At 48.0% G+C, this 576716-nt stretch overlaps 1 protein-coding gene across 1 annotated transcript; it reads left to right on the top strand.

The window, feature by feature from the left end:
• The first annotated feature begins 103491 nt into the window (after positions 1–103491).
• On the top strand, positions 103492–576139 carry LOC142582832 (neural cell adhesion molecule 1-like). Its single transcript, XM_075692893.1, has 9 exons — positions 103492–103827; positions 559308–559467; positions 560483–560622; positions 564021–564155; positions 564849–564992; positions 565895–566079; positions 568701–568797; positions 570271–570441; positions 571217–576139. Exons 1-9 carry the CDS (start codon positions 103779–103781, stop codon positions 571438–571440), a joined length of 1305 nt encoding a protein of 434 aa, XP_075549008.1. The 5' UTR covers positions 103492–103778; the 3' UTR covers positions 571441–576139.
• The last annotated feature ends 577 nt before the right edge of the window (positions 576140–576716 follow it).

The raw sequence follows: 576716 nt of genomic DNA, 5'->3' as shown, positions 1-576716 counted from the left end.
TGGGAGCTGTGTCTGCCTGGGGTGATGTTTGCTTTAAGGACCGCGCCGCATGCGGCTACGGGGTTTTCGCCAGCTGAACTGGTGTACGGTCGCTCGCTTCGATCTCCGCTTCGCATGCTTCGAGAATCGTGGGAAGGTAGGGGCGACGACCCAGTCGTGGTGGAGTACGTACTTAAGCTCCTCGAACGCTTAAGAAGGGCACAGGAGTTGTCAGGTGAAGCAATGACAAAGGCCCAGCAGAGGGCCAAGGTTTATTATGATCGGACAGCCAGGGCCCGTCGTTTTGAGGTGGGCGATGAGGTCATGATATTGCGCACATCACTAAACAACAAACTAGACGTGCAGTGGGAGGGCCCAGCACGAATTGTTCAGAAACTGTCGGACGTTAACTACGTGGTAAGTCTGCCAGGAAAGCGGAAAGCACAGCAAGTTTACCACTGTAATCTGCTCAAACCTTATAGACAAAGGGAAGCAGTGGTGTGCATGATGGTAAACGTTCCTGAAGAGCTTCCGGTCGAGCTTCCGGGACTAGGCTCAGTGACGAACAGGGAAGACACCGGTCAAGTCATTAGTGACCTTATCAGTAAAGCACCGCTGTCGCCCGAGCAGAAAACCGAACTACACCAGCTATTACAAGAGTTTCAAGGTCTGTTCTCTGAGAGGCCTGGTAGGACTTCTGTACTTACTCATGATATAGAACTTACCTCCCCAGAGCCAGTACGATCCAAGGCGTACCGGGTGTCACCCCCCCAGAGCGATATTATGGAGGCTGAGGTAAAGAAAATGCTACAGCTCGGTGTTATTGAGGCAGGTGAGCGTGATTATACCTCCCCTTTGATTTTAGTTGAGGTACCGGGCAAGGAACCTCGTCCTTGCGTCGACTACCGCAGGCTTAATTCCATCACTAAGGATCAAATTTATCCGATCCCTAACATCGAGGAGCGCCTTGAGAAAGTTAGTAGCGCTCAGTTTATTTCCACCCTAGATCTTGTCAGGGGTTATTGGCAGGTTCCACTTACAGAAGAGGCTAGTAGGTATGCGGCGTTCATTTCACCAATGGGTACATTCCGTCCTAAAGTGTTGAGTTTTGGTTTGAAGAACGCGCCATACTGTTTTTCAAGCCTCATGGATAAAGTGTTGCGGGGACAGCAAGAATTCGCTTTACCGTATCTAGACGACGTAGCGATATTCTCCGCATCCTGGTCTGAGCATATGACACACTTGCGGGCAGTGCTAACCCGCCTGCGCGAAGCGGGCTTGACAGTCAAGGCTCCTAAGTGCCAGTTAGCACAGGCCGAGGTTGTCTACCTCGGTCACGTGATTGGTCAGGGTCGTCGCCGCCCCTCTGAAATAAAAGTGGCCGCTGTGCGAGACTTTCCGCAACCGCGCACCAAGACCGATATTCGGTCGTTCTTGGGTGTCGCCGGCTACTATCAGAGGTACATCCCTAGGTACTCTGATATCGCGGCTCCCCTGACGGATGCTCTAAGAAAGACAGAGCCTCAAACAGTCGTCTGGGACGAGACAAAGGAAAGAGCTTTTAGCGCCCTAAAGAGTGCCCTAACAAACCAGCCTGTGCTACGATCGCCAGACTATACAAAAGGGTTCGTTGTTCAGTGCGATGCTAGTGAGCGAGGCATGGGCGTTGTACTGTGCCAACGGGAAAATGGAGAAGTAGAACACCCCGTCCTGTATGCTAGTCGTAAGCTGACCAGTCGTGAGCAGGCGTATAGCGGCACCGAGAAAGAGTGTGCGTGTCTCGTGTGGGCCGTTCAGAAATTGTCATGCTATCTAGCCGGCTCGAGGTTTATCATTGAGACGGATCACTGCCCTCTCCAATGGCTGCAGACCATCTCTCCCAAAAATGGCCGCCTCCTGCGCTGGAGCCTCGCTTTACAACAATATTCCTTTGAGGTGCGTTACAAAAAGGGGAGTCTCAACGGTAACGCCGATGGCTTAAGTCGAAGCCCCTAACGTAGGAATCAGCCTCAAAATTGTTGGTTACTGATGTTTTTCTTCCTGAGGCAGGATTTTTTTTAACATATTGCTTTTGTTTAGTGTTTCAAAGTGATGATATGCTTTCTAGTGCAATTTTTCAATTTGTGGACGCGTTCTGAGTGATGCTAGACTACTGTAAGGAACTAGGCAGTGGTATAAAAAGGGGAAAGAGCCTGGCAGGGCTTAGTGAGGGTTGTGCCGTGCTTGCTGACTGAGCGGTTGAGTTTCAGCGTAGTTCTAACGCTTGCCGGGAACGAGAACAAAAATGTGAACTCTCCCGAAGTCACTTTGCAGTGTCCCGTGCGAACCTGAACGAGAGAACGAGGCCTTCTCTGTGCGCTGCGCTCAAGAAACGTCGAGGGACGCCCGACTTCGGTTATGAGCATCATCGAGCGACATCCCTCCGGACAGCGGATGCAGTCCCCTGTCCATCGGGATCTCCTTCCCCCGGCGGGGCGGTCTGTTGCGTTTCGCCTGCGACACGCGGTTTTGCCGGCGCGACTGCGGCGGGGCGGCAGACATTTTGGCCCGTTCGTCGTCGCCGCAACGCTCCCCGCCAGGTGTTTCCAGGCGTTTCCAGGCATGTTCCGATGCCACGTGTCTTCATGTGCGTGTGTGAGTGTATGTGCCATTGTGCCCGAACCAGGCGATGCGACAGCAGGGGTCATCCTCCCCTTCCAGTCATTGTGCCTGAACCAGGCGATGCGACAGCAGGGGTCATCCTCCCCTTCCAGTCATTGTGCCTGAACCAGGCGATGCGACAGCAGGGGTCATCCTCCCCTTCCAGTCATTGTGCCTGAACCAGGCGATGCGAAAGCAGGGATCACCCTCTCATTCCAGTCATTGTGCCCGACCGGCAGCGCTACGACAGTGTGCGTCACCATTAGCCCATTGTACATTCACGTGCTCGTCTATTGAGGGGTTCCTTCTTGCCCTCAACTGCGAGAGTATAAAAACAGCTGCCCCCGGACGCCAAGAGGAGGGCTCCGATTTCTTCTGTTGAGTAAAGTGCTCTCCCGTCTCTCTACTTCGGTCAACCGGACCGCCAACTCTTTGCGATGTTAAAATAAACAAGTTGTTTTGTTGTTACCAGTCGACTCATGCTTTGCCGGGACCTTCGGATGCTTCCAGTTGTACCCCAGGCCGCCAGGCCAACGCTACCCTTGGGGCTTGCGACCCAGGTACAACCACGGGCGTCAGCGCCGAGTTCCCAACAACCGATCGCACCAGCGGTGCGATCCAAACAATCTCTACGACCAACGAATTATTTGTTTCGAGAAACAAAAACGACGCCGGCATTCACTTTCTGCCATTCCTTCAAACGCGTTTCGCACCGCCACCCGCTCTCCTCCTTCCTCTAGAAACGCCAGCGCAACAACCTAAGTTTCCAACGGAAGCGCCATTTTCTAGAATTAAACTATGGATTGGATTCAAACGTGCCATGTCGCAGCCGCCTGTTGGATCCAATCCAATCCACCAGACGCGCCATGCGAAGCCGTATGATCGCTCCAAACTTCCCAGCTCCCGTCGTGTTCGGCGCCTAGCAGACGAAATGCTCTGCGGGAGGATGATTGACAGGAGCATGTCGTCATTTTGACGTCACCAAAAACGTGGCCGCACCACGCGGCTGGTGACGTCGGCGCGGAACAGGCCAATCGCGCGCGCCGGTAACCGAACGAACGCGCCGAACAACCATCTCCGATCGCACCCCTGATGTGAACTCAGACGTTTATTATGCTCCTACATGGGCTTCTGTACCTGGAGCCAATGTAGTAATGCAAAATAAGCCCTTTTCCTTCATTCCTACTACCGGACGTACTCATCAATGGGCTTGGTTGATTGCTCGCTCAAACGTCACCTAGAGCCACAACACTACGTCCTCGAAACTGCGGCGGCGCCATTTGACCTTAAGGTGGCGACGCCACCCGGTTCCGCCCATCCCAGCGCAACTATAGCAGCAGCAGCAGCAGCAGTAGTAGGGGAAGCATAGGCCGGTGCTCCGCTGCAGCAGCGTTTCACTGCCTGGTTCGCTGACCGCGCCCTCGCGAACGGTGGCCGTCCCGTACGGTGGCAGCGCGCGACGTTTACGCGGTCGTTGCCGCTTAGCGCGCGAGCTACGCGCGCAGGGCAGAACGGGTAAGAGAAGTGACTGCCCGGCTCGGGAGTCATGCTCGCGCACGCACCTCCGCAGTCTGCAGCCTGGTTTACTGTCTGTATAGTTTGTTCTTCTCGGCCAAGGCACCGCAGTCGCAGAACGGCGCCGCGCCAGCACGCGCGAGTCATTAGAAGCGGTATAAAGTGCGACGCGTGCTCGTTTGCCCCGCTGTCTGGCGTTGTTTTCCAACGTGCCGAGTCACCCCGGCGCTAGGCGTCGCTGCTGGCGCTGTGCATGGTCCCTGCCAGCGCTAATTTCGCGTGGCGACAGCGCGGTTAAAAAATTGCCCCTGCCTGGAATTACCGCTGTATCTGCTGCCGCGACGCTGCGCGCTACCCTTACATTGTGGGTGTTAGACCCGCCCTGTATTCGCGCGAATGTTCCGGGCACTTTTGCTTTGCGGCTGCTGTAACGTCTGACCGTGTTGCTACAGGAAACGAAAGCTGTCGCTGAGGCAAGGATCCTTTGTTGTTAGTAATGGATGCTTTCCTGAGTTAGAGGAAGTGCGTTGTTTTTCCAATTTTCTGCCTTATTTACCACTTTAACCGCTGTTCTCGCTTGTTGCGATGTCGTAACGAATACAGCAACGGTAATTTACGAGCACGTTATGCCTACGGCATATTAAAGGGTATCTTCCTTATAGTTCGTCGCGTTCAGCAGGTCTGTTTTCTTCGTTAAAGCGTGTGATACTCCTTCGTGAGCCCTCTAAGGTTAACACTGCAAGGAAGACTGCATTGTATCGAGCGCGCGTTTGCAGCAAAAATCTCTCACTATTACTACAATTTTCTATAGCTAACAGATCATCTAACAAATGTTGTAACATGTTTACACGAGCTTAACAGAACGAACAGGTTAGTAACTCGAGAGTCCGCGGTGACAACGTGCGAATACGGTGGTTTCGCTAGCTGGAAGACCGTTTGAGAGTTGTGTATAACTTGTATATGGTGCCGACGCATTAACCAAGGGGTCAGTTTTTAGACATACATCCTACGCAGCATTTCATATTGCCCGAGTCTAGTTATACGCTTAAACCCTTCGTTGAAGCAAATTTGAACACCGTGGCTGTTTAACTTACGACCGGTGAGCTACGGTCATTAAAGTGCTACAGAAAAAAGACAGTAGATTGCAGCGTGAAATAAAACGACATTTGACCTTCTGACCATAAGCTTCACAGAAAATGTTTCATTGTTCTTTTGTACTGAGACAGTTTAATTAATGCAGTGATTATAAGTTAACTTCTTTTTTTTTACATTCGCCCTTATATTGCCTCTATGTCACATGGAGCAATTATGGTGCATCAGTCCGAGCGACTTTTTCTGACTTCAATGCTTCCAGTCAAGATTTGTGCAAGAATCTATAAGTGCGCCATACAAAGTGCACTGAGTGCCAGGCGTTCAGAAGCTCAGGGGCTCGAGCGTATCATTGTTGGTGGCTGAGCTAATTACACGAAAAGGAGAATGAGTCAGGTCAGGCTTTGTTCTTTTTGACAGAGGATGACCACCTTTGTTTCTGAGGGTGAAAAAACATTCACTAAACGAAGGGAGGTCGCACTCGCTTTTGAAAAGGTTCCTACGGATGCTTGCAGAAAGGAATCAAGTGGCTTTGACCGTGACAGAGAGGCTGCGTTTCATTAGCCACCATTATGCTTCAATAGCTCGTCGTAATCTTGTGGCGCCAGGAAATAACCCTTCCAATGGAAGCACTTAAAAGAAATCGTTCTGGCTGCCTTAAACGTCGAAGGTAACTATACAAAGGCCCAAACTAAAAGGTATAAAGGACTTACGCAATATCTCTAACCTTTGAAAAAAAGTAATGTTTCGTGCATACGATAGGGAAATTGATTAAGCTTGTTTTCTTGTGCTGTAGTTCCCTGCGTGATTTTTTTTTCTATTCTCACTTCGACTTTCCTTCCCACATTTCTGCCTCCCCTTACCCGTTCCCCCAATGTAGGGTAGTAAAACCGGATGTTTATCTACCGGTTAACCTCTGCGTTTTCTATCTATCTATCTATCTATCTATCTATCTATCTATCTATCTATCTATCTATCTATCTATCTATCTATCTATCTATCTATCTATCTATCTATCTATCTGTCTGTCTGTCTGTCTGTCTGTCTGTCTGTCTGTCTGTCTGTCTGTCTGTCTATCTATCTATCTATCTATCTATCTATCTATCTATCTATCTATCTATCTATCTATCTATCTATCTATCTATCTATCTATCTATCTATCTGTCTGTCTGTCTGTCTGTCTGTCTGTCTATCTATCTATCTATCTATCTATCTATCTATCTATCTATCTATCTATCTATCTATCTATCTATCTATCTATCTATCTATCTATCTATCTTGCGCAAATTAACGGACAATTCAAAGCGTTCATTGAGCGTTTTTAATAAGCAAACTTCTTTGAACATATTACATTCTATGATGCTGTGCTTCATTTTGTTAACAAACGCTAGTAAACAATAAAAACAAAATGGAGGAGAGTTTTGGCCTCATCGCATGTGCGCTTTTCTTCTGACACATTTTCCAGTTGTGGCTTACACTGCGTCCACTAATTAAGGTGAGCAAGTTGAGTGGATAAAAGTGTTCAATGAATCAACATGGCCGCATTAGACTCTTCGCACAATTCTCTCACATTCAGGGTTTGGCCACATTCGGGCGACACGTCTTCTGCATTGCAATGGTAGTGGCGCGATTGCTTGCTGCCATGAAAATTTCTTTATAATATCGAAGGCTAGCCTTGTGCGTGTAGTTTAGTAGACTAAGCTTTGGGACCAATGCTTACGAGCCGTGGGGCCGCGTAGAACTTATCCCTAATTTGCTGCCAATACAGAGAATGCGCGAGGAGGCCGAATATCTTACCTAATTTTAATGATAACTTTTCATTAAGCATTACCAAAACTTATCGCTTTGAACATTCAAACAACGGCTGCTGTTCCTCATTTCATTTGTTCATGTCACTCGTGGCCAGCGTATACGCAATTGCTAGTTTGTTCCAAGGGTTGAAGAATGTTGGACTGCACTGGTAGTCATGTGGACTTTAATTGAGTAGCCAACTTAATTTAAGGTCACGTGCATCTTAAAGGCTCAGTTCACGTATTCAAAGAAAACAGAACTGAGCAACGGAGGTCTGTGTGGACATAACTGGGCAGGGATGTTGCTCACCTTCGTAAAAATTTGCTTTGCGGGAACAAAGAGCGCAGGGTATTCAAAAGTATATTCCGACAATTTTTTTGTAGTGATATCTGCGAGCAGCGATTCTCTACAGGGCTTCTTCTTTTTCACTCCCTCCATATTTTATTGGTGTGTCTATATTTGTATCTTGGTAATTGGGCTCTTCAAACAGGGTTTACAACAGCTGGGTCGTATGTTTGTCCCACCAAAATAATCGCCATTATCTTGCATGCCATTCCTTCCTTAAACGCTGCGCGTCCGCAATACACCCTCGTCACGAACGGCATGCGCGTTATCAGCCTCACATAGTATTTTTGATAGGAGAATATAGAGAGCGCAAAGTTTTCGCGAAAGGAAACAAGCAAGACAGATGGCGATTTTTGTTGTGGGCCAAAGACATGGCTCCAAATGGTGTAAACTGGTTTTGGAGTGCGCATCTCATAATGAGAGGATATGGTCGCCAATTACTGCATGCTTATAGTGGCAAACAAAGGGTGTTGCGTACTCCAGGGTAGCGTACCGTACTGCTGCCGAGAAGTAGCGACGCCTGCCTATCGAAGCTCGACCGGCATTACTTATTGGGTAGCGTGGCGTTGTCGGCGGGCTGCAGGCATCCGGTAGATCATGGCGACCAAGCAGGGGCGAGACGATTTGCTAGTGCGAAACTTGCACGGTTTATTCAAAGGTAGTTGAAAGAAAATAAGAAAAGCATGAAGTATGAAGTATCAAGTATGAAGTCTCAAGTATGAAGTCTAAAGTATGAAGTCTCTCAAAGTACATTTCGGAGCCCCTTAAATAGGCTCTCTACAAGTGTGGGCGGGATCTTGCTTCCGTCGATGACACGTGACAGGCACCGAGAGAGGGCCCCTCCTCCTGCAATACCGAGCACGGGTAGGAGAAGTCGACCTCTTTTCGACGAATCCGAGGACAAGGTCGGGTGAATGACCTCTCCGGCGCCGTGGGGTCCGGCCAAGAGAAGGTAAGGGGATGACGTAGCACCCACGGTGCCACGACCATGAGAGGGGAAGGGGATGACGTAGCACCCACGGTGCCACGACCATGAGAGGGTAAGGGGATGACGTAGCACCCACGGTGCCACGACCAAGTAGAGGGTAAGGTGAATGACCTGTCGCCACGTGGTGTCAGACGCCAACCCTAACAAGCGTTAATTTCCTTACCTGGCGTATAGATACCATGCTGCGAAGGTTGGCAGATACGTGCATTCAACGATGAAGAAGCAATTTCTGTTGATCATACTATGTTAAAGCTCTTGCGTACAGTTACTGATTGCCATCTTCGAAGTAGGAACGACACATCCGAGCGGTAGTGCTGGTCATAGAGTCCTTGCCGCGAGGGTTTGCCAGCGTAGACTTCCGGGTATTGTCGCGGTTCTGAATATTCCGGCCTGTTGGTGATTATCGTTGAGGTCAAGCTCTGTCCTGAAATGCGTTCTAGTTTCGTCTTGATCTTTCGTCATCTTCTGACACCCGTTTCCACCTGATCAGTAAAGACTTTCATCCCTGGCACTGGTGGTTCGCAGAAAAATTTTGCACAGTCCAGTGACCAACCTGCCACGGAGCAACGCATATTCATCGTTGGCATCAGGCATTATTTTGTGCATGTGTGTGCGTGCGTGTGTGAGCATGTATGTAGTATTTATTTCACATAATATGTGCATAAACGTACCAATATTGCAGCTCATATAAGCGATGAATTGAACAGATCTACGCTGCGCCTCCTCAATATATAGTATTAAGCGGTAGCCGACGCAAGCAACTTGAGTGCGCTAAGGAACTCTTAGTATACATCCAGAAACTTGCGTCGGTAGCGTTGCGCATGCGCGGAATCCGAACCCTGCCTGAGTTGTTTAATGACCTTACCTCACAGCGCCCTTTCAATTTGCACAGGCTATTTCTGAGCCTTCTAAATATTGGTGATTGGTTGGGGATGCAAGCTTCTTTAACATTGTCGTGTGTTATCGCTTTGAGGAAGTTTACCCAATGAAAGAAACTTCCGCACAAATTGCATAGAAAAGCGGCAAACTAACGCCTTCCGTTTATATTTGGGTGGTGAAGCGTCGAGTAAATATTTCTCTGGTAGTGAAGCGTGGAGTAAATCTTTGTCAGTCACCAGCCGACACAGCCCATGAGGCGCGTTGTTACGAACCGCCTGCAGGGGCTGGCGAACTAGAGGAGAAGCGACCGTCGAAATCTGCCTGGCCCGCTGCGATGACTCACTTTGGGAAAACAACAATGCGCCGAGTCAACAGCCCATTGGCGCCACCATGTCTGCTGCAACGACTCGCTTCGTAAGGACGACAACACCACAGTCCCCAACCGAACGGCGCCGGGATGTCTGAACGCAGCGGGCGGACCAAGTATTATTTGTGGAGTCGCCGTCGCCTTCACGGTTTGATTGGAGCGGGGGAACTCCTGGAAGAAGAAGTATTGTGGCGCTGTCTCACGGGTCTTAGAAGTCGTCAGTCAATGGACAGACGCGGCGGCCACTGTCTGCGGAGTCAACACTGGGATCAAGAGGCGCCTGCTCGGGTCAAGACCTCTGTCTTCGACACCTCGGTGTGTTCAGAGCAACCTGTGCGGAAGTGAGGGTGTAAACCATCCCTCTCAAAGGCGGGTTGGCGACGATTACTTTGGTAGCTCCCGTTGGCCGAAGCTTGAACAGGCGTTTTCCCTCACATAGGGATCTAGGGAGGACAGAGTGTATTTAAGCAGCCGTTGGCGGCTGTTCAGTGTGCATTCTCTTTCACTCATGCTAGATTGATGAACTGTAACGTTCTCATATAGATACTGTAAATAAATCCCATATTCCTCGTTCTCGATGAGAACAAGTGTCTCCCTTCAACAACGCCCTCAACGTGGATGAGTTGGACGACGGCATGGGCTAGCTACCGTTTATTTCATGCCCGACCCCAATCCTGGCCGCGTGCACTGAATCAGTCTTAACTGGCGCAGAGCGGAGCCATCTTTTGATATAACCGTCTTATCACAGCGGCCTCGTAACGTTTGTGCCGTCTAGTGTAATGGTTAGGCCTTATTTTTTTTGTCAGGAGCTCATAGCTGACAGTGGGCGTTCTTTTTGAGCGCAACTGAAATCCTATAGAAGAGGCATTGAATGGAGAACATGGCTACTTACGCGATTGTGCACCTAGGAATATTTTCTCTACTGACGCGTACGGAAAGCGAGAACACGTCTTTTGGATCTGCAATATAATGGCCGTGTCTGCGTGCTCTGTATTCATACTTATCGCACCCTCAGCGGACCATGTAGGAGAGGAATGGCTGCAGTGATCCACCCGGTGCAGCTTGGTATACCGTTCCAGTCACCAGACCGGGTATCAAAGACGTGGTTCGTCCGTCCATACGTGTTTCGCGTCCGTCCACTCAACGGCGCCCATTGACTCCGCGAGGCCCTCCGCTTATCGCGTCCGTTTCGCCCATCAGGCATCCCTTGTTCGCGGCGAAAGCGCTCGCCGGCCTCAGTACAGAACCATCGTTTCATACGCCCACGCAGGCGTGACGGTGCGAGCAAAAAGGGGGTGGCGAAGGCGTGGTAGCGCCCGGCAACATGAATCGCTCCTTCTCATATACGTGGCTATGCCACGATTGGAGCGACCAGAGGAACGTTCCTATACTTAGAACGTGCGGCCGAATCCCTGCCTTATAACGCCGCGACGTGCGCCTTGATGACCCGGCCGTTGCTACAGCGGCAGCAGATTCCGGACGTGGGGGCCCCCAGTAAGTGCGGTCCTTCTCTCGAGTCGCGTATAGCTCGGCTCCTTTTGTGTCTTCGTCGGGCGGCCTCTCGCTCGGAAACGAGAGTGAACGAGTCCGTGCCGAGGCGTGCTGGCGGTGTTGGTGGCGGTGCCATCGCAACGCCGATATCGATCGCAGTCGAGAAAGGGGGCTGGAGTGAGCGAGCGTCATCGTCCGTGTCGCGTCTTCCCGCGTAAATAAAGGGCCCGCTGCTCCCTCGCCTCTTGGAGAGGACCGGCCGGCAAGTGCGACCGCCGCTACAGCGGGCGCCATTGAGGCTCGCCTCGATTGACGGCTCCATTTGGCCGCCTTTCGCGGCTCGATTCTCTTCCTCTTCGCGCCGACCTCGGGCTTTTATTTTCTTCTGCGAAGGGGGGAGTGTGTCACTGTTTGGGAGTGCGGGCACGGAAAGAAAGCTGGCGGCTCTGCGGTGTCTCCAATTGTGGTTGCCGGTAATCCGCTAAGATTTGGCTAACAGGCCATGAGTGCGAGCTTCCGAATGGAACTACCATACAAAGAAACAGACAATAAAGCCAGGAGAAGCAAATGGGCAATTAAATATCAATATTACGTGCCAATTAAACGTAACGAATAATTTATCCTTTGCTTTCAATGATTTCACTATAAGGTTTCCTTGCTTGTTTGTTTGAGAGCAATGAATCAATTAAAACACATAGAAATTAAAAGGCTGTTTGGTGAGCAAGAAGTAATCACTAAAGATACATAGAAATGAAAAGGTTGGCTGGCAGCACAATATTAGCTCATCACATTGTGTGCTATGGCAACAAGATTGTGTTCAACGGGGTCTATATTTACTAACATGTACTTGCGCTAAAATTGTGCGTAAGAGCAGACGCCAGGCAAAGGGAATGTTGGACCCATTATTAATGAGAGTGACTGACGAATGGTAAGCAGCTCTTACGAACAAAAGCTCTATGAGTTCAACTCTAGCTCCTTAACACCAAAATCAATGAAAGTGAAGAATAATGTAATCATAAACAGTGCCCTGTATAGAGGGAAAACGTGAAAGTAGGATGCCGGGGAAAAGCTGAAATCATCAAGCGTGCGAGGCACGTCTGTTGATCAGGAATGTTCAAGAGAGAGTCAACTTCTATATATTGTCTCCCAACATTACTGTTGATACTCTACGTCTAAGCATCTTCTAATGCTCTCGTCGATCATTCTGGCAAGTTGCTTCGAGGAACGTTGCAGCGGTGTAAGAGTTGTCTGCGTAGATATGCAGAGCGCTGCTCGTTATTCGTTACCTCTTGTTGCACAGCAACATCTGCGATGAACACACATACGTTTAGCCAGACAATTTTGAACAGTATTCTCGTTAAAAAAAAAAACACCACCCAAGCACTCCGTACAGATAGTTACCCAGCGAAGCTGAAAAGTGCGGCCCAGGTGTTTATCAATGGGTTAATCCCGACGGTTCATTAAACGACGGCTTAGTAGGCCGCCGTATACTCGGTACGCAGTTGCTGCTTGAGGTCGGCTGCACGAGCCTGTCCTTGTGCCAGGGCTGCATCATCGGCTTGGCGTAGACGAGATTGTTCCCGGTTCTGCACGCGGCGTTACTGATCGAACGCTGCCTGCTCCTATGGAGTACGTATGACGCGTGGCTTACCCCTTTCGGAGCCGGAGTGAAACTGCTGCGCGCGCCCTCAGCTGCTACGGAGAGCAATGACGTCCCTACTAGCACAGCTAATTCAACACCACCTAGATAGAACAAGGTCTTTTCCCTCCGATCCATGACGTTATGTTACCTGGCCCGGCTGCCATAGAATCTCATGGGGATGCTCCCGAGTAGGCAGCAGTGATTTTGACGTCACCGCTTTCATCACACCAGCCTTGTCAATGGAAATTTTGGGCCAAGTAGTGTGACGTCGTAAACAGGCCTTGCGCTATATAAGTGGTGTTGGCTAATCGCGCGCCTGTCTTTCTCTGTCTCTCTTTTCTTTCGCGCATGCGCATGGGGTTGCGACGAAGTAGTTTGCGGCGTACAGGCGACCGACAGACGGACGGATGGACGAATCGGCTAGCCATATACAGTTTCTCTCTAATAATATTTCTTTTTTGAGAGGAAGACGCTCCTATATTGTTAATTTAAATATTTGATGGCGCCATATGGACTTCGGGACGGAACGTTCGCGTGCTGCACCGTCTTGTATGCGCACTTTAATGTCCTTATTTTTCGCTCTTGCTTGTTTTATTTCTTTATTTCAACAATTATCGATCGCGGATTATTATCCACGATCAGGAAAAGCTATGGCGAATAACAAGAAGTTTCTACGAGAGAAAAACTCACCTATGGAGCCATAACACCGCTCATCATTGCTGATTTCGACGTGCGACTACATTGCTGATAACGCTTCTGTAATCTCTGAAAAATTTCTGAAAAACCTCACGCAGAGTGGTCAGGGCCTGTATTCACAAAGCAGTCCATAAACCGTAGTGGTTCGCGTATACATATAGCTGGCCTACCTCACATCAACCATAATTTGGTAAATCGGGAGAAGATGGTTGGGGACTCCTCCAAAAGCAGCTCTCGGGAATTAAAGCCTATATTCACAAAGCAATTCGTATGATATTGGTTCGTAAAACAGGCACCGGCCCACTCTAGTAGCGAACATATAATTAGTCGAAGCGATGGTACAATTAAAAACAGCTGTTGCGAAAAGAAGCTTTGCAAATTCTCCCCGATAATCTGTATGGACTGAGCCTCACCTCGACTCGCGCAGATTTCTTTGTCGTGTCTTCCTTCCTTCCTTCCTTTCTTTTTTTTTCTCCTATACATGACGCCCCTTCCTTACGCCTTTCTTAGGCTTTCTTTCGACGACCGAGCTCTGTCATAAGAGGCAATCTTCCAAGACAGATGTGACGCTGCATTCTATCAGAAGACCGTTAAATCATTGTTGTGCTGTCTTACGACCCACCGGACTTTGTAAACACCCGCAGTACTTCCAGATTTTTTTAACGCGATAGCGTTAAGGAGCTCGTGTCGCAGAAAAGCCGGTGTCGTCGGCGTCCGCGTCCGCGGCGTTGGCCGTGAGCGATAAATCACGGCAGGCACTTCATAAATAAAAAGCAACTTCCAAGATGGGCTGGGTGGGAATCGAACCAGGGTCTCCGGAGTGCGAGACGGAGACGTTACCACTGAGCCACGAGTTCGATGCTTCAAAGCGGTACAAAAGCGCCTCTAGTGAACGCGGTGTTGCCTTAGAAACGAGCTGTTTCTAAGGCTCAGGCGTGCGTCGCTTGCTCAGGCGCACATTTCGTTGTCGCGCCGAACGCTGCGTTGCTCGACGCTCACCGCGTCCGATGCGGGGCGCGTAGTCGCTGCGCCGTAGCCCATTGTCTTACACCCCTTGGCGGGTCGACGGGAACGCTGTCGCGTTACACTCTTGAAGGCGAAGCTTAAGCGTCCTCCAATTTCTTTTCTCCTCCTTCCCCTCTTTCTATCCCCGTTTTCCCCAACCCAGGTGCAGGGTAGCAAACCGGAGACTTCGCTTCTGGCACTCCGTGGCTTCTGGTTGCCTTCCCTGTCATTTTTTTTTCTCTATCTCTCTCCCTTACGCCTTCAAAATGTTTTGTACTCGTTGCGAGCGGAGCCATATTGGATCGGTCGCTTCGTCCCATCCCACGCTGGATTCGGTTGCCTCGGCGACGGTGGCTACGGCGACCAGAGACTCGTCTTTGGGCAGCACTCACTGCCACTCTTCTCCCGCCTCATCCTGTTGCTGCGACGCGGCGACTAGGACGAAACCTTTTCTGGCTTTCTTCCCGCCCACTTCCACCAGCGTTTCTTGTTTACTGCCTCCGGTCTCTTCGCTGTCCGTCGTGTTGTTGTGGCTGCGCCGTATTTTGTGTTCGTGCTTTGGCGTCCTGGCTTGGAGACGCGCGCCCCAGCGGTGAGCCGAGCGTGTCTGCAGTCGCGAACTCACGTCGGGAAGCCTGAAGAAAAAAAACGATTCAAACTCTCTGGAAAGCGTTCGTTGCATTGGAGGTGTGTGCGGGTTCTTTCTGCTGAGCGAGTGTTCACTTACATTTAGTCAGGCCGCTTTTGAACAATAATTAGCCAAGTCGGGTTGACAATTGTCTTCCTTTCTTTCTTTCTTTCTTTCTTTCTTCCTTTCTTTCCTTCTTTCTTTCTTTCTTTCTGTCTTTCCTTTTTTGCTTCCGTCGTCCCGTTCTCTCTCTCGATCTTTCATTCTTTATTTGTCTCTGTCTTTCTCTATTTCTCGCTGGCTTGTTTGCTTCTTCTGTTTCCGTTTTCATAAAATCTTACCTTTAATCAAACAAAAAATAAGGACGTCTCTACGAATTCAGGGGACGAGTGAAGCAAGAAGAAGAAAGCGGGCACCCGCGTGTCGTTGACGTCGGTCCTTCTCGTTGCAGTCATAGACTCGTTCGTTCTTCTTTTTGTTTTTTTCTTGTTCTTCTTTAGTGCGTGATTTTACTAAGGCATCCTTGAAAGCGCATGTTCATGTTTTTGCTGCATTCTACAAAATTATTACGCATATTCAACTCCATGATTCGTTCCCTCCGGTCTTCTTTAAAGCCCTTCTACAAATGACGCCACAGTGCATCTAACGCACTTCGCGAAAAGAAGCACTACTTTGATTCCACTATAGAGGGGCCATATTCGGCAGCCGGTGAAGCATATATAGTTAATGGCTATGACTGATTGTGATGCTTCATCTGTAAAAATTGATACGTACGGGGATCCCTCAGTGTACACAGGGCGCCGCAACTTGTATTGGTTTTTATGTTTGTTTCTTTTTAATGAAAAAGAAAGCAAATCCGCATGCGTGTGTCTTGCTCCTTTGACGTCTTTTCACACTACGTAACCCGCAGCGGTATAGGCCAGTGGCTATGGCATGGCCTATACTCTCCAGTGCTATTTACAGCATGTTTACAGGAGGTATTCTGAGACCTGGATTGGGAAGAATTGGGGATAAGAGTTACTGGAGAATACCTTAGTAACTTGCGATTTGCTGATGATATTGCCTTTCTTAGTAACTCAGGGGATCAATTGCAATGCATGCTCACTGACCTGGAGAGGCAAAGCCGTAGGGTGGGTCTAAAAATTTATCTGCAGAAAACTAAAGTAATGTTTAACAGTCTCGGAAGAGAACAGCAGTTTACGATAGGTAGTGAGGCACTGGAAGTGGTAAGGGAACACATCTACTTAGGACAGAAAGTGACTGCGGATCCGGATCATGAGACTAAAATAATCAGAAGAATAACACTGGGCTGGGGTGCGTTTGGCAGGCATTCGCAGATCATGAACAGCAGGTTCCCATTATCCCTCAAGAGAAAAGTTTATAACAGCTGTGTCTTACCAGTACTCACGTACGGGGCAGAAACCTGGAGGCTTACGAAAAGGGTTCTACTCAAATTGAGGACGACACAACGAGCTATGGAAAGAAGAATGATAGGTGTAACGTTAAGGGATAAGAAAAGAGCAGATTGGATGAGGGAACAAACTCGAGTAAATGACATATTAGTTGAAAAAGAAATGGGCATGGGCAGGACATGTAATGAGGAGGCAAGATAACCGATGGTCATTAAGAGTTACGGAATGGATTCCAAGGGAAGGGAAGCGTAGCAGGCAGAAAGTTAGGTGGGCGGATGAGATTAAGAAGTTTGCAGGGACAACATGGCCACAATTAGTACATGACCGGGGTACTTGGAGAAGTACGGGAGAGGCCTTTGCCTTGCCGTGGGGCGGCGGCGGCGGCTGCTGCTGCTGCTGCTGCTGCTGCTGCTGCTGCTGCTGCTGCTTGCTGCTGCTGCTGCTTGCTGCTTGCTGCTTGCTGCTTGCTGCTTGCTGCTTGCTGCTGCTGCTGCTTGCTGCTTGCTGCTTGCTGCTTGCTGCTGCTTGCTGCTTGCTGCTTGCTGCTGCTGCTGCTGCTGCTGCTGCTGCTGCTGCTGCTGCTGCTTGCTGCTGCTTGCTGCTGCTTGCTGCTGCTTGCTGCTGCTTGCTGCTGCTTGCTGCTGCTTGCTGCTGCTTGCTGCTGCTTGCTGCTGCTTGCTGCTGCTTGCTGCTGCTTGCTGCTGCTGCTTGCTGCTGCTTGCTGCTGCTTGCTGCTGCTGCTTGCTGCTGCTTGCTGCTGCTGCTTGCTGCTGCTTGCTGCTGCTGCTTGCTGCTGCTTGCTGCTGCTGCTTGCTGCTGCTTGCTGCTGCTTGCTGCTGCTTGCTGCTGCTTGCTGCTGCTGCTTGCTGCTGCTGCTTGCTGCTGCTGCTTGCTGCTGCTTGCTGCTGCTTGCTGCTGCTGCTTGCTGCTGCTGCTTGCTGCTGCTGCTTGCTGCTGCTGCTTGCTGCTGCTGCTTGCTGCTGCTGCTTGCTGCTGCTGCTTGCTGCTGCTGCTTGCTGCTGCTGCTTGCTGCTGCTGCTTGCTGCTGCTGCTTGCTGCTGCTGCTTGCTGCTGCTGCTTGCTGCTGCTGCTTGCTGCTGCTGCTTGCTGCTGCTGCTTGCTGCTGCTGCTTGCTGCTGCTGCTTGCTGCTGCTGCTTGCTGCTGCTGCTTGCTGCTGCTGCTTGCTGCTGCTGCTTGCTGCTGCTGCTTGCTGCTGCTGCTTGCTGCTGCTGCTTGCTGCTGCTGCTTGCTGCTGCTGCTTGCTGCTGCTGCTTGCTGCTGCTGCTTGCTGCTGCTGCTTGCTGCTGCTGCTTGCTGCTGCTGCTTGCTGCTGCTGCTTGCTGCTGCTGCTTGCTGCTGCTGCTTGCTGCTGCTGCTTGCTGCTGCTGCTTGCTGCTGCTGCTTGCTGCTGCTGCTTGCTGCTGCTGCTTGCTGCTGCTGCTTGCTGCTGCTGCTTGCTGCTGCTGCTTGCTGCTGCTGCTTGCTGCTGCTGCTTGCTGCTGCTGCTTGCTGCTGCTGCTTGCTGCTGCTGCTTGCTGCTGCTGCTTGCTGCTGCTGCTTGCTGCTGCTGCTTGCTGCTGCTGCTTGCTGCTGCTGCTTGCTGCTGCTGCTTGCTGCTGCTGCTGCTTGCTGCTGCTGCTGCTTGCTGCTGCTGCTGCTTGCTGCTGCTGCTGCTTGCTGCTGCTGCTGCTTGCTGCTGCTGCTGCTTGCTGCTGCTGCTGCTTGCTGCTGCTGCTGCTTGCTGCTGCTGCTGCTTGCTGCTGCTGCTGCTTGCTGCTGCTGCTGCTTGCTGCTGCTGCTGCTTGCTGCTGCTGCTGCTTGCTGCTGCTGCTTGCTGCTGCTGCTTGCTGCTGCTGCTGCTTGCTGCTGCTGCTGCTTGCTGCTGCTGCTGCTTGCTGCTGCTGCTTGCTGCTGCTGCTTGCTGCTGCTGCTTGCTGCTGCTGCTGCTTGCTGCTGCTGCTGCTTGCTGCTGCTGCTGCTTGCTGCTGCTGCTGCTTGCTGCTGCTGCTGCTTGCTGCTGCTGCTTGCTGCTGCTGCTGCTTGCTGCTGCTGCTGCTTGCTGCTGCTGCTGCTTGCTGCTGCTGCTTGCTGCTGCTGCTTGCTGCTGCTGCTGCTTGCTGCTGCTGCTGCTTGCTGCTGCTGCTGCTGCTGCTTGCTGCTGCTGCTGCTGCTGCTGCTGCTTGCTGCTGCTGCTTGCTGCTGCTGCTGCTGCTGCTGCTGCTGCTGCTGCTGCTGCTGCTGCTGCTGCTGCTGCTGCTGCTGCTGCTGCTGCTGCTGCTGCTGCTGCTGCTGCTGCTGCTGCTGCTGCTGCTGCTGCTGCTGCTGCTGCTGCTGCTGCTGCTGCTGCTGCTGCTGCTGCTGCTGCTGCTGCTGCTGCTGCTGCTGCTGCTGCTGCTGCTGCTGCTGCTGCTGCTGCTGCTGCTGCTGCTGCTGCTGCTGCTGCTGCTGCTGCTGCTGCTGCTGCTGCTGCTGCTGCTGCTGCTGCTGCTGCTGCTGCTGCTGCTGCTGCTGCTGCTGCTGCTGCTGCTGCTGCTGCTGCTGCTGCTGCTGCTGCTGCTGCTGCTGCTGCTGCTGCTGCTGCTGCTGCTGCTGCTGCTGCTGCTGCTGCTGCTGCTGCTGCTGCTGCTGCTGCTGCTGCTGCTGCTGCTGCTGCTGCTGCTGCTGCTGCTGCTGCTGCTGCTGCTGCTGCTGCTGCTGCTGCTGCTGCTGCTGCTGCTGCTGCTGCTGCTGCTGCTGCTGCTGCTGCTGCTGCTGCTGCTGCTGCTGCTGCTGCTGCTGCTGCTGCTGCTGCTGCTGCTGCTGCTGCTGCTGCTGCTGCTGCTGCTGCTGCTGCTGCTGCTGCTGCTGCTGCTGCTGCTGCTGCTGCTGCTGCTGCTGCTGCTGCTGCTGCTGCTGCTGCTGCTGCTGCTGCTGCTGCTGCTGCTGCTGCTGCTGCTGCTGCTGCTGCTGCTGCTGCTGCTGCTGCTGCTGCTGCTGCTGCTGCTGCTGCTGCTGCTGCTGCTGCTGCTGCTGCTGCTGCTGCTGCTGCTGCTGCTGCTGCTGCTGCTGCTGCTGCTGCTGCTGCTGCTGCTGCTGCTGCTGCTGCTGCTGCTGCTGCTGCTGCTGCTGCTGCTGCTGCTGCTGCTGCTGCTGCTGCTGCTGCTGCTGCTGCTGCTGCTGCTGCTGCTGCTGCTGCTGCTGCTGCTGCTGCTGCTGCTGCTGCTGCTGCTGCTGCTGCTGCTGCTGCTGCTGCTGCTGCTGCTGCTGCTGCTGCTGCTGCTGCTGCTGCTGCTGCTGCTGCTGCTGCTGCTGCTGCTGCTGCTGCTGCTGCTGCTGCTGCTGCTGCTGCTGCTGCTGCTGCTGCTGCTGCTGCTGCTGCTGCTGCTGCTGCTGCTGCTGCTGCTGCTGCTGCTGCTGCTGCTGCTGCTGCTGCTGCTGCTGCTGCTGCTGCTGCTGCTGCTGCTGCTGCTGCTGCTGCTGCTGCTGCTGCTGCTGCTGCTGCTGCTGCTGCTGCTGCTGCTGCTGCTGCTGCTGCTGCTGCTGCTGCTGCTGCTGCTGCTGCTGCTGCTGCTGCTGCTGCTGCTGCTGCTGCTGCTGCTGCTGCTGCTGCTGCTGCTGCTGCTGCTGCTGCTGCTGCTGCTGCTGCTGCTGCTGCTGCTGCTGCTGCTGCTGCTGCTGCTGCTGCTGCTGCTGCTGCTGCTGCTGCTGCTGCTGCTGCTGCTGCTGCTGCTGCTGCTGCTGCTGCTGCTGCTGCTGCTGCTGCTGCTGCTGCTGCTGCTGCTGCTGCTGCTGCTGCTGCTGCTGCTGCTGCTGCTGCTGCTGATGATGATGATGATGATGATGATGATGATGATGATGATGATGATGATGATGTGGCATGGCGTCGCTGAGCTCGAACTGGGTTCAATCCCGGTCGCAACAGCCGCATTCCGATGCGGTCCCAGTGTAAAAAACGCTGGTGTACTTTGACTTAATTGCATATTAACGAGCTGCACCTGGTCAATGTTTATCCAGTCTCCCACTACGGCGTGCGTCATAATCAGATCGTGGTTGTGGCACATCCAACCACTTAACAATTTTTTCACCGTTTTGTATCCTTCCCAGAGGATTTCACTCTTTTGTTCTTGTGCGTTAATATTTTTGTTACTAGTTCTGCCATGCGGATGTGGGTTCTTCTTGGGTGATGTATAGTTACCTATGTTGAGCAAGAATTCTTTTTTTTTAAATGAATATTAGGGGAGGTTGGCGCCTTTATAGTGACACTGGCTACTCCTTGTCACTTGGCAAAGGAAACAAATTTGCGTAAAAATGGAAAATAACGACACAAAATATGACACTCAGTAGAACACTGGATGAATAAAAGATATACAGTGCAAAATTACATGAATCGCAAAGTTTTGTGCATGAGTTCATGCAGTACATGCACGCATTATAAAGTCAGATATTCTGAACAGCCAAAACACACAACACATGTAATACACTGCAACTACAGAACAGAATTATACATATTGCGTAAAAGTTGCGATCACCGCGTAAACCAGTGATGAGGCACGAACAACGTTTATGTTACTCATTTTGCGTATTCGGATCATCTGAAATTTAATATTTTCCCAAAATGTTGGTGTCCACTAAAAACGTTTTCAGAGCAAGAAGTGCTCTTTTCTGAAGGTCCGCAGTTGGCCATGGGCCAAGTATCTTTTTTTAGAGTGAATGGTCTTCTGTCTAATATCAACAAATTTGATTTCAGTACCCTTCTTTGTGGATCGTATTTCGTGCACTCGAGGAGAAGATGCACATCTTCGTCTGGATGGGCACAAGAACACTGCGGACTAGAGACACGTTTTATCCTGTACAAGAAGTGTTTCGTAAATGCCGTACCAAGACGCAGGCGGTGTACCAATGTTTCAAATTTTCTGTTGTCTCTTAGATTTTCTGGCATTGATAAGTTTATACATGGGTCTATAAAGTACAACTCCGAGTTTTTAGTTTGCTGATCATACCAGGTAGTTTTGCTGAGGCGACGGGAAATATGTCTTAGGATCAGATGAACTTCACTACGCAATAGGGAAAGATTGGTTGCCTTGGCGTTATTGTGCGCCCGATTCGCAGCTGCGTCCGCTGCAGTATTACGAGGAATATTGCAGTGCCCAGGTATCCACTGAAACGCAATTACGTGGCTCATTGCGCTTGCTTTTGTAAGTTTTTTGAGCGTCTCATACAATAGCAAAGTGTTTAAAGAATTTTTCTTATTCTTCTGAAGTAATGTGAGAGCGGCTTGCGAATCGCTAAAGATAACCCATTTTTGCGAATACTTTTCTGATGTTATGAAACGCAAAGCACACAGGATTGCAAACAGTTGTGCCACGGTGGAAGATGTCTCTCGGGATAATTTAAATGCTTTCATTTATTCTATGCAAAGAAATTAAGTTTTTCCACGCAGCGATGTCGTGACTGTTGCGCGACTCTAACAAAAAGAGCGCGGAGTGAAGCCATAATAGGTGTTAACACCTTAACACGGGTCATTAACAGGTGCTTCGTCATCCGTCAATTTGATGTGACAAAATAAACGGCTTTTAGGCAACTTCCCATCACCAACAAACATATCTTTTTATGCAAATACAATTTCTTACAGATATTTTTCTAATCTGAGAAACTTGTCGCCGAGTGGCCGTTTATGAACCTTCGAGAGCAGCTAGCACAAGAACGCGACGCAATGAGTCAACACGTTTTCTTTCTTTTGCCGTTCCCACAGTGATTCTCATTCACGATTGTACCGTTTCCTAACCTATTTCTTTTTTTTATTATTACCTTTTATGCAAATTCGCCTTACCCTCCTAATATTCTATTGTAAGGCAAAGCAGGCTTTTCCTAGGAGAACTTAACTCGCAGAATCGTTGCACGTGTGCGAGAAATTCACCCTAATAAACACGCACACACGCACAAAAATAGTTGTCGAACAATCTATGTTGAAAGACCAACTTCAGTTTTAAACAAATGTAGGATAATGTTGTATGTTTGCAAATTGTCCTTAAACTTTGTAATTGATTGCAAGCAAAATAACCTAGAACGTTAATCTCGCAACAGCTGCAGATACATTGGAAGAAAAATTTTTCTGTATCACAAGTACGAAGAATAAAGGAAAAGGTAAACTTGAACGACGTATATGGGACGAAGAGCTGACTGCTTGAGGTAGCGAGTAAAGTGGACGTCCCGTTTAATCTTTTGTCGCTGTTCCCGTTGCGCTTCCTATGCAACAGACTAGTCCGACAATTAAGAACGTGCGTTCTTGCCCTATCACCTTTCGACTTTGTCCAGTTGGCTGGCAATACGAAAAATTCTTGGAATCACGGCAAATGTGCGGCTTCGCATTCTATCTTTCTCTCTTTCTCCCTATATATATATATATATATATATATATATATATATATATATATATATATATATATATATATATATATATATATATACACATATATACATCAACTAACGGTGGCCTTCTCCTGACCACTGTCAGTTGCACTTCGCTGCTTCGTCGAGTGAACTCCTGAACAACACTTTGCAATATGTTGAACGTGGTTTAAATGATGGATCCGGGACCTCAGAGAGGTTCGGCGTAATTCTAACACAATTCTCTTCCATTTACTGCTAAATCACCACAGAATTTTGTTTTGCTTCTCTTTTAATATCTCTTCGGTTGCTCAAATTTTCTGAGTTTCACGGGCACGGCAGTGGTCTCGAGGCTCCTGTGCAATCTGTCAGCCGTTCTCCTTTTGTATATATGGATGCGAAATGATCTAATGACCCATTCAGCGAAAAAGCCGGCGCCTTTATCAGGGGAACGGCACCTAAATTCTCAATGGCTTCGGAGCCAGGTCACGTGCGCACTTCGACGGAGCAGAGCGTGCGAAAGCGAATACCTGCGGCCACGCTGGCGCGCCAGGTGTTGCGTGAGCGGAGAGGGCATTGCCTCCACTCTCAGAAGCTTGTGTTATCGGCACGTTCCTCGAGCGCTCAAGCTCTCGCCGGGGTTTTTTATTGAACCCCGGATGGACCAAATTTCCGGAGTCCCCCACTACGGCGTGTCTCATAACCAGATCGCGGTTTCGGCACGTAAGGCCCCATAATTTATTCTAATTTCGCCTTGGTTTTACCTTCGCTTCGGTAATCGCTATAAAGAAATTAATGCATAAGAAAACAGAATAAATTCCGAAGGAAATACCTTGGAGGCAGTCTGTTTCTAACCTGCGACTTCACGCTCAGAAGCAGAGTGTCACCGGCTGGGCTGAACAAGGGCCTCCTAAATAGCAGGCCTGTGCACTCTGCTTTATGACAGGTGAGGCACCTTTCTCTTCCAGCCGCTGTCATTCTCTTTCTTTATTCCTTTTTACGCTTTGCCAACCAACGTCAAAGCAAGGATATTATTTCGGAGCTGAAGGTAGCAGGGGCATTGTGCACTCAGACTTCCACTATGTCTACGCCACAGTCGCCAACCCTTTTACTGAACCACGCCGGAAGTCGGACACCTGCCGCACTTACCTCCGGTTTCAGCGACGAAAAAAACAACGCTCCAGTGGCAGCTCAGAGGGAAGACGACTGGCATGACGAGCGGAAGCGCCTCGTAAACTTTCGGAAGTGCGGGAGTGATGGAGTAGGCTTCTCCGCTCCCGTTCCCTCCGTTCGCTCACTGTCCTCTTAACTTCCCGGCTGCAAATTTTTCCTCCGAGTTGTTGTCAATTTCGTAGCTTTGTTGTTTTCTTCAGGCTTTAGTGTGTGGGACGGCTGAAACCGCGAAACATCGAAAGCTCTTTTAGGGGTCCAGTTGAAAGCGAGAGTCAGGAAGTGAATGCACCGAAGCGTCACCTTCTCGGCCTCGCCGCAGCAGGGGCGACACCTGTTGTCTCGGGTCGATGCCTGCGGTTGGCGGTGTGAGAATGTACGAACAGATGGAAGGGAGCCGTAAAAGCAAGGAAACCAAAGTTGTTTTCAACTCGTATGAGACGATACTGTCGTAATCTCCAAAACTTGGTCTTGTCATTCTTGTCTTCCTTTTTTTTTGCTTGTTTGCTTGCCTACTTGCTTACTTCCTTGCTTTTTGCCAAAGCTGCTGCTTTTCATTCTCTACCTACTCCGGCTTTAAATCGATTTTTCAAAAGTCTGATTGAACGATAGCCGTCCCTCTTGTTTTGCAATCGCTTTTCTCTATTTCTTTCTTTCTCTCTCTCTCTCTCTCTCTCTCTCTCTCTCTCTCTCTTTGAACTAGGGCTCGACGTTTTTAAATTATGTCTCATCTCACTCATGTTCTTGCGAATTTCTCGCGCTGCTGCTAAGGGTCATGTCACCTCGAACTTTCTATTGCTGCGTCTAGGAACGTTTGTTTATGCTCTGTAGCACACTGCTGTAGCTTCTCAGTGCCGACCCCGTCTCGCGGATGAAATGCTCAGGCAGGCTTTGCCTCGACGGAAGGCGCAACTTGTTCCCGCTTTGAAGGTGAGCGACGACTGGGTTCAAAAGTTGGTCGCCATCAATCTTGGCCTTTCAATGTCCCTCTGACCTCTTTTTGTTGTAGTCTTTTTTGCTGCAGATCGCTTTCTTCCTGCATCTTGCTCAAGCTTTCTTTCTTTCTTTTCATCTGCTGCTTATACTTGTAGCGTTAGTTTCCGATTCCCGAGGCCTGCCGTTCTCGGAAGTTGTGCCCGGTTCAATCAGTGTCCGGTCGCCATGAAATGTTGTGAAAGCAGGCAAGAAGCCTGAAATGAGAAAGCTCGAGCGTACGGTGCACTGCAAGTTGACAAAAAGAAGTTCACATAGGGCTCGCTGAGGCTCTCCCGAGTTCAGAAGGTGGCCGAAATTGTGTTCCTTCTTTTATTTTTTATTTGTTTACTTTTGTACTAAAAGATTGCGATGAAAAACGCAGAGAGTCGTTAAAATAAAAAAAGTTCGTCATTGGTTAAAAAATGGAACTTGCCTCAATTTATATTTAAACGTGTTATATGTTAGGGCCCTTGGCCCACACCGTTGCCGACGCGTGACATCAGCGAGATATAAGGTTTGTGCGATGCGCAGTAGCATTAGTAAACACACCGCAGTAGTGCAGATGGGGAGCTAACCTCTAGCCATACGCCATAAAATTGCTACGCAGTTATAGTTTTCTTGTTCTTCTTTCTTTTCTTCTTGAGCATCCGAGAAGTCAGATCTAATTTATTTATATAGACAGAGTCAGTTGATCACAGTGAGACGCAATTGATGAATGTCTACCGTCACAACAAATGTACAAGCATAAAAAAAAGAATCTTAAAATTGTGTGCATTGCGAAAGGCGAATCGTTCAAGCTTGACCTGACAGTGCAGCAGGGAGGAAAAACGCGCCGACGTTCGAGAAGATCATTTTTCCTGAGCGTATTTGTGATCTTCGAGCAGGCAGCACGAGTTACATTACAAAGCGTACACGATAGCATGATGCACTTCCGCGCTCCTTGTGGAGAGTAAATTGCGAGATAAATGAAAGAATGACGTGTGCGGAGTCAGCGCTTTGCGACAATAGATGAGTGCGAAGTTTCCTGGAGGCAGGTACTTGAGATAATGCTGAATGTGTTGATGATCTGTGATGTTGTGTTAATGTAGACACTACGTTCATTTATGTAAATGTCCTCTTTACGCTATGGAGATGTTGCGTTGATGTCACGGTAGTTTTGTCCTTTTATATCACCACGTAAAAAGACTTGTGTCGCCTGTTTCACTGCTTTGTAATGAGTGACCGTCTCACACGTACTGCAATGTGTTTTCGGTGCCGGTGGCCATATACGTAGTCTTTATATGCTTGTATTCGTGTATACAGTGCTCGTAGATATTTTCCTCTAGCTTTATCCTGTTTTATTGTTGCTTGAGCAAAGAATTTGGAATTTTGCAATAGCCGGCTCTAACGTAGCTTACGTTCCCATGTTGCTACTTCTAAAGCGAAAAAAAAAAAGTTGTGTTGATTCAATTTCAATTCAGTTCACTCAAGTCAAGTCGATTTTACTGATAAGTAAATTAGTACAACAACAGTTGTATGCAGAAAGGGGCTCCAAGGTAAAAGCTGCAGGCGGGACCCCTTACGCTGAATTGTAAATCGAGAAATAACGCCAAACTAACAATGCACTGGTGAAAAATTAACGAGCAGATGAAAGACCAAATAAGTTCACTGATGTCATGCGTGATCATATAATAAATAACAAATTACAAAATAAAAGGAGTGCGAGAAATACGAAAGAAAATGGACACAAAATAAAAAAATTAATACCCTGGTATAACTTGTCTTCACGATAAATTTGAAGTAGGGGTGGACATTCGAACACAGCATCAAGTCATTTAGTACTGTCATTTTTATGCAAATAGGTGGTCCTTTAATTGAGATTTAAAGACGGAAAGAAAGTTACATTGTTTTAAAGAATGTTTAAAGAAAGTTACATTGTTTAAGCCACTAGGCAGGGAGTTCCACAGTGATATAGCAGAAATAAGAAAAGCTTGTTTTTTATAGTTAGTACTGTACCTTAGACAGAGGAAGAGTGCCCTTAACAGAAAAACAGTTGCAGTTAGCATTAACCAATATGTAAGATCGAATTATGTCGATGTGATAAGCTTTGAAAAATAATAGACCAACATTATAGTAATAAGAACGCGAGTGAGTGCGATTGTCGGGGTGCAAAAGAAATAATGCGAATAGCTTGTTTTTGAAGGATTAGGAAAGGTGATACATGTATGTTATAGTTGCTGCCCAAGGATTCAATACAATAATTGATATTACTGTGAATAAACGCATAATATGAAGTGACAAGAGTTCTGATATCAGAAAAAGCTCAAGCGCGAATGAGTGCCCAAAGTCCTGGTGCGATTTTTCTAATAACCGACAAAATATGGTCGCGGTGTTTTAGCTTTGAGTCAATAGCAACACATAAAAAGTTAGTGCTACTGTTAGTTTGCATTTCCTGGGATTTCATACATAAAGAACAGTGAATTGAAGTTGTTTTCTGAGGAGACGTAAAAAGCACAGAGCAAGTTTTTCTTTTACGTTAATTTTTAGTTCATGCACAGTGGGTAAATTCTGAAGAGAGTTTAAATCTGTTTGAAGGTTGAACATTAGATGGTCAAGGTTGGTATTGGAAGAAAGAAATGATGATATCATCCGCATACAAGATACACTGCGAATAAGCTAAACATTGTGTGAGGTCAATAATGATGGTTAAGAAGAGAATCGGGCCCGAAATAGAGCCTTCAGGAACACCACATATTATGGTAACTGGATCCGAGTTAACATCTTTAATTGAGATGTGCTGTTTCCTATTCTTTAGAAAACTGCGTAAAAAGATCGAAAGTGGTCCAGTTATGCCATAACGCTCAGATTTTACAAGAAGTATGTTTTGGTGAATAGAGCCAAAGCTTTTGCAAAGTCAACGAAAATAGTTTCAGCATAAGTTCCATTATCAATAGATCTTTTAATTAGGTCAGTGGAGTTTGCAGTAGCTATACTCGTAGAAAGCCCTCTAGGAAACTCACAATTGGAGAGAATATGAAACTTCGTGAGATATTTACTAAGGCGGATTTCAATTAGTTTTTCTAAAACCTTGTCTAGGAAAGGAAGCACGGAAATTCACCTGTAATTTTCCACAAGCTTGTAGTCACTTTTTTTAAAGACAGGCGGTACCTTTGCCTTCTTAAACTGTTGCGGAAATACTCCAGGCTTAAATACCAAGCTAAATATGTGAGAATGCATAGGAGCGATTAAAGGACTGATTAATTATATGACAGCACCATTAATGTTATCTAAACCCGCCCCTGTGGCGCGCGAACTGGTAATTACCGATTGTACTTCTTCAGGCTGAGTGGGACATAAAAAGAGAAGAATGAGGATAGTGGAGAATAAATAGTACAGGAGTAAGGAGAGGTATAGGTCTGAACAAAGCAAGCAGACTAGCAGTGTCTGGAAAAAGCGTTTGCAATCCCTAAAGCATCATTAATACATAAGCTGTTCTGAATAACCGACGTCACTTGCTTATATATGGTTTTCCATTGATTACTTTGATTGCCAACCAATACATGATAATTCATTGAGTTAACGTTTTTATTCCTTGCATGAAATTAATAATCATTGCTGCTTGGCATTTGTCGAACAACTGCACCTCCCAATCAATATGTCGGTAACTGACATTTAGGCTCGCATTGTCTGAACGCCATGTGTGTCGTTGAAATGAGCGCCGCCGCGCAAGTGCTTCCTATCCAAAAACCTCTACGCCAACGTCACAGGTGTTCTTCGTGCAAACTCGCTACGACCTAAGTTTTTCTATCACTCCATGCCACTCTATACGCACCACGGCCAAGAATTTTTTTTTAAACCTCCTTGACTGCGACGCGAGTGTCCCTCTCCGAGCCGAGCCCACGCGAGCTAGGCGAGCGCTACAGCTGCTTGAAAGATTACCCTGCCCCCTTCTACCCAGCGTCTACTCGACGATACACCGATGCCACACCATGAGAAAGAGGCTAAGAAACAAGTGGTATCCAAATCCACGCCCCCAGCGACGGCTCTGTCTCAGGATTACAGAAACTCATCTCGAAGGCTATGCTTTTGCTGACTGCAAGCGCCGGAAGAAATTGGGGAGCAGGAAACGCGCCAATAGATGTAATTTTTGGACACCACCTATTAGGTTTACGTGTTACGCCTGAACGACTGCAATGCGGTAGCATCATTATCAGAGTCGGCCTACCCTAGCTCGCCTTTGATTGCACGACCTTCGAGATCGGCTCATGTTACAAACCACATTAAAATGCCTGCGAAAACACTAATCGTGTACTGGTCTCAGGATAAGCCCACGAAGTCGCCACTTTTGATTACACAGCATCCGGGATTGGCCCAGCTTGGTTTACATTGCCTCAGAGGTCGACCCACTCAACGACGCGTCAAATCCCGGCGAGGTATTCAACTAAACGTTCGGTTTAGTACCTAAGCACGTCTTTGTCTTAATCGCCGTATTTTTCATGCCTTTGAGGTAACGGCTGAATGTCTCACAAAGCGTCGTTTATGAAATGAAGCACTTAAAAGTGTAGGCCACTCATTACAAAGCTGTACAGACCGCTTCATAGTGGATGACCGACGGAATAAGATGCCTCACCCACGAGCAATGGCTCGTCCCTTTATCTCTGCTTCGTAGTAATTGCCAAATAACTAGGGCCTGGCATGGTTCTTGCTAGAAAAAAAAGGCACTAACGTCCCTTCCGATGAATGAACCTGCCGCACTGGTGAGTCACCCGCGGAAGCACCTTTTTAAACATCAACCAGGTCTTCACGACAGGATTTGTCAGCACAAACTGGGAGGAGTTCGCGAAGTGTGCAAGCTGCGCGTGAACCAGGCGGACTTACAGGCCTTCCACCAGGAAAACACAATCGACAAACTCCTCAAATTATGACCAAGAAGAGCGTCCGCGTACGCACAGCACTAGCTATTCGCGTTGCCGCTCCGCGGCGAAACGAGGGCTCCAACCTTGGCGCTGCGAGTGAGAACGAAATATTTACTTACGCAAAGATAGAGAGGCCGGCCTGAGATATATAGCTCACTCTGTTCTGGGCGCTCGTACAGATACACGCTTAAAAGCAACTTCGGGAAGTGCGCCACACTGCCACCATCTCGTGGTTCACGCGGCGCCTGTTCCACGCAGAAAGCGTGCCTGCCATCACAAGAACAGAGCGCTGTGTTTACTATACATGACGGCTTCGGTTCAACCATTAACGCGCGCACGGAGGGCAGCCACTTAACGGGCCCCTCAGCATGTTTGGGCTGTGCCAACAAACAAGCGCGGAGTATATATGGCGCGCCGACAATTGTGTCTGCAAAGTATCAAACTGGTGAACGGCTTGAAAGCAGCTTAAGTTCCAAACGAAAGCCCGCCCACCATTCCTCGCAAGGAAGCCCCACGTCCGGCCGATGAGCAAAGGACACACGCATAAATGCCTCTAAGTAAGGCGCGCTGTCCACAACATCGAGACTTCGTCAAATCACGAATGCAGAACGCACAAGGCCGCCACGGGAAGTTCACCGCTCGACAGAAAGGGAAGATAGTAACGAGGCGGGTCTCGTGACGTGAAGTCACATGAACCTCGGCTCCAGTATAGGAGTAAGAAGGGAAGGATTATTGCCTGTAGACGCTACTCGAGGCAAACTAAGATTACTATCTTACTATCTTTGTTAGCAGTAAAGCTCGAGCGCCTCCTGGCAGCATGGCGAGGCGACATTTCAATTTCTCATTTATCTTACAATAACGAGGTCAATCCAAAAACTGCTGCAGTGTTGTAGAACGCTACGTAGGGGGCACTCCATAACTTCGCGTGTATAAACCAAAATTACCGTTGGAGCCTATAGAGGGGACCCTTAAGCGCTTACTCGGTTAAAGCAAATCACCATCAACGCCATTCGAAATCATGACCCTGGGGCAAAATCCACTTGATAGCAGGACGCACTAAACACTGCGATACCATGCTGATTAGCTTTGGTATTTTAAGAAAACTTTTGCGTGCCACACAGATTCTGGGAGTGGTAGCGTCTCTGCATGCATCTGGGAGACTGCAACACACACGCAACATTGTAGCGGACGAGGAAAACGTTCTGTTGAATTGCAAAGGAATTATTGTTGAAAGGCTAGTGGTGTCGACTCTAAGATGAGTCAAGTGTCTACGTAATTGCTGAAATATGCTGTTTTCTTTTTTTTTAATCGAGAAGAAATATTTAGAGAGAGAGGCAGAAGGAAGACGTAACGCAGGCAGGTTAACCAGAGTGGAAGATCGGGTTTGCTACCCTGCTCTGGGGAGAGAGGCTAGGGATAGGTAAAGGAAGAGAGAGAGAGAGAGAGAGAGAAAAGCTTTTAAAAGAAGTAAGCATTGTACGTGTGATGTCATATAACTTATCTCATAAGTGGTTTATCGGTACTTCAAATGTTTGCGTCCTTTTCACTGCAAGTTCCAGCTTGTTACGTTTCGCCTACGACGCGCGGTAAAGCCGGCGAGGATACAACAGACGCCAGGGCTTCGTTCAAAGCGGCAGACATTTTGGCCCGTTCGGCGCCGCCGCTACGCCTCCCTGCCAAGCGCGTCCAGGCATGTTCCGATGCCACGTGTCTTCATGTGCGTGTGTGAGTGTATGTGCATATTGGTGCCCACACTTGTCGAAGCGCGGCAGCCGGGGAGAGGAGCTCCCAACAACTGTGAAGCAAGGGGGTCTGAGCGGCGCCGACACGACGGCTGCTCCTCCTTCTCTTCCCATTGTGCCCACGCTTGTCGAAGCGCGGCAGCCGGGGAGAGGAGCTCCCAACAACTGTGAAGCAAGGGGGTCCGAGCGGCGCCGACACGACGGCTGCTCCTCCTTCTCTTCCCATTGTGCCCACGCTTGTCGAAGCGCGGCAGCCGGGGAGAGGAGCTCCCAACAACTGTGAAGCAAGGGGGGGTCCGAGTGGCGCCGACACGACGCTGCGCCACCTTATCCCATTGTGCCCGAGCGGCACCGTCACGTGCTCGTCTATGGAGGGGTTCCTTCTTGCCCTCAACTGCGAGAGTATAAAAGCAGCTGCCCCCGGACGCCAAAGGAGGGCTCCGATTTCTTCTGTTGATTAACGTGCACTCCCGTCTCTCTACTTCGGTCAACCTGACCGCCAACTCTTTGCGATGTTAGAATAAACAAGTTGTTTTGTTGTTACCAGTCGACTCATGCTTTGCCGGGACCTTCGGATGCTTCCAGTTGTACCCCAGGCCGCCAGGCCAACGCTACCCTTGGGACTTGCGACCCAGGTGCAACAACGGGCGTCAGCGCCGAGTTCCCAACAAATCGTGCCAGCGGCGCGATTACAACAACTGTCTGCCAGCGGTGAGATCGCGACAACGGAGGCCAGCAGCGAAGAGATGCAGTTGACTGTATGCTGAGCAGCTCAACAACGATCCGGGAGCAGTGCAACGAGCCCTGTGTGATGACTGGTTGCCTGCAGCGGAACGACTGCGCTGAATTCTTGGCTGCGAGGTTTGGTGAGTGCGGGACTTTCTTCTTCTGAGCTTTGCCAGGCTTTTGTTAGTGTCAGAAACAGAGCTGGTAATTGTGGTTGTCGTTGCTGCCGGGTTAGATTGCGGCAAGACAATATTAGGCAGTAGAGAAAGCAGCATTCAGAGCAGCCATGGATTTGAAGTCGTTGCGCAAACCGAAATTGCTGGAGCTTGCAAGAGAGTTGGGTCTGGATGTCTCAGACAAACTCAGAAAACCAGAACTGCTAAAGGCTATTCTTGAGTTAGAGGCTGAGGATGACGAGCTGTCGGAATGCCTTGAGACTATTGAGGAGAGGTCAAAAAGACATGAGCGCGAACTTAAAGAGCAAAAAGAGAGACAGGAGCGCGAACTTAGAGACCAAAAAGAGAGACAGGAGCGCGAACTTAAAGAACAGAAAGAGAAAGAAGAGCGTGAACGTAAAGAAGAGAAAGAAAAAGAAGAGCGTCAACACGCTTTGGAAATGAAGCGTCTCGAGATAGAGATGGAACGCGCTCGTAATGGAAGTCAGGCACACGGTGCAGGAGAACGCGTATTGTTCAAAATGACTGACCTGATGCGGCCGTTTAAGCTTGGAGAGGACATTGGTTTGTTCCTGGTTAACTTTGAGCGAACGTGCGAGAAGCAGGGGTTCTCTCGGGAAACGTGGCCACAGCGCTTGCTCACTTTGTTACCCGGCGAGGCGGCCGACGTAGTCGCTCGCTTGGATAGAGAGGAGGCAGAGGATTTCGACAAAGTGAAATCGAGTCTGCTAAAAAAGTACCGGCTGTCAGCGGAGGCGTTCCGTCGGAAGTTTCGGGAAAATGAGAAAGGCAGAAGTGAGTCATACACAGAGTTTGCGTACAGGCTTATGTCAAACATGCAGGAGTGGCTCAAAGAAGAGAAAGCGGTTGGTGACCACGAGAAAGTTCTGCAGTGTTTCGGGCTAGAACAGTTTTATAGTCGGTTACCTGAGAACGTGCGGTACTGGGTCTTGGATAGGCCAGACGTTTGTACGGTGGCTAAAGCCGCTGAGCTAGCCGAGGAGTTTGTGACGCGTCGGGCTCGCGGAGCAAAGGACGGTCAAAAGGGTGAATTTGGCTCCAAGTTTGAGAGGCCAAAGTTCACACCCATTAGAGCAAAGGGGAACACACGTAGTGCGGATGCGAGTGAAAGCAGTGCGACCGAACCTAAGGAGACGGCGGCAGCCGAAGCCGAACGCAGAAAGCGGTTCGAGACGAGGCAAGCGCGCGTTTGTTATACGTGCCAGAAGCCGGGTCACTTTTCGGCGCAGTGTCCGGAAACAAAACCAAAAGTTGTGTTTTTGTCAATATGCAGCACTGACGAGAACATGAAGCTTCTCGAGCCTTACATGCGAGACCTCCTCGTGAACGGGAAAGAGTGCCGAGTGCTTCGCGATTCCGCAGCTACGATGGATGTAGTTCACCCCTCCTACGTAGAACCCGATATGTTCACGGGCGAGTGCGCATGGATCAAGCAAGCCGTGGAAGCTCATAGCGTGTGTCTGCCGGTAGCAAAAGTGCTTATTGAAGGACCTTTCGGAGCGCTTGAGACGGAGGCGGCAGTGTCATCTATGCTGCCCCCCCAGTACCCGTACCTATTTTCAAACAGGTCCGACCACCTCCTGCGCGAGAAGGGGCTTTTGTTTGGTGAGGCTAGCGTTCAGGCCTTAACCAGATCGAAGGTTCGGGAGCTCGCTGCAAAGGCGGTAGTTGCGGGGCCGACGTTATCAAACAATGAAAAAGGGTCAGAGGCGCAGCAAGCCGATATTCAGAGCACGCCTGAACTGAATAAACTTGAGTCTGTAACGTTAAAGGCACCAGATACTGGAGAGGAAATTCCCGATAAGGGAAAGTTAGAAGAGCTATCTGCAGATTTGCTCATCGCGCCTACGTCAGATGGACTTAATAGGTTGCTAAAAGTCAGCCGGTCGGCTTTGATAGCCGAGCAAAAAAAGGATGGCAGCCTAGAAAACATACGCTGCATTGTCAAGGAAGGTATCGCCAGGAAAAATGCGCGTTTTGTGGAAAGAGGTGGAGTCCTGTACCGGAAGTATCTAGACCGCAGAGGAGTGGAGTTCGATCAGCTGATCGTGCCTCAATGCTATCGTGAGGATCTGTTGCGCTTGTCGCACGGGGGTTCGTGGTCCGGACACCTAGGAGTTAAGAAAACTAAGGACCGTCTCTTGCAAGAGTACTATTGGCCAGGGTGTTTTCGGGACGCAGACCATTTCGTGAGGACATGTGACACCTGTGAGCGGGTGGGCAAACCAGGGGACAAATCGAGGGCGCCGTTGAGATTGGTACCTATCATTACGGAGCCTTTTAGACGGCTCGTTATTGATACAGTGGGACCTCTGCCGGTAACAGCCACGGGGTACAGACACATTTTGACTGTGATCTGCCCAGCGACAAAGTTCCCTGAAGCAGTGCCGCTTAAAGAACTCAGCTCAGTTGAGATAGTCAATGCACTACTGTCCATATTTGCGCGAGTTGGTTTTCCTGCGGAAATCCAATCAGATCAGGGCACAGTGTTTACTAGCGCTTTGACGACAACTTTTCTCGAAAGGTGTGGGGTAAAGCTGTTACACAGCTCAGTGTACCACCCACAGTCGAATTCCGTTGAGAAGCTCCACTCCGTCATGAAGCGCGTGTTGAGAGCATTGTGTTTTGAACATCAAACTGACTGGGAGCTGTGTCTGCCTGGGGTGATGTTTGCATTACGGACCGCGCCGCATGCGGCTACGGGGTTTTCGCCAGCTGAGCTGGTGTACGGTCGCTCGCTTCAGTCTCCGCTTCGCATGCTTCGAGAATCGTGGGAAGGCAGGGGCGACGACCCAGTCGTGGTGGAGTACGTGTTTAAGCTCCTCGAACGCTTAAGAAGGGCACAGGAGTTGTCAGGTGAAGCAATGGCGAAGGCCCAGCAGAGGGCCAAGGTTTATTATGATCGGACAGCCAGGGCCCGTCGTTTTGAGGTGGGCGATGAGGTCATGATATTGCGCACATCGCTAAACAACAAACTAGACGTGCAGTGGGAGGGCCCAGCACGAATTGTTCAGAAACTGTCGGACGTTAACTACGTGGTAAGTCTGCCAGGAAAGCGGAAAGCACAGCAAGTTTACCACTGTAATCTGCTCAAACCTTATAGACAAAGGGAAGCAGTGGTGTGCATGATGGTAAACGTTCCTGAAGAGCTTCCGGTCGAGCTTCCGGGACTAGGCTCAGTGACGAACAGGGAAGACACCGATCAAGTCATTAGTGACTTAGTCAGTGGATCACCGCTGTCGCCTGAGCAGAAAACCGAACTACACCAGCTCTTACAAGAGTTTCAAGGTCTGTTCTCTGAGAGGCCTGGTAGGACTTCTGTCCTTACTCATGACATAGAACTTACCTCCCCAGAGCCAGTACGATCCAAGGCGTACCGGGTGTCACCCCGCCAGAGCGATATTATGGAGGCTGAGGTAAAGAAAATGCTACAGCTCCGTGTTATTGAGGCAGGTGAGAGTGATTATACCTCCCCTTTGATTTTAGTTGAGGTACCGGGCAAGGAACCTCGTCCTTGCGTCGACTACCGCAGGCTTAATTCCATCACTAAGGATCAAATTTATCCGATCCCTAACATCGAGGAGCGCCTTGAGAAAGTTAGTAGCGCTCAGTTTATTTCCACCCTAGATCTTGTCAGGGGTTATTGGCAGGTTCCACTTACAGAAGAGGCTAGTAGGTATGCGGCGTTCATTTCACTAATGGGAACATTCCGTCCTAAAGTGTTGAGTTTTGGTTTGAAGAACGCGCCATACTGTTTTTCAAGCCTCATGGATAAAGTGTTGCGGGGACAGCAAGAATTCGCTTTACCGTATCTAGACGACGTAGCGATATTCTCCGCATCCTGGTCTGAGCATATGGCACACTTGCGGGCAGTGCTAACCCGCCTGCGCGAAGCGGGCTTGACAGTCAAGGCTCCCAAGTGCCAGTTAGCACAGGCCGAGGTTGTCTACCTCGGTCACGTGATTGGTCAGGGTCGTCGCCGCCCCTCTGAAATAAAGGTGGCCGCTGTGCGAGACTTCCCGCAACCGCGCACGAAGACCGATATTCGGTCGTTCTTAGGTGTCGCCGGCTACTATCAGAGGTACATCCCCAGGTACTCTGATATCGCGGCTCCCCTGACGGATGCTCTAAGAAAGACAGAGCCCCAAACAGTCGTCTGGGACGAGACAAAGGAAAGAGCTTTTAGCGCCCTAAAGAGTGCCCTAACAAGCCAGCCGGTGCTACGATCGCCAGACTATACAAAAGGGTTCGTTGTTCAGTGCGATGCTAGTGAGCGAGGCATGGGCGTTGTACTGTGCCAACGGGAAAATGGAGAAGTAGAACACCCCGTCCTGTATGCTAGTCGTAAGCTGACCAGTCGTGAGCAGGCGTATAGCGCCACCGAGAAGGAGTGTGCATGTCTCGTGTGGGCCGTTCAGAAATTGTCATGCTATCTAGCCGGCTCGAGGTTTATCATTGAGACGGATCACTGCCCTCTCCAATGGCTGCAGACCATCTCTCCCAAAAATGGCCGCCTCCTGCGCTGGAGCCTCGCTTTGCAACAATATTCCTTTGAGGTGCGTTACAAAAAGGGGAGTCTCAACGGTAACGCCGATGGCTTAAGTCGAAGCCCCTAACGTAGGAATCAGCCTCAAAATTGTTTGTTACTGATGTTTTTCTTCCTGAGGCAGGATTTTTTTAACATATTGCTTTTGTTTAGTGTTTCAAAGTGATGATATGCTTTCTAGTGCAATTTTCCAATTTGTGGACGCGTTCTGAGTGCTGCTAGACTACTGTAAGGCAATAGGCAGTGGTATAAAAGGGGAAAGAGCCTGGCAGGGCTTAGTGAGGGTTGTGCCGTGCTTGATGACTGAGCGGTTGAGTTTCAGCGTAGTTCTAACGCTTGCCGGGAACGAGAACAAAAATGTGAACTCTCCCGAAGTCACTTTGCAGTGTCCCGTGCGAACCTGAACGAGAGAACGAGGCCTTCTCTGTGCGCTGCGCTCAAGAAACGTCGAGGGACGCCCGACTTCGGTTATGAGCATCATCGAGCGACATCCCTCCGGACAGCGGATGCAGTCCCCTGTCCATCGGGATCTCCTTCCCCCGGCGGGGCGGTCTGTTACGTTTCGCCTACGACGCGCGGTAAAGCCGGCGAGGATACAACAGACGCCAGGGCTTCGTTCAAAGCGGCAGACATTTTGGCCCGTTCGGCGCCGCCGCTACGCCTCCCTGCCAAGCGCGTCCAGGCATGTTCCGATGCCACGTGTCTTCATGTGCGTGTGGGAGTGTATGTGCATATTGGTGCCCACGCTTGTCGAAGCGCGGCAGCCGGGGAGAGGAGCTCGCAACAACTGTGAAGCAAGGGGGTCCGAGCGGCGCCGACACGACGGCTGCTCCTCCTTCTCTTCCCATTGTGCCCACGCTTGTCGAAGCGCGGCAGCCGGGGAGAGGAGCTCCCAACAACTGTGAAGCAAGGGGGTCCGAGCGGCGCCGACACGACGGCTGCTCCTCCTTCTCTTCCCATTGTGCCCACGCTTGTCGAAGCGCGGCAGCCGGGGAGAGGAGCTCCCAACAACTGTGAAGCAAGGGGGGGTCCGAGTGGCGCCGACACGACGCTGCGCCACCTTATCCCATTGTGCCCGAGCGGCACCGTCACGTGCTCGTCTATGGAGGGGTTCCTTCTTGCCCTGAACTGCGAGAGTATAAAAGCAGCTGCCCCCGGACGCCAAAGGAGGGTTCCGATTTCTTCTGTTGATTAACGTGCACTCCCGTCTCTCTACTTCGGTCAACCTGACCGCCAACTCTTTGCGATGTTAGAATAAACAGGTTGTTTTGTTGTTACCAGTCGACTCATGCTTTGCCGGGACCTTCCGATGCTTCCAGTTGTTGTACCCCAGGCCGCCAGGGCAACGCTACCCTTGGGGCTTGCGACCCAGGTGCAGCAACGGGCGTCAGCGCCGAGTTCCCAACAACTCGTGCCAACGGTACGATTTCAACAAGCTGGTTCGCTTCCTTCCAGAGAGCGAGAGAGAGAGAGAAAGGCAAAGGAAAGACAGGGAGGTTAACCAGAGATTATCTCCGGTTGGCTACCCTGTACTGGGGGAGGGGCAAGGGGATGCGATAGGTGAGAGAGAGAGAAGGATTAAAAAAACAAAAATACTACGCACACACGCACATACACACAAACTGTTTCTTTGCGCACTGCCACGCAGTCCGCAAAGGCGTTCCTAGTGTTATGCAGTGTCACCGTACAATCCTGCGTCACACAGTGAAGTCACAATCTGTCAGAAAGTCCAGTGTCTTTTATATACCGCAGCAACGCCTTCATAGACGACCGCGCTGATGTTCGCCCATGCCAGTTTCCAAGGGTCTTCTTTTCTGTCATTGGACGCTTGTCCACTTTGTCTAGGGTGGCTGAGAGGGCTGCTCTTTGCGGGTTGAAACGAGAGCACTGACAAAGAAGGTGCGCGATTGTTTCATGGCACCCGCAGAAGTCACAAAGTGGGCTGTTGGACATTCCGATAATAAAGGAGTACGCATTTGAAAATGATACTCCAAACCATAGACGAGCTAGAAGGGTGCAGTCGCGTCGTGGAAGATCGGGTGGAATACGGAGCAGTAAATTAGGGTCCAGGGTATGAAGGTATGCACTTGTGAAATCGGATGAATTCCACTGAGCTAATGTCAAGTCGTGTGCAAGTACGGCAAGTTTTTTCGCTGCGTCGGCTCTCGAAAGAGGAATGGCAACGTGATTGACGCCGTCATGGGCAGATCGGGCAGCTGCGTCTGCTCGATCATTGCCATATATGCCACAGTGACTAGGCAACCACTGATATATGATATCGTCAACTATGCGATGGTGTACTTCTCTGATCTCTGCGACGAGCTGTTCATGTGATCCATGGCGCAGTGCTGAGAGTACACTCTGTAGGGCTGCCTTGGAATCACAGAAGACTGACCATGCATGGGGTGGTTCCTCCTGAATGAAATGAATAGCCGCACGCAAGGCTACCAGTTCAGCAGCTGTCGTTGATGATACATGTGACGTTTTTCGCTGCTTATTGACGGATATTGTTGGTATCACCACAGCAGCAGCTGAACTTGCAGATGTGACTGAGCCATCGATGTAAACGTGTACGCGGTCACTCTGTACCTCATATAAAAGTTATAATGTGGCCTGCTTCAGGGCAAACGACGGCATCTTAGCCTTCTTCGTGGTTCCTGGGATGGTGAGGCGTATTTCAGGTTTGTGCAGGCACCATAAAGGTGAGGAAGGTCTTGCTGGAGGCATGTAGTTCGATGGCAATGAGGTACGATTGGCAACAATTATACGACTGATAGTGGCGTGTGGCCTTTCTGCGGGTAGAGTGGCAAGATGGTGAGAAGGTAGTCGGGCAACGTGGCAAATATGCGATCTGAGAGCGTCGGTTGCCAAGTACGTTGATATTGGATGATCTCGAGCTATGACAATTGTTGCCGCTGTAGACGCACACCTCGGAAGACCGAGACGCGTCTTTAGGGCTTGAGCTTGTAGTCTCTGGAGTACACGCAGGTTTGTTTTTTAGGTGTTACCAAGCACAGGGAGGCTGTATCTTGCGAAACCGACGAACAAGGCGTTATAAAGCTGCAGCATTGACCGCACCGATGTGCCCCATGACTTTCCGCCGAGAAATTTGAGGAGATGTATTATTGTCATCAACCTCTTCTTTAGGTATGAAACGTGCGGGCTCCATGATAGGTCGCGGTCGATAATTACCCCTAAAAAGCGGTGTTTTCGTGCATTTGCAACTGCTTGTCCTTTGACACTTACAGAGTAATGCTTCATTGCCTTCCGAGTGAAAGTAACAAGGCAGCATTTCTCTGAAGACAGCTCTAAGTTCTTTTCTCGCAAGTACAGTGATGTTAACGTAGCTGCCCTTTGTAGCAGTGCTCGTTGCTGAAGTCTTGTTACAGCAGACGCCCAAATGCAGATGACGTCGGTATAGATTGATACTTGAACTGTGTTGGGTAAGCACCTGACTAGGCCAACGAGCACTAGGTTGAATAGCATCGGGCTCAACACTCGCCTTGCGGTACTCCACGGAACGTTTAATGTTGAGTCGTGGCGCCATCCTCGGTCATCATGAAGAAATGCCTGTCGGTCAAATAACTGCACAGCCACTGAAAAGTGCGGCCGCCGATTCCAGCTTCAATCAGAGACTCTATAATGGCATAATGTGCTATATTATCATAGGCGCCTTTTGTGTCAAGGAATAATGCCGCAGTGAGTCGTTTCAGACGTTTTTGATGTTGAACAAACGTCACCAAATCGATGACATCTATGGATGAGCGCCCACGCCAGAAGCCAGCCATAGCATCTAGGTACACGTTGTAAATTTCCAGGTACCATTCCAGGCGAGTCAAAATCATTCTTTCCATTATTTTCCCTATGCAACCGGCCCGAGCGATGGGGCGGTACGATGACAAATCTAACGGAGATTTACCAGGTTTAAGAAGTGGAACCAAGCGGCTGCATTTCCATTCACGTGGAACCAAACCGTTGCGCCAAGACTCGTTGTAAAGGTGTACCAACATGAGTCGTGATTTCTGCCCAAGATTGGCCAGCGCCGCATAGGTAACGCCGTCCGGCCCAGGTGACGAAGAGCGCCTGCATGTCGCCCGAGCCGCTTCAAGCTCCTCCACCGAAAATATTACATCCATGCGGGAATCCCGTGGCACAGGAGTGGCACGTGGTGTAAATGCGCGTTGGAGCTGCGAGCTGGCAAGTCTTGAGCGAAATTCTTCAGCAATGTCTATTTCGCTGCGACCTTGGTACAAAGCGAGGGATTTGAAAGGAACACGCTGTTGCGGTGAAACGGGAAGTCCACGCACAGTTCTCCATATCTGAGATAATCGCTGACGTGGATCCAACGACTCACAGAAACATTTTCATTTTTGAGATTGCAGTGCATCGATGCGGCGTTGAATCTTCTGTTGCATCCGCCTTGCCTCTCTGAGATCATGGATGGATTTGGTTCTCCTGTATCTTCTTTCAGCCCGACGGCATCGCTCGTAGTCGCTGCAGTTCGGCTTCAAATTCTTCGTATTTCTGGAAAGGCTGAAAAGCACGTGCAGCATCTTGCATGGCTTTTTGAATTTCGTGTTCCAGACTTGAATGGTTCCCTTGTTGACATACTTCCACCATGTGCGACCGAAACGCCGACCAGTCAATTCTCCGGAGAGTCGTGGAGGGGCATTTAGATAGTTCCTTGATCTTCAGGTACGTCGGAATGTGGTCGCTTCCATGTGATTCGATGTATGGAAACCATTTCACGTTTCTTTCAAGACGCCGAGAAACCAGGGTCAAGTCTAGGCAGCTGCTGTATGTAAGCTCGAGTAAATATGCTGGACTACCATCGTTGAGGCAGTAAAGGTCGTGCTGTGTGGCAAAGGATGCTAGTCTCCTTCCGCTGGAGTCCATATTCAAACTCCCCCAAAGCGGATGGTGAGCATTAAAATTTCCGCTGAGAATCGTAGGGCCGGGTGTCGCTGATAGCACGTGGTGCAGTCGTTTAGAGTCGAAGCCACTTGAAGGAGCAATGTACACAGCGACGAGGGTGAACGTAAGCTCATTCGTTTTCACAATTAAACAAACGTACTGGTTGTCGTCGTGAGGTGCGACTGGGTGCAACACGTATGTCAGATCACATCTAATATATACAATTACCTTGCTCACATCACCACAGGTAGAGGACATTAATGCCTCATAGCCAGAAATGCGTATAACATTCTCCACGTTCGGTTCGCAAATTACGAGGATGGGAAATCGGTTTTCGAAGACATAGTGTCTAAAATCTCAAATCCTCGATTTGAGACCACGGGCATTCCACTGCAATAGAGAGGCTTCCTTGACTTCCTTGTAGAAGGGCAGCGAGGGGCGCGCTATGGTGCTATGCGATGCTTTCAAGTACCGGAGTCAGCGCGTCCAGACCTTGCGGTGCGCTACGAGCAGCCGGAGTGTCCATGTTTGTTAGTAGTAGATGCATGACATTCGTGAGCGATTTGAGCATAGTAATCACTTGTGAATCCTTGTCTCGCATTTGGCCAACTGAAGTGACATTTGACGTTAAGTGGCGAGTCATGTGCTGTGGCTCTGGCGCGTGGCATGTCTTCGGCAGTGCTGGCCACACCTCACTTTATGAAGCAGGGATAGCAGGGCCGCTTTTATCGTCGACATTCGTGCTCTTACTGGGGACAGATGGAACAGGAGGCGGCGTTGCTGGACGAGACTTCTCCCTTGAACCGGAAGAGGATTTCGTAGACTTTTGTTTCCAGGAGCGATGTCGCCTTATTGCTGCAGAAGCATCTCTGTGTGAGGATCGATCTCTGGCCATTTTTCGCAAGATTTTCTGCTCTTTCTTTAGGAGTGGACAGTCTGTTTAAGGATGCGGCGTGCGATCCTTGACAATTTGGGCACTTGAGCTGTGTTGCACGGCAAGTGTCAATGACGTGTTGTTCGGAACATTCTGGGCATGTCGCTGTATTACGGCAGACAGCACTCACATGTCCGATTCGTGGACACCTTTGGCACTGAAGTGGTTTGGGTACGAAAGGTCGTACCACATGCCGAAAGTGGCCGACCTTTACATGTAATGGTAGGCAGTCACCTTTAAACACGAGCCTTTCACAGGTCGACTTGCCAAGGCGCCGAGCTTGTAGTAAGGCAACACCATCTGTGGCAGGTTTGATTAAAATTGGCAGGTTGCTGTCGCTAATCGATGTGTCAATATCTTAAACGACACCAGCCGTGGTTTCGTTGTCCTGCGGAATGAGGTAGTGGACATTGATGTTGCGGAGGAGCTTTACTGCCATCAAAGCATTTATTGCGCTTTGGTTGTGGACATCAATAGCCAGGACGTTCTTTCGAGGATTAATTCTGATACCCTCGATTTCTCCTGGGACAAGAACCTCCAGAGAAACGGAAATCGCTTCTCTATTAAGGCGGTTGAGGTTGTCGGCAGGTGTGTCCGGCACAAAAACAATTGTGTGCGCCGATGGCCTTCGCTGTGGCATGACGGTAGACTTACTTGACGAAGACCGTCCGCTGCTGTTTCTTCTCTTGGCCTTGCGATGTACCACTCTTTCGAAGCCTTCGTCATCTGAGGCGTCATCTCTGGAGCAGGAGTACAGCACAGTGTCCTCGCTGTCAGCTTGACTAGGCTGGCAATTTCTCTTCCTCGGGCCGGTACCCGCCGAAGCAGACACGTCGCGTCGGCATTCTGCCGACTCCACTTCCATTGCCGTGGCAATGGGAGCGGCGTCTCCCAGTAAAACACGGGAAAAAGCCCAAAATACTGCAGCGCGAAGGAACAGTGGTCTCTACGAGAATCGCTTGGTCTTCCTCATCGCTTCCTTCCAGATTCTATTAGGTTGCAGGGGCTTAGACGAAAACAAACGCAATACAGCTACAACCAACAAATGCCTTCAACAAAAGCGTTCTTCTCAATTTCCTTTTCATTTATGACTAAGAAATTTAAAACAACCGCAATTAGAAAGTTGCTGGCTGAAGCTAAATGAAGGAGCCTAGACCGTTGTTACTGCCTGGTTAAGTCCCAGCTGCCCTACAGCTCGATACGCGACCATATATGCATCTTCGCTACCCTTGATCTTGTTATCCTTCATAGCCGTCTCATATGTGTCTCGCGAACGTTAATTAATCTCGCCCTTCCCCTTCGTGCCCTCGACTTGATGGAGCAACGCAGGCTTTCTTTTTTTGCCTGCTGTTCTCGCCTCCATAGCCCGGTTCTTAGCGCTGCGAAGACCCCTTGTTAAGCACGATGTATCGCGGGTGTAGACGCTGGTCAGCAGATATGACAGAGACCCAGCACAACCGCGACAGGCCCCGCACGAGATTCCAGGGGTGTTCTTGCTTTTTCATTTTTACTTCTCTCTTTCTTGCTATGGTTACTTATTTTGTTCCCGTTGCTCCCCCGCTTCTCCCTGTTATATTTCCTTGGTTGTTGATTTTTCTTCCTTTCATAGCGTTCTTTATTTCGGTCTTGAGCCTTTCTCCCTTTCCTTCGTGTTTTCTTCTCGTTCCCTTGATGTTGTTCTTAATTTTCTTCAGTATTTCCTGCATTCTTTGATTCCATCCTTCGTTCTTCCTCCATTATTTCTTTTCACTTTCTTCCCTCCTTTTGTCTGACACTCCTTTGTTTCACTTCCTTCAGCCTTCCTCCACTCCTTCTTCTCTCGCTGACTGCCATTATTTTCCTTTTCAGTTCATGTTTCGTTCTTTGTTTTTCCCTATTTTCTAATGTTTTCTTTCGTTATATCTCTTCAATTCATTTTTTCTTTTTCTTCCGTTCGTTCTTTGCTTCCTTCCTCAAGTTCTTCCTTTACGTCCTCCCTCCTCCACTGTTTTTTTCCTTACTTCCTTCATTTTTCTTTCTTTCCCACCTTCGTTTCTTCCTCCCTTACTTATTCCCTATCTTCCCTTTTTTCGTCCCTCTTATTCATGTTTCCCTAAGATTCACTTCCTTTCCCTTCCTTTCCCTGATATTTTTTTTCTGTCTTCACTGCTGTGTGTCGGGAAGGCGCCCACAGATCTCGTCCGCGCAACGTTTCGCCCCACGCGCGTTTTGGCGGCGCCAGACGTGGCGGCACCGGCAGGGATTTCTCGCCACCGCATTCTCCCGCGGCGTGAAGTCTCGCTTTCCGACGACCTGAACAGCCATTTCCTGCGTGCCCCGTGCCCAACGATCCGGATTAACCGGGCCGCTGTCGCGCGATCCCGTTCCTTCTTTCTTCTTCTGCCTCTCAGCCTCGTTGCCTTCGTTCCTTCTTCTTTTTCTTTCTTTTTGTCATTCGACACGAAGGTTTCTTTTTTTTTTTCTTCGTCTTCTTGCTTGATGCATCCCTCGTTGAACCAAGAGTTATCGCCGCTTACCAGTGGGTCTGTTCCTCTTTTATATCTCTTTTTTTCGTCTCCGGCGTTACTCGACAAATTTCATCGTGTTAAAATTCACCTGTAGTCTTACTCACCCACCATTACAATTTTTTTTTCTTCGTCACTGTCACCGTTCTCCCCCAGCACCGCCATACTAACATTCACCGCTCTGTCAAACGGACCCTGCAGCACTTCTAGCATGTGGAATGAATAAACTAAGCAGCGTTACACATGAAACATATATGATTACCCTTACCGTGTATTACGCATCAACATGAACACGTGGACTCACGGTACCACTCAAATATTTCTTGTCCTGCTCCAGTGCACCTTTACGTCTCCAGCATCACGTTCATGGACGCGAGCAGCAACCAAATACGGGCAGGTCTCCTTCGTCACTTAGTAATGAAATAACTGCAAAAGCTCGGGGGCATCTTCGTTGGAGCTGCCTAGGCTAACCGACGGTATCAATAAGTATAAGCGCACAGTGCTTCGACAGATTTCATCAGGTTGTTAACGTGGCTACACACGTGCTGGAAGTAAAAAAAAAACATATAAATTGGCCACACTCATGGTTCGTCACGCTCCTTTTCGGTGTCTTACTCTATTAAAGCTTCTCGTGGATACTATCGTGAATAATTTATTACATCGCGCAATCTGAAAATAGAAACCGCTGCTATCATATGCGAGACTCTGCGACAGCTGTGGCAATGGTAAAGAGCACCCCGCGTTCACAAAAATCTTTACTATTTTGGTGGAGATTTTAACCAGTGATTCGTTCAATGCAGCGATTTATATACAGCATCGTACTGGCCAGTGTTGCTTAATTTACCTGCATGGACGACAACCAAGTTACGTCGTCTCATTTAGTCGGCAAAGGTGAAAAACTCCTGAATCTAGTTTGCCTACACGCCCCAAACATCGGCCCTATATGCAGTGCGTAGCAAAGGAACGACAGAGTGAGGAAGGTTCATAGACTGAGAGCGCGAACAGAAGAGCATAGCGCACGTTAATAAGTTCCTCACGCTGCAGCTGGTTTGGTCGCGAACACCGTCATTTCAATGGCGATCTCTACGTTGGGTGGAGAAGCGCGTTGACGGAGCTTTCTTGAAGTTGGCGCGCATATATACGTCAGGGCGTTGTAGATCCACCCTCAGAACAGCGCCAAAAAAAGCCATGCGGACAACGGTGGAGCAAAAGGCGAGTGGCTGACACCATCATTTTCTGTACTGCTGGCATCATTGTCCTTTTAACACTGCTCTCTGTTTGTGGAATACTTCGTCCGTTTGTACCCGCCGTGGTTGCTCAGTGGCTATGTTGTTAGGCTGCTGAGCACGAGGTTGCGGGATCGAATCCCGGCCACGGCGGCCGCATTTCGATGGGGGCGAAAACTCCCATGTACTTAGATTTAGGTGCACGCGAAAGAACACCAGGTGGTCGAAATTTCCGGAGTCCTTTACTACGGCGTGCGTCATAATCAGAAAATGGTTTTGACACGTAGAAACCCATAATTTTCTTTTTCGTCCGTTTGAATGTCGGTCTGTACAGATTTACTACATTTTGTATGATTTTCTTTGTTTACGGAATTGTAATAATTTTGCACGGATTGGACATTGCTGTGAGCAAACCACTTATACCACTCATTTCTTAACTCTTTGTGTGTGTGCGTGTGTGCATGTGTGCGCGCGGGTCATTTTCCATGGACGCGAAATGGAAGTTCTTCAATTAGAAACCAAAACAAGTTTGCTTAACAAATGAAACATAACATTTATTTAAACCCGCACACTTTCAGCGCATCTGCCTCCATGTAGTACCTTCATTTCACTATTTGCATGCTTGCTGCATTAGCCTACATTTCCTACCATGTACTGGAGTATCTTCCGGCGGCTCATCATCAATAATAATATTGTGCATCACGAACATGGTAGATGGTCTCAAGCTCTATTTGCGTACTTTTCACAGGCGTGACCTAACGTAGTTCATTACACGCTTCCGTAACCACTACGAAATGAACGCAAGTCGATATTCTTTGGGCAATGTGGCCCCCTTTCTCAAACCTCTGAGCTTTCTCATTATTTCTTTTTTCTCTTGACATACAGTGTAACCGCTACGGGCAGTCGATGTAAAGAGCCCGGATGTGACCGGTCTCCACCGATGTAGATTGGCTTTATCGATTCATTGACCGCCGCAAAGGGTTTCTCTTCGCCGTAATGGCGCTCAGACCTGATGGAAAACCGTTTTTGTCTTTCTTTTTTGATCGCAGGTATTGGCAGCCAGCAGGGGCCGCTCTGCAATAACAGAAAAGAGGCTCAGTGAGTTAGAAGCACGTCATCGTTAATGTCGTTTGCATCGTGAACGTTCGAAGGTCCACGACGAGGCCAAATGATCATGGACGCGGTGCAAAGCAGCCGTATGTACTACAGTTGAGCACACAATGCCCCTTGTTTACTTACATGCATGAAAAAGAAATGAAAAATAGTAAGAACATCTGCCTTTGCTCAGATGGGGACGTGGTTCTAACGGCTCTCTGAGAGCCCTTAGCGTGCCTACTACATATAAAACCAAGGTGTTTTGACCCAACTGCCTGTCGTGATACATTCATGCACCCCTGCAGTGCGACCCAGATAAGCGACACATGGCCACGAGCAAGATTAACATACCCGCACCTTGCACGTTACCGATCGTGTCTGTAGAACGAAGAAAACCGGAGCAACTGATGTCTTTTTGCCTATACTTCGCCGCAGCAACCCATTTATTACTCAACAGAACAGAAGACACCCCTCTGTAGCGGAGGTGTAAGACGTCCGCTAAGTTACTCTATTTACCAACAGGCGTTTATCTTCAGTACGTGCTATATATGCCGGTGTGAACCTACACGTAGCCAACGTATCACGACAGACTGCAACGATCACTCCGACGACGACGTCGTCAGCACCAGGCATACCTTATGTCTGATAGCTATCTGATATGTCGCGTGCCTAGGCGACAAATATTTCTGCATATTAGCACGATGACTGTCAAGCCCCATTAATCGCCAAGCACAGCGAGCGACAGCCCATTCATAGACAGGCATGGCAGCCAAAGGGCCCACGTGGAAACAATTCTTCGATCTGGCGTAAGTTTCTCTTCGCGCGGTCGTTCTTCCGCCTGCCCTACTCCGCCTATTGAGGTCACCGGGCTTGCGCAATAGACTGTGACGGTTCGGCGCGCTTCTTCTCCTGTGCGTAAACACAGGAGGGGGAGTCCATCTTGTGCTGTTCCTTTTTCTTCATATTCCGTTAATCACTCCAGACCGTGCAGAGCAGCCAACCGGAACTAGCTCCGGTCAACCTCCCTACCTTTCCGCACCTCGTTCATCTCTCTCTCTCTCTCTCTCTCTCTCTCTCTCTCTCTCTCACTCTCTGTAGTTATATATCTTGTTCTTCGGTTCCCGTACGTCGCGATGTATCACGCCAGCGCATGAAATTTATTGGAGCGAAATGAAGGGTGTAGGAAGGGGGGGGGGGGGGGAGGTTGAGAGCGAATTCGCTCACTTTCCGCTGTCTTTTGTATCTTCTCCTTGAAATCCTGCGCCTTATCCGCGCGGCAATTTGCCGAGCACCAGGGTGGATCGCGGCGCGAGTGGTGGTGGGAAAGTGGCCGGGACTTAATTAAAGAAAGAGGCGTTTTAATGTTGATTAGGATCCATGGTGCCCCGCGTGTACGGGCGCTGGATCTCGAGATAGCAAATTAAGAGAGCCCTCCTCCCAAGCGTGCCCCCGCTCTGAAACTGTGTGGTGAACGTTTCAAGAGGTCTGCTGGTGGCCACGCTTTGAAGGGTACGCCTTCGAGAAGAAACTCATCTCCGGGCCTTCTATGAAAAGTTCTATGAAAACTTTTTTCTCTTTTTCTTTGCGATACGGTTAATCCTGCAGTTGGAAGTTTGTTGCGCTAGTTCTTTTTTGTTTATTTAATTTTCATTCGTTATAATCTTTCTTTCTTTGTATATAGCCTTAATAGTCATTACAATTATCGGACTTGCAACTGACAGGGCGAAAGCTTCAGTTATATCTGTCTTCACTTGAATCAGCGTCGCAGTCCCCTGGAGCTTGAGTTGTTCTTCTTGAGTCAAACTCTTCAGTTGAAGCGTACGTGGCTTCAACCCTGGTATACGAGACGTTGTGTGACATCACCGGGAATAAATAAGCCTTATGTTCTCAATTAAGCGAGGTATTTACGCTATAGTATTCAATAATAAAGCACTGAAAACATGAAAGGCAACCTGAAAAGCGGAACGAATGTCTCTATCGTTTTGAGGAAGGTGAATGTCTCATCTCGTCTGAGAATAATCAGCCCTACTTGATGAATAGCCATGATTAAAAGCCATGACAATGTCAGTACTACTCAGGGGCCGCGAATGGCGTTCGTATGCTCATGGGACACGGAATGGATGCACCGATGATGATGATGAATCAACATTTATTGGGCCCGAAATAAATCGGCGGTGCACGCAGGCACATAACGGGGTGGTTCCCTAGTTACGGGACCCATATATTCCCAGGGGCACCGAAATATTTCGGACACGGCGTACCCGTACCGGCGTATGTGCTTGTAAATTTTACTACAAGATCACCTTCCTGCAGTGTCATGGGAAAGAATATAGCTTCAGTCACCGCACGAACGCTGATTTGTTCTTTACTTCCTGGCGTTTGCTACATCGATGCCGCCGCACTTTTCCAACACGTTTGCCACTTCGCGATAGCCATTCGTCTGTCATCCCCAATACACACGTGTCACGTCGCGTCGCCGTTCAGAAGATGGACGCCGCAATTGCGAGAACGACCGTCACTCGAGTCAAGCACTCTTACGAAAGAGATGAAATGAAACACCAAGGAAAAAATAATAATAAAATAAGGAGCGATAGATCGCATTGCTGAAAGGCATCCAAAATGACTTCGCCATAGTGATAGATGCGAGGGGCCCAGAGGCGAAGCTATTTCATCCGTCCTTGTTTTTCCAGCCAGCTCATCTCCGGTCGATGGGACGGCAGGAAAATGACTCTATGGCGCCCATCTCACGAACCCGAGGCGTGAGTGCCGCTTCTTGTACTGCGCTACTGGTTGTGCCTCCGGCGGCAATTTATTAGTGTGCGGCCCGCTGCGGGCCTCCCAGCATGTTGTCTGGTCCCGGGCTTTACTTCCATCTTGAGCCGTCCATGCGCACAGTCATCTACGGACGCTGCGCGCAAGAGAGTGGGAGACTGGGGAGCACATCCTTTCTTTTCCCCTGTCCATCCATGCCTGTATACTTGTATATACTGCATCAAGTGGGGCAACCGGGCCAGTATCGCTGCGGGGCACGTCCATAATTTTGTTCCTCGATATAGGGAATCTTTGCGAAGAGATGCGGCCGAGACGTGTTGTACGCACCCCTGGCTGCGAAAGGCTCGAGTGCTGCGGGTGGCGCCAGGAGTTTTCTCCCGGCGTTCAGGGCGAAGGTAGTCAGTGTTACAAAGCGGTCAGTTCGTGCGTTCTTGCGCATTTCCACGGGATCCCAGTAATCTATTGGACGGGGCAGCGCTCCGTTATTATCAGTCACACTTAGTCGATGCAACGGTTAAGTACAGAATGTATCTTACTTGTCTCCTCGTACGTTACAACTCTCCGCGTGTTCGAGTTAACTTGTCTTGCTGCTTTAGCAGTGAGAGAACGTCATCTCGTAAGAAAGACGCTCTAACTTTCCGGCCGTTCATGATATACGCAACTTCCTGTGTTATATACTAATAAGCAGATATGGTCCTGCATGATGCAGGCAGTGTGTTCCCTGACAGCCGCGCTGCATGGCATCGGCACTGCCCCGTGGTGTGCCTTTGCGCCGTATAGCGTATAGAAGACAGTGGTTCGAGTCGGAGCGTGTCTGCTCCTTCAGAGCATACTCTATCAAGCGGAAAAGCCACTCCTGCTCGTGCAGCTCGCGTTGCGTTACTCCTGGTATATACAGCTCCGTCCTGTCCGTCAAGGGAGTATCTCATCGCCACGCAGCGAAATGAAGGCATTCTCGCATCGTCATGTGTGCCCAGCCAATCACCGCTCAGACCGCCATGGATGTAAACGAGAAGTCACAATGTTGTTGTTGTTGTTGTTGTTGTTGTTGTTGTTGTTGTTGTTGTTGTTGTTGTTGTTGTTGTTGTTGTTGTTGTTGTTGTTGTTGTTGTTGTTGTTGTTGTTGTTGTTGTTGTTGTTGTTGTTGTTGTTGTTGTTGTTGTTGTTGTTGTTGTTGTTGTTGTTGTTGTTGTTGAAGACCCGCCGTTGTTCATAGACCTGCGGCCTCCCATAATGAAATTTCTAATCTAATACGGTTTGCTGCCATGTACTCCTATGAACAAATTCAACGCAAGATTTTTCTTTGTTAGTACATACACCCAAGGCACTCTGCTCCTCGCTATAGACCGCAAATGTGAAAAAAGCAGGAAGAGAAAGAAAAGCATATTATTTCCATCCGAATATCTGACGTTTGTCGTGATCGCAATATCATTCCGGGGATGACTGAACGCCGGCAGTCAACTTACGCAGGACTTCATCATACTGGTTTTCTCATGCTGAAACTCTATTGACGCGGGCTTTCGTAGTGGGTCTGATTTGGAAATACGAGGCCCTATACGTGCTAAAGAATACACCCTGCGGCTGCTAGCTACTTGAAGACGGCGCCGTGTGGGGTGCACTCACCCTCGCGACCATCGAATGACAGATTTCGAAACCAGCGCTGTCAAGCAGTCCCCGGGGCGTCTGTTCGGCATACAAGTAGTGGTTATCCTTTTGAAAACAGAGAGCGAAAGTGCCTTGCGCCACACAGGCAATTGGGCTGTAGTGTTTCGCCGGTCTTCTCGCCGTTTCTCGCAAATTGATACTGGCTGCGTTGCGGAACAATAAGTCGCAGAGATACGATGAAGACCGCAGTTTGCGAAAGGTCGGGTGTTAACCTTCTGAACTTTGAAAGGACAGATAATATAAATGCTAAGTTCGGATATATCGGCAAAGTTTTGTTGGCAAAGAAAATATTGGCCCCTTTTTTTACGAAAGGCGGATACATATACAATAACTTCATCTTCGGGGAGTTGGTGTTGGCTGTTCGACGTGCTTTATGTCTCCGAAAAAAAAAGGGGGGGGGGGGGGAATGAAAAGTCTTTCATCTGCTCTTTGCTTTCCCTGGTGTTCTTTTCCTTTTCTGAATGTTAGCGCTGCAAAAATCAAGTCGTACCAGGACATACGGTATAAGTGGCAATTAGATCTTGAAGGCGAAGGACTAAGGGTTTAGTGACGTGATGGTAGCATTAACGAGGCCGCGTGGTGTGGCGTGACAGCGTTGATTGAGACAGCTTAGTTACATGCTGCTTTCCTTTTTCATCAACTACCCGTGACGATGAGAACTTGCGGTGGTTGCTGGTACGTAGAAATTCGCTTAAATTCAGTATGTCAAGGAATGAATTCTGATTCTGACGAATTCTGAGGAACTTCTGATTATAGTTTCGCTTAATTGCTGAATCCTTCACTAATAGCTAGATAAGACCGTTCTGAAGTAATCTTTCGACATGCTCTGCATTGTCTGTTCTTTCCTTTTTTTCTTGGCGGAGTTTAACTGAGCAATACTCCCAAGATTTACGTTTATAAAGTACAGCGCTTAGCTTGTTTAAATCGTACATGGGGGCGGAAAAGCATTTAAATTATGTCTGTGGTGCACGCACGCTTTGTGCCTCAGAAAATAGGTTTATTTAACGTTGGCCAGATTTACCAGTTAAGCGTGTTATACAGTTGCAGAAACTGTAGTAAACTCCCAGTTAACTTTACTAAATCCTCACTGGAAGCTTATAACTGTCGTTGAACAAAAAAAAAGTGTTCAAATATTTCATTCCACCATAGCTAACACATGGAGCAGAAACTTGGAGATTAACAAAGAAGTTCGAGAGAAAGTTCAGGACCGTGCAAAGAGTGATGGAACGAAAAATGTTAGGCGTAACATTAAGAGACAGGAAGAGAGCGATGTGGATCAGAGAGCAAATGGGGGCATCGATATTCTGGATGACATTAGGAGAAAGAAATGGAGCTGGGTAGGCCATGTATTGCGTAGGGCAGATAACCGGTGGAAATGGGCGGCAAGCGAAGGGAAGCACAGTCTAGGACAGCGGAACATTAGTTGGGCTGATGAAATTAAGAAATTTAGGTGAAAGTTGGAATCAGCGCAAGACGGGGCTGATTGGAGATCGCTGGCAGAGGCATTCGTCCTGCAGTAAAAATAAAGCTAGGCAGATGATGATGATGATGATGATGATGATGATGATGGTGGTGGTGGTGGTGTGGTGGTGATGATGATGATGGTGATGATTTGGCAAGAGTTCTCTGGTCTTTTACGTACATATCTCGACAAGAGTGGTAATGCGGCCTTGTCGTTACACCATAACCAAAGGTGGCTGAGCGCAGGGAAACACTAAGACAAAAGAAGGTGAATTGGACGCGGAGGCCCCTGTGCGTACAACGTGCCTTCTTCTGTCGTCGTGTTTCCTTGCGCTTAGTCACCTTTCGTCTTTTATGCACGCGACGCAGCATAATACTTCTGTCTGTATGGACAAAACAACTTTGCATTAGCCGTGCCTAACGCACACTACACATGAAATGGTTGGTTTGATGCCAGCGTCGTGCAACATGTTTCGCAACGCGGCTAAAACAAACGAAAAGAAATAAAGGGAAGAACTGGCAGGCGATACGCTATTCGCGCGTGCCAGACAAATCATTCACAACCGCGTGAGTGCTGCTTCAGCCGTTTCAGCCACCGATTACCCAACCGTCGTCGCAACCCAGTGACAGGTTGAGTGAATTAGCGCAACAAGCTCGCACGATCGACCGCCTGACGTTAAAGAGGCCGTCGTACAAGCACGCACGTGCAGGCCCTGGCCTAACTTCGAATCCGAGCCCCTCTGTTTTCTTTTCTTTGCACGCTGCCTGGCATGTCGATGGGGGGTGCAGGCATCGGTCGGTCGTTTACTCGCTTCCAACCAACTCCGTGCAGCGCAACGAAAGCTATACGGCTCCCGTCACCCGACCAGCAGCAAGAGTTGACTTCGTGCCGGCGCAGTTTCTAGAAAAGTCTGCGCTGGGTATAGCCTGGCCTCTGCTGTACGTAATGGCGCAGCAAACTTCCGAACACGGGCGTCCGAGTGATGGACAAGTACATTACCACCTGAACAGAAATTTGCTAATGCGACGCCGGCCATATCTAATTGCGAAAGCGCCTTGTCATGAACTGTTATGAGTACTGCATCGATTGCGTTTTGTATCCGCTCTGCTTTCTTTTAGCTTTCTCCTATTCTCATTATTTTTATTTATTTTTTTGTCGGTGAACTTACCTCAGTATTTCCCTCCTGCCAACTTTCGGCTGGTCCATGTTCCGTTGCCAGCATTCTCATAGAAAGCTATTCGGTACAAGCCCAACTTCTTTTTTTCGTTTTCTTGTTTTCTTTTCCTGATCATCACCACTTCCACCACCACCACCCTTATTAACGCTCGGTTTATTATTCTTCATTCCATGGATCATTGCCGCGGTCCTCAGTTTTTCAAGTTTGATTGTTCTATTTACATCCCAAAAACAACACAAATAAAAATTCAATCGCGATTTAGCGGTATATTGCGAGAAAATTGCGTCGCACTTCTTCGAGATCCCGGATCTATGATTTGGACTGCGTTGGCCACATTAGAAAGTGTTGTTCAGGAGCTCACTCGACATACGTCCTGCCTTTTCGAAGGCTAACTGCAACTGAGGGTGGTTTTCGGAGCAGACCACCGTCAGCTGCGCGATACATACATACATACATACATACATACATACATACATACATACATACATACATACATACATACATACATACATACATACATACATACATACATACATACATACATACATACATACATACATACATACATACATACATACATACATACATACATACATACATACATACATACATACATACATACATACATACATACATACACGCTCTCCAACGCTCTGTGGTCACCTCTCTACCTCTACCAGGGGACCGGTTTCCCGCACTTCACAAACATACGTTTTATTTTACACTTTGGGACTCTTACTGCTAACACATTTTAAAAAAGGATCACTCGTCGGATGGTTTCAACGGGTCTCGCCACCTGTCCAACGATAATTCATGCGTGACCCCTTCAGTCAAACAGTATCGTCCACGGGTGATGCTAACGGTGACCGTTCCTGCCTTGTCCTGGCGCTCCTGATTGGCTGCCGCGGTTCGCAACTTCCGCCGCACTGCACGGCGTTAGTGATGCGGAGTGCGCAACGGTGATGCGACCGGGTTGTGCCGACAACGCGGGGCGCACCGCCCGCTGACGTGCGCCTTGCACGGTTGCGTGCGCCGACGCCAACGACCGACGTCCGTGATGGATGCCCGCTGATTCGCAACAACGCGCTCGCAATTCGACGGGAGGCGCTGCGGCTGGCTTAACCAGACCACGGGCGGCCCTTTCGGGCTCTGTCGCGCGAAGCCGGAGACCCTGTGCCGGCCAGCGTCGACAATAAATGCGTCTGGCACGGCCATGTCCCCGAATTCTTTCACCCTCTCTCTTGTCCACCTCGGTGTTCGGGCTTGCGTCAATGCCTCTGATCTCTTTTGCAGTGGGATGCCGCCAGAAACCGGCGGGCGAGATACGGGGAAAATGGGGGATTGGGATGAGGCTCACCCACATTAGTTGTCGCTTTTTAACGAACGCACCGTGATGCAACGCCTGCGCCAAACAACGCAAGTGCCGTCGACGTTTGTTCGTAATTTTGTCCCACCAACTCCATGCAGTGCAGCGGAAGCTGCGTATTGCGTCAGCCAGCCAGAAAATATATTAGGAGATAGGTCTTATCCGTGCTCTGCCTTTCCATGCCGTCCACGCGACGCCGACTGAAAAGAAGCTTTACGGAATGGTTAGTATATCGCACATTGGGTGAGCCTACCTTCTTTTATTGCGATAGCAATTATGTTGACACTGAAGGCGAATTTTCCTCATCGGGATTGCCGTCGCCATAATATTCTTGGCATGTGTAAGTGTATAGATATGTTTAAATAAACATAAGTAATATTGTACGACGACTGGATTCGAACAAAGGACCAGTAGCATAGAAGCATGATACTCTAACCATTAGGTGACGGACGCTAGCCTCAGCAGGTGAAATAGAACACCCCTAAAAAGCGTTGACAACTGGACGAGTTAGTATGGGTTTATCTTTTTTAACAAACTGCGCGGTAAGGCAGGACACAAGGAAAGAGGATTCCCTATGATCTGTCCTACCGCGTAGTTTGTTAAAGAAGAACATCCCTATACTCCGTTCTATACATAGCATCCAACGCTGTGGAGGCTAGACAGACTTCTTGCAGTGACTTCGTTCGCATTTGGATATAGTCTGACGTTTTTTGACCGCAATTGTGCGCGAATGTCTCTTTACATAGGCTCAGTATTGAATGAAACAAGTTATGAATATGACGAATATGACAAAGAATATGACGTCACACCGCGTTCCTCGTCGTTGCGCTCGCCTCCGCTCGCTTCGCCAGCTGTGTCGCATGCCTAATAACATGTCGGAGGATTCAGAGGATTGAAAAGGAGAGCTCGCGTGCGCCGCAACCACATTTAAGGCGGCAGTATGGACGGCGACAATTCTGATAAGAAGGAGGAGGCCTAAAATCGACATCGGAACGAGATGAAGAGGAGACGAATCGCCCAGGAAACAGACGAACAGCGCGCCGAACGACTGGCTAAACGGCGCAACATAGCTAGACAACCAGACTAACCTGAACTTGCAATCAAAGTTACCCAGGCTAACCGTACTATGCCTTAACTTTCGCTACGTATATCCTGGCATAGCCGAGCTAAGGCACTGTCAATTGTTTCATGGAGCTTCATTTGTCAGGACGTGGCGACGCGGCGCGTCGTCAAGCAGGTTAGACCGTGCCTATGTACCGAGCAATTGAGCTCAGTATGTCACCCGATCTGATGTGCTAACTTTACCTTCATCTCCTGTTTATATTTCCGATAACAGACCACTTATGCTTGAAGTTTGCTTCCTTGCTTCCTTATTTAGCCGCCGTGGTTTCTCAGTGGCTATGGTGTTGGGCTGCTGGGCACGAGTTCGTGGGATCGAATCCAGGTCACGGCGGCCGCATTTCGATGGGGGCGAAATCACCCGTGTGCTTAAATTTAGGTGCACTTTAACGAACCCCAGGTGGTAGAAATCTCCGGAGTCCTCTACTACGGCGTGCCTCATAATCAGAAAGAGGTTTTGGCACGTAAAACCCCATAATTTAATTTTTTGCTTCCTCATCAGTAAAACCTTGGCGCCTCGACATACGCGCGTTCTACGTGATTCGCGTTCGCGCTCTTGTTTGTCAAGAGCCTTGGGTGTCTCTCTTGCTAGATCTGACCGAGAGTCATGGGACGCGCTCAAGGTGCAGTGGCGTCTGCATTGTTCAATTGAAGGACGTGCACTCAAACGACGTATATCAGAAGAATTGGTGGATACTGCCACGAAGCTCCGTATTGCTCTTCGGGTCAATCAACTTACTCCGTTGATGCGGTCGTGGCAGCGTGAGCTACGGAGGCGTTCTGCTACATGGCGATGCAGACGTAAACCGTGTGCACACGCTGAAGTTCTGCGCTTTGCAAGAAGCTCGCTTTTTAGACAGCCGAATGCACTGGGTTCTGCGGCCGCAAGAGCACTTCCTGATATGCTGCCTCCCGCGTGTGATTATTCGCTCTTTGCATCGCATATTGGAATCATGGCGTGTACGACTATGCGAACAGATCATGGTAACGCAGAAATGCTTGGTGGACCGGCGCAGATTCCACCTGTGGTCGCTGAACGTCTTTGTACACGATCACCAGCTGACGAGGTGAAGGCAGCATTATCTTCGATGAAGGGTGGCTCAGCCCCAGGGCCGGATGGGTTAGCCGTTGAGTTTTATCTAACATTCTGGGAATATATTGATGCCACTTTCGTGTCTGTTATCAGCCACTTTTTTGAGAACTTTAAATTGCCGCCTAGTTTTCGTGCCGTTCGTATTGTGCTGATACCTAAGCATGATCCATCATCAGTTCATCCAGAGGAAGGGAGGGCAATCACGCTTCTCAACGTTGACTACAACACCTTCACAGCTGTTGTCACTCGACGCTTGGGAAGCCTTATGCCTTCCTTAATAGGACACTATCAGGCATGCTCAGTCCCATGCAGAGAGCTACATAGTAGCTCATTCATTAGGCGTGATATAATGACATACACGCTGACCAGGTCAACACGTGGTCTTTTAGTTTCACTAGATCAAGAAAAAGCATTCGATCGCCTTGAACACAGCTACATATTTAATGTACTGAACCCGTTCGGCTTTCGTCAAATCTTGTTGAACTTATTAGGAATGCCTATTCAAATATTGGAAGCACATTGTTTCTTGATGGTTGTAAAAGTGCACCATTTCCTGTTACTCGTGGTGTCCGTCAAAAGTGCCCTCTGTCCACAGTACTCTTGGTGCTCAGCCTTGCGTCATTTCTGCGCTTGGTACTGAGATACCCTTACGTGTGCGGTCTCCCACTGCCTGGTAGCGGTGTTGGGAAGGTGACAGCTTTCGCCGATGAGCTCACATTGTATCTGAGGAATGTAGATAGTTTATCCCGCAGTCTTCGAATATTCACTGAGTACGGAAATATTTCAGGTGCTGCGCTAAATTTTTCAAAATGTTATTTGTTCATTGGTTCCTCACAGACACGCCTACGTCTCCTTTTCCATCTTCAAAAGCGCGGTTCTATTCGTATTTTTGGCCTTGATTACACCTATGATAGCATATCAAACTCTGCGTGGCTCAGTTCTTGAACATGTAAGGCGAAATGTTCAGGATGTTCAAGTTCATGATTTACCCCTATTAGAAAGAAGGCACTTAGCGCAGTCTGGATGTTGCGGCCGAGTGTGGTACGTTTGCCACGTTGCACAGCCGTCATTACGTGTTACTAGGTCCTTGCAGTCCCTTGCAGGTTCTTGCAGTTACGCACTCAATATTGCGTTAATTTTCAGGTGCTTCATTTATCTTCTACTCTATGTGTCTCCAAACATGACCTCAGGAGGCCAGAAGTGTGGGAATTAACAGAAATATCGTCGTTTCCATGACTACGCTTTTCATAAAACAACGTTATTCCTGCCCTCGCGCAATAAGCCTGTTAACTAAGCCTGCAGGATCAATAAGGGTCTCCTTTGTTTTGTTTTTCTTTTTTGTCCCTTGCCCCGCGGAGACGTAGTCATCGCATACCTTTTTTGTCACGGTTATCTTCGCTCGCGCAAAAGTGAGAGTTCGAGAGAAAACATTCCTGAGCTCTAGTCACGATAAAGTCGATATCAGGGTCGCACACTTGCGTCAAGGGGTTAGGCGTGGGGGGCGCGGGGTAGCGGATTCCATTAGGCCACGGCGTTCTTTTTCGCTTCACAACACCGGCGTCGTTTCCATTTCGCGGTATTAATATTTAAGGTTCCATTTGGGTCCTGTGCTGCGTCATATAGTGAGTACGCTGTTTTCGATGATGCTGGCCATGCACGTGGGCTTGTGTGTGTGCGTGTGGGGGGGGGGGGGAGATGAGTGCGTTCGTGCGTGCGCGTGACGCTTCTTGCATCTGGCACATTGCTGTTCGTTTCGAGGGTGCACAACTGCATCGATTCGCTATCTATATTTTTTTTTTTTGCAGAGCCAATGGAAAGTGCGAAGGCGCACATTTCTAACAAAACACACGCGTCATTATTTGTTATTGTCATAATTCGGATGTGAGAAATGAAACTTGTAGTGATATGTATGTATATATATATATATATATATATATATATATATATATATATATATATATATATATATATATATATATATATATATGACGTTTGTTTAGCCTTCTACAACAGGGGCAGCATTTTAATCGACATGCATTCTATCACGCATATACATCATCATTGTTGCGTCTTCAGTATAACAAAAGGAGTAGCCGTCGCCATTCTAGAGTGTATAGACCTCCTTTTTTTTCTTTTCATTCCAATTTCAAAAGAACAATATAAATTCACGGACGGTCACGATACTCCCTAATGCGAATTTTGAGCGCAGCTGTTTAGGCGTTTGAATTCGCGATATATTGAGGCAAAGGATGTGAATCCGAACGGCAGGGTGCACTCGACGGTGGCGCTGAGCCTCTGCTCAGGCAGTTCGTTTAGCAGCAGCGACAGATGAAGCACTTCCGCCGGTTAGCCTCGCTCATTGGTCAGAAAAAAAAAGCGCCAATACGGGAATGCGTGGCTCACGCGGAGCGAATTATCTAACGGCGACGGTGCAGCTGAAGTAGCGCCATCGCTTTCTATCTATCGGTGGACGTGCTCGCCGCATGACTTAGTAATGACATCATCGGCGTAGAGCACATCCCGTGGGGCAGTCCATATGTTCTTCGCCCTTTCGTCATACTCTCCTCCTCCGCTTTCCCCCTCACGCTCTCTTCGCTATCGCCGTCTTTCATCCTCCGCTGCGATCCGCGTTCGCTCTCTTCTTTCAACCTTCGGTGTGCTCGTTCGTTCTGCTGGTTACGCCAAAGCCGACGCTCAACACAGGAACGGGCACCTAAGAGCTGCGCTCGAAAAAAAAAATGATCCGCCGCCATTCCACTCTGTGAAATAGGATGTACAGCGAAGCCGCGTTACACAAGCACCACCATCACAAGCGACGGACGTCACGCACGTGTTCGGAAGTGCAGCATACATTCTCATTGTTCTAGACAGTCCGCCATGCGCAGGTGCATTATTGAACTAAAATAATGTTTAAAAGTAAACTGCGTCTGGAAACGCGTAAAGTACGGCTTACAAAGAAGCTGCAGATGTGACAGCTTCGGAATGCAATTCGAATATACGAGAAAGCATGATTATATTGGGCGGAAACTCAAACACAAACCCCTTTTTAGCTGCCGTTTTTTTTTTATTTCGTGAGAACTAACAGCTAACAGGTTCGCTGTAAAACGGCTATTGCTGCAGTACGAAACAAAGCCAAGGAATCGAAATCGGAAGGTTTATAGAGGTGTTTGTGCTGCATCTCTATAGTTACTGTAGTGTGATAGTATCGCCGCCTAAAAAGATGAACAAGAGTAGGGGGTCTCTCCCTGCATCTGTATCACTTGCTACATTCATGTTCTATAAAAATACATAGCCGCTGCTTCGTTGTTTGCTCGTTACTGGAATTCGGCCTCTGGCACAATGAGTTTCATCGCACCCGTCCTCGCATCGTTACGCAAGTGGCCCCTTGGGGTCGACAACATGTTTTCTTCAGAGGCACGTAATCTCTACCTGTGAACGCGCGCTACTCGTAACCTTACTCAGCTGTGGTGGTATGTCGGTTCGCACATGACCAGTTTAGGCCGTGCTAAGCGCGCTAGAAAGCGGCAAGCACGGCAGCGCCCGCAGGCCCAGCTCACTCTCCTCCCATCTCCCCTTTTACAGCGGGGCCAGTCGTAAACTGTGGACGAGGAGGCTAAAGCCGACCCTTCTTCGAATCGCTCGCCCAAGACTTGGCGAAGTAAACGCGAATGAGAAGATCCGCCTCCTCAAGGAAGCACTAAGGGAAGAAGAGGGGGAAAAAAAGACATAAGCAGTGGGGCTTGGCCATCTTGCCCTCAGGCTGTACTTTCTCTAGCCTTTTTCCTCACTCTCTCTTTCTCTCTTTGTTTAACGCACCCGTATATCTATGTGGTCTTTCGTTCGTACGCCGTAAACTAATTCTTGGCCGCGTGCGTTATAGCGGTTGCCCAGCGGGCGGCTTATTTATGCTCGGCGCACCGCTGATGGAGGCCTCGTGGCCGTGTGGTCGTTGTAAGTGACTGCCGCCGCTGGCGTTGGGGCGACAGCTTATGGCCGGCGAACCGTGCCCCCCCCCCCTCCCCACCACTTTTCTTTCTCTGCAGCCATGATGTTGACCATGCCTTTGCGAGAGTAATGGATCAAGCCTTGATTAAATTGCGCTTGAGACGTGACCGCTTGCGCCGCTCGGTACCTTTTAGTAGTTGTTTCTGTATTTCGTTCTTGTAGATGGTTCTGCCGTTGTCCGCTTTACCAGACGTAGTGGAGCAATATCCCGTCGCCCTTTGTGTTATCCTTTTACGCAGCGCTTTCGTGGTCTCTCTCTGAACTCGCGTATAGTGTTTCCTTAGGTTTCTGCGTTTCTGCTTTGGGCTTGTTTTCTTGTTCCCTCGCCACGCCGCGCTGACGTCCCCGTCGGCTGATATGTTACGCCTAAATCTTGGCAGACTCGTCGTGTAAAATTGTTCCTGACTCAGCCAGAGCTGGATGGGTGGTAAAAACCAGCTCCCTTGTATATTGGCTTGGTCGCGTTCCTGACTACGAATGAGAGTTTTGCTATGTGAATGGACACGTGGCCGAAATTATCGGACAACCGCCTAACGCAACGAAATATACTGCATCACGGATTGGAATACCGACCGAATTTGGTTGTCAATAAATATAATTGCACAGGTACTAAATACACATTTGAATGGGGTATACAAAGGAAAGTGCCCCGTAGACAATGCTTAAATTAGGATCTATTTTACGCGTTAGGCATTCATTATGCCAATTAGTACAACTGTGATTCAGTGGAAAATTTGCAACCAGACCAGTATGAGAGCATAAACGTCAGAAACAAGTGAACGAACAACAACGCTGACGACGTCTGCAACGACGGCGCCATCGCTTACGAAACAGTCTGATTGCCTCAATTTTCTGAAGTTTCTAAGAGCATTCACCACGACAATACGCTCCTTCCTCGAAAAGCATAGCGAACACAAATGCATTTCGAATTAATGTACATTCTGGAGTTCTACGTTCCATTTATTTATTTATTTATTTATTTATTTATTTATTTATTGATTCATTCATTTATTGTACCCTCGGAACATACAATGCATTAGAGAGGGGAGGGTTATTATCACACATATAATTGGAGAGAGAGAGAGAGAGAGAGGGAAAGGCAGGGAGGTTAACCACATATTAGACTCCGGTTTGCTACCCTAGAGCGGTGTTGGGAGACAGGGGTTAGAAAGAGGACAGAGAGGAAAAGGTTAAGAAATGCACACACAGAGACACACACACGAAGCGAGTCTCAGTTAGAGTCGTTCACAAAGGCAGGTCGATTGCAAAATGCGCAGTAGCGCTTGCACGGCCTTCTGTGACGTTAGGTCCTGTCGATGGTGTAGAATTAATTCTTCCGATGGTGGTCGGTCGTCCGGCTGGTGGAGTTCGCGACGAAGGGATTCCCTCTCTGGACTGTACTGCGAGAAGTCGCACAAAATATGGCCAATCGATTCTTTATTGCCGCAGTGGTCATAGGTTGCGGTGTCGGCCATCCCTATGCGGAACGCATATGCTTTGGTAAAAGCAACGCCCAACCAAAGCCGATACAAAAGTGTGGCGTCTCCATGGTGAAGCTTTGATGGGACTCGAAGACTTAATGTGGAATCAAGGGAGTATAGTCCAGAATTCCTGAAATGGGGCTCATTTCATTGCAACTTGGTGCACCGGCGGGCATACAGGCGGAGCGTCCGTGCTGCGTCAGTTCTGGAAAGTGGAATTGGTACGTGGTGCTCCTCAGTATGGGCTGAACGGGCAGCTTGGTCGGCCCGTTCATTGCCGATAATTCCGCAGTGATTTGGAAGCTATTGGAAAGTTATTTCATGGCCTGCATCACTTATATGGTGCATCGTCTGTGTAATCTAATATATTAGAATTTCGTGCGGCCCGCGTCGTAACGATGACTGTAGAAACTGCAGTGCGGCCTTTGAATCACAGAAGATCATCCACTTGTGTCGCGGTTCATCACCGATGTAATGAAGGGCAGTAAAGAGTGCTGCGAAATCTGCTGCCGTCGACGTTGTCGCGTGAGTCGTCTTAAATTTGATGGTCGTAACTTTCGCTGGTATCACGACTGCCACCGCAGAGCTGTTTGGCAGGACAGATCCATCATTGTATATATGCGTAGATTCATGGTAATTCTCGACCAAAAGTAGTAACGTGAGCTGTTTAAGGGCTGGTGAGGATAGATCAGCTTTTTTCATGATGACAGGCATTGTCAGATTGATTTTTGGCTGGACGAGGCACCATGGAGGAATCGAAGGTCTCGCAGCACGAGTGAAACAAACTGGAAATGATTCACCATGCATGTGCAGTTATCATTTGGCTGAAACAGGTGCGCGGTCTGTCTGCTGGTAGAGAGGCCATAGGTGGTGGCGAGGAGTCCTGGCAAGACGCGTGATACGGGCCCTCAGCGTTTCAATATCAATGTGGGTCTTGACAGGGTGGTCTCTAGCGATTGCTATAGTCGCCACTGTTGATGCACTCTGAGGCTGGCCTAGACAGATCCGGAGCGCTTGAGCCTGAGCACTTTGTATTGTGCGTAGATTCGTTTTGCCTGTGTTGGTTATTGCTGGCGAGCTGTACCGCAGAAACCCGAGAAAAAGCGCCGTGTATACTTGTAGCATAGCACTTGTCGACATTCCCCAAGTCTTGCCAGTGAAAAACTTGAATAGGTGGCAGATGCCTGTCAACAGTTTTTTCACGTATGATACGTGAGAACTCCATGTCAAGTCCCTGTCGATTATGACATCTAGAAAAATTTAAAGAGCAAATGTATGGTATTATTTGGCCATTTATTATTTCTGTGTAGTTTGTCATGGGTACGTGTAAGGGTAAAATGTACAAAATAAAGCAGAAGAACACAATGAGCAAATAAACAATCATTTCATGAAATAAGTTATTCGTGCAACTGAAATGGTGCTTTTAGACGTAAATGAAGAAAAAGACACAAAAGAATGCGTACTCTGGACAGATGCGAGCACAAAAAAAAAAACAAGAAATAGATGAAAAGGTTATTCAGATTATGCTGGCGAGTCATTTACGGAAACGATTAGTGTCTGTAATGCTGACTAAGGAAGCAGGAAGTTGGTTGTAGTCGTGGCATGTTTTGGGAACGAAAGACTGCTAGTAAGTGACAGCGTTAAGACGCGGAAGGCTAACTTTGAACATATAGTCTAGACGCGGCGAGATGAAGGAATCTGGTCTGATTCAATATGGATTAAAGAGACAAAGGTGCGACAGCTTTTGTCTAGTAGCGAGTAAAGGAAGGTTTAAACTGGATTTCATGCTGGTTACACTGGCAGTGCGATCATATTTAGATATAATGAAGCGAGCTGAGCGATTCTGCACCGCTTCAAGCTTATTGATTGGTGTAAGGTGACCGGAGTGCCACACTGATGAGGCATATTCCAGGTTAGGGCGAACATAAGCAATTTGTAGTTGTCTCTTGAGCCCTGTAGGAACAAGAGAAAAATTTCGTTTTCGAAACCAAAGCATGTGATCGGTTTTATAGACGATTGAGTCAACGTGCAGTTTTGAAGAAAAATTGTTAGTGATGTCAACTCCGAGGTATTTATAAGCAGAATCAGAATAGTAAAATGCTGTTAAGGGAATAAGTAGACAGGGGGATCGGCTGTGAGAAATTTTCATTGGTTTACATCTGGCTATGTTCAATTCCATATTCCATAATTTGCACCATGTCATGATGTTAAGGCCAGTTTGGAGATTAGTAGCATCAGTGTCGGAAGAAATTTTTTTGCTAGATCACGCAATCGTAAGTAAAAAAGGCAAAGAGAAGAAGAGAGTTCCATAGGTAACTGATTAATATCGATCAGAAATAACAAGGGTCCTAGAACTGATCCCTGAGGCACAAGTGATCTTGCAGGCGTCACAAGTAACATCGTTAGCAGTGACGTACTGAGTTCGCTTACTAAGAAACGATTCAGTCCAGTGAAGCATTAATGGTTCAACGTTCAAATAGCTTAATTCAAGCATTATTCCTTGATGATTAACCTTATCGAAAGCTTTAGGAGTCCAAAAATATGCAGTCAGTTAGAAACCCGAGTTAAGGATTCCATACAAATCACCAGTATATGCAACCAGTTGTGTCTTACGTGAAAAATATTTCCGAGAACTATGTTGACTGCGGTGAAGGAAGTTATTTGAACTAAGATAGCCTGCTAAATGGGTGAAAATGACGTGCTCAAATATTGTACCTGTGACAGACGTAGTGATATGGGCCGATTGTTACATATATTATGTGTTTCACCAGACTTGTGAAGTGGAACCCCCTTGCCTGTTTTCCATTTTTGCAGTATTTGCCCGCTATAAAGCGACCGAGGAGAAATCCAATACAGAAATATAGGAGATACATGTTCGGTATTTTAGAGAAACTTCGAAGTAATTCCATCGGCACCGCACGAGGATGATTGTTTAAGGCTGCGAATGATTTTGCCTATATATTATCAGAATATAAAAATGACGGTATTCATTGGGAAGTACTGTGTCCAACGAAAAGAAACTGCAAATTAGTCATTAAGAGGCTCAGAACTGCTTCACCTGATGCTTAAAGTAATGATATAATTATATCATCCCTGCTCTTAACACTACTCTGCAAACGTTTCGAGTTAGTTTTTATCTTTATTGGTTAATGTGGAATTTAAGAAAGTAATTTATGAGAAGCACGTCGCATGGTCGGGGACACCGGAATAATTTTGGCCACATATGGGGTTCCTTGACATGCACTTAAATCATTCTGGCCCCAACGAATTGCGACCGTGGCGGCAGGGATCGAACCCACGCCCTCTAGGTCTAGCAGCGCAAGCGATAGTCACTGAGTCTCCACGGCGAGTACACAAAAATAAATTACGGCATTCACTTGTAGCGGGGGAATTCCAAGGCAGGATTTCGATAGGAACAACGCAAGCATCCGGAATTAACGCCTCTAAGCGTTCCCATATGAGCGTTCGGATTCTGCCGCTCTCTTGACTCGGCTCAATTGCCGGCGCGTGGCTGGAGGGGGAATTTTCGCGCAGCTTTCAATTAAATTATGCCGGCTAGAGGCTTTATACTGTTAGCGAATTCATTCGGTCTTCCGGTTCCCTGCCGGCTCCTCCTCGCGATTTGCCCTCGCAGTCGCGAAATTGCCACTCGCGGTTGTGCAATTCCTTATAGTGCGGGATGCAGGCAGCACTAAACAGAATTCTACGAGCGCTTATTGCAAGATGGTGCCCTTTGTCACCACGACACCACTCAGATACGCATTTGTTATTTTGTGGTTGTTGTTGTTGTTATTGTTAATTAAATGCGCTCTCTTCCCCTATGCTCATTCTGCGTCTTTGCTTTGTCTGCGTGCGTGCGCCGGGTTCAATTCTAAACCTTGATCTGCGCAAATTTAATCGTTTGAAGCCGCTTTCGCACCAGCGGCGTGGACGCTAACAGAGGCGCTGGCTATCAAATTTTCTGTACAAAAGATTACTAGATGAAACCCTGCGGCTACAATCAGTCGGCTACTGGGGGAATATTGGGTTTAGTACATGTATTTGTATAATATTAGAGATTTTGTCTTGAGATGTTCTTGCAACGTTCGCAAGAACATTTTTTTTGCCAAGGGAAAGCTACAAGGCAACATTGAGTTAGTTTAATTTTGGGAAGTATTCTTTTCAAGGCTGAATTTGACATTGTAAGGGTTAACTAAAAATTATGGGGTTTTTACGTGCCAAAGCCACGTTCTGATTATGAGGCACGCCGTAGTGGAGGACTCCGGAAATTTCGACCGCCTGGGGTTCTTTAACGTGCACCTAATTGTAAGGGTTGGGTTCGGGCATGAAATAGATGGTAGCTGGCCCATGCCGTCGTCCAACTCATCCACGCTGAGGACAGTGTTGAAGAAAGTGACTTGTTCTCATCGAGAATGAGGAATATGGGATTTATTTACAGTATCTACATGAGAACGTTACAGTTCATCAGTCTAGCATGACTGAAAGAGAATGCGCACTCAGCAGCCACGCCACGGCTGCTTATAAACACTATGTCCTCCCTAGATCCCTAGGTGAGGGAAAACGGCCGTTCAACCGTCGACCAATTCGGAGCGTCCAAAGTCATCGTAGCCGACCCGCCTTTGAGGGGGAGGGTTTACACACTCATTTCTGCACAGGTTTCACTAACCACACCGAGGTGAGAGGGTTTTCGCAGACACGGGTCTTGCCCTGAGCAGGCGCCTCCTGGTCCCAGAGTTGACCCCGCAGACAGTGGCCGCCGCGTCTGTCCATTGAGTGACGACTTCCAAGACCCGTGAGACGGCGCCGCAAAACACCTTCTTCCAGGACTTCCACCGCTTCAAATAAACCGTGACGGTGACGACGAATCCACTAACAATATTTGGTCCGCCGACTGCGTGTATATATCCCGGCGCCGTTAGGTTGGGGACTGTCGTATTGTCGTCCTTACGAAGTGAGTCGCCGCCGTAGACATCCCGGCGCTGTTCGGTTGGGGACTGTCGCATTGTCGTCCTTACGAAGCGAGTCGTCGCAGCAGACATGGCGGCGCCGATGGCCCGTTTACTCGGCGCATTGTTGTTTTCACAAAGTGAGTTATCGCAGCGGGCCAGGCCGGTTTCGTCGGTCGCTTCTCTTCTAGTTCGCCAGCCCCCGCAGGCCGTTCGTAACAGCGGCCAGTCACGCGGCAATATTGCGTGTATTCGTGGGCTTCGCTGAAACGCTAGAACTTGCTATCATCGTCAATACTTCGACCTTCTGGCAGCAACTGTCACACTATTTTTTTTCTTTTCGGTAACACTAAACACATTTCACGGAATGTCCAAAGTTAGCGTATAATCGAGGAGTCTGCTTGCGCTGTTGATGCTTCGGGCTTCGAGAAAAACTGGTGCTTTTTTTTTTATAGCACTAAAGACATTTCTGTGAACGGCATTTTATATTTTTGTTTTCTCTTAAAAAATAACGGTATGTTGAACAAGTTGTGCTAGGTCGCGTAATTCCTCGCATGTGTGCCCCTGTTATTGGCCTCTCTACTTCCTCGTTCATCTTTAGACTTTCCTGATCTCCTGACCTCGCAAATGGCAGCCAACCGGTATAGTGGTTAACATCTCCATGCTTTCTGAAACAGCCGTGGTTTCTTTACGACACTTCTCGCTGCTCGCTTGGTTGATTTTACATGATATGGGCGCTACCCACTGAGAGGGATAGGTCATGAACTGGGAGGCAGCAGAAATAAAACAAAACGCCAAGGAACAAACCGTTGAAAGGTTTCCTCTTATTTTCTTTCTCCGAGATTCATACGTCTTCTATTTATAGCGCTCGTCATTTACAATGCAACTACGGGTTTCGACGTATTTCGCTGCCGGAGAAAGGATTCCCAAAGTATAGAGCTCGCAGGTCTTCCAAACTTACTAGGCCGTTTCGGAGAACCCGAGCTTTGGCGCAGCGTTGAGAATCGCAGATGAGATAGCCGCAGAACCCCGGTGCACATCGACGACGGCCATTGGGGCTGGTCGAGGGTTTGCGATCGTAAAGCTTCACACCGCGCTATCGCCTCTTGCAGCGATGCGGCCGTTTTCAGACGCGACCGCGAAGCAAAGAGTGCCCGGGTCGCGCCCTTTCACGCAGCTCCGTAAACGGAAGTGGCCGATCGTTTGTTATTGCCGTATTTGAGTGCCGACGACGACATCGCACTCTGCGGGAAAAAAAGGAGCCGTTGCCCCCCACCCCCTCCCCAACCCCCGTGTGCTGATCTCGGTTTTGGGTAGGCCTTGCCGTTCCTCGCATTTTTTTTTTCTACGTTCGTGGAGCTCGTTTTATGATGCCGGTATATGTGAGAGACCGGGGGAGCGTTAGCTACACATGGGAGTAAATCACACCCTCGAAATATGTGGGCTGATTGCGGGAAGTATACTGGCAGCCGTATTGCTTCCCACTGCGTCGTTGCTATGGATTGTCGATGGGGCGACAACGATTAAAGTTGATGACCTCTTATTTCCGAGATTAGCACGATTGTTTCCTGACATCTAGAATATGGAATTTTCGAGGGCCGCTGGAGCAGCGGCACTGCAAATCTAATAATTATTACATTCATAATTTGTTTAAATTCATTCATTCATTCATTCATTCATTCATTCATTCATTCATTCATTCATTATCTTGAGATGCACTGCAGATATACCGCAGTCACGGGGCGTACAGCTAAAGACAACAGTTATCTTCTTTTTTTTAGGCATTACCTAATGCAAGCATTTATATTTATGTTTTATCCTGTTAACCAATCAAGCGAAAACAAGTAGCCGTCGCCAGCAAACAACAATAACTCCTCGGCTGATTTTTTCCTTTATAAGAAAAAGTAAATAAAACATTTGACTGGGCATTTCTCTGACAAGTTTACACTGCTTGGAATAGAGAGAACAACAGTGAGGTAAAATACAATTGACAAAGTACGCGACTGCAAGTACAAGTTCGCATACAAATGGCTTCGAAATGTTGCATCGGTAACAAATGTAAATGAAATAAATGTATTATGAACAATCAATGTCACACATAATCTCATGTGTAGGGCATGTCAAGGCAGCTAAACTAGTGCGTCATTAGTATACTTGTACTCCGCGAAATTTCCACAATGTCAGAAGACTCGTAGAAAGCGCATTGGCTAAGTCGATGAAGAAATGTTTAAGGAAATTTACCGACAGGAACGTTCAACGCTGTCATACTTATGGTGCGCAGAGAGATCGATTCCTTGCTGCCGCATTCTTGCCGTGCCAACGGCATGGCAAATTTCAGCCAATTAAACGCGCGCGCGCGGTCTCACGTGTTCTTGAATCAGAACACGTGAGACCAAGTCGACATCTCACATCTTTTTGCCGATCTCTCTCCCTGCTCAGAGTAGCACGCGTACGTTCGTGTATACGCCGGCGAGATTCTCTCTTTTCATTGTTGACCTACATGTCTCTATTTCGACTTAATCGAGCGTGTCGAATGTGCCGAAGTAAATATTCTTTAACACTCGAAACGTCTTTCTTTAGGCAATTGGATTGTTTTTACGTGCGTGTTCTTTGCATTATTTATTTATTTATTTATTTATTTATTTATTTATTTATTTATTTATTTATTGCTCCATGGAGGACGCTGCGCGGCACTGTAATCGAATGTACCTGCTTTCTATACATTTTTTTCTCCTTCTTTCTCTACCTCCTGCATCTAGGGTTCTTAAAGTAGGACGTCTGATAATTTATATCAGGGATCTTGCTACACATAGAGCTTGTTAAATGGACAAAGGCAACGAAGGCACGCACAAGTATGGCTTATAGCTCAAGGTCATCCCAAGCTAGCATTGCAAGCGACCTATCAGACTTCTTTTTTTAAACTCATTGCTGAGCGCTATTGACATATTGTGGCGCATCCCATACAGCTGCAGATATAGCTCCGCAAGACTGCGCTCTGAAGAAGAAGGGGAAAAAAATGGCGGTGGCTTAGCGAAGGTTAAGCCCAGGATGCGAAGCGTACTAGCCTTTATTTTAGTTGTTGAACCACTGTTTAGCCTGGTGAACTGCTGTTGCTTGGCTATATTTGGTTCGGCTGGACGAAGAAACAACTCATGCAGGCGAGCGCACGAGCTGAGACCCGGCTATGTAGCTACGCGGCCGCAAGCGAGCGCACGAGTTGAGCCTCCGCTTTTGCAGCTGTTATGACGTCATATGGTAGCTACGCGGCCGCGCGCGGCGCAGCAAGGAAGAGCGTGGTTGTGCGGCTAGTATGCTTCGCATAAAAAACATGGTGGCTCGGCTCCCAGTTTGCCCCGCTTTGTGCTTCCAGGCCGAAGCGACGCTGCCGGTTGGTTCACACCGTGAAGCACACGCGGCGTAGATTGATTGGCGACACTGGTAGTGGGACGCCGAACCTAATTTGGCTCCGTGCGCGCTCGTCGTCGCCGTTCACACCGTTCACGGAGAAAGCGAGAGCGAGACGTTAGTCCGCCACCCTACGCTCCGCGAGGCGGCGATGGGCCCCGAGGGTGGGGTTGGCGGGGTCGCCGGCATTCCGTCGCGGCGCATAGAATACTGCCAGCCATGCAAGCCTGACTGAAAGAGCTGACGCCTTATTGGATGCCACTCCTCGGCTCGAAGCGCACCGACACATCTTTTGCAGCGCCGCTTCTTGCGGCGAAGCTTCGCACGACCCGGATAGTTCAGACTCCATTTTTTATGCGTGAACATCTGCCTCGGAATGTGAACTTTCATACTACCAGGTGGAAGATGCGCCTATAGTGGCATGAAAGGGAACAGCATTAGAACGCTTTCAAGAAGCCGTAGTGACTAAGCACCCGTGCCGCTTGTCAAAGTGTTCAATAAGACGAAATGTTCATCGCGAAAGCAACTCCTTAAGCGAGAAAACGTTACATTAGTCGCATTTAGTTTTCTGTAGGATATGAAGTCAATTCTCACCTGGAGTGACTAAGCCTTCCACATGAACAACAGATGGATCAAGCGAAAGCGCGCCTTCTTAAACTGGCCTTGCTTCCCGTTAAATACATCTTTGATCGGCGTCGGTATCACTTTCGAAGTTCTCGTTGGTTCTGTCAGCGGATCAAGCCACTGACGTTTCTTCACGACTGAGTCGACTCGATCATCAAGTAATAAGAGCGCTCATCCCATGCCGCTCAAGTTCTTTGCGTTCTAATGGTAGCCTGAAAATTTCTCTCTCTCTCTCTCTCTCTCTCTCTCTCTCTCTCTCTCTCTCTCTCTATATATATATATATATATATATATATATATATATATATATATATATATATATATATATATATATATATATATATATATATATATATATATATATATATGTGTATATATATATATATATATATATATATATATATATATATATATATATATATATATATATATATATATATATATATATATATATGTATATATATATATACGTGTGTGTGTGCGTGTGTGTGAGAGAGACAGGGAAGGAAAACCGAGGGGCTTGATTTTTGTTCGTGATGCATACAAAGCCAACATGCAATAAAGCCAAGGAAAGCATCGAGGAAATTAGCTTTTCATTAGCATTGCAATTTAAATGCAGAAATTAATAAAGAAAAGGGAAATGAAAGTGCTCGAAAAGATAACTTGCCGCCAGTGGTAGCCGAACCCATGACCTCCGAATTACGCGTGCCTAGCACTACCAATTGTGCTACGGCGACGGCTATCAATTCGTCCACTCTTTGGTATTTATGTTTATTATATGTAGTCCTGGGACCGTTAGCCCACACCAACCAGAGTCATGGTGGGCGGATGTGGGACATCCGTTTTTGCCCGATGAGGTCACGTAACACGTGAACGTAGGAGAGCAGTCACGTGGCTAAAAAACCCTCCTGGGCTACCGACTGACATCAAGGCTGTCAAATTCGAGACTCTTGCTATGAATGAAAGAGAAAAGAAGGAAAACCGAGGGGCTCGATTTTTTAATCATGACCATGTAAAGCCAACAGACATTGAAGCCAAGGAATGCAGCGGGGAAACTAGCTGTCGTTGCAAATTAAATATAGAAAATAATAAAGAAAAGGGAATTGAAAGTGGACGAAAAGATAACTTGCCGCCAGTGGGAACCGTACGCACACCTCCGCATTACGCGTGCCTAGCACACTGTACACAGGGTGTCCCACGTAACTTCAGCCAAACAATATAAAAGTAAATCTAGTTCCACGCAGTGAAAGCTGTCAAAACAGCGAAGCTGGTGGTCGTTTTCTCAAGTTTTAACTCGTGTTTAGCGCAATTTTCACGAAAGCTTTTTGTCTCGTTGTCGTCGTTTTCCTAGATTCGAGCTTCCGTTCCGAACTGCGTGGTTGTGTTTCAGTTGCGTGCAGGCTGTGATCAAACGACAGTCTATCTCACACACCTTGCAGCTGTGGCCGCACTGACGGTCGGGGAATTCTCTTTTGAACCGTCCATCGGCACCCTCCGCGGAAGGAATCCCTCTGCGTCGACGTCTCTGCTCGGCCTCCTACTCTCGAAGTTGGGAGTTAGCTTGCCTCTTCTGGCGCTTGGCTTGGGTTGCCTCGCGACTGGCTGCTCGATGCACTTTGCGTGAATTCGCGGGCTTCTTTCACGCTCGGAAAAAAACACTTTTATGTGGCACGTATCGAGCAACAGAAAGCTGTATCGGGAGTCTTCCCTGTTGCTGTATACAATTTTCTCATTGACACTTTTCATGTAGTTATGTTTGTGAAGTTGATTATTTAATTAATTATGACTGATTATCTAATCAGGCGCAATGAAAAAATAATCTGAGTATCTCTAGACGACGGCACACAACATTACCTTGGTTCCGTCCAGCTACCTGGCATTCGCATGTTTTTAATATTTAAATCAACTTACGTATACATACATACATACATACATACATACATACATACATACATACATACATACATACATACATACATACATACATACATACATACATACATACATACATACATACATACATACATACATACATACATACATACATACATACATACATACATACATACATACATACATACATACATACATACATACATACATACATACATACATACATACATACATACATACATACATACATACATACATACATACATACATACATACATACATACATACATACATACATACATACATACAAGACGTGAGCCAGGGTAGAAATGGGAATAAAATCAAATCATGAGCCGTGCAAGTTTTCGTCTGACTATGTGCACATGCAGTGCCAGCCAACGAGTCTCGGTGGCTCAGTATAGCTGTGGCATTGTGCTGCTAAGCACGAGGTTACACGTTTGACTCCCGCAGAGGGGGCGAAACATGCTCCTGTAAACATGCTCAAAATTGTCGAAAGTGATGGGGAGCTCTCGATCAGCGTGGCGTCTCTCATGATCACAATCCACGATTAGCTCCTAAGTACACTAGACGCCCCCTGTCCCATTTTCTCTCTCTTTCCCTGCTAACCCTGTCACTCATTCGGTGGCGGGCACCCCAGCCATTTTTCAGTTTTTACAGCTGCTTGTTCAGTTTTACAGCTAGTGGCGGCGAAAGATAGCGAACTTTAGTTTTCAGTTTAGCGTGAGCGTTTTAATTAGCTTTGCATGGCTAGAGTAATCTGAGCGAGTGAGCGTTTGGTAGCTGGCTCTCTCGTAATTGAATCCGGAGAAAACAGGAGGTTCGAGTTTTCGCGCAGCACAGAGAGGCCGGTAATTAATTGGTTTCCATCGGCATATCTCCACACGCGTTCGCCCACACACACAGCACCGGCGTAGGTGCGTGGGAGCACCCTTCGGAGTTTCCAGCTTCCGTTCGGAGCGGCATCGTGGTCTGCGTTCTACTAATCGTATTCCAGGCCGCCGTCCTAACCATAGCTTAATTTTGCTATCGATCGCCTGATGCCCTCACAGGGCGGTCATGGGTTAAAATAACCTTAACGACCCTTGTTTTTCTCGGCTTTAAACAAACACTTTCCCATCTTGCTGGCACCATACTCAAACGGGAACTAATTGTACGTAAAGCAGCGCGTCAGTTTTATTGGGGTTTTTCTATTTTGCTTGCATGTGCTCGAAAGTGAGATGATTGCGTTAGCTGCAGTTCGGCCCGTTTATAGCGTAATAATTGGCTTCGGCTTAGCTCAGCTATCCCTGGATATTCAAAGCGACAGCTTGGTTTAGACTGATTAAGTCTTGGTTTCACTTGGTTAACCTTTGATTTAGCTGTAATTATTATACTTCGGTATACAATGATCGCTAAGCCAGGTATAACGGCTGAGCCTAGGTCGGTGTCTAGACAAGACGGGGATTAGACTCGGGTGGACACGCATCGTTCGATGGTGAGACGCCGTTGGGCCACAGGGAAAGCCCAGGTGCTGGACATGCAAAGAGACACCGCGAACATGCGCAGCGTCGAAGCACAAACGGACAGGGCGCGAATGCGGTCGCTACATTGATCTCGACGGTGCGACGCCTGTTGCATTTCGGACCCTCTCCAGGGAAGCAGCACATCGGGCGATATCCGCGGGGTGATCAGACGCCGCTTGGCTACTGGAGGCTACGGCTCCAAAGCCTCCCGCTCCCGCGCAACTTTTAAGAGATGACGGCCCGGCCTCGCCCTCATCCATGGCCGAGCTCCCATTTACTACGTGAGCGCGGCGCTCCTCTTAAGCCGAGACCACACGTACGCTTGCGGACGCGCGCAAGCTCGCGTCCGGGCGCCCAGCGCCTGCCGCACCTCCCCAGTAATGGCGGTTTGCATCCACAAAGACGCGCGACAGCGCGCGCTTACTTGGCTCCATGGAGGAAGGAAGTAATAGGAGGGAGCATGCCGCAACGTGACTGAATCGTTGTGGTGGCCCAACACGTGATAAAAACGTGAGAGCGCGCGGTATGTTTTAGTACTCCCGATGGATTCTTTTTTTTTTTCTATACACATTTTAAACCGTTCGAAACTATTCTAATAAACAAAAACATGGTTATCACCGCGGCAGTTTCGCTTTATGCCGCGCTCAAGTTTCTCGACTGTGGCGTCGAATCGCTGTGTTGCGCTATGCGTGTCCGTTCGGCGAGCCGCATCAGAGAAAATGCCACTCAAGCGTGTCGGAAGTTGAAGAAAACAAATGTAGCAGGCCTCTTCGAAAGGTAAGCGGTGTTGCTACACTGCTGACTGCTTTTGCGGTAAGTGTGCGCTGCGGTTCGTGCTGTAGTAAATTGCATAGTAATGTCTGTTGGCATTTCACAAGCTAAGCACGCATATTCTTCACTTATACAGTGAGGCTACAAATTGTTTCGTGAACAGGTCAGTTCTTGTGTGAGGTATAAAGCAAAGTTTAGCTTATGAGTTGGAGTGCACCTTTCTCTTTCGTTCGCCGATACACGTTATGCTTTAACCACCGTGGTTGCTTAGTGGCTATGGTGTTGGGCTGGTAAGCACGATATTGCGAGATCAAATCCCGACCTCGTTGGCCGCATTTCGACAGGGGCGAAATGTAAAGCACCCGTGTACTTACGATTTAGATGCACGTTAAAGAACTCCGGGTGGCCCAAATTATTCCAGAGTCCACAGCGGCGTGCCTCATAATGAGATCGTGCTTTTGACACGTAAAACCTGATATTTTTTGTAATAACATCGTATGCGTCCGATGACCTACCGCTTGTTCGTGTTCGCAGTACGCACACTTGGAAGCAGGGCTAGTACTTGGGAACATAGCGGAGACCGCATGACCCGTTCGTATATCGGTCTCAAATGCCAAAAGCTGGAACAAGCGCTGTTTGCAGTTGCTGCTGCTTTTCTTGGGAGCAGATAAATTCACAACGCACCGCGTTTCGTGAGAGAATAGCATAGCACGTTGTATGTAGCAAATGCAACTCACCGTTTCTTGCGGGAGTCAGCGTCATCTGAGGCAATAAGCTCCACCGCGTTTGGCCTGCAAGGATGACTCCGCTCCCGCAATGCGATAAATCGCATGCATGAAAACCTTGATGCGTACGATGCCACTGATCCAGCGACAATGCAAATTAATAAAGCTCGCATAACAGGTCAAAGTACACACGGGCGAGGCCTCGGTCCACAATGTGGCAAATACATATCGCTTATTATCGCTCACAACGCTCTGCTTATACCTTCGGCCGAAGTATACCTGTAGCCTAAAGGCGCTGATGTTGGATTGTGAACCTCTCACAACTCGCCCAAAGTGTGGAACACATGCCTTGCAGGAAACGAGCGAAGCGAAACAAGCATCCACAGAAAATTGCGACCAATGATACAGGCAGAGCAGCTGAGCAGCCACAGAGGCCTCCATGTGAGCAGCTAGCAGCTGCCGGCCGAGTGTGCACCGAATAAAAACTACCGGTAACCAAACGTCTCGGCAAATCTCGAATTTCCTCCATGATCTCGACGCGAGAGGTGACGTGTTGGGCCGCCACGGTGGCTTCAAAGAGCATTCGCTTGCCAAGGCTGGCTGCGTGACATAATGCTCCCTCCTATCTTTTTCTTCCTCCATGCTGGGCTCACTCACAGAGGCCTTGGTAGGCGCCGCTTCGTACTTTGTTATCGACAGTTGTTTCAAAATGCTTCGTTAACTATAAACGTAATTGTTACATTTATATAGCTGTTAGATCAACGCAAATAGGGAAGAAGAACCACTTTCTTGAATGATATAAATCTGCTTCACTGAAAGGTGAACGTTCCGCGCTGTAGCTACGTAGCCAAGCGCGCCGACGCGAGGCAACCCAAGCGCGCGATAACAGAGAGGAGCTGTACCCCGAGATCGCGCCGCGTTTCGACGCATACGAGCCGTGCCGCACCGTCTGCGCATGCGTGGGCTCGTGAACGCGAGCTTGCGCGCGTCCGCAAGCGTACGTGAGGTCTGGACTTTAGCCACGCGCGCGGCGAGTTACATGGTCGCCACCGTCGCCAAGCCGGCGACGGTGGCGGCGGAGCTCGGCACGGCGAGTCACGTGATGCGCTGCCAAAGCTACGGCGCAGCTGCGGTCAAATGAAGGTCAAATTCGCGGCGATGGCGAAACTCGGCTCGACGATGTTAGTAAAGCTTTCGCTTAAGAACTTTGGCGAGAAAATGGGGAGTGAGTGTTTGTGCGGGCGTTTCATATTTTAGACTCGCTTCTGCAGCTCCTTCGTGTCCTCAGTGCTTGCACGCGTATGGTCGCAACATAAATGTGGTCTACACAGGTACTCGTCAATAACTAATGTTTGTGGCTTCCGGTACTCTCGAGTGATGTAGTGACGTCAGTTTTAAGCGTATGTTTTCACCACCCCTCGCCCCTCACGCCCTCCGGAGGGGCTCAGAGGCTGTGGCGTAGGGCTGCTGAGTACGAAGTCGCGAGTTCAATGCGCGGTCGCGGCCGACGCATTTGGATGGAGGTGTGCTGCAAAGATGCTCGTGTAGTTAGATAGTCATACACGTTAAAAAATATATATCTGACGATTACGATACCCCCATAATGCGAAATTTGAGCGCAGCTTTATACGTGTTTTCATTTCGCGATATATTTAGGCAAAGAATTTGAGACGGAAATCACCGCATCGGCTGACAGTGGACCAGTGCCATCAACGCCTTCGCAGAGGGAGGGGCAATATGCATGGGAATGCTAGCATAATGAGCCGCATCGGAGCCAGCTGTGGAAGAAGACGCCAACGAATGCGCGAGCAGTGGCACGAACGCGAGGGGCAGTATGGGAAAGCTGGCGTGGTGAGCGGCGTCGGAGCTCGTCGTCCGAACATGCTGCACATGTGTTACGGCGCCAAGTAGTCCACTAGCGTGTGACCGTGCTTTTGGTTGCTCGGAACAGACGCCATAGAGAAAGAAAATATGAAGACGCTCGATAGACGCAGCTTCACGTACGATGGTTTCGCGCTTGCCCAGATGCGGAAAGGAAAAGCCGCAAAATAAGTAAACTTTTACATTCAGTTATGTGTTTTATGTTATTTAACTGTTACTAATAAGGTATCTTTGTTTTCTTTTCCCCAGCATAACATAACGTAGATGAAAATACGGGACTCTTTTCGGAAGCGTTCTCGCTTGTTCGCGCTTTGCCTCCATAGCTTTCCCTTCATTGCCACAGAAATCTCTGTCCGCGAGTATCGAAAAACCTAAGGTGGCTCAAACTAATTTTGCGCCCTCCAATACGGCGTTTGTCACAGCCACGGACGGTGTTGCTTGAGGACGTTAAACCCCACGAACGTATAAATCAACCAACTCTCCTATCCTAATCTCTGCACCGAACGTTCTAGAGGAACCGTCACGATGTACATACGTCTTTTTCTCTTCGCGTCCTTTATGCAATGACCTTACCAGAACCGAAGGGGTTGCTTCCATATGCCTTCTACATATCTACTAAAGTATATATTGCACATGCGCATATGTGATCAGCTAGAAATCTGGTATTGTCATGGTACTGCCTGCATTCGAGTAATAGCGCAAGACACGGGGCAAAACAAGGAGACGCTTATGTGCTGTGTCATACGTTGTTACTCTGTTTCTTTTCTTTTTTGCACCGTGTACCAGTTGGTCGAAATTAGCAATTTATTGCCTGCATTCAAGTGGCACACACTTAACTTTGGACACCGCAAGCGTATCAGAACAGTAATGCATTTCAAGTGAAATACCGACAACGCCCATCGCGACACGCGATGGACGTTGTGGGATCTGGATTGCAGCTGCCAATCCTGCGTGCGTATGAGCTTTACGCGGAGCTCCCCTCAACCAGACACCGCCACGTAGGGCCCGATCAAGAAAGGCAGCGAGAAGCGGCATTGCAAGGCATTTTTACGCGAGAGAGGCAGCTCTTCGACTGGCCTTAGCTGTGAAAGTCACGACGGGTCACTTCTTTAATTCTGAACACAGGTTGGCTCTTTAATACATCGTTTTTTTTGCGATAGCAGTTACGCGGACACGCCGACGGCTTCCCGCTCGTGCACCATTCATGTGCGATGCCTGCATCGCCACTGCCGGCGCCCTTCATCTAGCTAGCGTTGTGAGACACCTGGAATAGCTGCAGGGCGCTGTTCCTTCTACGTAACAAGAGTTGTTTTGCGGGCGGCGTCGCGCCAAGGCGTACCACCCGCGTATATAGTTATATATAGGACGCCGTTAGGGCAGTTGAAGCGCAACGCATCGGCCCCATTGGCGGAAAACCGCCAGATTTATTTTACTGTGATAAAAGTTGTGTCCACCGACACTCGAAACGCGTTTTTACATCAAGTAGTCCTAGTCCCCACCACGCTGTGACTGTATCAACGACGCACATGTGATCCCCGTGCGGGGGATTAGAATGTTTCGAGAGACGTGAACCCCGCGAAGTACGTTTGTCGGTGAAAAATATTCACTGACGATTACGATACTCGCTAATGGGAACTTTTGGCGCATCTCTACATGTGTTTTAATTTCTCGATATATTGAGACAGAGAATTTGAGAGAGACATGTAGCAGAGTCGGCAATCGTCGAAGATCTGATGTGCAGGTCTAGCGCGTCAGCTTTTATACATCACTCGTCGAAGTTTCCAGTCTAATCGCTGGTGCTACGTGGCTTCCTGAATGCATCACACAATTCGTGTCGCGCATACAATCAGATTACAAAACGGTTGCAAACCATGACAATTGGAATGAGCGCGAACGAAACCATACTATAAGCGGACCAAACAAGCGCGAGCGAGAGCTGACGCGTGCAGGCTATGTTTACGAAACGAGCAGCGCGGCTCAGACCAGACACGAGTACCTATCGAGCGGTCGGGCGGGCCAGTATGACAACACTTTCTCCCACCCACGTCACTGAAGGGGTCGCTCTAATTGGCCTCCACCGCTCGCGGCTCGCATCTTTCATCTCCCGCTCCGCTTTCGCTCTTACGTCTTTCGCTGTTCTCGTTTGCTCGGGTACGCCGCCAACGCTCGCCGCAGAAACGGGCCCCTAAGAGCTTCGCTCTAAAACATGGGTTGCAGTCCACGCTGTGAAGGTGGTTGGCCGGCAGAGCTATGATATCAACTGATCCGGTCGACCAATGTGGAGTAGCCTTGAACTGGGTCCCGCCGAGTCTGAACACGACACCGTTGTGCATACTCCCTTTTGTCGCTTATCTTATTCGCGCTGCTCTTCAGGCATACTAACTCTGCGTGCCTTGCTTTTGACAGGAATTGCTGCGTCCTGCCTGGCCTGTGCACGACGCCGTTGTGCATATGGACGCTGCTTTGCCCATAGCCGCTCATCATGTTCATGCTGCTCTTCGGGAATCCTAACACTGCATGGCCTTTTCGTCAGAACACAAATGAAATCAGTTGCTAGTCGGGTTCACCTTTTACATATGAAAGTACAGTGACGTCACTTTACCACTTCCCGACAACTGCAGCTTATACAACCATAACATTTATCGAGAAACACTTTCAGCGAACGGTATGCACGAAGGCGAGCTTTCTGGTTATTTCTGGTTGGATGCAAGGAAGCCAGCGTTGCGCCTCTCCCGCTGTGATTCGTTGAGTTTTTGGGCGCGGAGACAAAGAAAAAAATATCCCGGTATTCGATAGACATATAAACCTTCGCTGTACAACAAACTAGCGAAGTTGGCGTATCGTCACGTTGCACTCAGTCGGCTGTGCAGAGAGAGGTGGCAGTATTAGTAGTATGTGCGTTTTATAGGACGGGAATTTAAGAGAAAATTGCAGCGCCTTAACGGTTCCTCCTGGGGGAACACCTCAACATCACTACACAAGGAAGAGTTAAGGGGAATAAAAGAAGAAAAGAGAGAGGGAACTTGGCCTCCCCAGTCGAGCGGCAATGCCGACCGCCCGAAGAAGACCGAAACAGTACAGCGTCTTGCCTGCCTGTGCTGGTGCGAATGCGTTGAGTGCACACACACTGGCGTTCCTGCTGATCAACTTCGGGGCAAACCACACTGTGTTCGGGGATGGAACGGACAGCTAAATCTATCTAATCATTTCATTGGGCGCCGGCTAAGAGCAATGGTTTACCGTCGTTCTCATTTCGAGCACCATCGAGGAGTGACGTCGGCAGTGTTGCTGGCGGCGCTTCTCATCACGGCAGTGTTTTAAGACGCTTGTTAGCTGCCAAAGCACCGTTCACCAATATTTATAAATAAGTGCTGGTCAAGGTCACTTCATTAAAAACGTTTTAGGTTACTGAATGAAACAGTCACGCAATGATTGTTTTTTGTTTTTCATTCACACGGCAGTGATGGCAAACAGCATCGTTTGACCTTAGCCGTGAAAAAATGAAGCACCGTGACACGTCTGTGCAATGAGTCATCAGGCAGTCCCTGGGTACGAACCAACATCCTACTAAATTTGTTGTCGGGTTTTAGCTTCCTGTTGGTCAATAGGTAGTTCTCTTATCTCCGAAGGAGAGAGGGAGACTAAGTCATGGTACACAAACACTGGGCTATTTCACATAAGATTCGCAGCTGCGTGAATAAGAAACGCGTACGGTTCCCGAAATTCGTGGAAGTACACGCAAAAGCCAGCCTTCGGCTTCCTTCTTCTTTCTTTTTTTTTTTTTTTTGCTTTTTGCGAATTCGGGACCTCTAATAGGCCGCCACTGACTCAACCGTCCCTGTTGGCCACTACAGCGAGCTTCTAGCGAGCAACGCCTCAGGCAAGATTGGAGCAACAGCATAACAGCTCTCCTGGAATTATTAAGTCAATATAACGAAGAAACGGAACTATACGGCACGAAACGAGCTTATATAGCTGCGGGAGTCTCTCTTCCTCTCACCTATTCGGGGTGAATCGGTACCCCGCGCAACGGCATGGAATCACTGCAAGAAACGCGGCTGATGGGTTGGTCGGCGAGAGTGAGAGAAGTGGCTGAAGAAGAGTTAGCACACGAAGCCGAATGCTCCACCGAGCAATCTGGGAGAGCCGCGGAGTGTTCATAATGCAAGCAACACCGCCCTCCCTGCAGTATAGCGCTGAGGCGCAGCAAATGTGCTATTGCAGTCGTATAACTGCGAAGGCAGCAGAGACCCTCTTCTCCTTCTTTTTATCCCCCATTTCCTGCCTCGTGGCAGAAGCAGCAGCAGAAACGGGACCCCGACTACTATACTGTAGCCCGTCGACTAAATGCATCCCCGCGGCGTCGTTGCCCCAAGAAACGGAGGCCACTGAGTCGGAAATGTGTGCCGGGCACTGATTTTGGGTGCGCGGAGCGCTGATGCCCCCACCCGCGGAGAGAATCTTCCCGGGAGCCTTCTTCCGAGCCTTCGATCAGACAATGGCTGCCTTGAGGCGCGTGCCACGAAGAAAGGCATTCTTATACCTCCCGTGCCCATCCTCCCTTCCCACTTTTCTTTTTCTTTCCGTTTTTGGAGGTGCCGCTATCCCGTCTCGTAGGGCGTTTGAGTTTCATATTGATCATTTTATAGCGCAGAAATGACAGCGCGGAGAGATGACACCAAGAAGAGAGTAGGACTGGAGCTCCGCTCTCTGTAAACGCGACTTTGCGTTTTCGGATCCAACTTAGTGCTCTCCTCTGACGGCGTCGTCAACGTCATAGCAATGCCGTAGCGACTTTCCGCGGCAGTGGCTATGACGTTGCGTAGCCGAGGTCGAGGTCGCGGGCTAGATCCCTGCCGCGGGGGCCGCAATTCGACGGGCTCAAAATGCAAAAAAAAAGAAAAGAACACTCGTGCACTTGAATTTAGGTGCACGTCAAAGAACCCCAAAGTGTCGAAATTATTCTGGAGTCGCCTCACAAGGAGATCGTGGTTGCGGCGCGCATACCCCAGAATTTATATTTTTATTTTCTTTGTTGCGGTTTGTCTACCTCAGGTTGGGCACCATCAGGGTACGACGCTTTCTGAGTGTGCACAACGAGGGCGTGTCAATTCTTGCATGGGCATACCGTTGACTCGTTCAGTCTGGAGAACACCAGCATATTCACTCTTTCCATGAAACACTTGGTGTTCGCCATATTAGGTTTCCGAAACGATCAGTCACTGCTGTACTAAGCAAGTTTCTTTTTCATCCTTCTACCGCCTTTCTAATCGCCTTTGGCCCCACCCACGTGCAGGGTACCCAACCAGAGGTTTGAGTGTGATTAGCCTCCCTGCCTTTCCTTTCTCTTTCTCTCTCACTGTTCCGTTAGTGCATAGGATCTGAGACACTGCAACTGGTCGTCTAGTGAGCCTTGCACGTATATTGCACGACAGCTTGGTACCAACTATACAGCGGCACAACAGCCCAGGTCAATAACAACAGCAACAACTACGAGCACACGAAAGTGAGACAAAATTCTGCGCCAGAAGAACAGCGGGTCTAGAACTAAATAAAAAGGGAGCATGTGTATACCGTCCAAAAACAGCGCTAAAACAGAGCTCCTACTGGTGTAACCAGTACCTTCCTTCGTCCTTGTCTTTTCTAGCGCTGTTTTGTCAAGTATTAGTGTTGACTGACTACCCCAAGTTTTCCTGCTTCTGCAGGAGCATGTGCAAATGCATGGTCCTTGCAACCTAAGGCTAAACTGACAGCGTAAGTAATCTCGCATGAATAGGCAAAGCTTTCTCTCTCTCCTCAAGCCCACCTCTCTGCTTTTCTGTATATATATATATATATATATATATATATATATATATATATATATATATAACTTTCTATCTCTCTGTTTTGTGGTTTAGAAGACTGCTGCTGATTTGAAGAGAAGTGAGTATTGAGGAGGAAGCTTATTTTCTGTTTTTCTTTTCTTCTGTGGAGCATCGATCTCGGTGCAGAAGGTAATAGCCTTTTATTAAAGGAAGCGAGACTCGGTTTCATCGCAGGGATTCAAGGCACCCTGATGATGCTGTCATCCCTAATTTCTCCCCGTGTGAGTCGACTGCAGCCTTACCACAGCGACTGAACGCGTAAACTGATGGTCTTTGAACTAGGAAGAACAATGGGTAATAGAATAACCACCACCACCGATCGAAGTTCTCACTGCTTTTTCTTCTGCTGTTTGCAATCTTGGGGTTTTGTTAGTTTAAGAAGACGTCACTGAGGCACCCTGACATGTCCCTTCATTTTATGGAGCATTTAGGGTCTTTCGATGGCTGGGTAAGTTTCGCTACTTCGGTGTTTGCCCTACTTATAGCTTATTTTTTCTCTATGCAGGCATCTAACTGCTGTCACATATCGCTAGAGATGTTTTTGTGGTGCCGAGTGCATCTTTCTTCTTTTACGATAGACACCTGTGAAAACTGGCGATTCTTTGTGCATATGGTTTCAGAAATGGCTTCGGCTTTATTTGTTTCTTTCTTTTCTCAGCTATCTTTTATCAGTATCAGAGCTATCAGTATCATTTGATTTGATTTCTTTCTTGTCGTGTATTCTTGCTGTGTGTGTTCCGTGGTCACTTACTATGTCTTCTCCTTCTTCGTTCTTGTCTTTCGTGATTTTTGCCTTCTCATTTGCTCTTGTTCATAAATAGAGTAACGCTAACGACTTCAGCTCTTACTCGTTTTTTACTCGCTCGTTCTCTGCCTTCTCTCGCGGTTGTCAGGATTAAGTTGCACCATGAAATTGCGTCTCATAATTTTTTTATATTACGAAAGCCTGCGTTCTAATTAGGGTGGTTACTTGGGCTAGTTAGTAATTCAGGATAAAAACGACGTACAGTGCAAGGGACAAGGACGGCGAGAGACGACACACACTGGGCAGTGTGTGTCGTCTCTCGCGGTCGTTGTCCCTTGCGCTGTACGTCATTTTATTTTATAGATGTGTTTTTTTTTTTCAGTTTTATTTCTTCGTGCTTTCTACATGTGGGATGATCGAATCGACTCACGCGTAGGACCGGTTGTATGCGCATCGACCACTGTGATCGGCCGCAATTCATAAGATATTTGGTTATGGACACCAGCACTTTACCCCGAATGCCTTTCTTCATCACCATCGGAGAAAACCGCGTTTCGCGATACAGTTTTGGGATGTTTACGCCAAAACCAAAACAGCTTCGGTTTGTGCTCTTTCCCTGTATTTGTCATTGTATCCCCATTAACCCCTTCGCCCGCCCCCTCCCCTCTCCTCAACCTTGCAATGCAGTCAACCAAAATTTTCCTCTGGTTAACCTCGCTGCCCTTCTATACATCCATTTTCTCTCTATTGATTACTGAGCATGCCTAATACACCGGAAAATAACACCTAGCGTACCATTTCGGGCATCTGTCGCTAATAATACTGCGCAGCGACATAATCACTGTTTAACCTCCTCTGCACTGCCTTAAAAAAAATTTATGAAAGATCCATCCCCGGTTGCTATGCGAGGATGCGTTTAGCTTGCATTGGGATGTGGGTATTTGTGGCACTATATCGCACTATGTGTCTTGGGTAGCGCTCCCCTTACCACAGTGCCTTTCCCGTACGCGGGACATGAAACCTGTGCTTCGAGCATCACTTCCTCAAGGACCAGTTTGGAAACCCGTGCAGCCTCCGCGACCGCCTCTGGATGACCAGAAGCGAAGCGTCTCGAAGCGCTAACTGTTACCAGAGTCCTTCCATGTTTCCAAAAAACATGGAAGGACTCTGCTGTTACGAAGGAAGAATGCGAGGACGCTAGTCTTGTCACCGTGCTATCGTGCGGTTTTTAAGGCGAAAGCCTTTCTAGGCTCATGGTGGAGTTTGTGTCAGGAGATCTTACCGCCGGAGTGTCCGCCGAAGCGTCATCACGCCATATGAAGATAGATTAAAGACAGATTAAGAATGAAAAATGATTGATAGTGACAGTGAATGATAACGTTATCATACAGATTGGTAGAGGTTAATAAGGACTATTAATGAATAATAATTACTATTAAAATCTTGTAATGACTACTAATTACTCCGAAATGACCAATATGTCTAACGACGGCTTGTAATGACCACAATTGATTAGAAATGGCTAGAAATGCTTACTAGTGAGCAGTAATCACTAATAATGACTGAAATCACTTGTAATGACTATGACAATGAAATGACCAATGTGTGTATAACGACAACTTGTAACGACTACAATTGATTACAAATGACTAAAAATGATTACTAATGAGAAGAGGCGAAGAGACAGATGTGAATACTAAGAGGAGGAAGAGGAGGCATTCGCCGTTCACCTCTTAATAGAGATTTTAAGAGACCCTGTAATTTTTACCGCTGTATTGGACTGCACAATCTTTAGGATAGGCCTACGAAGACGGCTAGACAGTCTCAAGAAGTAGCAGTTAGTTCCCAAAGAATGCTAAGCGCAATAAGAAACGCTTTGATTTTTCAGTCTATTTAAAATGCTGGGTGTCATAGAAGACCCCATCATTTTCATGCTCATCGGTCGCCGGCCAGAGCTCAATGCAGTCGACTGCGCAGTTCTTTATTGAAGACAAACCGGTCTCTACGCCCTCCTTCTTCTTTTAGGCGCCTCTACAGTTGCTCATAGCCATTTCTTACAAATACCAGCACTTTCCGATTTCTGGCTTGTCGTGTCCAATCCACCAAGCTTTGTTTTTTTTTTTTTTTTCAGCATTCGCGCTTTTTTTGTTTCGTACACGCGTCTCGCGTACATGCGTGCGCATTCCGCAATCGCGCTCGTTCATTACAAGCGCCACTTCCGCCCGCCATCTCATGCCCGCCCGCCATTTAGAGCGCTTGGCGTGGCGACAGACACCCGACAGACATTTGGGCGACTCCCCCTCGTTTCCATGGTTGGCCGATCAGTTAAAGTATTAGTTCGCCCGTGCACGGCAGTGCGATCAAACCATGCGTAGTCGCCCTGCCTGCAATTTTTGGCGCCCGCTCTCCGCTGTGCGAGCCCGAGGCTCGGCACTCCTATCGCGAGCGGGACTGCGAGCTCAGCGACGCTCTGCAGTCGCCCCTTGGAAACGGTGCCCGAGTTCAACCGACTGTAAACGTGGATGCAACTTTCGTGTCCTTGCCTTTTTTTCTATTGTTCTTTTGCTTTTCAGGGGGCGGGGGTGAGGGGGGGTGACAACGGACGCGATTCCTTCCTTTTTTGATATGTTTTCCTACCGTCTGATCATCTCTTCCCTTTAGATAGCTTCTTTTCTTGCGTGGCTTCTTTTATAGCAGATGCAGTTAAAGAAGCTTCAACGCGGCGTAACATGACAGCCTAAGTACAGTTCTGCAGGGAGACGGTTTCCATGCCTTGGGACGACAACGAAGAAATAAATAACATGGGGAGCGTATAGCTAGAAGCGAGCGTACAATAAAGCGTGTGGCGGAAACGGAAAAGGAAACGAGCTGCCTCAGCAAAGGAAGCCATGGCGAAGGATTTCTTGCCGATCGAGCGGGCCAGACAGACCGAGAGGCGGTCCGAGAAGTGGTGAGGAGAAAAGGGACGCTTATGAGTGAGAGGTGTCGAAAAATTGCCTGCAGCCATTTTACCCCGGAATGCTCTGGCAGCGCTTGCAGGCGCACTTTGCGGAGCCACATCCCGTCGCTCACAGAAGCCGCTTGCACAGAAGGCACCATGTCTCGGTTGACGCGACGTTCAAGTGTCTTTCGTGGTTGCGTAATGCATGCGTAGAGATGTGAAATTTCCCAAGATGTTGAAGGGGTTGAAGAAAGGTATTTCCGGAAATTTTTGAAACACATAAAAAATATCGTAACTTTACCTACCATATAGAAGTAAACATAACAGCGAATGACGATGCATGCATTGACATTTTTCTAAAAGTTCTGGCAAGACGTGGATATTCCATAACGAATAACCGACTTTTTTATTGTCTCGGAGATTCAGGGTAGCTTTCGTGAATTCTCGTATCCCAACCACGAAAGCTGTGCCCATTTCAGAGTGTGAATTTAAGCGATGTAGTAATGGGCAGTAGCGCTGTTCGTTTTACCTGTTCCATTGCTTATGTCCTGTCTGTATCGCACTTTTCCAAGTTTACTATGCAGCTTTACTTTATCCGGGAGAGGAGGCTTGTCTACTGTCTGGACACTTCCGGAAGTTCTGCTTTTCAGATTGATAGTGTAGTGTGTTTACCACGTGGTCAATTACATAAACCGCAATGGTAAAAACTAGGTCAAACATCTGGGTGCCTTAGAAGCATCGAATGGTTAAAGGTGCAGCCATAAGTTTGTAGGTTGTCTACTACTACCCGCTCACAAAATACATTGTAGGGCCGCTTTCTAATCGCACAATATCGCCCACCGATTAGCCGGTTGGCTGTTATAATCAACGGCACGTCGGAGTGCAACAAGCTCCGAACCTGTAGATTGTTAGGAATGGCTTGCCGAAGTGGCAACATGCAAGTTTTCGCAGCCAGCTGCAGCTGCGAGCGTGGCGAGCTTCCCCGAAGATACCATGGAAGCCTTCAACACCCGCCGCGGTGCCTTTTCACGGGCCTTTGAAGACGCCAGACAATGGACAGCGGCGGAGGCCACTGTGCGAGGTCCGCTCTGGAATGTAGAGGCGCCGGCTGGGGTTAGGCGTGACCACCTGGCTACGCGGACGCGCTCAACACGGGTTCTGGGAATCCAAAGTGCGTGAGCCCTCCTCCTCCAAGTCGAGAGCCCGCCTCCTCCTGTACGAGTTGAGGACTTCGGGATGAAAAACTTGGGAGGTTTATTTACATTATTTTGAGTGAGACGTAAATTAACAGTCTGAAAGCCATTACGGGCCGGCAGCAACTCGGACGCTGCGGCCCGTGGCAAGCAGCTCGAAAGAGATGAATCAAGGAAGGCTCTCGGAATCCTCTCTGCTGCTCCCGGTCTGCGTCTTTTAAGCCCTTCATTGTCTCGAAGACACGTCACGTTCGGCCAATGGACGAGCCCGCTCAGATGACGCCATTTTCGGCCAATCGGCGAGCCCGCTAAAGTGTCGTCATTTTCGGCCAATGGTAGGCGCCCGTACGATGGTGTCATACCCGGCATAGAGAGTCGCCGCTAGGTCCCCAATTGTACGAGGGCTTACTTCTCCCTGCGGTCTTGCCTTGCTGACTTGCAATTCACCGTCTCAATAGCCAAATGGGGGCGACGTGGTTGCGGCTTCACGGTGCATTACAGCCGTCTTGCCTTGGGACCCACGTTACTTGGAACAGTGCCTCTCGCTTCACTTTCGGGAAGAGTCAAGCAGTGAATAGCTCCACCGGTGGCACACGAAGTGGGGGCTGCCAACTTGTTTGCACGTGCCACGCCTCAGGAATGTGGTATCTGTGCTTCTGCGCTCCTTAATTAGCTGTGGTGCGATTCGATTCATCTACGATGATGTCGAACTATGACGTCGAGCGGAGTGCTTATAAGCGGCTGTTGTCGCCTGCTAAGGGTACTCGTGCTCTTCGTCGTGCTCTTCAATGTACTCGTGAGCTGTGTGCTCGTATGCTGTATGCTTCGGTTGGCGGGCTCCATTTGGGAGTCACGCAAGACTGTGTAAATGTACCTCTTGTTTAAAATGTATACACTGTAAATAAATCCTGCTCACCGAAGTCCCGACGAAGAACCAAGGTCCTCCCTACAACTACGACCGCCAAATCTTACACGATGCTGTGACGTGAGAAATCTTGTATGTAGGGCTTATTGATCGTGGTAGTATAACCGCTGCACCGGTGAAGCTGGTCTGAGTGGAAGAGCCATTCGTACATATGTGGACTCGGTTAAAGTATGAAGTGTGCAAACAATCCAGAGCTGCTTGCTTCAAGGCCAAGGTAGGCAGGTCAGTGTTCTTTCTTATTCCTAGAACGGAAGGGCGCCCTTGAGCGGATGGTGAATTTGCCGGGGCTGTGAAGCCCGATGGTAGGCAGGCACGATGAATGCCGACCACGTTGGTGAATGACGCCTTCGTCGCGGGTCCTGTGAACAGCTCGTGTCACAGACTTTCACGATGGGACGCAACACTGCCGTGTCGGCTGTGGGTAGGAGTAGCATTCACTAATTCCTACAACTATCGTATTGGAATGGCGAACTTACCGATGCGCGCTAGGTGCAAGTGTGAAGAGAGCATCAGTTATCTTCTGTGCCACTGTTCTAGCTTCGATAACCAATGTCGGACTCTCCGGTGTGCCTTGAATAGGCTGGACGATAGGCCATGCACAGAAGCAAAGGTCTTGGGAGCCTGGCCTCACATATCATTAACCTAGAAAGCCATTCGAGCGCTTCTTCACTACCTAAAGGCAGCAGACTTGGGTGCACGACTAGACATCCTGCACCTAACTTAGTGTATGTGAAAGTGCTATATAGACTCATGTCTTCTCTCCCTCTCGTTCACTCCCCCATTCCCCTCCCCACATGTAAGGTAGCAACCTGCACTCAGTCTGGTTAACTTCCCTGCCTTTCCTCTCTCTCTCTCTCTCTCGTGTCGTAGATACGAGAAACGCACCATCATATCAGCGCGAAAGGACGCGACGTCTTGTTTCAATGGCTGCCGGGTCATTGCGGTATCCCCGGCAACGACCTCGCCGACGAAGCTGCTAGCAAAGCACACGAAGGAGCAAGCCTTCTTCTTGTACTAGGACTGACGCAGCCCAACACATAAGGAAGCTAGTGCACCATATGACATTGGAGAAGTGGCACACACCAGAATTGACCCAGCATCGATTGCATTCCCTCGACTTATCTAAACAACTGCGGCTGTTACCTGGGCTTCCGCGAAATGAGGAAACAATGCTGTATCTCGTACGCTTGGGCATCGCATTCACGAATGCATACACGAGTTTGATTAGAATCGCTGATAGCGCCGAGTGCCATGCCTGCGGTGTCAAGAAGACTGTAGAACATCTACTGGGCTTCTGTCCATCTTTTGAAAATGAAAGACATGGCCTCTGCACAGCTCTGAATCAGTTAGATAGCAAACCCTTCACCTTGAACAAGATCCTGGGACCGTGGCCTCGCATATCGATGCCCCAAAAGCACTGCTGTGATATTTGAAAGTTACCGGATTGAGCGACCGTCTGTGATCCTGACTAAGTGACCGTCAGTGGATACAGAGCAGAAAACTTTACCACGTCGACGATATCGACAGTGGACTTGCTCTTCTCCTCTTAATATTTAACTCTCCTTTCCCATTCCCCCAGCGTAGGGTAGACAACCGAGCTCAATCCTGGTTAAGGTCCCTGTCTTTCATTTTAATTTTATCTCTCACTCTCTCTGCTACGACCCACCCGAAACCATTTAACGATAGTAAAACATTATTTCAAAACATACTTTAATCATTCTGTAAAAATATAGCGGTAGATGTCGAATAATTGAAAAAATGAGCAACAAGCATTTTTTCAAAATTTCTAGTCAGAACCTCAGCGCCGTCACGTAAGCGTGACGCCATCAATCTTTTTTTTTTCTAGTATTTGGGTCGTTTTGGCGCCGAATAACGTCCCAATACTTTCTAGGTAGAACGATTGCTTCATTCAAGCGCAGTGTAGTCATTTAATGAAAAAGGATTAACTAAAGTTCTTATGGAATCCAAGTTGAGAAGGACTAATGGATGGATGCAAAACTTTAATGAAAGAAATTAAAAGCGTGACGAAAATTTATTATATGAGAATATATGACATGTTTCATGATTTTGGATGGCACACTTGTTAAAGAGATGGGGCGGTAATTAAGGGGTGATTTTTTGTTACCTGATTTGAACACCGGAACGGCCTTCCCCAACTTTTTGATCGCTGGGTATGATTCCTGTGGAAAGTAATCGTGGGTACAGTAATGATAGACACAGTGAGGAAGCGTGCCGAGTATGTCTTAACAGCTTGCTGATGATTTCGTCAGTACCTGCAGAAGACGAGCCCTTAATTTTTTTGTGAACAGTAATGATAGATACAGTGAGGAAGCGTGCCGAGTATGTCTTAACAGCTTGCTGATTATTTCGCCAGTACCTGCAGAAGGCGAGCCCTTAATTTTTTTGTGAACAGTAATGATAGATACAGTGAGGAAGCGTGCCGAATATGTCTTAACAGCTTGCTGATGATTTCGTCAGTACCTGCAGAAGACGAGCCCTTAATTTTTTTGTGAACAGTAATGATAGATACAGTGAGGAAGCGTGCCGAGTATGTCTTAACAGCTTGCTGATGATTTCGTCAGTACCTGCAGAAGACGACCCCTTAATTTTTTTGTGAACAGTAATGATAGATACAGTGAGGAAGCGTACCGACTATGTCTTAACAGCTTGCTGGTGATTTCGTCAGTACCTGCAGAAGACGTCCCCTTAATTTTTTCAATCATAGAGGTGATGACAATGATGACATACGAAGCCACGCTGCACTTGGGGCACATTTTGAACTGATCACAATAAAGCGTAACGTAATCATTTATTTTCTGTGTTCTAGAGCAATTGATGCTCCATAGTGTAATTACTGGGTTGACAGCTATCCAATAAAAAAAGAAGACTAAACATTTCTGTCAGTACTCCTTTAAAGATGCCGCAGTTTCTTCTGAAAGGCGAAGCATCGATTGTGTTAGCAAATTATTAGACTGGTATATGAATTAAGGATAGTCGCTTTGTCTGTCGTCGTCGTCGTCATCATCATCATCATCATCATATTCATGTTCACTGCAGAACGAAGGCCTCTCCCTGCGATCTCCAATTACCCCTGTCCTGCGCCAACCGATTCCAACTAGCACCCGAAAATCTCCTAATTTCGTCACACTACCTAGCTGCCGTCCTCTACTGCGCTTGCCTCCTCTTGGTATCCCTTCTGTCACCCTAATGGTCCAACGGTTATCTAGTCTGCGCATTACATGACCTGCCCTGCTCCATTTTTTTGTCTTGATGTCAATTAGAATATCGTCTATACCCGTTGCTCTCTGATCCACACTGCTTTCTGTCTCTTAAAGTTATGCCTAGCATTCTTCGTCCCATCGCTCTTTGCGCGGTCCCCAACTTTTTCTCAAGCTTCTTTGTCAGCCTCCAAGTCTGTGCGCCGTATGTCAGCACCGGTAAAATGCACTGATTGTATACTTTCCCATTCAAGGATAACGGTAAGCTCCCAGTCAGGAGCTCACGATGTCTGCGGTATGCGATACAACTCATTTTGATTCTTCTGTGAATTTCCTTCTCATGGGCAGGGTTCCTTGGGATTAGTTGACCTAGGTAAACGTACTCCTCCACAGACTCTGTATGCTCACTTGCGATCTTGAACCCTCGATTGTGCCTCCTTATCTGACCCCTTTCTCTATAGGTATCTTCCTAATTTTCTTGTGTAGAATTAAGGTGGCTGTGGAATCTCTGTGGATATTTTCCACGGTATGTACGTAAGCGGTCTTTGCTCATTGATTACGCAATGGCTCTATGACTGCTGGCATCTCCACTGAATCAAATGATTTTTTGTTATCTATGAAAGCCCTATAGAGAGGCTTATTGTACTCTGCGGATTTCTCGATAAACTGGTTAATGACATTGATGTGATCCATTCTAGAGTAGCCTTTCCTGGAGCCAGCCTACTCCCTTGGTTGACTAAAGTGCAGTGAGTGCAGTGTTGTCCTTATTTATTGGATATTATTTTAGTAAATATTTTATATAATACTGTTCGTAAGCTAATGGGCCTATAATTTTTTTTTATTTCTTTAACGTCGCCCTTTTTGTGGATTGGTATAACGTTTGCATTCTTCCAATTTTCTGGGACCCTTGCAGTTGATAGACACTTCGTATAGAGAGCCGTCTCTTCTATCTTTGATTAAATTGACTGTTATTCCGTGCTCTACTGCCGCTTTTCCCCATTTCATGCCTTGCAAGGCCTTTCTGACCTCATCTCTAGTTACAGGAGGAGTTTCTGTATACTGTTCATTATTGTTTCGAATAGAGTGCTCCTGAGTCCTCTGGGTACTGTAAAGGTCAGTATAGAATTCTTCCGCTGTTTTAATTATGCCTTCAAGATTGCTGATGATATTACCCTGCTTATCTTACAGTGCATATATATTGGTTTGTCCTATGTCAAGTTTCGTTCTCACTGATTTCAGGCAGCGTCCATTTTGAACGGTTTCTTCAGTCTTTCTCACGTTATAATTTCTAATATCCCTTGTTTTCGCCTTGTTGATCAGTTTTGACAGTTCCGCGAATTCTATCTTATCTCTTGAGTTAGACACTTTCATCTTTTGTCGTTTCTTTATTAGGCCCTTTGTTACTTGAGAGAGCTTGCCTACTGGTTACCCTGGTGCCTTGCCTTCCACTTCAATTGCTACCTCTGAAGCCAGCCTCGTTACAGTTTCATTCATTACCTCTATGTCATCATCATCATCATCTCTCTGTTCTAAGGCTACTTTTTTGTTTGCAAGTACGAGCCTAAATTTGTCTGCTTTTACCCTTACTGCCTCTAAGTTGACCTGTTTCTTCACCAATTTTACTCTTTCCCTGTTCAAATTGAGGAGAATCCTGGCCCTCACTAACCTATGATCACTACACGTTACCCTACCTATTACTTCTACATCCTGCACTATGCTGGGATCGGCAGAAAGTATGAAATCAATTTCATTTTTTGTTTTACCATTAGGGCTTTTCCAGGTCCATTTTCTGTTGCTACGCTTCCTGAAGAAAGCGTTCATTGTTCTCAGCTTATTCCTTTCTGCGAATTCTACCAGCACCTCACCTCTAGCGTTTCTAGAATCGACACCGTAGTTGCTAATTGCCTGTTCATCCGCTTTCTCTTCCCCCATTTTCGCATTGAAGTCCCCTATTACTACTGTATACTACGTTTGCAAGTTTCTCATCGCTAATTCAACATCTTCATAAAACTGATCTACTTCCTCATCGTCGTGACTGGACGTTGAAGCCTAGGTTTGTACTATCTTTAATCTATACCTCTTATTGAGTTTGATTGAGACTACTGCTATCCTCTCGTTGATGCTGTAGAATTCGTCAATGTTGCCCGCTATGTCTTTATGGATTAGGAATCCTACCCCGTATTGCTTCTTATCCGGGAGACCTCTATAGCAGCTAGAGGACATGGTCGTTAATCAGCAATGTGTAAGCCTCACCAGTTCTTCTAATCTCACTAAGGCGGATAATATCCCAAACAATGTCTGATAGTTCTTCCAAGAGTCCTGCTAAGCTAGTCTCACTCGAGAGGGTTCGGGTGTTAAACATTGTCAGTTTCCATTGGCGGCCTGTCCGGACCCAGGTATTCTTAGCACCCTCCTCTGCGCTGTAAGTCTGACCGCCGCCTTGGTCAGGTGCTCCGCAGCAGCTGGGGACTGAGGGCCATTGGTTCATTGAGGTGATCATTTCATTAGTGAGGTTGTGGCCGAATACTGCACTAGGGAGGTCAATTCCTGTTCTGATGAGGAAGTGTCATTGTTCAAGCTTTGTGGGCCTTCCTAGTTTGGTTATACTTGGATTAGTATAGCCCCACTCGCTCTCGGTATCTTTCGCCGGTGTCAGGCGCCACTCCAAGCCTGCAGATGTAGTGCACTGGAAAATGTCATACGCAGATACACCGTCGTTAAAAACAATGTAAACGTCCTTTTACTAATTAAATCTACAAGCATGGCGTCGCGCGTGCAGGCAAACATGAACGCATCTCACTGCAAAGCCGCGGACAGTCGCTGTCAAAATGATGGTGTGAAGAATAGCGGCAGCGGTAGCGAGCGAATCGCCCTACGTGCTGCCTCTTGCTTCAACGCGAGCTATGCGGTGAGAACACAGCGCACATGAAGCCACCAGTCCTCAGAGTGTCTAGACTCTATGCCCATTGCAGATCGCTTTTAAGACAAGGCCCGTGCGGCAGCGCTTATCCACGCCATACGCAGCCACCGCCGAAGTAGGACGCCGCCTGCTGCCTTGCACCCGATGGAAGCGCACCCGATGGTGCGCTTCCTCCCTGTATTCCTCCCTTGCGCGAGCGAGATCGAGCCACCATTCTTCTAGGCTCACCCTCGCACGCTTTCATCCCACTCACAGCATACAGTGCGAGGCCGCGATGTTATCTCACTTGGGCTTTAACGGAACATCGCCGCGACGCAGACGAAGATCACTGAAATTTGCCTAGAATATGAACATGATTGCTATCACAATAAAACGACGAATTCCGTGGTGCGTTCCGATCCAGGCGTCCATGGACAGACTAGGCAAGCCATCCGAGAAGCTTTTCAAGCGTTTTTTATTCAACTATATGAACACTCCAGACGCATTTCTGCCATCGCCGTCACCGTGGTGTTCTGTGTAAAGACCAAGGGCGACAACTCCGTCGCCGCGCGCCATGTACTGTGTGTGCGAGTGAACGCATGCAAGGGTGAGCCGACGATGGTGGCTCAATCTCGCTCGCGCAAGGAAGGAAAGCGGGGAGGAAGCGCGCCGTCTTCTGTCGCGCGCAGGGCACCGAGGGCCGTTCTACTCCGGTGGCTGCTGCTGCGTATATATGCCGCGGCCGCGCGGCCCTACCTTGAAAGTGATCTGCGATGATCGTACATAGTCGAGGTGCGCCGAGGGTTTATAGCTTCGTGTGCGCTGTGTTTTGGCCGCTTAGTTCGCGTTGAAGCGAGAAGCAGCAAGAAAGTCAATTCGCGTACTGGTGCCGCCGGTCTTCCTCGCTCCAGCGTTGTGACAGCGACTGTCCGCGGCCATAAAGCGAGATATTCGATAAAGCGAGCTCATGTTTGCCTGCGTGCGTGACACCATGCTTCTTAGTTTAGTTAGAAGGTGAATGTTTATAAGTTTCTGCGGCCAATAAAACTACTTTCCTTACTTCATATAGCTCTTTATTAATTCGGTATCGTAATCGCTTCGCTTATAGGGCGAAACTGCGACATTTTTTGGGGGTTATTTTGAATGAGCGCGTTACCAGGTCTGTCCTGCCTGTCGTTTTTTCTTCGTAAAAACTCATATTCTGTGGCGAGCGTTAAGTGAGATGTATGGAGGTATGAAAAAACAGACGAGGGGCATGCTAGCACGCGAACATCATTGAATATGTTACAGAAACCGAATGAAATAATTGGTTGCCTGAATGTTTATACTCTCACATTTACACTCATCTAGAGGCCCTATAACATAAAGCTATTCCAATCTGTTTTTATTGCAAGCTTCTGACGTCAAATTTACGTTCCCGCCGACGCAAGCATGGGCGTTACTTCACATCCTGCTTGCAGAGTAAAAGAAAAAGGAAAGAAAAACAGCGAATACGTGTTGGAACTTTGGATGCAAAGGCCGCATTTTAGCTTCCTTTCCCCGCGCATGGCACTGCACCAATTTTTTCATTAGTGTAACGCACATGCAATAGTCACGTTTGTCTGCACCGTTCTAGTAAATGCAACTGTGTCGTCGTTTTGGTTATATGGAGTTAGAGTTAACTGGCTCTATGCACTCTCTATAGACGAAGAAAGATTTTCGAGCTCTGGAAAGAATTGCATAAATATATGAATGACAAACGCGGGGACATGTACGTTGTTTTGTCATTAAATATAGTGCACGAGGGAATATGATGCGCACTTTTAAAGAACATGCTTGGTAACATGAGATGCCCTACGATATATTCTCGTGGCCAACTGTCATTTCAAGACTGCCACTCTGCGAAACAATTAACAGTTCACGTGAACATGCAGTGTTTCATTTTCTGTTGGCGGAAGTCGTCTAAGAATACTCCGCAAGGTGGCGATACCACGAAGTTTACGATGCGTGGGGAATTGCAGGGGCGCTAATTTAAACTGCAACGTACACATGATGTGGGGAAACCCCCAACGCGCGTGCGAAAGGGATTGTTTGCAGCTAGGGATATATATTTATTCGCACCATGCGCGAACACATACGCCCAACGTGCACACTTGCGGTGTTGCCTCGCCAGTGCAGCGAAGCTTTCGTAGCTCGGTCTTTCGAAGACCGGGTTATTCGAACGATTAGGCTAGAAAAACCTTTAACCAGTCTGATGAGTGCTAGGAGCATTCATAAGGCGAGATGTGTGTATTTTGTGTGTGTATGTGCGTGTGTGGGTTTGTGTTTGTGAAGCAAGAGGTTTCCGCTACAGCTACATGACAGTTCGACTTCTTATCTACGTCTCGCACTGCGTCATTCCGTGCCTACGGATCTATGCGGTTACTGAACAGCAATAGACATGGAAAAAAAGAAACTGCTAATTAGTTACACTTCATAATAATGGCTCTCGGGATCGGGTGACCAACTACAGGACCATATCTTTAAACAGTGTATGTTGCAAAGTTTTTGAACACCTAATTTACGCAAGCATATTTGAAGACCTGGAAGATTACCTTACAGGGAAGCTGTTAAAGGCTACTTCCCCCAGGATCGTATACGTGTGTCGACACAAAACTCGAGACTTCTCGTCCGGCGTCCGCGTCAGACGCCACCTGTGTTTTTGTCCCTAGCTTCTCGCAAGTGCTTAGTAGCGCTCTATCTAATGTAGGTATCCAGAAAAATATACTGAAATTGGCCGCTAAGACGACTCTATCATTACGCCGAGTTTCATTTAATTTTCATAATTAGTTCTGCTGTCAATACATCGTCGCCTAAGGAAGGAGTATGGTTACAGAAAACGGCTGTAACTATTGCTTTATCGAAACAATCCCGAATCAAATTATGTGACAATTAGCGGCCAAAATGACTGCCATTACGCCTAGCTTCATATACTTTTCGTAATTACGTAGTTCACAGTGAAGTTGTAAATATTGTGGGATTCCCGTCTGCCATGCGGTGGTACTTGCACACGTGACTACTTCATAAAAGAATAGGAATCATCCCTCCACAGTCAAAAGATGTATTCGTTGTCTGTGTCCTTCAATAATAATAATAATAATAATAATAATAATAATAATAATAATAATAATAATAATAATAATAATAATAATAATAATACATAGACACGTTGATTGAGGTAAAACACACCACAGTTTCGCTGCTCGTCCTTCACAGAGTGGAAGGGCTGATTGTTGTTGTTGTTGTTGTTGTTGTTGTTGTTGTTGTTGTTGTTGTTGTTGTTGTTTAATATTGATGGATGCATATTGCGTACTTCTTGTGGGCGATGCACGCGGGCGGCCCGACGAAGATAACGAACGCTCTCTGGCTCTCGAGCTGTCGGCTGAACTGGCCAGCGCTGCAGCTACGCCTTGTAAATATACTTTGCAAATAGTCTCCAGTCTAAATCCTTCGTTCGCGTAACATTTTGGTGGAGGGTACCGTTCCCCGTCCTCGCCACGGAGCTCACTGACTCACCATGAGCAGGTTAGCCAAAACTACCACTGGGGCCCTACCATTTTGCTAGCGAATGTCCTATTCTACTTGGACGGAACTCCTCGTGTCTGATTCCGGACACACGAGGACGAAATCTCTAGCTGGGATGTTTTCGAAGAGAAGCTCACCGACCTCTTTGGAAGTCCCATCGGTCGGAAGCTGGCTGCCAGAAAAGAGCTTGCTGCCAGAGTTCAGTCTTCTACTGAATCGGGTCTCGCACATGCAAGGCGTGCTCGCTCTTGGCCGCAATGTCGACGACAAACACGGATTTTGATCAGCGTTTCCATGTGTGAGGCAATTATTAGAGTTGTCGCACAATATACTTTGCTCACTTGATAAGGGTTTTGACACCAACTGCATTCTTGTTGATTTCCAGAAAGCGGTCGAAAGATTCACTCATCTTCCTTTTCTACGCGAGCTGTCTTTCCTTGGTTTGCCCACTTACATTCTTTCGTGGCTCCATATTTATTTAACAAGTCGCTCTCAAGAAGTAGTCGTTAATATTGATCAATCCACTCACGTTGCAATATCTGCAGGCGTGCCACAGGGATAGGTTTGGGGTCCACTTCTATGTTTATATTACATTAATGGCGTTGCTGAAAACATTACCGCGTAAATTAGGCTTTACTAAAGTGAATGCGCACTGTATCGAACAGTTAAGGACGAATCGGGCAGTGGAGTGCTGCAAACAGGTTTATATTTTATACATTGCTGGGGTCAAAAGCGGCTAATGTCAGTAAATGCGAGAAAATGTAACCATGTTCGCTATTCGCGCTAACGCAAATCAACAGGCTCCACCTACTATCTCAATAATGAGACTATTTCAGAAGTCGAAGCGAAATATTTTGGGTTAACTCTCTCTTCAGACTTAACGTGGAATGCTTACTAGATGTTATAACCTTAAGAGGCACTCGTGCCCTGAATTTTATCGAAAGAAATTTCATCATAAGTAAATGATTTTGTTTACAAAACTAATTTTCGACTGATACTTGAATATACAAACATAGTTTGAATACCGCATATGCAATCATTGTTGAAAAGTCTTGAAGCAATTCAGAACCGTGTCGCCCCGATTTACGACTAAACAACACAGACTTAGGAACAGCGTGACTGAAATAATGAAGTAGCTAAACTGGCCTGACTTGTCTGCACGACGGCGCGCTTTTCTTCGAATTATTATTTTTTTTCTTTTTGCGGGACATACTTTGAAGCCGCAGTGAGGTTCAGAAATATGATTATCTTCACCCTCTGACATGTTTGACTACGCCGTGAGCACACTCTACGGATAAAGGCAGTAGCTGCACGAGCGTCCCTTTCTCAAAATTTGTTGTGTTCCACGTACGATAGATCAAATGGAATGAACTCCCCGTCGATATCGTACAAACTACAGGGGATTGAAGATTCTTGTGAGTGCACTGAACTGCCTCCATTTAGTGTCATAGGGAATTATTTGTTCACCTCTATTTGTACTGCTTTTTGTGTCTCCTGCTCAGCTACATTCAACAATCTTTTTGTATTTCTTTTTCTGTTATTATTCGAACTTTATACGCATTTATGTTTCTCACAGTGATCTGTGGTATTCAGACTATACGCGTTATGTTCCATGATGAATGTGTTTAGATTTGTACCACTTTATTACAGTGCACTCTCGCACTTCGTGTAAGCAGAATGTTGTTTTTGCAAGACTCATACTGCAATGCACTCGGGCAGAATCTAGGTAACGAATCAGTAAAAAAATAATAGGAAAACGACAAATTTGCTTCATACTCCCTTAGTAATAAGAGATCGTAATATAGTGCGTGGTTACACGATTAGATCATTTTTTGGATGGCTTGCACTTGTGTTCCTTGTTCAAGCAATTCTTTGGCGAAAGCTTAGCTCTGGATGCGCTCCGGAATAGCAGAAATGACGGCGCAGGCGCTCGTAGCTTGAGCGCCAGTCTCAGAGGCCACATTCTTGTGCATGGATTGGCTTCTCCTACTGTTCCCCAGGTGGCGCAGCAGTAAACCGGCGGTCACGCTGTCCCGCGCTGCCCGTGCACTGCGGTGAAACGTATCGCGGGCTGACGTACGTCGTTCTGACGTATTACTGCACGTTTATATTGAAACATGCACAGACATTTCGTTTCAGTGGCACGCTACTGCATCGTCCGCATCTTTGAGAAATAAAGACTGGCATAATTTGCTCGCATAGCGCGAGACACCCTGCCGATGTTTCGTGATGCCTCTCGGAGGATTCAAAGTTTGTCGCACTCGTCAAACCTCTTCCAAAGGGCAAAGAAGCCGTAACTGTTACACTTGCGCTAAGCAAGCTGAGAAATTACCCCGTTACTGTTAATCCAGTGCAGTTTACGCGTAGCGTCTAGGCAGGATTCAAAGCGAAAGAAGAGCAACAAAGAACGCACTCTTTCTCAGAGCGCGCGCGGAAGTGATGCGGCCCCAGGCCCCCGGCGGGACGCCGCTGCGGCCGGTTCCCGGCCGCCAACGCAGTGGCAGAGCGGCACGCGCAGGAACATACGAAAACGGAGGCGCATCGTGCCGGACCGTGCGAGCAGCGCTCTGTTTGCAGTGTGTGGGCTGGCTTGCGGATCGCTCTCCCGTGTGCTCCATCCTCCTGCCTTGTTCGCGCGCGTGATCGTGCGTGTGTGCTTGGTGTGTGCGTATACTACTTGTGTGCGCTCCGTGTGTATGCTCGCCACTGCCTGGGAATAACGCCGACGGGCCCACGCCAGACTCCCATTACTGCCCCCCCATACAGCACCACTGCGGCACTATGGATTTACTTCACACCGTCCTGGTGGCCTTTCTGCTCGTCGTAACAGGTCAGTCAGACGAAGAGTAACTTTCATTCGAGCCGCAACGTTCGAAACGCGTGTGTCGGCGCGCTAGGAAATTGAAGGCGGTTATTCAAAGGCGCCGGAATGAGGCGGTGCCGGCCGGGCCACTCGAAGCGGCGGCTCACCGGTTCTTCGCCGAGGAGGCTAGGCAGTCCTTCTCCTGTCGGGACGGTAACCTGTAGAGTGGTCCGGGAAGAGCGCTGGGTTTATACGCTTCGAACTTCAAGTTGCGGGTGGCGCGGCGCTTCGGAAATCTGCGCGCGCTCCTCTTTGTCAAACTGCACTAGAAAAAGGACATAGTGCTGCTGTTAGCCCGTACGAGGGGCGTGTCTTGTTTCAAAGGAGAAACGCCAGTGTGGCCTGCTGCGAAAATCTCACAACGTATCACAATTTATAAAGCTGCATAACTCCTGTAGACATTACCAACATTTTCGAAGCGTACGAGTTGACAGCATTTTACTACACAAAAGACTTCTCTCCAAACACTTGTGTCTGAGCTGCACGTTCTACTTGTAACTCGTCAGAGATTGTCTCCACACGAATAGTTACCAGATACAAGATTAGCCACCAACGCTTCCCGCTGAAAGAAATTGAACAATATATTATGACTGAAAGGAGACATCTGCTCTGCTTCCGCGCTGATATTCCATCCGAATTTTATTCTGTGCTGTTGGATTTGTTTGTTCAATATATACCACTAGCCCTTTGGCGCTTTCCAAGCCAGGAGTGGTACAGCTCATGAACAAGTACAATAATTAACACAAGTTAGTTTTTGTATGTTGCGTGCGGTTTCATGCATCCAACTTGGGTTTTAATACCACACACCATACCTGTTCACACAACACAATAAGCCTAGCATGTTCGCTTCGTCATTACGCTCAATGTCAGCGTTCCGCGCTGAAGAGTGCTCCATTTTTTGACCGCATTCCCTTGTTTATGAAGCGTCGGATTATGGCATATGTTTCGTCAATGGAAGCTTTAGCTTCTCTCGAAATAGTTCCGTAACCGGAGATTAAATTAATAATTCATGTTTGTGTCAGACAGCTCGGAATTAAGGTTTGGGTTACAGCTTCGTGGTTATGACTCTGAATCAATTTGCAGCCATGCATTTTGATGAATTTAACTCGCATATGGATCAAGTCAGAATGGGTTCTCATTTATAACAGACGTATTATTTGTGAAGTAAGGTGATTTTCTCACACGCGTTGCAATTCCTAATATGCGCCAGAATCCAACCGGGATAGCGAGAAGCGGCAGGAGGAAAGGAAGGGGGCAGAATCTGACGAAATGAAGACGAATTTTCAGAATTTTCAGAATGAAGACGAAATTTCAATGCCCATCCGATTTCATTGCTTGCCAGTTTTGCAGTCATCGTTGCCATTAAGTCGTGCATTTGTGCATTTGCACATGGTTCGCACTGTGTACCCAATGTGAAGTTTTTACCAAGTTAAGCTCGGACTTGACGTCCAATGACTGCTACTACGGGCTTCCGTCGTGGCAGTGATGTAGCTCGCCGTGTGACTCGTGTTTCCACGAGTCTAAGCATTCGATCACTTATCTTCTCGCTCGTACCGAGAGGCGTGGCGAAATGCCGCGGGTGAAATAATTCACTGGATCCGCACCCAAACTGGGATGGTGAGCACTGATCTTTAGCGGTCAATCATTGAGTATGGCGTTCTTCTGCGGAGCAAGAGGTCGCGGGTTTGATTCCCAGAAACGGCGGCGGCATTCCTGGTGGGAGCGGAATGGAAAAAAAAAAATAAAACGCGCTCGTGTGCCGTCTTTTGGATGCTCGGTAAAGAATCCCAGGTAGTCTACATTGACCCGGAGTCCCATACTCACTGCGCAACTTCCGAAAATTGAACGATGCAATCCATTCTGTTTAACATTAACCGTTGAAGCTTCAGCTATACCTTTTCACTGCGAAGGGAGCCACCGATGGCTCCCTAAAGCTATCGTGGTCTCTTGCCAGAGCGGCGCACTTCTGAAAACTCACGATAATCTGAGCAACCGGTCCGCAGGCAAAATGTCGCTGCGTCGAAACGTGGAGTTCTGTAGCTCTCCGCCAGGTCCTCATTTATTTGACTCTTAAAGGCCCTATTACAAAGCATAACATTAAAGATAAAAAGGCGGGGGTAGGGTTCGCGAGTATAGTCGAATTTCTCGTGAAATAAGTTCGTCATATAGCAAACGCTGCGCCTTCTGGACGTACTGTTGCATCAGACAGACTACGCACACGATAAAAAAAAAAACGAACCTAACTTCATGCCTTACTGTCGAAGATGGCGTGAATGTGGACCAACGTTGACATCCCTTTCCGGCAAATTTTGCATGAGCTGCATGGCAGGGTTCAGTGCTCCCCGTGGGATCCGTCTGATGGAGTAGCACGGGCCTGTTCGAGATAGTGAAAACGTTTCACTGAAATAGTTTTCACTGACCCCGTTTCAAATTAAAAGCAGATGCCCGGCACGCCTGGTGATGGTGCAGCCTGCCCCCCTTGAGCAGGACACCAGATGCTGTCTCTTGCTACGCCGTTTGCCTTTGCTTTCCCTGCGTAGCCAACAAAGAGTCATCAGACAAACATAAGCCACAAGTACGCACACTCAGGTGCAATGACCTTCCTGGAAGCCTCGGTACAACTTGGGTTTTGCCTTCGCGGTTTGTTCAGCTGGGGTCTTCGGTGTGGCACGGTAAAAGGGAAGAACGGCGTCAACAAAGCAATCGAAGTACTTCGCGGTGCACACAGCGGCCACCTTATCCGATCTCTTCTGCCGTCGACTCCTAACAAGGATGCGAGATTTAAGCGGGGGTGGGGGAGGGGGGATGGGGGGAGGCCATGCGTGACTGACAAGTCGGCAGCCAGTTTTTATCTACTGGCTTGCGCGTTTACTTCGGCCACGTGTCTCACGCTACGAGCTCGCGGAGCATGACAAGCATTATTTGCAAGGAAGGATTTGGAGAGTCCTTGAACTCGGCTGTTGGTGCACAAGCTTTATGCTAAATGTTCTCGTCTCCAGACGAGCTTCTGCGTTGCTTTTTCACAAGGCAAAGGGAAACGCTGTCAGGTTTTCATGCTCGTCAACGATTTCGCGTCCCCGCCGGTTGTCGTGGCCGCTCAAAATAGGGAAGCGCGGAGAAAGAAGTCTTAGCATGAAGAGGAACAGAGGTTTTTCTCTTTTTTTTTTTTTTTTAGCGCAGGTAATACTTTAGAGACGGCGCCGCGTTTCGAGATTGCCACTGCGAAAGAACGGAAAATACGATCGAAGGCAATTCTAGCTAGGCGGAAACTGTGAACGAGTTTTTGAATATAACGAAGCCTTGCAGGCAACCCGACTTACTAAATTTAGCAAATCGCACTTCGTGTTTAGTCAAAGCATCACGGAAAGAGCAAAACAAGAAAAAATAGCCTTGTGCCATCAGAATCAACCAGGAAAGGTTCGTAAAAGAATTTTCAATAATAATGCTTTCCGATACTGAAAGAAGTGGTTTTCATCGTAGAATGAGACACTTTTGGTCAAGTGTAAATGAATTCATGTCGCTTCCATTACAAACATTCTTGCCTTCCCTGTGGACCTTTAGTAAGCCCCCGCCCCCACACCAACCTTCTTTTGTAGTGTGCTGCCACCATTTTAAAGGAATGAAAATGCGAAGTCTGCATGCTCCCATGGAAAACTGCTTTCGTGTCTTCACACGCGCTCTTACAAGTTAAACGAGACGTCCCAGAGATTTGCACTCATGCTTATTGATTCACCCTTTTTCACGATCCTCCCATTGCCCCCTTTCACTTGGAAGGGCCGCTGGCGTCTGGCACCAGAGTGCTGGCTGGCGGAGTGCGGTGCGAGAAATGGGAAAGGAGAAGCAGGGGTGCAGCTCATGAATGGGGGACTGTGCTTTTCACCTCGATTGAAGAACAGATGGCAGGTACTACGTCGGCGTCAAATTTCTTGGGTAGTTAAAGGATTTTTTTAAAAAAAATGTAACCTTGAAAATCGGGAAGTTTACCATCTAGACGCCACTTCTGCGCATTCCTCTTCGCACGACTGCGTTTGAACTAGGATATAGTGACACGAGTGCTTGTTTATCTTTTACCGGTGATCGCTTTTCACGGGCTAACAAAGGCTAAACGTCATCGCTCGGCGCAAGACGTGGCTACATGTATGAGAATATTCTCGATTCGTATAGCCGTTCTACGTATATGTTGTCTGCGTTCTCGCCGAACATATTGTGATCAGATTGTATGCGCGAGGGTAATAGTGTTGTACATTCTAGAGCATGTGCGAGCACCTGTTACTACATTGATAACGTTCGATGAGTCAAGTATAAATAGTCGACGCGTCTGACCCACAGATCAGATTTTGACGATCGCGGACTCTGCTCGCCGCTATAGTTGCGCTTCGAGTGCCACTTGTTTTTTTCTGGGTCCAGATTCTTCCCATGAGGAGTTCAACGTTTTGAAGCCTGTAGTACTCCATTTGAGACAGAAATGTATCGTGTGGGAGGAGTGCTTCCTTGTAATTTTCAAGAATTTGGATCTTTGCGAGGCAGCAAACTTCAGTTCCCCGAGAGAGCCTAAATCTGATCCAACCCGCCGGTTTTAGCGTGAAGCAGTAATGATCATACGCGGTGACAGCATTCAACTTCTTGGAACTGCCTTGTCGCCACTTCACCTTCATACGCACACGCGCTCTAGTGCGGCGTAGGCGTGGGGTGAAAGTTCCCTAGCTAGATAGATATTTCGCCTTCTATGCAGCGGTACCGTTGTCTCTGGGGGCCACTCAGGGGCCAGATGACCGCGGTGATTGCCTAGATTTGACGGCCAGTGACACATGGTTGGCGCTAGCCACGAAAATTATTTCTTTGGTTTCTCCTCTTACCTGTAATTCTATCAGGGGAGTCACTGCTGGGACTACCCTCCCCCCGTCTCTCGGTGTGCTTTCAGTGAGCAAGGGTTGCCCTGACAACGTGGAACCAGCCAAATGTGCGCCGGGTTTTTTCATTTAGTTCTCGAAGCCATCGCTGCGCCCAGCCATTAGGCGTGCGGCGTAGGTAGCCCGCGATTGTTTCGAGGCTTAACTGCCGCGATGCACTAAGCTCGCCCGTGGAAGTGCCGGGTAAATCTCGGCGACGCCGAAATCGCAGTGTGGCTTTCTCTTTTGTGCATTGTCTCGCTGTTTGTCCCGTGGCCTTCCCTATCAGTACATAACCGCGTTCATCTTCGGAGTTGCAGCGGCGACAGCGGGGCGACCCTGGGTGCCCTCTGTCCGTGCGGCGGGCGGGCCCCGATCCACGGCGGCCCGGCTTCTTAATAGCGCCGCATCGCTCACGGCGGCCAACCTTGAACGCGAAGGGATGATTGCGGGGTGCCGTGCTCTCGACGAGGCAGTTTCTTTTTCCCGCGCTGTCGCCTCGGGGCCCCCTCTGGTCGGAGCTTCCCTCGTTCAGCCGTGAGCTCTTATCTCCGCTGAAGATCTCCTTGCCCTGCGCCTGTATCTGTGTCTCTGTTTCTTCTAAGCTCCGGCGTAGCTTCTCCAGCTTTGTGTTCTTATTTTTCTCTCTGTCCTATTTTTTTCCCCTTGGTGTGTAGTGGAGCGTGGAGATTCGAAGCTTGGCGGGAAATATGAGAGAAAAGAAAGCCCGATGGTCTCCCTCTCTCGCTCTGCGTGTGCGTACTTATGTGCCTGCAGCTCTTTAGCTGTCCTCGAAAATATGAGGCTCTTGCTGGCCCTCCTAAAGTCGCCTACAACGGAGCGCTGCTACCCCATACTTGTAATTCGTGTGCGCATGAATAGCCATAGGGGACGTTTATTCGTCGTTTGAAGTTCGAGCCGAGTGTACAATGGCCGCAGCCGAAGAAGCAGTTATGTTTAAAAGTTCTGAATTTACGAGTATGCAGATCATGTTGCCGTGATCGTGGTATACCGCTGGTTCAATTGTAAGCAGATATAAGTTGGTTATGCATTTCTTGGGGGGAGTGCGCATGCTTGTACGCAGGCACCGGCAACATAAGGGATCTACGAGCCGTGTGCCAAACTGCATTCTTGCGCCCTTTAACGTAGCAAGAACTGTCTGTCCAGAAGTGGTATTGCGCATGCGCGTTCTTTCATGCTCGTGTACGCCCATTTCTTGCCAGCCTGCTGTCGGAATCGCGATGATTGCAGAATATTACGCTAGGAGCGCTGTGCCTGTTTCGGCTGGTGTGACGTGTAGCAATTCACTGTACACACCGACGACAAGTGGGCGTACACGAGCATGAAAGGACGCGCATGCGCAATGCCACGTCTGGACAGACAGTGCTTGCTACGTCAATGGGCGCAAGAGTGTAGTTTGGCACACGGCTCGCAGATCCCTTATTATTTTCTCCGCGACTGTACACTGTGACGTACGCCGTTCCGTTGCGGCCTATGTTCTTAACTGCTTGTCATCGGTCGTCCTATACGATGGAAGAGCAGCTGTGATTCTAGAAAGTGATATGAACGTTACGCATTATGCATTTCCATGGTAGAAGACATTTCGAAACATGCAATCCATGGGACCTGGCGTCATAGAACTTAAAGAAAGAATAACTTGAGGAAACTGCGTCTGCTGGAGCTGTAAGCAGTGCGCTTCAGCCAGCGTGGGAGTTATCGTTAGTACACTGATTTGCCTAAACTTCGTCCTTCTGGATTTCGTGACTTCGTAAAGTGATCATCTTTAAGAAAGTACTGCGTTATAAATATTTCAATAAACATTACTCAAATTTTCTGACGGCAGAATTCGAACACCTGACCTAGCTCTAGCACAGAAGCCCGATATTGAAACCGTTGTGCCACTAACGTACGGACAAGTGAAACCACTGCAATTAGCAGCGATTATGCTTGCTGGCAGAGTATTATTACCATCTGCATTATATAAAAATATAAACTGTCTTTAAATTTAGGCCGATTTAGGCCCAGGTAAAGCATAATAAACAAAGCCACAAGAAAGTCTAAAACCCCGAGCACAAAGATCAGACAAATTTATGTACTACCACATCATTCCCATGGTGCCTGAACGATCGCTGAGCCGCAGTTCCCTCTAGTAACTGGGCAATCGCCCCTTTACAGAGGAAAAAGCTCTAGGACACTGGTCCAGACGCGCTTCGGCACTCAAAGCCTTAAGGGCCTTGCTGAAGTTTTTAAGGACATGCATAGTGTGCGACCGCCTCTGAATGTTGTAGCCCGTAGTATCGCGTTACTGTGTGAATTTTCTGGTTTCCATTTTTTTCCTCTTCTTTCTCCTTGTATTTATTCCCTTTCCCCAGCACAGGGTAGTCAGCCGGTACTTACACTGGCTAACCTGCCTGTCTTTCCTCCCCTTTGTCTCCTTCCCCCTTCCCTCTAGTAATCAAAGGAAACCCTATTTCTGCGGAGCAGTGCTTTATAAAAACGCAATCGTTATTCATGCTGAGTCAGCTACGATTGGCTAGGATTCCTTCAGTGGTTTTGCAGGGAGGAGTGTACGTGGGCAGTTGCGTGGGTATATCTGGAGTAATCGTATCATCAGTGTCAACGAGCGAGCGATGCCACTTTTGGGTATATGAAACTACATTCCTCTACTCGTACAGTGACCACTGTAGTACGCAGCCCTTAGAGCTGTAGAAGCCGGGGCCGCAGAATGTAAAATAGAAATTAGCGAATCCAAATCAGTCATGCTCGGACTTACAAACACAACGAAGCATGTTGTTACTGAGTGTAATTATGAGATGAATTCAGCAATTCTAACTGAAGCTGAAACGATAAAATACCTAGGTTTAACAATTTCGAAAGACTTAAGTTGGAAATCACACGCAGACAGAATTTGTGGAGCTGCAGAAAAAAGTTATGGTTTCTTCGCTGAAAATCAAAGGTAGCAACCACACCCGTCGAGCTACTTGCATATTTAACTTAGACCGACGTTAGAGTATGCCAGTGTATTTTGGGATCCGTTTCAATCACGATTCATAAACCGCATTGAGAAGATAAAGAGAAAATCCGCAAGGTTCATTCTTTCCCGTAATTATCGTACTGATTGTTTCCGAAATGCTTCGGTTGCTTGATTTGCCTCCACTGGCTCAACGGCGGAAGTTGGCTAGACTTAAATTTCTTTTTTTGTTATCAAAAGGCCACTTCAATATTGAAACCACGCCCTAGCTTGCTCCCAGGCAGACTAGAAACGTTAGGTCAAGCAATCATTGCATGTTCTCACTTCCAAAAGCATATCTGGACATGTACGCTTGTTCATTTTATCCGCGAACAATTAAGGAATGGAACAGCTTGCCGACGTGTGTTTTGCAGTCGAGTAGCATTAAAGACTTTGAGGAACGCGTTAAAAAACTTTTATGAAATTGAATCTTAGTGGTGTCGTGCAAAAGTTGTCACACTATTCTAGAATACATACTGTAGTCTTTCTTTTATGCTGCTTCCAATATCACTGTCGCAATGTTACAAACACATATTTCTTAGCCAAAACATTGTATTTGTATTTGGTTATTTGTTTTGGTAGTTAATGCATTATATTTCTAACATTCATTGCTTCATGTCCTATTTACGTTTGTAAGGTGTTCACATTTTTTACGCTATGTGCAAACTTGCTGTACGCACCCTGTTACGGCCAAGACGGCCAACAGTACTTGAAAATAAATAAAATGAACCATACCTGTGCGCCAAAAAACAAAGGAAAGAAAACAAGGAGACGCCATTGCTAGCAATTACTCCTCTCGAGAAGCACTTCACAGTAATTATTTTATACTTGGACTGGGTGACCAACGGTTAAAACGTTTTCCTTCAGGGACATACGTTATCGAGTGGCAAAAGTTCTTTCTTTATTCTTTCTTTATTCATTTATTCAAGACATTCCTTGCAGAAATGCCTTGGGGGACGCGGCAAAAGGCACTGAACGTGCCTGACTGGGCCTCGCCACCCTTGGCAGCAGCAGTCACACAAGAACAATAATAACAAAAGTATTGACTACAATAGGCTCAATTTGGAACACGGTAGAACTTAAACATCAATAAGTGTTCCTTATCAATAACATAATAACATAAATACACATACACATCAATAACATAAATACACATATAATTTGATACATTGTACAGGTATGTCGCGAACTATCGTCCTAGTACAGAAAATATATCGGACTTTCACAATGAGGTAACCAACTGGGATCAGTCCAGCACGATTTTTAGTCTGTGTTAAGGAAAAAATTTTTGAGCATTTTTCTGAAAATGTGTGCTGAGGTAGCTGTAACGAGCGCTTCAGCAATTTCCGGATATTCGTTGAGAAGGTCTGGTATCATAAAGCTTAGTTTTTGATCGCCATATTTTGTACGCGAGCGTGGCCTGTGTATTAAATTCTTTCGTAAGGAGTACGGACCAGGTTTCACTTGATATTTGGTTTGAATAGGTGTTGCTTGGTGCTGATGCAATATTTCCAGGGCCAAGTTGTATTTATACAATTTATGAATAGGCAGTATTTTATTAGATTTAAAAAAGGGTGTAGTGTCTTCAGAAAGTTCTAAATTTCCTATTGCACGCACCGCTCGCTTTTGCAAACAAAAAAGACTGTCTAGGTTGGTCTTAGTCGTTGTTGACCATACTAAGAAACAGTAACATAGCCGGGAATGAAATAGCGCGTAGTATATTTGCCTTTTCACCACAGACGGGATATAATATCTCACTTTATTTAAGATTCCAACAGCTCGCCCTAGCTCACTTCGGAGCTTGTCAACGTGAGGCGTCCATGAGAGGTTTTCTTGAAATGTCACCCCCAAAAATCTAACTGATACAGATTGTTCGATGGTAACGTTTTGAAATTTTAAATCCAAGTTTATAGTCGGGTGGTGTCCTCGCGGCCGGAAGAGTAAGTATTTCGTTTTGCTGATGTTTAATTGAAGTCTGTTAGATTGAAGCCACAAATCCAGACCTGTTAGCCATTCGTTAGCTCGATGAAATACCTCTCTTTCATGAGCACCTGTAAAGGATACATTCGTATCGTCTGCGTATAAAATTAACTTTGTATTTTTGTTAATGTTTACAATATCGTTAATGTATAATAAAAATAACGTTGGTCCTAGTAATGATCCCTGTGGTACGCCAAATTTTACAAATTTTAAGTCCGAATTTACGCCATTTATGCATGTGAATTGAGCTCTCGAAGTTAAGTAGCTTTTTATCAAAGACCAAGCTTTGCCCCGTATTCCATACAATGGCAATTTCTTTAAGAGCACATCGTGTTGGACACAGTCAAATGCTTTTCTAAAATCCAGAAATATTCCCAGGGTAACTATTTTCTTTTCGATGTTGTCTAGTATGTGCTCCTTTATTTCAAGAAGGGCACTTTCAGATGACTTGTTTTTTCTAAACCCGAATTGTTCGCTTACTATTATATTGTTTGCCGTCAGAAAGCCGGAAAGTCTTTTATGTATTATGTTCTCCGCTATCTTTGCAAAGATAGGAAGCACTGATATTGGTCTGTAATTGTTCTTGTCTTTAATGGAACCACCTTTATGTATTACGGCAACACGGGCTAGTTTCATTGCGTCTGGGAACACTGCGGTTGAAAGAATAAGGTTGATAATGTGCATAAGCGGGATGCTTACCATCGGCGCGACAGCTTTCAGTGGTCTAGCTTTGATATCGTCAGCTCCAGCGGCGCAATCATTTTTCAAAGCCAATATGATATCAGTTATCTCATATTGATCGGTGGGTGACATAAATATAGTATTTTGACAATGTGTTTTCACAAAATGTTCACAAGGCATTTTGGCGCGGTCATCTGCCGAAGCAGCCGCATTAATAAAATGTTCGTTAAACAAGTTTGCGACCTCAATGTCACTCATGGACTCATTTTCATACAAAACACGTTTTGGCGAACTTGTCTTTCCTATAATATCCCGGATCACTTTCCATACAAGACGAGAATTTCCCACAATTTCAGAAACTTTTTTCATGTAGAATTCTCGTTTTGCTTTTTTGATATCAGCACTTAATTTGTTCCTCATTTTCTTAAATATTTGAAAATCACCTTCACATCTCGTGTCTAAAAACTTCTGGAAAAGTCTCTGCCTTTGTTTAATTCTGGTATATAATTCATGTGATATCCAAGGTTTTCTTGTTTTTTTGTGTTTTTTAGGAGCTTTTAGCGGAAAGGAGGCATTGTAGGCAGAAGTAAAACACTTCAGAAAGACATTATAAGCAACATTTGGATCGTTTTCTTTTATGACACTATCCCATTTCTGTCCTTCCATGAGTTCTTTAAACCTTAACATGTTTTGTTCCGAGTAGTCTCTAACCAGTGTTTCTTTTACTAATGTACGCTTTTGTTTCGATGGTATTAGACAATAAATTGGTAAATGATCGGTAAGGTCACAAGTGATTACACCTGACTTCACTTCATCAGGGCAAAAGCTTGTAATGCACAGGTCTAATATTGTTTCAGTACTTGAGGTGACACGGGTAGGCTCGTTAATTACATTTGTACAACCGTATGATTCGAAAAGTTCTCTGAAATGCAAGAAGGTAGCATTATTTTCAGAAGCATCTATATTGAAGTCGCCGACAAAAACACATTCACGGTTGATTTCAATACTGCGCACAAATACTTCTTCTGCAAACTGCATAAATTCACTTATACACCCAGATGGCGGGCGGTACACGACAGCAAGAATTATGTTATAGCAGTGAATAAAAACACATTCTAAATTTTCGTTCACAATATTATAATTTGGTGGAATTTGGTACGGCAGATCCGAACGGACATACAGGGCAACGCCACCTCCACGCTTCAATGAACGACAGGCCGACACACAGTCATATCCAGGTAGTAAAAAACAGTCATCCGGTGTGAACCATGTCTCACTAAAGCAAATGAAATCGAATTCATGGTTTAGGCTCGATAAAAATAAGGTAACCTCATCAAATTTATTTCGCAAGCTTTGGCAGTTCAAATGAAATAATGAAAGATTTTGCTCATCCTTCAGCTGCACAGTATGATAAGCGATATCTGACATGAATGGAGTGGCGCATTCATGCAAGTATAGCAGAGGACTATGCTATCATTTCAGGTTTGCAAGATCGTCCTTATCACGGACAACAACTGCACGTGCGCCGGTCTTTTTTCTTACAAGTACTTTTCCATTCGCGTGCCAAACGAACGCGTAGCCAGATTCCTTCGCCCAGCATTTTGCACTTGCCAGAAGAGTACGAGAGAAACGAGTCAGATTTTCACAGATAAACATGTTGGTATTAGCGTCTCGTAACGCCTTCCTTTTTTCCAGCCAAGCGTCGCGAAGTTCTGATTTTGCGAAGCTAACAATTACGCCCCGTGTTTTACCCGGCTTAGCAGGAAGCCTGTGAATGGCTGTTATGTCGCTCGAGCACAACGGCTTAAGCTCCAGTGTCGTACCTATGTCGTTAAACTTCTTCATCAAGTCTTCGTCATCAGACTCCGTGATGCCATGAAATTCAATGTTTAGACGACGACTGCGCCACTCTAGATTATGTATATCCAGATTGAGCTGTGCAATTTCGCTGACCCCTTCCCCCTTCTCGAGCTGTTCAACTCGCTTCGTAACTTCCTTGGTTAACTTTTCTTGGGCAAGAAGGCGTGTTTGAAAGTCGTCAAACTTATCAGAGAGTAGTTGGACGGATGATTCAAGAGGCTCAAGCTTGGCAGACAAGGCCAGGAGAGAGTCAATCTTACTTTCCATTGCAAGAAGCCGAGTGATTAGCTCTCGATCGGACGGCTGTTCTTCACGTGCAATATGGGATTTTCCGCCACCCTTGCATGACTCACACTTCCAGGATTTATGTGCGTTTCCTCGTTTCGATTTGTGTGTATCCTCCGAAACGCCACTACAGTGTCCGAGATGAAAGACAAAATCACACTCGGAGCAGCGTATTGAAGGACAGCCGTCAGCAATAAGCTGTCGGCACGCGCAGCAGCGTAACATGATGTATGCGCGATCAACAAGTTTCGTTGGCAGCAACAAGCATGCGCAAAAAAAGAACAGAATATTACGAACGCATAGACCAACAAATGCAAAATGGCAAATGCAAAATGGCAGCAGCAGCAGCGAGAGCGCTCTTCAGAACAACTTTGTGCAAGTTCCAATCCTTCGACGTTAATCCAATTGCTGTCAGTTGCATAAACTGATTAGTGCTCGCGTCCGCCTCATGGCTCAGCTACTAAACATTCAAAATCGAGTGGGTCCGGGCTACGCGTTCAAGTCCGTCTGCTCGCGCACACAGGTGCGTATAGGTCTCACGCCCACGGAAAAGTCTCTACGTTTATATTCATTGAGGCTTAAGGCACACCAGCGGGCGTCATCAGGTATCGCGATGAATTTTCGTAGTCGTTCATTCTTGTGCAACATGCGCGATCATCTAAATTGGCTACGCGAAACACGTCGAGGGGACACCTTGCAGCCCATCCCACTCTCATGATGCGAACTCACGGAGGTGTGTGTATATATATATATATATATATATATATATATATATATATATATATATATATATATATATATATATATATATATATATATATATAGTTCACCAAATTGAATGGCGCCCTGCGCGGTGCTTGTTCATCTCTCACCGAGAGCCTCGGGACGCCCAACGCAGAAAAAATCCATCACGTTTCCGTAGAGAGACGGAGAAAACAAGAAGTGGTTGGTGGTTCTGCCTGCGCCCTCAACGAAAACGTCAACACCTAAATATAAACGTCTTCACCGCGGGAATCGGTCCGGAAAATGAATCTACCAGCAACCTTTACCTCAATGTTATTTCGCGGATGTTCGTGTCTTTCGGCTGTATAGTGTATGCGCAGTGATAGCGCACAACTGTATATAGCGTAGTACGTCGCCTTTGCCATGCAAGCCCGGATCTAGGTGTGGCCGTTCGTGATGAAAGCGTTCTGCCGAGCCATCAAGGAGAAAGTGGCAGCCGACGAACAGCTTTCTTCCTTTCTTCCTTTCTTTCTTTCTTTCTTTCTTTCTTTCTTTTTTGGGTACTCTTCTTGATTTCTCCGGCCCCCGTTTGCTGGGTGAAATGACCATCGAGAGGGTCACACGCACATACATATAGAAGCCGAGTTGCTCTTCGGCCGGCGAACGTGACTAGCGTCGTGATTGTTGCTGCCGGTCGCTTCTCGCAAAGTGGAGAGGGGAGGAGGGCGCATTGGTGCTCACCTGTGCGGCGGCGACGGAACGGCGCAGATAAATCGGCGCGTCTCGTCTCCCGGCCAAGAAATAATGTTCCTTTCCCACGGCTACTTTTTGTAAATGAATAGAAAAAGGGTTTCGTTTTCGGGAACAAACGGTGACCGCTCGAGTCATCGCCGTGTTCGGTTCGGTGGTTCCAGTGCTGCTCCTCTGCGAAGTTATTTCCGGTGACACTTCTGTCTGGGCTCGTGAGGTTTCGGCCTCTCAAGTGACCTGAGCGAGCGTCCGAGGTACACGCTGGCACCAGCCTCAGACGGCCACTGCTCACCGACCGTTTCTACAGATCTGTTCACCAAGGCCTTGCGTTTCCATATTCGTGGTGCCCGTTTTGCGTAGGTTGCTTGTGTTGGACTTTTCGCCTTGGACATCCTCGTCTCGCAAGCATAGGCTCTTCTGGAGCGCAGATGGCACTTTGCTATGGTAACTTGCTTTGTAAAACACCTTGTACTGCCGCTGCACTCATCTTCGACTGGCCTCTGTGTTTTTGGTAAAGGCTAAAAAATCTAGCTTGTGATGACCTCGTAGCGTTCGGTCTTTGTTGTACCGTCCGAAACACTCTCGCCAAGCTCGAACGGCTACCTTTTGTGGTGCGGACATAAGCGGAGCAGCTTCGTTCCTCTCTTACGTTCCTGACACTTCTATTACTACCGGCCGTGGTTGTTCAGTGGCTATGGTGTTAGGCTGCTGAGCACGAGGACGCGGGATCGAATCCCGGCCACGGCGGCCGCATTTCGATGGGGGCGAAATGCGAAAACACCCGTGTACTTAGTGTACTTAGGTGCACGTTAAAGAACCCCAGGTGGTCAAAATTTCCGGAGTCCCCCACTACGGCGTGCCTCATAATCAGAAAGTGGTTTTGGCACGTAAAACCCTATAATCTAATCTAACTTCTATTACTACCCCATTTTTTTCCCTTTTGCTTTATTGCGATGGCAATTATATGGACGCTCCAGGCGCACTTCTGCCGACGTCCTCGCCTTCGGCATCGCCACGTCCAAGGGCGATAACACCGTCCAAGGGCGAGGGCGATAACACCGTCGCCGCAGGCCGTATGCTCGATGTGCGAGTGGAAGCGTGCAAGTGTGAGGCGACGATGGCGGCCCAATCTCGCGCGCGCGCGTGAGGGAGTAAAGCAGGGAGGAAGCGCGCCGTCTTCTGTCGCGCGCAAGGCAGAAGGAGGAAGGGGAGGGGCGTTCTGCTTTAGCTGCGTATGGCGCGGCCACGCGGACGTTATATTGAACGCGACCTGCGATGGGGACTGAGGCCACCGAGCGCTGATAGCTTCGTGGGCGTAGTTTTCGCCACTTAGTTCGCGTTAAAGCGAGAGGCAGAACGAAGGTCAGTTCGCTCGCTGCTGCTGCCGCGCTTCCTCACTCCAGCGTTTTGGCAGCGAGTTTGCGCGGTCCTCGAGTGAAATGTAGTCAGCTTTGCTTGTGTGCGCGGGACAACACCATGCTTGTTAATTTAGTCAGTGAGTGAATGCTTACAAGTTTACACGGGTGATAAAACTATCATCACTTCGTATAGCTGTCTGCTAATTTGCTATCGCAATGGATGCGCCTTTCGTACGAAAGTGCGACTTGATTTTTCTTTTTTGCTTGTCTCCACCTTACAGCAGCTTTCAATGCTTTGTCTCGGCTGGTTTTTCTTAGCTTCAAACAGTTACGACATCCATTAACGGTTTTCAAAGAGGTTTACATTCGCAGTGTACATCCACAAAAGGTCGTTCCTTGTCTTGTCTTTTTTTTTCGCTTCTCGTCTCGTCCTTGCCCAATAGGAGCGGTGTTGTGGCAAGCATGCAGCGGGTCTTGAAAATATGTTTTTCTCCTGGCAAAAAATATATTTTTTTTCCTAGAACTGGGCTAAGCCCTTTTCGGATTTCACTAAGTTTCCGCACTTGCGAATTCGCAGTTGCGGACAATGGGCCGTCGGACCCTTCGTGCGTGCGATTTTTCGATGTAAGGAGTGCTGAACTTCCCTGCGAAAACGCACATGCGGCAAGGACGGGTAACCAATAGCAACGTGGATCGCAGACACGTCCCTGTGGCCTTACTACTTAATTTTTGTTTTGATAAAGTAATACTCAAACACATATAACGAAAACATCTTTTAAATTGCTTTACTTTGTTCTTACCGAATCGGACTGACGCCAAGAATAAGTGTCATCCGCTAGGTGCTTGCAGATGCGAAAATCGCAGCTGCCGCGCTTAGAGCTTGTGAAACGGTAATGCGAAGTTCGCATTTGCGGAGATCGTAGCTGCGAAAAACGCAACGTAAAATAGCAGCATGTGGACCGGGCTTTAGTGCGCTTTCGAAAAAAACGTGAGGTGGAGGAGGATCATAGGGAAAGGGCGGGGAGGGGGCACAGTGGACGCGTATGTGCGCGCGTGTGGTGCCGTGGGTGCCGCCTACACATACGTCGCAAAGATGATTACGTCAGGCCAATGAGCAAGGCGCCCGCGAGATCCCCTTTCGCGGAACCAAATTACCCGCCGTTCTCGGAGCAGGTGCTGTTTCATGGTTGTGCGTCGCTTCTTCGTTTTGCGCAGCCTCCCCTCCTTCCAGATCCTTGTTTGACATTCCTCTATTTTGCTAATTTTTCATTTTTTTTCTCTCTTGTTTCTAGCACAATGTGTGTACCGTCTCGGTGGGTAATCGGCAGCGTGCGCGTCTTCTTTTAGGCCGGGGTCGAGGCGGAAGTGATGGTACGACCGTCCGGGTCGCGCCGCGTCGGGCGTCCGGTTTTGCGGAAGCGCGTATATTACGAGACGCGCGGGAATAAAAAGAAAACTGTACACCGAGCCTCCCGGGACCGTCCGGCCGAAAGGCGTAGGTCACGAACGCGCTCTCGGAGCGTTGCTTCAGGCGTGCCTTATTCCGCACCGTGGATAATCTAGTGCCTCGACGCATATACCAGTTTTGCGCTCGTATAGGCAGTGGTCTTCCTACACTTGAGCGAACAGGCGGAACCCGGGACGGCCCGAAATGCATGCATGCGTGCGCTTCGCGCCCGACGCCTTCTACGGGCAGCGCCTTTCTTGCGTGCGTGTGTGTGTGTATACTCGAGTCGCCTCGGGGAGTTTCGTAACGTCATGAGCGGTCGTGAGTGAGTTCAGGCTCCGGCGGGCCTTTCTTTCGTCTCACGCGGCCCTGCGTCTTGGGTGTGCCGCACGGAGCTGTGCAACACCGGGCGAAGCGCGCTGTGTATTGTGTGTAGCATACTGAAGCGCAATTACCTTTACGCACGATGGTCTCGTCAATGTTCTGCGGCTGGCGCCTCTCCTCGGTCCTCCTACGCGCTCCGCCAGCATTGCACATAATTATGAGGCTGTTCGTGATGTAGTTTGTGAACGGATAGTTAAGTGCAATATATTAAAGACAGTGAATCCCTGTTAACATGCTGCCAGAATATGTCATACAAATTGTTGGGACGCGTGTGTTCTTTGCCTTTGAAAGCCAGGCCATGGCGACGATATACACGCCTGTCTTATTTTTAGTTAATGTGGCCTAGCGGTGTTGCTTGCAAACATCTAGGTAAAATCTCGCTAGAGAGAGAGAGAGAGAGAGAGGAATAAAGGAAGGCAGGGATGTTAACCAGCCAATAGTCTGGTGGGCTACCCTACGCTGGAGGAAGGGAGAAAGATCGAGAGAGAAGGTGTAGATGCGTGTATGGACAGAACTTGAGTTAAAGCCGTTCGCGTAAACTAGAAGTTCCGAGAAAGCACAAAAGTGCCTTCACTGCCTTCTGAGCCGATGATCGGTCGGGACCGTGCTTTAGTACTGTCTGTTCACTCAGAGGACGATCATCTAATTTCCCCAATGTGTTGGACAAAGATTGTCTTTGTGCTTGAAATTGAGGACAATGGCACAATAAGTGGTCAATATTCTCCTCGCATCTGCAAACATCATATGCAGAACTATCAGACGTTCCAATTAGTACTGAGTAGGCATTTGTGAAGGCAACTTCAAGCGATAATTGACACGGGAGAGACGCTTCACGTCGGTGCAGACCGGCCGGAGGTCTGAGTTGAAGTGACGGGTTTAGTCTGTGCAGTCTTGTGCGCCTTGTATGTCCAATATTCCACTCTGCTAAGGAGATCGTGCGTGCTAGAATGCCAAGTTGTCTCGCGGCGTCGATCCTTGAGAGAGGAATGGGGACCGAGCGGTCTGCTTGGTTTGACGTTCGAGCTGCCTTATCAGCGTCATTTCCTATGATACCGCAATGACCTGGTATCCACTGAAAGGAGATGTCATGGCCTTTTTCTCTTAAGTGACGGACAAGTTTCACGATTTCGCACGTGAGCTGATCGTGAGTTCCATGTCGGAGAAACGACTGCACACATTGCAATGCCGGCCTTGAATCGCAGAAGACTGCCCATTTTCTAGGACTTTCAGCATTTATCACATGAAGCGCATTGGGCGGAGAGCAGTGAGCTCTGGAGCTGTAGACGTAGTGACATGGGAAGTCTTGAACCTCTGGGTTATCCCGCTAGACTCTGTATTTCAGGCTCTGTTGTGTTCCAAACTTCACTCCTTGATCCTTTGCGCAATAACGGTACTTCTTAAAGCGGGTATTTCTTCGTTGTAGTCTCCATTTGACGAAATTGGCCTTCATTTAGATTAAATGCTCTGCGGCACCTGCAAGTTACGAGCACGCCCTGTGAAACATTGTATTACAACTCAACTCCTTTCATTCGACTTCTTAGCTGCGAATCGATGCTGCTAAGACCAAAGTCACCTAACCTGAAAACCTCTCTAGGAGTCTAAGCGTGAGTGTGTGCATTATCTCCACAAAATTTAGCTTGTTATCAGGGCCGCGTCAGCGTTCTTACGATCGGCAACGGAGGTAGTGACCTTCGATCTAGCCTCTCATAGCCCACTGCGACGAATGGCTTCGTGAAGCTGACAACGCGTCCCCCGCGGACAGACTATACCACAAGGCGACACACGTCTGGCGGACCGAGTATTGTTAGCCGGTTCACTGTCGCCTTAGCGGACCATTCGGAGCAAGAAAACTCCTGGAATATGGTGTCCTACGGCGTTCCCGCATGGCCTCCGGTAACCGCCACGGTCGCTTGACAAACCGCCAACTGCAGCGTCATCCCAGGAACCAAGACGCACCAGCATGAGTCGAGCGTGACAACCCCTGTTTACGAAGCCCCCTCTCCCTTCAGTGTGTTCAGTGAAACAAAGGTTCGGGAGTGAGTGTGTGAGCCCTCGCCATCAACGCAGGTCCTTCGACAACTTTGGACGCTCCGACTGGACGAAGGTTGGAAGGCAGTTTCTCTGGCCTAGGGATTTGGAAGGACAGATGGGGTTTTAAGCAGCCATTTCCGGCTCCTCGGTGTGCTTCACTTCAATCATGCTAGAACGATGAAATGCAACGTTATCCGCTCTTCATGTAGACATTGTAAATAAACATAGTACTCCTCGTTCCCGATGAGAACAGGTTCCTCCCTTAAACAACGACCTTAGCGTGGATGAGTCGGACGACTGCATGGGCCAGCTAACCCTTATTACATGCCTGACCCCAACTCTTAGTGTGTCTTTATACGAGGTTCTTCGAGACGTCCGTCGGTCTCTTGAGGTGTGTGGCCAACTAAACATTTGAACGGGTGCCTGCGTGTGTTCTTGCGTCCCAGTGGAGGCAGTCGTAGCCGGTGTGCGAAAGCGGACTCTGAAAGAGACGCTGAAAGAAACGATACTTTCACTTGTTTCCCACTTACGTGCATTGGTATTTCATTGCAACTATTCGTACGAGCATTGACGCGATACATGTCCGTCCTTACTTTTTCCTTACAGAGCTTTCTCAATAGTACTTGTTCGTTAGTAGCCTTGTATAGTATAAGCTCTTCATGATTTCGTTCTTCCCGGTCATAATAAAGATAAAAAGAAAGTATTCAAGCGAAATGGGCGTCGTACTTTAAAGCATCCTTTTCATGTGGCTTGCGTCTGGGCGTTCTTACTCTGATCGCACACTCTTCCAGCCGAGTTGCACAGCGGCTCCTTCGAAGTGCTTCAACCCTCAGGGTGTCGTAAAGAAATGGAAAAGCGTTGAAAAAAAAAGTGCGAGGAGACTCTTTTGAACCCGCTCTCGAGAACCCTTGAGTGGGTGGGTGGCTGTGTGCGCGGCATTTCTGTTCGTTGCGCGCCAAGGAATGGGGCGGAACGCGGCGTCGGTGCTTTCGGCGGGAGCGACGACGACGCCATACACACGCCGTTTGGCGGCGTCGTTCCTTTTGATCGGGATCCATTTTTCAAGACCGTATCGTCGTCCACCGACGAAAGGCATATTTGGGCGAGCGGCAGCTTTCTCTTTCCCGTACACACGTCCTTCTTTTGTCTGCAACTTGGCAGTAAAGTTCTGCTTGCAGAGTCCTTCGCGCACAGCTGTGCCCGTGCACTGCAAGCGTGTTTTGCACAACAGTCTTGTAACCAGGGTGTCAAAAACTTTTTTAACATGTAAGAACTTACCTTAAAGACGCGACCAAGCCCGTTGTCTATTTATTGTCTTCTTTTTACTTCGGTGGTTTGTTCACAACCGAGCGCTTCAGGTTTCGTTTTCCAGAGAAGCTGCATGCGTTGTCGTTCCATTTTATTTCATCGGCTTCAATCCGTCTTTAGTCAGTTCGAAATGTATACCGTGCGTTAATACCGCAAAGGGAGCGGCCGGTAGCTCATTTTACTAGAGTAGCCGCTGTAGGGGTTGGAGTACGGACTTCGGGATGAGAACAAACTTGGGAGGTTTTATTTTACATTATATACAGAGAGGTGAGAGTCAAGTAACAGTTGTACAGTCATTACGGGCCGGCAGCAACTCGGACGCTGCGGCCCGCGGCAAGAAGTCCGAGAGAGGTCAATCAGGGAATCAGGGAATGCTCTGGTCTCTCTGGAATGCTTCTTTTAAACCCTTCGAGGACTGGAAGTCGCGTCAAGTTCGGCCAATGGGAGAGCCCGCTCAGATGACGCCACCTTCGGCCAATGGTAGGCACCCGTGCGGTGATGTCACACCCGGCGGCTCCCCGCAGTCTTGCCTTGCTCTGGTGCAATGCTCTCTTCAAAGGCGGAGAAGGGGCATGATTGGGCCCCATTGTCCGAGGCTCACCTGCTCCCGGTGGTACAGCCCCGCCGAGGTGGCAAATGCCTTCTTCAAAGGCGACCGGTGCGACGCTGCCAGGCCTTCCCGGAACATCGCAGCCGTCTTGTTTCGGGACCCACTTTCCTTGCAACAATGCCGGGCGATCCCTTCGTTTTCTGGAAAACTCAAGCATTGAATAGCTACCGCGGCGTACGAACTTGTTGGCACGTGAACTTGTTGGCTCGAGCGATCCTCTGGAATGTGTCATCCGTGTTTCTGCATCCCTTACTTAGAAGTGGCGCGATTCGAAGTGGTCTGGGGAATTTGAAGTAGGCTCAGGAAACAGCTCCATATCTAACAGCTCGTCCTCGCCCCGGTTGTTCTGAATGGCCGGTGAACTCAATTCGCTGGCCATGAGGAACGCTGAAAGAACCTGCAGGGTATTGGTGTCGAGCCTCGTTTGACGAACTTCGGGATCCTGGGCCCTGGAGAACATACGTCAAACAAACAAAACAACACAGCGCTGCCCCACGTGTAAGCGCAGGCTCTTCACCCCTGACTCGCCAGGCTATTACTGAGTCAAAATGAACCCTGATCTTTTATTTCCCCAATTTTGACAAAACAGTTCCAACCACCCTTCCAAACAGCTATCCATTTCTCCTCGATTGCCGACAAGACCAGAGTACCATTGTTGTTGCAAAACAAAGTGTCGTTGACGATGCAAACAAGAAATGAAAACAGCCGAACGTAACTTAAGCGGCCTAACTACACGAACAGCATGTTTCCAATCTAACGCAGTGGCGTACTTATCGCACGTAATGGTGCCACTGAACATTCTGGTCAACTTCACAAGTACGTAATCACAAGCGCACTAGCCTTGTGGTCACTAAACAGAAAACGTACTTGCGTTGTAGGCAAACTTTTCATTTACGCTTACTCACGTTTCTTCCCTATAAATCCTACAGGACACGTGACTTAAATGAACAATTAAACTTGCGGGACTTACACACTCCGCAGAACCCTTCAAATAATGCGTCTTTTAATAACTCGTTCCACGCATACCTATCAGAGAAGTCAGAATACGGCTGCCCTCAACACACACGAGCAACCCAGTCATAAATCTGCTTCCTTCCGTCCACACAGGACACGCGCTAAAGGAACTAAGGACGCTTCTCAATGCAAATGACGCACTTCCTGGAAATCTACGCGCTTAACCTTAGAAAATTCAAAAACACTTAAAAAGAAAGAAGGTTAAATAACACACACGCGCGTTACGATAGGCCTCTCAACGATAACCTTGACCTTCAGGTTACTCACACATACACAAAAAAAAAGAAAGCCTATATACTTATTAATGAACATATCGCGAGACTACATGTTTACATAAAACGCATCTTTCAAATTTTGGAGCTTCTCAAACGAAAACAAACAAAGCTCAAACCTTACACATTGAAAGAAATCCTAGTCTCAATTCGCGAAAACTTTCAGATGTTCAAAAATAAAACAAAACACTTCATTTCTACGGAAGCGCTCTTGGCCTCCCTTTCCAAACGTTTTCGACTGACTCATACCTTCAGTCGGACTCGAGGTGGGCGCGGTTTGAAAGCTACTCTGGCTACCAGGGAACAACAATAGGGCTGACTAACTATCAGCTCCCCCAAGACGTTACGGTCTCCTGCCAATTTGCGTCCTCGCGCCCCGCTTTCCTCAAACTCGATTGACCGCGTCGCTACTCCCCACCTGGTCTCGTCCTTCCACCTTGCGTTTCTTCGAACTGCACGCTGAGCTTTGAAAAGAACTACGGAACGACGAGGAGTTTAACAACCTCGTGCCCTTTGTCCGCGTCCGTGCAGAACATGCTTCGCGGTCCCACTTGGACCGGTGGTTTGAACATTTTGGGTGCGTCAACATCGTCAATGACGACCGCACCTTTCTTCTCCTCGCGCCCTGCCCATTTGGGTTTCTCGCCATCTTTGGCGGCGCTACATTAGTTACCGACTTTCGGTCTTTACCGCGCTTCTTTTTACGGCGCTTTCTCTTTGCACTCGCTTTCATGTCGCCTCGTGCCTCGTGCTGGCCGGTACACATTTCGTCGGCCCGGATCGGTCTCTTACCCGCACAGTCTGAGTGATTTACATTTAAATCTACTCTCACTTTGCCTCGACTGGCGGACAGCCCAACCGACTCTGGCACAATGCAGCAGGCTTTACTCGAGTTAGACAACTCGCACTCTTGCGAACTGCCCTCTACTACATTGCCCAGCTCACGCTGTGCATCGGCACACAGCCCGTCGCTAGCGATCGCTGTCTCACGCGCACAGTCCGAATGATTAACAACTGAATCATCCCTATCTAGGCCATCTAGACTGGCGGAGAGCCGCACCGATCCCTGAACAATGCAGTTGTTCTCTCGTGGACTACGGAGCTCGCCATCCCGAGAACTAGTCTCAACTGCATCGCTCAGTTCGCACTTCACTTCTGCACGCAGATCTGACCTGACATGGGTGCTCGCGTCTGTCGCGTCAACAGTACCCTTTTCTTCGCTAGCAACCTCGCTAACATTACCAGCGACGCACACGCTCGGTAACTGTGCCAATTTGTTCGCAGCTGGCCTAGCTGTCTCTACAGTCATCTGTTGGCACAGCACCTCGTCGCTCTCACTCTGGCCTTTAACGGCCTCTGTTGCCACTAAGGCATCGTTAGCGGCTAGCCTTTTCCCTTCACTTATCAATCGGCAGCCAATCTCACAGGCACTACTCTTCTCGTCGGCTTTTGGCGAAAATCCGCTAGACACTTCCTCATTCTTTCGCTCTGTACTACCTACAGAATTCTCAGACAGCCGTTGTCTCTGTGCCAATAACTGATCACAATACTGTATCTCTTTGATCAGTGCTGCCTTCTCTCTCTCATACTTTTGCTCACGCTCACGTTCGCGTTCATTCTCGCGTTCTTGACGCTCACGCCTAAGAGTAAGTTCTTGAAGTTCACGCTTCCGTTCATTCTCGCGTTCTTCACGCTTACGCTCACTCTTACGTTCACGACGCTCACGCACACGTTCACGACGCTCACGCTCCCGTGGTTCCTGTATCACCTCCCAAGCAAGCTCAATGCTTTTGTCCTCATTGCCACTATCGTTAATCGCCTTTATGATAGCTGGCGTTTTCATCCGTTCGTCCGCCTCAACTCCCAAATCGTCGCACACCAACAACAAGTCTAACCTCGTCAACCTTCTAAGATCCATGGCAGCTGCCCCGACTGGTGGTTAGAACTGTTTTCCTTAATTTGTGCAAACACACAATGCAACAAACTCCCGATTCCCAGAACTATCAAAATGAACACACAACATTCGAGTCTGGCGAATCAAAAGGAAAAAAACCACGCGCTCACTTACGGTTGCAGCACCCTGCCATCCGGTTCATTTGTCCGCTGTTCCCGGTTCCTCCGGACTCCCTGGGTCGAGGGCTCGCTCTTCTTCGCTACTCCCAGTTTCTTCGGACCTCTTTAAACGAAGGCTCTCTCTTCTTCGCTCTTCCCGGTTCCTTAGGATCTCTCTCGACGAAAGTTGATCTGTAGCGCTGCCACCAGCTGATGCATTCGGAGGCGATCTCACCGCTGCCTACCAGTTGTAGGGGTTGGAGTACGGACTTCGGGATGAGAACAAACTTGGGAGGTTTTATTTTACATTATATACAGAGAGGTGAGAGTCAAGTAACAGTTGTACAGTCATTACGGGCCGGCAGCAACTCGGACGCTGCGGCCCGCGGCAAGAAGTCCGAGAGAGGTCAATCAGGGAATCAGGGAATGCTCTGGTCTCTCTGGAATGCTTCTTTTAAACCCTTCGAGGACTGGAAGTCGCGTCAAGTTCGGCCAATGGGAGAGCCCGCTCAGATGACGCCACCTTCGGCCAATGGTAGGCACCCGTGCGGTGATGTCACACCCGGCGGCTCCCCGCAGTCTTGCCTTGCTCTGGTGCAATGCTCTCTTCAAAGGCGGAGAAGGGGCATGATTGGGCCCCATTGTCCGAGGCTCACCTGCTCCCGGTGGTACAGCCCCGCCGAGGTGGCAAATGCCTTCTTCAAAGGCGACCGGTGCGACGCTGCCAGGCCTTCCCGGAACATCGCAGCCGTCTTGTTTCGGGACCCACTTTCCTTGCAACAATGCCGGGCGATCCCTTCGTTTTCTGGAAAACTCAAGCATTGAATAGCTACCGCGGCGTACGAACTTGTTGGCACGTGAACTTGTTGGCTCGAGCGATCCTCTGGAATGTGTCATCCGTGTTTCTGCATCCCTTACTTAGAAGTGGCGCGATTCGAAGCGGTCTGGGGAATTTGAAGTAGGCTCAGGAAACAGCTCCATATCTAACAGCTCGTCCTCGCCCCGGTTGTTCTGAATGGCCGGTGAACTCAATTCGCTGGCCATGAGGAACGCTGAAAGAACCTGCAGGGTATTGGTGTCGAGCCTCGTTTGACGAACTTCGGGATCCTGGGCCCTGGAGAACATACGTCAAACAAACAAAACAACACAGCGCTGCCCCACGTGTAAGCGCAGGCTCTTCACCCCTGACTCGCCAGGCTATTACTGAGTCAAAATGAACCCTGATCTTTTATTTCCCCAATTTTGACAAAACAGTTCCAACCACCCTTCCAAACAGCTATCCATTTCTCCTCGATTGCCGACAAGACCAGAGTACCATTGTTGTTGCAAAACAAAGTGTCGTTGACGATGCAAACAAGAAATGAAAACAGCCGAACGTAACTTAAGCGGCCTAACTACACGAACAGCATGTTTCCAATCTAACGCAGTGGCGTACTTATCGCACGTAATGGTGCCACTGAACATTCTGGTCAACTTCACAAGTACGTAATCACAAGCGCACTAGCCTTGTGGTCACTAAACAGAAAACGTACTTGCGTTGTAGGCAAACTTTTCATTTACGCTTACTCACGTTTCTTCCCTATAAATCCTACAGGACACGTGACTTAAATGAACAATTAAACTTGCGGGACTTACACACTCCGCAGAACCCTTCAAATAATGCGTCTTTTAATAACTCGTTCCACGCATACCTATCAGAGAAGTCAGAATACGGCTGCCCTCAACACACACGAGCAACCCAGTCATAAATCTGCTTCCTTCCGTCCACACAGGACACGCGCTAAAGGAACTAAGGACGCTTCTCAATGCAAATGACGCACTTCCTGGAAATCTACGCGCTTAACCTTAGAAAATTCAAAAACACTTAAAAAGAAAGAAGGTTAAATAACACACACGCGCGTTACGATAGGCCTCTCAACGATAACCTTGACCTTCAGGTTACTCACACATACACAAAAAAAAAGAAAGCCTATATACTTATTAATGAACATATCGCGAGACTACATGTTTACATAAAACGCATCTTTCAAATTTTGGAGCTTCTCAAACGAAAACAAACAAAGCTCAAACCTTACACATTGAAAGAAATCCTAGTCTCAATTCGCGAAAACTTTCAGATGTTCAAAAATAAAACAAAACACTTCATTTCTACGGAAGCGCTCTTGGCCTCCCTTTCCAAACGTTTTCGACTGACTCATACCTTCAGTCGGACTCGAGGTGGGCGCGGTTTGAAAGCTACTCTGGCTACCAGGGAACAACAATAGGGCTGACTAACTATCAGCTCCCCCAAGACGTTACGGTCTCCTGCCAATTTGCGTCCTCGCGCCCCGCTTTCCTCAAACTCGATTGACCGCGTCGCTACTCCCCACCTGGTCTCGTCCTTCCACCTTGCGTTTCTTCGAACTGCACGCTGAGCTTTGAAAAGAACTACGGAACGACGAGGAGTTTAACAACCTCGTGCCCTTTGTCCGCGTCCGTGCAGAACATGCTTCGCGGTCCCACTTGGACCGGTGGTTTGAACATTTTGGGTGCGTCAACATCGTCAATGACGACCGCACCTTTCTTCTCCTCGCGCCCTGCCCATTTGGGTTTCTCGCCATCTTTGGCGGCGCTACATTAGTTACCGACTTTCGGTCTTTACCGCGCTTCTTTTTACGGCGCTTTCTCTTTGCACTCGCTTTCATGTCGCCTCGTGCCTCGTGCTGGCCGGTACACATTTCGTCGGCCCGGATCGGTCTCTTACCCGCACAGTCTGAGTGATTTACATTTAAATCTACTCTCACTTTGCCTCGACTGGCGGACAGCCCAACCGACTCTGGCACAATGCAGCAGGCTTTACTCGAGTTAGACAACTCGCACTCTTGCGAACTGCCCTCTACTACATTGCCCAGCTCACGCTGTGCATCGGCACACAGCCCGTCGCTAGCGATCGCTGTCTCACGCGCACAGTCCGAATGATTAACAACTGAATCATCCCTATCTAGGCCATCTAGACTGGCGGAGAGCCGCACCGATCCCTGAACAATGCAGTTGTTCTCTCGTGGACTACGGAGCTCGCCATCCCGAGAACTAGTCTCAACTGCATCGCTCAGTTCGCACTTCACTTCTGCACGCAGATCTGACCTGACATGGGTGCTCGCGTCTGTCGCGTCAACAGTACCCTTTTCTTCGCTAGCAACCTCGCTAACATTACCAGCGACGCACACGCTCGGTAACTGTGCCAATTTGTTCGCAGCTGGCCTAGCTGTCTCTACAGTCATCTGTTGGCACAGCACCTCGTCGCTCTCACTCTGGCCTTTAACGGCCTCTGTTGCCACTAAGGCATCGTTAGCGGCTAGCCTTTTCCCTTCACTTATCAATCGGCAGCCAATCTCACAGGCACTACTCTTCTCGTCGGCTTTTGGCGAAAATCCGCTAGACACTTCCTCATTCTTTCGCTCTGTACTACCTACAGAATTCTCAGACAGCCGTTGTCTCTGTGCCAATAACTGATCACAATACTGTATCTCTTTGATCAGTGCTGCCTTCTCTCTCTCATACTTTTGCTCACGCTCACGTTCGCGTTCATTCTCGCGTTCTTGACGCTCACGCCTAAGAGTAAGTTCTTGAAGTTCACGCTTCCGTTCATTCTCGCGTTCTTCACGCTTACGCTCACTCTTACGTTCACGACGCTCACGCACACGTTCACGACGCTCACGCTCCCGTGGTTCCTGTATCACCTCCCAAGCAAGCTCAATGCTTTTGTCCTCATTGCCACTATCGTTAATCGCCTTTATGATAGCTGGCGTTTTCATCCGTTCGTCCGCCTCAACTCCCAAATCGTCGCACACCAACAACAAGTCTAACCTCGTCAACCTTCTAAGATCCATGGCAGCTGCCCCGACTGGTGGTTAGAACTGTTTTCCTTAATTTGTGCAAACACACAATGCAACAAACTCCCGATTCCCAGAACTATCAAAATGAACACACAACATTCGAGTCTGGCGAATCAAAAGGAAAAAAACCACGCGCTCACTTACGGTTGCAGCACCCTGCCATCCGGTTCATTTGTCCGCTGTTCCCGGTTCCTCCGGACTCCCTGGGTCGAGGGCTCGCTCTTCTTCGCTACTCCCAGTTTCTTCGGACCTCTTTAAACGAAGGCTCTCTCTTCTTCGCTCTTCCCGGTTCCTTAGGATCTCTCTCGACGAAAGTTGATCTGTAGCGCTGCCACCAGCTGATGCATTCGGAGGCGATCTCACCGCTGCCTACCAGTTGTAGGGGTTGGAGTACGGACTTCGGGATGAGAACAAACTTGGGAGGTTTTATTTTACATTATATACAGAGAGGTGAGAGTCAAGTAACAGTTGTACAGTCATTACGGGCCGGCAGCAACTCGGACGCTGCGGCCCGCGGCAAGAAGTCCGAGAGAGGTCAATCAGGGAATCAGGGAATGCTCTGGTCTCTCTGGAATGCTTCTTTTAAACCCTTCGAGGACTGGAAGTCGCGTCAAGTTCGGCCAATGGGAGAGCCCGCTCAGATGACGCCACCTTCGGCCAATGGTAGGCACCCGTGCGGTGATGTCACACCCGGCGGCTCCCCGCAGTCTTGCCTTGCTCTGGTGCAATGCTCTCTTCAAAGGCGGAGAAGGGGCATGATTGGGCCCCATTGTCCGAGGCTCACCTGCTCCCGGTGGTACAGCCCCGCCGAGGTGGCAAATGCCTTCTTCAAAGGCGACCGGTGCGACGCTGCCAGGCCTTCCCGGAACATCGCAGCCGTCTTGTTTCGGGACCCACTTTCCTTGCAACAATGCCGGGCGATCCCTTCGTTTTCTGGAAAACTCAAGCATTGAATAGCTACCGCGGCGTACGAACTTGTTGGCACGTGAACTTGTTGGCTCGAGCGATCCTCTGGAATGTGTCATCCGTGTTTCTGCATCCCTTACTTAGAAGTGGCGCGATTCGAAGCGGTCTGGGGAATTTGAAGTAGGCTCAGGAAACAGCTCCATATCTAACACCGCTTGTCCCGCGCTTCATTCAGTCAATCAAAGAACTTTATTGAAAGGTCCTGTGAGGTGATCGACGGCCAGTTCATGAGTCCTGGCGGCTTCCTCGGCCCGCTGGACAGCCAGAGTTGTTCGTCAAGGGCAGAGCTCAGAAACAGTCCCCAATGCGCGTCGAGGCGATCGCGAGGGGCTGCATCCCAATTATTGTTTATGCCCCTACATTCCCATAGTATATGTTCCAGAGTGGCTCTAGAACCAATTCTTGCATTTATCTGTCTTGCATAGTGGCGCGATAAGAGAAAAATATACGGCATCGAGGAGAATGAGTTTATGAAATCTCTAGTAATGTGGGATGAGCAGTCTGTCCCGCAAGTGGAGTTGCAGCACTCTGTGGTCGGTGTTTGTTTACCTTATACAGAAACACAGCGGGATCCGCATGCGCTTTTGTGTATCTTCCGCGAGTGCCGTACAATTTGTATATATACATCATTTGATATGTCATCGCTTTCAGCTTGAGCAAGCCACCAGACAAACATATTCGACTCATTTACTCTTTCTCTCTCTCTCATGGGTGCCTCAAGTTGCCGCATAGATTAGGTGCAACTCTAGTGACGGTTCCGCACATTTGCTCAGAAATGCCCACTTAGGATGCAGCTGTCACGGCATGGTAACAGGCGAACGCCGACTAAGCGTGGTTATGTAAACAAACCCGCGGTGATCTGCTGTCTGCTGACGTCGACGGTTCTTGCTTACGTGTCTCGGCGAGGTTGCGCGTTGTGCGTATCATGCAAGAATCGCGAGACAAGAAGTAAGAGCGACTGCATCCTACCTCTAGTGTACGTGTAGACTGCATTGAGAGGATAATTTCGCAACATAATATCGCATAACTTCAATATGGCACGACATTTAAGGAATAAAACAAGACTGGCGGCTGAAACATTGATGCCACATGTGTTGCAAGTTCAAAACCCTTCTGACAATGGGGGCTTATGTCTGCATACAGTGAAATCGAATCATTCAATAGCCCTCTTCTGATACGAATGGTAAGACATATTGGTCTTACTAGGCGCCTTTGGTGAATTTTGAGCCAAACGTGCTCATGTTGTTCCGAACCCGAAGTTTCGTAGATGTACTAAAAAAAAACTAAAAGAAACAAAGAGGTTTGTAAGTTATTATTTTTTTTGCAGTTCTGTCACTAAACGTCCTTAAACTTGGAGAGTGATTGCCTGTGCAGATTCCTAGAGCCATATTCAAGTTTGTTTAACCATATAATGCTTAATAATAACGTCTCACATATTCCATCCTATCACTGGTCAGTGGCAAGGCAGCATTAAAGTTTGTCAACAAGGCGGCCGATTATCATTAACACGTGTAGTAATAATAGTTAGGTGAAACAAAGCCGCTCAGGAAACGCTTATGCGTGCTCGCAGTTCAAGGTATATTATCTTTTAATTTACTGTCGTGATGTAATAGGAGAGCCCGTGTTTATGTGCCACCGGCTACTTCTCGCCTCTCGGGAAAGAAAAATTTAACAAAATCTGCAACAATATGTTGCACAAATATAAAGCGATACACAGTCAGCATTAACACAAAGTTCTGTACATGAGACAAGGAACCCACAGAAGATGAACAGTAGCTCACAATTTCACAGACGAGTGCACAGACCGTGAGTACTCATGCATAACACACTACATAAACATTTGACACCATAATAAACTTAGACTTACACTGTGCATAGACCTTTCAGAGGACATTAAACGCTTAGTATATACCTAAGGTACTGGTGTTTTCTAAGAAAATTTCTAAAGCCGCAAGAACTCTTCTCTGAATTCCCGCTGTTGGCCATGAGCCTGCGCCCAGATCGACCACTAAAATCTGCCTCCGGTCATTCTTTGTCGAGCTCCACGGATGGACGCGATCAGAAACAAGCTACGAAGTAATCCAATTCATGCGCCTGACCCCGACTCTCGACTAACAAACGGCGGTCAATTTCACACAAGGGGGAGCACGAGAAAGGAGGCAATCAAGCGCGCGCGGGCGCCTGGCGGCACCCGCGAAACGCGACGTGGTTGAGCCTGCCTAATTGGGCAGCACGAAACTCCGTCCCGTGCCGTACTACATTCCAGCCACGGCGGCGATACCTGCTCGGCGCCTCTGTTCGCGGCGACGGTGACACGAACACACGACGAGGTCGTCACACCGGGAAAAGAGAGCGCATATGCGAAACCAGACGGGGTGACCTCCTCGCGACGGGCACGGTGTCGGTACAGGCGGCTGTCGGGGACTCGGCGTCGAAGAAGGCGTCAGGGAAAGCTGCACCGACAGCTTCTCAGGTTGTCCTTCCGCCTCGAGCGTAGTTTCTTTTTCGCCGGTACATCCGCGGCTGAATGGCTCCGTCTAAGCACATTAGGACCCGATTCTCTTTAGATTTGATGCCGGTAGTAGCCGCTCGTGCATTCAGGTGCTTAGGTATTAATTGAATGAATGATTGAATGAATTGATGAAGAAATGAACGAGAATGACATCTTAAGATAGCGCGAAATGGTCCGAGAGCAAAAGGCCAAAAGATCAAGAACTAACGGCAAGCGCTCGAAGTTTTTACTATTGTTCCTGATGGCGGCGTTGTTGCCTTTCAGTCTACGAAAGCTTATACAATTCTGGCTCTTTTTTTCTTTTAAATTTGTACTTTATTTCGTATTTATTCCTCTTCACGTTTCCTCTCACGTCGTATGTACGGCCTCCGCTCCACTAGCAGGCTTGGCCAGTAGTTGCCCTACCATTTGATAAGGGTTTCACTGTAGTCATCACCGCGCCTCCAACCACTGTCTAGAATGCAAAGAGCAAGATATTAAAGCGATGCTTTCGCTCTCTACTCGGCTTCGCTGGCGTGAACCGACGCCGAAAGGCTGGCGTTGGCGTAGATTCTCTAAGGGCACGGATTGGCCTCCACCGTGTCCCATCCAATCCAATTTACGTGGAAGCAGTCCGAGCGACCTGGAAAACGCGTTGCCCGATGCTATTTTGACCTCTCTCCATGCTAACCCGCCACTCGATCGATGGGAGTGGCGATGGCAATGCAGAGCTATAGCGACTGTCCTATTGACCACCCGTCGTACGTCGTCCTGAAATGAAAAGAATAAAACGAAAATATAGGCAGACTGGCTTTCTGCCTTGCGTGATCAACAGTAGTAGAAACCTGAAACGTCATGCATAAGCACCCACATGAGGTTTCGTCCCACCGGAAACGTGATTACTCTTGCCTTCCTTCACTCTTAAATTAGTGACGTTGCATGAGGGCCAGGATAAGAGACTTTAAGACAGACCACGATAGCTGTAGCAGGACAAAGTTGAGCTGTGACGGTGTTGTTCATACGAGCAAAAAGGTGTGTACGGGGAAATAGGGAGTGCTCTGCGGTGATAATGTGCATTTCACCGCCTCTACTTTTATGTTTATAGGAACACTCAAGCGCAGGCCAAACTTTATTTGTATAGGTGGCGCTTCAACTTGTCCATGCACCATCTCGCACGAGAAAGGCTAGGGAGGTTAACCAAACGCAAGTTTTGCTACTTTACGAGGATAAAGGGGGGGGGGGGGGAGGAAGAGAGACGATAAATGTAGGACAAGCGTAGAGTTGCTTCTCCATGCATTGGAGTTGTTTGCCTGTCGTCTGCATGCATTTCCGTCCGTTTTCTTTTTTCTGCACCATAATCTCAAATTATGTCCGTATATTATGCACATGCCTCTCCCTCACGAGCGCGACAAGTGCGCAGAGGGGAGTGGCCCTGTTAACTTCCTGCGAAAGTGGTTCACAAAGAAATATATGTACGGATCGTTGAACAAGCACTCCTAATGACACACACACTTCTATAACATACTAAATATGTTCGCATCACCCATGTCAAATGTGCTGACAGTCACGTTCTGCATTTGATACAGCACGCAACGTTATGCATGACTTAACGATAAAGACAACTGCACAGGCTCACACGCATAGGAATCCATAGTATGGTACACTCAAACCAAGCATAAAAGGTAGTTATTGAAGTATACAGGATTCTCATTACATGCATACGTGTGTGCGGCAACGTCGGTCCAGCAGTGGCTTGACACAGCTTTTTCTTGTTGTCCTGAATTTTTTGTGCGGAAAAGCTGAAACAAAATATTGATTGTAAAGTACGGCCGCATATTTGCGCAGCGCCGTCACGCCTTGGCTGTCGCTCGACCTCTGTTTGCTCCAACAACACGAAGATACGAGATTATTTTTTGTTGTTGTCGTCGATAATAGGTTGGTTGAAGTTTGTTGTTATTTTTTCTTCTGGGCAGTCTGTTGAGGTCGCATATGGGTTTTAAGGGATTACCGCTGTGGTGCCTCCCGGCACCGCTAAGCGCGAGAAGCAGCTCTATATCGCATAAATACTTATCATTCCTTAGCTAGAAGCTTAAGGGTCTCCCGATGCATCCTTCGAGCTAGGCCAAGTGGGTTCAGGCGTCTCTTCCTCATTCGGTTGTGGCATAGCTGTAAAGGTGAAACAAAAATGGTTACGGTGCGCGTAAGAGCAGCCTGCGACAGACCGGCACTATACGATGCTTATACTGCGGTAGATATGCAACGAAGTGACGATACACTCCAGCGAATTCATGCGTGCTCAACGAGCTCTGCATCTCGCACGTTTTCCGGGTGTACAGCCGTGTACGCGCGACCAGTTAATGCAAATGAACGCGTGGGCATCGCCGGCATCTGGCCTTGACGTGGTTGCATTGAGCTTCGGTGCCCTTGCGCTCGGCTCTGGTCTCCCTTGAACCGAAGCCAACGAGTTCAGCTGACTCTCGACCGGAATTTCTTGGCGGCCCCGGATGCGTATATATATATATATATATATATATATATATATATATATATATATATATATATATTGCCTCGTATAATGTTCGTTCTGCATATGGCGCGACGTTTAGCGTGGTTGGGCTATTACAGCGAGCTTTCGTTGCTTCGAGGCTACCTGACGGAAGAGCTGTGTTACAAGAACCTGTAGCGCTGCCATCGGCTTGATTTGTAACCTGCGATTTGCTCGCTTGTTTCTTGGAGCGTCCAACATGCATGACTCGTGCTTTAGTTAGATATTTGTTCGTAACTTTTTTAAGAATTTATACGAAGCGTTAAATTATTTCGCCGTTTTCTGTAGGCCTCGCGTGCACGTGTTTGGCGTTTGCGCTAGCGCGCACTGTTTCTGTAGTAAGAGCAGGCCACTTGCTCCTATTGATAATGCTCTTTATTTGAAGCTGCACTTAAATGTTGCTACGACAGAGTCGCGGTCAACATGACTGAGCACGCAGTGTTATACTGCAGTGGCCGAGAATAAAGGGAACCGAGGGAATTGTCTTTCCTTATTTAATGGTTGTTGTTGTTTGTTCTACCACACGATCTGATAATTAACCTGCAGCGGCGGCTGCACAGCATCGCACACGTAGGGCGCAGATTGTGCTTTCAGCTTCGACCGGCGGCAAGTTTCTTGTAGATTCATTTCCATTCTCCTTATTGTTTCTACATTCGCAAAAAAAAAAAAGACAGCAATTGTTTATTGTATATTGAGGGCAGTCGTTACCAATGCACCCTAGGAAAAGCGCGCTGCGTGAAAATTAGGTTGTCTACAGTATTGCCGGCTTGATCCGACGGCAGCAACCAGCAATGCAAAAGCGTCGAGAGATATGATCCGCTCAATAAACTTACTTAGTGCCCCGAGGAACTTATAGTATATTGTGACAGGTTCATACATGCGTCGAAACTCATTCTTTTTCTTAGTTTCAATTGTACATAAGCGGTAGTACAGTGTTATGTACTCATTTCACTCAAGTGGCATAGAGTAACCAGCGCCAATCTATTGGTACCCCGCGGACATCCCTCTACATATTCATATCCGCAAAGAAGCAATAAATTAAATAAATAGAGTGAAGAAAGCAACTGTCGGCGCTGTTTAACATTTTTATTTCGCCTCGCGAGCCGACGACAGGAAATTAAACTTGTCGGATGGTATAGCACGAGGCAGGACGCCTGGAACGGCATCGCCATCATCTCCTTCCGCGCTCTTTTCTATATGTATCCTTCTTCAGCCAACTTTTTCCGCTGCTGTTGCTTTATGCGTTCGTTTCTTGATCCCGTGCGGAGAAGGAAACGGGACAGTTCCTGCGCATCTCCTACTGCACCGCCCGTGGCGAAGGCGCCCTCTTTCTCTCTCTCTCTGTCTCTCGTCGGCCGGGCTACCGCTCCGTCGGCAGCCGCAGCGGAATCTTTTCCGGTTTCCTTCGAGGCCCGCGAAGAACTCCGGTCGCCCATCCGTCCGCGACGGAGAATGGCAAACGCTACGTACGCTGTTGTCGTCGCAGCAGTCGCGCCGGTTCGACCGGGCCGCTGCTCGATCTGCGCTGTCTCCTGCAGCTGCCTCCAACGCGCCGCCGCCGCCGCCTTTTCTTCTCTGTCGGTCCATTTTCTTACCCTATCGCACGCTTTTGTTCCGAGTCTTCGACCTCGCGATAGCTTCCTCTCTTTCTCGCGTGCGGCCTCTTGTTGCCGTCGTCGTGCTGGTGGTGTGCCGGTTGGTAGTGGTTCCTCATGTTCCGTTTCGTTTTTTTTTTTTTTTCTCATTTAGGTCTACTTTTGGGCGGCTACTGCACGACGAAGCGTCTTCGCCACTGAGTAGCACGTCTCTTTGGTTTCTCGCCGTTTAAACAGTGAAGCGTTCTATTCGCGCCGCGCCTGAGTTGCCACTCCGATTGGAATAAAAGTTCTGGACACTGATAGCTGCCTGCATCTTCGTAAATGTTTTTGCAGTGACTGTAGGAATGGCGAATGACTGCAAGCACCTTTCACATACTCAGCACTCGCAGCGATAACTTATTGGCTGTGGCGTTGGACTGCCGAGTTCGAGGTCGCCTGTTCGATCCCGGCAGCGGCGGCCGCATTTTGATTGAGGCGGAACGTACAAAAACTCTCGCGTATACTTTAACTTAGGCGCGCGTTAAGGAACCTCGGTTGGTAGGGATTAATTCGGAGTCCCCCACTACGGCGTGCTTTGTACTCAGATCGTGGTTTTCACTTGCAAATGCGCGGAACATAATTTAATTCCTACCAGCCCAGTTAGTATGTACACTTCGCGTTGCCACAGAGGGGCAGGGTGCGCCAGCACTTTGCGTTAGGCACAAGCCTTGGCGTCAGACGGCGACCTTCTGTATGTTGGTGTGCGTGTGTGTGTACATGGCGCACACACACATGATACACAGTACATGATAGCACAGTAGGGAGTACGGTTCTTGGCAGTGGAAGAACACTTCTTACAAGCCGAAGTTAACATGGATAAGGCTGAGACGTTTGTCTATACAGGTGTACAGCCAGGACTCTTCCTATCCACAGCGTGCAACACAACGTTGAATGAATCTGAGTTGCGCAATCAAGGGCTTGTCTGGGCGCAATCGCTTAAACACAGTGGAGCTGCCTGCGCTTTGGCTGTTGGCAGTTGTTCTGTGTTGACGTCACTCCTCCTTGAATCTTACAGAAATGCATTGCAGCGCTGCCACTGCATCAGTGGCTGCTCCATCGCATCTTGCCATCTCGGTTCCCTTCAAGCAGGTGCGGTGCCTAGACTCATGCCAACAGCAAGAGAGACGCGGAGAACAAGCGGCACTGTTTTTCTTTTCTAGCGACTGCTCTTAAAGGTTGAGAGAAAAAAAAAAAGGCGGTAATGAATCGTGGAGAGGGTGCCTGGCGGCGTGCCTCTCTACTCCAGATGGGTAAGATCGAAAATCTACTGATATGTACAGTTCACAAAACAGACAGGCAACATATACAAAGCACACCACTCCACACTCGATTAAAACGTCTTATTGAGACCAGTTTCGCTATGCGAGGTCAAAAGCGCCTCTGTTTTACGCGATGCACTGGTAGCTTTAGTCCATGGGCGGAAGGCATTCGTAACATGCCGACTAGGACCAGCTAGTGTCGCGCATGACCCCTCAAAGCTATCGAATGCGCAAACTGCATTCAGACTTTCGATGTTGCACTTCGAGCACTTGCATTCGAGGGTAAGTCATGAAAACAGCGAAGAACTCTGCATTTTTTTAAAGCTACATAGTGCCACTTTTTGCAAAGCATTGCAAAATACTTGTCGCACGTTGTCGACGCCTTGGACCGTTCCCAGCGGCGCTATTCAGGTCGCAGTAATCTCTGCGTATTTGCGAAGTTTCCTTAATCGTCGGCAGAGTTCGTCGTCACCGGTGTGTGTAGGTACGTCACTGTTCTGCCTTACGAATCCTTTCCTGTGTTGTTTTTCAACGCACCCTACATTTTACTACACTGCGCACTTTTATGCTTCACAGTTTACGCAAGCGACCGGTGAATTTAGTGTGCAACACTCTGCGCTGTCACTATACGGGAGGGCGATGTTCCATCCTTGGTGCGCGACGCACTGCGAGTTAGCACTCAATACTGCGATCGCTGTTGTTGTTAATGCTATATATATATATATTGCTTTGCATAGGGTTCACCGTTCTCGTCTCGTTTCTTAGTCGGCTTATTCGGTTTTAAGAAAATTGAACACGGAATACATGTAAGGACTCGGCGCCGTTTCTATAGAAGCGAGCACTGGTTTTCCTATTGCATATTCTTTCTGTATTGTTGGCGGTGCTTCCTTTTACCTGACTCCTTTCTCTTTTATTTCTAAGCTTTCGAGGTTGTCATTGTTCGTTGCACTGTAGCAAGCGGGGAAATCGAAATCGAATCATGTTACCTCGCGAAACGCGGTCTAGAGTAGGAAACTAGTTAACGTGTGTTTAACTAGGTTATACTTCGAACGTGCTCCTCACCTTCTTTTACACTTTTGGAGCCCATTTTTTTTTTTGTGCTTGTATTCCCGATGTAGGCCCTGTGTTGTCAACGAGCAGCTATTTTTATTTTCTGCAGTCAGCGAATATAAAAGCATTTTTGCCGCCTATACATGCTTAAAGCGACGTAGAGATAGGGCTAAATCATGTTATACTGATAAAATCATTTCGACATTCAATGTTCCTTCCATTTTTCTAACATTCATTCATTCATTCATTCCAACAAAACTCAAATTTTTATTCTTTATATATTTTTTCCCTCTCTATTCGTACGTTGAAGTTTTAATATAAGTGCGTCAGTGTTTTCTGTTATAGATTGGCAGGATAATCGCACAGTCAATCAGTCGTACTCACTCGGCAATATTTTGGCAGACCACTTGTATGCAACTCACTCACGCTCATAGACGCTCAACTCACCCTCATATTCGCGTCCATTCCCACTCACAGGCAGTCGCTCACAATTCATACTCGCGTTAATAGGCACTCATTCCTTTTGACACTCAGGCTCGCTAAAACTCATCGCTCACCTACTCCTTCTCACACTCACGTTTATTCGCACCCTTTGGCACTCACCAACATTCTGCCTAACGCCTGCTGAATGTGTGTGGAGCAAGTGGGAGCCAGTGCAGTACTCATGAGTCATTATGCCGACCTGTTTTTCTCATATTTTCAGATTTGGGCCGGTCAAGTTCAGTAAACGTTCTCAAAGCTTGCGAAGTCGTCTTTGGATCCTTTACAATACAGTGCAGTCAGTTTTTAACGTTAAAAAAAAAGAATTAAGGACACCCGGGCAGCCATCGCCAAAATTCGTGACGTCACGGCGACAACTTCAAGCCAACGTCGCCACCTGTATTTCGTTTTTGCTTCTTATCTGGATTGCCAAGCCTCCTTTCACGGTGCTAGTAGCTCTTTTGGTGTTGTTAGAGGCGTAATTTATTAACAGAACTTGCTTTCCAACTTTTGTGTCAATTAATATTGTCATTACAGAGCGCCCCTAACTCAATTTGTGCTAGTCAAGCGTTCTGTCAGAATTATATAATTCATTCACTCGGTGGGAAAACGTTTATGGCAAGCGGAGAAAATTGAAATCGAACTTCCGAATTTTAAATTTCGCGCCATAATACTCAGCTCCGGTACTATACGTCAGTGTGACGTCACAGGCTTCAAAGCATTTTCTTGCATTTTAGCCGTAAATGGCGAGAGAAAAATTTTCGAGATATTACTTGTCTTGTCTCTGCTTCATTGAGAATGCAATATGACCTTTATTTACCGATAAGCAGTTAAAGCGACCAGAGTAATCCATGACGTCACTGAGTGCTGGTGCGATGTCATCACTCGTCTTTAGTTGTCTTTTGTTTCCTCCAGCCCTCCTCCTGCAGTAAGAGTGGATATATATATATATATATATATATATATATATATATATATATATATATATATATATATATATATATATATATATATATATATATATATATATATATACTGCAGAAGCACTTTGCTAAATTCACCTTAATTCCCTTAATTTTCAACAGCTCACAGCAGAGACCGCTTGTATAAATGGCATAATTTGATGGTGACTGTTGATCAGAGAAATGCGTGCATAATGCATGATGTCTTTCCGGAAAGGCTGGTTTTCAGTAGCGTAGGTCACATGTTACGTGCAGGTGACTTGTGGCGTTGCTATTTGTGGGCGGCGTGGTGAGCACAATTGATGCACCGTCCGAGTTCAGGAGGGAATGAAAAACTCCTCTACTGAGGTATTAGTGGATGTCAAAGAAGGCCATTTATTCATAACTCAGTTCAAATGCCCATTCACCAGTCAGCGCTATTTTTGTTCATAGATAGTGCGAGAGGTCACTTTTTCAATATGTCAACTGTTCACCCTGCATAAGCTGTACCATTCTTTGCAAACGAACTTTGGTCATTCCGCGACATCATCACCTCCGTCGCGATCTTCACCCGAGATAAACTTGTTCTTTGATTCTTGTTTTCTCTTTCTCGGGAACGTTCACGGGCTTAGGAACGAGTGCCCCCTTAGCTCTTTTAACTTGGGAAGCTACCGATGCTATCTCGCAGAGATGTGCCCATAAAATCTCGCGCATTTAAGCCCTAATCTTTAGCTCGCCAATTCCGCAGGCAAGCCACGTCTTCCTCCTTTTGGCGCCCTGAGGCTGAGCTGCGGGTGCTTGCATGCTACGGTACGCCCCGCTCGTCCGCAAGCGGCGTGAATAACTTTACGGCCTCCATTACTCGCCTAGAGCACCGTGGGGGCTGGCGTCCCCCGGTTTGTAGACCGCGGCACTGAGACGGCCGACCGCGTTCCTTCGAAAAGACCGGTCAGCTAACGCGCTCTAGGCTCGAGTAGCGCAAGTTCAGGCACATTTACGACGCGCGTTCAGAGCGGCGTGCGCGTGCCTGCTTCCACTCCGCTCTTCTCCGCGGAACGCTTCGACGGCGAAGGAAGACAGTGGTGGCCTCGATCGCGTATAGCCAGCTTCACTGACTGCCACGGAGAAGCGTACACAGAAACTGCGTCGTTGTGAGCGCAGTGCCTGGGCTGCCGCTTTCTCGAGCGTGCGCGTCATCCACGCCTCATTAGATTAATGAAGTCTGGCCGCCGGCGACCGGTCAGCGCGGAGCGGCGCAGTTTTCGGCGGGTTGTGGCGCCGGCCTCCCTGCGCCTCCTCCTCCTCCTGGGCTTCTCGTGTTCCTCATCACCTCTTCCTCCCGCCCCCTTCCTCCCCGAAGCCTTTGGCCGGCTCTCTGTGAGAACTTCCAGCGCGCCCACTGCGAAGCGGCTTTAACTGTGCTTACGAACCGGCTAGCGTGGGGCCGAGTTTCGTCGCCGACCAAACGGCGTTCCGCTTGCCCGTTTCTACTCCGATCCTTCCCGGCAGTGCGTCGCTGCCGGGGCTAATTATTGCGGAGGCGTCGCGTCGCGGTGCTGATTGGCGTGACAGTGGCGCCCGCCCTGGCCGGTACAGTAAACGCGCTCTCCCTTTTGAGTACCGCGGACGTTCGGCTTGCTTGACTTCTCGCCGGAGCTCGCGTGGCCCCTCTTCGAGCCCTCGACGCCGCGCCCGTGTATGGTGTGCTGTCTTTACGCGAGACGTACCTTTCCGTCTCCTGCCGCACGGTTCTGCATTAAAACCACATTAAGTTGTAAGGCGGGTCTTGGTCGTCTTCAACTGGCTTAGATTATTTTAATGTGAAAGCATTGTATGCCCCATTCAGCGAAAATCCCTCGTAGTCGGCTTGACCGATAGTACCAAAGAATGCCCGATGATGCAAAAAGTAAAACAAAAACGCGTAAAAAATGCTCGGATCGACGTAAAATTTCTCAGGGTGGTTCCTGTAAGCAAAGTAAATTATGGCTTTGAAAGAAAAAGTTCGTCCATTTTGGTCTAGGTGGGAATCGAACCCGGACTTCCGGGCTGCGAGGCGAGTACGCTTCCCCAACCTCATGGTGGCTCCGTGGTTATGGCTGACTAAAAGTGTGCCAAGTGTGTGCGTCATTGCACACGTCACGTCGCAGCCATCTGGCTGACTAAACATGTGACCTGGTGCGTGCGTCATTGGGCACGTGACCGCGAAGCGAAATAAAAGGTGGAGTATCATGAGTGTATAATAAAGTGACCGCGTTCCTGGCGTTCCGTGTTGTATATCCTCCATTCTGGCGCCAGGGTCCCCCTCCCCAGCGGCGCCAGACAGTTCATAAAACCCCGCGCTGCGGGCCACCGACGAAGTGGCAAGGAGAACTTCTTCTCAGAGGCGCCGGACACTTGATACCCCTGAAACTACGTGCCTTACTGGCGGGTGCGACGTATACAAACGAACCGGCGGTGCGGTGGTGCGTTCCAAGAGTGGAGGTGGTGGTGATAACTTTATTGCACACAGGGGAGTTGCGGACACGCAGGTCCTTGGGCCCCCGCACGGCCCCACTGCACTCAGGCGTTCATGTCCCGGAGGCTCATGACCCTGGCAGCCCGACCTGTGGCGATGGCTTTGGTGCGTGCGTGGTGCAAGAATGCTTGTGTGGCATGGTGTATTATGTCTTTCTCCTTCTCACTACTCTCTCCCATTTCCTATACCTTCTAGTGAAAAATAAAGCAGTCTTCTTGATGCGCTCGAAGCGAAAGGACGTCTGTCGTTTTTCCATAAGCTCAAAGTTCTCCGTCTCTTATTCCACAACATTTTTTGGTGCCGAAACCCGGGAATAGGGACGTCAAAAGATGGACATCGACAGAGTCAAGCGAAAAAGGGCCGTGGCGCGATCATCTACAACCAAGCTGATCAATGAAGTATCCACCATGGACGACAGCGCATCAATCGGTGAGCTGGAAGAAAAGCTAAATCTTCTTACTCTTAAAGAAGACTCACTGAAAGAGCTAGATCGGGAGATAGAAAAAGGCGTTGAAGATGAAGCTTTCGAAGAGGAAATTGCATGCTCCGAAATGTACAGAGAAAAGATCATCGTGGCGAAAACAAAGGTACAACGCATGCTACGCGACTTTAGCTGCACAAATGTTTCATCAGATCGCACACTAAACTCCTCAGATCAAAGAGAATCTAGCGCAAACGATTCGCAAATACGACCCACCGTTAAGCTGCCAAAGCTCGAAATCAACAAATTCAACGGAGAGCTTCGAGAGTGGCAAGGGTTCTGGAGTCAGTTTGAGTCGACTATCAACGCTAACCAGAATCTCTCAAACGTAGACAAATTCAAGTACCTCAACAGCTACTTGACAGGAAAGGCGGCGGCTGCGGTAGCAGGCCTTGACTTGTCGGAAGGCAACTACGATGTCGCTCTCTCGCTATTGAAGGAGAGGTTCGGCAGAAAGGAAGTTATTATAGAAGACCACATGTCACGGCTGCTTAACATCAAGCCAGTGCGTGACTCACGGAATCTCGGTCAACTGCGCAGCCTCGTCGACGAAGTAGAGACAGGGGTACGCAGCCTCACTTCTTTAGGCGTGAGTGTTGGCACTTATGGAACTTTGTTACTGACCGTAATAAAGAAAGCGGTGCCTGCCGACCTTCGTCTGGAATACCAACGAAAAAACGAGGCTACGAACGAGGGAAGTGAGCTGGAGGAGTTCCTGCGTTTTTTGAGAAAAGAGGTTGCGACGCGGGAGATCATACAGCGGGCCGAAGCTCCGAGAGACAACAGTGCTGAATTGGTAAAGGAAAGGCGCAACAGCAACACTAAAGCGGCGAACATGCCTACTGCAGCGGCACTGCACACCACGATCAAGGACAGCACAGCATGTCTATTTTGTAATTCGAATGGCCATGAGACCGGCAACTGCAACGCAAAGATGTCTGTGGCGGATAAGAGAGAGGTGCTGAAGCGTGACAATCGATGTTTCCGGTGTACAACAAAAGGGCACGAGGCAAGAGAATGCCGTAAAGCTAAGTGGCTCAGGTGTGCGCATTGCAAGGGCAGACATTTAACGACAATGTGCGACCCTCACTTTAGGAGACACCGCAACACTGATGAAAGGGATGTATCTTCGTCACCGGTGATTGAGCAAGCCACGGTGTTGAAGTCCTCATTAGGCACGGGAGATGACTTGATGTGCACTGGAGAGCAGCAGTTTCTCCTACAGACAGCGCGAGCTTGGACAGAGGGTCCACATGAACGTACGCTTGTCCGGCTTCTCCTGGACGGTGGCAGTCAGCGAACCTTCATTAATCGCAACCTATCCGAAAAGCTGCAGTTAAAAGTGCTGGGAGAAGAGGAACTTAAAATATTTGCCTTTGGTGAGACATCAGCCACCACACGCACAAAAACGCGTCGAGTGGAGCTGTGGCTCGGAAGCCAGTACGACGGAAAAGGGGTGCGAGTGGAAGCGCTGGAGGTTCCTTGCATCTGTGCAGATATCATGGCTGCTCCATCAAATTCTGTCCTACTTCAACTTTCAAAATTTCACTTCCAAGTCGCAGACGCCTCGCGGGGCGACGAAAGCGAAAATATTGACCTTTTGATTGGCGCTGATCATTACTGGGAAATTGTCACGGGATCCACTAAGCGTCTCAGCTCCAAATTGATGGCGGTGGAGACTGTATTCGGATGGACAGTCCAGGGCCAGGTCGGCACAAGGAAGTCAACAGGAGTCTGCTCCTCGGCTGCTGGCGTGATGCGGATAGGAGTGAGTGAACAAATTTACAAGGAAATATCAGCACAGCTAAAGTCTTTCTGGGAGCTCGAGCACATCGGTATCAAGGAACATGAGCCAGTTCGTCACGAGGACGCAGTCCTTCAGCACTATAAAGAAACCGTCAACTTTGAGAATGGCCGCTATAAGGTGTCGTTCCCTTGGAATTCGATGGTTTACGAGCTTGGCGACAACTACGAGTGCGCAGCAAGGCGTCTTAAAGCACAGACAAAGCGACTCTTGGAAGGAGATTCGTTGATTAGGGAATACGACGCCTGCATAAGATACTACATAGAAAAGGGCTATGCAGAGCCAGCCAGCAAGGATTACGGCACGTCGGAAAGTCCGGTGTACTATATGCCACATCAGGCAGTTGTTCGTCGCGAAAGCCAGACGACAAAACTGAGGGTAGTATTTGATGCATCATCAAGTGCCAAAAATCGCCTCTCACTGAACAATGTTTTGGAAAGTGGCCCAAACCTAAACCCAGAGCTCATTGATCTGCTGATCAATTTCCGCACTTACAACATTGCCATCGTTGCGGATATTGAAAAGGCCTTTCTCCAAATATCACTATCAGAGGGCGATCGGAACGCTGTGCAGTTTCTCTGGTACGCTATGACGCCAAAGAAAGGGGAAGAGCTTCCAGCTGTGATGACCTATCGCATGACTCGCGTGCCGTTCGGGGTCACGTCGAGCCCATTTCTCTTGGCTGCAACGTTGCAACATCATCTTGAAGGCCTGCCGGAACGGTATGCTGAAACTGCAGGTATTCTGCGCAAGCATCTTTACGTGGACGACCTTGTAACTGGGGTTGACAGCCTTGACAAGGGTAAAGTCTTGTGCCAGGAATCCAAAGATATATTGTCTCAAGCAGGGATGCGGCTACACAAGTGGATGTCGAACGACCGCGATCTCGTCAACTTCTTAGAGAATGGCAATGTGGAGAGAACGAACGCTGATGCTGGATATGCTACAGCTACAAAGGTATTGGGAGTGGGTTGGAATGCTCAGACTGACCACTTTGAATACAACCTAACTTCACTCATCGACTTCCTCTCCGCAAGAGCCGACAACAAGAGATTTGTGCTGCAGGTCTCGGCAAGAATTTTCGACCCTTTTGGATTTATTGCTCCCACCACATTATGCGTAAAGGTAATGTTCCAGAAGTTGTGGGAGTTGGGAATTGGTTGGGACGATCCCTTGCCTGAAACCTTGCGGCCTGAGTGGGACTGCTGGTGTAGGGAGCTTCCACGCATCGAAGGAGTGTCTATTCCAAGACTGATAGCGGCAGACTTTAGAAACGATGATACGGAGAAAGTGGTGCATGTTTTCTGTGACGCAAGCCCGAAGGCCTATGGTGCTGTCGCATATATTGTGACCAAGTCTCCGTTCGGACTAACAAATGTCAGCTTGGTCATGGCTAAATCAAGAGTGGCCCCTTTGAAACGCCTCTCGCTACCCCGATTGGAGCTGATGGGAGCCCTTATTGGCGCGCGACTATGCCACTACGTTACCAAGGCCTTGGATCTGAAGAACGTTGCTACCATCCTCTGGACTGACTCTACAGTAGCTATGTACTGGATCAAGGGAAACGCTGCCAGATGGAAGCCCTTCGTGGCAAATCGAGTCTCAGAGTTGCAGGCGCTGACAGATCCCAGGGATTGGAGACACTGCCCAGGCTCAGACAACCCCGCTGACCTAATCACCCGCGGCATTCTCCCATCGGCCCTGCGGGAAAGCGAACTGTGGTGGAAAGGACCCCGTTGGCTTCAGGAGGATGACACGTGTTGGCCAACGATAAGTGAGCCGAGCTCGAAGGTTGGGGAGTACCAAATGGAAGAGCGAAAGGTGACGGTGATGCCCATAGTATCATCGTCATCCATGGCAATTTTCAATGTTGGGAATTATAGTTCATTCAGCAGAGTCGTGCGAGTAACCGCGTGGGTCCGCCGCTTTGTCGACAACTGCCACAACAAAGAAGGAAGGACGATCGGCCCATTACGAGCTGAAGAAATAATCAGCGCCGAAAGATACTGGTTGGCTAGAGCTCAACGAGATGCGTTCAGCGACGACATTTCAAACCTGAAGAATCAAAGACCGCTGCACAAGAGCTCTCCTGTTATGCCTTTCAACCCATACTTCGACAAAGAGGGCCTCATGCGAGTTGGTGGACGCTTGCAATTCAGTGATAACAACGAAGAGACTAAGCATCCCATCGTTCTCCCTGGCAATCACCCCCTCACGTCACTGCTCATACGGAAGGAACATTTGAGAATGCTGCACGCGGGCGTACGCGATACTCTAGCACAGCTGCGAGAATCGTATTGGATTATCCGAGGACGTCAGGCCGTAAAGAAAATTATCAAGCAGTGCCTCGTCTGTCACAGGCAAAGTTGCCCTCCCGCTACGGAACCAGTAGCACCACTTCCAGCTGACAGAGTGACAAAGGGAAACCCGTTCGACATCGTTGGCATCGATTTTGCAGGGCCCTTGATTTGTCAACAGTCACGCGACAGCAAAAAATGCTACATCGCTATTTTCACCTGTGCTGTGACACGTGCCGTCCACCTTGAGCTTGTCAGCGACCTGTCGGCTAAAGCCTTCCTGTTGGCCTTTAAACGCTTTGTGGCACGCCGTGGAATTTGCTCGACGGTGTATTCGGACAACGCGCTCACATTCAAGCGTGCAGCCAGGGATCTAAAGGCAATGTTCATGCTGTTGCAGGTCGAGGAATTGCAGTCATACTTCGCCGGAAACCAGATCAGATGGAAGTTTATTGTTGAACGGGCAGCTTGGTGGGGTGGATTCTGGGAGCGGATGGTGCGATCTGTGAAAGTAGCATTGCGAAAGGTGTTAGGTCGGAGCAGCTTGAGTTTCGAAGAACTGACCACCGTTCTTTATGAGGTGGAGGCCGTGATCAACTCACGCCCTTTGACTTTCATATATGATGATGCTCAAGAGCCAGAACCACTGTCACCGGCTCATTTCCTTGTCGGAAGAAAGTTGACGACCCTTCCTCCACACCTGCTGCCGGACGAAATTCCTGGCGGTGGCATGCATCTCTCACGACGCTGGAAGTACCGGTCTGCCATGGCCGACAGTTTCTGGAGACGGTGGCGGAAAGAGTACTTATTGGAGCTCAGATCGGCACATATGTGCCGACCAACGACATCGAGTGATCTGAAGAAAGGCGCATTGGTGCTCCTGAGGGAAGACCGCTTGAAACGCCACATGTGGAAGACCGCCAGAATTAAGGAAACATTTAAGGGTAGAGACGGCAGGGTGCGGTCCTGCAAACTGGTATTAAGTGGGGGAACTGAGGTGAAGCGACCGATACAGCTGCTGTATCCCTTGGAGATTGTAGAGCAATGAGCTCAATAATAGTTCGCTCATCCGGGGGAGGTTGTTGTATATCCTCCATTCTGGCGCCAGGGTCCCCCTCCCCAGCGGCGCCAGACAGTTCATAAAACCCCGCGCTGCGGGCCACCGACGAAGTGGCAAGGAGAACTTCTTCTCAGAGGCGCCGGACACTTGATACCCCTGAAACTACGTGCCTTACTGGCGGGTGCGACGTATACAAACGAACCGGCGGTGCGGTGGTGCGTTCAAGAGTGGAGGTGGTGGTGATAACTTTATTGCACACAGGGGAGTTGCGGACACGCAGGTCCTTGGGCCCCCGCACGGCCCCACTGCACTCAGGCGTTCATGTCCCGGAGGCTCATGACCCTGGCAGCCCGACCTGTGGCGATGGCTTTGGTGCGTGCGTGGTGCAAGAATGCTTGTGTGGCATGGTGTATTATGTCTTTCTCCTTCTCACTACTCTCTCCCATTTCCTATACCTTCTAGTGAAAAATAAAGCAGTCTTCTTGATGCGCTCGAAGCGAAAGGACGTCTGTCGTTTTTCCATAAGCTCAAAGTTCTCCGTCTCTTATTCCACAACATTCCGAGTTCCGCAAATGGTCTAACGCTGTCGCATTCCCACGCGTAAGCAGTCTTTAGTGTCTCTGTCGAATGTTTGGTCTCATATCATTTAACATTATTTTCCATACGAAACTCCTGTCAGTGCAGTGAGAGCATGTTCATGCAGAATACACAAAATAAAATAGGGGAGTGCAAGGGTAAGAACTAATGCCGCTGACAGATTCCTGTTCGTAATCACTTTGCCCACTGTCAGCAAATCTCACAATAACATCATTGAGGTAAGCGTGCGAGATTTTATTTACTATGAGAGGTGGTGCAGCTGATCTCGCTAAAAGTCCTAGTAGGAGGCACTCACCGCGTCACGTGTGGTCATCTGTAGGAGCTTCCCTTCTCCAGGTTCCTTTACAACCATGTTCGTTCATTACTCAGAGGGGCTGTAACTTGATGTGAATGAAAAGGATGGTGATCCACTGTTCTGAACTTCAGATTCATTTGTGCTCTGTAAAATGGTATTAGTCTTTCCGAATTATCAAGGAAATGCAAGACTGAAGTAATTCTTCACTTCCACTTAGCGCTGGAACGTCGCTGCATCCCTTCGTAACAAATGCTACACCTTTGCTCGGAAAGACGTGGGGACGAGACTGCTGCTTTGAACGGACAGTTCAACTCCCGCAACTGCGTGTGCTTCCCAGGTCCAGCTTCAAGTCGAAGACGGTTTGATTATGGTCGTGGATTATACATAGGGGGGGGGGGGGGCATAGATTGGATACCTGCTGCGAGGGATCAAGCAAAATTTCGCTCTACGTTGATGCGTGCTTTTTCAGTGACATCAGATTTACGTCCGCCTTTGATGTCTAGTGGATTTACATTGAACTCCATAAGACCTCTCATGCGTTCCTTATTATAGACTCATTCTGCTGTAAACCAGATGCGGTGTGAATAACCATTTCGTATTTAACGCAATTGGCATGCAATATATTGATTTAAGATACTCATGTTGGTATATCGGTGCCTGCTTCTGCAAATCACGGTTCTCAAGCCGCGTGTTGGTATTAGCGACAGCGGTCAGTGAGTCGGCACATGATGTACTTACTCTAAAATAAATCAAGAGAGAGAGAGAGAGAGAGGAAAGGGGAAAGGCAGGGAGGTTAACCAGAGAAAAAGATCCGGTTGGCTACCCTACACTGGGGAGAGAGGGGAGGGGGAGGTAAAGTGGTAACAAAGTAGAGATAAGGAAAGGAAGGAGCCTAGACACACAGTCACCATCGGTCACTGGCACCGAATACTGTCATCGCACAGCACAGTGACACTTGCCACACTATCAACATTTGTTCAGGCTACAGCCGCCTGTCCAATCCTGTCGCCCTCAAAAACCGCAACAGTGCCCTCGTCGCCCTCTGCTGCGATGGCTTGTGATGGCGGTATTGTAAAATAAGTTCCTCTGTGAGAGGTCTTTGGTCAAAGCGCGCTATCGCGGTTGCGAGTGATTGTCTCTGTAAATTATATCGAGGACAGTCACAAAGAAGGTGGTGAAAAGTCTCCTCGTTACCACAGTCCTCACACGTGGCGTCGTCGGCCCATCCAATTCGGTAAGCGAAAGACTTGGTGAAAGCCACCCCTAGCCATAGTCGACAAAGCAGGGTAGCTTCGCGACGGCAGAGTCCAGCTGGAATACAAAGGCGTAGAGAGTAGTCAAGATTATGGAGTCGGTAGTCGTGAAAACTTCCAGCGTTCCACATGGAGAACGTGATGTCACGGCTGATCATTCGAAGTTTTCGAGCGGCATCTGTCCTTGATAACGGTATCGGCTCCTCTTCGTCCCCTTGAAGAGCCGACCGAGCAGCGTTGTCAGCGTGTTCATTCCCTATGACTCCGCAGTGACTTGGAAGCCACTGAAATGTCACGTGGTGTCCTTTCTCAGTTAAGGTATGAATAAATCAAAGTTATAAGAAAGGTCGCTGAGGTGTACAATTGCACACATAAAAGGTAGGTTGCTGCCAAAAAAAGATTAACCGACGACTATGATACTCCACAATGCGAAATCTGAGCGCAGCTCTATACGTGTTTCCATTTCGCGATATATTGGCTGGGGCGGACCATATGTCTCGTGCAGCTCATTGCAAAAGGAGCGAAGTGTGGCATGACTGCCTCGCTAATCGGGAGTTTTCGAGAGGCAGCGCGTGGGTGGCGCGTGAGCATGAATCACAGCAGCAGCCGCAGACAGACTTCGCTCATGCAGCACTTTCCATATATGGTATCGGTGGCGTCATCGGGGAACAGACGACGCGCGCTACTCTGGCGCCATCTCGTAGCTATCGTCACCGCTGGGCTCGTCTTGCGCGCCACTACGCTTTCCTTTTCAGGCTTGCGCCGTGCACTCGTCCTACTCCGCTTTCATCCCCCGCTGCACCCCCCCCCCGTTCACGCCCACAAGGAATAAACAAAAGGCTTAGTTTATAGGTTAGTTTTCCTACACAGAAGTCGCTATAATCAAGCTACAGAACAAGCACTGTGGATAAATAAGAGGTGTAGTTCAAGGTATAACAAGCAGAATCTGTTTTTTATTCTATCTTGAACCACATCTCCATCTTTTCTACAGTTTTTACGCTCGAGTAACCTGCTAGAGGGACTCTAATACTCCCAAGCCCTACCGTCCATTCTCCGGATATTTTTTTTTCACACGCGCTTGCTTTCACTCTCCAATATTCGCTTCATCTTTATGTCCACCCTCCTCTCTCAGTGCAACGTAGCAATCCATAAGCATCTGGCCCAGTTAACCCCCCACTCCCCTTTCACATCTCCATTTGTTTTTACTTGAACCGTATCAATTGTTCCGCCTTGGCCAGTCTAGCTTGACGAAGCACTCTAGCTGACCTTTCTACCATTACCTCGTTCATTTATCTTCTTTTTATCTAAGGCACATGCTGACAACAACCATAGCATCCAACGAATGCGATACTTCCGCTCCAACTGTTCCTAGCTCAAGCAAGTAAAAAGAATAAGCAGGCTTACGTGCGAGTAGACAGTTATTGTGCTCACATACATGGTGCTGAAGTCTGCCGGAGCTGTTTACTAATGTTGTTCTTTTCTCCTTCCTTGTGCAGGTAAGAACTTGTGGCTGCTGACACACCGCTTCGAGCGAGAACCGGCTGTAGGTCTCGCCTCAGTTCGCTGAACAACAGGTATAGACTTACGGATCTGCTCATTTGCTGGGAGGCTAGCACTTTGCTCTTCGTTACTGCATCAGCGACTTGTTTCGCCTTAGGTACTTGAGTTACAAAAGTGACATCACAAATTTTCTGCCCTCCGCAGTACATACATGCGGCGCATTCAGTGTACAACCGAGGGAGCTAAGGTAGTGAATGTCTTAAATGGTTTGCTGCTTTGAGGACTGCTTTAGCCATGGGTATGTGCACTGGATCTCATATTTCCTGCAGTGTTCATCACAAATGTTACGCCAAGATTTACTCTACCTACTAAATCGTTCAGCCAGCATACTGACCGATTCAGTCAGGTTACCGAGCGTGGCGTGGCTCTCCGAATCACTCAGTAGCAACCAGTGAGAATTCAATACAACCAAACAAAAGACCCAAATGCATGTTTGATTATTTATTTATTTATTTATTTATTTATTTATTTATTTATTTATTTATTTATTACTCTCAATGCTTTACAGCATTGTAGAAGAGGGGGCATAGAAATATTTACAAATTTGTTAAGGAGCACTTTACATAAAACAGAAAATCAGAAAAGGCAACGAAAGAAAATGGACGGATTCCCTGAGTCGCCCTTCGCTTTCTCTGCACCTCCTTCCACCAGTTAATGTGTGTTCGCGCTCCTCAGTGCCACCATTAAGCAACGGGCTTTGACATGAGATGCCGCACAAAATAAATATCCTCGTTTTCAGCCTTGCTAGCGCTCCCGAACACTAATCACGAGGGACGCCGATATTAAAGGTTGGTCTCCGCAGTGACGTCACTGCGAACGTAATTGGCTGGTGCTTCTATAGAAACTCTCTACGCGCTGGCCGGCGTTCTTTGCCCCTGCATTCTTAGATTGTCGGCTTTCTTCCACATGTCTATGGTTCGATACCCGTGACCTACGTTGCGCGCCATCCACGGAGCGATTCAACGATTTCATCCGTCGCATGGACGAATCCATGCCTAACAGCGACTCGCCTCTGCAATGGCCGAATCACACTTTCCGGCTCAAAACAAGTTCTCCCTCGTGGTGCGAGATAAGGAATTTGCCCTGCACCGGCAGCCGTCGAATCGCGTTCTCGTCTTATGTCCGGCCGAGCGAGCCGGGCTAGCAGAAGAGCGCTTCAAGATTGGCCCTCGTCCGGACAGGTCCTGCGCGTGAGCTCCTCGTTAAGATCAAATGGAACGCGGCGCGCAAACCGTACGGACGTGAGTGCTTCCTCTCGGTTGGCATGGACAGGCGGGGGCGTGCTTGCGCTTTGGCAGGAGACGCGCGTCCGGGTAGCCTCGACGCTGTCGCTCGCACTTTTTCGGCCGATTCATCCTAGCGTCGGAAGCGCTGGAGACGTTGCCCAATCGGCGCTATCTCATCACTTAGAGAGGGAAAAAAGAAATCCGCTTCTTTGGGCTTTTCTTCAGGGTGTGCGGGTGCGCGTGTTTAGTTTTACGCCGTTTCTTCGAATTGGAAAGTTTTGGGTCCCCCTTTCTCAAGGTGTGTGCGTATGCGTGTGCGTGCGTGCGTGGTGACAAACGGCCCTGCACCGAATGCAACGGAAGAAATGCATTTCTCAGTCGAGTTGAATTCCTACGTTTCGTTCCATCTTTTCTGACATCTCTCGCTTGTGTTCCTCTTTTTTTTCCTTCCTATTTTCACGTTTCCGCGCTCGAGTGTCCGTATGTGTCTTTTCGTCATATTTTTTTGCTCGTACTGTTTTCCCCTCTTCTGGCTGTTTTGCTTTTCGGGCATGCTCGTTACTTTTTATATTTGAAGCGAGAAAAACGTACAAAGCAACGAACAATCGACCACTTATACGAATAAGGCAATTCGTCTCTGCGCGAATGGGAGGGCGGCTGACCCGTTCCGTGATCGATTATATCTCGCGTGATGGATGGTCGATCGGTCTCACCGGCCGAACGGAGTCGAAGCCGTCCGTATCCGCGGTAGCGTTGCACGTCACGAACGACGAGCAGAGACGAGAGTCGGCAAAGGGGTCGTCGCAAAGATAAAAGCTGGTCGCGAAAGCAGTGCCGACCAAATAAGTAATGGGAATGACAATGGATGACCTACACCGGAAACATGAGCAGTAATTGCATCATGTTCGCTTTCGGTGCTATACACTATACTACTGCTTGCGCCGTATGGCTAAGCCCCTGTGCCCCGACATCCGCATTGTTCGGCGCCTATTGTACGCCGCTAACCGGAGAAGCGATGCATACAAACATGGACTTTTCCAGTGTGCCAGTTTGCCTTGGCCGCGTTCACGCCTGAGTATCGGGTGCGTGCATCGTGAAGCAAAACTACGATGCCTCTGTTATCCCAAGGCTAACGTAGACACTAAAGGATTTCCGATGCTGGACATGTGGCTGTAATCAATCGCGCTAGGCGTGTGCAAGTTATCGTATATGTCCAGAAAGAAAAGTGTCGAAAAGGTCGCGCTTCCAGAAAGCACACTGCATGGCTCCTTCATCCAGTTAACGGCTAACTGCACCTGTGCATACGTTAGATAGGTGCATGCGCCTTTCTGCAGTTTGTTGGGCATGAACCAGACTTTCAAAGATATTGCCAGCTTTTTCGTACCGGTATTAGCACTTAGAGTACCGATATAGTGGAAACGTTGACATTATGTGGCGTTAAGTTAGGCCAGCGCACTCGAAACTACACTTGCAATGTCTGACAATATTATGTTTATTCGTTCGTTTTTTAGAGCGCAGCTCTTTGGCGTCCGTTCCTGGGTTTCGCGTCGTCGTCGGCGTTGTCGTCGGCCTCGTAACCAGCTCCGCCCCCCTTTCATCCCCCCAGCGCTAGCAGCGACCGACTGATACCGCTGGATGCCGCTGACGCCGCTAGAGAGTCAAGATAACGTGACTGCATAGAACACCGTCGCCGCCATGCAGAAAGAGGAGGAAAGGGTCCCCCCCCCCCCTGTTCTTGTGTGGCGGATAGGGTGCTCTTCAGTTGCCGACGCGCCGGTTATTTCACGTAGGCGCCGGCACGTCGACGAATACGTGACCACCTTCCCACGGCTAGACCTGGTTCTTAGCGCTGCGGAAGCGAGGGTATCATATTGTTTGTGTCGGCATCGGCGGCGTTGTCCCTGAAACTAACTCCGCAGCTGGGGTTGACTCACTATCGGCGTCAGCGGCATCAGTCAGTCGCTGCTATCTCTTCCCTCCTCCCTTTATCGTGTTGCCCGCTTGCTGCGCGCGCTTCTGCCCCCATCGTTTGCCGCTGGGTGTACACGCCGCCCCCCTCCCCCTCTTCCTGCGAGTCTCCGGTTGTCAAAGCGCCGGCTCGAACTTAATTCCTTTCTTCGCTCCTCCTCCAATGCAACCCCTGTGCGGTGGCAATCAGAGAGCCAGATCGGTGGCGGCGGATCTGTATATGTGCACCGCCCGAGCCGAAATTGCCGCTGCCGTTCGCCCTGTGCGGTGGCAATCAGAGAGCCAGATCGGTGGCGGCGGATCTGTATATGTGCACCGCCCGAGCCGAAATTGCCGCTGCCGTTCGCCACTGCGAAATTATCTGCCAGTTCTTTCTGAGCCATGAGCGAGACGACCGATGGAAGTCCGCCGTCTGCTGCTGCTGCTGCTGCTGCTGCTGCTGCTGCTGCTGCTGCTGCTGCTGCTAAACGAGCTGCCAGAGCAGAGGCCCAGCGCCGTCGCCGTCAGAATCCAGAGGTGCGTGCCGCCGAAGCAGAAGCTTACCTAGTGGAGTCTTTGTTAAAGGAATACGTGTGAAAAATAAAAAAAAAATACTGTGATAGCGCATACATGTGTTGCTCGATTTCTTTGCCTCAATCTATCGAAAAGGTGAAACAGCTTATTTGCTGCGCTCAAATTTCGCATTAGGAAGTAACGTAATCGTCGGTAATTTTTTTTTATTGCTTTCTTCTTCGTCCCCCCTCCCCCGTCCGTCTGAGTACAGACTGTTTGTCTGGATAAATACGCGCTTAACTAGCAATGATTTCCCTTTAGTCTTGCGGTGACCTTCAGAGCAAAGGTCACCACAAGACAACCAGCACATTGTTTTTAGGTGAACAGTTACTTTTGTAGCTACCTTTCTGTTGCGGATTTTGCCTGCTCTAGGAACCTGCCTGAATGAACTTGCTTCAAGCTAGTATGGCAGAGCAATGGCAGAGCAAGCCCAAATTCCTGAATGTTAAGAAACATTTGGGAGAGTTGGCAGCTATACCTGTGAACTAACAAGGGTAATCTCATCTTGTATCGAAATAGTTGAATTCACAGTAAAACGCATAAGAAAGTCACCAGCGCCGGAAAGATATGACAGCAAATTCAGATTGAGAAATAGAACGATCTACCGAACTCAGAAAATGTCTGACACAAGGTCACCGCGACCCCACCCTGAGATAAAAATTACGTCAGTGAAATAGCACTATTCATAAGGGAATAATGGGGTCACTGTCCAAAAGAATATCGGGCGAAACTTTCAGAGCTTCACTTGGTTTGCAGGGACAAGGTGAGGGTCCTAAAACTCTTTACAGTTAAGTGAAACTCAAGGGAAAACCAGAGGTGAAAGGCAGAGAGGTTAAAGAAAAAAGTGCTCGGTTGGCTTCCCGAGTGAGAGTGAAAGTTTTGACCCTCCTTCACATGAGCCGACTACAGGAGAAAATTAGCGTCTTAGAAATCTTAAATAGGCGTCGCTTTCTGTTGTTGTGCTTCCTCCACATTTGTCTAGACAACGAGAAACCTCACGGTAGAATGGCCGCTGAAAAGTGGTTTTATGCCGCATGCACGCCTGCCTTTATCGCAGCGAGAAGCCATGCACGGTGTGTTGCCGAGCTCGGCGTGCTGCCGTGCGGCGACGTGCTGGCACGCCGACGCTGATCGCAGTATGGGGGCGAGCAATGTAGTGTGCGTCAGCCGCGTGCACAGGCTTCGCAGCAGGCGCGTGTGCCGTACGATCCCGCGCATGCGCTTCTTGCGACATGTGGCCCGCTAGCTCCGCTCTGGGAATGGGGCCTTCTCTCCGTACGGGCCGACGACGATGCCGGCGCTGCAGCGCGCGTTCAGGGGTGCAGGAGCGTGTCGAAATCGGCGTGAGTGCGCGCAGTGTTCGCGGAACCCCCCCCCCCCCCCCGACCTTTTGTCTTTCCTCTCTGTAATGAGCAGAGAAACCCAAAGCGTGCGCACCGTGAGATGAAGCGGAACGAGGGTCGTCTTCCAGGTTGTTGGCTGTGGGCGGAGAAATGTCTCGGGCTTCAGTGGCGCTTGTGCAGGCGTTCTTTTGTCTCGGCGACCTTACTACGCCTTGTCGTTGTTGAGTCTTCATGTTCGGTGTTCGTGGGTTTTGTTATTTGCCGACGGGCTGTGGTTTCATAACGCACCGCGGTGCAGTCTTGTCCTTCTTCGCCTCCCCCCCCCCCCCTTCCTACTCGCTATCTTTTTCTTCTTCTTTGTGATGGGCCGGTCATGTCATGCGCCACCAGAGAGAGCGTGCAGATATTGACCGATGTTGGGGCACGCTGCCATGCGCGGATCGGTATTTTGACGATCGCTCTGCAAATACGTTCAGGTAGTTGTACTGTTAAGTGAAAAATTACTGCTGCAACACTGTGTTGACAGCAGAACAGGCATTTGCAAACGTAAGACCGATTGTGTGAACACGTAGGCAGGCACATGCCCGTGCTGAGCTTTTATATATAGCGAAGAAGATCTTCGATGTCATTTGTTTCTGATATGTCACCGCTATATTTGCAGAAAACATCAAGCTCAAGTGCAAAAATAAAGAAGGAAAAAAGAAAAGAAAGACGGATAGTGTCAAGCATAAAGTGCGCTTTTCCATAATTTCTCTTTTTTTTTTTTTCTTATCAGCTCCTAACGTGTCACGTAGCTCGATACCACTGTGCATGGTTAAATCGCTTAAAATTTGAGGGTTTCAACGACGCCTAATGAAACCGAAAGAGGCCGACCGCAAAATTTTTATGAATTGTAATTAAGATCGGTCTGGGGCACAACCTTTGATCCCAACTGCTGACAATTCCTCAACTTTAAGTAATCTTGCATTTGTAAATCGCGCTGCAGTGTCGTAAGCGGTCTCCAGCAAATGTTCTTTTACATATTTTTTTTTCTTGCTCGTGCATTAAACTGCGTGGTCTGCGGCTTGGACATGTGAAATGCGTTAAGGCCAATTGGAACAAGAAATCAATTAACTCCAGAATTTCGTTCACATGAACATGAAATTTCTTCATCGTCACGGATAACGCCGTATCACATCTACCAAGCGCACAAGTACATACCCTAAAACTGAGTATAAATCTTTCTACCTTAGTGCTCACATTTGATGATTCCTGTTGCAACCTCACTTGCACTCACTACAACATGGTGCTCGCGTATAGTTCACGGTGTTAGCGTATTCTCTACGCCCGTTGCCTGCGTAGACGCGCATCTGTATAGTGACTACCGACGCGGGCTTCTGGACCGTCCTAGTGTTCGACGCGCTCCGCTGCCCGTGCGTGTCACGACAGGCATCGCGCATCGCGTGCGATTCGTTGTCGACCCGTGTCTCCTCCTGTCGAAAAAGACGGAGCGACTCCTTTGTGTTTCGCCGTCGTGACCTAGACGAATATGCGCCGAGCCTGTTTACCGACCCTGCCCTTTTCAAGGATGTGACTGCTCCGCCGCACGCAGGCCCGTGGACGCGCCTTGCAAAAGCTGCTTTGGATCCCAGTCTCGTTTCGTTAGGGAATAATAGAGGGCGTTTCCATCCGTAAGTGTCACGGCGAATTTTCGGCGACTTCCATTGCTAAGGCGCGGCGAAATTATTCCCCGCGATGTCGGCTGTGGTACGGTCTTGCGATATTCTCTGCGCCCCGTCTTAATGGCGCCTCGGCGAGTTTGCGTGCAGTAGTTTTATGACAAGTTGTGCAAGTTACTGGACATTTACATTCGATATAATTTCTCAGTGTTTTTCACACAAAAGAGTCGACAGCATAGTATTGATACAAAATAAATCAGCTTGCCTTGCGAGGCCGTCTTTCTTAGCGCGCCTCAATAGTTCAATTGTTAGGTTTCATTTTGAAATGTTACAAAATGAGGCTGAAGTTGGAAGCCGTCACGATTTTTTAGGCACTTCATTTATTCTAACCAACTCAGTTACATAATATCAATCGACCTTTTTTGGAAGGCCGGACTCAGCGCACGTTTTACATAACATTTCCCGCCCACGCTTCCGCTACCAGCAAGTGTGTTGAATCATTGCTCTGAATGCTGAAGTCACAAGGTATGCATGCTTATACCACTCAGTTAAAGCGAATGTCCTGAGTGTCATGCGTAACCGCGCCGACGTTGGTTGGCGACCTCTGCCCTAAGCGTCAGTTATCCGTTGTTTCAGGACCGGGGATAAGATGTTTGCAACTTCTGTTCCAGATGTCTCTGTGAGAGAGGCGGTCTTGCGGCCGTTGGAATGACAACTTCCTTTTCTTTCTTCATCTTCTATAGCGAAATGTGCATTCGTAGTACATCGCTTTTTGTAGACTCACAGTTCAGTTAGTGCAGCAGTTGGCATTGGTGTACTCTAGGTCAGGCCCGACGGCGAGGTTTGGACGAGCTGTCGTAATCGCTAATACAATCTGATGCATGAGTAAATATATTGATGCATCGTGTCGCACGTATGGAAAGCCGATACGTGTTGCGTGTGCGTCAATCTGGACCCCGCCAGTCTGAGGAGGCCCGGCGCAAAGTGGCTCATCCTGTTGTGTGCCCCCCCCCCCCCCCCCCCCCAGCGTTTGTTTCGCCCATCTCACGGCCGAAGTGCGAGCAGCGCCAGTGCGAGGGTTGGATGGAACCGACGGCGCCCTTTCTCTTTGCGTAATCCGCGCGCTGCCCTCGCGCGGGGGGAGGGGGGGCACTTCGAAGCCTCGTTTTCCTTTCGGGAATTATAACTGAGCGTGGTAGTCATACAAGTGCCATTGCCTTTCTAGAGATTAGATCAGCCAGAGAGGCCGTGTTTACACAGTGGAAGTTGAGTCGCGTGGCGGGAGCCGCCGCAAGGAAAATATTTCCCTATGCCCACACGGCTGTTTGCTCTGACGTTTGGCGGACGGCCCGATATGATTACTGAGATCGCTCCTATGCCGGGTTTGTGGCCGCAGCCACTTCGTACGATAGAAAAATACACATTCTGGAACCATTGCTAGAGGGGGACGGAGAAAAATATTTGCTTAAAATATGAGAAGGTGACTCATCTCGCTGAAATCTCCTTTTACTGGGCTGGCAGGACGGCCAGGTCACTGCACGTCCGTCGCGGTGCGTTGTGCTTAGTGCTTGCCTTTGAGTCTGTTCACAGCGAACCAGCCCTGTAGTCTAGGGTTCGACGGAATACCACCCGGTCAGGTAAATTTACTAGAGAAAAAAAAAACAGGTCATTGACCATAGTCACAACAAAATGACGTTTCGGTATCTGTACGGATCCAGAAACGTCATTCTGTTTTGACATTCAGTGACCGGCTTCTTTTGTAACGAACGAGCCATGTGCCCACTCGCCAACAAATGCAGTAAGTGGAACAACGTGCGGTATTCGAAAGTCACCTGCTTAGCGTGAATGCAGGAAGGAGGACGGGGTAATAATAAGGAAACAAAGAAAGTGAAAGAAAAGAAGAAAGGGAGAGGGGATGCGAAGAAAGGCAAGGAGGTTAACCAGAGGTAGTTCGGGTGGCTACCCTGCACGAGGGGAAGGAGAAGGGGGATAAAAAGAGTAGGAAGGGTAGAGAGGAAAAGACAATCACAAACCGCGTACGCTGTAGAGCGGTAGGGGCGGCCTTAAACTATATCGTGAAGCCCCGTAGACCGCAGGAATCTTGGTAGCACAAATAAGGCCTACTGGGCGGATTTTCTTTGAGAGAACTGGCCTAGAGCTTTCAGTTATGATAGTAGGCGATTGTCCAATTGGTCGATCACTATGGACATCACTTGCTTGTCGGCACTGTAGCGCGGGCAGCTGCAAATGTGTGTTAGCGTCTTTTCATAGCTGCCTGTGTCGCAAGTGAGGCTCTTGGACATTCCAATAAGAAAGTCGGTAAATGCTACGCCTAGCCACAGAAGGTGCAGCATGGTGTGGTCACGTCGTGATAACCAAGGTGGTAGATAAATCAGTACATCCGGAGACAACGAGAGCAAACGGCTCATGGCGTAAACGTTCGACGGGCACTTCCTCGAAGGTGCCTCGGCATCAGCATTGAGGTTTCCTAGCCATTAGGTCGAAAAAGCGTCACGTTAATAAACCAACAGATTGCTTGATACCAATTCCCTTATTCGAAGCTGACATTTCTTCTGTGCATAGTGTTTTGTGACGGTATTCCCGTATACGCGTGCTTGCTTGGAGGTATTTCATTACTTTTCGCCATCATTTCAAAGCAGTTGCCTGTGAGGCGCATACCCAGTGCTGTTGACGGTATTCGAGAAAAGTAAAGGGAAAGAAAGTGCTAAAACGGCGACGAGACCTTTAACTTTAAAATTGGATAACTTCGTCATCAGGGCCCGAGGCATTCCGCGTTATACGTGAGGCAGGATTCCTAACGGTTTCTGCAGGCGGACGGCGTCGAGCGCGAAGCGTGAAGGTAGGTAACGTACCGAAAATCCACGAAGTTTTTGCTATTCTTGCTGGAGTTTCGACGAAGAACGATACGCGCTCTTCCTTTGTGCAGCTTGAATTTCTATGCGATGCAAGACAAAGCGGTTCCAAAGCCCTCGCGTGCTCTGAGTGTATACATACGTACGCTTGGCTGCCGTCGGAACTAGGCGTTCCCGTGTGTTCGAGAGCGGACACACTTTAATTTGCATATTCGAGCAGAGCCGTCGAAGCGGCGTGGTGCTTCTTTGCGTGTGCCTAGCTCTCTTGGCCTGTCGTAGGTCCAGGCAGTTTCCATAGCATTCACCGTAGCGTTAAGCTTTGCGTGGAATATTTTCAACGTGTTCTGGAGGCGTCTGCTCCGAGTGCTTCGTAAATAACAAAACCTTTATTGTCCTAGCCAGATTTTTACTCGTAAATAGTTTGGATGGTTATCGGCGTTCTCGAAAAGTTTCGGCACATGCTAATGTCGCGTCTACGTATATTGCGGTGTTGCACGAAGTTAAACCGGGGACCAGAGCACGGAACCTATCGACCTAACGGTACTGCGCGCCCGTGTCTTCAGCTGTTTAAGCGTAACTAGGCTAGCCTACACGAGTTTAAAGGGAGACGAAATAAAACACTGAAACTATTTAGACTGATCAAGCGTTCTTTCACAACTGTATTATGGTTTGTGTTGCGCTACTAAGTTGATTATTAAGAGAGAAAAAGGTGAAAGGGTCTTTTTTTTTTGTAATTTCGTGTCGAGACCTCAGCGCTGGTGCTTCGGTGTGACGTTATGGATTCTAAAGTAGCTTTTGGTTTTTATAGTCTGCGACAACCTAAGAATCGCAAGCGAGCACCGCGCATCATAATGCAGTACAACTGCTCTTCACCTCTCTAGAGGCAAGTGAGCCAGCTGGAGTCCGCTCAGAGCTTAGTGATTTGGCTCTGCTAATATAAATGCCGGGTTAATAGGAACATAAAAGCTCGTTATTCAAAGCGATAAGGTTATGGCCACAAAATGAAAAAGACGACAGCGGAATGTCCGCTCATATGAAATGATACAATATAACTCGCGCCAATGCGTTGAAGTAGTGTGGACAGCCATGAGTCAGCGCGTGTCTGTCCCAATCTTTCCATTGCGAACTTACTACGTTTCATTTTACTACAGGTTGCGCATAAGACCACCAGGCAACGTAGACTCTGGCGCTTTAGGAGGACGTACACTCGCCTATCGACAAAACGCAAAGTAATTTTCTCCATACTGATCTTTCAAAACGCGTTCTCTTCTTTCAGAAGCTTCGCACTTTTTCTTGAACTTTCTTTCAAGCTGGACTCCTCTCCTGTCCTCTGTTTCTCTCTCCTTTCGTATATGTTACGGGTAAGGCACAAAACCTTGCTGTGATTTGCGTCTGCTATGTCCAAGAAACTTTTGTTCGCTCTCCGGACGCGAGACAGAACAAAAAAAGAGGTTACAGTGGCCATTTCGTGTTTTTCTTTCCTACAGCGTTTTGTTCTTTAAACGAAGGCGGCAACAGTGACAATCCACCGTCATCATTAACCGTAAGGCGTGACAACGCTCCATTACGCTTGCAAGCGAGAGCTGTTTTTGCCTTTTGACCCCTGTTTCGTGATGCGACTGTAAATGTGCGCCAGGCGAATTCTCGCTAAAGCCGTTTCACCGATCGCTTGCCCCGCTTCTTGGCGGGTCATAACCATAGACCTTGCGTAGTGCATTTTTGCGATCGAAGCGAGTGGTTTGTTTGTGTCCCCGCTTCCGTTGCGCCACCTTCGACTGGAAAGATAAGGGACCGCTGGGCGAGTGGCCGAAGGCTTTAGTTTCATTATTCATGCCCTTTCCGGCCACGTTGTATACTCCCTCGACGCGCATGGCTCGACAGTCCCGTCGGAACTAGGTGGTTCCGCTTCTTTTGTGACCTTCCCTTCCCGTTGTGTGTTTTTTTTTTCGTCAGTTGTATTTGTGATATCGCGTGCGCGTCGCGCGGCCCGCAACAAACATTGCAGCGGTGCATGCGAAGGGGGGGTGGGGGGGAGTGCGTGAGCTGTCGCTGGCGTGACGGGGTGGGGGTAGGAGGGAGAGGAGGGGTGAGGGGGCATTGTCGTGATGAGCGACCTCCGTGTCGTTGACTGCGCAGGCGCGTGTCGCATGCGTAAGCGCTCGTTCGTGTCGTTCCTCATTTTGCTTATTTATTCCGGCGACATCTTACTTATGATCGCGCTGTCTCCGTGTAGGTTTTACCAGGAGCGTCAGTCACTGAAGGCGAAGGAAAGCGTATGGATTATTCGACAAATTCCGGATTAGAAATTCTCGGAACGTGAAAGCGGAATCTTTCTTGTTCTTGTCGGAGACGATCGAACGCTGGAAGATGTCAAACCCGCGACCTGAGCATGATGCCTACTATGCGCCCTTAACATCACGAGCTTCGCTTGAAGACTCCGGGGTTTCGCCTTATTTTCGTGTAAGCGACATGTAGCGACTCTGTGGAACACGGCAGCTGCGAATGAAAGAACGCGATGTCGGTGGATTCCGTTTGGCGGTTCCTGATCCTGTGCCTGAGAGAGCACTAAACTACGACCAGCATAGGCGTATATTTAAGTGCCTTGCATTGTACACTCCTCAAAGTTTGTGTCCGCATGTACGGTTACTTGTGTTTCCTAGCTTGTAAATGGTGCAGTGCATAAAAATAAATATCATTAACTTTGTGACGTGTGCGGTGCAGCAACATCAGCAGTGCATGACTTTACGCCTTGTACGGGATGTAAAAATTTGGAATTTCATGCGTCGCATTTAATTGAACAACATTTAATCAAGTGCTTCACAAAAGCTTCGTTGCACATAAGTGCCAACGTGTTCGTTGTATCTGCATATCTTGCTTTGAATAATCGGGATGAAATCTAGCCTTTCTTCATGTTATCGTTTCATATTTTTTCTTAGTTTGTCCACGAAGTTGCTGCGATGGATCGCCAGCTTGCTTAGTCATTCATGTTATGACAATATGGAAAAAGTGAAAGGGTAAAATTAGCGACGCTGTTTTAAACAGAAGAGTCCCTTTTCGTGATGCCGATGTTTTTCCACCTTGAAGCATGTTCAAGTATCTCCTCCGCTTTATATGAAGCACCGTTCAATATCAGTAATCATTGAAGGCATACAATGTCGCTGTCCACACGGCGTGTTTGCAGCCCGTTCGACTACTGTTTCGCAGTAGCTTAGCAAATGGATGACAACGGTAGTCCGCCGAATCGTATTCCTGCAAGTCCGCGCGCCACGTGCTTCCTTACCGAAATTATCACGCGCCTGCGTATTACAGGGGTCGTTCTCTTCAACTGAAACAGCGCGCCTTCGCACAGTGGGTATATAGTGTGCTTGGCGCATAGCACCTCACCGCTGTAATTCGACCACGTTTGCACGAACAGTTCCGTGTGCGTGCTTCGTCTCGAAAGTTCTGCCGCAGCGTTTCCTCTGCAGCACCTTTGCCGAGTGTCGACCGATCGATCTTTCGATGCAAAGTCGGAACGTGCGTCGGATTTCAACACAGCTCGTCGGTCGCCTGTAGTGCCCGGAGGCACGAGGCTCAAGTTCTCCGCCCACGCCTTCTTAAGACATGCGTTCGGTTGCGAAACGATGCCGCCTTGTTCATATGAATGGCTTTGCGAGCGTAAGCTCTACGTATGAATACTTGCCGGCAAATTAGAGGCGGATCTGGTTGTCTGGCATTCTGCTTTGCCTTTCAGATCTGTAGGTGCGCCTCTCTGAGGCGTAGCAAAGAAAGTGCCCGGGCCGGTCTCCTATCGCTGCGAGCATAGTGAGATGCTCCGAACGTTCTCGCATAGGAAATGTCTGTGATATCACCGCCAAAGTTACCAGACAACTAGATTTGGGACGCACTGCGCCACGCCAATACCGGAAGTGTGACGTACTACTGCGGCACAGTTACGAGACGCCGTTGCGCGGTGTCTATAGACGCAAATTGGCCGCCGTTGCGCTGCGACGGGAGTGGTATAGCTTCCTCACTCCCAGCACGTCCTGGAACAAAGGAATGGGAAGGTCCTTATGGGAGCACGCGAAGGAAGCACGCGGTAGAAAGCGAGAGCTGAACGGCGCTTAGTCCGAAGAACGAAAAAGAGATAATTCTACGGGATGCCATTGGAATATGTTCGTTCTCCTTGATTCACTGCTAAACGGTGAGCTCGAACTGTTAAGCTCGTGCAACGTCAATGTTCTCGCCCCCATTTTGTCTCCGAAAGGAAGAATGACTAAATGAAGGTAATTTTGCTCAGTCCGTGTTTCCGTACCTAGAAACGCCACCGCAATCAGCAGCTACCTTCGAAAGAAGCCTTGCTTAGGCGAGGAGTTCTGGGACTTCGCAGACCTTTTGATGGCGGTCTGGGTGTTGAAATATCATGGTGCCTCAACATAACTGAAGTCAAGGCCTACACGCGCTCTTTCAAGGCGTGCCATCCTATGCGTCTACTGCTGGTTCATGGACCGTGACGATGTCAAGGATCTGAACTGTGCCTCATTTAAAGCGTGTGTAGCATTCCTTAGGAATAGTGGCCCCAATGCGGCTATGTAAATAGCTTTTGTGTTGATGGAATTTGTGCGTGCACTCGTGCACGTGTGGGCATATTTTTGCGCGCCTATGTGAGTATGTGTGTGTGTAACTGACCCAATTTCTTTTCTTTCATTCGATCTCACCTGGAGTGACATGGAAAGCCTGTCGCTATGCTAACCTCAACATGTAGCAATAAACTTTCCCCCTCTCTCTCTGTAGTGCTGGTGCGGTGGCGTGCCCCGATGTAATCGCTGGTCAATGCCCTCTTACGAGACCATTACCTAGTTGACCTGGGGCACGGAAGTGGTGGCTGCAGGTAACGGCTCCCGGAAAGAGAAACGGCAGCGTCCACCCACGAGTATGTTGTATAGTCGCCGCTGTTCGTCGGCCGCTTCCTATACTTCACCCGGCCGACCGAATTTCCGGTGGGAAATGCCTTGTCCGCGCTCACGTCGATTGTGTACACATATACGCGTGCCACCGTAGAGTCGTGCCAACCTGTCGTTAGCCTCTAGCAACGCTATATAGACAAGCGCGGCGTCCGTTTGGCAAACAACGCTCTCTCGGCCCCCGGGTTCGCCTACGCACGGCGCTTGTTCCTTTCGGTAAAGAAGCTGTCGAATCCCGCCTGCTCATTCGTTATTTCATTTCTCTTTTTTTCGAGTGAGACCCGTTGGACTCTCGTCACGCAAGACCCGATTGATCTGCCGACTTTGAGCGTTCGTTCACTGCGCTTTCCAGTTGCGACTGCGGCTCTTTGTTTGTGCTTGTGTTGTGCATTCTGGTAAGGTGATTATGAAGATGTGCCAACTCTCGCCAGCGGCCGTGATTTCTTGTACGCCTGTTTGTTTCTGCATCTTTGAAAAGGTAGTTTTGGCAATAGTTATGGCAACCGAGGCAGCAACGAACTAAAACTCTTTACGGTTGAGAAAATTTTTAAGCTGTGAACCATAGTCAGGTGTGCTTTCGAGGGTTAAAAACAAGATTCCCGCAACGTCTCCCAAATTGCTCAGACTAAAATTAGGAGTATAGGAACGAAGAAATCATCTTGAAGAACACGGGAAGATTAACGCATATCTCCGCGAGCGCTGACATTTTCCTGTGACGTTCGTCTTTAAGCCGCGCAGAATGCTTCCGCCCTTTTAGGTTAGACTAGCCTAGTTAGCCTTTGCATGTCAGTTGGGCTCATCCTACCGTCTTCTACCAGTGAGCCACACAGCGAACCACCCTTCCCATCTTCTTGAGCTCCTTTCGCGGTCTTCGTCGTGATGTTGCGCACCTCAGCATTTAAATTGCCTGAAAGGATAAAGTATACGGCCGTCGGCGTCCTCCCGGCCTCTCATTCAAGCGCTAAAAGCAGCAGCTATAGAGCTGTGTTTGAAAACGGACGTTTCCTGAGATTTTACTACCGCCGGCGTTGACTTGAAAAGCGCACGTGTTTGCTGTGAAGGTTGCCTCTGTGGAGTTTTATTTCTTCTCGAACGGAAGCCTCGCAATCTAGGGTTCTTTCCGTTCTGGCTGGCGAGTCGTATCCCTTTTCAACACACGCACAAACGGGAAATTAACAGAATAGGCATTGTGCTCCGCTCCGTCATTTCGGGCTGCTCGCGGCGTACGGCGCCGCGAATTTGTCACTCCTGATGCTGCACCGCTACTGCTTGCTCGGATTGTGACGTAATTCGCGTAGACCGCGATAGTCGTGCCCCTCTTCCGTCTCCACCACTCCGTCGTCGTCGTCGTCGTTGTTCATGGTTTCGTCGTTCTTCGTATCTCGGCACGCGCGCGCGCCTCCGCCGCCAACGCGCAGATGTTTCCGCCCCGGGGGTTCGTCCACATGGTCGGCTCGTGACAGCTCACTTTTCTCCACTGCCGTGCCTAAGGCGCGTCTTTGCTTCCTGCTTTTATGGATCCCGGCGTGGCTTGAAAAGGCATATCGCTCCGGCGACGTCCTGTCGGGCCAAGCGCTCGCCGCCTCGTCTCTCCGCGTCGGTTCCCTGTAGCATTCTATTTCTGCAGGCGCGGTATCTTCCGTCTCGGTGACTAGCCGCGTGACCGTTGCTCGCAGTTGACGCATACGCACAGCTGGCAATGGAGAAATCGTAGGTGGGGTGAATGCATTTATTTTTCTATTGTCCCGCAATGTGATGCGTGCGCGTTGCTAAGAGAGAAGGAGCACTTCACACGTGGCACCTGCATGAAAGCGACGAGAGGGTTCCGAGTTGGACTTCTCCTCATGAGCTTCCGTAAATTATAGCGGCTTGCATTGAACGAGCATCCAGTCAGCATTCATGTGCCTGAGTAGTACGCAGACTCCGGTCTGGCCTACGTTGGGACTGGCGGCGTTACAACATGCATGCGTGTGAACGCGCTCGCGTGTCGAGTCCGTGGAGCGCAACCAACAACTGCGAAATGGAAGCTGTTCTCGCGCTATCAGTCCACCAAAAGCGAGTATTTAGCTACATTTACATACTTCCTGCTAAGCTAACGAGAATCAGCTTGTCGATCCGAAATCTGGTGGTCGGATTCGCTTCTAAACATTAGCGTGCAGGGCCGAGAGAAAGTATAGGAGCGGGTTGTGTCGGGTCGACTGAAGGGCTGCGGACATGCTCAACCCGCTTGGTCAAGTGCATGTAAACGCAGTCCGGCCGGTCTGGGTCGGCCACGCTCATGACTAGACCCGCTTGCACGTCGTGTTTCTGTAAACGATGCTCATGCACGCGTGGTCGGGTAAGGCTGACCTAGTCCAACCTCTTTTTGTTCGGCCCTTTCGAGTCAGGTCAAGCCTATTTAAAGAAGCTGTGTCACCTTCGGCTTATTTCCGTTCCTTTTTATTAATTCTTTCTCTCTCTCTCTCTCTCTCATTGTAATGTCACCATCGCTACCACTACTTAGCGACGATCGTCGCTGAATATGGCCGCGGCTTCGGCGCTCAGGTATTGCCGCCGAAGGCGTAAGATTATCCCTACATGACATCTGTGTTTGACTTTGATCAGAATCTCTGTTCATATAGCTGCAGCATACAAGGAAGCGCACATAAAGTTGAATTTCTTCCTTGGATTCACTTCGCGTTGTTGATTGCAATCATTTTGACTGAGGCTATTCTATCCTCTTTTTTCTTCTGTCCGTGCTATAGTCACATTGCAGTTCAGAACCATAAATCGGCAGCTGGCATGACACAAGCAGAAAGACGGTTTTTTTAGCGTTTAGGGACTCTTCGTACGAGTATAGTTGCATGTATACTCGGACGGTGCGATATTTGTCATAACATTCGGTCAATTTTTCTCTTCAATGTTGCTTCTCCGCTGCCCCTGCATGAAGCAAGTGCGTACTTGTATCTGTAACGAACGCAAAGACGAAGTATCAATAACTTGGCAGACGCGACTTTATAAATTCACAGCGGATCTGTTGAAAACACTTTTCGTTCGCGTTGCTGCGGGACCGCCAACTTTCCTGCGAACCGGAAATTCCCGTTTGCCTCTATTTATGCATAACGGAAGGCCTTTTTCGCGTATACGCACAGCTTATGCGTTAAGCTATTCATTGATCCCGAGGCTTAGCGCCGACACGATGGTCGCATGAAAGAGAACTAAATGAGTGAGAGTGCAAAGTCGTGTTCTCGAAATTGTGCGCCTCTCCGTTATGGGGCCGTTTCCTGCGTTAGCAACAGAGAATGCGGCAGTTCGGCTCAACGGCGTTCTTTTCGCCACAGCGTGTATATATAACCTAAGCAGTCCTTAAATCAATGCGTTCATTCTTGTTTTTATTTTCCCTTCTCCACTTCATTCAAAAGAGCGCTGTCGTCTCGAAATGCGCAGGAAGTAACGCGCACCCACGCCCGGAGAGAGATGTTTGTCGTGCATGTTACGTTGAACGATGTATCGACGCTAAAGCTTGAATAGCTTCTAAGTGGCCGCTCTCAAAAAAAAAAAAGAAAAAAAAAAGACTGTGCTCTATTTTAGTAGCATATGCGGAGTTCTTTTCAGGACCTGTGACCCGTAAAGGAGGCACCCATAGCTTGAGGTTCATATTGGAGCCCATACATAAGGAGGCGTGGCTGGCAAAGTGAAAGATCTTGCCACTAAGGCGAATGACCATATACAATGACTGTTTTCTTTATTACTGTTCTTCCGGTTTTTATTATGTGGTCACGCTTCCTATGATACTCTAATGTTGCGTGCAGAGATAAACACGAAGAAAGCAAGCAACTTGCAAGGAATGAACATAAAGTTCTGTTTTATTTGTTGCACTACAGGTTTAGAGGTCCTAGCGACATAAAAAAAAAAAAAACTTACGTAAGCAGTCCTCGCGACATAATATACCATCGTAGTTTCATACTTGGCAGCAGCCTTACTGCGTGAATATACGAAGACTATATAAGGGAACGTCGGCCTGCGTACGCGGTAAAAATGTCTTTGCGTGCGCTCGTTTCAGCCATCCCGTATGCGCGCAGCTACGTTAAAATGAATGCAGGCAGTCGGTGAAGGCGTACCCTGTGGTGCCGTGCATTCAGGCGCCACGCTAATAAAGGGCAAAATAGCGTAGGGTTCGGCCTGGAAGTAGTCGCAGCAAATAAAGCGTTTTTCACTTTGTGCCGCAAGCTTTGCATCACACGTGTTCTTGTTTTGATTGTTTTTGTTGTAGCAGTATACTGAGGCTACCGGGGCGGTTCCCAACCCGCTGACCATGGTCATTTCCGACTAATAGGGGACGTACTTCGTACTTGGAGAAAATAGCTTAGCTAGGGCCGTGTCCAGAACTCTCCCTTTAGTAACCCCCTCCAATTGGGACACGTACGACCCATCTGCTGAATTTTTATCAGCTATTCGAAGCGTCAAGTATAAAGAAAGCATAAGCGTTGGGAAGGAGCAGGCGGCTGGAGGAGGGAGGAGTGAGTGAGAAAGGAAATCTACAGACATGGAGGGCGCCGGTGGTCCGCCAGATCTCGCCGCTTTAGGCTTGTAGCCTTGGCGCCGCAAATTATTCGAAATGCTTCGCATTGCGGCGTTGTCGAGTGGCCCTTAATTACGCTTCGTTCTTTCCCCTTGTCCTTCCTGCCTTTCTCGGCCGGGAGTTTTCCTTCTGGGTTTTTACTTTGCGAAGCGTCTGGCTCAAGCTGGCCGCCTCCTTCGAGTAGCCCGTGGCCCCACAAGCAATCTCCTCCCGGCATTGCTCGGTACCTCGCTTGAGCACAACGGCACTTGTAAGCCCACTTGCAATCTGGTCTCTAAACCGGAATGTGCGCAGCCGTGGCTTTCATCTGCTTTTACTTGGTTTTAATTAAGGTGGTTATTATTTCTTAGGTGGCCAAATTACCGGCTACTTTATGCGCATTATTCACTGTTTTCGCTTACGTGGCTGTGGCCTACATTCCTTCGCTCAAGCTATTGGCATTCTTTTCTTTTACTTAGTCAAAACGTGCAATCTCGAGCCGGAATGCGCGGATTACCTGCCCCCCCTCCCCCCCCTCCCCACTATTGTCTCCATCACTTCGTTTAGCAATTGGCAATGATTTGCGCAATCTATTTGTTGCTATATTGCGGCGCATGTATATCTAGCTCGCCGTGTCGCGGGATAGATTTCCCACCAGCTCGTTTTATTTAACTTCACTGCATTTAGTAAGTGCCCGGAATGCAAAAGCTACCCACGTGTGCTTTCTGTGCGTTTCGGTCTACTACTGAGCTCGTAGTCGCGTGCAGTTGCAAGTAGTACTGCCAGGAGGAGGAAAGCAGGAAGGAAAGGTAGAGAGGGCAACCAGACGCACGTCCGGTTTGCTACCCTACACAAGGGGAGGGGTCTAAGGGAAGAAAAGAAAGAGGGAGGGAGGATGTACTATTCATGTGAATACGTGCGGATGTCCATAACTTCACTCCTATAATTGGTCACTGAGGCCAGTCGCTTCCATGAAACGTAGCAGTGCCCGCGTCGCTTTGTAAGCCTGCGACGCGTGGGGCCATGGTCCGAGAATCTATCTCTGAAACTGGCCTGTTATCTAATCGGTTTAAAATCCTCCGAAGAACGTCGCGTTCGTTGCCATAGAGAGCACAAAAAGCACAACACGTGCACGATCGTCTCTTCACAGTTGCACGCCAAATTCTTTTCCTTGCCTATGCCCGCCAGTGTTCCTCACATCGACTGGAGATAAACATAGCCACCGCCCGGACGCTCGCGGCCCCACCTCCTGCCGCGAACGAAGCAACAGGTTTCCGCTTGCAGAAATTTCGCGGGAAACAAAATCGGTGACTGCGTGGCGACACACGCGGGGAGTGAGTGCGCTGCACTAGCATCAGGAAGAAAGACGCTCCCGGTGAAGCTTTATGGAGAAAGAAAGCAGGAAAGTGGAAACTTCATGAGGCTCCGGACTTGCGGTCGCCGATCGATTCCGGCCGTGCCTGCTACCTGCACCCATCCAACGTATGCCACGGCTCTGCTCTTGTTCCGCTCCCTTTCTTTCGCTGTGTTTTTCAAGGACACGCGCTCGGCTCGGTGGGCTGATGCCTATACTCGACTCAATAAATCAACCTGCCGGCACCGGCCCGCACCTGCTGCTCCTGCCGCCGCCTCGGTCGCAGTGTTGTGCGTTTTTCGTGCGCCGGCTTCCCCGTCTTCTTGATCCGCTCGTTGTTTCCCGTTCCCTCGGTTCACGTGACCGCCTTGCTCTTTCCTCGGCTTCTGGTCTGGATAGACTGCAGTGGTATACATACGGCTAGCTGCCGGTGTCAAGGGCGGCACGTGGTAGAGTGGGCGTAGTGCCTGGCTTCTATCTGTCTGGTCTTCGCTTTTAACGCGTTGCTTCTCTTGGTGCCGCGTCTGCGCGAGAAGGGAGCCCCCGACTGCCCCTCCCCCTCCCCGCGACGTGGCGGGTTTTGGCGGGAAGGCGTCTTGGTGCGAAGAGAGGTGGGGTGCGCGGTGCTAGCAGGGAAGAGCAGAAATGGGAGAGAGTGTGCTGTGGCACTTCTGCTCCGGTTGCACCATATATGTGCTGCGCGGCCTTGAACCTAGCGTTCCCCGCTCAATTCCCCGTGTACCTGCCGTCGTCGTAGCTCCTTTTCTAGCTAAAGTTTATCTCTCTCTCTCTCTCTCTCTCTCTCATCGTTGTCGTCGGGTTCGTTCACGCGCATTCGCGCCACTCGCATGTCTCTTTCAACCGTTCCGTGCACCTGTGCTTGGGCGTCGCTGCTTCTTTTCAGTCGCACTCACCGTGGTTGCTTTGTGACTTTGGTGTTGAGCTACATAACACGATGTCGCGGGATCTAATCCCGGCCACGGCGGCCACATTGCAACGGCCGGGCGAAATGCGAAAACACCCGTGTGCTTATTAGGCTTAGGTGCACGTTAAAGAACCCCAGGTGATGCAAATTTCCGGTCCGCCGCTATGGCGTGCCTCGTAATCAGGTCGTGGTTTCGGCACGTAAAACCCTATAATTATTTCTCTTTCGGCCACGCTGCCAAGCGACGCTTGACGTTTTATTCACCTCCTCGCTTCTCGCATTCACCGATTTTCCGTGCCCGCGCCGAGATGGCACGGCTTCGTGGGATGTGGGAATTCGCTTTGGAATTACCAGAAATAAAACAACCACTTTGGGCTGCATAATGAGCGTAAATTCCCTCGGGCCAGTAGTTGTAATTGTGTAGAATTACCAAAAGAAAGTTTCGTCATGTAAAACGTTGGATTTGGGCTATAGGTCTTCAATGTTGTAAAATGAGCGAGCCGCGAAAATGCTCTCCACATTTATTGAGCTATAATTTTCTTTTTCAGGAAACGAGAGCTGCGTCTCTCAAGGCCAAGGTTGATTTATTTCTACAAGGAAATTTTGTGCGGCTCACGTAAAATTTTCGCTTCAAACAAAACAATAGTCTGGTGCCCCCTAAGTTTGTCCTTATCTGGACACAGCCTACTGCGTCTGATTATAACACTACTTCCTCTTATCTGATGTTCTTGTTTTTCATTGGGCCAGTCTTTGTATTTTTCTTCCTGCAATATACATATATATATATATATATATATATATATATATATATATATATATATATATATATATATATATATATATATATATATATATATATATATATATATATATATATATATATATATATATATATATATATATATATATATAATATAATATGTGTGTGTGTGTTTTAATTTCTCATATGTACTGCGCGTGCTCGGTACAGTCGCAGCGGCATCGTGTCCGCGCGTCTGCGAGCCTTCCACGTCAGCGGAGCGCGGCCAATGCAACGCAGCTGGCAGTGCACTCTTCCCCTTCGTGTGCCTGCCAGCCGCGAGTCCTGGGTCGTGGGAACGAGCCCCTTACGAGACTTCGCTGCTGGATACGGCGCGCGTCTGACCAAAGGCTCGGGGCCCGCCTCGTTATCGCTCCCCTCCGGTTGCCTTCTCACGCTCGCACCACCACGTTACGACACGTGCGCGCACCACACGGTCGCAACCAACGAGGAGCGTCCCGCCGATAGGTAACTCACTCGACCGCCCCGCCGCCGACAAGTGCCGCTTCGCGCAGTACGAAAGAGGTAGCAGCCCCACCGCGGTCTTTCGGCTGAGTTGTCGGCGCGGCGGGGCACGGAAATGTCGGGCGCCGACCCGGGCTTCGGGGCAGGTGCGTCAGTGCGCCGGCCCATTAGGGCCTTGCTGTCTACGGCGGCATTTCCGGAGTGCCTGAACAGCGCCGCCTCCCTCTCCAATACTGTGGTGTGGGTCATTGCATCATCCGCGGCAATGAAGATTTCACTGAGACTTTCACTCTACCAACGCCTCTGCAAATCATGCCGGTAGTAGTCCTTAGGGGGCTGAAGAGCAACTGTGGTAAGGAGCTTGTAGTGCTTGCGCCAGCAGAACTCCGCTTTCTTTAGGGACAACATTAACATCTTATTTCGTTTTTCTTTTTCATTCGTTTGAGGTGCTTTTGTAGGCCTAAATTTGATCTGTATTCTAAGGACTACTAAGTGTGCTGCTATGCTGCCGGCCGTCGTTCATCACGCCTCTATTCTTGTCATCACCACCCTGCATACCTCTTTTGCTCCTCTCAGTCCTAAGCACAGCAGAGTAGCCGCTTAGAGCGCACAACCTCAGAATAAGCTCTCTGCTTGTTTTAAGCGAAATCCTTCATCATGCTATGTATGCTTCCGCTAACGGAACAAGAATAGACGGCACATACGATCTCACTCTTCGATTACTACTACAATGTAAAATAATTTACACCCTAAAAAGTGAAAAAGGGTGTAAATGTGTCTATAACTAACACCCTTAGGGTGTGAGTCATATACACATTTACACCCATTTTCACTTTTTAGGGTGTAAATTATTTTAGTGTACTACTACTACTACTACTACTACTACTACTACTATTACTATTACTATTACTATTACTATTACTATTACTATTACTACTACTATTACTACTACTATTACTATTACTACTGCTATTACTATTACTACTATTACTATTACTACTATTACTACTATTACTATTACTACTATTACTACTATTACTACTATTACTACTATTACTACTATTACTACTATTACTATTACTACTATTACTACTATTACTATTACTACTATTACTACTATTACTACTATTACTACTATTACTATTACTACTACTATTACTATTACTATTACTACTACTATTACTATTACTATTACTATTACTATTACTACTACTATTACTATTACTACTACTATTACTATTACTAAATACAAAACCAGTTACCGTGCGTTAGGTGGCTCTCAAGAGAATAACTACGATAGGGTCCAGTGACACGTCTATGGGAATAGATGTGTGCGTGTGAGAACGAAACAGTGGGCTGCATTCCAGCCCGCTGTTTCGGCGAGAAAAGCGATGCAATCTCGAGAAGCTATCCCATCCAAGGTTGTGGCGAGATGTGCCCGAGGGCAGCGGGCACATCTTCAGATCGTTCATTTAGCGCGTATATTTGAATCACATAGATTGAATTAAGGGCGACATATGATAGTCTTTAATGAAGGCTATAAAAGCCTTAATGAAACGATGTTATTCTTGGAACAAATGTTCCGAGAAATGATCGTGCGCGCCCTGAATCTTCCTTTGAAGCCCTGCTCAACTGAAACAAGTAAGACTTTATATATATATATATATATATATATATATATATATATATATATATATATATATATATATATATATATATATATATATATATATATATATATATATATATATATATAAGATCCATCTGGTCGCACTCTTTCAGTTGCATCCCAATTTCCGAGGTATACGGCATGCTGTCTGCGTCAAATCTACCGCTTGCACCGCCAGGCAGCTCATTTGGGCCTCTCTTCAGTGTCGCAGCTTCTCCTAGGAGCGTGTGCACGCCATTTGAACTACGGTTTGGAGTGCAACGACCCCGTTGCGTAAGACTTCTCCAGCGCCCCGAGAGCGCGGAGAGAAAGAAGCTGATTGGCCAGCCTCAGCGCGCCGTCTTAGGCGCATTCCTCCGTGCACCGAGGCGCCGTACAGGCAAGGTCAGCCACTACTAACGCACCTTGTGCCGAGTTGCTGTGCACCTTTCCATGCGTTGCTAGGGCATAGCCACGATTCACGCGGACATTTCAATCTGGGTCACTGCCAAAAGTTTTTGTTCATCTCTACGTGGACACCCCCGTAATTGAGGCAAGTTTGCACCCTTGAGCGCGTGAAACTCTGATGGATGCTCAGGCTGTCTGTCTGGCCATACGCGTAGCATGCTATTCCTCACGGCGAAGGTGACATAGAATGACGCATTCATACATAGTAGGCACACAGCATACGCAAGCTGGTAGACAACATAAATGCTTGGTCGAGGCGACCGCCTCTAAGTTAACGAACACGTTGAAAGGGTAGTCCGAGCATTGTATAGCAAGGATTTTATTTCGGAGCAGGTTTGGTTGCCTAAAATTGCAGGCTACAGCTTTATAATAGAGCTTGTTTTTTTTTTTCTTAAATAGAGTGTGCTTAGAAAATGAGCATCACTTTAGGGGTTGTTCTGACGCAGAATCCCCGCCTAGCCCTCCGGCTATATGCCCCTGCACCCCATATGAATGAAGACGCTCTGGCTTCTCTGTAAGGCTGTCGTCCTTTCGTTCAGCTTTCCCGTCTGCAACGAGGCTATAGTCTCTCGTTGCTCCCCTTACCGATCGGCTTGCCGGGCCGCCGAAGAGGCCTCGCGGATGCGGCTCTTTAAACGGCTCATTTCCGCAGACGCGGGCGACCCGTGCATGGGGCAGCAACGGCAGCCCTGTCACGCGGCCCGGTTCTCGCCGATGCTCGTTCGGCGGCTTCGCGTTGCGCGATGCGGGATCGGTTTCTGGCTCACGAGCTGCCGCTCACCGACTCCTGCGAGGGTCTTTCACTCCAAGGGTCTTCCACCGTATGCAACCAGCCCCACCTTCCCGCTACTCTTTCCAAAGCTCGTCAGGCGCTCACGACCATCGCTGGCTATATCTTTACCGCGTGACCACTTCTCGCCGTGAGACCCAAGATTTGTGTTCCTCCGCACTTTGTTCATGTTTAACGGTGGCCCGCTTCCGCGTTCGACGCTGTAATCTTTGTAAAGGAGTTGTTGCTGCCGGGCTGGTTTTAGCGCTGCAGACGAGGTGCTGCGCGTGCGCTCGAATGGAGGGACAAGTGCTGCCCTATAGTGGTCCCCCCCTGGTCCCGCGTTTGCTGGGAAACCTGTTTGCGATGATTGCGCTCGATATCTATCGTTTTCTTTTTCTTCCTTCTTTTTCTTTGAGATGCTTTCAGTCGCGTTGCGCTGCGCGTTTACTGGCGCACTGGGTTACGAGCTGTCCAAACGCAGCTCCTTTCCATGTACTCGGGTTTGCGCACATGTGCTCTCGGGCATCTGTGCTACGCAATGTGATGCACGCGGTGACGATCTCAAGGGAGGAGGAAGAAAGAGAAAAGCAGAAGGCAGGGATGTTAACCAGAATAACGTCCAGCTGGCTACCCTACACTGGGGAAATGGGAAAACAAAGATGACAGGGGCGGGAAGGAAAGATGGAAATGAGCGGTGAGTTCGCTGACGCGTGTGGTCTAATAGAAATTCCATCAATAGTCACAGACGTTCACACGAGCCCGTCGTCCTCAAGAAGCACAAAAGCGCTTTCACCGCTTTATGGGCCGACGAGCGATGGAAGCGGTGTTAAAGCGGCCGATTGTCCAGTTTTTGAAGAGCGTTAGCAAATTCTTGTCTTTCTGGAGAATATCGTGGATAGTGGCACAGCTGGTGGTGGATATTTTCTTCGGTGCCACAGACCTCCCATGCGCAACGATCTCAAAGAGCTAGTTGGTATATGCGCCGTAGAAATGCACTTGCGACTGGGGCACAATGGCCAAGTCACCGGGGTGCTGGGCTGGGGACCGAGGTTTAAATTCGAGTTACGCAATTCAAGTTTTTTTAAGTGTGAGCTATTCGGCAAGATAGCAGCATCACCCAGCAGCCACGTTCAGGAAAGTCCGGGTGGGTTAGCAAAGAAAGGTTTGAAGTTTATTTCTTTCTTCAGTACAGAAAGAGGAAATAAAGGCTATATGGCCTGACAGGGGCTCTTGCTCCTAAGCGCGTTCGGCTTACATGATGATGTACGGCTTACAATGTACGAAAAAAGCAAATATAACAAGAAACAAGCAAGTACGATGTAGAAAATACAAATAAACAAGACAATGTGTACATTATACAATGACTATGGGAAAAAAGACATTTATGCTTCAATTTTTGTTTGTGCATTCACATTTCTTTAATAGCCGTTTTATTGCGGGATAGATAGTGGGACTTCTACAGAAGTGGAGTGCTTGCATGTATATAGCTATTCTGGATCAAACGTGCAAAGTGTTGCGGCCTTGTCACGGCCAGTTTGTGGGTAATCGTATCCGCATACATGCGTACGGATCTCAGCGTATCGAATGACCTCGCGGACTTGAATAAAGACAACGCCCAGCGGCACGGCTCTTCTTGCTTCTCCGCCCGAGCGGGTCGCGCATCCGTAGCCAGATGGCGTCACGGTTAGCGTGACTGAATTGGCAAGGCTTCCCTTCCGGGAGGGACACGACTGAGACCAGGAAACAGACGGACAAAGACAAGTAATAACAGTCCCCGACGAACAAACGCAGTGCGGTGCATTGTTGAAGGGAACACATGAACGTCGAGCATGCGTGTATACGCTCCCCTGACAAGTGCACAGTACAATCGCCCGGCTTTGCAGCGAATGACTTTTGGTTAATGGCGCTGGGCGCTTTTCTACATACTAGTGCAGTGCATTCACATAGCATCGGCGGGCGCTTGCAGTCAAGCCCCAGTCACAAGGAACAAGTTACCGATGGATTTTCGGCGCCACCGGCGTCGTCAAGAGCAATGCGACACTGGCGGACTGCATTCGCCCGACGCCGAAGTCTGCCCATGCCAGATCACAACGCCGACGCCCGAAGAGGCTAGCAAAGCGTGAAAGCCAGCCGACGTCGCGGTTGCCGCTGCGTGACGTAGCCTGGCGCCAACGTCGGAAATCCGCCGAAAACACGTTCCTTATGGTTGGGTCTTTAGAACGAGAGCAAAGTGAGTTCCCATTAAGAGAACACTGCATGCACTAAGTCAGTCAATGCTTTGGCCCTTTAGCCGACCCCGGTGTGTTCTAATGTGCTTTCGTAAATCTTTAATCACCCTCTGATTAACCTGAGTGAACCTTGTGACACCGCCTCATTTGTTTGCAAACTCTTTATTGGAATATACTGGGAAACATTGAATCAAGGTGCACGCAGCGCCAGACATGAACCGTTAGAATTTACAAAATGGGGAGCTGATAATAATGGGTTTCGTGCCTCCAGGCTTCCAAGATTGTTCTCGAATCACATGTGGCTTATCGACGCTTTGCCCTCGGCAGTGCTTGACCTATTTGCTATTCTTTAAGCTTAGCATAACAACTTGGCCCTCCATATTCCTCGTCATTATCCCAATTTTCATACCTATATAGTGAACCCTCAAGCGTTGCCAGAGTAGTTCCCAATTCAAGATGGAGGGGACCCTGTACTTGTATCGCAGCTTCAGGGGCTCTGGATGATATTATGTATTGTCTGTCGCAGCCGCAAACGCTACTATTCGCTCTTTCATATGTTCCCATTGCAGGATGACACATGCGCAGAAATTAGGCAGCGGACTGTAATAGCTGCCTGGAATGATTTGCGTCGTCTCTTGAACCTACACGTGGGTCATATCGTCACAAACTACAGGAGGGGGGCTTTCGGGAAGCTGTTTACTAGAGTGCCAATGTATTTCGTAGCACATTTTCAGGGCCGATATCTTGAAAGTAGTCCTAGCCTTAGGGTTCCTCTAACGCAGACATGATTTTCCTATTGCTATACTTCAATTTCGAGATTTCAGTGTGGGTGCTAAAATAAATAATGAAACAGCTAGCTAATTAGATAATTTGTATAATTGTGATTGGTAGCCTTTCAAAAACAGCAGCAACAAAAAATCTGCGGAGATTTAGAGGTAAATGCGAGAAATGCTCTAGCTTTACATCGCTCCGCTTTGAGTTCCCGGATCTGTTATTTAAACCGCGTTCACCGCATTGCAAAGTTGTTCCACTCAACACACGTCCTGCCCCTTCGAGGAGCAAAGTGCAACTGACGGTGGTCCAAAGCAGACCATCGTCAGTTCCACTTATATGCAAACATTCAGGTACTTCTATAAGCTCTGCTCTCCCGTACTTCCCAAACATCAGGCAGATACTTTTTTTCCACTTAGACCATCCTAAATGACACTCATAACGCATAAAAAAAAAATAGCAAGAACGGTATTACGCAGAACGGTGCCGTAAGCATCGACCTCGTCTGCCTGAAAAACATAACGGCTCCCGAAGGAACGTCGCGACTCGAACCGCGGAGACTCGATGTAGAAGTTGTTGCGGATGGCGTTGCTTTCAACAAGCGCCCCCACCCCTACTCCCTCGTTTGCCGCAAGTGGGAACCGGGCGGCGTAATTTGCGGAAGGATTTTTAGCCCTGATCAAGCCGTTCGCACAAATTGATCGCTGCGGCGCAGCTGCGAAATCGATCCGCGGGGAGGCCTCGTAGTTTTAATAAACGACCGAGGCGACTAGCGGGGATGTTTTGGGAGGTAGGGCTTCCCCTTGCGCTCACACCTGTCCAGATTAGCGGTCCAGGGTGTGCGACAGGCGTTTGCTTTTACACGTCCGCTTTTACACGTCGTGTTTCAGCGGACGCGAAAAAAATGAAACTTACCTTGAAAGCAGTGCAATAGAGCTGAAGGGGGATTTGCAGGCGCATGACAGGATCAACGTGATACGCGCTGATTGGGAAAATAATTAGCTCAGGTATGGCTAGTAATTATTAATTAGTCGTCGAATCGTCCACTGCATGTTAGTGGCAGACTCCGGCAGTGGTATAACAAAGGCGGGGAGAGTGCTTCGGAGATTTTAGTAGATGGGCGCGTGCCTTTGAACACCACCCGCTCTCCATGTATTCCTCCATTACAACGCACCGTGGCGCTTCCAAAAGTGCTGTAGGAGGGCGTGACGGCGGCTTGTTAGCTGTGCCGTCGTCCTATACACGGCGGCTGTGGCGACCAGCGTGGCCGGCTTCTAGGACACGGCGCGTGCCGAGCTTGCATCTCGAGCACGCGCCGCCCAACTTTTTTGTTTTCTCCGAGCGTCGACGGAAGCGCCTCCCGTTGTGGCGTCGGTGGGTGCTACTGTATCAAAAATGAAATTTTATTCTGTAACTGTGTACCGGTGTACCGCTTACTTTTCGCCGTCTTTTATCGGCACCGTGCTCAATTTGCAATTGCTTTCTCTTTCTCTGTGAATGCGCGGTTTAAAAGCAATAGTACATATATTTGCACATAGCTTGCAAGTGACGTCACGGACGCAGGTTATCACCGTGCTGGATCACAAACATGGCGGCTAGGATGACGTCAGTGCAATACTTCTATAGAATTTATCTATCGTTAGTGTCGCTTTGTCGGCAGCGTGTTGTCATGCCAAAAAAAAAAAAACTCCCATTTCCTATTTTGGCTGACTTTTCCTTGTTACGACTGCGTTCCGGCGGCATAAAAATGTTCGCGAGAACAGTTCTTTTTATTTCACCGGCAGGACCGGTCAGCATTTCGAAGCGGTCAAGAACGCCCACACAAGTGATTCGCCCGCGATTTCATTGTGAAATTCGTCTGCCCAGGCCTTCGCCTTTATCAAGCGCCGGTCAGTTGGCGCCGTTCATGAGGCAACAGTGACAGTACCTTTTCCGGGGCTCGTAAGAGAAACTCCTAAAGAAAGGAGTGTTTAGAGGGGTGATCGTACAACCGCTGCAAGCAGACCAAGCCAACTGTCTTTCTCTACGAAGACGGGGTCGACGGCGTCATCTGACTACCAGATTGGAGGGACATGACATCTCCGGCTTCCCTGGTATAGGGATCTAGAAAAGACTTACAGGAGCGGACATCTTGTGTGCTTCGAGGGTGCTGTGATAACCGTGCAGCTTGGTGTGTGGCTTCAAAACAGCCTGATACAGTAATGGCCCCAGTATAATCCTGTCAATAGGTGCCCCAATGCCTTCCGTACAAATTTAAACCCAATGTCTAACTTCAACCTCCCGACTTCCATAAATCTTTGCACATAAATCCTCCCATCCATCTTTGCCAGCAAGCAACTCTCGGGGATGGAGACGGCCGACGGCGGATGTTCGTTTAGCTAACTTGTGGCGCCTTGGTAGCGCTGGCCAGCTATACCACGTTTTCATTTCAGATGCTCCGGTAGCGAACGAAAGCGATTCCTTGGAAGTGACCCCCGACTCCAAACCACGAATCTCACCTGAGATTAATAACTGGTGACTGTGGTCGAGTATAATAAGCCTTGGGATTGAGCAACATTCCTAATAGCATAAACTTCATAGCCGTCTCTATTCAGGCACCTTTTAAACTTTTCGTTACCTGAGTTAAGTTTTTTTTTTTCGTGTGATGACTAATTCAATAAAGGGCTCGTTTACGTGGACTGCGGTACTATGCTTTAAATGCGTAATTTATGCATACTTGTTTTTTAGCCCCATAGTACGTTCCCTGCGCATATTACACGAACACGCCCGTGCTTTACTACCAGTATCCTAGAAATCACGTTGAGCACGATGAAAAGCGTAAAGAAGCAAGCTTTTAATGATTGGTGGAATTTGGTTCCTTTACAATGGTGCACTTGAAACACACTTGTGCACGAATCATCACGCGCTATTAGCGCTCAAAGAAAAGCGCGCTCTCCAACGACAAGCATGTAGAAACGCCTAATTCTCTCTCTCTCTCTCCCCCTCCTTTTGGATCACATACTGCAGCTCAAGCATCTGTTCTCCATGTCGATCTGCCAGCTGTCGTTCCCTCCTGAAAGTCATCCATCACAAGTGGCATGCAGGGCAGCCAGGGACTTGTTGAGATCTCAGTGCTTTCAGACTGCAGAACTGCTGCTTATGGAGCTCATATGGCCACTGCATTTTCGCTTTTGACTGCTAGTAAAGCTTCGTCTGTGGACACCATATTTTATATGCGTAAGCATTTCTACGCCTACCCAACGAGGAAATCCGCCCGTCTATCAGTGACATGAGACGATAGCTTTCAAGATAGGGCCCGCAGCAGCGAGCCAACTGGCCTTCGTGCTGCCTCCCGCTCCAGCGCGAACTACGAGACGAGAACACAGCGCACACGAAGCTATCAGCACTCGACGCACCCTGTCCCTCTCGCAGATCGGTTTTAAGATAGGACCAGCGCGGCCGCTCCATACGCAGCAGCCGCCGCAGTACGGTTGTTCGTGGTTGATAATGGTTTGCATAGAGAGGCAGCGTCATCAATTACGTCTACGTACGAGGTCTGAGATTGTTGAGAAAAAAATTGTTGTGAAAGATTGTTGTGTGAGAAAACGTGAGACTGTTCAATTATGTCACGTATTATGCAACACTCATCGGCCAGTGCTTATCTTCCGCGAAGCAGCCGCATCACCCAAATGCACCATCATCCAATTGAAGCTGAAGGAGAAGCGCAACGAAAACCATACAAGGCAGTCTACATAATAGATGTATATATTTGCTTCATTTGCAACATCTATCTCTTCGTATCATCCCACGTCCACTTCCTATGGGAGTTATCTGTAACATGAGCGAATGTTGATACTACTTCTGCGTTTCACGATTATTTCGCGGTTTTCCTTGCAATTACACCGAACACAGCAGCATACGACGACGAACAACGGGTAATCAGTAGCAAACGCTTACGCATCATTTAGGTAAATCCCACAGGAGATTCCGTTGGGAATTTTTTTTCTTTGCTGTGCATCTTTGAAGGGTAGCCAAACCAAAGTTTTGAAAATGGGTGTTTCGCTCGCATTTCTTTTCACGTTGGGGGTGTTGAGCGCGCCCATTCCTCCAGTTACCATTAAACGCAGTCCGTCTGCCTTTTGCTAATGAGTTTTGATAACAAATGCTGCAGCGTAAGGCGAATCAAGCTCACCGCCGCCGCGTCTGAGCTCGGCGCCCACACAACCCACGGCGTGAAGCGCGTTCCCGGAAAAAGAAGAAAGAAACGTGCATTTAATTTTTTACCATCAACGAGACGACGAGCCAACATCGGAGGCATGGAGGGATACGCAGAATATATATATATATATATATATATATATATATATATATATATATATATATATATATATATATATATAGCGAGAGAGAGAGAAAACGAATGCAGGAGGAGCATTTGTGTCCGTTCTGAGGAAACGGGAGGATAATGGGCGAACCGTCCATCAACTGCGTTGCCTACAAAGAAACCGGTGGATCGGGTGGGATCCCCGCTCTCCCGTTCGGCCGCGATCGCGAGCGGCGTATGCCTGGCGCTTCCGCTGGTGGCATTACATCTCGCCAAGGACCCGCAGCGTCGGAGAATCGAGCGGTTTTTTGAGCGTGCGACTGAGTGGGGAAAGCGAGCGACGGAAGGACGGCTGCTACAAGGCGTTGATCGGCGGCAGCGCGGCATTGATGGATGGAACGCTGGCGTGCCTGCCGCATTGAATTCGCACCGCAGATATGAGGCGAGCCGCCGGGAAGAATCGACGCTCCGTCGAATAAGCCAGGAAATGACGACGGAGGAGTGTCCCGTGAATCGTGTCGGAATTCAACTTGTTTTCGCTCGTTTCGCGATCGCGTCATTGCAGTTTCATGTCGTTTCTGACGCGCCGAGAGATTTAATTCTAGCAGCGTTTCTTCATCTGAAAAATGCGCGAACACATTGGCATTGTTCATGGCATCGTGTACACGGAGCTGACATCGCGTGAATACTTTGAGCTCAAAGCGGGTAAATGTAGACTGACTTCTTTCAGTGGACAAGGGTGCTGCGTATATAGAATAAATGCTACGCGCGCCGTCCTCTTCATGCTCTGATCCCTTTCCTTCGGTGAATGAGCTGCTTGGCGAGAAACCCGGTCCCTTCCAACACCCGTCGAATCCTGTACGAGCTCCCGCAACCTCTGCAATGGCGGAAAAACTTCCGCACTGACGACAAAGCTCGCACAAACACTTGCAACATTTTCGGCGTTGAAGCGTGACCATGGCAACCATGGTCGTTACTCTATTCGGTGCGACAACGGAGAAGACTATGCAGCCGCGTGACCCAGTACTGCATTACGTGCCAGCTCCGCTTACGTGCACCCTACCTTCATCACTGCTTTCAGCTTAGAGCCACCAACGAGAAGCACTAAATCAGTTTATACTGATAAAGTATACTTTGAAAAGTAGTTTTGCTAATGTCGAGGTAATATCTAGCATGAGCATTAGAAGAGATGCAGTTTAATGTTGATCAAAGTGCAGTCTTTGACTCCTTTACAGTACAAAGCAGAGTTCATATTTAGCAATAAAGGATTAACTGGGCTCGAGCAGACACTGTCAAAATGCGTCACGTCACGGCAAAATTTTGCTGGAGCTTCAGAAAGGCGTCGCCGCCAGTTTCCTGAATATATGTATATATATCGTCACGAATCATCATCACACCTCATTGCCTACCCTATTAGAGGAGTAATTTACTAAAACAGCTTAACTTTGTTCATCCTGGTTAATGTCTTTATACGATCGTACGTGGTGAGCAGCGTTAGTAGCCGTGCGCTCTTTGTAGTTCGGTATATAGGTCTGTACAATGACAGCCGCCTTCAAATCGCCGCGGGCAATCGATATGCTTGCGCCTTCGAAACGAAGAAAACAGCCGGCGACCAAAGTATAAGTAATGGAAAATGTGAAGCATAGTGGTTGCGCATAGTGAGAAAAATGAGCCTATAGCAAGCATTTTCTTCGAATTCCTTGTTCGCAAAACAAACAGCACTGCTAGCAAACAAAGAAAGGATGCGAGCTGTCCAATCTAGCGGTCTCGCACCGCCCCTATTCGATTTTAGGAACGCGAACTCCTCCAGGGCGAAATAGTGCTGTATAGTCCATTTGCTTGCAGAGGCGGCCTTGTGTGAAACCAGTGTTATGGCCTTTCTGTTGCCCAGCACGTTTGTTACTTTACTCTGCTATGCATTCCCTGTTTTTCTTTTATTCTCGCTATGACAGCTTTAACCTGCCGTGAATTAACTATATACAGGCGGTTACTAGCAAAGCAGCGACAGCATACAGGCCGTTATATTCGAGAACCTTGAGAAGGTGGAAAGCTGTTTCTCGGGGAGTCATGTTGTCGTACGAATATCTCGAAAGTTGCGGTAGCTCATTTTTTTTTTTCACGCCTGATTTTCCATGTACGTTCTTCATTCCTTCTCAGTTCGTCGGTGAAAACAAGACGTCTCAGCTACAGTTGCTGCTGCCTTTAACCGCTTATTTACTTGGGAGGGCCATTCTATACTTACTCCCGCGAGCATGGAAGCGGACGCTGAAAACCTCGCTGTATATAGCTTAAATCCTTGGAAATGTGAGCGTGCGCCACGTTTCTCTGTTCTCTCTTGTAACGTTGATCTGTTACTCCCGGCAGCATAGTAACACGTTTCCGCGCGCGTTTGTGTTTGCGTGTGCTTTAGGAATCAGTGCTTGAAAAGATTTGTAGACTGCAAGTTATTTTATTATTTTTAGTTATATTTATGAAACCTCAAAGCCCTAAGTTACTCCCCAGAGAGCCAAAGCATGCTAGACGATGAAAGGAAGGCAGGTCAACCAAGCAAGCATTCGGTTTGCTACCCTAAAATGGGGTAAGAGAAAGGGGGAAGACAAATAGGAAAAGAGGAAGAAAGTGAGCGCTGATCACGCGTGGGAGGATGCAGGGGAAGACTTAACTTTCCCTCGGACCACTCAGCGCACTTGTGTGCGAGCGCTGACAATGGCGCTGGACTTCCCTAAAGCTGAAAAAGAGCGAAGGCGGCTTGAAGCAATTGCCGCAGAGCAGGTTCGAATTGAAGAGGAGGGTCCAACCTTGGAGCCGGGCACTTTGATTAATTATTTTTGATCTTAAAACAAAATAGCATGTTCTGAAACCTTCGAGTTCATTTTTTTAGTTTGTAGTTTTGGGGGGCCAAACAATACCTTTAAGAAAAATACCATTTGCAAAATGCTTCGCTAAGACCTGCTTTCAGAGTAGCTTCAGGAATGGAATTTTGTCAGGAACAGGATTAGGTACTTCTTTATATTTCTAAGTTCTTACATATCTGACGTTTAATTTAATATAGCCTCAAGGTGATGAGATAGTTAGAGATGTACTGAAAAACACGCGGCTGGCCTTATCTTGCACTATAACTCCCCCTCCCCCTGTAAGGTGTTTAATAAACAATCAGGGTGTCTTCATTATTTCTGAAATATTTTTTCTAAGATGACATGCCTAATTGGTCCGTATGACAGCCATAAGCTTTCTTTTGGATATGTACTCATGAAATGTAGAACACATACGTAAAGCAATAAGAGGCAAACCTGTAAATTTTTTATAAATATCTGTGCAACGGTTCAAAAGCCAATTTTCATCCCCGCATCCCCAATAAAGCGCGAATGTGACGTTTTAATATTTGCTGGTTAACTGCTGACGAATTCGCAGCGCAGGCTGTTTGGTTGACTAACCGGCTCCTGTAAAAACTACGGCACGGGCGCGGTGCAAAACACAATTTTCTTATTGTCCGAAGCGTTTACGATTTCGCTATCTGAGGACGACACGAGCGGCTCGAGTCAGAAGTCGGCCTGGCCTAGACGGACCTGAATTGCGCTCACCTGTACTTCAGCATGCGGGCCGGTAGTCAACCCATTCCACCCTTTGCCGTCGGTCTGACCCGACGTGAGTCCGTGACCCCCCAACACCACACGCTAGCGTTTGTATGAATCCGATGGCTGGCGTTCTGCCTGGCCTTCTGGTCCACCTAAATCTATAGCTCTGCGGTCTTGTCTACATACAGTTAATAAAACTGCGCTCGAGGATGGAAAGAACACGCACGACAAGACGGGCGCTGAACTTCCAACTAGCGTTTATTTCGAACGACCGGCTATTTTATACATACTGCGCATCAGGCACACATGGGCATCCGAAAGATTGCGCAATTCAATCTATTCGCGTGTCTGCAGATACCTGGAAAGAAATGACAACTCTCTCATGCAGCGCTACAGACGTCTTGCGCAAAGGTTTGCGTTGTAAGACTTGGGGTCGGGCATGTGAAAAGGGGTAGCTGGCCCATTACGTCGTCCGACTCATCCACGTTGTTGAAAGGAAGAACGCGTTCTTATCGATAACAAGGAGTACTGGGTTTCTTTACAATATTTTCATGGAGAGTGGAGGACGTTATATCTTATTAGTCTAGCGTGACTGAATTGAAGCACACCGGAGCTGAAAAAGTTCGCTTAAGCCCCCTCTGTCCTCCCTAGGTGCCTAGGCTAGGGAAAACTGCCCCCTCCCCCCTCCGTCTAATCGGAGCGTGCAAATTCGTTGGATCTGCGTTGAGGGCGAGGTTGCTGGCGCGTCTTGATTCCTGGCATTACCCCGCAGTTAGCTGGAGCGTCTATCAAACGACCGTGGTGGTTTCCGGAGTCCGTCAGGGAATTTAGAACGCCCTTTCACAGAAGTTGCCTTGCTCCACCTGGTCCGTGAGGCAAACAGTGAACTCCGCCAAACGTGCCTCGCCTTCCGGGCGCCGCAGGTCTGTCCGAAGGTGACGTACTGTTAGCTTCACGAATCGATTCGTCGCAGTGGGGCAGGAGAGGCTACAAGGTCGCTACCCCCCTGGCCGATCTTAACAGCGTTGGCAAACATACGGGCACACATGTACACTTCTGTTACGTGTTCAGCGAAGTAGCGGCCGCATTCCTTTCGGTCGTCATTATTGTGTTGTCTTGTCCTGTCGTCTGAAGCAACTCACCCAGCTCAAGTTACTGTCTACGGAAGCGTCACACGACCGGGGACGTCTCGAGATGTAAGCTTCCTGGTCGCCGTAATGACCGTGAGAACGGCGTCCGTACATGAGACGAAAGAAAGGCGAACACTCCTTGGCTTCCGTCACGGTGCGGGTTTGGCCGGCCATCGTCGCGCTCTCCATCTCCGCAGGAGAAACCGATGCCCAACCGGCCGGCTCGCGCCGTCGGTTGGGCCAATGGACCAACAATGGACCACCGCCCCCTCCCGGTCGACGCGCATTCACGCGTGCGTCGTATTCTCAGCCGCCGTGTTCCGTGCAGCGCGACCGCAGTTTGAAACGTGAGCCTGCATGCAGGTGCAGTGGCGTCCGTAGACACTGAGTGCGCGCTCGGCTTTCTCATCGTCTACTTCGGTGAAGCCTGTGCGGACAGCTTTCAATGGCGGTCAAGGGAAAGCTACGGAAGCAAAGCTTGCGCAAGTAAGAGCGCCTCAGGATAAAGTTTCCGCATTCTCACGTGCGTTAGCCTGAAACAGGGGATGAAAAGACGGTAACATCATATTTGCAAAAGCAAAGCATGAGAAAGCGCACCACTGAGTGCTAAAAATAACCTATTTTCACTGCTTTTATCCTCCGCGTTCGCGCAAATGCTTAACCATCGCACGTGGAAGGTATTCGGATGCCTATCTGTTTCAAGGCACCAAAAGCGCTCGCAGACGCTGCCGGAATAATTGCCGCGGTGACACACGCGCAGAAGCTCCACCTCTGTAGTTAATTCCTCCATTGCCACAGGTAGTTAAGACAGACATCTGTCAAGAGATTTGGGCTGCATCTCTCTGCCGCAGGGCTGCGGGTAGGACTTGGCAAACATTTAGTCTAACAGGCGGCAACCACTCCAGCATCACTCCGCCCTGCACGCAACTATGCATACGGTTAAAGTGCGATGACAGGTCGCGGGCGTCCCTGCTTTTCCGGAAGATGCGCATGACGCTTCAACAGCGGCGACGCCCGAACGAATTGCCCCCGAGGTGATTGACCGGGTGTCAACGAGTGACCGGTCGAGTGCGGTCACTTTCCACGTCACGGGCGCCACGCTGCGCGACGGAAGGCCTATAACTGTCTCGGGGGCCTGCGATCGCATGCAAAAAGCAAGCGCGTACCGAAGCTGAATGCTTGTCACGCTGCCTTCGATAGAGGTGCTTATTTTCACATTTATTGCTCTCTTCTCCCCATCTTTCATCCCCTCGCCCATCCCGCTCCCATGTGTAGGGTAGCAAACCGGTTAAGCTAAACTGGTTAACCTCCCGGCGTTCCTTCCTCACTTTTTTCCTTCCTTCATATTTATAAACAGCTGCCGCGCTCTTGTCTTGAAATATACATATATATATATATATATATATATATATAGAGAGAGAGAGAGAGAGAGAGATGAAGCGTAACGACGACTCCTCGCGCCGCAATTACCTGTTTACTGTCCCTCTGAATTGTGCCGATGGGGGCGAAATGCGAAAACACCCGTGTGCTTAGATTTAGGTGCACGTTAAAGAACCCCAGGTGGTCAAAATTTCCGGAGTCCTCCACTACGGCGTGCCTCATAATCAGAAAGTGGTTTTGGCACGTAAAACCCCAAATATTATTATTATCTGAATTGTGCTTCTGTGGATGTTGCTTTAGACCTAACAGATAATCAGAACGTTAAAGAACGCTTCCGTTCTTTTCTTTAAAAGAAAGGAAGATCGACTAAACTGCCCCTAACTGCTATAGTTGTCATCTTCGCGAGCAGTCCTGTTTACGCTTGATATTTGAAGTATTTGAATTGAATTGAGTTTATTCCGCAACAAGAAAATGTTACGAGGAGGACAGGTAAAAGCTGTAAAAACAGCTTCAGGAGCCCTGACCCCCTATTACACGTGGAAGCATAGAAGCGTGCGGATAAGGGAGTACAACCTACTAAGAGGAAAACACCTACAGGAGTTATAAAACGTCACTTGTAAAGGGGATTATACAGTAGTCAAATAGAAAATCATCGTATCACATCATTATACAAACATTAAACGCAGTTGTTTTGGTGGTGTACTAGATATGTCAATCTTATTTTTTTATTATGTGGTTTAGAAGTGTAGGCAATTGAAATTTTAACATTTGATTTCCGTAATTGGCCCTACATTTGGCGGCGTACCACACTTCAGGATGGCGCACATTATAAGCAAGGAAGTTTTTCTCTAGCCTTGCTAGGTTTGTCATGGCATCATTATTTTTCAGTAAACCGAGTTTATATAAACGGCATAGCTTGTAATCATACATCGATGGAACCTGAATGATGTGGTGATTCTTAAACAATTCTGCACTGTGGTAGCGATATGGGACTTCACAGGCTAGGCGTAGAGCACTTTTTTGCAAGACAGAAAGTTTGCTAATGTTTGAAGCTGTTGTTTACCATACAAGAAACGCGTAATTCAATAGAGAAGAAAATAGTTATGTATGAGGAAGTTAACAGAGGTAGGAAAATAGTAACAGTGACGGCGCATAATGCCGGTTGTCGTAGATAGTTTATTAATAATGTAGTTCACGTGATCATCCCATGTCATGTTTTGTGAAAAATACACGCCCAGTGATTTGAAGCTTTTTACCACTTCAATTTTCAGAGTTATTTAACGAAATGGTGGGTAACTGGACATATGTGTGGCGGGGGTGAAACAGAACAGCCTTCGTTTTATTAATGTTTAGTTTTAGGGAGTTCATTTGAGCCCATGCATTAATTTCAGACAGTGCGCTACTCACTCGACTGCCCAAATCGGCACATGATTTGCCTGAAAAGAATAAACTCATATCGTCAGCATAGATTATATAATGGGCTGTTTCATCAATGTGGACAATCTCATCAATATAAAGTATGAACAGAAATGGTCCCAGGATGCTTCCCTGAGGGACACCTGTTTTAATAGATTTTGTTGAGGAATGTTTTCCTTCAAGGACTACAAATTGAGTACGGTATAGTAAGTACGACTCGATTAATTTGGGCGCGATACCTCTTATGCCATAGTGATCTAGCTTTTGAAGCAGAATATCATGATTAATGAGGTCGAAGGCTTTTGAGAAGTCTAAAAAGCGCCTAAGTACCATATCTCCGTACTCGAAATTTCCTAGAATGAATTCCTTTTGGGGCAGTAGTGCGAGCTCTGTAGACTTGTTTCTCCGAAAACCATACTGTGCAGAACTGATCAAATTGAAGCGGTCAGTGAAAGAGGTCAGGCGTTTCAAAATTATTTTCTCCAAACCTTTGGAAAATACAGGATGAACTGATATAGGTCGGTAGTTGGACATGTCATTTTTATTACCCTTTTTATATACAACTGTTACTTTTGCTGTATGCATATTTCGAGGGAAAGATCCCATAGATAAACACATATTAAAGATGTAGGTAAGGCAGGGTGCTAGTATGTCAATTACATATTTTACTGGTTTCATTTGAATATCGTCCGCTTCAGTGGCTTTGCTATTTCTGAGAGTTAGAAATGTAGCTATAAGCTCACCTTCTGAAACTGACTCTAAAAATATGGTTTGGTTTGTTCGATCATTCATATATCTTAGGCCAGCGCTACTGGTGGTAGCATCACCAACTGATAGGAAGAAGTCGTTAAATCCATTAGCTAGCTCAGGGTCTTGAATTCCTATTCCATCTTGTACAATTTTGGTTACTGCCTCAGATGCACTACTGCACGCCGACCTGATTTCTGGTGAGCCATACATGATAGCTGCGAACAGAATGAATTGTTCTCTGATTTAGCTAGTATCTCTCCTAATAATACAGGCAAGATTGACCGCAGCGGCACCATATTAAAATTTTTTTTGTACCTAAATTAACTCCGACGTGCGTCCTAAGGAACAAGAGTGACCATTCGAACCGAACTCGAAGCATACACGGATGTCTACAAGTGAATTTCTCGCCAAGTGCACTCATATTTTCCTTCTTTATAAGTGTGCGAACCGGAAACATTAAATCCGTAATTAAAACGTCTCCCCCCGAAGCAGTCCCGATTCTCCCTCGTATATACTAGCGCTACCATCTTATTTATTTATTTATTTGTGCATTTATTTATTTATGCATTTATTTTATTCCTATTATGCTACAAAGCATTCTTCGCTCCTTCAGCTACAGCTTTGTTTCCCTCGGTAGGACCATATACCGAACCGTAACCGTATTCCATGCGTTGGCCTCGGATATTCTCAATTCTCCGCGCTGAAGCTAAAAGAGCGAGTAGACCGGAGCGGTGGAAAGTTCGGGTTGAGCGACCGCGAGTCCGTCCGGAGTGCGTGACCGATCAAGACGGAACCGCCCCGCCCTGACAGTGTGGTCTCTCCGGCCGTCGCACCTTCAGAACAATGGGCTGCGGCGCCCATCGGCCCTCGAAACGCTTTGCGCCGTCCTGCGCACTGCGTTCACCTCGACACTGCGGCATCCGGCTGGGAAGTTGCCCGTGCGCGTCACGCGACTCTTTGATGCTGGGGGCGAAGACTGTCGGTTCCCGCGTCGCGGCTCAGACTTGGCCTGCGGCTCAAGCTGTCTGATTATTGGTGTGGCTTTTGCGGATTGAGTTGCTGTGCTAACATAAATCAACATAGAGAGCAAATTTAGCGAGGTGCCCGTGGTTCAGTGATGCCACGGCTGCTGATTTATCAGTAGATCTACTGATATTTAAATTTTTCTGCTGATTCAGTGATAAAGCGCTTGAATCTGCTGATTTTCTTGCTTTTCTACTGAAACGAAAGCGAAATCTGCAACTTTTTCAGTACAGGGGACGGATGGATGGTTATAGAGGTTACAGAGGTTATATTAATGTGATGCCACCTAGCGAGAGAAAAAGAAAAACGTGGTTGGCAGCCGAGGTTAACATACACTCCAGCGTTTCCGGACTCTCAAACGTGGCGCTACCTCTGTCTTTGAGCAAAGTGGGGAAAAGGCATAGAGTTTCTATGCTCTATGGGAAACGGTGAGGCGGTGAATTTGTGAAAGTGGGTGGACTACCGAACTCCACAACTATGAAACCACCATCATCATCATCATCATGACCAACCTATTTTTATGTGCACTGCAGCACGGAGGCCTCTATGGAGGCCTCTCCCAGCGATCTCCAATTATTCCTGTCTGGAAGCTACTATACTCTAAAGCTTTCAGGTACTAACTACCAACTGACGCCTTTGAATAGGCCATCGGAGGGCTTCGCTGTTTTTAAATTTGTGCTTGACAATGGCTCTCTGGATCCCCGGGTTTTTCAATAGTATCGCTGAGAAACTCGGGGTCAATTTTTGTACTATTTCCTGGAAGCTACAATACTTCAACAGAGTACTAATATAAGCACTGAATTCGTGGGCTCATAAACTGAGTGCAAAAATTGAAATTAAAAATCTACTGATTTCTACTGATTTTTCGCGAAAAAATCTACTACTATTTTTTAATGTGTCATGGCAAGACATTACATTCCATGTTGCGTGCATGGTCTAGTGTAGGCAGCAGTATATGGTGACAGAGCCACTGTAGTGAGACATAATGGGAGCTTTTAATCTTAGGGCCTTGTTTGTGTCCGTATGTGAGTTTTGCGATAAACCAAGCAGAACATACAGGGATAGCAAACTGAAAGCACAAAGATCTCGCGCTATGGGATCCATATAATTTCCTCGGTCCTCGCTTAGAACCACTCGGGTGCTCAGCAAGACTGAATATAAAATCGACCGTAAAGTTTCATCTTTCACAACTCTTCTACCCCATACGACAGCGCTTGAAAAAGCGTGGTCATGCTGCTAAAAAACTGTGAAACCAGCATTTCTTTGTCTTTCCTACAGCATCAAGCACTCACCCGACAACGTCGTTGGCTTTCCTTTGGCATTCGAATTGCACCGTTCCCGTTCCACTTGCCCGCGACAGTGCAGAACTCGAGTATAGCAGACAGGCCGATGCATAGCCTCCAGACAGCCTTGCACAACACGATCGATGAAGCATCGTCCCAGAAAAAAAAAGAAAAGAAAAAAGACTAGGCGCGCTCTTTGTCTGCCGCGTCCTTCGACCGCTGTGTTCGTCCATCTACTGGAATCAAGCGAGGGAAAGAAGGAATTTGGTAAAGTGTGCATCGATGGGGTGCCTCTGTGCTTGCCGCTCGCAGAGTCCGTCCGATGCGACCGAATCAATGAGTCCTGATTTCTCGTCATGAATAATGCATTCCTGTCTCCACGCCTCCTCGGCTCTTCTCTGTTCGGGCTTCTGTGCCTCGCTCGGAGAAGTGTCCAGTAGAACTCTCGACTCCTCCTGTTCGCCGTTCCGGTCGGCATTCCTTCCGTATGCGATCGACGAGCAGCGGCAGTGGCTACGCTACAGCATGAGTGCCGAAACTCGCCAGCAAGAAACGGTATAAAAGTGTCGATGCGCTGCTGCTACAGCATCACGTCGAGGAATCGAGCTTCTGGTTATCCTAGCTTTCCTTCGCGGCGTTATGTTTGCCTTCTGTTATCATTTTCGGAGGTTGTGGTTAGCCTTTGGCGGCCCGGCGGGCCTTTCCGGACGTCTTATGCAATGTCGGAGGACCGTGGAGTTGGGCTATCTGGTCGCGTGGGACAACGCTATAGAGGATGGTACACTCTATACAATCCTGTGCCGCTCTCGTTCCTGATATCAAGCTGCCTGCTCCGACGGCGTATAAGCTGGAGCCTTCCTCCTCTTGAGCTGCTCATTGTGCTGGTGACATCTCCATTTGCGTTCTCGCAGTGCATTTGCTAATGAAAAGGAGGAGGCTTTTGGTGTGAATGCGCCGACTCGCACACGTCAGGCTACTCTTCCCAGCATCACATGTCATATCGTGTGGCGTCAAGTAATGCTTCATTTCGCCATTTCTTTGTCTGCGCTTCGTGTGCCTGACTTCTTGTTCTTTCCTTCTTCTTTTTTAAGACGCAAGTATTTCTATGCCTACCCAACGAGAAAACCCGTCCGTCCGTCCGTCACGTAAGAGGAATTGCTATAAATAAATCAATGTATACGGCAGAATAATTTCGAAAGTAAAATTGTTGGCGGTGGTCAATGAGCAAGCAGTAAGTGAGTTTATAAGGATGTAGAGTGATGAGCGGTTAGATGGGTCTTATCACAGTTTATAATGGTTTGACGCGGATGAATAAGGTGCTAAAGAGCGTTAAGGGCCTATCATGGTCGGAGCAATTGTGATAAGATTAATAAGCACAAATAGAGGTTGGTAAAGCTCGGACAGTCATGTGAGGTTGATAACAACCGATAAGGATTGACAAGGCTTTATACTGGTCGGACCATGTTTCATAATATTGATAATGACACCAGGCTGTGTGGAGATGCGCAAGTGGCACAATGTTCACGCATACTGAGACAATTCCCAAAGGAGTTCCTGCGTGAATTTTTTTTGTTTTTTGTTGCTGCTTAATATTCCATTGTAACTGTATAAGTGGCTTTCTTTCTTTCTCGCGGCATTTCTTTTTGTTCGTAACGTGCTGTTGCGAAACCTGTAAAATTGCGCCACGTTGTCGTTTTCACCCAATCAAAGAAACCGTAGGAGCCCTGTGAGCCAATCAGAACAAGCAAGATGGCGAGGAATGTGAAGGAATTTGGCAGCGTACAGAATAACCCAGTTGGCCTACCCGCTTTGCTGCGTAGGGCACGCCTTTCTGTCAGACCGTTATATACCGTGATTGGATCTTGTGGCGAGCACGCTCAGTCTGATTGACTCGTGTAGCAAACGTAACCTAATTCGACAATTAAAACGGAATTTCAGTTTCTAGCATTGCGCTTCACCGTTGCAGAGACAAAGTACCAGACTGCCGCTACTTTAGGAAAATTACACTGGGTCGTGTCGGCTGGACTGACGGTTCGCATTGTATAGCAGAAAGACTGCATGTTCGTTGCCAGCATCGAATCACGTCCAAGCCGCTGCCCGAGGTGCTCATGCCGTGCGCGGCACACCGTCTGGCTGTCGAAAACAGGTTTGCGGCCTGCGCGGGGCCGTAATTCAGGGGCGCCCCTCTGAGCACGTCTACTAGCTCCACCCCGATATTCCTCGTAAAGTTGTGCGTCATCGGAGGTTTCGAGAAGCGGAACCGAACACAGGCGGGCGATTACGCACGCCGCTGCGCTCTTTTATGGCCTCGGCGCAGTGGCATAGCATGGTTTCCGACGCTGAAATCACTGCTGGTATGTGTGTTGCTTTCTTTTGCTTTTACACTTGTTTGAGCATCTTCGGTAGCATCGACCGTTTTCGAGGAAAGAAAGATGAAGCGGTGAAAGTTTGGCGATGAGGTTGGGGTTCCCGATGAAAATAAATTGCGGCTTGCTCTCCCTGGCGCTTCGTACGCAGCCTTTATTTGCCAACGTTTTCGAGATCGAGCGACATCAGCCGTTCTTTGCTACTTCTCAAGCACAGTCATATTATTCAAGACGCAAAACGAGTTTCGACGACTTTAGGTATAGAGGTTTGATTTGTAGGTTAACTACCTCGTCGAGCTTCACGAAAGCTTGGTACTATCACTCATGCACAGTTGTGGACAGCGCTGTGCGTTTCTGGAAAGCTCATTCGAAACAATTGGTTTGAACGTGAATTACTTATAGCGGAAATGATGGGAATACGCGAACATGGACTTAGGCAAGGGCATGGTCATATAGACCGATGCTTGCGTGGAATAAATTGCCGCAGGTTATGGATCCGCGAAACCTCCCAATGCATTAATAAGGGTCCAATTTAAACGGGCGTTCCCGTCAGTACTCGTTCATCTAGCCGCAGAGAAGCAGCTCTTTGTTGTGGATGCAGCTGCTGTATACGCAGACCATTATGTCCATTATCCACTGGGGACAGGCATTCGTTTGGTGCAGTGCTTTTCCACTGGGCGCTATTGTGCTCATTGAGGACAGTCAATAGGGCGACCAAAATTTTTCTTTCAAGTATAAGAGAGCGCAAATGCAATAATTCCTTTTCCTGCGTGAACGATATACCGCCACTTTTACTGGTTACTCTCCAGAAAAAATTTGCAGAAGTTTTACAGAAGAAATCTCTTTTCTTCCGTAAGGCGGAACTTAATGAACGAACAACTTTCATGCCGACCTCAATTTTCCAGAGATTGAACAAAAGGTTAAGAGGGAGGGTAGCTCGGGTGCTCCTATCTAAATACATGTGAAAGGAGTATTCCTTTTTCTCGGTAACCACTGTACCAAATTTTGCGAGGTTTGTTGCATTTAACAGAAGACCTTAAAATATCGTGACTGTTGGTGTCGAATTTTCGATTTAGGTCGCCAATTGTTTATAAAAAATAGTCAAAATTCTAAAATATTCAAAAACAAAACTATCAAGTTTACAACTCTGTAACTCGGCAATGAAAAATGATATCATAATTATGTTGATTGCATCTAATAGTACATCTAAAGGGGACAAAATTGATATGTTACGCATGAATCTGAAAAGATGTAATAATATGGAAATAGACCTTTTGCAGAACCTTTGTGCACAACGTAACTAGTTCACGTAAAATATAAATTGACATAACTAATTCGTCCGCTTCAAATGATCTAATGAATGCCGTTTACAGAACCGCGATATATGTTCTTTATGCAGAGCTATTAACTTGTAAACTTCGTGCTTCTATATTTTTCAAACTTCCGAATTTTTGAAAATATTTTAAACAATATTCAGGCCCTAAATCGAAATTCCGCTTCCAACAGTCACTAGAATTTAACTTTCTCTCTCAAATGCAACAAATTTCATTAAAATCAGTCAAGAGATTATTTCAGAAAAACGTTTCTGCGTTTTACATGTATTTGAATAGGCCGCGTCGGAGTTGGGCCCGAGCTAAAGGTCCCTCTTAATTGACATACTAACTTTTAATTCGATTGATCGATTCGTAAAGTCGTGGTTTCTTTACTGAATCAACGCAAGCTATTGTTGTATAATTTACATAACACAGACAAAACGTGCTTCGGACTGCTACGGTGGTAGCCCGCCGTCATAGCAACTCTCTTCTTCCGCGTCCTCATTGAACCTGCAATCACGCTGAATTGACTGAGTAGTGGTTAACTTGTAGGCCATCGCCTCTAAATGTTCAGTGTAATCTTATTTTTGCATCTCCCACCTTCTTTCCCCGTAGCTTCCTTTGCTGCCCTTTTGTCCCCACACAACGGTAAAATGTAGTTTCACATATGCCGGCTATTGCAAACATACTTTAACGTGAGCGCGGTGTTGTCTAAAATAACACACGCCCTAGCGTTTCTTTAGCTTTCTTTTATTTTTCTCCTTGAAACGACGATGTCGCTAGCCATCTTCGAATCTTATCGATGGGCGTGCTGTTTAATTATAACAGACTTAACTGAAGATCATCAGAATGGTTAGAAAGTGTTGCCTGCTCTGATTTTGCACTGCGCGACGTCCGATTGCAGGGCGCTTCACCGCATGGCTTAGCAGCCGTAAGGAGAACATCGCAGCTTCAATGCTTGTGTCGCTTTAAGAGGCAGAAGACAGATGTATCTTTATGCATGCTATTCTTCGAGTAATCTCAATAAAAAAGACACGCTGATGCTGATTGTTCAAGAGGCGGTGTTTTCTCATGCTCTGTATGTAATGGAGGTCAGTGCAACGCGAGATGGTCTCACGGAAGAACGCCCACATGTCTTTAGGTCGACCTTATTTCGAAAAAAATTAAATGCTTCTTTCCCGCTTAGTCTGCATGACACGAAATTCAACCATTTGCCGCGAAATCGCACTTCGGCAACCGCTTCCCTGTGGGGGCCTGCACAGTACGTCAATGCTGTCAAAAAAAAAAAAAAAAACACCGCATCGTGTTACAACTAAAAGAGCTAAATGTGCGATGGTGAGCAAGAAAATCTTACATCGGATGTTTACCTTCATAGCTAGTGTTTTCATGCCACGATAGTCGCCACTAAATTCTACAGCAAATCATGTTCGCGTTATTTTTTGCATCGCGCCTACAGTTATATTTCATTGATTAGTTTACCGCTTATGTCAGCTGCTGGTACGAACAAACTAGAATACGCCCTGGCAGACTTCTGTCGTCGTTAAGCGTAGCTCCTCTTTGCTTTGCAGAGGCAGAGAGAGAGAGAGAGAGAGAGCAATATGAAGGAACTGGAAAGAGAGCTCGTCATAGGGGCCAACTTGAACAGAAAATACTGTTTGCGACCCTACATTAAGTAACGGGGGAGGGGAAGATGGAAACACAAGAAGCGGAGAGATATAGAGCGTAGGCACACGTACGATCACATCCAGGCATCACAATAAACACCAATGAAGGTAATAATGCGTTCATTCCTGTAACAGATGACAACTGTATCGAAAAGACTTGGCAGAACTGCCCGTTGGCTCAAGGCTACTGGCAAATTTTCTCTTCCTTAAGGGTGTGTTAGGGTCAAGTAAACGTACAGGGGAGAAGGTGGACCTTGTGTGAGTTCGTCACTTGCCTACAATATGGCATCATGTTCAATGTTCGTTGTGTATCGTGCAAGAAAAGCCCTGGGTTGAACTCTACACATAGAACACATCTCTACCAGCGTTTTCACAGAAAACACAGTGATCCTGTAACTTACTGTTGGCGTGCTGTGACCGACTTCACAATCGCCTCGCACGATTTATAACGTATGTTAGGTTTTCATGGAAGGTAAATTTATCCTAGCCCTCAATATAATAATGAGTCAATAATACCACTCGGTGCTTCACTTTCTTGGTTTCTATATCGCGCTACACGCCTCTACGCGTTCATAAGACCTCTAATAGCTTGAACATGGCGTCTTTCCTGCGCTTCAGAGTCATATTGACTACAGAGCGTTCCTCGGTTCTGCCTTGACCTTTCTTTCTCATCTCGCATTAGTCTCGGGGCGACTCGAAATTTGTCCTCATTGTTCGCCAAACGAGCGCATCGAGATTGATGGGTTCCGATCCGGCTTATACACTCACGTGCTTGCTAGGCCGGGGGAGGTTCACTGAGTGAGTGGTTGCGTGAGAATCAAAGGAGGATCAATCGGAGACGGAAAGCTCGGGGCAGGAGAGGACGAGACGGAGGGAGGGGTCTAAGGGCCGTGTACTGAGAGGCGTCGTTGGCTTCTTTGTATTGTTTCTTTCCTGGCCGTTGCGCTCGCCGTTCCTTTCTGCAGTGCTGTTGCTCGACGTGCCTCCAAGGCAGACGGCTGGCCGGGCCGCGGGCGCTAATCTGTTTGGATTAGGGCGCGGCTCAGCGCCCGTCCTCGCATGGCCCCCGGCAGGCGTGTGCGTATAGTGTAACGCCGCGTACGTAGCCGCTGTTAATCTCAATCTCAATCGGAGCTCGGAGCGCTCGCCTCTGATTTGGTACGGGCGCTCCGGGCTGTGTACAAAATCGCGACGTGACCAGTGCGGATAGGAGCCGGAACTGAGAGCGTGTTGCATCAGAGTTCGCGGCGTAACTAGTCGAGTTGCTACGGGCTTTCTTTTTAGATCGTGATACCGCGGTTCACAGGCGCAAAAGCTTTCGCTTCTACCGCCAGGAAATAGTTTTTCTTTTTTCTTATGCTGCCAAGAACGCCGATACTAAATTCGGTTCGTTCCTTACGGTGCCTTATCGTTCGCGATCTAGGTCGCGCTGGACGACAATGCATTTTTGTGATATGACGCCGGTTCTTCGTAATTGTCTAAAAAAAAAGAAACCTTACTTATTTGTTATCGTAGCCTGAGATCGAAACTTCCATCGAAGAGCTCTAAGGTACGTGCTGCAGTTGGCGTTAGCCTCTTCAGTGCCTGCTGCCTCCAGGGGCTGCAGAACATGAATATAGTACGCGCATATTGGCTCATCAAATGCATCTGACACCTGATAATGTCGTTCGGTAACGACTGGATATTAGGAAGACTTGATATATATATATATATATATATATATATATATATATATATATATATATATATATATATATATATATTAATTTTACAGTGGAACTTTCCGTATGACATCCCCATCAGTGCGTTTTCTGTGCGTGATCAGATTCTCATACCACGTCCATTTGTGCATTACATATTTACTTAACATCACGTATATCTGCAGTGTAATACTCAAATCGGTCGCCTTCATGTGCAGTGAAGGAACTCGGGTGGTTTTCTGGGCTGATATTATGCGAGGATAGGCGGCGAGGACATTTGCTTCTGTAAAAGGCCGGATTGCCTAGGCGGCGGGACACTGGAGAGTGTGGCGTTGTTTGTCAAACTGAGGTCGATTTAGACTCGTGTCTCTCTTTGTGTCACTCGTGTCTCCCGTGTGGTGCAGCAAACTGGACAAAATCTAGTTATTCTCCCTGTCTTTCCTTGCTCTCCCCTTCTCGCCTTTTTTAGCACTGCCTTTGTGAAATGCGTAGCTTATACTGACGATAATGAACTCAAGTCCTAACTATGAAACGCAACTTACGTTCACTTACGATATGTTGGTGCTTCAAACATTTAAAGCCGCAAATGCTTCAATAATTCCACTGCCTTACACGTTTTGTGCGTTTTCATCTATTGCAGGTAAGCCTACTCGTCCTTCCAGGCTACCAGCAACTGGTGTGCGGGGCTCTTTAAGAGTACGTGTGCCCGTTTTCTTCACTAGTGTGTGTGTCTATGTGCGCCCTTGTGGTACATGCTCGCAAGAGCTGGTCGCATTGTCTGTTTGTATTCATTGGGAAATACCCTGTGCATATAAGCGATGTTTCATAGTTCTTTTCGGCGAATGCTTTTGAGAATACAGCGGCAACTTTCTGCGCGGTAGTCAGAGTTGTATATTTTCCACTTACGGCATGTACCACGCTTAAGTGCCTAAGCCTAGACGCGAATGTGACAGGCGACGTAAGTAAACGAAAGCTTCTCATGTTATACATACGTCGTGCGTAATGCGTTTCAGTGTACACAATATTACTAACTACGGCTTTTGACAACGTTAAACTGCGCAGAAGGGCGACGTTCGGTTGCTGTGCATTCTCTGGTCCTTTTCCTCTTTTCCTAAGAAGCGGTGGCCTTCAGGCAAGCAACCTCTCCGAGAGATCTAAAAATAATAAAAAAATAGGCGTCCGAAGTAGACAAGGAGGTCGGCTCCCCTCCGGAGCCAGCATTAGGAGGGTGACCCTCATTCCAGCGGCTGTAAAGCTCGCGCCCATTACGCGCGGCCGAGTGTCGCGCCGATGTTGTCCAGAGCCACGAGCCGTTGTGGCCCGCAACTCGCGCATGCGTTTCAGCTTTTCCTAGCTGGCACGCGAGAGCGCCAATGAAATGGAGGCCAGCGGGTGCCGGCCAATCTTCTTCGTGACATCTCGGGGCAGCGTGGCCGAGCGGGTCGACCATGATTGTCCCTTTGTTCGTGGCGGTCCGTCGTTTCAGGCCACGTGGGGACCTCTCGCTCTGAACCGGCACAACGCGCGACGTCGCTGGCGACATCGATGCGGTGCGGACGTGCTGTATCTACTGACGGGCCAAAGTGTAATGACACGGGGATGGCTCGCTGTGATGGCTCAATCTGCGTAAGCAGGGAGGACGTTCTCAATATTTCGCTGCTGCTGCGGGCGTAATCTCTGCACCGGCTGCTGCTGCTGTTGCTGCGGCTCCTGTCCTCTCGCCTGCGGCTTTAAGCTTGTCAGCGTGAACGCTAATTGGCTCTCGCGCCGTTTTTTCTCGTCCCTGGCCGCGCCGCCCCGTCTTTGCTTTCGCGGCCGTTCCTTCGGGAATCTGCCGCCGATGCGAAGACCTCGAAGAGGCGCAGCGCTTTACGTCAGCCGTTAAGGTCGATCATCCTTCTTTCGTCGCCGTAATGATGTGTTCGACAAGCCGCAACGTTTTGCTTGTGTGTGCGTTCACAATGAAACGGCCGCGCACCCCTGCCCCCTTTTTCCTTTTCTTCAGAAGATGTGATTTATTCTTCGTTTGTTGCGCGTCGTCGTTTAAATTTGCATGCATGATTCGTTACGCGTTGATAATGTCTGCTTGCCGCATTTCCTCGTTGTGAGACTATAGACAAAGAAAGCGAGAGAAAGTGAGAACTTAAAAGGCGAGGTGAAGCGGATGACTGCTTGGTTTTCTATAGCCTCCATTGGGAGTAAAGGGAAAGAGAGTAACAGGAGGAACAAAAAATTGGAGGACTCTTAAGCTTCGCGTTTTAGAGTGGAACGCGATAGCATTCAAAGATACTTGACTGCTTGACACGCTTCCCGGCAACTGCAGCGTATGTAACCGTAATGTTTACCAGGGAACGCTCGCGGCGAACACTATGCACGAAGGTGGGCTTTCTGGTACAAACACGGCCTCTTGCATGGGCCGCGATGCGGTGGAGGCGAGCGCCATCTGCAAGTGTTTCAAGGAAGCGGACGCGCCACTCAGATATTTAGGTGCCGGCGTGCCCAAATGGCGGACGCCGTCTCCGGTCTGTGCATTGTAGAAACGCTGGAGAAGGGCTTAGTTTCAGTTATCGCGTAACAGAATTATGCCTTCTCGTATATTCAGTTACAATCGGGAAGCTATCTTATCTGTAGATTGTGTGTAAGTAGTAGTTCACGATTTTTCGACGTATTTTAGCTTGAGAAATTCATTTAGCTAAGTGAATTCCTTGCGTCACATGAACGGCCTGGGTATGTGTGGTTCGAGAATCGCTTTGCCGAAACGACGCCGACGCCGGATTTTCTGCTACATGGGCCCCTTAATGCGGTCGCGTTAAAGAGTGATAGTGAACGCTGCGCGCAAGACGGCAGATGTACAGGAGGACTATAAACGGTTAAGTTCCGTCGCAGGAGCGAAAGGTTATCTCCCACATTAGTGCAGCTTTTGGTGCAATGGACTGCAAACTACACCTGCGACATCGAACGAAGCGATGAAAAACAGCACATATGTTGGACATCTTTACATGGCATCTGTCCTCTTTTACCTTCTTAATGAGCTATCAAAAAGGAAAACAAGAAACGCATCGTCGAACCGATCGGCCTTTCTTTACGTATTACTGTTTTCGTGTGCTCAACACGTGTGATGTGGCGTTTATCTTGAACGCATACGTCTTATCCAACCGGATATTTAAAATTTCCTTTACTGCGCCTGCGGAGGTTCATTGCACGTGCTTTCGTTTCGCCCCGTCTATTGCTAAATGACTTAATGTGATCACATCTAACTGCTCTTAGCCCGGCATGCTCTGTAAGTCCGCTTTACTATATTCGAGTGTTTCCGCTACTATATAACTTGGCGCACACAATTCACATCCCAAGTCTTCTTCCGCTGCTTTCATGATATATATTTTCGTGCTGGACTTGGGACACGTTGCCTGACGTCTATAGTACCCGCACGTCGTGTTGCATAAACTACTGTTATTACTCGGCCGGCATGCCGGTCTGGCATCACTGCGGGGCCATTTATTTGCTCTTATGTACGCTCCTATCATTGTGATTAGAGGCCATTCGTTCTGCCTCAGATGATGATCGCCTTTTTTATTTTTTTCGTGCAGCCGACAGGAAACAATGCCAGTGAGTTCCGGGCGGGACGAGATGACACGAACATATTACGCCGATTCGTCATTGTTATACTTCACCTTCGGTGTAATACATTGGAGCGTGAGTTCAGAGCTGCGTAAAAGTAAAAGTATAGGAGAGCTTTCGTGCTACGTGTCGATTTTTGTTTTTTCATAGTAAAGTGCTTAGCCTCCAACCTTAAAAAAATATGGAAACTTTGATAATGGCTTTAGAAAATCTGCCCAAAGATCGAGCCGAATTTCCGTTAAGCGTCTATGGCACATTTTACGAAAAACCGCGATAGTGTTGAATGATTTGCATGGATATTCTCTCGTGATGCGTCGGTGGCCAACGTTTCTGCGAACGAATTATAAGGGAACTTGATAATACTAGACATCCGACCTTTGGCATAGATTACTCGATGCAAGATAAATTTGAGTCAGCGTTCTCGTAATATGCTTACAGTGAGAATGTTTGGGTGCTTATGGTTCGGGCATGCGTGCTGTTTCCTGATAACATCCGTCGGTTGTCTACAGGGTGTTTCCTTGGCTCTGTCGTGCTTTCATAACTTATTTTACATAAGCTAGCGGAGCTTCTGTCCTTTATTGCTCATTTACTTCGGAAAAGGTCCGTGTGCCGCGATGCATATTCCACGCTGCGCTCTTTACAATATGTAGTCTCGGTCACTTGTTTGTTTTGCGGCAGGGACCGTTTGTCCGCACAGGTTGTTGCCCGCTTGTGTAAGCGAAGGCGAGCGTCCCCGTGAGAAAGGTAGCCCCGTAATTAAACGACGGTATAGCAATTAGTCCGAGCTCACCTCAGTTACTCCCCGGCCAATTTTCTTCGTTCTCATGGTCTGTGCCTTATGGGTCACCGTCCGGGGGCACATGGATGCGGATCCCTCCTTTACTTCTGCTGTACCAAACTCCTATATCAGTGTGCTTTCTTGTTTACTTTGCGGATAGCATCCGTACATACAGCAGCCGGGAATTTCGTTTCTCGTTTCTCTCCTTCGGGGAAGAAACACGTGACTCGCGTACCAAGCGATCGAACGCTCTCACTACAGATTCCCGGAGCCAATTTTTTGCAAGTGAATCTAGGAAAACAAATCGTGTGAGAGCGAGAAAACCTCCTAGCGAACTTCTAGCACCCTAATTGCCGCAGCACCAGCCTCCTCTACAAACTGTGAATGATGTCATTCGCATTCCTGTGGTGAAAAAAAAAAAAGAAAAAAAAAAGGCTTTGCCAGGTGGCAGACAAATCTTGGTGCCCCCAATGAAAGATAAAGATAAGCTAATCCTGATTATAGCGACCTCATCAAAACCGTCAGATGGTCGATTTGGTTTGTAACTGTGGGTGCAAAAACGGTTAAAACCAAGCCCAAAGAATTTATGTTCGCGGTCTTCGTCTTATCTCTTACGGTGAGTGGGTGCGTTTTACGTACCGTTAATGTGGTGCAGGTTCGTCTGCATCATATGAACGTTTAGAGTGGTCTGTAGCTTGAGGCTGTTAGATAAAATGCGTTACTCACGCGAGAACGCTTTGAACAAAACGAGCGTTAACGTTTGACCTTACCCGTAAGACATACTTACGATTGTTTAAAAGCGCAATTACAAACGGGAACATGCAAGTGGACATAGACTTTAACAACCATACGCTTTGAACAAAGTCGATATCCCGCTGAAGCGTAAAAGAGCGCCTGCAGAGGAAACGCGGCCGAAGATGACGAGGCAATGATACGGGCGTAAATGCCATTTCCTTCTTTTGCTGCTGTTCCGCGCTTTCACGACTAGAAAATTGAGATCGGAAAGGGTGTAGGGAGGCTTAATCTGAAGATGTCTCTCGTTTGCTACCCTACAGGAGGACAATAGTAAGGTGGAAAAGAATGTGGAAAGGATAACGGAAGAAATAGGCAGTTTCACTTGAATGCGAAGCAGTGAAAGCGATAGCAACGTTTACCGTTATTCTCGAGCTCCTCGCACGGTGTTGTGACCATACGCGGAGGCGACACGGCGCAGCACGTGATAAAACAGCTGCTGCACAGCGGGAAATGATGCCATGGCAGATTCCAGGCTTGTCACAACGCTGATGCAATGATGAACGCTGGAAGCGGCAATACAGCCGTCGCGCCTCGATGGTGCACGCCATGAAACCGAAGGGCAATCGTCAATCTTTGTCATTCCCCAATGAAAGGATTACTGTTTAACGCATGTATAACAAATAGTTTGGCGCCTCCGAAATCCATCGTTATACAGGTCACTTCGTTGTAAAGATCGCGAACCGCACTACTGAATATAGAACAGGAACACAATTATTTCGTTATACAGGTAATTTTGTTGTAGCAGAAGCATTCGGCTGTAGATGAATCTAACTAGCCGCTATTCGTTCGATCCACTCAGATCAGTATGCGTGCACACAGCTGCTCAGCACGAGCGATAATGTGTGTGCGCACAAGGCTCATGCAGCAGCGCAAGCCATAATGCTGCCAGCGTAACCGGTGCGTCTACTTCGAAGATGTGTCCACACATTTATACATAAGGAGCTTAACAGAACGTAACCGGATCAGGCGTTGGAGCCTTTGACCTCGCCTATATGCAGACCCCGCAATTGAGTTATTCACGCTACACTTTTGATGTTTGGTTTAGCGTCCGCACGCCGTTGACAAGTTCCTCACTGTCGCAGCGGTCGAGATTTTCTGGCTTCCAGCACTGTGACCACCGCGACCCGTGAAGAGCTACGAGCACTACTATATAAGCGCCGCTTGGAAGGACATGACGAGAACCTCTACAAAACGGGAGAATGCGAACGCGCGCTTCTTTCCCGAATTCCTGTGCGGTGCAACGTGATCGGCGCTCGTTAGCGCAACAAGTGGGCTCTGCTTTGTCCTGTCCCCTCGTCAATCTCGTCCCTATCGAGAGGGCTCTGTTCCTCTTTTCTTTTTCTTTGACAGAATCCGTTCCCATTATACGTCCGAAAAAAAAGGGGGTGGAAGGGGTGGGGGTCTCGGCCTGGCTTATGTTACCCGCTGCAGCAGCAGCCTACAACTCACCGCTGCGCACTCCTTGAATTTGTTTTTTCTGTCCTTTCTTTGACCTTCTCTTGCCAAAGCGGCTTTCTTCCTGTCGTGCAAGCGCTATTAGTTTTGTGACCGCCGTACCGGGTTCGTCGCTTCGTGCAACCTGTGCAGTTATTTGTAATAAAGTGCTGAATCGCGCCGGTTAGTACATATCAGAAAAGTTTACCAACGATTACGATACTCCCCAATGTAAATTTTAGCCCAGCTCTCTACGTGTTTTCATTTCGCGATGTATTAGCTGGCGCGGGCAGCCAGTCTCATGCGGCAGGTTGCGAGCGAAGCGAAGTTGAGCATGACTGCCTCGCTAATCGGGAGATCGCGAGAGGCAGCGCATGGGTGATGCGACGGGTCGTGAAGAAGGATAAAGACGAAGCGCTATCAACCAATATTTTATTGAAAAAAACTAATACAGCGCGAAAAATGGGACGTGCAGACTGAGATGACGAAGTGCTATCAACCAATATTTTATTGCAATATTTTTAATTCTCCATTCCCTCCTGCCTATTCAAGCTCCTTTGTATATTGCTGTGTGCGGAACAAGATATTGGTTGATAGTCAAGACATCTTCCGTCTGTCTGCACGTCCCGTTGTTGGCGCTGTTATTAGTTAATTTTTTTTCAGTTCTTTGTGCTGAATCTCCCTTTGCCCGTGCACTGTCACAACAAAGCAAAGAGGACTTCACTACTCGTAAATTAACAACCCTCAAATGGCGAAAGCCGCGAGGAGGAAAAGAAGAACGAATAGGGAGAAACTTCGAGGCTGCCGTGGTTTTCTAGCAGTGTATTGTGGTGCTACCAGCTTCATTTTTGTATGTCAATTTAATTGTACTTTCTGAGAGAGAATGCTTAGAAAGGCAGGAAGGTTATCCAAAGTGGGGTCGTCCCGGCTGGCTAGCGTGCGCGGGCAGAAGAGGCAGGGGGGACAAAATGAGAAAGAGCGGATGCGGAGAGAGAGAGAGAGACAGGCGAGCACACAGAATCCGCATACACCATAGAACGGTAAGGGGCGGCATAAGGCCCATAAATCGCAGGAATCTTCGTAGCGCGAATAAAGCCTTATGCGCGGAGGCTCCTTGGGTTGGATTTCCGAGATTTTTCGTACACTAAAGGAGCAGTGCCCCGGAGGTCGGAGTTTGCAATCGCCGCGACGACACTTTGCAACAGAGCTTTAATGTGAAAGCTAGCTCTCACTGAGCTGTGATTCCGGTGGACGTGAAACAATCCAAAGTGGTCAAAACTTAATACGCGACCTGTGACGTTTCTCGACGTTGTTTCGATGACGAAACCTACATGTCTCATGGCGGGAGTTTCTTTGGAATATTAAAGCGAGTCACCAAAGAGGCCGATGCATGTTCCGTCAAACTGGTTTAGTTCTGTTGATGTCTGCTTGCCAACTTAGGACATCATGTTTTTCTTTCTTTATTCCAGTTCTGTATAGCCACTGCCGTGCAGTAATGGGAAAAATGCAGTCACCCATCTAAAAGGATGCTTGCTTTCGTTATTGCTTTCCATCGCCCTACGGTTTGTTGCGACTGCCTGCCCGGTATCAGCAGTGCTCAGCTATGCTTGCAGGATCGAAAAGTGCGCCGACTTCCTAGCATGCATTCTAGAAACTCCCGTGATGACTCGGCACACGGAAAAAGAAAATGCGAAATTTCCGGAACGTAATGAGGACTTTCTTCTTCCGCACAGCCGGCCCTTATCCTTCTTTCTTCTTCTTAGTACTTTGACTTGACTGTCGAACGATTGGGGAGCATGTAGAGATATGCATTTATTGTTGTCGTTGTGCACGGTACGCAAATTGGGAGCTGGCAGTGCGCTCTCGAACAAAGTGGAACGCCTCAGGCGTACCGGCTGGGCCCGATAAAACAGAAGGAAACGAAAGCTAAAAAGGCATCAAAGCAAAATAGTGTTTCTTGCTGGCATTTCCTATGATGCTAAGGAGACAGGCTAAAACAGAGAGTATTCGAGCGCTAAACGCTCGGAATTGCTCTGCTTCAAAAAGGAAGTGAACTTCGTGCAGCCTTGCAAAAATATAAGTACCGCGGCAGAATGTTGAATGGCTTTCAGAGTGCCAAGAAGTTTTCTGATCTTGTAAGGTGCCAGTGGGAGGATGGCACGTTTAAAGGCCCGAGTTCAAGAGTATAGATGCACAAGCGTCGCTCCTGCATCAATGAGTCGCGAGGTTTTTGCCGTCAGTGGCTGGGCACTACGTTTCGAACTCCCATAACGCGTGCTACCGAGTTTCAACTGATCCACGTAGTAGGGAAGCCAACCAGGGGTCGAATTCAGTTTTTCGTTTATAAGTGCTTTTTTCCAATTGGCCGGCTGTCATAATCAGTCCAGCATCACGATTGGGTGACACTTACTCTTACGAATAATTCTAGCGTGAATGTTTTTGCGTGTGTGAAAATATGAACCCAAATCTCGAGTTTCGGCTAACCATGTCGAGTTTCGGCTAACCAAGCTGACGCGCCAGCGGAGCTGTTTTTCACTTCGCTGCCATCTCCGCAGAGGCTCTCAGAAAACACTTGCCGAAGGGAAGGAAATTGCCTCCAGAAAGTAGAGAGACAACGAACGAGTGTGCGTATTTTTTTTTCGGTTTCGGTTTTAAGAGGAAGCTTTAGCTCGAGTACTCCTATCTAAATACATGTAAAAGCAGAATTCGTTTTTCTCGTCAACCACTGTACCAAATTTGATGAGGTTTGTTGCATTTAAAAGACAAACTTAATATCTAGTGACTGTTGGTTTCGAATTTTCGAGTTAGATTGTCAATTTTTTATAAAAAATTGGCAAAAATCGAAAATTTTCAAAAAACGAAACTATAAAGTTTACAACTCTGTAACTCAACCATTAAAAATGATAATACAATTCTGTGAATTGCATCTAATAGTACATCTAAAGCGGACAGAATTGATATGTGACACATGAATATAAAAAAATTTAAACATAGGGAAATACAACTTTTGCAAAACCGTTGGAAGCAACGTACCAAATTCACGTAAGATGTAAAATGACATATTGAATTTGTCCGCTTTGAATGATCTAATGCATGCCGTTTACAGAACCGCGATATCAGTTCTTGATGCAGAGCTATGAATTTGTAAACTTCGTGCTTCTATTTTTTTCAAGCGGTCAAATATTTGAAAATCGTTTTATAAGAATTCAAGCCCTAAATCGAAATTCCGCTTCCAATAGTCACTAGAATTTGCCTTTCTCTTTCAAATGCAACAAATTTCATCAAAATCGGTCCAGGGGTTACCTCATAAAAACGTTTTTGCGTTTTACATGTATTTGAATAGGCCGCGTCGGAGTTGGGCCCGAGCTAAAGCTTCCTCTTAAGGTAAAGTGCACTGTTCCGTGCGCCTAAACTTTGAGGTTATCGGTGCTTTGGTTCTGGTCACAGTGAGGCACACTTCCGGAGTCTTCCCTTGTGTGGCTCACTCTTCGATTCTCCTTCCTTCAACACAAGATTTGCCTCATGTTTTGTTTTTCCTTTAGTTTCTCGAGCGTTTGTTCTTGTGGAGTCGTTCACCCGCCGTGTTGTTCAGAGCCAGAGCTTCTTAAGCCTTTATCTTGCGCGTCTGTAGGATCCGCCAGTCATTCTTTCGTACAGCAAGAAAACCACCACCGCGCACTGCCATTTGGTTATTTTGTTTCATAAGCATGCTGGTGATGACCAGTAACTCCCCACAAGTCTGTCGGAGCGTATATGGAGAGTTCTAGAAATACGCACGCATATACGTGATACAGGATGCCTCTGTCAGTGTCGTTGGCAGATCATGCTAAAGTGTCTCCCTGCCTCCCCCCCCCCCCCGCCTTTCAACTGAATGGCCTGCAAATCACTGCTAGTAACCACAGGCCTTCTTAGGTACCTAGAAGCTTTAATAGTGATTACAGTAGCAAAAGGAACTGTTGACTAAATGTGTAGCTGGCAGACATTATAGGAAACAGCTCCTTCCGGGCTCATTGCGCGTTTTTGCTCAGTCTTGTAACGTGTTGTAATGATTGAACATGCTTCGTATTTAAGTGGTACAACACAATACCGCATGCTTTTGCGCTCGAACTACAACAGTTGATCAAAATGAAATACAATGCGCGTTTAACGGAACGATAAAACACGCGCACCCAAGCTACGTAGATAGGCGAACCAACGAAGCAGCGTGCGCGCTCTGCATTCCGCAGCAGATTTCTTCTATAGGCGCCGGCCGAGGCTTCCTGTGTGGGAGGCGTGTATTAGAACATTTCTCTTTACTTGCACGTGCCAATTGAGACGTGAAGGGAAAGCATATTTCCTTTCGAATAGCTCACCGTCTAGCTTTGGCTGCCGTCCACCGTCGACCAGGCGCAGAAGTATGTTGCCTGTTCCAAACGTACCGTGTCCCCCGAAGGAGGATAGCTGAAGTGAGTACACTCCGGGCAGTGTCACGCACGACGTGAATCTTCAGCAGTACTGTCAACTGCCCTCCATTAGTTTACAAGAGGCAGGGTGAATCATGTTCTCGAGATATTTTGAGAGAGGCAGTATTTATCAAAACAGACCCGAAAGGCCAGTTCTCCGAAAGAACAACCCCGCAGTACGCCTTATTTGTGCTACTAAGATTCCTGTGGTCTATGGGGCTCCATGATAGACATTAAGAAAGCAGCCCCCTACTACTCTATAATGTACGGGGTTTGTTTGTGATCCTCTTCCTCCCTTCCGCTCTTTCTCTTTTTATCCTTTTTACCTCTTATGGTGGCTGCGACCGCCGAATAAAAATGAATGTTTTTGTGGGTGTTTGCGTAACCATCTGGAATGGCTTTCCTGCTCCTACCTTTCGTGTGGAAACTTTACAATCGGCAAAATGCGCCTGGTAGCGCCGTTAATGCGTGGCGGGAAGCGCCCGACCGTACCGTAAATCATACCACGTGGCTAAATGAAATAGGTGCAATGTATTGAGTTACTGTGTTAAAGTACTACTGGTATGGTAAGGCAGCATTGCTAAAATTCTCTAGTGCTTGTCTCCGCTGTGTCCGGCGTATCTCAGCGTTGAGTTAAATTTTTTTTCTTCTGCACTACTGCACGCATACTTATATCGCTACGACTTCCTCGGCGCAAATTCGATGTAGTGCTCTCACGCATATCTTCTTCATGGGAAGGACCAACACCGCCGCGTGCAATTCTTGCCGGTCTGACGAAATAATCGAGTGCCTTCTGTACCTCTGTCCAAACGTCGACACTACTGTGTGGGCTTGCCTCAGCCGCTTATAGTTGACATCTTGGAAGAAAGATCCTGGGATTTCGGCCGGAGCAATTCTGCCCGCACTAACACACGCATCACAACTACGGCCGAGCAGTGGGAGATATTGCTGCTCAGTTTGGACCCAGAGGAGCAGCTCTGGGCCGTCCGGATGGCCGAAGACGCCGCCAGAAAGCAAGGACTGGCCGCCTTCTGAGGAAGCGGAGGATTGGGGGTTAGTCTCCCGACCCCCGCCACCCCTGAACCCCATCAAGGACATAATAAAGTTTCTCTCTCTCTCTCTCTCTCTCTCTCTCTCTCTGCCCACGCAGGATCACAAAAGCCTGTTGCAATTTTCGAAGGCCACTGTACGGTACGATCGCCTTTAGCTACCAGTGACCGCGTTTCGAGAAATTCGATAGGGGCGCATCAGGTTGAATTCCCAAGGCGTTGCATCTATGTAAACGGTTGTAATAGATTAGCAAGGCGAATCGCATAAATGCGCAAGGAGAGGGGAGAGCGAGGTGGTCTTGCGCGGTGCAGATGAACACTGGTGTATCGCATCGTGGGTTCGCGGAAAGGCGACACCCGCGGCCGGAGGGTTTTCTCGTCCGCTCGACGGGCAAACGCACACGCCGGAAACTGATTCCGGCATGTTTCGGATGTGCCACGTGTAAACACCGTCGCATGGTATTCCCGTCATAGGCTGAGAAATGCGATGCGTTACTGTCGCATTCATGTAAATGCGGTTAGTTAACATTCCTTTGCGAGTGTTTTTACACTTTATTGCCTCTTTCTATTTTTTTCTATACTTTCCTTTTTATCGACATTCTATCATATTTTTTGATCTTCCGCAAGGGTGCGGTATAGCCAACCAGGCGTGGTCTTGGTTAACCTCCCTGCATTTCCTCCTTGTTCGTCTCTCCTTCTTCAGCGGCCGCGACGTGGTATGCGGCTCTCCATGAAGCAACCTCCGCGAGTAGAAATTCAAGTTAACCCCGGGGCCTCCTTTGCGTACCGTTTCATTTTATTGGGCGACGTTGGCGCTTCAGGTCGAGCACGGTGACGCAGTCAATGTCATCCCTGTCACCGGAATAACCGCCACTCGGCTTTGTGGCGCACTTGTTTACCATCGCGATGGTTGCTCTCTCTTCCTCCGCGCTAACTCGGCGCGGCTGGGAGTGGCACCCTCCTCGGTGATTGCCGGCCACCGGGTCCGAGCGGGCATTCCTTGCGATGGTCCTTGCGCTTCTTGGCGAGATTGTGGTCAGTCCGGCTCGCCCTGCCACCGCGCCGCTCTTCAGGCGCGCTCGCTCCTCCATCCGTTTTGCGGCAGTCGGTATTGTTTGCGCTGGCTGATAGGCTCTTCCGGCCGCTTCGGCAATGTCCAGACTCGTGCGGTACACCACTTTGTTTTATCGGTGCGACGCTTTCTCTTTTTTCCTTTGCCTCCTATCCTTCAGGGATCAGCTAAACTGCGCGCGATTGCTGGTTTCTGAGTTTGATTGATATGCGTCCATTTTTCGCTTCCGATGCATCGAATGGTTAATCCGTAATTCGGGTACAGAGAGGCGACGCAGCATCATTCTAGGCACTGCATTGTAAAAGTTTGTGAGTGCAAAAATAAACCCTCCGTGCTTGCGCTTCACGAAGGGGACTTCGGAAACAGGGGAAATAAGGGAAGAGAATTCGAGCGAGCACGCAGCGTCGCCAGCGTACGACGCTTCCACGCAATGCTTCCTGCGTTGTTGGTGCTGCTGTAAGATTGAAAAGGAATGTTTTTAATAACGCATTCCTGGCTCTTTTAGCCGCCTTTACATCGTATACCTATCAAAGTAACGCAACAAGTAACAGCACGCAATTTATTACGACATTCTGTTTTTTTCCATTGATGTTTTGCGAGAAAGAATGTTAGACAGTTGTATACGTCCCGCCTACTCTTCACAGACCCGCCGTGGTTGCTCAGTGGCTATGGTGTTAGGCTGCTAAGCACGAGGTCGCGGGATCGAATCCCGGCCTCGGCGGCCGCATTTCGTTGCGGGCGAAATGCGAAAACGCCCGTGTGCTTAGATTTAGGTGCACGTTAAAGAACCCCAGGTGGTCGAAAATTCCGGAGTCCTCCACTACGGCGTGCCTCATAATCAGAAAGTGGTTTTGGCACGTAAAACCCCATAATTTAATTTTTTACTCTTCACAGCCACGCCTCTTAGACTTACCTATGTTAATGTTGCTAAACTAGGCCATTTAGACTTACAAAATTTGACACACTACCACTTAGACTTTATGATTGGGCAGGGAAAACTAGAAAACTAGGTGCGCTTTTCGTCCCCCGCAAGCAAATCTGTAACTATTTTAACGACGTCGATTTCTTACCTGACGATATCGGTTTTACATGTGCACTAGACTGAGTGACTTTTTCGTCGAAGGCGTCAGATGCCAAACGCCGTATTTGAGGCAGAATCAACGTTCAGAGCAAGAACTGTAGCGACTGTCTATTTGAATATCTGTATTTTCCTAACCTATTGCGCACACGTACATTACGAATTTCTCCGCAATCCTTTCCTTCACTCGTTGCCCAATATCCTTAGTCACGCTTCTCAGGTTCTCTTCTGATCGTTACTGCGCATGTCATGCGAGCTTCTGATCGATCGCAGCCTTTGTTACAATGTGAGCTTTTTTTGCTAATCTTTCTGTTAGTCTTGTGGTAGGATAAGTTACGCAATTCGCAACAAGCCTGCGTCGTTTAATTTCGACATTCCTGCTCTGTCTTGCTTGCAAGAGATACCGCAGTCAAATTCTGAGCCGATTCTTTTCGCTATTGTATAGCCATTAAGATAAGCGATCGAATCCCGCCGGTTGCCAGTCAGCGTGGTGGATAATGAAAAAAAAAAACCTACTGACGTGTCAATTTCTATTTCTATTTGTTGTTCAGCGTTCAAGGAAAGTCCTGAATCTCTAAACGGCAGAAAAATATTCGTAAGCGTAAGTGCTAGAAATATTACATACAATACTTGTTTCTACATTTTTATTTGGTTTCAGTACTTAGCAGGCGGGTTCACTATGACCTTGCTACCTTCGCTCTTCGCTTCATACCTGTGATCGCAGCGACTACCGCACGCCAGTGCACCCAGAAATAATGCGCGCTGCACTCTTATTTCTTGATGAGCAACCTGATATCCAATCTTATTACCGCATGACGTCACCTGACTTTGTTCTTTGTCATGTCACGACGATGTCTGACTCCAGGTCTAGCACATATATGGAGACCAGCTCGTATATCGCGTTAGATTATGCGTTCCTAACTTCGTATACTTTTCAAGTCTGATCCGCTTGTGGTATCGTGCGGCAGAAATCTTGTGGTAGAGTTTCTACAACATCAAAAATGTCAGTATACTCCTTCGAAGCGAACTGGAAAGGAAAGTGATCGGTATTTATATCGCTGGTAAAAGTACGTAGGCGTTCCCACATTCAGCGATTGGATGCTTTTATGCCTGCTGCTCCTGTACGGGATGTACGTCTCCCACTATTCTTTATCGGAAAAGTAGAATGGGGTTGGGACGGTTCAGAAATCTTCCGTCGCGCAATAAACTGCCCGCGATCCCTTTCAGAAAACGGGAACGAACGGCCTCTCGGCGCTCGCGTTACCATGATATATCACGTGATGCTTCTTTATATATCTCCCCCGCTGAGGACAAATGGATGGTTTCGCCCGTCTTTGTCATATACGCGGGAATGCACGCTTGCGAGTTCCATTCGTCCTGCCTCTTTGCGCGTATGTGGGTACAGCCCCTATATATAACTGCGCAACCAACGATGATTCGGCATGTAAAATATAAATTACACCGAAAAAGAATAAACACCATGGCGGTTTCTGGACGCGTATGAAGAAAACACGGTAGAGCGAGGGAGGCCCGTTTCGGGAATCTTGAGATTGGGATATATTCATATCCTTTGAACTCCGCGAATGAAAAACTATGGACTTCTTTGTTATTGTTATATTGTATTGTGTGTGCGTGTATGTGGCGTGTAACCGGGAACCCGCTTGCGCCTTCAATATTCTTCTGCAGCCTCGTGTTCGTCGTCCAACTTTATCCGTTTTTGTGGTTGTTGTTTATAGAGGTTTGTTCGGCGTTCGTGAAACCTGGCACCGTCTAACATGGGTATTTCCTCAGGTCTCGTTTTATTTCACATACATGCGCGTCTCTTACAAAGGGAGCAAATCAGAAAAGTACTTGCCGCATTTCCTAGCGCTTTTTAATATAGTTGAATTTGTGCCGTTTGTTAAAAGGAAACGAAGTAACCGGAATCGGAAGCTTTGGAAAACTCGAGCTTCTCGCTATCGCATAATGCCTGTTTGTTTTGGTTTCGTTTCTTTTTTTTTTTTACGGGGTTGAGGCTTTCGGCACATGATCTTAGCTAACCAGTGGACTCCGAGACTTAAGCAGCGAGGAGGCCAGTATAGAAAGGTGTTAAGAAGATGCTTCTATGAGAAGCTTGTTCAATATGATTGCATAACTTGACCACAGATACTAGCGTAGTGTAGCCAACTTTTATACTCACGTAGAGTTTGGAGCCGCTCTTTTTAAGGCACAGTGCTGTGTGCGCGATTTTTCTCGAACACGTAATGGTGCAGTCACATGCACTTTTTTAGACACGCACAACGATCGTTTTCTGTGACAGCGTGGAGCTGCTGTCCTGAAGCAAGAAATAAAATGTGCCACCTTCTAGTATACCCTTTATTTCCAATGTTGTTTCAGACACAACTTGGACTCGGCGTGACAGGCCTCAAGGCGGATAATTTGACTCACAGTGGCCCTGTCCGACCATACACTGTTCAAGGGAATGTGTCACATATGGCCACACTTACTTAGTATTATATGATATAGCTTTATTGACTATTACCAGTTAGTCCCGCTGGTGTCCCACATCCGTACGAAATTCACTTTTTCTGAAACGGAGGATAACTCGAATTTCGTTTTAGGCGCCTATCGTGACGATTTTGGGTATACGCTGCTTTAGAGCGCTTGGATTAAACGTGAAACCGGTTAATTGGCAGCTGAGAGCGGCATTAATTATTCGTGACACAAGCGCGGCTCGGCACACAGCGACGTAATTAATCTTGTGATCTTGTTCCGCGGGGGCGCATTTGTTTCTAAAAAAGAAACTTTAACGCGCTCTCTGTTCTGGCACGTTCTCTATCCTCACCTCTTGCCTATCCTTTTTCCCGTGGTGGAGATGCCCACGCCTTTCGAATAATTAATCATGGTGATGTGTGCGCTTTCTCCTACATTTATCAACCTCTTCTTTCCCCTCTCTCTTCCCATTGTCGTTTTCGCGAGTGTGACCGTATGGGCTGCTCCGGGGTGACCTTCCTTTTGCTGCTCCCGTGCGCCGCCTGCCGCGTAAACATACAGTGAGAAGGTTGAATGTGTAAAACAGCCGGCCTTACCAATGGACCTCGCATTTTGTCCAATTAGATCGGTACAGTTCGCGCAGGGGCTTGAGGACTACAAGTTTGATCGGAGGCAACGAACTCGGCGACTTTCGCCCGCCCGCATTACATCCTTGTGCGTCTCCTCGTACACTATGTGCATTACTTTCAACCCTGTTAAAGATTATTTCGGACTCCATTATGTAAGATATTAATCGCGGATATAAGGAGGTCTTCATATGGAACTGCTTGTATACAGTGTGGCTTAGGTATATTTTAAAGGAAACTTTCTTAGTCTCCTTTTGCACTTTCGAGGTATGCTGTGACCGCAGTATGACCGCCATCGATTGTGCAGGGGCATTCCCTTACCCTCTAAGAACGGCCAGCTGCAGTGCAAGTTTGCCAACCTGTTCCTACAGTGGCCGCAACTTTCCTGGAGCGCCGCCGCCATCCTCTAGCCACGGCGTGACTAAGTCGACTTTGTGTCGGGAACAATACGCGCGTCCTCCACTCTTCGTCGCTTCAGCTAGGATGCGTTTGACGAAGCAGGCTTTGTGCTGAAACCGCCACCGTTACGCTCTAACCTCGTCGCCGTTGTGACAGAATGAGTTCGGCGGGCCAACTATCGTTACCGCAACCACCAATGCGGATCTGATGTGCTATGGGTGGGGGAGTTGCTGCGGGAACGTCGTCGGAGACCTCTTCCCACGCGCCGACCAAGACGCAAGACAATGGCTACGCGGGCGCGCTGCGAGCGTCCACCCCGAGTTCTACGAAATTCGTGTGATGTCGGTTTTGGACAGAGAACCTGTGTGCGTGTGTGTGTGTAAACCGTCCCGCGGAGAGGCGGCGTGTTTACGATGACTGGACGAACCTTGGAATCGGGGGAGGACCGAGTGTTTATAAACGGCTGTTGTGCGGATGCTCGATACACTTTCTTAAGCAGTCATGTTAGACTGAGACACTCTCTCAAGCAATCGTGTGAGACTGACGTACTTTCTCTTGCAGTCATGCTAGACTGATGAACTGCATGTAAATACTGTAAATAAACCCATATTCCTCGTTCTCGATGAGAAGCAGTCCTTCCCTTCATCAACGTCCTCAGCGTGGATAAGTTGGACGACGGCATGGGCCAGCTACCTTCGAATTCATGCCGGACTCCAATCTTGACAACGTGTTACGAACGATGGGATTGAGCCCCCACTCCTAACACCTCGTGCAAGGCAGCGCTTCGAAACGCTGTAGCGTTCGTAAGATATACCTGCCGGTCATAAGACCGGCTGGTATGTTATAGTGGCTTAGTCCATGAGCTGTCTTCGGTTTGGAGGAGGATATAACGCTTATAAGGCAAATTCATTAAAAGGGCGAGAAAGAGAGATCAGAAAGAAAACCCTGGAGATTAACCAAGCTCGCACCCGATTGGCTATCCTACACGTGACTGTCTCGTTGAACTCTATGGACAATATATAGCGGATTAAGTTCTTTCATTGAGCACAACCGCTCGCTTTCTTTTTTGTCATTACATTTCATGGCACTGGTCTTTATACGCTTCATTCGCGTCACGATTATTACTATCCTTCCGGCTATCTTCCTTTCTCGCCTGCGGATCAAAAGAAAGAAAAGGAAAGAAAAAATGGTGAAATCGCTCTGGGGCACAGCTCTCGCTGACAGTTGAAGCTTTCTTGTACCATCTTTATTTTCCTTCTTTTATCTTTCAATTCGTCTGGCGTTTCTCTTTTTCCTCGTCTAACTACTCCCATTCACTGGCTGTTCGCACGCTCGCGCCCTCGTTTGCGCCTGGCTTGTCTCGACGTATCTTCTGCGTTCACAACTGTCCCTCTGTGATGTGATTCTGCCGGCTCTCTCTATATATATTATAGGCGTGCACAAAGCGAAATCTGGACGACGCGATGGTCGAGGCTTATTAAAAGACGGCTCCAGCCCGGAACTCCTGCGTTGTGTTGGTAACACGCCTTCGGAGCGTGCATCTTCCTTGGTAAAATACAATATATATATATATATATATATATATATATATATATATATATATATATATATATATATATACATATATGCCACCAACACAATATAAAGTATCTCGGATCTCCTTATTCTTCTGGCTCTCTTTCCCCCTCGCGCGCGCACGCACATATACCGTCTCTCTTGATTACGTTTCATTCCACTTCTTTGCACGACTCGCATGACATCACAGCCCGAAGCAGCATCTTCGTTTATACCCGACACCCGCCCACCCTTTTCTCGTCTCGACCGAGCAAGCTCGCGGAGGCATCGTGCCGCAGTCTCTCACTGTCGCAGTGGGAGGGTCGCCTTCCATTGTTTAAACGCGACGCCAAACGATTCTTGTTCCATAGTTGCTTGTGTCCGTTATTTCGTTCGTTCTTCCGTTCCTCGGAGCAGGCGTCGGCTGTTGACGCGCGTCCGCCACATTATATATATATATATATATATATATATATATATATATATATATATATATATATATATATATATATATATATATATATATATAATCTGAAAAGCGTCTTTGTGACGGCGCGGCCGAGATGAGTAGCGTGTGCTACGCAGCGCGCCGACAATGAAGCCCCGAGCCGGAGGAGAAATTGGGGCGTGGGTTGCGAGCCGCTTTACTCTTTGCGCTGTCTCGGGCGACGTTGTCGTCGTCCTCGTTGACGGGTTCCGAGTTAAGACGCCAGAAGCAGGCGCCGAGAGTCATTTCTATACGGCCTGCGTGCTGTCATTGGAAAGCACCGAGGGTGGCTAATGTTCTTTTCTTCTTCTTTTTTTTTTTTTTTTGCGGGATCAGGATGTACACTGTATGGGACCGTAAGAAGGCGACAAGTCAGGTTTCGCGGTTCGCGCTGTTTCACTACCAGCGGAACTATGCCGATGTTAATGAAGTACTCTATAAAGCAAACGTCATTATCATGTAGCTGTTATCGTATGGGTGGAAAGAGACAGTGACGGGCGAACTGGGTAAAATAGAGAGAGATAAATAAGATGCAAAAGGCAGGGAGGTTAGCTGGAAGATAGATATCCAGCTTGCTACTCTGAACTGGAGAAGGGGTAAGGGATACAGAACGGTGTAGAAAAGTAAACAAGAAAGTGTTTGCGTAGGATAATGTGTCGAGTGGATTGTAACAGGGCTTTAAACTGCAGTGGACATAAGAATGCGCTGCTTCTGATGCTGCTGCTGATGATGATTACATGTCCGCGCAGAGAAGCTGCATGAGGCTTTTGGCAACTGTCTCCGTAGGTCTTGTCGGAGGAATCATTTTCAGAAAGAACGCATGCCCATGTGCTGCGCGGGTAGCCGGCACGAAGGAGGCGCGGAAGAAGGAATTAACCCATAAAATCTACTTATTTTTCTCAGGCAACTTGTGGAATCGGTGACCGCCGACATCACTGGAACGCGTGCCGTAAGGTGACGAGAAAATCTCATTTACGTCCACATTTTGCCACATCTCGCTGTTATATCTACTGGCGAGGTTTTTATTAAGTATCTGCAATTTAAGTTTATTGTGACGAAGGAACGTAGGCTCATGTTGAGCGCGTAATCCCGAGTCAGCGCCAGCAGAGCACAGTGCTCACCGCGCTGTTTACGCGTACTATATGACGCCCGTTTTCGTGGCAGAACGCTTGAGGGACTTACAAGGCCGACGGGAATGCACAGACAAAGCTCGTTAGAGGGCGCGCACTCGCGCACCTGTGGGATATATGCGTAAACCGCTTTGCGGCTAAGGTAATCCGCTGTCCTCGGCGGGCTTTGCGCGATTAGGAGCTGTAACTTTAACGGCTCTCTTCACTTGGATATTTGCATGTAACCTGTCTTTTCTTGTGGCTCCGCGTGAGAAAATGGGATGAGAAGGAGGATAAGGAAGGGACAGTAGCGAGAAGGCAAGAGTTTCTTTCATTGTTCTTTTTTTATTCGCAACAGTTGTCTCTCTTGTCTTGTGTCGAGCGGTACACCTATACACGTTACACGCTTGGAAAAAAAATGTCTTGCTTTATATTGAATATATGAAGCCACAACGGTCGTCCCTCTGCTCGTTATACATTTGGCTGGTCCCTGCTATACGCTCTGACTCTGATCGCAACGATGCCGAGCCCCATCTTTATTGGAGCCAGCGAAAGCGTGAGTAATCCGAACGCGCGACCGCTAGCCCCAGAGTATAAAGGCTAAACCCCATTAGCGCGATTTTGTGCGCGACAGCGACGAGCGACGGGTTTGCGCGACGGATCAGGCCGTCGCTTGAACAGATCGCTCGGCCTTGTCGCGCGGTCGCTCGGTTTTGCAAATCTAGAATTCGTCGCTCGTCGCCCGGAAGTGCTATGAGCGACTAGCCAATAGCGCAAAGCCGGAACTGGATGTACGTAACTCCAGTACTTCCGATTGTCGCACGGAACGAGCAAACGATTGAATTTTTATAGGTGCAAGGATAAGAACCTACTGCAAGACTTTCAGAAATATTTTATGCTGCTTTTTACAGTAAAATACATCAACTTAAGTTAATAAAGCACGCGTCACGCTAGTTTCGGCGCCTATATTGCTGCCCTCATACCGGCAACACTGGGGAGACGTCGCTCGAAGTCATCGCTCGCATGGGGTGCAACTTGTAGGCGACGAGCGAACGCGACAGCCATCTCCATCGCGTCGCCTGTCGCTGTCGCGTGCAAGATCGCTTGCATGGGGTTTACGCTTAAGTGGAGGCCGAAATAGGGAACGTCAGCATTTCTTCTGTTGCACACAACAAATAAGATGCGCGTGCGTGGAAACATGCTGCCGCGGCTGACGTCACTTAACAATGAATGCAGTAGGAGTCACGTGACCTCAAATCTCCCAGATCGTGGTCGAGTCCAAGACGGGAACGCCTGTAGCACTCAGAAAGAACCAGCCGATAATAATAATAATAATAATAATAATAATAATAATAATAATAATAATAATAATAATAATAATAATAATAATAATAATAATTATTATTATTATTATTATTATTATTATTATTATTATTATTATTATTATTATTATTATTATTATTATTATTATTATTATTATTATTATTATTATTATTATTTGTGAAAAGCAGCATTACGAATGTCTGCAACCTCCATCGCAAATAAATTATCCATTTACCTTGGCTATATGCAAGGCATCGTGTGATGCGACAAGTGCAAAGAAAAAAAGCCTTTCACGCATTTATTCTTTAGTTTAAACACAAACATTGTATAGCGCAACCGGTGTTGGCTACAGCCAGAACTACCGAAATGCGGAATGTCTCTGTCGGGCGCTCCTTATGCAGTGAACGTGCGGCTCGTCCCATGCCAGGTCGTAGACATGGCGCGCAGCGTCTCGTTATTTTTACGTTAAACAAACTCAAGCGTAGAGGGCACCGCTGCGAGCAAAGCTGCGTCGGAATGGTGTCACGCTTCTTTTCCATAAAGGACGGAACTGTTGGGAAAATCCAGCACAACAAGAAAACAAGCGGCTCTTCAGCGCTTCGTGTATGTACCACACGCGCAACTTCGATCGAGTATCGAAGAGCAGAGGCGATGCGAGTTGGTGAGTGAGCGGTACAGAGAGAGGCAGAAAGAGAGATGACGACGACAGCCTGTTTGCGGCCAGCTCATCGAAACACGCGTCGGTCGCCCCAGCGCAGCGCGTGCCTAAATGGGGCGAGCAATATGCGCAGCACAACCAAAAGAGCAGCCGGGCAGAAGAAGATGCGAAGCAAGCGATGCCTGCCCCCATCGATTCTGCGATTCCTGCGTTGCGCTCTGCTGCTGCTGATCGGGTGCATGTCTACATAGCAGCGCCGGCATCCATGGAGTAAGTACCGGCGCTTGCCGCGTTCCTTCGTGCTTGCCTCTTGAACTGCGGCTGCTCCCGTGTTGGGAGCGAGAGGGAAGCCGTCGGCGCCAGACGCCATCTCAGCGGCGTGCTTGCTGCGGGTGACGCGACTGATGGATGCCACGCTTCGATCCGCCGCCGCTGCGTGCGTGTGCCGCTCGTCGGTGCTACTGCCCGCGTTACGCTAAAGCGCTGCTACGCTCCGCAGCGCGCACTCTGCCGCCTAGTTTGTTCTGTTCACGGTGTAAGAGGCGTGAGTAGCAGTGTGTACGTGCAGCATTCGGTATTTCCTTTTTTTTTTTGCCGTATGTTTATATGTGTCCAAATACTCGTCTGATCGATCACCTTCGAGGTCTCCAGGTAGCCCACTTCTTTAAGCCCTAGGAAGTCTCGAACTTCTTTTTCTCTCTCCCATCTCTCCTCCCCCTACGAGACCGCTGCACGTGCCTTGCACCAAGTGGCCTCCGCCCGTCTCGAGCTGGCTTTCGGCTCGTTCGAGCATGTCGGAGCCGCGCGGTAAAACTCTAAAACTCCTGTGGACTTTAATCTCTACATTTGTTCTTTCATGTGACTTCTTTCTCGCTTGCTCTACTGTTCTTCCGTCTTTCCTTTTTCTGTCCACCTTATATATATATATATATATATATATATATATATATATATATATATAAGTGACCGTGAAAATGGCATGTCGGCTGTTCTTGGTCGACCGGAACTAAACCAGGGGGTGTAAGAAGCGTAAAAGCTTGTCCCGCTAAGCACGTGACCTAACGGAACTTCGTGCTGTGGCCTGTGGCTGTATGTTGTGGTGCGGAGTTTACTGTTAATACGTGGCACACATTCAGTGTCACGCTGTTTGGTCGAGCGTGTAGACGTCGTCAAGCAAAGCCGACGTTGTGTAGCCAGGCACTCGCTCGCACGAAATTACGGCGGCCTCTAGATCGAGCCCCACCATCTGTGTGAGCTGCCTTGCAGCGACGCCTCGTGAGCACAGCGGATTATGCGGGTCTACTTTACGCGTCTCTACGTCTCAAAAGTTAAATTCCGGGGTTTTCCGTGCCGGAACCGCTTTACGATATGCGAGGCACGCCGTAGGGGGGCACGCCGGATTAATTTTGGCCACTTGGGTTCCTTCACCTCTGGTACCAGCACTGATCTTCTCTAGAGAATGAAACCAGAATAATAACAAAAAAAGTACCGGTAGCGTCATTTAGACCTCGCACCCTCCCACTACTTACAACTCGGCTGCTACTTCCTTTGTAACAATACCGCGTGATTTTCCGTCGTGTCTGAACAGAACTGAAGGCAGTGCAAGGTCAACAGAAGTACAGCCACTTTTTCTGTATCAATCTTTGCAGGAGGTCACGAAGCCTTGCAATAAGCGTTATAACCCGTAGTAGTTATTAAAAAAGTCAGGTGGATGCAGATTGGTAGTAAAACTGAGAAATTATATATATATATATATATATATATATATATATATATATATATATATATATATATATATATATATATATATATATATATATAATCAGCAACGTAGTCGGAAAATACACCATTTGACGCTTTAAAAAAAGACACTAAAGATAATATAATGAACTGTATTAGTAAATTGCCCCTCTACAGTACCAAAAAGACACTTTTTAGGAGAGGCTGGATAAGCCAGGAAAGGCGGGTGGTGAGACCGCCTTGAAACTCGCGCAACGTTTCACCATGATGCCGCGGATTTTGACGCTGTCTGATCGGGCTAGTCACATCTCTTTCGGCAAAAAATTAATTTATTGCCTTTTGAAAGAAACAACTACTGAGCTTGGCAAGCATTATAAATATTTACTTATCCACAACAGCTACAGTATGAAAAAAATAAGATAGACCTTTGTGTACCCATGTCGTCACACTGGTGTACCGGGCGCAGATCTCGGGGAAAATTAAAGGAAGAGAGAAAAAAGTACTTCGCTTTTCAGTTTCTCGACTAATAATCGACATATTTCGGCGAAATTACGGAACCAGATTTGTCAAAATACCTCATCAGTCTAAACTGACTGAAAGGTCACCTTCGAAGCCGCGCCGCAGATGCAGACACGTGTGTCGGTCGTGTGCTGGAAGCGCACAGCCGAGACCACGCTCGGCGAGCGCTGCGAGTTCGCGGGCGTTTGTCCTTCGCGTGCCGGCCGTTCTGTTGTGCCTGCCTTAACTCGCTCGGAATCGTGCATTCTTTAGACGCCGCTGGCTCGCGCGCGCGCGCGCGCGCGCCTTGGAAGGCGGTCATTCTTAATTCAGTGCACGCCGTGTTCGCTCCGCCATGACCCCCCGCGCGCGCGCGCCTCGAGAGGCGCTGCAGCATCCCTGTGCAGCGTCGAGACAGTCCTCGAGGTCGTGAAGTTTAACTTCCTTCACTCCTGTGCGTCACCCGGTGCCAAGAAAGTGGAAGCAACTCTGCTTCTGTGTTTTCTCTCTCTCTCTCTCTCTCTCTCTCTCTCTATATATATATATATATATATATATATATATATATATATATATATATATATATATATATATATATATGACATTCAGAATATAAAAGACCACCGTTATGGCCTATGTTTTCACCGAGGTTCCGACCGGAGAACCGGCCTTCGCCGGAGTTTACATATGTACTTTTCTTGTTTTGTTTTTTCAGCCCTCCTGGTGACACTTCCCTCGTCACATTCGCGTCATGACGGGTCACTGTCGTTAAAATGTGCACTTTAGCGCTGCCCCAATTCTGCGCTCGCGGAATTGAAAGAAAAAAAAAAAAACGTGTGGTCCTTTCTTGTACACTGCGTTAGTTTGTCACGTGGAACCCCTTCACGTCTAACGGTCAGTCCGAGCTCTCACTTCGCAGGCTTCCGAGAACTCCGAGTCCCCAACTTCCCCAAATGAATAAATGCTTAAAGTCGGAAGCGAAGCTTATCGCGAAAAAAAGAAAGAAACCCGCGCCGCCAGCTTTAAAGTTAGCGCCAGTGATTTCGAAATATTTCGCTATGGACGGTTTATTATAAAACACTTTTTAGGTGCAGCATCATCGGTACGCTGCTTCAACAATGTCAGAAGCAGTTTCTTGTTTCCTTTGTCTTTATCCTTGCATCGGTCATATATGTAACCGCACACTTTAATTTCATTTAACGTTAGTCTATTGGTGATGGCAAGTTCAATTCCATAAAGCTTATACTGTCATCATTGAACTCTTTCTGTACTTTTCAATTTTTTTTGTTACCAGTAGCACTGGCAAAGGTTTTCAGATGTCTTTAGTTATTTCGAGGATATCGTAGGAATACTCAAGAGAACCTTGATTCAGCAGATGACGGAAACCTGGCGCATGAAATGGTTTTGCACCGGATTCCTAGGTGTGACTGAACGGATGAATGAACCGCGTCTTTGAACTATTTCACGAACGCGTTAGCGTCTTCGTCGAGCTCAACATCAGGCACGTGACAATTTGGGCCATTTCCCCTTGATTCAACACAGCCGACACTCTGAAAGGCTTGTGTGTTTTTTTCGCCTGAGTACAAGAGAGAGAGTGACAGTCATAAACAAAAGGCAGGGAGTTTAACCAGGCTGAGCCCGGTAGGCTACCCTGCACAGAAGAGAGAAAGGGGATTGAAAGAGAAGAGGGAAGAGAGATGTTCACACCTTGCACAGTTACACAGACGAGTGTGTGTCACTGAGTTGGTTACAGGCGGTATACAAAGGGCGCGAAAAAGACATGGGCCTGAACAAGACACACAAAAAATTATTCTGGTACCGCTCCGTGCGTTTTTTAAGCGCCTAGCGCTTAAAAGAGCGCCGGGCACGGTATCGGCTAACGACTACAAAACAAATCTGCCTGTTACTTACTCATCTTCGCTTGTTTCCAGCACTGTTAGAATTTTTTTTTGTAGTTTGTTAACTTTTCTTCGGAGATGTATTACCAACCAGCACAGCGAATGTCGACGCCTAACATCCACAGTATACCACTCTGCACTCAGTGCAAGGCGTTTCTTTTCATCTACCACCACCACCTAACGGAGGGACGACGCTACTGGGGCGACGTTGTGTATCAGAATGCGGAGCACAGTTCCTCATGGCGCTCGAAGTTCGGCGGTGGCAACGACCGAGCGCAGAGATATGGCCTCGCCGCCCTCAGGTTCCCAAGCGACTCGCTTCCAGGCTGCTGCGCCTGTATGCGAGCGTGGCTCTTCTGCGTAGGACGAAGCTTCTAAACGACGGAAGGGCAAAACCGAGAGAGGGAGGCAACCTCGAATCGACAACCACGTCACGTTTACCGTGTTCCGCTCTCTGTCTTCTTTTGCGCCCACAGGACGTTCACTGGACTTACGCTCTCTGCCTTATTGCCTTGTTTATCTTGCTTGAAGATTTGTTCGTGCTGCCTCTTCACAGGCCTTTCGGACTGCGCCTGGTCTTGAGAGAGGCATTTTGCTTTGTTTTCGGCCCCCATCTTGGCCTCAAGGGAAAGCTGTCGCCGTCGTCGTTCTGCTTTGGAAAGGATGCGATGCTTGCGATGTCCGCGGTGGCTTCTCACGCCGATGTGCCTCTCTGAAGGTCGGTGAAGGACTGTGTGCTGCCGAACGTGATGCTCTCCTCCCACGCTGTGCGGCTTCTGCTAAAAGTTATTCGCCTTTTGTTCGTTCTCCCGCACGGTCTGCCAGTATTGCTTCTGCTCGCTCCCTTACGGTTCGTGTCAGATACTTTTTTTCTGTAATGACGTCGGCTTATTGATTTCTGGGATGTGCAATCAGCGTGAGAGCATACCACTGCTCGCCCTGTCTGTCTGCGAGTGCAGCGCTTCGGCTTGCGACAATTTGTTGTTAATGCGCGAGCATTAGGAGTGTCAAAGCTGAAAAATCTGTGTGAAGTGTACAAAGCCGGTGGTGTAACATATATTCAATTAAGAACTGCAGATAATTTCTCCTATGCTGCCTTGGTGTCATTGTTTGCTGGCTTCTTATGACATTACTAATAAAAATCTGGCGCCTCGGTTTTATTTGTTCTCGTTCATTACATAGCGAGGGTCTCGAATCTGGTAGCTTTGATGCCTTCAAGTAACACGTGTGGGTTTATGGACCAGTTGCTTTCACCAAAAAAATCACGTATTACGTGACGCCTGCGTCAGAGAGGATGTACCACATCCGTCGCTAAGGCCGTGATTAGTGGCTCGGGCTAACACTCCCAGGTTTAGTTCTAGTAGATAACCCAAAATTAGTAGACAAACATTCCCTAATCCTCTCTCACCCTCCCAGACAAGACATAGGCCTAATTTGGACCCCAGCACATGCGGGTCTCGCCGGCAACGAGGTGGCTCACGCCAGGATCCGAGGATTAACAGACCGGGCGCTGGCACTAGGTGAGCCGCATATCCTTGCCTTTGAGACACTGTTTTCCGCGCGAGATCGCCTTCTCACATTCCAAGACATCTGTGCACATTATACACTCGATCGTCTCACCTTTCGTCTGTTGGCGCTGCTATGAAGTCGGGGGTCCGTGCGGGCACAAAGGTTTCATGGATGGTGCCATGCCAGGTGCCGGGAGAAAGGATTGCGAGCGCCGTTCAAAGAACGAGAAAAGGGTTTATATTGTTACGGGGTTAAAAACAGTCAGACGTATATTTACAGAATATTTACAATAATCGTAGCGGCTGACAAGATGGTAGACTGCGCGCGAAATCCAGAGCGTCGTCTTCTTCCGACCAAGCTGACATCTTCTTCGCCAGCGTGTCACATGACCCCCGGCGGCGGAAGCACCGGCTCGGTGCTGGTTAGGCGGGCGAGTGATACAACTTAAGACGCGCGACAAGGACCACATCGGAGCGATGCTGAGCCACGGTTGGCTCAAGAGGGGCGATTTCGTACGTGACGTCAGTTACTTTACGCAGGACACGGTAAGGGCCAGAGTAGCGTGAAAGTAACTTCTCCGAGAGGCCAACGCGTCGCGACGGCGTCCAAAGGAGAACCAGGGTGCCTGGTGTGTAATGGATATCACGATGGCGGGTGTCATATAAGCGCCGCTGATTGTCCTGCGACTCCACAAGTGGACGTCGGGAATATGGCGTGCTTCTTGAGCTTTGAGTATGGCTTCACGGGCGTACTCGGACGTGGAATTCAGGCTAGCAGGTAGAATGGTGTCGAAAGGTAGCGTAGGGTCGCGGATATAAAAAAGTACATTATCAAATTTTACAGAAACGGCTCTATCTGTCGGAGCACACTACATGTTAGTCTTTTCATATCCGAGCCTCTCCCTTCACAGTAGTCCACATTCGCTTTTTATGCCGTTTAGTTACCTCTTCCACTTGTCGAGGGAAATCACTGGCCAATCACAAACGCCGAACCGTTCACATACTATCCCGGCACCAACGTTCCGCCTTTTTGCAGTAATTCTACATTTTTTACCGAACTACCACCTTTTTGCCGGCTGTCTTGTCTCCAACCTTGCACAATATGAGGCGACCACGTGGCAAACCGTGAACCCGCCGTTGACGTCATTTCCCCGGGAGTCCTTGACAATGACCCTCTCATCAATTAGTGACTTCTTCGTGACGGTCAGTCTGTCAGGATCAGGAGACTGGCCTTCGCGGTAGTCGGAGGGCGACGTTGCTGCCTTGAAATTAGCTGTAATTTCTGGGCGTTCGAAAAGCGGAAGATCTCGAACATGACTGCTTGTCCGTAAGACTCAGGTGACGCTGATTGAATTGCCTTTAGGGAAGGATGAGGCATGATCAGCACCCGAGGCAGCTGCACGTCCACAGGTGAGGCATCCTCTTCTCCGAGGGATCACCAGGCACAACAGCGCGTAATTCACGCAAACGTGAGATCTTGTGGCAGCAGCTACGTACTCGCACCATTCCCTCCCCTCACTTCAGGTCATTCACGCCTCTCTCTACCATTCGATGGCCTGCCACTACTTCTCAGCGACCAATGCCAATTATCTGGAGATACATTACCCCCTCCCCTTAATTTAGTAACTTGTGAGAAATGTGGGTGGCTGCCTTGAGCAGCTCAGGAGGCCATCCTGGGGTGGGCTGAGAGGATGGCGGAGGGCTACCTCGAGTAGGCCCCTCCCCCCTCTACCCCCTCTATTTCTTCTAGTTGGTGTTTGCTAAAGTGTACGTACTTACCGCTAGTAGGATGAATATATTTAGTAATTCTGGCGTTAAACGCGTCCTTTAACTTAAATGCAGCTCCATGCAGTCAACATGGAGGCAACTGAAGGGCGTACTAGCGCGTTACTGCAACGTCTTGCTTGTTTGAAATATCGTATGTACGTGGGTTTCTTTCTGCATTGTCCGCACTGTAACTTTCCTAATGCCCATCTCGATATCGACCATTCGCTCGGCGGGATCTCCACGCGCCGTCCGCGCTATGCCTCGGAGCGGTTCGGCACAACGCCACGTATTTGTTGCCGCGAGGTGAAGGTTTGACGTGCGCCGTCGTTTGTCTCTGAGTCGGGCGCGAGGCTGCTGTTTCTGCTGCCTTTCCTCTTACGCCATCTCTCCCGTTCGCTCATATAGGACGCTCCACCACGTCCATTTTCACGTGTCGTTTCGCGCGGCCTATGCGGCGCTGAGTAATGGCGTTGGCGTGACGTCCGCTGCATCGTGCCGACGACTTGCGTTGCGCGCTTCGGTTTTCTTCTATGTGCTATAACCAGTATCCTCATTCGGTATTCGCAGCCTCCGTCTGTACCGTATCGTCAGGGAGCCAGGGAAGGTCGTTTGTCGCGTTGTCACAGCCGGTCATGTGCAGCTCTGCTTCGTGGTCTTCTGTAATCTTTTTTTGTTTTTTCGCGGCTTCGTAACATATGCCATACCGTCCCTCTAGTATACTCGGCCCACTTCGCACTGTGCCATTTTGTTTGCTTTGATCGCCGCGCGCCGAGTTGCACACAAAATTAGAGAAAAAGGAAGCGAACGCATGACAAATATATGTTGTCGCAATTAACTTTCTGTCAGTGATTACGAATAGCCTGGTTTATTCCGTTGAATTTTTGGTGCATCTTTTGTGTACGGTGCGCGCGTTCTTTGGGCGGCTCTACGTGCGCTGTCAAATGTTTTTCTTTACAGAGTAGAATATTTCTTTTTACAAATCGCATGTAAAACGGCTCACAACGGGTGTTAAGATTTGCGAGCACAAGATCCGTGTTGCGTCGGTATTCGCTCAACTGCCGGAACCGTTTATCGGCATGTCGGTAGAGGTACGCAGTGGGAAGTGCATCTTTCTTTGACGTCATGATGTTGAAGTACGGACGTATAGAGACACCCTGTCGATATATGAAATGCAAGTGAATCTCGATGCACTCGTAATCTAGCGCCAACGATGCACCTTACTGTTATGCAAGTGACGAGGTCCTGCTGACACGGATATTCTATATGGTTTACCGCCGCTGCATGGTTTACGCTGTGCGCACTAACGGGCGGTGAGTTCTTGTAGCCAGTAAATTGCTATTTTCTTCATATTATTAGCTTCTACAGCCATTTTTAAAACTCTCTAACGTTTTTTACGTGATGCCATGTCGGTTGACTCGTGCCTGATTGCCTAAAAGCTGGAAGCCGGCATTTGCTATATTTCTAGGCAACATTGGCGAACATTGCAGATTCATGCTGACATGGAGACGTATCCATTTCTCAGATTCCGGTGAATGCAGGAATGCGTGGCAATTCCCTGTGTGAGCTTGTAGCAGTTTCCTGTACGCTATGCATGGCGCGTCTGGCCTCCAAGTGAACTACTGGGACCTTTAGCCCTTTGCCACCGTTCCACCTATCCCAACTTTCAATTCCTGTTCTTGCGTGCTTATGAAGAAAAATATTTTATGAAGGAAGACAGAGAGGTCGACCTAAGCTAGTGCGTTGCAGCCTGCTACTCTGCACTGAGGTAGAGGTAACAGCAGTGAAGATATTGGGATGGATTATGATGAGAGATGTATTGAGTGCGAATTTACAGTAGACGGTTTCCCTACTAGAACCGCTGGTCTAGTTTCGTGTCATGTAGAAACTTGAACAGCTCTTCAGTTGTCCACATTGAAGTTAGTGTCAGGCCATGGACCGATGATAGCTTCCTCCGACAGTGGTTGCCTGTCAACGCCGGCTAGGGAATTATGCAACGTCCTTCGCTTCAGCATATATGCTGGGCAATCGCACAGCGTGTGTTCCAGCGTTTCAGGATTCTGACAGTTCTCCCAATCAAGGCTGTGAGCATTGGATGGAGGCTGGAAAAGGGGTAGTGAGTAGATAGATGCGTGTTATTCGGGTGTGGCGATCACATTGCTGGTTGTTTATGCCATGGCTTGCTGCGCTTGCCGTAAAAGTGAAAACTGTGTTCGGAAAGGGCACAGTCGACATCCATGAAAGTGCCGCATTTTGCGTCTGAGAGACATCTCGGTCTGTCTCCATCCGGCATCGGGAAGGATGCTGACGGCCACTTGCTCCTTGCTGGCCTGCTTTCTGTTATGAGAACGCAGACATTAAATAGGGAGGAATAAATATAAAATAAATATGCAGCGACGGAAAGCGGCAGCTACGTGTATAGCTATAGTTACGGACGATCAAGCGATACGTTTGCATATACGAAAATTAACAAAGAAACAGACTGTTAGTGTGTGTCAAGCACGGTTGCCCTGAAACTGCTGTGGGTGTTGTTAGGAGTGGCCTGCCGAGATGCCGCCATGCAAAGTTTTGCTGGCCAGGTGCAACAGCGGCGTCGACCTTTCCTGGAAAGCCACCGCCACCCTCTAGCCACACGGCGTCACTAAGTCTACTGTGTGCGGAGAACAATACGCAGCGTCCTCGACACTTCGTCGCCGGAATGCCGAGACGCGATCGACGAACCAGGTTTTGTTACTAAACCCACCACCGCCGATCTGGTCTGCCGTGAGCGGGGGAGTTCTCGAGGGAACGTAATTGGTGGCACTTCCTTTCAAGACGCAAGACAATGGAGAACCGGGGGCCACACGGCGGGGGTCAGCTTGGGGAATAAGAGGCGCCTCCTTTGGTCAAGAAAAAAGCCCCAAGTTCGGCGAAGCCCGTCTGGCCTCGGTGGGGGCAGGGAAAGCTGTGCGTACGTGTGTGTGTAAGCCCTCCCGCTCAAAGGCGGCTCGGCTATGTTGACTGGTCGCACGTTTGCCTCACCTAGGGTCCTGTGGAGCACGCAGTGTTTATAAGCAGCTGTTTGTCGCTGCTAGGGTGTGCTCGTCATCGTGCTCGTGAGCTGTGTGCTCGAGCTCGTATGATGTCTGCTTCGTCTTGCGTGTTCCATTTGGGAGTCACGCTCAGCTGTCGAATGTATCTCATGTTCTAATGTAAATATATGTAAATAAATCCTGCTCGCCTAGTCTTGTCCCCCCAAGTTCCTCCCTACCACCTACAACTCCTACAACTGGTGGCAGCGGCGAGATCATCTTACATCTCTGACAGTGTATTATAAAAGTCCTTTATATATGTGTGGTCAGAGAGCGCACGGGTGAGGTGTCTTTGAGCCGAGTGTTGTAGGTACTACAACGCTAGCTAGGCGAAACATTATAAAGGTCTGGGTACTAAAGGAGCTTGGTTGTGTGCACAAGCTTGCGTACCTATGTAGATTGCCTTCTGGCGCCAGATGTCTCCTTCGCACGCCAGATGCGCCGCTATTACCGATGAGCCGGACCCGGGGACCTTTCTGCATGCATTGTGATGTACTGCACCCTTGTCTCCGCTAGAGAGCGTTCGCTCTTCTGGTTCCGGTTGCGTGATACAGCGATGTAGACAGTCGTTGTTCGTTGTGTATCTGCATGCGTTTGATCTCTGTCGCGTGCACGGCAACGAACGCGCAGCGCTACGAGCATTCCTTGCAAACCAGAAGGCAGGGACGCCTGAGAAATAATTCAGTCGTTCCTCCAGTGTGTAGAATAGATCAGACGATATTTCGAAGGAAAAGCGATGACACTACGTATTCGTCCTGTGACTTACGCAACGCTCACCAAACACGCTACGAAAGAGAATAAAGTGCACAGGGCACGCGTTGTCGTGGGCCTCTATTGGAAAACACCCTAATGTGCATGGCGTGACGTGACTATATTGCATGATGTCATGTTCAGTGCAGGCGCGCGTACTTGATCGGTCTTGAGGTAAGCCTTTGCCCACAAGCTGTGGCTATCGCACGGTCTTTCATCCCGGGTTAATACACACACGTTTGTTGACGATCTGTGTGTGGTGCCTTTCCTGCGCCCTGTCGACGAACCCGGCCGTAGCGCCGTTTGTGCGTCGCGATGTAGGGGAGCATCGCGTCCTTCTGTTGGCCGCGCTTGCAGAGTAAGACTCGCGCAAACCCGTTTCCACAACGTATCGACTATATCAGTTCTATTTGCATGGTATATGGTAAGCGCACGTGCGTTGGACCTTACGCCAAAAGTGCTTGCTGCTGCGCCAAATCACCTTCTTCGAACTTTGAGAGAAAAGATAAATCCGAGATATAACCGCATCCTGAGGTGAGCCACACGTACACGTAGTTTGCTTCTTCCACCGCTCAAACTTGGTGCACGCTGTCACTGCGCGAACCGCTTGCACTCTGTTGCGTTGTACGTGCATGTCACATTCGCAATGCCGCGTACTGAACATTCCCTGATTTGCATATTGTCCTCCGCTATACTCGGGTTACATTTTTTTGTTTTTTGACGACTCATCGGTTTGTTCTTTTATTCACTCCTTTCCCTTTGATCCTTGCTGTCAAGCACGTCGAGGCAGTTGTAACTCTGCAGAGTTACGACAACGTCGGTCTTTTTTGTTTCTCGTTCCCCTTTTCCTCTTTTTTTTTTTCTGAAGGCGGCAGCACCGCGCTCGGCGATGCGACACCTGTTGTTGGGGCTGAGGAAGTCAAAGAGTGGTTTACGGAAAGGAAAGGAATATGGGAGGGAGCAATATCAGTGCTGTTGATATGCGCGCGTTTGCATCTCGCTCACTTCCTTCGCACCGTGGGCAATACCTGTCACCGCGAGACGCGGGCTCTATCTTTCGCGGCTGCCAGCACTCCTCGCGATGAAAAAAAAAAGCATAAATATCGTCGCTGGAGGTCTCGTTTGTCAACCACGCGCGCGAGATAACGTGAACTATAGGCGAACGCGTCCACGTCTTGCTGCTCGCTAGACGTCTCGCCTCTCGCGTCTCCTCACGCAGTGCACTCGGGCACAGGTAAATGATGCGCTCCGCCCGTCACCAGCGGCCGGCAAGTCGACTTCTCATCACTCTTCACTTGTGCCTGTAATGGAATCCTTAAGGTGTTCTTGCCTTTCTTGTTGACTATCTACATTTCTCCGGCTCTGTTATTTTGCTGAAGCATCTACGCGTCGTTGCCCGGTAAGTTTTATCCAATTTGGTTGCGCTTTTATTGGAGCTTTGACGCCGAGAACTAAGCTTCGTCCTGCATACTCAGAATAAGGGATAAGGAAGCTTCCGGTGGCCCTACCCGATCTCACGGCTAGGAGGAAATGAAAATAAATGGGAACTGGGCTCACAAAGAACATCAGTCGGACAGGAAATGACACGTCGTAGTTTGCCCGCTCAAAACAGCCGAGGTAGATATTTATCTGCGTAGGCTCTCTTAAGTATAAAAGTTTATTGCTCTGCACCTGGTATCTGCTGGCACACCTTTTTTTTTTCTATGGTTGATTTCTTAAGCTTGAACTTTCGATACGTGGCTGTCGTTTGCTGATGCGGCTTGCGTGTTTCTTTTTTTTCACAACAAAATTGTGGACTATAATGATTACATGTAGCGAAATTCACTGTGTGCTCAGTTTTTATGGTTGCAATTATATAGCTTAATTTGTCAGTCGTGTGCTTAGAATATTTCAATTTTCAATCACTAATTTTCTCGGCCGTGGCAGTTGCGATACACTTGTGGCGTAATGCAAGGTTGCTCGTGTACTGGGCTTCAATCGGTTGTACGGCAAATAGCCTCAGGTGGTTTCGTTATTACAGTATTATTTTCAGCGGTTTCCTTATTACAAATACCTAATTGCTCTAACTGGAACAGTGCGTAATTCTTACAGCTCCAAACCAAAGATTCTTTTGTTGCAAGCGTCGGGTTTTGGGTTGCTCCGTAACTTAAGCAGGCCTTGTTGCTAAGATTCGTTGAAAGGTTTCTGGCAGTAAATATATTTTACAGCACAAAGAGCCAGCGATGTTTATTTCAACACAAATGTAAGCACTAGCTGCAAAAAATACCAAGTACGCATAAAGAATGTACTATATGGTCTACATTCCGTAACCGCTTTGCAGTCCGCAGGGATGAGTGTAATCTGAAAGTAGGTCGTCATCTTTTTTTCAATTGCCCGCAACCACTATGTCCCTGGTAAGCAACCTGGTATATATATATATATATATATATATATATATATATATATATATATATATATATATATATATATATATATATATATATATATATGACTATATTGTGCGATGTCATGTTCAGTGCCGGCGCGCGTACTTGATCGGTCTTGCAGTAAGCCTTTGACCACAAGCCGTGACTATCGCACTGTGGTGTCTATAAATTAAGTCGTGCGCTCAATACCCTTATATAGTCCGCACCATGGTTTGCGGAGTAGAGCCCTCTATTCCATTCGCGCTCAATTCCGAAGAGTTGAGGTCCCCGTAATTCCACTCCTTTTAACTCCTCAGAGTGCCGAAAATTGTACCATTCCCACGCCTGGAGTGGCTCAGCCGGTCCGTTCTAGTCCTGCAATTCCAGTACGCGAAACGCTTTCGATATAATTGTTGACTACTTGAACTTGTCCGTCTACCGACAAAAGAACAACAGCATATTACTATAGCACTGTAAAAAATGCCACAATAAATGACGGGAAATATCTATTTCCAAGCATTTCCCGTAAAAATGACGGCAGGCCGTAGTTTTCGAAGGCGTACACCACAACGTACTGCGCACGGCAGCCAATAGAAGTGCGTTATTATTAGAAGCAATCCTTTTTGTTTGGTTTCTTTTAATGCGGTAATCGCGCGCCTCTCCTTCCGTCCTTGTTCATGGCGATAGAACCATCTTTCGGAATTGCGCTGGTGGCTTGTCAGAAGTGCTGAAAAATATTACCGATAACATGACTGCTGGTTTTTACAATGTACGTAACACACCTGCGTAACAATATTCTTGAGTTGAGGACGTATTGAAATGATACGCACTTTTTTTTGGCACGGGGAAAAACACGTGCTTTGTAGCATCTTATCTCTTCATGGCGTTGTTTACTGTAATTTCTCTAATTGTTAATCATTCGAGTAAAGCAAAGTACAAAATAATCTTACACTGTGTCCGCCGTAGTGAGTTTAGCTTAGTTATTTGTGGAAAGTGCAGGAAAGCAAGATTATGATAGTCGTCCTCAAGGAGAATGCTGTTGTCGTAGTGAGTTCTGAGCCAATGGAATCACTTAATCCGTTGCCATTTCTTTTGTAGATGCACTGGCATGCGCGGGCACCATTCTCCAGCACGTCTCTTTGAGCGCTTGTTGTTATCGTGTCTTACAGATGCAGTCGGCGAAAAAATAGGGAGAGCTTTCCAAATCACCGTGGGGCACAGTGCAACTGTTGACCAAGTCTGTTAGCCTAATTGGCAAGCTTACCGGTTTTGTAACGTCGTTACAAATAAACGTTTAGCTCTCCGGTACTTGTGCCCATTCCATTCAAATTCTACTCCGGAATCTCGCGCCTACATTTCATTCCCATTATATCTGCCGGATTGGGGCCCTCATGCTATTCCCATTCCGTTACCGGTGGTCAAAATGTGTAATGATTCCGGGGTCATTCCAACTCCGGAGTTATCACTCCGCAAATGTGAACCACACCTATTTTTCAAAAATGTTTAGTCCGCGGTCTACAGTTCGGGAAACACGGTTGTGTTTATTGTCTAGGGTCTCCTGGCCAGTATCACACTTGCTTCTGAAGCAAATTTTTACTTTAGGCTCCTTATTTCTTAACGAAGTGGTGTCAAAAACGTAACAAACCATCATACCGCCGCTAACCCGCCTAAAAGCTCGAAGTTGCTGCTTCACGAAGATGGCAGAGCTTCGTCGGCCCACTTTGTGTACCCTTTATTTTCGTCAAAATGAATGCGGCAGCGTAGACAGTACGGTATGCCGCACATGTTCATTGTGGCGTCACTTCTGGCGCGCCGGGGTTTTACGCATGGCGGAGCAACGTAATACAACTGTGTGTGTGTATGTGTAGCCAGCGTAAAAACGTACGAACACCTGTTTTGTTGCCTTCTTGCTCCACGGAGCAAGATAAACTCGAGAAAAGTCCTTTCGACGCGGGAAGCGTAGCAGTGAAGGAAGTTTTCTCCCTTTAATAACGTTGCCATTCGCTTCTTTTGAACGCAGGCTGCGTTATATCGCTAGTTTTCTTTTCTTTGCAGTTACAGTGAAGGCTCACGTTCCTCAGTCTTCCTTTGTTTGAAAAGAAATGCGGGCGCAATTAACTGTTACGAAAAAAAAAGGGGTTTCAGTTTCCCTAATTTTCGCAAGTTGCTCGGCGAATTGTGTGAACATGTATGGAGCTTTGCGGGTGCCTGTTTGAGGGAAGCACGATTTGCATATGTCCGTGGTGACACGAAATGCTGCCAGGAGGAGCCTGTTTGTGCATCCCCGTCACGCGTTGTGTGCACATTATTGTGCACGCCAAGATAGCGCATGGTAAGCAGAAGCGACAAAAATATTTTAAATGTCATATGCACCTGCCTGTGACTACGTCAAACGATATGTTACGACTTGGTTTGCATAATATTTTAGATGAAACTGCCCAGGCTCAGCGTGCGGCACAGAGAGAGCGGTTGCTAGGTACACCAGCGGGTAGGTATATCTTAGTCAATTGAAGAATCGGTGGCTGTGTAGCACGACGGGGCGCCCCTTCACGACTTGAACATGAACCTTAGGGCCAATATCATGGTTCGTCCGCTTCCGCGGAATGTGCGCCCCGTGCACAAGGTAGGGAGGCGGATCGCGAGAGCTAGGGCTTTGTTGCGAGAGGCAGATGATCAGGAGGGAGGAGTCTGCGTTTGTTGACGCCGCATGGATTAATGGGAAAGATGCTTATTTGGTGGTGGTGTTTGGTGCTGTTTGGCGTTGGCCAGTGATGGTTCTCAAGGTGAACAGTGGTGACAGCGTATGCTGCACAGTGAAGTGCTGGCAGACCAACTCAGGGCGGTCCAGAGGGCCCGTGTGACGACAGAGGGGCTCGGCCTCTGTTTCCTCAGGACCTAAATAAAATTCTTCATACCATACTATACATGCACCTCGAAATAGTTCATTGAATAGCTGTGCAGCTACTTTTAATACGTGTGAATTACAGAAAATATCCTATTGTGTTAGCCTCGGTTGTCGCCCGGTACGGGCGATGCGAAACTTGCTGTTTCGCGTCCGTCTGTCCGCTGAATGTCGTAATACTGCTGCTCTCGTGAGTGCAGTGTCGCGTGCCGCCATTGTTTATCACCTGCTTGCTTAGCGCGATGACAGAGCCGCACTGCACACTCGCGCATTCTTCCGCCTAACGTTGCGCATTGCAAAACTCAGCAGACTCCCTGTTCTATAGACGAGTCTTGATGGTTATTTTTTTTCGTTTTATCATGCGCAGCGGAGGCTGTTCTATAGCGTGAAGTTTGGGTTACATCGGCATCGAAGGGAGCACTTCGGAAGTGTGAAATATATTGAGCATTTAAAAATGACAATTCTTCCAGAGGCCGCTAGCTATTCGGAAACCATTGGGCTTTGTAAACGAGGTAATTATCAAAAGTGTATAAAAGATTAAAACTTCGCAGGAAAGGCGGGGTAAATATGAAAACGACGCACTCTAACAGTCATTATCGGCAGTGAACTTACGCAATACCGATTCCGCTTGTCGCCTGTCGATAATACAACACTTAAAGTACTGTTTATCGAATATATATATATATATATATATATATATATATATATATATATATATATATATATATATATATATATATGTGTGTGTGTGTGTGTGTGTGTGTGTGTGTGTGTGTGTGTGTGTTAATCAACGATCGTTGTCAGTTTGTAAATGCTTTCTCTTACAGACAGCTGCGACGTTCGATGCAAACTTTTCTAGGAAATGAGAGAGGCGACCTTCAGATGAGGGGAAACTTTCTGTGAACATCCAATGGTTACTTTTGAACGGAGGGAGAGACGCTCTTGAACGAAAACTGGAGAAGTTTCCATGGCCGCATACATGCCTAGCATACAACGCTAGGTAAATGCTATATATGAAATGATACACGCAGGACATACGAGGGGTGCATTACTCAAAGAAAACACACAGTATACAGAAATAAAGTACCGCACTGATACCAGCAGCTCGCAGAAAAAAGACAAGCCTTCGTGGCGTGTCAGCAACCAGTGGGTGACATACTTCGCTAAACTCATGCACCGTGGGTCACCCGCTGAGTGAACAGGAAGGCGCTGCGTACGTTATCGCGCAATTGATTCGTCAAATTTAGTTAGGAAAGTTATTATAGAAACTGCGTTTCTCTAACGAGCTTCCTTCATTTCACGAGCGTCCGTAACCATTACAAAATATAAACGAACGAACGCATTTTATATTCGACCATGAACTACGCCCTGTAAGAATTTTTATTGTTGCAGATCTTCGCCGAAATGTGCGGCAACGCAAAGTGCAATGAACTCCTTTGACGCAGTAGCGGTACGTGCTTTGAAGGGTAGCTGGTGCGCGCTCCGCAAGAAACAAACATCGTTAATCTCTATCTTGTCGTCTTGGGTAGGCAGCGCGCGTCGGAGTCTGCTGGCGCGACCTCTTGGGCATCTTTGGTGAGATATATGGATGAGCGTCTTCACTCAGTGATAGGGGTGGTGGCCCTTTTCAGAGAACCATGCAGCCGGCACGCTTCCTTTTCTTGCTGCTGTTTCCGCCTCTGTTCTCGCCGCGCAACTTATGTGGTTTCGGTAGACGTTGAGGAGGACATTTAATTTGTCGGGTCGCCTTGTATTTTTCTCTCACTTTCTGAGTTTGGCCCCCAACTCGACGCATACATCAGATACGCGGGAGCATTGCAAATGGAAAAGCTGGCGAAATCACCGAGCACTAGTGACCTTCTCCACTGACGGGAAGCGGCGGATATATGTATACGACCTCAAGTGAAATATGTTTGCGTGGCAGTTTTCGTAAAAAGCTCTCACCCTACAGAACTATTCGCAGGAAAAGCCGCCAGCCTATCGCGGTGCTGGACATATTAAAGGCGGCTCGCCGTTGTCAAATGACACGAATGAAAAGCTTTGTGAATTACGTCCCCTGATGATTTACGTTCAGAATAGTTTCGGCTGTCCAATTCCCAGCTCATTGCAAGTCGAACTGTGGTGGCACGACGTCTTCGATGAATGTCTCTCTTTGGAAACTACATAGGTGTACGACGCTATGCATTCAGGACGATGCACATTTTAATAACATCGTGTTATAGAACGCGAAACAATGCCAAGTAAGACCAGGGCAGGAAAGAGAGTCCTGATCATATTAGAATTGTTTCGCGTCCTAGTACGTCGTAAGTATGATCGAACTAGCCCAACAAGTGGCGGCACGATCCGAAAGCCCAAACTTCACCATCTTATACTACATGCTACGTCACTGGTGGACTGAAAAAGATGTGTGTATTTAAAAATATGGTTCGTACATGCTCTTCATTTGTTGTAGAGTGTCTTTGCAGGAGTAATAACTTGCTGACGGGTTATGAACTTACTTTGCTCGAGCGCCTCAAGGCTATGCTGCCGAGCGAAGACAGCCATAGTGAAACACTGCGACTTGGTTTGAGCGAACGTCTAAGCAGAGGTTGGCAGAGGTTTAGGCAAGCCTAATAGTACTCAATACTTCTCCGCAGGGGAGACCACAGTAGAGTGTTAGCTACCACGTAGCAGTACTGAATACTGCTGGTCTTGGCTATCCCTCTGAAAACCTCCGTGCTCATGTACAAAGCGGAGGAACAGAACCATACCTTGAATTTAGTTGGTTGCTGTCGAATTGCACCTCGTCTCTTGTGCAGCGTACCGATCTATTCAGCGCTGTGCACGGAAGTGTGACCTCTGCTCTTCGCAACGTTTAATATGTAGCACTTTCTATTGCTTAATTTGTTTCGCTAACTGCATCCTTGATTTAATGGGAAATGCCACTAGGTTAAGAGCGCACCGCTTGAGGCTTTCTCACTGCACCGTCTTAACCTAAAGTACGTATTGTGTTCAAGTTGAAACGTGGCTGAAACTAAATATACCAGCGAGGTGGCAAAGTTGGCCCAGTATGAAGCCAAAAGTTATAAATGCAGCTATAGAAGTTGACACTGACTTTTGCTACGATTGTGACAGTTCGTGCAGCTATTTCGTTTGGAATATAGCTACACACCTGGTCCGACAGTGTGCGTGTGCCAGGTGCCTTTGGCGGCTCACTCTTGGCACGCTCTTATTAGCTGCCACTTTCTTCCTGTCTCTGCGCTGTCTCTCGCAGCAGGCTTTCCTGGCCGTCTCCGCTATTTAGTTGACTTCGGAGCAGGAGACACCGCCAGAGGGCGAAGTTTGGCAACGTCTTGTAGACTCGCGGAGCATGAAAAAAAAAAGGAAAACAAAGAACGTGTACCCACACTTTCGGGTCGTATTGTCTTGGTCATGACAGCCCGCCATGTCCCGTTCCTGACTTGACATTTAATATGAGCTCAGATGAATTCATTCTCTTTGAACACGGAGTCTGCTTTTGGGCGTATTATTTCTTTCTCAACACTTATTTGTTCTTTTTACCGGAAGCCTTCGACATACGCCGGCGTTGACTCCGGTTTCTCTAAATGTATACAGGTGTGCTTTGACCATATTAAGTATGTTATTCTGTTCTAAAGATTGGTGTAGAGTGACGACAGGCAAGGCGTCTGTTGAAAGTGTCATGTTTCAAGTGCCATTTTGCCGTTAGCTCCGTACGTGGATTGATGTGTGGTTCAAATTTCTAGTAGGGATCAGATCCAGCTCTCCATCGTCCCATAGCAACGTAGAAGTCGCTATTGTGAATTGTTTTGTTGATCGTCATAGCGTTCAGCGCCATTGAATAACTTCATCTTAGAGAGAATTTTGTTGCCGTGCATGTGATAACTGTGTTGGAAAAACAGGGAGCACCAAGGTGAAACGTGCGAGTTACGAAAAATGCCAATATTCGTAATACGCAACCACCACCAAGGACTGTCTCGTTTTCGTATCTTAAGGCTCGATTCTTATACGTTCCCGCCATTTTGTTGTGTTATTTTCCTCTTTCTTCAAGTTGCCAGTCTGGTTTATTACTTTCCTTTTTTTTTTTGCTTGTTTAAATTCTTCTGCCAACTGGAAAATAGGACACCATGGTCACGATAACCAACGGCTCCAGTGTCTGCTCACTCTTCACGCTAGGTATTGGATGACGTTGTACATTTTTTGGATGGAGAAAACGGGCTTAGAGTTAGGACTCATTGTTACGCCAATTCTACGAATTGGAAGACGCATGGTGCGTCTTAGTGTATATAGGAGCAAGTCACTCAGGAGAATTGAACTGGCGTATGTGAGTTCTGGGAGTTACGCGTTTAGTAAAATGCATGGGGAGTTTTCTCTCGACTGAAAAGCTTCAATTTCTGTCCTATATTTTTTTTGTTCATCTATGTTCATTACAGATTGTCTGCCTTCTCCCCTTTGTATTTCCCGTGCTACTCCATCTTAAGCGGCAAACCGGATGCTGGTCTGGTTGATCTCCATGCCGTTCGTCTCCTTGTTTTACCTCTGTCCTAATGATAAAATAAAGAGAACCAAGAACGTTCTTTCTTTTTCTTAGCGGAAGGCACTAATATTATGCGGGACGTGGGGTGATAGTAGTGATCTGGAGCGCTTCTGTGACGGGCCGGGCTAACGAGAGGGTATGAATGCTAAGCGCCGCCAACGCGTATTTAGTCGCGACAGGGCGGTGTAGCCACGGCCGGGATAATAACTGCTGTCGCTCTCGTTCTTTCATTCAGACCGACGCGGTTCCGTGTCTGCGGCAATGGCGTCCCATTAGGATCGCGCGACACGTTTAAATTCACCGAGCGGTGGTGATGAAGACAAATGCCGACAGCTGCTTTCAAGCGTGGCGCATGAGCAATGCCCGGAAGGCGCCGTTCGGCGCCGAAAACTGTTGTCCTCACTTGCCTTCATGGCGCGGGCGGTGGTATACGGACTGCTTAGTATCGCGCCTCCTTAGGTTCCCGTATGGGCTCCCATGATGAGAGACCTGTTGTGGCAAATCAGATCTACGGAAGCCCGCTAGGTCGAGTAAGGCTCATGAAAGGCAAAATTGTCCACCTTTACTCTGGGCTTCCGCTGAACTGATCTGCCATTTTCAGTGTCCGTGTGCCTCGAGTTACGGAATAATTCGGCCTCACGATCCAACTCTTTTAGCCTTCATGGTTAGCTCAGATCGTAGCGCGACCGCCGCGGGAAGGCGTTGGTCCCTTGTTCGATCCTCGGAAAAGGACGAATTTTTATTCAACTGCGAAGATTTCGTTCAGAGAAGCCCGTGTGGGTCTTCTTTGTTGGTTCGTGCTACGATGGAGTGGATCACAAATTTTCATTTGAAAGACACGCTGCGCACTCAATACATATCCTTATCGCTTAAGGGTGTCGAAGCGCAAGACATGAGCGAACTTCGGAATATGCTGATCTCGTCCCTGGAAGAATGGCGATAGCAAATGCGCACAATTCTAAGCCTCTCTGAGCCACTTTAGATGAAACGCGTGCTCCACACCGATGCATTTTCAGGTTTTCAAACTCCTTCAAATATTTTGTGTACGTGTGAGCAGGACTGAGAAATGATGCATAACATGCAGTGCGTTTTTTAAATTCTTTTTTAAAACCAATGGTCGTTTCTTTGGCTGCATTTGTAATGACCGCACGACTCTTCCACGTGACTCGCTCAGCCATTCCTAGGTGCATCGATAAAGGGTCTGTGCCTATTCATCTTATATGTACTACCGCTGTTCCACGCGTCCACAATTGCTCGCTTAAGTGCGCGCACTCTTGTTCTTTCTGTATTCCTTTTTTTCTTTCAGGTGAATCCTTTACTAACATTTTTGCTCTGTTATCTGAGCGGTGTGCTGGTTACTACTGCTTTGAGTTTGCCAAGTGAAGCAGTTTTCCTTTCCTAAGGCACATGCGTGTGCACACCAAACCGCAAAGCGCCGTCACCTCTATGCCAAATTGTGGCCCCTGAAAAGTCATCATTGTCGTCGTCGTCGATCTCCAATTATCCCCTGTTTTGCGCTAGCTGATTTTAACTTACACCTGCAAATATTCCAATTTCATCACCCCACCTAGATTTTTGCTGTCATAAGAGTAGGCACAAAGTGTGCGACAAGTCGCAGAGCAATCCCACCGCCTAATAAGCGGGGCTAATGTTTTGTTGGGCTTGCTGTCTTGCTGCGCGAAGCAATCGGTAAAAGAATGATCCTGTGTTATTCACGTAAACATTTTTTTCCCGATTGAGCTGCACTCGCGCACTTAAACGGTTGTCTCGAGCTTATATTGGCCTCGAGCTCCACCACTGGAAAAGCTGGCGCCACCGTCGGCGTGACGTGCTAGGAGGGATCACGTGAACATAGCGGCCGCGTCGGCTGCTTCGGGAGCGCCGAAGCGAGCTGAAAACGAGAGTTTAAATTCCCTCGTACGCTGCGGTCCTCATTTAGTGGCGAGATTTCCCCGCCTCGAGTGTCTCCTTTGCAACGCTTGAAAGCACTACAATAGGTAGTGGCTGCCTTTGAAGGCGCGCAACATGGTAGGCTACTGCTCGGTGCCGATGTGCCGGACGTACGTAACGGAGGCCGATGTCAGCCTCCTTCACACGTAGGCGCAGGACAAGAAGCCGCGTGAAGCTTGGCTCGCGAACCATAAAACCGGCAAACAGTCATCGGCTACAACTCGAGTATCCAGCAAGCACAGACGCGAGGAAGATTTCTGCTACGGCGCCGTGTCTGTGATGTTCGGAAAACGCGCACTGAGGTCGACGCTCGCCCGAGTCCGTTGCCCGAGTAATGTCACGACGGTTTGGTCTATGAACTTGTCGATGCTATAGATACTGGCAAGTTCAGTGGAGTGGAAAGGGAGCGGTAAGAAGCACATTAAAAAGAAAGCATGACATATGGTCATATTTGTGTTATGAATTAGTGCACTGGATTACAAAAAAGGAGCAGCGGGAAATCGCACGCTGAGAATACCGATAAGCATACAGTGTGACGAAACTCTAGAAATAATATTGAAAGGTAAAAGAATTTAGAATAAAGAAAAGATTGAATCGTCGCGACGGCACGTACATCACAGTCCCCGTAGGCGTCGAAGTCTCTACAATGAAATTATTTTTTGAACAGCTCTGATAGCGCCCACGCAACAATGGTTGCTTGTATATTGTCAAACGCTCATATTCTGCGGCCTAAAGCTCATGGCACAGTGCGAAAACGGGCACGCGGCGAAAGCGAAACAGTGCGCGGACAAGCATGCAGACGCGCAGTCGGTCGCTGCGAATCTGTGCGATCGCTGCATTGAGGCTTCATTCTATTACGCTCCATTTAGTTATACAAACACTATAAGAACATATTTCACGTAGTTTGTTCTCAGCGTTTACCTACCTTTCACGCAAGAAGCCGGTTCAGGAGACTCCATCGCGGCGACCGCGCGCAGTGGCATTCACTGTACGCATTCGGTAAAGAGATAGCGTCTGTAAACGATTGTGCTCTTTCAGTTTGCCCAAGATTATTATTTAGACATTAAAAAGCTTCTCTCGTTTCGAAAGTACTTACAGAAATGTCCGGAAGAGCTCGCGCGTGGTGTTTTCAGTGAGCGCTGACAGCAAAACCTATGAGAAGCGCGCCACGTGATCCCTCATACTACGCCAGCGAGCCGCTTCCGATAGATGGCGACTGCGTAACTCCTCGCTGCCAATATGGCCATTTGTGCTGCGTCGAAAGCGGAATCTCACGCTTTTGAATAGTGAAGAAATGAAACTGTGGCACCCGTCCTTGAACTCGTGCTCGTGAACCGCTATAGATCCACATAACGCGTCGTCGTCTTGAAGGAATTACGCCGTAATCTTATCAGCGTGAGGATGCGCTCTGAAGGGCTACTCATACATGCAGAACGGGTGTCATAGAATGAGAAAGGCAAACGACGAACGGGAAATCACAGGCGGTGACTATGATGAACGAAGCACAAGGAAAAGATAAGCGTGATCAACGCCTGTTCAGTACATGCCCGATATACACACATCTCGCGCCTGTCTCCAATGACGGACCGTGTCAGTCTTTCACCTGCCACCTTGATTATAAAGTTCATTACCGCTGAATTGCTTTCCTGTGATGCATTTGCTAGCGTGGTAAGTGCTACCGAGCCTTAGAATTCCAACTAGAGAAGGTTCTGAATTCTGTCCTCGCTGTTCTTCCTCTTTACTCTTACCAAGCGCTATTGAAGCGTATATTACGGCTCGTGCGATTATTCCAAACAGTGCAGGTTGCCTGAAAAGCTGCGTGATAGTGTTTCCTTGTGTCAGTTCCGAACTTGAATGGCACTGTACTATGTCACACAATACGCGTGCTACTCGAGAACAGAAATAACACAAAACCACGGATTCGCCGGTATTCTGTTTCCTTGGCCCTTTCCCGGATGGTCCTAAACACGGCACGCGCCTCTCTCGTTACAGCGCACTGTGCTTGCGACGGCGCGCGACCCCGGCAAGCAATTTGTCACGGCGACCGTCCGCGCTCGCGCCGGAGGCGGCGGGGCGAAGAGGTGCCCCCCCGTCTTTCGGTGTCCTCTTTTGTAGCCGTCGTAGTCCGCCGTGCGTCGCCGGAGCGTTATTCAAACGAATGAACGCACATAAGCACGCGCGAGGAAAAAGGCTTGCGCCGTGCGACTGGTATATGCCCGAGCGCGACGCACTCCGATGCGCGCCGCCGTTCGTTGTCCCATGGTCCGTGGCGTGAATGCGTAAGAGTGAGAAAAGGACGGGGTTGGTAATTAAGGCCGACCTCTCCCCCTGCAGATCACTGCCTTTTTTTTTTCTTTTCTCTTCTGGGGACCGCGTTCTGAACGCTTGCTTGCACGTGGGACGAAGTATAAGGGAGATTGCGCGTGCTATAGGGAACGCGGAATGGCTCGACGTATACACATACAAGACAGCTGCAGCGCCGCGCCAATTACGGCTAATTGTTGCGCGTTGCTGGACAGAGCCGTTGTACTCTGGCGCCTCGCAGTTTTCCATTGTTGACCCTCTCTCTCACGCTCCGTTTATTTTCATCTGTATAGCCGTCCCTCTGTTTCTCTCTGTTGTTTCTCTCTCTCTATGTGCGTGCATGCGCGCGCGCGTGTGTGTCGTGCGCGTGGTCATTTCGGTATGGAGGATCTGTGCTTGCTCCCATCGCTTGTTGTTTGCAGCCTCTCTGTGATGACGTGTCGTCGCCGTCGCTGGAAGCATTGGGCGGGCGTGACTTGCATATGCAGGCGTCGCTGCGAGGATTCACTTGAGCGATCGCTGCTGCTTACCCGATTCCGTTGCGGTGCTCGCAGAGGAGAAACGATTCGCGATCGCGAATGTGTTCGTAACCTTGGGTATGGCTTAGAAGCGTGTCGTTCGTTAAACTCGTTTTTTTTTCTCCAGAGTATGTCATGGTGATATAGCATTGAGGGGTCACGTCGTTGTAAGCGCGTTTTCGAGTGGTTACTTAGTATGCAGTTTAGCTTTTACTCTCCACTTCCTTCCCTCTTCCATCACACGCACACGCACTGTCACATCCGTGCCGCCGGAGATGTTAGTTTCCATATAACGTTCGGCGCTCCTTCGGCATACCATGTCGAAGTTGTTAACCTGCACTGTAAGGGTTGTAGGTCATAGGGAGGAACTTCGGGGGAGAGGACTAGGCGAGCAGGATTTATTTACGTACATTTACATTAGAACAAGAGATACATTCGACAGTCTAGCGTGGCTACCAAATGGAGCACGCAAGACTAAACATATAATAATAATATTTGGGGTTTTACGTGCCAGAACCACTTTCTGGTTATGAGGCACGCCGTAGTGGAGGACTCCGGAAATTTTGACCACCTGGGGTTCTTTAACGTGCACCTAAATCTAAGCACACGGGTGTTTTCGCATTTCGCCCCCATCGAAATGCGGCCGCCGTGGCCGGGATTCGATCCCGCGACCTCGTGCTCAGCAGCCCAACACCATAGCCACTGAGCAACCACGGCGGGTAACTAAACATATAGTATACGAACACGAAGCTCCAAACACACCCAGCACACTGCTGGTCGAGCACGAGCACACAGCTCACGAGTACGGTCACGAGCACACTGACGAGCACACTCTAGCAGCCGACAAACAGCTGCCCATAAACACTCGGTCCTCCCTCGATCCCTAGGTGAGAGAACCGCTCGACCAGTCATAGAAGCCGAGCCGCCTTTGAGCGGGATGGCTTACACACACACGCACGCACAGCTTTCACTGCCCCCACCGAGGCCAGACGGGCTTCGCAGAACTCGGGGCTTACGTCTTGACCAAAGGAGGCACCTCTTATTCCCCAAGCTGACTCCCGCTGCGTGGCCGCCGGTTCTCCATTGTCTTGCTTCCTGAAGGGCGCGTGGGACGTTGCCGCCAGATACATTCCCTCGGGAACTCCCCCACTCACGGCAGACCAGATCGGCGGTGGCGTGTTCAGTCACAAAGCCTGGTTCGTCGAACTCATCTCGGCAATCCCGCGACGGAGAGTCGTGGACGCGGCGTATTGTCCTCCGCACACAGTAGACTTAGCGGCGCCGTTCGGCTAGAGCATGACGGTGGCTTTCCAGAAAATGCCAACCCTGCTGCTGCAGCTGGCTGAGAAACCTTGCATATCGGCATCTCGGCAGGCCACTCCTAACAGTACTCACTCTAGAAGAAAATAGCCCAGCAGCGGTCTTGTAGTTCCATTCATTTCTTTATCGTTTTTTGTTTCACTGACATGAAACAGCCGCCCACTCCTGTGGACAATCCGACCAGTGTTTGCGAAATCTCTTTTGAACATTTTCTTTCTTTAACATTCATTTCTCAATCATTTGGAGCACCTGATCCCCTGCCTCTCGTCTGTAATTCTCACACAGCCTAAACCAACAGCACAAAAAGCAAGAAATTGCCTAAATAACAATATGGAAATGAGGATGTTTTGATCGACGGCTTCCTTGGCTCCGAGCTGGCGCGGCCGTAATTTTGCTCTCTCCGTTCCTCGCTGTTCTTTCTGGCATCCTGTTGAGCAATCGCCACCACTCGGAGTCGAGGGCATGAAGGGCAAACGAGAACCTTGGCTGCAGAGTCGAAGGCTGAACAGCTTTCGCGCCTGCTTGCCTGCCTTTGTTTGAATTTTAAACATTTTAGGTGCAGTTATGCAAAGCGAACCAGAGAATTAAAAAAAACATATCTTTCATCAGCTTTTATTCCCTCGTTTAATAGCGAAGGAGAAAGAAATACATGGAAAGGCAGATAGGCTAACAAAGGATACTTCTGTGTTGGCTACTCTGCACGGGACAAGGGGTTAAGGAAATATAAGGTTAACACAAAGAGCACAAATTAAGTAAACCGCGTGCACAGTCCAGCGGTATCAACGGTATATACTGCAGCGTTTTCAGCCTACGTGAACCTGTAGTCCTTAGGAACGTTTGCAATGTATATATAGTCCTAATTCTGCATTTGACAGCTTTCGCAAGATTTTACCAAGCCATATAAGAATCGATATTAAAATTAGATTCCTTTTACGTGTCAGTCACAATCTGATTGAAACCTGTGCTTTTATAGTGGGCGATCCCGGATTGGGATTGTGATGATCTGTGATCTTAAACGTGCGCCTAACTATAAACACACCAGCGTTTTCGTATTTCGGCCACATCGAAATAAAGCTGACGTGACGTGAGAAGGCAAGTGAACCCTACTACTATACGTTGGCGGTTGCGGGGAAACTGGATAAGCTTAAGTCCAATGTACGGTACAGTACGTTGCTATTTCTGAAAAATAAACACCATGAAAATGTGTCAAGTGGACAAACTAAGCAATGCGTGCAGAAGCAGAGCCCAATTAATTGAAGCGCACCGCAGTGTCCCGGCTACACCACGGAAGCGGCCGACCGTCAAATCAACACTTCTTAGCCCGCCGAGTGAGCTTTGCGGCTATGGCATTGCTAGAGGCCGTGGATTTGATCCTAACCGCGGCAGCCGCTTTTCCACGGGGGCGAAATAGAAAACGCATGCGCACTTAGATTTTAGGACATATTAGAGAACATCACGGTGTCAAAATTAGCCGGAGTCCGCCACTACGGTGTGCCTCATAATCTGATTGTAGTTTTAGCACGTACAGCGTTCATAATCCAATTCAAGTTTAATACTTCTGCCACAATGCGACGTGCCATGTGAGGCGATGACTACACTTAACCTTCTCAGAGGTTATGAAATATGGCGCACTACAACGCCCCAAGCAAACACCTCTCCCTCTGTGTTCTGTCTACTACGCAGACACATCAGTGGTGCCCGCAAGGTAACGCTAAACATCAACTCACCATCAGTAAAGTTTCGTTCGTTCTCCGTCCTCGCTTCACCGCTGGAACTTGAAGCTTCTCGGACGATGATCGGCAGTTGTTGATCAAACGCAGACAGGAAGCGATGCAGATCAGATGTACAAGAAATATTTATACGTAAACTTTTCTATATACATGGCAGGTAAAACAAATACATTACAAACTTGAACAACTGAGAAACAAAGTCTCACTCTTCGACTGTCTCAATGACTGTTAGAGCCCAGACTCGTTTTAACGTACATAGTACGGAGGCTCACTGATCTATCAGCAATCCTGATTTCAGCCAAGTCTAACGTACATGGTACGGAGCCTCACTGATCTATCAGTAATCCTGATTTCAGCCAAGTCTGAGGGACAGCATGTCGTCCCGATTTTTATAGCCCAATTACACAAAGAAAAAAAAAAAGGCGGTAGGGCCGTTGGCCCGTCCCACAGGTTCAGTTGCCAATCAGAGTCAACCGTTTGTTAAGCCACAACCCACAGGGATGGGCTTACTCTTCAAAATAAACATATTGGAAAACAAAGCTATTTTCCTTCTTCCCTAAAACTCCGATGCCCTCTCATTTCTCCGTAGTTAGTGACGGGGTCAGCAAAACACGCCAGGCCCGAACAAGTTGTCGCTAGACCGTTTCAAATCCCAACGGCGTCTAGGCCGCAAATGTCTCGGAAGCAGGGGCATCGATACCACGTAGTGCGGCCGTACTCAAAGTTTGTCCGCGTGGGAGACTGATGGCCCTCCTTGTCCTTCAAACTTATTGTCTACAAGACAAAGTTCTCCGAGTGCGTGTTTCCAAGACGCCGTCGTCCGAACGCATTCTTTACGTGTGCACCGCATTCCTACAGCGTGCACTGTAAGCTGGCCTTCGACACCACACCGGCAGTCGCACCCAACAACAAGGCTGGCGATTGCGTTCCGGACGCGTAGAAGATTAGGTCCATGCTCACTGCATGCGGAACGGGGTCAGAGTTGCTAAGCCCTTCTTAACCTCGGCGGCGCCTCCAATTAGTCAGGCACTCGGGAGCCACACTCACAATACCTTGTACAGCGGTCCCTTTCAAGGCTGGTCTGTGTGGACTCGTGTGACCGTCGGCGGACTGCCAACACCGTGCGCACAATGCCGACTTCCCGGAATCGGCACTCGCCCACCTGGCACCTGCCGCGACGCGTCACCCAACACCGCGCGGTGCCTGTGACCCCACATAACACAGCAACTGTCGCCCGGCTGACACAGGGGCAACCCCCTCTCTATGCACAAAGCACGTGGCCGATTCGTGACACTTAAGAACCCGAACAATCAGAGCGACCTTACACCATCCTCATGTTAGACTAAACGTTGAAGAAATTAAACTTTAGCCGTCAACGTCACCTCTAATTATCGTCAATCAAAGCATCCAGCACGGAATGCTTCGCTTACATCGATTCCCACAGTGCGTGGGATCTGCATAATTTTCGCGTTGCTAAGATTACTGGGATTTATGGACTTTCACAATACTTTAAGAACGCTGCCTCCCCTCTCTCCCCTTCCGCTCTTTTTCTTTTTTATCCCGCTTTCCCTTCCCCGTGCAGGGTAGTCAATCAGAACTAACTCTGGTTAACCTCCGTCTTTCTATGCGCCCTTTCTCGTTTTCTGAGCGAGGCTTAGCTTAAAGCATAAATAAATTTGGGTTGTGCATGATGACCGTTTTATACAAGACGTTCAGTATAAGCTGTACATCCCGGCATTTCAGTGGTGTCACAGCGCTCTTTGAGAAGCTCGCATAGGCTGTAACGTTACATAAACGTATATTAGGTGAGCTAAAAGGGAATTTTCTGCCTTCTAGCGCATTTCTTTCTATTTTTCTTGCGACTCCTTCGTGCCATGCGTGTTGAGAATTGGGAGGTGTCGGGTGTTCGCACGTCGTGTGGGTAGAGGGCGCCACATGCTGAAAGGGCCAAACTCAGTCTACCTCGCACGTTTTGCAGACGTGGTTCGCGGAAGGAAAGCGCAGCGTTAAATTTGAATAACACGCGAGGCGACGAAGTTTAAATTATTGCGCTGCTTAGCTTTTCTTTCTGTTTTCTTGGTCACCTGTTCCGCGTAGCTCGTCCTATTAGACGAACAATTTATTCAGCTTCGCACACCCGAGTGGCGTCGTCGTCGACGGTACCTGCGAGGCGCACCAAGTATGAGTGCGCCGCTTCTTACTTTCGAGGCATCCCAAGTAATTGCGGCGGCAGTCCCTCAAAGGGACTGCCTCCGCATACATCTTCGAGCACGAGTTTCCGCGTTGCGTGTGTAGCTACTTCTGTCTGTGTTATCATTTATTCCTGAATTTCGTTCGCATTTCGTGTCTCTTCCGGTTAACTTACTGCCAACATCGCTCGACGAGGAAGCCCGAGCAAAGTCTCTCTTCGGTTTTCACTAGCGTGCGTGCGAAGCGAGTGTCTCACCGTAGTCGAACACTCGGTTTTCTTTCTTCATTTTTTCCTCACGTCTCCTGCCGAATGGAAACATCCGGAAAGTAGAGAGGTGTGCTATATAACACGTAACGCTCTCAGTATTGAGGACTAGCTGTCGGCGCTTCTCACGACACGAGCTCCCCATGTTCGGGGCTTTGTCAGGCTTCTGACTGCATTTTAGCCAGTGTGTTTGAAAGCTGTGCGCTTTTGTTTTCGTGTTCTATGAAATCACTTATTGATTACATTGTCCGCAGTCGCTTACGTTCCTGTAGCCTGATCATTTGTGTGTTGCCAGGCGCTCGGTCCTTATGCGCTCTTGTGCGCAGGGTAGCAAACCGCATCTTTATTTAGTCAATGTTCCTGCCATTTCTTTTCGACTGTTTTCAGGCCAGAAATTAGCCAACCCTGTAAACGAAAATCATACGCTTACGAGCAGAACACGTTACCTTCGTGACATTCGCGAGTTACAACATTGTCTATATGCAACACGTAGCGTATTCGGTGAGAAAATCGTCAACGCCGCGTCCGATAAGCAACCTGCACCCTGTCTATGTGCATGACACTAATTGCGTCGCAGTCGTGCCGAATCAACCGCACCCGGAATTTCTACTCTTGGACGCGACGCTGTGTTCGCCGGACAGCAACCAGTGGCGGTTCCAAATTATACAGCGATGTGGCCCCGCTAGGCTTCGGAGATATCGTTCAGCTGTCGGCGTAACCCGTCTCATCAGCCGCGTGTGCTGTTCAGAGATGCGTCTTTACGACAGGGAGTACTTCAGGAAAAACTTTCTCTTTGGTTCCGATCAAACATGTGGTACCAGTGTGCGTCACGCGCTGTCAAGTTCGAAATAGGTCACGTGCAACGTCGCGTGTACCGCGCGCCGCGGACAGTAGTCAGCAGCGAGCTATGTATACGCATCGCGTTGGATGTGACAGGCGTAAAGCACATGCCCCCACATTGGAATAATTAGGCGAATAATGAGTTACCATTAGGCAGAGACGATGCGCGATGATCTTGAGTGGTTCATGCATGCGTGGGAGCATTTGGAAGATTCGACAGCCTGATGCAGGCGCACAGCCGATGCCTTGGTGGCCTCACGTACAAAGGGACTCCTCACGAACCGTAATCAATCTTTCTCCTCCGTACCGCAGTAAGCATTGCCGAGTTTTGTGATTTGGCCCGCTACCAATGTTGGGATTAATCAACTTAGCCGGCCAGTCGAAGCCGCTTTTAGCCACATAACCTATGCAACGTTGCCTTCCTTGTCATTATCCGGTTCACGGTATTACGGATCCTGTCGCGAAGGGGACGAATCTCGAACCATTCTGTCCAACCGCCTAATTGACTTGGCTCGCTTTTATACCCGGACATGGCCTTAATTGATAGTTGTATTTAGGCTATATGCGGTTTTTGTTGTTGCATTTTCCAGTTCCCGGCAGTGATATCATGTGCTTGGTTTGATGAACAAAAGTGAGTTGAATGGAATGTTTGGACGTGCTTGCACGGCGAGGCATATTTGTGGGAATATATTTTGTTATTGATACATCACTCTCTGTAAAAAAAAAAAAAAGAAAAATGACCCGCCGCGGTTGCTCAGTGGCTATGGTGCTGAGCTGCTGAGCACGAGGTCGCGGGATCGAATCCCGGCCACGGCGGCCGCATTTCGATGGGAGCGAAATGCGAAAACACCCGTGTACTTAGATTTAGGTGCACCTTAAAGAACCCCAGATGGTCGAAATTTCCGGAGTCCTCCACTACAGCGTGCCGCATAATCAGAAAGTGGGTTTCGCACGTAAAACCCCATAATTTAGTGAAAATAAATTAAGGTTACGCCGTCCATCATGGCGTGCTGACATGACACGGGCAGCATAGCTTCTTGCGCAATGCTTTTTTTTGCACGCACTTTTTTTATTGTATATACAAAAGGAGATTTTGGCGTCTCGAGAAGCGCCGGCTACTCCTTTGCTGAAACACGCATTAGAAAGATGAACACCACTGGTACAACAAAGCCGTAGCAACACAAAAGCACTTAGTACTGACAGTACTAGTTTACAATCCAAGTTCATAAGCTATAACAGAAGTCTAGTGCTACCCGCGATAAAAAAAAAAAAAATGCACACTACGAGAATGTGCCTTTTATTTTTTTTTTTTGAATATATTGCTTTCTTCCAAACAGTAGTCACTTCTGTCGTTTCTCCTTTTCTGTTCGCCCAGACGGTTAAATGTAAAAGTACACAAGCACCCCATTTGTCCCCATTCACCCGTGAGATAGATGTACGGCGTTATAGAGCAAAAGACATCCAATGGAAAGAAGACAGTTGTACAAGCTGTGGAAAGATAAGTCCCAACGGTAACGTTAAGAGCTATAAAATAGCATAATTGCACTGTATAATGTATGCCATCCTCTATATATCTTAACGATTATGACATGCCCACGGCGGCCGCATTTCTATGGGGGCTTAATGCGAAGACGCTCATGTACTTGGATCTAGGTGCACGCTAAAGAAACCCAGGAGGTCAAAGTTAATCCGGGGTTGTCGGCTGTAGCGTGCCTCATAATCATCGTGGATTCGGCTCGTTATACCTTATAATTGAACTTTACACGATTCAGGAATCATTAGATCGCTTGTTACCACGGTCTCTGTGTCGATGGTGTCGGTATATACTTTCACCTTAAGCTACACGCGGAAACAAAAATAAAGTGACGGAAGTGATGTACAATTTATACACCTTTAGAATAAAAACAGGAAAAGCGCAACACAGGACGAGCGAGTAAAGAGCATTCGATACAGCATAGAATAGCTTAAAGTGCGGAGGCCAGCCGAAGGTATTTACTTAGCTGGAATTCGGCGTGCAAATCGTTCACGACGCGTAGAAGCTGCCAACTGTATGTGTGTTATCGAAGTGGTGCATATATGTAAGAGAGGCGTATTCTTAGACGCCGGAAAATCAAAGGAAATTTTCGCAGGCACAAGTCGCCTGTTTTTTTTTTTTAGAGCACGATAGTCTGTACGTGGAAAACTTTAGGGAAAGTTTTGACCTGGAGTTCACCTTGTCGAAGCCTTGCATCCTTTTGACGTGTTCCTTTGTTTTTGCCCGAGCCTCGCTTTGTGCTTCACCTTGGTTCAAGCAGGCGAGACAGCATCTTGGCGTGTTGCTTGTAGCCGGGTGCTCTATCCGTCGGATGCTACTGGGGAGTCAACGCGCCCGTGGACGGCGGAACAAGGCTAGGGACGGCGGTAAATTGGACGATGAGTGACGGACGTCGGGTCGACGCAGGGCGAGAGGGGCTCTGCTACTTAGGCTTGAGAGCGGCGCTCTTTCTCATCTTGTCGACTCTGCCAGATTTCTCCTCTATTGGAGTGAACGCGAAAGCGAGCAAAAAAAAAAATTAACTGTGATGTTCAATCGAAAAAGGAATAAGAAAAAAGAAATACGAAGATTGACGAGCTGTGTACACTCCCTGTCGCGCCTCGCGGAAACAAGAAAGCCCACGTCTCTCGTCTCTTTATCTTCTGTTTTCTAGACGTAACGCGCGTGATGCGTGTAGAAAATAGACGACAAAGATAGAATCGAGTTCGCCTTGGGCTATTTTCGTTAGTGCCCAGCGGCAACGCTATCGAACGGTTGGCGCATCAAGTTGGAAAGAGAAGGGCGGCGCTGGCAGAGCACGATTGCCCGGTTCTTGAGCAGGGAAACGTCTTAGCGTTTCGAGGAGTAATTTGTCACACTTCGTGGCGTGGGCAGTCTCTCGTTGTTGAACGTTTGTCGTGAAAATGTTGCTCATCAAAATTGCGTTCCTTCTCTTTTTCCCTTTATCCTCCGAAAACTGTCTCATTCCGCCCCTCGCGAAGAGATGGAACTCTAAGGCGCGAGTTAATTCATGTTCCGTGAGAGGCACTTAGTTTGTTTTGTTTGCGATACGTGAAAGAAGGTAAGTGAACGGCATAACTGGAAATAGTGCGCAGGGCGTTTCGTGAGGTGATTGACAGGCCAGAGCAGCATGCTTGTGGATGACGTTATTTTTGCATGTACAGACTTCGCCTTTCATAATGTTGATTTAAATCTTACACCAGAGAGCTTTCTTTGGTTTCACATTCATCCGCATTAAGGCATTCACCGTATAGCTTAAAGGTGAGAAGCGAATTCTCAGGTTGTGCGATTCATTTATTGGGTTATCTGTGAAAAGTAGGCCTAGAAAGTTAAAGAATTCGTAAATATAATCGGGAGCGTTCCTCATAGCCAAGGTGTCTTTGGTGCGTTAACCACAGTGAACGAACTCCGTGCGCCTGCAGTACTTGTTTCATGAGCCATCATGCCGTTTCTGATTCCTGCGTTTATGTTGCAGCGGCTGATTTTGAATTACTAACCATAATGGCCAACGTTTGAGTTTCCACAGGAATTTTGTTTTCTTCAGACTCGTGTGTTGATCATAGGAGCCTCATGTCAACTATCTGGCTTACATTTTATGACAAAAGGAAACTGAGATTTCAGGGTTGAGTGCTTCACATGTGCTTCAAACACCGCAATTTCGATGACTTATTTTTCAATATCAGCATCGCCTTCGCAGCCGCTCTACTGGGATAATTACCAGCCCGCGTAATCTTTGACATCTATACTGTAAATACTTTATACCCTTAATGTGAAAAAAGTGTAAATGCGTCTATAAAACTCATACCCTTAGGGTGTCCGTTATATAGGTAACGCCCTAAGGGTGTGAGTTACAGACACATCTACGCCCATTTTCACATTTAAGGGTGTAAATTATCTTACAGTGTATCGCTTCGAAAACGAGAGGAAATTTCTGCACGCAGCGCATCATGCTATTGTATTACAGCACGTCTTGATGCACGGAGAGTGTATGAGCGTAATTAAGAAGCCACCCGAGATTGTGGAAGGGTCAACGTCTCATTCAATTAGGCCTATATTCGGCCCCTATGTTTACACATTGCGCGATTTACTGTCCCGAAACTATACTATGGGCTACGTAGAACAGGTCTCTTGCTTGCCTGCTTGCAAGTAGTCATTAGAGCACCTTCCATGCCACTGCTTATCCTTCGACGCTCAACAACGTGCCCTGTGAGTGAGTCTCGGCCGCATGGATGGCAAACATATCTCGGAGGAAAAGGTGTTGACCTTTGGCCTAAGCAGGTTTGGATGCACATGGCCATAAAAATCCCTGTGGCGCTTCTTGAAAATGACTGGACTGTATACGAACGCTTGTGATGGGTTAGCGAGTGCGCTCACAGTGGCTGCCTCTTTATTTTTCTTATCTTTACATTGCTCATCTGTTTTCCCCTCTGACCTTCCCCAAGTATAGGGTACACAACGCAGACTTGGTTCACCTCCCTATCCAAATTAGTTGTTAGAATGAAACCCGTGCGCAGCGTGGGAAAAGCCCAAACGTATCTGTCGCTTCGTCGTCCTAGTCGCTTTCTCGTAATAGGCGTGTATTTATGAAAAGGCTGCAGAGGTGCATCCGGCGACACGGTTAGACTTGATTATATAGGCCGCGTTATTTTTTGTAGCAATCACGCACCAGATACGCGAACGAAATCTGCCATGACGGATGAAGGCAAGCTAATTGCATTACAAAACAAAACAGTAAACTTGAACGTAAGGAGAGTGGTCGTGCTCGTCCGCCTGTGTTTACCATTATAACTGTATCAATACATTCTTTGTCAGCGCTTCTTTTTTACTTGACACCTTGCGAAACGTTTGTACGTAAACCCAAAGGCTAAAGGTGGCAATGCCTCGAAGTAACTAATTTGATTGATGAACGTATGGTTTAAGGCCCCAAGACAACACTGGAGCTGTGAGAGACCGCGTCGGCGAAAACTGCGGATTAATTTTTACCACTTATGGTTCGTTCCTGTGCCAGTACCTATTTGTCGCCTCCCAAGAACCCCTGTACAATATAGTGCACATTGCATACAATATTTGTTTTAAGTTTACCTCGGAAGTGATTACTCACAATACTTACTCTGTATATGAAGTTCGGAACATGTGGAACTGTACAGAAGTGGTTTACTCATAGTATTGTCATCCACTGTCCAGAAATTTGACACTAAATTGATCTAGACCACCCTGTGTTTTCATATGGCGGAAAGCAGCCTTGAAGTTCAGATTCTTCGACATTCCGTAAACATTGCCGTGCTGCAGTCGCAACATGGCAATGTACTACAGGTAGTTCCATTCTCATCTGGACCCGCCGTGGTTGCTCAGTGGCTATGGTGTTGGGCTGCTGAGCACGAGGTCGCGGGATCGAATCCCGGCCACGGCGGCCGCATTTCGATGGGGGCGAAATGCGAAAACACCCGTGTGCTTAGATTTAGGAGCACGTTAAAGAACCCCAGGTGGTCGAAATTTCCGGAGTCCTCCACTACGGCGTGCCTCATAATCAGAAAGGGGTTTTGGCACGTAAAACCCTAAATATTATTATTCTCATCTGTGTTTCGGCATTGATATGTATTTTTTTTACTATAGCAAACATGAGATGGTTCCTTTCTTCCACGTACATGAAGGTGCAGCTTAGGACATCTAACCGTGCTGCTTATATAAAGAAAGTACTTTCACGTTCCTAACATAATAGTAGGCAACGAAAAGCAGTTTAAAACGCAATCCTTTCCTAAAGCTGTGTTCGGATTCCAGGAGGATGTAAAACCGCTTAGCACAGCTAACTCGATTATATCGCTTCGCCAACGCAGTTCACCTCTCAAGCGCGGCGCCCTTCGTTTGGCACCTGCGTTATCTTGTCTTGTTCGACGCGTTCTTTCTTGTCGCTGTAGCACAATTCGAATTCTGTGCTCGAAGGCAGCCTGCCGTGTTTGGAACGTGCCAGCCAAGTGACGTGCCGCCAGTACGTCTCGCTTCTCGCTGAACAGTTGCAGATTGCCGCCTTTATTTTGTCCTTCAGAACACGGTGGCACGATTTTCACTTCGGGCTTTTGCACGTATAGCGGTGCGTTCCGTTACCCGCAGCGGTTGTGGCGCTGCTGAGCACGAGGCCCGCGCGTGCGATCCCCGGTGTACGGGTTGTGGTCGTGCCTGAAATATGTGGTAGCTGGCCTATGCCGTCGTTCAACTCACCCGTGCTTGGGACGTGGTTGCAAAGAGGAACTTGCTCTCATCGTGAACTAGGAGTACAAGATTTATTTACAATATTTACAGTGCGACAGGAGATAATTTCAGCAGTCTAGCATGACTCCCAAAGGGAGCACGAAAGAGGAAGCAGCAAGCACAAAGCACGAAGCCCACAGCATCCAACGCGAAGCCAGCCCGAGCAGCCGAAAAAACTTCCCTAGATCCCTAGGTGAGGGAAAACTGCCGTCCAATTGGAGTGTCCGCAGTCGTTGGAGGCGTAGTCCATCCGCCTTTGAGGGGGAGGGTCCACACTATCACATCTGTACTTTGGATTCACAGAGCACGCCGAGTAGAGAGGGTCCTCGTAGAAATGGGTTTTCAAGCTTGACCCCAGCTGGCGCCTCTTGATTCCAGAGCTGACTCCTCAGGTAGCCGCCGTGACTGTCACTTGACTGTGACGAATTCTGGGGCCCGTGAAAACGCACCGCAAAACGCCCTTTTCCAGGAGTTCGCTTCCTCCAAGTAGACCGTGAAGGCGACAGCGAACCAACTAACAATACTCGATCCTGTTACGATCGGCCTGCAAGAGTACCGACCTGCAAAATTTTCCTGGACCGCTGGGGCGACTCGTTTTGTAAAGACAACAATGCGCCTCCTCAACAGCCCAACGGCGCCGGCATGTCTAGCCACGTTCGGCGGACCGAGTATTGTTAGTTGATTCGCTGTCGCCTTCACGGTTGGCTTGGAGCAAGAGAACTCCTGGAAAAGGATGTTTTGCGGTGCTTTCTCACGGGCCCCAGAAGTCGTCACAGTGGACAGATGCGGCGGCTGCTGACTGTGGGGTCAGCTCTGGGATCAAGAGGCGCCTGCTTGGGTGAAGACCCCAGTCTACGAGAACCCCCTCACTTCGGTGTGTTCAGTGAAACCAAAGTGCGGAAGTGAGTGTGTGAACCCTCCTCCTCAAAGGAGGGTCGACTATGATGGCTTTGGACGCTCCCATTGGTCGAAGCTTGAACAGCACTTTTCGCTCACCTAGAGATCTAGGGAGGACAGAGTGTTTTTAAGCAGCCGTTGTCGGCTGTTCGGTGTGCATTCTCTTTCAGTCATGCTAGACTGATGAAATGTAACGTTCTCCACCCTTCATGTAGATACTGTAAATAATTCCCATATTCCTCGTTCTCGATGGGAACAAGTCCCTCCCTTCAACGTCCTCCGCGTGGATGAGTCGGACGACGGCATAGGCCAGCTACCATTTATTTCATGCCCGACCCCAATCCTTACAGTCCTCCACACGTTGCTTTCCTTGCTGGCGCCGTCGGTTCTCCGAAGCAGGCGCATTGTTGGCTTTCCAAAGCGACTTGTCGCAGCGGGCCGGGAGGCGTTCGAAGGTCGCAACCCTAGCAGGTCGATCGAAACAGCTGCAGCGGGCGGAGAAAGGTTCGCAGGTCAGTACCCTTGCCGGCCGATCTTAACACCGGCTACGGTGGCCACATTCCGATGGGGTGGGATGCAGAAACGCTCTTTTACCGTCTCCTCGGTGCACGTTAAAGGAATCCAGTTGGTCAAAATTATTCCTCATAGCTCTCTGTGCAGTTTCGAGATGCAAAACACCGCACTCTTACGTTCCACTGCTTCGCTGCAGCGTAACTCTGCAAACTCAACGCAGCACTCATCCCGATGCTCCTTGCTTCCCGATGACGAGATAGGAATTTGAATAATGAAGACGAAACCAAAGTTGCTCATTTACCGTCATTCGATCAAGTGTTTCTTTCGCTTAGAGAAAAAAATAGAGATTTACAGAAAAAATAAGCATTCCTGGCTGTTTCCAGCCCTGGCAAACGCTTAACTGCGCCCTTCACTTTGCTTCCTATATTACCTGGTTCGTTCGTTTCTATTGATTTCTGGTCACGTTATTCCATATTTTCAGCTACTGTGGTTTTCTTGCCTGTGCACAGAGCCACAAATGTGGCCGCTCATTTACTTTGCTCGCTCGCTTTCTTTTTCGCTGCATGTCGCACTTCGCAGACACCCGTTCACAAACTCCCCTTTCTCTCTTTCTCTCGGTATATATATATATATAATATACACGCAGCCACTGTATCGCCTTGTGTTCAACAAATTCTTTTACTCCAACTTTCACTTCTGTTAGGCCTAAGTCACTGTCTCACTCTGTGGTCTCAGTGTCTTTCAGCTGTTCCTTTATTCAGCCTTTAGTTCACTCCTACCCTTAAGTTTACTCTCCCCCTTGCTCACGTAGCCGTTTGTTCCCGCTGACGCACGCGCATGGCAGCACGCACTGGTTAAGCGAAGCGCGCCGGCGTTTTCGGTTAACCGGCTTAGGCGCGACGAATGCAAATACCGGTCTCATTTCTCGGCGTTCAGACCGAGAGGCGCGGCGTGCCTCCGTCGCGGCGCCTAATTGCGTTGGGGATCCGAGTTAGCGCCGCGGCTCTACCCTTCCGAGCTCGTCTGTCTCCCCGTTCCTGCAAGCGTCGCAGGCATTGCTTATTGCGTGCCATTTCGAGTCCTCGCTTCAAGAGCGCAGGCATCCGAGTGTGAGTGCGCGCAGGCGTGTGTGCCGGCTGTAATGCTGCCTTGTCTTACAGGCGCTTGCCGCCATGGCTCTTTCGTCGGGGGCGGAGCATTAAGCGCGGAAGCGTTCGTCCTGCCTAATTTTGTTACGCTTCACGGACTGAGAATCTGGCACTGACGGCGGCCAGTTCTTGTTCGAAGTTTACAAGCGCGACAGTTGTTAAGTTAACGGCTATAACTATATCCTGATTTTACAGAAAATATTACTACAGTCTCGCTTATTTGGAACCGTGTAGGTGACCCTCCAGTGACATGAGGAATGAAGGTGCTTTCTTGAAGTGTTCATAAACAGAAGAACGGTAAGGTATCCCGCTTCATTACGAGTAGACACTAGTAACTAGGTTTCTTAATGCGACATTCTTGAGCACTGCAGAGCACGATGCGCTAAAGCACATAACGAAAAGGCAAGATAAAACGGAACAGTTGCACACTCAGGCCTATCCTGCAAATGTGCACTGGTCGTTAGCGCATTCTATTTATCCGTTGATGTCGCTTCGTGATTGTGCTTGTTGAGCGTTACGCTGGATGACTAACGTTTTTTTTTTGTTAATGCCTTCCATGGAAAGTTAGCGCTGATTTTAAATACGAGGGTAACGTCTATTTCTAGATGCTTTCGTGGGCCGATTCCGGATGTAGTGCAGTCTGAAAATGTGGGCCGATTCCGAATGTGCGCGCTGTTTCCAAGTCCGACGTTCCCCTTCTCTCACTAGGGAGCTGTATTCGTACATCGTATTCGCGTCGGGGAAATTTCAATGCATCGGGAGAGTGCCATGAAATGAGATCGGCACTCGCTGGCTGTCTATTCGCCTGCCCATTGCTATATTTCGAGCCCGAAAAAAATTGCTGACCAAAGTGGACTTTTGAAAGTGGGAGAAGAAATCTTCCGAGGCTGCCAGACGTCGCTATGCATCCACTCAAAAATAAGTTGGTAATCGGTTCAACCTCTAGGTGATGTAGCTTCATCGACGTCTGATAAGTTACGCTAACTCACAATAAGTTATACGCTCCACGCACACCCTTCTGACCAGAAGGGTGTGCCCAGAAAAGTATGGTCTTCCGTCGACTTCAACTAGGTGTTGAATTGCCTGCCAACTTTTGTATGTAAACTTTACTGTCTGATAACGTGCGTTAAAGCCGTGGAGTTTTTCACACGCTTTCACAGGGCCCTGTAGCAATCAATGTTGCCTCAGCGTCATTTAAGTCCTACCTAAATTCGAAGGGTGCACATTTGTGTTCAGCTATAGGTACACTTAACGTTATCTTCCGCGCCTTCACCAAACCTTTCCGCTTGCATGACACTACAGTTCGCACAAAATTTTTTAACTTTCCTTGCTCTCCTTTTCTTCCCCTAACGCACTGATTAGGAGGCTTTGCCGACTGCGCGTCCGATAATCCCTTTTCCCGATTCCACCAACGCCACCCGAGACGAACCGGTGTGGCGCAGGCCGTGAAAGTAACGTGGGCAGAGACAAAAGAAGAGGCAACAGGCAGGGTGGCGATCGCGGGGTCGTCTCGAAGGCCCGCATGTTATACCGGCTATTCTACGCGCGTTTACTGAAATCTCGGCGTCTGTGCACAGGCGTTCTTAAGAACGAACTGGAAGAGTCGATGGCGACACTGGAACTGCGCGGTAAAGCCATTCTGCCGCCCCTCGCTCGATTCGGTGGCTTCAGGGTTGCGTACGCGTGCGAGCGCTTGGTAAATCCTCTTGAGCGTCCCCCCGCACAGCGCTTGGACTCTACAGGTCTCAAGCCAGCTTCCGATCAAGCAGGCAAGCTGCTTCTCTCTATTTTATTTCTCCGTCTTCTTCTGTGTATGCCTTTTTCTTATCCCTCAGGGAGCCACAACCTTATAAAGCACTGACCTGTTCGAGGCTGGCGAAAGCGCCGTTATTAGTATCGCGAAACTAGAGGCACTTGCGGGAGAGCGAAGGGCGTGAACCGAGTGCCATTGTTTCGAGGGCTGTAGCAGCGACCTCGAGTCGTCTTCTCAACTCTCGCGGGACGCAGCTTTTGTATAACTATATCCTGGATCGGTTTCTTTTTCTATCTGGAATACTGCTTTCAGCCTCCGTCATTGCCACACTGTGTTGCGCCCTTGGGAAAAGGTTTTGCACGGTCAGTGACTCTATGGGAACGGTTTTCTGCTGCTCAGCATGGGGGGGGGGGGGGGGGGGGGGTCGTTGCGGCGTGGTCTTGTTTTTATGGGGATGGCAATGTAATAGGTGACATGGTCGAACTGGATGAATAAAATGAATGAAACAGATGGGAAAGAAACACTGTGCGATAAAAATTGAGGAAGCCGCCCCGCCCTCACACTCTTCGCATTTTTGGCCAACTCTCATAATCAACATGTTCCTTTGGAGCGCTAGATTACATCAATGTTTCGTTGTCCCACAGTGTGCTTATTTCTGAAGGTTGTTATTGTGGTACTGTACTGTTGGCTGCGCATAATTGCGCTGTGTCATTCATTTATTCAGTTCGGGAGCCGCCGTGGTGGCGTACTAGATTTGGTGTTGCGCTGCTAAGCCAGAGGGCGCGGGATCGAATTTCGGCCGCGGCAGCCGCGTTTTCATGGGAGCGAAATGCAAAAACACCCGTGTGCTTTTAGTGGTTGCACAGTGAAGAACCATAGGTGGTCAAAATTAGACTTAACCGAACAAGTTTTGGATTTCAGTCTTCTCTCGAGGTTACACGTAAATTGGAGGCTTAAGCGAGAATTTTATTCGTACTCTCCCCCCCTGATAAGGGGCGCAGAGAAATATGTTTAACAGTTCTGCTTCCAATAGGCAACACAAAGCCGAGATTACCGGATGTACAGCACCAACCGAACGTCTCTTTCGAAGCCCCTAATTACTAAACAGTCTGTGCACGATTTGTGGCTACGTGAACAACGTAATTGGACACTGCCGTGCGCCTAGTACATCAGAAGCTGTGGTGCTTCGGCGGTTGGCGTAGTGACGGTGGGACGCGAGTTGCGGAGGAGGAGGGAACTGGACATCGGATTTGGGGAGGAATCTCGTCTTGCAGTGATCGGATTCGCGCATTGTTGGCCCGATAAGCCCCTCCGCGTCTTTCCCGGTTGGAGGCCGCTGTGCAACACCGGTCGAGCGCCTTCGAGCGAGACTAGTCGAAACAAGAGACGGAACGTTGTTAGACACGTCTGTCGCAGTGAGAAAGCTTGTTGCGAGACGAACAACCTGTTGCTCTGTAACCATGTTGTTCTTGTGTTTGGTTGTTTTTCTTTGCCAGAGCAAAAACAGGGCCGGGGTGGGTAAACTATTATAGAACCAGCACTTTATGATGGCCAGGTCTAAGCCTCACATGAGGGGACGTCGAGGGTGTAGGATAGCGTTTTTTTGTCGCTCAGTACTTTCCTTCTTTTTTCTTTTTCATGTACGCTGCTTGTTTGCAGAGCGATTAGAGGATATGCGCTATTGAGGAAGCAGCCTGCTCCGTACATTAAATTTGCGCTGAATGACTGCAGAAGGTTAGAAACGCGCTACAACGATTCCTGGAGTCAGGCGGTCTGAGTGACCTTCTGAAACACAACGCTTACATTATATCGGCTGCTGCAGTGTACATGAACACTTATTTTTTATCTTTCTTTTAAATTTAGACTCCCCCCCCCTAGTTCGGGACAGTTAACCTGGCCCAGTCCTGGTTAAGTTCTCTTTCATGTCATTCTCTCTCTCTCTCTCTCTCTCTCTCTCTCTCTCTCTCTCTCTCTCTCTCTCTCTCTCTCTCTCTCTCTCTCTCTCTCTCTCTCTCTCTCTCATAATTTGGTCTGAAAGTGATGAACAGTGACAACACTGTTCAGAATCAGGATCGTATAAAATGCGCGACTATAAGGAGGGCGACGTCCGGTATGGCTGGAATTCTGACACGGCGCCGTGCATTAAGGCAATGCCCCCGTTTATAGGGCGGCATTCGCCGTATTGTGTTAGTTGGACAAGATTAGTGGTGGAGTGCGCTTGCGCAATCTCGCTAACTTGCTTTGTACGCCGAGAGTTCGGTGACTGGAACGTTTGTGTGGCGCTGAATGTCGTGTATCGAAAGTAAGACAAAAATGTAAGTCAACACCTGCACCCAGGTGTCTGACTTATCATTTCACTGGCAAGATCAGTTTTACCTTTCGTTATTCATGCAGAAGTCAGAGACGACGGCACAAACACGTCGAATTCATCGCGTGCATTCGGCGATATATGTGGATATGTCCAAGCAGTCATGTGTTACACTAGCCTCAATCCTGCACGTGTCAATTCATTGTTGCGACAAAACGCCGGGAAGATGTCGGCGTGGCAGACGCGTTACATGTATCACCGATTCCGGCTATGATTTGTATTTGTATATAGCGGTACATATAGCGCATTCGATACCTCTATCACTCTCGATCTTGGGAAAGCACGGATCACTCTGGGACGATGCGCGAAATAGCCCATAACTGCGCCCATGGCGAAATTCGTGTGCAAGAGCAAGAAAAAAAATATTAACCTGAGATACAAGTCTAGCCGACCAACGAATGAGCGCTTCAAAGGGAAACTAATGCGTGCGTAACATTTGCAGTGAATACCAGTGTACGATTGAGTTGCAAGGAGTGCCTTATTTTTTTTCTATTTGGTATACTTTACACTCACTTTATTGAGATTTCAGGGAAAGAATCTGCTGATTGACTCAGAGTGACATATATTTATGACACGAACAGAGACGCACAGACGGACCAATTGCCTGCCTACGAAGGCTAGTCCTGCCTGTAACATCACCGCAACTACCATATTTGTATACGCGGCATCCAGAAAAAAATAAATCTATTGTTTTGTAAATTTTAGGTGAAGCATCTCAATTATACAGTGAACCGTCATTTTCATAATTAATATTGCGACGTGGTCATGAGACTCGTTTGCCGCCTTTCCTTGCCTAATTATTGTTCTTTGTTCTCGTTTCAGGTAAGAACCTCGGATTTTCCAGCAGCATACAGACGCTGGTACCGGTAGCGCCAGAATTATCAGAAGCGATGGACTTTCGGCAAGCGAAAAAAACTTTTCAGTTGTACTTGAAAGTAGCACTTAAAGCTTCTTTGTAACTTGAATTCGAACTTTACTTATGTATTTACACGCACGGCCAAACGTTAACGTCGGGTCGGCGCTGATTCATGCTGCTATATTGTTTGAATTGCTACGCGCAGGAGACAGACCAATAACCCTTACGCATTCTTCACGCTTGAAAGACCGATTCGTAAAAAACGCAGGAAAAAAATGATAAATTCGCAAGGTGAGTTCTGGGAACATAGTGTAGGTAGGCTGCAGGCTTTACGCTGTGCTTAAGTGTGTGCACACGAAGGAGCTGAAGTGTTGGTAAAACAAGCATTCTCTTGAGGCCGGAGCCTATTGTTGTTCACCACATGTTATCCCATAACATGACGTTACGTCCTCATCGATTGCCGCTCACTGACGCAATCAGGTCGAGAGAATGCCACGACCTTCGCTGATGCCGGCAATCTTACATGCCATTCAGATTCACTATTCGGTAGGCGCAACATATGTTTGTGTATACTGTCCTGTCGCACGGCCTTTTCCCGTTTTCCTGTCTACTTCTATACGAGTCAGTGCGCTTTGTCTTGTGGCTCGCTCTTCGTCGAGGCGTCATAACCACGCATCCGTGGGTAAGAGCGACGGGCTTCAGGCACGGGCCGGCCGCAGTTCGCCTCACTGCATTGGAAATGAGGCACAGCCGGACGAGGGCTTCAGCCATCCGCCTCGTCCGTCAACGATCGCGCGCTCGACATCGCGCCTCCTTCAGCGCTTCCCTTGTAGGGGCAGATGTTTTCTGGCTGACTGTTCCGTGCACGTTCCGTCCTTGGTTATATGCTCCAGTCAGTCACATAGGCAGTCGATGGAAGGACGTAACCGTTTAGGCATGTCTGTTGCAGGGCAGTTGTTAGTTATACGTTGGTTTAGGACCTCCTGACTAGGGGTAGAACAAAAAAATAAAACAAATGTCACTGGAGAATTGAAACGTTAGTTCTTGCGCTGCTAAGGAATTCTGTCCTATTCACGCCCTGATTAATCTGAACCTAGTTGTTTCTTTTTTTTTTCATTTTATTCGGGTGCTGAGAATCTCCTTACATTCGCTTGTGAACCGTGCATATTATACGTTCGCCCTTCTCTTCGGTACCGCAAAAAGCCGTCGCTTGCTGTGTGCAGTGAAATTCCAGGGGATTGAGCATCGCTTAAACGATCTTATTTGTAGAGCGGATGGCTAGGTAACAGCTGTAGCAGTGCTAAATTTGCTTATTTATTTGATTTTCACCAAAATAAGCTTTCACTTGATCGAAATGTTGCCCCAGACGTCTTCAGCTGTACTGCATGCACATTAATCACTAGGGTGATGAAGGAAACGATATTTTAACACACGAATAACACGCAGTCTAGTCTCCCTTATTTTTTTTTCTGATGCTTCGGCTTTTTTACGCACAATAATCCAACCCTTTAGCGATAAACGCATTCATCAAAGACCTGACCAGCTGGGACTATAGGGCCCAGCAGTTAAAGAGCCTTTGAAGCACCCAAAGTTATCTGCCCCCGCATATGCAACGTATGCTCGGCATCAGCTGTAATGGTGTGCAGGGGCAAGTGCCACGAGGTAGAAAGTGCTTAGAAGTGCTTGGATATGGACAAACCAACCCGCAGACTACGAACGCTTACTTATGTAGCTTCTTCGCTAGGAAGTCCGGCACCATCTCTTTACCACAAAGTGCTGTGTGGCAAACCGTGCGGTCAAATATTTATACGACAAAGACTTCCCCCACCGAGCCCCTACACGTCTGTCTTGCAAGTATAGATAACTTATGCCTGCACATTTTCTAAGTACCCTTACACTTTGTCAGCTATGATTCTCAGTCATATTTCGCAAGTCATATCCAGCGTTGCTCAACTAATACGTATTTCCATTTATTGATACGTCTATATATATATATATATATATATATATATATATATATAAAATGTGTAATATTGGCGCCCAGTTCGTATAGCTGGACAGGTGCAGTGTGAAGATGTGTCAGAGGAAATGTGAGTCCCTATCGCGGCGGATAGATACGGCACCAGCTCAGTCCGTCTTTTTGCCCGAACTCGGCCGAGTAGGAGCCATGACAAGCACCGAGTAGTAGTGAGAGTAGAAGTGATGACGACAGATCAGTAGAAACAGTGCTACTGTAATGATTAACCAGAAATGATTGAAAAATGTTTAACGATTTTAAAGCAGCCAACAGCCCTGTCATTGACGATAATTATGAACGGGTTTTTACCTGATTTGCTTTCTTTTCCTTATTTATTTGCTTTAGCTTCAAAAAGCTGTTACGCAAACATATGAGGTAGTTTTTATTTGCACGTAACTTAAGATGAGCTGCTCTTAAGCCCCCCCCCCCCCCTTTTTTTTTTCTCCTGTTCCTGAAGAGCGGCAACACCTGTTTGCGGCCCCACGCACCGGGCTCTGCGGCAGAGCCACCTCAGTGCGTAAAGTACCACTTGTATGGATGAAAGCAGGAAGGAAGTGGCACTGCGGGAACTGCCAAGAAAGGCTAAATAAAATTGCAGAGGCGGTTTTCGATCCACCCTTCTGACTCTCACGTGCACGACTCGGGCTTCGGTCGCCCTCCCAATGCGAAAGGCCTTTTCTCTCTTTTTTGTGACGTGGGAAAATCTTACCTTCTGCGTCTGCTGTCTCGTTTCCCACCGGAGAAGCCGCTCGAGTGTTGCCTGCGCCTTGGAGGTCTGATGATGACGACGTCGATGCTAGTAATAATTCTAGTGGTGGCGGTGATAAGTAAGAGCAGGACAAGAAAGCGCAGAAAACGACAGAAATGGATGTTTCGTGGCTTCCATAACTTAAAAAAAATATGCAGCGCTGATGGCGATGTTGGTGGTAACGACCGCTGCGATGGCAAGAAAATTCATGAAGGTATGGCAAAAAAATAAATAAAGGGCTAAGAAGCAGGAACGAATGATCGAATAAGGGGGAGAAGAGAGGGGAGCTGCGTATTGTTGGACCAAGGAAACTGAAGCATTTAATTTCTATGAGGTTCCGAGTAAATTGAAGTGAGAGATATCTGTGCTCAGCTGTTATCACTGCACGTATCGACACAATTGTATGTTGTTTACAGTGGCTTCGATCGCTTCAGCTTTTTTTTTTTGTTTCTTAATAAAGTAAAGAGATGACGCCACACGGGTGCTGTAAATCAACTACGCCGAAAAGTGCTGCCCATGGAGCTCGCTGTTCCTTGCGCTCAACTCTAAACTGAACACGTAGCTTAGTGTTTTACGCACGCTGCACTTTGCTTCAGCAGCACGGCCCTTGTATTTACCCGCGTTATTTCTTCTTAAAGCGCTTACAGAATGGGAGAAGCTCCATTCGTATACGCTGTTTCTCCTCTCATATTTATTCCTCGGTATTCGCGGTTCGCTTCCCTGGCCTCAGGCTAAGTGCCTACTTTTTCGTGGTTCGAACACTGTAATAAATCCGGATGCCGTCGTCGTCCAATTTTCCGGCTTCTAATGCAACGGATCGATAGCTCGCTCGCTATTCTCGCTTGGAAAAAGAGGTAAGAGTTCAGAGAGAGAGAGAGAGAGAGAGAGAGAGAGGGAGGGTGCAAGTGGGTGAGAGTGTCTGTCGTTTCCTTCTCTAAACGCATCAGTATTCTCGCGACCGAAGTCTCGTTCGGCCCGAGATCAATTTCGAGAAAGGTTTTCGCTCCCTGTTTGGCTTTGAATTGAAAAGGAACCACATTTGCTTCCGCTGACTCTTAATGTGCATGCTTTTTTTTTTTTAAATATATGTACTGTGGGAATCTCCCATCTATGCTTTGTTCTTTTTTTCCCCCTTTCTTTCACGGTCCTAGCTGCGAAGCAGTTGTTGAATTCGGCACATAGTGGGTGCTTGCGTACGCGCGTGCTCGCCGTAGCATTAGTGTGTGTTAGCGATGCACGTGTGCTTGCGAATATTCAAGAACCGGAAGCCTGCTTGTGTTTTGCTGGAACTTACACAGCTTTCGTACGTAAACGAAACGCGAGCCTCTTGCTTCCCATTACCTCACTCTGCTTTATAGGTACATAAGGTTTTTCTTTTTTTAGCCGCACCAAATTTTTAAGCGTTGCCTGTGGCCAAGCCTAGCAGTTGGTTCTAGCAGTTGATCTAAATGACTCAATGAGGCCGTCATTAATTCTGCGAAATACAACATGCTTATTTGAACGATTCACATAATTGCGCTAATAACTTTTTAATTACGTAACTTACAGCAAGTATTTCAATCTATCAATTCGGAAGGAATTTTCAGCACTGCACCAGTTTCGAGATATTAATTTTCTGAGTGTCCGATGAAATGTATTGGCGTTCGAGTTATTTTTTTAGAGAACACTGTTTGATGGAATGAAGTTTATTAGCTAATTGAAGATCATTTAGCGTAATTATAATAATTATTCCATTAGGTATTCTGACTTCTCATAGCAGTAATGGCCGCCTCATGGCGTCATTATGATCAAAGGCTTGAATTGTGCGATCTGCTACAGGCATTCTTTATTTAAACTTGCTGCAACTAACAAAAAAAAAAACCTTGTATACCTCTGCTGTATTCAGTTACTGGTTGTAGTGTCGGCATTGTAAATTGAACTGTTGATCAGAAAGTTGGGTGGAAGAGATCGCCCTAATTCACATTGTCCAATTCGCTATCTTCTCAGTTTTCATTGGCCCGCGCAGTGCCGCTGCGGCCTCCCCGATTGGCTCGAAATATTGCTTTAGCAGAATTTGGCACCGTAGCGGAATTTTACAGCATTCCAACCTACGCTCTCGTCGTCCCATGCACGCTGTCGTACATTCGCGCTGATAGGACAACGAGCGACCGGGAAAGGCTCGGGCGCAAGGTCAAAGTGGGGAACTCGCTGGGGCTACGAACATTCGCAATGACGCATGTCTACAATCACAACCGTCGCTCTCTCGCTCTCTCAGGCATTAGACGTGTGCCTTGGGAGTCGGGGCACAAACACACACACTTGCGCTCTTACAGCCAAACAGAATGTCAACAGCGACGATGAGCGCCCGCTTCCTTTCTGGTGTTTGTGCCTGCGCATCCGCCGACCTCCCAGTCAGTGGGCACAGATTCAGGCCATAGGCATACATGCAAGTGTGTAGCGCTGATGGCGCTGGCACTTTGCCCATCGTGCCACCTCGGCATGCTTTTTGCGAGCCACTGATTTTTTTCTTTGCTTATCAGTTACCGCATTGAGTATAGTGCGCGTGTGGACCAAAAAAAGGCACCCAACGCCGGAGGATGTTCTGCATCTCGTATGACCCGGTCTCTGCAGTTTTGTTTACGAGTTTGCGACGCCGGAGAAGGCGGAGCTTGTCGCTTCGACCCGAAGAAGCAATCGGCTCGCCTCTGCAAGCGCCGCCGTCTTCTTCTCCGGAGCCGCTAACTTGGTTATCGTTGCGCCTTCGATAAACAAAGCCGAGATGGCTGGACCCGTTGCGTAGCCTCGCTGTCTCGATGGCAGAGCTCTTCCTCATTTCTTCCTTCGCTCTCCTTGGTATTTTTTTTTCTTTTGTGTGTGTGTGTGTGTGTGTGTGGGTACGTGTGTAGCTTACGTATTCTTCACTTTTTCCCGAAAGAACATGGACGGCCCTGCGGCTTTCTTCTTCTGTCTTTTTCTTCGGTCGTCTGATTTTTGTGCTCTCGCACAGCTCGCCCTCGTTTTTTTTTCTCGTCTTTGTGGTGCGTTTAGGTTCTTCGCAGTTAAGGGACATCTACAACTTCTCAGTCTTCTTTTGCCTGCATGAGTTTCTCTACGTGTTTGAGGCGCATCAGAAGTTTTCCTTCATGCCGTGATCGTACGAGTGTTTTGGTGTATATATCATGTATGTGCCCTAATGCCTGTTAAAACATTTGTCGTTGCTTGTTTACCAATGGCGGCGCTCCGATATAGTGGGCAGTGGCTTTCATCTGTGGTGACAGATGGAATCTGTACCGTTATTTGACGCTTCTGGCAAAAAAAAAAAGACAGAAAAAAAGGAAGGTGCTCACAAAGTCGTTACGAACGTCGAAAGATGTCGGTCACTTTCTCAGCGTCTCATAACTGCAATTTGGATGCAGCAGTATTCTTCTGTTGCTCACCTTGCCCCTGACATTGCTCGCTATACAGGGCGTTGAGTGCTTTAATGGGAATGACTGGGTTAAAGAGAAATACTGCAGTACAAGACGAAAAACAAAGTACCGTTTGCCAGACGTCCTTATCGTTCAAATTGCTGCCCTCGTCTCTCCTCCGGGTTCTCTAACCACTCGTCTGGAGCCTGGGCTGGACAAGAGCTTCGAAACGCGGCGTTGAAACCCTATCGCTCAGATGGCGGGCGCCTCTCAGTGGCGGGCGAGTCTCGGTGGACTTCGCCACTGGAAGGGGCAAGTGGCCCTTAGGATGGGCCAGGTGGGTGGATGGATGGATTAACCCGACGCACGTCCGATTTGCTACCTTGCGCAGTGAAGCGGAAGCTCCAGCGTGGTGGTGCAATGCAGGATTTAGCGCATCATCGTCGTGTGCACACTGCCAAGCTCTTGATGACTTCGACCTTTACTAGTCTCCTGAATGTGACGCAAAGCGTAAATTAATAGATGGACTGAAGCGCAAGATGTCCCCACACTCAAGCGCACGCGCGCGCGCGCGCGCGCGCGTGTGTGTGTGTGTGTGTGTGTGTGTGTGTGTGTGTGTGTGTGTGTGTGTGTGTGTGTGTGTGTGTGTGTGTGTGTGTGTGTGTGAGAGAGAGAGAGAGAGAGAGAGAGAGAGAGAGAGAGAGAGAGAGAGAGAGAGAGAGAGAGAGGGGGGGCTCTTCATTAGAAAAAAACATTTTTGTCGGCGCGTAAACAACCATGCTACTCTGGATGGGAATAGGCATGCTACTCTGGCTAGGAATAGGAAATGGTATTAAAGTGTATTTTTGTTCTTGCTATGGGGCACTGCATGTTTAGGAGAGAGGCGCTTCGGCTTCTCCTAAGATTACCTTACGGCACATAGCTAGAGTATGAATGATGAGACCTATGGATCGACAGGGAATTGTAAGCTTTTGCAGTCGTAATCGTAGGGATGAACTTGACTCTTCGTCGGGACTTAGGCGAGCAGGATTTATTTACAGTATTTACATTTAACAAGGGATACATTTACACAGTCTAGCGTGGCTCCCAAATGGAGCGCGCAAGACGACGCATACAGCAAACGACCACACAGCTCACGAGTACATTGACGAGCACAGAACACGACGACGAGCACACACTAGCAGCCGACAACAGCCGCTTATAACCACTCCGTTCGACGCATCGTAGAAAGTCCCCGTCGTCGCCTTTGTGAGAAGGTGGTAGGGGTTTTACACACACACATGCCGCACAGGTTTCAGTGCTCTCTCCGAGGACAGACGACCTTTGCAGCGCGGTCGTCGTGGTATCCATTGTCCCGCGTCCCCGTAGGCAGGTGGTCACGCCCGACCCTAGTCGGCGTCTCTAAATTCCAGAGCGGACCTCGCCCAGCGGCCTACGCCGCGGCACATTGTCTGGTGTCTCGAAAAGGGCATGGGGAGGTTCCGCCAATTACCTCCTCTCGAGAACTCCCCTGAGCTGACCCCTCGCCGCGTGGCTGCCGGTTATCCGCAGTTCTCTGAAGTGAGTCACCACCCCGTTTGGATCGCATCTGCATCACGTGCACGTGCAGCGGGTGGAAGTAACTTGCACTTTGCCACCCTGGCAGCCCATTCCTAACAGAATGGACAGCGCGTCGCCTTTTGTGCTCCGGTTGGAATAATGGCCATTGATATTCCTGTGATTTACCAGACGCCGTTCCAGATCGATTGTAGATTGTAGATCGATTGTAGAACGACGGGCTTCGGACCCTACCGCACTTGAGAAGTTCCGCTCGGGCGGAGCCATTTCCGGTAACTTTTGCAAGGCAATAGATCGTTTTTTCGTAGGCGCCGCCATATTGTGAACGCAGTGGCGCCGCCTATGAGCAGCGCCATACTGGCTTGGGTGAAAGCGGTCTTTTGCATGGCAGGTATACGCTCGGTGGTAGGTTCTGGCGTTTGTTTCCGCTGTCGTGCGGTCTGTTTAGTATGACGTGCGTCTTCTACGTGGTAAACGGTTCTGTGAGACGTGCTGAAGTGGTTTAATGTGTCATGGCCGGAATTTCTGCTAGCGTTGAGGTGGACGTAACACGCAGCGCGATCTGTGCGTGCATATTTGAGCCCACAATCAGCCTCGGAGATCAATTGTGTATTTCTGAATGTTCCGATCACTAATGTGACCTTATTGCAATATTATCCTCTATTTCTAAGCTGCGGTTTAGGAGCCATGAAACATACGCGACGATCGTAACAGCGTGGGTACCGTTCTGCTATGATAGGAGCTGTAATGTTATACTTTGACAATCGTTCAAACTGTTCGCTGCAGGTTACATTGGGTAACTACTTGGTTCGATGGATAATGTTTTCGCCCCTGAATAAAATAGTTTTGGCAAGCAATAGTAGCATACCTTACAGTCTGAATTAAGCTTGTCCAGCAAAGGGACTCTTTACGAACTGCGCGAGCGTCGTAAGCAGTGGTAGGTGCTGGATTAACGCATGGTCCAGCGGTTATATATCTATAAACGTTGTGCGGCGTGACTATGCGAGGTCGTATTGCGCTGTTAGTCCGTTTTCTCTTGCTTTTTCGAGAAAGAGGATGATAACTGATTTTTTTTCGGTTGTGTTCGTTCTCTACGACGCACTCACACGTATTGCGAAAATTTTGTCCTCAAAAATAGGCATCGAATTCTTTTTATGCGATCCCTTTCATATATTATGGCTGTATACAGGCCAAAAAGGCAATGCCGAAACGCGCAGCTTACATATGTATCGTGCTGGTTCACCAACCGCACAGATCGCTGCGTTGAGCAGCGCCATCAGCCTCATGCAGGAAGGCTAGCGTAGATATATGGTAATTTGAAGCCTACTAGACTTGAAATGCGCGACAACGATGCCGGTGCATCACAAATATTTGATAGCGCCTGCCGCTTAGATGTTTCGTGGGTGCCTTAGTTTGGCCGTGCACGAGCATGCGCTCTTATGCTTTATGTTTTACTCCCTACGCCAAGTGATTAGATAGTGAGCAGATTTACCATTTCATGCTGCTAATACAGAGACACCGGTTTTCTGTGTTGAATTAGAACCGATATAAGCAAAATAGTTCACAACACATTCACACACCGCGACTAATAATGTGCGTATACCGCGGCTGATAAAGCGCGTCACATTTTTGCGCCCCCAAGAGATATTTCCGCCTACTGTAGTTACCGATGCATCGAAAAGGTTCCCTGACAACCTTATATGAACGGACTTGGCGTAAATTTCACGAAGTACCATCTAAAACATCTCGAAATCGTTCCGCAGCACGCGACAGCAATACTTTCAAGCAGCGCCGCGCCGGCTCGCCCAAGCCAGAGAGGAGGAAAGCCTCTCCGCGCGCCCTATCCCCCTCGCCCGATGAAAAGGTCTATAGGTCCACCTGAAGCGAGCAACAGTCCTCCTCACTCAATTTTGCTTTATGTCCTGTGAGTTGGGTGAATTTCTGCCTTTATTAATTCACACCTGCTTATGGACCGCCTTGAGTCGTTCTGGCCATTAGAACAGCACATTATTGCATGAAAAAATAATTTCACGCAGCGTCTGGTCCTTTCCATTCATTCTAGATCTGACATGCATGCAGGCAGAGCCCTTTAGTAACTGAGGCAGACCAGGGAACCAGAGGCCGAATTCGCAAAACTTTTCGTTCGTAAGCGCTCTCGGCCATTGCCTGGCCGCCTTCGCTAATAGAGTTTTAGAATAGGGACCCCAAACGTTTTGGGGCCCCAAAGAAATAGCGTCGAAACCACTGCGCATGCGCAAGACGCAAACTCCGTTTGGGTTTTGCGTTGGGAACGCCATTTCACCGATTTAGCGGGAGCCCAAATAGCGGCCCCAAAAGCTTTGCATCGGCAAACATGGCGGCACCCATCGAAGCTACGGCTCTAACCTAGCACAAAACTGGGTTCGATTCGCGGTAACGCGTGAAGTTCGCAAGCTAGGAGAAGTGAGTGCGGTTATCACTTTCTCTCAACTAGCGTGTGTTATGAAGATTGACTCATTAGACGCCGCTGATTTTGAATTCGATTGTGGATTTTATGGCTCGTAGGCCTAACACGGCTAAGCTTGGCTGGTGAAGGCTAGCAAAGTTGGTTTGCTCAAAGCTAAGCGCAACTAATTGTTTGCTGCTTAGAGAGAATAACCTCTAAATTGTACTTAAACGCGAATAAACGCAAGTAAAAATTATTATTCCTATCATAAAATGGTATATTTTATTTAGCTATTTCTAATAGTTTTTCTTTGACGCCGTAGTGGCGCTGTCAGCGCAAGACGCTATCCGCAAACGTAAAACCCTATTCTAAAACTCTTCACTCCTACGTGGCCCAACGCTAACACCCGCAAAGCTCTTTGGGGCCCCAAACTATTGGGGCCCCTATTATAAAACTCCCTAATATGTCCTCCGTCAGAATCGGCTTGAAATTGCTCTTACGAACACTTCTAGCGTAAGAACTTTGTGGATACGGGACCTGCATGATGCTGGTCTGGCCCACCGTACCCGCTCTTTAATTGCGACTGTTTCAGTTTATATGTTCGAATTTGAATGTATTTCAAAAATTATTTTTGCTTTCTCGTGCGTGTGCTTAAGTGCGTGCATTTCGTTGTTGCTGGAGTGTAACCTACTACTCGGTGCTGGCGCTTTGTCGACCGTTTTCCCCCTCCTTATTTCTTCCTTCGTCTGCTTACTATAGAGGGGCGCACTTCATTCTCGCGGCGAAGCTCTACCGGTGGCGCACGTGTGATTCTTCCCTCGCAGTTCTTTATCATCACTTCGCTACGACTCCTCTCTTCACGGCCCAATTTGTTCGGAAAGCTGCAGCTCGTGTTCGGCCGCTTCCCGGGACGAGACCCGTTCGGCTGCTGCGGCTCGTTAGGAGCGCGAGCGCAATTCTTTTGTTCGTGCCTACAAGCTCCGCACCGCTCACGCCGATCCATCGGGAGCTCCCGTTCATTGCGATGCAAATTGGATGCCGGCGCTCGTCGCACCTCTGCAAATGTAGAGGAAGCTCCGGTCTGAGCCTCGTAGTGTTGCCGCAAGATGAAGCAGCGGCGAACTGTGGCGAATTCATATATCTCCGTGGGTTGCGCCTCGCACGCGTCGGCGCTCGTTTGGCTCGGGTGAGAAAGTTGAGTCCCCTGCTGTGCGTCAAATGAATTTTTAACTCGACCTCCACTTTTAGAAAGAGGCGAAAGAAAAAGGAAGTAGTGGCGCAGGGCTTTGGTGCGTCGTTCTTAGGTACTAGCTCTAGCAGCGTTGCCTCCTTTTTAATTTATAGTAGTGATGGGATATCACGCCTAATGCGTCGATATTTTTTCGGGTGTTCTTTTTTCTTTTACGTATGCGTGCACCAGCTATTGAATATATACGCAGCACTTTTGCCTTGGGGCGTCATCTTAGTAAAGTCTTATTCCAATAAGTAAAACTCCGCATGTAGAAAGGTCTGGTTCCAATAGGGAAAAATATTTTACTTTTTTTTTTCGGCTTTGATGATTTTTCAATGAGATGCATGAGGCTTACTTTCTGAGCAAAGCGCTGTTACAACGCTGCTATGCACATCCTCCACTACGGTTTGGCGACTGTGCTCTTCAGCTTTAGCAAGTGAAAGAGGACCCATACAGGGTGCAAACATAAGCGAATACATCTATACCTACCCTTCCAATAGGTGTAGTTGTTTCATCTCAGCAGCCATTTTTATTTACGATGCTATTGCATTGTTTAAGTACTTCTACGACGGCGAGCCGCACCCTCGCTCACCCTTTCCCTTTTGGCGCGACACATCAAGCACATCAAAGTAGTCTTCCCGTCCCATATGCCTGATAAACTGAATGCGCTTAGCAGCTGCCAATTGCAATTTTGTGTCCCCGCTTTTGCTTCCAGAGTAACGCGCTCGCTTCCTCCACCGACTGCGCTACATCCCTTTGCCGTTGTCTTCGAGAAAACGTTCGAATTGACCCGTCGCCAACCCTAATTGTCTTCGCTCTTCCGATATTGCTAGGCGCACCCCCTTCTCGCTGCTCTCGGAACGCGCCCATTTATTTTCTTTTCGTTCTGTTCTCCAGTGAAATCGTTCTCCCTTATCCTTTAGCTTGAACTCAGAGGCTGCGCAATTCTCAGGGCCTGCCACGAGACCATTACGGTCTGCGCGGGAATGAGCGCCACTTCTCCATACGCGGCAACCCTCTACTTACATCGTAGCAATCAGGCGCTTTTTTTTAGCTCGCCTTACATCGAATGAACGAGAGAGAGAGAGAACGGAAAGAAGGAAGCGGGAACATCTGTTGAAAAAAAAAAAAAAGGCGCAGTGCTGTGTGCGGGAGCGTACGCCCCGAAAAGCGCGAGGGAGATGCGGGAAGCGGTGTGCACTGTCTCCCGACTCTTTAGTAATGGTGATGCCTTTCCCGACGCGGCTTTCGGGGTGGTCTTGTCTCCTCTGGTGCATTTGTGCCTCCTCCTCCTTGCGACTCTCTTGGACGTTTGCGCGTCGGCGTGCTCCTTGGTCCAATCGTCCGCATCAAGCAATAACACACCCTTTCCCTCTCTGTTGTGTAAGCTCGTCTCGTAAGCACGCGATCGTCGCTGCTCCGCTTCCTGCCCCTGCGCCACTTCCCCTTCCTCCTTTCCAGTCCGCTGCCTTATTACATTCTTTATGCTCCTTCATTGGATTGGTAGCAGGTTGAGCAGCGTTTCTACGAAATCATCAGGAGAAAAAAAAAGAAATAAAAAGAATAGGACTCGCACCCCTGTCTCCGGGGATCGCAAGCCCCCGCGTTAGACCTTTCGTTTTGTAGCCGTTTGCAAGCATGTCTTCTGATGGCTAATGAAGAAATCGGGTTGTTTTTCGTATACATTTTGTCTGTTATTTCTGGACACTCAGCGTATGGGCTCCACAACTGCCAAGCTCTACTTCTAAAATTTAAGAACGGCGGTGTGTTGATGATCTGGCGTGCTTATCGCAGTTTTGTTCTTAACCTCGCACTGAAAGGCAGGAATGTTGCAAGGTCAGTATTCAGTGTTGTCTTGGCCCTTCTAAAGCTAGATATGAGAAAAAGACGTACTAAAGGAGAAAAAGAGCGACAAGAGACCTGAAAAGCTGAGCCCAAAATGCAAGGCGTACGGCTCACAAACGACGCCTCATTCATGAGTGTTCATGCTTCAAGAAGGCTTCATTGCATAACTTCCAATTCAGAGGCAGAGCGCGCTTTACGGCTGAATTCTCGGTTGACGCAAGTGCTGCGAGTAATGGAGTCGCCATTATAAATGTTGATGTGCATGGTTGAGATTTCTTGAGGCGTAGCAATATGGGCGGGTAGGTGGAAGGTGCAATACAAGTTAAATGAAGCGCTCAATATATTGAGGTGACGTTGCGCAGCAGAGACTCGATAAAAAAAGTAGCAGTTTCGCCCGAAAGGCGAAACACAAATTGTGATAGTAAATTAGTAGATAGCTGTACGAAGTAAGGATAGTAGGTTTATCGGCCGCATAAATTTGTAAACATTCGCTCACTAACTAAATTAACAAGCATGGTGTCACGCGCGAACAAGTCAATATTTACGCACTCTACGTAAGCGAAACAGAACCAGGAGCGCGTAAAGAGGGGAAAAGAATGTTTTGCGGTTATATAGCAGTAAATGCGAGAGAAATGCGTTCGCATTATGTCGCATCTCTGAGGTCCTGCATCCTTGATGTAAACCGCTTTCACTTCATACATTGTAAGGTGGTCTTCAGGAGCTCAGCTGAAACACGTCCTGCCTATTGCACTGGAGCAGACCATCAGCATATATATATATATATATATATATATATATATATATATATATATATATATATATATATATATATATCGATTCTAATTCCAACGCTATAAATAATCTATGCCCCTCACTTTTTTCCTACTCAAAAGGGACGTTACAAATTCTAAATTACCGGAGACGACTTGCCTCCTTCCCGCGTCTCCTTATAAAACTGTTCGTCTTTCTCGATCCAGACGCAGCTTTCTGGTGTGTAGTGACTTCTGGAAAGAAAAAAAATTCTTCGAACGAAGTTTGTGGCCCTTATATCCTTAGAAGACTCCTATTGACTGACTCACTCCGTTACACTGTATCTTTCACACCGCTGTCATTGTTTCGTGGTTTGCAACACGCCTTACACAAGACCACTAGTGTTGCCTCCTGTTAGGCTATAATCTAGCTAACAGGAACTTATAAACAAATCCGGCCCCATAGTGCTGAAATCTTTAATAATGTCTCTAGTTTATGTAGAGCACTATCGAAAACCGACCGTTACTGAGTGTCATAATAGCCTCGTATTTGCTACGCAAAGCGGCAACGGCACTGAGAGGCGCGCCCTATGGGAGTATGACGACATGGCGCCTGGTACGCGCGTTCTACGGCCTCACTGTTCTACTACCGCCAATGCAATGTAATCGATTCTCGAAGCCTTCTTCTTGTTCGTAGCATTCAGTCGCTGGTTCGCAGTTTCACCAGTTTACCAAATACCAACCTTCCAGCGCATCACTTGCACAAATCATCTGTTTAAACATAATGTATACATTCTTTGATTTACAACGGAGGGGAGACACCCCGTATTTTATCGATCGTTCCTGTGATAGGCTTCGATCCGACTTCCTGGAACTCGAAATTCATTCGGAAGCGGAAAAATACGAGAAAGAGGCGTTGCATCTCGAGGCACTCGCTGTCTTCCAATGACTTATCGATTTCGTGACGTCCAGTTGTTCGCGGCCCGCTACGTCTCCGTTTTCCCCGGGAGCGCGGTATGGTGAGAGCGCGGTGTGGTCTGGTCTCGAGGCGTTGACAAATGGGCGCCTCCGCTATAGCGCCTCGCCGACCTGCGTCGCGTGATCTCGACCCGATCCACATCGCCGTGTTTCGGCCGCGACTGTACCGCGACCGCGCGGTCAGCAGCCGCGGCAGGCGCCTTCGGGCTTCGGGCTTCCTCCTTATATTTATTGCCTTCGTTTGGTGAGGAAGCTTCGTGCATTGAGTCTCTGTGCTGTTTCCTTCCTCGCGGCATCGCTGGTATCGTTGCAGTCACGCTTCCCCCCTGGTGGCCACGCCGCGAATTTCTCCGGGCGATACATACGAGAGGCGTTCATAAGGTTCGTATTAGTGCCATTAAGTAACAAAGATTGAGCGATGAGACTGGAAGCTTAATCTGAGCCGTGAACTAACGTTAGTGTGCTTTCTACAACAGTAATTCAATTTCTAAAACAGTTGTTCGCCGGTCAGTATGCACTACAAAGCCTCCACTGGTGGTTTGGGCTTCAGTGTGTGATTAGCCATCGAGAGATGGTTGGTCACTACGTTCTTAACTTTTGTGGCTTTTTCGACCGCATTGGTATCGACCACTCCATTTCACAAGTGTCATAGGCAGGGGCATTCTCACCATATGCAGCCGCTAGCTAGGTATGAATCTCCTCAAACGCAGAAACTGGATCACTGCTCGTGCTTCAGCCAACTTTCCTGATGAACGTGGTCATTCTTGTTGATGTACTAGGGGTGATCCACGGTACTATGCAGAAAAAAAAATATTGTTCCACTGAAACTATATAGGGAGGTTCGCTCATTTTCATGCCTATGTATATGCATGTTCCAAATTTATGGTACTTATAGAACATATCACAATTTCGCCATAGTGGCGAAGCAATGAACTCGATAGCAACTTGCTATAGAACATTACACGAAGCGAAAGGTTCGCAGCTGCAAGGGCAGTAGGAATTGCAGTAAAAGTCAACTAAGGAAGCACCCGCGGTGTGGCGTGTGTAGACAAAGAACAGAGAAAACTCAATGACCGCGAGCGCCATGCGGTTAGAACTACAGGGTCTCGTCGACGTTGCCGCCTTGTGTTGACCGCGCGTTCCCGTACTGCAGCATGCTCAGGCCGGTCACGACGTGAAGGTTCGTTTCACACTAACTGCAGGGTTTTGTTGACGTTGCCGCTTAGCCTCGGCCTCCTGTTCCCGCAGTGTCGCGTCCGGCGTTAAGTTTCAGCGCACGCCGCACACGCAACAGAGCACTGTTTCTGCATCTGAACTAATGGAGTGGTCCTTGCGCGCATGCTGGCCCACCTTGCTTGATTGGTATTACCATTTCGCGGGAGCTTCTTGGCCTGCGTTGTGACATCACGCATGGGCATGTTCGCGCCATGTGAGGGACGCGGTGCTGCTACGTGTGGGAAAACGATGTCGCAGGCCGACGGGGTCTGCATGGTCTGCGTTGGCTGTTTTACAACCTGTTCCAGCAAGCAAAGTTGTTTCGCCTGAGGTAGTAGAATGCAGCTTCTTCTGTGCACCAGTCTCTGCGACTGGAACATGATCACACCTCGACCTATTTCGCCACCTAGCGTTAAAACTGTGACGCAAAGGGAAATCGTACAGTTAATGAGTAATGTTCGCCAGAAAATATACTAAAACTAAAGGAATCGATATTTTTTTGGTTTTAATTATTGATGACTGTGAAAAATCGGGCTGTGTTCATAAAGCGTGCGTAACGCCTCATTGCGCTGGCTTGCACGCAGGAAATACTTTAGGATGTTATTTTCTGTTTACTGAGGCGTGCACCCGTGGCCTAGAAGATCGAGCTGTTGTACTATAGGAGTCCTCTGAGTCCTGCCGTCGGACAATTTTATTTATGTTTACCAATTAAAGACAACGTACTTCTTACAGACTTCACCACTTTTCCTTATCGGGTATGTTTCAAGCCTCTTTCGTGGGGCGATCCCGGATACAGTGCAGCCTGCCGCGCCAGTAGAATTGCATTATTTTCAGGTTTGAACCTTGATATTCCTCCACACTTTTAATATTTAATAGCCTGAGAAAATTTAAGATAAAACCTAAGAAGATTTAAGATAAAAGGCATGCGCTGTCAGTGTTACGTTTCATGACATCTGCTTGTGGGCTGTCATTCTCAAATTTCCGTACGATAACATTGTCGAGGAAGTGAGACCTGGTAGAATAGTGTGGCAATATAAGCACATACAGTATGTCACATAGCTTGGGATAACATATATATACATATACCTAAGTATATGTGGAGCCTCACGGCGGCGACGACGGCGAAAATTCGCTTGGAGTGTTCGTATAATAAAATTGCTATCGCAGTAATACGAAACTAATACGAGTGCCCGTCGTAGCAGCGTTTTATGCCTAGTTTGTTACTTTCCGCTTTACCAACGTAAAGCATTTTTCCTTTTTCTTTTCTTTTTTACGTAGACGTGCGCAAATGAACTTCGGCCTCCAAGCGCTCGTAGATACTTTAATTTGACATTCACACGCCCTGACAAACCAATGGCTATGGCGTTGTGCTGCTGTGCTCGGGATCGCATGGTTCAGTCCCGGCTTGGCGGCCGCATTCGCATGGGGGTGGAATGCAAGAACCTCGTGCACTGTGTATGGCGTGCAGTTTGAGGAACTCCAGGTGGTGAAAATTAATTCCGAGTCCTCCCCCCCCAACCCTCCCCCTTTACGGTGTACCTCATAATCAGATCGTGACCTCGGTACATGAAACCCCAGAATTTAACTTTTAATTTTTACATTTAAGCCTGCAGACTCTTCTTCCGGTAAACAAAATCGACTCGAACCATGAGATCGGCGACCCTCGTCTTTTCTTTTATTTTTTACTTAGAATGGAAAGCATGTTGAAATTGCGTCACAGGAAACAATAAGGAGGTTCTTCTCCAGGAGCGGAGGTCTTGTAAGAGATTGCTACTCAGAATCACTTACGCCTATGATTGCACTAGATAGAATGAGCTCACTGCGGATATATGCGATAACAGTAATTCATTAGTCTTGTGTTTAATTAATTCCAACTTATTTACGACTTAATTACAGCACAACTCACAACTTTTTCTTTTTTGATCGGCCACACATCATTGCGCTTAGGTATGCGGGTGCTTCATGTCTGCTGAAAACTAAATACATAGGTGAGCAACTTTCACCTTTGCACTTAATTCGAGTCTAGTGTCTGCACTCTCTAGACGTGCCGCAGGAAGGAAGGAAGGAAAAAGTGGAGAAGGAAGACAGGGAAGTTAACCAGTTTAGCTTAACCGGTTTGCTACCCTACACATGGGAGCGGGATGGGGGGATGAAAGATGGGGAGAAGAGATAGAGAGCACATAACACGGCACACACATCATTGGTTAGTCTGTCACTCTTACGCGGTACGTGACATCACTGTCACAGCCGCTTGTACAAGCCCGTCTCCTTCATAAACCGAAGTAGTCCCTTCGTCGCCTTCAGCTGCGATGTCTTCTGTCGGCGATTTGTGAAAATGGTTGCAACTGACAATGGTCTATTGTCAAGGTGCGCTAGAACGGACGCCATGGACTGTCTCTGAACATTATATTCAGGACAATCACACAGAATGTGTTCCACCGTCTCGTCGCAAAGACAGGCATTGCAGAGAGCGTTGTCGGCCATTCCAATGCGAAACGAGTAAGATATCGTGAAGGCCACCCCTAGCCATAAGCGATAAAGCAGGGTGGCCTCACTTCGGCGGAGTCCAGTTGGCATGCAGAGATGCATCAAAGAGGGCAGGTCGTGTTGACGATTGCTCCGGTTGGTCTGGCTGCTTGGTGTGCACCATAGAGAGAGCGTGATCTCCCGTGCAAGTACTCGAAGTCTGCTGGCTGCGTCGGACCGCGAAAGTGGTATGGCCCATCCTGTGCGTCTTCAAGAGCTGTCCGAGCGGCTTTATCAGCGTCTTCATTTCCTATGACGCCGCAATGACTTGGCAGCCACTGAAACGTCACGTGATGTCCTTTCTCATGTGATGTATGGAGTAGGCATCTAATATCGAGCACGAGCTGTTAGAATGGTCCCCGACGCAGAGCTAAGAGCACATATTTTAGGGCTGCCTTTGAGTCACTGAAAATTGACCATTGTCGAGGTGGTTCCCGATTGACGAAACAAAGTGCAGCGCGAAGAGCAGCTAGTTACGCAGATCTAGATGTCGCTGGGTGGTCAGTCCTAAACCTGATGGTAATACCTCTTCCTGGGACGACCACAGCACCGGACGAACGCTGGATGTTTGTGCCCCAGAGTTGTCTGCATAGCCATTTATGTGCTGTGTCACGTCATAATCTCGCACCTCCCTCATTAATGTACAGATCAACCTTGAGGGTAGAATAACTAAATCACCTCTCTGGCTTTCCTATCTATTGTTGGTTTTCTCCAAGCTCAGATGCGAAAAATAGTAAATGCTCGAACTGACTACGCGGGTGCCGGAAATGAGTGTCATGGCAGCTTATTGCCTTCCGACGCATCTCGTCTGCGTTCGTTCCTTCCGCAGCCAACATGGCGCTAGGAATTCAGCAGGAGGGCGCTCAGACCGTGCCCAACAGGGCAGATGGCGCCAAATACAGCTCAGCTCGGGAGACGTTTTCACAAAAGAAGTGCGTGCGAAGAGCGCCCACTGCCTCGTGCACGATGATGACCCGGCAAATTTGGCGGCAACGGTGCCATTGTTCAAGTCAGGTCGCTGGTGGAAGCTTCTCTCGTTTCGGTGCTGCGAGGCACAAAGGAAAGTGAGCGTGGATGCGCCTGCAGGCGCTGCTGCTGCGGGCGCAGTGATGCTATCGATCACGGTGAAGAGGCGGGGTTAAGCGAGGGCGTTATCTTGCGTGTCCTCGCGTGGCGTTCTCGTAAATAAAGGGCGCGCGAGGCGAAGCGGTCACATCTTTGGGCTAGGGGCTTCTCGCTCCGTCCGAGAAACTCGCCCCGATCTGTGGCGCCAGCGCCATTGCGGCTCGCCTCGATTAAGGGCCCCCATTGAGCCGCATCTTTCGCGGCTTGCCTCTCGTCTTTCGCGGCTACCCAGGCACACCTTGTGTGGCGTGCTTGCCGGTGACTGCGCAGTTTCGTCGGCGACGTCGTGAACAGTGCACCTGCGTGTTCCATAGAGACGTTGCAATGCCATTTCAATAGATTTGTTTGCATGAACTCGACGCGAGCGTGTCGAGTCATAAGGCGAGCTGACCCAGCTCGACCCGACCGCATTTACTTGCATCTGGGGCCAACCTCTCTGCTTTCCTTCAAATAAATTCAATTCACCGCTCGCAGGTGGTTTGACCGAACTCGCCTGGACACCCACTCGGACCGACCCGCTAACGTTTACACGAAACCAACGACCGGCTTCCTTCCCGACAAGCCGATTCGACCCGACTTAATCGAGTTCACGTAAACATAGCTAATGAACACTGCACAGATGAAGCGCATGTACAGCTGGCCAGCACGCATTCACCGTTCGGCACAGCGTCTGTCAAAATTTATTCTACGTCGCGGATCTGCGCAGGGCAGTTGACTCATCCTTTCAAGGCCACAGATCGCTGCCGCATCTCGAACCCAGCCGGGTATTATCTAGGGCCCTTCGTCACAGCGCGGATGCCGTTACCTTGGCAACGCCGGCTGAGCCCGGCTCTACTGCCCGGCCTGCTTCCTCCTCGCACTCTTGCTGTGCTGTCCCGTCCGAGGAAATGAAGGGTCAGGTGGCGGAGGATGCTGATAACTTCCAGCGCAGCACGGTGCATACTGGTTTCGGTTTCTGAGAAACACCGATCGTCATTTTCTTTATCTTCTTCTTTCTTGTCGCAACGTACAATGACCCCGCTTTCTCACTTGGCCCGCTGACACAGCGCATTGATGCAGGAATTTGTACATTGGCCGATCTTGTGCTGTTCGGCGATATCAAAAAGACAAGTATGCTCCGGCAGGGCGTAAAAGATCTTCTCTAGCCAGCTTTTTCTGCTAGTGTCTTTGAGTCTTTGTTGCCGACACAAATTTGTTGTCTCTATAGATGGAAATACAGTACTCATCGCATTGTATAACTGCAATGATATATATCATATCGTCGTTAGGTGCCTATAAACGTTAACTCAGCTTTTCCGCAGCCCATTTTTTCGCCTCGCAATGATATACCGTCACTAGTCCCACAGGGACACATCAACACTGTGATAGTCACAAGTCGTTCTTGGCCCAATCGTTCACCAAAGAGGTCGTAATACAGTTTAAGGACAGTAAAATAAAGAATTCCGACGACAGCAAAACAATTGCATCGCTCAATTCACCGCTTATTGAAACCACTAGATCGAAGAAAATTATATTGGGTACTCTTTAGTTGAACTAATTGCTAATGAAACATTACCGACCCAGGCCGCTGCGTCGCATTGGCCATTTTTTTCTTCCAACTTGGTTTCTTAACGGCCGTCATAAAATTTGCCTCAACATCGATGATTACTTCTCCATGTTGGCACTCACCATATTTCCTAAACATGTATTTCTTTTCTTTCTAACACACTATTAGTTTCCACTATTACTTCCTGTACCTCTGCGCACTGCATGTTCTTTCGGTAGCAACAAGTAGTCCTTCATACGTGTAACGGCAAATGCGAGCGCCACAATTCAAAAGAAAAGTCAAATCTTTCACAAGCCTTAACGGGTTGTTTGCTCTGTATACGCGTGCTCCATTGAAAATTAAATTATACTCAGCTACTTTGGTATGAAATGAATGCCGCGAGTTTATCAAAAAAAAAATCCCGAAAGTTAGAGCGCAAACTGACACAAAGCAGTATTTGGAATCACGCCGCGTTCTCCATGCGTCTGATCAATATCGTTATTTTAGACGAGCCGGCAAGAAAAGGCCTGCGAGTAATGGTCATCTTTATTTCTATTAAAAGTGAACTACGTATAGATATCACTGACTGAAATCTGGGAAGAGGTCTTTGATGGATACGAGCGTGCACCGAAAATTACTTTTCGCTGGCATGACGGCTGCTTCGAGGCTCAAGTTCGGAGCCCTGGATTCGAGCGAACTCCTGCTTACTTTAGGGAGTCGAATACTCTGAACAAGAAAGCCGTATTAAGGGACAGTGGCCTCGCACAGTGGGACAAACTTCGGCGGAGAGGCAGAATGAGTGCGCGGCGGCGAAATTGGTTCTGTCCTCGTGTCTTACAATGAGGGTTTGCGGTGCAGTTGAGGGAGAAGCCGGGATTTTTTTCCCAAGCAAACGCTGCGTAAGCATTGACATGAAATTGGAGCACTGGAGCAGTCGTGCCATTTCTTCAGAGATATCATTTTTCGTCGAGCACTCTTGTCTTGGTAACGTTCGGAACGAAGTTTTATACTTGCATTCACCTATCGAATTGTGATTTGGACTCATCAGCTTCTCGGTGGAAGTGGGACACATAGGGACAAAGCAAATGGCAAGGGGGAGAGCGGATGTGCGGGCGTAGTCTGCAACTGGTCACATGCTTTCTTTATGAACGGCTACTTGCGTAAAAGCAAAAGCGTCGGCATCACTTATGGTTTTGTGTGCACGGCTGCTCTGGGTTGCAATCTTTCAGTTTGTGGCAATCGTGTGAACCTTATGAAATGTATTTTATGTATGTTCACCACGTTACTTCTGAAAATGGCAATAATATGGCGAGTACAGGCACCGTAATCCTTAACCAGAAAGCGCCTTCAAACACGTTTGCTTCTCCTGCTGAGAGTGCTAGATCTATTGTTGCGGTACATTGAATGTGATAGTTTAATGCGTCTTCCTTCCAATGCATTCAGTGTATGCTTTCTACAGCCTGGGTTGGTTGAACTTAAGCCACTATTGTCTTCATTGTTAAGCTTAAGCCTGACGCCGACTCTACGTGCAACGGAAGGAAGCTCACGCCGTTACGTAACAGACGTGGCACGAACAGAGGGAGGGGGAGGAGGAGGAAATAAAGAGAGAAGGCAGGGATGTTAACCAGAAATGCGTCTGGTTGGCTACCCTACTCTGGGGGACTAGAAAGAGGGAATATAAAGATCATATACCACACGAATGTGCAACGTGCTTCGCTGTAGATTGCAAGTCCAAAAGGCGTGACTCAAAGCCGCCCATTCTTGTATCTTCGCGGGAATGATGCCAGCTCCGCGACGGTAAACAACGCCTGCAGAATGGTTGTGTGTCAGTGTTTCGTGTTTTTTTTTTTTTTTTTGCATGCGCATTTATAATAATACACACGGAGAGTATCTTTCTCTGGTGAAAACGTGCTAAAATTTTTGCAACATAAGAACCCTCAGACGTATACAGCAATTCAAGCTTTGCAAACAAGATGGTGTATATAGCGTTTCCGTGTATTTCTTTTTTTTTTTTTACTTCTCTAGCTCTGCTTTCTGTTTTTTCTTCTCCCTTGTGGCGCGGCCTAGGCCAGAAGTGAAATTTTAATACCTGCCGCCTTTCTTCCGTTTGTGGCTTCGTTGTCTGTGTATACCCGTCCCTGTTTGATACAAAAAGCGCGGTGGAGCTACAAAGAGATTAGGGGCGCCTTTCGCATCCATGGAAAAACACGCCGGCCCCTAACACAGTCCAGCCTCCTTCTTTAAAGCCTCGCTGCAAACGAGATCACCGCATGGCTCTCCTCTGCCCGCGCCACGGCATCTGCTTACGTACTACCCGCGGTCCTGTAATTCCGCCCGAGCGGCCTCTAACAGCCGGTTGGCTGAACGCGCGGCATTATGCTCGCCACTGATACGGGGCTTTCGCATCGGCTGCCGCGGACACATCAAGCCCCCGGTGCTGAGCATTTTTTTTTATTTCGGTTATTTTTCGTTTCGTTTATTTGCTTTCTCCCTGGGCAACTGAATCTTGTTAGGCCGTGCATTAGATCCTCTTTTTCTGTTTTTACTTTTCCCTTTATGTGAGTATTGCTGTTGGTACGACATCATTTATTGCTTTTTTCTTTAGCTCGCGTGAGCCGCGACTCGTGTTCGGGGCTCTTCGCTGAACTGATTCACGTCCGTACAACGTGGGCATGCGCAAGACTGCAGCGCGTTCCGGCTTTAAATGAGTTTACGTGGGGCGCTTGCGCGTCGGTTTGTAAGTTGTAAACTCTATTCCTATTACGCTTCGTTTTTTTTTATCCTAAAGGGCGTACGTGCTAGCATGTCGAACTGTGGCCCACCTTTTTTCGTGCTTTCAGGTATACGAGCTTTCTGACTGTGCGCGCCTTTAGCGGTACGTGGTCTCGCAAGTTACGCGTGATCTTGTTGCCGCTTCGACTCATTTTGCGTCGGCATGGAGATATTATTTGTTTCCTTTCTTGAACATCCGCGTGCCACTTCAATAATAAGCATAGATATTTTTATTTACGGTTATCTAATATGGGCTAACTCTGAAAAAATGTTGTTTACCAAAAAAGAACGCGTATAATGCCAGAATTTGTATGGACGTATAGTTGCGAAATGCTTTGAAGAAACTCTCGGTTAGCTTCGCCTTTACGATGAAACAGCACCTCACCTTAAGATCTTGCGAAGGAGGCATAGCGAAAATTAAAATAAGTCTGAAATACCTTTCATTTCGCTTGGTGTGCTGGCTACCTCAGCATGTGCTGCTGTTCCCATTACCACATAACTGTACTGATCAAAAGCTTGTCACGTGGGCACTTGCACGTTTAGTTGGAGGGCGACCTTTACTACCGACGTTACTATATGGCGAATAATTTGTGATAGAAAGCTTGCATCCGCTTTCTTTTTCTTTTTATTTTTTGACATGATGTTATAAGAGGGCTTCGCGCCTTTAGATGGCACCGGCTATTCCTCATCGCTTAGCAAGGAAAAATGCTATCACAAAATTTGTCACATAATGTCACGGATTTATCAGAAAATAGTCAGTCAACATCAAAACAATGTTCGGCACATAAGTAAAGAAAGTCAGAGAAGATAAGCATGCATACAAACGCGCTTCGAATTGATGAGGCGTTTCGAATCGTCCCAGAACACAAAGAAAAGCAGAGCTTCGCAGACGAGTGCGCAAAACGTAAGAACACATGCACAACATAAGACGCAACTACTTGACAGCATAAGCTTAGACTGACATTGCACACATGTCTTTCAGAGTACACTAGAATTCTTGCGTGCCGGTGCAATTGCCTTGCTTTACACACACGCACACACGCACACACGCGCACACACACACGCGCACACACGCGCACACACACACGCGCGCACACACACGCGCGCACACACACGCGCGCACACACACACGCGCGCACACGCACGCACACACGCACGCACACACGCACACACACACGCACACACACACGCACACACACACGCACACACACACACGCACACACACGCACACACACACACACACACACACACACACACACACACACACACACACACACACACACACACACACACACACACACACACACACACACACCGGACATTTGTTATCGTCAGTGCTAACATATGGGACAGAAACTTGGAGGTTAGCAAAGAAGCTCGAGAACAAGTTAAAGACCGCGCAAAGAGCGATGGAAGGCGAAATTTTAGGCGTAACGTTAAGAGACAGGAATAGCGCGGTGTGGATCAGACAACAAACGGGGATAGGTGATATTCTAGTAGACATTAGGAGAAAAAAATGGAGCTAGGCATGCCGTGTAATGTGTATGGTAGATCACCGGTTAACCATTAGTTACAGAATGGGTGCCAAGGGAAGGGAAGCGCAGTCGAGGACGGCAGAAAATTATGTGGGGTAATGAAATTAAGCAGTAGACGAAGGCCTCGTCATCAGCCTAATATAGACTGATGATGATGCTGATAGCGGCCTCGTGGAGATGACATTCGGGTCTCGTCATACGACGTCGTCGTAAGTTTTGGAGGTATGTATGCAACTAAAGCTGTTGTTGACTAACAAAGCGGGGGCCCTGCGAGGATTGAAACTCCGGATATACATATGGCTAGTAAAAAGGTTCATCTCTTGGCCATTGTGTCTATGCTACCGCAAAGAATTTTGCGCCTGGATAGAGCAGGCTCTTAGCAGCTGGCGCACCGCCAACTGCTATGATTCGCTGACTCCAAGATCCTCAGCTTAACTACGAACAAACACTGATGTAAAAAAAAAATTAGACGAAGCCAACTGTAGAAAGCGAAAGGCAAGATTAAGAAGCAGAGGAAGAAAAGTCCGTGTCTATCCACTTCATAATCACAGGAGAGCGCCATCTGCAAAAAGGAAGGCCACTCGGACTTTCTCATTCGCGAAAGGGGAATTCCTTGCGTAAACCTGCGAATGTTTACTACGAGGTAGCGCAAGAACAAATGCAAGACACGAGCACAATATCGCGGCAGCTATTGGGTCACTGCATGGCATTACGAACGTAAGAGCAGTTTTATTATTTTTATTTTATTAAAGGGAGGCGACCTAGCTCAGTCTTCTTAATGTAACACAACTAATATCGAAGTCTGAGTAGCGCTTTTCGAATGCAATAAAGGGTATTAGAAACAACCCCATTCAGGGCTTGTTTTTGTCATTGCGTGATGCTGTTATTCTTTATGGTTTTCATTGGAAGGATTTCGTCTACGTGAACATACGAATCAACATACGAAACTTCAACTCTTTGGGATTCGGCCAACATTCTGTTTGGCAGCGAAGAAAATTATCGTGCACCAACCGGCCAGGGCAATTATTCAACTTTGCAAATCGTTGCATGTCTGATGTCACAATAAGCGGCTGGTGTTTATGCATCCTATACAATTACGACTACCTCCAGCAGGTCGCTTCTTCGTTTCTTCTCCCATGTAGTAGCACTAATAGCGCTGAAAAATACCTCTCGCAGCAGTGATCATCCTTAACGTGCATGCAGCAGTGCGCGTTTTTATTGTCACTGCTTGATTTCTAGTCTCTTTTCAGGCGACGCGTTAGCTGTACGAAACTTGCTTCCCTATAAAACTAAGAGCCTTCACTTTTAATCACGATCAGCGGCTTCTTTAAGTGCGCGCGTGTGTGCGTTTCTATACGTGTGTGTGACAGAGATGGAGGGCGGGGGTCTTTCCAGAGACGGTATAATGCAGGCTTCGCGCTTTGCGGCACACCATCATTGACATTAACTTCAAGATCATCGAGTCGTTCTGTCCTGCGCCCGTCCTTTCATTGTGTAAAAGTGGATGTGCACTTCCAGCTGGATGGCGTTCCCCTTTCCTAAGCTGCTACTTGCAGTATTTTCTAGGCACGCTTTTTTCCCCCATTTCCAGACAATGAACTCTCCATTTAGACTAATGAAGAAATACTCTCTCTTGGTAGAGATTCGGGAAGAATTAATGCTGTCGCTATTATATTTTAAAAACAAAAATTACCGCGGCTTGCTGTAATGAAGACGATAAAATTCAGTGGATGAACACTGCAGCCAGCTGCGCAGAGTCAGTCGCCATTTTGGTGCTCGTTATGCTGGGTGACAGCGGAGGCATGAAAAAAAATTGCATTTGCTAATACAATGGTGATCGTAAGAATAGAAAGCTAGATTGAACTTTTCGGCGACTGCGACCATAATTCAGCTGCGCTACGGTGAAATATTTCCTCCACGTTAGTTCAGTTCGATATCTTTTATTACCCCAGTATTCTGAAGGCCTTTGCGCCACTTTTATTACCTCTGCAATAGTCTCATCTTAAAATATTTATTTGGAACGGCGGCCCATTCTGTTCCTTATGAGCGAACATTAGAATTTGGCTGCTAATGCACCAAACTGTCAAGCGCAACTGTAATAATTATTTCGTCTTCTTTCCCCACGACTTAAGTACTTAGGTATTCTGCAAGCTCGACATACTTTGTGCAGCTTGTCATTGTTGATTTTCTTATTTATGGCTTCGCTTTTCTCTTTTCCTTCTTTTTGCTGAACATTGTTTAAATAGTGGAGCGCGTGTCGATGTCTTCTCTTGTTGGGTGGTACCTGCAACAATGGTTGAATTCCTTATTGTTTATATTGCTGCGCTGCATAATGTGGAGCCGAGTGCTCTTTGGTAAGAGGTGGTGGGCATATTCTTCCAACTGTCACATATGTGGCCGTTATTTGTCTTGAAACGTAAATGAACACTGAAGAACAAGGCTAAGGTAATTTAGGCTGGCATCCTTTAATGTTGATTTAATGAGTATACAAAAAAAACGTTGAATTTCACTAGCACTATTACTTCAGGCGAAATATATTTTTAACTTTCCGACGCCTCATTGTCGCCGTTTGACGTCGCCGATTTCAAGGTGTACGTTTTTATTTGGGCCGTTGTAGCAGCGAAAAAGCAGCTCGTGTATGGGCGTGCGTGCGCGTGTGTGTTTGTGGGTGTGCGTGCGTGCTTAAACGTACTCGTAATTATGTACTCTCTAGAGAGGCACGCTTGCTGCTTTATAACCTACTGACTGCATGTGGCTCCCTTATTTGAGGTAGTCGTCAAGAGACGGAAACTGTCCGACCGCTGATTATGGTAAAGCAGCATAGGGGCTCACAGACGTGCGCTGGCGATGCATAGTCTTTATGCGTGTCTGTCTGTCTGTCTGTCTGTCTGTCTGTCTGTCTGTCTGTCTGTCTGTCTGTCTGTCTGTCTGTCTGTCTGTCTGTCTGTCTGTCTGTCTGTCTGTCTGTCTGTCTGTCTCTGTCTGTCTGTCTGTCTGTCTGTCTCTGTCTGTCTCTGTCTGTCTGTCTCTGTCTCTGTCTGTCTGTCTCTGTCTGTCTGTCTGTCTGTCTGTCTGTCTGTCTGTCTGTCTGTCTGTCTGTCTGTCTGTCTGTCTGTCTGTCTGTCTGTCTGGTCTGTCTGTCTGTCCGTCCGTCCGTCCCAGCTTTGCTACGTGCTGTTGCGTTTCGCCTGCGACACGCGGTTTTGCCGGCGCGACTGCGGCGGGGCGGCAGACATTTTGGCCCGTTCGTCGTCGCCGCAACGCTCCCCGCCAGGCGTTTCCAGGCGTTTCCAGGCATGTTCCGATGCCACGTGTCTTCATGTGCGTGTGTGTGTGTATGTGCCATTGTGCCCGAACCAGGCGATGCGACAGCAGGGGTCACCCTCTCCTTCCAGTCATTGTGCCCGAACCAGGCGATGCGACAGCAGGGGTCACCCTCTCCTCCCAGTCTTTGTGCCCGACCGGCGGCGCTACGACAGTGTGCGTCACCATTAGCCCATTGTACAATCACGTGCTCGTCTATTGAGGGGTTCCTTCTTGCCCTCAGCTGCGAGAGTATAAAAACAGCTGCCCCCGGACGCCAAAAGGAGGGCTCCGATTTCTTCTGTTGAGTAAAGTGCTCTCCCGTCTCTCTACTTCGGTCAACCTGACCGCCAACTCTTTGCGATGTTAAAATAAACAAGTTGTTTTGTTGTTACCAGTCGACTCATGCTTTGCCGGGACCTTCGGATGCTTCCAGTTGCACCCCAGGCCGCCAGGCCAACGCTACCCTTGGGGCTTGCGACCCAGGTACAACCACGGGCGTCAGCGCCGAGTTCCCAACAGATCGTACCAGCGGTGCGATCAAAACAGTGCTCGTTTACCGCAATGAGACCAACTCACCCAAAGCTACACCTTGTGTCCTCTGCTGTTGCTCTCTTTCTCTCGCTGCAGGGCATAGAATGTAGATTGGCCATTTTCGTATCTCCCATTGGAGCATGTGGCAGTTCTTTCTCTGACAGCATTTGATTTGTTGTCACTGATAGTGTTCTCTGTCATCGCAATGCAGCGCCATTGCTTCTTCTGACCGTCCCTTCCTTCTTTCGACCCCCTTCGCTCTCGTCGCACACTGGACGCCCGAAGTAAGTTAGCAAGGGCGACTTCGTACCTCCTTTTCCTGCCCCGGTACTTTCGGCGCGGAGGCGTTGCTTCAACTCCACCTGCAAAGGCCCATGCGTTCATTCATTTGGAACCCGTCACTCGTGGCTCGCTGCGGGAACCTTGCTTTGGTTCACTGGTGTGCACATGACTGGTAAAAAAGATGCGACGCCAGATGGGGCGTTCATTCGTGCTCTGCGGACTGTTCGTTCTGTCGCGCGCCATTTTAGAAACGTAACACTGCTGCTTTCTTTATCATTTTGTTTCCTCTCTGCTTACTTTTTGTACATCTGCTCGCGCCTGCTCCTGTTGCACCTGTTGCTCCTGAGCCTGTCTTGTTCGTTCACAGTACGAATTAACAAAACTACTAGCTGCGCTTCGCAGCTGTTCTGACATTTGCTTCCTTATTTGGGCATAGTTTGGTTGTCCACAGAATCGTGCGTTCAATGGTCCGCGCAAGCTTAATGCTATGACGACACGCAGCTGGAAATATCCTCACGCGCACGAATTGTGCCTGAAAAGATACCCATGGATCCTCGTGGTTTTCGTGTACATTAAAATTCGGTACACGAGTGGTATTAACATCCGACCCGGAGAGGCAGTTGATGTCATACAACATGGCCTGTGTCTCGCCCACCGCGTTTCTTGCACAGAGTTCATAATACTGCAGCAAGTAAGACAACAAGGCTGATTCTTGGGATAGTTCGTGCGGTTTACTCATAACGGCAAAGCCTTCAGCGCAATTCAAGAAGACAGGGACGTGATAGAGACACTGTCCTGTGTCTCTGTCCTCGTGGCGCTGTCCTGTGTTTCTGTCACGTCCCTGTCTTTTTGATTTGCGCTAAAGGCTTTGCCATTACAAGTAAGCCAGTCGCATATATGAAGGAACTCCTTTGCCCAGAGAAAGAAAATGAAGTAGTGAGCACAGTACTGGACACCTGGTGAGCAGCCAGTCCACAATTTATTAACGCTAGCCAAAGAATTAGTATGCTTCTGTGAATTCATTGGTTTATGTGCAAAGCAATTTGTCAGAACGCGTTTGTTTTTTGTTTTTAGAATGGAGGTATCTCTTCTAGTTAAATCAATTGCTTAAGCCTTACACTCAGTGTTAACCATTGCGTCATTTTGTCATTATTTTGAACAAACGCCGCGGTCGCCCTGTGTCTATGGTGTTGCGCAGCCGAGTCGAAGCCGCTGGTTAGATTGAGGTCGTGGCGACCATGATTTCAAAGGGAGTGACATTCAAAAACGTTCGTGTAATTAAATTTATGAGCACGTCGAAGAACTCTAGGTAGTAGAGTTGCTCACTACGGCGTGCCTCATAAACATATCGTGGTTTTCGTACGTGAAACCTCGTAATTTATCAAATTTTTGTTGTTGTTGTTGTTGTTGTTTTGAACTACGAGGAACGGCACGTGTATATTAACTGCTGATATTGCGCTGCCTTCCATTATCGCCACGTGCGGCCAGCCGCCAACTTGGTGTAAATGACAACATTGCCAAATGTTCTTTTTTTTGCGCACATTTATTGGATATTCGCTTTCTTTTCATTGCAGGTAAGGAAGAATGGATTTATCAGGACAAGTTTCTCAACAGGGAACATTGTAGCCGTCGCATACGTGGTCGAAAGTAAGGTACATATTGACCGAGCATGCATTTTGCCATTGCTGTGTTTGCTAGAAATGTAATGCAACGTATTTATTGCGTTGCTCAAGCCACTAAGAACTCCTGTAATATATAACGATAAGCACAAGCTGCTGCGGGACGAATCTTTGCTGTTTCATCACGTTGCTTACGGAAAGCTTCTCACCATTCTATGGACCTTTCACGTTACCTAGAGGTAGCGCTGGCTCCATAGTTGTCGGAACAATTTGAACCGAATGATGGTAATTGACTCGCCATATTAGTCCTGCTTGATGAAGAAGCAAGGGTTACAGACGATTTATCGTACAGAATAAAAGTAAAAGGACACTAAACACGTATCGAAATTCGAACAGAGAAAAACCTGTGTACCGCGCACATAACAGTAATCTGCCTCACAGGATTCGAGTATGCGTGCTACTTCTTTACTGATCGATCTATAAGAAAGTGTATATTTCCGGGTGCTGCTGTGGGTCATGCCGCCTGAGTGCTCAGAAACGCACAATAGGTGTGCGCGCGCGAATCACATGCTGATAGTATGTCACATGATTACTTGGAAAGCCATATCCCAAAGACCCCGTATTCTGTCATGGCATCGATTGCGATACGACCTATCCAGGCTACACATGTTGTTTGATTGAAATACTTGCAATTAATATGGCAAATGAGCACTAAGGGATGAAAATTTACAAAAAGAAATAAAAGATAATTGTCATCCGTCCGAAAGCAGGAAACTATGAAATAAAAACGCACACGGGCTACTCGTGAAGACATCCTTGTCGTTCAAGAAAAATTTGTCCTTATCTGGGGATCAAACCAGGGTCACATGCGTTTGTAGTTGCTCCATACCTGAGCTAACGAGGAGGCTATATGACAGATCGCAGGGCGAGTGCGAATTAATCGATCCAGAAGCCCAGGAACACTCAATATGGTGAATCAGCTTTGTGGAATATGGTACATAAAATGTGCTTAGTATTACGCTGGCAATAAAATTAGAGGACGCTTAAGCTTCGCCTACAAAACTGGAACGCGATAGAATTCAAAGATCCCTGACTGTTTCTCACGCTTCCCGGCAACTGCAGCGTATGTAACCCTAATGTTTTCCGGGAAACGCTTGCTGCGAAGCTGTGCACGAAGGCGAGCTTTCTGGTAGAAACGTGGCCTCTTGCGTGGGCCGCGATGCGGCGGAGGTAAGCGCCACCTGAAGATGTTGCAAAGAACCGGGCGCGCTGCTCCGTGGCCTCCAAGATTGGCGCGCTCCAGCGCGCGCAAATCGCGGAGGCCGTGGCTGGTCTGTAGAAACGCTGGAAAAGGGGTTTGAGTTTTCGCGTAACAGAATTATGGTTTCTCGTATATTAAATTACAGACCGACAGTATTATGTCTGTAGGTTGTGTATAAATTGTACTTTACGATTGTTCTACATATTTTAGCTTGAGAATTTTAATTAGTTCAGTAACTTCCTTGCGCCACATGGAGGACTTGGGTATGTAAGCTCGAAAGTATTTTTGACGGAACGGCGTCCGAAGCCGGACGCCGACGCGGGGTTTTCTGCAACACCGGGCCCTTAACGCTGTCGTGTTAAAAGGTAATTTCATTAGTAGATCCTGGCTTGTGTTCCGCAGTTCGTTCAGCAATTCGCGCAGGCACGGAGCCATGGCTCACGCTCGTTTGCCATTGAGCGAACGTCCGCAGCTCCTCTCGTCTAGGCAATGCTAAAGCTTTAGCATAACGCCTACCACTTACAGCCATATACGGTAACCATCCAAGCTACACTTTAGGTAACGGCCGCAACGCTGACAAGTGACCGAAAACGCCATTTGTAAGCTGTGATGATGATACATATTTTAGTGCCTGTTATCTCTGTTACCTTGTCAGGTAACAAGCTGTGAGTGCCCTCTGTCTAGCCATGGGCATGCTTAGATGCCACCGATTCAGAAGGAAGGTGGTGTAACTGTATAATATGAGAGCGGACGCTACAAAACAGTCCATCAATTCCGTCCTCCATGCACTCCGCACCAGGATGAACCGAGTGGTTCATCTGTTCACCTGGATGAACCGAGCGGTTTGGGTTTTGCCATATTCCGCTTTTACAGACCCGGGCTGTCACATACTCGGTGTCGTCTTTCGACGCCCTCTACGTGCAGCAACTTCGGGCACTTCTGCGCTATGCCTGTGCCGTCTATTAGCTAGCAACGCCTTGCACCTCTTATATTCAGTACGCTTACTTCCCCCTTCATTTATCCTTCTGTTTTTTCACACCGCGGTACTCACCGTTAGGACTACGCGGTTGCAACGCAATTAGCGAAACGCACGCGGCTCTGCTCAGTCCTTATGCATTTATTTACACATTCGGGGCGTTCTTTACAGCACGCATCGTGCGCGCGCTCCCGGCCGCATAGCGCTGACATAACGAGCCTCGTGCGAGATGGCCTTTATTCGACGAAGTGAAACAGTGCCGAGAGAGTGGGACTCGAGGCAGTAGCAGCGCCGAGTGGGCTTGTTTTATTTGTTCGCGCGCGAACACAACTTCAAACATGCAAGGCGCATTATAACAACACACGGGACGCGTGCGAGTTTTATTGCTTCCTTTTTTTCCCCCTGGCGCTATAAAACTGCCTTCTCCTTCGCTGTTTTTCTTTCTTTCTCGCTATCTCTGTCTCCCTTTTCTTTTGCGAAAGTGCGCCCACCGTGGTGGCTTTGCCGCCGAGCCACGTGGTCGCGGTTTCGATTTAAGGCAGTGGTAGCGGCACTCTCGCAAAGCGGCGGAATGCTAAAGCCCTCTCGTACTGCGCGCTTTAAGAGGCCAATGAATAGCAAAAAGGTTAAACTGTATTAGTAAATTACCATCGTACGATATATACGGGTCACGGGGAGAGAGGTCTGTCGAGCCAGAAAAAATGCGTGAGAACGAAAACCGCAAGGACACCGCCTTCAACTAAGTGCATCAGCCCGTCGTAACATCATGAATTTTGATTGGTGTCTGCTTTTTCTTAGTTAACTTCTTACTGGTAAAGGTGGACTCCATTCTAATTCTAAGGGATCCTAACGCTGATCATATAGTCTGGAAGTAATTTAAAGCGCCATAACGGCCCGAGTACAAAAAAAAAAAAAAATAAGAAGAATGATAATGCGATATCTGGATTTTTTCTATGTTCGAAGCCGGTGCTTCTTTCTTTCTCTTAATTGGTGACTCGGTCAATTTTTGTTATTTTATATGAATATTTGCTGTCAGGCTCATCTTCAGTATTCAGTAAAAGTGTTCAGTTTTTGGTGATACAAAATTCGAAAAAATTTTAGGCGGTTTTCTATTGATTGTTTTTTTTTTGTGGAGATTGCTTTTCTGGCACTTTTTTTATTTATAAGTTTTTGGCAGAAGTAGTACCAAGTGACATTGCTGCTTCAGCATAAGTCATCTACGATCATTACCCCCCATTCTCCTGATGCTTCGATTGCCTCTAGTTGTTTAGCCTGATAGGCATATAACAAATTATTATTATTATTTTTATTATTATTATTATTAAATTATTATTATTATTATTATTTACCTTTATTTTTTTAACGTTTTCCTCTCTGTCATCTTTCTAACCCCTATCCCCCATCCCCAGTGTAGGGTAGCAAACCGGAGACTGATATCTGGTTAACCTCCCTGCCTTTCCTCTTCATTCTCTCTCTATTATAGCCAGGTATTTTCTACTTCTTGCGACGCGCACTAACAGTGTGGCTGATATTGGTGATACAGGTAAAAGTTGAAACATGAAACATTCATAAAAAGTCGAGTGCTTTGTGTAAAGACACGTTAAACTACCAACCGTTACAACTGCTTCGTCGTTCAAGCATACACTGCATATGAGGGAGCAATGTGACAAATATAGCAGGGTGTGTCATTCGTAGTTCCCATCTGTTCAGAGAATTATCTGACAGGAGACTGTCTGCGCTTGGCTGGTCATGTGGTTGTCATAGTAGTACTACCAAGTTCCGCTAAAAATTAATGGGTATTGCGATTTATCGTGCAGTTCGCAGATTTCAACGAATAAGCACAGAAAAGAAATTCGGGTATCTTACTGCTGCAACGATTGAACGAAGTTCAAATGAAGAGGCTGAACGAAGCAAGGTCATCCGGCGAAATTACCGATTGTTTACATGGCATGACCCACACCCCGCACTCGGCCAATCAACGCTTCTCCGCACAATTATACTTACCGCGGCAGAGCACGCTTTACAGGATACGCTGCTGGAACAAACTTTTTCATAGGTGGACTAAGAGTGAATTAATGAATTACATATATTCTGGTGTTTAAATCAACTCGTTCTTTTATTTTTATTTATTCCTATTTTTATTTTTCTCACTTTCCTCCCGTAAGAGCAACTATTTCTTGCTAGTGACGTTGTCAACGATGATATTTCAATGGGTGTTGTAAGAGTTCGGGTCGGGCATGTCAAAAGGGGTAGCTGGCCGATGCCGTCGTCTGACTCATCCAGGCTAAGGACGTTGTTGAAGGGAGGAACATATTCTCGTCGAGAATGAGGAGTAATGGGTTTATTTGCAATGTCTACATGAAGAATGGAGAACGCTTCATTCCATTAGTCTAGCATGACTGAAGTGTACTCGGTGGTCCGTCCGAGGGAGACGCATTGTTGGCTTGACGAAGCGATTCTTCGCAGAGGGCCACGAGAGGCTAGAAGGTCACCACCCCCACTGGCCGATCGTAAGTGTTGTTTCGTTCTCGGAAAACATTGCTTTGTGGGTTTTGACGTGCCAACAATTACGCATTAAAGCGCTCATTGCATTGCACCTACTATGCCGTGTTAAGAACGGCCAGCTGCAGTGCAAGTTTTGCCAACCAGTTGCGACTGTGGAAGCAACATCTCGGGAGCATCGCCGCCAACCTCTAGCCACAGCGTGACTAGATCGACTTTGTGTCGGGGAACAATACGCGCCTCCTCCACTCTCCGTCACATCAGCTAGGATGCGTTCGATGAAGCAGGCTTTGTGCTGAAACCGCCGCCAAACTCTAGCCTCATCGCCGTTGTGACGGAATGAGTTCGGCGGGCCAACTATTGTTACCAAACTCCCCAACGCGGACCTGATCGGCTACGGGTGCGCGAGTTGCCGCGGGAACGCCGTTTTTCGCTCCTTCCCACGCCTCGACCAAGACGCAAGACAACGCGCCACCCGGAACGGCTCCGAGTTCTATGAAAGTCGTGTGGTGTCGGTTTCGGACCGTAAACACGTGTATGTGTGCATGTGTGTGTGCATGTGTGTGTGTAAACCGTCCTGCGGAGAGCCGGCTAGTTTGCGATGACTAAACGAACGTTCGCATCACCTTGTATCGGGGGAGGACCGAGTGTTTAAAAACTGCTGTTGTGCGGATGCTCGCCACACTTTTTCTTAAGCAGTCATGTTGGACTGAGACTCTCTCTCAAGCAGTCATGTTAGACTGATGTACTTTCTCAAACAGTCATGTTAGACTGATATAAATACTGTCAATAAACCCATATTCCTCGTTCTCGATGAGAAGCAGTTCTTCCCTTCATCAACGTCCTCAGCGTGGATAAGTTGGACGACGGCATGGGCCAGCTACCTTCGAATTCATGCCGGACTCCAATCTTGACAACGGATCACGAGCGATGGGATTGAGCCCGCAATCCTGACAGCCGTCACATCTGTTCGCACACTTTGAAACTCACTTCCTCACGAATACATTTCTATGCAGTTGTACTCTCAAAATACATGCTTCCTAACGTGTCAAGTATTCAGGCTTGGTTTGTTCAAATCAAGCCGCACCCCCCCCCCCCCGCGTTATTTTCTATATATTTTTATTTGTTAAACATGTTCGTGTACTGTGCTTTGGGTGCACGTAAATGAACTGCAGCTAGCCAAAATGATCGTGAGGTTGCATTCATCCGTGACTCTTAGCCCATTGTGCTGTTTTGGGACCCTAAACCCCACAATTTTCCGTATCAGATTCTTTGCATAGTTGATTTTTTCCCTTCCTCGCTGCGTTCACCACTCCTCCAGTCTAAACATCACTGGCCTCGCGCTCTTCCTTTCTTTATACCCTTTTTTTTTTCTTGCTACGCCAGGAAAGAAGCAGTCTGCGCTGTTTCACGAATATGTGCGTGTCGCAATGCGCATTTTGTCGGCTCCATTCAACCACTGCCTCTTTTCTAGCCATTATCTTTCTTCCCGTCACTGCTGCTTGGCTAGCGCTTCTCTTCGTTTTCTTTTTTTTTGTGCTCTTCTTTTTTGTGCCTGCATTTCTGCTGTCGACGTTTCATCCTCTCTAGGCTCTTTTCCGGTATGTAAACGCACGAGTTTAATCATTTCGCTTTTCTTTTTCTTTGTAAATTCTTGCTTCCGTCACCTGTTATTTATTTGCGTTCTTTGTCTTTGCTGTAAAAAGCCTCCACTTTACTCCCTTTTCATTCCGCACTGGCCTGTTAAATTTCGTTGTGTCGTTTTTTTTTATCTGCTGCTTCCTCAACGCTGTCACCCCGTTGACGGCGGAAGTCGTGTGCGCGCGGTCCCGCGCTTGCTGGGAGAATGACTCCGAGCACTCTCGACGGAAAGAGCTTTGCCCGAATGGCGAACGGAAGTGCTTTGCGTAAACTTTGCGAAGCCGCCGCGTGATGGAGTGGGAAATCTGTTCGCTCTCTCCTTTGCCTCAACTTCTGGCTCTTCTTTTCTAGCTGTTTTTCTTTTCGTTTTTTTTTGCATTTCGTCTTGTCCGTCTCTCTTTACTTTTATCCCTAAAATGATCACTTGTTTCGACAGGCTAGAGCAGAAAAATTAAGCAATCTGTTTTTGGCAGAACGATACGAAGAGCGAGTGAACTGCGGTGTTCTGTCGGCGTCTTGTCTAGTGACAAAAGTGACATTTGTTTCTGAGAAAATAATGCGGAAAGAAACAATGGATGAGGGATAGTTTTGACTGTCAATACTGCTTGCGTGTTGTCCGTGTGTGCGTGGTCAGTCGAGAGTGCAGAAGGCCGTTAACCGTGCAGAATTTGAGCCTGGCGATATTCCAGAAGTGCACGGATATTCAACCTCTTGTTCCTTCTCAGTCGCGCACGTCGCCTTTGTTAATTCCTGAATTTGTGCATCCCGTTAGTGGGCTTTCATGTGATAACGACCCTCTAAGCTACTGCTGATTAAATGTAAATGAGGTAAACGAGGTTCGAAGGTAATGAAGATTACAGCATGATCCTACCCCACCATCCTGTAATAGAGGTGCGTTACGTAGGTTGTGGGCCGATGTCGTTCGACTAAATTTAGTAACCCTCCGTTTCGGAGCGCACAGAACCGCTCGAGTTTGGTTTGCTTAACCTGACTTGGGCAACTGATCAAATTATTTTAACAAAACACGCAAATCTATTCGTCGAAACACCCCTGCCTTCTCTCTTGAGCTCCTAAGCGCCCTCTACCATTTGCGAAATAATTATTCCGGCCCCCTCTCGCACCAGTAGTGATTGAGCGCAGGGGGCATTTTTTCCGCACGTTTGCGGCTCCTGTTAGAAGAGGCGCCAACATCCGGGGCCTTTATTGAGCGCGACAGGCCTCTTGTTAAGCACGATGTATCGCCCTGCCGGAGCTCCGAAGATGACAGCAATCCCCTCCATCTAACCCCCCTTTGGCCGCTCCACCGTGCTGTATGGTACAGTGAGCCCGTCTTCTATGGGAGGTCAACTTTGCTGCCCCTTTTCGTTTTCTATTCTCTCTTCCTCTGTAGGTATTGCTCACATTTCTATGGTTTTCTTTTCTTTGTGTGCGCGTTACACTGTCTTTTCTGTTAGTGTCGCACGGCATCCTAACCGACGCGGCTTCTTCTCTCGGTCTCCTGCTGACGGCGGACACGTTCTTACGGCGTGAAGGCCTCCCAGCACACGCTTTCCGCGGGGTATGAGACTCCCAAGCGTAGGCCGGTATTTCTGGTCGCGATTTTTGCCACGCGTGCCGCCTCTTCGGGCGCTGTCATTTTGAGCGTGGCCCGCAAGCGTCCAGCGGGATTAAACAGTGCTTCCTCGCCATGTGCCTGCGTTCTTAGCTGCTCATTTCCTGTGCTCTATCTTCGGTTCTGTGTTCTTCATTTGCTTCTCCGGCTTTGTTTCGTCGTGTGCCCGAAGTATTTTGCCCAGCCGTTTCTCAGGCCAAAATTAATGCGCAGCTTTAGATGATTACGTATTTCGTCGCCCTTCTTGTATTCCGTCATTTACTCATTAAATTTCTTACAGCAAGGCAGTTTTGCATCTATTTGTGCTTATAAAAGACATATATATATATATATATATATATATATATATATATATATATATATATATTCAAACAATAAATCAGTGTTACCGTACTTGAATGTCAAGATTTCTTCTTCCAGGCATTTTACAATATCTCGAAAGGGAGCGACGTTACTTAGTTCAGCAACAGCGTGTTTTTAAAAACTTTACTAACGTTTCCTGCTGCGAAACATTTCTGGTGACAAAATATCGCAGGCCTGCTTGGCACACGAAGCACAATTGAAGCGTAAGCTGGAGGAGCGGCTCCTTAGGAACTTCATTTTCGGCAGCACGCACTAGATGCCTTCGCGGCGAAGTCTCTTGGCGTCGTTTTCACAAGAACGAATTGAACTTGCCGCACGCAGTCGACGGCGAGTGTCGGCTGGTGCTGCTCTCTGCGCAGCGGTCTGCTGAGCCCGACGTTGCCTGGTTGCAGCCATGCGCGCAGCTCTACCATTCGCTTCTACAGCAGTGGTTCGTGCTTTGCGAGGAGTTGCCATAACATGTACCGAAGTGTAAATACGGGTATCGAGACTACACGGCACATATGTTGCATCTCTCGACTAGTGGAACTGCTAAATGGATATACACCTGGTGGAATACAACGCAAGTTCAATGCAAGGTTTGCATGTATCGACGATACGCGGCGCGCATCTCACATCTCACATCACGTGACAAGTTGCACGATACGATGCTCATAATTTTTTGACATCTCCTTTCAAGCGCGGCGATGACAGTCACCTAGGCAGTTTCATTTAATAAAGTATGCCATACATGTTTTTGATCATAACATTTTTGCATACATATCCTTAGTATTCTTCTCCTTCCTTAAAGCTTCCCTATCTACCTTGTACCAGCACCTCTGTGCAACTGCTACGTGACGTGTCACCTGATGCAATAATATGCAATTGCAATGCAAAGTGTGCGCATATCGACGCGACGCGGCACTCCTCCCACATCGCCTGAATCCTTGCTCGCTAGGAAGCGTGTATAGGGTATGTTTCCTCAGCAGCTAGCAAGTGCTGGCGTTTCGCAGTAGCAGAGTAGCTGACTCGCGCGCAGAGGGCCCGGATTTGATCCCCGCGGGAACTGGGCATACTTTTCTTTCTCTAATTCCTGGTGATAGTTTCGACGGTCACCGGCGGTGGCGTTGGACATCGTCAACCGAGACGGCTATTATGAGCCCACAACAGCTTACAATGTAAAAGAGAATGTCCTGAGTCCGATGGAGAGCAAGTAAACAAGCGTCCTCTGCTTCAAGCGTACACTGACACCGTCACCGCCATATTTTATTTAAAAATCTAGCCCGAGCGCATCTTGTTGGTTTAAACTGGGTACAGCGGTAGTTAAGCCTATCTATATATTTTCTTGTTCAGACGGTCACTTGAATGAAGCTCAATGAGGCTGATTCTGTGGGGTTGCGGTTTCTGGTTAGTCCGCCGTTCGCGCGATTCACCGTGCTCAAATCTTTGTGTTGTCCTGCCGTAATGCGCTGAACTTTAACGGACGCCCTCACCGTTAGGAACGTTCACCCGGATGCAGTTATACACCCCACACGCTTCGCGAAGTCCTCGCTTTAGTTGCCCTGTGGGGATCGCAGGGCGTGGCACCGCGGTTTTCGCGCTGACGCCCACGCGCAGCTGTTCATTTCGCTGCACCCAAACCGCGCTCTCCGGGCAAACTGACGCGAGATAAGGACGCCGACCGCGAGATAGGGACTCGCGTGCGTGTCGCACAGCTCTGTGTGCTCCCAGGCGCGTGTGTTCTAGCAGAGCCGGGGCCGCGGGTGCGCTCATCCGTGCGGCGGAAAGAAAGCGGGCGGCCGGCCGCGATGCGGGTAGGAAGACGGTCCCCAACCACGGTGGTCCAGACTGCGTTGTTTATACGCACGCTTGGCGAGACACTGAGCGACGTTTGCTTCGTGCGGGTCCTTTTATCCCCGCACCGTGTAACCGTCTCCTCTTCCTCCTCCATGGTTCACTGCGACAGATATCCCGACGCGAGGTTGGAGCGACATTCACGACGCCCTGCTGGCGCCGCCTTCGATGCTGCTGGATACCCGCACCCCTTGGGGGTCCCGATCCAAATGTGCGCCAAGCGCCTCGGAGCGTTCATGTGGAAACCGTGATCCCGATGCCGGTTTCTGCTGGTTGCGCTCGTGCGCGTTGCCTTTACTATTGTTTATGCATGCACTTAAGCCATGCGCGCGCGCGCGCGTGTGTGTGTGTGTGTGTTTTGACGCAACTACGGCTGCACGAGATGAATGGACCCCGCGTCAGGCTCTAGACACATCATCTCTGTACGATCGGTGACTGAAACTAATGTACCGGCTGGCGCGTCACGTGTGCGAGTTGTCTGGCTGTTACCAAACTTGCTGCGGTCGCTATATCATAAATGTTGAGGTGAAAGCGAATGCAGTACATCAAAATTACCTGAAAGGTGTTGCAGTTCCACGCATTACACGTAAGAGGAGTTAACAATGTTAATAGGGTACTTTGGAAAAGCCACTCTATCCTTTGCAAGAAAAGATACTTCCGGATCGTCAACACAAGAATCCATGCCATCAACAATGCCAAAAATTTACTCCCTTCTTTGTCTGAGTTGTGCGTAAAAGTATGCAGTTGATACAACGTCAAGCGTCTTAGGCGCGCAGCCGACCGAATCACGGCAGAATATGCTCAATGGGATTTTCATGTCGCACTCTCGTGTTTGCTGCCTCGCATCGCTGAGGGTTTACTCTCTTGCTCTTTTTATCCCCCTATCCTTCCACCTCTGCAGTGTAGCCAACCGCAACTACCTCTGGTTAACCTCCCTGCCTTTCTCTGCATCCTCACTCTCTCGCTCTCTCTCGAGATACAACGAACTTACGCTCTCCGTGTTCTTTCTGTTTTGCTGAGACTTCATTGCCAGCTGGACACAAAGCAAGAGGGTCGCGTTACTACCGGACGCTCGATCCCACTCCCGTCGATTTAAAGGCGGTTCGACAACTTCGGACCAGATGGCCTGTTATCTCGCCCCTTTTCACTCTTCACATATTCCTTGGACGTACAGCCTCAGCGCGCGACATGGTAAGCACAACCAGAACAGATTCTGTGGACGCAGATTTCCTGATCGATTCACTGACGGCTTCGGACTTCGTAACGACGCCGCAGCTGTACTGACGCCCGCCGTATTTTGCGCTCAGTACAGGCATCGGCTGTCTGTGACTACGCGATGTAGGGGTGGAGCAACGAAAAGTGCGAGAAAGGCGATCGCACCGCTCACACCGAAATCCTTCGTGAGCTGGTCGTGGAGTACAACTGGTTGTTGCCGCAGTCACTTCTCTACAAGGTGCACGTGGCCGTACTATTTCGAGATGTACAATATATATGTTAATATAAAGCCCGTCTCCGTCGTACGCTTACCCACCTCGCTGGCTCAACAGCCGCGCCGTTCTAACTACAAGGGGACACTTTATTGAGTTCTAACGGTGGCACCAGCATTCCGAAATGGAAGGAATCCAGAAACTATAGTGCAGTTTTGAAAGACTATGTGGTTTAAATGAATATTAAGTAGTCTACCCCGACGTACTTGCATATAACGCAAGGCTTCTTAGCACGTAAGAAGCCAGTAGTTATTATTGGACACTTGCATGCTTTTGTTTAAGCAACTTGCTATAAGCTGCAAAAAGCAAAACTGGCTGGTGCTGGTACTTATGTGACCACTCACGTTACTTCCAGTTTGGTTGCCTTTCAGAGATCCTTCTGTTATTCTCATCGCGTATTATTATTTTTTTTTCCTTTCATTTTCTCATCTGCATAGCAAATTACCAGCGGGATGTACGTGAATATAACGCTGTGAGCGGATACCACATTCTTCATGATAATAAAATAATTATAGGAAGTTATCGGCTAAAACGAAAAAAAAGAAAGAAAAGACGAAATATTTCGCTTTGAATGTTTGTTTCCTTTTCTCTCTTTTCAGTACTGGCAGTCATTGGGGTGGTTGGCTGCATAGAGGATAGCTGGGAGACTGCGTTGAACATTGCATTGAGGAGCATGCCCAGGTCTCAATTAATGAAAGAGGGTTTTAACGTTAATTGGAAACGGTGAAATACCACGGCCTATGTGCTCGGTCCTGTGCGGCTAATTATGGGCGCTCACGAGTGTTGAGCCGTAATGCAAGCCGAGCTGCTGGAGTGCTCATTCGAGCGCTAGCGATTCGACGTGGGGAGTATCTTCGATGGACAAGTTCATCTTTCTTGTATATGTCGCTGTCCACAGCGCCCCTCCGTACGCCCGTTCCGTATTTCCGAACGTCGGCGGCATGCGTTAAGCTCTACACAGTATTCTATAGTGTTGGTTTAGTCTTCATTTCAGGAAAGAACGTTTCAGATCTGTTGCACCTCTTCTAAATAGCGGGCAGTGTTCTATTTTTTTTTTCTTTGAGAACGGCTGCGGTTCTTTAGCGGCTTGTCTCTGGTTATCGGTTTCATCTGCAATCAATCTTATCAAACTATGCTATGCATTGAGTTTTCCGCATGCATTAGGCAGATTTCAAGCATCTTTGCCCAGTGTCTGAATAAAACGTTTCCTAGCTTCCACTCGCATACTTGCTGCAATCACTGCGGTAGTTCAATGGTTGTGTTGCGTTGCTGAGCCATAGGACACGGGTTTGATCCTGGCCTCGGCAGCCTGTCAGGATTGTGCGGCTCAATACCATCGCTCCTAACCCGTTGTCAAGATTGGAGTACGGCATGAATTCGAAGGTGGCTGGCCCATGCCGTCGTCCAATTTATCCACGCTGAGGACGTTGATGAAGGGAAGGACTGCTTCTCATCGAGAACGAGGAATAAGGGTTTATTTACAGTATTTGCATGCATTTCATCAGTCTAGCATGACTGCGAGAGAAAGTACGTCAGTCTAACACGACTGCTTGAGAGAGTTTCTCAGTCTAACATGACTGCTTAAGAACGTGTCGAGCATCCGCACAACAGCGGCTTATAAGCACTCGCCCCCCCCCCCCCCCTTGATTCCAAGGGGACAGAAACGTTCGTCTAGTTATTGTAAACACGCCGCCTCTCCCCGGGACTGCTTACACACACACGCACACACACACACAGGTTCTCGGTCCGAAACAGACATCACACGAATTTCGTAGAACTCGGGGTGGACCCTCGCAGCGCGCCCGCGTAGCCATTGTCTTGCGTCTTGGTCGGCGCGTGGGAAGGGGCCTTCGTCGACGTTCCCGCGGCAACTCCCCCACTCATAGCACATCAGATCCGCGTTGGCGAGTTCGGTAACAATAGTTGGCCCGCCGAACTCATTCCGTCACAACGGCGACGAGGCTAGAGTGTAACGGTGGCGGTTTCAGCACAAAGCTTGCTTCGCTAAACGCATCCTAGCTGAAGCGACGGAGTGTGGAGGACGCGCGTATTGTTCCCGACACAAAGTCGACTTAGTCACGCCGTGGCTAGAGGTTGGCGGCGGCGTTCCAAGATGAGGTTGCCATCGCTGGCGTAAATGGCTGGCAAACTTGCACTGCAGCTGGCCGTTCTTAACAAGCCGCATATCGATAGGGGCAAAACACAAATGCAAAAACATATTTAGCGCCATCAAACAAGGGCGGAAGGGAGACGACAACACAATGCGCCAACACAATGCGTCGTCTCCCTTCCGTCCTTGCTTGCTGGCGCTAAATATGCTTTCAATTTACCAACAAATGGCAGTGCCACAAATGCGCCCGTATGGTTATGTTTACGTTAAGGTCTAAGAACCCCGGGTGGTCAAAGTTATTTCGAAGTCCCCCATTACGGCGTGCCTCATAATCGGATAGTGGGTTTCGCTCGGAAGATCCCGGAATTTAAACATTTATTCCTCAATACTAGCTGCAAAGGTGCATATATGTTCCGTTAATGGGCGCCTACTTATAACGAAGTAACCTAACACAGATGCACCCTTGCAGCTAATATTGAGAAGTAAATGTTTAAATTCCGGGGTCTTCCGTGCGAAAACCACTATCCGACCATGAGGCACGCCGTAATGGGGGACTTTGAAATAACCTTGACCACCCGGGGTTCTTCGACCTGGACGCAAACCCAAGCGTACGGGCGCTTTTGCGCCGACTTCTTACGAAATAATAAGCGTCCGTCATCAGTACTTCTTACGAAATATACTTTTAAAATACAGCGCGCCATTGCGCCGGCAAGGCTTAAGTAAATATGTGTTAATAAGATCAATTTTGCCCCTGGTTTTACACATTCCCGAAGAAAAGTGTGGGAGACGAAAGAAAGTCCAGGAAGTGAAGCCGCGCAGAAAATCCTCTTTACTACACTGGGGAACGAGGAATCAAAGGCAGAAAGATAAGAAGAGAGGAAGCGGAGGTTGAAAGCTAGCACTAGGAGACAGGCAGCGCGCAGATACACACGTGCACCACCGTTAACAAGTCAACCGTTTTTTTTTTCATCTCATTATTTAGTGGTCTAGGGGGAAGAGGGTGCTTATGAGCGACGGCGCCCCACGGACACGCGGCCACACAGTATTTCACCCGTCATCTCAAGCCCGACAGCTGCCATAGTGTCACTCACATTCGTTGCCTCTGCGGCCTCTTCATCTCTCTTGCTCTGACGCGTTGCACACACTTGAATACTCTAATACTTTTGACAGAAGTGCGGACGTTTGTACACGCAGCTACGCTCCCAGACCAGGGGAGAACGCGTGGTCTATGAGTCGGCGTGAGGTGACGAGCTTTGAACAATGGCGGAAAGGACACATCGTGGTCCATGACACGTGCCTCGATTTGAAATTCAGCTGTCAGATGTTACCATGTACGCGCGTAGTGTCGGCAGTCCCAGCCGGTTGATATGGCCACGGTGGAAGAAAGGGTGGGACTTCGTCGCCATCTTGCGAGGGTGTCTAGATTAGCTCGTCAAGGTCGCATGGCCGACAAGCTATCTCTTGCGACCATGGCGTACATACACACGCACGGGTCTGTGTGGACGTTCAGCTTTGTTACCTGCGTGTCGGTGTCCGGCTGTAATTGCGGCTAAACGCCCGCTGGCGGCGAAGTTCTGCCGACGGTGCAGTGGTAGGATCGCGTGCACGCGAGACTGATAGGGGTTCGTAGTGGATGCGCGCCGATGCTGGGCCAACCCCGTGCTGCGTTTGACGGGAGGGCGGGCGGTTGCTTTGTCCAATCGCCACGGACCGTTTGCTTCGGGCGCGCAGAGCTGGTGCTCCTGTCCTTTGCAGTGCCGACAATAAATGTGCCTGGTGCGCCGATGTCTACGAGGGAGCGTCCTCTCTCCATTTTCAGCCTTCCTTCACTTTCCTTGCTCCGCACTGGCCCGCCTGTACGTTACCTCGCTGTTGTCGCCTGAACCATCCGAAGTGTCGCTGTCTCGGGGCACTAGTAACGTAGCGGTGCTAGGAAAATGCATATTTTTTTTTCCTGTTTTTCAAAATTTCCGGGCATGTTGACGGGCGCTGACTTCTTACGAAATAATTTAGAAATACAGCGTGCCGTTACGCCGTCAAGGTTTCAGTAAATGTGTGCTAATAAGATAAGTTTTGCTCTTGGTTTTATACATTCCTGAAGAAAAGCGTGAGAGACGAAAGAAAATCTAGGAGATGAAACCATGCAGAAAATCTTCTTTGCTACACTGGGGAAGGAGGAGTTAAAGGCAGAAAGATAAGACAGGAAGCGGAGGTTGAAAGCTAGAACTAGGAGACAGGTAACGCGCACATACACACGTGCACCACGGTGTTCGTTGCGTTCCTTTGAGCAGCAAACATCTTTCTTTAATTATTGGCATAAGCAAATCACTCTGTCGTCCTACTTGAAACTTCGTACAGGTTAAGCGACATCCGTTTACGGTATCTTTTTCCTTTAGTGTGCAACTTTCAATTAGACTATAATTGTAAGCGATTGGCACATCCAACGCAGCTAGCGTAAGATTGGTCTACGAGAATGATGAAAAAGTCGCAGTTTCGCCCATAAGGTAAAGCATCGATTCAGCTATACGAAGTTAGGATAGTAGTCTTCTGGGCGGTATGAACTTGTAAACATAGGCATACTAACTACATTAACAAGCATGGTGTCACGCGCACACAAGCAAACATGAATACATTACTCGATAACCGCGGAGACTCGCTGTCAAAACGCTGGAGTGAGAAAGTGTGGCGGCAACAGCGAGCAAATTGACCTTCGTGCTGCGCCTCGCATCCAACGTGAACTAAGCCACGAAATCAGCGCGCGACGGACTCTATCCCCGCCGCAGATGGCTTTGAAGATACAGTGGCCCCGGTGTGCGTGCGAGGCCGCCCGGCATGTATGTAATAGGGAGCTTTAGATTCTGTCCACCCGTAAGTTAGGGACGCAAACCGCCGCGTTAACAAAAGAAAGCGAAAGCGGTACAATAGAACTTCAAGCAGGGTGTGACGCTTTGGACGCACGAAGGCTACTAGAGTACCCAGCAACCGTTCGGATTACTAAAAAAAAAAAAAAAATAATTTCTCGCGGTCAAGCCTCAGCACAGGTACTCTAGTGCGCACATCCTCGTTCAGTTCTGTAGGCGCTGCGCCCGCATCCCCATTTTACAGGTAGCCAAAGAATGCCTATTCCACGTCGAGAATTGAACCGCAAGTATAGCGAGTTTGTCGAGCGCGCACGTATGCGTAGGATAGTGACGAAATAAAGGAGAATGACAGTGAGGTTAACTAGAACGCAAAACCCTTTTTGCTGCCCTGCACTGGGGAATGGCATGGGTCTATGTTCTCTATTATATTCCTATTCTCGTAAGGAATCAGTTATGCATAGTGTATAGGCGAAGTGCGAAGACTGCTGAGAGAGCGAAAGAAGGCATCGCGAGAGCCCGCGTAGGTTCCGCTGTACGCCGCGATGTGAGAGTTCGTTGGTCGGCCGCAGTGTTGACACGCACGGCCCTCTAGCGGGCTTCTCACCGGGGCGCCGAGGGATGACGAGAACGCTGGCACAATGGCCCCGTAACGGGGATTATGCACGCTGCGCTGGTCGCGGCGCACTGATTCGATTACCGGCGTCTGTCTCTCCTTCTCTTCCCGTTCCCCGCTACTTCCTCCTAGTCAAACGCGAAGTCGCCTCGCGATTGTCGCATCTCCAAGCGCGGCATGGAAAACGCCGATCCTACGCGCGTGGTCTATTAAGGCACACATCTGTAGCCCACGGTCGGGCACCTGATGGCACTCAATACTGCCACTCCCCTTCGTTCTGTTTCGGTTCACTTGCCAGTGCGGAGCTTCTTTTTCTTCTTTTTGTTTTACTACGCGCGTGCATGCGTGTGTGGGAGGTGAATCAGGCTGTGCTGAGCTCCACTAGTATTGCACGCCCCTATAGGTATTGTCAATACGACGTCTGCGTCATTCCACCACACACTGGGCGAAGCGCGCAGTTTCATTTCCATAGGTCAATCCGGTGCGACGAAGCAAATGGGTACGTCTTCGTTGTGAAAGCAAGATTCGTTGCTGTAATAGCTGATGCACTATGTTGAGCTGAATAATGCTGATGACAGCCATATTATTGTTGCTGCTATATAAATTATATGGACGCTCCAAGCGAATTTTGCCGTCGCCGGGATTTTCTGTATAAAGTCCAAGGGTGATAACACCGTCGCCGCACGTCGTTTGCTGTGCGTGCGAGTGAAAGCTTGCGAGGGTCAGCTGACTATCGCCGCTCAATCTCTAGCACGCAAGAGGAAAGCGTGGAGGAAGCGCGCAGTCTTACGTCGCACGCTCCGGGGGCAGTCAGTGACATTGGGGGGGGGGGGGGCATGTTCTATTTCGATGGCTGCTACGTACTGCTCGAGGCCCACGCGCCGCGCCGTACGTAGCATCTGCGATGTGGACAAAATGCGCCGAGTGCTGGTAGCTTCGTGTGCGCTGTGCTTTCGGCGCTTAGTTCGTGTTGAAGCGAGACGCAGCACGGTCAATTCACTCGCTGCTGCTGCCGCGCTTCTTCACTCCAGCGTTTCGACAGCGAGTTTCCGCGGTCATCGAGTAATATGTGTTCATGTTTACCTGTGCGCGCGTTAGTTAATAAGCGACTGTTTGCAACCTTATACAGCCGATAAATATACTATCCTTACTTCGTATAGCTATATACTAATTTGCTATCGCAATCGATGTTTTGCGTTTCGGGCAGAACTGCGACATTTATTATTATTATTATTATTATTATTATTATTATTATTATTAGTTGGTCTTTGTAAGTAGCAAATAATCTTACCAAGTATTTCCCACAACATTAAGCAATTGCATATAAAGGAGGACCCCACTGTAATCTAATTTACACACTTCAGTGAACCTAAGGAAGCCAGATCGGTCTATAACTCACACACTTAATCCCTGAAGAAGAAAAAAAGATTATGTTAAAGAAATATTGCGAGTGTGCTACTCACGTCCTTCCGCAGCAGCCGACTTAGTGACGTACAGATTTCGTACAGACGCCCTAGCTTTACTTTCGCTTCTATATGACTGCCCTTGTATGCACGTGGCTCCAACCGACAATGGTGCATGGTGCATGGCAGTGAGAGGAGTCTCGCATTAGCGTCCCGGTGTATTCAAAATGGCCACTTCTATCGACCGAAGCAAAAGCGGTCCCTTTGTAGAGGTGAAAAACCCGAGAAAAGAAGTACCGAGTACAAGATTGCAGCTAGCCGTCTCGTCCTCGTTGGACGCGACCTTTCTCTCCTCCCGCCTCTCGCGTTCCACCAGGATGAGCGCGGCGCTTCCATAACGGCGGGGTGCTCACTGCTCGTGCCACTGTGGCGTCGGCGGAACCGTCCGCCAAGGCTGTCTTGCACTGGCTGCTCTACTAATGAAACACATTCATCTTCGACCGCATCAGAGGCAAGCGCTTCCCCGTCCCAGCAGCGCGACCAGCAGTGCTTCGCTGCTTTCGACGGCCTCTTCAGTCTCCTGCACATATTGAGTCGCGGGTTGCAGAATCAAGCGTCTTTCCTTTCTTTAGATCACTACCATCATCATATTGAGCTCGGTTCGCTGCGCGGCTGCTGTTACTTACGCAGGAAAGGCTGGGCTGCGTGGATGGTGAATGGACGGGGTGGGCGCTCGTGTTTCGGGGATGGCCTCCCTCTGTCCCGAGCTTAGCTCGTTTTACGATGCATCGAGCTAGAGCACATGTTCCGCGGTCGCACCATGCTCTGCGCGTGCTTCTAAAGCATGCGCCTGTTGTACCCGCATAGTGTTTGCGACCCTGGAAGATCTGCGTGGCTGAACTTAGTCCCTTTTCGCTTTGTAGTTGAATGCTCTAAATTTATGGACAGGCGCTCTCTGTCGAACGATGCTGGGAATAGCAAAAGCGATTACGAACGAGTATTTTTAGCTTAGCCATTGTCATTTCATTAATCCGCTTAGGCTCAGTGCCGCAGATAAGACATCTGGAAACTTATCAGATGACTATCTGGGTTCCGTCGTTAGAATTACCGAAGTTATTTTATAAGGCCTGTTTTAACAATACGGATAAGAGAAAATGCTGTCACTACATTGATATTTACGCGCACTCACTCACTCACTCACTCACTCACTCACTCACTCACTCACTCACTCACTCACTCACTCACTCACTCACTCACTCACTCACTCACTCACTCACTCACTCACTCACTCACTCACTCACTCACTCACTCACTCACTCACTCACTCACTCACTCACTCACTCACTCACTCACTCACTCACTCACTCACTCACTCAATCACTCAATCACTCACTCACACAAAGAAAAGCTCCATTTGCGGAAATGCTAACTTCCATATAGGGTTGGTTACTTTACCAAAAGGTTTCGCAGTGTTTCTTTATGATGGGTCGTTTCCACGAACACGAGGCGAGCGGGTCGAATTATAAGTCAGGCTGACACAGACCGAGCCGATTACGCTAGCATGTAATTCAGCAGGCTGGTCGTTCAACATATAGCGAGTCAACTTCATCCATCGCAATCCTGTGGTCTCAACCCGCTCGACATTGCCTCAGCGCGACATGCTTACGTTTCCGTGAACCCGACTACCGGATTTCGATCCGCCGAGTTGACTTGCATCGACTTCGTTGGTTTCATATAAAGGTAGTTTGTTCTGTGGCTGCTCAAGCCGCAGCGAATCCTAGAACGCGCTGCATTTCGCATTGGTGGCTTCGTTCTATTAATAATGCAGCGCACCTCCCTGCTCCTGCAGCTCCGTGTACTGGCGCTATTCACAGCCCCGCGCAAATGATCACTGCACCGCCCTGCGCGCTGTGTGTACTGCCGGGCCGCAGCACAATCAGCGCCGTAACGCGGAAAGCAGGCGGCGAGAATTTCTCGCGGGGCATGCGCTTTCGCATTTCTCCCTGGGAGCCTCGATTCCTCGTAACTCAATCCCCTTTTGTTGCTGTTGCCGCTGACGCCACAGAGCCGCCACCCACCCCGCATTCTCCTTTCCTCTGGGCATATACGCTTTCGCGTGTTTGCCGAGCCCTTTCTCGAAACTGTCGTCATTTTTCTCGTGACAGTAGCACCAAAAACATACGCTGTCGAAGTGGGCGCCGTCTTGTTTTTCTTCTCTCTCTCTCTCTAATGTATATCGTTCTTTCGTCGTCTTCGTGTTCTTGTCTTTGGCACATTTGCTTTTTTACTTCTTGATTTTAGTTTGTTACGCTACCGGGTTGTTTTAGCCGTCGCCCCAACGACGACCGAGTGCATCGAGGTAATGCAAGCGACGCGGGAATGCGACGCGCGACGCCAATGCGTCGTCCCGTGCGATCTCCCCAGTGGGGACGCCGAGCGAATGGCACTTTCCCATGAATTGAAAACTGAATTGAAAACTGGCTTCCTTCTTAGAACGTCCCCGTCTCCTATTTCCTCCGTGCAAACGCGCGACTATCTCGGTTCCTCGCATCGCAAAGAAAGCTGCAGTCGCTGCGGAATAGTTCGGAGGGATCCAAACGCATTTAGGCCGCGCGCGCCAGCCTAATACCGGCATCCGCGTGCCGCGAAAAAATTTGCTTTATTTTTGTATTCTCTTTTGGTTCCATTCTATTCCAAATTAGAATTGGTGAGCTGTTTTCTTCACGTGGTGAGCGTGAAGATTTTTCCGGACCCATCCACATTATGGCTTTGAAATTTGTAGAAACCACCGCAGTTGCTTACCCTTTGTTTACGGTCATTACTCTCGCGTTAAGCTCATTTGTTCCTGGCGTTTCCGACAGAGCTGCAAGTTATGATGGCCCGGCACTTGTAACGCTGTTCTGCTGAACACAGGTTTGGTTCGATTCGCAACCGTGGCAGCGGCATTATGATACTGAAGACCTTCCTGAGGCTAACACTAGAAAGTGCAACATACTAGTAATACTCGTACTTGTCTTTATGGTTGCATAAGATGCTGACGTCGCTCCGAGATCCGCCACTACTCTGCTATTTAAGCAGCGCCCCGTGAATTCTGCGCGAAATAATTATTCTGCTCTCAAGTTCTCTTCTTGGACATTACCTCCGTTTGTTGGCAACTGAGACCTGGGCAGCTTAATTATCTTAAAGGGACACTAAAGGTTACTATTAAGTGAACGTGGACTGTTGAAATACCATCCCAGAAACCTCGAAACGCTTGTTTCGTGCCAAGGAGAGACTTATTTTAAGAGAAAATGCGTTCTGAAGCGTCCGCGTACCTCTAGCGCAGTTCAAATCGCCCGCCCTCCCATCGAGGAGTACTGACATCATGGTCTCATAGTGACGTTGCGCCATCGGTGAGTAGAACGGCGTCCGCAGACGGCGCTACGGCTTTTCAGCGCAAAACGCAAACGCGCCGCCAGAAACAGAGCCAAGACAGAGCCGACAGCAGAGCGAAAGCGGGAGTATGGTGGCTAGCGGAAGGAGAAACACGCGACCATAAGCTGGTACTTTATTCTACGACGCGAACTTCGACGCTCGTCGCAATGGACCCTGACAACGACAGATTGGCTCGCGATGCTGGGCTCAACTTCAGCGATTTGAACACTGACGAGCGCGACGTGCTGCTGAGGGCTCGCGCTGCCGGCGTCGTTGCGTACTACGACGGCGGCCTCGACACCGCGGCTCTCCGGAGCGGGAAAGCAACGAGGGCTTCCCACCACGACATCACAAGGACGTGGCATTCTCACTGCTTGTTCGAAATGAAAGTTTCGCGAGCCAGCAGAACCCGCACAGCACGACGCGATAACGAAACTACTGAAACTCCAAAGCATGCCCGGCGTAGAGTCGAGCGAAAACGAAACCTTTCGACCACCCATACTACAGAAGGGTAACGTCAAAATGTTATTTTTTCTTAGAATCGAATAGACGTAGACACGTAGCATTTTCTTCTGTCTTATAATCGAATGAAATGATATTTTCAATACGAGTAGTTGAATATTAGTAACACAAATTATGAGGAGTGCTTTCGTCATCGGGCTAGTACCGGAATGTCGCCGGGGGGTCTCAAATCGTGTCATGCATTTACCTCAATTTCTCAGTTACTAAAGCTCTGTTCGCGATTATATTGACGCCTTAGGCGTTCTAGAACATTGCTCTACCACTTTAACTTGACTTTCTGGCAACCTTTAGTGTCCCTTTAAAGCACGTGGACGCACTAGGCAAATCCTAATAGGAAAGAAATAGTACCTGCGCCTCTGACTAAAATGCCCGCAAACTCAGGCGCCAGCACTGGCTACATTCACCATACTGGTGGTTAATTCTGAGCTCTATTGAAATTGACGTCACGGCGTTGTATATGTGTCAAAGTGCTGTACTGGGCGCTTTTCATTCCATCCTTTCCTGTTGCTTATTGTATTTTTTTTACATCGTCCCATTTACTATTGGGTTCGCAACCGGCCTAACTTATGGAATCAAGATAGTTTCGAGAGTTATGTACCAGCAAGCTGTGTGCTGTTCATCGAGTTTCGCTGGTTTTTAGTCTGTTGTAAGCATATCAGTGCCCTTCCTGGTGTGTGTGTGTGTGTGTGTGTGTGTGTGTGTGTGTGTGTGTGTGTGTGTGTGTGTGTGTGTGTGTGTGTGTGTGTGTGTGTGTGTGTGTGTGTGTCTGTGTGTGTGTGTCTGTGTCTGTGTGTGTGTGTGTGTGTGTGTGTGTGTGTGTGTGTGTGTGTGTGTGTGTGTGTGTGTGTGTGTGTGTGTGTGTGTGTGTTGGCGCTGTTTAAAATGAATTGTCAGTACATTTTATTGTTATCCGTCATGATGCTTTCTCGGGAAACATCGCAGAGGTGTATTTACGAAAAACGTTTGTTTCGAATGTAGCAATTTCTGAGTAGACAGTACCATTTACTAGCGACAGTCGATACATCTGTTTTCGCTGGAATGGATTCCTCTCACTGAATAGAATTACCATATTACGTAGATGAATTCTGACTATACATAAAATTGCTATAATGATACTTATTCGTGTGAAACATCGCAGATGTGTATTTCAGAAGAAAAAAATATTTTTTTTTTGCGAAGTCTGGTTATTTAGCAGCGTTTACATGCGACAGTTCATGCAAGTTATATCTTTTTGACTTCACTTGAATATCAGCGTTCTTTGTATAGAAATACAATATCGCCTGAACGGAGGAAACGAAAAAGCCTCTTTTCCGAGCTTACTGTCGGAAAGCAAGACGGAATCTATCGGTGTAGTTTACATATATATTTTTTATTTAGGTGTTATTTGTTTTCATCTCGAAAAATATTGGATGGAATTGCGGTGTCGCAAACATATATTTTAATAGTTTTCGAAGGAAGAGCAGTACCCCAGGCTGAGACAACATAAGTCAGCTGTTTACGTTCAGCTGTCTATCGTCCGTTTCCATTTTTAGAACGTGGCTCGAAATCGCGCCAGCTGTTTCTTGAACTAAGGTATTGTGATGCCTGAAACTGCGAGAAATTCGCAAGTGACGGCGGCCTTTCAATCATGCGCCATGCACTCCAGCAAGAATAACACGCAAATGCGGAATGGTGAGGTTTTCGGGTCGCATTTCTCGCGCAGGTTTGCGTTCTGTCGTTTTATTTTGTTTGATTGGTTTGTATCGGTTTACAGGAATGTAATGAAATAACGCACGATCGCATTTTATTGTGAAAGCAATTACACACACTCCAGGCGCGTTCGCGCAGTTGCCCCCACTGACGTCGTCGTCATGGTGTCATGGTATCGACGGCGCATGCGCGGTCTGCGCGTGGAGGCTTAGATCTCCAGACAGGCGCAGTGTGTGTGCGTGCGTATTTCTTTTTATTTCAGAACTGGAATATCAAGAGATACAGAGAGAGAGAGAGAAAGCAAGGACAGGGAAGGCAGGGAGGTCAACCAGAAGAGCACCCGGTTTGCTACCCTACACAGGGGGTGCGGGAAAGCGGATATCAAGAGAAAAATAAACTGATATAGCACCGCTGCACGCGCGCCCAAATTAAGTTTGCTCACCTTTTGAAGTTGCATGAGTTTATTCACTTGAAAGCATTATAACCAGCCGTAGTTGCTTAGTGTCTTTCGCGTTGCGCGCTGTCAAAGCACAAAGTCGCGAGATCAAATGGCCGGCCGCATTTCGAAGAGTGCGAAAAGAAAAAAAGAAAAGCACCCATGCGCCGTCCATTGGGTGCGCGTTAAGCAACCCCAGGTAGTTAAAATTAATCCGGAGCCCATTCCACTACTGCGCGCCTCATAATCAGGTCATGGTTATGGCACGTAAAACCTCAGAATTAAGAGAACATAGTAATGTGTTCATTAGACTGGCCACATGTTTAGTCATGTTGGTCTGAATACGCCTTCCAGTACTTGCGTCTGAGTTCATGACGGGAGGAGGGCATGTGCGGAGCATCGATTAACAAAAGTTGCATATTCCGTTCTCGTGTCAACATCCGTTTAGGCAGAACTTCCACTGTTCTGCAAATCCCAAGACGCGCTTGATGACAGTGCAGTTCTGGCACACAAAACTGTATGTATGAGAGTGAATGAGCTGTAGGAATTGCGTAACTACGGGACTCTTTTTGGTGGCGGCTCTATGCACAAACCAGCCGCACGAAGGTCGCCGTGCGCGAGATGGCAGTGTCATCGCTCGTTCACTCTCCCCCACCAGCCCATCTCCGCACCCTACACTTTCGCCACCATTCTTATTCTCGCCTCAAAGCCGATGCCTACAAACAGGGGACGGCTCGAATGGCGCCTTGCACGTGGCATGGGAAGATTGATCTGCGACACTGGTCGTGGCACACCGAGCACAATTCGGGAGCGCGCACAGCCTCGGTCCTCGTTTGCTCAACGCGTAGGGCGAGAATGAAATGGCGAAGGGAGAGCGGACCGTTAGTCCGGCGACGACGGCAGCGCCGCTAGGCGGCTGCACGTTGCGAGATTGGGTCGGCAGCTGCCGTCCGTCAGGACCGGCCTCGGATGCCGGTCTGATGAAACGAGCCCGGAGCCTTATTGGAACCAATTCTCCCTCGGTCGGCGCGTAGCGGTGCCTCTTCTTCAGGCTCGCTCATTCCGCGCTCGTGCGCCCGAGCAGGAGCGATCGCCCCCACGCGTCCATTATTCACGCCTCGCGTCGCCCCCATATAGAGAGACGAGTGCAGTGGCCGCGAGCGCGCGCTTCGTCTCGGGTCTTTTCGCAGCGCCGCAGCCGCTGTGTATACTTATTTTCTTAACGCCTTCATTTTTCCATCTCGCTGTCAGGATTATTGAGCAGCAAAAAAAGAAAAAAAAGAAAGGCCTATTCGATGCGACATTATTTGTATTTTCTCAGCTGGCATGCTTTTTTATTTACCTCGATAACAATACACTTTGCTGGAGAATCGCAAGGACTGCGTCCAACTAGTCTCAACCAATACGTGGGTTCTTTTAATATGCCAGGGATAGGAAAGATGGTCGTCTTCTCAAGAAGGATTAAATATTAGTGGCTGATGCCGGTGACGTTTGTCGCTTTTATCACGTTACGTTCAGTTGGTTTCTCCGTTTACGACTGCATCAAGAGATCCATCAAGAGACTGCATCAATAGTTGTGATGAAGACTCTACACCGATGCTCGGAGAACGTCTGCATCACTAAGCCAGACGTGCGCTCGAGGAAGGTGTCTCCTTTTGATGTCTTCAATTAAAGGGCACTTGCAGAGTATGCGTGCACTGTACGTGTCACTAGGTTCTTCTGCGCCGAGATTCAACAGACAAGCGAGCCTTGCTTCCAACTCCTCGATTTCTCGAGGAGTTCCTTGGCGCCATCTTTCCAGAAAGTTAGGTTAAGCACAACCCAAAGTCGAAGATGCTATATAATTACTTCGCCTTGCCTATTGTGTTTAGGCAGAACAGAATTGGCGCACGGTAGCTTTTAAAGCGCGTTCGTCTCACCGCTCTGTCTCCAGTGCCGCCTCAAATGAAAGGAACCTGATTTACTTCAGTGGTCATGGAAATCACGATGAGCTACCTCTGTATTGTCTATTGAATGCCTGGCGACAAGTTAACGCGTATCTCTACTTACTCCCAGGAATACATTGATCTCTTTGAATTCGTTTTTCAGACTACGCAATTACTACCAATTTTCAACTCTATTTTCCACTCCCTGTGGTTTAGCACAGGCGGTTGAAACCTGTCTTTGTTGATCTAGCTGGCCACTAAAGCGAGTATACTGCCGTGTGAGTTGGGAGTTTCATTGAAACGAACTGCGCTCATTTGCAAACAACTCGACTGCCTGGCGCTCATTCGGAATTCGCTTTCCGTTCAACTTCGCGAAATAACATCACCATTAGTGCATCTCTAGCTTTCTCGGCGCTTTTGTGTTCACTCGACGCAGATGAAAAAAAAAAAATTAAACCTACCGGGCTCTCTGATAGACGGGAGGCAAGAGCCTGGGCCGTGTGTAGCGAGTGCCTCGGTTAGTTCATTGCGCGTCCATTGTCGCTCTGCGCGGCGGCCGCCTTCGATTTAACGAGTTTCGCGGACACGCGCGAACCGAACGGTGAGTGCGCCCTGGCCTAGTGTCGTCGCGCCCACGGTGTCGTAATTGAATTCCCCGAAGGCTGGACGGGCACTCCGGGCTTAGATGTGTATATACATAAATATATTCACGGACAGCGCCGTTCTCTAATCGAGTCAAGTTGTAAAGTGCTGGTGCAGGCTTTGGATGCTGGAGAGCACGTTAATTAGTTTGCCTGACAGCCGTCTTCCCGGAGGCGTCAGCCTCGCGCTCGTGGCTGCATGCGTCGTCGATGCGCGAGCTCCTTTATCCTTCAAGCTCAGCTCACGTCATCCATAAGTTCTTCCGTGGTTGACGCAAAGGTTCCGGTGGCACTCTTCGCCTACGCATTCATTCCGCTTCACGTGTCTTTTTTTTTTCTGCGTCTTTTCACACGAGACTTGTTGGCAACTCGGTGAGATCTGCTGGTAGCAAATTGCAATTAGTGCGCTCAGCGAAAGTTCGCCACGTGCGTTCTACGAGAGTCGTGAAGCGCAAATGCGGTTGGTGAAACTTACTGTGGTGCATATAGAAGAGGTTGTTGGAACTAGCTTTGAAAGCTCGTTTGAAAGATTAGTTTCTAAATGTCGGTGCATTGAACTGTGTGGTAAAAAAGATCAACATGGAATTAAGCGCATGCAGTTGCAATTAGCGCGAGATGTTGTTCGGTGCGCCGAGTTTTGCGGCACGACGTTGATTATGCGTCAGTGTTTCGAACTTCCGCGAAGTGGCAATAAATGCATATACTCCTAAGCACCAAGTCTGATTTACTTTGGATTTCGCTAATACGCCGGTTTCTATTTAGTATCGCAGCTATCAGCGCCGTTCTACGGAGAGAGAGGAAGCAAAAAGTCCTGTGTTTAACTTCGTATACGCCGCATCTCTTTTTCATCATTAGACATGTTTACAGCGACGAAAGTTAGCTGCTTTGTACGTTAAAAAGACCTTAAAGTGTTGCCTGTAACGAGCTAAATATAGATAAGAATTAGCAGCGGGCATATCTTTACACTTGGTATATTTCCTTTTATAACCCGCCGTGGTTGCTCAGTGGCTATGGTGTTGGGCTGCTGAGCACGAGGTCGCGGGATCGAATCCCGGCCACGGCGGCCGCATTTCGACGGGGGCGAAATGCGAAAACACCCGTGTGCTTAGATTTAGGTGCACGTTAAAGAACCCCAGGTGGTCAAAATTTCCGGAGTCCTCCACTACGGCGTGCCTCATAATCAGAAAGTGGTTTTGGCACGTAAAACCCCAAATATTATATTTCCTTTTATAATTATTTAATGAATTATTTATCATTCAATCATTTATTTACTGTGCCCAGGAACAACCATAAGTTGTGATCTCGGGCGCACCAATCATTATCCCCTCATCTCCCCTTCCGAAAGAACTACAGGGGAATATCAGTACAAAAAACAAAAAGCAACGAAATAGAAATAACAAGGGAACAAAAAGAAAAAAATTATGAAAAGAAGACTGTACATAATAAGTGTGCATAAAACACTCCGAAAGGTGATTTCAGAATAAACAGAAAAGCAGTTGAAAAAGTGTGAATAACCAACAATGCAAAGCTAGCTCGGAAAAGAACGATGACAACGAGTTACAAAAATATCGCAATCGTGAAAATAAGCGTTACAAAGACTAAGTATTCTGTTGAATAATAATAATAATAATAATAATAATTAAATGGCCCGGTGCGTGTTTTATATCCCCCCTAAAGAGCTATAACTGTAGGAGTACATCTAAACAGCGCCACTACCTTGTAATAGAATACGTAGTGCGAAAGCAACACTTTGGGCTCAATTTATTTGTCGATTTCACCTCTACGCTTCTGCTAGTATATGTGTGATCGCTTAGTGATGAGGGTCGCAAAGAAAATAACAGGATAGCGGCCAAGCCGCGCACACTTCAAAAATATTACAGTAAATGACAAGAAATATCTTGGCATGCTCTATTTGCAAGCGTTTCACCGTAAAAATGGCGGCTCGCCGTCATATTGTAAGGCATACACCACGACGTACTGCGCAAGGCAGCCAATTGAATTGCGTTATTATCACAAGCAATTTCTTTTTCTTTTCTTTAATGTGGTAATTATGCGCCTCTCTTTTCCTCCTTGTTCACGGCGATACAAACCTCTTGTCGAAATGACACCGGCGGCTTGTCAAAAATGATAAACATATCACCTTTAAATATGACGGCCTATTTTTAGAGTGCACCTAAGCAAGCAGTAGATGAACACCAGAGAAAGAAAGCAAGCGAAATTCGTCCGCAGCGTTTTATTCCCTTTGGCAAATCAGTCAGATTGGCACCGGTATGGCAAGAGCTTCAAGGCAGGAAGCCGGGAGGGAGAATAAGCGAGGGAGATGCTGAAGGCTGCCTAGGCAGCTCTGTGCCGGGCAAATACCCTGCGGGCCAGTTGGGAGAATCCAGAGGTGTCCTTAATGCAAACATTCCGTTATAAGGCGTCGCGTTTTCCTGGCAGCTGAGACCGCGGCCGTCTCCCCTCCGCGCCGTCGTGTCAGCAGGGCCGCTGGTCCCCGTCGAAATGCGCACCCCTGCGGCGCTGTTAGGACCGAATAGATGGCGTTATCGGGGGCGAGTGCGCTCTGTGCAATCGGCCTTCGTGTACAATTCGAGCCCCTGCTTCAGATCGAAACAGCTTCGGCAGGAGAGGCGGGTATGGCTGGGATGTTCGCAGTCTGCAAAATCCGTTAGGTTGGATCCTCTCGTTCTTATACCTTCCGAGAGAGAGAGAAGAAAGAGAAAAAAGTGATTAGGAAAAGAAAGGGAGGTTAACCCTAGCCCGGTTGGCCACACTGCGCTGGCGAATGGGGAGAGGGGATAGAAGGATGGAAATGATAGTTCACAGTATGCACGGACACGTGCGCGATGAAGCGTTGGACGTTTAGCGCATCCGCAGCAGCGCTTATGTACATGACTTTGCACATCGCAGACGTGTGAGGACACAGTCCCGGGACTTAGCTTCTATTCTGTTAAAGGCCTCTTATCTGAGTGTGTTGTCCGAACGGCAAGTCTTCGAATGATGGTCAGTCGCACAGAATGTGGTCGAAGGTTTCTACTATGGTCACGTGCGTTGCAGTCAGCGCTGACCGCCACTAGAATTGGGAATGAGTCGGCGTTCGCGAAAGGAATGTACCTTCATTTACGTTGCTGACACGCGCGCTACGTGTTTAGCTTGAATCGTTAACTGCATATTAGCGATTTTAAGTTTATTCGAGCGAGCCACCATTACTGAGCTATTACACAATTTGTCGGCTTTGCCCGCAGTGACGTCCCATTATCATGACCATGAAACACCAAACGCACCCGTAAAGCCATAGTTTTATACAAAGCTTCTACAAGAAATGAACAAAGAAAAGAATCCATGAATTATTGTTAACAGTTTTTACGTGGCTGCCGGATAAGGCCATTGCGTGTTATTTACATCCTGCAATGAACGTGCCGTAATAAAACAGTTACGTAGTCACGTGACGGGGAGGCCGATGTCTTCGGTAGGCGTCGCACATCGTTTTGATAGCTGCCATTGCAGCTCCTGATGCCTGTTAATCCTGTTACTCTGAAATGGTAGACTTAAACAAATAGAGGAGCTATGAGAGAACCTTCATTACAAGAAAATTCATAGTCAGACTGTTAAAGAAACATCATGCAAGCCGGCTGCACACATTCATAACTTAGCGATCCGTGGCTTCCGCTACAGACGCCATCTATCACGTATCCGTAGTGTAATCGTGGTTCCGCCTGCAGCGTTGTGAAAGTGGCGCTTTGAAAAGAGACGTTTTCATCACCGGACTGGCACATGGAGGGGAGATGAATCTGCCAGGCTTGCAGAATTTTTTTTTCTAATCTCTATATGTACGGGGATCCTGCAATGTGGGCTGCGCCGCGCTTACCAGGCAAACCCGGCTCTTGGTGTGGTTGGACGATCAAAGCGCTTCGCGAATCCATCAATGAGGGAAAGTGGCAGCTATGGAGTTTTCTCTTCTTCCCGTGTTTTCTTTTTTTTTTTCTACTCATTTGGACGGCAGCCCGCAAGAAAGCGAATGACCATCGTTAGGGTCATACTCGCGTTGAGGCCGAGACGCCCACTGCGGTCTGAAAACGTGACCGGTGTGTTGATTGTTGTTGCCGCGGGTACTCCTCGCAGAGGAAGGCGCTTACTGGCTCACCTGTTTGATGGGACGCTGCAAATAAATCGACCCATCCGTCTCCGTTCCGGAAATCTTTTATCTTTGTCACTTGGGGAATAAAGGGCTTCGATGTGAGGAATGAATGACGCCGCTGACCGTTTTCTGTTAGGCTGCCCCATTCATCTCTCTTACCAAGTATTTCCGACGTATATCTGGCTCAGGTGTCCTTCGTGACCAGAGTTTGTGAGCCAATGGCAAAATAGTTGGCTTTCTCCGCAAACTGAATCCTTTCACAGCAGCGTTCTGCCTCCATAACTAGCATCCTATGTAGCTGCTAGATAGGTCGGAGAACCCATGTTTGTGAATTTTTCCGTGTATTCTTAAATCTAAAGGACATTTTGATTATCGGTCACATTGTAGCAATAGTAGGCTGGCCGAAGCCAATGGCTGTTCATGCAATCATAACTATACAAAGAAAGAAATTATGAAACCGGAGTAAGCGCAGGGGAAATTATTTCTGATAGTTAAAGATAAGGCAAAGAAAAATGAGTGGAGCAAAAGATAACTCTCACGGCAAATTATCTTTTCGTGCACTTGCATTCCCTTTTATCTTATTATTTGTACATCCAAAAAAGAAAGATATCCCGAATGCTTTCTATGGATTCATTGCCGGTTTCTTCGTACCGTTGTGCCTAGCAAAATATGGAGCACCTCGGCTACCCTTAAACTTCTCGCTGTGATGCGGTCAACGTTTCTGTAAACGCTCAGTATCGCCTGCCATCACATTTCCCACTTCGATGCAACACATTTTCGCCGCTGCTGGTTAAGCGGAACTTCTTCTGCTGGCAGTTATTCTTCGTAGGAGTGGCTGCATCGCACGCCCGTTTGCAACTCCTGCAGAGTGTGTGTATATATATATATATATATATATATATATATGTATATATATATATGTATATATATATATATATATATATGTATATATATATATATATATATATATAGAGAGAGAGAGAGAGAGAGAGAGCAATAAATATATTATAAAATAAGAACAATCGTCACTTTTTGCTAGTATGCTTTCTTCCTGGAGCGTGTTGTAATTTCATTTCGTATGCGCTTTGTTGAGCAATAGCACTTCAGAGCTAAACTTAATGTAGTGGTTCTTCCGGCTAAATTCATGCCGTCATGGTACCTCCCTTGTAACGACGGTCGTCCTGTGGTCGTGACGAATGAAATCAAATAAATATGTGAATATTGAAGGAACGAAGTGATTACAACTGTATTGAAACGGGGAACTTTCTTTTCTATTCGTGCTCCTTGAAGCGCGAGTGCCATAACAGCCAGAGTTTGAGATGCCTGCATTGCCCCGTGAGCCTTAAGAAAATTTATCCTTCAGGTTTGCGTTACTGCCATACCTTTTTCCCTTATCTTTCCCTTTCTTTTACGACGCGGCGGGAAGAGAGGTTGTCAGTGAAGCCGGTTTTATGCTCTAAAGCGCCGTTTCCTATTACTGGGTTCATATATTTTTAAATATTTCCCCGGCTGAGTTCCTCTGGCTCCCTAGCGGCTCCAACTACAGCAGTACACTGCGAAAAAGCAGCAAGGCGACAAAATGTGGAAGTAAGTTTTCTTGAGCCGACTTTCGAGACCGTGGTGGCGCTGTGGTACTTTGCCCAAAGCGACGGAGTCCCTAGACACGCCCCGTTAGCAGCATGTTCTCCTTTATTCGCCATGCATTTTCCAAGACTGCATCGGTACCCATCGCCGCGTTCATGTGCGAAAATAAGTCGCGTGTTTTTTCTTCTCCCATAGCCCATCTCCGCGTCGAGCAGGAACTCTGGTTTCTGCATTGCGAATCCCGCGCGTGAAATTCGACCGGTGCTCACCTTGAATGCACCTGTTCTGTTTCTATCCCCTCCCCTCTGAAGCGTGGGCAGGCATAGTGCGTCTTCCCGTGTTAATTTTCAGACCGCTTCATCGTTTACTTTTGCTTTCTGTTAATTGTGCATACACCTATGTTGCCAAATGAAATAATAATAATAATAATAATAATAATAATAATAATAATAATAATAATAATAATAATAATAATAATAATAATAATAATAATAATAATAATAATAATAATAATAGGGACACGAAAGATGAATATTTAGTTCTGCTATATCAGTAACTTGCGCGTCTACTATAGCGAAGCGGTCGCTGTTACTGTTAGAAGAGGCTCGGATGAGCCAGAAAATTACGCAATAATGAGACTGGTGGCGACACCACGCGGAATTGTCCGCACCAGCTCGCCGTGTCGGCGTGGGCTTTCAGTGTCCGCTCGGGTCTAGTTAATTATCTTTAAATTAGGACTACATTACATTTTAAAGCAACCTGACTCAACCCTGCAACGTTCCAGAACTCCTCATCATAAGACACTGCACCGTGTAGGTGATGAGGGAAGCCGTATTACAGAGCGCTGAGGGTAATTTCGACCACGGCGTGCTTCAACGTGCGCTTAAAACTGTGCCCACGAGTCTTTTCCTTTTCTTTCGTTTTTTGCCTCGGATTTCGCCCTCATCTAAATGCAGCAGCCGCGACTGGGTATCGAGCCCACGACTTTGTGATCAGCAGCAGAATGCTGTAGCCGCTTAGCCTTCGTAGTGTGTCGAAACGGATGTATTCTTGCTTTGTTGCATCCCTTTAGTTTCACAAATTTTGAGCGTGTCACTTGGCGTTGTTAAGAACGGCCCGCTAAGGTGCAAGTTTTGCCAGCCAGTTGCGACAGCGGCGTCAACTTTTCTTGGACAATGCGCCACGTCTTCCACTCTGCGTCGCTGGATTGCCGAGATGAGTTCGACGAACCAGGCTTTGTGACGGAACCCGCCACGCCGACCTGGTTTGCTGTGAACAAGGGAGTCCCCGAAGGAACTTAGTTCGAGGCGCCTTCCCACTGTTAGGGTTGGCGTCTGAAACCACGTGGCGAAAGGAACTTCATCCGACCGTTTTCGTCGAAATGAGGCGTGACTTCTCCTGCGATGGTTGGCGTCCCGCCCCTCGTGCACAAAGAACTTTCTCTCACCCGACCGTCTTCGACCAGGCCTCGCCGAAATGAAGCGTGACTTCCTAATTCACCATGACCGTTTCGGGTGTCTACCTGTCTGCCGGAAGCCCCGCAGTGTACAGGCCTCTTTTGTGTGTGCGTGCGTGCGTGCGTGTGTGTGTGTGTGTGTGTGTGTGTGTGTGTGTGTGTGTGTGTGTGTGTGTGTGTGTGTGTGTGTGTGTGTGTGTGTGTGTGTGTGTGTGTGTGTGTGTGTGTGCGAGTTTAGAGAGGCCCTTTCCTCGAATTGGACCTAGAAGAGAATTTCGACGAACCCGCAACGTGCAGAAGAGGCGGACAGGCGTAAACAATTCCAGGAGGCGGGACGACTTCTTCCTTTCAGCAGGCTCGGTATAACCAGAAGGGCCCTTTTTCTGTGCCGGTCACGTGACATCGACGGAAGCAAGATCCCGCCCACGATTGTAGAGAGCCTATTTAAGGGGCTCCGAAATGTACTTTTAATCACTTCTTGCCCTTCTCATTTTCTTTCATCTACCGTTGAATAAACAGTGCAAGTTTCGCACTAGAAAATCGTATAGCCGTTGCTTGGTCGCCATGGTATACCGGATGCCTGCAGCCCGCCGACAACGCCACGCTACCCAATAAGTAACGTCGGTCGAGCTTCGATAGGAAGGCGCCGCTACAACTCGGCAGCAGTACGATACGCTACCCTGGAGTACTCAGCACCACGCACCGTTCTTGACGTCAGCCCCGAGTTTTGCGAAGACCGTCTCGCCTCGGTTGAGGACCGTGAACCTGTGCGGAAGTGTGTGTGTGTAATCCCTCGCGCAAGAGGCGGCTCGTCTGCGGTGCCTGGTCGGCCGTTTCCCTCACCTTGGGATCGAGGGGGGACCGAGTGTTTATAAACCGCTGTTGTGCGGCTGCTCAGTGTACTTTTCTCTCGCAGTCATGCTAGCTTGATGAACTGCAACGTCCTGATGTAGATGCTGTAAATAAACCCATATTCCTCGTTCTCGATGAGCAGTAGTCCTTCCCTTCAACAACGCCCTCATCGTGAATAAGTTGGACGACGACATGGGCCAGCTACCATCTAATTCATGCCAGACTCCAATCTTGACAACTCATTACGAGCGATGGGATTGACCTCTCAATCCTCACAACGTTAACAAAACAAAGGGAAAAAAAAGGTTCTGCTCTGGACAGCTCTGCGCGAAGTTGCCGCACTGCCGCAGAACCCGACATTGCTAATGAAACGAGTTAGCTGTCGTGCTTCAGCATAACAAATGTTTCTCGGCATGCCTCGTCAGTTTTTTAGAATTCCCAACCTTCGCGCCCTAAGCAGATAAGTGTGCCATTCTTTGTTACTATAGTGATAACCATGTACCGTGCTTCGTGATTGGAGGGATAACAGTGAACCGTGCTTAGTGGTACCGCATATTCTATCACGGGTTGAGCACGGGAGAGTCTCTTACGAGAAATATTAAACCTGTTCATTCTGATAACCTATTCTTCAAAAACTTCTCCTCCGTTGATTTCGCGGAAGGTCGAACTCAAATTATTTGAATTTCGTGCCTACACCGCAGCACTATTATGTCATTTTCACATCACGAATTTCATTGTATTTTTTCGCATTCTTTAGTTGTGGGTCAGTAAGATTTCTTTAATCTTGCTAAGCTTAGCATCTGGTTCTTTCAGAACACAATGTGTGTAGATTTAAGTGCACGTTAAAGAACCCCAGGTGGTCAAAATTTCCGGAGTCCTCCACTACGGCGTGCCTCATAATCAGAAAGTGGTTTTGGCACGTAAAACCCCAAATATTATTATTATTAGAACACAATGTAGTCCACTTGATGTTAACTAGGTCCGAGTAGCTATGCCATCAAAATTCATGACGTCACAGAAAGCTGGTGCGAGAACTTCGACGCGCTGTCGCCACTCTTTTTTTCTTTCTTGCTTGTCTTCTGACTCGACTTGGTCCCACTCTCACGGTGAGATTGTCATTTTCGCTATTGTTGGAGGGCACTTTGTTAACACCGCTTAATTGTTAGTGTCCTTTTGAGTCGCACATACGCAAGTGCTAAAGAGCGTGGTCAAAATTTTCCGATGAAGCCTTATCCTGTCAGCGCGTTTCATCAATTTCTGTAGTCTGTAAAATGACACTATTTAGGCTCAGTGTGCGCGACGCTTATTGCACCTCCACGACGTGCCGAAGAGTATACGTCAGTGCCCCCCCCCCCCCTTAGTATTTGCTCGCTAACTCTGCTTCCTTCACATTTCTGGGCAGATCAGTTCACGTGAACGCTATATACGCGAGTGCCACTGGCATTTGGCCTTGGAACGGAGCCACACCATGGGCATGTGGTCGCGTGATCTTGTATGCCCTGTACTGCTGCGGTGTCTGCTTCGAAGCGAAGACAACAGGGCTATAATTCGACCGCGCCTTTCGAAATCCCGCTGTATTTCCGTTTCATTTATACAAGGATTGGCTGTGGGTACAATGTTTGGCTTCATTAGACGCATTCCATCTTATGCTAACTGAGCATGTGTTGGTGGGCTAGTCGGTTTAGCAAGATTACAAAGGCGGCGCCGAATAAAACAACACACGAAGAAGGGGGGCACGAGACAGCATGTAGGCGCCTACGTGCTGTCTCGTGTCCCCCTTCTTCGTGTGTTGTTTTATTCGGCGCCGCCTTTGTAATCTTATGCTACTCGGGCTGAAAGATGTGTTGTGAACGAGGCAAGGCTCAAAGCGCGCTTTCTCGTTCTTACATTCCCCCTTCCTGCCTTTCTAATTGCATTGCAGGGCATGCAGTATACATGCCGTCTACCCACAGAGACATGTTAAAAATAGCAAACACATTCAGAAAGACCGAAAGCTATTGCTTATTAGGCAGCGCGTTCGCCGTCACGTCGTGCGCTGTTACGATTGGTTACTTTCTAGTCTTAAGAACCGCATTTGCATAGAAAACTGCACTGCGTATCGAATCGCGGGCTGTGTTATATGTAACGTATGCGCTCTTCAGATTGGCCTGCTCTGGGAATCACCTGCGGCGCTGGCGCATCCTCGTGAGGCGAATCCCAGGTGATCTATTGCAACTGGACCACGCTTTGTCAAACCATTCGGGAATTGATGTCGCGTCTCCGTCGCAGACGTCTTGCAGGATATTAAACTTGTCGTACGGTAACGAAAACGGGATGCGAGAAACACCGTCGTCCATATTTTTCTCCCCCCCCCCCCCCACCCCCTCCGTCCACTATGCCTTTAATATTTCCTCTATACACTCGATTTCTTCCTCCCCATCGCGCGCCACGTTACGCATCATACGAAGCGTAGGGGGGAGGGCTGTGTACGGCGAAAGGGCCCGTTTCTGCTTGTCCACTCCACGGGACCTTGCTGTACGTTTCCTCGCAGCAGACAACCGGCGACGTCTTTTCCGGTTCCTTCACTCGCTAACAACGCCACTCGCCCTCTTCGGCGCAGAAGGGCGAACGCCTCGCCGCGGTTGTCATCGCCGTCTCCTATATACGAGGTCTCTGTCCCGTTCGCCCAGCCTCTACCGCCGCCTTTCGACGGCAAGTCCCGTCCCAGCTGTCCCTTACAGCTGGCTCCAGCGAGCAGGCTCTTCTCTTTCGCTGCCGGTCTGTTTTTCCGCGGCTGTCCTCGTTGTGGTTATGGCTTTCCCCTTGTCATGATGTTCCTTCGTCCCTTTCTTTCCTACCGTCTTTTTCTTCCGTTTTCCGATGTGCAGCTTTTACTCTCAACTGCTCCTTTCGAGCCCGATAAGAACTCGTGGCGATTTATTCTTTTTATTGCTGCCGTTGAATTTCCTGTCGTCTCGTCGCACATGACCGTTGGTTCGCAGTCTGGTCTGCCTTATTAAATCTGAACGCTCCTCACGCCGTGTCCGTACATTAAAGCCAAGCTTTCCTTGGCTCTCCTTCGTAGTTTGACGTAAGTCATATAATAATAATAATAATAATAATAATAATAATAATAATAATAATAATAATAATAATAATAATAATAATAATAATAATAATAATACTTTTTTGATGACTTGAGAATCATTCAGTGGAAGAATCGGGCCTGCCAAAGCCACAGTGGGCTTGAACGGCAGTGCCTGGCAGACAGCGACAAGAGCCATCAGTAACTCGTTATTAGACAACAGTGATAAAAAAAAAACACGCACACACATGACAGGCTTCCCATCACGCATTGTGTCTAAGAGCCTTTCTAAGACCATATTTCGTTTTCACATCTTGTATGCTTTGAGTAAGTAAATTAAACATTGCTTGCTAGGACATAATAGTTACGAAGTCTTCGACCATATCTCGTCTTAAAGCGGGGTGTAACGTAAGGATTCTTTGGTCTCAGGGAACGAACAGGCACATAAGGAATTTTATACTGACTTATCCAAAAATGCTTTAGGATAACAGTTTCTAGCAGCAAAGAATTGAAATCAGGTAAAGACAAAGTTTTGAACACATCAGATTTGTGGGAGACATCATAAGCAATATGCTTCAGAATGCCACGAAGCATGGTGTTGACCCGGTTTACCAAATGTTGAGCGCCATGACCATATGTAGATATCCCATACCGGATTACTCTGTAGCATAAGGCATCTACTACAAGCTTTCGGACAGACAATGGCATGTAAAATTTTATATTATACAAAACACAAGACACTGCGCGAAGTTTTTGACAAATATATGCGAAATGAGAGTTCCAGGATAAATCGCTGTCGAAAAAGACACCAAGGTATTTAATTGAACAAGCGTATTGCACAGGGGCACACGAACAGAGATTGCAATGTGATGTGTGCAAATATAATGTGGACGATAGGGTAACTTGCTTGACAGGGTTGTGGAAACAGATTAGTTGAGTTTTGGACGCATTGATATGTACTACATTCTGAAACCAGTCCATCACTTTTGTTGTTGCCATTTGTAAAGAAGAGGAATATATATATATATATATATATATATATAATGTATGTATGTATGTATGTATGTATGTATGTATGTATGTATGTATGTATGTATGTATGTATGTATGTATGTATGTATGTATGTATATATATATATATATATATATATAATATGATACTGCACGCGGGGCCTATGCGTACTTCCAGTGCAAGTACCAGCAAACGGGCTTATATAAACCTCTATACTTGCCACTAAAGTAGAGTGAGTAAAGTGCGCATCTATTCTGCGTAGTGATAACACAAAATTTTCTTACACACAACCTTAACACATTAATTTCCGTTAGTTCGACTAGCGAATACTGTATATGCGAGAAAAAGCATCAAACGCCTGTTGTGCACCTGGCCTCGGTAGGTCGTCCTGCACCTCCCTCGAGAGCACTTTAAACTGGCTGGTCTCGAGACCCTTTTCCGAGTCTGATACGGGTACTGTATCCGCATCCATCGCTGGCGCATATACGTATTCGCGCGCTTGTGCACTTTTTGATCTTTGTCGGCCTGAGTGACCGTTTGTATGCCTCCCTTGCATCCTCACGCGTAGGCGCATTGTTCACTGTTCCCCTATCTTCCTTTATGTCCGTCTGTGCTTACGATGTCTACAGGGTGGCAAAGCGGGCGCTCGTCTGGTTGACCTCCCTGCCTTCCCCATCCCCTTGCTTCCCATCTCTATCTCTCCTTCTTGGAGTGATGCCGTGAAGACAGGGCCCTTCTGCTCCCGTAAAGTTGGCTCGTTCACCGGTGACAGAGCGCGAAGACTGCTGGCGCGCGCCAACGCCGCCTACTCCGAGGCGTGCGCGTGATCCGTGCATCATTAGATTAATGAAGGACTGGCCGGTCGGCTAGCGCAGCGGAGCGCGCATTTCGGCCGTCTGGACTTCCTCGCAGCTGCCTCTCCGTTCCCATTTTCGCAACGTTTTTCAGTGTACAGCCGCGAGAAACCCTAGCCTATAAATCCCTGCTCCTTCGCGAAAAGGATTTCGCACGGCTGCTGGCGGGGCTCGAGCTTCGGCGCGCGCTCCGCTCTCCTCCAACCCTTAGCGCCGGCTTCCTCACGGCGCGGTTGCCCCTGCTAATTATTGCGGAGGCGTTGGGGACTGGCAGGACCGGAGCGCGAATATCCCCTTCGCTGGCTGCGCCACCCTCCGTAAGATGAGTGTTCGGAAAATATATTACTAATGTCAACTCGAGCCATCCGCAGAGAAAGCCACCTGAGCCCTGCTTAATTTTTTAATGCAATTAGCGTTCTTTAGGAACACCGCGCACTTTTTGGTATGTCTTAATAAAACCCCTTTCTCTCCAAATTGGGTCACTGTGCCCGAGTAGTCAACTTGCGGATAGACACTTGGGCCATTGAGTATATAGGCAACGTGGGACTAGCCGGGTGCGCGACGAGTTCGCGTCCTCGCCGGACCTGCAATAAAGTTTCTTCACTCACTCATTCACTCGCTCGCTCGCTCGCTCACTCACTCACTCACTCACTCACTCACTCACTCACTCACTCACTCACTCACTCACTCACTCACTCACTCACTCACTCACTCACTCACTCACTCACTCACTCACTCACTCACTCACTCACTCACTCACTCACTCACTCACTCACTCACTCACTCACTCACTCACTCACTCACTCACTCACTCACTCACTCACTCACTCACTCACTCACTGAGCATGTGACAGCGGGCACGTGAACAGTCTTGGAAAAATTCTCCAAAATGTATATTGGGTAAGTGCCCCAATGGAAAAGCCCCCCAGAAGGCAAGAAGAGAAGGAGCCATTATCTGAAAATCTAAGATGTCGGCTGCATGGATGGATGGATGGAAGAACTTCGTTGTGAGTCCTGATATACGCGATGTAAGTGAAGAATTTGGAAATACGGTGTGTGGCTAGATAGCTTCAATGCTAATCGCGTTAACGGCGGTACTCAACTATAAGATGGCTTCCGCCTGAATTTCAAAGAAGACAGGGCTCTGCAACGACCTTTGAAAGCACGGTGAAGACTATTGTGTGCGCGCGAACCGATTCTTCCCATTTTCCACTTCTTCGCACTCATTCTCCCAGCGCATGTGAATAGTAAATTAGATGGTGCGACTTGGTTGAGATCCAATGCCCTCTCTCTCTCTCTCTCTCTCTCTCTCTCTCTCTCTCTCTCTCTCTCTCTCTCTCTCTCTCTCGTAGCGGTTAGGGCTCGCTGCGCCTTAGTGATTTGGTGTAGGTAGCGCGCCATACACGGCGACAAGAGGGAGAGACGGGAACACAACTACCGTTAAACTTGTAACCTTCACAGCCTATTGACCTTGTTTATTGTGCGCTGTACCTATGCTGAATCCCTTATCCCCATTCGGCTTGCTAATTGTTTAACTGCGGAAGTTGGGTTAAGTGGTTTGGCCTTGTCGTCGCCATTGTAACCATTGAAAAAACTTGCCGGTGTCCGTCCCGTAACCCCTCTCAGCTGCCTAAATATATTGTGCGCTTCGTGTGTCTGAAAAATTGCTGGGAAAGTATCCATGTCTAGCCTGACGTGAAGCGGATTGATCCGCAAAGGCATATTGATACGAAATGCAATATTTTTTTATCGAGTTTTATAGGAATGTGGGTCTGGAGGCATGCAGTCGACCTCTATGTGAAGCCGACAACGCTCTTGACACGGGCGAATATGCGACGCACGGTAACGCATTCTTTTCTTTCTCGCTTTCTCGTTCCTGGTGGCTGATGCAAGCCATTGCTTGACTGTACTGCCAGGCCGTTTTGAAACGTAGTGTATAGCTCGAACTATGCTGTATTATTTTATAGCATGTCTATCGGGTTCTTAATTGTGCTCATAAATATGTTTTGTCTGTCGTTGCTGAGGCTGTTCGATTAACCTTTGTATTTCGCGTTTCTTCTTTTGCAGGTAAGACCACGCGGCTGCTGACACCTCACTCTATAAAGAGAAATTTCTGGGATTTTACTTGACTACCGGAAAGGACAGGTATTGCATGTAGTCTTTTTTATTGACAATACGTTTACTAACAGATCCAGTTATGGCAACGCCACGCCCCTTTCTTTTTGATTGCAGATTGAAATGAGCAATTGGTTTCAAAATCGAGCGTATTGCTCAAAAGAGGCAGTACTGTTTCTTAAATAAGTGCTTAAGTATTCCTTAGTAATGTATTTTTCTTTTGTATTTATCGCACTGCACCGCTGTGTAGCTCCAACTGCAATGCGACCGCCCTCGACACCCCAGATTATTCTGCTCCCAATTGACTTTGCATTAGGTCCTGCACAAGCGGCAGATTTCGCCCATAGTGCTTGGACACGACTACCATGCGGAAATATTTTTGTACTACGATGTCAACCTGCTATCGAGAAGCCAGAAACCCCTCGTGTTGCTGCGTTTTGTGTGCTTTTTTATTGCTGCATGTCCACTGCTTGCTCCTGTAACGATGCTGCTTTAAGCTATGGTGTGGGAAAGGGGACATAATACGAGGGGACATAATACTGCAATGAATCGCATTCGATTTAATACACACTGGAGAGGAGGAAAAAGCGACGAGACAGAGAAAACCGGTCGGTGATATTCCAAAGGGAAAGTAACGCCTGCGCACTCTATAAGTACGCATTTTGTTACAGCTGCAGCAGCGCGACTCTTCCATGGTACGTGCTTTGCAAAGTTCGCTAGCAGCTGCAAGATCGATCAATCTTACTAATCCTCGCTTGAAGCAGCACTGATGATCAAAAGATGATCAAAAGAGAGCAAAAAATGATCCTTCTGAAAACCATTGCACGTTGTCTTGCTCATTGTCTTGAGTCCTTGTCGTGGTCAACACGGAAGCGAATACGCAGTTAATTCAGCGCAGGTGTTGAGTCTGATGCGTGCGGGGCTGCACGAAATTTTTAATCGTATTCCTGAGGTCAACTTTTGCGAAAATGGGACTCATTTGATCTGTGCCGTTGTGTCATTAAAGACGACGAATGGGAGCTGCGACGACGTGAGTTTTGTATACTGCAAGATCACACCAAAACCCAGGATGCACAATCAACGCGGCAACCCAACCACATGATGTTGTCTTCAGGGGCTATGTCTGGGGGAAAAAATCGGTTTGTACCATAACAAATATGGGAATACGGTTACTTTCTCGACGCGCAGAGAGGTGCTGCTTTTGTATGAAACTATGGTATTGAAACAAAGAAAACATAATTTTTTAGGCTCGTCACCTGTCCGTCACTAGTAGGAACCCATTTGAGCAGCGATTATGTTCCCCAGCTGCCTTCATGTCTCAGCCTTTCGGGAGTATAATATTCGCACCATTAACGCTGGCATTACCTATACCTCCCATTTTTTTTTTGTCCAGGCGTTACTGCGCGCTGTTCGCGGCAATAATTTCAAACCAACCAGCTCAGCAGCAATGAAGAGTATGCGTTGAACAAACGGATCTCATTGCTCGTACGCATGATAAGGAGTCATTCGGAACGAGAGCCAGTCGTATTTAAGGCCCACCTTATCGGATCATCCTTCTTGCCCTTCGGGCGCGAACGAGTAGCAGAAAACAGATCTTAAAAATTTGCCACAGCGTCTGCCAGCGTAAAGCTGCCTCCCTGTGATGGCGAAACGAACGCCTCCACGCGAAATCCTAGTGGACGTGACTTCGCCGCCGGCCGTCTTCTCTTTCTGCGTGGACGAGCGGAGATGCTCTTGGGAGACTAGCGGGCATCCCTTGCTGTCGCTCGCAATTTTTCGACCGATTCGTCCTTGGACTAGCGGCAGAAGTGCGAAGGCGTTTCCGAAACCGTGCTATCTCATCACTCAGAAACGAAGAGAAAGCTATTTTTTAAGTTTTTTTTTGTGTGTGTGTTTTACATTTAGTTGTGATATGGGTGTGCGTATTTCTTGAAAGGAAAAGCAGTTCTTTCCCATCTGAAGCTGTGCGCTTTATGTACGTATGTGTGTACGTGTGTGTGCATCATTCCCGGTATGCATGCACCGAACCGAATGCATTGTTCAGCCAAGTTGTGTCCCTACATTACACTTGCTTTTTTTTTTTTGTAACCTTGTGATAATATCGCTTTTCTTTATTGCGTCGGCATTTCTATGCCTAACAAGCCGGGAAACCCGTCCGTCTGTCCGTCCGTCCATCGTGTAAGACGATCGCTTTCAAGACAGGGAGCATCAAGGTTAGTATGATGGCAGCAGTGAGCCAAATAACTTTCGTGCTGCTTGTCGTTTCAAAGTGAACTAAGCGACGAGAACACAGCAAATCAGCACTTTGCGTACTCTGGCTCCATCGCAGGTCGCTTTCAAGATATGGCCCGCGCGGCAGCGCCGTATGCAGCCACCGTCAGAGTACGGCTGATCACGGTTGATAATGGTTTGACGCAGATGGATAAGGCGCTAAAGAGCGATAACGGCATATAATTATCGGAACTTCATCAGCGCACCTAGCGCCGCCGCCTGCAGTTGTTTGCTTGTCTCGTCAATTCAGCTCGCGCCGCCGTCCGCAGCAGTTCGTGTCTCCTCAGCGCTGTCGTTTATGCGGGTCTGATCAGGTTTCATTATATTGATAATGGCGCCGTTCTGCTTGTCTCAGGCTAGGCGAACTCCAATCGACAACTCTGGAACTTGGGAATCGTGGGACACCACAAGGGTCTTTCCTATCTCCCATGTTATTTAATTTGCCAATGTCAAAAGTGGCTCGAGGTCTCGCGCAGATTGAGGGTATCCACTTTGCTATATATGCAGATGATGTAACAATCTGGAGTGCCGAAGGTAATATGGGGCAAACAGAGACGAAACTAAAGGAAAGCATTTATGTGGTGGAAACAACACTTGAGGGTATGGGACTGAACTGCTCTGCTAAAAAATCAGAACTATTGGTACTACGGAGCAGTAAGCGTGGGCGCAAGTCGAACGGATATATCCCAGAGGAAGAACCCGGCATTGACATATACACCAAGAATGGAGAACCAATCAGGCAGGTGGAGACTATTAGAGTGCTAGGACTTCTGCTGCAAGCGAATGGATCTAATTGCAGGATGATACAACACATCTCTAACAAGTCAGAAGAAGTCATTAGGCTTCTGCGTAGAGTTACCAGCAAGCATAAGGAGCTAGGAGAAGACAGTGCCATAAGATTGGTACATGCATTCGCCTTTTGCCACTTCTCGTACGTGGCTGGCATGCTACAATGGACACAGGCTGATAAGAACAAGCTAAACGCTTTAATCAGACGACTTGTAAAGACTGCACTAGGACTTCCCATCAGCACGGCCAATGATAGCTTATTGCGGCTAGGGCTGCATAGCACACTAGAAGAGATAGCTGAGGCTCAACAGGTGGCCCACCAGGAGAGACTAATGGGAACACGACCTGGGAGGGCGCTACTTGAAGAAATTGGCGTAGAAATTAACAACCACACCAACGAAGGAGAATTAACAGAATTGCAAGCGGGACTACGAGAAACAATAAGGACGACTCCGTTCCCTAGGAACATGCACCCGACACATAACCTCGAGAGACGGAAGGCAAGGGCGAAGGCACTCCTTCAAGACATAGATCAACATAAGCAGCAGGCGGTGTTCGTTGACGCTGCCTGGGATAAAAATAAGGATGCGTATACCTCCGTTGTTGTAGACACTCAAGGTAACGTACGGGATGCCACCACCGTCTATACCAAGGACCCAACAGTAGCAGAACAAGTAGCAATCGCCTTAGCCATCCGGGCTAATCGGGGGACACATATTTACAGCGACTCTAGAACAGCCATACGCAACTTTACCAACGGATAAGTGACGCGGATAGCAGCAAAATTACTAGAGAAGTTCAACAGTTAGAGGATTGAAATCCGCTGGTTTCCTGCACATCTGGGGGTGGTGGACGGAGCTCGGAGAAACCTCAATGAGGTGGCAAATGAAGCAGCACGAGGACCTTCTAGCCGTGCTCTTCAAGACCGAGCAACTTACACTTCACCCGGGCAACACAGGGATCGATTATTAACATATAACGAAATCACGAAGCATTATTATTTAAGCAGAAGGGAATACCCATTGCCACACGGTAAGCTTTGCAGAGCGCAAGCGGTCACATTACGTTTGCTACAGACAAGAACATACCCAAGTCCAGATTTTATTAACAGGATCTATCCGGAGAGGTAAACTCAAACCAACTGTAATAAGTGCAAAGGCATCATTACTCTTGACCACATGCTTTGGCAGTGCCCCGCGGTCTTCACAGACTGTGACAAGGAATAAGAATGGTGGCGGCAAATGCTACACAGCGAATTACTCTCTGAACAATTACGGGCAGTCCAGAAGGCCCGCGATCTGGCTGAAGGGCTCGGCCTGACAGTGCCAACGTGGGAGCGGCCCGCGTCAACCTATGGTTGACCTTCAGGACCTAATAAAGTTCTTGATACCATACCATACCGGGCTGCGTGGAGATGAGCAAGTGGCACGATGCTTACGCATGCTTAGACAACTCCCAGAGGAGTTTCTGCGTGAAATTTTTTCGACGTCCCCTTAGTATTGTCTGCGCTTTTACAACTTTATCTCCTTCGTGCTTTCCCTGCGAGCCATTTTGTCTTGCGACGTTGACGGTCAGCGCGTTCTGTAAATTTTAGCACTGAGACAACTATAGGGAACAACGCCGATACCAGGTGTAAAAAAATTGTCAATTAAGTATCCTTACGTGATTTTAATGTGAAAGTAATAAGATTTCTCTAAACAATTGGTTACGTCCATGATAGGTGATGTCATACATTGTCACGCGGCCTTCACCACTCACTTTAATCCACTATGCCTCGTAATTGTATCGTGGTTTTTGCACTTAAAACACCAGTTTTCAGTTCACCTTAATCTACATTGCTCTGATGGGTACCACGCTTAATCCACCTTTTATCTGCTGTAATCCACCTTGCTCTAATTTGTACCAACCTTGTTCAACCTTATTCCACCTTAATCCACTTTATTCCACCTTAATCCACTTTAATTCACCTTCATTCATTTTACTTCACTTTAATTCAGTTTACGTCAGCTTAAGTCATCTTGCTATAACTTATTCTAACGTTAATGTTGTAGCAGCAAACACTGGCATCTTATAACAGCTGGTTGTTTCAATAAATTTTGCAGTTGGCAGTGCAGCATTCGTCCTGTGGTGTTTTTTTTTTCGATTTCTGTCCGTCTTCATTGCGCTGCTTCTAGTTTTACTCATTTAATTCTGTATTACTACTGACGTCATACAAGACGCTGATGACGTCCCTGAGGACGATGATTTTTGGTACCACTCGTTGCCTACAACGACGTCTTTTCTGCCTCATGGGATATATAATGCGTTCGCATTGATTAATAAAACAATTCGTCTCCGTTAACTGGCACAACCGTTTTCTGGTCGATTAATCTCCCGTGATGGATGGTCGAGCAATTGTGCCGTCCGTAACGAAAGAGACGGAGCCCTTAAACCTAGCAATATCTCACACCGTTAAGGACGAGCACTGACGATCATAAACGAGTACCGGAAGGAGTCGTCATAACGAAAAATGAGAAAGGAGATGCGGGTGGAGGAGAAAAAAAAATAACGAAAGAAGAGCTCTGAATGTACGTGACGCCGTGTTGAGGATAAGTCGTCTAGCATTGATTTTCCATATCAAAATACCTTTGGAGGACGTCACAAGCACGGTTATTATCCACTTGGAGCACCCGTATAGGAGCCGCATCACTTATGACTTTGATAATACGCATTTTCTTGTCGCCTTTCCGAAGCGTTATGTCCATTCTCTCTAGCTTCTTAATACTTTTTTTTTTTTTGTAGAGTCGTGCGACAGTTTTGACTGGAAAGGCGTTAAGGCGTAGCGCTGTATACCGTGACGCAATACGAGTTCCAATGGGCGCTCTCCATGCGTGCGAACTTCTGTGTGCGCACAGGCGGCAAGCATACGGGCGCCTCACTCGCTGCTGCATCTGATTCGCTCCACTGCGCGTGCGTTTCGCGGTTGCCGTTGCGTATCGCGCACCATTCCCCGATACGTCGTCGGCGTCTCCGGTGCCGTCGTCGAGTATGGAGCGGCTTCCTTGTGCCGTGTGTGTTGTTACTGAGGCCAATCCGCCACGGGAGCTATTTTCACGCCCCATTTTCAAAGGCGTCAGCGAGTGTAGTAAGGTCCTTTGCTCTAGGTTTCCGTGGTCGAGAGCCCTGCTTGATTTCCATTCCGAAGAATCTAAGGCGTTACCATGAATGGGTGCCGCGACCAATTGTTAACGTATTCTAGCATTCTTTCATTGCTAACTATTCGAGGGATCGTATATTCCGCGTGCTTTCAGAGATGCCTCGGCAGAAGGGTGTTCCGATGAATGCGGCTTGTATACATATATGTTAAGTTCATGGTTTCGCAGTGCGCGGGCTCTCAGTCGGTGGCACGAATATCGAGCTCCTGAAGCTGTTTTGTCCGAATCTAATGGTATCTTCGACTAGTCGCCTCCTTCCCCCGAAGCAGAGTCGGGCAGATCCGGCGTTCCCCGAGCTCAGAGGTAGAGGACTCGCTCTGGGAGGAGGAAATGGGAGATGCGAAACCACGTGACTACTGCCAACGTCCGATATTTCGCCTATCCGAAGCTCCCGGCGCTGCCGGGAAAGCCGGCGAGCGTTCGTCGAAACGCCAGTATGCAGTGGCCTAGGTTGCGGTGGACCGTCGCCAACAGCAGCGACGCGGCGCTGCGATGACGTTTCAATTTTGACGACTGCTCCGACGACAGGGCTCGGAGCGCCTCAGAGCGCTCGAAGATGGGAGGAGAGCGATCGACAGGAACCAGCCGAACGGAGGGCGCGCGCAGCCTCTTTCAACCACCCGAAGGCAACGCCGCTCGCGAGAGCGCTCCAGAGCGCTCAGAAGCGACCAGCCGAAGATGGCACAAATCAACCACATCAGTGCGAGATAACAATTTGCGTCATCTCGGCCTTTACCCTATACACGTTGACTAGCGTGGCAGACCTTCAGCAAGGTTACCATCTCCATTTTATCACAGAAGTGCATTTTCTCCTCAAAGTTGTTATAATCTTTCGCTTCTTATTAAGCTAATTAATACTGACATTTATGTAGATTGATTACAGAGACGTAAAAGCATTTGGTTACCATAGTTGGTCAGCACAAAAGTAATTCTATGATTGTCGTGCCTTAATTTATAGGGCGCATTACTATTAGAGTGCAATTCAACATATTTAAAAGGATTAAGCTTGATTTCGTTAAAGACGTAACAGAGCAGTTGCAACTCGTATAGCTGATTGACTTTTAGGTCGGAGTGTTCTAAAAAGTACAAACCTGTGTGGCCGCTGTATGAAAGATTTTCGACATGTCGTATCGCTTTTTTTCTTTAACGTTATTAAACTCATGAGATTAGTTTTGGTTGCACACCCACAAATCAGCATACAACAGTGAAGATCTAAGTGAATTAGGGTGTAATATAACTGGCACTTCAGCCACTTGGGAACAAAGTTTCTCTAGAACGCACAGAGTGACCATGATATGTTGGCATAAATTTTATTAATATGCTGGGACCAACTCAAGTGTTCTTCCAAAGGACACCTAAAGACTTGTAGAAACACACACGTCAAATTATATTGTTTTCAAATGTAAGTTGAAGTTCAGAATCATCAGGCCCGTTGCGTGCTTTAAATGCAGTAACCTTTGTTTTACTAACATTTATTTCTAGTTTATTTATATTCAACCATAATTGTAATTCTTGTAACCAAATAATTAGCCTCAACATGTATATTATCGAGATGCATATCAGAGAAAAACACACTGGAGTCATCTGTGTATAGAATTATTGTAGGAGTTCTTGGGATGGCTATTATATCATTGATATAGATAATACAGAATATTTGACGTAGAATAGACCCTTGTGGTATACACCATATAATATTTGTTGCATTTGTGACTGATGACCATTCGAGCACGTATACCGCACGCTACCTTCCGGAAAAATAACTGCGAATCAGATTTAAGGAAACTCCTCGAATGTCATAAAACGGTAGCTTGTCAAGTAAAATGCCATGTTTAATAGAATGAAATGCTTTTCTGAAATCTAAAGAAAGTCCGACTGGAATCATTTGGCATGCTTAATAGAAAGTATTTTTTCCTTTATACTAAAAAGTGCCGTTTCAGTTTAGTTCCTCTCTCGAAATCCAAACTGTTCTTTCACAAATATTTGTCTGTCAAAAAACTAGCATACTATTTTTTATCAAATATTCCAGTAGTTTAGAAGGCAAAGGAAGGACAGATATAGACCTATAGTTATTCGTGTTGTCATAGTGGCCACCTTTGTGCAAAAGAACCACTCTTGCAATTTCCATGCCGTCTGTAAAAACACCTTGGTCTAAAGCATCATTACATATATCCAGTAGTGGCAAACTCATTAGATCGCCAACAGCAACAATTGGTTCGGCCTTACTTTCATATGCTCCTGCCACAGGGGATTTATCTTGGTTTCTAAGGAACGTGAACACTTCATGTTCACTGCACTTCTTTAAGAATATACAACTGTAGAGGCAATGTACTGATTAATTTCATGCTTTCTCTCTTGTTTATGGGACGACTCGCCAGAAATGCGCATTAAATTTGACTGCCAAAGCAGCGCCACTGTAGTCGATGTTATTGAGTGTTAATGTGCTAGGAAAATGAGTAGTTTTCCCCTTAAGATCACTGAGGCAATTCCAGGTTCTCTTCGGACAGTTTGAAACTGCGGCAAAATTTATTCTTGTAGTATTCTTTCCGTGCTTTCTTTAAATATCAGAACCTAACATACTTCTTAACTTTTTTATATTCCTTAAGTATAACTGGATCTTTTAATCGGATGAATTTCTCCAAATGTTTGTCACGTGCTACAATTCGTTTATGTAACTCCTTTGGAGACCTTTTGTATGTTCATTTTTACTAACAAATGAAATGTGCTGTGTATTTGCTTTTTACGAGTTCAAGGAAGATATTCTACGCTATACTAGGATTTCTCTCATTGTAAACATCGCTGCATGTAATGCTTTCTGTTATAGATCTATACATAGCCAGATTATTTTGATTAAAGCTTTGGTGTGCTAGTCGTTGAGCTGGCATTTCTTTCTGTTTTCTTATTAGCCGGGGAGAAAGCAAAACATGGGTACGTGGTCACTTAAATCAAATGTGAGCACATCAGATAAAACGCTAGACAACTCATGGTTTGTGACACACAGACCTGTTAACGTGTCATTTTGTAAGGTTATTCTTGTTGGTGACTGGACAATGTTGGTGCAGTGAAATGTATCAGTGGCCTTATTAAAAAGTAAAAAAAAAAACACGTTGTGGACATCTGTTTGTCAGAAGCTCAATATTGAAGTCTCATAACTAAAACGACAGGTAGGTTCTCATGTAAATATTGTAAATAAATCCCGCATTCCTCGTTCTGGATGAGAATTAAGTCTCTCCCTTCAACGTCCGCAGCGTGGATAAGTTGGACAACGGCATGGTTCATGCCCGACCCTCCTACCATTACAATGGCAAGGGCTATGCTTGCTTTCCTATGCGACAAAAATGCAGGTGCTGGGCTGTGGAGGTCGCGTGCTGAGCTGTGATAGTGCAAACATTACAGTCGTCCATAGCCTGAAGAGAGCACTTGCAGCTGGCACCTAGACAGCGTGCTGGCCACGTATGCAGAAGGAGCACGTAAACTGGCTGCAAACAGGGCACTCAGCGTCCAGGACAGCCACATCCGGAAAAAAGCGTTGTGCGGGAATGCCTTACGCAAACACGTCTCCCTGTGGGTTCTGTGGACTACGCAGACGAGCAGCAGTGGTGCACGCAAGGTAACCTTTAACACCAACTCGCCACTCTCGTATTGGTCTAAACACTGACGAAATTACACACTCACCGCCAGCATCAGCGCTAATTATTGTCAGTCAAAGGAGAGAGCATACAAAGCTTCGCTTACATTGATACCCACAGTGCGTGGGATCCGCATATTTTTGAACCCAGAGGCACTTTCCGCTGCCATTTCGTCGTTAAACTAAGTCGGTCATAAACGAGTGTGTTCAAATATAGGTGCCCCTGCGGTTGTATTTGATGACGGCAGAAACTCTGAATCGGGAGAAGACTTCATTAGGTAAAGGCTTCGAAAGCGGCTGGCATGTTTCCCTCGTCTATGCAGGACTACGATTTCAAGTTTTTACGCTTTAAGGCCGCTTCAACGCCAGTAAGTCCTCGCAGTTGGAATTACTGAACTCGCACCTGTTCCAAAGTTTCAATATTTGCGCAAACCTGGCAGACACAGATCAAATGTACAAACTCTCTCAACTCGATTTCGCTGGGCTGACGCAAACCCACGCACAGCTTTTCTGACCGATGAACCCTGTTAGAGACCTCAGTGCGTATAACAGTAATAGCGATCCTATGGAAACGTCTTTAGCACTACCTTGCGTGCTTCAGAATCATTGGTTAAGTGAGGCGCATTGTCGGCAGACACGCCAAGGTGTAAGGGAATGCAAATGTACACGTACGGTGAAAGCGAAGACGCAATGGCCGTGGAGTTAGCGAGGTCGTGTACATAGGGGTGCGAATGGAAAAAATACTCTGGCGGTTTGGTGCTGACGATCGCATCAAGAGCCACGCCTTTTGCGCAGTCCTCGATGTGAAAATTGGAGGCTCTTTGTTCGTGCTAGAAAGTTTTACACACGACACGCACTATTCACCAAAGCACACCCCCTATTGTTTACCTTAGCTTGTTTGGAAGTAATGTGTTTTACGAAAGCAAGAGACAAAGTCTCTCAAGTTTGCGTGACGGCGCACCTAGCATGCTGGTTTATATGAAAACGATGAAGAACGAAATGGTACGTATAGAACACACCCCAGAGCACGACACGCGAAACTAATTGGAGCCTCAAATTGATTCAGATGAAAATCTTAGGAAGGCTACAAGTCACCTTTGTACGGGGCGGGTTGCTCAAGCGGCACTGTTTCCATGGTGCAAATCACGCAGCTCAATGTATGATCCGTGACAATGGTGCATTGTGGATATAATGGCAGTCGCTTGGTGCAATAACATATTAAGTCAGCTATAATTCAGCTGAATTATTACCTTGTTCCGTCTGCATTCGCATTAGCTCTCGCAAAATAGGAGGTGCCGAATGGGCAGACTTGCACACGTTACAGATAAGAAAATAACTGATTACAATTACTTCACTCAAACTTGTAGACAGAGAGAGAGAGAGAGACAGACAGACAGAATGGGAGTAAAGACAGGGAGGTTAGCCAGTATAAGTACCGGCTGGCTACCCTGTGCTGGGAATAAAAATTGTAATTCATTACTGTAACCAATTACTGCCGCCTGAAATCATTTAATTACTAAAACGTAGCCTATCACTTTTATGTTGCATTTCTTGCGAACGTGTAATATTGGACGAATACAGTAAATAGAACGAGCTGGCCTAGCTCTTTCAGTGCGTCCTCTGCAACCGTTCACTCGTTCTTTACCTTCACTAAGAATTCCTTTTCAAGACACCTCATCGGTCATCTTCTCTCGTTTTGTTGTGAAAGCACCCGGCAGCGACACTGAAAACTCGATTGTTGTGCGCGTTGGAATGAAAAACGGTGTTGAAACTTTGAAAGCCTTGTGCACAAGATTGGGATTTCTCGTACTGCGATGCTCGCGTCTGGGTCGTCTTTGAAACGCAGCGCTTCATTGTTGCTGGGGACTATAGGGAAAGGCGCTCCAAATAGGACCGGTGATAAAGTAAAAAATTGTGCATAGATGATTTCCTGGCATCAACGTCTGAATTGGCCATTTCTATCGCCACATAGTAGTAGCGTCGTTTCTGTTCGTCGCCCAACAACTCGTGAAGATGGATCCTACTGATGCCCTTCATTCGTTAGCCATTTAGTCTTAGACGAGAAATCGTAACGGACTCCAGAAAATGTTCCCGTTCCTCGAAAAACTGGCCCGAATCTGTGTTGTAAATTAATATAAACCTGCATATCATTCAGTGCATTACAACAGCAAAGGTCGGTGCATATGAATCACATATGCGACGAAAATTTTACGGCCATACAGGCTTATCTCTACATCACAGGCGTCATTGCCTGCACTAAACGAAGAATTAAGCAGCAGCTCTTACTGCCTATGAAGGCCGGCCTAAAAACGCTTCCAAAATAGGTGTGCGAATCTGCGAGCCGGCCACGTCCAGGTGATCAAGGCGTAGCTGCAGGACGAACCCAGGCACATGTTTTCATGCCTTTGAACAATGTTAATTCAAGACCGCGGCTTTCTTTTACGGTATTCCCGCAAAATTCGAGTTAAATTCTGCTTCCCGTTACAGCTTTACTCGTCCATAAAACAACAGATTATATGTAATTACTTACTGAAAATGAAGTTACAGTGAAGGTTACCGAGTAAAAGTAATCGTTAAATTACAGAAAGACCAAAAATGTAATCGACTACAAGTAACTTAATTACATGTAAGTCGTTAGGTACAAGTCCGCTAATTAGTACACGGCTGGCGTGAAAAAAGAGGCCTGCTTTTATCCGCTAAGCAGACACTGAACTGCATTCCTCGTGGCAGCAACGCGTATTATTTGTCTGGGAGTGCGTCGGCCGTAATGAGTGATTTCCCAGTTATGATCCCAAAACCTCGCAATAGTAATCCTTAAAAAGAAGAGCAAAGCATTTATTAATAAATTATTTTATTTATCGCTGGCGCTATTCTACAGATCGTGTGCTAAGCTTCGCTCTCGCCTTTACGCTCTTCTCTTTATTGTGATTACCGGTAACAAAGCCGCTTTACTACAAGTGCACGCCGCGACCAGCTGACAATATCATGAAAAAAAAACGAAAGAAAACAAACCAGAACTTAAAAAGACATCGAACTTAAAAAGACTGAACACTTTCCTACAAAAACCTTGCGTGCTCACGGTATCCTCGAAGGTGCGCTTTCATCGGAGACCCTGCTTTACAGGCGAGCCGTGCCAGCCTAAGCCTAGGCAAGGAAACGTGAAGGGGAGCGGCGAATTCTTGGAGGAGTTTGGGAAGTATCGCGATACCTCTTTTGCTGCTGCAGACCCCAATTTCTATACATTTCTATACGATGTAAGACAAAGCAGCCGCAAAGAGCTCGTGCGCTTGGCGCACGATACACGCTCGACTGCTGTCGAAGCCACGCGTCCTGGAGAAGAGTGGGTGCACATTCTCATTTGCATACTGCCGCGCTCACCATCGACGCAGCTAGAGGGCTTCTATCTGTGTTGCTGCTGCTTCGGCCTCACGTCGTTGCGGCGGAGGGCGTTTGCAACAGCGACGATTATAATGTAACCTTTCCGTCGAACATCGTTCGGCGTGCCTCGCGCCACCCTTCCAGTGCTTCGCGCTCGCGAAGCAACTTTCAATGAGTGTTTCTTTTTATACTTTCCTTGAAATTTGCAAGTGAAAAAATATCCGCGTGCTTTAAGCTCTCGGCGCTCAGTAATGTCTTCCACATCAACAGGAAATATATATACATATAGTATCCTGCCGATGTGTCGGACTTATCGAACCACGGGCATTGCATTGCGCTTGGCCGGTTTAAGTGGAGTTATACGAGTGAGCATGACGACATAGCCCCGTATGATCATTCGATCATTTAGAACCTTGTGTTGAAAGACGCTTTTCCCTTGTCACGCTGATAGCAAAGAAAAAAAAAAAGGGAACATGTAAGAAAAAACAACGCGATGTGAGTTCGGAATTTGCCGTGTAAATAAATGCGTGCGTATTAAACACAACTTTTCTTTTAACGCCTTATCACTCATTCATCGTCAAAGGAGGTGGCCGTCCACGTGCATGTAGCATGAGAGCTGCAAACGAGATCAATTATTCAAGCCGTCCTGGCAGCAACACGCACCCCATCACCGACCGCGTTGTGCACGACAGCCTTGTTGGGAACCTGCGGTTTCGTTTTTTTTTTCTTTTCTTTTTTTATTACTGTGCTCTACCCGTAGACATGCCTCCTGTTTTTCCTTCATGAATTCGCGTGCTCGCCGGGAAGACTGCCACAAACATCCGCAGAGTGTGCCATGGATGCACATACACCAGAATGCAGGGACGGCGGCTGGAGGATTATCGCGATGGAGACTTCGTGTCGACGGCAGCAGCCCTAATGTGATCATATGTGTCGTCGTTCTCCTCTTCTGCCTTACGTTTCCTTTTTGACTACGCTTCTTTCATGTGTAGTAGTTACACGCCAGTTCTGCAGCGACGGTGAGATATTGAGCAGTACGCCTATGTCTTCTGGCGTTCTTACTGGCTGTAATTCTACTGCCGTCAAGCCGTGATCAGATGTATATGGATGCGCTCGGTCATTGTCTAGTGAGGCACGTCCGACAGTTAGCAGCACACGGAACACCACTCTTGTATTTTCTGTTTTGTAACTGTGTGGCCCTGTAAATGAGAACGGAGCAACTGTAGGGGCGTGTATGTATCTGTAGGTATCTTTGCATGAACCCGAGACAGACGTGGGTAAACCATTTGCCCGGGCGATAATCGGCCATAGGCTTGGTGCAAAGGCTAGAGGGCTGGGCCGAAGGAGCTTCGGAGCGGGTTGAGGCAACCTAATACTTGACTCACCTGGTGAAATGCTTGGAACCGAGGTCGTGCTGGTCTGACTCAGTACAACTTCTGACTCGACCAGCTCGCATTGGGATCATGGAAGCGAAGCTTGGCTATAAATAAGCGATGATGACGTCGAGTGGGCTGTAGTCAGTATATTTTTGCATACCCATGATGTTCTTCACTAATCGCCTTATTTCTATTCCCCTTTTCCATTCCCCCAACCAGACTCTTGCTTCGAGGGTTAACTCTTGCTTCACTGGTTAGCATCCCTGCTTTCCTTTAATCTCTCTCTCTCTCTCTCTAACGCCAGTAATGCTTACGCATGCAAGTCGTTACTTTAACTTGAAATTATGGGCTATAGTTTGTCAGGTGATGCATATAGTTATTTCACCATTTCGATCGGCTCGGCGGAACCCTTTGGCCGTGTGTGCTTCCTCTAAGAGCTTTCACAATGGCACGCTGACTTTTTCAAGTGCTGCCACTTCCGATTACACGATGTTGGGACATGCGTAGGATTTCAACAGCTCGACGACTGCATTCTGTTTTGGTCCGAAATACGAGCCTAAATTCTCTCCACCCACGCGTCCGTAAATGCAGACGTTTGGTTCTGAGAAATTTGTCACTCGTGAAGGTATTTTCGTTCCAGCGAATTAGTGGCGTGCCCATTTATATTCTTTCGTAACTTGCATTTGAAAAACGCCATGCGTTCGGTAAAGAGCGAGGCCAAGTTTCCAGTAGCCTCTCAAACGCTGGTATTTGCTCTGCGACGTTTACGCTTACGAAAGCTCTATAATTTCACCGTTATAATGCACGTGTGTTCGCCATCTTCCAAGATAGTTTGCCCTGAATAGAACGCAATTTCAAATAGAATAGGTTGTTTTGTAACGTATCATCGGGGGTGTAATGTGCATTTATGACGCACCCCAAGGCTTGTCGTCTTTGCTGCTATATGCTTTCCTCCTCCCGCCACGGCGCACTGAAGACACATCAACTGTAACATTGTAATGGCTGTCTGCGCAACTAATGATCATTTGTTTTACATGTGTCGGGTGAATTACCGTAAGTCATATACGAGCAATTATAAAGAAAGACAGCCACGTCTTTGCCTACCGTTCAAGAAACACCAGGTGGTCAGCCGCGGACAATCTACCAGGGCGCTGATCCTAAGTGCGAAAATGCGTGTCTCGTGAGGCATCGACCGCATTCGCGTTCAGCTGCCGAGTCCGAGCTGTGTCGTCGAATCTTGTTGGCCGTGAACGCAACCTCACGTGTTGAAGATTAATCGATACATATTCCCCTGTTCTCTTACAGCGTCCATCTTGGCCGACCGCATCAGCGAGTTCCTTAACCGAACGTGTTAATGTCCAGCTAACCATTAATGTCGGAGCACGTTTACGCGTGCTTTGGCTCGTCGAGGAGCTCCACAGTGTCGCACACCGTCGTAATGACTGCATTAGGCGTATATTATAAAACGCGTAACATACCCGTAAACCATAACGTAAAACCTAACCTAACCTAAAGAACGTTCATTTGGAAGGTATGACAATAGGTTATGCAGTAGGCTGTCTGGTTCGCTCGAAATAAGGTGATCCCAGCGCTTAAAGTACAACGTTCAGAATTGCACTGCTGCATGTCTGGAAACGTGACCTGGGCCTATTTTAAGGCGATGGTCATTGTTAAGAGGCAGCGAACCCACGGCGCGTGCTCCCAGGCCTGTCGTCGCGCCACGTACTGCAGCTTGTGCAAAACTCGTTCCTACCGGAGACCACCAGAGACTCAGAGATGCGGTGGTTCTCGCTCCCCTAAACATCGGAGCCCTTCAGTCTTGCTATAGGACCCGAGCTACGTGCAGCAACATTTAACAAGGACCGTCTGAAACCTCACTTGAATTTGTACAAGCACCGCCTTCGTGCTGCTCGCCGTATATGCTGTACTGTCGTCTGCGCACCTCGCGCCGCGCATTTCTGCGTAAGGGTCATACTGTCGACGAAAGTTAAAATTAAATTCTTGGGTTTTACGTGCCAAAACTATATGATTGTGAGACACACCGTAGCGGGGGACTCCGGATTAATTTCGATCACCCGGCGTTCTTTAACGTGCACGTAATGAGAGAGAGAAAGAAAGGTATTATGATGGCTAAGCTGACAGGTCGGCCTGAATCAATGTTGTGTCCTGCTACTTGGCGTTGGGGGCAGGGGAAACTGTGTAGACAGAAAGGATAGAGAAGACGTTGATTATGAGGAGGAAGATGGCGGGGAAAACCTTGCATGCTCCAAGACTCTTCAAAGTCTCTTGTTCAGTCCGCTATCATACAAGAATTTGCTGATCAGGCTGATGACGAGGATCAGACGAAGGCCCCAATAGAATCTTTTCTGTTAATGGTGCAACGACAAATTCGGGCAAGATGTCTGTCAGCAATTTTCTCTGTAGATCAAATTGCGGGCAGACGCACATCAGGTGTTCTGTCGTCTCAGGAATACCTCATTCTTCACAATTCAGACTGTCCGCCCGGCCGATGAGATGTAGGTAGCGCTGGGTGAAGGCCACACCTAGTAGTAATCTGTGCAGCAAGCTTGCATTAAACATTTTCATGTTCGGTGGTATCCGTATTTTCATCTCTGGGTCGAGTTCGTGAAGGCGGTGATGACGATGGCCTGCCGAGGCCCAATACACTGCGGTATTATCGCGCAGAAGTCTGTAGACCAGAGCATTAGTGTCTGGTCGTGAAAATGGGGTGGACACTGGCGTGGAATTAATGTGGGCCACCTTTTCCTCCGCGTCGGCAAGCTCATTTTCATGTAAGCCACAGTGTCCCGGAATCCACTGAAACCTTATGCAATGGGAGCTCTTAGGGCGGCGTCATGTGATTCGATCACCTCTTGAGCAAGGACATAGTAGGTTCCTCGTCTAAGGGCAGAATCGATGACCAGAAGTACCGGCTCGGAATCGCAAAATATAGTCCGTCTGATGCGGCTCCATCGATATAAAACGAATTGCCTCCCGAATAGCAACAATCTCTGCGGCCGTTGTCGGAGTTGGAGGTCGTAGGGAGGAACTTGGGGAGGAACTAGGCGTACAGGAGTTTTTTACATATTTACATTAAAGCAAGAGATACAATCGACAATCTAGCGTGACTCCCAAATGGAGCACGCAAGACGAAGCATACAGCACACGAGCACTACGCTCCAAGCAGCCTGTACACGCCGCTTGTCGAGCACGAGCACACTCTAGCAGCCGACAAACTGCTGCTTAAAAAGCCTCTGGCCTCCCTAGATCCATAGGGGAGGGAAAACTGCTGGCCAACCCTCGTCCAATCGGACAGTCTACAGTCGTTGGGGCGTAGTCGACCCACCTTTGAGGGGAAGGGCTCACACACACACGTACGCACTTTGGATTCCCAGAATCCGAGTTCAGCGGGTCCTCGTGTACAGGTGGTCACGCCTGACCCCAGCCGGCGCTTCTGAATTCCAGAGCTGACTTTCTCCGGTAGTCACCACGAGTGTCAGCAGACTGTGACGAATCCTGAGGCCCGAGGAAAAACGTACCGCAAAGCAGCCTTTTGTTAGAGAAGCACTACTTGCTGCAGAGACCATGAAGGTCACGGCGCAAATCAACCAACAATCCATGGTCTGCCAAACGTGGCCAGCCCTGTTGCCGTCGCCGATCCTGCGAAGGAGGCGCATGGTGGATTAACGCCGCCGTGGTCTCCAGTTCCCCGAAGGAAGTTCGTGGTTGGTTAGCGCTGTCGTCTTCGCCGGTTCTCTGAAGGGCGCCACCACCGCGGGTCGATTGAAGCACCTGCAGCGGGCTGAAATAGCTTTGCAGGGCAGTACCCCTGCAGGCCGATCGTAACACCGTCGAGGTAGCTTGGTGTTCGAGATGGAAGCGCTTTCTGACCATTACAGTATACGTGATGTATACCATATACGCGGACGTCGTTGCATTTCGTCCCTATGGAAAAGCGGCCGCCGCGGCTAGGCTTCGATCACGCGCCCTCGGGCTTAGGAGCGCAACGCCACACAACCTTCGACAGGCACGCAAACAAAATAAATTGCGCAATTGCACCTCTTTAAGATACTCCCTTCAAGTGAGCGCCCGCGTAAAGATGAGCTACAGTAACCGCGCCGTTCAACACTGGCACTTTGACTGCTTTTCACTGCATGTGGCTGCACTCAGCGGACTGATCGAATCTCCACTCAGAAAAAAAAATGCGTACGTGCGTGCTTAAGTTCATTCAACTTAGCCCTCTTATTGCTGCATTTATTTCTTGCCGATAAGAGCAGCACGAAATCCGCGCTTGTATGCCGGGCTATTTTCGCACAGTGGTCAGCCTTGGAGTGCTCGCGGCGATTCCTTCGGCTAACAAAAAGGCGCGCTCTATTGTGTCCAGTGTATTTTCTCTTGTTTCGTGCGTCAGTTTAAGCTATGTAGGAGCAAGAAAGAGGTTGTCAGGCGATGTGTAGGATCGATGTGCTTGCCGACCCAGCGCTTCGGGGACATGGTATACACTCCGTATCTGTGGTGTCTGTCAGTTTTTCTTGTAGCAGCACTCCTGCTATTTATTTGCACAAGCAAGCTCTTAACGCTATAAAAGCCCAGCTCACAATCGTTCGACTGCTTCATTTTGTAATTCATCGCGGTGGCTGTTTGCTGGTGGCGTTGCAGGTCGCGAGATCGATTCCCGGACGCTGCGGTCGCATTTCGATGGGAGTACGAAATGGAAAAAGAAGCTTTCGTGCACTTAAATTTACCCGCGCAATCAAGAATGCCAGCTGGTCGAAATTAATCCGTAGACCTCTACTGTGGTGTTCCTGATTATACTCATGTGCAGCTTTAAGAGGTCTGAGCAAACAAAAATAACTAGTATGCCACTTCGTTTTTTTGTTTTTTTGCGCGCGCGTATATTACTTCACAGGCAAACCCGATGACGTACTCAGCTTTCATCAACGTTCTTTTTGTTGTTATCGTCGTGGGAGTTATACGTCTGGTTTTAAGTTGACTGTAGTAAATTTTTATTGGCCTGTAGTCTGTCATAAGCCTGTTTCTGAAAGAGAAGCGACTGCCGGCTCAAGTGTCTCGTGCGATTTCGAACTCGTACAATGCGCTTCCGCGACCACCGCGTGCATCTGATGAGATTGACGTGCCCCTCCTTCGTTCTGAACCAAGCAGATGCGTGCCTCCTCCTAACCACTGATGTCACTCTTTGAGCTCATTGTCTCCCATGTGAACATTGAATATGTTAGTGAACAAAAAGCTAATTGCTAGACTATATTTTGGGATTCAAAGGCAACCGTGCAACATTTTTTTTGTCAGCGCATTGTCACCAGTATACTACGAAAAATCTGTGCCGGAGATACTCAAAGCAGACCAACGAGCCACAGGAAAAAGACCCAGCATTGTGTTTCAGTGGCTGCAGGGCCATTCTAGTATCACGGACAGCGATTGTGCTGACAATCTTGCCAACAAAACAACCAAACTTTGTGGGCAGCGCCTGCACGTTGAGCTCCCGTACATATCATTAATGGGAATACCCAACCTCCCATGCATCTGCCGCAACCGCTGCTGCAGCCGCGCGGGCACCTCCGGCGCGCGTGATGTTATAACCACAGAAGCCCAGGCAACGTACACAGGCGCCATCGCCAAATTCTTAAGCATGAGATGCTTTTCGCTCTCCGTTGTCGGCGACTTTCAAGTGACCTTGAGCCAAAGGGCAGAGCCGTTATCCGAGCATTCAAACTAGAACATCAGGGGAAGTTACGAGAGAACAAAACTAGATCATCCGAGCAACAAGTCAAAACTTAAGAAAATGCTGTCAGTGACCCCCAACCCTTTGTCCTGGAACGCATTACACACGCTAGTTACTGCTCAAACAAGTTACAAAAAATATTACTTCCGACTTCTTCGTAAGGTTTGTTCACAATATCACTCAAGCTGTAACTTCTAGTACGCTGAAGTTTTGTCATGTCCTATAGTGACGTGCAAAGGCAGATACAGGACACCATACACTTCATTTTTATCTTTAGGCGCTGAAGCAGGGTTGCCTTTGCTCTTTTGAACGCCAGCGGTCCGTGAGTTTCGCGGCACGTGTTTTGCGTCGCCTCGAGGGAACGCACCACGCTGCGTGGCGCTTCAGGCGCTTTTCTTCTTCTAGCTGGGCAGTGCGCTCTGTCTCCATGGCGTTTTTCGCTGCCTGTCGTGCCGCCTTCAGCCGGTTTTCTTCATTTAGCTGGGCAGCGTCCATATGGGCCAGTGCAGAGTATGGCATGGTGCGGTGGGATGTGCCGGGGTGTGCCGTTGCGAACGTGCACTACACGCATTTTAAGATTATGGCTAATGTAACTTCCAACCAATCTGTTTTGCCGGTTGCCATTTCATGCTCGCACATACTCTCAATTACGGAAGAGCCAGCAATTTCTGTCCCTCTCATTATTCGCCAAGCGAGATATTAAAAAAAATAAAGCGGATGAAGGCCAACTCGTTTAACTAAGCGCACTTTCTAATATATAGCGTTTCTTCATTCTCTCTCCACCTCGCACACAAGTTCTCTCCACTTTGCGGGTTTCCGCAGAACTATTTGGTCAAACTGTTGCCTTTGCTTGGAGTCGCTGATAATTTCGACTTCATCCTGCCATCTGTTAGCCGCCTGGTTAGATTATATGGTAAAGTGGCTGCCCCGGAAAGACCGTGGTCCCGGGTTCGAATCCCGGGCCAGGAAAAATTTTTCTTCAACTGCGAGGCTTTTCTTTCGAGGAACCCCTATGGGTTTCCTTTGTAGCAATTGCTACGATTGGGTGGATGTTTCATTTTCCCTTTTCAGTTACTTGCCTCCACCTTGCGGGTTTCTGCAGAACTATTAGGTCATATCGAGGTTCTCTTACGACGCCAACTTTATGTGGTTCTATTTGGACCCAAGATATAAAACTCATTTTTGGAAGTCGGCGGAATGCTTAATGCCTGCTTCACGTCCGCCGCGAGTCGGCCCGGTATAGCGTTATCTCCGAGATCGGCCTACGCATTCCTGTCGGCCATATGGACGTAAGCCGGCCAGGGGAACGCATTCGGGGCATGCATACAGGGGCTAGCAGTAAACAGCCTCAATGTAAAAAAAAAAAGCATACGCTGCCGGGCTCACACTGACATTTCTTTAAACCTGAACAATTGAACTCCCCACAACCCTTAGACATTAGATAGAAGACATTCCTCACAGGACAAGGTCTTGAGACCACGACCTTGCAAACCGCAGCATCGGAAAGCCACAAGATTGCCAACACTGGTTTCTGAAGTCAACCGTATACTCAGTGATTGTGTGAGAGGCAGTGTTAAGCATTCCACTTCGTCTGCGGCTCCATCATTATGCATTAACTGTGTCCCATTCCATCATTTAACTTCCTCACCCCATTTTCCTTCCTTCACTGTAGGGTGGTCAGCTGTGCCCCTGTGCGAATTATTCATTATTTCCTTTCTCCTACTTTCTTTCATCATTGTATCTTTTATCACGTGCACCTGCGGCAAAGATTTTGAACTCTTCTCTGTTTATGCAAGGTTCCGTCTTTGTCGAGTGCGTTTCTTTCGAGTTCTTCAAATGTCGGTACCTGCACTCCGCTGTTCAAAACTCGCTGCACTCCGCGCATTGGTGCTGCTCTGAATTCACTGGAGGACCGCTTTGAGGTAATCGAATGAAAGAAAGGCGTCCGCTTTAGAACAGTCTCTTCAGGCGTCGCCATTGTTGCGAACTTCGTAAAAGACCGGAAATTCGCGCTTAACTACATCATAATATAGAGCGGCTTCACACGTCTGCCGAGTTTGCGCTTAAGGCCGTTGATCTCAGGACGCCCTATATTGCGGATCCGATATCTTTATAAAATGTCGAAATGAACGAGAGTGCAAAGTCGTGTGCTCTAAACCGTGCTTCTCTGCGCTATGGATCCTTTTTCCCTCTCTCGGAAGATGCTCTGTTTGGTTCCAACGGTGCCATATTGCCATATGCTGCATATATAAACTAAGCGTTGAACATTTAGGCACAATTCCTCTCTCTTCTGCATTGGTTTTTCTTTCCTATGAATGGGTATCTAGAACTGTACTTGTTATTTCCTATGAAGCATGGATGGCTCCTACCCACTAAGAGGATTGACCGAAAAACGGATGGATTCCACATTATGACGGAGAATAAATTTCATAATATCTATGAACTTAGCGCTGTAAAACGTAAAATTATTTGTTAACGTAAAATCGGTAAAAGCAGATCGACTCATTAATCGTTAATTTAAAGGTACATAAAAAAATGAACAGGGCATTAGGTTGTATTTCTTTTTTTTTTTCTTTTCGACAGCGGAGCTAACATTATTGTGGCTGAATCCCAAAAGGGAAGCCTCAAACGAAAGAATAAGAGGTTCTGTTAAGTCGAGGCCAAGTCTTCGAAGAGAAAGTTCGATTATTCTTTCTCTTGCCAGTAAAGTGGCAACAAGGTAGAAGCGTACTAGGGCAGTGCGCAGCTATATTCCTTGCTCTTCTCATTCTTTTAGCTATATTCGACGCCTCCTGTCCACCAGACCAGCTAAAAAAAAAAAGAAATGAGCTGATACAGCTGAGACTTCGTTTCTGAGCCTCTCAACCTATATATAAGGTCTGCGGCGCTCGACCGGCCAGTTCACTCCTCGTTGGCGATCAGCACGGGACGCTCCCTGTGCGTTGGATAATTACTTTTTAAGCAGTGTCATCCAAGCCAGGCACACTCCCACACTCCTCTTCTATTTTGTATTTCGGAGTGAGCCCAATGCCTCGATCCCCTGCATTTCTGTCAGGCTTTCCGAGGACACGCGAGTGAGTGGAAGGGAGCCATGTGCTTGCAAAGCAATACGAACCTGTTTCGACCACGTTGGCCTTGGCTCCGCAAATTATTCCAAATGCTTCGCATTGCGTCGGCGGAGGCGGCGAGCAGCCCCTAATTGCGCATCCACTTTTCCCCCTTGTTCTTCATTCCTGTCTCTCGTGAACTTTTTTTTTTCTTTTTCATTTCTCCTGAGGGAATTTCCTCCTAATGTTGCGATTGCAGACGGCGAGATAGGACGGCCGGTAGAGTGTGAATCTCCTCAACCCCGGCGCTCCTCCTAAGTGGCCCCCTGAACGCTGTCTTCTCGAGTTCGTCGTTGTTGCGTCGTTTCGGCGTAAGCTGCGAGCGTTGTTGCGCGGCTTGTGCTTGGAAATGCGGGCTGGCTGCGGCAGTGAGGTTGGGCTGAGATGCTTTCATTATATCTCGTTGTTACTACCTTGCTGATAATTCTCGCCGGCTGCTGTGCGTATACACGTCCTTTCTTTTTCACGCTCTCGTAGTTATTGCGGGTACTGTAATCGCTTTCGCTATCCTGTTTCATTCCCGACGAATCGACAATAACTGGGCGTAGTACCGAGGTTCCCTGTATCTCTCCCGCGCAGGGAACCGGTCTCAGTGACAGCGATGATTATCTCGCGCGCGGGAAGTGATTAGTGAGACAAAAGCGTGCGCGCAGGTTCCGCTTTCGGCGCTGCAGGCTAGGTTGGAGAAAAGCAGCGGAGACCATTAATCACGTTTTGTTGGTGTCACAATATAGAGTGCAGTTTACTGCTCACACAAACCCCTAACGGCGTCTAATCAGAAGATCGGCCAGTCTACGACCAGGCTTGCCGCGGTTCTTGAATGCAGAGATGGCATAAAGTGAACAAAGTGAGTGCCGTGTAACACCACTGAAATGCGGGTGGACAATGGCTGGAACGAATTGTGGACACGAAGTGGCTTGTAGGCTCACATTAGTGTCGCGTAATTTCACGGTGACACATACTTTCTGCCAACTAGTGTCGGAGATACGAGAAATGCACCATCGTATGATAGCGAAAGGACACGACGTCGTGTTTTAGTGGCTGCCTGGTCATTGCGGTATCTCCGGCAACGACCTCGCTGACGAAGCTGCTAGAAAAGCACACGAAGGAGCAACCCTTGTTTCAATACCTTTATCGCGGACCGACGCAGCCCAACACTTAGGCAAGCTAGCGCACTCTTTGACATTGGAGAAGTGGCACACACCTGAATTCACTCAGCATCGCTTGCATTCCCTCGATCCCTCTATGCAACTGCGGCTGTTACCAGGTCTTCCGCGAAATGAAGAAACAGTACTGTGCCGCTTACGTTTGGGCGTCGCATTCACCAATGCTTATGCATTTCTGATTGGAATGGCTGATAGCGCCGAGTGCAATGCCTGCGGTGTCGAGCAAACCATAGAACACCTACTGTGCTACTGCCCATCTTTTGAAAATGAAAGGCAAGACCTCTGCACAGCTCTCAATCAACTAAAGGCCTTTCACCTTGAACAAGATCTTGGGACCATGGCCTCGCATATCGCAGCTACAAAAGGCCACAAAAGCGCTGCTGCGATATTTGAAAGCGACCGGATTGAGCCAACGTCTGTGATCCGGACTGAGTGACCGACTGATATCTCCAGTGGACTTTCTCTTCTTTTAATCTTTCCGTCCCCCTTTTTCTTTCCTCAGTGTAGGGTAGCCAACCGGGCTCAGTCCTGGTTAACCTCCCTACCTTTCTTTTATCATTTTCTCTCTCTCTACTTTCTCGCAGTCATGGCGCATGCGCGTCTTCTTCTTTTGGGGCAGCGATTGTGTGGTTGGAGGCAACGCCCCGACCATTCGGTTTTGTCACGGTGATTGGTAAGAATGAAGCAACGAACTGAGGGGAAGGTTCGTGCGTGCTCAAGTGGCCATTGTCACTTCAGCTGTGATTGCGCCATGCGTGTGCTGGGCGACCTTGAACGGAATCCTTCCCGCGCATTTTCCCGCATTTCTGTTGTAGTCATGGGCCTCGCTTTTCCTTATGTCAGCTTTCTTTTTTCTCCTTCCCGTTTTCTTTTCTTTTTCATCCCCGTTGTGGTGAGGCCTGCTAGCTTCGCTTTCATAGTGGTTTCGTGCACCTGTGCAGGATCATAGCTGTTTTCCTTCTATCGGGCCGAAAGTCGACGTTTCGCGCTCCCCTTTGCTGTCGTGTTTCTTTAAGGTATCGCCGATTTGCTTTTCTCGGCTGAGGCGGTGAAACGATCGGGGCAACTACCGAGATTTAGCGGGCTCCTATGATTTTTTCTTGGAAAAGCTCCTTCCGTGATTCGTCTTCTTCTTTCTCCTTCTTTTATCATGACCACGTTTTATTTCTTCCTCTCTTTATACATTCGCGGTTCTCTGCGTGTTCCAAGGAACCTATAAGATGGCGAGGTTCTTTTACTCCTCGCGTAATTTGCGCCTTCACGTTTGCGAGCGTGCTGTTCGCGGCGAATGGCCAGAAATTGCATTCCAATTATCTCCGTTGCTTCCAATGTCAGATGAGCGTGTTACTCTGTTATATAGTTTGCTGTCATGTCCCATGTGTAAATCGAAGTAACATAACGGACAGGTAAGTACCAACCTAATGCGTTACCCGCATCTAGCTGCTTGACACAACGATTTCCTGGAACGTAAAGAAGATGGGAACAAACGCGCAACCGTCATATTCGGTGGTGCAGTAATAATTAGGGGTGTCATTGGATCACGCATGTCGTTTAAATTGTCTATAATGTTTGTTTTGTTGGTAAGCTTCGCTATTCGTGTGAACATTTTCCTAAGTTTAAAAGGGGAGTTTTTCTTATCCCTTTCCCGTCTTCCTGTGTGAATGGGCTGTCTAGCCGAGTGAACTGGGCCGTTCCCGGAGATAGTGCAATCAAAGCTCGATGACTTAGTCGGGCGATCCTGATAACCAGTGTAGGATACGCGTGACCGCAATGTTTGTCATTTATAACGTTGGCCAAGGATCCTTCTCCTAGTTAGAAAGCCTGCTTCTCAGCACTGCCCATTTTCCCAACTTGGTTGGTTGCGCATGTTCGGTTGCGCATGTTTTCGTCCCGGGAGACGCGTCCTCATTTTCCATCTCGTATACGCAAGCAAACTGTGCTTATACACGCCGTTAGCAGAAACGACTACGCCACCATTAGTTGGAAAAACTGTCTCGCAGGAACACTAGCTTTAATGTTACGAAAGGGACTAGTGTAAGCTCGCGAAATCTGAATGTCTCACGACGTTTAACCAGCAGAGCTAACCAATAAGTGTCCCCAGTTTGTTATCTCAGCAGGTCTGCCGGGAGTTAGGCTATAGTTTGACTTTGACAATCATCCGCTTATGCTTCCTGCACAACTTTTGTTTTGTCTTTCACGCAATAAAAAAATATATATATATATTAAAGGGGTCACGGTACAGTAGCGCGCCGTGTCCAGTCTTCCACGCGCGTCACTCAAGCGTGTCACTCAAGCGTGTGTGTACCTCTTTCCGGCTGCATCCTTTGTGTACCCGCCAGCTGCGCGTACGCGGCCGTGGGAACGAACGAACCCCCTTACGGCGTCTGATCAGAAAGTTCGGCTTGCCTCGCTATCGGCCTCTCCGTCGTGTTAGGTTCTCACGCACGAGACGTGTTACGCGTGCCGGCTCGTGTATACTCGCAAAAACACACGCACAACCGCAACGAACAAGAGCCTCCTCCTCCGTTCATGTTCGTGAGGACACTCGCTCGACCGCCTTGGCTGCCGACAAGGACATCGCCCGCTTCGAGAGTAGTAGTAGAATAGTAGCGCCCTCGCGGTCTCTTCGGGTAAGTCGTCCAGTCCAGGAAAAAGAAAAATAGACTCGTAAGGAGCGCTGACCCTGGTATCGGGGCAGGTGCGTGCGTGTGCCGGCTCATTAGGCGACGTCCCCTCCTGCTTGCTCTGTGCATTCTTGGTTCATGCGGCCTTGCCTTCCTCGCAGTGTTGCCTTTGGGCCCCACCTTACTCCGCCCTTGGCAGTCAGAGGGCGCTAGTCGCACGCGTGCACATGAAGCGATCGACTTCGCGAAAGAGTCTCTGCCTTTCAAATCGTGGCGTGTTGCTTAAGAAGACGCTCAAGAGCAGCAATAAATCGCTTTAGACTAATGAAGTATTATTTTAAGACTTTATTTTCATTAGTTTGACCGGGATAATGTTGTCCATTACTGGAGGAAATATGGAGGGCAGAGTTTCCTTTATTAAAGTTCGCGCCAATACCTCGGCGTCGAGACGTCAGTGTGACGTCGCGTATATCAAGGCATTTTTTGCGTGTTTACGATCGATCTTGTGCAACGAAGAAAAAAAGAAACTTGTATACATGACTGCTAGATTTGGAGTTGGTGTCGATCTTGCCTAGTGTCCGTCACTCATAGTAAGACGTTTACAGTGTTCTTGTAGTATAATTCAACAAAGCAGCTCAACCTAATATTTCTATTTAGCGTCCCTTTGGGAAAAGAGTAAAGTCCTCTCGGTGCTCATCTGAATAAAAATGTGCCATTTGTGATTCGGTATTGCATAACCTTCGACGATATCATGAGAACATGATTTCGACAAAATAGTAATGAGATGTTCTTCGGCATTTTGTCGGTCATGTTTTGTTGTTGTCTGGAAAGCAGCGAGGTTCCTGCGTCATAAAGAACATCTGTAAATGCATGCTCAATCCTCATCGCAAACTTTGGATTTTTGTCTCTTTGAGATACGTTTCTTAAATGTCGACTGAAATTCACTGATCATCACGAGTGGTGGGAGCTTTCAAAGGTACGCCATACTTCCGCAACAATCGCTTTATTTTTTTAGTCATTGTTGTTGCTCGGAAGTTATTGTGGATCGGAGTGCTTAATGGACTCAACGCTAACGTAGAGGGAACAACAGTACGCACAACAAACGCTGAGCTTTGATGGGCATGATTTAAAGCTTTCGAGAAATCTTCTAGCTGTGAAAACTTCAAGGCATATATAAACGTTGGATATCAATGGCATGTCAATTGATATGACATTTCATAAAGTGGGTAATATCCAACAATATGCCTTTTTTGCAGCTGTAGATGGGCGACGCGCGCTTTTAGGCACTGGATGATATGATCCGCCATTGATATGCAATGTTTAGATATTATTCACCGAAACTTGCGCAGCTCTGAAGATTTGCGTGAAGTTTCGTATTGTGTGCAGTAAATACTCGCGTTCTGACCAGCGCATGTTGTGTCTAATCTTTTTGTCACTTCTGCCTTAGCGCTGTATCCACCATGCATCCTGAAACAACACACCAACTAACTGCTTGCTTTGTTGACGTTCTTGTGTTTGTGTATGCGTGTGGCCGACTTCCGTGCATTTCCTCTGCTTCCTTTCTCTTTCTCTTGAGTATTTCTGTCCGGTTGAGAATCGGATTATCCAAGCGCAATCTTTCTGCATTGCCGCGATGTTTGCCACCCAGATCCGTACGGCTTCATAATCATTTGCAAAGGCGTGTTCCCGTGCGGCGCACACGCAAGGGCCTCTTTTTTTTCAATATTTCTTGGTTGCTGTCTTTTGCTTTCACGTTCGCGCACCAGTAAGTTCACTTCGCGTGCTCGTTTTGGGCACCGTCACTTCTTGGGTGATTCAGTTGCGTGACTCCAACGCATGCGCTCAATGCTGCATGAAGGTTCAAATGCGACTAATATCTCCTTATGCACACTGTGTCCGTGGCCTACTGCACATACGCAAGCGCTGGCAGTAGCGACGATAAATTGCGACATCGCCTCCCATGTAGTGGAAGTGGGCTGTTGATGGCAGCAACTTCGTTTCCCAATGTGATGGCAGTTCGCTGTAATGGACCGCGCTTGCGCGCTCGCCTTTGGCACGGCTCATTAGGAGGAGGTCATTGCACGTGGCAGCTGCGGGTGCAGGTCGGACAACAGTGGACTGCACTCTGGTGGGCACGGGCAGCTTAAATGATGCGTCGGGAGGAACTCGGATCGACAGGGGGGCGACGGAAGCGCGCGCGTAATCATGGAAATGCGCCGCTTGACGAAATCGCCTGCCGGCGTCAGTGAGGCGCACATAAAAACGATGTGCGCTCGGTCAGATATACCGTCCTGTTTCGGGCCATTCGCTGCATACAGAAGTATCGTGCCGCATTCATATGCGCATGTATCGATAATGTTATTCTGCTTTCGCGAGTCCAGGACTTGAGTCGCCTTCGAAGCTTTATTCTTTGTGAGAGCCGCCGCATACATCAACTGAATGACCATCAGCGGCGCGTATATGCTTCGAGCGCACATCATTACTGTTCAGTGTTCGAGAAACTGAATGCCACGAAACGAGTGTCTGACAACCTACGTCGCATTTGACGCGGTGTGTTACTTGTTTGCTCTCCGGCACCTATATGCCAAAGGCGGCGCCCGCCCGTTGGCAGGGAGCTTGTTCGCGTGTGAGCGCTGTACGCAACCCCTGTGTTTATGGGTAATTTCTCTCTTATGTTAAAAGAGAAGTTCTGTTTTTCTTCTTTTTAATACCGTCCGAGTTACCTTTTTCTTCGTGGACGTTCACACATTATGACCTGGTGATCACGGCTGCACCGTCAGAGGCAGAGACCTGGCCTAAAACTTGCAATGCGCAAGCCCATGGCTAGCATTGCGTTGCAGGCACATCGGAGTGCTAGTCCTTATAGTGGCGCAATTGAAGCGAGAGTACGTGTCATTTAGAGTACGGCTTTTAGTACAATGAACTCTTTGTTAAAGTCCACTCCGGCGCCCCTGGAGCGCTCATGGAGAAGCCTTATCGGTGAACCCTACCGGTAGACAAAATGGCTGCGTACGCTGAAGGTAACCGCTGCTGATAGTGCCTCTGCAACTGGACTCAGTCTGGTTAACCTCCCTGCCTTTCCTTCTTCCCTTCTCTCTCTCTCTCTCTCTCTCTCTCTCTCTCTCTCTCTCTCTCTGCACAGCCACTTCACATGGCCAACTGCCCGATTGTGTGGCGGCAGCCCGGCGGTCGTTATATGAGGGTCGGTTTGTAGGGTTGGCCGTGCAGGCCTCTCCTGCATGCGTGTCCAGCCGCATTTAATGCGGACTATAGAAAACTACAGTGAATTGCTTTATATTAGTGACAAATTCTTGGAAATGTTATTTTTTTTAATTAGCAGGAAAATGTGGATAAAGGGAAGGCCATACTTCCATTCTTGAAAATTTTCACCCCGAATTCGGCGCCGGTACGTCGGGCGGTACTCGGTGTTTGGTCCCGGCTTTCAAGGTATCTTGCCATAGCCAAGAGAGAGAGAGAGAGAGAGAGAGAGAGAGCAAGGACATGAAAGGCAGGGAGGTCAACCAGACGAGCACCCCGTTTGCTACCCTACACTTCGGGCGGGGGAAATGGGAATAGAAAGAGGGAGAGAGTGAGCACTGAGTGCGTGTGGGAGGATGTACAGGGACACTATAAACGGTCTCTTAAGCCGGTGCACTTCAAGTAGTGCAATAGTGCACCAATCACTTTTCGTACCAGTGACGGTTGTGGCCACGGTCCGAGTATCTTTGACTCGGGGAGCGGTCTTCAGTCCAGTCTGTTTAATGTTTTCCTCGGAGAGAGGCGTTGTACGTCGCACCGAGGACAGGTACACAATAGGTACTCGATGGTTTCCTTGCACCTACAGGAGTCACACATCGGGCTCTCGGACATTCCGATGCGATAGGAGTAGGCGTTTGTGAACGCCACTTCCAGCCACAAGCAGCACACCAAAGTTGTTTCGCCACGAGGAAGGTTAGACGGCAGTTGTAGCCGTAGCGTGGGGTCTAGTTTATTCAATCGGCAATTGAAGGCACTTGAGCTCCAGATAAGTTATAGATGACGTAGTATAGATGGCGTGTATTATTGTTAAGGTCGGGCTGACGGCGCTGTGGTCTCCTCGAGAAGAGATTTATCTTCTAGATTTAGTCAATAGCGTCTCGTCCAAAATTCACATAGTAGCTCTTGCCTTTCCTCGCGGCTTCTTTAACGAACCCGTCTTCACCAATGCTTGTTTCCTGTATCAAGGCTGCACCTGAAGACAATGCGGATATGATGATCCTCCTACGACTCGTTGAAATACCACGCTTGAAAAGAAAAAAAAATATCGAAGCTTGTTCGCGCACACACCACTAGAGCGTCGCCTAAGTGCGCCGTCCCGCTCTTTCGTTTGCCTTCGGCATATGCAAAGTCGCCCGCGTTCTCACGACCGCCGCACACACGAGCCAACTTGCGTGGCGTAATATGCGGAGGGATTTTTCGCGCTGATCAAGCCGTTGGCGCGAATTGATCGCTGCCGCAGGCGCGCGACATCGATCGGCTGGGAGGACAGTTTTAATAAAGGGGCACCTGAGACTCGCGCTTCCCGCGCCCTTTCGAAACCTGGAGGGACGCGGCTATGCCTGTCTGCTCGGCTGCGACGAAACGAGAGGCTCTCGTCGTGCGGCTAACGACGCAAATACAATCACAGAGAGCATGCGTCTTTTAAAACCACATATTTGGAAGCGAAATCCATCTTCCACCAAACAGAGTGGGAGAGAGAGAGAAACAGTTCTGTACCAAAAACAGTTCTGTACAAAACGCAGAGATGTCGGGTGGAGCCAAGTCTTCTATAGCCTGCTATACTTTGCTGAGAGGGAAAGGGAAGAGGAGTGGTGGGAGGAGCGATGACGCTCGTATTCAAGCCCACCCAACGTAACGTTAAAATTAAATTTTCGGGCTTACACACAGCTACACCTTTCTACAAGACACACCGTAGTCGGCGTCTCCGGATTATGACCACCCTAATGTTCCTTTGCGTATGCTTGAAGCTTGTTACAGCGTTTGTTTGTTTGTTTGTTTGTTTGTTTGTTTGTTTGTTTGTTTGTTTGTTTGTTTGTTACATTCTGTCTCCGTCGGAATGGGCCGCCGCATCCTCAACGCGAACCGCTGGCTTCATGCTCAGTTGCGGAATACCGTGTGGTCGAAGATAAACTACGCTATAACGATAGCGTACTTCGTTCACACCTTATCTAAAGCGATCGCCGAGGGAAATAATCGGTAAGGAACGCTGTAGATGCTGCAAAATATGATCGTAGGCACGTGTTATCAGCCATTAAAAGCCATGTTTCTATGGTTTCAGAACGATTAAGTTTTTTTCGGTGGGGTTTGTGATTGCAGTTTTGTAGCCTCTCTTCACATTCCCAGAAAGTGTGCGGTAACCGCTCTCACGACCGCGCCTAGAGTCCATGCTTCAGTCCTTCGCGTTCTTTGTCCCGTCCTTTTCGGTTGCTAGTATTTCAACACAGGTATCCGGTATATTGTAACCTCTCGCATCGTCTGGAAGTTTCTGCCTGAAAAAAAATCTTCGAATGAACTGAAAGGTAGTGTTAACATGCTAAAGTAGGAAACGGACCGTCAGAAGCCGGCTACTTTTAGAGGCATTGTTACTTTAAGTAATGAAAAAATGGATTGGAAAGTGATCCAATGGGGGGAGCCGTAGTATATTGTTCATTTTATAATACGATATAACAGAACTAGTGCGTGTTTCGTGCCATAGACCAAACCTCGTGTGAAGAACATCACAACAAACGCGTCTTTGCTTGTGTTGGGATTCCCAAATTGACACTATACTCACTAAATTCCATTCCGAATTCCGCAACTCTCCGTACACCTCGCTACCCAACTCTAGAAAGAATTCAGTGAACACTCGCCCATAATTTAGCGTCATGCTGGGGGCTTCGAAAAAGCGGGAAGAGGTGTGCAGAGTAGCCACCATTTTCGATTGCACTTCTCTGTGGGGCCAAGGGTATCGACCACTTCGATCACCCTCAGTCTGTAACGACAGGTTGCTTCGCGCCGAGTTCTTTCATCTTTCCCGACGAAGCCGACGGATTAATTTTTCAACATTTGAAAGACGGCTGCGCAGAAGGATCGAGTCCGGAAGATAAAGAAGAAAAGTGAAGGAAACTAAAATGTCTGGCATCGCTGATAAGGCAAAAGAATAAAGGGAAAGCTAGAGGTTGAAGGGCGAAGCACCGCGATCTGCGCTCACAAAGGGGGCGGCGAATTTGGCTGCTTTGAAGCGAACAGAGCATGCACGCTTGGTGCTTACGATGGCAGCACTCGGTTTTGACGAAGTCGTGGGTTGAGTGATGGCGTAGGAAGAACGACAGAACCCGCTAGGTGTGTATAGCAGAGCGGAGACGCTACAGATTATCGACTCGGCAGCTACGATAGGCGGCACCGGCGTTGATGGATGAACTTTGGGGTGCCTGACGCATTGCATTCCGAGCACAGACGTGCGTAGCGACGGCGTGAGCTTAAGTGTCACTTATTGCCGCCGCTGATGTGTCGCGTGAGTCAGTGCGGATGTAAGACTTGTTTCCCTGCTTGTCTAGGACAAGCGTGTTCAATAACACCGATTGCGGGCATCCGCGTATAGCAAATAACTGTGATGGTTTAAAATTATTTTTGACTGCTGCGACATCGCCTAAACGCAACTACATTATCAGTGTCTGGGCTCAGAATTTTCTGGCAAAGCGCTAACAGATGTGCAATTATTTTTCTTTGTTCTCTTTTTCCTTGTTTTGTTTTTTGTCGTGCAGTTTCACAGTATGCCAAACAGCCAGAAAAGCGGTCACTAAACCTGGCCGGATTTAGAAACATTCGTTCTTGCAGCTTTATGCTCAGAGGTCTTTCAGCTCAATGTAGGAAACAGAATGATAAATGCTTTTATTTTTAGGCGCCCGTTCCTGCGGCGAGCGTCTGTGTTGTCCCTCGTAAACGAGCGAACGAGCACAGCGAAAGATGAAAGCGAACGCGGAGCGCAATGGGAGATGAAAGAAGAGAGCGCGAGAAGGAAAGTGGATGAGGAGGCAACAATGAAAGCGTGAGGCGGAAGTGGAGGGTGAGAGTATGGCGAAAGAGTAAGGAAGAACGCAGTGCCCTACGCGACTACGAGACGGTACCATAGTATTTGTAATCTGATTGTATACGCGACACAAATTGTATAGTACATTCTGGAAGCGACGCAGACACCAGCGATTCCACTGGAACCTTCGACGAGTCGTGTAAAGAGAGAGAGAGAATACAGAGAAAGGCAGGGAGGTTAACCAGAGGTAGTTCCGGTTGGCTACCCTGCTCGGGGGAAAGGTTAAGGAGTATAAAAAAAAGAGTGAAAGGGGGACATAGAAAGTGAGACGAGCACTAACAAAGCGCGTACACTATAGAGCGGTAGGGGCCGGCGTTCTTAAAGTCTGTCGTTAAGGCCCGTAGACCGCAGGAACCCTAATAACGCGAGTAAGGCCTTCAACCTGGGTGTTCTTTCAGAGCACTGACCTAAAGCTTTCAGTTCTGATAGTGGACGATTGTCCAACTGGCCCAGTACTCTGCACATCACTTGTCTCTGTTCACTATATCGCGGGCAGAGACAGATAATTTGTGTGAGCGTCTCTTCGCTGTTGTATGTGTCGCACGTGTGGCTGTTGGCCATTCCAAGCATATGAGTTCGTAAACGCAACGCCTAGCCACAGACGGTACAGCATGATCTGTTCACGTCGTGGTAACACAGGCGGGAGGTGCATCCGTATGTCCGGAGACAACGAATGCAAAAGACACATGGTGAAAGCGTTCGAGTCCCACAGGGGCAAAGTACAATCACGGGACATCAATCGCAGCCCAGCCGCAGCGTCTGTTCACCGTTTGTTTTCCAACGCTTCACTCCATTTGCAATGTGCCGTACGAGGCAGATTGTCCGCGCCAGTCATTATATTGCGAAATGAAAACGCGTACAGAGCTGCGCTTAAATTTCACATTAGGGAGCATTGTAATCGACGGTCAATTATTTGTACTTATCGCTTGTATGGAAGCTTTCTGTATGCATCGCTGATTGCGTGGTTTTGACAGCACATTTGGAACATACCAAGTAGGAATCGGGACTTCTGTAGGCTTAACGGTCTCAGCCCAGCGCTGTCAGCGGAGACCATTTAATTTTTGTTTGATCGCCAGAGCTTGATACATTCCATCATTCAAAATGTTTACGTCAGGCGGTCGCATTTCAAGTTGTCTGAACTGCGCTGGCAGAAGTGTATGTTGATCAACATCAGCTACATTGGGAGAGCGTCTGCAATCGCGTGCGAACACAGCGGTGTTGAATCACCCTCCCTCCGTCCGTCTAGGGGGGGTCCATCTATATTATAGTTGTCAGGCTTTAGCGAGTTAATGAGTGCATGTACAATTCATAGGTTCTACACAAAAAAAAAATCACGTTATGATATGCGCTCATAACTCGGCTGTGAGAGGTACGTTCTCTAGAGTACACGCTAAGCATTCAATTAATGAGCAAGGATGGAAAAGAGTGGAATAAATTTGTCTAATAAGTACAGCAGTGACTTATAACTGTAACAACACGAGAGAGGTCATTTGAATAAATAATGTATTCTCATTTAATATGTGTTGAAGACACAAGCGTGCGGTTCCTCACTGTATGAGTAAAGTGACTTGGCGCAGATGATCTTGGATGCCAAACCATGCTACAGTATCGCTGCTTTTTAAGAGAAGCCCGAATCATTTAATTACCGGTCCTTTTGAACACGTGGACAGTGCTTTTTTTTTTCCTTTCTTTAAAGCGAGACACATCACCCCCGAGTTATTTTCCGTCTGTATATTCTATAACTGCAGCAAGGTGAAGAAAAAGTCAACGAACTCTGAGCGAAAAAATAAATAAAAATAAGAACCTACCGTTGTTCTCATACGCGGTCCGAATAGCGAGACACAAAGCGCTAGCAAGACATGGAAAGGCTCCACGCCTAACCGAATCAATAGCGTGGCGCTTTTTTGTTCTCCGTAGATAACTCGGTTTCCATTCGGCTTTTCCAATTGGATTAGCCCATTTCCCGGAGGGGAAGAAAATAAAGAAAGCCCTGTTTGCAAATATGGGCTACCCTCGAACTTTTCGTATTCGACCCGACGCCTTGGCCATTAGTCTAGGCCCTTCTTTCAACATTAGTCTGGCTCCACAATGAAGACCAGGATAATTCAATTTCTAATACCGCTGCGCCGACATCACCAATGTAGGATTCTGAAATACGTCTACATTTATATTTTAAAGAAAAACAAATGGAGAACAACATTTATGTATCCAAGGTCTTCAGTTTATTTGTTTAGTTTTTTTTAGTTTTGCGTGAGTCGAATGCAAGAGGCATTTTTTTCTCTTATTATACAATCTAACCGTATACCAGTGTTGTATACCAGTGTTACCAGTAAGCCATTGGATAATGAAGCCAGGTAACGTATAGGAGATTAAGTTAAGCTTTTTTTTTAATTGAAATACAGAATAAATAATGAACAACGAATATGAAAGTCGACGAAAAGGCAACTTGTCGCAGCTAGACAAGCCGAAATTCCATCTTCCGAATTACGTGTGCCAGGCTCCATCGTCGAGATGCCGCGTCAGCAGTCCTACCGTCCGCTTATTCTTTTTTCTTTTTTGGGGGGGAGGGGGGGTATTTTTGTATGTGTCGACGTGCGCACTCACTGACAAATTTTGAGAATCGTCATGCTCTTGTTGTTTTACTTTATCTCGCGTCTCATTCTATCACCTTTGATTCCCTTTACTCCGTTACCACAGCATCCTTATCCTCCTCATGTGCACGATAGACGTGCACATGAGGAGGATACGGTCACATCGCGCTGTCGTGTTTCTTTTGGGACGACACATGCCTGCATGAGCACTTTCGCAACGGGTCTCATGGAACATTTAGATTCTAAATGTATTCTTCAAAGACTAATGTATTCTTCATATCGTATCAAGTTAGATTTTTAGCCGAACCGAAAAGCGACAGCAGGGTGCCTGCTTCGAAATACCGTGTGTGCGCGCGCATTTCATTCTTAATTACAACTGCTGCACGAGCAGAACAGAAATGTGTGGCGCAGTTTGACGTTCGCAAGAGGCCAGCTGACGAAAAGCAATACCGGTCGTGCTCAGTTCCTGCTGGCGTACATCCGGGTATAATTTGATTTATTGAATTTTTCTTATCTCGGAAATGCTGGCGAATTTCGTCGACGGCTCTTCCACAACATTTGAGTGCCTGGTCAATTTTTTTATAAGTGACGTGAAGAAATTACCGAATAACATGTGCACACGCATACGCACGTTGATGAGCACTTGCAGTCAGCGTTCTTGCATCGACGGGCAATGTAATGGGCGCTACTAGAAGTTACTACTAGTAGAAGCACGTAAAAATGTTCGGGCAAAGATAAGAAGCAATTGAAGAACACAACGGAACACACAAAGTCAGCATCAATCACAAATGCAAGGACACTTGCATAATGTATACAGAAATGGTGAGCAACTTCAAGTTATGCAGACTCAGAAATTATATCGTAATATATATATAATATTCTTCATTTATGAAGCAAAAGTAATTTCCCCTATGTTGTTCTTGGTGTCAGTGTTTGTTGGCTCCTTATGATATGACTATATATATATATATATATATATATATATATATATATATATATATATATATATATATATATATATATATATATATATATATATATATTGTGTGTGTGTCTGTATGTCTGTGTGTCTGTCTGTGTGTCTGTCTGTCTGTGTGCCTGTTCTCTTTCTCTCATTGAGTGCAATCCATAAGAACATCAACTTCCTCCTATAAGTGACCGCAGTTGCGAGAAGGCAGCGCTGCATGAGGTATTTGCTAAAGGAAGCTTCTCGTGTGCACCCCTTCTAGTCTGACTGTGAATGAAAGGCTACACGGCATGGTCAGCACCGATATGCGCCGGAAATAAGTCGAGGTTAACACTGTGCGCAAGGCGATTCCTGGAATTTGCAGCAAAGCGAATGCTTGGCGTGAAAATTTTGCATTGGACTTGACGATCATAGCGCTAAGAGACGAGTCAAGATACAGTAGGTGCTAACATGGCGTCATCATCGCACTGCGAAAGGCTCGATGGGCTAAGAGAAGTGTAAGTGCGGCCGTATTGTTTGCAGCATTTGTCAAACGATGACATAGCGCGAAGCAGATGATAGAGTAGAATAAATGAGTCACAAGAACACTGACACCTGCAATTAAGTAGACCAGAGGAAAGTGGCAGTGGTTTTTCTATTAGATATATTCTCATCTCTTTTCAGCGTTTCATCAAAACAAGAAATGCAGATGTAATGGAATTGACTACTGTAGTCTTAGCTCTCACGCGAATCCATTATTTTTGCTTATGGTGAAGTGCGTTTAACTGTTGGATTCCTTTACTATGTTTATTTAGCTTGTTTTTCAGCTCAATAAGTATGTTCGGATAGCCATTAGGCCCTGAAAAAATAAATACGGTCACTGGGGATTAATGGCATTACAGCCATCGTAATTCTTTTTGCATGTGCGCTTCGTGCTTTTCACTCGCCCCTTTTTTCTTTATCTAAACCTGAATAAACTGGAGGGAGAAAAGCATCTCTCGAAGCGGCGTATAGCCTAGCCTATCCAAGACAAGTTACGGAAGCACATTTTTCATGACCGCTTTCGTGCGCAATTTCCTGTTTCCTTCTTTGTGCACCGGTGGCTGTAAGACGTCTATGGCATATGTGCTGCTGTACAGTACATGGGCTGCCTATATAATTTCAAATGGTCGTGTGGTCTCTACGTTCGCAGCAGCCTGGATGACGTATAATCGCTCAAGAATCCGTGCTTTTGGCCTTTGAATGTGAAAATACTGCTGCCCTAATGAATACACAGACAGTAGTTTGCTCTCGGCGTGTCTTTTGCAAGTGTGCCCCTTCTTCTTTTATTCCCGAAATAATACATATTCGGACAAAACGCACAATGAAGCCCTCGAAAATTTCTTACATTCATAGCACATTTTATGACCATTTGTGCAAAAGACACAACGCTACAAATGATATATTTGTCATGGAAGTCTAAACTTGCTACATGTTAAGAAATTATTTAGCATGTTAAGTACGTGTACTTGCGTTCGCCCTCTCGCCTGAAGAAGTGTGAACTTCTGTATGCGTTCTCGGACACTGGGACAACTGACATGTAATTTACTTATTTATACAACTCTGCACGTTTATATTATGCAGCTCAGTATCTGAAGATCTTCTGCAGCTTCTGATTTAGGCTAAGCTGCTGAAGACACGTTAGCTCGTCCTTTAACCAGTATGCATGTATATGAACGGCGAAATAGATATGTAGGTTACACTTATGGGTTAGTTACGTTGTTAAGATAACTGCACTATTTTAGGCGTATATCAGCGGTATGATACACCTATGTGTACCATACCGCTGTATACATGGACTATATGTAGATCGACGTTGCTAAAATTCTTGGGTTTCACGCGCAAGAACCACGACCTAATAGGCACGCCATTGTAGTCGACTCCGGATCAATCCGAAGCACCTGGGGTTCTTTAATGTGCGTCCAGTGGATGGTACATGGTCGTTTTTTTTACAGGGTAGCTGGCTATGGCTGGGATCCCGGGCGTAACGTCGACATAAAACTCTCATAACCAACGCCTCATACCTTCACATGCAATGGCTCATACCCCCGAAAGGCAGACGCTACAAGCACTCTGCAAAGTCAAGCGAACAGTGCATATATACTTTGAAATCGCGTTTGCAACATACATGACAGCATACGTTTCAATAAAGAACAAGCTCAAAACAAGCATCTGAACCACATAACTCATAAGGCACGCCTGCCTGTGCATGCAATGCGAAGCACGTAGCGCTCCCCGCACACGTTTCCCGGTAAAGATTACTGTTACGCAAGCTGCAGCGGCGACGGCAGCTTGACTGTGGCATACGAAGCAGAGAGTGACGTAAGTACACTTTCATATACGTAAAAGAACCCACCCAGGAACTGATTTGTGTCGTCACAATGCCATAGGAAGGCCACGTATAATGAGGACTCCGGAAGAGCAGCATGAATACGAGGCGTGGCGAATTTCTCTTCCCTCTGGTCCGGTCTTCGTAGGTGCACTAAGTAGCGGCGCAAGCTGTGTCGCAGGCAGTCGAAACATCTTAGGCTTACAATTACGGAAAGCGCATGCACGTTCTAAGAGTTGAGGAGGACGTCGTGATGAAACACTTGGGAGGTTTATTTACATTATTTACAGTGAGCGTGTATTAACAGTCTTAAGTCATTACGGGCCGGCAGCAACTCGGACGCTGCGGCCCGTGGCAAGAAGCTCGAAAGAGATGAATCAAGGAATGCTCTAGGAATGCTCTCTTGCTGCTTCCGGTCTATGTCTTTTAAGCCCTTCGGTGTCTCGAAGACACGTCACGTTCGGCCAATGGGAGAGCCCGTTCAGGTGACGCCATTTTGGCCAATCGGCGAGCCCGCTCAAGTGTCGTCATTTTCGGCCAATGGTAGGCGCCCGTGCGATGGTGTCACACCCGGCGGAGAGGGTCGCTGCTCGTGTGTGTGTCCGAGGGCTTATTTTTCCCTGCGGTCTTGCCTTGCTGACTTGCAATGCGCCGTCACAATAGGCGGATGGGGCGCCGCAGCCAGGTTTTCACGGCGCATTACAGCCGTCTTGCTTCGGGACCCACTTTACCCGCAACAGTGCCAGGCTCTCGCTCCACTTTCGGGAAGAGTCAAGCAGTGAATAGCTCCACCTGTGGCACACGAAGTGGGGGCCGCCAACTTGTTTGCGCGTGCCGCGCCTCAGGAATGTGGTATCCATGCTTCTGCGCTCCTTAATTAGCTGTGGTGCGATTCGATGTGGTCTGGCGAACTCGAAGTAGGCTCAGGAAACGGCCCCGTATCTAACAACGTGAGTGCAACCACGTGAATAATTTCCACCTATAGGTCGCAATGGCTATTCGTTCTAGTTGTTTACATCTTCGCTGTTGAGCCACCTTCACAGCGTGAAATGAAGACTTTTTTTTTTTTGTGTGCGCATTTCGTCCTCATTCCGCCAATGTCCCCGCAACTTTGTGCGTACAAGTAGCGCAACATCAAAGCCATTAAGCGACCGCGGTGAGTTACCGGCATTTCTAATAATCAGTTGGATCTGCCCTCCTGCATGTCATCTGCGTTCCTTCTGTTGTCAACCTGCGCAGTCAGGTTTCGTGAGTGTAAATAAATGTTGACACGTGGACGTGTTTATGTTTTTCGGGTGAGCGCTTTTCACCGCCCAACAAATGTTATCACTCAGCGCGGGACGCGCCCGCGTGTATCGGAAGTTTCGCGAATTCTGTTTCACGGTTCTGTTGTCACCGAAGCTTGTGTAATCTGTTTGAATGTGTGACGCGAATGGTGCAGAACTTTTTGGGAGACACGCGAGTACCACCGCTTATTCTGGAACCTTCCATGAATTGTGTATAAAAGCCGACGCGCTTGACCGGAAGATCAGATATCGAGGATCGCCGACTGTGTTCGCCGCTATTTTTCTTTAAGTGTAGCCTGTTTTTGTGGGCACATGTTCGCCCAATAAAATTTTGTTTCGTCATTCACAGTATTGCTACTCTGTTCTTTTCCGTCATACTAGGTGACAATATCCTGTGGCTGTCGCAGCTTGAGTTCATTATTTTTTTTCAGCGACTACACTGCACTATCACTTAGCTACAAGGAACCACCACTCGACCATCGTACATGAACCCTTCAGTGCTGTCTCGTTTTGCAGCGGCTGAGTGAGCCGGCGGGATCCGAGCAGGGTTCCGGTTAAGCGCCCAGGTCCAAATGCGTGACCGACGAAGAAGGCACCGCCCCGTCACTGCGGTCGTTCCGGACAGCCCACCTTGAGAAACAATGGACGATAGCACCCATCGGTCCACGAGAGGCGTGTAACCCCTTTCGCCCGTATTCAGGTAGACGCCGCGGTATCCGGGTGTGGAGATGACGCGCATCACTATCCTTCAAGCGGATACACCGTTCGGCGCCCCTTTGGGGCTAAAGCGAGATGCCCGGATTTTGCCTTGCAAACTGACTTCTCAATGCTGCGGGGTGTCTTGCCCGTGAACAGTATGCCTAGGGTATAGATTCGCTCGTTTCGTTAACTTCGGAACCTCATTCGACAATTCGATTGGGTCGGCAAGGTATACACATTTAATCTTGAATGATTCTGTGAGATCCGCCTCGGTGGCCAAATTGCTATGGCACTGGGCGTCGAAGGTTTCCATGCCGGCCGCGGCGGCTGCACTCTGATGGGGACGCAATGTGAAAAAAAAAACGCTCCTGTACCGTCGTTTGGATGCGCGTTAAAGGAGCCCAAGTGGTCAAAGCTAAACCGGAGCTTTCTACTAGCGACCCTCATAATCCACTGTGTAGTTGCAGGAAATTAAACCCCACAATGTAGAAGTTTTAAGTTTTAAGCATTACGGATGTCGCAGTGATGAATATATATATATATATATATATATATATATATATATATATATATATATATATATCGTACTGAATTATAACGGCGCCGCTTGTTTACCGTTTACGGAGAGCCGCACAATGCACCACAAATAAACAGCAGTGTTATTTTCACTTCTCTCTCAGGCAATCTCGCTATTGTTCTCGTATTTGAATCGCGCCGTTCGCGTTCCATTTGTCAACGACATTACAGTACGTTTGCGGCTGGAGGACGGTCGTACAGCCTCTAGGCAGCCTTTGACAAAACGATCGATGAAGCATCGCCCCGGAGAAGAAAACCTGCTCTTTCTTCGCGGCTTCCTTTTGCCGCCCGCACGCCCGCCCGCCCGCTCGATGTGCTTCGAGTGGAATCGCGAGAGGCTTAGAAGGAAATCGGGTGGCAGTGTGGCCTGGCTGCTTGTCGTGCGCCAAGTCCGTCCGATGGAACCGAATCAATGAGTCCTGATTTCCCGTCATGAATAATGCATACTCGTCTCCGCACTTCGTTGTCCATCGCACTTGTTGGTGTTTTGTGTTTCTTTTGGCCCCACGCCGCGGGAAGGTGTCCGACAATCTCCGTTCTTCTTGCACATCTCTCTGCGCTTCGCAAGAAGAAGACGCCGCTTGGAGGACAGCCAGCGGTGGCGAAACGCGGACACGTCCACACTGTCCATCCCGTCAAGTAGTGGGCATTGTCTTTACCGGAACTTTCACTATGCCTGCCGCTCTGTGTTGTCCTGCTGATATTGTTTTCGGCGGTTGCGATTCGCGTTCGAGTTTAACGTTTGCTGGCTGTCCTGGTTAGCCTTTTCCGGACGTCTTCTACGACACCGAGTCGAAATGTGCAGGAAGTATGCGGTGATCAGCCCTGCTTTGCTACCTGGTGGCGCCCTCTACAATATGCCCTCTCGATCGCCGCTCGCGTTGTTGTCCGCGATTCTCTTGCACTTCTTTCCTAAACGGGACTAAATGCATTTTTGAAGAACAATTTTATTCACGTTCGCTTGCTCTGGAGTCATTTTTCAAACTGCGATTTCTTATAAGCGCACAAGTGGCATTGTCTGATAGTCACGCAGTCGTCATCCAGAGCGCTTTTCAATATACCTTGATTGCTTTTCTGACCCATACTGTTGAGCTTTCGTGAGCTGATCAAGGTTACGCTGAGTTCGTGCGTGTCGAAGCGTATATATAGCCAGAGGTCTTCGGCGCCGCACCGCCTCTCGTAATTTCCGCCCCAGAGTTCTATCGTTGGCAAAAACGGCGTGGTATGGAGCTCCCCGCTTGCACAGCGCCCCCCGTCAAGGCTTCCGAATCACTATTGCGACAGGAGCGCGAAAGGGATGTAATTTCGTACTCATATATATATATATATATAGATGTTTCCATCTGAAATCTAAAAACTTAATTTGATCTATACATTTGTTTGAACTCTGTACATATTGACTGTTTGATGTCAGGATCACTTGAATAATGACATTTGTGTGTTGCGCTTAAAGTAGAGTATTTATTGCGCAGTGGAGATGAACATTTATACTTGGGACACTCCTACCGCCTTTTTTTTTCTTGTTTACATTCTCATTTATTTTTTATGTCGACGTTGTATCGTTATGGTACTTGTGTGCGTGTTATATGAGGGAGTTCGCAGATTTAATTTCGTCACTGTGTTAGAATAGCCGGCTTTAATTTACCCTAGCTTTCCGTTTTTCTGCGGTAAATAAACAAGAAGCAGTGAATATACATACTTATCTTCAACGTCGTCTAAATTTGTCTTCCGGAACGTTTGAGCGCACGGTTGCATAACAGCGTTTGTAGTAACCTTGCAAACGATTGAAAGAACACAGGGAGTCAGGTAAGCGTGTCAAATTGGAAAGAGTCACTTAGGCGTATGGAACTTAAGTGAGAGCTCGTTTCGTGTCGTGCACTGCACATCTACAATAACTATACACATAATAATCTCACCTTTAGAATACCGGAATGATTAAGAAAAGCAATATATTCTTCCGGTGTGTTGCAGAGTTGCCCATGAGCTCGCAACATTAGGCCCACATGACAAATGGCCCACACGCAGCAGAGTTTCCTCCATCGTCTTTTTCGTCGTCTCCACCCTTGATTGTACATACGTAGTCCTGTCATCGTGCCTCAGTTCCGTGTCTTCATACTTCACAATGAACGCAGTGGGTCGCACACAGGTCCTTATACTTCTGATAACCGAATTAATCAAAATCGGCATCTCGCAGCGTCATTTCTTCCGCAATACGGGTAACAAGACAAAGAAACGCCGGGCGCTTTCTATATAACGACGGCCCTTGCTCTGCGAACAAGCGGGCACATAAAGGGCGCTTATAGAACATCGGAGCACCCGTAATTTACTTTCATTGCGAATCCCCCTTCACCTTCTTCACCGGAAACGGCCGACGCAGCCGAAGAGGTTCTGCAGGAAAATCTCAGCGGCGTGTTGAACGCCGGAAATCGCGCGGCAGCAGCAGCGGCCGCGTCGGCGTCGAGGTCATAAAAGCGCGCGGTGGCACGCGTAATCGCCGCCTGCGTTCGATCGCGCCCGCCGAAACCTCGACGATGCTCAAAGCTTTACGAGGAATTTTGGGGCGGAGCCAGTAGACGTGCCCAGGCCGCTGGCGGCCCCTGAATTACGACCCCGCGTCGGCAGCAGCAAACCTGTTTTTGGTCGCAAGTCGTCTGTGTTACCCGCGCTCGGCAGAACCATCGCGTGACGCGTCCTGTAGATGCCGCTTTTTTTTTTTTTTTCAAAGTTGGGGCGGTCGCTTACGCAGGCAGCGGCGCTACCCGAGTACTGAAGGACTTTCAAGTCACTGTGCGATGAATGCGCCTACTCCAGATGTACTCTCAAAGGAGAGCATACATCGAGGGAGTCCTTCCATCTATAGCCTTCCATAGTGTTACTCGACTGTTACGTACCGCCTATATACCTATGGCTCCAAGTATAGCATTCTCGAATACTTACTTCTTCCGCATTCGATGGCCGGCAGTCCAATATGACATTCTTTGGTGCATTTAAACGATCGCCACCTTTATGTAAGTGCCCTTGTTTCAGCCCACAAGAGCAGCGTGGTCCACCGCGCTACACAAGCTGACCAGTTCGAGCGGTGTAAATAATTGGTCGACAGGACTGTAATCGTTAATACGAGTATCACCTAGCGCCCAAATCGCTTCCTTTGTCTCGTTGTTAAACTCCTTGTCTATTCATCTCGTTCTCCCTTTATCACTCGACACAAAGGATACCATTCATAGTCTCTTCGGTAGTTCTCAAGGAGGTTAAGTTATTCAGACTGTGAACCAACATATGCAAATACTCAGACACACGTGCCCCGCGCTTACTGTCCGATCTCTTAACGATTCTGGCCTGGTGCCCAGAATTGCTAATGAAGCTGCTATCCATGCCGTTAAATAAGCATGCGAAGACGAGCAATTTTCGTAATGCTAAACTATACGGATCGTAATGAGGCGTACCTTACCGCTTTTGCGCACTTTTTGTAAGATAGAAAGTGTGTGCGAAATGCTCTTGCGTCGCCTACGTATGTTGTTTCCTCAACGTGCCACTGCGACGGCATGCTTTGACCTTCACGGCTGAACCAAATTTAATTGCCGCATAGTTCTTCTGCAAGCTTCAAATATAACTATCTGACTGTTGCGCATGTTTATGTGGCAGTCTCTGACAGCAGGTCAGCAGGCTCAGCGCATACGCAGGCTTTTATACTGTCCAGAGCCGAACCAGATGGTACTGGCCCTGGCACGGCGCATATTGTTATTGCTTTCTTCTTCTTCGTTCTTTTGTTTTTTGCGTGTTCGTGTGTGCATGATGCCCCTATTATGCCTAAGCTCTCGAAAAGAGTGTCATTAATTAAACAGTTCCTCTCCGTACCTCTGGCCGTCCTTTCTCTTTTCCCTCTCTGTTCCTACGTGTGCTTCCGTGAAATCTGTCTTCATTATTCTGCAAACGAGACCATCGAGATAGATGCGTTTCGAACCGTGCGAATGCACACATACCTACGATACTGGGTACCGTGAGGGTTTACGTTTGTATAGCAAGAGCGTGAAGTGGGACTGGGGAGAAAGTATATGGAGGCGATGATAATGGAGATGTGCGAAGATATCTATCTATCCATCCTATATATATATGTGTGTGTGTGTGTGTGTGCGCACGCTTTGCTTCTTTTTTTCTTTACCCGTATTCGTCCTCGGCTGCACTCAACGTGTTTCCAAAGTGGAGACTGTCTCGAACGATAATATGTCTGGATTAGGAGTTGGCTCAGTGCTATCCCCACCAGGCTTCAACGCGGCTCGTTAGAGATAGTCCGAGGTTGCGTGACGTCGCGCCGCCGCCATATTTCACGATCTGAGCTGCGGGCGCACATCTTAGATATTTTATTTGATCTCTCTGATCTCCCTAGCCAAGCAGCCCCGGCCGGCTTCACCGTGTCGCGAGTTCTACAACGAAGCTATCAGCCTATAGTTCGTTGTGATTTTTCGTCCGCTCGCGCACATGCACAAACAGTACCGCCACCTAGCCGCCGCGGCCGCTCGGACAGACCTCAAAGGGCAGCTGGAAAAGGGCCTTGTTTTTGAGTTTCCGCGTAACAGAATCAGAAAGAAAAAGCTATCTTGTCTGCAGCCTGTGTGTAAGTCGTAGTTTGCTAATTTTCTGACGCTGCCGTTTCCAGCTGATTTCCCAGGTGCCGTTTGAGGCCTGTCGGAGTTGCCACGGCCGCTAGGTGGCGGCACTTTCATTTTGGATGAGAAGGTCAAGCATAAAGTCAAAGAGGCTGAAATAATCTCATGGGTGGCGGCAATGGAAAAGAAACCTGCCATGTGTAACTACTTAAGAGGAAAAGGGGAAATCAGGAAAGAAACAATTTATGATAACTCAAAGGGAAGCTCATTACTTTTAGAAGCGAGATCGGGATGCCTTAGAACACGCACCCATAAAGCGAGATATAAGAGGGAAGAAGCATGTGCTTGCTGCGGTAAAGCTAGGGAGACTATGGAGCATGTTCTATTAGAATGTGAAGACGTCTACCCAGCGGTCGATTTAGGCGCCACTGGCCTCCTTGAAGCACTTGGGTTCAGCGAGAGCAGTGGAAAAGTAAACAGGTCCGCAATAGGCATTAGTAAGAGGCGATTAGAGGATTGGTGGAAATGCGAAAACACCCATGTACTTAGATTTAGGTGCACGTTAAAGAACCCCAGGTGGTCGAAATTTCCGGAGTCCCCCACTACGGCGTGCCTCATAATCAGAAAGTGGTTTTGGCACGTAAAACCCCATAATTTAATTTTTAGAGGATTGGTGGAAGAAAAGTAGGGAAATGACAAAAAACGGAGACGTACAAAAGCGCAGTTCGAAATGGGTGATCACGAAATTTGGGTGGGGTAGTTCAGTGTTCTTCTTTCTTTTTTATTGTTTAACCTAGGTAGGACATTAGGCAGTGTAATGGCAAGAGCTTGGTGGAGCAACCCGCCGCCCCGTTCCAAAGGGGACGCTCATAGCAGCCATCCATCCATGAGCACGAGCCGACGAAAAATCCCGACCAACTATAGGCTAATAGCTTCTTAAAAGTTTTTGTGCGCAAACAAACAGGGACGAAAAATAGGGGCAACACAAGGACGAGCGCTCGTCCTTGTGCTGCCCCTATTCTTCGTCCCTGTTTGTTTGCGCACAAAAAGTTTTAAGATGAATATGTTCCAACTAGGCCGACTCGCAGTTATGCTAATAGCTTTGTTGTAGAACAGTACCGCCATTTACCCGCCGGGGCCACTCGTACAGAAAACTTGGACTTTCGTGCTTCAACGACCCAAAGCAACCAACAACAAGGTAGAAATCGTGCCTGGATTTGGTCTTGGCTGCAGACCTCTCCGAGGCGTTCGCCGAACCTGTCGCCATGTATTACAACGGCCACAAGGCCATTGTTACAAGTATAGCGAAATAAAAGTATTACGTCAGCAGTTTGTGGTTGCCTAACGTCGCTTGTGAGGGTGGTGCTTGTCTAACGCCGTCTAATGTTAGTTTGGCTGCTTGTGCTTGTCTAACGTCGGCAGCTGCTTCGCTGTGCGTCCACTTTCACAGGGTGGAATATTTTCTTTAAAGCCTCTATACGCTTGGGGCGCTATTCAAATAGAGCGTTACTGCTATCACTCGGTTTGTTGGTACCGCACCGCGCAATGTGTGTCAAATTCGGCCACCGCCGTTCTGCTATTCTTATTCAGAAGAACTGATCAGGAAGTTTTGCTGCCGTATTCTTGTGTAGCGCACGGCAGTGCGGTTGTACACAAGGAAACATTTGCTTTCTCCTTTGTTTTGGATCCACTCAACTACCACACCAGCAGTTACGTTGTACGCTCCCATGCGAACATGTTTGAGCACGCTAATGCAAAATTTTACGCGGCTGTGTGCGCGACTAATTGAATTTTAACACCATGCAAGATTGTAACGGCTTATCTATCCTTTGATTGTACTTGTTTTCCTTGCTAATGTTCTTTGCTATTCTTTGTATTTTTGCAGGTAAGCCTACTCGCCCATTGTACGGTGCTCCTGAATAGTGCACTTTCCTCGCCAATGTGAGTCTTTAACCTTCTGAGTACCTCTCGCTGCTGTAAACCGCGTTACTTAAATTGTCATTAATTGAACCAGAACTGCATGCTACTCCTACACAACTTGGAGATCTGCTGTGTACTTCAATATATATGTGTCGTCATTATGAAGATACAAAATTGCATGCGGCAGCTTGTTTAAGGGTATGCTCTCGAATGGCACCTACCCCCTGACTTGCCGTAACAATGGACGTGCGGTTCACGAACATACCAAAGGGCATTGATCATATAGTGAACCTCGCCGCTTGAAAAGTACGTTGCAAGTTTCAGCGTCCAACATTTCCATCTGCGCAAGTAGTATTTTAATTTTGACCTGTAGCTAACATTGAGGCAGAGCTAGTAATTAGCTTTAATCGCTGTTTTCAACAGTAAATGTGCGGGGTGTTTTTTGCTATCGCGACACTCTCCATAACTTGTCGTGAGAGGCGCGACTCGTGGAAGTGGAATTGGGACGCCGACTGGCGACCCTTGACCAGGCCCGGCGAGCTGCTGTAACTAGTGGGGCCCTGGAAGAGGGGCTCCACCCACCATAATCAAACAACCTCTACTACAATAAACGTTTACTCTCTCTCTCTCTCTCTCTCTTGCTAGCGCGACGTACTTTTCGCGATAAGTTATGTACGTCGCCGTCGGTGACTAGATAAACGTGTCAAAGCATACAAAAGAAAAGGGGTCTACGAGAAAGACCCACCACCTTGGCGTGTACTGATCCCGACACGCGAAATCGCGCGCGCCCGTTGCCTGCGACCAAGTGTGACACCGATGTTTTTGAAGAGAGACGGCAACGAGCACGTCCGTTTCATCTTTGCAGCCCACGCAAGGGTCGCTTAAATGGACGGCAGAATGTGTTGGCCATTCTCCTGCAACCGCATCGCTTCCTCGGGGGCTGGGGGGTGAACGGGCCGGCGACGCTTGCGTCATTGTTCGGCGTGGCGAGGCCCTTTGCCTCGGGACCCGGGAGCAGCACATGACGAAACGGCGCGTTCGGGGTTCCTGGTTCGTCGATATGGGGGACGCTGTGCACCATCCACCGTGTTGGGGCCTAATGACACGCCGATGGCTGACGGTGATGGCTCTGTCTGAATAAAATAAAGACCTTCTCAATATGACCTGAAGGCGCGCTTATAATCTGTGCTCCGTGCGGCGAAGCTCCTGCACGCTGGTGGTCTTATCTGCCCGCCCGTGTCTTAACGCATGTCAGGAATGGGCGCTAATTGGCTCCCACGCGGCCTTCCCGTTCTCGGCTCGGGAAACCCGCGCCATCTTTGAGCTTTGTAGCGTTCGTTCTCTCGGAAAACTGTCGCCGGTGCACGCGTGAAAGGACCGCGGGACTTGGTCGTTAAGGTCGTTTATTACGTTTTTCTTTTCTTCCTCGCGATGAAGTGCTGGACAAAGCTGCGCCTTTTTTCTTGTTCGGCGCGTTTGAATGAATTTTGGTTTTTTCATTTTTTTTTTCTTTTGGCGAAGGAGTCTAAAGGCTTTGTTTGTTAGCCCACTAGCGGCGCATCTCATCCTTGCATCACCCATCCGGAAATTAACTTGGACGTTTTTTCTTACGCTCTGCCTCATTTCACCATTCAATCTCTTCTCGCTGAGAAATCTAGGTAACTGCCGACATCCAAAGCGACGACTTACTACGAGCGATATTGTGTTATATATATTATTTTCAGCTTTCTTTATTTAGTATTTGAGCTCGGACGTCCCGCATTCAGCAGCAAAGCGTGAATGAAAGCGTTCCCCAGCTTATGTCTGAACACGGGGCTGTGATTTCTACTTTCTGCCACGGCGTTCGCACTGCAATAGTAGCAGAATGCGAAAACAATGGTGCGCTTAGATTCAAGTGCCCGAACAACAACTCTAGAGGGTCAAAATAAACCGAGAGCATACCACTAATGCGCCGCTCAAAGCAAACTGTGGTTTGACATGTAAAGTAGAACACCACCCACCACGAAAGCGCATCTCTCTAGTGCATATGCCTTAGCCTGCTGGGTGATCTCGCCTAGTAAGGTCTATGTTTCAGATTCCCTTCGTTGTATCTAAATCGTGTTTATATTGCTTTATCAGTGTAATACAGGAAAGTTAATCAAAGCCGTCGTACTTAATTAAGACTATACGTATATTACTACCGAACGGAGCCAGTAATTTGCCCTCGTAGTTCAATTTCTGTAGATTCTTCCTGCATCAACAGACAGTCCCTTTCAGTGTATACCTAGAACACCAAGTGCTTATGTTCGTTCATCGATAGGGGCGCTGTTATTGGTCGATAGCAGCAAGCACTGCACGGGTGTGTCCTTGCGCTCGCGTACGGTCTACATTGTAATTAGAGACCATTCATCGCACATCCGATAACATGCCTATTTTTTGTGTTTCGCGCTTTTTTTTTTCTTTTTCAGTTCGTCTTTCTTGCCGTGCAGTGTGCGCCTTGTGCGCTAAATGAAGCAGTGCCATCTATTTTGGTTAGAACGAGAAGACAAGAACGAATTGCATCGATTTGTTGATGTTGCGCCTTGATGGCGGTGTAATTCCCAGGAACTTTACGCTGACTGCAACTTTCCGTTTCTAAAATGGGGGGATTCCTTTGTGCTAAATGAGTTCCGTTTTTTTCACATACTTGGAAAACCTTAATTAAATCAGATTTTGCTACTCTATCGGCTTGAATATCCCACGCCCGAAAGCTCTAGCAAACCCGAGAAAACGTACACTGTCTTCGACAAGCTGCTATTACATACTAGTACCGTGTGATTTAGCAAGGAATCGCTAAAATCTTGCACCGTTATGCCTTTCGACTCAACCATACGTCTCAACCATAGGTATGTCATTGCACAAGCAAAATGCCGGCATTAGAAATGTCGGCTGTTCAGTCCTGACCTACCACACTATATCTTAACATCGAAAAAAAAAAAGTCTAGCATCTGCTCTTTAATGTTTCGTTTTCCTTACATTGCCGACAGTTTACCGATCTAAATGTACGCATTTGTAGGAATCTCCGGCGACCTAGATGTTTGAAAAATTTCCTATTTCTTCGGAGCTAGCTCTAGGCCTCAATACGTGGTCTGGTTGGTGCCCGCGTATCAGATCACCGCGATCACTTACCGATGTCATGCGCAGAAGCCGCCTACATTCCGCGTATGTTTCTTTTGCTCTGACGAGATTCCACGCACTCCGCTCCGCACTTCCTTCGACTACTTCGGTCCGTTGTCTGTCGGGAACCGTTCGCCTTGCGTTTGCTCACATGTGCGGAAACAAAAAGCACGCATTCCAGCCGCCACAGGAGAAGTAGCTTGCCCGTAATTAAACGCCGGTAGCAATTACCCCGTACGTGTCTCTTGGTTTCTCCGCCGGCAGTTTTCACCCTGTTTACTCCTTCGCTGCGTGAAACGTCGTTTCCTGGCATTTGGATGTCGCTTCCTACTTTTTCCATTCCCTTTGCCTCTTCTTATTTATGTCGCCGTTGCCTTGTCTTCTTTCTGAATGGGAACCCCCTGTTTCAAGCACGTGTTTTCTTCGTCCCATCTTTCTTCATCTCCTTTTTTATTGCTCCCGTATCGTCATTTTGTATTGTTTGTAGTCTGTCAAGCATTCTTTCTTTTTTCGTTTACATCTTTGTCTTCTTTCCTTCTTCGACGTTTTGAGTAGCACGTGACTGCCCTACCGATCACGCAAGGTGCTTTGCCTGTGTGTGGGGCTCACGTCGTAAACGCACTCTTTACAACGAGTGAAAGTGGAGGCCGAAGGAGTACGCGGAGGCACCGTGCTCCTGGCTAACGAAACGTAACGGCAAGGATCCTTCATGCGTGTTCCGAAAATTTCTACCACGAAATTTAGTGTTGGTAACTTAGTCAGAAAGTAGCAAAATTTAGCAATATTTTAGTCATCTCAACGGCAAACTTTTCTTTTTGGGATCTTAGTGACTGTATTAATGACTCTTTCAGCAACATAAACAGCCATTGGGTTTCCCTGGTAAAATTCCTCACGGGGCTTTGGCTAAGTTCAACGACTCCTCCGCATTTCGTCGCAAATAAGATACATGCGCGCCCGTTTGTCGCTACTTCCAAGTGCATATCGAATAACTTACTAGTAAGTCATCTGGGTTCACCAAAACTGCTTCTCTAGGAAAAAAGAACCTTGAGGACTGATACCGCTTTAGAAAATCGGGAATTGTTTTGGGAGGTCGTCATTGCATTAGGTAATTTAAAGGTGTAGTTCGAAAAACAAAACGAAGAAAGTAGAACTCGTTCACGAACAACTGAAACAAATATATATATATATATATATATATAAATAAATAATATAAGCTCCTGAGCTGTTCATCATAACCAAGCGACTTCATTTACAAATTGAGTATTTCAGATGGCGACATGCCGACCTTGTCTACAATAAGATTACCAACACTGCTGCTATATAATTACCCATATTCTAATTTCAATGTTTATCAAGGCGGAGAAGTCGAAATATCTGTACCGAAATAAAAGTACGTCAACATTACCGACTCCGGCGCTTACTGCATATTTGATCAATAAGCTTAGGGCAGAAAGGGCATTCATTCATTCATTCATTCATTCATTCATTCATTCATTCATTCATTCATTCATTCATTCATTCATTCAATTAAATTTATTGAGTGACCTGCGATTTCGTGGGGTGGGCCTGGACCCCGCCTAGGTTTCGGCCAAGGGTTGTTGGCCCTTGGTGGCTTCCTCGGTTCGCCGGCCGGCCCAGAGTTGGTGCTGCAGGTCCGAGATGAGCAGCGCTGACTCCCAGCCCGCGCAGAGGCTGTCGCTGTTTGATGCTGCATCACCGTTATTGTGTATTATACCCGTACACTCCCATAGGATATGCTCCAGAGTGGCTCCAGAGTCGCAATGTCTGCACTTTTTAGTCTTGTATAAATCTGGGTGTATTAGGTGCTTGGTAGCTGGACTCGGATAGGATCTGGATTTTAACTGCCGCCATTCGACAGATAGATTTTTTGCTTAATTTTGGGTGCGGTAGCGGGGATGTGCGCCTCCGCAATCTATGGTGTTGTGTAATTTCGTGAAATCTGGCCATTTGGTCGTCCCACTCCCACTCGTCGGTAGTCGGTGAGGCGAGTCTTTGCGAGCACATTTCCGGGCCATTTTTATCCTTGCCCCTTTTCGTCGCCCCCCTCCCCCCTGACTCCTGCCTTCATTTGAAGATTAAACTGCCCTCCAGTTTGTGTTACCGAGCTTTAAATTATTGAGTAATTCTGGGATTTCACGTGCCGCAAGCGCCATCTGATAATGCGGCGCGCGTAGTGGGAGACTCCGGATTGATTTTGACCACCTAGGATTCTTTATAACGTGCACGTAAATCTTAATTACACGAGCGTTCTTACATTTCGCCCCCATCAAAATGCGGTTGCCATGGCCTGCATCGAACCCGCGACCTCGAGCTTAACAGCGCAATTCCGCAGCTACCTATAAGCTACCGCGGCGGATGGAGTAATGGCAAGGACAACTGCTTCCTATATCCGGACATACGCCCATTGCTGGACGCGACCGAACCGGAGGTCGCTCCCTCTAAAATCGTCACCACGCACACAGCGAAGCCTTCTCGTCTCACCTGCACTTCGTTCAGTTTGCCACTCACTTAATCGTGTGAGCGAGGCTTGTAGAAGCCTATACAGCCGGAAGAAGAGAACCCTCTGAACCGTACCGAAAATGCTGTACGAGCGCCCATTGCACCGACGGGAAGAGATACACCGCAAAGCAGGATTACAGCGAGCGACCCTTCTTTCCTAAATTCCGGTTCACTACAGCCTAATCGGATCTCGTTAGCGTAACCAGTGAGCGCTGTGCAGTCTCGTCGTCTGAGTGGCGGTCTCTTTTAGAGCGCTTTATTTCCTTTCTTTTTTCTTTCTTTCTTTTCATTTGGGGGGGAGGGGGGGAAGGAGTGAAAAAAATACTTGGTCGCCGTTGTATTACTGAAAAGTTATTTGGTTATACAATTCGGTGATAGTGTATTACTTGAAAGAAGAGAGAACAGTTTAATGGAAAGAAGAGCCGATAGGCTGGTCTGAGGTGCATTGCTTTAGCCAGCTATACGCTCTTCGCTTGAGGAAAGGGGAAATAAAGAGGGACAGGATGGAGTGGCAATGGCGGCGGAGGGAATAAGCAAAGCACACGACGCAAATGTCTAGACTAATAGGCTAGAATCCAGACCCGTAAGTTTTGAAAGGTCAAGTGAGCCTGAATGAGCAGACTGAACGCGAACTAATGGAAACGAGTCTATAAAGAAGACAAGTTCAGACTGTACCAGTGACATTTCTGTTGGGTTTTATGATTAGGTAATCAGATGCTTTGATAAGTGGTTGCCCCGTTAGGGTACCTGGATATGCGGACTCTTCGTCGCATTCAGCTCATGTAAAATCTGTTTTTCAGAGGCTACGAGGCAAAAAAGTGGTTTGCCTCATAACTTGTATGATGACTCAAACAGAAATGATGAGCTCCTCACGCATCTCAAGCTTCTGCGCAGGGTTCTTCGCATTCCGATTTTATTGTGTTGCTCGGAACACGGCTGGCAGGATAGGCGGCGTTTCTGATGAGGCTGCGTACTACAGGTGCGCACAACGCAAGCGATTGTCGTAGGGTGAAAGCGCGTACCCGGATGAATTTACTGGAAAAGTGGCAGTTTTCTTTCTTTTCTTTTTGTAGAAGCTAGTTAGCGAGAAACGGGAAAGAAATGCCGGTGAAGAATGCAAATCGCTTGGGCTTTGCGTATACATGAGACAGATTCAATTCACTCGATAATCTTGCAAGTTCCCAATTTGAGGCTCCGATGCTGAAACGCTGAGAACATCACATATAACTTATCCTGCATGGGCTCAGTTTGATTGAACTCGATTCATCGTTGGAATTTTCCAGATCTGAAGTGTTTCTTGCACCAAAGGCTTCTTGAAGTAGGCCCGCACAGCAATATATCCGAACTTAATTTTATATTGGATGCGGTATATTGGAAGCTTCCGTCTTTGAAAGTTTTCGCAAAGCGGAAAGAACTGGAATGGGACCCGAAGCTGTCGTTGAGCAGGGCTGTTGCGTTATCACTCTTGATTAGGAGCTTCATCGTGCTTTACGCCCTCTGGCTTAACAGTGGTCGTAATATCCCTTACAAAAATTTTATAGAAAGTCTATAGACAGTCTATAGACGTCTATAGACTGTCTATAGACTTTCTATAAACCATTTTGTAAGGGATGCCGGCAATCGTAAGTTGCGCTTCGTGTTCCTCGGCCGCCTGGTCGCACTTCCACATGGCAATCTGCCCTCCACCGTGACCTTGGCCTCTTATCCCTCTTTATTTCCGCCGCTGTTTCTCACTGCTGCTCTGTACACCGGCGGCGTTATTTGTTTTAAAAGACGGAACATTTCAAAGAGACTCGCTCTAATCTCACCGCGTTCTGGTTTCGACACGATCTCTCGCTGCAAGTGGTCCTGCTGCTCGCCATTATTTATGTACTTTTGCACGTTGAAACGGCAAGAATACGCAAAAAGTGAACTTCATAGGGTGCGAAACGTTCGCGTCTAACTAGTGCGAGAGTATCCTGACAGCACTAATTTGTGGCTTAGTGTACCGACAAGAAGACTGCCGGCTTTGCCTGTTTTATCTATGCGGTGTTTGCTGGTGCATTTTCGAAACAAATAACGACGCTAGTTTTTCCGCACTATTGCATATCGATAGCCTTGCGAGGTCCTGGCTTAAGTCTCCCAAGCTGACGCGCTGACCCCATGCTACTGCTTATTTGCGTGAAATTGCGTTAATAGAACTCGGTCCATCGTATGCTATTTCGTAAACACTATAAAGGGCACTTCACACATTTTGTAGTCTTATGTTGTCCTCAAACAATAATTATCGGGCGTGCTTTTAATTTCCTCAATGATGCGCTCCCGGTACTGCGCCCATCAACGCTACATAGCGTTTGCGCCAGGAAAATTTCGAACGTTTAATGTTAATGAAAAGAAAGGCACGCAAGATATTAGAAGACGATTATTGACTGTGGAAAAGACAAACCCCAAGGTGTGTAAATATATTTTATGATGTAGCGTCATTAATAGCCGAGAGCACGCCGCGTATAGCTGAGTTCCCGTTATGAAGGTACCATCGTTCGTGCGTCAAATCATGAGTGTGGTTGCTCATAATAGCCACTAATAACGTAGCTCGAGTATACACGAGCGTTCTTGATGCACGTGTAACATGTATAGACGACTGACGTGCGAGAAAACCCTCGAGAAGACGTCATACGTAGAGGAGCAGCGCACGCCGGCTCCACTGCGTGCAAATGCGCTTTTGGACGGCAGCCAAGGCTGCATGTGTAGAGGCGCGTGTCTTTGAGTGCTTGCCTCGTCGATCGGGCAACCCACCAAGAACGGGCACCCACACCGCGCGTGTATCTTTGACCGCACTCTACAGGGAATTCGGCGTGTAAGCACATTCACGTGTTGTCTATATATATATATATATATATATATATATATATATATATATATATATATATATATATATATATATATATATATATATATATATATATATATATATATATATAACATCCTCGGTAAAATATTCCCAGAGCCGAACGCATCGCGGTTGTTGCCTGGAGAATTGGTGCAGGAGGTCGTTACACTTAGTGCTTCCTGTTTGACTGCGTGGTACTGTTTATCGTCATCTAGAATAAATATGCTATAAGTGACATATCATAGAGCAAAGTGGGCTCCGTGTTAACGCTCGTCAAGCCTTGCGTTATCATGCTTAGCCTATTTTATGTCAACTGCAAGATAGATCAATCCGAGTGATCTCCGATCGCCCTTGTTTTCTGTCGACCAACTTCATCCTATGCCTGATAATTTCGCGATCTCCTCTCATACCACCTAATCCACTAACGTCATCGACTAGCTCCTTCTTTTTTCCCTTGCCACCCATTCCGTTAGACAAACACACGACCGACGGTGCTCTACACATCAGATGAACAACCCCAACCTCTCTTAATCTCAACTGAATATTAGCCACGTGCACCTGCTTGCTCAGAAATCCATTACCGCCGTCTTGCTGCAACTTAAGGTTTCGCTTACTGGCTTGGGTTCCTTCTTTCGTTGCGTGGTCCTTAGCTTCTTCTCCAGCTTCTTCGCCACGTTCGCCATGCCTCAGCTCCGGAAATCTACACAGGTCTATTGATTTATTGGTGCCTTTTGATTAATCTATTACAGTGGTTTGTGTTGCTTTACAAGTTGATGTGGCTACACCGTCACATTAAACTGTTATACACGCTGACGTCACGTCGCTGGCTCATATGGCAACGAAAAAATGGTGACTGCATAGGGCCTTACATGCAAGGTTTTTTTTTTCTTTTATCTAGTTTCTCTTTCTTTAATTCCCTTCACACCCGCACCGCAGCACAACCCAAGCCAGCCGGTTCTTGCACAGGCTAACTCTTCCCTGTCTTTCCCGTTCTCTTTTCTTTCCTCTCTCATTCGTGGACACATTTATCTCCTCTATGCATGTAGAAGCTCTCGAAGACGCATGTGATGCGTCTTGGTGTCACTACGAAAAGTCCGGCATAGTGAATTCTCCCGCGTATGAAGGACTCACTGCCGGACTTTTCGTAGGCAGATCCATATCGCACGTTGTTGCAGCACAGAGTGCGGATGTGGCCGGCATTTATAATGCATGCGCAAATGCGCAAGGCCTGCATACGAAACGGCCATCATTTGTATCCACACCCTTACCAATCCTGCCCTCGCCAGGAAACTGCCCATTCCTTCGCCAGCAAGCTTGTCGCTGACGCCGAAAGCAGTAGCGGAACAACGAGCATGATTCACGTGGCTACTTTCGTGCTTTAGTCGATTCTCCTAGTGGACCCAAATCTGATAGATGGATGGATGTTATGAGGGTCCCCTTTGGAATGGGGCGGTGGGTTGCGCCACCAAGCTTTTGTTATTATACTGCCTAATGTCCTACCTAGGTTAAACAAGAAAAACAAAAAGAAAAAAAGAACTATGCTGATCCTAAGCAATAAGCAATGATCTTAAGCAATAAAAAAGAAAAAGAAAACATTATGAACTCCCATTACCAAATTTTCTTATCCATTATTGTGAACTTTGCTTTTGAACGTCTCCATCTTTTATTTCCCTACTTCCACCAATCCTCCGATCGCCTCTTACTAATCCCTATTGCGGACATGTTTACTTTTCCACTGCTCTCGCTGAACACAAGGGCTTCAAGTAGGGCAGTGGTGCCTAAATCGACCGCTGGTAGACGTCTTCACATTCTAATAAAACATACTTAAAAACATAACAAGCAGCAAGCACATGCTTCTTCTTCTTCGTTCTTATATCTCCTGGATGGATGTATGTTACGGATGGGTGTTATGGGCGTCCCCTTTGGAATGGGGCGGAGGGTGGCGCCACCAAGCTCTTGCTATTACACTGCCTAATGTGCTACCTCGTTTAAGCAATAACAAAGAAAAAAAAACTATGAACTCCCACAACCAAATTTTCTGATCCCCTATTGCGAGCTGTGCTTTTGTACGTCTCCGTTTTTTTGTCGTTTCCCTACTTTTCTTCCACCAATCCTGACATTGTAGCTTAGTGCCCTCTAGTGCCTGATTGTAAAAGTTGAACCGTCAGAGGGAGCTAGGATCGGTCCTTCTTGCCGGAAGCAATAAATGTCGGTGTCAAAATTCAAGTATTTGGCGCATGTAGGTGAGGCATGCTTGCGAGTTCACTGTACTCATGCGCGTCCGCCATGGTAGCTCAGTGCTGCAGCTCTGTGCCACTGATGAGCCCGCGGTCGCGACATGGAATCCCGACTGCGGTGGCCGCCTTCTGATGGGCGCGAAGTGCAAAAGTGCTACGTGCGCACATTTTCACTTAGTCAATTGCATCTGAAGTGCATATAAAAGATCCGCAGAGGGTTGAGTTGACGCCGGGGTCTGCACTATACGCTGGTCCCCATAGCCGGCAGCGCTGCTATGGAACGCTTAACTCCGTAATACACGGAAGACAGCTTAGGCTATGGTCAGGTTGTGTTGCCAGCTGGCTTCATCCATATGAAACCAACAGATAGTCGGGCCCCTCGGTTCCCCCTTCTCGCACAGCTTGCTTCATGTGGCTTTTGCAAACAGCAGTGTGGCCGTGCATAGCCGAGCAAGCGTGGAAGTTTTGCAACATGACACATTTATATGTTGATTATATATATATATATATATATATATATATATATATATATATATATATATATATATATGTTATGTTACATATGTTATACATGTTATATGCATGCATGTGTTATACACATGCGGCACAACTACTGATGAACACCAGTTTGCGTTTCATCTATTATACCTACTACGCCAAACTGAACTCCCTCAAAAAACGACCATTCCTACTCCGAATCGGCAAACGCACGCCCAAGCTATGCCTCCTTGAAGGCCGCGCGTGAGCCTAAATTAATTTAGCCTCGATGGCGGCATGCGTGGCGCGACAACAGCGCGATCTGCGCAAGCTACACATGCGTGGTCGAGCAATGGCTCTTGCCTTTTTCAGAACGATATCAAAAGAGGAGCGCGGGCAGTATGGCTGCAAGGATATCAGCGATAATGCTATAACGTGTTCTCGTTACAGCAGCTTCAGCAAGCGACCCCATTTCATCCTCCTTAAAGACGTTTCACGTCAATGGGGGGAGATTTTGTGGGCGCAAACGGCTTTCGATACCCAAATTGACTTTTGCGCGCCAAAGACACCATAACCGGATTGCGTTCTTTTGTAGAGCGTTGGGCTTCTTTTGTGGACCGTTTCGCGTTTTTCTATAGACAGTTATCATGTGACTTCGCGGACACAGCCCTCGCCGTGCTAGTATCCAAACATGGCTGCCACGATGACGTCAGGGCACTGTATCGCCACTAGCACACTGCTTCGCTTTTTGACGACGACTGTTTTTCACCTGTTTATTGCTGTTATCGCTTTGTCGTTCGATGCAAAACGAGCCTGTCGTGCTGTCATTTTGTCACGTTTCTTGCTTACGCCGCTTCTCGATGTGCTAGTACCCATAAATGGCGGCCACGATGACGTCTGTGCAAACGATGTACAAGGTGTCCCACATAACCTGAACCAAAAATTTAAAAATGAAAGGCGCGTCGGAAGCGAATTGAACCGAACGCATACTATTCGCCATAGCTTATAGTAACTCAGAGAATTCTTTGTTTTCCACATAACTCACTAATTAAGCTTAATTACACAACTTTTTAATTATTGGCTGGAGACCCCAAGTATGATACGCAGATTTGTAGAGCTCCTTCAGAAACCACCGATCGAGTGGTTTCCTTTACGATACGTATCACAAAGTCCTTCTTTCGGGGTTGCATAGAAAGCCCGCGAAATATGAAAAGAAAGCCACGTGACGGAGCTCTTGAGCAGTGGTATCGTGCTGCTCTCAAGCGTGCGTTCGGGCAACAGGGTCGGCTCCCGTTGGATGACGGCGAAAATGCATGCTGCTGGCAGAGCGCCGACGATGAGGTAAAGAACGCCCTGCCGCTTCCTCCTCGCCAGTCACGTAACTCTCATCTGCCACCTATGGCTTGGAGTAGTTTTTACCAGTGCATACTTTTACCTCATAGGAATGGCCACAAGTCCAGAGTGTGAAGTTTGCGGGTGCAAGAAGGCGATAGTGCACATTTTGTGTGATTGTGGTCTTTGAGTGCACAAATACAAGTTCTCAGCACCACGCTCGACGGCAAAGCAGAATTCAAGGCAGAAAGGCACCACGGAAGGCAGAATTCTTGGACCCTGGTCCTAGCCGACGTAGGCACCAACTGCTTTAAAAGCGCTAGTGCGCTTTTTGAAGTAAATAGGACTCATTGAAAAACTATAGAATCTGCAAACTGATATTTTCCTTTTTATTATTTTTTCCTGTTCTGTTGTTTTCTTATCTTTTCTGCCCCTTACCCCATCTCCCTGTGCAGAGTAGCCAACCGGACACTTAATCTGGTTGACCTCTCTGCCTTTCACCTCTTGATTTCCTTCCTTCCTAACAACTTCCAACGTGTATCCAAAACTTGATATGGGGCCTCGAGAGGGGCCCTTAAGAAATCACTGTCATTTGCTCCATGATAATGGAAACTGACCGTGTGAACCTTTAATTGCCGAACTCTGTCGAGGGAGGCTAGCTTAACAAGATTCTTTGAGGAACTATCACACATTGTTTGGAATATCATCGGCCTCAGGGAGATCAGAAGTGGTGAGGCGTATACATTGCTGAATAACGGCCATGTCTTCTTTTATAGAGGTCTGCCAGATAAGAAGCAATACCGGGCAGGATTCCTAATCCATAAGGATATAGAGGGCAACAATGACGAATTATACAGCATTAAGAGAGGGCAGCTGTAGTCGTTATCAAACTTAATAAGAGCTATAGATAAAAGGTAGTACATGCCTACGCTGCAGCATCCAATCACGTGATAAAGAGGTAGATCACTTTTATGAAGATGTTGAATTAGCGAATGGGCGACTTCAATGCAAACGGGGGAAAAAGCAAGCTGGTGAACAAGCAATTGGCAACTACGACATCGATTCTAGGAAAGCTAGAGGAGAGATGTTGGTATGATTCACAGAAAGGAATCAGCTTCGTATAATGAACCTTTTCAGGAAGCCTAGCAACAGAAAGTGGACCTGGAAAAGCCCTAATGGTGAAACAAGAAATGAAATTGACTTCATACTTTCTGCTGATCCCAGCATAGCGCAGGATGTAGAAGTGCTAGCTAGGGTAAAGTGCAGGGATCATAGGTTAGTGAGGGCTAAGATTCACCTCAATTTGAAGAGAGAAATAGTAAAATTGGTCAAGAAGCAACAGGTTAACCGAGAGGCAGTAACGGCAAAAGCAGACAAATTCAGGCTAGTACTTGCAAACAAATATGCAGCCTTAGAACATAGAGATGAAGATATCATAGAAATAATGAAAGAAACCGTAACTAGGCTGGCTTCCGAGGCAGCATTTGAAGTGGGAGGCAAGACACCAAGGCAACCAGTAGGCGAGCTCTCCCAAGTAACAAAGGACCTATTAAAGAAACGACAAAGAATGAAAGTGCCCAACTCAAGAGATAAGATAGAATTCGTGGGACTATCAAAACTGATCAACAAGGCATAAATAAGCGATATTCGAAAGTATAACGTGAGAAAGACTGAAGAAGCCGTAAAAAATGGACGCAGCCTGAAATAAATGAGAAAGAAACTTGGCATAGGACAAACCAAGATGTGTGCACTGAAAGATAAGCAGGGTAACATCATCAGCAATCTCGAAGATCTAGTAAAAGAAGCGGAAGAATTCTATACTGACCTATATAGAATAACAGGTCAATATAGTATAGTATATACTATAGAAGATGGAATAACAGGCGATTTAATCAAGGATGGAGGAGACATAATGCAAGGAAAACTGGCGGCTCTTTATACGAAGTGTCTATCGAGTGCGAGGGTCTCAGAAAACTGGAGAAATGCAAACATTATACTAATGCGCAAAAAGGAAGACGTTAGAGAATTGAAACATTATAGGCCCATTAGCCTACTCCCAGTATTATATAAAATATTTACCAAAATAATCTCCAATAAAATAAGGTCAACACTGGACTTATGTCAACCAAGGGAACAGGCTAGCTTCAAGAAGGGATACCCTACAATGAATAACATCCATGTCATTAATCAGGTTATCGAGAAATCCGTAGAGTACAATAAGCCTCTCTGTATGGCTTTCATAGAGTGCGAAAAAGCACTTGATTCAGTAGAGATACCAGCAGTCATAAAGGCATTGCGTGATCAAGGAGTAGAGAACGCTTACGTAAATACCTTGGAAAATATCTACAGAGGTTCTTCAGCTACCATAATTCTACACAAGAAAAGCAGGAAGATACCTGTAAAGAAAGGGATCAGACAGGGACACAATACCTGCAATAACCTTCAGCAACCTTATGGCATTGTTCTATTCAGCTACAATTCAGATGAGTTACAACAAATGATTGAGGACCTTAACAGAGAGAATGTAATAAGAGTGGGGTTGATGATTAATATGCAGAAGACAAAGATAATGATAAATAGCCGGGCAAAGGAGCAAGACTTCAGGATCGCCAGTCGGCTTCTAGAGTCTGTGAAGTACGTTTACCTTGGTCAATTAATCACTGGAAACCCTGATCATGAGAAGGAAATTCGCAGAAGAATAAAAATGGGTTGGATCGCATACGGCAGACATTGTCAGCTCCTGACTTAAAGCTTACCATTACCACTAAAAAGGAAGGTGTACAATCACTCCAGTTTACCTGTGCTGACACATTGGGCATAGACTTGGAGACTGACAAAGAAGCTGGAGAACAATTTAAGAACCGCGCAAGGAGCAGTGGAGCGAAAATTGTTAGTCATAACGTTAGGAGACAGAAAGAGAGCTCTTTGAATCAGAGAGCAAACGGGTATAGACGATATTCTAATTGACATCGAGAAAAAAAAATGGAGCAGGGCAGGTCTTGTAATGCGCCGGATAGGTAACCGTTGGACCATTAAGGTTACAGAATGGGTACCAAGAGAAGGGAAACACAGTCGAGGACGGCAGAAGACTAGGTGGAGCGATGAAATTAGGGAATTCGTGGGCGCTAGTTGGAATTGGTTGGCGCAGGACAGGGGTCATTGTAGATCGTAGGGAGAGGCCTTCGTGCTGCAGTGGACATAAAATAGGCTGATGATGATGCTGATGATAATGATGCTCCACTAAAAGAAAATGTTAAACTAAGAAGAAAGTTCCACGTGTTCTCCACAGGAGAGAACCTGCGTGTATGGATGGCGCCGTTTGTAGAAACGTACATCCTACAGGGCCGTAAAGAGCCCATGGCATGGATCATTTGGGTCGCTCGATCTATACACGCCGCACGGAGGCGCTAGCTATGACTCATCACCTTAGCGTCGGCATCGCCACGAGGCAGTCGTCATGAGCGGAAACCAGACCTTGGGCGTCTAGACAAACGTTTCGGCGGGTGAAACGGCTGTTTGAGGTTCGCTTTCGTTTGCACTCGGGGTGGTGGCGTCTCTTCACAGCGTAGCCTGCGCAGCCACGTCGTCTTCTGCCTCGATGCTACCGCAGACGCTTGAAGGGCGCACTTGTTTGCCGTTGGGCGCGTCTCGCCTTCTCTGTTCTCGCAACGTGGCACGAGAGCCCAGTGGGCGGGCGTGGCGCTCAGTTAGACGTCGGCGATTGCTGCTGGCCACTGGACGGGGCACTCATCCTTTTGCTGACGCCCTGAGTGCCGCCTTTTTTCGAATCTTATCGGTGCCGAGGTTGCGGTCTCTCTGGATCGGTGTTGCTCCACCACCCTTGGACGGTGGCTCTTGGCTCACCCGTCCATCTCTGCAGACGCCGGCGTTGTTTGCACTGCCAGATAGGCTCTTCCGGCCGCTTCGAGAGCGTCCGGCTGCCGCGGCCTCAAGAAAATGGCTGCGTTCTTCTTTCGGCGCCTGCTATGCTTGCTTTCTTGCTTGTTCCCGGAAAAGTACTTTTCTTCTCCTTGTCCCTTTGCTTTTCTTCCGTTTTCTTTATTTGCATCGTTTGCTGATAGCAAGGCCACCACCTCTCCCTCCTCATTCTCCTATTTTTTCTATGGTAGTCAGCAGCGCCACGCGAGAGCCTGTCACCTTACACTTTTCTGGTGTATTGCGTGACGAGTGGCGGCAGGTAATAAAGTGATCCACACAACGCGGAAATATCAGCATCTTCTTCTGAAGTATAGTGCCATCGGTCTCACAAAAACAAACCGGACTATTCGTTCTTTTGACTCCTCCTTGCACCACATATTGTGGGTGTCTTCGCCGGGTGTTTACGCGCGCTGCGCTCTCGACAATCCGTCACCCGTTTTTAAACAGTACACAAACTAGGTTTCCGTTTCGTTGCGACGTGCATCACAAGCGGGTGCCTTCCATCTTTCTCCCTTTGTCGCAGGGGCCGTCTCTCGGTTCGCTTTTCTTTTCTTCTGCTCTTTGAAAAAACAAACAAAAAAAGAGACGAGTGTTGGTAGCACAAGACGTGGCAGCTAATTGCTCAGTTTTCCTTTGTCTTCATTTTCCAGTTTTTCTCCACAGAAACCCTTAATTTACTCGCAACTTGCTTGCGTTCCTGCGTGCCTGCGTGTGATGTACGACTTGACATGTGCACGACGTTCCGTGATTGATGCCTCGCGAACGGAGAGATTCTGGTGCCGATGCGGGTGCAGGCGTGGTTTTTCCCGCGTGGCCACCCGTTCTTATTTCGCCTGCAGTGCGCGCCGTTCCGTTGCTTTGGCTTCTTTAATCGGTACAAAGGAACTCCTACGATTGGAATTCGTATCGAGATTTTGCAAGTGTTTCTCGAAAGGCTGTTTTAAGGAAACTAAGAGATTCTCAAAGATGCAAGGAGGAAGCGCACACTCGGAAGTGGCCTTTTATTTGTGCTTATCAGTTACGCAGTTTCCTTGAACGCACAGCGTAGTAGCAGATACGTTCAATTAGACAACCAACTGCCATTGCAAAGAAGGAACAGGGCCTCCAGAACCCACTTTGTGCTAATGGTCAGCGCTGCCTTAGCAGAATGGATTGCCGATGGGCAAAAATTTCTGTACGTTTGTTGCACTGATTACACTTAAATATTCACTAAATTACAATCAAACAGTCGTCCTGGCTCTCCCATTTATGAGACTTGTCCCAGAATGTCTTTTACATGTCGTATCAAAGCAAAAGTGGCATTTAAGAATGTTGTGAAGGGCACATTGTGAAGTTAGTCAGTCTTGCATGAACGGGTGGAGCCTGTTTCGAGCAACTTGATAACTCATATGGAATGATCGGATTATGATGAAGCACACACACAAAAAAACAAGAAGAAAAGGCAGCTCAAACAACGTTAGCGTGAGGGTCGAATGTAGCAACTTCAAGAACTGCTTCATGACGACTTTGTCAGGGAATAAGAAAATTGCTGGCGTATGTTCAACATTTGTCGAGCTGGTGCGGAAGAACATCTAGCGCGTAATTAGGTGCACGAGCGCAACAACATGCATACATGCAAAACTCGGAGTGCGCACTCTATAATTAGAGCACCTCGTCTTTAGTTACGTAGACAAGGGAAGGCTGAAACGCGTGGACCACATTAAAACTGCTTTTGGCATGCAGTATGCACATAATTAAAACGACACATGTTCAGTGTGGCGTTAACAAAACTATGTTTGGCGCGCACTGACCGATGCTCCTACGAAATATTACCACCTTGATTCGAAAATATTAATTATATTTTTTTCTTCTTAACCTTTTCACTTTAACTCTGTTTCCTTTCATTTCTGCGTTGCTGTTCAAACTTTTAAAGAGCACTAACAGACGTCACCACCGTGGATATTTCGTGCGTCCGTAGCAGAAGTGAAAAATGTGGTGTCGCATGTCGTGTATTCAGGCAGCGACTGAAAATGTTTCTTTGCCGTGCGTCTTCCCGACTATGTTAAATAAGAAGGGTCGATAGGGCGGAAGGAGCAAGATATTTTTTTTTCATTATTTATTTACACCATTTCCAAAAATAATGCCTACAGAAAGCCTTCGCTCGCATTTCCAATTCCGCCTGTATCAACACTGCTCCATTTCATCTTTCTTGAGGATCTACCAGTATGGAGCTTCAGATGTTATGACAAAAGTAGAACGGGATTAAGATGACGGACATTCCGCTTTGTGCAATAAACCGCTCTCGTTCTTATATCGCAAAACGGAACAAACGACTCTTGAAGCCCGCGTGAACGTCATATATTGCATCAGGCTCGCCTCTGTACGCGTAAAATTATTTTCACTGTCGAGAGTGAATTGGGATTTATTCTTTTCGCTTTGGTAGTTTTCGAAAATGCGCTTTCGAGTTATCCTGCCACGCCATGCTTGCGTGTATGTATATGTCTATGATATATACTGTAAGTGTCAAGATTTCGAATAGATATGTGCACTATACGAAGAAAAGGAAGCTAAACGAGGAAATAAGGGGGCAGCCGTTGTTGGGTGAGTAGGAAGGCGCGGAGGTGACGCGAGTCCTCAGATATCTATTTTGTAAAGTCGGGTTTTCATCTTGTTTATACAGATTGCATGTAAACGACTGGTTGGTGTAAGTGTGTGTGTGTGTAGGGGGGGGGGGGGGGGGGCTAGGCAGCGTCTCGTTCTTATGAGCAATTTTTTTTTGTTTTCATGTCATTTCTTTTTATCCTGTGAATTTCATCCTGGCACCCTTGCAGCTTTTGTGCAACATACATAACTGTAGCTCGTCCGATTGCTTAGGGCGACGATTCCTACACTTGGCGCAAATTCTGTCTTTCGTTTCTTTCTTTTTTTTATTCCAAGGCGTCTATCTCGAGCCCTCCGCTCATTTCAGAACGTCATTTCGTGTATAATTTCCGAGTTCTATTTACAGCTGCCAGCATTATACGCACTCGGTGTGCGCGTTTGCATAGTGCATAAATCGCGCCTGTCCCACTTGACTGCACAGTATGAAGGTTGTATATTTAAGGATGTCGCACAATTACTTACAGCTGCTGATAATCTGACGTCAACGTCATCTAAACAGCCTCGGTTGAGGTCTCTGGAATGTCCAGTGTTGAATAATAAGCCTCTGAGTTTTTATCCGCTTATTAAGGGGATATTAAAGCGTACCAAATATGCCTCGCTATAAGCTGACTTCTGTACTTTCCTCCGCTCTCAGTATGGGTATATTCGCAGGCCTTGCCGCTCAGGAAACGGTGGCCTTTGATGTTAACGCAACACGGTAAGGGAGCTGAGATTGGTTCCAATTCAGATCACGTTATGGCTATTTCGATTCCTTACCGTGAAAGCTAATCCCGCTAGAAGACTTTTAACATTTATGTGAGTGAGCATTTGAGGCGACTGGAACAAAGAATAAAGTGGCTCTGTGCTCAGCGGGCTTTAAGCATGTGAGCTTTCGGCGCATTCCTTTGCAACGGAACACGTGCCGGTGTATTCCGCGTAACACGAACCCGGTAACTGGTGGCTGTGCGTCGCATTATTAATTTGTGGCGCGAGTGCTGTTTCACTGAGAGCATCGTAATTAATTCCCGTGATCCTATGCGGCGAGCTTGCTTTCGAAAGCTTTTGCTTGCTTTTACCGCTTCGCCCTGTTTTCCTTGCTTCGCTTTTGAGAGCTTTAAGTCCGATGTTTTCAAGTAATTAGTAATTAATCAAGCTATTCGATACGCTTTGTTTCAAATTTGTCAAGCCTCTAGTTCGCGTTTTCTCTCGTATTTGGCTCGAGCGCCTTTTTTTTTTTTTTTCACGACCATGTGCATCCATTTTCAGTAAGAGTTTGTGTATTTAACGTTCATTCTGCGACACTGTCCTAAGACCGTTCACTAGTCACACGGCGCTTTCTCTTCTCTCTTCTGGGATCAGTGGCAACCGCACGCTCATTTTATTATGAATTCTCATCGAAGTCATTATCTTACAGGCTGTCTTAATAATTTGCGTGCTCTCCCGCGCAATACTGCGTCGACAGTTGCGATGATCCAGACAAAAGTCTTGACAGCTATAATCGATGGCATTGCCTTCGACGGAGAGATGAAAAACCCGAGATTATATGCACAAATTAAAATTTATGCATTCTTTCTAAACATCTGCTGACCTCGAATCCTGATAGTGCTTTTACGCTTGTACGTACATCACGTCGTGTTCTGAACGTTCTGTATTTTGGCATGTTAAGGGTTGCTTCACAATTCTATCATAGTTTGATCGTTGGTGATATAACGTACGCAATAAATAATCTCGCTGTTTCTTTACTACTCGTTATTTCGTGGCCCCTTTTCGTATTATATATATCCTCTGTTTTTGTTTCCTCTACCTCTTACAGCGGTTGCGTTTGTCACCCGGCCTATCAAGAGGTTTTACCAACGCTGAGGTGTATGACGAAATACTGCACTCTGTGCAGGCTGTGACTTCTGCTTCCCACATTTATCGAGGGTATTGCGACGCCCAATTCTTATACGGTCGCCACGTGACATACATCTTCCCAGTTCGGTGCGCTTCCCTATTAGGGAAAGCTGCTCGTCAAGAGATCATCGCATTCACGGTCATGTCGGAAAGGCGTAGGGAACCTGTCACAAGCATAGTGAATGGGAAGTAGCTCTAGAGAGAGAGAGAGAGAGAGAGAGAGAGAGAGAGAGAGAGAGAGAGAGAGAATACAGAGAAATGCAGGGGGTTTAACCAGACGTAGTTCCGGTTGGCTACCCTGCACGGAGAGAAGTTAAGGGGGATACAAAGAGAGAGTGGAAGGGGGAGATAGAAAGAGAGACGAGCACGAACAAAGCGCGTACGCCATAGAGTGGTAAGGGGCGGCGTTCTGAAAGTCTATCGCGAAGCCCCGTAGACCGCAGGAACCTTAATAACGCGCCAGTAAGGCCTTCAATGCGGATGTTCTTTCGGAGCACTGACCTTTCAGTTTTGATAGTGGACGATTATCCAGCTGGTCCAATACTCTGCACATCACTTGTCTCTGGGCGCTACATCGCTATATAGGACTTGTCGTGGTATACGTGCAGTGGCCTGGTATGGAGTCAGCCTGTCGCCTAAATATGTTCACGTGAACTATAATTGATCGATGGCGTACTGCTCCCGCGCTAAAGAAGTGGGATATGAGTTCTTTAAGTGTCGAAACGGCACCTGCCGCCGGGTGTTCTCTAACCGCAGTATTGAATTCGTAGCTGGTTTCCGTAGCCCGACAACGCGAGGATAAAGATGAATTGGCAGTACATGCGCTGTCTTGTCAGAGTTGACAAGACAGCGCATGTCCTATCAGTTGTTTGTCTGCACGTTGTCGTACTACTGAAACCAGCTATGAATTCACTTCAACTCGGCCATCTTTCTGTCCTTTTGCATTGCTGAAGTTTTAAGAAAAGTTTCCGTAAACCGCGCGTAAGCAAACGTTTTGAATAGGCGATACACCATCGATTTAACATCATTCCGCCGGAAATATGCTGCAAGAAAAAAAAGAAAACGAGACATTAACGGATTTTGCTATCATATCCTCTCGTTCTTGATTGTTCCGGAGATTCTGACTGAAAATCAACACTTGAAGTCCTTTACATACTCATATGCGGCCGCGCACATTAGGCGCGCGTAATCCTAAATACGCGCCCGCATGACTTTTCCCACACTGCCTGCGCCGGCGACCAAAAGTTTATAAGGCGAAGAGAAGCCGGGGGACAGAAGCGCCTCGCTTGGCTTGTTAGCAGGCACAAATCATGCTCATTAACGAGAGCGCACGCCAGGCCGCAGGCTGCGTTTGTAACGCCGGCGCGCACAAGTAAATCCGCAAAATCCGAGCCGAGCATCAGCACGGAGGCTTTGCACGATTACGAGCCGGCTTTTGTGCGCCACTCTTCGCGCTTCTCATTTACTGCGCGCGTGTGTGTTTCATTTGATTTACTGCTCACCACCCGCAGGCGTCTATGCGGAGGAAATAGTTTCCCTCTGCACTTAGGCCGTTACTGCTGCGCTGGTTGTGCCGCGTTCAATGGGGTGACGCTCCTCCGGGCGGGAAAAGCCACTTCACGCGCAATTTGGTCATGCTTCGGTTTCCCCTAGTTTGTTAGACTCCCTCAGTTCCTCGTTGTCTTTTTTTCTTCTTTTCCTTGTGGAGCGTGGCATCCTGGGGTTACACTGGTATACGTGATTGAATTGCATGAAGTCGTCTGGCGCTTCATTGAGTGTCCAGTTATTCTCGGTTCCTTCTGCACTCGCCCAGCTGCCCATGCAAATCCGCCGCACACTCTTGTCGCGTTGTCTCGAGCGGCACTCACCAAGGCGCCACTACGAGTAAAAAGGGGGCCACACTCAAGCCGCCCACATCTGACTACAATCTGCGGGTCCGCCCACAACAGGTCTCTGCTGTACTTTATCAAAATCGTTTTATGCCTCGGGGTAACATTTAGAATTAAAAAAAAACCATCAGTCGAATCGCTTCGGTATGAGCTGTCCCCTTTGCGCGACATAGCCTCCCGGTCGATGCCTCACTCGGGCTATATGGGAGTTGCGTCTATGCACTCCAGAAGTATGTTACCTGAAAGCGGCTTTGATTTGGAGGTGCACCGCTACTATCGTCTCACCTGCATCTACCAGCTCAATATCTCAAAACGCGTACTGGCAGCGATAAATATACAAGAAACAGACCGATCAAGAATAGGTCCCCTGCTCTCAGCGTTCCCGCTTTCCCTATACAGTTCGACATTTAGATTAGAAGAGGCTTGCGTTTTGTGCGCACAACGCCAGCCAGTTGGGTGCAATCTAAACTAAAGCCAACTGCATCTTAGGAGCGCGGCTTTAAGCCCCGCATTCGCTTCATTTTTTTTTTCTTTCTTACTTGCCGCCTCCTTCCTGGCGTCCGCCCTCCTTCTCTCTCCTTTCATTATCCACTCCCCTTCCCCGTGCAGAGCTGTTGAGTTGACCACATCCGACAGCCAGTTACGGCGCTGCACATCTCCCTTCATGCTTCCACCTTGAAAGACACGTACTACTACGACCTAATATCAGGGAACCACTTGATATCTGTCGCTATCACATTGGAAATAAAAGCGCGCAGAGAGGGTCGCATGCGATCGGCAGTGACGGCTACATTGCGGTCCCAGAGGTCGTTGGCTGGTTTGGTTGTTTGCGTTTCTGAGTGCAGGCATGTGTGTGTATCCTTTGTCTTGGTTCCGGATGTCCGCACGCGGGCGCCGAGTCTTTTCTTTGTGGTGGCCGAAAGCGGCGGGGGCTGCGCCATATAGAGTCGTCGGCACTCGTGAGTGCTTGGAGTGGCTTCCGTGTGTGCGGAGACCGGGGCTTCGGGCGCGGAAATTGATTCACGCGTGGGCGACGGGGGGTCGCATTCTTGGCGACGGCTTGTGAGCGCCTACTCAGAATCGCCAACAGCGAGCTGTGGTCGCTGTTATGGTGTTTTATCTTTTACCCCAGTTAGGGTAAATCCTTCTTGTTTTTGTGGCCTCCGAACATGGCAATTCTCTCGTGAATGATGTATTTCCCTTTTTGTCACCATGTTACAAAGTAATACCTTAACATTGAGTGTGTGAAGTTTGAGAACCCTGTCACGTGGTTGAGAGAGCGAGGAAGAAGATGGGAGAGTGTGCGTGGGTGGTGCGTGCGTGCGTGATTGCGAGCAACTGATCGATGTCGCCTGGGTTACGTCACACCTCGCCGATGACGTCACAGCGTGACGTCACCGGAGCACGTGCAATGACTCTGGTTCGCAAAACACAGCCGCCGCCTTCCTCTGCGTGGTGTAGGGTGGGCACCACGTGGACGTGTATTTCTCCTTCCTTTCTTTCTTTCTTTCTTTCTTTCTTTTTACGTGAACGTTTACAGTTCTTGCCAGCCAGGTTAGCAGTATTGTGTGTAGGAAAACATCGGCGTGTGGTAAAGTGCGTATTGAAACTCTGGCGAAGCCGGCCGTTTTTACTTGCGAACGTGAACCACGGGGTGGTCTGTGATGGATTGTACGTTGAAGAGTGTCGTCTTTCCTATGGAAGTGTGCCATGCTTGTTGCGCTAAAGTGTGCGGCGAAAAACAGCGACTATGTCGGCTCATCATTGCGTAGGCAAACGGACCACAGTGTGTGTGTGTGTGTGTGTGTGTGTGTGTGTGTGTGTGTGTGTGTGTGTGTGTGTGTGTGTGTGTGTGTGTGTGTGTGTGTGTGTGTGTGTGTGTGTGTGTGTGTGTGTGTGTGTGTTTGCGCGTGTGTGTGTGTGTGTGTGTGTGTGTTTGCGCGTGTGTGTGTGTTTGCGCGCGTGTGTGTGTGTGTGTGTGTGTGTGTTTGCGCGTGTGTGTGCGCGCTGATTAGTGAGGGCCTGTATCTCGGTGTCATCTAGCTGCTCTGTGAGCAGAAATAGAAGAGAGCAAAAAAAAAAACCTTCGTTTGAACATATTCTATCGACTGAAAGGTATGACTATGATTGAACTCCTAGCCTGTTTTGACGACTGCAGAAGCTGCTTGCATAAATTTCACCGTGGGGAATGCCCAAAATCCAAAACACTATTAAATTATTGCGTTCAAACGCAGACCTCGCGGGTCTTAAGTAAAACTGAACTTCCTTGCTTTCTTTATTGTTGTACTTGCCCTTGCGGCACGAACTGCATGCTGTGATGGTGCACATAAACATGCAAAAGTGGGGTCTTATAAAGTTGATAGCAGCAAATGGAGGCAGCAGACACAGCGAAGTTACCGTGCAACGGATTATGTACTTACGTACGCTTTCGCTTTGTACATTCACAGGACCATGGCTCATATTTGAAATTAAATTATGGCGTTTAACATCCCTAAGCTGCGCAGCGGCTTATGGGGGGGGGGGGGGGGGAGAGAGGGCACTGCAAGGAAACGCTCTGTATTATTTTTGAACACCTCAGGCATCTTACCGTGCCTCTAAAGCAGCTGCGTAACAACAAGTGTTTCTGCATTCTTCCTTCATCTGCATTTAGGGGCGGCCATTTGGTACGACTCCACTGAGCCGGCGTGATGGGCATGACTGATAGTTGTAGACGAAGTACACCTTGCATATCGCTAAAATATACAGTGTAGAAGGGGCGCAAATGAGTGCCGTTATGACAATGCACAACAACTTGCAGTTCGAAGACCAGTGATTGTAGTGAAGTATCACTTCGGTACCGCGAAAATTTGCATCATCTGTGATAAAATGTTCGCTTTCGAAGAGTAATAAATTTTTGTAACTGTTGATCTACGGAAGAGGCACACTCTTACGAAATCGCTACGTGCTGACTTAGGGGAACCATGCACTCGACAACAACGCTACGTTGTTGTATCGGTAAAACGACAACGATTACGCTTTCTACGCACAGTTCGTAAATGCGGTCACTTCAAAAAAAAATATCAATATGCCGGAATTACAATGACATGCAAACAGTGCTCTTATGCAGAGAGAACTGGTTCCATATGGCGTTTTTTCCAGCGAGCGCCCACTTTGGAGGTGCGGCAGATGAGTGGCACTCCCAGTGACGTCACGCTATTTGCAAACAGGCAGAGGTTTTTCTTTTATTATTGAAATGAAGATAAAAGAAAGATGTCGTCACCCTGTAATGGTGACGGCTACTCCTTTTCGCATAGCAGAAACAACAATATTAAAGAAAAACATGTGTAGTAAGAAAATAAAAAACTACGTCGTAGGGCCATAAATCCGCATCGCACAATCCTGTACACTATATGCACGTGTAAATATAGAAGGCAAAGGCAAGTCGCACCACAATGAGTTTGTAAACAAAGGCATAAACGCTCGCGATCGGCTGTGATGCGGACTGTGATGGGCACATAAACAGATGGGAATACGCAGAATACAGAAGAATATCTATTGTGGTCTGCTCCGGACCATTAGCTAACAATTGCATTTCGCTATTAGAAGAGGCACGACGTGTGTCGAGTGAGCTTACTAAACACTACTTTATAAGATGGTTAACGCTTACCATTTCGTGGGTCCGGGATTTTCCCGTGCATTTACCGCCGAGTCGCCGCTCGGTGTTTTATAGCGCGTTAATGTGTTCATTTGAAAGCGAAAGAAAAAGGCTTTTAACATTTATGGTTGTTTGTAATCTACTTGGCAAAGCGAGTATTGATTGATTGATTGATTGATTGATTGATTGATTGATTGATTGATTGATTGATTGATTGATTGATTGATTGATTGATTGATTGATTGATTGATTGATTGATTGATTATGGATGGATCTCAACATGCGGGTGGCAAATGAAGGGTGGAGGTCATAGCGTCTATTTTGCGGATTCTAGTTCCTTTGAGTGTACAGGAGCTGAGAAAAGCGAGCATGCTGAAGCCGTTTCCGAATGACCGGCCCGCACTGTTTCCGAGACCAACCTGTGGACTGGAAACAAATTTCGCAACCAGATGTTGTTGCGTTTCGCCTGCGACACGTGGTTTTGCCGGCGCGACTGCGGCGGGGCGGCAGACATTTTGGCCCGATCGTCGTCGCCGCAACGCTCCCCGCCAGGTGTTTCCAGGCGCGACTGCGGCGATGCGACCGCAAAGGATCACCCTCTCCTTCCAGTCATTGTGCCTGAACCAGGCGATGCGACAGCAGGGGCACCCTCTCCTTCCAGTCATTGTGCCCGAACCAGGCGATGCGAAAGCAGGGATCACCCTCTCATTACAGTCATTGTGCCCGACCGGCAGCGCTACGACAGTGTGCGTCACCATTAGCCCATTGTACATTCACGTGCTCGTCTATTGAGGGGTTCCTTCTTGCCCTCAACTGCGAGAGTATAAAAACAGCTGCCCCCGGACGCCAAAAAGAAGGGCTCCGATTTCTTCTGTTGAGTAAAGTGCTCTCCCGTCTCTCTACTTCGGTCAACCTGACCGCCAACTCTTTGCGATGTTAAAATAAACAAGTTGTTTTGTTGTTACCAGTCGACTCATGCTTTGCCGGGACCTTCGGATGCTTCCAGTTGTACCCCAGGCCGCCAGGCCAACGCTACCCTTGGGGCTTGCGACCCAGGTACAGCCACGGGCGTCAGCGCCGAGTTCCCAACAGATCGTACCAGCGGTGGGATCCAAACAATGTCTAGAGCACGTGTCGGATTCAATTCGCTCGCTTTCGTGGTTTCATGATTGCAGTACACTTACTAGTGCAGTACGCATTTACGCCCACCTATGAACACTGGCAAATCCTCATAATCTGTGTGACCGAGGCATACCGGTGTGCTGTCCAGAAGACAACTGAAACTTTCTTTGTTTATGGACACTCCAGGCGCATTTCTGCCGTCGGCGTCGCCGTGAGGTTCCGTATGAGTGAAAGCGTGAGGGTGAGCCGGCAAACGCGGTTCAGTATCGCGTGCGCGGAACGCGGCCCAGATACATGCCCTCTCCTGTAGCGCGCGAGGCAGGGGGGTCAGGCGAGGGAGGAGGGGCGTTCTTCTCTGGTGGCTGCTAGGGTGCCTCAATGTCCTCCTCGCCCGCCGCTCCGTACAGAGTGGAGACAACCTCGGCGTCTACTACGGCGTTGGCCGCGCGAATCGCGTATGACGTCGTAGACGCCTTTGGTGGATGCCGTAGGGACGTGTTGCCGGCGCTCGTGTGTCTTGAAAGCGATCTGCGACGTGGCCAAAGTGCGCGCCCGCGCTGGCCTCATCTTCAAAGCGATCTGTGATGTTTGCAGAGTGCGCGTAGTGCCGGTAGCGTCGTATGCGCTGTGCTTTCAGCGTTTCGTTCGAGTTGAAGCGAGAGATGCATGAAGGTCAATTCGCTTGCTGTTGCCGCGATTCTTCACTCCAAATTTCGACAGCGAGTTTCCGCGCTCACCGAGCGAGATGTGTTCATGTTTATCTGTGCACGCGTGACACCATGCTGGTTAATTCAGTTGAAACACGTTGGCGGGCTCGTTGGTTTGAATCCATGATAGAATGTGTAAGCGCGACTGAACAAAAACGTAAAAAGAAGCAGACACACAAAGGTCTCTGTGTGTCAATTTACTTTTACGTCCTCGGTGAGTCACGCTTACACATTCTATCATTAATTTAGTTAGTAAGCGAATGTTTATAAGTTTACACGGCCGATAAAACTACTATCCTTACTTCGTACAGCTATCTATTCATTTGCTATCGCAATCGATGCTTCGCCTTTCGGACGGAACTGTGAACTTTTTTTGGTAATTTCTCTATCAGTAGAGTTAAGGGTTTCAAGTTATTGCTTAAGCTTGGAAATTATAAACCGGTGGGAAGGAAATAAGAAATTTTATGACGGCCATAGGACGTAATTTTTGATTTCTCGTTGTCCATTGCCACCTTTCCGACAAATACTGTGTTAGAGACACCCCTCCAAAGAGAACACACTACCCGAATATGATAAAGGCTCGGTGTGTTTGAGCTGGTCGGTACAGGTGCCTTGGGAGCGGAGCGAGTTCAGTGGCCCCTAGTGTCGCCTCTACTCCTGTCCGGAAAAGAAGGCAAATATTGGTGGGCGTAATGGATGTTTGGTTTGGCGCCCTGACCAAATAAGAAATATGCGAGGCACTGGTCTTTGTAAGTTGGACGTCTGCCATCTCTTCCGTTGCCTTGCGATGTTGTGAGTAAGCGATGGAAACTAGGTAGCATTGTCCTCACACTTTCCATATTTTTGCCTTGAATTCTTCAGTCAGTTATACACTCCGTGAAGCTCGTTTACCTCCTTCTTTATTGGCTTCCATTTTCAAGCTCTGCGAAAACTCATATATATAGTGCGCATTTTTGTCTAGTACTATGTTAGACGTTTCCGAAGGAAGGCAGTCGCGGATAAATGTTTATTGGGTTAGTACAGTACTGGGCTAGAACTGCAGCGGTCAGAAGCGGTGTTGTCTGTATCGCGTAGTACCTCAATAAGTTCTGCTTGTTGATGTGTTGTTGGCAGTGGGAGCTTGCGGCGGTTTCAATAAGAGTGTTATAAATTTATTTCGTAAAGAAGCATCTGGCTGCCATTTCTGAAGCGCAACTTGCTTTATCTCCTTGTTCCGCTTTCTCTGTGCTGCTATTGGCCGGCGTCTTGCTGAATAAAAAGAGCTTGAGCCACATAGGTATGTGCCTGAAAAGACCATTTGCTGCTGTCTGACGTAGACGATGACTGGGGTCACTTGGTGTGTGCCTATTCTTGACCAATCCCGTAGAATGAATTTGCCACCGTGCCACTGTGTATGAAGCCTTGAATCTATTTTCATATATATCGAACAAGGTTTTTCACAAACAACAAAATAAAGATTCGCTTAAACCGATCCCCACAGCACGTGGTATCTGCAGATTAATTTTTATTTTTTGGTACAGCAAGCGTTTTCCCAAATATTTGCAACTTTTGGTTAGTACCTACTTGTAGATTAGTACAGTAGACCATTTTCTTCGGCCCTATCCATGTCGCCAACACGTCATTCCACGTGATATACGATGCATATTGTCGGTGTCAAATGAGTCTGCTTGTAAAATATGTCCCCTTGACAGTTCACCTTTGCTGGCCCCCTCGTGAGCTAACGTAACGAAACCCTCTTTTGGTTTCGACATGAAGATAGTAAATGTATCGTTCTTTCTGCTTCAGAATGTTTATCAGGCGTGTAACTAGGCCTTTAACGGCAATTAACGATAATTGCCCGCTCATGTGATGTTGTACTTCGAAAAATGAGGCATCTGTTGTTTTTGCACAAGACAGTACTAGTAGAACACACATCTTTCAAACAGTAAAACGGACACACAACAACACAAAACAATCGGATGAAGAAGCAATGGCAGCACGAAACGTCTGTCCTGATGCCCTCTTACTAATTTTATTCACTGCGCATTAATTTTACAATCCGCCGTGGAATGCTAGTCGGCTGATATTATAGGGCTTACTATATTTTGTCATTCTCAAGCGAAAACGTTATCACGATGACACCTTGCTGGAAAAATAACACTGATGCTATATGCCTCAAATGTCCATCCGAATGAAGAATTCATGTAGTACACGTGCCAGTTCCGTGGAATATTAAAGAGCATTGGCAAATGGAGTCCTAGAGGGAGAGGCCACGGCAACAGCTCTTTTGCGGCCAGCTCATCGAAACACACAGCACCTGCGTGCGAGAATCAACAAGCGAACAGCAACACTATGAACGCAAAGCGGGAACCCTTCGTCATCAGATTTTGAGCGGTTCACGCTACTGGGGTCTTTCAGCGCAGGAGCTCTGACATACGCACACAAGCATGCGGCTGCCGATGACGCTTGTGATGTATGCCGTGCGTCGATGTTGCCCTGACGCGCGCTTGCGTGTAGCGCCCATCTGAGTAAGAAGTGCGGTTATGCGTTTTAGTATTGCGTGTGCGCAGGGGTCTGCTAGCGCTTTTGGTGAACGCCGAAGCCGTTGTCCTTCTTATGGTTTTGGTCGCCTTGAGCTGAATGCCCGAAGAAAGGTCTAGAAGAGAAACTTGTGGGCAACCGTCGTTCGCCTGTATAGCACGGCAAGTTGGAAAAAAAAATCCTCGTGTATTTCCGTCAGGTCTTTTTTTTTTCATGAGGGCATTCTGCTTTCCTTCTTCTATAGTGCTTGAGTTTGTTAAGCAAAAACTCGATAACGGAATGTGTTTTGCGCATGTCCAGTTTGCCAATGAACGGCGTTGTGGGCACTGTGCGTTGCGCGTCTGTTGCTGCATCTCAGCTGCATGATTCTCCAGATCTAGAGGAATCTATATACTTAACATCGATTGGATATTTCCAGGGGAGCTTAGGTGGCGCATAAATTCGGTTTTACAGGCCTACTGGGGTTATCTTCTAAAATGGCGTGCTATCCATGACATATCGAGGAGTCGGAGGTAGATAGCTGCTGTTCGCAGAAATAGAAGTTAGCGAACGAAGTAGCATGTGAAGTATGTTCCGCTCTTTTTCTTTTTTGGTTAAGCGTTATCGGCAGGTGGGGGCTTCTGTAATGCCTTCTTGTTAATATTAGTTACTCGTTACTCTTGACAGCTTCATTTTGTATGGAGAAACAACTATCATCAATGTAATATGGCTCAGAATCGTTCGCAACGAAAGCTCTTAACGCGCCTAAAGTCTAGCAGCACAGTCCGTATCGTGCACCAAGTGAGTGCAACGTCCACATACGTAGTACATAGCATTGCAGTGCTCTTTTTCTCCACACACCGATGGTTAAATATCGCGACGAAATCTCAAAACGTTTCTTTCAAGTCGTCGAATAGCTTTAATTCACTCTGCACTGAATATGGTGGCGGTCGCAGTCCGCGAAGGAAAAGGTATTATACGTTCGCGTGCGTTTTACCTTCGCGTTCCATTCCGTTCCGCAATGCACGGTTTTTATGCTCTGCTCGACGCGTGCGTCCGTTCAAAGTCGACAACTAAGCACGCGCGCTCCTCGGTTGTGGTCATTCTTAATTCAGTGCACGCCGTGTTCACTGCGCCCTGCTCGTCTACCTCAAGCGCGTGGCGTCGTGCTCGTGCGACGCGGAGGCACTCCCCGAGGTCATGAAGTTTAATTACGTTTCCTCAGAGTCCCGACTAATACGCTGCGTGCCCTGTTCTTACCCTAGATGACTCTTATATTCGTTTACAGCGCGCCCTAGAAGGGGTGCCCTGTGGCAGAAATGCCTGCATTGGATGCGCCGCATGTCGCTTTCGCCAGAGTCTGTAGCATTCGGGGAAAGGTTCTTCAGAAATGCAGAGAGGAAAAGAGGCTTTCTGCATGCGTTTTTGTGGTGTAGTTCTAGTCGCGTGTTGTTATTGCTACCTTATACCGAACGGCCCAGGGCTTACTGCAGATTTAAGAAGGCTGCGTGCAAAGAGAACGAAATGGCAAGAAAGAAAGTGGAACTTGTTGCGAGAAAGCACTTCGTGATGCCACTTGTCTCAGTGGTAACCAGAGCACACAACAATTTTGTGCAGATCCCACTGCGTGCACTGCAGGAATCATTATGCGAAGCCTTTTGCTGGTAGCTGCCCATCCAGCATCCGTAGACTTAGATTCTGCAAAGCCTTATACTGATAGCGATGGAAACAATTACCCGGAAAGCGTTCTGTAAATAGTTAACACCTCGTTACACGGGAGGCGTATGCTCAGACGGACAAATTTCTCCGTCTCCCATTGGGACGACATTTCTGTGCTTTCACAAGCCATATTACAAATGTTATATCATAATATCGGACCATCCCATGCGCAGATACGCATCCCGTCAAAATTTCCCTGCCGCCACGCCAATGACGGACGTGAAAACAGATAACCTGCGTGCTCGCTTTCTGGTTCCCAAGCGGCACCGCGAAGCGAAGCGCTGCGTGGAATGCGGCTCGCGAAGGACGATAGCGAACGAGAGCGAAATCGGCAGGCGCGTCACGTTTGTTGTGTCCGCGCTCGCTGCTCTTTGGTCTCTGTCTCTCTTCGTTGCGCCCACGAGCCGCTCACTGGACTTGGGCATGGTACGTCGTTCGTAACGCTAGGCCATCCTGCTTATTCGCACTCTGGTAGGCTAGACCGGGCCGCTCAGAGACAGTTTTGTCTTTCGTCCAGCGGCAGCTGCCGTCATCCTCGTCGCCATTTTGCCGCGACGGACGAGCAGCAACTGCTGCTGGTCGCGGTAGTTCCTCACGTGCAGAGGGCATTTTCGCTGCGGAGGTCTCCGCCTGCGAGCTTCGGTATCTGGAGCACGTTCCCACCGTGTTTTATTTATTTTTATTTTTAGAGCGCAACTCTTAGGCGCCCGTTCCCGTGGCGAGCGTCGGCGTCGGCGTAACCGAGCGAACGAGCACAGCAAAGGAGGAAAGCGCGAATGCGGAGCGCAGCGTGAGGAGGAAAGACGGCGATAGCGAAAAGGTGCACGAAGAGTAAAGCGGAGGAGGAGGAGGATATGGCGAAAGCATGAGAAGAAAAGCCTAGTGCCGCGCAAGACGGGTCTTGCGGCAATGATGGCTACGAGATGGCGTCAGAGTAGCGTGCGTCGTCTGAGAGGTCGCGTCCACGCGTCACCCAAGCTCTACCACTAGCGATCCCCGGATTAGCGAGGCAGTGGTGCCACACTTCGCTCTATTTGCAATGTGCCGCACGAAGCAAATTGTCCGTGCCAGCCAATTGATCGCGAAAACACTTATAGAGCTGCGCTCAAATTTCGCATTAGGTACTATCGTAACTGACAGTGATCTTTTTTTTTTTACTCTCTCGTATCTACACTCAATTTCTTCAGGGAATGAGAGGGTGGAGGTGGTTTCGTCTTTGTTGCCATTGTTTTTTCGCTGGTGCCATTTTTTTCGCTGGTGTCATTTCTGCAATGTGTCCACCTTGACCTCCATATGGTTCGTCTTACCAACTCATATCGGTGCAAGGAAAGCTACGTGTTCCACATCAGGGAGGGCTGGGCGAGCCCGTTGTGCACGACTGATCCATCCGTGAAGCTTCCATTCGGTCGGAGTCGCACAAAGGGGCGATCAGAGGCGGGCAATAGAGGGAACCTTCTGGTTCTCAACTGGTTGGCTGACATGGCCCATGGCATTTCCTGCACTGTATACGGCGGTGCTGCTTTGAAGCCGCAGCCTTTCTTTATTTGGGTTGCGTTTCGCTGAAGTGGTAAAAGGGAACAGGACGCTGCATATGAAACGAGAAAGTCTGCAGAAACTTCAGCGGTATTGTTAAAGTACCCCAAAATTTCAGTTGGCTTACGCCCAAATTTCAATTGGCCTACCCCTACTATAGACCGTTTTTTCGTAGGCGCCGCCATATTGTGAACGCAGTGGCGCCGCCTATGAGCAGCGCCATACTGGCTTGGGTGAAAGCGGTCTTTTGCATGGCAGGTATACGCTCGGCGGCAGGTTCTCGCGTTTGTTTTCGCGGTCGTGCGGTCTGCTTAGTATGACGTGCGTCTTCTACGTGGTAAACGGTTCTGTGAGACGTGCTGAAGTGGTTTAAGGCGTCATGACCGGAATTTGTGCTGGCGTTGAGGTGGACGTAACACGCAGCGCGATGTGTGCGCGCATATTCGAGTCTACAATCAGCCTCGGAGATGAATTGTGTATTGCTGAATGTTCCAGTCACTAATGTGACCTCATTGCAGTATTATCCTCTATTTCTAAGCTGCGGTTTAGGAGCCATGAAACATACGCGACGATCGTAACAGCGTGAGCGTGGGTACCGTTCTGCTACGATAGGAGCTGTGATGTTATACTTTGACAAGCGTTCAAACTGTTCGCTGCAGGTTACATTGCGTGACTACTTGGTTCGATGGATGAGGTTTCCGCCCCTGAATAAAATAGTTTTGGCAAGTGATAGCAGCATACCTTACAGTCTGAATTACGCTTGTCCAGCAAAGGGACTGTTTACGAACTGCGCGAGCGTCCTAAGCAGTGGTAGGTGCTGGATTACATATATATTTGTTCTATACACCGCATGGTCCAAGCATACCGCATCAGCGGTTATATATTTATAAACGTTGTGCGGCGTAACTATGCGAGGCCCTATTGCGACGTTAGCCCGTTTTCTCTTGCTTTTTCGAGAAAGAGGATGATAACCGAATTTCTTTTTCGGTTGTGTTCGTTCCGTTCTCTACGACGCACTCACACGCATTACGGTAATTTTGTCCTCAAAAATAGGCATCGCATTCTTTTTATGCGATCCCTCATATATTATGGCTGTATGCAGGCCAAAAAGGCAATGCCGAAGCGCACAGCTTACATATGTACCGTGCTGGTTCACCAACCGCAGTGATCGCTGTTTTGAGCAGCGCCATCGGCCTCATGCAGGAAGGCTAGCGTAGACATATGGTAATTTGAAGCCTACTAGACTTGAAATGCGCGAGAACGATGCAGGTGCATCACAAATATTTGATTGCGCCTGCCGCTTAGATGTTTCGTGGTTGCCTTAGGTTGGCCGTGCACGAGCATGCGCTCTTATGCTTTGTTTTACTCCCTACGCCAAGCGATCAGATATTGAGCAGATTTACCATTTCATGCTGCTAATACAGAGACACCGCTTTTCTTTGTTGAATTAAAACCGATATAAGCAAAATGGTTCACAACACATACACACACCGCGACTGATAATGTGCGTACACCGCGGCTGATAAAACGCGTCACATTTTTGCGCCCCCAAAAGATATTTCCTCCTACTGTAGTCACCGATGCACCGAAAGGCTTCCCTGACGACCCTACATGAACGGACACGGCGTAAATTTCACAAGGTACCATCTAAAACATATCGAAATCGTTCCGCAGCACGCGACAGCAATACTTTCAAGCAGCGCCGCGCCGGATCACCCAAGCCAGAGAGGAGGAAAGGCTCTCCGCGCGCCCTATCCTCCTCGCCCGATGAAACGGTCTATAGGCTTCCCATGCATTTTTAGTGGAGCCCTGTATATCTAGGCATAAATCTGATCCTATGGGTATTGTCTCTGATCAGTCTTTGTATCAATTGTTCCTTATCGCTTATAAAACTGCCAATCATCTACATTTACACTATCATAACGATTAAATGTCTTAACTTCGCAAATTACGCATTTTTTGTGCATATACAAGGCATTGCACTTCTCGCCTGACACATATTTGGCTGGGTACTTTCAAAGAATGCTTAACGCTTTAAATAAAGCTAGCAAACAATCAAAAGCCACCGAAATTCTTGACGCAAACACGCTTGCAACATAGCTAAAGTGCACCGCCGGGAAAGTATGAGGCTGAAGAGTTTTCTTAAAGCGCACCACATGCGCAGTTCTGTAGGTTTGCTCAAGCATTTTCGCAAATGCAGGCTGCTGTGTTCTTGTGTGCACGCCTGAATTGACGGCTAGCAGCAACGCGTTCTTCATGGGGAACGCAGAAAACTTTTCGCCGTGGAAGGAATTTGCCTGGCGTCATTCTTCCCGCCCGCCGGCATTCCAGCCGCGTACGTACGTGGATGCGAGTGTTAGAAAACTTCTTGGCTCGCGTTTGAGCTAGTGCTTACGCAAAATCACCGCACGTCCGGTTAGGCAGGGTTGCATTTGTTACCGCCACGTGCCCATCTCAGGCAGAACAAAGCATAGTGACTTTCGCTTTCGTGGCAAGCGTTCCTGCTGCGTTAAAAGCTCTTGCGGTAAGCGTTTAACTTCTATGGATATAGCAAGAAGATACTTTTATAGGACACCTTGAAGCGGGCATTCAAAATAAACGAGTCATTTTAGTATCAAGTCATCTAGAAAGTAGCGCGTTAGTCTCGGCAAGGATGTAGCAACATAGCTGGCGGGCTCTCATGACGCCACATCATCCTGAGACCACGTGTACATTATATTGCACATTGTTTTGAACGGAAATGATTACGGAAATGATGAACGGAAATCGGACATGATTACGTAAATTATTCGTACCGCATATGCAGTCGGATGTCTGCGATACGTAAGTCGTTAATTCATGTCTGTGCTGTCAGTGTTCGAGAGATATTGACAATAATTTCATATCCACTCTTGTGTTGGAACAGGCGACAAAAGGACCCGACAAATCGATTGTCGGGTCCTTTTGTCGGGTCCCAATACCGCGAGATAATGCGAAAATTCAGGATGCAGCATAAACAATGCAACCCCCTCCACACGATTCGTTTTTAGGCAAGGAAACCCGGTCTTTGCCATAACCAAAACAAGTAGACAACTACTTTGCCCACGTGCATGTTGAAGTTCATTTGTACCTCTAAACGTGGTACTTAAAGTAAAAAAAAAAATAGGGCTTTCACGTTCGTAACCTATCATTTGGTAATAAGAGAACCAACTTGAAAAGACATTATGCCTTTGGGCAGCATGTCGTGTCAGTTGGATATGGTGCAGTTTTAGGTCTCTAAACGCCGCAACGAGATCAGTATCCGTTATGCGCCATCGCGGGTAGCCAGGGCTGCCGAGTTGTGTCCTCTTAAGGGAAGAGCCAGTCAAAGAAAGGCAATGGTGTGATTATATTTGGTAATTATGCAGCCCCACCTTTAACTATGATCAAAACTTGCAGCCAGCACAAAAGTGGAAATAGAGGGGGAGAAGTGATCGAGGGTTTCACTGGCAAGGAGATCAGAACTATACACGACACATCGATATCACGATCAACGTAAGACTACCTGCACCGCGGCCTCTCCCAGTGATCTCCCTTTATTAGTTCCTTTGCTTGTTTTTTTTTTTCGTTCTTCCTTTCTTTCTTATTTATTTATTTATTTATTTATTTATAATACCTCAAGTGCCCCCTGTATTGGTATAACACCTGAGGGGTAAGCTCTAACACTGTGGATAATTTCATAATGAAATGTCTTGGCGCGATCAAGACTGGAGTGGTACACAGCGTCGGTAGGGTGAATAGTTACAGTGATTCGCTGTTCGGACATAGAGCGATATTGCGTGAAATAGATCCCACCACATACCCGGAAGTTTTTCTTTCCTCTTTTCCATTTTTTCCCTGCTAATCCCACTAACCCGTCTAATTATCTGCTACCCACGACAGCGTTTCTTTTTTTTTTTTTTTGCGTTAGTTACGTTTAGAATACCGGGGTTTATCTATTTTGTAACTGAGTATCTGTGACCTCATGTAGAGGAGCACGAGGTCGAAGATTGGATGCCCTCTCATGGTGGGTGCATTTCGATGGTGGCGAGATGCAAGAAACGGTAGTGTGCCAGGATTAAGGTAAAAGCTTAGGGACTCAAGGTGCGGAAATAAATGGGGTGACATACACTACTACGCCGTCATTCATAACAGCTCGGGCCAATTGTCTACGGAACGATAACCCCATCTCACAGAATTTATCCGTTCTACACTGTAAACGCGACTCCTGAACTCGACTTATTTCCGCTTATGTCAACTTCAAGTGCAGACAAGAAACACTACGAATGACGACTGTCGCGCCCTTTCGTAAATCAACCGTTATCAACGGTGTTACGATCAGCCAGCGGAGTTAGTGACCTTCTAGCCTCTCACAAATCGCTTCGTGAAGCTAACAATGCGTCCCCCTCGGAGAGACCTGCGGCGCCAGCAAGGCGAGACATGTTTGGCGGATCGAGTGTTGTTCGCTGGTTCACTGTCGCCGTCACGGACCAGTAACCGCCACGTTCGTTTGACGTTCGTTTGGCGCGTCTTGGTTCCTGGGTCATCCCAGGAACCAAGATGCGCCAGCTTGAGTCAAGCATGACAATCCCTGTCTACGAAGCTCCCCTCCTTTCTGTGTGCTAAGCGAATAAAGGTGCGGCAGTGATTGTGTAAACCCTCGCCCTCAACGCAGGTCCTTCGACGACTTTGGACGCTCCGACTGGACGAAGGTGGAACGGCTAAATTCCCTGGCCTAGGGATCTAGGGAGGACAGAGGGGGTTTAAGCCGGCGTTTTCGGCTCCTCAGTGTGCTTCAATCCAGTCATGCTAGATTGATGAGACGTAAAGTTCTCCAGTCCTTATGTGGATATTGTAAATAAATCTAGTACTCGTTCTCGATGAGAATAGGTTCCTCCCTTCAACAAAGTCCTCCGCGTGGATGAGGCGGACGATGGCATGGGCCAGCTACCCCTTTTGACATGCCCGACGCCAACCCTTACAGCGAATAACACGTTTGTTTTCCTTTTCCTTCATGCATTCCCACAATAATGGATCCCTCTCTAAAGAGATGTCGATCCGACATGTTCCGATGTCGGATCGCTTAATTCCCAGAATTTGGATCATAACGCTTAATTCTCGCCAAGTGCTAGGAAAGAGCGAGCACAATATTCTACGTTGTCGCCCTCGCGAGCGTATCTTCAAGGTACAGAGTGCGTGTTCGGGCAGTCGAGCCGTAGTTCGGGATACCGGTGAAAGCAGGAGCGTTAGGAGTTTTTGCGCCGTCGGCTCCCATGAGCCCTCTTTCGGTCACGTGAAACACATTACATTGTGCACTGCGCGTTTCTCATCTATATATCGCAGGGAGGCGTTTGCAGTCTCGAGCCTTTGGTCAAAAGCATTCACATAAACAACGGGATACCTTGCATGCTTGGCAGGACCGTATGAACGCTCGCTATATGGGCGGTACATTGTATGGCGGTGCGTGTGATGGGAGAGCGGTGGCTACGTTGCCTTTCACTTTTTTTGGCTTACCTCGTCTCCTTGCTATAGCGTGAGTGCAGCCTTGCCGACGAGGGAGAACTGCACGGACAAGTGATGTGTAAAGATCGACGGCCACAGTATGGACAGCAATGAAGTAACCCTAATGGTCCTGAGGACCATTGTGATTTCGCTGCCGTTCCATATGGCGTGGAGAGGGAGCGCGCCTCGCGCTGCGTGTTGCGTTCTGCTGTGATAACGGTTGGCATTAAAGAACAGCAACAAAATGAACATTGTGTGGCGAAGAGAGGTTAGGCACTGGAGGCCAGACCGTAGCCGATAGGCAAATGAACAACGCAACCGCCTTCCATGGACGAAAAGGGGCACGTTTACTAGAGGGTACCACTTATTACGCGGGGGGAGGGGGGGCAAAAAAAAAATAGTGCCCCGTTTTCCCCCTGGCCCTTTAGCTATAGACTACAAGCTGCAAGATAGAAGCTATACCATAGCTCTATGCGCACATACAAACAAAAGCCCGTATGTGCGTGAGAGTCAACGTGAGATGCCTTTCTGCCCCCGATGTCTCCTATGCACGCGAGATGCAGTGCCAGATATGGGGAGCAGAGCATGCAGGTGTGGTTAGTCACCATGTGTTTGCGTTGCTTTTCTTGCCCAATGCTAGAAAAGCATTAATTCGATTGAGTTTCTGGTGTGTTATAGTGGCAAGTGATTGTTGCGTGTTTTATCTCGAAGTGTTTGGAAACACTGACTCATGCATATTAACGAATGCGCTACGGTGAGAGCAGCTTTGGCTCGCGTAGGAAGCGGAAGCTGGCTCATCGCTTGTTAGGCTATTCCGCTGCTTCGCAACGTTTTAAGCTTCCCGTGATAATGCGTGACTAACCGTGTCATCGCCCGACATTTGCTTGATGTAGCCGCGCGTATATCTTTGTGTTGTCTTTTTTTTTTATTCTCTCTTTTTACCTCCGTGCTGTTCGAGTCGTCAGGTGAATGAACTCTACGGGTAACTTACTCGAAGTGTGCCCACTTGGCCTGTGCCTTCTTCTGTCTTAGACAACACCGTTGCGATACGATTTGTAGTCTGTCACGCAGTACCAGTCATAATTGAGATTCTACCCATCGCCAACTCCTCCTCCCCCATCGCTATAAGCATATGTAGGAAGGAAAGGGGTGCATACACTACGTGATGCAACGTGATGCTTTTCACGCTCTTCTGCACTGTAACTGCATCACTTCTGGCGTTTTCTTTTAGGACTAGTGCGGTTTTTCTCTTTTGTCGCTCTCTTCTTGACGGCGTGATTGTGCTGTGCGTTTGCGAGCACAATCTTTCTGCACACTCGCGGCAACCTTGCTCACTCTCGCCTTCTCTCCTTTTCTTTGAACTTCGCAGGTGAGTCTTCGCTAGCTGCTGCCGCGTTCCCTGCTGGCGACAGACGTGCTCAGCATTGCGAAGCCGTGAGTGGAGAGAGAGTCAACGGCTGGAGACGGCGCTGTATCTCGGGAGGGAGCGGTTGCACAGCTTTTGACGTGGCTCTTGTAGTCGGTCACGCCTCGCAGTACCTGTCACGGTGAGACAGGCGCGCCCGATGTGCTGCCGGTGCTTCCACCGGAGGCATAGGCATCATCGACTCACTCGTTTGTCAAGTCTTTCTAAGGGGGGTACCGATAGGACGGGCCCGTCTACTCTTGGCGCTGAGTCGCTCGAATGCGATAGCTTCTCGTGCGATGACGGCGTCAGGTAAATGATGCGCCGCGCCCGTCGCCACCGGCGAGTCTTTTCCCCTTCCCTGCGTGCAGCGAGATCCCTAATGTAACTTGCTTCTTGTTCGTGTTCTAGCTCTTGCTCTTCAACTTGTTTTTTCTGTTTTTGTCTTCTTCAGCTGCCCACTGCGCATATCGCATTAGGAGGTGCCATTATTTGTAGGGTCTCGGAAGTTGGCTTTTACACATACAAGAAAACTTTGTCGCGGATGCGCGTTGTCGCGGTAACCACATAAGGTGTTTCGTTCTCCATTTTTTTTTTCTGTTTTGACGAGACGTCAGTGTAGTCCTCGAAGCGAAAATGAGAACGAGTTGAGCGAGCCGCCAAAATCTTAAAGCAAATGTGAAGTCGTTGACTGCAACTTTATTACCATATTTGGTTTAATTTAAGTATAAGAGTGGCAACAGGTACTGGGGTGCCCCAAAGTGCTATATGTACGGAATGCATCAAAGCAGTATAAAGGGTTCAGATTATGTATTGTTCCTGATGGTGAGCTATTCTTCAAACTGGCCTGTCATAAATAATAAAATCATTTATGTTTCCTTTCATACGTATGTCCGTCATTGGGCCGTCTCCCGAGTCCGGAAGCCACGCAAACGCATCGCGTATATCTTTCGTAATGTCTCTTCGTGACGTTTTCGCTGATGCGTTTGTTCGAAGTAGACAAGGACTGATTGCTTCCCAGATGTCTGTGAACTACAGAAGAGCCAATAAAGAGCATAGAATACTCATTAACAGGCAATGAATGCTTATTGGTACGCCTTGTACCAACAACCTTGCCGCCGTGGTGGGACATTACGAAAGACAGGCAGAGGGTAGCAAACGTCAAGACCGCACTCCCATTCTGAAGTAAATTTTATTGCAAACGTACACAGGCACGCGCAAGTGTGTATGTATATATATATATATATATATATATATATATATATATACACGCATTTCCATTTGCGCCAAACTTCTCTCTGCCTCGTACCGCCACCTCTATGCCTTGAACGGAACCGGTCGTATCAATCTCTTCCTTGCTTTTTTGCCAGCAGTACTCTAAACGTCTCCTGCTTATCTCGATTGCTGACCGCTTCGTGCTTCTGTCCACATTAAATTAAAGCCCTTCTGGAAGCTGAACGCTACCTACGGCTACCTACGGTTACCTAAGGTTACCTACGAGTAACGTAGGTAACGTTGTGAGTGGTCTCCAATTTTTTGCTTAATATGTGTTCCTGTGACAAAAGAAAACGTTTGGTTTCCTGCGCTGCGTGGCTTGCTTTGGAGTTAGCAGTTGTTTGGAACATTTCATCGCACACTGATCGATTCATTCCATAAAACTGAATTGGGTGCAAGGAAGCAAAACAAATGCAGCGCCAAGGAAAATTAAATGTAATTATAGGTCCACCAGAGGGTGTAGCATTGCAGCTACTTCCACTAAGAGAGAAGTTGAACAGGGGAAAGGCAGAGAAGTTAACCAGACTCACTTCCGCTGACTAAAACCATATAGCGAAGATCTTCTTTAAAACAATGTTTTGTTTCTTGCACTGCTCGAGGTCTTTTCTTCACGCCTCATGTTTTTCATTCTTCTAAGACCGCGATGCAACGACGCTGGAATTCTCGATCCCACCGTAGCGGCGTCGTGAATTTCTCTCTCTGCATCTTACCGTTTTCAGATTTCGCCTCGTTGGAGGCTACCGAGAGCGGGCTCAGGAATGTTCTTCCTTAGTACGAGTTGAGCCGACGCAAAGAACGTTGTTCGCTTTTGGCTTCTATAGGGTCTGTTCTGCAACGCAGCAGTGCTTACTCTTGATTCCGCGTCTTGATACGCCGCGTTTATAGGGATCAAGTACTGCTTTCCAGTGTTCTGCGTTGCGCTTTGCTTTTCAGTAGTGAATGTATGTGCGTTTCCTTTTCTTCTTCGCAGTATAGCTCGGGTAAGGTGTTTGGTTAGAGATCACATAACGGTAACACCCATCCACATTCAGTGTGCAGGCAATGTGACTGCAACAGACACAGGTTGATATACAAGTTTTGATATTTATCCACTCTGCAGCGCAGCGACGACAGTGGGCTCCGTAATTAGATGTGATAATTGTAAATTGTGGCTGTGATCACCACAGCTTCATCGTATTCGTCCAGTCACGCTGCAATTGCTGCTTTTAGTTCATGACCATCGAACTTATGTCTGGTCAGTAAATCGATGGGTTGAATAACTGATTGATCTGAAGCAGCGAAAATATAGTAAGCTTTGAATGTACCTTTGTCGCGGCATGCGTTTAAATTACAGTATATGCAGCTGTATTTAAACACCACCTCACCCCTCCCCCCCCCCCCCCATTTAACCAAGTTCACTTGTTCCCCATTGTTGGCACACCATTGTTTACGCATGAAAAGGCAGCTCAACGGGAGCTCGCTCCTGGCCCGTTAACCGTGCCTCGTTTTTCTCTTGTTTCTTGTCTGAGTATATACTGAGCAACATAGAACTGAAGCAGCTAAAACTCCTTGCGTTTGTTTGCTTTCTCCTTTTTTTTTCACCAACGCAGAACTGTCGGGCTTTTTTTTATCCACGTACTTTTATGCGTTGCCGCTCATATTTTTTTTTTTTTTAGCATTCGTGCGTTCGCTCTCGTGCATACGTTGGTTTAGAAGGAAAATAATATGAATATCGAGTTCGTTCCCGAAAGTAACGAAAGCGAGTATAATATCTAAAAAAAAAAGAAAACAAGCGTAAGCCTTTCTAGTCGCTCGGTATCAAACTGCCTTCAAAACTTTTTCAGCACATTCTGCCGCGCTTATTTACGCCGCCGGTATAGGGCAAAGTTTTCGCATGTATAACAAAGACTGAGCGTACTAGAAGGAATGGTGATTTCCATAGGCTGCCTGGCAACGCGTGCGACGCAGGGGGAACTTTGTTATGCATGCATGCTTATGGCTGAGCGATATCGGGAAGTTTGTCAGCAGTGACATGGAAGAGTGTCATGAACACCGTGTGTATAGACAGCTTCAACAATGCGCGAAATGTCGCCTGTTTTGTGCGAACAGTGTCGTTGCACGAGGCGCTCAACAGCTGCATGCATGCAGCCTCTGACTAGGCTTCGCGGTAACCTTTATCAATATTTCCGTGGCGCTCGCTGGGCAATGCACGTTAAGCACCCAGGGGCATTAAATGAGAGGAAGGAAGGAAAAAGTGGAGAAGGAAGGCAGGGAGGTTAACCAGTTTTGCCTAACCGGTTTGCTACCCTACACATGGGAGCGGGATGGGGGGGATGAAAGATGGGGAGAAGAGAATGAGAGGATAAATAGACTGGTGAAGGGCCTGGTGTATAGCTAACATGAGTTACGTTCAGTTTGGTTACCATTACCGTGTGAATAAAGAAAGGATGGTGAATGAGGAAAAAAAACAAGGCAGGCGAACTGGATTCACTCTCACAAAGGCGAGCAGCAACCCTTGCAATTTATTGCACAAACCGGATGTCATTAAAGGACTCGTCAGTGTGTTAAAAAACAGCCCGGCTATACCTATTAGGAGAAGCAAGCGTTCGAGAAACTTGTGTTCCTTTGTGGGTGAGCTTGTCGGGGGCGATGCGGAGCGCTCTCCCTTCCTCGCAAACAGTATGCAGGGAAAATTCGCAGGGACGGTCGGGCTGGTCGTTTCTCAGCATGCAGCAAGCGGTGTATTGATATCCTTTGTTTAAGAGACGATACCGGGACGCGCGTTATTGAGCACGCGAGCGTCCTAACACGGGCGCTCAACAGTATACAGCGATTGCCGTATCTATACGCTTAATTAGAAAGTAACGCGCGCCGTGCAACGAGTCTCCAACTGGCAGCGAGGCCTGACATTCGAGACATGGCGTGCGCTCTGCGCTGCAGGAACGTCGTTAATTTCCGTTCTGTCGCCCTGGGCGACACGGCCCTGGCGCTGTGCAGGCCTCAAGGGCATCTTTGGGCAGATAGATGAACGAACGTCGCGGCTCCGAAAATGGCGAGGCGGTGCTCCTTGGCCATCCATCTGTCGCCGTCAGCTCACTTCTTCCCTCGATATCCCGAGTACGGCTGTCTGAGTCATGCCGTTCTTGCGGCCGATGGTTGACATTACGGATAACGTACGATGCTCCCGGCAAATAATTCGGTCCCACTTCGCAGGCCCTCGTCGTGCTATGCAATGAGACAAATCGAAGAAAAAGTAATGTCTGACCCACAGTGGACTGGCTAATGTTCCTGTAGTCGTTGAAAAGTTATGTCATGATTAGTGAACGTGCCCCGAAGCTGACGCGTTTGGAGAGAATGGGACCGAATGAGGCTGTTCGGTTCCAGCTGTTTATTTGGCAGTAAGCTGTTTATTTGGCCTTTCTGTGCCTTTGAAGTGCGCTGATCTAATAACACCAATGCGTAACATGGTTTCTTCGAACAGGACAGTTCTAATATGGTATCCTTTATGCGTCACGTCGAGGGGCAAGCTTATAGAAAAAGTTGTCTGAATCATGTGCAGTTTTATAATTCACGTTATGTAATGGACGCGTTCGAAAACGACGTGTCCCGGGGAATTTATTCTGAAGTGCCAAAGGTTCTCGGATACGCGGATGAACTCATAACTTCTCAAACAGGACTGGTTATAAGCCCCTGTTTGTAGCGTTTGCATCATGGAGGACGGGAAAATGATAGGACGGAGCATCCCGCAACATGACTGAAGCCAAGTGTGTCGTCCCAACACGTGACCAGAGACACAAGCACAATGTGACCAGAGATACAGACAGAGCAGCCGAGCAGCTGCTGGCCGAGCGCTGATCGATTAAAAACTACCCATAGAATGAAGAACTGACTGCGGGGCACCAAACGTCTCGACAAATCTCGATTCCTGCTTCGTGATCTCGACGCCAGAGGTCACGTGTTGAGCCCACACTGTGGAGTGGAGGAAAAGAACTAGGAAGTTTACCAGCAAGTATGCGTCCTGTAAAGTGGGCAACACAGCAACAAAGAACGTGAAGCGGAAAGTCAGAGAGGCTGAAATAATCTCATGGGTGGTGGCAATGGAAAAGAAACCTGCCATGAGTAACGACTTAAGAGGAAAAAACGAAATCAGGAAAAAAACAATTTATGATAACCAAAGGGAAGCTCATTACTTTTCGAAGCGAGATTGGGATGCCTTAGAACACGCACCTATAAAGCGAGATATAAGACGGAGGAAGAAGCATGTGCTTGCTACGGTAAAGCTAGGGAGACTTATGGAGCATGTTTTATTATAATGTGAAGACTTCTACCCAGCCGTCGATTTAGGCGCCACTGGCCTCCTTGAAGCACTTGGGTTCAGCGAGAGCAGTGGCAAAGTAAACATGTCCGCAATAGGCATTAGTAATAGGCGATAAGAGCATTGGTGGAAGAAAAGTAGGGAAAAGGCAAAAAACGGAGACGTACAAAAGCACAGTTCGAAATAGGGGATCAGAAAATTTGGGTGTGGTAGTTCATAGTGTTTTTTTTCTGTTTTATTGTTTAACCTAGGTAGGACATTAGGCAGTATAATAGCAAGAGCTTGGTGGCGCAACCCACCGCCCCGTTCCAAAGGGGACGCTCTAGGATTTGGCAGTCGTTGTTGTAGGGAGGACCTTGACCCTTCGTCGGGACTTAGGCGAGCAGGATTTATTTACAGTATTTACATCTTAGACAAGAGATACATCGACAGTCTACCGTGACTCCCAAATGGAGCCCGCAAGACGAAGCATACAGCAAACGAGCACACAGCTGAAGAGTACATTTCGAGCACAGAGCACAACGACGAGCGCACACTAGCAGCAGACAATCGCTGCTTATAAGCACTTGGTCCCCCCTTGATTCCAAGGGGACGGAAACGTTCGTCCAGTCATTGTAAACACGCCGCATCTCCCCGGGGCGGCTTGCGCACACACACACACACACACACACACACACACACACACACACACACACACACACACACACACACACACACACACACACACACACACACACACACACACACACGCGCGCGCACACGTGCACACACGCGCACACACGCGCACACACACGCACACACACACACGCGCACGCGCACGCGCACAAACGCGCACGAACACGCGCGCACACGCGCACGCGCACAAACACGCGCGCACACGCGCACGCGCACAAACACGCGCACAAACACGCGCGCACACGCGCACGCGCACAAACGCGCGCGCGCACACACACACACACACAGGTGCATGGCCCGGAGCCGACGCCAGAGGGGCTTCGTAGAACTCGGAGCCGACCCTGGTGGCGTGTAGGAGTAGCACAATGTCTTGCGTCTTGGTCGGCGCGGGGGAAGGAGCCTACGACGACGTTCCCGCGGCAACTCCCCCACCCGTAGCAGATCAGGTCCGCGTTGGGGAGTTCGGTAACAATAGTTGGCCCGCCGAACTCATTCCGTCACAACGGCGACGAGGCTAGAGCGTAACGATGGCGGTTTCAGCACAAAGCCTGCTTCGTCAAACGCATCCTAGCTGAAGCGACAGAGAGTGGAGGACGCGCCTATTCTTCCCGACACATTCGACTTAGTCACGCCGTGGCTAGAGGATGGCGGTGGCGTTCCAAGATGTGCGTGTTTGTGCGCGTGTTACAAACACGCGCACAAACACGCGCGCACACGCGCACGCGCACAAACACGCGCACAAACACGCGCGCACACGCGCACGCGCACAAACGCGCGCACACACACACACACACAGGTGCATGGCCCGGAGCCGACGCCAGAGGGGCTTCGTAGAACTCGGAGCCGACCCTGGTGGCGTGTAGGAGTAGCACAATGTCTTGCGTCTTGGTCGGCGCGGGGGAAGGAGCCTACGACGACGTTCCCGCGGCAACTCCCCCACCCGTAGCAGATCAGGTCCGCGTTGGGGAGTTCGGTAACAATAGTTGGCCCGCCGAACTCATTCCGTCACAACGGCGACGAGGCTAGAGCGTAACGATGGCGGTTTCAGCACAAAGCCTGCTTCGTCAAACGCATCCTAGCTGAAGCGACAGAGAGTGGAGGACGCGCCTATTCTTCCCGACACATTCGACTTAGTCACGCCGTGGCTAGAGGATGGCGGTGGCGTTCCAAGATGAGGTAGCCACCGCTGGCGTAAATGGCTGGCAAACTTGCACTGCAGCTGGCCGTTCTTAACAACGCTTATAACATCCATCCTGAGCAATGCAGCTGAGCAAAGGGATAGACGTCACGGAGCTTTCGCTGGCTGCGTGACGTAATGCTCTCCTGTCTTTTCCTTTCCTCCATGGTTAGCACATCATTGTCTCCAATTATAGTTTCTATCTCGCTAACTTTCACTTCAGCTAGTTGTGAAAGAACACCGAAAAGTAAGACGCCGCTCGCAAAGATTTAACAGCCGGAACAAAGAAATAGGCGTGTTTCGTCTTCAAGCTTGGCTAACTGTAAGAAAATTCGAAGTAACCAATATTTACAGAGCACGTATATTGAAAAGCCAATTCAAAGAGCAGCGCGGACACAGCACGGCTCTGTGATGACCGTGACACCTCGCTACAGTTGTTTTTCCGGAGCTATACCTGCCTGACAGTGAGCGCGCCGCAGGTGCTTTTGGCAGGTCACTTCTGCGTTATTAGCTGTCACTTACAGCAAGTGCCCGACATCGTCGCACTCACCAGGCTGCGCTGTATGTCTACAGTATTCCTTTTAACCTGGCAGCAAATGATAAGGCGCCGCCTGCAAGCGATGTCTCGCAACGTCCTGAAGACTTTTGCCCAATACCCTCGGGGCATACAAGAAAACGTACAGCGCTCGCTTAGAAGCACATTTCTGGCTTTCTCTGTCAAATACACTGACAGCCTTCCGTTTCCCGTTCTGACCTGACATTTAATATAGGTTCGGATGAATTATTTATTGCCTAGTTGATCTGAACGATCGCCGTTCTCCGTATTACATTCTGGGAGAATTTCTTTTTCTTTCAGATTTTCCTTCCTTCTTTTATATTAACGGCGGCGAGGTTTTTTTTTTTTTTTTTGCTTAGCGCTCCGCTTCCACTATAATGAGGTTACTGTTCCATTTCTAATACTGGGAACTTTGGGAGCTTCCAAAGTTAACAAATAAGTGAATGATCGAAGCTTCGCTTCCTTTATGCATGCCGTTGTGCGGTGGTAAAGCGCCCTCTAGATGAATGTGACTCGTGCTGTAGAATGGAAGCTGTTCTGCAAAAGTTGGATTGTTCTTGTGACAAATTTTGAGTGCATGAACTAGCCTAATTGTTATTGTTCTCTTTAGAGATACAATATATTGAACAACTGATTGGCGAATGGGATTTCTTCTTCTTTCTTTATTTTTTATTTTTCTTCCTGATTTTCTTGTCTTTCTTTTTATGGTCTCAACAACGGGTCAAGCATTACGAGATGCTGTATTGAGCGCGTTTAAAGCATTCTGAAGCTGCGGTGACAGATTTTTGCCGTATACAAACTAGACATCGCTGGTTCGCCGAAAGCGGGCAGCCATGCGGGGCCCGCAGGTACTCCTCGCTGCCTGTTGTTCGCGTATAATAACCTCGTGGCGCTTTCTTAACGGGCGGTAATCCACCACTTGTGCTACGGAGACGTGTTTGTTAACTGCGGCAGTATGGGAAATTTTCTTGCCCACTGAGGAACCCGCTATTCCGAAGTCGTAACTAAGAAGAAAGAAAAATCGGTAGAACAATATAAATAGCAGACATAAGAGTAATCCAAAGCTTTACAATTGTTTAGAGTGAAAGAAACGCACTACATACACTCAACAAACATACTAAGAACTCGACATTGCTGTGTGTGCCGCGACAACAGCGCGGGAGAACTCGCCTCCGTACGCTTACTTCACCATGGTTGCTTCGCCGTGGGGACAAAAAAGAGAAAAAGCAAGCAAGGAACAGATGGTCTGCTTTTGTAATTAAGGCCGATATTTTCCTTCGCAAATCCCCGCTCTCCATTGTTGTTTTTATTTATTCTTACTTTCCTTTTTTTGCCCGCCACTGTTACTTTTCTTTTTTTGCTCTGGACAGCATTCACCGCGTTAGCTTGTACGACTGGTAGAGGATGGCCGTGCCGAGAGAACAGAGAGCGCGCGAGAAACGGCTGGACATTCAAGCTCTCTCCGGCGCTGCGCCAATTACGGCTAATTGTTCCGCGGAGCTGGCCAGGGCAGCTGTCCTCTGTGGGTCCTCACTCCCTTGGATTGTTGGCCCTCTCGGTCGGTTCGTTCTCGTCGCCGGCGAGAGAGCCATCGCGATGGCGCGAACGGAAGAGGCTGCGATTTCTCTCCGTGATGAAGTGCGCAAGTGAATGCGTACGCGCGTGCGCATTTCGATAAAGAACGTAATGTCAGCTTGCTGTCAGCCCTCGATGTTTCCCACCTCCCAGTGATAATGCGTCGTGGTGGTTGCCGTGCATAGCGGCTGCGTGACTTGCATGGGTTGCAGTCTTCCTGAGCGTTAATCGGAGCGGCCTGGCCCGGTAAATATATTGTTCTGCTGTGATGTCTCAATAAGAGCGGCGCGTATAAGTTATGCTATTCGTTACGGTGGCGGTGCCGGATGATTCCGCTTGATATGACGTTGTTTCATTTTCTAAATAATATTGACACGTGTACTTCTTTATCTTTATCGGGCGACCACTTCTCACCGCCTAACAAATGTTATCGCACAGCGTAGGACGCGCCTGTAGGTAAAAGAAGTTTCTGGAATGTTATTCATGGTTCCGTCCACTGTCTTTCACCGCAAATTGTGTAATCGGATTGCATGTATACGCGACGCGAATAATGTAGAACTTTGTGGAAGACACGCGGGTCCCAGCGGTTACTCTGGAACATCCGACGACTGATCTATAAAAGCCGACGCGCTTGACCCGCTGATCAGATTTTCGACGATCGCCGACCGTGTTCGCCGCTGTCGTTGTGCTATAAGTGTAGCCTGTTTTTGTGGGCACAGGTTCACCCAATAAAAGTTAGTTTTGTCTTTCACAGTATTGCTACTGTGTTCTTCAACGTCACCACCACGAAGACGGGCCCTTTTTTCCTTTCTTTTTCTTCTGGACTTTGTTGACTAACACGCGCAGGTTGAATGGTATTCAATATGAGGAGGCGCATTGTCCTGTTTGGCCAGTGTAAACCGAATGTGTAAGGCAGAGGCTGTAATAATCACTTCTGCGTGTTCTCCGTTGTCGAGACTGTGTTACTTTATCCGTTTTCTTTCGGTGCACCTTTTCAATGTTTTACGTCATCTGGCTAGGGAAACACTTCTTTTTTTGTTGGCGAAGCTTCTTTCTTTAATCCGGTCTTCGTGTTTTAAGTTACTTCTTTTCGAAAGATATCGCTAGCATAACTTATATATGAGCCTCATCGCAATAATTTGAAGGAGGAAACCCCCTCCCTGTGTTTAGTGTCTATGGCGTTTCTCTTCAGAGGATGAGGTCGCAGTTTCTGTTCTCTGTTGCGGCGTTCGTATTATGACAGGGGAGCTACAACATAGGCATAATTATCGTGTTAACATGCAGATTTCACCTCGCGAGTACTGCGCCTACTATTGGTTGTGTCATGGGCAGGAAGCGTTGTACAGTTCCAATAAATTTACACACATCGACTTTGTAACACAAAACGCGAAAATAGAAATAGAAAACGCAATACTCTCTTATAATCAGAATGCTCGTTGACCTGCACTTGTAGCAGAGATCTATTAATGTGCCCGCACTAAGGGCGCGCATAAATCACACACTGTCTCCTAGAACTAATATTGAAAGCTATTATTGCGCACCTTTGCAGGGCGCTCGTTGGACACGGGCCCAATAACTTTCCTACAATTCCAAACTCCCTTACGAGAGGGCACGAAAGAAAGCTGTTTTCAGTGACTCCAAGGTGACGCTGGCATCGTCTATCAGTTCAAGTACAAAGACAGTCACCTTTATATCGGAGAAAAAAAAAGAAAAAAAGGAAGATGGAAGAAAGGCAGGAAAGTCAACTAGATGCACATCCGGACTCATTCGGAAGTGTGTGGAGGGATGTAAAGAATTAAGGTGGAGAAAACACACAGATGATAACTTAAGCACTCGCAGTATCTCAGGCCATGAGCGAAGTGGCATAATATTGCGGCGGATAACGCGACATTATAACACTTCACGCTACACTGCAACCGATGCGACCAGCTGCTCCGGTCCTATTGATCAATCTGTCTGGGGGAATAAGCGAAACCGAGTGCGTGAATCACTTTGCACCCGCGAGCAGCCTCCGGCCGTTCTCAATCTCGTCTCCGGTTTCCTCGCTGCATATTTCACGCGCGTGCTTCGGTGTTCCCGACGTGCGCGTGTCTGACACGAAGGGGACAGGGACGCTAATAAAGGCGCGCATCTATCACGACGTTCCCGCTGCTTTTGTTTATTCTGCGGCCGCAGAGTGGCACGACTCTAACAGATGTGCCTGGTCCCTCCCCCCCCCCCCCTACCCCTTATATCCGGGCTAGGGCTGTGTTCGTACCCGTACCGCTATAAGTAGCACCGTCATCTCCGTTAGTGGCGTCACCGTCTCCCTTCTGGGAAACACTGCACGCACCCACCGTGCCACGAGCGTATCGAGGGGGCGGCGCTGTCGCCGCTGGAAAGTAAAAATGCAAATGAGGAGAATGCCATCCGGTGTCTGCTACATCTTCCTCATTTCGGTTGGCCGTCACTCGCTCGCTCGATTTCATTTTTACCGGTAGCAACATGACTTCGTGGCGATGCTTGCTGTTGGCTTCACTGTGTGGTCGGCTCAGCCTCGGCGCTTTCCCGCCTGCCTGAATATTCATCTTGGTGCTTTCGACATGGCCTTGCTAAGGAGATGGGAAAGGAGGTGGCGTGCAGGCCTGCCTTTCTTGTGTACTTTTCCTTGGGCCCGGCCTGCCTTGTGAAAACAGTGAGGTGAGGCTTCTGCAAAAGAGTGGCTTCGCAATAAACATTTAAACCTCGTTATTGGCGTATTAAATGGTGCTTGTAGTACATCTGTACAAATTAGTACACGTGCAGTTGAGCTCGCCTGCCGTTTACAATAATTTCTTTATAGTCTTTATTGCAATGGTGCTAGATCGTGGAACGAACGAGCACCACTTAAGTTAAACATATTTAGTGTAGTGCTAAAACTACGTATGTTGCGCCTACGTTGACTTCATCTGTCTGTATTAAGACGAACCACGCTTTCTTTCTTTTGCTTACTGTTCCTGAAATATCTACGGGCCTCGTTGCACTTGAATCCACGAAGCTTTGCTGGAATGGTCGCTATCGACCGTTTAGTACAGCGAAGGGTGCTACTGACCTTTGAGCGACTATCCCCTTGGCCATGTCATTGCGGGAAGTGAGTGGACGTCGAAATATATCTCTACGCGTGGCTCCTTCGGTCACGTCATGCTAATACGACGTGATAGTCTGATAGGAACCACAATAAGTTCTTTTTTTTAAATAAAGGTGGAGGGAAAAGCAGTGCTGCTTGCCGTGTATGCTTACTGAATCAAGCTGACTTACTCTCTTTTCTTTTCTTCTTCTTTTGTGTGTGTGACTTGTTTACCTCTAACCGTTTACATTTCGTTATTCTTTATGGTTATAGAAATCTATAGATACCGGAAACCATGTAAAAAAGCTGAAATATTTCCCTGGAAGTCCGGCGTTGTTCTCGGTGCAGTAAGCGGCTCAACTTTTCGTTTTCTTGCTTTCAAGCAGAGGGGGAAAAAAAAGATAACTTCGTCTGCAATCCTGTTTCGTTTCCTGTTTTCGCTTCCTCCACTGCTCCTTCCTACCGCCTGGCATATCCTCTACTATAGGCTTCGCTTTTATTTCTCGACTTCGACGAACGCCGAAGCTCGTGAACGGATCCGCGTAGTGTATAGTATTAGCGCAGAACAGCTCCCGAACATTCTCGAACGGAAAGAGCAAACCGACGGCGGACGGCTCTCACAAGCGTCGAAAGGCGAGAAGCCTATATAACGCCGGCTGAGCTCTGGGGAAAACTAACGCTCTCGGGCGGGCGGCTGAAAAAAAAAAAAAACTGCAGTTTTCGTATATATTCGTGCCCGAACTGCTGCGCGATCGTTCCTCGTGCCTTCGTCGCGAACAACTCGACGTCGTCGTTCCCTTCGTAGCCTCTGTCAAGAACCACCCGTTCAGTTGTTCCTCGTGTCCGCGTACTTTCTCTTTCATTCTTTTTTTTTTCAGCGTTCTTCCTATTCCTACGCAGCCTCGCCACTGCGGGGGCGTTCGCCGCGGCCACGTCGACGCCACATGCCGCCTTCGCCGCGAAGACCCTTCGTCGCGCGCATCGTAGACGAGACGCGAACTGTGCGAAGCGGAGCGTTAAAACTGAAGAGCGTCGCCGGAACGAAGTCTAATCACTGGGGCTCCTCTCTCTCTCCCTCCCTCTTTAGTCTTCGTCGACGTTTCTCCGTGTGGCGTATAATTTATTCAGCTTCGGAACGACACCGCGATGGTGCTGTGGGGAGCTCGCGATGCCGCCGAACAAAGCGAGCCCCCTCCCCCTTTTTTTTTCCTTCAAAGGGACCGCTGCCACAAGGGACACTTCTTCGCGCGCCGTTTTCCGCACTGCCTCTTTCTAGCCCCTCACTGCGTTCATCCTTTCTAGTTTTTGAAGATTTCTTTTTCTGCCGCCTTTTGTTGCTCCTCCGGCTAATTTACTTACAGCCGTCACCACTCAAGGCAGCAGCAGCTTCGGCGAAGAGTCTCTTCGGTGGTGACTGAGGAGCGCGCTTAGTATTTTGTCGACAGCCGATTCCGTTCAGAGTTTCACTTTGCTATCTGTTGCTTATCGCCCAAATCGGCAACGTACGCTTAGCTGACGGAGCATTTACGGAATGAGCGCGCGCAAGCCTGCGAGTCGTGGAAACCGCGTCGGTGTTCTTGATACCTCGATGTCCCTGCCTTTCTCTTGCGACCTCTCTCTCTCTCTCTCTCTCTCTCTCTCTCTCTCTCTCTCTCTCTCTCTCTCGATGCCAGTGTTGTGCGCTCGGACCTGTTTGAAATATTACTCGATATGCGACTCGATCGCGGTAGGATACAGCGCCATTACTTACATATGCTCCTTTATGCACATTTCCGTTTATTCTCTTAAGGCTTGCCTGCTCTGCTCGTCCAACTCTATTATACTATTGTTCTTTTTTCTCGCTGTGCATATTATGAGGGATTGTCATGGGAAAACAGGAAAATTGTTGCCCGGTGATATATGAAGCGCAAGCCCCGCGAAACGTTTTTGCTTATTGCCAGGAGAAAGAAAGGAGCGGACCAATAAATCGGTTGAGCATCGGCTCGTGCCAGCGATTCGCTTAGGTTTCCATGCCAGACAGACCTTTCCTTTACTACTGCAGAGGTGGCTCAGTGGTTGTAGCCATAAGCAGGAGGTCGTGGGTTTGGTTGCCGACCATGCGGACGCTACGGAGCGTGTCAAGCGGCAAAACAGCGCTCAGGTTCCGCGAACATAGTGCACGTTGAAGAACCCCATGTGGTCAAAATTAAGTCGAAGTCCTCCAATACGACGCTTTGGATAGCCCCAGTGTCGCTTTGGCATATCAAACTTGATTAACCAACCAAGCTATTTATCTGTGAAATCTTTACTTTATGCTGAAGTAGTTTTGTTGTCATGTTCCAAGTGGTTTTTGTTTGAGCTAAGCATCTCCCAGTGTTGACAAGTACTCTGCAGTTGATTCTCATGAAATATTGCTAAGAAGCACATATTTATCCAACGAGTGCAATTATGTGTGAGGTGAAAATAAGCTTTTAAGAATTACTGGCTCATTACTTTATTAGGGCAGCAGATGTCAAAGTACATGCAGGAGAGCTTCAAAACGCTACTGGCATCGCCTTACCGTATAAATAAGTCATGAAATGAAGAGGTTCTCCATAATGTTTCGGAAAGTCTACAGGCGCTGACATTGTATTTATTGAATGTGTTACTCAGGTTCCTTCGTTCTAGTACTTCTGAGCAGTTTTCTTGTTCTTTCCTCTTGATTGGTTAACATCCCTGCCTCTCTCTCTCTCTCTCTCTCTCCTGGCCTTCTTGCATTATAGATGGTACGGCTTAAGTTTGTGAACGATTGTACGCGTCTTGCATGTCACGTGTCATGCCAGCTGCGCACGGCTGCGCCCTACGACGCCATGACGGAAACGTAAGTAAATCTTGCAGGCCGACGAGCACGGCTGAATGTGTCTTGTTCGGAACTGTTTGCGACACCCTTTAGGCATAGCAAATCTGTCCACTCGGAGCAGGACGAGAAATAGTGAAATGCAGTGCCAGACATTTGGGACACTTTTCTGGGCATTATAAAACTCCGCCATCTTGGTGTTTAGAGCCGGTCACTGTAACCGGAGAAGCACTGCGGGCCAATCAGAGGTGACAGATATTCGGTGGCGTCACGTCCGGCCTTCGACCTCGGACGTGACGTCACAATGCACTTCCCCACTGTGTCGAAGTGATGAGGCTAATGAACCGGCAGTGGCAGTAGCCGCTGGTCATCAGTGGTCTGCGCCACAAGGCTACATGTGGCAGTTCTTCAGCGCGTGATGTAACCACACGCGCGCAACCACTGGGTGGTGGCGCTGCGTGTACTTCTTACTCTCGTTCCGCATACGTGGTTGCACAGTGGAACACTCGTGCAAGAATGTTCCGTTTAAGAGCGGCGGTGTTCCACGTGGTAGTGAAAAAAGTCGTGCGGTAACTCGCGCTCTCTTTCTGGCTGCCTCCCGAGGGAAGCCCTTATCCGAATCCCGTCGTTCGCCCTCTCATCGACGTGAGGACTAATCAACTCTGCCCGCCAATGCCTCTTGCAGCACGCCATCGACCGCGCAGCGTGCTTCCCACATCCCTTCTTGCTCTGTCTGCTTGTGCCTCCCCGTTCCGGCTTTGCGGGTTGCGGTCCGAAGGCGGCGGATCGCTGGCGAATCCGCCTGCGCGCTAAGCGAACCATTGTTGGCTCTCTCGTGCCTCGCTTCCCAGCGCGTTCCCCTAATTGAAACTATCCCGGCCTGTACCGGCGTGCACGCATTGTGCCCTTGACGAGTCGTTAGGTCGACAAGGCGGGCGATGGCTGCCGAGAACTGTAAGCCCCCTTGTTTTAAGAGGCGAAACCCGCATGAAGAGCGCAGAAGTGCTCGTGCGCGCGGGAGGGGGGGCTTGCGTTACTTCATTTGCGCTAAATAACATTTCTCTGTAATTAGAGCATTTAGCTTCCTTCGGCGCCAAACAGGTGCTTTCATATTTTAGTGTTTTAGTTCTGCTTGACGTGATGTCTCTGCACACGATGACTCCTAGCTGCACAGTCGTACTAAATTGATCTTAGCCTGACAATCGTAAACTAGAATATATACACTTTACCTACATAACATGTTTTTTCCTCTGGAGAAGTGTCCAGATAGGGAAACGATGGCATCGTTCACGCGCTCAGGATAGTCGCGTATACAGTCTCCGAAGGGAGAAATTTGTACTCGCGCGATAACCAGCGCAGCGTCATACCACGCTCCTGATTTCTTGTCCCCTAAAGACTGTGGGCACAAGCAATCCACTCACTGGTACTCGAATACACGGGGAAAAATGTCAATTTTGCAAAAGAACAAGCTCGTCTCTTTCGAATGACAATTACGCTGGCAATGCCGGTGAGCTGGTTGCCGTGGATCCGTCGCGGCCTGTATCAAGAACGGAGCACACGAACGATGTCGTATCAAGTTCAATCTAATCATTCATTTTCTTTGCTCATGCGACGCAAAGTTATGAATGCCAGTTTCTCGACCTACCGAATCAGGGGAGTTGAGGTTACTTTGTTGAAGTTGATATAGCGGGAGAAAATTAGGGCATATATGCTCCGCTTGTCATGGCGCCGTGTTGCTCGCGAACTTCAGTCGGTTCGAGCGAGTGCGTCTCGTTGAAACAACAAAGTTTGTTCCGAGTCATCGTTTAAAAGTTGCACATTATATACAGGGTAATCATATTCAAGTTTTATGGATTATTCAAAGGTAGTTTGTGGCAGATAGCATAATTCTTGCCCTTGAGCTGTATTATTCCAAGAGGTAGTCGTTACTAGCGCGAGAAATTGAAACACATATTCAACCAATAAGAAAAATCAATAATTATTTTTTTCATTAATTACTTTACGGCACATGTTGCAATTCACGAATTGTATGTAGCCAGTGAGCTTTCCAGAGGTATCCACTTGAAATGAATTTCCAGGATTACATCAATTTCGAGATATTATTTTCCAAACTGTTGAACGGAATACATGGGCGTTCTAGTTTCGTGCTTGAACGCATAAAAAAGCGTTTTGGTGAAAGAGTGGCACTAAGTTGAACACATTCACGACGAATTTTGTGGCCCTTATATCCTTACTGGTTTCATTCTGGAAATTAATTGCAAGTGGATACGCCTTGTAATCTCACCGGCTACAATTAGTATTAATTGAATTGAATAGAATTTCTTGATAGGAAAGACACAGAGGTCGACCTGAGCTAGTGCGCTCTAGCCTGCGACTCTGCCCTGGGGAAGAGGGAAGGGGAGTGAAAGTATTGGGATGGATGATGATGATAAGAGAAGTGGTGAGTGCTTATGTACATGACAGTTGTCTCGCTAGAGCCGCTCGTCGAGCTTGGTGTCCTGCGGAAGCTTCAACAGCTACAATTAGTAAATTGCAGCATGAGCTGTAAAGTAACTACTTCAGAAGGCGCGATTTGGGAATTGTTTATGAATTAGTTGAATGTTTGTTTTGGATTTCTCGTGCTAGTAATATCCGCCTCTCCGAATAATCCAGCTCAAGGACCAGGACAATGTTACCTGCAACAGGATATATTTAAAAATAAATCCGTAAAACTTTAACATGTCTCTGTGCAGTCTCTGTACTCTGTAAATGTACAGTCTCTGTACAGATGTGTGGATGGCTCGAGGCCGCATCGTTGACGTCTCTTGATGACTAGCTCGAGTTCCCTGCCGCGCATTCTAGAATCGGCCGAGCCCGTGGCCGGCCCAACACGAAACGGGGCGGCTTCAGATTGGGCGATGAGTGCCGGACAACTGGTCGATGCTGAAAGGGCCGCCGTCCCTTGTATAGGCGGAAAGCGCGGCTACACCGCCCCGCAGTTTTCTTCTCCACTCGAACACGCACTGAGTGAGCGGGAAAATGAAAACGCTCGGAGGTAAAAGAAAGGAAGGCGGAGATTGAGGAGGCATGTACACTCCAGGGAGTCATTTAGAAACAAGGCCATGCAAGTAGCACGGACTATGCTGTATGCATATACGTAAAACAAAAAAAAAGTGCGAAAATAAACATAGAGCTTGTTTTTTTATATTGTTAAACTCCCGCGGCCCCACTGTAGCTATCGAGCGGCGTGCGCATCAAGACGAGAAAATACACGAAAGCCGAGCGGAGTGCGGAAGTCTTCGCGTTTCGAGGAACAATTTGTCACACTTCTGCGCGTGCGGTCCTACGCTGCAAAGTGTTTGCGCACGTTCAGACGTTACCGATAATTCTTTGTTTCGCCTTTATGTTCTTTAGAGACTGGTCTTATCCTGGCCCTTCGCAAAGTGATAAGTTTTTAACATTAATGCCTGCGTGAAACATTTCCTTGGGCAGCTTATGTATTACGCCGTTGAAAGGATGCCAAAGTAAGCGGACGATATCGCTGATATTGAAGTCTCTAAAGCTACATGGGGCGTACACGGGAACGGCCCAGTTTGTCGTCCTAATGAAGCGGCGGGTACCATTAGGAGAAAGCTCTTCTGCCAGCGCATTGTTTGCGAAGCTTCGCGTTACATTCAGAGTACACTGGTCAAAATACATACAGAGCATACACACACGGGCATATTCGCGTCATCAAATGTGCATGGTGGAATTGCTGCGCCAACAAGCGGAGACGATATGCGAGCCGTACAGAACACTTCGACGCCAATTAACGCTAGCGCGGCGGAGCGCTCGCTATTCGAACGAAGGAGGCGCTTAGAAGTGGTTCCATAGGCGTTAAATACAGTGTAGGGCAAAAAGAGCATGGCATACATCAGCTGCACAGAAAATCTGCCTCTGAAACCAGCAAATATAGTGCGGCAGAAGCCCGAACCGTTTTGACAACTGGAAAAAACACTTCGGTGTGGTCCGGCGGTGGCCTACTGGTAGCACCTTCTGTCGTCACGTAGATCTCTCAGGTTCTATTCACCGTGCCGTTCTTTTTTCCTTTTTCCGATGGTCTTTTCGTATTTTCTTTCTTCTTTTATTTTTTTGTCTGTGCGGTGGATTCTATGGCAGGACGAAGACCTTTTTATGTCGCTTATATGTGATAATGACAGATCAGCGCAAGCAGCGCGTCCTCATCGACGTTTATTGCGCCATCGGGTCACGTGTATCATACGTTTACAGCGCCGTTTCTACACTACGTTTATTCCACGCTTTTTGCACCTGTTCTGTAGCACACGTAAGAACGGCGCAATAAACGACCGCGTCACGCGATGGTCCAATGCATCTGGCTGTCCGGCAGTAGTGGGTACGCGCTGCTTCCTGCCATCTTTCCTTGTCAGATGTAAGTGGCGAAAAAAGTCTTCGCTGCGTCAGACAAATTGCCGCCAGCGCAAAATAGAAACAAAAATAAAATGTTTTGGGATCCATTCTCGTTAAGCAACGTTACAATCCGAGATTTTACCGCAACGCTAACAATGCTGCCAACTTGCTATCGTTTCTGTAATTGTCATATCAACTGACGGGAAACTGTTCGGGTGTCTGCCGCACAACTTTTGTTGATTTCGCCGTTTATAGAAACCACTTCTTGTGCACGTTACCTACGTCCTATCCTAACCTCTTATCTATAACGTATTGGACAGGAGCATCCACTCGCATTTTTGGTTAGAAATGCAGGCCATCAGCCGCGTTTGCACTGATTACCATCGAGGGGATCTACTGCATGTACATTCTCACTCACGTTTGCACAGAACCCCAGTCGTACAGCGTTAAAACTTCAAGTAGACAAAACGGCGTCAAAATGGAAGTGTGTTAACAAACACGGCCGTACATCCTTTTGAGCGCATGCAGAACTACGAGGTCTCGTACAACGCCGCAACTCGCACTACCAACTTTTTTAGGTTTTTGTTAAGTCTGCTTGCCGGCATGATTAAAGCAGTCTCCCGAAGAAGAATGAAGAAAGAACTGCTTTGAGCAAGCGGTGCGACTAGTCATCCGCGCGTGTTCGCGACGATCAGTGAAGGCTATACTCGAATAGCGGTCAGCGGGGCTAACTGTTCGGAGGAAAGTTGCGCTTCCCTGCATTCGTTAGTTCACGATTCCGTTAATTTGTGGATTGCAGTTTGGTTTCCGGCATATTCGCAGCCGGGAAATGCCGCAGCACGAACGTATTTTCACCAAACACGATAGCGAAACGCAACTGCAGCATTGATCTATTTGCTATAAGCACACCATTTACTAGTGTCGCGTCAAGGGGCTATTGAATGTGCGTGCCTTGATGTGGAAGCGCGCGCAGGCACTACGGAAGCAGACGATGCAGCAGTGATGGGCACGCCGGTCTCCGCTGCTGCGCCCACCTATGTATGCTGCACATCAACATACACACACACTGCAGAATGAGCGCTGCGGCAAGGGAACAAAGTATTAGGCTGTTTAGGCATTAGAAGTATATGGCGCATTTAAGGGGGAAAATGCAAAAAGCAGCGAAATACGCTCGACGTACTTCCATGCACGGCCGGATCCGTCTAACGTAGCTGAAAATAAAAGCTGATATGAGGCGTTTTACGTACCTTTGGCAACAGCCGAAAAAAAAAAAGCCATACTTTATCGCCGCGTTTAAGTTCAACCCTAAATGAGGTAAGACTTGTAGTGTTCTTCGGAGGCCTCATTTTCATTTACTGGCTGAAAATCGTTGGTTACGTGCGAGAAATAAAGAAAACTTTCTCATTTCTTTTTTTTACTTGCATTTCTCTCCGAAACCGAACTGCGAGATTGTGAGAAAAAATAATTGTGACAATGCTTTGTTAGCATCGCCAGAGAGTGACGCCGCAGATTGCCAAAGACGCCGGCACACTTTAAAAGCCTTCTACCCTCATGCGACAGTATGCAATATACTTCAGGACCCTCTATATAGTTGCTATGAGCTCTCGTAGGCTATATTCACCCGCTTAACGATTATGGAACGGGAAAAATAAAGCACCTCAAGAATGTTAGTTTCTGCGTTGGGCCGCTAAGCAGGAGGTCGCTGGCTCTAATCCCGGCCACGGCTATCGCATATAGATGGGGGCGAAATACGAAAACACCCTTGCACTCAGATTTAGGTGCATGTAAAAGAACCCCAGGTGGTCCAAATTTTCGGAGCCCCCCACTACGGCGTGCCTCATAATATCGTGGTTATGGCACGTAAAATCCCCATAATTTTCTTATTTAAGTTAAAATAAAAGAGACGTAGTCGCCTTACAGTGGTGGTGGCTACTCATTTTCGGATAGCGGAAACATAAAAATTATATGTAAGAAAATGAAGAGAAATCATGTGATAGGGTCAGAAATCCACAGCATACAGACCTATACACCCATGGACATATCAATATAAAAGGCAAATGGAAGTTGCATCGCAATAGGTTTGTAAACAAAGGCACAAACACACACAAGTGGTCGTGATGTAGACTGCGACGAGCATGTAAACAGATGAGGAATTAGATGTAAAATAATAACGCGCAGAATAAAAAAAAACAGTATAACAGGTAATATACAAGCACTAGCAATTACAACTAATAGAAGCAGCCTACGTTAACATCGCGTGACTATTCAGTGGGATATCTAGTACTCTTTACGGATGCCTGTCTCTTTGTAAAAATGTTCCAAGTGCGTTCAACGCTTTTCGCTGTACTATTTTCGATGGCCATGGGCCCAGCAATTCTGCGAGTGAGAAAGGTCGGTGAGGATCAGTGGAGTGTAGCATCTTTTTCTAGATGCCGTCTTTGCGTTGCGTATATGGCGCATTCGAGGAGTAGATGTAAATGGCGAACATCCTCATGGTCGTTACCAAAGGAGCAAGCCGAGGAAGAATCTCGTTTTATGCGATAGAGGAAATGTTTGCTCTTTGCTGTTCCAAGGCGCGGTGGATGGATTAGTGTTTAGGTACTTATCGAAAGTTCTACATCCAGTTGGTATTTGAGTTGAGAGTTCACTTCGTGAACAATTGATGCTTTAGTATTTTCATTAAACCAGGTTTACATATACAAGTCCTTCTTTAGTGCTCTCAATATACGCTTCGCGTCCATTGGTGATAAAGGAATGAGTTGAATTTCTGCATGTTTATGGGCCGATCTTATGGGCCAACGAGTTCGCTTTTTCGTTGCCTGCCATGCCAGCATATCCTGGGACCCACTGTAATATCACTTCGTGTTTTCTTTCATTAGCCTGAGTTAATCTGTTCGGTACTGCGTAAAAAACAAGGGGGTTAACCGAGGGGCCCGATTTTTATTAGTCATATCATAAGAAGCCAACAAACACTGACACCAAGGACAAGTTAGGGAAAATTACTTGTGGTTAATAAATGAAATAAATAAATGATAAATTAATGGAAATGAAAGTGGATGAAAAAACAACTTGCCGCAAGTGGGGAATGATCCCACAACCTTCGCATTTCGCGTGCGATGCTGTACCAATTGAGCTACCACCGGCGCCGTTTTCCCGTCCACTTTCTTGGGTAATGGAAATGAAAGTGAATGAAAAAACAACTTGCCGCAGGTGGGGCAACTTCCCTACTGCGGCAAGTATGGAAGTTGCCCCACCTGCGGCAAGTTCTTTTTTCATCCACTTCCATTTCCATAAATTTATCGTTTCTTTATTTCATTTATTAAGCACCAATAATTTCCCCTGTGTTCTCCTTGGTGTCAGTGCTTGTTGGCTTCTTATGATTGGTACTGCGTATGTGATTCATGCGTGTGATTGGCTGTCATCAATATTTTCAAGACACGCTAGAGCCGATAAGGAGTTCGTACAAATTACCCGCTTTGTTGATGTCTCGTATGTTTTGATAAAATACTTGGCTTGGAGAATTGTCACTAATTCCTCTATTGTTGATGACGACGTGTGTCCTAGTCGACAAGCGTACTGTACCTCTAAGGATGGTATAACATAAGCTGCCCTCGCACTTTCTTTGATTACAAAACCGTCCGCGTAGACCTGAATAGATTCCTGCTACTTGTAAAATAGCTGATCTAACGCCAATTGTTTTGCTGCTAAAGTGGAAACGTCGTATTTATTTTTAGGTCTACGATTGGCGCTTGTTTTCGGCGCCTGCAGAAGCCATGGGTGGTAGACAGATCTGAGGGTCAAAACTGATCGTGGAAGTCGTAATTTATGCTCTTGAAACGTGGCGTGTATCTGTGCACCCAGACAGTACGCTATCACAGAGACAAGTGGATGCGCAGAATGCTGGGTAGAAATTCTGATGAGATGTCGGCATGTTTCCAGGAATGAATTACCGTGAAATCTAGTTCCTGCGCTTCTGCAATATGAGGTGACTGGGTGTAGCTTGTGGGACTTTTAGACACACTCGTAAACGCCGAGCCTGCAACAGCTGTAGATGGTGGAGGGACGTCGCACATCATTTGTACAATACAGGGGCGGAGTAAGCAATTCTCTGATGGACAAGTGCTGAGTGGACGTGAAGCAGGGATGCAGTTGTTCCACACCACTTCGTGCCTTCGATTCTGTGGAGAACTACCTCGATCTCATGGCCGTCTGTTGAAAGACCAAAATTTCTAACATTTTATTCTTGTGGACTGCAAAACCGCTAATTTGGCATATCTGGATGCCCCGTTCTCTCAAATAATAGCTTACTGCATTCAAAGCTTCCTGCAGACAATGCTTGACAACCTCTAGAGAGTTGTTCGATGTTCACACTGTATGCAAATGTCATCAGCATACATAGATATGTATGTTTGTCTGCTAGAAGTACTGCTGGTAAAGCTGCTATTGCTACGTTGACGAGAAGTGGGCTTAATGCACTTCTTTGCGGAACTCCTTTGTTTATAGTGTATGCATCTCTTTGTCCGTCATTCGTATATATATATATATATATATATATATATATATATATATATATATATATATATATATATATATATATATATATATATATATATAATATCTGTCCGTCAAGAAGTTAGCGATCCATTTGAGAACCCGACCATGGACTCCGAGCGTTGAGAGTCGAAGTAGAATATGAAGGTGACTGACCAAGTGAAACGTCTTCTTAATATCTATAAACACAGCAACGGCGATGTTCCCACAGTTAATCTCGTGGTCCACAAACGTTACCAAGTCAAAGATACAGTCCACTGAACAGAGTCAAAGTACCAGCACTTCGATCTGGTAGACGACTGCTGAATTCTATCCACCATTGCCGTCTAATATCGATCATCTTTTCCGTCACTGAATGACGGTTCACCTACATTTATAGGTAGAGGAAAGGAGCATTCCACTATAGACCTTGCGATATCAACGAGAGATGTGTGCTTGGCCTGGTCATGTGAACCCGACCCGTGGGGCTCAGATCACCTACCCATTTGGTTAACACCAACACATACTGCGGGTCGCCAGGATGTCGTTTATACTGTGACTAACTGGGACAAGTTCCGACAGCTGATCTCAGAGGCACCATCTCAAGACAGCCTATTTAAACTTATGAGTGAGTGCTTACGAAAAGCTACAGTACAACGACGACGGAGTATCGGCAAACCAAATCCCGATCTAAAGCTTTTGCGGCTCCGCGCATGTCGACGGCGCGCTTATAGACGGGCACAGCGCTCTAAACGACGCACCGACTGGACTATATACAATCGCATTGATGCAGCCATACGGCGGCATACGAAACAGCTTCGTCGAAAGAGCTGGGAAGCTTTGTGTAGTTCGTTGCACACTGGAAGTGGTTTTGGAAATGTATGGCGCATACTGAAGGCTCTCCGCACTCCTCAAATCTGCAAGAATCCTACGGCTGCATTGAGCATAGCGACTGACCAGTCACCAAAAGTAATAGCGGAGGCATTCGCAGACATTTTCGTCTCTTCTGCATCCAGTGACACCACAATTAGCGACCTTCGTTCTTTGACAAGTCCCAGCACCATAACCGCTTCCTATGGTCCAGCCTGCCAGATGGATGAGGCAGATTTCACTCTTGAGGAGCTGCGACACGCGCTGAGCCTCTCCAAACGCCGCACTGCTCCAGGCGAAGATGGTGTGACGTACCAAGCATTGCGGAACGTTGATAAGAGTTTCCATGACCGTATATTGGGCGAGTATAATGAAGTATGGAGAGCCGGTGTAATCCCTGCTGAATGGAAATCGTCCGTGGTAATACCAATTTTAAAGCCCGGGCGTCCTGCAAGGCACCTAAAGTCCTACCGACCAATATCCCTCATCAAGTTAATGTCATCAAGTAGTTGTCATCAAGTTAATGGAGCGAATGGTCTTGTTTCGTTTAGATGTCAGGCTAGAGGAGCTGAATTTTTTCCCTGATGTCATGAGTGGCTTTCGGCGCCGCCGTTCGGCTCTGGACAGCATATCAGACCTTGTCTCAGCACTCGAATTTGCTAAAGAAAACAAGCACTCTGCCTACATGCTCTTCCTAGACATACAGCAAGCTTTCGATTCAGTTCCGCATAAGGCGATTATTTTCGCTCTTGCAACCGCGGGAATTTCGGGTCGTCTGCTACAATTTGTGCATAATTTTCTATCGGAGCGCCGTATGAAAGTGCGTGTCGGAGGAGTAACTAGTGAATACCGAAATGTGAAGTGCGGTGTGCCACAGGGCAGCGTATTATCCCCGCTATTGTTTAACACCGTACTCGCCGCACTTCCAAGTCGTTTGCCTCGGGACACTGATTTCCCTGTGAGCATAGCTGTCTACGCAGATGACATTGCTCTGTGGATAAGCGGCCCTTCGCACCTTGGTCCGCGGCTTCGTGCAAGCTTGCAAAGAGCTCTCAACGCTACTTCGGAGTATTTGGGTGAAGTTGGCCTGCTCATATCACCTGCTAAGTCGGCTGCAATAGCATTTCACCCTAAACAACGCGCTCGTCGAACAATGAGCCGACTGTATCTTGACGAAACGCCTATAAACTGGGTGCGACAACACCGTTATTTGGGGTTAATTGTGGATGATCACATCTCTTGGCGTCCTGCCGTTAAATCTGTACGACGCAAATCGCACTCCCTCCTTAAGTATGTGGCCGCCTTGACTGCTCGAGGTGCTGGCTGCGACCAAACAACGGCTCTTCAGGTGTACCAGTCATCTGTACTCTCAGGCATGCTGTACGCATTACCAATTTTGAACATACCACATAGTTTGATGTCCCAACTGGAGCGAGATCATCGCGTTGCCCTTCGACTAATGCTTGGATTACCTCGTGAGGCGCAATCTATTGCATTACTCACTGAAGCGCATCAGTTACCCCTGAGGCTGCAAGCAGATCAGAGAGCTCTGTATCATATTGAGCGTCTGCACCGCGCATCGAATGGTCAATCGCTCCTTGATCGTCTCATTAACCGCCCGTTATCTCGAATGGGAAAAATGGCGGCTTTATTTATGAATATCACTACCATTTCTGAACATGCTGCTTCAGCTACGTCTCCGCCTCCAAAAGGTATCACGAAACACGTACTTCCCATTTACCTCACAATCCCTGACATGCACAAAAAGTCTGATATGGCTGTTTCGGCAATATTCCAATTGGCTCAGTCTCACATGTTCGAAAAGTTTCCAGATTATCTTCAAGTTTTCACAGATGCATCTGTACACAACGACGGTCAAGGCGCCTCTGCAGCTTTTTTCTGCCCTTCAACTAAAGTACGACGTATATGTCAAATACCTCATCCAGCTTCGTCAACAACTGCAGAACTAGCAGCGATTAATGTTGCATTGAAATACGTGCAAGAGGAGTTACCTACATCGAAAGTTGTCATCTTTACGGACTCCCGTGCTGCCCTTAGCAGGTTACAACGCAGTGAGCTTGATTGCCCACTTGTGCGCAGCATTACTGACTCTGCGAGCAAAATTACATCACGTGGGGTATCTGTCGTCGCTCAATGGATACCTTCACACGTAGGAATCGCCGGAAATGAAGAAGCTGATCGGCTCGCTTCAAGTTGCGCTCATAACAACTGTGACTGCCCAGAAATTCTATGCAAGCTTGATGACGCTCGTCTCCTGATACGTCGCCACCTACTTAAGCAGCATCCAGATCAGCGTGTCGCAAATGGAACGTTCCCGCCCTGTGTTCGTGGTCGAGGCTTGCCTCGTCGCGCTAGAGCACAACTGCTCAAGCTGAGGGTTGATTGCGTGAACGTGCACGAACGTTTATACAGACAAGGGCGTGTGGCAAGTCCATTCTGTGCGTCTTGTGGCTGCTACGAGACACTTCAGCACCTTATATTTGAGTGTCCCGCTTTCAGTGCGCAGCGCATGCGGCTAGTGAGAAACTATCACCTCCTTGGCCTGCGGTGGGCGACACTCGAGGAATGCTTATACTCCAGTGGTTGTGCATCTAAACGTGATCAGGCCCATCGCGCCCTACTAACCTTTCTAGAGCTAACTAACTTAAGTTCACGTTTGTAGCGTGAACGTTCAACATTCTGTAGTAGCGTGACCTTCAGTGACCGGCCCTACTGTGTGTGATCTGTACAGTGTCCTAACGCTTCTTCCCTCGAAGATGGGAAGTGGCGGGTTCAAACACCTTGTAGTGTATATTGTGAACCGACTACCAGTGAAACGGTGATTGCGCGCAGCTATACTTGGCGTCTCATCGTGGAGCGCACAATTAGCCGCGTAGCAAACTAGCCATGGATGCGATTGATAATTGTGGAGGCTGTTCGATGCGGCGTCACTTTAATTCCGGCTGCAGAGTCGAAACTCGGCGGAACAACGTGCTAGTGTGCTTTTCCTTTCCTCTTTCCTCCCTTCCTTCCTATCTTCCATTCCTACCTCCCTTCAGAAGAGTAGGCAGGCGTTGTGCCCCTTCCGGTGGCAGTTGCAAGCCTGCTCCTCGCCTTCCCTTTCCTGTTACCTGTATATATGTGTATATGTGTTCAAAACAAAAACAAAAAAGCACAACTGGTTAAACTAACAGGACGGAAGGAGTCAAGAGACACAATTAAATTTTAATGTCGGTTCCTTTATGACTGTACGCGTAGACCACTTTGATGATAATGGGGATATACCGCAGCGGCATCCGCAGTTTGTCCCGTCGGTCCGCGCCGCGTAGTAGCACCGGCTAAAGTACTGGGAACAGCTACACCTTGAAGATCAACGCAAGCAGAAATTTTGTTTCCCCTTCCTTGGCCGTCCATGGTGTTCCATTGGTATACGTGTGTATGTGCGAATAATGCACAGCCGTACTTCAGAAACTTCTCTGTAAATCGTATAAGAAGGCGCGATGTATATGCCTGGTCGGTGGGAGTTTGCTTTGGTCTCATCCGTTTCGGCACCCGAGGCTACGTGCCCAGAATGCGGCTTTGTTCGGGACGAATAGAGAGCCATCCACGTGGTGATATTGCCAGCCTAGAATTGAGCACTTCTTGCGTTATGGCCTTGCTAGCTTGGAGTGTGCGCCGCACGCTTGTGATGTTTACACAGACACGTACACAGGTCCCAAAGACTTCCGGTTTCACCCGCTGGAACAGCCCGCTAAATTAAGACGGTGAAAATACGAGTTGTCATAGCCCTACAGATTCCATCAGTTATGCTTCACAGTTCACCCTTTCGGGTTGGAAATGGAGTAAGTGAAGTCTCTTTGTTGCGCAGAGTCGCACACCTCAAAATTCGTATTTAACACGAGAAACTTAACGCGCAGGCTATAGTAGCGTTATTGATATGCTGTACCAAGTTTTCCCGAATTGTACATGGTTAAACAAACCACTTGCTAAATAAATCTTTAGCTGTTGAATAATTGCTCACAATATTTCATTGGTTCTTTTTTTCTTGCACAAATTTGCGAACTCGATCGCCAGAAATGAAGGTGAAAAAAACTGTTTTAATTTTACTTCATGTATAACTCTGTGCTGGCGTTACAAATTTAAAGCGTTGCTTGATAAATGAATTTTGTTAGTGCTAAACGCTCACGAAAGCTATATACATGAGCTCGGAGCATGACGCCATCACATCAAAAACATGAACTTGTTGTCACTTACGAGACAGAATACATATAATTTTCTCGGCAAACTTGGGTGCTCAAAGATAATTTTAAAAAACACGACAGATAGTTTTCTGGGCTCACTAATACTGCCGCTATAGCGTAACTACGCACCTCACCGATGCAGATCTCTTCGTTTCGTCACAGTCGTATTGTGTAAAAGTAATGCGCTTCACTGAGGGCTGTCAATAATCCGTCGAGATGCAGTAACACATGCGGCGTAGGATTTGTAAAATTTACGGTAGGAATTATTTTAATAAAAGACGGGCAACGTTGCAGTATATAGAATGAACGAAAATAACTACTGGCCATAAAGGCAGGTGGGATTTTACGCACTTCGATCCTTGCTATACATTTCCGCTGGTACGCTTTTCAATAGCCAAGGCTGAATAGGTAACGTAGCGACAGCAAAGTAACGCTTTAGAGTAATCGAACTAAACGTTCGCCAGAAGGAAAGCGGTTATCGTGATCGGTGATGGAACTATAACCACGATGTTCGTGCAAGTAAGTGGAGCATACATAAACTATAGATAGTCTATAAGAGTGACGTCAGACAGAATGCGTAAAGTGTGCCGGCTTGAGGACATACCAATCCGTGACATCGCTCTTATAAGTTTTAACTATACGTAAACCGTATATGTAATCGTAAAATTATTTCACCACAGTGAAACCATGCTCTGAGTTAGATGGGTGTTCGACATCTTTAGTATCGTAGATAGTGGCGCAAAGCAACACGGACGAAGAGAAAAACCTAGCAGGACAGTAGCTACATAGAACCAGAGTTAGCAGAACGCCATTAATGAGTGGCACATCTTTTTGGGATAGGTCTCTGCGAGCTGATCAGTTTTTATTGAAAAGACCCATGTGAGAATGCCCCAGTTTTCCATCGAGGCTAAGGATCAGCCTTACTCAATCGCGAACGCGTACAGAATATTTAGCAGATAAAGAATTGTGCGGTTTAGCGTCCTCCAACGCCACAGTAGGTTATGCGGGGTACAGTTGTAATGGAGCTCCGGATTTAGATCATCTGGCTTTACTTAACGTACACCTAAATTTAAATACGGGAGTGTGTTTGCGCTCAACTCCTCTCGAAACGCGTCCGGGAATCGAACCGCAGTGGAGGCGAAGCGTCGGGTCTCGAGACAACTAATAGCTATAGGCTATAGGCGCGGCGTAGGTGCCATCTGTTATAGTGAGCCAACTAGCCGGGAAGAAAGGTCTATTCCCATGGCCTTGTGCCAGGGATTTTCACTAGTTCGAAATTTTCGCTTGTTAAACCCCGTCTTCCCATTTAATCGCTGGTTAACTCGCTCGCTTGAGCACACGTTCAAGCTCTCGCTCAAAGCACTGCCACAGACTCTTTCCAACACTCGCTTGCTTAGTTACTCGTTCACCGTTTCGCTCACACGTTCGAGTGCCGGCTCGCACTCCCGCTTACAGCCAAAACATTCTTGGACACTTCACGCCAACCTATTACGCCCGCGCGCGATGTGGTTAGGGCAGAGGCATGCAGACTCGCCGCTAAACCGGCCTAACCGCGACGAATGCAACACCGCTCTCATTTCTCGGCTTTCAGACTGAGGCGCTGCGTGTAGTCGTCAGGGTTGGTCCCGAGTACGGGCCGGCCCAGCCAGTCCAAGCTTGTCTCCCATTTGTATAGGTGAGGCTCCGACGTTGGTTGCTGAGTGCGCATGCTGGACGACTAATGGGCTTCCGGGTGACGCATGTGCGTCGTACACGAAAGTGCGAGCGCTGACGCTCGTTTGTCTTCGAGACAGTTATACTGTCACAAGAGCTCTATTATGCATTCACGTCAAGGACGTTGTTGAAGGGAGAAACGTGTTCTCATCGAGAACGAAGAGTACTGGGTTTATATGCCATACGTGCATGAGGAGTAGAGAACGTTACGTCTCAGCAGTCTAGCATGACTGAATTGAAGCACACCCTGAGCTGCCGAAAGAGTCTTCTTAAACCCCCTCTGTCCTCCCTAGATTCCCAGGCCAGGGAACTCTTCCGCCCCCCTACGTCCAATCAGAGCGTCTAAAGTTGTCGAATGACCTTTGTTTCACTGAAGACACAGAAAGGACGCAAGTTTCGTATACAGGGATTCTCAGGTTTGACTCAATATGGCGCGTGTTGGTTCCTGCGATAACCCGGCAATTAGCTGGAGCGTCTATCGAACGGCCTTGGCGGCTAACAGTGGTCTTGAGGGAACGGTGTAGAGCGCCCTTTTTTCAGGTGTTTCTTGCTTCCACCGTCGGGGACAGCGGAAGTGAACCATCTATCAATCCTCTATCTGTCAGACGTGCCTCGCCTTGTCGTCGCCGCTGGTCTGTTCGAGAAGTCGCATTGATAGCTTCACGAAGCGGTTCGTCGCAAGGGTGCAGGAAAGTCTAGAAGGTCGGTTACCCCCGCAGGGGCGTCTGCGTCAGCAGGCGTTTGGTGTGTTGCGACACCACGGACCCGGGCACATGAGGGCTGGACCCTCCCGCGTGTAGCCGTGCGCGGCTTAGCCTTGTCCGGGGAAAGGAGTATCCTGGGGGTTGAGCCGATGCCGGGTGTTCGGACCATTAAGGCCCCCCGGCGGAGGCAACACACCTCTTTGACCTCTGCTTCACGTAGACGGCACCCCCGGATTGACCCACCCAGGGGAAATCGGCAGTCGCCTTTTCCTGTCCCCCTCTCAATTCTTTTTCTTTCCTATCTTCTTTCTTTTACTGTCTTATCATGTCTTCTCTTCCGTCACTTCCTAATTTTTCTAGGCGGCTAGGGTTAACCTTGTGTATGCGCCCTCCTTTGGGTATGTTATATTAGGTTATAGCAGCAATGCACGGCTGGCGTCTGTAGCCTTACGCGTAAGTGCTGCAGCGTCCCCCTGTTGGGCTCCATGGTGGGTGGCCGCCATTGCCGCCGAAAATGACCGAAATATTATGGGAACACCTGCTTTTCCACGTCTACTTGATCGTCACCCTCAAAAGAGGGGACGCACCGATGAAATTCTAAGCCTCTTCAAACCAAAAGAAATTTTCCCCCGATTCCAAGTTGTTCACAGCGAAAAAAACAGAAAAACCAGCTAGAACCGTATTCCCTTTCCTTGTTGCAAAAGGCTTGACTGATGCAATTGGCCCAGGCTATAAGGTCACCAAAATGTCGAGCGGGGACCTCCTCCTTGAAATTCATAATAAAGAACAGCACAGCAAACTAAACAAACTTGGGGCATTTGGAGATATTCCTGTTACCGCTTCCCCTCATCGGTCTTTGAACACAGCACGCGGTGTAGTATCTGATGCAGATCTCATTGACTTGTCCGAAACAGAGCTGTTAGAGGACTGGAAAGAGCAAAATGTCACTAACGTACAACGAATCATTATCCGAAGAGAAAATAAAGAAATTCCTACAAAGCACCTGATCCTCACATTTGCCACTTGCGATCTGCCACAAACAATAGAAACTGGATACACAAATATAGGTGTCAGACCATACATCCCTAATCCAAGAAGATGCTTCCGATGTCAAAGATTTGGCCACGGATCGCAGAGATGCCGTGGTAAACTCACATGTGCAAAATGTGGAGTCCAAGGCCACGCCTCAGATAAATCTGAAGCAACACTTCACTGTGTAAACTGTGAAGGTGAACATCCAGCATACTCCCGATCTTGTCCCAACAGGAAAAAGTAAAAGGAAATAATCACCCTAAAAGTACACGAAAACATATCTTTCAAGGAAGCACGAGAAAGGTACTCGCCATTCCACACCACAAAGTACGCCGATGCGACGCGCTGAATGCCCTCCACGGATTCCCCGATGGAAAATCGACTCGTCGGATTGGGAACTGTTTCAGGAGATTACATATTTACAGTACGATGATTTGAGCTCTTTAAACATGGATGATGCTGTGGCATATTTAAGTTTTTATTATTGACGCCGTTAAAAAATGCGTAAAACAAACTAACGGACTTGCTAATAAGCGTCGTTTGCCTTGGTAGAATGACGAATGCAAAGAGGCACGGAAAAAACAAAATAAAGCTTGGAGCCTGCTTCGTGACTCCCCAACATCGGAGAACTTCATTAATTTCAAGAAGGCAAAATGCGCAGATGAACCTTACAATTGTCCCTTTAGTCTCGCTGAACTGAAGGCTGCTCTCATTTCCTGCAGCAACTCAGCACCAGGTGGTGACCGCATAATGTATGCAATGATCAAGAATACGCATCCAGAAACATTGAACACACTTCAGTCTCTTTACAACACCATGTGGGTATCTGGGCATATTCCATCCTCATGGAAAGAAGCGATTGTCATCCCAATTCAGAAACAAGGCAAAGACCTCGCATTAGCCAGTCGTTATAGGCCAATAACACTAACAAGCTGCATGTGTAAGTTATATGAAAAAATGGTAAATCGGTGTCTAATCTATTTCCTGGAAAGCAACCGTCTACTTGATCCCCTTCAATGTGGCTTCAGGGAGGGTAGGTTAACAATAGACTACCTTGTTCGCATTGAAGCAAATATTAGAGAGGCTTATATGCACAATTTTTTCTCTCTATTTCTGGACTTGGAGAAAGCCTACGCAACATGGCGATTTGAAATCCTCCGAGACCGCTCTGCGATGGGCGTACGCGGCAATATGCTAAATATGATAGAAAACTACTTGACTAACCGCACGTTCCGTGTTAGAGTGGGCAATGCCTTGTCTAGGCTATTCACTCAAGAGACTGGTGTGCCACAAGGAGGCGTGCTCAGTTGCACCCTCTTCATTGCGAAAATGAATTCGCTCCACAAAGTCATTCCATCCTCAATGTTTTATTCAATATATGTAGACGATGTGCAACTAGGATTTAAGTCTTGTAACCTTGCTGTCTGCGAGCGCCAAGTCCAACTCAGACTGAACAAGGTCTCAAAATGGGCAAACAAAAATGGCTCCAAGCTAAACCCCCTCAAAAGCTCCTGTGTACTTTTTTCTAGAAAGAGAGGCTCGATACAAGATCCTGATATTATGCTGCATGGACAACACATACCACTCAACACTGAACATAAATGTTTACGCACAATACTCGACTCAAAACTAACCTTCATTCCTCATATCAAGTATTTGAAAGCTAAATGCCTTAAAACAATGAACATCTTGAAAATACTGTCACATACAACATGGGGAAACAAGAAATGCCTCATGAACCTCTACAGGAGCCTTGTACGACCGCGGTTGGACTACGGTGCCGTTGTGTATCACTCAGCTAAAACCCAGTGCTTTCAAGATGCTGGACCCTGTGCATCATGTTGGTATTCGCCTCGCCACCGGCGCCTTTAGGACGAGCCGATTCTAAGCCTCTATGTCGAATCGAATGAATGGTCGCTCGATCTGCAGTGGTCATATTCTACATTTAATTATTTTCTGAAAGTACATGCTAACAAAAACCATCCTTGTTATCCCACCATAAACGATATGACCTCTGCAACACTCTTTCATAACAAACCTACAGCCAGAGAGCCATTCTCGATCCGTGTTACAAAGCTGAGTGAGGAGATGGATGTTCCTATTCATGAAAATAGTCTAATGGCTTCTGCCAAGCCGTTTCCACCGTGGTTGTGGCGAATCATTGACTGTGACACGTCATTTGTGGAGGTAACCAAGCACGCTCCAGAGGCGCACATTCATATGCATTTTCTGGAATTACAATTGAAATACCCGTCTCCTGAGTTTTACACAGATGCGTCTAAATCACATGATGCTGGCGTGTCATATGCAGCCGTCGGCCCATCCTTTTTCGAGTCCGATGTTCTGCACCCTCAAACAAGCATCTTTACAGCAGAGGCGTATGCACTGTGGTCGGCCGCGAAACACATCAAACAGTTAAAACTACATAAAGCGGTCATATACACAGAATCATTAAGCGTTGTGAAAACATTGATGTCATGCTTCAACCACACAAATCCAGTAATTGCAGATCTTTTCCCTCTGTACTGTTTATGCCTCTGGCCAACATGTAACGATATGCTGGGTGCCTGGACACAGAGGTATTGAAGGTAACATCCTGCAGACCGAACTGCTACCTCCTTAGACACAAAAGCTTGCAACATGTCCGCAGCCGTTCCGGTCTCAGACCTAAAGCCATACTTACGGAAAAAACTCTGAACCTACTGGCAGCATAAATGGGACGCTGAAACCCTTAATAAACTCCACATAGTTAAGCCACATTTAGGATACTGGCCATTACTGACCAAGTCCAGACGAAGTGATGTCCTATTCTGTCGTCTCAGAATAGGGCGCACTTACGGTACACATAGCTTTTTGTTGAGTGATGGTGAACGTCCAATGTGTAGTAGATGTGGGGAGACACTCAGTGTTCAGCATGTCTTCCTAGAATGCCGCGAAACACAAGTCGAGAGGAAAAAACACTTCCCTTTAGCATACAGTCAGTGTATACCACTTCACCTGGCACTGTTTCTAGGCAGAGAAACGCTATTTCACATGCAATCTACCTTAGCCTTTCTAAACGACGTTGACACGCTCCACGTTTTCTGTCCAAGAAATTCGTAACACGGCCTCTTGCGAGAGGCCACGGTTGCGATGTGAACCTTTGTTATAGCACATGCCTCCAGGCCCTTGTACGCAAGGGACCCGCTGAGGCTGTTGTGCTATTCGTCAACAACAATCACCTGTTCATTTTCATTCATCTAAAGCTATTACACCGTTGTTGTACATCCTATACTTATAGCATACCCTACTTTAGCCATTCTCATATTTTTATTCCTTGTCTATTTTATGCAACTTATAGCTCTTACTTTTAGGCCTCTCTACAGCCACGTCACATAACAATCTGGTCGATTCAGTGCTCATCACTACTGTTTTGGCGCTCTTTGGCCACACTTGGCCCTTGCGCCAATAAACACTACATATCATGAAGGTCGGTTACCGTGATTGTGACAGCATATATTGTGCATTACTCTGAAGCCTGCCATGTCCGTTATCACCAATCTGGTTTTTGTCCATGCGCCTGCTCATTGCCAACGTATATGGGCAACGCGATCGGCGCAATCAATGGAAACAAAACTAATATGGCCTATGAAGTCTACGCCCTTGCAGAGATGGGCAAGAGCTCGAGGTCGTGGGTTAGATCCCGGCTGTGGACCCCGCATTCCTTTTGGGGGAGGAAGGGGGGCCGAGAATGCGAAACCGCTTGCGTAGCTGGGTATATGTGCACGTTAAAGAACCTCAGGTGACCTAAATTTATCCGGAGTCCTCCACTACGGCGTGCCTCATAATCATTCCATGGTTTTGACGGGCAATATCCAAGAATCAAAATAATTTTGATGAGCAAAAGCCGTGGAGAAAAAGTAAGGAGATAAGAGAGAGCATTTTTTTTTTATTGTCAACCATAATATTTAGCGAGCGCATATTTTCCCACATGCTTCCCATCGGTGAGTGAAATCAATTTCCAGGGGCAAAAGCCAAGGAGAAAAAGGTAAGGAGATCAGAGAGAGAATTTTCTTTATTGACAACCATAATATTTAGCCAGCGCATATTTTCCCAATGCTACCCTTCGGTGAGTGGTATCAAGGGAAAGAAAATCCCCGGAAGGAAGTTAGCCGAAGAATACAGAGCATTAGGCATAGGTCATGTGACCTTATTGGCCGAGGAATTGCACTATGCAATAAAGGCAGGTAATTTTGGTAAATGTTGACGGTTATGCGAAACAAAACTCTTGATAGATGAAGTAGGTGGATCGCATATTAGAGAGCAAATCTTGCACATCGAAACGGTACAAATCTCTCAACTTGTTGCTTTTATACATTCTAGGGACCACACGAGCATCCGGTTTACATTACTTACAGTTGGGGTAAAAGAGAAAGGAAATAGAAAGAGGAAAATAACGAGAAAGCCAGAATGGTTACCGCACAAGAGAACGCATGGCAGGCCGACAAATGGTCACTCAAGCCGTCGAAATTCGAAATCTGCACTATTGCACAAACAGCATCCTTGTGCCAGTGACAGATATGACCATGCTCTCAATATTTTAGACTCGCGAAAGAATCTTCAACACCCGAATACTTTCTTTCGATTGATAAATTTGCAGAGTAAGCCTGAAAAATATTGCTGCAGAGCTCTTTTTATATTTACAATATTTAAAAGCGTCTATCATTTCCCTAAGGTCAATGATGCGAAGCAATCCTCCTGGCCTACTCGGCTCTTATCGTCGCCAAGCCTTTTCCATTGGTGCGTTCGTGTTGGCACTAAATGATCGTTTTATGTGGGTGCTCTCGATGTATTCCGTTACGGATTGGCAGGTTTGCTCATCGAAGCCATTCACGTAGACTTCTATTTTTAGGTGTAGGAACATGCAAAGGTAGAGGGAGGCTTCTTCTAATCACTTCTTCGCCTGCGTTAAAGACACTCGCGACGTCGAACAAACAATGGCGGGCCATATGAGTAATGAGCCCAAAGAAATCAGAGCTCAGAAGAGAATGGCTGAAATTAGGCACTTAGTTGCACAGGATGTTTTGTGTTCATTACCTCACAGACATAGAGGGGACTAGCAGACAATGAGAGATCTGAAGAGCGATGTTAAAGCTTCGAACGCGTAGCAGGCTAGCGCCACCACTCAGTTTATTCCGCGGCTCAGAGTGTGTCCGAATTCTTATAATCATCTTGCTTTCTGAGGCCTCGAGACTCCACAGGTCGAAATTTCTGTGGAGAAAGCTCACAATGACTTCACTTTTTCCGATTATTCAATGTTCTTTTTTTCTCCTTCCGTTTTTTTTAGCGCGTTAGTACTAAGAGTCAAAGTGGAAAACAGTTTATGCGTGTGAAGTGCGGAAAGCCGGTCACGTGGTAGAGGTAGAGAGGGGGTGGCGTAGAGCTTAGATCATATAGCTATATAATATAGTGTAACTATAGTTGCATTTCGCTCCTCGATGAGGCATAACGTTTGTCGAGTGAGCTTCTGTCCAACACTTTCTAATGTTGTGAAGAACGTGGTTCAAATCATCGATACGGGACCTCAAAGAGGTGCGAGGTAATGCTTTTACCGCTAAATCACCACTGACAATATTCACTTTTTTTTTCTTGTCGATTCTCGAAGTAGCCGCCACGTGGCGATTCCGTATCCTCTGTGGGATTGGCTAGAACGCCGTTGTCGGTGTCGTCTGCTAAGGATGAACGGAAAGATGATCTGGCGCTGTGGCATCAGCCCAGCAGCAGCGAGTTTCGGCCGCCTTCGTGATCCTCATGAGACACGGCTGTTCAGTGCCAGGATGAAACTCTCTCCTCTCATCCTCCGATGGGGGCGAAATGCGAAAACACCCATGTACTTAAATTTAGTTTTATTTCATTTATTTCATTTATTGGTACCCTCAGGGCCGAAGCATTACAGAGGGGAGTGGCAAAAAGACATTTCTATGAAAAGATACACTTATACATGGACGATGAGCAAAACGTGAACAAGGTGAATGCAGGAGCCAACGTTTCGACAAGTGGACTTGTTTCTTGTTATTTTTTTTCGCCTTCTTTTCCTTCTCTCTCTGATCTTTTTCTCCCCACTCCCCTTTCCCTGTGCAGTGCTGTTGAGGTGTCCTCCTCTGAGAGACAGTTACGGCACTGCATTTCCCTCTTCCTCTCCTTCAAAAGCCACTACACACACACAAGTGGACTTGTATTCTTCAAGTCCACTTGCGAAACGTTGGCTCCTGCATTCACCTTGTTCACGTTTTGCTCATCGTCTTGAATTTCCATCTCCCGCATTCCCCGTATTTTCACTTATACATGGAATTATATAATGTGCCAATACAAATACAATACTCTAATTAACAAATCAAATCAATGCAAATCACCAAACTACAAAACAATGTAAAATCAGTAGGTGATACAGGTAAGCACAAGCAAACAAGAGGAAAAAACGAGAAATAACATGAGGTAAAGAAGTAATTAGTTACTGTTAAAGCATTTTCGAAACGTTGATGGTCTGTAATTTCTGCAGTAGTGGTAGGAAGATGGTTCCACTCCTCACAAGTCCTGGGAAAAAATTAATACTGAAAAGTAGAAGTCCTGCAAAAAGGAACGGCTACTTTATGTCGGTGGTCAATGCGTGATGATGCGTACAGCGGAGGAAAGATGAAATCATTCCCCAGTTGCACGTTAAAGTTGCACGTTAAAGAACCCCACGTGCTCAACATTTCCGGAGTCCTCCACTACGGCGTGCCTCATAATCAGAAAGTGGTTTTGGCACGTAAAACCCCATAATTTTTTTTCTCCTTTCATCCTCGGGCTGCCGCTTTTGGTCCAGCCACACGGATCAGACCGAAGAACTTCATTCATGGCTCCATAAGTACTTTCGCATTGTTATTGTGAAATTCACTTCTGTAATGTTCTCTATCCATTTTGAACTCGATTTACTTATTGTGTGGTTGTGAAGTCGGCCAGAGGCGTGTCTTTGAAACTGCGGCAGCGCGACAGCTGGTATAGCTACTAATCAGGTGGGGTTTTCAAATACAAGACGCTCATGCGGCGGTGTATGTATGTGTGTGCGCGAGCGCGTTTCTGCGCTGGGGGAAGTAATGCTGTCCGCGTGCTTTAATCTAAACTTGTTGATTCTATCTGTTAAGGGACGCTAATATGAGGACAAGAAAAATGTTTGTTCTCAAAACGTTTCCATCGCGATCTGGTTGTGAGGCACGCTGTAGCGGGGGAACTCCGGATTATTTTTGACCAGTTGGGGTCCTTCACCTTGCACTTACATCTAAGTGCAAGCACCCAATTATAAGTACACGATATATGTTTTGATGAATACAGATGCGAATTATAGGAAGCTTAACCATAAATACGCGTAAGAAAATATATAGCGCCGTTCAGAGTTCCAACGTCGTGCCTGAGACGATATCGACATTTTCGCATATCGTTAGCCTTCCCTATATGTATCGGTGTTTCAGTGCGAATAGATATATATATTTTTATAAACAGATGCCGATATGGATGCATACGCGTATATATCGTCATACGTGAAGCCTCGAGCATGCCGCAGGCTTCAGAATCCGCCCATTGCACGGCTCGTGGTAAGCGTCTACCTTTGTGTTTGCCTTATGAATCATTCACCATGATGCGTAAGGCAGATGCAGACCATAATGTAATAATGGCCTGCATCATGGTCTGCATCATAGTCTGCTTGTTAGTTACATCATGGTCTGCATGTAATCACGATGAAATCATGTAATCATGATGCAGGCTATGACTACAATTACCTTGTAGTCATAGGGTCTGCATAACGGTTGTGTGCTGTCACACGTTCATACTGTCGACTTACGGCGCGTGCACTGAGCGTCAATAAATGCACGAGGAATCCCGGTTATGTGAACTTGTGAGTCCGTGTCTCAGAACCAACTTTATTGTTGTACATTCGACCGGCAGCTTTCGAGTGCTCACAGGGTGTAGTTTACAAACGGCGAGTCAAAATGGAAGGCTCGGAACACTTTTGGCTGGTTTATTGAGAGCACCGTACTCCAGATCATAGCGCTCGGAGGTGCCCTCACTTTCTAGACGGCAGTGCAACCGAAATTCGACAGAATCCTAACCACGTGGCTCCGCTTGATCTGATAGCAGCTGAGACTGGGGCAGGCTTTATCTGGCTCCAATCTCGGGAAGTGCTCCTTATCCGTGGAAATCGCGTTGGAGCACGGTAGGAATTGATAGAACCTATCATAAGTCACCTCAAAGTGACTGCAGAGTGGGTTTACACGATGCATGCTTGCAGGTTTAGTTGTTTCAGTACTTCTTTCTTGCCTTGGCTTTCAGGCCAACTATTCATCGTTTGAGACGTGTAGGTACTAACACGTGTACACATATCTGGAGATGTCTTTCCTTTGGTTTTGAATGAAAAAGCTTTAGTATCCGCTTATTATGGGCGTGGGAAGACGCTTTGTCCTGCATTGAAATCAATTCGGCTAAATGTAAAGCGTGTGCTGCGCACGTGTACGCGAAAATGGCGCCCCCACCAAACGTTGCCTCTGAGATGTAGTTCTATAGGCGCATTACATTTACGAGGCAGGCAAACCATCCTATGTGGCGGATCGCTACGCCACCCCCAATGGTTTCTGAAGCCCTCACGCACCGCGTCTCCTCTTTTCCTGTCTCGCATCCAGATATAGTTACGCGCCTTCTTGGAGCCATCCGTCTTGCGTGTCGTCCGCAGCATCCTCGCGCCGCACATGCGCCACGCGTGTGTGTTGTCCAAGTGAACGTCCCCGTCAGTCCGCCCCTGTCGTTCATATACGAGTCACCGCGCGCCGCCTTCTGCCGCTTTCGTTCGACGAGGCGTCGCTGTCACGCTTTCCAGATGAGAACAGAGATGAAAGCGGACGGGCCGGGGTGCACCTCGCTGCTTTGCATTGGAAATGAAGCAGCGCCCGCTGATGCGTGCTCCATCCATTTCGACCGCCGCCGAATGTGTCCACGACGAGCGCTCCCCCTTCGCTCACGGCTGTGCGCGCTGTTGTCTTCCGGGGCAGCATCTGCGCGCCGCTTCCTGTCTTTGCGTCCTCGGCTCGTGCACTACATCTCGCCGCTGCTACGGAGCCCTCCAAGTGGCTCTCCTTGGCGTAATGCGGCCCGTGTTTTCCATCTTTTGTCAACTTTGCCGTGTAGTAAAGCAAACCTTTGCTTTGTCGCGTTGTTTTGCTACGTTCGTTCGCCCAAGGTCGACGACGAGAAGCAGTGGAAAGGAACGTCACTACCCCGACCGCTGCATCTGTGCCCCAACAAGGCACGCTGTCTTTAGACACCGGCCTCAATTTGGGGTGCTCATGTAGAGGAGTGTCCCATGTGCGCGCTCTGTAATCTTGGGCTCACGCGAAGGAACCCTTGTCATTGTTATTGACACAGTTGAACCCTTCTTGCTGCCTTATGAGTCGCTGCCGATAAAGATTGAAAGCTCTTTATTGAAAAGCAGAGTGGTTAGGCAGTGTATGTTCGCCTACATGCTACTCTGCAAGGAATGGAACAAAGGGGAAGAAAGGGTCGTCTTTATCGTTCCACAAGAACCTTTTAATGTTAAGAGCAGCGAGCAAGTATACTAGCATGTTCCCTCGCTCAGCGAGCGGGTCTGTAGGTTCACAAAGCAGAGTCGTCTACGCCTAGTTCAGCTGTGTTTCTTTCGTGCGCGTATACAGTCGGGAAGCCTTCAGCACGACTCTCACCGCTAAGAGGTGACACTTGCAGCCACACACAGAGGCAGACCCCCCACACTGCCGTTAGCAGCAATACCAGCAGCGAGCAAGTGGCGCCGCTGGAGGCGGAGCCAAGAAGCAAAAAGAATAAACTGGACGGCGCTTTCGATCCATGTCTCGAACATTCACATCCGCAGATCGGGCTTCCCTTGCGGCAATGTTTATTTTTTAGTAAGAGTAAAGTTTCGTTCGTTCTCCGTCCTCGCTTCACCGTTGGAACTTGAAGCTTCTCGGACGATGATCGGCAGTTGTTGATCAAACGCAGACAGGAAGCGATGCAGATCAGATGTACAAGAAATATTTATACGCAAACTTTTCTATATACATGGCAGGTAAAACAAATACATTACAAAGTTGAACAATTGAGAAACAAAGTCTCACTCTTCGACTGTCTCAATGACTGTTAGAGCCCAGACTCGTTTTAACGTACATAGCACGGAGCCTCACTGATCTATCAGCAATCCTGATTTCAGCCAAGTCTAACGTACATGGTACGGAGCCTCACTGATCTATCAGTAATCCTGATTTCAGCCAAGTCTGAGGGACAGCATGTCGTCCCGATTTTTATAGCCCAATTACACAAGGAAAAAAAAAGGCGGTAGGGCCGTTGGCCCGTCCCACAGGTTCAGTTGCCAATCAGAGTCAACCGTTTGTTAAGCCACAACCCACAGGGATGGGCTTACTCTTCAAAATAAACATATTAGAAAACAAAGCTATTTTCCTTCTTCCCTAAAACTCCGATGCCCTCTCATTTCTCCGTAGTTAGTGACGGGGTCAGCAAAACACGCCAGGCCCGAACAAGTTGTCGCTAGACCGTTTCAAATCCCAACGGCGTCTAGGCCGCAAATGTCTCGGAAGCAGGGGCATCGATACCACGTAGTGCGGCCGTACTCAAAGTTTGTCCGCGTGGGAGACTGATGGCCCTCCTTGTACTTCAGAGTTATTGTCTACAAGACAAAGTTCTTCGAGTGCGTGTTTCCAAGACGCCGTCGTCCGAACGCACTCTTTACGTGTGCCCCGCATTCCTGCAGCGTGCACTGTCAGCTGGCCTTCGACACCACACCGGCAGTCGCACCCAACAACAAGGCTGGCGATTGCGTTCCGGACGCGTAGAAGATTAGGTCCATGCTCACTGCTGCGGAACGGGGTCAGAGTTGCTAAGCCCTTCTTAATCTCGGCGGCGCCTCCAATTAGTCAGGCACTCGGGAGCCACACTCACAATACCTTGTACAGCGGTCCCTTTCAAAGCTGGTCTGTGTGGACTCGTGTGACCGTCGGCGGACTGCCAACACCGTGCGCACAATGCCGACTTCCCGGAATCGGCACTCGCCCACCTGACACCTGCCGCGACGCGTCACCCAACACCGCGCGGTGCCTGTGACCCCACATAACACAGCAACTGTCGCCCGGTTGACACGGGGGCAAGTGAACCCCCTCTCTATGCACAAAGCACGTGGCTGATTCGTGACACTTAAGAACCCGAACAATCAGAGCGACCTTACACGTCCCTCCTAAAGAGTATACTGGGCTCACAATGTGCCCAGCTATACTACAAGAGCCAAAGGGCGCTGTATCGTAAAATTTAGGCTCTGAAGGTTCCGTCAAAAAAAATTGACATACGCTGCCCAACACGGGTGCTGCGGAGCCCGTAAGGAACAGGAAAATGAACTAAAAGGACCACGAAAAAAAACAATTTTCTCACAGCGATAAAAGAAAAGGGCGAAAACTCAACACATTCATGACAGTGAGCATGCAAAAGAAACACTCATGTATGTACAGGAACACTCCAACGCACTGCACGGCACAACAGCAGCAAAGTAACATATGCAGGTTATATACATAGTATGTCCACAGTCTTATAACCCTCACACACATGGACGACGACAACCACCGAAAGTTCCATCAAGGCTGAACTGTCCCACGCACACGTCCTTCGGGTGAACGGGAACATTCACGCCTGTCCCAGCTGGCATGGCTGTTTTTGTCTATCCTTTCTTTTCTGCTCTTTACTCGATTGGCTCCCATGAACGATTCGAGAGCCTTGATAATGCATCAACATTGGCGTTACATGTTCCTTTCCGGTGACGCACCGTTACATTGTAGCGCTTTAGTGAAAGCGCCCATCTTGCTAACTTGTCCCCCTGCGGGGTGCCGGTTGTCAAATATGACAATGGGTTATGGTCAGAAACAACATTCACCACTGCTGCGAAAAGCCAGTAGTCAAATTTCTTGAGTGCCCAAATAATAGCAAAGGCTTCTCTCTCTATAGTCGACCAGCGCGCCTGTGTCGCGTTAAAGCGATGGCTAGCAAAAGCGATCTGCTTTTCTTTTCCGTCCGCTGACCTTTGAGCTAAACAGGCACCGGCCGCCGTCGCCGACGCATCAGTGAATAGCCAGTACGGCTGATGAGGCTCAGGAGTGTTCATGGCGACAGCCTGACAGAGAGTTAACTTTTGACTTTCGAACGTGCACTGCGTATCTTCTGACCATGGAATTGAATTAGGAACCCCTCGCCTTGTCAAAGTTGTAAGCGGGCTCCCAACGTCGGCGTAGTTCTCTCTCAGAGTTGAGGGCACCGCAATTTCACCCGTCCAAGTTTGCTGCAACATTGATAGGGACCCATTTGGGTTTCTACCGTACAATGGCCTGAACGGCGCCACCCCGGTGGTATCATGCGGCACCTCGCGATACGCCCACAGAACAAATGGCATCAGCTTATCCCACTTTCTTCGGTCCCGTTCCATTACATGATACAACATATTTTTGAGGACTCTGTTCCATCTCTCAACCACTCCGTTGCCCTCAGGGTGTTCGGCAGTGGAGAACCTGGGTGAACAGCCCAGTTTTTCTAACATTAACTGTGTCAGTTGAGATTTAAAGTTAGTACCTTGGTCTGAATAGATCGTTTCCGGCACTCCAGTAAAACTGAAAATTTTCCGTAAAGCCTCGCATGTGGCCCTCGCTGTCAGGGATCGGAGCGGCACTACCTCATTGCGTCTTTCTTCTGGTAGGACCAGCTGTCTGACTCCCGCTAAGGAATCCCAATGGTACAAAAGTCCGTCTGACAAGAGCATGCCAGCTTTGCCGTTTCTCGCATCATACCAGGCCTTTTTCTGGCTTTCATCGGCAAGCTGAGCAGCTCGAAATTCCTCCCGCTGACTGTGCACCCCAGTGACTTCTTGTATGAGACTATTCTCTTGCAATTTAGGGATTTCATCTGTCGTTTCTTCGAAACTTAGACCGCAGTCCGGCTCAGTGTTATCGACCATTTCGACTGATCGGACCCCAACGGAACTGGCTACTCGCGGAATATTTTCTCGTGCAAACTCCTCTTTTTCCTGCGCCTGTAGTAGTTCCCAATCTTCCTTTGACAGCAGGCAGTCAACCCCCTTTGCAAGTTCGTCTGTAACTGCGCACACCAGATCGATCCTCTGCGGTTGTATCACAGCCCCCGGGCGATGCATGCCTACGGGCAGCGTAGCTAGGTTAGCTCGAATGGTCTTTCCGAATGCCGACTCGAGCCTTACTGTTCCCGATGGCTCCTGTAAAACGACCGGCAACATACTTTTACGGACGACCGTTATCTCACTACCTGTGTCCAACACAGCTTCTGTTGCTATATTCCCGCACATGATAGGGATAAGGTCCAGCTTTGACCTCCCTGAACTAGAATTTTGAGCTACGACTTGCACTCTAGCGCTTAGCACCCTTTCTTGCTCTGGTGGAGGTTCTTCACTTACAACAGCAACCTTCTGTACCCTTTGTTTTTGCACAGTCGGCGCCTTCCCCTGCTGTTCTTTATTTGAAGCTTTTGGGCAGTCTCTGGCTAGGTGACCCTGTACATGACACACGTGGCATTTTAAGTTTGTCCTCTGCGGGCTAGCTAGTTTTGAGTGCTGCAGCAGTGAGGCTGTTGCGGCTGGCTTAGTTGCTCGTCCTTTCCCTTTAGCTTGCTCGAAAGTCTCGAGCACTTTCGCCACCTCCACTGGCTTAAACCAATCTTCACCCTCCCGCAAAAGAACATATTCAAGGGCTTCTGAGCTTAGACTGGCTTTCATACGGTCAGCGACCATAAGCTCCGTCATAGCTTCTTTGGTGTTTGCATTTCGAGATTGAAGGTAATAGGCCAAATAAGTTCTCCCGCGAGACGCGAACTGAGCCCAAGTTTCCTCCTTTCGTTTAGATGCCTTTTCAAACCTCTCCAAGTATTTAGCTGGCGTGAGCTTAAGTTCATCTAATACCGCCTTCTTTACAGTCTCATAATCTGTACATTCCTCGTCATTGAGGCCACGCAACAGATAACGAACCCGCTCGGCCAGCGCCGGCATGATCAAATGTACACGGCTATGTGCTGGTACTTGAAAAGATGCAAACAACTTTTCGACCTCATTAAACCACATCGGAACGTCAGCGTCACACGGCAACCGGTATGCCTTAAGCACTTTAGCACATTGTGCTATTCCATCCGTGATGGCACCGCGCCGATCGCTTCCTTCCGACACCGAAGGCGGCCTGCTCGACTGCTCGAGCTCCACTCTCCGTAGAGCAATGCGCTCGCACTCTAGCTGTAGGCGCACCTTTTCCAGCTCCAGCTCCAGGCGTCTCACCGCCATGGCCTCTGGATCTGTCGTGCTCGGAGCCTGCGAAGCGCCCTGCGCCTCACTATCCATTTCAGTATCCGACGTGTCAGACTCGGTCTCTCCGATGCGTTGTAGTTCCTGCCGTCTCTGACCCTCTCTTTGTTCAAATGCAGTATCAATGTTTACGTTAGCCTCAATCGCGTTTGCTGTTCTGCGCGTGAACACCATTAACCTCACTGAACAACAGCCATGCCAACCTAGACAAAACGCAAGGAATCCCGCTCACCCGTTGCTGCTGGGGGCGCCGCCTGACGTCCTTGTCCAGATGAATTGCAACCCTTGCGGAATTGGCTGGTAGCCCTTTGATGCCTTGCGCCTGGCTCGCTGCTCGTTGCTCGTTGTGGGGCTTGCCGATCCTGTCGTGCTGCGCCAGTAAAGTTTCGTTCGTTCTCCGTCCTCGCTTCACCGTTGGAACTTGAAGCTTCTCGGACGATGATCGGCAGTTGTTGATCAAACGCAGACAGGAAGCGATGCAGATCAGATGTACAAGAAATATTTATACGCAAACTTTTCTATATACATGGCAGGTAAAACAAATACATTACAAAGTTGAACAATTGAGAAACAAAGTCTCACTCTTCGACTGTCTCAATGACTGTTAGAGCCCAGACTCGTTTTAACGTACATAGCACGGAGCCTCACTGATCTATCAGCAATCCTGATTTCAGCCAAGTCTAACGTACATGGTACGGAGCCTCACTGATCTATCAGTAATCCTGATTTCAGCCAAGTCTGAGGGACAGCATGTCGTCCCGATTTTTATAGCCCAATTACACAAGGAAAAAAAAAGGCGGTAGGGCCGTTGGCCCGTCCCACAGGTTCAGTTGCCAATCAGAGTCAACCGTTTGTTAAGCCACAACCCACAGGGATGGGCTTACTCTTCAAAATAAACATATTAGAAAACAAAGCTATTTTCCTTCTTCCCTAAAACTCCGATGCCCTCTCATTTCTCCGTAGTTAGTGACGGGGTCAGCAAAACACGCCAGGCCCGAACAAGTTGTCGCTAGACCGTTTCAAATCCCAACGGCGTCTAGGCCGCAAATGTCTCGGAAGCAGGGGCATCGATACCACGTAGTGCGGCCGTACTCAAAGTTTGTCCGCGTGGGAGACTGATGGCCCTCCTTGTACTTCAGAGTTATTGTCTACAAGACAAAGTTCTTCGAGTGCGTGTTTCCAAGACGCCGTCGTCCGAACGCACTCTTTACGTGTGCCCCGCATTCCTGCAGCGTGCACTGTCAGCTGGCCTTCGACACCACACCGGCAGTCGCACCCAACAACAAGGCTGGCGATTGCGTTCCGGACGCGTAGAAGATTAGGTCCATGCTCACTGCTGCGGAACGGGGTCAGAGTTGCTAAGCCCTTCTTAATCTCGGCGGCGCCTCCAATTAGTCAGGCACTCGGGAGCCACACTCACAATACCTTGTACAGCGGTCCCTTTCAAAGCTGGTCTGTGTGGACTCGTGTGACCGTCGGCGGACTGCCAACACCGTGCGCACAATGCCGACTTCCCGGAATCGGCACTCGCCCACCTGACACCTGCCGCGACGCGTCACCCAACACCGCGCGGTGCCTGTGACCCCACATAACACAGCAACTGTCGCCCGGTTGACACGGGGGCAAGTGAACCCCCTCTCTATGCACAAAGCACGTGGCTGATTCGTGACACTTAAGAACCCGAACAATCAGAGCGACCTTACAGTAAGGGCGTGAGAAACCCTGCGTTCTCCATTCGCCGTGTTCTTTCCCATCGAACTAAACGTTTCTAGTTGTCTGCGGGAGACCAACACGTTTACGAGCGGTGGGAAGTGATACTTTTTCTTTTAGTAGCAGTGCTCGAATGATCATGAACATAGTGGCGATTATTACTGTGGCGATAAATAACTAAAAGTAATCCAAGAAAATATAGTTAGACTGTTAAGCCCGGGAGAGGACAGCTGACGAGGAAGAAACAGTTCTGGAAGACTTAAAGAAAGAACAAGATCGAGCAGAAGAAAACGCGCAGATCCAACTTAACGTCGGAATCAATATGACGCGAAGCTTGTTTGAGTTAGCGAGGTAGCAGCAGCCGTATCAGGTGACACGGGCATAAGAGCCTCGTTGCCAGTAATTGTTGGCTGTCTGCGTCACGATGACAAGGGCTATGTATGGTACTTGGAATGAATGTAGGTAACAAGAGTACGTACAGAGCAGTAGGACACATATCTAAATACATTCAAGGCTTCATACGCCTTTGCCACCTTGGCACATTCATTCTGCAGCAGTGGGGGCCAAGAATGGGCACATATCCAACGACGCATGCGCAATTGCACACACCCAGCGCTGAAGTTGTCTGTTCAGGCACATACGCTGCAATCCAAGTTTACTGCATATATAGACAAATATATCTTGCGAAGAAAGGAGGACGAAGGCTAAACTCCGTGAAAGAAGCAACTAAACTTTTTTAAAGCTTTGCTTTAAAAAAGAGCCCACTGTCGCTTCCTCATCAATGCTGTGGATAACTGAACTGCTACCTATTGAAGAGAAGATTTGAGCGTGCAAGGCTATGGTATTGATCTTAAATTATAGGGGACTATGCGCCATAGGAATGTTTAGCATGAAGCTGAGCATGTAATGCCGAATGTACATATCTTTCGTGGCGAGACTGACTGGCGTGAGCTCACCGTGGCTTTCCTCCTCTTCCCCTATCTCTATCTCATCTTTCTATTCCCTCTTTCCTGCCCCCAAAGTAACGTAGCCAACCAGATGCATTTCTGGTTAACATCCCTGCCTTCTCTCTTTTCTCTTTATTTCCTCTTCCTCTTCTTCTTGCTCCTCCTCCTTTTTAGGAAGACTCGGAGCAAGTAGGAAAGAATCGGGTAATAGAACTTGCGTAGCTTTATTTTTTAATATGTCTTCTGTATTTATAAAATCGTAATTCGCTTACAGATATCGGGCTAAAGAGTGGTTTTTCGCGGTGAGCACTGTAATAAATCCTTGTGTCGTCATCCAATTTGCTAGCTTTTATACCAAGAATCGATACCTGGCTCCCGTCTCTACGCGAGAGATATAGCGCCCGTTGTTTTTTTCCCTCGCATCACTATTGGACTGACCGAAGTCTCAATCCGCCCGTCATCAATTTCGAGAGAGGTTCTTGCTCCCTGCGGTGGTTCAAATGAGAAAGGGCACACATTTCACTCGACACTTTATTCTACGCCACGCGATCTTTCGTTTCCTACACAGTCGAAAATGCTTTCTCTGTTGCTCTCTTCTTTAATAGCGTTAGCCGTGTTCGTTGTATTGCACTTCGATGTTTTTTTTTCGTGCTAAGTTTATGATTGGCCTTGTTTTCATTACCGCACTCCGGTGGGTGTCATTGTCACGTTAATGAGAGGCGTAGCGCTTATAAGAGTATCACAGTATTATTGCGTATCAGTCGGCAGAAGTATACGGGTTAAGGCCTAAATTGATCCTTCCACAAAAATGTTGTAACTCTTCCGAACTTAATTTGCCGAGAAGGTCAGTAGGCGTCAATCAGCTGCGAGGCTAATCGTATCTTCCGGCGACACCGCATAACGCCATACTTTATGATGATCCGGCCTAACCGAAATATTTTCTTTAGTACAGAAAATCTCATTGCCCATCTGTAAGGTTGGTTTCCTGTTTAGCATTCTGTTCTCCACTAGAGAACGTAATGGCCATTTCTCTTGTTTGCGAATTTGTGATGCCCGCTGCTTTAGGCACATGCAATACAGGACGCATTCTTTGCGTTTCTACTGATCGGCTTCACGGGGGCACTTCGTTATCAGCTGAAGGAACAAGTCCTTGAACACATCTCACCGCACAACACCGGAGCGATTTTAGCACTCGATCTCAAAGGCGCTTTTGACAATGTGGCTCACCATACCATCCTTACAAACCTAAGCCTCACGAACTGTGGTCGTAATACTTACAATTATATACGCGCTTTTTTAAGCAACCGCATGGCCACAATAGGCATTGGCTCACTCAGAACCCCGACGTTACCTACTCGCAACAAAGGAACTCCACAAGGTGCCGTTCTATCACCCACCCTTTTCAATATTGCTATGATGAAATTACCTGAGAAACTCAACGCAATACCAGGAATCAGGCATGCAATATACGCCGATGACATCACTATCTGGACCACCACTGGTTCCGAAGGAGAGAAACAAGACGCCCTTCAACAAGCGACCGACGCCGTCCAGCAATATGCAAAAACAAGGGGTCTCCGGTGCTCCCGCGAGAAGTCAGAACTATTAGTCGTTCGACAGAAATCACGAAGAAAACTCACTGAACTACCCCAAATCACACTCACCCTCGACGACAAAGAAATACCCACAGTAAACCGCGTCCGCTTTCTCGGACTCCACATACAACAGGACGGCGGAGGCGCATACACCATCCAACGTCTCAAGCAGACCACCTTCCAAATCATGCGAATGGTCAGCCGTATCACCACCAAACAATACGGACTGAAAGAAGACGACATAATACAGCTCGTCCGGGCCCTGATAATCAGCCGCATTGCCTACGCTGCCCCGTACTTGCCCCTCACTCCCAAGGAACTTGATCAATAGACGTACTTCTTCGGAAAGCCTACAAGCAAGCGATCGGCCTACCACCAGGAACAGCGACACTCAAGCTTGAAGCCCTAGGAGTCCATAATACTATAAGAGAAATTATAGACGCCCACCTCACAAGCCAACGAGAACGACTAGCCCTCACACCAACAGGAAGGACAGTCCTAGCGCGCCTAGGCTACCCCACACACGGCAAAGGCCACGAACAAGCAATTCATCTGGCCCCCAACTTCCGGGAACACATCAAGGTAGCCCCTATCCCCAGAAGCATGCACCCAGAACATCATGCCGATCGTCGCCAAGCTCGCGCAAAAACTCTACAGACAAAATATGGCAGTCTCCCCACCACACTATACACAGATGCCGCGCAGTACCCCCAAAAGGCAGCCATGACGGCCAGCGTTGTCGACTGTAACCTACAAGAGGTGGTCTCGATGACGGTCCGCACTGCCAGCGCCCTCGTAGCGGAGGAGACAGCCATCGCCTTGGCCATCACCTCTAGTCCGACCAACGAGTACGTCACAATCATTACTGACTCCCAGGCAGCTTGCCGTAGCTACGCGAGAGGCAGAATATCTTCAATCGCCCACCGACTCCTCAAACAAGCCTCCCAATTGCCGGACGTTGAAATAGTGTGGACTCCAGGACACGAGTCCCTCCGTGGAAATCAGCGTGCGCACGCTGTAGCCCGAGCTCATGCCTCCCGGGCGCCACGAGAGAGGGATACGGCCGCCTCCATGGAGCCCGTACCTTTACAATACAACGCCATACTACAACACCACAGATTGAACAGACAATACCCGCCTCCACACAAGACCCTCTCACGTGAAGACGCCGTAACATGGCGACAACTACAAACCAACACATACCCCCATCTAAGCAGACTACACGCAATACACCCTACACTATATTCATACAAATGTCCCCTTTGTAATGGTTACTCCTCCCTATATCACACCACATGGGCGTGCCCCAACGTGAAGGCGGCCCCGCAAATACCCAACCCCACACCCGAGCAGTGGGAGGCCGTGCTGACTAGTTCGGACCCTCGTAACCAGCAGCAACTGGTGCGGCGGGCCCGGGAGACAGCAAGAGCCGCAGGAGCCCTGGACTAAGGGCGCCTCCCGCACAAGCAGAAAGACACCTGCTTGTCCTTTCTTTTTAATAAATGTTTCTCCTCCTCCTCCTCGTTATCAGGAACTTCCTTTTTGTTTAAGATTTCATATTGCAATGGCATTTTTATCCAAATAGAAGCTTTCGTTAAATTGACGGATACAATCTAGATCTCAAAGAAGCAAAAGGTCATTTTCCTAACCTTTCTTGACAAATTGAATTTATTTGCAATATGGCCTAGAGCCACTGAGTCGCTGCGTTCTGGCCCGCTCCTGTATGCCATGTAAAACTTAACTGAAGAAAAAAGAAAAGACGCTTTGACGGATGATGGGACAAAATAGTAGAACACGCCAAACAAAATATGCACAGCGTGCCAGTCCGGCTCTGTGTTCTAAAATGCGTCCGACCAGCTCCCTAGCTGGCACAAGATGGCTTTCGGTCAGCGACCCTATCCAAAACATGCAGACTTATTGAAAAAGGCTCACGTATTGATGCTCGCCGCGAAGAAGTAAACTGAGAGCTCTGTTGAAAACATAGCCCTGTAGAGTGACCCGCGCGTGCTTGTTTGTGCAGCGGCAGAAGGAAGCAGTCTTCCTGTGCAGACGGGTGCACCGATAGTCTCTTTCATGGTGATTAGAGCTCCTTGTTTTTCCATGAGGATATGTCTCTCGATTTGGCGTTGGAGATCCAGGCAAGTGAAGGTACACCACCGACAGCCGTTCACATGTTATGCGTAGCCTAGCATTTCTCGTGCGGTAACATTACTTTCAAAGAGGAGGTAATGTGTTGGTTAAGAGGGGCGGGCAGGGAGGGGCGGCGTATCTCGGTCAGCGCAAGTTTCTTCTCGCTCAAGATGGACGCTTAGCAATCTTATCCTGCAGTGGAAGCCACGTCGTTGCCATGCTCCCACGCTACAAACCTCATAAGTATTGACCGAACCAAACACAACTTGGCTCAGTGGTATGTCAAAAATCAATCATCCAATATGGCGTCGTAGCGTATGGGTGTCATCGGCCGCCGCGCTCGCACGCCCCCCACCCCCCGATGAACATGTCGTGTAAGCAACATCAGTATGTTTCTTTACAGCGCTAACGTACCGCTGACAGCTGCGCATTCAATGTACATTTGGGGGAGACATCAGAGGTGCGGTCAGATCGTAAGGTCACTTCGTTTTCATGGTATGTATTTTCTCCCTCTTAACCCTGCCCTATGCCTAATGGAGCAACTTTGTTGGGTCACTTTTCTTTCAGTCCAACCTCTATTTCTCCAAGCCCAGTGCAGGGTAGCAAGAAAACTCGGAATCTGGTTAACCTTCCTGCTTTCCTTTGTCTCTTCTCTTGTTCCGCAATCTTCTGAGAAAAGAAGGCGGCGTTAGCTGCACGCTTTCCTATTTCACTGTTTTTTTTTTGTTTTTTTTTTTGTGAGCGGCTGTCGTATTACACGCTGCTGGAACTTTGGGACTTCTCACGTTTTTTTCTCGCCGCCTTGTTTTGTCTCGATCGTTTCGACAAACTGTAAACATATCCCTGCCAGTCCCTTGTGTTTGTCAGTTGTGGCTGTTTACGCATGGTGGCCACCATAACAATCTCCACGTGGGATCTTCAGTCTACGTTTGCAGCGCGCTTCACATTGAACGCAACGTTGTCACTTTCCTATCGTACTGGCGTGTTACTCGCATGGGAAGCGCCTAGGAAGCGTTCAGGCTAAGCCACAGAGCGTGACGCTTGCTCAGCTGGTAAACATTCGCCGCGTCACTCCCCTCCCACAATGATCGCGCCTGTTCCCGCCGTCTTCTCCCTGCCAGCCTCAATGCGACGCCATGAGTGAGGCCCGGAATGTATACAAACGTGCGCCATCTTCAAGCACACGGCTCTTCCTCTGTGTTGGCGTCTGGGTGGCCTCCGAAGTGCGCGTTGCTGATGACGCCGGCACTTTTTCCATCGACGCCCATGCTTTCCATTTTCACACAACGTCGCACACTGACGTCGTCGCGGCCCTCGTGTCGGTGTATTACTGGACTCATCCACTCAAGTCCAGGTAATTTCCAGGAGCTCTGTGGGAGATGCGAATGGGGCCCCCGCTGTGACGTCCGTCACATCTTTTCGTTATAACTTTTCTTTTTTCACGGACTTCTACACCCGGGAAGTGTCTGCGCGGATATTCGAACCAAAAATCGAGAAGCAACGTAAGCTCGTATCTTCGTGCGACCGTCGTTGCTGTTTTAGCTTGCGCGCTCGAAAACCGAGAGAACCCACGGGCTTGAGCTCGACGAAAAGAAAACAATCACCTCGGCACTCTAAGCTACTTTTATTTTCACTTTCCTTCTCTCTTTCCGGAGCTTCTCCTAACTTCGTTATCACCACGCGTCCGATAAACAAAAGCTGAGCTGGCCGGGATCTCCCGGCATGCGGTAGCCTGGCTGGCTCGATGGCAAAACGCTTTCTCGTCTTTCCTCGGCCTTCCTTTCTTGCTTTGCTTTGTGCATGCGCGTGCTATATGGAGGCTTTTATTTATCTTCGCCTGCGTCAACGTGGACGGCCGCGAGTGTTCCGGGGCCGCTTTTTCTCTCGTTCGCGCTGTCGTGTTTCGTCGTCGTATTTGCCGTTTCTTCCACTCCCGCCAATATTTCCTTGCCTCTGTCGAGTTGTTCATTCCTCGCAGCGGAACGAGGAGCGGCAGTTCAGCGTAGCGGGTCTGATTTCGCCCGTCTTATTTTCTTCACGAAATATTTATTTCTTTTCCTTCTCCCCCTTCCTCCCCCCCTTTATTTTTTTGCTTTCATCCAGGGATCGTGTGCGCGTGCGTATATACATAGCTTTCGCGCAGAAAAAGAAATTCGAGATTGGTTAAAAATTGAAAAGCGCTAGTTCTTGTGTGCCCTTGGGCCTTAAGCTATTCCCTATATATGGATGTGGCACAAGGCTGTATTTAAAGCTTCGTGCTTTTTACGCGGAAAGGCATGCGCATTTTTCTTGTGCTTTTTTTTTTCTTCTAAACATTCCATTGGCGTCTAAGTTCCGAAGTCAACGGCGGTTATAAATTGTGCAGTGTACCCATATGTGCATGAAGGTTGCGGGTGGTACTATTCAAGACAGTAACACTTGTGTTTTCCTTTCTCAAGTATTAATGCCACATAAAGCTTCACCAATAGGTAAATAACCCTTGCATCAAAGTTCAGCCTTTATGATAAGATAGTGTTCCGTTTCATAGGACTTTCCGTCGTCTAAACTGATATCTTAACTGACATTTCCTCTAAACATCCCTGGTCTTTCTGGAGCGTTTTATCGCTGCGATATTTTTTTAGACGGGTGAGGAAAAATCTTCTGTTGGCGTCTCTATTCTTATTATTCACTAATAATTGCAGCTTTATGAGATATTTACGGACATCGCAGCGAAATGCGTCGACCTTTGAAAAACTGACAAGCACTGAAAGGTATCCGCAAAATCCGGAAAAGTGTATGCCTAGTCCTGACAATATTTGCCTCTTGCGTTCTCAGGGATGATGACTTGCCAATTCCATCTTAGAAACGCATAGTGGCGAGCGCGTTATGTCTGTCAATTGTAAGTCCTGTTCGTAGAACTCAAGTGAAAAATGCTGTGCGCGCACATTCGATAGAGCGGGAGTAAAGGTTTCACACCTGGAACAGAGCTGCCTGCACCAGCACGATTTTGGCTGTTTGTTCTCCTCTGTCGGAGTTGTTTCTGCATTCGTCAATACAGCGTTCGTGACCGCGCTTTGTCTAGTTTTAAAAATACTGCCTCAAAGTGAAGTTTATTCTGAAATAAAGCGAAACGGCATTGTGGCGCCTGTACTGTGTTCTTTCATTATATCTTTTTGCACGAATTATATCGCTTATTCTGCGACCAACGTTCGCGTCGTATTATCATAATCGATTATATATATTCGTTCGTGGTAATATGTCTGCTCAAGTATTCTTTTGTGCATATCACGATCTTATATTGCAACTTCATCCCTTTGCATCTTTTACTTGAACAATAGTTCGGCCGGAATTGGTTTATAAATTGGCTTATTAAGAAGGGTTCCACAAAGAAACTTTGTTGTCACCGTTTGCATTCCCGCCTCCGTTTTTCGCGTTCAATATATTACTGTGTGAAACGAAACGGGGCCCATCTTTACCCCCGATTCTATATCTTTAGCCGTTCTGTCTCATTTCGCCATCTTCCTCCTGCTTTTAGTTTTGCTTTGTAGTACTCAATAACTTCCTACTCGCCCTGCCTACTTTCGGTTGAAACATTTCTTGCTGGTCTCGCTCCCCTCCTCCGCCCCAACTCCCTATTTCTTGGCGTGCCGCATCAAACTTAATTTTCTCTGGCCGCCTTATGCCTCATCTTTTTCATCGTCATTTCACCTCCGCCGCCTCTTCGCTCTCCTCAATTCGCCTGGAGCTCCCAGCGCCGTGTGGAGCTGCTTGCCTCGACGACCAGTTCAGCTGTGCACCTCGTTAGAAGCGCGCCCGATGCTTTGTTCGCACCTCCTTCGCGAGTCTTTCGGTGCGGCGGCTCATTGCGATGCAAATTGGAGGATGCGCGTGCTCGCCGCACCTTTGGCACAGGGCGGAGGGCACGCTGCGAAGTCGGAACAGTAGCGCGCAATAAACTGCGGCGAGTACATATTCTACTACTGTTACTACTTTCCGTGAAAATTTTCTACAGCTGCTGTAACCATTGCAAGAGAATAAACTTACGCTCTTGTGATAAGGGAGGACTTCCTTGAAAAAAAAAACGAGATGCATAGCAGTACCTAAATTTAAAAAATAATTTTTTTTTTAAATAAACGAAGGAACACGATCAGCAGCGTCTAAAGCTGCCTTTCTGCCCCAGGCAAAGCATAAAATTATTCAGTCCTTCTGCACTGTAGTACCAAATATTTGTTTGTTATATTAAATACGTTAAACGTCACTTTGCGATGCATTTGTAACAGAAAAAGCTGGCACATATGTGTTCGGGCGTAATTCCTTGTTCTACAAAAGATCGGTGAAAAAAAAATGTGTGAAAATGCGAAATAGAACATAATGTGCACCCAACGTTGCATCAAATGGAATGGAACGTTTTGTGTGACCCACTGGTGGAGCGTGCCGGTGAAACGAGGCGAGTGGCGACGAAGTGCGATGCGCAAGTGGGGTCCCAGCGGGCGGCCTGTTTAGCCTACAGGAGGAAGCGACCCGGAGTGCAATAAAACTCTTATGTTCCTGTCCTCAAAAATTAAGTTTGTGCAGAACACTTGTCGCGCCACTTATTTATTTAGTTATTTACTTATTCGAACACATTCAAGGCCCGAGGGCGTTACAGAAGGAAGGTGGAAACAGTCTTTTGTTGGCTTGTTGTTGTTGTTGGTTGGTTGGCTTCGTGTGGTCTTTGTCTGTGATCCAGCATATTCTTGGTCATCAAATGCGATGCACTTAAGGCCCCATGTGGTAAATACCATCTGTACCTCTATATCTTTAAAGCTTTTCTGTTCCACAGGCGAAACGAACATGCTTGAACATGTCCGTCTGTGCCAGATTGCGTATCCGCAATTTTTGCTGGAGGCCACATAATCTATATAGTTGGTTCATTGTGTCCATTATTACCATACTACGCACTTGCAACTTCTCTAGGCGCACGTCTATGGAGTCAATGAGCTGGTATAAAAGGGACTGCCTGCTCGTTCTTCCAGATTTTGTACGAACGATCCAGTAAACTTTCGCAACGTCTGCTTGAGCGGTCCTTCGAATCGGTTCGTTTTGTTGAGCCGTCTATTCTGTAACCATCTGACGAGGTATTCAGTTCTTGCCTTACTAAAACACGGGCCGGCGGGGTTTAGTCAGTGACTGTGAGTTAACGACTGTTTCCGTTTGAACCAACACTGTACGGAGTCTTCCAGCATAAACTACTTTTACAGCGAAGCTGCAGTGTATACCTCTACCGCCCAAGGAAATTTTCATGTCGTAAGCGAAAAACTCCCCATACGTGGACCGATCCCTGAAACAGTGCAATGCCGGGCCGACCCGGGGCAGTGGTGAAGCAGGCGTTAAGCACTACGTGGACCGATCCCGTGGGCCTATCCCATATGTGAGCCGATCCCGAAGATAGTTAGGCAGGGCCGACCCGCGGCGCAGGTGCAGTACGCCATTAAGGGGCCCACATACACAGCTTCGCTGGTCATACTTCTCCAGAGTGGAAGGGCACTGAGATTTTTTTTTTTCTGAGCTGATTTCGCAGTGACATCTTCACTGATCGCAGCAAACATTCCCGCCAACTGCTTTACTATGGAGCGACTTCGGTTGTATTTCCACTGCGTTACTTGTGTTGTAAACTACGACTGACCATGCATCGCGATCATGACTTATCCTAGATCCGTATTGCACCTCTCTCGATGCTTTTTTGAATTGTTTGGTAAGGTGGGAAAACATGAAGCATTACAATCCGCTGGAAATGTTGCGTGGACATATCCATTACAAGTTCTAAATTTGCTACCTTCGTAGCACGACGTACAACGTTTTGTGTCAACAGCCATCCGCTCCCTTCGCAACTATCAACCCGCGAAATTACGCCTTTGGTGCGTGACAGTTTTGATATTGCCATCCTTCGGGTCGCGTGCGGGCCATGTGGCATCGAGTTTTACTTCGTCCGATAACGGGTAAGCAAGTTCACAGCGTGTTATCACCGTCTTCGAAGCTCGCCCAACACCCCCCTCGCTCGTGACGTGGTGCGACTGCAACGCCTCTATTCGCCGTGTCAATACCAAATTCTCACAATGAGGCAAATGTAAAATATTGCTGCTGAGACAAGCAACAGGGGGTGTTTGGTGGCTCGCGTGTAATTCAGGTTTTGAATTCGGCTACTTACATGTGTGCAGAGCAGTGTCTCCTTGTCCAGAAATGTTCCTATAGAACAACGTATGCAAATAGAAAACTCGTTTGACGCAGCTTCATTTAATCAGAATTTATTCCGCTGACTCAGCTCAATAAATGCTATCGGGCTTCTCATCGGCAAGATGTGTCAAGTACAACGAAGTAACCTTCTAATGTCGCTTCCCGATTCCACTCTGTCGCCCCTCATTCTTTCACTGCGTTTCTATCGCGAAACATCGACTAGTTCGTTTAGCGCCTGTCAGATGTCGTTCCGCGGCCCTCCGTTGAAGCTAACGCGTCCGCTCGACGTATAGAGTTCACTAGCCCTTTTCCTGCCTTCGGAAAAACGCTCGAATTAACCTCGACATTGTGTCTTTCATTTCGCTAGATTTTCGCAGGACTCTCTCGCCAAGCACTGAGCAACGTACAATTCGTTCTCCCTCTCTCTCTCCCTCCCTCTCTCTCTCGAGTGAATTCATTCTCCCTTATCTTCTCCGAACCTAAGCGGCGTGCGATTCTCCGGAGCTGCCAGAAAGCCATTACCAAGCGCGGTGAAGCAATGAGCACACTTTCCGATACTCGGCAGCCGTGTATATACCTACATCACAGCAATCACCCTTTCGCAGGTCTTATATCGAATAAACGACTGCCGAAAGAAATTGCGAAGAGGTTATCTGTTCAAATGGAGGCGCGTCCGACTCCGCGCTTTCGGAAAATAAGGAAGTAGAGGCAATCGAGAGGGTGGCGGGGAGGTGGGGTGGAGGGCATCTCTCCTTTTTTAGTAATGATGATGCCTTTCCAACTTGACGCTGAGAAAACCATATGTTCACGCGCATTTGACTTTTCCCCTTCTGCACTTCTGCCTTTTCCCGGCTTCATCCTGTAGGCTCGCTCGTACCTGACGTGCGACTGAAGTAGGGCTTACTTTTCGTAGGTGGGAGTGCATGACCGTCCTTTCACTGCATGCGCTCCCGCTCTGCTCGTACTCAATCTGACAGGCGTCTTCATTTGGTGAATGGGCAGTAAGTTGAGTAACGCCGTAAATAACGCCGACGATACAGTAGATATAATGTTCAGCTTCAAAAGAGCGTAAAACATGATCGAATAGGCTATTATATTTAGCCCTTCTTTGCTAGCTTTCAAAGCATCGAGGCATCTTCTGACGAAGCTATATCCGTTTGTTTCTCGCTTTTTTTTGTTCGTTTGCTTTGTTCGAGGTTCTTATCGGTGGCTTGACATGCTAACACGCGTTCAGAATATAATTTTGCCTGGGCGTGTGAAATACGTCATCGTTCGGACGCCCCAGGTACTTTGACATTTTATAAACTGTTTGATTTTACAAACTGGTTGGTGTTTGCAATGGCTTTTTTCCCCTGCTTTCTTTCTCTTTCATGTTTTTTTTTTTATATGTCTGTAACGGTGTCGCATTTTGTCGTGACAGGAGCTAAACGCAAAAGAAAACCAGAGGTAGCAAAATGCGAAAAAATTTATATAGGATACAACCATTAATAAGTGCAAGATACCAATCGGTAAAACACTGCACTAATAATTACTTCTTTTTTTTTTATCTCGCACTTTTAAAGAGGGCTTCCTTCCGTAGTGACATACCTCGTGGCAAAGCATACTTTACGGAGGCGTGTCTCTAATTGGTTTGGTCTTGCCATACTCTGGCGGTGCCAGAACTATCCTGCAATTCCAAGTGTACTTTTAAACGGGCTAGAGAACGCGCCAAGTGCCCAGCCGTAGCGGCAGCAACCATTTGCGGTACCCCTCGACGAAAACTTTTCATATTAGGGCTTGTCGGTTGAGAAAACATGGGGTTGCCTCCCATGTTACTTCCGTCATCTGACAGCGCATCTTAGCATACTGAACAAATCAGCACTGCCTGCAATACATTCAATTAAACAAACGAGCGGTGCAGGGGCTGCACTGGGTGAGTGGTTGCTCTTCCTTCTAGCGTACTCATAACGTGGACTAGAATTTAGGGCACACGGTTTCTAAAAGTGAACAGTATAGAAAGTTGGGCTGTACGGTTCATTGTGAATGATAAAGCTGTGCAATAGACATGGACGACTGGCAATGCATGCTTGCGTGTGTCTTACGTGTTCCATTCGCCCCTCTCTTCCGTGCCGCTTTACGAGTTATAAAAGCGATTGATTTGTCGTTGCGCTGCACTCGCGAAGCTCAAGGCATTACGTAAGGCTGCGGCGACGAATGGCCTCGGGAGTGAACCCTCACAAGAGGTTTTAAGGAACGCGCACGGCCACGTCTATGCTGAAGCCGATGCTGATTGGAAACACAAGTGCACGGTCATTAGCGACGAGACTGCGCACCCCGGTGGCAGGAATGCCTCTGCGCTGAAAGCTGCCCTCTCATCCCTGCAGGCCGAGCACATCCTTCGGACGTGTCGACAGCGTCATTAGCGTGGCCCACCAGACACTAAGCTCAAAAGAGAGAGAGAGAAAAAAAAACAGAGTCGCTGAAGGCTTACGACATTCCGCCACAGAGTGGGCGTTGGCTGGGTCGTGATGGTTCGTGTCTCACTCGTCTGTTCGCGTTTATTGCGTTTCTCGCCACAGCTCTTACAGGGTTCGTTCACCGGCTACGGCTGCCGAGAAAGTACGCCAGCCGAAAGCGCGTAACGGTTATATCGAGTTAATTCCCATTTTTCTATTTCTTTTTCTTTTTTCTGAGGCAGCCTTGTGAAACAACTTTCGTAACAGTGCTGCATTTGCGTCACAAGTAGCAATTGTTCCGTCGTGCGAATGGTCGGGATATCGTATCCAGCCTGCTAATACTGGTTCTGTTTGTGCCGATCCCTGTGAGGTTCTTTATGGTGGCGGTACTCAATCGCCCTGAAATATACCGTTCTGCACGCCCGATCACCAAAGGAGCTTAATCTGAGGGCGGGAGCTTTGCGAATAACGAAAGTCTGTGACATTGAACAGTGTTACATACGGACTCTTTCTTGGCATCGTTGAAGTTCTCCGAGCGCAACTCCTCGTCGACGTTTTCCAGTGGTAGGGCTCAGGTGTGCGTTGACCGTGTGCGTCGACCCGCCAGACAGGCTGGTTAGCCTGCGCTCGTGTGTCGCGCGGTGAGCTTTCGTCTCCCCCCCCCCCTGGGGGACGCTTCCCGGAAGTGTACGTGGAGGTCGACACGTTTCGAGGTAGTTGACCTTAGTCCCGAGAAGATTTGATTTGCAGCGTTGAAGCTCGTTCAAGGATGACCAGGCAAGGAGGCAACCCCGAACGTATGCGGCCATTGAAGGGGAGAGCCCAGGGAGTGTCCCCATTGCCGAACATGACGACACCTGTATATGGGCTCGCCGATTGGACGAAAATGACGCCTGTACGGGCTCGTCGACAGACTGAAAGTGACGTGACCCCGACGGACAGAAGGAGTTATAGGCCAGCGAACCATCAGAAAGGGAGAGACGTTCAGAGACGTTCTTTTTGGCCGTCGATGACTTCTTACTGTTATTTTACTTGTTCTTAAGTCCTGTACATAATGTAAATAAACCTTCCGTTCTCAAAGTCCATCTCAACGACGGCCAGCTCCCACACTCAGCGGCAAGATCTAATAATAGGTAGCTAGCGGCCGTTAGCGGAATGCTCACTGTGCTTAGTTTCCCTCGATGGCACAGGCACTCGCATGAAGGGGATTCCATTGCGTCGACTATGTTGACATTTGCGCGTGTATCACACGTTCTTCTTTGTTCGCTGTGGCACTTCGGAGATTAGTGCGTGCTAAAATTCTAGTTTTGTCTAGCCACATAAGCAGGAAGTGTTCTTCACAGTACAGGCGCTGGATCAAACTGCGGCATCATTGTCGTTTTTGCTGTCAGCATCGAAGAGGAAAGCTTGTACTCTGCTAAAAACCCTCCGAAGCACGTTCTTGTGGCACGTTTATCGCTAGAGGATTTTTTTTGTTTTATTTTGAGAATAAGAAATGGGTGTTATCTTTCAAGAGGGATGCCTGTTCTGGCTGAAACATAATGCTGCACTCTTACCGCCCTACCATCAGTACACACAGCCGCTGTAGTGACGGCGCCGATTTCTCCCGCGGGGTAGGAGGGGTGGGGTGTTGCTTCACCAACCACGCCCTTTGGAAATGAGGCTGTCCTTTTTCGTTAAGTGCGCGGTCGTTGACACTCTGCAACGTGCGCGCGGTACGAATGTGCACGCGAACAAAACGGCCCAGCAAGAGGAGGGGCTGTCCCCAGCCCCAAAAGTCGTGCTCTCCCGGATTTTTCGCTCTTCGGTTTGTGAAATGGTGCTGTCTATGCTTGACACGGGTTTGTTCTTCGGCGGCACGCGCGTATCATTAGCCACGTTGCGACGCGACGCATATTCGTTTGTCTCGCTGTCTGGCGCTGTTTCGCAACGTGTCCGGTGGAGGGCCATGGGCGTCGTTGCATGAAGTTCGCAGCAGCCCTGGCTGCTGCTCTACGACTGGACTTGCGTGGTTTTGCTTTTTACTAGAATTAGTGGCCCGCGTTTTCCCCATCCGATCGAATTATGTCCGAAACGAACAAATGTCTCGGTAGACCATTACGGTGACGCATCATGGCGGGCGACATAGTCATCCCGCGACATGGTTGGTGGGGTCTTTCTGACGAGATATCGAGAGCACCTGGCGTAGTTCTGCCTGAAATTTCTGGCGTCTTCTCTCCAATATTTATAGCCTTCCAAGATCTGTCCAGACCCGGCAACGCAATGCTTTCCCTATGCTGGGGATATTAATCCTGAAGCGCGAGTTATTATTCGTGAGATTCGGGCGATATGCTATATCAGAAGGGTGGTTTAAGCCAACCTGCCGGTCGGCGCACCTCATAAATGTATTAGGGATTAGTGTATTGTGCTGAAAGGTAGAGCGTGTAGATATTTTCGAATTGTTTATATATAGCCGGATTTACAGCTTGATGAATGGCGTCTTTTATTAAAAAAAAATAGAGCCTTGGAACAAATGATCTGAGTACTCATTCAAGTGTACTCCGCGTTTCTCAGGCTCGCGTTTAAGGACCAACTGTGTGGCCGAAAGCACAAAAAAACAAAGCAGGCTGGCACATGTCATCTCAGTGGCATACGTTCGTTCACGTGCACCGTCATCTCCATTCTGCAAGCGAGGTCGCGAATTTCACGGTTACCAATCGAGGTGTTGTTGCCAGGTCGGGGTCCTACTGTCTTAGATCAGTCTGACTCGGGCTGGTGCGTTTCCTCTTAAAGCGAAGAGCGTTCTTTGGCTCTGTCGCCCGCCTTTTTTCTTTTTTTTTTTTTTGTGGTCAAACTTCCAGCGCCGATACAAGGAGACGAAAGATAAGGGTGGACGTTATGAGCGTCCCCTTTGGATTGGGGCGGTGGGGTGCGCCGCCAAGCTCTTGTTATTATATTGCCTGATGTCCTACCGATGTTGCCGCACCCACCCGCCTTACCCCGTCTCCTCTTTAGAAGGACCCTACCTATATATACTGTGCCGAGGAAAGCATATGTCGCCTTGAAAAAGACAAGTCCGCTTGTCGAAACCTTGGCTCCCTTTTTTACCTTGTTCTCGTTTTGCTCATCGTCCTAAATTGCAATATGTGTAGTAAGGTCATTAGTTACAACTTTATTAGTAAATATTTGTTAATTAGTCGATTATGCCTTTCAATATTTTGTGCAAGTAATGTCCGCATCTTTGAGTAGACCAGCTCACAGACTATAATTGTGCTACCTGCCAAAGGCAATTTAAAAAAGATATCTGAAAGTGTCCGCTGAAATACCGTGTATATCATCACGGCAACATACATGCGCCTTCGAGCATATCATTTATTTAAATATAGCTTCCTAAAAGCGGTCAACTTTTCGCTTACAGTAAAAAGCATCGCAGATTGTTTCTGTACATTTCTTTCCTTCATGGTACCGTAACTCGCCCAAATTATATAGTCGCTTGACTATGCTACAGCGGCCACGCAACTCGAGCAAAACTGTGATTTCTGAGTGATGAATTGTGCTTGCAAAACTAAAGACCGGGAACAAGAGCTGAATCCAAGACATCTCCTTTTGGGCGCCGTCGAATCGATTCCCTGGCGTCCTGTGTTATTATTTTTTTTATTTGTCGTTGACGACATCTTGTTGCTTTCCTGCCAGCGCTGCGGCAGCAGCCGATGACTCGAGACTGACGCGAGAGCGATGCGGCCCCGTCCCAGCCTCGGGGCGTTGACAAATGGACGCCTCCGCTGGCGCTCCGCCGACCTGTGCCACGTGACCTGCCCCATTTCGGTCTCCTCGTTCGACCACCGCCGCGACCGCGGTCACAGCCGCCTCTGGGCTTCCGTCTATTTGTGTCGTCTTTTTCTTTTGACCGACGCAAGCTGCGCTCGTCGAGCCAGAATTGCTTTCGTCCTCGGGACATTGCTGTATTATCCGCAATCTCGCTTTATACGAGGTCGTACTCCGACTGTCGCGTTGCGGCCTGTTCAGGCGGACGCTGAAAAGGCATTTTGAATTTAAGCTGGGTCGGTAAATTGCGCTTGTGGATTATGAGACACGCCCGTCCCACCGTGAGCAGAGTCGTAGAAATCCGTGAAAGACGAAAAGAAGACGTCAATAAAATGAAACGAAAGGTTGATCCCGACGCCACCGCGTAGTTGCCGCACTGTCTCATCGAAGTCACGTATTTTGAAATTGTATGTTAGAGAATAGGTAATATTTTATTGTTCAGCAATGATCTCATTGCGTCCTCGAGAGGCCAAGTACTCAATCCAAGGAACGGTAGCCTTTAGGGCGCTGAAATTGCCCAAAGTACTTTGAAATTTGTCTCCTAAGAACTAAATTTAGCCCGCCAAATACGTAAAATATTAGTCTTGTTTAGTATTTGTTCGAGACTAAACTGATCTAGTATTGCTCTTGAAGGCACCTTTAAGCTGACGGCGAGCAGGCAGTCCACGAGGATTTTTTCGCATTACTATCCAAGCTTGAACAAGCGTGAACTCTGCAGTGTCTCGCGCTGCTTTTCTTGTGCACAGGGGTCTGTTCTCGACGGTAACGCTGTAGTGACCGCCAGCATGGGAGTTAAGGACGCCGCTAGTATCCTAATTAGTCCCAAGGGGGTAATGCGTTGTTTTTTTTCTTTTTGCTCTTCCGCTTAACTTCCCTGCAACTTGCAGATTTCCATATGGGACTCTCATATAGGAGTACTGGACATGCCTCATATGATATATGGAACCCCAATATGCTCATACGGAATACTGGATATATAGGCTTATGGGTTGTTTAGATGCGCTTGTTGGTGCTTCAAATGGGAACGGGGCGCTAACAGGTTTCACCCACTAACCGCCGGTGAGGCGCTGCTGGGACCGGGGTGCGTGCCAAGGGCCCTTCGACTTTGCGACGATGACCTGGCAATGGGTGCTATTGTTCCGAGTGGCGTCGTCCGCGAGCGTCTTTCGTTTCATCGCGTCTCAGAGGCGAAGACGAGCATAGGCGTAGCGCGGGTGTGCGTGCCACCGCAGCGCCGATATTGATCAGTCAGCAGAGAGAGGCAGAGGAGTCAGCGAGGGCGTTATCTTGCGTGTACTTGCGTGCGTCCTCGTAAGTAAAAGCCAAGCCGAGCCGAAGTTAGGCAAGCCCGTCTCGGGCTATAGTGTAACGACACTCTCCAAGAGGGTCTCGCTCCGTGCTTCCCGCAGCGCCATTGCGGCCTGTCTGCACTGGTGGTTCCATTCAGCTGCTTTTCACGGTTTCACTCACTCCCAAGTACCCCCTGTTTGGATGGCCTTGTTTTTTTTTTAAGCGTATCTTCCTTTTCATTCCCCCTCACCCCCACGTGTATACAAAAATATTGAATGCATGCGACTAAATTTGTGGTCAGTGTGGGGTATAAACATTTCCTGAGTTTCCACGTTGCGCAGAACAAAAGTGAACACAATTCCACGCAGCACCGTTAGTTGAATAGCAGTTAACTGATGCCTTCGCTTCGTAAAGATTTCAATATGTGCTATGTGTCCGAGTAATCTTATTTCTCTGCTCAAGGCGCATTGTTGTGAACGGTGGATTTTCTCCCTAATATACGTTTTTGCCTTGGCGTAATTTCTGATAAATGTACGGCGTTTTTCTTTTTGTTTCCTTCAGCAAAACGTGTTCATGTAAGTTGCTTGCCAATCAATGCGTATAATTCCTTCTCGCTTTTTGTCTGCGTCAGCGACGCGGCATTACCAATTAGAACCGAGGCGAGCGTGACCTAAAGTGGCATTTCATGCAAAATTGAACCAGGCCTGCCCGTCCTCGCGTTGTGAGCAGCCTATGCAGTTTTAATTTTGCCTGGCAGCCCTGAAAGACATCCCCCTTTCCTCCACTCACAGTATAGGGTAGCAAACCGGGTGATCGTCTGGTTGATCTCCCTTCCTTTCCTGTCCTTGCTCTCTCTCTCTCTCTCTCTCTCTCTACACTGCGTAACAAAGTGAATAGCAAGGCTTCGGAAAAGAACCATAAAGAAAATACTTTTAAATAAAGGCCTTCCTTTGTTTCTTTTTGCCCAGGGACATCTGCCCAAGAATAACACGCATAACAACAGATTCATCACGTACCCTGCTCTGCTTGCTATGTTTTTGTTAGGCGAAGTGCCAAGCTTTAAAAGCGTAGTCGTCCGTATTGGGCCACTGCATAGTCCCTTTCACTGTGCTGTACATAGTAAAACGAAAATCAGCTTTGTGACAGATGATGGTACAAAAGAAGAAAAGGGCGCAATTTTTCGTAGACTTCTTTGCTCTACGGACTTTCTCTTTATTCGCCTTTTCCTCCGAAATAAACATAAGCTTTTGCCGACACGTCGTATACGAAGCAGAAAGTCCCAACAGCACGCGCGCTTCCTTGCACGCGAATAAATCACGCTTTTTTCCCTCGCGCTGCCCTTCCAAGGCGCCTCTCTTTTGTGCAGTCGCCTCTCACTCCCTGTCTAGGGCTTCTCGCGTGCGGCGCCATATTGGCTGCGGAGCTTCGTCCCGCCGAGGAAGCTGTTGCCACGGCAACGGAGGTCGTGTCCGCCAAGCGCGCGCTCTCGCAGCCGCTGCCACTCACTTCCGTCTCGCCCTGTTGCTGTGGTCGTCCCGTCCGAAGCAAGGAGGAGGCCGGAGGAGGGGTTGTTGTCATAGGGAGCTACCGTCTGCTTCCCGAGAAGCTTTCCCGTCCTCATCCGCTTCTTCCTCCTCCGCGTTTCTTCATTCCTCGCAGTATTATCATTCTGCTCCCGACTTACTGAAGCGACTGTTGTATATTATTTCTCTCTCTCTGTTTCCCTCACGTTTTGCGCACCGACATCAGAAGTACTGACGTGTCGCATACCCACTGCTCAGGCTACGGGGCCGCTGCCAGGCCTGCGTCGCAGTGTAGCGATGTCTTAGAGCAACTGCGCATAACTTACCCACCAGCAGCGCTACGCTGGCACTGTTTTTTTTTATTATTATTATTCACTGAGACTTTTCTGCTTTCTTTGTGTCGGCGCTGTCCCTTCCGGCCGAATGGTTGGGAGATATCGAATGGAGTTATCCGCAATCCGCTTTTCTTTTTCTCTGACTTCCTCCTTTATTCGTCTGAACTGACAGCCTAAAGTCTAAGCCCATAAAATGCATGTTCGCTTGCTGCATATATTTGTGTGCTTATCGTTTTTTTTTTACATTTCTGCATCGCAAGTTCTCTTTTCGTATCGGGTTATAGCGAGGACCGTTTCTTAAAGGTTTAAATAAACTTCGCACGTGCTCTCCTTCTTCGCATGTACGTTTAAAGTATGTGGTAGGAACTTCGCGAGCTAAGAAGCTCTGAAAAGCAAATAAAAGAATATTGTTCATGTTCACATAATGCTTCGCAAGCACTTGCATCCGGGATTGCCAGAATACCCCCCTCCCCCCCCCTCCCCCCAATACCATCGCGTGCCTCGTTGGGCTGGCCTCTGACTTTGCATATAAATAGGATGCGCGACGTAAGCATGATGTGGTTTCTATGGCTGACCGACCGTGCTTACTGCTATTGTTTACACCAGCTGAATTTCTTCTTTCTTTTTGCCTAAAGGCCAGACGACAGGATCTGTTTACAAGAAACTCTTATGCATGCCAGCATCCAGCTGTAATCTTCTTTTCTCTAAGCAGGCGTGTTACGTGGCAGAATTTTGGAGAAAGGCTTCCGAGTCAAAATGCATGTTCTGTTGGTGGCTTTAGTATCAACCGACCTTGCCGGGAGGTAAGCAGCTTGCAGTCGTATCGCACGTGACTTATCAGCAATAAAAGCATTCTAGCTCTTTCACCCGTCACGTTGCGTCTCGCAGAGACTAAAACAATGAACATTAGTTAGCCTTTCACTTCAGGTAGGGGCTTGTGTAGTGGATTTATATTTTTTGCTTGCCTCATTTTTGTATTCAACTCACTCCACTAGTGTTTAATGCTCGTTCTAAAGTTACATAAAACTTCAGGATGATGATATTCGCTGTCAGGAGTGATAATTTCTTCTGTAAAGCTTTAAGAAGTAAACATTAAAATAACGAATGTTCGCCTTGTCTGATACTTTTCAACATCCTTCGATAATTCTCGACAAAAACTGAAATCGATTCCTGTGTCCTCGTTGAGGTTCTTGATTTGGAATATCGTGCGACTGAGCGAATGTGGGGTTGGCGCTGGCGAGATGTGTGTCCGGTTGGCTGCATTGCGGTCGCACGTTGGCTTTCTGTTGTTACCTCGTTCTCTTCTTCTTCTCGTATGGAAGTCGGGAATTAAATCGCAACGCCACATTCAATTTGTTCGGGCTGCTAAGCACGCAGTTTATATTCGTCGCTTCTTTAACCTTCCCGGCGAGCCTTACCTACTTTTCGTAGCTCGCTTTTCTTTCCTCATCTTTGTGTGCGCATTTGCTTCGCACGCTTCTTCGGTTTATTTTAACTGCAGTGAGAACGGTTATGGAACGTATTGCGGGTCCGCTGTAAACAAACACTCCTTCAGTAAAACTGGCATTACGATGAGCTCTTTGGAAAGACGCCTTTCGCTGTGCATCCGTGTTTGTAACAGAATGAGTTGTTTACTCCGAAAACTCCAACAGAGATCGCCGTTGTCGCTTGAAAAAGAGTGACAGGAAAAAAAAATACGATTCACGGAAACAATCTTGCGAGGTGACTTAGTATGAGGTTTTCGCCTTGCATTTGATCAAAACACTGAGGGATCCAGCTTCGAGGCAAATCGTGTGCTTGAACTGTACGAAATTGGGGAGAAATATTAAAACTCGAAGTAAATAAATAAGGAACCCGTCTCCGTCGTATTACGAGTACAGCCGTGTGCGGGAAATGACTTTCTTTCGGAAAGGCCTTAATAGGCGAGCTGGAAGCCTTTCTCTGACGCACCGCTGTGCTCAAAAAAGGATCGGGACTCGCAACGACACTGATGAATTTCTGGCGGTGAGCGCGCACAGCTTTGGGAGAGCGAAAGAGTTGATGCAGCCTGATTGCTTCCGTCGCACTGTCTTGCAGGGATGCTGTCGATGCATTTGTGGCAGTAGCGGCGTTTCTTCAAGCCAGCGTCGCGTATCCGCGAAAATAAAGCAACGCCGGCTCGGCTTCTCCGGCGAGGCAGTGCTGTTGTGGCTTCTCTGAAACCGAATGCTGCCGCCGGGAGAAGGCGTACTCCTTGCACTTTTGGTTGTTGTTGTTGTTGTGGTGTGTCTGTGTGTGTGTGTGGGGGGGGGAGGGGTGTAGGCGCGTATGTACCCCACCCTTCCCGATAATTCATAGGTACTTCGAAATCCGTTCAGGATGTCTGTGAATAGCATTAAAAGATAAGACTTACCGATGACGGCTGTGTAACCTGGGGAAATAGCACGAAAACCATTGAACATGTTTTGGTGTCACGCTGTAGTATCCATGCCTACATATATGAGGACGTATAGCTACTCCGCCGGAAGTGTTCGGCCTTAAGGTTAATCGAAGAATGGAGAATAAACGCGCAGCGTACAATAGAAGGCATTTGAGTATTGTGTGCATAAATGCCGCGAGCCGACAGAACGAAAATACAATAATAAGGGTCGTTCGTCCGTTAGCACGAACCGCGGGTGCAAAGGTTCGATAGCGTGGCAGAAAGGCAATAATAACGAGCCCGGTGGCGTCAGCTACCACCCAGATTCGCTGAGAATGCTCGTGAAATTCCTCAATATAGTCATCGTCAACCCATGTGGTTGTAGCGCGCGTTGTAGTTGCGTTGTAGTGTAGTGTATAGTGTCCCTCCGCACGCGTCGTCTTGACGTGGCAGGTCTCGCTTGCCAGGCTGCCACTGTTAGGATCGGCCTGCAGCTATTTCAGCCCGCTGCAGGTGCGTCGATCAATCCGGGGTGGTGGCGCCCTTCAGAAAACCAGCGAGCGCAGCGCTAACCAACCGTGAACTTCCTTTGGAGAACTGCGGACTACGGCAGCTCTGGAATATAGAGGCGCCGGCTGGGTTCGGGCGTGACCACCTGACTACGGGGACGCAGGACAATGGATACCACGACGACTGCTCTGCAAAGGTCGTCGGCCCTCGGAGAGAGCACTGAAACGTGCGCGGCATGTGTGTGTGTGTAAAACCCCTACCCTCTTCTCGCAAAGGCGACCACGAGGACTTTCTACGAATTGACTGGTCGAACGTTTTCCCCACCTAGGGAACTAGGGATAAATGGACTGCTTATAAGCAGCGGTTATCAGCTGCTAGAGGGTGCTCGTTGTCGTGCTCGAAATGTACTCGTGAGCTGTGTGCTCGTTTGCTGTAAGCTTCGTCTTGCGGGCTCCATTTGGGAGTCACGCTAGACTGTCGATGTATGTCTTGTTTAAACTGTAAATAATTAAAATAAATCCTGCTCGCCTAAGTCCCGACGTAGAGTCAAGGTCCTTCCTACAGCTACGACCGCCAAATCTTACACCACTTACTTTCTTGGTCTCCGTCATGTTACAGACTGCCTTGAGATTATGTGGTGATGTTGGTGCGGTTTGTGTGCCACTGCTTTCTAGATTGCATCGTCGCGCTCTGGCTTCGTGCTTTATTTGTGTGTTTCTCGTAAAATTAGCTCTAATTCGCCTTTGGGTACCGCGAGTTCGAAAGGTAAAAAATGAAACTCATCAAAAGAACTTAGCTCGTAAACTCAAAAACAAAAGAAAAAGGACAAAGAAAGCTTGCGCTATAGAACTGTCCGTAAGAGCAGATGGTAGCCCACTCCAAGTGCCTAAATGAAAAGCTCTCTTCGAGCCATTGTTATCGAGAAAGTTGGTTGACCTTCGGGTGAGCCACCGCGGCGCGAATAAGGACATAAATAGCAGATGATGGGATGTAGGCTAAAGATAGCACCTAGGGTACTTTGACGTGCACCTTAAGCTAAGTACACGAGTGCTTTTGCATTTCAGCCTCATGGAAGTGTGGCCACCGCGGCCGGCATCTAGCCCGCGGCCTCTAGTTCGGGAGCGCAATGCCATAGATACTGCACTACCGCGGCGGATGGGCACAGAAATCGTTTAAAACAGAGGCCGGTACGGCATGGTACGATTTAACTTTGAAGGTTGTTCCCTTGAAGAATGCGTTCTTTCAAGACGCGAACACATTAAAGCTTTAGTTACGAGTAACATAAATAAATCTGTCGCTCTCTGCTTCGGACTTCTAAGCGAAGCTGCAACCTGTTCGTGTTATTTTTAGGATCCTTGTTTTTTGCGGTCCACTTTATTCGTTGTTTTTCGATATTGGCGACGCCAGCCGTTGATGGCACCGCCATAACCCATGTGTCTCGCCTCGGCAAATGTGTGAAAGTAACTTTCAAGGGCGAGCCTTTCTCTTCGCACGTCAAGGTGGGCCACTTTAGGCACCCTGTGCGACCGTTTATCCCAAGGCCACTCCAATGCCGCAATTGTATGAGGATGGCACACGTGAGCGCCGTGAGCGAGAACACAAGGGTTTGCTCACGCTGCGGCGAGCCCCACGCTGTAGACTACTGTGCAGCCACGGTTCTCAAATGCACCACTTGTCTTGGGTCCCATGATGCTTCCTCGAAGGACTGTCCCAAAATGAAGAAGGAAAGGCACACCCTAAAGCAGATGGCGGGAGACCGTTCGTCGCGTCGAGAAGCTGTTGTGGCCCTTAGGGCCGATTTACGCTCGAGCCGCCCATCGCCGCAAGCCGCACCGCACGCGTGCGGTCGCACGAGATATTTCACGTATCAAACACTTGTGCCCAAATTTCGGTTTACAATGTGTAAGGTATACACTGTGCACAGAGTGTAAATGGTCATTTGTGCACAAGTGCTGGATACGTGCAATTTTTCGCGCGACCGCAAGCGTGCGGTGCGGCTTGCGGCGATGGGCGGCTCGAGCGTAAATCGGCCCTTACAAAGCGACACTCCCGATGCCGTCGGACTTCAAAGAAGGCCGATGCCTCTGTGCCGATGCCACATCCGACAAAACCTCCTCCTCTGCCCCTTATAGGACTGGTGGAATTCAACCTAAATCTGACAACAAGGTCATGACGGAGAACGATACAACTTGATCCGCACTACAAAAGCCACAGCCGAAACCAGAGCCACAGTGAAAGTCACAACCGAAGCTGCCGCCGATGTCATAGTCGGAGCCGGAACCACGTCAAGTGACACGGCACACCGCTGTACAGTGCACACACAGCGCGGGTTCCTGACAAATTGCCCAAAAAAGACCGGCAAGTGGTTATGATGCTCCGGTCTCTGTTGAATACTTTTCGAATGCTCTTGAATAATCTGCATATTCCCTCAGCGCGAAGTGCAGTGCAAGTGCTGGATGCTTATTCAGTGCTTGAAAGTCTTGAGTAAGCGTCATGGCTCATCCGCTGCATTCTGTTCGCACTGAAGTCAAATTGTCCGCGGTTTACTTTAACTTTATACTGCCACGTATTGCAACGTACTGTTAACAACCACTGGCCTCTTGGCCTTCCCAGGTGACTTCAACGCGTGTGACCAGGTATGAGGAAGCACCAAGATTAGCCTCAGACAGTAGAATGAAGGCAGCCCGATGTATCGGCGGAGCACTTGCTTGGACTTGACTGATTTCGAGGCGCTTTGCTGCGTGCACCCACAGTGTTCACTCTATCCTGCTTTTCTCTTTCTGTTCCCTCTTTCCCGTCCCCCACTGTAGTGCAGCAAACCTTGCTTGCTTTCTCACCTTGCTTTCTCTTTCGTTTCTCATTCTACCGTTTTCTTGCTGCATTTTTCATTTTATTTTTTTCATTCATCTACACGTTCCTTCATTTCAGCGTGAAAACTTGTGAACCAGAAAAAGGTTAAGGGGCATGCTTTTCGCGCTCGTATATGTCGGGCCTCGTTCGCCGTCTTTTTCTTTTACGCCCGCTCCCGACGAGACCACCGCAAGCTCGTCTCCTCCGCGATGGCAACTACTTACTAAACCCGCGCTCCTGTAATTCCGCCCGAACAGCCTCTACCGCCGCTAGCCCGAGCGTGTGGCATTATGCCCGCCGGTGATACGGGGCTTTAGCCTCGCAAGCCGCATCGAACGCGGCGCGTTCGTTAGCAATTTCTTTTCTTTCCTTTTCTTTATTCCTTTCTTTTCTTCATGGTGATGTTTTGCGTATGTATTCCAGTGTGTCGAGTCGTTTGCTCATGTTTGTCTCGGTGTGGGGCCCTGGTGCGTGATCTTATTTCCTGTTCGTTTATTTGTTCCATTTATTTGTCTTTGTGTTTCCGAATTTTCGGCGCGTAGGCGCACGAAAAAATTTTACACGCCTTTTGGCATTTGTTTTCTTCTTGCTGTTGTTGTTCTAAAATACATGCGTAAACGAAACCACTTTAACGTACTGCGTGCTTTCTAGTATTCAAATATTCTAGGTGCGTGTCTCGGCAAGGAATTTTACCGCAATATGTCGAGATCAGTGTTGCGTGCCACTACCGCTGATCGACTGCATTTTCTTTTGTTGTTGCTGCTGCTGCTGCTGTTGGTTCTTTAAAGTAGGACTAAAGCTGTGTAAGCGAAATCTTAGCTACTGTTAAAATGTATTGTCGTCGTCTTTACAACAAAGCAAAGCATGCAGTACATATAAGGGTTGAATTCTCGAAGTTCAATTTGTTTGTAAGTTTGTTTTGTTTGGTTCAAACAGCGACGGATTTTTCTAAACAGCTAATGCGAAGTATTTCTAATTTTGTTCTTAGTATCTTTCCTGCATCTTTAATACTATCTCGTTAAGAGCTTTGATCCTTTGTTAGATATTCGGGATAGCAGTGCAGACCCTTCAGCAACCACATTAGCCACAGCTAATAAGAGTTTACAGGCGAATTCTCTAATATCCGTTTCTTCCTTTGTTTGCCACGTGGTTCGCTTGAAGATAAATATGTGGATGTAGAGAAAGCGCATTTTGCAGCCTTTCACACTCGATCAGCCAGTGGTGTGTGTTAGCTTTCCGAACGCGCACGGCTCGTTCCAGAAGTCTAAGCGACGCCTTCTCTCGGACACGAATGGCCATTAACTCCTCTATCCTCACTCGCACGGCGCATCGGCCACGGCGAACTTGCTCTCTCCCGCGTGAAAGTGGATTCCGTCGTGCGCGCCGCCAGAGGTCGTTGTCGTTAGCTACCCAGTTTTTTCCGGCACGTCTTGCGTTTCCTTCACCGCGGAGCCAAGCTTTCCCGTACGACTAACGAAGAAATACTGGAACCCCCTCAGATGAACTGGGAGAAATTAATACTTGTGGGGGTAGTAGGCGCTACAAAAAAATAAGATAAAGTATAGCGAGGGTACCGCTGTTAGCTGTAATGAAGACGTGAAATTTCGGAGAGTGTACGGCGCAGCCAGACGACCGTGCTGTGTTTCGCCATTTCATTGCTCATTACGCTATTCCTGACAGCATCCGGGACAAAAAAAAAAGAGGGGAAAGAAAGGAAGGAAACATTATACGGTCGCGGAAGAAACAACGAAAGGGCTCAAGATTGAACTCTCTGTCGGGCACCACCACTACATTGTGCGCTGCCGTAATTCACTTACGCTTTTGTAAAATGTTTCCCCCGCGTAATTTCGCTTTAAGGTTTTCTTTCTCTTACGGCAATAATTCGGCTGCCGTTATCGTGGTCGTTTTTCCTTATCTGTGCAGCTTCGCCGGAGGAAAATAAAAAGGCAGCAGTAGACACGGCGCAGACTTTTCGATAAAACGAAGGGCTTTTGTTTGTACGCTTTATTTTTTTTTTCACTGCCTCGCGCTTTAGGAGTTAACTGGCTATACAATAATGTGCTCAGTACTCCGGAAATTAAAAATTTTTTTTCCCTTTGCTTTCATTCACCACCACGTACGCCAGAAACTGGAGAAGCGCGAGGCAAATATTTTTTTTATCTCTTTCAGCCTGTCATTGGCGAAGCTTTTGTACGAATGGAGCGCGTTGAAGTTGGGTGATAAACGAGCAGAGAAGTGTGTGTTGATGACTTGCGTCTGGCGTATCGTATCTGCCGAACTGCCGGCGCAGGATTCAGGCAGCTGCCACGTGCTTAAAACTGCAACGCTTCGAGAATGATTCACCCTGTGCATTCCACACGCTCGTTGATTGGAAGCGCTGTAGAGGTTAGTTTACGCTAGTGCGATCAGCTTCGCACAGACGCGAACTCGTTTGTTTTTCTTGCTGGAGCTTTCAAAATTCAGCTAAATGTAAAAATGCTAAAGGCTAAAATATCTAAATGGGTGTTGCTGTGGCTGCTCTGGCGGTGTTGGATTGTTGTCTGGGAGCTAATCCAACGCCGTGTATCGGTATAGACTCGCTTAATACGGCTACACTGCAAAAGTGCTCCAAGCAACGTTTTGCAGCGAAGCTGTATATGGCTGGCCGATTGGTCCGTCCGTTCTTCTGTCGCCTTCGCCGAAAACTCCTCCGGCGCAATCCCATGCGCATGCGCGAAAAAAAAAGCGCGATTGGCTGCGCCAGTAGTGACGTCGTTGCCCTCCGTCGCAGCCGAGCGTGCGCGCAGCAGTTTCTCTGCGGCTCCGAAATGGGTAGGCCGCGCGTCATACGTACTCCTGAGAAGCAGGCAGCTTTCGAACAGCAGCGCCGCGAGCAGAACCGGGAACGAGCTCGTCTACGCCATGCTGATGCTGCAGCCCGGGCACAAGAACAGGCTCGTGTAGCCGAGCTGAAGCAGCAAGTGCGTACCGAGGACCCGGCAGCCTACCAAGCCATCCTTTAATGAACCGTCGAGATTGACTCAGTGATAAACGGCGGGGCCGCGCGTTTCAGCTTCGCTGATTAACCAACCATCTGCACAGAGTGCTTCGGCTGGGATTTTCTTATTTTCGAAGTACTTTATTCATAGTACACAGAAAGGAACGCGTACAAAACGCCAGGCACAAATAAAGCAACAAGGTAGCCAAAACACCTTTCTTTAAATTTTTTTTAGACTAGGCTCATATACGTGTCAAGTGCCCGTTGATGAGCAAATGTATTGTGAATGTTAGTTTAAGCATCCGCGCTGTATTTCCCACAAACGGAAATTGTCCGTCCTGCAGGGGCTTTCAAGTCCGAGCTTATAATTCTGCTAAACTACTTAAACGGTTGTTGCTATAATAGTGTTGGTGACTTGGAAATGCCGCCCCTGTGCCTTGAAGGCAGTGGCCGAAAACTGATGTCAAGTAGTTCGAACAAAATTCGAACACTTATAAGATTACATGGTAGGTGAGGATAAGGGGAAGAGCTAGACTGATCTTGTTATTCGTGGATGAAGTTAAGCGGCGGTTAGTATATAGTAATGATATCCCTTCACCCTTAGCCTGGCCGCTGAAACCTTGACTGCTTTTAGGACGGCAGGGAATGAGTCGATAAAGGGTGGCGACTTTCGCTGGTTAGTGCAACATTAATTCCGACAGGGAAAACTTTTTTTTTAGTGCTCAGAATAGCGAATCACCATTTTGCGCACTAAAAAGGATTTTCCTTGTCCGAAGTAACAAGTCGAAGCGATCGAAATTAGGAAAATATGCAGACGTAAAGCGGGTTAGGTTCATGCAGTGCATACATTATTCGAGATTTTTGGGAGAGTCTTTTGCCCAGCTATGGACACATGATCATGATGATGATGATCGTCATCATCAATATTATTGTAGTCCAGAAAAAAAATAATAAAGAGGGACGAGCGGAAACGGGGAAGTGGGGAGCAAACGCTAACTCACTATCTGCACCGTTTCCGCGATACCTTTGTAGCTGGATCCGAAGTTGGCGCATTCATTCTGTTCTATCCTTCAACTTTATCCGTTATCGCAGCGGGCACGTATTAATTGCCGCGCCCGGCTTTATGCGCGCACACATTTACATTTAACTTTGTATGATCTTTTTTTTTTCTCTTCTTCGTCTTCGCGCTCGCGACACGTAACGTGTGTTAGCAGCTGCGATTTCGCCCCCTCGTTTCCGTATCCTGAGTGCTTTCTGGCGCTCCGGCGTCGTGTCTGCACGCATTCTAGCTAGCGGGAGCAGGCATGTGCTTCCATTAATTAGAAGCCCGTTACTCCTCGGCCGTCTCTGGGTGATGGGTACGCATGCAAGAGGCGCGACTAAAGGTAGAAAGAAAAAATACGCGAAGCCAGGCGGTGCCTCGTTTGCACCCTGCGCGCTATTTTTCGGTCGCGATGGCGAAATGTATACAGTACCTCAGGCAGAGACGAGCAGTCGAGTTTCTTTCCCAGTATATTTGCTTTCTTGTTGTTGTTTATTTTTTTGTTTTTTAACCTGCATTTTCGTTTCTGCCGACGTCGCTCTGCGGACGTGTTCCTGTTTACGTAAGGCACGCCTTGATAACGAGATCATACTAAAAGAAAATATTAGGCTAAGTTAGTTTTGTAGACCGGTGTTTATGAAACCCGTGCTCCGGTGGCATTTTTCTTCAGAGCAAAGTTTCTAATAAATGTGCGCACCCAAAGGAAACATTTGTAATCTATCTGAAGCGAAGCTTGATTTGAGTGGTTAATTAAATTCTATACAAGTAACCGCGATGTCTACAATTGTGCTTATTTTCACCCTATCCTAAGTGTAATCTCATGTTTATGCGTAGAAAAGGCCGCAACTTTTGAAGGCCCCATCGATACTGTTCTCCGATATTTCTAAAGCTCCCTCGTAATACTCAGCGTTTCAAGAACTCACTAAGCCCATAGCCGTAGCAGAACATTGTTTGGAGCTTCTGCGCTTTTGGAATATTACGTAGGGGTATTTCATGATTTGTTTACCGGAGTCGACAGTCCAGCGTCGTAACGGGGAATAACGGCGTCAGGCTAGTTTTATACCTTGTGAAACACAGCTTGTGTTCGCATAAGGCGGTCTCACATTATGATGCCGTTATTGACATTGAGGCTTTGACGATGCGACTACCGTGACTTTGACCTTTAGGGACGTAATGCAGTTTACTAACAGCATTTTAAAAAAAGAGTGCGAATTTGTGTGTCATTAAAATAAAGCTGATTGGAAGTAGTGTATACTTTGCAGGAAATGTTCCATAACTGTTGCGTCTTCTGGCATTATGTATATCTTACCGCACTCGACTTTATCATTTCTATATTATTCCCGTTCATATTGACTATTATAAAGACACGCTCTTATTTTCTTCAGAGCAGACCTGCTGTACGCATATCTACCGGAAATGTTAATTTAATTACATATGTGTCTTTTCTTTTTCGCTCTTTGCAGGTAAGAAACCTACGGTCTGCCAACACTTTTCTCGCAACACCAAGCTGACTTCGAGTGCCAAAAACGTAAGCTGCGCTTGCTGTCGATGTCATGGCGACATCAAGATTTGAATTTTCTGTAAATAGCGAAGCACATTTTGTTGTTTCAGTATGGTCGTGATGTAAGGCAACCACTACGTAATATTAAGGAACTGCTTTGCTCCAACTCCGACTTCCACCAGACTGCACCGACGCGAGGCATCTCTTCTGCGTGTCTAGTAGTTCGAGTTGCCGTCACGAGAGCTTATTCGACGCTATTTGGAACGTCTGACAACGTTGCATATGATATTCGTGGCTCCAAACAGGACATACACACGCTGTTGTGCCACTGTACTCGATTTGGCATACAAGCACAACCCACGTGTCATGCATGCATTGCGGCAACTAGACGAGCGTCCATTGACCGCACTGACGCGACTGGAAGATGACAGTGTGATAGCACAACAGCGGACTAAAGACAGAAAGGGTAGTCTGAGACAAGCGCCCACTCCGGCTTTCCTGTTTACTTTTAGTCCGCACATACTATCATCGACCGCCAGCTATCTAAGTCGTTGCTGCTGGAACACTGTCTCCACCGACGATCGGCGCAGAAGGCAGTGAAGGCACTTCTGTGGTTTTTCTACAGCGTGATGCTGTCCACGCACATTCACTGTCTTCCTCTCTCTCTCTTTTCCGCATCTGTGTACCCTTCCCCAGCGTAAGGTAGTCGGAACTGACGCTTTTCAGGTTAGCATTCCTGCCTTCTCTCTTTGTGCTCTCTTCTCAGTTTCCGTCAGGCATAGTATCCACTGATAGAAACGCCATTAGAAAAATTGCAGCGTTTGTTTCAATCTTCTACCAACATTAACAGCATGCGATGATAGCCTGTCGCGCATCCTGAAATCTAAAATTTCGTGACCAACCAACGTGACTCCTTTCTAGGCTAGAGCCACATACTGCCCGTTCTTTCCGTAGCGTCTCCGTCAATTAAAAGTTAACCCGCCGTGGTTGCTCAGTGGCTATGGTGTTGGGCTACTGTGCACGAGGTCGCGGTATCGAACCCCGGCCACGGCGGCTGCATTTCGATGGGGGCGAAATGCGAAAACACCTGTGTACTTGGATTTATGTGCACGTTAAAGAACCCCGGGTGGTCGAAATTTCCGGAGCCCTCCACTACGGCGTGCCTCATAATCAGAAAGTGGTTTTGGCACGTAAAACCCCAAAATTTAATTTTCATTAAAAGTTAAAAACGTTGCAACAGCGTTGTCCAGCAGCTGAAGTGTTTCTTTTTTTTTTTGCTTTCGATTTTGCTCCTTAGAGCGTCACGCTTATTATGTAGGTAAACTCTACATCGAGGTTTTAGGTCTTCTGAGGAGAATAAACGCACATTTGCTCTAATTATTTTTCCCCTTCATTTGTCATCGCCTTTCATAATCATTCATTTGACAAACGGACTGACTTGCCACCTCGCAATCGCTGTACCACTGTTAAATGAAAGGTAGCAAATGGTTTCAGCACGACTTGGGCTTCGTTGCTCCGTACGTGTGCTCCATGTTCTCGCAGAGGATTTCTCGCATCTTCGCAGAGCTTTGCTTTTAACAACCATCGTTTACACTCTTTCTCGAGTACTTGCGGTAGCGACACCACACTTCGAGTTATGCAAGTTAGACAAGGGTGGCGATGGGGGCTTGTTGGTACACATCTTGGCTAAGAGCAGGGAAATACGGACAAAAGGATGCACATGGGACGCACAGGCGCTACGCCTTCTTACGACCGCGTTGTGTTTTTTCTGCGCTTAGCCACTTTTAGTAATTACGTAAGTTGTTTACCTGTGCAAATTTAAACTCCAGCAACACTCGTCTCTGTCGCATCGCGCGTATTTTTGCTCTTTATCTTGAGCTCCTCGGGACGTGTGATTGCGCAGCGGCTCTCGTAATTAGCGAAACTCCAGGGCACCGTGCACTTTGCTCGCTTCCGCTCTCTCGTCATCCACTTTCGACGCGTCTATGCCAAACGAGCCGGGTGGTAGGTTGTTTTTGCCTGACGAAAATGGTAATCGAACCGATGCAGCCTCAATAGCGTCGTTGTGCAAGCCTTTTCGGTTTCGGTGAATGAATGCAAACATCAATGTTAAAAGGACAAGCAATAAGTAAAAAAAAAAGGAATGTGCTGGAAGGTTGGCGTCCTGTTGCTGCGTCATTCAGCTACTCAAGCCTTCCCGCCGTCATAAAGCTCACCTCCTCGACGCTTCTTATGTCTCTTGTTCTTCATTTGCAGAAGTAACAGCACGGGCGGGAGTGCTTCATTAATTTCCTTTGGACGTATGGTAGTTCTTTCGTTCTCGCTCGTCACCTCCGTTTTCTACATGCAAATTGTCAGGCTTTGCGCTCTTTAGCATGTCTCTTGCTCGAATTCGTTATTCTCTCCATCCTGCGCCTTTTACATCCGTAGGTTGAGGGCGCCACGCCACGGCAGTTGTTTGGAAGCCCTAATGAGCGCCGCATAGGACCACTATGGTGCTTCTAATTAGCATTCGTTGTTGAAAAGCCCTCTACAACGCGGCACCGTCACCCGTGTTACCGCACCTGAGGGCAATGTGCAGCCAGGCCTGGTTGTCGACACTCGCTTGGCTCGGATGGTGGAAAATTACTCAGGGGGAGGCTAGACGCGCTTACAATTCACGGAATTACCAGTTCAATGCCTGGTAAAGGGGATTAGTTTTTCGTTCCTTCATTCTTTCGTTCTTGGGCTGTCTCTCTCTTGCCTACCGCTCTTTCTCGTTTATTTTTCTACGTTTGAAGTTACATGTGTGGTGCAGAAAAATATTTTTTCTTTAGTTTCACTTGATCTGTGACCCAGATAAAGGATTCATTTCATGTTCGTGAGTGTGTGTGAGTGTGTGTGTGTGTGTGTGTGTGTGTGTGTGTGTGTGTGTGTGTGTGTGTGTGTGTGTGTGTGTGTGTGTGTGTGTGTGTGTGTGTGTGTGTGTGTGTGTGTGTGTGTGTGTGTGTGTGTGTGTGTGTGTGTGGGGGTGGGGTGGGTGGGTGGGTGGGTGGGTGGGTGGGTGGGTGGGTGGGTGGGGTGGGGGGGGGTGGGTTGGTGCGCGCACGCGTTCGAGAACGAGATCTTAGGGAGGCTACTTACTGAGTGTGAATTTCTTGGTGTATGAGTGAATTTCACATTATTACGCTTAACAGCCTCTGATGTGCTTTTGTTGCGCACATTTTAGAACTTTCATTTGAATAGGATTTAAGTCCTGACGGAGAAGCGTAAGTATAAAGTAATTAAGCATTGGTGTGCAAAAGAAATAGTGATAATGTAGCCCTTATTTTGCGTTTTTTCATTGTGCTCTGCTGTTTGCTGTGGAAATAACCGCGGCAGCACGTCAGCGTGCTTAGCGACCAGAAAAACTTACGTAGAAGTATGTACGTCATATTTCAGCGCATATTTTCTCAGTACTAGGAGCTGTGGCTGCTTCTCCGTTATGCAAGTTTATATGCCGCAGAGCACGCTTTACAGGAGCGATCGCTCAAATGCTTCCTGTTTGCGAGTTCCGCATGGAGCCGTCTGCGCTTATCGTTTGTTTGTTTCCTCTTCCCGTGTTAGAGCGCAGCTCTTAGGCGCGCGTTTCTGCCTTCTTGCGTCGGCGTCGTCCCTCGATGTCGTCTGTCGTCGTAACCGATCGAATGAGCACATCGAAGGATGAAAGAGCGAACGCGGAGTGCTGCGGGGGATGACGGACGGCAATGGCGAAGAAGTGCGAGGAGGAAAGCAGAGGATTTGGGTATAGCGGAACCATGAGGCGGAAAGCGGATGAGAAAGCGGGAGCAGAAAAGCGTAGTGCTGCTCGAGGCGGGCTCTGCGGTGACGACCGCTACGACATGGCACCAGACTAGCGCGCCATCGTCTGTTGACCTGCAGTATGCGGCGAGCGCGTCGACCGATACCATATATGGAAACAAAGTACTGCATGAGCGGAGGTGCGTGTGCGGCGGCTGCTACGAATCGCGCCCACGCGCCACCCATGTGCTGCCTCTCGCGATCTCCCGATTATCGGTGCAGTCGCGCCACACTTAGCTGCGTTTGCAATGTACCGCACGGGACTGATTGTCCGCGCCAGCCTATATATCTCGAAATGAAAACACGTATAGAGCTGCGGTCAAACTTCGCACTATGGAGTATCTTAATCGTCGATAATTCTTTTTTTGTGTTTTATCACTCCAATTGCATTGACGTAGTAGTTCTGCGGAAACCCGCAAGGTGGAGAGAAATAATGAATAAAGGGAAAATCGGACATCCACCCATTCGTAGCAATTGCTACGAAGAAAACCCATACGGTTTCCTCGAAAGAAAAGCCTCATAGTTGAAGAAAAATTCGTCCTGGTCCGGGACTCGAACCCGGGACCACCGCCTTTCCGGGGCAGCCGCTCTACCATCTGAGCTAACCAGGCGGCTAGCAGATGGCAGGGCGAAGTCGAATTTGTCGACAACACGAAGCAAAGGCAAGAGTTTGACGTAGTAGTTCTGCGGAAACCCGCAAGGTGGAGAGAAGTAATGAATAAAGGGAAAGTCAGACATCCACCCGTTCGTGGCAATTGCTACAAAGAAAACCCAAACGGGTTCCTCGAAAGAAAAGCCTCATAGTTGAAGAAAAATTCGTCCTGCTCCGGGACTCGAACCCGGGACCACTGCCTTTCCGGCGGTGGTCCCAGACGAACGGCTGGATGTCTGATTTTCCCTTTATTCACTCCAATTGCATTAGTTTTCACTGCATCAAAAACCACTGTGCTGATCGATGTGCTCGTCTGGACAGATTTCTTCTGAACTCCTTTTAAAGCCGCTTGTGTTTGTTGAGACTAGACTTGTCTAAATACTATTTCATTCTCTCCATGTGTTTTCGTTTAAACCTGTTGTTTTCCTGTATAGAAATAAGAGCAGCTTCCATGTCACTCTACGAGGCAAGAAAGAAAATCTGATCGGTATCTGGTCGTCTGGGGCAGTCTTCCACAATACAAAACACATAGAGCAAGTTTCACAAAGATTATTCTTTTCTACATGTTTGGTTTGGCAGTCTTCCAGTCTCCGTTTTCTTTGCTTTTTTTCTCTTCAGATACTTTTATGCCTATATCGTGTCTCTGAATTTCTCTTTCTCTCTCTCTCACTACATATATAACCTCAATTCCCCTGTTTGTTCGTCGAATGGACTTGGTATCACCATGTATTTTACTTTCTTCAGTTCTGGTGTAAGGCTGTGAATCTCTCTGAAAATAAACTTGATTTTTCAGCGCCTACAGTTATTTAAACCTCAGCGGGATGGCGTTTCGGTATATACATAAGCTATTTCTCAACATTCACGAGAACTGATTTTTTACGAGTTCGTGATACGAGGCTTCTATTTTTCTCTAGACGGTCGCTCGTCGCACGATTAAACGCCACGAGCCGGTATCTTTTCCTCGTGCTTCCCGCCTTTTCCTACCAGCATGCGCTCGACGAAATCCTTTATCGCAGCCGTCTGAGGCTAGCAATTGATCTAGTTTATCTCCTCCTTTTTCTGGCTCTTCGTAGGACAAACAAAAATCCAAAAAGAAACTCTGGCTTTTCTTTCTGAACCTAACCTCCGCCGCTCGCGAGTCCACGATGAGTCTTCACGTTGAATCGCTGCACTTTCTGTTGGTTTTAGCCGGCGCTTATTCGCGGAAACGTGTAAGCATGTCGGTTCTCCTTATATGAGAGCAAACACGAGCGCTTGCTGAGCAACATACAGGCGCTTTGTCCGCATTTGCCGGCATCATCAAGGCCTCGAAGCATTAAACAAGCAACCTATACTTCTATGGCTTGGGCATTTCAGATATCAAAGCTTGTTTATGTTGGAGTGAACTTCAAGAATCGGCGTCCATCCCGACAGTGTGCACCCGAAAAATAATTTGTAATGCCTGTATTTCTGCTCAGTGAATGGAGCAAAAGCACCTCTATACTTCGAGCAGAAATTGTCTAGTTTTGCTTTTGCGTATATCGGGTGTCTTATATTAACGTTAACGGAATTTTTTTAAATCTCCTGTGGCATTACAACTCATGTACTTATTGAACGGGAACACTCGAATAGGTATACGTTACTTACACTGGAAATCAATATGCATAATCAAGTAAATAACGAAATTTAATTAGCTTTGCAGCTAATTACATTTAGCGCGCCCATTGCAGTACGCACGAATTGAAGTCAGTGATTTCACAAAGCACATCCACTTGGAGCAAATTTTGAAACTAGCACCAATTTTGGGATAAGTGTACTGAGGCTTGCCGTAAAATACTCTTTCTGCACTTAATTTTCTAAAAAAAAAAAAGGCATCTTTATGCATTGAAGCTCAGGAGTTACTGGAACCGAAATGCATTTCGTCGCACACTTTGTTTTGCGGACGCATATCTCGAAACTGGCGGCATCTTTAGAATTCGTTCTAAGTAGAGATTACTTTCTAGGGCACCAGTTATTATGCGTAAATTTCAGTATGTGGTGGAAATCAATTAGCTTAAGTTATCTAAACATTGTTATTAGTCAAATATTCACTTCCACTTTTTTTCAAATTTCTACTTTTGAGAGTAATCTAGGTCAAAAAGTAGAATTCTGCTACCCGTCACGGGTCATGCTCCGTGTCAACAATACGATAAAGCACCCCGCATAAGACGTTGCAGCATTAAACTGCCAGATATATCTTGGCTCTGAAGTCAGACCGAGGCTATAACGTTACGTTCTACACTTGTTTTTAATTTATCTTTTCACTCCGACAGCTGTCGCCATCTTTAGACCTAGTTGTTGGCTCGTCTGAATACGCAGAGCTTGTTACTTGACACGTGGCTACATGCGCTGCCACAAAGCACTGTATATCGTGATGTGAATGCGCATGCACGCGCTCAAGTAAGCTGCTTCAGCGTTTCGAATATCGACAGGTGTATTAAAGCGAATCTTTCTTTGCCTCTTCTCCGGGGTTTGTTGTTTCGTCTTCGTTTCCTCGCTGAATATATTTGGACAAAGATACAGACAACTTGCGTCGCTTGGTATGTGTCCCAGTGTACAACTTGCTGCTAGCTGCCGTCTGCCCTATAGTAGACAACGTGGACCACTGCGTATATGTGCCATCGGCTATGGGCCTGAACAGACAACGTCAGCATTGTGTATGTTCTACTGGGTAGGTGCCCATTCTTGGACAATCCCCCAATATGTACGTGCAACTGTGACCCAAGGGGTGTGAAGCCTTGTATGTATTTAGATACGTGTATTATCAACATCCTTCCATCAACAAGCGTGATACACAGCTTTGTCATTGCGACGCAGACAGACAACAGGTACGCGTGCGCCGAGGCTGTGCCTGTGTCGCCCGCTACTGCTGTTACCTCGCCAACTCAAACAAGCTTCGCATAATAGACTGTTGGGCCAATTGGTGTATCATGTAGTGTCGTTGAGCGCAAATACGGGCGGGAAGAAACGAAGTGGACGGGACAGCGTCTATACTGTCCACTCCGTTTCTTGCCGCCCGTATTTACGCTCAGCGATACTACACAAACATCGCATCATTCACATTCCAACGATAAAGTGAATGATGGATCTGCGAGTTTTTTGCTTCTTCTTTTTCCTTCGTCCCCGATACTGCTCCTCACTACCCTTTTGCCGCCGTCTTTCTACGGACTGTTTTCACTTTTAGTTTCTTTTTCTTTTTTGAACTGTGAGATGCCAAAAAAGTCTGGGCAGGGCCAACTGCCGACAGGAAAGCAAGAAAATAGTTGTCTCTACCAATATTGAACGCATGTTCTCGCACTCGCGATCGCGAAGACACACACACGTGTCGATCGAAAAAAAATGAGAGAGAGAGAGAGAGAGAGAGAGCAGTAGATTGAATATTGTAATTGTTTGTTTCTGAGAAACGCGGTAGGGGAAAAGTGGACCGCGGCACTTCCTTAAACGCTCTTCGCTGCCGAAGTTGGTGCTACCTGTTGTTAAATGGACACAAAGGCAAAAATAAATAAATAAATAAATAAATAAATAAATAAATATTTAAATAAATAAATAAGCGGAAATGGAACGAAAACATATGGGTAGTGTAGAGCCAGATTTAAATTGCAGTCGGGTGCTTTGGCTGCTTTCGCTATTGTTTCCTCTGAGCGTCGATCAATATTTCTGAATCCTGTTTGAGCAGTGATCACACAGCTTGCCTTCCAGTGCTTCTTTTTTTTTCCCCCCTTTCGGTCGCATTTTCATTTTCCCTTTTAGTTGCCTCTTCCCTCCCTCTCCCTCAGTCACGCGCCGCCTTTCTGCGGTCGATTCTCGGTGGCATTCTATGGTAATTTTTTGGCGGACGCCGTCGGTCATCACATGTATATCATCCCTAAAGGCGTAAAGGCTACCTCACGGAGGGACAGGAGCTGTGTACCGCGTTAGAAGTACGGGAGAGATGACGGCTGGCAGAACGAAGAATGTTAGAGTAGTGCTCACAACTGACGTTTCTGCTAAATATACTGAGAAGAGGTTTATTTGCGGCTCCTTATGCAGAAGCACAGCGACAGGGAACGGCGAGACAGCCCGAAGCACTCTCCAAAAAGACTCCAGCAGTCAACAGTGCAAACCGAGCCAAGCCGCGCGTTGGCGATGCGGCTGTGCCGCGAGACTCGTCTCCTTCACAGTACCTATATAGTATTAGCTTGCGTCCTGCGGTCTATGCGCCTGCGAGGTAGATTGCTACAATAGCACGTTCTGCCTGAGAATGTCCTGCCCATATTTCCGTTCAAATAGGATATTCTTGTTAACCTCCCCACTTTTCCATTGTTTCTTTTCTCTCTTGAAAGATTGCTTCCCTCGCAAGACATTACCTGAAGGCTGTTGTAAGCAAGTAGGTTTGTCGCTGTGTAGACTGCGATCCGGGATGCGCAACCCGTAATGGAGCTGCGTTCGACGACTTGTCGGCTACTCTTACCTCACTTTCAGTACGTTGTCTTAATCAGTTTGGCAAATGCGCATTTCGTGGGAGGGCTCCGCTCGGCAGAAACGAGTTGCTTTAGCGTGTCTCGATAGTCTAAGTTGGCCCCATCACGTCGTCCACGCATCATGTGTGATATTCGCGTCCCACCTCTTTCTTCTAATTTCTTTCGCTGTCTCCTTTACTTTCGGCATAATTATTCTGGCCACATGGTGTGTCGACGCCGTAGTGATTGAGTGGGGCAACTCCGCAACCTTTACCCACGGCCGTGACCTCCGCGTTTGCGCCAACATCGGTGGCCTTTATTGAGCGTGACGGGGGTTCTTGTTAAGCACGACATATCTTTGTGCCAGGAGACGATGAAACCCCATCTCAGCTGTGGTAAAAGATCAGCACGTTTTGCATTTACTTTAGTTATAGCCTCAGTTTGTCTCAGCATAATCCTTCGCGTTTCTTTTTTTCCTACTTTATTGGGTGGGCGTCTTTGCCTACTTTCTCTTCATTCTCGTGCTGTCGAAAGAGAGGCAGGAAACTGGCAAATCTAGAAACTGAGGCGGGGGCACAGCGCCTTTCTTTTTGAAATCCTTGCTTGTGAAATCTCTCCCTCCTCTGTGCACCCATGTGTATTAAAAACATTCTTTAATGGTACTGGCGATATCTGCCTGGTCATACAGCCTATCACGCTACATTGGATGAGGACGGGTGACATATTAAATTAGGCATTCATAGAATAGTACATGCACACGACACACACAAGCACACACTGTAACATGTAACTTCGGTGTCTGGTGGAGGCTAGGGTCACTGCGAAAGTAACTATGCTTACGTTGCGCGCAAAGCACTACCAGCGTTGCTGCATTGTCTAAGTACATGGTAATGCGACCACGTATAATTAAAGCATATATTAGAGTAGCCTTCGAGGCCACACAGTGTGTGCAGTCGCACAAAACTTAAGACATCGCATTGATTGCACTCATTGCAATGCGACGAATGCTTCAATTTTCAGTTTGTAATCTCAGACAATGGAAGCCCATGGAATATTTTGAGTTCTCTTCGTTGCTCGTTTTATGCAAAATGAGACGTTTCTGGGTGAACCACTTTACGTTATTGCATTCTCGTATTCGCTACTCACAAACACGTTGTCCATCTGCGCAAGATTTACTCTGCGTCGTGAAAACTGCCCAGCCTCCCGAAAAAGTAATGGAACGAGATCAAGATGTGCAGCCTTGCTATCAATGCACAGTGTGGTATTTACGTGGTCCACTTTCGCTTACAAATAAGTGCAAGTGGCGCCAACGAAATAAACAAAAAAGAACAAGGTGCCCTCAAACTTCCCAGCATAGTTCGCAAACGTAGATGCACCTCTTCCCCCTTTCCCTTTCGTCCTTGTGATTTCGGTCAGGAGGTGATTGTGTTTTTAAAAGAAAATAAACATTTTTATCACCACCACCACCGTAGACAGACAACTCCCGCGACACGTTGCTGAAGCGTTCCCGCGTTCGCACTCAAGTTGGTCGGGGATTGAGTGGCAGAGCCCGCATCAGAACGGGACATTAATCCAGTGCGCACCACGCCGCATCTCCCACGAACAATAATGCGATAAGGACTGCTACGCGAGATAAAGGAGTCTTTCTCGGCCTGCTCTGCACGCCCTGATCCAATGTTCTGCGTGGCGAGAGCTTGCCCACACAACCGCGCCGGACGAAGGTGGGGGAGCGGCTAGCTACGATGCGGGCGAGAAAATAGACCCGGCTATTTTGTGTGCGCGCGCATACTTGGCGAGGCAGCGCTCGACGTTTGCCTCGTGCGGGTCCTCCCACTCTGCGCTCGCGAAAACCTTCAACGACACCCTCCTCGTTTTCCTCGCTCTCCGGTCGCTGCGACGTATCCCAGAGCTCGTTTCATGCGACATTACAGACGTAGCTAGTGCGCCTGGCGTTTACGAGCCCATCCGGGGCCGCTATAAACGTGCGCGAAGCGACAGTTTTGGCTGCTACAGTTTCTCCTCGTCGTCATGCATCACTAGGCAGTTTTAGCTGAGCGTCGCTTGTGGCCCGCTCCGCTCACTTTTCGCGCACTCGCGCGCCGTGGAGAACTGCGCTGATTTCGCATGTTCGCGGGAACGCGTCTCCCGCAGACGAGAGCGAGGCGCAGTCAGCCTGCCTGCGAAACGAGAGAGAAGCCTGGTGGACGACACCATCACGCTCCTGCTCAATGGACTCGCTTGCGGAGCCAACACGTTACGTCGAGGCGGATCCAGGGTTCGTTATTTCTTCCGCGACCAGCATGAGCGCTGTACGCGCCCGCACTGACGTTCCCGCTGAGCGGCAGTTTGCAGTTTGTTGCGATGCACCGCTGTGAGCGGAGTAGGCCCTAAATGCTTGGTTTAACGCCATGGCGTCGAGAACTTCGCTCCCCAAGGAACAGTTTTACACTTTAATTATGATACTGCTTCGGTGTCCTTTTGGTCTTTTGATATTTTTCGGTTTCGTCCAGCTTTTATCGCGTAGCTGCCGAGCACGTGAAGCTGCTCGTGGTAGCAGCTCTTTCTGGCAGCTTCTGCCCTTGTGCTAATTCAAGGAAATTTTATTTATTTATTTATTTATTTATTTATTTATTTATTTATTTATTTATTTATTTAATCAGCACATACAACATCGAAAGCGTTGCTGACGGCATCGACCACTTTGGAGGATTGCTGGCAATGGTGTACGCTGCGTAGCATGCTGTTATGCCTATCGTACCTCTACCATTTATGGCAAGAGGTCGATATTGTGCAAGCTATTGAAGTATGCTTTAATAGTTTGAGCTCTCAGTCACATGGGTGAGCAGAGGCAATGTCGCCGAACTTCTACTGAAACGCGCGACAAAGCTGTTCAGCACATCGAAGCTGTTGAGGCGACCACAGCACTCAATAGCGTACATGTGTTAATTAGGGGTTAAATGAAAATTGCTAAACCCTCGATTTTGGCTTTATATGAAACGCGCTTACAAAGTTTCCTCGCTTCCATGGGTGGACCGAAAATGACTGAGATTTATTTAGGCGAAAGCCTTAAGTATCTCATGCGTCGAAAAATCCGTTGTCCGGCGTTATCGGAAAATTGATCGTCCGGCATTATGGCACCAAAATTCAATGGGACCAAAATTGATAGTTCCACCATTGATGGTCAAACGCACGATCGTGGGTGGCAGTCGAACCCACGGTCTTTGGCGTTAATTGAGGCGAAGTTAATTAAATGACAGTTAATTAAGATATAGTTAACTAAGGCACGCAAACTCGCGACCTTTGGTGGGAGAAAACAATAACAGGAAGTAACGACGCACCCGAATGACAATGTCAGGTAATTTAGTTAACGTCTCGTGAGCGCACAGGCGTTCGCCTTCATCCTCTTTAACGTACGCTAAATTGACTGTCAACTTTGGTTTAAAGGATATATAGGGGCCACCCTATGGGTGACGTGTCCCGAAACTTTGAAGTGTGTAGCATAATTATGTGTTTGAAGATAATTACTTAATACTCGCAGTCTCCCAAATTTGATGCGTTAAACGAGCCGCATAGTTTGTTTTTCGGGTCTCCTGCGAAAGATGTTGATATTTCGTTAAATTATGAAACAGGTTTTGAGAGATTAATGATAAATATTTAATCTGTTTAGGTTAACTACAGCATTTGTAAAAAAATCTCAGTGCCCTGCCACTCCGTAAAAAAGGATGACCGGCGAAGTTGTGAATGTGAGCCCCTTAATGGTGAACTGCGCTTCCGCCGCGGTCGGCCCGGTATCTCACTACCTTCGGGATCGGCCCATGTATGGGGAGTGATTAAAGCCTGCTTCACCTCCACCGCGGGTTGGCCAGGCATTGCTCTATATTCGGGATCGGCCCACGTTAACATTTAGTAATAAATAACATATGCGTGCATGCATCACTACCTTTGTAAGCATTTCTTAACAAGGGCTCAAAAGAGTTACATGTGGGAAAGTCTTCAAATACCAGTCACGTATGAACAAAGCTTTAAGGTATGTGATTTATTTAGCAACTTAAATTCTTTTTCCAACTACTCGATAGAAACAGCTTCGCTGGAAACTGGGTTGTGATTCTGCAAGGTCAAACAAGTTGTTAGGAATGGCCTGCCGAGGTGCCGACATGCAAAGTTTCTCAGCCAGCTGCAGCAGCAGGGTTGGCGTTTTCTAGGAACCGACCGTCCCTCTCCAGCCTCTTGGCGTCCCGATGTCTGCTGCGGCGACCGACTGTGTGAGGAGGACAATGCGCCGATTCAGCAACTCTTCGTCGCCGGAAGGCCGAGACGAGGTGGACGAACCAGGCTTTGTTAGTGAACTCGCCACCACCTACCCGGTCTTTCGGGAGCGGGAGAATTCCCGAGGGAATGTATTTGGCGGCACCGTCCCACCGTTAGTCGCGGTTCTACGAAGCCCGTCTGGCCTCAGTGGGGACCGTGAAACCGGTGCGTGTGTGTGTAAGCCCTCCCGCTCAAAGGCGGCTCGGCTACAATGACTGGTCGAACGTTTTTCCCTCACCTACGGATCTAGGGAGGACAGAGTGTAATTAAGCAGCTGTTTGTCGGCTGCTAGGGTGTGCTCGTGAGCAGTGTGCGCATACTCTGTGCTGCGTGTTTGGAGCTTCGTGCTCGTATGCTGCATGCTGCGTCTTGCGTGCTCCGTTTGGGAGTCACGCTAGTCTGTCGAATGTATCCCCTGTTTGAATGTAAATATCTGTAAATAAACCCAATACGCCTAGTTCCTCCCAAGTTCCTTCCTACGACCTACAACCCCTACAAAGTCTACTGCCTTCCTTGTATGTTGGCTGGTCCTGTTATAACTTACATTTAATGGCCATTTACAGTCCTTGGGAACGCAAAAGAACAACACAGCTTGGAGCTACGATAAGAATGTGCAGATAACGAGCACCAGGAAGACGACAGGGTTTGTTTGGGAGGTAATGACTTGTAAGAGTGAATGAAGTGTGATCAAGAGATTGTCCAGTGAAACTTTAATGCTGTACGGTCAGCTAAATGATCCTTCTAGTGCCAGTGTGTGCACAGAACTTCCATAAGTGAGATTTTATCGGAGGAAACATCGATTCTGGCGTCTCTTGCACCACATGCATATTCCCGTTATTGCCAAGAACGTATATTATCTCCCCCTTGACACTGCTTACAGAAGGTGACGCTGGTTCAAGCGGACGCTGCGAGTGAATGTTTTTTTTTTTTTGCAAACATACTTAATGAACAGAATGCACACAGCGCTTAGAGATTGCACGTGCACGCAAAATCTCGTCGCTCCTAGTATATACACAATCGCTATCTAATGGTGTACGCGAGAAAAATGTGACGCCACAGGCCTTAGACGTGCCATCGATCGACTGCATTCATAATAAACAATAATATAATAAACTTGACGCGTTTATTTTTCTCTTTGGTTTTACAGACCCTGATGGGGTGAAAAGATAGCTCGCCAACGCTGTGTTTGCCTCCGTTAATGTTTTACTTGGCCGGACGTACAGTCGTGTTCGATATGCAGTTGCAACACGGCGCCCGTGGTCGAAAGGGCTCCGAGACAGCACAGTGGCGCCGACTTACGAAACAATTTGGTGAATACCGGTAATTGGAACTATGTTTAGTTCTCCAATGTCTTCATGTCGCTGACGCCGCGCAGTCTTCCCTTGCCGCTAACGCCGCGCACTCCCTTCACCACCGTCGCACCGTGTTGCACATAAATAACGCAACAGTACACGTTACAGGCGGAGAGGAGCTAATGATGTTCCGTCACTACATAGAATCGAACACATCTCGTTGGTTTGTGCTTAGACGCCCCGTTTTCTCGACCCCGTCTTTCGGTTAGCCGGCACACATGCATGCAGCACGACGAGGGGTCAGCGCAGCCACTGGGGCTTGAGCGCAATTCAGACGCCCGCATTGTCGCATCGATCCACTGAACACTTCTCCAGAGTGTCTCGGGCCTCGTATAGCACGATCTGATAGCACTTGCCGTGATAATTCTGTTTTTGCTGTTCTGACGTAAAAATTCATAAAATTCTGGAGTAGTACGGGATTATGAGGCACGCAGTAATGGGAGACTCTGGAATAACTTTGACCACCTGGGGTTTTTTCAACGTGCCCCCAATGCACGGGACACGAGCGTTTTTGAATTTCGGCCCCATCGAAATGCGGTCGCCGCGATTCGACGCTACGATCTCGTGCTTAGCAGCTCAACACCACTTTAGGTTGAACTGTGTGCTATCCGGTTCCGGCTTTTATCGAGAACATTCGCGTGCGTGGTAGTATTGTGGCAAAAAAAAATAAATAAATAAAAGAGGTGCACCGGACGGGAATCGAACAGTTGTCCGCTTCTCTCTCTGCAGGTCTATCATGCTTTGTGATCTGTTGTGTAAAATCATTATTCACCCTTTTTGATGCGAAAGCGTTATATTCCCCACGAAGCGGAAAATCCGGCGTCCAGTGTTATCATCCGATGGTACCAAAACCGACTGTGAGCAAGTGATGACGTCATGTTCCCAGTGCTGGACCTGCTGCCGCTCGCACTGTGAAATGCTACGGTGAAACAGTCACGGTGTCGGACGGACGCCGTGGGCCACAACCGAAAAACCAACCTGGCCCACTCCCAAAATTGAATTATGGTGAATTAATATGGATTAAAGTGCATTAAGGTGAATTCAAGTCGATTGAGGTGGAGTTTCAGTGTAAGGTCATAACTTAAATAAGCCCTCATGACTTAACATTCAAATCACGTAAGGAAACTTAAGTGGCCGTCACCTTTCCGTTATTATTGCAATTCATTATACCAACAAAGGTCGAAATACACCCAACATCAGCTAGAAAGCCTGTATGTTGCATTCGTGGTTTTTCTGCGCCTCTGACTTTTGTGTCGTTGTGTCCGGAATTTATAGATGTAGCGCGCTTAGATGACTGCTTCTTGTTTATTGCTTTGCCTAGGTTTATTATTTTGCCCTTCCAGAGGAGGCCATTATAACTAATTCCAGTATATGGAATGTATTTCTATATATATATACGCAAGGTAGCGTTTTGTACTGCGGTGTTCAAAAATACTTTCAAAAATTATGCTAGAGAGCGCTGGTTGTAAAGGCCTACATGAATGCGCGTGAAGACTGGACGCTTTTCTTTCTTATTTGCATTAACGCATCGAGCCTCACTTGCGGGTGCGTGAATGCATGTATGTCCATACAGCATGCCAGTAGCTCGGTCGCTGAAATACATAAAACCAAGGAATCCTTTAGCTATGCAGACGGCGCGTCTCGGTGTGCGCTGTGCTTTCGTGCGGCGGCAGTAGCTTTATTTTTTGCCCATTACGAAAATACGTAGGCTAATAATAGCTGTTGATTTCGTAGCGAAACATCTTTCTCGGGCACGTTCGCGTGCCTTCGAATGCCTTCTGAGGCACCCATTACGTCATTTTTCTCTTTTGCGCATCGAGTCATTAGTGCGTTATCTTGAAGTTTCAAGCATAATTAATACGTTACGTTTTCGTAAAATGTCGGACTTTTCTTCCTTAAAGGAACTGCTTGCTTCCTATTTTGTCTTGCTTTTTTTTCGACTAGATGCGTCTAACTCAAGAGACTGTAAGACCAGTTGAGAGATAGCAGCCAACTCGGCGCTCGGAGCACGCGCGGTCCTTAATTAATGAAGGAGCTTTTTACCGCTAATTAGAAACTGCGAAATGCCGCATGTCTATGCGTTCCGTCCCGTACGACTAATTAAGGGCTCCCCCGGAGCAGCAGTATGGGTTCAGCTGGCGGCATCGCCTCGTTGTGCCGCCAACTTCGCCTCTGCGCGCGCACGACGGATCCTGTGGCGTAGTTCAGCCAGCCACAGTTTCGAACGCGCAGTGTGTGTCCTGTACGATGCATAGTACGGAAAAGCAGGAGTGCGAACGCGCACGCAAGCAGAACGGGAAGGGCAACCGAAGTTCCACTAAATTAAAAGGCCGCACGTTGGCCCAGGAGATGGAAGACGCACGACCTGTTTGCGCACGCTCGAACGCAGCGACAACCCTTTCAACCACGGACACGTGTAGACAATCGCGAATTATCCTGTTCACGCATGACGATTCCTTTTTCTACGCAAGGTAATCTAGGACCGATGTGTGGGCGTGGTTCCGCTATTAGGGGTATGCCACGCCCCGAGCATGCGTTTCCGTGCCGTGAATTCCTAGCTGTTTTCTCAACTTTCAGTTGTTACTGGAAGAAATGACTTCATCGGTGCTTTGTTTTCGGGTTGCGTCGGGGAACATATTGTGCTCGAAGCACGTCGCCACCATTTCTCCTGTCGTCTGAATGGTCAACTAGCCGACCAGTTTCAGTTTTGTGTTGCGCTATACTCCGTTCCATACATAGCAGTCAACGCTGTGGAAGCTACGCAGGAAGTTCGGTGAAGAAACGTTATCGCCATACGGGGTGCGTTCCGTCCATACGTCGCTGCGTGCCAACAGCGCCAGAAGCCTCACGCGCGAGCATGCACGTGAGGCTTCTCGCGACGAGTTACAAATAAAAACCCGAAAAGAGCAACAAAAGTAAAAACGATCTAAACCAAGGCATTAGCAGCCGTATACCACAGTGTGTTTGTTTCTAAGGATTAAAACTTGTTTCATTCAATACTGAGCCTATATAAGAAACAGTTGCCCACAAGTATGGTCAAAAAACATCGAACTATATTCAAGTAGGAACGAAGCCACTACAAGAAGTCTCTCTGGCCTCCACAGCATTGATTGCTTTGTATGGAACGGAGCGTACGTCCAACAAAGAATTATAAGAGCTAAGTAGACCAGTTATTTTTCGTATTCCCATATTTTTTTTTTATTCCCTGACATCCATTCAGAGAAAATTATTTGCAAATTGCGCTCAAAAGGGCAGAAGCTGGTTGTATACTCCGTGAACTTGCTGCAAAAGGATTCACGATATCGTAACTTCATGCTGCGACCATTATCTACAAATCGGAAACCACGCGCGCAATCGTTTATGGGCACAATATATTGGTACAGGGGAGACAAAAATCCCCTTTATGGATTTTTTTAAAATAAAAAAATTACTCGCAGGCATTAGAGTAGACTACTCCCGACAGCCCGTGCTAGACAACGCATTATTTTGTCTTTCTCGGAAGGCAGACCATTCTCACCGCAGCTAGAGGGCGGCTCCTGCGTAGCGCGCTCGATGGGCCATATAAAACACCACTGATCGGCCTCGATAAAAACGCGATGTGCAGGCAAGCTTCGCGCGCAGAACCAAGAGCGCAACCGGCGTCCGTGTACAGGTCGAACCACGAGACGAGTCCAGCGCACGTCGGGACACCCTCCGGTTAGCCACTATCGCCTTTCCGCCCACCTGGAAGAAGAGGGTGGGTGGATTAGCCCGTCAAGACCGCACGAGCGACCACCTATCTGACGCGAATGGCATTTATGTACACGCGCGAGCCCACGGGCGTTGAAAACTCGCAAAGACATGGCGGTTAGCTGGCGTCGTGTGCTGATAGCCGCAAACATGCGGCTAAACACCGGCGACGCGCCCAAGTTGTGCCGACGGTGCGGGCGATGGGCGACGGAAGCTCCGCACGGCCGCGTGCTCGCCGCCCGATAGGCGTCCGTGATGGATGCCCCTCCATCGGCGGCTATCCGCGCGCTGCGTCCGACGTGAAGGCGGTGTGCGGTCCTCGTCCGATCTCCACGGACCGCTGGCTTCGGACACGCGGAACCGGCGTCCTGTCCTGGCCGCTGCCGACGATAGATGTGTCTGGCGCGCCCATGTTACTTTCCACCTCCTCCCCTTACGGCCTGCTGTGGACCGGTCAGACATCTGTTCTGTCACGATGTTGATTTCGGCCGGAGTTTCTTTCGTCATGAGCAACGCCCCTTTCTTGCGACGGTGATTAAGCAATATATGTACAAGGGAAAGGTTTAATGCGATTAGCATTCTGAAGGTACTTCACGCACTTTCCGGTATCTAACCCCCGTATTCACAAATGCATCTTAACGTGAAGCCCATGCTGGACCTGATATGATCTACTCCTCGTGTGAACGTGCCCAAGACGCTCATTGCATTTCTTTTGGTACGTTCACTACAGGTGTAATTTAAATCAAGTCAAGCAAGCGCTTCAAGTAAGATGCATTTCTGAATACGGGGTAAGTCTGTGCCGGTATCTAAACCTATCCTCTAACGCCAACTTGGGTCACTGGGTATGTTCCACTGTGTGCGTGTGCGTGTGCGTGTGCGTGTTGCTCTTCAGCGAGCTTTTCTGACGCGACTTGGGTCACTATACATGTGCAGTACACGCGTAAACATATATGGTGGGTCGTACATAGCTGCAACCCTAATCACATTACCGTCGACAGTCGTCTGCTGGAATTTTTTGTATTCTTCCACACTGGTTTTTGGGAATGTGTGGAATGCTGCAATCGTGAATCCTCCAGTAAACGCAAGCGGTGGCTGATCCTCCCGGTGCACGTTGTCTTTGGTGCGCTGCAGCGTTTCTTCAGTGTTTTATGGACGATCATTTCGTAGGCGGGAAAGATCGTTCTTAATCGCGCGCATCGGCGTCGGTCGGGTGTAGATTAATCTTGGCGCCCAATCATGCATTCCCTCGTTGGCAACACTTAGCAGGGTTGGAAAACATCGCAAGGCACAAACGCATAAAAGCTTAGTCGCTAATCAGCTTGCATGCGTCATGTGAACCCATCGGCGCGATGCGAGGCGCCAGGCTTTTACAGTCAAGCGCCTTTACAACGAACTGACTTGTATAACGAAATGATTCTGTCCTGGTTTTATCATGAGCTGTGAGGTGCGCGACCTTTACTACGAAGTTACCCGTATAAGGAATCATTTCGGAGGCTTCAAGCACATCGTTATAAAGGTGTTCGATTGTATACCGAAGGAGGTTTTAAACAATTTTTGCTGAAGGGCAAATGATGCCCCGAAAGTGAAGCCGGACCACCGTCAGCTTGTCATCTTAGAAGGAAAAGAAAAAAAACAAGAAATTACTCTCACTTCCCAAGAAATTAAAATTTTAATTTTGCCGCTCACTTACTAGTCGACGTGTATCTTTGGGATGAAGCCTGAATGTGTCCTGTCAATATTTATCGATGATGTCACCAATACTCAGGCTCGGATCATAATTTTGTCGGGAACACACAGCTTTTATTTCCAAGTGAACTTAGCATTCACATTAAGACAGTCAGAATACTTGATCTGTAAGCGGACGCCACTCGACAAGGCTTTTTTCTGATGTGAAGTAGAAGCAAGAGCTGGCTTCCGCTCTGCTGTTAAGAAGCTTCAGGTGATTCCAATCTAGTAGATTTTTCTTAAAACCCTTTTTTATTATGCCCTCGTTTCAGCGCTACAGCTTAGGGAAAAAATTTTCGTCAAGCGCTTTAAATGGCGGCCCAATTCCGAACGATGATCATTCGTGGCATTTCTGCACAGAATTAATAAATTACGCTGATTTCACATCTAAAGCATTTTGTTTTCGTCTATATCACTCTTGTGGTGAGCGGCGGTATAATAATCGCAAACCAACCGCTGCTTAAGGTTATTACACTTGTCGGTGACAACTGTTCCACTTGTCGGTAGCGTGATTTTGGGTGCAAGAAACGTTCCATGCCGGGCGAACTCGACCCTGTTCTGGCCGACTGGCTTCCAGGACTGCTCGGTGACCTAGATGGAGTGAATGGTCGTCTCTTTCGCGAACAAAAACTAAGCACAAGAAAGAACCTATGCACGCAGCGAAAAAGCCAACTTGTGCTCACGACCTTAGAGCAGACTATGTAGCCTCGCTCCACTATCGGCACCGGTATACGCATATGAGGATGCAGACCGCCGAAGACGAACATTGAAAGATGACGATACGTATTGTAGAGCCGTCTCGCGCTATTTGTCAAGGTCTACTTACGAAACAGGTATAAAGGCTTCATGCCTCTTTTTTTTTTAGCTATAGTTGTCCGTGACCTCGCACTCCCCAAGAGTGAAGCGATGACCAAGGGTAACGCGATCGCCAGAAACCGATTGTTTGCGCGTATGTCTGAGCCATCCCTCCTCGATTAAACGGTTCGCCCACCAGGTTATCAAATAATGGAAGGGGTCGCAGCCTTGGCCAAGCGTCGATGTCGTCGTCTGCTTCGAACCTTCAGAAACCCCATGCGAGACAGGTGCCACGTATATCGTGTTGTGGCAGATGAAAACAAAGTGCCCGATAGAAGGTAGCTGGCCTGTTTCCCGAGTCTGAATTGCATCGCGTGGTGCTCTCCGGTGTTGTATCGTCTTGCATTACTTATCGCTTGGATGGCCTGTCCATGATTTTCTCTTTCTATTACTTCTTTTTTTTCTTCTTCTGATTATCTGAGCATTATTAAGTTTCTGGGAAGCACTTCCGGTGCATTTGAGCTTCTGATTTTCTTTCCGGACCAATACTTCCGTGATGTTGACGGTGTGCATTCAGCCTTATATTACGATGATTAAAACCAATTTAGAAACGTCCACATGTGTGACACGAATGGTGGCGAACTGTTAGCGATACTTTCGCTGTTTGATTGCGAGAGCAACTATACGGACACTGCTGCCGTAGGCGCCGTCGGACGCTGGTGCTGCACAATATATGGACATTTATATTCTGGACATTGTATAAACACTGATGCTGTCGTTCACGTTCTCGTGAAAACGACGCAAAGAGACTTCGCCGCGAAGCCCCTATAGTGCGTGGTGCCGAAAATGTTGTTCCTATGCAGCCGCTCCTGCAGCTTACGCTATGACTGGTGCGTGTGCCGCGCAGGCCTGTGACTTTTTTGGCGCCTGTCGGTCGGTCGTCTATTTATGCTACCGCTTTCACCTGTCTTTGGAATTGAGTTCGTCTGAACCATCCGCCTAGACCGCAGCGACAGACTCAATCATTCATTCATTTTCATCTGGCACTGGCTTTCAGTTTCGTGGAATAGAAGCCTGAGTCGGCTGAAACAACGTGGTCTGACATTTGCTGCTATCTGCCGACAGGTGCGCATAGCACTAGCAGGGCTAACATGTCACTGTTATCATGGTTGCGCGCTATACGACCACCCTCCGCAAACTATCTGATGTCGTATACACGTGGCAGTTACGTACTGGTATGTGGATACACTGAAAGCTGTTTTCTTTATTTAAATCTCTATTTTGTGTATCCCCCATTTCTAGAAGACTAGTCAGTTTCACGTCACACTTGGACGTGCAGCTCACATCGCAGCGGATGCCGGGACTGGCGACACACTATGAACTTTGACAACTTCGTTCTGCGCTCACGAATGGGAGTGTTCTTTGTTTTTGTTCATTTGTTTTTGCGGCTGTACAGAAACGTAGCATACCTTTCCCACGATATGAGTCTCCACTCCCCTTTCCATGGACACTGCCACACAACTTTCGTTCGTACGATTGCTTTTTTTTTCTCTGCTTTTTTTCTTTTTCTAGTGACGCTTGCTTAACTAGGCGTACTTCACGAGAACGAAGGCCTCCGGGGTTCGAGAGTGCAGGACTTAAGCTGGAGCACCGTCTCCATGACGACACGTGCCGAGGAATAATAAACGCGTCGGTCGTCGCGCGGTAAGCCCGTTAACTCCGCTATCGATCATGGCAGCCCTGAGAGATCTATTTTATTATTGGACTCCCCTTACTTCAGGATCGAGGGGCTAGAGCGACTGTCCGGTGCTCTAAACGTTATAACTTGTTTGTTTAGTAGTTTCTGGAGAATTTCCGCCGAACGCATAGGAACAGCGTTTCTGGTAAAGCGCTTTTAAACCTGCGCTGAATCCTTTATAATTCCGGAAATATATAGCTGGCACCGAGAAAAGCTTTTAGCGCACGGTTCGCGTTCTTTTATAACGGCGTCCGCACGTCCTCTCGATTTTCTGGTGGCACTTATCAACAACGAAACGGTGTGTGTGTGTGTGTGTGTGTGTGTGTGTGTGTGTGTGTGTGTGTGTGTGTGTGTGTGTGTGTGTGTGTGTGTGTGTGTGTGTGTGTGTGTGTGTGTGTGTGTGTGTGTGTGTGTGTGTCGCAGTGATAACACTCAAAGTTATCATGTTTGTCTTTAACAAAGTGCTTCTTTTGCAAAATTTGAGCGTTGCTTACACTTGGCTTGCCCTCTAATCGACAATTTCGAAGTTAACAGCATACGCGAAAAAAAAAAGAGGTTTGGTAGGACCCCTCTCACCATGAATGTCGACGTTAATGCGTTTAGCGTTGAAGCAATGTAGCGACGCACCGTATTGTCAAGGCCGAAACGCGTCATGTATGAGACGTGCGCTGCAGCCGGATTCTGCTCTCGCGCTTCCCGTTGGACCCGCTGCGCCATCTAGTGGCGCCGTCACGAAATCCATGAGTGGCGTTCGAATTGTCTGTCCTAAATGTAAGGAGGGAAGTCGTGGCATTGCGCGCACGTGCACTTGATCGGAAAACCGGTAGCGGTGCAATGTGGGGGAGCGTTCAGCCCTGCAACGTGACAACCTCAGTTGGCTTCGAAGAGGCGAAGCTAGTGTACGGTGCTTGAGAGTGCACCACTGTTTCATCGCTGCGTTACGGCAACAGTAGAGCGAGCGTTTAAACAGTGCTGCGCGGCTTCTGCGTCACAACGCTCCGCCTCACGCGTCGCTCGCTGTCGGGGAGTTTTTGGCCGGACAAGGCACAACCACGCTTCCTCAGGCACCATACAGCCCCTACCTCTTTATTTGTAACTTTTTCTTGTTGCCGAGGATTAAACACGCGTTGAAAGGACAACGATAGGACACTGTGGAAGGCGACCATGGTCGCAACGAAAGTACTCAACAAGGTTAAAGAAAAAAAAACTTCAAGGCGCCCGCAAACAGTGGGAAACTCGTTCGGCTCGCTGCGCCGGTGCCCGAGGTTCTTATTTGTGGTGTTGGCTATTTGCCTAGTCGCGATCGGCCCTAGCCACCCGTTCTCTGCTCTACTCTTCCCCGTACAGTCCGCGTGCTCGGCGGCTAAATATTACCTCTTGCTTATCACGTAGTGAGAACCTATTTCCCATGAGCCCTTCCTTTACATATTAACGAATAAGATTAAGAATGATCACAGGACTCTCCCTTCTAGTCATGGAGGGAGGGTCACAACAACAAACACCTACGTAGTGGCGTTACAATGTAGATGTCAACGGAAGTTGAATCTGCTTCGATTTTTCTTTCCCGCTTTCTTTGATTGGAGGGCACGTTTGTCGAACTTTCGTTTTCCACCCGGACCGTGGCGCTGCTATCACGGCGGGGTGCTCCGCCTGGGACTCTGACGCGTCGGTGGGACCGTCTGGGAGGCCGCAGCGGGAGAGCGTGCGGGCGAGTGCTTCCCTAATGAAACACATTCATCTTCGGCCGCACGAAACGCAAGCTCCTTCCGTCCCGTGGCGCCGTGCCGTGATACCCCAGGCGGTCTTCTCATTGCGAACGTGCATCATTCACTTACTAGCTGCTCGTTCTCAGCAGACTCCCGTCGCCAGTCGGGAAAGCTCGCATGTGCGCGGCAGTACATGTTTCTGGGACTCTCTCTCTGCCACATTCGGCTTGTTTCACAATCTAGAGAGAGAGAGAGAAAGAGAGAAGGCTAAATGAAAGGCAAGGAGGTTGACCAGAACAGATCCCGGCTGGTTACCCTGCGCTAGGAAAAGGGGAAATGGAAGAAGAGAATGAGAGATCTGCTGTTGACGACGCCGACGTAGTGAAAATCCTTGGCGCTGTATCACCGACGGGCGCTCTGTCCGGTTGCCTTAAGAAATCGTAGCAGCGCCTTCGTGGCCTCCTGCAGCCGTGATATGTGAGGCTGTGGTCCCAAGATCTTGTCCAATGAGAAATATCATCCGTCAGCCGGTTTAGAGCGGTGCGGAGAGGCACGTCTTTCGTTTTCGAATGACGGACAGCAGGCATTCGATTCGATGTTATCTATCGTTCCAATCGAGAGTGAATGTGCATCAACAAATGTGCCGCCTCCTTGGGTGTCTTGGCCGCGCGGCGAGGCGCGCCGCTCGGCTGCGACCCTCTCAATCTCCCACTTCCTTTTGCCGCATTGATCAGCACCATGAACGCTATTTACTTTGCGCGTGAGCCTTCTGTGCACGGGACAAAGCGCGTGCTGTTTCGCCTGTCTCGATAACGGCGAAATGCGTGGACAGTAGGTATGCATATATTGTTGGTTCACTTTCCGTAACCATTATTACGAGGTCATATAGTTTTGCGATAGAAATGTAGTCGTGGCAGTGCGAGATGGGCAGCGTTAATTTCTTAAGTACGCCTTGTGCTGGGAGTCGGCTCTAATGAAGCCTGTCTTCCTGTTTGTCTACACTTAATAAACAAATCAGCACACCTTCATTAGCTTTCATAATGCTGCGGCCGGCAGAGTTCTGCTAGCTGTCCCTCCATTAATCCTTTTTCTCGTTGTTTTCATTGATTTTGTTCGATGATACATTGTCTTCCTGATGTCGGCGCAGTGCAGGAATGGAATAAAATTATCCTCATTCGGCGCTATATTTGTGTTTCATAACCTTACCGAGTTTCTGCTGCATCAGTAGCGATTTTCTTTGAAATGCCGCTTTAGTCGTCAGGCGTCCTCTTCCACGGACCGATCTCGCGGTTCCCACTTGCGAAGCAAAGCGAGTCGGCGCAGCATGCAGTGCGCATGGATCCCTTCATTGATGACTCGGCTGCCTCGTTAATGAAATGCGCTCCTCGCAACTGCCGGCGTGCGGCCGAGCTCTCTTCCCCCGGCGGTGCGTAAATGATTATTGCGCCGATCTTCGCGCTGCTTTCTTATATATAGCGGCGACGCAATCAGCGCCGCGACGCCAAATGCAGGCGGCGGAAATTTCTCCCGGGACAACAACCGTTCGCATTTCTCCTCCGACCGGGTCTCGATTTCTGTCCATTTGTTTTTTTCTTTGCGTGTGTGTGTGTTCTCGTTGTTGTCGAGCCGCCACCTCGTATTCCCACTACGTCTATGCGCGCACTTTTTTGTGTGTTTCGAAGGCTTTCTCCAAACCGTCGTCATATTTTTTTTTTCTCCCTATCTCTCGAAGCTCGCACAATGCGGATGCAGCCGAAGTGGAAGCGGACGTTTCTGTTTCACACTGGATTGAGCTTTTACGGTGTCCTTCTTTATTCTTCGGCTGCGTTTTTTTTTTTCCATCGCTAGTTTCGCCTTCATAGCGACGACTGAGGCGACGGCGACCGGGTGCGACAAGGGAGTGCGCAATGTGCGACGCGCCATCCCTCTCTCTTCACCCGCCAACCTCTCATTGCCGAAAAGGAAGGGAACGCCGAACGAGCGGCACTTTCCATGAATTGAAAACGCTCCTTTCGTACACAGCCGTCTCCTTTAGCTCTTTCTTTTTCTCTGTTCTTCTTTTTATTCTTCAGCGCAAGCTCGAGTTCGCAGTCATTCTTGTTTCATGCATCGCAAAGAAAACTGCAGGCGGGAAGGATTCAGCCGGTAGTGCGGCCCGGGCGCATTCAGCGTCGCTGTGTGGTGGATTCGCGACGTGGCGCGCCGATGAGCCGTTTCGCTCTGTCGTTTCATTTTCGTGTGCGGCGGAGCGCGTCGGCGCGCCCCAATTGTCAGCTACGAGCCGGGGACCCGCTTTCGGACGAGAGTAACAGGAGGTTTCGCGGATGCTCCTGTGCAAACGTTCGCGAAGCAAGCCCGTATTCACAAACAACGTTCTTCCTACAAAACTGTTCGTAAGACCATGCGTTAGCCAAACCCGATGTGGGACGCATTGGCGCAGGTGGCTGGCCGATGGCAAACAGAACTTTCGAAAGATTTCGGTCCCTTTATTTTTAGTTATGATCGCGTGAGCGCGATAGCAGTCAGTTTTGCAATGAAAGGTGTCAGGCGGTGAACGAGACTTCATGCCACTAGTACAGATGCCCGCGCAGTTGTCCCGTGCTGCATACGAGCCGCACACGACCGCAGCTTGCGGCTTATGAAATGTATGGGCTCACGGCTTTTTCCGCGAAGCGTCATGGCTGAAAGCACGCGGACCTTGTGCTATCTAGGAGGTGTCGCTGACCCACTCATTCGGGTCTCTGAATTTACCTGGCAGTGGACACATCAGGAACCCTACTGGCTGAGTGGACTGGAAAACGTCGTGCTGATGCTTTGTAATTTCCTTCAGTATACTAAATATTTAGTTTAGTTTTGTTTTCTCGTGATATTTTAAAACTGTTTTTCATTCTCGAGTCTGTCTTTACTGTCATCTTTTTTCAAATATATTTTCCCATAACTCTCTTAATTCATGCCGTCTGTGTCGCTCATAGTTTGTAATAGCGAGTCACCATAATGATCATAGGATGCCGTAGACTCGGTGTTCCTGTGATTCAGTAACAATGCATTTCGCTATCCTCTGGAGCGTATAGCCGTGTGGTACTTGAGCATATTGTTGCTGAGCGGCAAAGTTGCTTTTACAGGCAGCATTTTACTTGGAATCTCACTACGTTCTTCCTTGTTACTTTATTTCTTTAATATCTTGCAATTAGATGGTTTTCTTTTTAATATGTGGCCTTCGACACAAATATTTTTGTATTTATTTATTAATAAAGAACCTGCTGTATCTCTAAAACATAGTTTTGAAAGATTCCGACAGAAGAATGACGTTTAGAGGTTTAAGACATGCATTGCTCAAGTGTGAGGACGCCCTCCCCTTCGTTGTTTACAGTTTGTGAACTACAACACAGAAATGTGTTTACTCAGCTACAGTTGAAATATAGGCAGCAGTACGGCGACATTCTTATTTTTCTTGAAGACTATAGTTTAAGGAATCCGCTAAAAGTGCTGAAAGTGAAACGGACAACCCAGTATTCCGTTCGCTTCAGTGTACACTTTGCCCAGAACCTCTTTCTCTCTCTCTTTGTCCCTTCCACTTTCTTTTTATCCACCTACTCCTTCCCCCGTGCAGGGTAGTCAATCGAAACTACCTCTGGTTAACTTCCCTGTTTTTTTATGCATCCTCTCTCTCTCTTGCTCAGAATCATTCTACGCCTAGAACTTACGTACACGGAAGTGATTACTGCACAATATGAAACAGCAGTTGCTTTTGAGCTTTGCTTTCATGTTCGTTTCTTTCTTTCATTGGCCCACCCCCTTCAGTGCTTTCGCGAAATTGTTTTCTTTCGACGAGGCTGCGTGAGGGCCGCTACAGTTGGCGCACTTCAGAACTGTGGCACCGCAGGTCACTTCTGCATGAGGTTCAGCGCAACGGAGACACAGAAGCGAGTTGGGACACACGCCCTTTACGTGTCCTAGCCTGAAGCACTGATGGCATTGAAGCGGCTTCTGGATGAATGGTCGAACTGGATGTCGAAAATGTCCGACTTTAACGTGGGAGGGTATGCAATCCCCCTTGAACAAACATCCAGTGTTCGTCCGGAGCTGTAGTCGTCCCAGAAAGAGGTATTACCATCAGCTTTAGGACTGACCACCCAACGACATCTACATCTGCGGAACTAGCTGCTCTTCGAGCTGCACTTTGTTTTGTCAATCGGGAACCACCTCGACAATGGTAAATTTTCAGCGACTCAAAGGCAGCCCTACAATCTGTACTATCAGCTCTGCGTCGCGGGCCATTCGAACAGCTCGTATTCGATATTAGATGCCTACTCCATACATCACATGAGAAAGGACATCACGTGACGTTTCAGTGGCTGCCAAGTCACTCCGGCGTCGTCGGAAATGAAGACGCCGATAAAGCCCCTCGGACAGCTCTTGAAGACACACAGGAAGAGGCCATACCACTTTCACGGTCCGACGCAGCCAGCAGACTTCAAGTGCTTGCACGGGAGATCACGCTCTCTCTATGGTGCACACCAAGCAGCCAGACCAACCGCAGCAATCATCAACACGACCTGCCCTCCTTGATGCATCTATGTATGCCAACCGGACTCCGCCGAAGTGAGGCCACCCTGCTTGATCGCTTATGGCTAGGGGTGGCCTTCACGAAATCTTACTCGTTTCGCATTGGAATGGCCGACAACGCTCTCTGCAATGCCTGTCTTTGCGAGGAGACGCTGGAACACATTCTGTGCGACTGTCCTGAATATAATGTTCAGAGACAGTCCATGGCGTCCGTTCTAGCGCACCTTGACAATAGACCATTGTCAGTTGCAACCATTTTCACATATCGCCGACTGAAGTCATTGCAGCTGAAGGCGACGAAGGGACTACTTCGGTTTATGAAGGATACGGGCTTGGACAAGCGGCTGTGACAGTGATGTCACGTACCGCACAAGAGTGACAGACTGTAACCAACGATGTGTGTGCCGTGTTATGTGCCCTCTATCTCTTCTCCCCATCTTTCATCCCCCCCATCCCGCTCCCATGTGTAGGGTAGCAAACCGGTTAGGCGAAACTGGTTGACCTCCCTGCCTTCCTTCTCCACTTTTTCCTTCCTTCCTTCCTTGTTTTCTTTCTTGCATTACGAAGGCGAGATGTTTTAGTTTCTCATAGTGCTGCAAATTTCTGTAACAAGGCTGTTACCATATTGAAAGCTGGCCGTCAGTGAAAGCTCTTAGCTTGTACTGTTGATATGTGTAGAAAACCACAGTCCAAGTCAGTTTATTCGCACAAAAGTGAATTTATGAGTTTATGAGCTGGGTTTGGCTGCTCGGTCGAAGTGAAGAGCAGCGTCGCTCAATCGCAAGAATCGTTTGCAGTGATTAGTTGTCCTCTAAACTAATAAAACACACACTTTAATTGTTACGCTAGATATGGTGTAGTTACGCGACCAAATATATGAAGCCTTTCAGTTTCCCCTGATTCATCACACGCTATTGCACGCGCTACGCCGCTGCGCCGACTCGCGACCGCAATGACATGTATACGGTTTAAAAAGAGTCAAATTGTATGACGAAACGATTAGCCTCGAACCCAAACGCGAAGTTAATGGCGGGATCTACCCTCTTCCGTCCCCCCTCCCCTCCACACCATAGTTCAGCAGCGCAGTCCTCAGCCTCCATTCGCCAAGTAGACAAGCAAAATGACGGGTTGGTATCGTAGCCCCCTCGCGCAAAGCATGGCAAGATTGATCCGAAACGCTGGTCAAAGCACAGCGAGCTCAGGCTACTCACTTAAGACCAACGAGATGCCTCGGTAGCTGTTTGCGCCAAGCGTCGGGCCAGGATGGCTAGCCTGACGATGACGCCAGCGTCGCAAGGCGGCGGGCAGCTGCGAGATTGGGGTCTGTCGACTCGGTAGCTGGAGTCCGCCAGAGAAGGCCTTGGATGCCGGCCTGACGAAACGAGCCGAATCTTTATTGGAACCACTTCTCCCCCGACCCGTGCGCACGGTGTCTGCTCGTGTCCGGGCCAGTTCATTCCGCAGCCGAGATCAGAGTAGGAGCGATCGGCCTCCACGCGTCCATTATTCACGCCTTGCGTGTCGCCCGACGTGGGCCAGTGCCCCGTCGGCACGTGCGCTTCGTCCCAGTATTTTCGCAGTAATGTGGCGGCGCGCACGTTTTTCCCTCGTTCCCTCGTCTTTCCACAAGCAGAGGAGCCTCAAGTTAACGAGGAGGCCGCAGAAATTGCGTCTCTGCGTCGGCCGTCAGGAAGGTCGCCATCACAGAAAGGAAAGCAGTGCCACAGTGGATCGCCATCGCTGATGCTGCTCTCTGTGTCAAAACCCGAGTTCCTTCCTCGACATATAATTAAAAGAAGAGAAATTGAAGATAATTGTAAAACCCAGTCCTTTGCTTTGCGGGACAATAATTTATTTATTTATTTTACATGAAGTAGATTTGCAAACACTTTTTAAACACTGAAACATTATTCCTCCAAACGGACCCAGGTACTACAACAGCTCAACGGTACTAGGAGCAAAAAATTTGAAAGGAACTTTTGTCCTAGCGAGGTAAAAGTGTATAACCTGCTAGGATTTAGCTGTCACGACAGTTTTGGCTGAGCAAGCATTTATCCATTTGCACACCTGCTCTTATAGTGATATGTAGCTGATAAAAAAAACTTCGTCATTGTTATCTGCAGCCGTACTTGCAGCGCCCAGGTCCAGAAGCGTCGTTATACTGCCCGTTTTCTTAACAAGAATTTTGATCATCGTGCAGGATATGTCGCTTATCCGAGCCAATTGGAGATATGTGTATCTATATATACTGCAGATTCGTTTAAATGCAAGCAAGGGTGAGCATACAGAACATATACCGGCGTGTGAAGCCGGAGAAAACAGTGGGAAAAAAAAAGAAAGAAAAAGGATATGTGATGATGCTTCTTCAGGCTGCCCATTCTGCCGTGAAATACCGCGCAGCACCAGCGCGAACCAAATGCAACATATGCTCTCGCCACGTAGCTTTCGGCGCTAGGACGGAATTCTCGCTATAGTTTACACCGCACACGTCATGCTGCTGAACTTATATTCTCCATCACGCTCAGCTGTTCACGTAAGGTATCCAGTTAATCAGACTTGCAGCGAGTTTCAGAAATGTACTTCGTTTGTTCTTCCACCGGCGACGGCGATCGTTACCGTAAACGTCTTTTCTTTCTTTTGCCACCGTTGACATGGCGTCAAGTGCCTGCTCGAAATGAATTAACCAACGAAATTTTTATTCAAAACTTAAAGTTCATTGACATCATTAAATTCGTTGGTCTTTATTACTTTTCCCTAGTATAACGGACCCGGTTCGCTACCTTCCGGAGAGCCGAACATCGTCGATGTACACCGTACCCCAGTAGCTTGGCAATTCTGTGTGGCTTCCCCAGAGAGCGTAGAACATGCATTCGAGAAATAAAGCGCTGCGCGGGTCCGGGCCATCCCGAAAACCCGGGCCCTCTCAAAGAAGGGCCTATGTCGTGCCTTCGAGCACACGCGAACGTTATGCATTGCATAGTCTAAGGCATTCTGTGACAAGCTGAAGTGACTTGTGGAAAGAGCTGGTTCTTAGTGTACCTTAGCAAAGAAAATAGAAAGACAGGATAAGTTCCAATTGTTTGCTTTATATATATATATATATATATATATATATATATATATATATATATATATATATATATATATATATATATATATATATATATATATGAACGTCTGGGCCGGGCCCGGGCTTAGTAACACGGGCCCGAGCCGGAAAGTCGTTCATGCACTTCCAACTCTGTCGACACTTCCAGGTTTACTTAATAGAATGACAATTATCGCGAGAAGGCGCAAGACACGTTTAGAGATTGGGTTGGACCTAGGTAGTACTACGGTAACGACTATCTCGAAGCATTCGCTGTTGTCCATTGTGGGGTGCGCGGTGGTCGCCTTCGAATTAACGAGTTTCGGGGGCACACGCATGCTGCAGCCCAACGCTATAGCGCCGTGGCTTTACACTACGCCGTAATTGAATCACTGAAAGGATGGTTCATTTGCTCCAGTATTCCGCGCGCAAATTGAGTCAAGTGCAAAGTGGCGGTAGGGGCTGCCACAACGCGAGCGTGGCAATTAGTTCGGCCGGCGCACGTTGTGCAAGCATCAGCGGTGTAGGTGCCGAAAGGTGTCTGTAGGCAGTTGTCGCCCTTTCCAGTTCTCCAGTGTGCCCGTAATTGTGCATCTCGACGTCACCAGGCTAATCCCGCTCTGGTTACATTTCATGGCTTCCAATTTGTAGCGTTTCTTTTCTTTATTCACTAGTCACAGGACCTCGGGCATTTTTTTTTTCTTTAAACATCTTCTTTAAAGCGCTACATGCAGTGATCCCTTTCTTCTGCTTCTGCCGTACTTTATTCTTTGTAATTGTTTTGCTTTAGTCTTGGCGATCTCTAATTTCGTTCTTCATTTCTTCTGTCTCTTCCTCCTAATCTTCCATTTCAATGTGTGTCCCCTCCTTCCTTAAGAGCAGGCAAGCGTTGTGCCCCTTCCGGTGACAGTTGTAAGGCTGGTACTTACTTTCTTTCTTTCTTTATTTTTCGAGAATGTATGCGTTTTCAAACCAAATAATTCCAGAGGCGCGCTGTCTGTTTTGCGTCCTTTGGCTTTTCGGTTCTCGTCACAATCTTTGTCTATGTAGCCACGCAGAACATTTATGGTCTTCCTTTGGTTACGACAGTCGGATTATTCGAACGTGAAGATCAGTGGCGAGCAACTTTCTTTGAAGCCTGGCAAACCGAGTCCCTTGGTGAATCAACGTTGAAGCGAAAAATACATGTGGTGCTCGCAGCTCGTGAGTTGGCGACCTCGTGATTGTCCTTATTCAGAGAGAGGCGAGCGGGGGACAAGCTGATCGATTGCCTTAGCTGAGGATCACTTTTTAAGGACGCTCTTTCTTGGCGAGTTACCCCGCGATTCCTTAGTATTGTGACTATTTTTGACCTCTTTCGCGGGCCGATGCCGGAAATGGTGCAGTCTAAATATAAGCGCCACTTGGGCCACTGGGTATATGTTATTGAGTACTTACCCCTGGGGTCACCGGGTATGTGATGACTATGAATATTATTATGGCGGTGATGATAACTGGTGTCAAAAATTTGGAAGCCGATTTAAACTCTGGCTGAAGTCCATAAAACGTCGCTCCAACGCGGTTCTGACAATAAATTATAGTGCGTGCCCCAGCTAAATTTAGCCATAGTTTAAAAATATGCAAATGCCACATAGTTGGACAGAACAAAGGTAATGTTGTTTCCTGTCGCTTGGAGATACACTATCTTTTTAAATTCCGGCTAATTAAACAAACAGTCCTAATTAATTAATCCACTTCTCAAATATTGTGATTAGATGAAGAGTGTCAATGAGAAAATTGTAGAGCAACATGAAAAACTCCAGATACAGCTTTCTGATGCTCAGTACGCGCTGCATAAGTGTCTTTCCAAGCGTGACAGAAGCTCGCGAATACACGCTTCGAGCGACCAGTCGCGCGGCAAAGTTAGCTGGGACACCCTGTATAGTTTCATACTTCTCCATTGTCACTCCCTACTCTCCCAGGAATACCTCGTTTTTCATCGACGTCAACTAAAGGCTGAATCGCCTTTAAGATTTTTCGATTAATTCCTTTGCTTCATGGAATAAATGAATAGGCGATGAAGTGTAGGTCGGCTGCGATCATTCGTCTTTATAGGACCGTGACGCTAAGCAAGTGAAGGTGTGCCCAGCGCGGTAGCGTGGCGCCGCTTCTCGACTGCTTTCAGAACTAGCTAACGTATTCTCCGTGGGCACTTTCAAGCGTTGATGTCTTTTTTTCTCTCTCTCGCTCTTTGTTGTATTTTTTTCCCTAACAGTGCTTTCAACAGGTGAGGTTTCATTGCTCGACAAGCATGCAGAGGGAGAAGCCAACTTCGAGGCGCGAAAGTGCGTGTGATCTGTTGTTTTGCACCTTCTGCTGACGAGAGTTCAAGATGGTACCCTACGGTGCCTCAGTGGTGGCTGATGCATCCTTCGCTTGTTAATGCGATAGTATTTTTATAGTCACATGAGAGAATCGCACCTCATCCGCAGCCTGACGACGATAAGTAAACTGCGGCAAGGTTCTATTTGTGGAACCGGCGATGCGTATATTCTCTGGAGCGGGGCCGACTAGTTGGCTCGTCGATCCTGAAAAGAAAGCTTGACTTATTACACTACCTGCTTAGAGTTTGGCATATGAGCCTAAAATGCAACAGCGGCTGTAGCATTCTTCCGCTGAGCATGATGTCGCGGGTTCGATTCCTGACCCCGCCAGCAGCCTTCCGTTGAAAAGTGGGGGGTTGGGATGGGACAGGATGCAGTAACGGCCTTGTGCCGGCATTTGGGTGCATGCTGGCGAGCTAACAAGACAAGCTATGCCACGTCAAGCACAACGCTTGTGTGCACATGGGTAACGTGTATCGCTGTCCATTTTACCACCGTTCTTCTATAAGTCATTGGATTAAACTAGAACCGCTTCACCATTTGGACCAAAGGATCGAGTGATCATAAAATGTATTTTCAGCGAATGGATCAAATGGATCAAATGGAACGAGTGGATCAAATGAACACGTAGAAAGCGTGGCAAGTCAAACGAGTTCGTGTTTATTCCTTCTCTTTAGTGATCGAGTCAGTCAGCATGTCGCCGGAATAATGGAACTGTATGGCGGAGTAAGGAACTCCGAGATGCAAGTGTAGGCCTGAGGTGGACGCAGTCATCACTGCGGGGAGTAAATACTTCCTGGGCTGTTCGGCATCCCTCGGGCCCTTGCAGCAAACATTCCGCTCCGAGACATCGTACACTTCGGTGGAAGTGGTCGTGCCCCGTCTTTCCTTGGTGGCTCCCCCTTTTCATCCCCATCGAAATGCGCCACTGCAGCGTGGTTAGGCCAAAAGGAACGGGAGTGATTGGAGGCGCTTGTGCGCGTTGGAGACCTCAATAATGCAAATGGGGCTTTCATGCGTTTGATCGGAATAACTTAAGCGTGAAATGGCGGATCCATATGTCCGTTGTCGGTAATGATCTTGTTACATTCGCCGTTCTCTACCCCCGTTTTCTATCGTGTTTCTGTTTTTGTTTACTCTTGAAGCTCCTTGTTGTTGAAGTTGACGACGTTTTGTTCTCCTGGACCTGTCTGCTTGCGTCATGAGGGTCTATCTTATTTGCTTCGTCAAACGATGGAGTGCGTTGAGCTTCACCCGACTTTCAGCCTTTCCTTTTCGATGCATGTACACGTTGTTTTTTCTACTGGAGTAACGTCCACCGACGTGGCTACTCGCGGACGATAAGTGTCGACTCTATCGGTCGGCACTGCAAGAGATGAGGAAAATAAAGTTCGGTGGTGCGTGCTCGCGGTGCGGGCGCGGCATGCACTACTCCGTTCTAATGGCCTGCTACGCTAGTCCTCTGGTTCTGGTGCTTGGCTGCAATCCCTCGGACCGCGACACTGGCATAACAGTGCTGCTCAGTGGACGCTGTTTCATCACTCCAGCGTCGTTGAAGGAACGGAATATTCGTCCTCGCCTTAGATGCATGCGATACGTCGTGCAAGACAGGATCGCGTCGCTGATGGCCACCAGCCATCCAAGCTTTACCCCGTATTTACCTTTCCAATACTTGCGTTACGTGTGATCTTTGATCATTTCTGCGTCCTTATGGGCAGTTCCGAATTTTAGTCAATGTTAATTTAACCCATGTTATGCAAGCACAGTATGTGCTTTTCCAACGGGAGCTCGTACGCTCCGCCACGCTCCATACTCCAGTGTTGAGAGCGACCTTGACCACTTGCTAGAGAAGCTCTAGGAAATTTAATTCATGCACTTTCTTCTAGAACCTTCCTGTAACACGCGAAAAGGCATGTATTCCGACGGCCAAATGTAGAAGATGGAAAGGTGTTTACGTAAATTACCTTTCTTTCTTTTTTTTTCTTCTAGACAAAGTGTTCATGAACACTGCTTACTCCAACTTTTTATTGCTTTTGTCCTCGATTCGTTGCCTTCGTGGAAGTTATTGTTGCTAAAAGCGCGCAGCGGACTTGGTCATCCGTAGCCGCCGAGGCAATTGCTCTGCCTGCCTCTCGTCCTCCTGTCGCGCGCGCTCAGTCGCCTGGCACCGCTTGTTTCCTTGGCAGCTTGGCTTGGCTCGGCTCTGGTGCTGCAGCAGCGTGTATTTCTCGTCCTTACGCGGGGTAAACGCTGCCGAGTTCGTCCGACTGTAAAGGCGGGCGGCTTCTTTCGCTCTCGAAACGACTGCTTCTTATGCTGTCGTCTCACTCCTCTCTTCTCGATTCGTTCGCTTTTTTGTTCTTTCTCCGATTGTTGCAGGCGCAGTTAAACTTCAGCGTAGCGTAACGCGTCACAGCGTAAGTAACAGTTCTCCAGAGAGAGAACGCGCGTTTCTAGCCTTCGCGATGGCAACGCAAAAAAAGAAATAAAGAAACGACGACGAAGGGGGGGGGGGGTGCAGGACTGGCGCCACGAGATGCTTCGAGACAGTAAAATGTAGCTACGCAGTGACAAAACGAGCGAGGCGCAAGTATATAGCACCGGACGCCATAGAAATGCTGTTTTCCCTTTTATTTTTCCCCCTGGTTTTGTTCTAGCTGATTTGTGCTTGAACAAAGGCAGTAGCGAGAAAATGTGTACCATGGTGAATTGCCCCAGGGGCCGTTTTCCTCGAACGCTGTGGCAACTATCGCGGACGGACGCAGTTCTCAGAAACGTGCTCCCTGATGCCGTCACATTGCACTACCTCTAATATATATATATATATATATATATATATATATATATATATATATATATATATATATATATATATATATATAGTGTGTGTGTGTGTGTGTGTGTGTGTGTGTGTGTGTGTGTGTGTGTGTGTGTGTGTGTGTGTGTGTGTGTGTGCAGTGCACACACACACACACACAAGTAGAGCAAAGCCCGCGCTGTTCTCGGGCTTTGCTCTACTCTGTATTCCTCCGCGTCATCCGACCACAGCTCATTGCGTCCTCTCCTGCCTTCGGCGGCCGCGACGTCCGCATAGTTTCCTGCGCTCTCCCAAGTACGCCGTCTTCGTCTTTCTGCTTCCCACTGCAACCGATTGAGGGTATCCTTTGTTTTGCTTCTGCGGCTGCTCCGTAGACTAGTTGCCTTTGTCATCCCTGCTACAGTAGACCTGTATTGTTTAAGGCATTGAACATTACATATGTTTATTATATTAAATGTTCCTATGTTTATTGCGTACTGAAGCGGGAGTGTAGGATGCAGGCTTGAAGGGAAATTGATCTGCGGTGCATCTTCTCACGGCCATCTTAGAGCTTTCCACCTGTTTCGCAAGTCTGAGCATCTGACTGAAGTCCACTCGAGCCTGCACCACGCAGACTCATTTCACTATGCATTATGACAATGATCACTATTATAATATATATATTGTGTGTGTAAAGAGCGAGAGAGCGAAAGGAAGCAATTGTTACACGTGTCATAGCCTAACCGTTAGTAATGTAGCTTTTTCTTACGTGTGACAATTATGTTCTTTTGTTACACTAAAACCTAGTGTGTGATTTGACTAAGTCCATGTTGAAATATTTTTTTTTAATCTAGACTTCATCGAACACAGGTACAGTTGTCAGGAATGCCTTTATATATAAGGACGAAGAACGAACGTACGAAAGAACAGTGACTTCACTGACGTTTTTGCTGCGAGTCCGGCTTTCGTCGGCCTCCTGTCGCGACCATTGCGCGGGCATCGGTTTGCTCCACAGCTAAAAACATTTCACAGAAGCAGACAGAAGTCCGCCTAATGCTATGCTATGTTCCACTAATGTTGTTCAGACACTCTCGAATATTCTGTGGCTGCGGCTGTTGCTCCACCCTGGCAGCCCGCCGGTGTAGCGGAATTCTAGAACTAATCTAAATTCTCCGCACCGGAACCTCCACGCACGCGATCGACGTGGTCGGTCAACCTTTAACTTTATTTAACTATAGATAGTTTTCACGTGAATTCTCGCACGCCGATTCTCTCCGCGCTATGTGCCCGGACATGGCGGCCCTGATGACGTCGGTGCACCTTATTATCGTGTGTGCCCTGTCTTGCTTTACCGGTTTTTCCCCGGATTATCGCTGTTATTGATAACCGTTATTGTTACCGTCATGCTGTCATGTTTCATGCTTGCACAGCTTCTCAACGTGTTAGTACCCAAAGATGGCAGCCACGATGACATCAAAGCAACCTATCTATTCCTTGGGAAATTTGTGACAATCATGCATAGCGCGGACCGAACCATAAGCAAGTCATTCCAAGCTGATACCACTTAGCCTATACATGTTATTTTAAGTTTTACATCCCTGACAGGTTGGTTTGTCGCTTTTGTCTTTGCGAGGTTCTCGCCTCAGAGGCACAGCTGGTGCAAACATGAAGGCAGGAAGGATCAAACCCATTTTCTTGCTCATACCTGCTTACGCAATAGAATGATCAATTTTACGTTTACGTAGACCGTAGTCAGTGACTTCCAATCCAACTGCCGAATCCAGCTTTCTTCGCGCTAGATTCAGGACAGGTGTCTTTTCGTGTTCGGCTTATGTTAATGTCAACGGTACTCGCAACGTCGACGTTTGGCATGGTAGTCAAGATTTAAACTCTTCAGAATTTCTCACCAAATCGATTCGTTCAATGTGTAGTCACGGCTTTTGTCGCGCTTGCGTACCTCTTAATTAACCATGCATTTAAATATGAAAATTTACTCAATTATCTCTTGCTGATTGTATGATTGTTGTAAATGTTAAAACTTCAACTGAACGCTTCTGACATGACATGTTTCATGTTCCGTTCCTGTATTTTACTCCGAAACTCTTTCTGCGTGCTATTTGAGATGCATCAGTCCAATAAAACTATATATATATCTAACTTCCTGCATCTTCTGTAATCTTCAGGTATGGTCTAATATATTATGATCTAATCTGGTCTGGTCTTCTGTAGTATAATCTGGACTAATTTAGTTTGATCCTGTCTAACATAGCCCATTCTCGTCAAATATAGCCTAGCCTGGTATGTTATCTTATTCTGATCTAGTATAGCCTAATTTGGTCTACTATAGCGTGTTAAGGTTCAGAATAGCCTATAGTTTGGTCTAGTAGTGCGGTCTAGTATTATAGCTCAGTCGGGTCTGGTCTTTTCTGGGTCGGCCTAATTCGGTATGCGGCGTTCTCTATTTTTCTTTCTTTTTCGTCGCGCAGAAGTTTCCGTTGGCACCGGTCGCTGTGTCGCTCGCTCACGCCGTCATCCTTCTTGCTTCCCGCAGAATGCAGCGGCGAGCTGTTCCTTCAGCCAGCCAAGACCGAAGTGAGCACGTTCACGCGGGAGAACTTCTTCGTGACGTGCCTGGGCGGCTCCGGCACCGACCAGCAGTCTCTGACATGGACGGGCCCGGACGGCCGCCGCATCACCGAACTCAGCGGACGGTATGCACACAATAACACCCCTTTTTTTTCCCCCTTCACTGACCGGTATCTATTGGAGCAGTTGCCTATGGATGCGTTGTTACAATCCTGAAGGACAACAAACCTGCTCAAGCTACTTTAGCACTGACTAGTGCTAACTGTTATCCTGAGCTGTAAGCGGCTGTTGGCGTGTGCCTGCTCTCCGTCGCTATTTCACTCGTATTTGTATAGCTCTCCCTACCACGTCCCCAGTGCAAGGTAACAAATGTGATCTTGTCGTTATAGTTAACCCTTCGTTTCTTTCTTTCGCTGGCCGGTATCATTTCTTTCTCGCTCACTGAAGGCCTTAAACCCAGTTCTAAGCGAAACAGGAAAACCAAGCCACATTCTGAAATCAGCATTGTCAAAATAAAGAGAGCTGTGTACAGCCGTCGTCATACTTAACTCGAACAACGAGTGCACGTCTTAAGAGGCCTAACTTTCTTGAACACAAGCTGTTATCGAGCAAAAACGGAAGGCTGTGCAAGGAAGACGCATTAACATAGCGCTTTCGGAGCACGACAAACGGAAATATTTAGCACTTCCTGCTACCTTCAGGAGAAAGAAAAAGGCTCTTAAGGCATGCTCGTGTTAAGTGTAGCGATGGCTGTGCACAAGTCAATCGCGGACTGGCTGTTTCGATGAGTCTTGTGTGCAGCAGGATGTTTAATTTTGAAAGTACTGGGTAAAAATTTTCCGCGTGCGAAAGCCACGTGAGGAGGACCTGTAATGAAGCTCCATCAAAACTTTGCTTCCTTGTGTAGCATTACCTTTTCTTCACTCTGCTTTTCTGCTTTAAATATCTTTGACTATTAGCGAAGACCCAGCTACCCCGCACTGCTGTATGTAAAAGCGTTTCATTAAACTTTCCGTCAGACAAAATGCAGAAGCTGGTGCACTTGCTCCATGCAGCCACGACAGTGCTTTAGTGTATTCGTGCGGCAACCGAATGCAACGTGCACGGTCTGTTTGTAACATATCTCTTTTTATTTTTCAGGATCCACATTGAACCGCCTCTACCTGGCCAGTCTGGCCTGAAGCTCGTCGTGGAAGAAGCCTGGGAATCCGACAAGGGCACTTACACTTGCTCTGCGCCGGCGCAGGCCGACGAAATCTCCTTCAACCTCATCGTCTACCGTAAGCTGATCTCAACATATCACGCTTACCCTACACTCTATTTAAGCGTTAGCTTCTTTTGCATCGATCCAGTCGTTCACTCAATGGATGTATGGTTGGTTGATGTATGAACGCGAACGCTAAGTTATCGGATGTCGGACTCGTATACCGAATCGGCTTATATGCAGGGTACTTCAAGTAACTTGTACCAAGGATGTGAAAAAAAAAAGTGCTTAGCCGCACTGAGTGAAACAAACGGCACGTAGGGGAGGAGCGCTACAACATACGACCTGCCTACCTTGGCCTTGAAGCAAGCAGCTCTGGATTGTTTGCACACTTTCTACTTTGACCGAGTCCACATATATACGGATGGCTCTTCCACCCAGACCAGCTCCACCGGGGCAGTGGTTATACCATCACGATCACTAAGCATCCGATACAAGATTTCTCACTTGACAACATCGACCTGTTCGGAGCTTGTTGCCCTCCGAGGTGCCGTCGAATATGTTAACAACCAACCGGCTAATCGGTGGGCAATATTCTGTGATTCAAAGGCCGCCTTACAATGTCTTCTGTCATCTCTTCGTCGCAGGTCCTGTGAACAACTCGTATCAGAGATACGAGTAATGCACTATCACATGATTGCGAAAGGGCACGACGTCGTGTTTCACTGGCTGCCTGGCCATTGCGGTATCTCCGGCAACGACCTCGCTGACGAAGCTGCTAAGAAAGCACACGATGGAGCAACCCTTGTTTCTATACCTTTATCGCGTACTGACGCAGCCCAACACTTAGGCAAGCTAGCGCACCGTATGACATTGGAGAAGTGGCACACACCTGATTTCACTCAACATCGATTGCATTCCCTCGATCCATCTATGCAACTGCGGCTGTTACCAGGGCTTCCGCGTAATGAAGAAACAATGCTGTGCCGCTTACGCTTGAGCGTCGCATTCACGAATGCATATACGTTTTTAATTGGAATGGCTGATAGCGCCGAGTGCAATGCTTGCGGTGTCGAAGAAACTATAGACCATCTACTGTGCTACTGCCCATCATTTGAAAATGAAAGACAAGACCTCTGCACAGCTCTCAACCAGTTAGATAGAAAACTGTTCACCTTGAACAAGATCTTGGGACCATGGCCTCGCATATCGCAGCTACAAAAGGCCACAAAAGCGCTGCTGCGATATTTGAAAGATACAGGATTGAGTCAGCGTCTGTGATCCGGACTGAGTGACTGAATGATATCCCCGGTGGACTTTCTCTTCTTTTTTTAATCTTTCCGTCCCCGTTTCCCTTTCCCCAGTGTAGGGTAGCCAACCGGGCTCAGTCCTGGTTAACCTCCCTACCTTTCATTTATCATTTGCTCTCTCTCTCTCTACTCTAAGGAACGCCACAACCGTTATGTGACGCTTCTTAGAGTACTTTTTTTCATATTCCCCTTAATCAGTCAATTGACTAAGGTGAATTATGCAAATTTTTTAATATTCACTTTAGAGCCAAGTGCGTTTCGTTGTGTTGTAGAGAAGGTCCAGAATCGATTGATCCAATTTTGTGTGGCAACGTACATGCTGCGTGTTGATTTCTATTTCGGCGTTTAAAGAAAGCCCGCGAAATATGAAATAAAACCACGTGACTGCGTTCATACGCTATCGTATTGCAGCGCTCTCAATCGCGGTTCGTGCTAAAGAACCGTGCGCTGTTGGATCTGGAGGACAATCCCAATTGCTATCCCCCAGATATTGGATCTTGCCGTTGGGTGCGGGAGTTGGCCGAGGTTGAGGAGGACTTTGGGATGAAAAACTGGAGGTTTATTTACATTATTTACAGTGAGAGTACAAAGAAATCAACAGTCTTAAAGTCATTACGGGCCGGCAGCAACTCGGACGCTGCGGCCCGTGGCAAGAAGCTTGAAAGAGATGAATGAAGGAATGCTCCCTTGCTGCTCCCGGTCTGTGTCTTTTAAGCCCTTCGGTGTCTCGAAGTCACGTCACGTTCGGCCAATTGGCAAGCCCGCTCAGGTGATGCCATTTTAGGCCAATGGTAGGTTCCCGTGCGATTGTGTCACACCCGGCGCACAGGTCCGAGGGCACAGGGTCCCCAATTGTCCGAGGGCTTACTTCTCTCTGCGGTATTGCCATCCTGACTTGCAAGCGCCGTCACAATAGGCGGAAGGGGGCGATGTTTCAGTGCTGCAAAGCAGCATTGCTTGGGCCCTGCGTTACCTGGAACCGTGTCACGCTCCCGCTACACTTTCGGGAAGAGTCAAACAGTGACAAGCTCCACCTGCGGCGCATGAGGTGGGGGACGCCAACTCGTTTGCACGTGCCGCGCCGCGGGAACAGGGTAGACGTGCTTCTGCGCTCCTTAATTAACTGTGACGTGATTCGATGTGGTCTGGTGAACTGGAAGGAGGCTCAGGGAAAGGTACCGTATCTAACAGCGCGCGGACCGTGGTGAAATGAGCGGCTGCAGCTCTAGGCATCGGCTTCACGGTGCGTAAGCATGATTGGCAGTGGCCCACGGAGAGGAAGCGCCATCGCCCTTGATAAACGATAGGCTTGACGCACGGTTAAGAGCGCTGCAATACGATAGCGCACGAGCGCAGACACGTGATTTTATATGATCATTCGGGGGTTTTCTTTAAACGCCGGAAAAAATCGCCACGCAGTATGTACGTTGCCATAAAAATTAGTTAGGCCGTTTCTGAACACCATCTACAACACAACGAAACGCAACATCAATGTGAACAATACTCTAAGGAGCGCCACATGGCGGCAAACCATATGCCATTAGTTTCATTCGGCTGCGGCTAACCACAATTCTTAAATCCTTGGCATAAGTTACGTGAAACACCCTTTATAAGCATCTCTTATACCCCTAAAAATGTTCGGGAGATCGCTTTTGTTCTCCGCGTAATTGCGCAAAGAAATAAAGGTACTTAGCGCCTCTCAGCGCACCCAAAGCGAAGCTTTCCTTCCTTCAGTCACCAGGGTTTCGCGAGTCTGTTCGGTCGATTTCTCGCCAATAAATGCAAACCGATCCTGCACCCATTGTAATAGTGTATACTGGGCCGACCTCGGAGATGATGCAATCAAAATTGGATCCATTCCGAAGACGGTGTAATCGACAGTAGCGTAGGTCACGCGGCAGAGAGTCACTGCGTACATCGCACCGCTTTCCTGCTGAATGTATGACACGCTTGTCCTTGCATCGTCTTTTAGGTGGCTTATTCATTAACTGTTATCGTTAATGCCACTCTACATAATTCTAGCGTATCTCGAAGAAGTTTTTGTCAATAATTGTCGATAGGTTCCAGCGGAATCTTTCTTTTTTCCTTGTAGACAAACTGCAATGTCCCTTACCGGTCGTTCCTCCCCCTCTCCCTCCCTCTCTCGTCTTCTGTGAACTTGCAGGAGCGATCACCTTCGAAGGCACGCCTCAGCTTCAGCAAGGCACCGAAGGCGAAGACTTCACGCTCCAGTGCACCGCCCAAGCTGACCAGAAGCCCGTCGTCTCCTGGACCAGGGACTCCAAGTCCATCATTAACAGTGCGTACTTCTGAAGCTATCCCGAGATTATGCTGCACGAACGCTAGCACTTAGCACCGGATTCTCCGAAGTCGAGTTCAACTTGGCCGGACTGCGTTTGCCCTGGTTTGAATGCGTCAAATGAACGGTGATCGCCAGGCCATGAAGTTGAGTTTGGACACTGATACGTTTGATCTGGCGGTTTATGTTCCTCTCCTTATTATATATATATTCATGCAATTAGATCTACAAGCCTCTTTTTATGGCCTACAAGGAATTTCTTCTTCAGGGCGTTACCTGTTTATCGAATGAATATATATTAGGGAAATGAATGTGGCGTATGTACAAGATCAGCAGCATGGATGTCACAGTCTTGTAATGAAGGAACTGGCTACAAGAACTTGGCAGAAAGAAATATGGGGAAACCTTTTTGTATTATTCAGAAGGTTTATTTAGGTAAAATCGTTGGACATTTTTTATTCGTAATATTGTTCTCGTCTTATCCCAGAAACAATTTCGTAACAGTTTGGTGATGAATACACTGCCTTATTTCTTCTAGCGGTAGTTTCATCGCGTCGTCGTGTTGCCTTGTGCGCTGCGAAACTTCATTTATGTTCGAGTCTAGCCATCTAATATACAAATAGCATACATTTAGGATACAAATGACAGGACCTGACCCTCGCTTCGCTCCGTCTCGCCCGCTTTCCATTTCAGACAAAAAGTACAAGATGGAAGGCCAGTCTCTGCTCATCCGCAACCTTTCTCGGCACGACGCCGGTAACTACACATGCAGCGCTTTCTTGGCCACCTCGCACCTCTCCTCAGTCAAGTCCTTGGTGGTGACGCTGCAAGTCAACTGTAAGTTTGCGTCGACCATGATATCCTGCACTTCTCAGGTAGCGGTTCGCATTCAGTAAAATATTATTTCTAAATCGCTTTTCAATTAAGGTAGGCGTCGGTATCCATACTTTCTGAAATGGGCCCTCGTAAATGATTGTCAAGTCTCTACAATGCAAAAGAATGAGCAACTTTGTAGTGTTACAGCCCTCAGCATTTAGCCCTGTTGCTGAGGCGGAAGTGCTTGATGTGGTGTCTGCAAAAATATGAAAAAACTCTCTTCAAACGACGATTTCTGCAAACATGCAAGTCAGAAGCTGCCTCACTCATACTTGCAGGAAGACAAGTCCTCGTGTCCTCGTGTAAACTTCCTCAATCCTTATTTTTTTCTCAATGCTGGAACAAAGAAACTATCGACGCAAATAGCACCCTTTTATGTACGGGCTTATCGCGTACTGGGAAACTTAGTAAGAGCCGGCGTCAATTAAACACGAAGATCACAAGAAACACGAACATTACGTCGCATCTCTCTGAGATACAGGATATATATATATATATATATATATATATATATATATATATATATATATATATATATATATATATATATATATATATATATATATAATGCTCTTCTACGCTATCCCGTCCCCTTTCTACCTGTACCTCGAGACCGCCTTCCCACACTTCACGCACGTGCTTCTAACGTTCCTAATGCTAACGCATTAAAAATATTTTCTGTCTTTTAGCGATACGGTGCGCTTATCTTAAGATGGTATGAATGCGAGCTAGTTGTTACGCATCCATGGGTGAAAAACGGCGCAAAATAAACACAGGCAAGGGAGGAACGCAGGACGAGCGCTGCCACAAGCGTATGCCGCTTAACGCTCTCAGCACGTGTGCGTGTGTGACGCGTGGTGCAGACCCTGCCGAGTGGAAGCAGCCCATCCAGGACGCGGCCTACTCCAGCGTCGGAGCCATGGCCGTGCTGCACTGTGAAGCTGGAGGCGTGCCCGAGCCCAGCGTCAACTGGTTCCGCGACGATCAGCTCCTGGAGCCCGACGAGCGCCGACAGATAGTCGGCAACACGGGCGCCAGCACGCTCAAGGCGAGTTCCCTTCACCTCATACGGACTCAGTTTCACGATACCGTTACCGTGTCAATTATTTTCTTGGCGTCACCAATATAGGCGACGTTTATGGAGGGTTGTAGAGCGAAGTGGCGTGGAACACGAATCGATACTGATACTGAACAGCAGTATCAATCTGGTTTCACCTATATCCTCTGCAAAAAATTTTCGCCCGTCCACCCGCACCTCCCCAACCTCAACGAGGTTACCCACTCCCTAGCGCGAGGCCTAGTTAACCGCGTGGGAGAAGGGGAGGCTGCCCCCACCGGTAGGGATCGCCTGACACGCTACAATGATCTTGTGAAGTCCTTCTACTTAGAGCGTAGAACCTTCCCCGGCCCACACAACAAACTATCCCGAGCGCAGGCTACAACTTTCCGCCTGCTACAAACCAATACTTACCCCTCGTTACAACTTTATACCAAGATCTACCCAGACATTTACCCCAATCCCACGTGCCATATCTGCGAGACCCAGCCAGCCACACTTCCACACATGCTTTGGGACTGTACACACCAATACCCCGGCAGTAACCCCACGACCCTCTCGTCGAGATGGCACGCTGCCCTGCGTAGCCCCAACCTTGACGACCAACTCTGGGCGACCCAGCAGGCCTGCGAGGCGGCGAAGAGGTAACACCTCGACGTCCCCACGTGGGAGGCCTAGGCCCAGCCACCATCTCTTGCTGGTTTCAATAAAGTTTATTCAGTCAGTCAGTCAGTCCCTGCGCAAAAGACATAGCCACGCGCGCTGCATTTGTGGCTATCGTGCCGATGGTGGCGCAGATTTTAAAGGCGGCCGTGTTGTTGCTGAAAATTGAGGGTTCCTTGAAGCGTTGAGCAAGCTATGCTGAACTCTGGAGTGTGCTTCGCACGATAGCGTAACGTTACTTCTCAGGAGAGACAGGTTGCAGACTCGCTGCATCACTATTGCTCAAACTTCGAGCTTGAAATGCTTGATTGCACACGACAGCGCCCGAAAAGATTGTCGTATACAGCTGAATCAAAATGTTGCAGTTTCGCCCGAAAGGCGAAGCATCGATTGCGACAGCAAATTGGCAGACAGCCATACGAAGTAAGGATAATTGTTTTATCGGCCGTATAAACTTATAAACATTCGCTTACTAAATAAATTAACAAGCATGGCGTCAGCGCGCACAGGCAAACATGCATACATACATACATGCTCGATGATACGTACATGCGTACTCGATGACCGCGTACACTCGCTGTCAAAACACTGACGTGAGGAAGCGCGGTAGCAGCAGCGAGCGAAGTGACCTTAGTGCTGTCTATCGCTTCAAAGTAAACTGAGCGGCGATAACACAGCACATGCAAAGCTACGAGCCGTCGGCCCACCTAGACTCTGATAAACATGATAAAGATAAAGCTCGCGCCACCGCACGTGGCCGCGCATCGCTGTTGCTGCATAAGAACAACGCCTCCCCCCCCCCCCCGCAGCCTTCCTCCCCTTCTCCTAATGCCATGCGCGCGACGAAGATGGCGCGCATCCTTCTCGCTTTCCTCCCTTGCGCGCACTAGATTGAGCCACGAGCACTGGCTCACCCTCGCGCGCTTTCACTCGTACGCAAAGAACACGTTGCGAGGCGACGGTGTTATCGTCCTTAGACTATGCAGAACATCATGGCGATGGCGATGCCAAAAATACGCCTGGAGTGTCCATATAATTGCTATCACTATAATAACACGCTGTCCCGTGGTAATCACGGACAGAGCACCCCAATTTACGCGCACAAGAGGCAGTCGCAGCCGCGGAGGCCATACCCCCGGCTGCGTAATCGCCTCACGTCTTTTTCTGAAGTTTTCGTTGCATGTCTTTTGCTCAGAAAGGGGAGTCTAGGCACTTCCTGTGGTTTACGCAGAGACACGCAGGTATTGCTCGACGAGTCTACTTATTTTCTTCGCATGAGGAAACTACAGCTCGAGACAAAAGAACTAGGCGTGTGCAAATAGTGACTTTTGAGATCGAATCGAATCGAATGGTGCCAGAAGCGAATCGAATATCGAATAGTTTTCGAATGGATTAAGCATAATGAAGAGCCGTTGTCGCAGTTAATGTGCAACGATGTTCACATCATAGTATTCTTGAAGTTAGCAAATTTCTATCACTACTTAGTGCGTTATGAAGCGTCGTTTACTAAAATGACAAATCGAGCATTAGGATCAAACAAATAAGTTCTTTGCATGAGTAGGACTCTTCAGAGAGTGCGAATGACCGCTGTATAGCCTGCAAAATATGGCTACATAAGTGGCGTAGCCTGCTCCACTACGCATGTTCTCATGCTTTATGTCCATACTCTACCCTGGGGAAGGAGGGGGGGGGGTGATTTACCGTACTTCTGCCCCAATTCTATGTGTAATTGGACGCAGGTGACATTCTGAGGTATTAGAAAAGTATTTGAAGAATATATGGATCTACGAATAGTGATTATACAATTCGAACACCGAATGGAATAGTATACTATTCGATTCGTTATTCTGAAGTCTCGATTACTCGCTCACCCTTACAAACAAACGTACCCTCGCTTCTTGCAAATACGGATCGCGTCATTACTATAACCTCGTGTTTGTCTGATACAGATCAAGGTGACTGATGTGGCTGACTTCGGGGAGTACATGTGCCGAGCTCGCAACGACCTGAACGTACTGGAGCACGTCGTCAACCTCAAGGAAGGAGGTTTGTCACAATTACTTTCTCTTCATCCATCTCTTCCCGCGCATGGAAGCAAGGCTGCCAAATCTGTTTAAGACGGTTGCTTTCTTTGTTTCTTTTCTTTCCTTTCTTTTTTTGTGAAGGGGGGCATTAAAGAAAAAGAGAGGTTACGTAACTATTCTCATCATTAGAGAAAGAGGGCCGTTATATAAATTTTCTAAGTGCAGAACGCGGTCCATTTAGATCGCATTGTTAGTGTTGGATCATAAAAGCAACCGAAAACTTTTTCTTTTGCCCGGCAGCTACCCTACGGCTTAAAAAAGAAAGAAAGAAAAAGAACTCTCAACATCGCGACAAGTATCGCGCAATAAGTGGTGGGATAGCTCACTGGCTAGCCGCATCTTGACCCCAGCTTCATGTTGCAGCAGTGCCTGGCATAATACCGATCTCTGCAGTGGCGGCGTTTCGTTTCTTAATGCCCGCTCCGAGGTGGCGTTACCTCAAAGTGACTGCTGCATCAGTGTCGCTCCAACCAATACACTGACGCCAACTCCGGCCACACCGCCGTCGAAAGTTTTGCTCGTTTTTTACGCGGTAAGAACGGCTCTTTGTTGCCTAATTGTTTCAGCTAGTCGGGCACAATGGCAAGTCGGGCGCGTAAAACAGCTGCGTATGGCGCAAAGGCACGCACGTGCACGCAGTTTTTGAGCGGTGGCAAAAAGCGACATGGTTGTCCATCGGAGGGCGATCCATAGTCGTCTCTTCTTGTTCCTGCTTCTGCTTTTTTTTTTCTCGTTCTTTTTTTTTAGGCCAGCTAGAAAGTGTCGCTTGTCGCCGGAAGACGGCGGCTTCCGCTGGTTACCGTAACTGAGTAACATGGCAGCGGCCAGGCAGCCCGCTTCGATCTAAATTCGCAGTCGTGACAGAAAAAAAAAATTATTTGGTAAAATAAGCCTTCGCTTAGTCCCATCTTACGGAGAGGAGAAAAACTGGCGATGCTTTGTCCGTATCATTGAGGTCAGCTGTTTGTTTTGATGTTGCCGGGCCTGAAACGCCACCGAGAGCCGCGAAAGTGTTTCGATGTCTTTAACCCTGGCAACTTGAAACGCTTCTTTCACAGTGCGATGACGGCATGTTAAATCTAGATCTACTGTAATTTTGGCCTCTTGACAAGTTATCAGTTTCCTTACGGTCGTACTTAATCGGGTAAAAAATTGGGAGTCTGCCGATAATTTTCGCGATGTCGTCTGCGTGTGGTTGCCTCACACCGCGACGCGACAAGGTCCGCCCGCCGCGTCGCTTGGGCGCCGCCGCTCGGATACCTCGCGCATGTGGTGGCCACTTTATCCTCATTGTGTTTTCTGTTTATTTATTTGTTTATCATCCCCGTGCCCCACGACTTCCTGGACTGAGGAAGCCGGCCAGAACGAGTGCAACAACCGCTTCAATAAACCAACATCCATGACGTCACTATTCCTTTTTTTGTCACTCTCGCAGAGGCGCCCAAGCCTCCTCGGGTGGCCGTGGTGGACTCCAAGCCGAACACGCTGGTCCTCAGAATCGAGCACCCACGTGACGAGCCCCTCCAAGTGGTGGGCTTTCGCATCGAGTACAAAACCGACAAGGACTCCAGTTGGGACAGCGCCGAGCACCAGGAGTACGATACCGGTGCGCGCTGTTTCTTTCATTTATACTCATGCATTCTTTTCCGTCAGTGTGTAGACGTGACTCGTGAGAATTTAATTTGGTCAGCTGGCGTGTAACTTACTTGTTGCTACAGGATAGCTCGTGCAAAAGCTTGTTTCATGAACGAATTAAAGAACACTGTTTGTTGTTGCTGCACCCAGAGCTGTGAAGTTAGACAAGACGTTCAACTTAAAAGCGCTAGAGTGACAAACGTAAAACTAATGGAAGCTACAAGGTATATGTATGTACACATGGTAACAAAGGTTCCATAGAATCCCATACGTCCTGCAGTGGCGGCTTGTGGAGGTATGGCAGCACCACCTACAATTCGCGGGGCCAACTTCTCGGTTGAAAAAAAAATCGTTTGCCGCTCGAGGCTTGTTGCGCCAAGTCGTCCATTGCGCCAGCTCACATCACATATACGGAGCACAGATCAGTACAAATGAATCGTAAGTGGGTATAGTCGCCGCAACATCGCATCACAATGTAACCTGAATACACCCATCTGTATTTATAGGCAACAACACTTTGCAATCTGGCGAACTTGGTTTGAGTCATTGACCCGGCACCTCAAAAATGTACGACGTAATGCGAATGCATTTATCTTGCATTTACTGCTAAATCGCCGCTGTGATTTATTTATTTATTTATTTATTTATTTATTTATTTATTTATTTATTTATTTATTTATTTATTTGTGATCTAAAAGGGCCATCGACCATTATGACACGTTCTTTGCTTCCTTTTGCATGCGCAGGAAATGGTATGCAGTATGTGCTGCGAAACCTGAGCCACGACACCAGCTACGCCATACGCGTGTCGGCGCGCAACGCCGCAGGCTACGGTGATTTCTCGGACGAGATCTACCACCGGACCAAGGACCCGCAGCACTACACGCAGCCCAACAGCAACGCCGCTGGCGTCGCTCAAATCGCGCCCGTCCTCGCTTCGTTGAACTGTTTGCTCTTGCTCAGGCTTTAATGGGCCACTCCGAGGAAAAAGAATGAAATGGGAAGGGGTTAACATAGAAAAGGGAGTCACATTTCCTCCCCATTACCGGAACTTATTTTTGCTGCCTCTAAAGGACCTTATCCACGCGGATGACTGATGTAGTGGGCAACAGCAAGTGATGGCGACCTTCAATTTAAGCCCTCATTGAGCATCAGAATACTTTGGCTGAAGAAGCTAGGCGCTTTAATAAGGCATCCGAAGCTGTCTTAAATCGCTTCAACCACAAGCGATCCAAAATTATGGAGAACGATGGTGATTAGAGTGACGACTACAAGCTTCTCATTTGAACATGATAACACTGGAGTGCTGACCTGCGGTATCAGCTGGCGTAGCATGGCAGATTGCGTGCGATGCATTCTTTGGTACTTGCTAAGTGGCACAGCGTGCGGTGATCTCTCACACCGTGAAGTAATCGGCAACACTAATGGCGCTTTCGAGTTAAACTAACTAGGGCACTCAGAACTGCTCCGAAAGTGATCCGACGGAGGCCTGCGCCGGTATCGGCAGCTTTACTGAGCCCCACGTGAAGATTACCAGAGCACTTTTAGAGCAGTTCTGAGTGCTTCTTAAGGTCTTAAGGAAAGTGCCATAGGTGCGACTACTTAAGATATGATCCTCAGCTAATAGGTTGCGGAGAATCAAGCTTCTGTATGTGCTCACTGAAGGATTTTAGGGTCGCACACTTTCATAGGCAGGCATGCAGTGCTACATTTCAGTCGCCCGCGGAGAAAGAGGCAAAAGGTCAGCTAACGAAGAAAACTATGAATGCCTGTGACACATTTCTTGAAATTTCAAGTCAAGTTTGCTTTTATTTGTTAGTTTTAGGATCTTATTAGTTCTTCTGCATGAGAGATTGACAGCTGCATGTATAGGACATTTCACCAAGAGTATTATTAGACACTTGTATGAAAGACGTTTATTATTATTATTATTGTTGTTTCAATCATCACGAGAGAGACATTTTTTACATTACCAAGCGATGCACCAAGGCTTTGTTCAGAGTAGCACTTAACATTCTGTTTCGCACGTCGTCACGACCTTTATGTACATTTGAGTACCAACACTAAAGGCTGACTTTCCAGCAACGTAAAGTGAACGACCAAGAAAATACTGCATTTAGTATTCTTTTTGCTTTTCCCGGGATTCATGCCGCACTCGACACCACTTTTCAAGTGCTGCGGAGCGCACTGGGCAGCGCACCTTCATTCTCTGTTACAGTCATCAGCTTGAACGAATTTAACATGTGTGTACGTACGTGTGCGTGTGTGTTTTCTTGTGCAAAAGAAGTGCTGTTGACTGCAACAGACTTTTTGCGTTCTTCACCAAGACAAGCGTGTATGACTGTGTATACGCCATAAAAGAAAAACAAATAATCTCATTGGTTGTCGTCGAGAAGAGTGTAACTCGTCTTAAAAGTTCGTTGTTCTTTATGGCTTGTAACCTTGTAGATGTTCTTCCATAACACAGATCTCTCTGTTGTGTACGTGGTTTTTCACACAAGTACAGTTCCCAGTGGTGACCAGCAGCACCTTGCAAGGAGCTGTGAAATCACCTGCAGCGCGTCACTGTGTGGAATTTAGGTGTTGGGTGTCGTTCGTGACTTCTTCGCAGATGTGGGAGGGTTGAACAGAATCTCCACTTCTCACTGGCATCCCAAGAAATGTGCTGTTGTATCTAGCGTTCTTTATTTCGTTTCAACAATCTATCCCACAGAACCAGGAACGAGCTGTTATTTGCTGCCTGCTACCTGCAAATGTTTTATTTCACTTGAGGTAGACAACACAGTTCTCAGGTGGGTTTTCTAAGTAGGAAAAAATAAAAAAAAAGCTTCCATCCTTTTATGCTGGTTTGGGAGCCATGAGTGCATAAAAATTTTGGAAACAGGTAGCCATAATCTTTCCGTGGCGCAACGTGGCCCATGGAGTGCTAGCGGCGCTCTGTAATTTGTCACTTGTGCTGACTCTAGACCACAGTAAAGATATCATTGACGTATTGAAATCACGCATGTATGACACTGTCGTGCCTCCAGGTGGAAGCACTGATGGTTATTGCAAAACCAGGCACATCAGAGCCCCGATTACAGGTGCGGCTAAGTTATCTGTAGTTTGGTCTAGGGGTTTCTGCGCTGCAGTGCTCACTACGGGCAATCCGTTCTCAAAACCCTGTAGAATTGACCATAACACTTGCGGAACTATGTGCACTTGAAGAATGCTTTCTTGAGTCTCAACTCGCACTGAAACAATGGTGGCTTAATTTCACTGCCGCATTTCTCAGTGCGGCATATTCGCCACTGGCGTAAGCGCCCATCATTGCTTGAAAACCGGCCTCACTGCATGACCGCGACGCACGCAATGCCACGATGCACGTGCGCTGAAAGGAGCACCGTCTCTATTACTTTTCGCATTTCCCTTAATTCCTGGTCAGCCTGAGAGAGTATATAACCAAAGCAACGAACGGTGCGGAATGCTAGTAACTATTCACCTCTGATGAACTTCTGCTCAAGCACTGCTTTCGGGTATCTGTCACGCAGGGGGGCCCCGAAGAGTTGATGAGGGTGCCCGTGAAGTGCGATTATGTGGTGCCATCCTTTCGCTAGGGAGTCGGATCGCCGAACTGCGTGTGGTGCAGGATCTACCTGCGAGACAGCAGGCTTAGATGCCTCCAAATACTGGCGGCCGGGAAACCGTTGACCCAGCCTTCTATAACGAATGCGGCGCTTCTTTTCGTCAGGTGGCTTGCTTTCGTGGATGTAGGCTTTGAACGCCATCACTGTGGCCTCCAGAGAGCCAGTTGGCAGAGGCAGTAGGCAGAAACACATGGAACACAGGTACCAGAAATGCGCAAAAGACAAAACAACTTCGTTTCTGCGCATATATTGATTGAACTTGTGCTCAATAGTTTCGCAAGCACTTGTTTATTCAGGTAGCAGTTAGAAACAAGTTTTAAAGAAGTCAGGTGCATTGTGGATATTGCACCCGTGCGTGTTTTATATCCACAATGCAGCAGATATTGTGTCGTCGTCAGTTGAAGTACGTAGCACGTGACAGAGTGGTTGGGAGCGATGCCCCGGGTTTACTTCCGGTGGTTCCGTCACGGGCTGCGTATTTGAACCGACGGTGACCTAGTGCATGCTACATTGTGAACATAGAACCCGTATGGGTCTGAAGACGTTAATGAACGTTTTATTTGATCAGTGACCACAACCTTCTTTTTTTATAGTGATCGAACTGGTCGGTAAACGCTGTAGCTTGACTCGAAAATGTACTTCAGTGTTTGTTTCATGTCTGCCTTAGGGAGCCGACGCAGAAGTTGGAGTCGCTTTCGCGGTAGACAAGTGTAGCTTTTAACTGATACAACGCATGAGCTGAGTTATGTGTCAAACTGCATCTCATAGGTGACTGCATCTCAGTCACCGCAGCGTGTTGAAGGCGTTAGTGTCAGTTCTATGGGAGTTGCGCCGCGTCGTTTACTGGTGTTTGACTCAGGTGTGTTTTAGAGGGTTGGTAAACGTTAGAAACACTTCTAAAATTGTAACACCGAATATAAGGTAATTCGGCAACTGAATACAGCTGGTTAGGAAATAGCTATATACCTATTAAGTGTCGATTGCTTAGGCGTCGTTCCTAAGGTAAATCAAAACGACATACAATGAATGCCAACTATTTTCTTTTTTCGTTGTCTGGGCCGAGCTTGTTATTTTCTGTCTCTCACTAGAGGTGCGGGCGTGTGCGCTTTTGCGTGTATAATGTGAAAATGCTGGATGTATATGTGATGATCGCCGGGTGCCGTGTGTTTCGAGGTTGTTGAGGGTTGGATGCCTATTTGTTTGTGGGATCCGACGCGCTGAGCTGCTTCCCAGCTTAGGCGCCGGGGGTGACGCCGCTGTGTGCTCTGCGGATGCGTTGTTTTCTTATTTGTTTCTCCGTGACAGGTGTGTGTGAAAGGCGGCCGCGTGCTTTCTCACGCTGCTTGTCCAAGCAGCGATGTTTGAATGTGAATGGGGCTATATAGGGGAAAAACATACGGGGCCGGCGAAAGCCGAGAACTGATGTCTCTGGTGCAGATATTGAAGAAAAAAAAAAGGAAAATATATTGTTAGTTGTTCTCGCTGTAAAAGCATGAAGCCGTGAAAAACTGTTTTATGTGTGTTTCTCATACTTGTATAGTGCTGAAAAGGTTTGTATGCTATACATGGCGATTTAAAAGGTATATTATATATATATATTATATATTACAACTTGGTGACCATCCTTAAGCGTCCCTTTTGCCAGCTGTTCTTGCGTTGTAGCTACCTTTAACGTATTCCCCCTGTTTTTAGAGACATTGTTTTATAGCTTTTAACTCCTTCTTTAGCCATCTATTGCCTGTAGATGTATCGCTTCTGTTTTACACATGCATGTATATCTCTTCAGGTGCCAATTTGACTGTCTGTATACATTCCCGACATGAGCAGTTTGTTTCAGACTTAAGTATTTGCGCCTTTTTCTTGTGAAATTTTGTGTTTCGTGACCTTTATTTTTACTTTGCCTCGCAGTATTGTGCCTTCGTTCGAGCTTCTTCAACGAAGTCTTGTAGAAATCCTGGCCACAATTTTTCGCGGTGCATAGCTGTTACTTTCGGAATGATGTATACATCTATGTGTTATGTAAATAAACATGTCTCTCAAAGACTACAGCCCCATGTATTTTCATGTTGACCACCACAACTGTTACGGGAGGATTGCTTCATTTTTCGTGTTTGCACGGTTTTCGTAGCCAGACACTTAAAGCGAAGTTTTTTTTTTTTTGTCAAGCACACTGTTTGGCGACCCTCCGTCGATATCTCGCAGGACGTAGATATGTGTTTACAAAAGAATATTTCGACACATAACGGTGCCAACTTTGAAAGTCACGATGGCGGCAGAATAATATCGTGACTATATAAAACTCGCAAATTTGCACTATATGTGCAAAGCCTATATGTGTACACGCTCAGAGCACTCATCACTGTGTGACGTGTTTAAAACATATGTCAGATCGGGAAATCGACAACCCGAAAGAAGCTTCCATATCTTCACTGCTGCTGTCATTTAAAAATTGTTGCCAAGTCGACCAAAGTACTTGAACGGGGACCGAGAGGGCGAGGAGTGGGAGAGGGGGCTGACATTTTTTATATATGGTAGTGGTGGTGGAGGGGGGAGGGGGAGGGCAGGGGCCCGGTGTATTACCCCCTGGCTGCGCCACTGATCACAACGTTGGCGTTAAAAA

The sequence above is a fragment of the Dermacentor variabilis genome, chromosome 5 (assembly GCF_050947875.1).
Source record: "Dermacentor variabilis isolate Ectoservices chromosome 5, ASM5094787v1, whole genome shotgun sequence".
Lineage (NCBI taxonomy): Eukaryota > Metazoa > Arthropoda > Arachnida > Ixodida > Ixodidae > Dermacentor > Dermacentor variabilis.
Note: the sequence above shows the minus strand (reverse complement) of the source record. Positions and strands in the feature narration are given on the sequence as shown.

What these genes read in the sequence shown, in the direction of transcription:
- LOC142582832 (XM_075692893.1), top strand. Translation starts at nt 103,779, where the DNA reads ATGGATTTACTTCACACCGTCCTGGTGGCCTTTCTGCTCGTCGTAACA. An exon ending in CTTTCTGCTCGTCGTAACAG is followed by an intron (nt 103,828 to 559,307) that starts GTCAGTCAGACG and finishes TGCTTCCCGCAG; the next exon opens with AATGCAGCGGCGAGCTGTTC. An exon ending in GCACCAGGAGTACGATACCG is followed by an intron (nt 570,442 to 571,216) that starts GTGCGCGCTGTT and finishes TTGCATGCGCAG; the next exon opens with GAAATGGTATGCAGTATGTG.